The sequence below is a fragment of the Balearica regulorum genome, chromosome 28, assembly GCF_011004875.1.
Source record: "Balearica regulorum gibbericeps isolate bBalReg1 chromosome 28, bBalReg1.pri, whole genome shotgun sequence".
Lineage (NCBI taxonomy): Eukaryota > Metazoa > Chordata > Aves > Gruiformes > Gruidae > Balearica > Balearica regulorum.
Window position 1 is genome coordinate 1 of NC_046211.1, and position 441094 is coordinate 441094.

The following is a 441094-nucleotide window of genomic DNA, read 5'->3' on the forward strand; positions in this document are numbered from 1 at the left end:
TTGGTGTCTGCAGATGTTCTTACATCTTCTCACTCCTCTCTCTGGCTGCAAAAGCGCTCTCTAACTGTTTTTCTCTTTCTTAAATACGTTATCACAGAGGCACTGATTGGCTTGGCCTTGGCCAGCAGCGGGTCCGTCTTGGAGGCGGCTGGCATTGGCTCTATCAGACATAGGGGAAGCTTCTAGCAGCTTCTCACAGAAGCCACCCCTGTAGCCCCCCCGCTACCAAAACCTTGCCACACAAAACCAACACAACCGTTTGTTGGGGAACGCTGGGAGGGATCCTTCCTTGCTGCAGGGACTGGCTGTTCCTTGTTGGAGGCAGCTACCTGTGACAGCCCCTTTGTTTCTCTCCTAGGTGAGCTCCTGAGGCTAGGCAAGCACAGGCAACCCCCTCCGCAGCTAGAGCCCTTAGCACAGCAGGGCCAGCCCCATCCTCAGTGGCTAAAGAAAGAGCTGTCCTGCCCCTTCCCCATCTGCAGCCAAGTCCCATCCTCATTGGACCCACCAGGGCTGCCCAGCCCCAGCACACAGCTGGAGCCCATGAAGGTCCTCTCCCATGAGAGCTGCACACTCAGACCATCCAGGAGCTGTGCTGCCCCTCTCATGTAGCCCCCTTTTATACTGAGCCTGACAGCTTATGATATGTAATACCCCTTTGGCTAGTTTGGGTTGCCTGTCCTGTCTGTGTCCCATCCCAGCTTCTGGTGAAGTTTAACTCTATCCCAGCCAAAACCAGATATTATCCTCGCCCTTCACTCTATACCATCTACAGCCTGCCCTTATCCTATACTTCCAGTTATTTACCACCACTTTCCCCTCTCTTTTTCTTATATCGACATAAAAAATAATATATAATAATATATATATTTATAATATATGTAAAAATTAGACACACAGACATCATTCCCTTAGGCTATAGGCCATCCCTCTAAAATGTACATTGAGTTCATTTAGTCCATGACTTCGGGCTCCATCTGCCATAACAGGCTCTCAGGGCAGGAGCTATGCTGTATACCATTGGATTGTTGCAGCTGCTTCCAGAGTTCACAGCTGGTGTAGCTGGTGTGGTCCATGGTCGTGGTCTGCGCCTTGAAAATGTTGATTTTGAGGAAGTTGCTGGGCACCAGTTGCTGAAGTCAGTTCTAGTTCCATCATCGCTGCGTTTTGCTCAGTTTCATCAAAGTTCATCCTTCATTAATTTGGGTGATTCTTGTGGTAATACTATTGATAGAGCATATAGCAATTGTAGTAGCGATGACCTACAATAGCAGTTATTTAGCAATTCACATATTGCAATCTAATTTATTGGCTGGTTTGGGTCAGATCCCCTTGAGGTACACACTGGACTTCCCCATCCTTCTGCATCACCTACCAAGTGCACCCAGATCCCCCAGCAAAAGCAGTCCCACATACGGGTTTGCTTTTGTCCAAAGCAGGGCTAACCCAGACTTGTCTTCCCAAACGTATTCTTCACATGCACTATGGGGACTTTATCTCTTTCTACAATATATGGAAGCTTTGATTGGGCAGGGCCAGCTCGATTGACAGATCCCCTAGCACCGACAAACCAGCTGGCCTTTGCTAAATGTGTATCCTAATGTTTGAGGGTCCCACCACCCATTGCTCTTGAGTAGTCTTTAGCAGTCCATCATATCTTTGGATGTTCCTGGAGGCTGGTGCATGATAGGGGAAGTGACACACCCACTCAATGCCATGCTCTCACGATCATATTGTGATCCAAAAGTGAGACCTTCAAGTTCTCCGTGATGGCAGTGGGCTGTGTGACCCAGGATTTCCCCTGAGCTGGGATATCTTGCAGGGGAGATTTCAAGAGGATTCAAAGATCCTCCATCCGTGGTTTTGCAAGGCCTCAAAGGCCTGATGTTGCAGGGTTCGCTGACCACCCGTTGATGCATGCCAGCACATAGAAGTGAGTGTCTCATGAAAAAGGAAATTTTAATCATAGGTTAAGCTCCACATGTGTGCATGCAGAGTTTGGTTAAGAACTATTTGCCTGTCTGCATGTGTGTAACAATCCAGGATTGTTTGTCAGCCTGTCTGTACATGTGATTAGATTTAACCCCCATCTGTGCATACAACCCCGCTGTAAGTTTCTGGTTACCCTTTCCCCTCTTGAATCTTTAACTAACTTGCTATTTTGATTGTAACAAATTCCACTGAAAAGCATAGTTAAACTGGCTGATGTTTAAGTGCTATTAATAATTATGTAAGCTAATAGTGTTATCTATCTCAAAAATATTAGTAAGTCCTGACTGCAACTAAATTAAAGCCACGTAACAAAATCTATGTTTGTGACAGCATCTTGATTTTGAGCTGATGTGCCCCAATTTCTGGCTGGGGCACCCAGGAAAGGGGCACACAGGCACATTTCCCTACTTTGTGCCCCAATTTTCTGGCTGGGATACCACAAGAAGAGGTGCATGGGTACCTTTCACTGCTGTGCACCTCAATTTCTGGGCAAGGCTCCCCTTTCAAGGGCACGCAAATTCATATCCCTGCTTTGCACTCCAATTGTGATACTTAAGACACCAAGAAACTCAAAATTACTGTTACACTTGTGAAAACTTGTCAGGACTGTGCATCTTGTCCCTCCCACAGGTAAAAAAACACTCCAACAACAAAACAATTATTAAACAAGTGTCCTGGGTTCAGCCAGGATACAGTTAATTTTCACCAGAAGCTGGGATGGGACACAGCCAGGACAGGTGACCCAAACCAGCCAAAGGGGGTATTTCATACCATGTGACATCATGCTCAGTATAAAAGGGGGGCAAGTTGGGGAGGGGCAGTGCAGCTCCAGGGCATGTGGGTCGGGGATGGTGGGACCGTCCGGATTGCAGACAGGTCTCAGCACACGGTTTGAGTTGTACAGTTCTTGGGTGAGAAACTGCATTGTGTCACCAGGATTGTCTATTCGATTAAATACTGTTATTATTTCCCTCTCCCTTTGCTGTCCCCGTAAACTGTCCTTATCTCAACCCATGAGGTTTTTGCCTTTGTCTTGCCCATTCTCCTCCCCATCCCACGGATGGAGGTGGGGGGGGAGGAGGAAGAAGAGCAGGAGGGGAAGCAAGCAGCTGTGTGGTGCTCAGCTGGTGGCTGGGGCTAAACCAAAACAAGAAGTCACCAGGATGCAGAGCAATAGCTGAACAATTCCAAAGATCCTTTGCATTTGCAAATAGCATCTACAGTCCAACTATACACTGCCATTAGAAGAAAAAAACCCTAAACCTGAAGCCCCACACAGACAGGCCTTTGGCACCTTTGAGAGTCAATCTGCTTTCACTAACCATGAACACCCCCTCCCAGGCAGCTCCTGTCACCTCAACAGAATGCTATGGAAATGACACTCCACAGAGCCTGCTGGCAGCTACTCGATGTGAGGTGACTACACAGCCTTTGCCCAAGCAGTCTGGGCATATCAACATACAAGCTATGCACTCTTACGACTATTCCACCTAACCCTGACTTGACACCACCAGGCAGAGCAGTTCCACACCAAAATGTGCACACACGCAGAACGACGCTATAAACAACATGACTCAAGGATGAGAGAAAACTCTCAGCAAGAAGGAGGACTCCTGGAGTAGAGATGCTGCTGAGCAAGACGACCTACAGGGCGCAATGCCCAGGCGAGGCAGCCCTATGGCAACCCCAGAAGAGAATGGACTGTAATGGCCCATTATAAGAAGTTATGGTCAAAACCGAGATGGCAGATGTGTCAAGAAGCCGGTCTTCAAGACCTAAGAACATAAGAATGCAGGGAGGAAGCCCCAGTCCCTGAAAAGGGATGGCTGAAAATGCGTCCGAGCTCCTGACACAGCCTGGGACTACGCTGCAAAAGGAGGACCCACCAAAAGCTTCTGAGAAACAAGATCGATCCATGCTGTAAAGCTTGCTATGCAATCAAAGAAGCACCCGATCGCCACTAGGCCAACGAGTAGAGGCATTCGAGACCCTAGCAACAGTGACCGAGAACTATGCCGTGCCCCTTGAGCACAAAGAGGGCATTGAGACCTGAGGAGGGCTAAGACACACAAGACAATACACACAACTCGGACACAGGCTGGAACTGCCCTGCCTGGCACAGTCTAGCATGGGGCTGATGAGTAACCCGCTCCCTTGCCTGCTCGAAGAGGACTGCTCCCAGACAGCCCTCTCCCCTATGCTACCCATAAAACCCCTCCCCTGCAACCCCCAAACTTGCCCCCTGCTCAGACCCCTCCCTTCCCGGCCACGGGCCCTCAACTTAGCTTTCAGAGGGTCGGGGATCTGGCACCACCTGCCATCAACAGTGTGCGCATCAAACATCAGCTAACTGGGACATTCCTGCAGTCGCCAGGTTCCTCTTCATCATCTACAATAAAAAACTCAAAACAAACAGTGACATCAGTCACCATTGCACCAGTCAACGCCAAGCTCTCCTACAACACCCCCCCCCAGAAGCACCGTGGCTTTCCACTCACCTGCTCTGTCCAGAGACACACACTGCAGCTGTCATCGCTTGTGGCACCTAAGACGCCAGGAGACACAAAATTACTCCTACGTTTCTGAGAAGTCACCGCTCCCATGATTGCCCTCGCTATTCTTCCAGCTCACCTCAAATGGGCACCCAGTTCCAAACATGGCCACGCAGCACCTGCTAAACCAGAAGCAAACGCTTAAACTAGGTGCCATATAGTGCTGTACTTTTAGACACTGACAACCGCTTCACCTTCTCGGACTGCTCATCGGCACGCGGCTTTGCTCCTCCGAGGCTCCCTGCGGCACCTGCCAAACACAAAGCAGAAGGCACGTGCTGAGACAGTGCCCAGAACTGTAGTCTGCCCACACCAACTCCTACCTCACCCTCCTTTACCTCAGCCACTCGTCCTCACCACCTCTGCTGTTTCCATGTTGCCATGCTGACACCCCACCTGGAAAACACGAAGTATACCTTTAACTGAGCCACCAATGTGACACCTGAAAAATAACTGCTATTTCAGCCCACTAGTCACTGCTGACCTGGCCCGAGTCAGCTCCAGCACTGATGCGCTGCTTCGTTCATTGCTTCGCACCTTCAGAATAAAGAAGGCCATATACACAAATCTGAATGTAGTCATAGAGCCACCAGCCACATCTTCCCTCCGACACCACCGGCCGACCCACCTCCTTACGGCATTCTGCTCGCCTCCTCTGCCACTCTTTGGCACGCATCTTGTCTGTCTACATCTGACAAAAAAAAGGAACCCCAAATTACTGAACAAGTCACCTGGATGCTGAGTGATAGCTGAACAATTCCAGAGCTCTTAGCCCCATTTAGGAATACCATCCAGAGCCCAATTACAGACCGCCATCAAAAAACACCCCCAAACCTTAAGCCCCACACAGACAGGCCTTTGACACCTGTGAGAGTCAATCTGCTTTCACCACCCCCAAACACCCCCTCCCAGGCGGCTCCTGTAGTCATCTCCACAGAACACTATGGAAATGACGCTCCATGCGGCCTGCCAACGGCTTCTTGATCTGAGGCGACTACACAACCTTTGCCCAAGCGGTCTGGGCATATCAACCTACTAGCCACACACTCTTATTGCTATTCCACCTAACCCTGACTCGACACCGCCAGGCAGAGGAGCTCCATGCCCAACACACACACAGAGACCAACACTACACAAAACGCAAACAACGTGACTCAAAGATAAGAGAAAGCTCTCAGCAAGAAGGACTCTCAGACCAGAGAGGCTGCTGAGCAAGACCACCTACAGGGCGCAATGCCCTGACAAGGAAGTTCTATGGCAACCACAGAAAAGAATGGACTGTGATGGCCCATTATAAGAAGTTACTGTCAAATTTGAGATGATGGATGTGTCAAGAAGCCAGTCTTCAAGACCTAAGAACGTAAGGATGCAGGTAAGAAGCCCCAGTCCCTGAAAAGGGATGGCTAGAGAGCGGAGCCCCTGACACCGGCTGGGAAGAGGCTGCGAGAAGAGGACCCACTAGAGACTTCTGAGATGTAAGACCGATCCACACTGTCAAGCTTGCTATACAAGAAAAGAAGCGCCCAATTGGCACTATGCCGATGTGTAGAGGCATTCAAGACCCTAGCAATGGTGACCGAGAACTATGCCGTGCCCCTTGAGCACAAAGAGGGCATTGAGACCTGAGGAGGGCTAAGACACACAAGACAAGACACACAACTCGGACACAGGCTGGAACTGCCCTGCCTGGCACAGTCTAGCATGGGGCTGACGAGTAACCCACTCCCTTGCCTGCTCGAAGAGGACTGCTCCCAGACAGCCCTCTCCCCTATGCTACCCATAAAAACCCCTCCCCTGCAACCCCCAAACTTGCTCCCTGCTCAGACCCCTCCCTTCCCGGCCACGGGCCCTCAACTTAGCTTTCAGAGGGTCGAGGATCTGGCACCACCTGCCATCAACAGTGTGCACATTAAACATCAGCTAACTGGGACATTCCTGTGGTCGCCAGGTTCTTCTTCATCTACAATAAAAAACTCAAAACAACTAAACAGTGCTGGCAGTCACCATCACATCAGTCAACACCAACCTTGCCCACAACACCCCCCCGCCTCCTCAGAAGCGCCGTGGCTTTCCACTCACCTGCTCTGTCCAGAGACAGACCCTGCGGCTGTCATCCCTCGTGGCACCTAAGACACCAAGAAACACACAATTACTCTTATGTTGGTGAGGAGTCACCACTCTCATGACCACCCTTGCTATTCTTCCAGCTCACCTCAAATGGGCATCCAGTTCCAAACGTGGCCACACAGCACCTGCAAAACCAGAGGGAAACGCTCAAACTAGGTGCCATACAGTGCTTTGCTTTTAGACGCTGACAAACACCTCACCTTCTCGGACCGCTCATCGGCACGCGGCTTTGCTCCTCCGAGGCTCCCCGTGGCACCTGCCAAAAACAAAGCAGAAGGCGCATGCTCCGAGAGTGCCCAAAACCGCAGCCTACCCACAGCAACTCCTACCTCCCCCCCTTCTTTGCCTCAGCCGCTCGTCCTCACCACCTCCGCTGTTTACATGTTGCCACGCTGATGCTTGCGCCCCACCTGGAAAACACAAACAAAGGATGCCTTTGACTTAGCCAGCAATACGACACCTGAAAAACAACTGCTGTACTTCAGCGCACTAGTCGCTGCTCACCTGGCCTGAGTCAGCTCCAGCACCACTGTCCGGCTTTGCACCTTCAAAATAAAAAAAAAATCCCCAATAAATCTGAATGTAGTCATATAGCCACCAGCCACATCTTCCCTCCAACACCACTGGCCAACCCACCTTCTTATGGTACTCTGCTCACCTTCTCTATTGCTCTTTGGTGCACATCTAGCCTGTCCACATCTGAAAAAGACACCAGATTATTAAAAGAAGTCACCCAGATGCCAAGCGAGAGCCAAACAATTCCAGACTGGGCATATGAACATACTAACCACACACTCTTAATGCTATTCCACCTAATCCTGACTCAACACCCCCAGGCAGAGCAGCTCCATGCCCAACACACACAGACCAACAGTACATGGAACACAACAAACAACACAACTCAGGGATGAGAGAAAACTCTCAGCAAGAAGGACAACTCCTGGACCTAAGACGCTGCCAAGCAAGACAGCCTACAGGATGCAACACCCTGACGAGGAAGCTCTATGGCACTCCCAGAAAAGAATGGAGTGTGATGGCCCGTTATAAGTAGTTATGGTCAAACCTGAGATGATGGATGCACAAGAAGCCGGTCTTCAAGACCTACAAACATAAGGAGGCAGGGAAGAAGCCCCAGTCCCTGAAAAGGGATCGCTGGAGAGTAGAGCTCCCAATGCAGCCAGGGACGAGGCTCCAAAAAGAGGACCCACCAGAAGCTTCAATGATGCAAGACCGATCCATGTTGTGAGCTTGCTAGGCAAGCAAAGAAGCGCCCCATTGGCACTATGCCAATGAATACAGGCATTCGAGAGCCTAGGCATGGCACCTGAGAAGTGCACCACGCCCCTTGGGCACAAAGATGGCATTGAGACCCAAGCAAGGGCAAAGACACAGAAGATACACAAACATACCACAGACACAGGCTGGAACTGCCCTGCCCAGTCCAGCATGGCGCTGATGAGTAACCCACTCCCTATGCCTGCCCAAATGGGACTGCTCCCAGACAGCCCTCTGCCCTATGCTAACCATAAAAACCCCTCCCCTGCAACCCCCAGATTTGTCCCCCTCCTCAGCCCACTCCCTCCCCGGCCACACAGTCCCTCAACTTAGCTTTCAGAGGGCCGGGGATCTAGAACCATCCACAACAAACAATGTGCATGTCGGCTAACTGGGACATTCCTGCAGTCGCCTGGACCCTCTTCATCATCTACAGTAAAAAAAAACACACAAAAAAGTAGTGCCATCACAACACCCCCCTCCTCCTCAAAAGCACCGTGGCTTTCCACTCACCTGCTCTGTCCAGAGACAGACCCTGCGGCTGTCATCCCTCGTGGCACCTAAGACACCAAGAGACACAAAATTATTCCTACATTGGTGGGGAGTCACTGCTCTTGGGATTGCCCTTGCTATTCTTCCAGCTCACCTCAAACATGCATCCGGTCCCAAACGTCACAGCACCTGCAAAACCAGAGGGAAATGCTCAAACTAGGTGCTGTACAGTGCTTTGCTATTAGACACTGACAACTGCCTCACCTTCTCAGACCGCTCATCGGCACACGGCTTCGCCCCCCAAGGCTCCCTGGGGCACCTGCCAAAAACAAAGGAAAAGCCACATGCTGAGAGAGTGCCCAAAACTGCAGCCTGCCCGCACCAATTCCTGCACCCCCCTCCTTTACCTCTGCCGCTCATCCTCACCACCTCTGCCATTTACATATTGCCACGCTGAGGCTTGCGCCCCACCTAGAAAACACAAACAAAAGGATATCTGTATTTTAGCCAGCAATACACCACCTGAAAAATAACTACTGTACTTCAGCCCACTAGTCACTGCTCAGCTGGCCTGAGTCAGCTCCAGTGCTGATATCCTAGAGCATCAACATCCAGCTTTGCAACTTCAAAACTAAAAACCCACACACCAATTTTAATGGAGTCTTATAGCCATCAGCCACGTCTTCCCTCCAACACCGCCATCCAACCCACCTTCTTACAGGGCTCTGCTCCCCTCCTGTGCTGCTCTTTGGTGCACATCTTCTCTCTGCATCTAAAAAAACTAATTATTAACAAGTCACCTGGATGCTGCATGATAACTGAACAATTCCAGAGCTCTTGTTCACCTTTAGGAATACTATCTAGAGTGCAACTACAGACCACCATTAAAAAAACACCCCCAAACTTTAAGCCCCACAGGGACAAGCCTTTGACACCTTGGAGAGTCAGTCTGCTTTCACTACCCCTGAACACCCCATCCCAGGTGGCTCCATTCAACTCCACAGAACACTACAGAAATGATGCTCCGCTCAGTCTGCCAAAAGCTACTCGATCCAAGGCAACTACGTAACCTTTGCCCAAGCAGTCTGGACATATTGACATACTAACCGTATGTTCTTATTGCTATTCCACCTATCCCTGACTTGACAGCCCAGGCAGAACAGCTCCACGCCCTACAGATACACACACCACCAACACTACACAGAACACTACAAACAATGTGACTCCAAGATGAGAGAAACTCTCAGCAAGAAGAATGACTCCTGGAGCAGAGATGCTACTGTGCAAGATGACCTACAGGGCGCAACACCCAGATGAGAAAGCTCTGTAGCACTCCCAGAATTGACCACAACAGCCTCTTGTAAGATGTTACTGTCAAAACCAAGATGATGGATGCAGCAAGAAGCCCGTCTTCAAGACCTAGAGAACATAAGGATGCAGGGAAGAAGGCCCAGTCCCTGAGAATGGATGGCTAGAGAGCAGAGCTCCCAACACAGCCCGGTATTGTGCCACAAAAAAAGAGGACCCGCCAGAAACTTTGGACACGCAAGACCAATCCACACCATAAGCTTGCTATGCAAGAAAAGAAGCGCCAGATTAGCACTACGCTGATGAGTTACAGGCATTCGAGACCCTACGGATGGCACCCGAGAAGCATGCCGTGCCCCTTGAGCGCAAAGAGGGCATCAAGACCCTAGGAAGGGCTAAGACACAGAAGACAAGACACACAAACATACCACACACACAGGCTGGAACTGCCCTGCCTGGCACAGTCTAGCACCGTGCTGATGAGTAACCCGCTCCCTTTGCCTGCCCAAATGGGACTGCTCCCAGACAGCCCTCTCCCCTATGCTAGCCATAAAACCCCTCCCCTGCAACCCCCAAACTGGCCCCCTCCTCAGACCCCTCCCTCCCCAGCCACGGTCCCTTAGCTTTCAGAGGGCCAGGGATCTAGCACCATCTGCAACTAAAACATCAACACCACACATTGGCTAATTGGGACATTCTGGCAGTCGCCCGGTTCCTCTTCATCAGCTATAATAAAAAACGGAACACAAACAATAAACCAGCACTGTCAGTCAGCATTGCATCAGTCAGTCAACACCAACCTTGCCCACAACACCCCCCCTCCCCAGAAGCACCATAGCTTTGCACTCACCTGCTCATTCCAGAGGCAGACACCACAGCTGTCATTGCTTGTGGCACCTGAGACACCAAATTACTCCTATGTTTCTAAGAAGTCAACTCTCCTGCAATCGCCCTTGATGTTTCTCCAGCTCACCTCAAACAGGCATCCGGTTCCAAAGGGGTGGCCACACAGCACCTGCAAAACCAGAGAGAAATGCTTAAACTAGTTGCCATATACTACTGAGCTATTAGCTGACAACTGCCTCACCTTCTGGGACTGCTCATCGGTACACGGCTTCACCCCTCCGAGGCTCCCTGCAGCACCTGCAAAAAACAAAGCAAAAGGCACATGCTGAGACAGTGCCAAAACTGCCACCTGTGCAGATTCTCATCTCCCTCTCCTTTACCTCAGCCACTTGCTCACCTCGCCTCTGTCATTTTGGGCTGCCATGCTTGCACCCCACCTAGAAAACACAAACAAAGAATACCTACTTCTTAAACAGCAATGTGACACCTGAAAAATAACTGCTACTTCAGCCCACAAGTCACAGCTCACCTGACCCAAGTCATCTCCCATATCGATATCCAGATTCACACCTTCAAAACTAAAAACCCTACACGAATCTGAATGTAGTCATATAGCCACCAGCCACATCTTCCCTCCAACACCACCGGCCGACCCACCTTCCTCCTACGGCGCTCTGCTCCCCTCTGCCGCTCTTTGGTGCGCATCTAGCCTGTCCGCATCTGAAAAAACACACCAAATTATTAAACAAGTCATCCAGACGCTGAGTGAGAGCCAAACGATGCCAGACTGGCCATATCAACGCACTAACCACACACTCTTACTGCTATTCCACCTAACCCTGACTCAACATCCCCAGGCAGAGCAGCTCCACACCCACCACACGCACAAGCCAACACTACACAGAACTCTACAGATGACATGACTCAAAGATGAGAGAAAACTCTCAGCAAGAAGAATAAGTCCTGGACCAGAGAGGCTGCCGAGCAAAACAACCTACAGGGCGCAACGCCCAGGCAAAGCGGCTCTATGGCAACCCCAGAAAAGAACTGGCTATGATGACCTGTTATAAGAAGTTACTGTCAAAACCAAGATGACAGATGCAGTGAGATGGCTTGCTTCAAGACCTAAGAAGGTAAGGATGCAGGGAGCAAGACCCAGTCCCTGAAAAGGGATGGCCAGAGAGCAGAGCTCCCGACGCAGCCCGGTATTGTGCCGCAAAAAGAGGACCCACCAGAAATTTCTGACACGCAAGACCGATCCACGCCGTAAGCTTGCTATGCAAGAAAAGAAACACCCGATTGGCACTATGCCGATGAGTAGAGGCATTCGAGACCCTAGGGATGGCGTCCGAGAAGTACGCCGTGCGCCTTGAGCGCAAAGAGGGCATTGAGACCCAAGCGAGGGCTAAGACAAGACACACAAACATACCACACACACAGGCTGGAACTGCCCTGCCCAGGCTAGCATCGTGCTGTCAAAGTAACCCGCTCCCTTTGCCCGCCCAAGGGTGACTGCTCCCAGACAGCCCTCTCCCCTATGCTAACCATAAAAACCCCTCCCCTGCAACCCCCAGACTTGCCTCCTCCTCATCCCACTCCCTCCCTGGCCACGGTCCCTTAACTTAGCTTTCAGAGGGCCGGGGATCTGAATCCATCCATAATATGCAACATGCACGTGACACATCGGCCAACTGGGACGTTCCTGCAGTCGCCTTGTTTCTCTTCATCATCTACAATAATAAAACCCAAAACAAACAACAAAACGGTGCTGTCAGTCAGCATCGTGCCAGTCAACGCCAACCTCTCCCACAACACACCCCCCACCCTGCCCCAAACCGGCCATGGCTTTCCACTCTTCCATTCCTTTACCTTGGCCACTCCTCCTCACCGAAGCTCAGGTGACAAGCGACACAAACTACCTCCTTACCTACACAGACCTTTAGGGAATTACAGAGGCAGTCAGCTGACAGAAAAAGCATGATTATCGCAACACAGTGTCTCAAAGATCCAAAATGGGCACCTTACAACTACCGAAACTGGTGCTAGAAACACAATAGATAAATATGAACAGGAGAACATAACTGCCACGACCGATACTAGAGCAAACATCACTGCATGCTTAAGGAAAAAGGCAAAACTAGAAAATAGAAGAAGCTTGCATGTCAGAACCACAATAAGAGAAAAACCCCTGGCTGCAGAATTTTTATTTTTTTTCATGAGCCCAGGTAATACACATCCTCCTCTCCAAGACATTCCAGCAAACACGGTCACTCGAGCCTGCGCTGGAGACAATCACCTAGTCCAGGTCTAAGTAACTGTGAAATCCAAATGGACGGTAAAGGGATGGATGCAAAAATTAAATCAGGGAATGAAGAAAGTAAAAAGCACAGAGAAGCAGAGAGTTCAGGAGGGTATACTTTGATGTACTCCTCACTTGACGAGATGAGAGTCTTCTGATGTTCAGCCCTGCTTATTCTGATGCAGAGGAACAGACGGTTTACGGTGCATCTCGGGACCATTGTACCTTCTGTCAGCTGCAGAGAGACTAAAACAGAACAGACCTCATCGACATCCAAATCCAACTGCAAAGCTGACCTGAGAAAGGCTGATGAACCTTCCTCCCTTTCCAAACCATCCCCCGGTCCCAAAACTTTTCTTCCCTTTTCTTCTCTAGACCTTTCAGGGAAGGAAGCCCACTCCTTCTGACAACTCCTTCCCTGTATTTGGACCCCTGAACCCCCTGCATTGGCCACTCCTCAAGAGCTGCTCTTCTGAGCTGTGCCCTGCGTTCTCTGCAGGCAGCTCCTCTCTTCTGTTTTTCTGCAAAGTCTGGGCTCTGCTACAGGCCCACAAAACAAGTGAAGTCCTAATGCTTATAATCTATGAGGGGCCTGCTGCAAGCTGCAGAGGTTCTAGGAATGATGTGGTACTCCATGGGCAACCGGGAAAGGCAATGAGCTGTCCTGTACCCTGAAAGATGCTATGCCTTATATCCTTGCTGCTTTCCTAAGAAATACTAGAACTCCATCAACAGATGCATACAAGATGCTTGCCCTAAACCCTGCTAGATGATCTCACCCTCAGTCCTATTAAAAGATGACACCATCAGCTTACACAGTAAACAGCAAAACTGGTGCTAAAAACAAGGTTATACCTCCAATAAAGTCAGAAACTCCAGTAAAATACAATGAACCTAGAATAAAAACAAAGTTACATACCATTAAATCATCTTGCAAACTCCTGAAGGTTTAATACAAATTTATTAACTTGGAAAAAAACCCTAAACCTGCATACAGGCCTGTTTTCTTCTCTATCTCCTGCTTAACCTCAACTATTCCCAAAGCTCTTACCTCAGGTGCCCCTACTTTCCTAAACATTAAAACAAACAACTGAGCCAGCTCAAAAGCTGCTATTGACTGAAGGCACAGCAGAGCACCTATACTGGAAAAGCCCTGGAACTGAATGAGCTCCCTGGCACAGACCTGTGGCTCATATACCCCGGGCCCCGCCCACTGCCCTTCCCACCATCCCCTGGGCAAGGGGCGGGGCCGACACCACGAGGCTTAAAGGCGGCCAGAGGAGGTATGGTGGGCTTTTTGGTCTGCCTTGAGTTTATGGTGTGTTTTTCACCTGTCTGAGCTTTGTACCCTTCCATCTTCTTGTGAAAATTAACTCTACCTTAGCTAAAAACAGCACGCCTGTGTTGGTAAGTGTGCAGTGCAGCATGCTCCTACTCGCGAAGGTTTAGGAAGAGAATGTTGGGTTACCCAAATGTTTTGGGTTTGCAGGGCAAGGTTGGGGGGGGGGGGGGGTGTGCTACAGGGCTGGCTTCCATGAGAAGTTTCTACTAGAGAGTTTCCCCTGTGTCCATTAGAACTAATGCCAGCCAGCTCCAAGACAGACCCACTGCTGGCCAAGGCCAAGCCAATCAGCAATGATAGTAAGACCTCTGTGATAACATATGTAAGAGAAAAAGAAGGAAAAAAACCCTGAACAAACCAAAAAACTAGCAGCAGCTTTTGCAGCCGGAGAGAGGAGTGAGAAGATGTGAGAAACAACTCTGCAGACACCAAGGTCAGTGCAGAAGGAGGGGCAGGAGGTGCTCCAGGTGCCGGAGCAGAGATTCTCCTGCAGCTCGTGGTGAAGACCACGGTGAAGCAGGCTGTCCCTCTGCAGCCCATGGAGGATGATGGGGGAGCAGAGATTCTACCTGCAGCCTGTGGAGGACCCTGCACTGCAGTAGGTGGATGCCCCCAAAGGAGGCTGCGACCCTGTGGGAAGCCTGTGCTGGAGCAGGGTCCTGGCAGGACCTGCAGAGAGAGGAACCCATGTCGGAGCAGGTTTGCTGGCAGGACCTGTGACCCCGTGGGGGACCCACGCTGGAGCAGTCTGTTCCTGAAGGTCTGCATCCCATGGGAGGGGCCCACGCTGGAGCAGTTTGTGAAGAACTGCAGCCCGTGGGAGGGTCTCCCGTTGGAGAAGTTGGCGGAGGACTGTCTCCCGTGGGAGGGACCCCACGCTGGAGCAGGGGAAGAGCGTGAGGAGTCCTCCCCCTGAGGAGGAAGGAGCCGCAGGGACACCGTGTGATGAACTGACCGCAACCCCTGTTCCCCATCCCCCTGTGCCACTGGGGGGCAGTAGGTAGAGAATTTGGGAGTGAAGTTGAGCCTGGGAAGAAGGGAGGGGTGGGGGGAGGTGTTTTAAGATTTGGGTTTATTTCTCATTACTGTGTTTTGCCTGGTAATAAATTAGACTAATTTGTTTCTAAGTTGAGTCTGTTTTGCCCGTGATGGTAACTGGTGAACGATCTCTCCTTGTCCTAATCTCGACCTATGAGCCTCTTTATGTTTTCTCTCCACTGTCCAGTTGAGGAGTGGGAGCGACAAGAGCGGCTTTGGTGGGCATCTGGCCTCCAGCCGGGGTCAATCCACCACACCGAATGAGAATATATTTCTCCGCTCCTGCTGAATTGAAACCATGACATGTCCTGGTTCTGGGATGAGGCTTGAGCATAGAAGGTAACCTTCTCTGCAGGGAGGTATACAAGAGGCTGAGAGCGCAGAGAGATGAATGGAGACTCGGGTCCCTGCGGAGATATGTGTGAATACAGGCAGTCGCCGACAAACGTGACAACCAAGGGCAGGAGTTGATGAGGAGACACCGAGGAAGAAAGATACATCAACTTGGTCAAATTATTTTTTGCACTGCACCTCAAAACCCAAAGAAACCTGCTCCTCAATAGACAAGGGCCAGAAGAACAGTCGGTAGCTGTTGAAGTTCATGCATCTGGGAAGAAGCGGAATTGGGGGGTCACATGGCCCAGTAATGGGGTCAAGCTTCCCGCTATCTGGGATTTGGAGGAGGCAACCAGGCAGATGCCGCTACCTAGGTCATCCATGTCTTAGGTTGCATCCCTTGACGTATTCCAGATGTGGGAGAGATTCACCTAAGCATAGACCAGGCAGGGAAGAAGGTGTTCCTAGGACGTTCTTTTTCTCATCCTAATGCAGATAGCTGAAAGGAATTCTATGAACTGTCCTTCAGAAGGACCTTTCCCCATCACGCCCACCAAATGCTAACTAGATGATTGAGATAGCTACTGAGGAAAGGAGAAGCCCCCTCCTAGCGGGATCCCTACTGCGAAGCAACGCTCGGAGCTTGGAGGAAACATCAGCGGTTCCTACGATGGCCCAGATCTGAATGGGCTGGCTGGTCCGAGGACACCTTCTATGTCTATTCACAAGCTGCACCGGTCCAAGTGGCGTGGCCTGGCTCCCCAGAGTTGAGCGTACATCAGGCATCTCCAACAAGCCACGCAGGAACTTCTCTCTGAAGAGTATATGAAGCATCCAGGTCGAGCACTGTTCCTCCACCCTTCAGAACTTCTCCACTATAACTAACAGCTGCAACAGCCTGGAAAAGCCCTCTGGCAGCCCCCGCTGAAACCCGGCCACCCACTAATCACAGCTGCACTCACCTGCAGCTCCTCTCTTTCCTTTCTCACTACTGATAGCAATGAGATCACATAGGAAGTTACATACTAATAACAGAACATCTGTGAAAGAAAAAGAAGAGTCAATTTGCTGCTTAAGAAGATGAACCCCCGTGGGGATGTGGAGGCTGTCGCCAGCAAACATGCATCTTCGAAGTAAAAACATGAAAAACAAGAGCATTTGCAAAGAATTTCTAAAAGGTGGAAATTCAGAATACAGACCTACTTTTTTTTGCCATGCATTTGAAAAAAAAAAGGCTGCATTTATTATAGGAAATATCAACGGAAGGCTCTAAACCAGTGCCTGACCACCTGCTTTCTACTGGAAAGTGCAGTCTTTTCTTAAGACGGTATCAAAGATGGGACCTGTGAGCAGTATTGGGGGAACAAGTGGGGTTAAAACACCTAGCTATTCAGAAGATACCAAAAGGAATGAGGAAAGGCGAATACGATGAAGAGAGATGCCTCAGAAGGGGAGCACACAACTGTTATGTGCATCAGCTGTAGAGAGGGTGTTATGAAAAGTCATTATCTTCCCATCTGAAGCCCTCAGGGGTGTTATAAATGTAACAGATTGGCACTTATAAAGGAATGTGCGTTAAAAGAAAAGAGACACCTGCCTGGAGATCATCTCTGCCGGGACTCGAACCCGGAACCTCTGGATTAGAAGTCCAGCGCGCTCGTCCATTGCGCCACAGAGACCTCACCATGAGTGTGATATCGGCACCAGAACTGAAAAATCCCACACCTCCTGCATCGTGGGAGGGGTCTTGGCACCCCATTCTCACTGTGCGGTGCCGAGGCAGCACGAAAACCTGGTGTCCAGATCGATCTCCCTTGCAAATCAACATCTCCGGGCATTCCTTTCTTCCACAGGAACAGGCAATAATTCTGGGTATGATCTATATATCTCAGCAGCAGGGATGCAGCAAAAACCTGGATGCAGGCTTGTGTCTGCATCTCTGGCAACCTTTCCGCAGCATCTCTAGCTCGACTGAGGGCAGAGCTAAATCCTGGAGTAGAGTTAATTGCTGCATCTCCCTCAGCATCATCACAGCATCCTCATTGCAGAAGCCAAGAGAGATAAAGATGAAAGAGGATTTAGCTTACGACACTGAACGCTGACAATGATGAAGAAAGCTCTGTCTGTCATGATGAAAAACGCAGAAACCTGTGGTTTGAGCAGAGAAATAAAAGAAAAAGGAGCTATCGTGTTTTTATTTTAAGCAAGCTATCAATCAAAGGTTTAATATTTCTCTGTGGGCATCTTCCATTGCAAAAAAAAATTAAGACGACATCGAAACAACAGGAAGTATCCTTTTTACATCTTCTGAGCTATTGAACAATTGATCAAACTCTGTGACGTGATTCCTTGCTGTGAACAAACACATTTTGCGTTTCTAAACTGCACGAATTGTAGAGTAGTGTTTACTCCCAAATATGCTCTTAAATAGGGACAAATGTGAAAGGCAAGATGCTAACTGCAATATGACTTGCTCAGAATAAACGCTACCTGAGACAATGAGCTTTTACCTCAGGGTCAACGTGACCCGAAGACCAAACCTAAGCCAGCTCTTACCAGCAAAGAACACCCCGTACCAATGATAAAACAATAGAAGATTCACCCTTCCACAGAACCAGGCGTATAACCACGGCCAGACCTGCAACCGACCAGAATCTAGGATAAACACCACCGCTACCTGTACAGGACATCGGTTTAGACCAATGAAGATCATCACACCGCTGACTGTACACGCGTACCACCTGCACGGGACAAGCGTGTACTGATCCTGCATGGGACAAGTACATACTGATTACGTGAGCGACAGTAACCGACTAGCCCATCCCTTAACATGAAAAATTTGATTGGTCTATACAACTGTATTGTCATATACATAATCCCTGCTTTCCTCTGTATCCGAGTCCTCCGTGCCTTAGGTTATGCGCATAGCTAAAATATAAAAGAATAAATTCCCTTGGTAATTCTGTGCTAAGCATCCTTGTCTCCTTCCTCAGCTGGCAAAGAACTGACTTTTACACAAATTGGGCTGTGAAGTCACGTGGTGCTAACGAGAAGAGGCACAGCACTAACAACTCAGTACATCTAATGAAAAACGAAAGAATTTGGGTTTCTTTTTGCTGATGCTCTGGGTCTTTGGAAAGGTTTTATGGTTGTCTCGACAAGTAAAAATCCAGCTAGAAGTGGTGTGAAAGAAGACAGGGATTTAACCTCTGTTGGACAAAACCCTTCCTGCTGCAAAAGATGCCCAGTAAATCAATAGTCCTTGAGATAAATTACTCTGCAAACCAACTGTATTGCCAGTGTAGGGCTGTAATCCCACCAGTACCTTGAGAAAACAGGGTGAACAAAGGCTGTGCTTAAAAAAAAAAAAGTCATATAATAAATCTTAGACAAAGTTATAAAGCATCAATATAGAACAGAAAGTAAGAAAAAAAAATCTCACACAGCCTGTAGCCGCACTATGTGTGTGCCTTGTGGGAGACGATGACACCAGCTCTTTTAATATGATTTTGTGAGGCTGCACCTCAGAAGCGGTGCCTGTTTTGAAGTCATCAAGAGTCTTGTCAGCAAGCAGAAAATGTGGAATGACCGTAGCTTTATGGGCAGTGGCATCCCAGGAGTCAGAGGGTAGAGGGGTTTTGAAAGTTCCCCCATTCCTCCCGACTGGAGCTGGACTGGGGCTCATTGCAGCTCTGCAACCTGCCTTTCCCTTCTGACTGCCTATGCTCTCATACATCTTAGGATAACGCATAGCCCAGCAGCATGCATGCCCAAATTTTTACTAGCCAACCAGCATTCAACATCTGGAAGAAAGTCTGCTCCAATCAGCCTTAATGGCACCAGAAACAGGAAAGGTCCAGGAGTTTGAGTAGCTTCTGGTGAAAATGACACATTTCCAAGAGAAAGTATGGGGAGAACCACCCGTTGCAGGGAAATGGATGTGCCACAGGCTGCACCCTCCCCCGCCAAGAGCACCCCCCTCCATCAGCGGCACAGCTAGGAGTGCCACCAGAGCCTTCTTCCCATCCTCATCCCAGCACGTGCCCGTGTCGGCGCAAGGACGTGGCCACGGACCGCACGCTAACAAATGCTCCCTGATGAATGCTAGAAAGCAACGTGCAACTTTCGAATCCTCAGGCCACCTGCCAGGCATCTTTATACCTTTGATAATTTGGCCGGTCTTCCATAAGGTACTGACCGTCCCTCTGTTATCTCCGTATGTGACATACTTGGAAAGCAGAGACTGGAGTGAGCAGCATAGATGCAGGTAGGCTATTTTTGGTGCTGAGGGATGCCAATACAGCCATTTCTGTGGGAAGAGATGACAGTGAAATTCAGTAAGCTGGGCAGCATGTTTTGAGACAAAAGCAATATCCTTCTTTAGATACAGAGAAGGAGGTGTTTATAATGTGAGCGTCCCCAGCACATAGAAGCGTCATGGGAGTGAAAAAGCTGCAAGGGGTACGAGCAAGGTGCAAACTGGCCCCCAACTCATCCCTGATCGCCTTCCAGCATCAAATCATTTGCTGCAGACAAGAAGAACACGAGCCATGAGCAAGGATGCAGTGGACCAGGGCGAACCAAGATAATTTACTACCTTATAAACAGCTGGGAAAGGCCTTTTGCAAGACAAAAGCTTAAGCAATCAGATGGCTACCGAAGCACGTCTTACTCGAGCAGTGAGATACCACCTCATGTCAAGTTGCTCTAGGGCAGCATCGTCAGTGCCGAGAGATTCAAAAATCTCTCCGCGCACCTAAATAAACAGCAATGGAAAATCTGTATCGTCAAAGCTGGGACTGTTTTGTGGTATCCACGGCTAAAGGTTTTATAGTATATGCAACTACCCTATTACCTTAAAAAAAAAAAACCTTCTCCAAGAGTCACCAAAGAGCCAGTCCCACCAAGCTACAGCTAAAGTTTTAGAAGCTGCGCACTTGCAGGCCACGAAGCCCGTTAGCCCGTGTATCCGCAATGGGGAAGGTTTTCCCCAAATCCTTATAATTTGTAGGGTATATTCTTGTTTTCTTCCTAAACTTGTAATCTCTTCTTTATTGCTTTTTTCTTCTTTTGCCAGCCATGTCAGAAGCACCCAAAATCCAATCAGGTACCTTGCATTACGTTTGACTGCCACATCGCAAACCCTCCAGCGCCTTTCTGAGCCTTGCTTTGTCTGCAGGACTGTGGCTGAGTTCATCTAAAAGATGTTCAACAGTGAGTCCTGCATTTTGCTCCCCCTAATAATTAACACATCATGAGACACAGAGCCGGTTTCAGAAGCTTTTGCCTTCGGCGCACGGGCTGGTGTCAGTGGCTGTACCGAAGCTTGCTGGACAAAGGCACAACTCGAGCGAGTGGCTGATTTTCTACAAGCTTACAGTCAAATTACAGCAGATGCTCTTTTAAAAAACAGCTCAGCTGTCATCATAGTATCTAAGATATATACAACTGTTTGATTTGCATTTTGCTGGAGTTAATCCCCACTGGAGTTATTCTCATATCCCATATAAAAGATAGATGAAGCAAGAGTGCGTGACTAGCTCCTGTCGCGAGGCTGAAGCAATAACCACCGGGATAAAAAAAGGCAAGAGAAGAGTTGACATTTCGGCGGAGCAGGTTGGATTCCATTCGCAAAGGGAGAAATTCAAACTGACGTTGGCACATTTGAGGGCCCAAGCAAAGATACCTATGGTCTGCAGCTGTAACTGCTGTTGTGAAAATCAATGCAGGACTGCGAGACTGATGCCACACAGAGAAAGTAGAGCATAAGCACAGACTAAAAGATGCCAGAAAAGGAAGATCCCAGTAGAAACCCCAAATCTAAAATCTTTTGCCTACAGAGCACTGATTTAAAAGTTGTGGACTAGAGCATCTCCCTTTAGCCTGTTTTTCGGATGGAGCGGAGCAAGTTGGCTGAGACCAGGCACTGGAAATCAGGAGCATCACCTGGGTCTCCCTTGTCATGTCACCATGTACAGCAGCATATCCCCAGTGGAGATCTTGAGCAAGCGCTCAGCAGCAAGCAGCCAGGGAATGCTTGGAACAACGCAGGTGTCCAGCATAGGTGGATTTACCCAAGAGGTTGAGAACATGTCAGAATCATAGAATGGATTGGGTAGGAAGGGACGTGAAAGCCCATCTAAGTTCCAACCCCTGCCAGAGACAGGGACACCCTCCACTAGCCCAGGTTGCCCAAAGCCCCATCCAACCTGGCCTTGAACACTGCCAGGGATGCAGGGGCAGCCACAGCTTCTCTGGGCAACCTGTTCCACCCTCAACAGGGAAGAATTTCTTCCTAGTATCTAATCTAAATCTACTCTCTTTCATTTTAAAGCCATTCCCCCTTGTCTTTTCACTCCATGCCCTTTAAACAGTCCCTCTCCAGCTTTCCTGTAGCCCCTTTAGGTACTGGAAGGCTGCTGTAAGGTCTCCCTGGAGCCTTCTCTTCTCCAGGCTGAACAAGCCCGACTGTCTCAGCCTGTCTCCATAGCAGAGGTGCTCCAGCCCTCGGATCATCTCCGTGGCCTCCTCCGGACTCGCTCCAACAGCTCCATGTCCTTCTTGTGCTGGGGACCCCTGAGCTGGATGTGGTACTGCAGAGAGGGTGTCACCAGAGCGGAGGCAAGGAGGAGAATCCCCTTCCTCGACCTGCTGGTCACGCTGCTGGTGATGCAGCCCAGGACACGGTTGGCTTTCTGGGCTGCGAGCGCACGTTGCCGGGTCATTATCTACCTGGACTTTAAGTAAAGCCTTCGATACCGTCTCCCACAGCATTCTCCTAGAGAAGCTGGCAGCTCACAGCTTAGACAGGTGCACTCTTTGCTGGGTAAAAAACTGGCTGGAAGGCCGAGCCCAGAGAGTTGTGGTGAACAGAGTTAAATCCAGTCGGCGGCCGGTCACAAGCGGTGTTCCCCAGGGCTCAGTCTCGAGGACAGTCTTGTTTAATATCTTTATCAATGATCTGGACGAGGGGATCGTGTGCACCCTCAGTAAGTTTGCAGATGACACCAAATTGGGTGGGAGTCTCCGTCTGCTCGAGGGTAGGAAGGCTCTGCAGAGGGATCTGGACAGGCTGGATCGATGGGCCAAGGCCAACTGTATGACATTTAACAAGGCTGAGTGTCGGGTCCTGCACTTCGGTCACAACAATCCCATGCAACGCTACAGGCTTGGGGAAGAGCGGCTGGAAAGCCACCCAGTGGAAAAGGACCTGGGGGTGCTGGTTGACAGCCAGCTGAACATGAGCCAGCAGTGTGCCCAGGTGGCCAAGAAGGCCAACAGCATCCTGGCTTGTATCAGGAATAGTGTGGCCAGCAGGAGTAGGGAAACGATTGTGCCCCTTTACTCGGCTCTGGTGAGACCGCAACTCGAATACTGCGTTCGGTTTTGGGCCCCTCAGTACAAAAAGGACATTGAGGTGCTGCAGCGTGTCCAGAGAAGGGCAATGAAGCTGGTAAAGGGTCTGGAGCACAAGTCTTATGAGGACCGGCTGAGGAAACTGGGGTTGTTTAGCCTGGAGAAGAAGAGGCCGAGGGGAGACCTTATTGCTCTCTACAACTACCTCAAAGGTAGCGGAGGCTGTGACCATGTGCCTTTAGAAACACTCAGAGTTTGCTAGAAAGCACTAGTTAGGTGCACTCCCACTGTTAACCATCAATAAATGCCACCTTCCATGCACACACGTACAATTATAGACACATAACCAACCCTCATATGCAAATTTAATCAGCGAGATGGCGTTTCAAAGAAATCTCTGCCCCAGAGTCTGTAGCAACAATACTTTGATTTGAAGCACCCAGAAGGCAAAACCGGTCCCTCTTTATTCTTCACAGAAAGCTGGTAGTAGCAATCTGTGCATGCAGGTAGCATCGTGAGACCAAAAAGCTTTTAGGCGTGACAGAGCCATTCACGATGTGTATAATCAGGGTAGAATTTAGGGTCAAGGGACTGGAACGTCTCCTTCCAAGGCATGCCAATCCATCTATTTCTAACAAAGCATCATACTGTTTTCATTAAAAAAAAAATTTAAAAAGTATTTTACCCCTAAAATGACTTAGCTGCAAATTGCCATCTCCCCCCAGCACTATGCTTCACGTACTGCAGTGAAGGCACAGTGCTTCAGTTTACTGTGGATACCTGGCTGTGTCAGGACAGTGTGGGCACAGCCTGCCCGATTTCTCCACGTGCAACTGATCACTCCCAGAGCAGGGCACGGCAGCGACACCCACCCAGCATCTCCCAGCACGAGAGCAAGCAGCACTGTGCCAGCTGCTTGCCCAAGCTCTGCCAAGTCCCTTCCACCCCCCGGGCTCTTTCTAATCTTAATGTTTCAGGGTTTGCCTCTTTATCTTTAAATAAATAAAAAAATAAATATACTCACAGGATTTGTCTGGTAACCCAAATCCTGTCTATCACTTACGCTTGTCACTCAGCCTGACATCATATTCACCCCTGCGTCACCTCTGCAGGAATCGCAACCACCTCTGCTGCTCCCAGGTCTTCCTTTCAGCTCTCTTTTCTTTCCAGCAACTTGGTATTTTCTTGCTGCCCGTGCCCCCTCCGCACCCATGCGGGACACGGTTTTGGCCAGCTCAGGTGTCTCCTGACTCAGCCCCAGCGACGCTTCTCCTGCCATATTGGTGCAGGCCTTGCTCGCTCCAGAAGGCAAAAGCTTCCCCACTGGCAAGGCAGTCTGTGGCCGGGCAAGGGATCCCTCCAGGCGCTTTTCCTGTGCCTCGGGCCATGCGCAAAGCCCCATGCTTTGCTGCAGTGGCTCCCGCCATGCATCCGTGGCTCCGGCCCCCGTCCTCTCCTCTTGCTCCAACTTTCCCCAATTCTGTCTCCCCATTCCTTGGCTGGGTTCGCCGGTGCCTCTCCTTGGATTCCTCCCTCTTTTCCGGCGCTTCCCCCTTCCTGTGCACTTCCCCCCTTCCCCACGCTCCCTTTGTCCCCTCTCGGACTGCCCTTTCCGCCCAGGGCAGCCAGGTGGCCAGAGTTTCCATGGGAATGGAGGCGGCAGGAAAGAGCATAAAGGGAAGAGGAGGACAGAGGAGAAGGGCTGAGGATGTGGGGTCCTGCTCCCGCGGGCCCGGGGAAAACGCACCTCCTTCCCGCGGCTGCCGGCCAGGGTCTCGGCACAACGACAGCCCCTCGAAGGCGATTTAGTCACTGGGATCTGTTTGTTGGGGTTTGGGGTTCTTTCTTCCTCCACTGGAAGGGAAAAGCAACGAAAACAAAACAAGCAAAACACAATGTGGAAAGTCGTTGTCCCCGGTGTGACCACGGGGACCGCACCTGCGGCCAGAGGCACAGAGGAAAGGAGCCCCTCACTGCCACAACTGAAGCAGCAGGAGCTGTTCTACAGCTTTCGGTAAAACTAGCGACTGTCTCTGCCTAACGTGGTTTGCCGTGCAGATACACAGTGGACAGGTTAAATAAATGCTGGAGCGTAACAAGAAGCAAAATGCGTGACATCCTCTGTTATGGCCATGATCTGGGGGTTTGCTTTAATTTATGGTTCTTGCATTATTCTTTTTTTTTTTTCTTGAGGAATAAAATAAAAATTAAGAAGTATCTAACACAAAGGAAAGTTAAAAGGGGGGGGTTTAGTCAGACAGCAGGACCGAGCTGCCTCTGCAGATCCTGTTCACGGCTGTCAGCTGGCACCACTGAGCTCTACCTAAGCAGGAAGGACCGAGTGGCCACGTCTCGTCTTCACAGCCCTTATCCCTCTTAGCGTTACAGCTCTCTCAAATCTGTGTGCAAACAGTTCCTATGCCTCTACAGCTGGGACTCTGGGAGTCCTGCCCTTCCTCCTCCCCCTCACAGAAAAGTTTCTTTACTTTAGAGGTCTACATGGAAATTAACTATATATACACACCTCTATCCAGGTAGAACAAGATAGTTACAGACAAGGCTTCTATTTCCAATAGAAATGAGAAAGAATAATTTTTTAAATTAACCAGAGGGGTGCGGCTAGTTCTGCTCTGCATGATGCACTTACACCAGAAGATAGGGAAGATGAAAAAAATGTTGTGGGGTATTTTTCCACCCAGCACAAGCAAAAAAAAGTCAAAGATGCTCCTTAGGCCAAACAGCTTTTTGTCAGCACATCCAGATCAATCACATCCAAGAGGTAATAAAAAACTGGCCAACAGAACATCAAGAGGATTCAAGTTTCACTACTTCCCACCACATTGAAAAGCAAAGAGGAAAGCTTATATGAAGCCGATATTTCTGGAGACTTAATAGGATTCTCAGTCACAAGCCTGTCCATATCACACCTCTCACATGCAAATTAATTGTGTTATCTCTAACTGGGGATCATTTTTATCAGGTTGTGACTTTGTTTATAAATGTAATTAACTCCAGATTTTTCCCCCTGTCTCTGTCTTACAGCCTGCTCGTGTCAGCTGCATTTCATTCTTGTCTGTAACAGCCTTGTTCTCTGCCCTATTCCGTTAGCTCTCCGCTCATATGCGCATGCTCCTCGCGGGGAGGCGCTGATATGGGAGGGGAATCTGAATTACACCCTGCAAGGCTGCATGTCTGTAACAAGTAAAGGCCTTTAATCTGGAAATGCACAACATTTATAACAAGATGCTAAAATGCATCAACATAAAAATGAAGCAAAGAGTAATTCTAATTAGATCATTGATTTAACCCTTAATTCTATCAACACTTCACAGTGGTTAATTTTAGTCTTTTAGGATTTAACTTTTCTGTCAGTTATTCAAACATAAAACCTGACTAACAGCTTGTAAGGCTTGCGGAGAGCATGAAGGCTGGAGGGTAGTGGAGAGGATGCACCCCTAAGTTGGTCACTACAAACTCAAAACAGTTTGTTTCAATACAGGCAAATATGAGGATTGGTGCGCGGGGTCAGAACAAGGCACACTCAGCCAAGTATCTCTCTGCTACCAACAGCTGTTGAAGAAAAGGCTATAAATCCCAGCAAGTATGGGGTGCCATTTCTCCAATTGGTTTTTAGGGACCTTCTGACTCAGAAGGTGCATTTTTTTAGGGTTTTTCTTCCTTTAATGTTCCCAGTCACTCAGGGGAACTTCTAGCATTCAACATAGCAAGAGCTTCCATGGTCCTGCCCAGCTGTCCTAATGCCTTGTCTTCTCCCTTCTGTTCCAACTTCCTCCCATCCCAGAGTCTCACTTCATTTCCCTTGGGCTGTCTTCCAATGGCTCGTGTCACCCGCTCCAGCCAGGTAGCTCCATCCTGCCACGAAAGGGCTCATGGGTGGCTCCTACCAGCACTTTCACAGGCGCATGGAAAGAAAGAATCTGTGGGATGGAAGAAGCTCTTTATCAACTGAGTCAACCCACCTGCAGCTGCAGCAGTGCCTCCCCGCATCAGACTCGGCAATAGCAGTTAAAAGCCAGGCAAGGAACACCTGCCTTGGGTTCCGTCTTCTCAAGCCAGCTGGCTCAAATTGAGTGTGGTTGTTGCAGTAACAGGGACAGCATGAAAAATTCCACCTTCCTCCACGAGAACTGAATGTGTCTGTTAAGTCCCCAATGGCAGTGCGGCCAGGTCCCAGGATACTAATACCTCCACGTGCCAACGTCTCTGTTTCCAAGTACCAGGAAAACAAACTGTTGGGTAGCAACATGGATGCAAGTATAGCGGCTGCCTTCAGTCATCCCTCTGCCAAAAAGAATTCAGAGGGTGGACAGCAGATTTCTGAGGATGGAGAAGGCAGCAGGGAGACACATTGGTAGTAGTGGCAGCACGTTGCAAACTCTTCGCATGGGTTTCACCTGTGAAACTCTTTGCTGCCGGACAACAGTGGGCCCAAAGATCTTCAGGAGGTTGAAACAAGTCCTGGGCGTTTACCTTGCTGGCAGAAATAGGCACAGCCCTGCTGATGCTAAATAGGAACAGCAGGATTGCTTTCTCTTGTCATCCAGAGAGGTTTGCAGAACCAGAGAGTGCTGCCCACTGATGCCCTGCCAGGACTCGTGGGTGGACAAGAGGCCACATGAGTCTGCATGGGTGCTGGGTGTCTCCTCTGCCACATCCCCATTTTACTGGGGACACCTGAGCCAGGTTGGAGGAAGAGTCTTTGGAGGTCCACAACCCAAACTCCTGTTCAGGGCTGGACTTCCACCAGTACTAGATCATATTGTGGGATGCCCTGACCATAAAGAGTTTTATGGTGAGTCTTAGTCACATTTATTCCCTCTCTAACATCCCCTTACACTGTGCTTTAGTTCTTCGGTTCCCATATATGCCCACTTGGTGCCACTGTTACACCATGTTTCTCCTCAGTAGCAAAGCAGCAGGTGTGAAAGCCTGTAGTGGAGCAGGAAAAAAAATGTCCAGGGCAAGCCAAACAGAAGTTAATTTGGGGAAAATACAATGGGGTTGTCACAAGACCCCCTGGAGACAGTTAATGCAAAGTTTCCCTGCAGCGAGACCGTTTCTTCGTACAATGGAGAGGTAGAGGGGTGCTGCTCCTCCAGCTAACCTACTTGGCCATAGGAGCTGAAGCACTAAGACAACATCAGATCTAAGTACTCTATCAGCTGTTTAGGGTATCCTCAGAGTGTTTGGACACCCTGGTGACATGCAGCTGGGGAGAACGGCACTCTCTGAGGTAGCTCAGACAGGGACTCAGTGCCTCTGGCTGAGCTGAAACGGGACTCCTGGGCCCACAGGCAGACAGTGTGGGGTGAGGCTGGTCAGGGTCATTAAAGCCTATTAGTGCCTCCGAGGCCACTGCGGGATAAAAAAACAAGCTCAAAATACAAGCGGAAAATACACATACATATAAACACGTAGATCCCCTCGGAAACGTATGGTGTACATAAGGCCTAAAAGAAGCTTGCATGAATAGTATGTCAACATAGTTCGTTTTATCAGCCAAACTAGCACGATCTCATACAGCAAGAGAAGCTGAACTTGCAATCGTATCATTGTTACAATTATACGCTTAATATTAGCAGATGCTTTTTGGCATCTTGCCTAGCTAATGTTACATTGAACAAATAGAAACACCATAATGGGATGAATAAACATGAGCAATGTCTGTAGCAGCATGAAGTAACAGGGATGAAGCAGTTCACCTCTTTGTTGATAAGGTCTCAGTGGCAGTCCCAGGTCCGGGTTTGACTCCACAGCTGGAACTGGCATGGGTCAGACCTCAGGGATAGGTATTGGAACCTGTTTAACATCTTTGCTGGTAACACGGACAGTGGGATCAAGCACACCCTCAGCAAGTTTGCCAACACCACCAAGCTGTGTGGTGCAGTCGACACGCTGGAGGGAAGGGAAGCCGTCCAGAGGAGCTTTGACAGGCTTGAGAAGCGGGCCTGTGTGAACCGCATGAAGTTCAACGAGGCCAAGCGCGAGGTCCCGCACATGGGTCAGGCAATCCCAAGCACAAGAAGGACTTGGGGCTGTTGGTGGACGAGAAGCTCAACATGACCCGGCAACGTGCCCTCGCAGCCCAGAAAGCCAACTGTGTACTGGGCTGCATCAAAAGCAGTGTGACCAGCAGGTCAAGGGAGGGGATTCTGCCCCTCTACTCCAGTCTGGAGTTTTCTCCAGTTTTCCGCTCCAGTTTTCTCCGGAAAGCTGGAGAGGGATTCTTTATCAGGGAGTATAGTGATAGGACAAGGGGGAACGGCCTGAAGCTCAAGAAGGGTAGATTTAGATTAGATATCAGGAATAAATTCTTCACTATGAGGGTGGTGAGGCACTGGAACAGGTTGCCCAGAGAAGCTGTGGATGCTCCATTCCTGGCAGTGTTCAAGGCTGGGTTGGATGGGGCTTTGGGCAACCTGGTCTAGTGGAGGGTGTCCCTGCCCATGGCAGGGGGGTTGGAACTAGATGATCTTTAAGGTCCCTTCCAACCCAAACCATTCTGTGATTCTATGATTCTATGAATCAGACCCCTACAACCACAGACTGGAAGAAGCCCATATCCTCACAGGGCATTTTCCTGATCAACAGCTTTTAACAGGCTGGACCATTACTTGCCAGGCCCACTTCAGTGGAAAGGGGAATGATCTCCCCACAGCCCTCCCAAACTGCAGCCTGGGGTTCATATTATTCCTATTTTGCTGTGAACGCAAGATGGCATTATTCTGCTTCTTCCTAAATACATGACTTCAACCCATCTAAGATCTTTTTAAATCTTTTACAGCAGTTTTAGCATCTGCAACCAGTCAGATATGCAATGCCACTGCAAGGATTCCTTTTCTTTATATATATATATGCATATATAAAACCATTCCACTACTAGCTCTGCTTGCCTGTATAGCTTTTCATTGATATTTCAGCTTCCTAAACAGCAACCCATATTTCATAGCTTATTAATAGCTACTGCTGCCAAAGTGTCCTTCTCCCGTTTTGAAGAACGCATGAATTTTGCTTCACTTGCAAGCCTATTGTACGGTTTGTGACTGCATTTCTGCTGGACCACACTCATAAAATGTTGTGACAATTTGCATCATCTCTGCACAGCTTATAAATCTGGTTTTAATTGTTATGAGCTGTCTCTATCTCTGTGAGAGATATAGAGATCCCTGAAAGACCAGGACAAGCAAGGTATTGACCGCACAGCAAGGAGGCAGCCACATATGCTGAGTGTGCAGTACATCCAACCCAACTAAGGGCTGCACCAATAGAAGACCTAACAAGCTAGGTTAGGACAAAGCTAGTGCATTTATTAATGGTAATTTCTAAAGGCACTTCAAGCAATTGCACCTGTTGACCTCAAAGGTCTGTGCCAACCCAATATATGCTCCTTGTCTGCAAACTCAAGGATTTGGGGGAAAGATTGGGAGAAGGCGTGCTCTGGATGTAATAATCAAGCCCTGGTGACAGGTCAATTTATCACTGGGCAAGTTTCAGCATTTTGACTCGGGAGAACATTCCCCCTTGTCATTGCTTGCTTTTTACTCCCAATGAAAAATCTCCAATGAGATTCCCAGCGACAGCTCTCTTTGCATTCCTGGTGCACGCTCAGCTAGCCAAGCAAGTCTGTAAATAATTGAGCACCCGTCATTCCTTTTTCAGTCCCCACCAGCACCATCTTAGTATGCTCTCAACAGCAAATATTTAGTGAGGTAATCAATAACAACAACAACAAAATCTTAATTTCGATAAGAAAATTAAATGCTTTTCCCAGATATTGTATCTGATTATCTCTGGCATCCGTTCTGCCTGCCTTAGACAGTCTTTATCAGGGTAGGTGCTGTACCAGGAGATAATTATGGAGGTTCATAGAAGCGGTTCAATTAGCTGCAGCTAATGCTTCTTATTAGCATTTTGCTGGAGCTTGTGGAGGTTTTTCAGCTGAAACAGATAAACAAGCTCAAACATTCACATACAAAAGCTCAGACAAAAACAGAAACAAAGGAACAGAGAGAATGTCAGGAAAACCACAGAACAGCACGTGAGAACAGCAGGGGTTGGCTGCAAACATAGGCTGGCTGCAAACGTGGGCAGTATTATCGCGCAGTTCTCAGGGCGTGAATGCAATGCCTGGACTTTGGGAGCTTCCGCATCTGGACAGGAGCGCATCTGGGTCACAGAGCACAGCTGGTGCCTGCTGTCATAAAGGAGCGAGTCCTAATGCCAGATCAGGCATCCAACAGGACATAAGATGTACTCAGGAGGACCTAGGGGAAACCCAGTGGTGCATCTGTGTTCAGACAGCCAAACCGATCCCTTGCTGCTCTGTACAAGGTTAGCACCTCTTTTGGAAACATGAGCTCAGATGAGGATAGATATCACATGGTACCATGGAAGGTCTATGTAAGGCATGAACAGTACTGTAGGGACCAATGGGAGCTGGGAGTCTGCAAGATGTTATAAACCAGTGCAGAATCGATGAACTCCTACAAAATCACCAAAAGGAGCCAGACGGTTAAACCTGACCCACATGCCAGAGACTCAAGTATTGAGATGGTTGATTACTGCTGTATCTCCTAGGGAATAAATCTCTTACAAGGCAAAGGGCTGGCTGTCACTGGATGATGCAGAACCATGCTGTCTGGCAGGGGACTGCAGAGCTTTGTTACAAATGATGGGCATGGGGTTTTCTGACGGGAATTTGCTCTCAAAAGCATGAGCAAAAAAAGCCAAACAAATCCACTACTGTGTGCATCACTCCAGAGAGGACCAGGAATCTACTTAAAGAAGGAATTTTGCAGTTGTGAAGATCCAGGCATCAGTCAGGTGGAAAACGTACCAAGGGAGGTCTCAGGCAAAGGCCAGCCGAAAATCTTTGTTGTGCCTTGCACAAATTCCATCAGCTCTGTCAAACTGCCAGAGAGTAAAGAGCGAGAACAGCCAGAGCTGAGCACAGCGTGTCAAATCTGCGACAGGGGAATTGATAAAGCCCATAATAATGGTCAAATTAGCCAGTACTTTGAACAATTATAACAGAGGAGAACCAAGTGGCTTCAGAGGACAACGTCATAACTCACAGTTATAACAACATAATAAGCAGTAGGGTTATTATGGGTAGAAAGGGTTGATTGGGCTAGAGATCTTATGTCATGGGATGACATGGAGGCTAGACACACATCCAGCTGTGCGTGGTAGATTCTAGAAGGATCTTCCACTGGAGCAAGTACCATTTTCCCAGGAGCGATGGAGGCGTTTCCAAGATGAAACTTGAGGGCTCCAAAAGGTAAAATGGCAATGCCCAATTACTCCTTTAACTCATAGCTAGGTCCCTGTGGCTGCTCCCCCACTCTGCCCTCATGGGTTTCCCCCTGACTTTGTCGGGTGGCAAGGCCTTATCTCATCTCAGGCAAATTTGTAGCATGAGCAGCTCTAGGTCCACCAACTGCTCTGGGATCCTGACAGCTCGCAAGCAGTTCCCATCTGCTTTGCACTCCAAGAATATGAAGGTGCTCTGAACACACTCATCACTTCCAAGGCATTAACCGTCTCTTGGAGAAAGATGGTTTTGGTCAGAATGGATTAAAAGGATAAAGTCTGACAGTAACATGAGCTGCAGCACCTCCTTGGGAGACTCTTACACCATATTCAGTCATCAAAAATTAAATCAGAGCACTTCTCAAAAGACAGTGAACTCTTATCTCCAGATGATGGAGAACTCCATCCATAAGGTCATTTTTCGAGTAGCTCGTTAGCTTCCCTGGTAAGGCCATGCACCTTTTTTGCCAATCTTGCTTCAGCATCCAGCTGTCAAAGTGGATGCAGCTAGCACCCATAAAAAAAAAGCACTGACTAGACTAGACAGTCTGATTCTGCCTTCACTGAGAGCATGAGATAGCAGCTTTTTGCATACATGACTGGCACCTGAAACAGAGCTCTCCCCAAAGTTTTTCAGAAAAAAATTGCTGCAGGGAGGCTAGAGTTTCTGAAATGAGTATGTTAGGATATGGGACCTCACTTGTCCATCTATACCACTGTCACGGGGAAACTGGAGATCAGTGCAACTTCACCAAAAGTTTCTTCCTAATGGGCTGTGTAACCCCTTTTATGTCTGTACGAGGCATCGATCTGAAAGGGATGGAGCACAAGGAAAGCCTCACAGGAACAGGAGGCACAGCTGTCTCCAACATCACTCCTCTCTTGGTATAAAAATGCCTCTAATCCAGAGAAAATGAAGTGAAGGGAGCTCACCTCTCTCAGCCTCCTCAGTGCCCGCGATCAGAGGCCACTCCCCAAGGACCTAAAGAGTAGCTGGTGCTTAATTTAGAAACACCTGGAGGGACAAGACTCATTTATCCTGGTTGGCACATGAACTTTAACTGATAAAAGGTAATAGAGGTAAGAACAGATTTCAAAGTGTCAAAGAAAAGATACCTTATCAGGGAACATTCACAAATGCAGTCATTTTTCAGAGATCTGAGATAAAACAGAAAAACAAAGGTTATTTTTAGGCAAAAAGATCTCTTTTTTTTCCTCTCAGAAGAGACTCAAGGGTGAAGTTTTAAGAATTGCTCGTGTAAGGAAAAGATGTTTCTGGCCTAAACTGCTGCCAGTATTGCAAAGCAATGAAATGACAGTAACTTACAGATACTTAATAAGAAGTTAGATCTTGTTTCTTTGAGCTTTTTCCAGTGTACTGGTTTTGGCTGGAACAGAGTTAGTTTTCTTCACAGTAGCTGGTATGGTGCTATGTTTTGGATTTGTGACCAAAACACTGTTGGTAACACAAGGATGTTTTAGTTACTGAATAGCCTGTTTTGGAGTTGGAATGAAAGGTAATGTCCTGATAGCAGATACCGACAAGCTACATCCCAGCCCACAAGCAATGTGATGGAGTTCCCTGGCAACTTGACACATGAAAAGTCATCTTTTCTGGCATCTTTGAAAGGTGTAAGATGGAAGTGTAATGTCTGAATAATCCTGTCCTGTACCACCTGTGCATCCCTTCTTCCCAGGCACAACTTCACTCCCAACTTCTCTGCCTCTTCCCCACAAGTGGCACAGGGGGACGGGAACGGGGAGTTCATAACGCATTGTCTCTGCCACTCCTTCCTCCTCATGCTCTTCCTCTGCTCCAGCATGGGGTCCCACCCACAAGAGACAGTCCTTCATGAACTTCTCCAGTGTGGGTCCTTCCCACGGGCTGCAGTTCTTCAAAAACTGCTCCAGCATGGGTCCTTTCCACAGGGTGCAGTCCTTCAGGAACGGACTGCTCCAGCCTGTGTCCCTTGTGTGGCCACAAAAACCTGCTCCAGCATGGGCTCCTCTCCATGGGGCCAAAGGTCCTGCCAGGAGCCTGCTCCACCGCAGGCTTCCCGTGGGGTCACAGCCTCCTTTGAGTGCACCCACCTGCTCCAGTGTGGGGTCCTCCACGGGCTGCAGGTGAATATTTGCTCCACTGACCACTTCCATGGGCCACAGGGCTACAGCCTGCCCCACCGTGGTCTTCACCATGGGCTACAGGGGAATCTCTGCTCCGGCACTTGGAGTACCCTCCTCCCCCTCCCTTTTGCACTGACCTTGGTGCCTGCAGAGTTGTTTCTCTCACACATCTCTTCCGGCTGCTGTGGCACAGCAGGGTTGGGGTTTTTTTTCCCTTCTTAAATATGTTATCACAGAGGTGCTACCAACATCGCTGATGGGCTCAGCTTTGGTCAGCGGTGGGTCCGTCTTGGAGCTGGCTAGAATTGACTCCGTCCAATGTGGGGGCAGCTTCTGGCATCTTCTCACAGCAGCCACCCGTGCAGCTCCCCTGCTACCAAAACCTTGCTACATAAAGCCAATACATGGACTTATTAATAAATCTGTAAAATTCTATGGCTTGTTTTATACTCGTGGCGAGACCGCATTATCTTGTCAGGCACCCAGCTAATCTCCAGTACTGGAGGGCTGTAATTTGGCTCTTACAACAGGGCCATTTTCCTGCATTTGTCCACCGTTCCCTGGAGTTTCTCATTCTGCTGCCAGAGTCTAGATGTCACAGGTGCAGCAGTGTCTGTCAGTGCCTAGAAAAATCTACCTGTTTTTCCTAAAGACCGTTTGGAGAGCATCAGTCTCCCAGCCATTCACCAACTACAAGTTGAATATCCTCAGGATGCGTCACTGCAATGCCCCTTACTACTGGAATCACCAAAGCAATGGAAAGTCCCTTGAACAGAAGCATGATGCAACAGGTTTGAAGTGATAAGCAATTGCATTCTTCTTCTCTTGCAGTTGGAAGAGATTGTCACCTAAGGAACATAATAGCAAGGCAGGGCCGATAACAGCACAAGCTGGTTGAGGATCCAGGCAGGCAGCCCCTGAAGACCAGAGTGGGATGTCCAGACACAAACATGCTTCAATTTCTCTTTTCAGGCTGAGACATCCCAGATAAAGCCCTTATCTGGCCTTTTCTTAAATCAATATGATGCTTCAATCTCATTCTCAGAGCACAGCAGGGACACGTATCTAGGGAACAGCTTTATCACATAATTCACCACAGCCAGAGGAAGCTGGATTTTTTTTCCACCCAAAGGTGAGTTTGGTAGGTGCAGTCATGTCCCGGCTGCATGTTGTCACCGGCAGGTTTTAGCTTTGTGGTGTGCCACCACTCCAGATAGGCAAGGATATCAGCCCAGCCAGCCAGCCTGGGGATGCATCGAATGCCCTGGGCACTCTCTGGGCTGCTATGGGGGCCGGTGGAACCCTCAAACGTTACACTGCGATTTTTTCCTCTCCACCCAGAGACCTGAAAGCATATCCACGAACGGTACGGCGCCTTTTCTGCCTGCCTTCGGACAGGAGAGGGCAGCAAAACGCTCCTTTTGAAGGAAGGGAAAGCAGGTAGGAAGAGCGCGAGGTCTGCATTTGGGGATGTTTCGCTGTTTGCTGTGAAACATTTAAGAATAAATTTCTGTTGCTTTTACAAGAAGGGCTTACTGCAACCAAAATTTTTGGAGCAGAGCCCTAAACCGTGAATCTGCTTCCTCCAGATACTCCCAAAAGTTGGGCCTTTTAAAAAATGTGATGCAGATGACACTCATGTTTTGAGCACCAGAAGGAGCCCACAGCTCCCAGCCTGGTAAATACCAGTCCCCTACTTGAAGTGCAGCCTTGCGCTTCCATCTCCACTAGTAAATTAAGGAGTGCCAGGTGTTCCTTGGCACAGGGACTCTGTCATCCTCAGTACTACCTCATCTGAACAGTTTCCAGGCACGGTTTTGGCCATGCCATACCTTGCAAGCCAGCTCTCTCTCAAATAATTTCCAGGCACAGGGGAGGGACTGTTTCCAAGGGGCTCTGGTTGGGGACATCCTGCTCTGAAGAGAGTTTAATGGCATAGATACAAACCTCACCATTACAGTTTAGCCTTCATACCTGAGGGTGGTCCCAGGCATGTTTAATTTTCTAATACAGATGTGCTAATCCCACTGCATCCCAGCACCCATCCTCAGGAGCATTGTGATTCCCAGTCTGCATAGAGCCAATTTCAGAGCCTCAATGCCTCTTGCCACCTCTCCTGTAGGGATGCAGGAGCTCTGCTGAGCCCTCATCACTAGGGCTGTCAAGCCCACTGGTAAGAGTCATCTATCCAAATTTAGACAGCCACAAAGTAGATGTCTCCAATGAGCACATCAGGTTTTGGCCCGTTTATAGCCAGTGGCAAGAAACAGGAATGACTCGCACAGCAGTAGACGCCTGTCCCAGCCTGAGCTGACTCACCTTCAGGAGGCGCCCTTTGCTCTCCACCACCCTGTGCTGCTCAGACATTGATCTCCAAGGTTTGGATGCTGAAATTCAAGCAGATGTATCCCATTCCCTGGGGCATCGCATCCCAGGATTGCTGACTGCTCACATCCTTTCTGTGGTGTCTCAGGAAGAGTCCTACAGACACCCCACTGACCCTATAACCAGGGCTTAATTTGCCCTCCATGATCCACTCAGATGAGCTTCCCCAATCACACACCCCATATTTGTGCATAAACCTCATTTTCTCAAGACAAGCTAAAAACTAAGGAGAAAATATAACAACCAGAAAGTTCAACTAAAAATACTACAAAACCTTTCTTAGTTGGTGCAGCTGAAAATAGAGTTGCTTGCACACACAGGCCGCTCGTGCTTTAAAAAAATAATCTTAACTGCCTTGAATGCATTTGTATTAATAGCTGAGAAAACACTGCTTCCCTTGCCAAAAACCCATGTAAACGCAACCGTTTGCTCACTACGTGATGGAGAAGCGCGAACCCACCAGGTGGCTGCAGCATTGCCAGCACGTAGAGTTCATTCAACCCTCCGCATTCCTCCTGGGATTTCTGCAAGCGGGCAAGATGCAGAGCTGAGCAGCAGCAAAGGTGGGCAGGTTGTATCCAACCCTACAGGGGACATCGTTCAAAACAGAGAAGAGCCCAGAAGTGGACCCTCAAATCCAGGGAAAAGCCAGCCTGCGACACAGAGATGGTTGGAAACTGATTCATGAGGCCAGATTTCCTCTGGTTTTGAGTTGAAGTCAAGCTGATGACTGCAGCTGATCTCTGGATACAGATCCATATCATCCTGCCAGCAGAGAGGCCACATTTTCAGATCTACAGACAAAAATTATGATTAGAGCTAAGACCATGCTATCCGAGTGCTCTGGTACATATAGGTAAGTGCTAGCTCTTTCAGTGTTATTGCTGTCATCATTTTATCAGCTTGCTGCAATCTCTTTTTTTTTTTTTCCCCCTGTATTTGACTGTTTACAATTAGCCCCGTTGGGTTTCCTATTCTCCCAATTTCTTTATCTGTTTCCTAACAGTTTTGGAGATGACTCCATCTTAAATATATACTGTGCTTTAAGAAAAGAAACTCTTCTCCGGCTCTCTTTGAAGCTCCGCACTCTGGGGGGAGTGCCAGTAGACAGGCTTTCGGCTCAAAGAATATGTGTAATAAGGGACAATTAGGTGGCAGCAAACATTTAATTATCAAATGTATTGGTGCTTCTTACACTGCCTGAAGTTAAGCAGGTGCCTTATACACAGGATCCTTCAAATATCAAATGTGAAAATTGTTTCTGAGCAAAACCAAATGAGCTGATGAATACATTTAGGCTATAAATTAGGCAGAGGTTTTTTAGCAAAAGCCTGGAACAGGCTTCACATTGCATTAGCATCTGCTGGGAGAACAGCTTCATAGGTTAACACAGGAGACTGCACACCCCGTCCTGTGGTAAAGAGGACTAGCTCCTGCCTGTACCATGTTTGGGAAATGCCCCAGTCAGATGCCACTGACCTCCAGATACCAGGGTCCTGCTTGTACCAGTGGGGTTGCACAAACCCACTTCTCTTCAATGGAGTGGACTGGCTGAAGCTGAAGCCACCAGAAGAGGTGTCTTACCTTGTCCTGGTCATCAGTGCCACCCGCTATCTCTCACTGGGCATTGGAAAACACATCAGTTCCTGAGACCCCTAAACCTGTCTCAGCTCTAAAGAGCCACAGGTTCTCTTGTCAACCTCTACTGATGAAGGGACACACTCCCTTTGGCTTGATGTATAGGGCGGGATCAAACATGGTGGAGCAGCTCTGAGCAAATCCCCTGCAAACCTTTCAAAGCCAGTGGGAAAGCAGGCTTGCTTGGGTGCTGTTCATCTGTTGGACATTCCCCTGAACTGTCTGACCCTCTCCACTGATGGGAGAAATCCCAGCACCTGGATGGAGAATAGCAAGCCTTCACCATCATGTGCCGCAGATCCACCCCGTGTTTTTCAGACAAGTCTGACGTTGCTCCCAGGGACAAGCTGAGAATTAAAACTGATCCATTCCAGGAAAACAAAGACATGTTCCTGGATACAAAGTAGGAAACAGATCTACAAACTCTTTTCAGCTCCATTACATGCCAAGTCTTGTGCACCTCACCACCAGGAAAAGGGGTCAGGCAAAGCCCTTTCAGGGGGGCCACAGCACCACCTTGTCCTTGTCCTTCACCAGCTTGCTCACAGAACAGCTTCTGAGCCTGCAATACTGAAGGCAAGCACGATTCTTCCTGAAAGCTTTACCAAGTACTAGGTAGGAATCCTCTACCGAATAAAGGAGGTTTCTCCCATTCTCCACCCTCTGTTCTCCCACTCGGCTCGTTTACTCCAGACTCTACCAGAAATTACAATCTGCACTTGGGCCAGTCCAGCTTTGTGAAACATTTGAAAGAAAAAAAAAAAGGTTCATTTAAACACACTGGGAACTGTTAAGGTTACTACTTAAAACGATTTCCCATACATTTTGTAGTTCACCTGGGAACTTCTGTTCTTGCATCTTGCGAGGATCGGCACATCCCCTGGACAGAGGGACAGGCATTACACTTGCACACCCAGCCTCATAAATCTATGCCGGCTCCCAGTGCTTTGTACTTTAGGAGCTGCGTCCCTTTCTGCGCTTTCTTTTTCCAGTCTCAGGATGGAACTGTATTTCTTATGCTCTAGCTCAAGCCAATGGTCTCCTCGCTTCTTGCGAAACAGTCCCCGTGCCGGGGAACCCCAGCTATTTCGACCTACCCCGCTTCTCCGATTCTGCCTCCTTCATCATTTCAGGCACAAAACCTGGCCTGAGTGCCCCAATGCAGGTGACACGTGAGAGGAGTGAGGGTGTCAGGGACTGCCTGGTGCGTGCCGCCTCCCTGGAGCTCTCCTGCTGCTCTGTTTTACAGATGTCAAAGCCAGAGGCCTCTTTCCAACATCAGGTCTCCTGCGCGTTGCAAGACAGCAATCAAATCACATCCAGATCTTGTGTCATTTGGAGGCAGAGCGAGGGCTGGGGTTTTTTTACTGTCAACTTGGGTTTTAAAAATCCCACCGTGGCGGGGAACACTCACTTACCTGTCTTCTGATAGAGCATGGCTGCTGTTTCCAATGTCTGATCTCCCCTTCAACTTTCCAAACCTCCTTCCCAGGCAGCTTCTCTTCACTCACCTTCTAGGAAAAAAAAACAAACTCAAGCCACTGCCTCACAGGTGGTCTCAAACCTTGCTTTTCAGACCCTTAGTCTGAGGCAATAAGGCCAGAATGGGCTCCTGTTCCCATGGTGCTCCCCTTCATGCTGTACATGCAGCAAGGTCTCTCCTCTGCCTGCTTTCTGCCGGTTCAGAGACACACAGTTCCCAGAGAGCAAAATCCTTTGGAGACTGTGCACAAGGGACACTTGCTCGTGGCTGTAGAGTGCAGCTAAAGCAAGCGTTAATTCCACTTACAGGATGAAATTGGCAGGAGAGCAACTGAATTTTCTGTCCAGCTCTAAAGTGCTCTCAAAGTGATCTAATTTATCACTGCGGCAGCAGCAGCAGCCATTCAAATGCTCTCCCAGCTCTCTGGCTTTGCAATCAGGTGATAAGATGACTTCATGCTAGCAGATGCGTCCAAGTTCTTTGTCTGTCTCCAGTTCTTGCAGTTGCACTTGGCCCTTTCAGCCCTCTGCTGTGCTGCTGCACCATGGGTGGCTCTGACAGGCATAGACTCTGGTCTTCATGGTTCAAACCACCGCACCTGCCTAGAGGAGACTTCTGTCTGCATGTGGCTGTAGGTTTGGTCTTCAAGGAGCAAACGGCACTGATAGGTTGTGACAGGCTGTGTTTCTTTTCCCGTGCCCTGGTTAGAGAGGAGCAAGGGATCTGCCTCTTTCCTTGAAGCAAGAAATTAACACATAGAGTCCCTGTCTCAGTCCCTGAGAGCAGATAAATCTCATACTAGGAAAGATGTGTCTGTCCAAGATGTGCCATATGCTACACTGCATACAGGAGAGCAGATACTTTAGGGCACCTGTGGATACAACCAGCCCAGGAAGGGGCATGTGAGGTTGGAAGAGGGGATGTAGAAGTGTAGGATAGGGAGGGTGGAGGGGAAAGGACTGGGTGAGGAAGAGGGAGGAGGATTTGAACACTGAGGATTGGGCTTTTTTGCGAATAGTGCATGGACCAAACATCTCAGTCTTTGTCCCTGGGACTCTGCTGACATTGTTTGCATGCCCTTCAGTGGGACCAGCTGTTCACTAAGTCTAGCTTGGAGTGGGATTTAGCTTGTGTAATTTTAGGTGTGATTCAGCTGATCAGATGGATGTGTCTGACTACCAAGTGAGGTGGCTCAACAGGTCCCACTGACTGACACACAGCACCCTTGGATATACCTTTATTAAGACATGCAGAGCTAGATTCAGTTGCTGAAACATCAGCAGCTAGCCTCACTCCAAATGCCTAAGAGTACCTGAGACATCCCCACCATGACAGCAGCTGGAGGTCTGAGCTGCACTGTTCTCTCTGCTTGTGCCAGACTTTTGCTATCCAATTTACACTGCGAGCTCAGAAGGAACACATAGCCGATAGACAGAACAGGATAGTCCCTCCTGTGCTCACAGGGGACACCAGCAAAACGTACTCACCATGTCCACATAGCCTCAGGGCTCTCTGAGCTACGGAGTGAGGATGTGCTGGAAATACAGTGCATAATTTCCAGCTTTCATCTTGACTTCGCACATTTTACCCATATTTCTGCTTACATCTTTTGTGAAGGCAAATAAATGTCAAAGAAGATGGAGAGATGCATGAGCATTTGGGAGCAAAAAACCACCAGTGCGTCAACATCTGTCTTAGGAAAGAGGCAACTGGAAAAGATACAGAGGGATGATGGGATGCATGCAGACCAAGGGACATATGGCTCTGACTCGATTCACTGGAGGCCAGGTTACTTCATCAACCCTCCTCATCCTCTGAACAACCTCCAACACACACAGTTTCTTACCCAGAAGTAAGCCTGAGTGTGACTGACATAAAAGCATCCTTGCAGCCCATTTGGCAACTGGCTTTTCCTAAGCATTGAGCTCAGAAAGAGGATGAGACAGAGAGACTACAGCCCTCTGGAGAAGTCTCGAGAAGAACCAATTAGTGCTTCTGCCAGAAGTTACAGCAGAGATGAAGCTCCAGCACAGTCATGCTGCTCACACACAGACCAGTGAAAACCAGTGCAAGTTTAACCATTGGATCATATCCTCTATGCAGAGTCCAAGACCGAATGCTGTAAGCCATCATTATCTTCCTAACTGGCAGGTAGGACACGTAGTTACCAGCATGGGGCTCATGCAACCTAACATCAATCATCAACAAAGGAAACGTGCACATCTGGCCCCAGTGTTGGGGGTCCCTTCATTGTATTGCACTTCACCTTGGGACTGCAGGACTCAACATGCTCTGCATATCTCTGTTGACTGTCACAGATGCGCAGGGCACAGATGGGGATGCCTCTTCAGTGGATGACTGTGAGTGAAAACGTAAACCCACTCTTTCTGCATGCTCCATCACCTTGAGCTGTGTACACAACACCTGCAAGTCATCTGTGCAAAGATAAGCCTAACTTGATCATTAGCCAGAGCTTTAGCGTAATTACGAGCTGTTTAAGCCTTAGGTTCGGGCTTCAGTAATGGCTTTTGAGGGAACTAACAGTATATAACAACATGACTAATGATGCACTGTACTTAGCATATGCAAAGGACCCCATTTTGGGTAGCTACCTACAGCACCTTTTGATGATGAGAACATGTGCAACTGGGTATCTTCTACTAAGATGACAGTATGTCTCTTACTTGTGTACCAACAGCTTTAATTTAGCCTACCTCAGAAGTGACCAAAGGGAAGGAGAACATTTTGCTGCCTTCAGGAAACCAGGAAGTACCCTTTGGCACTGGTATGAGACATAAGCTCGGTGTGTGGGCAGCTCTGCATTTACTAAAGGCCAGGCGTGCTGATAAAACACTTGAGAACAGGCCCCGCGCTTGGAGAGAAATGTCTTTTAGAGCAGTTTCAGACACGCATGTAACTCCCTCAAACAGCCAAAACTCCCAGTCTAATTTCTCCTCTGACAAAAAATAGAGAGGGAGACACTGCTGTGATAAATCACCGCTTCACAGTGAGGTCTCTGTCACTGCCACACACGATGTCCTCATAAGCAAACTAAAGGAACAAGATCCAGCCAAAGGCAACACCATTTTACGAGGTCTTCTGGATGCTTGTAACAAGGTTAACCTGTCAGGGTAAGTTCAGTGGCATCAGCTCTGCTCTTCTGTTAAGAACCATGACATGAACTGCAGCCGCTCCACAAAGATTAACATAAATATAAGAAACATGGCATCTCCCTCAGGAATGCAAGAAATAGCTCTGCTGCAAGACACCAGCAAAATATCCAGAGACAATGAGCAGAGACTTCTAATTATCCTAGTCTATAACAATTAATTGAGGAAGTACATATGCAATATGAAAATGAAGGGATGTATTAAGGGGGATTTACCAGGGCATCTTCCCCAGCTGTGGTCAGGGACAACAGGGGAAAGTCTTGTCCCAGCTGAACCATGCCTGGGGAAGGAGTCTAGCCTCCAACGGGAAGAGGGGCAGGGGTGGACCAGGCTAGTGTTACTCGCTCGTGACTCAGCCACATTGACAATACAAACAACAACAACAAAAAACCCCTCTAAAAAACCCCCTCTACATGGCAAAAGCTGCGAGTTAAAGAAAAAGGGGGAGTTATGGGGGCTGGTTTGGAGAACTGAGGAGGGATCAAAACCCACTGTGAAGATAAGCTTGAATTTGTTTAGATGTCAGCCCCAGGGCTGGAGAAATGGCCATAGAGCAGTATTTCTATGATGTGAATTAATCAAAACGCAACACAGAAGTGCAAGTGCTAAGGCAGTTTACCCATTTCAGCGCCTCACAGCAGACAGAGACCGCACAGATGCCTTCTGAAAGCCACAAGCAACATATTGACATTGCACAGCCATGGCATGGGGTGCTTCCACCTGACACAAGGAAACTGGAGGAATACACACATAGTAATGATAAAAGGAGCATGCTACCATCACCAACGCACCCATGCAAGGCCAGCTCAAAGTTACGGTGCATGATTCAAATAAGTAACTGTGACACCACAGGAGAACGCTGGAAGGTGGAGAAGATAGTCAGGACCACTTTCTGTGTGCCTCATTTCTTGTGCCCTTCTCTGGGGAGTAGGGAGGAGGAGAGAAAGACGAAAGCTTTATTCAACACATCTTGAAAGTTTGCACAAAGGGAATCCTGTATTTGAACAGCTGTGATCAAACAAAAGTGTGGGCTGGGCTCAGAAGTAACACATGAAAATACAGAACTGAGAAATACTGACCTTTGCCAAGTCTATTGCTCTTCTCCATCTTCCGCTTCCTCAAACTGTTTTCTGTATTGCAGTAGCGGGATAAGAGCTATATAGACAGTATCTTCTCTGCACTGGCAGTTTCCAAATCTCTATTTCCTGCTAAATTGCATCATCAGTGTCTTCTTCGCCTTACTTTTCTTCTCCCCCCCCCCCCCTTTTTGGCCTCATCACACCTGATGTTGCTTTTGCCCATCCCCTTCAAACACCCATCTAGATCACGAGCAAAGGCTGAGATTTCCGGCTCAGCAGCAGGAGGTGGGAAGAGCATCCCAAGCACAGAGGGCTGGCCCTGGGTAGCAGGGAAAGGATGGCAATTACTGTGCGCTTAAGCAGAAAGAAGGTGGGCCAGGCCAGGACAGCGCCAGATGGCTGGGGCATATTTTAGCAGTGATGAATTCCTCGTTCTCATCCATGCACCATTTGCAGCAAGAGCAGGGCATAATGAAACTCCACATGAAAGACCCCAAGAGCAGCTATGCTGGTGCAGAGGAAGACAACATCTCCCGCCAGGGTTTCTGCACCTCTCACAGGGAAGAGTAAGGCATCCCCATACCACCATCCCAAGACCTGCAACACCCTGTCTCCTACAGGGTGGGTGCAGCTGCCAGTCCCTGTCCCCCCCCAGCCTGGAGAGGTGACCCCACCATTGCACCCCCAGACAGGGCTTTGGAAGGGGCTGGGGGGAGTCCAGCCTCCACCTCTTACTGCTGCTCTGCTACCTGCCAGACCATCTCCTCCCTTTCTGCTCCCACACTCGCTTTACCAGGCACTTCCAAGTATCTCACCTTCCGCCGCCCCTCCTTTGCCAGGTTCAACCAGTTTCCACTGTACTCTTCTGCAGTCTCCCTGCTCCTTCCACGCTCTCATGTACATTTCTTCCTCTCTCCTATTGCCATCTCTCCTCAGCCCCCATGTCTGTCCACACTCCCCTTCTCCTGCAGACAGAGCACTGCTGCCCCACATACCTCCTGTTATCTCCCCCATATGCTCACCTCCATGGGACACATACCAGCCTTTCTCTGTGCAGTAGGGGAAAGCTGAGGAAAGGGGGTCCCTTACTGTCTCGCTAGCGCCTCTTTCCACTGACCGCTCTTCCTTCAGCTCTGTGGCTGAGATGGTTGCTGCCAGAGAGGCCCTGACAATTGGAAGACATAAGCATTGGAGCAGAAGCTAGGCTGTGCCTGTCCTCAGACACAAAGGTGGGACATGGAGATAAGGCACAAGGCTTTTTTTGCAGCAACGATGCATGGGAAAGATGCGGTGAGAGGCGCGGCTGGAGCCCAAGAGCTCAGAACTGGAGACTTCATTGAGGTCCTCCACTAGAAATACATTCATCTCATGGTGATTCCTCATTTAAAATTACACTCAGACCTAGCAGTTCACTGGGCTTACGGTAGTATTGCTGGTGCTCCAGTTGCTCAGTCATGTGATGCCCGGGCAAGTGCCTCAAGGAAATTCATCAAATCACACTAAAGCTTTATTCATTCACGACTGTAACTTCAACAAGAAAAGAGAATACATGGTGGATGTCAAAGACAACTATGCTATCATCAGAGATGAGCCGTGGAGCGTAGAGCCTTTGTGAAGTTTTCCCACGTAGTGCAGATGAGACCGGAGTTATTGTGGACCTTTGCTGCCCTAAACCTCGTACAATGGCTTCACCCATCCAGACCAAGTAAAACGGGTGCAGCCCACTCTGGCTTTGATAGAGAGAGGGGTCCCCTCTTTATTCTAGAAAAATAATGACCTAAGACTGCCAAGCTCCTGGAACACACACACCATGCCACAATTTACACACTAAGTACGATATGAGCTAATGTGGAGATTGCCTTCCTGACCTTGCTGACCACACAACAATGACTTCAAATGTCCTCACATGTGTAAGAGGGGGCAATCATGCTTTTTATATGCACCATCACACACCATTTCTCAGCAACACCTGAACATACAAACCCATTTGTCCTTTTATCAACTTGCAATATTGAGGTGAAATACGCTCCTGAGCCCAGGTGCAGGGTTTGGGGCACTCCCAGGTGAGGCTGGTCAGGGCCATTAAAGCCTGCTGGTGCCCTCAGGACCCCGGTACAGACACATACTTTTCAAAAAGCCCGGTCACACATAAATGCTGCTCAAAGAAAGGCCATGGGAAACACGCACGTCCCTTCTACAAGTGGCTAATGTTTTTGCAGTGTACTGTGAAAGTATAGCCCAAGTACTTTACATGAAGACAATTTTCAAAAGCCCTGCCTGGTATTCGCTGTAATGAAAGGCAAGATGTATCCGCTGAAACCTACTGAAACATTTAATCACAGATTGGCTCATCTGAGATACAGTATGCAAACTGGAGAAAGTGTTCAGATATCTACACCTGTGTGTATGACAAGACTGAGGCTGAGCACGCACGCTTCATTTTGCCCTTAAATTTGTAATTTTAAACCCAGACAATGTTCATCCCCGTTCTTGGGCTGGGTCCGTAACCCAGACCTAGAGAAGTTCCCAAGTCACTCTTAAATCAGGCATTTATCATGGTTCATCTGAAGCAGTTATTTTAGACAGACACCCCAGGGAGGGATTCAATTGGCTGTTTATAGATGCTTACAATACAGCCACCTGCATCCAGGCACCCAAAGTTCCCTTTATTGTCAGCAGAGGTAATGGGTGCAGGTCATGTCATTCTAAAGTAGGCATCTAAAATAGCTTAAATGAACTCCATTCTCAAATGTAATTTAAAGATGCAAAAAGATAGCAAATGTATTGCTTCCTTTAGGTTATGTTCTCCTGATAGATTCCCCACCTTGTTAAATGTCTGAATCATATTTTGAGCTTGAAATTGCTTAAAATCTTTCATCCCTGAGTCTCAGTACATGTCTGCCCATTATATTAAATATTCTTCCACTCACATTCTTTGCTAGGTGCATAAATAGTGCACGCGGTCAAATAACTTCCCAACCTTTCCCTTGCATTGCCTCCTTCCCTTTTCATGCTAAGTTCTACAGAAGCAACAGTGCCTGGAAGCTGTTCTTATATGACATTTCTCAGCTTTTTGTTTTCTTTGGAAAAGCCAACATCGGACATGTAAAAGAAGGAGCTCTGGTCTCTACTATTTGGAAATTTTGCTAGACACTAGCATTTGAATTCATTGGCCACCAAAAGAAAAAGCCTGCCCCAAACATTACAACATAGGGGCACAAGGGCAAAGAATATCTTTGTGCAAGAAAAGGATTTGACAGTGGATATGAAGCAGGGGAGGTGTAAGGGGGCTTCTTGCACAAGCACAGGTCTAAACTCTAAGCAAGCATAAAGCCTGCTGTCTCATCTCAGCATCTCCAGGCACTTCATATACCCATCACTCTGATGACACTTTCAGATTTTTATGGTCTCTACCCTTGACTTGGTCTGGGTCAGCACTTGAAATTTCAACTCCAAGGCATGTGCATTCAGAGACAAATCATGCTATTTATGACACCTGGAAACAGCTGGACTATTGCTGTTCAAAGGTCCAAATGGCTTTTTTTCCTTTTCTTAACTTCCAGGAGGATTACCAATGAGCAACACTTTCCCTAAGTTTTGATCCACCCAAAAAAGTTATCTGAATGGAAACCAGTGTGCAACTTTGAAGGAAGCAGACCCTGAGGTCACTGCAAGATTAGCGATCTCAAGTCATCCCACCAGCCTGAGAAAAGCTGCCTCCCTCCAAATTATGGTACAGCTCCTGCAGTGTTAGGAAATGCACTGAAATAGCAGCCCAGCCGCAAATCTAACTTTTTGCCTTTAAAAACCATGCACAAAGAGGGATCAGACATGAGAAATGTGGAAGGGTTTGGAGGAGAGAAGATGTCAGGTCTTCTGAGAAGCAGGTTGCCATGGAGACTGGCTCATTTAACCCAATAAGGGTCAGGCAACCCTTCACATTCAAGCTAATTTAATTGAAGAGGTGGGAAGGATGAGCAAATAAGTTGGCACAGACTTCACTTCAGCATGCTGTTCCTCAGATAGGGCAGGATTCACCATGCCAGGTTCTGGTTGGGCATCTCAAGCATCACAGGGCCATTTGTAACCAAAGTTGGCTCCTGGAGAGGAGTGACCAGATGCAGAGGACACCCTGGGGAGGAGGGCAGCATTATGGCATTTGCAATGCCTCGCATACCTCGGCTGCCACAGGCACATCTCTCCTAGGATAAGGGAGTTTCCAGCTACACTAGATGCTCGTCTTGATGGGCTTCTTGCCTGAACCATTGGTAACGTGGCTTTATCTCCCTTCTGAATTTGAAATGTGGATAAAGCAAAGCTGGCAAGGTAATTATTCCTCACTGTCAAACATTGCTCTTGGTTTGCTGTCTGCAGGCAGCTGGAGAATGATGAATCCCTTTGTGTTTGCAGCAGTCTTGGATTTGCTCCAGGAAAAGGTACAAACAGGCAGGGAAGGTTTGCATTAACATGCCCCATTGGCATAGATTTCACTGTTACTGCATCTAAGCTGAAGAAAGGGGCTTATCTGAAGTGAAAGGGCAGCTAGGACCCAAGTGTGAAAACAGCTTGGTGCTGAAAATGCAAATCTTCAGCACAGAAAGCTGATGTCAAAGTCTCAGAAGACATCAGCAGGCACCCAAAAAATACCATACCCTGTTGAAACCCTGGTCCTTAATGACATTACTTTGACAGCTTTCTCTGCTATAGCAGGGTCACTGGGAGCTCTACATGTTACCACTGACCACCTCCTTCCTGGCATGCTGCCTGCAGCTCTTCACCTTCCATCCAAAGGTATGCTCGCCATACAAGGGTGAGAGCTGCCATCTGCTCATTCCCTTCCCTCCACTCTCTTTATATCTCTGACCCCTGATACCTGTTTCTGCTCTAGGCCCTACAGTAACACACAGGCCCAGAAAGGCTGAGGTTCGCAGGGCACTTCTGGAGTCCAACCTCCCTGCTGAAAGCAGTCAGCTGGAGCAACTGGAGCTGTTCTTGCTTCCCAGTATGTCATCAGTGCCACCACAGGGCACAGCCACCCATGGTGGAAGGTGCTGTGCCACAGGCTCGGGCATCGTCAAACTGTTTCTAGTGCCAGAGTGAAAGGATCTCCAGAGCATCTCACTACTGTTTGTGGTCTCCATCCCCCTGTTGATGGCCAGATGGCACAAGGGGATACAGCGCTCTTGGATGAAGAGACACGATGCACAACACAACTCCAGACAGCTGAGCTCTCAAAATTTTTAAACCATCACTAACTGTAAACAGCTCACAGAGTAGTGGCTGAGGCCAGTGTGAGCCAGTCCTCTCCCTTGCCTCCAATATAGATGTCAGCTTCAGGCAGAAACAAACGTGCACCCTCAACTCCAAAAGCAGCCCTGGGCCACCCACACAGATAGAGACACATTTTTTAGGCAGAAAAATCTCATCCGGTACATACCTCTTCCCATTCATCAACCACAGGATCGGGTTTATTGCTTAGTCCAGTCTTTTGGCAGCTCAGAACCTGTTTCTGTAGCAGGAAAGGCTTTTTCTTATTTTTTGCCTGTTAAAAAAATGTCTCTTTCCCCTTTCTGACTCTTGTCCAAATTCATTCAGTGGCCCTCTGCCTCTCTTTTGAATGACTCCATGGGAGTCCTTGAGTCTCAGCATTATTATACTTTATTTATACAGCACAATGAATGTACATGGCACTTTAACATACATCAAACAGCAAGGTCCATTTTCTGATAAGCGTACAGTTTGATTCAGAAAAACACTGTGTATAAAATGCAACACTCTCCTGGCCTGGATAAGCTGAACTGTACTGGTGAGGAGACTGAAGGCTCTTTGTATTTCCTCAACCCCTAAAATTGAAACTAACAGAAGAAATCCCTGTCTATAGACAAGCGTTTTATTTCAAACAGCCCTGGTGACAGCACCTCCTGAAGCTGTTCAGATTTACACTGATGTATCTCTCTTCTGCTTGTGCCAGGCACATCTTTCAGGTCCTGATGGGTACATTGCTCCTCACCACCAGCAGCTATTTAAGGGGCCCTGCTCCAAAGATTTTCACCAGCCAGACCACATCAGGTACCCAAACAGCAGCCACCGCCAGGAGAAGGCGGAAGAGCACAGGCAGAAAAAAAAAAATACAACCAGGAGAAAGGAGAGCTACTTCTCTTGGTGGAAACTGTTAAAAATCACCACCTTGGAAGGGCTGAGCACTCTGGGACAACTTCAGCAAAGCACCAAGCACCAAGCTGGCAAGTCCCTCAGAGGAAAATGGTGAAAGAGAGGCCAAAAGCAGTTCTCCAAGTGCCCAAGTGCTCTCTGCTGTATGCCCAGCAAAGCACAGTACATTAATTAGTGAATTGGATAATTCTGGAATCAGTCTAAGAATATTTATTGATGAAGGACAAATAATTAGTTGCCAGCACCTCACAAGGTTTCCAAAGATTGCTTCCTCTGGGCACAGCTACGTTTACCTAGGCAAACAGGGGTAAGTAAATGCAAGGCTCAGATAAACAAGAAAGAAATGCAGTGCCTAGAGGCATTTGTGCTTCCCCATAGGTGCACTAGATGAGCTTCATCCAAAGCCTTTTCCTCCCTCAAGCTGGTGAAAATCTCTCCCAGGGTTTCAGAAAACTTTAACACTAACCTGACCTCAGCATCGCTCTGAAAGCGCACGGTGCCAGGAATCAACTGGTGAGACTGCTGTGGCTTGTTTCTCCTTGACTATAACAAAAGCCACAGTGTCAGTGCGGTTTGCACTGTTGGCAAGATGTTAATGTCACACAGCATCACAGAGGTGACAATGTTACAGCAGCCCTGGGATTGCCTTGCAAGGAATCATGACAATTTTTCATTTCTGTGCTGAATACATTCTCAGAGGTTGAAATGATAAGCCTAAATCCATTTAATTTTTCTAAAACACTTTTGGGCTGGGGAGTTCTGTACTTTTCAAATCACAGGGTTCAAAGGAACCCCATCTGCCTAGCTATTTGAGATTTGTTTGTTTGTTTTTTTTACAAAGTGACCCAGTGTAGAAAGTTCAAAGATTCCCCTAGACACAGGGGATTCATACTGTTTAGGGAAACAGGCTATTAGCCAGGGCTGCAAAGCCACAGGGGTTTTTAATGTTTTTAAAGGGACATCATTGATTGATGACTGAGTGTTACCTATAGAGGAGCAATCCTCAGAGGCCATCAAGTACAGAAACGTTATTGTAAGGCTGTTGGCACGAGGCACACGTACACACCGCAGCGACCTGCCAGAGCAAGATGTTCCAAGCACAAGTGTTCCTTGGACACAACTCAGCCACTGCATTGTGAGCTTACCTGCATGCTTTAGGGCCTCAGGTCCCCTGGGTTGGGGTCGGTCCTGCACACCTCAACCCACGTGCACCAGGGCATTTTACAGGGCTCCTGATGGGGGCTGGCTCCCGCCTCTCTCAGAGGCGAATCCTGGAGACCTTGCCCCACTAAACACACCTCCAGTTAGGACACAAGAGCCCAGCTCAGTCACCTAGCTGTAACAGACACTCTCCCAGAAACAGACCTCTTCTAGAGAGTTTTAGTGCAGGAAATCAGAATATACACACCCTTAGGAACCAATTTGGTTGCTAAGGGACACTCATGCAAAGCTCAACCAGGAAAACCTAATGCAGGAGAGAAGCCCATGGCCTCTCTTCTCCCACCTCCTCCCATGCAGGCAGGGCATTGCTCACAGGTCAGCAACCCCCACACGGGAAAGATATACCCCGACCTTCTGCCCACCGATAGAGGGGACCACCAGGACAGCATTCTTACAGATAGGGAGTGCAATTCCAAATGAGAAGATCAGAGCAAACCTGGAACAGGTTTCCAGGGTCAGCTGCAGCCCAGGGATCACCAGACAAGTCCAGCTTGGTCCAAGAAGTCAGAGAAGGAAGATCAGCAAGATACATGTCCAGTCACAGGTATACCTGCAGCAGAGCTCAGGCACAAACCAAGGGCAAGTGCTCAAACCTCGCTGCAGCTCCTCAAGCAAAGGGCAGGAGCTCTTTCTCGCAGCTTATCTATTTTTCCCAGCAAGCTGATCCAAGGTTACACAGCTGTGTCATATTAGAGCTCGCCTTGAACCCAGGCAGCCAAGCCCCTGGGGTGGGGGTGTTGCAGAGGCTTCGGTGCAGTCAGGGCTCTGATGCTGCAGCTAGATCTGTATGTGAAAATAAAATTAGCGCATCACTACCACATGCAATTTCAAACCCACTTGGCAAACCAGCAGCCCCAATCTGACACGAAGCTCCTGCACTGTCCTGCCATGTACAGATCACAGCCAGGCAGGCAGTTTAGCCTGCCATCTGCATCATGCAGCCTACAGGGCTCCTTCTGACTTGTTTCCAATTAGAAATGCTTCGCACCTGCTGGACTGTGACACATATCCACACTGCAGTGCCCCTGCCTGCAAGGTATCCCCCATTTTGGAGACCAGCAGGAAACTTGGGTATTGATCCTTCAGAGCTGAAATGGTGACTCCAAAGAGGGCCACATGGTTGCTCTGCCTGCTCAAGTGCCAGGACAGATGCTGGCTACACCAAACAGCTCCAGGGGCACCCAGTGCTTCCGGGAGGACCCAGCTCTATCACATTACTTGGCCAGTGCTGTGCTGGGCAGTGGCCACTGAGGAACAGATCCAGCAAAAAGAGCCCAGATGGAGTCACAAGCATCCCTCCTCAATCTTCACAAGTCTCATGGGGACTTCCCAGTGAACGCATGTCCCTGCCACATCCACAGACAGGAACTAGCAGCTCTCCCTGGTAGTGGTGCAAAATGGGATGAGAGCTGATGGCAGCAAGTATCTGAACCTTAAACCCTCTGTTCATCTGGGTACCTGGACCTATGCCACCATTCAGAAGGCAAACTGCTTGGACTGCTTGGGGCTGAGACCAGAGTAGAGGTCCCTGTGTCACCACGGTGGCCGTGAATCGGTGCCATCTGCTGCTACGCGAACGTGGGACTGTGGTGCTCTCAGCGCTCCAGCAGACTGAGAGTTTGAACACATACTGCCAAATTAGTTACAGAAATGTAATCACATCTCTACACCAGAGAGACTGCTAACGGCTGACGAGTATGAGGAAGCCGAGGGCTGGAGGTGTACAGGAATGCAGATGGACTGGGACAGATCTTTAAAGCAGTTTGGTGTTAATAGTGGGGAGAACTCCCTATCTGATCCTTTTACTAGTGCTGGGCTTAATCTATCTAATGGAAGGGGGGTGGTTAGAGAAGTTCATCCTCAGCAATTGCCACTTCACATCTTGCCTCCGTTCTTGAGGAGGAGAAAGTATTTCATTATCTCTGTTATCAAGAAACATCTTCCTGCTGCTTTTAAAATGCAGATCAGGGATACCTATTACAATGCCTGGCTTTCCTCCGCTGAGACTGCCAAGTTAACTGCTTCCATGTGGGAGTGAGTCTGTGCCAGTGCTTGTATTCCTGTTATTCCTGGTAGAAATAAATAAATAAATAAATAATTCTCCCTTAACTTCTCCAGACAGATGACTGCTTCACAGAACTGTCTAAGCTGTCACTCTCAGCAAAGGCTTCCAAAAGAGACAATATCAAGTGGCTACATGCAGCCCCTGCCACATTTTTGAGGCCAAACAGCACTGTTTAGCCAGACCAGTCTGGGCTCTCCAGCCAGACAGGGATGCTCCCCATGGAAATCCTTTGTCCCTTCTACAGCCCGGGGCCTAAATTATGGTATGTTAGTGACATGTTGTGCTAGAAGGAAGCCTGCGCAGGAAAAAAGTTCACAGTGAGAACTGGAGCCTACATTGCATTTACGTCTTTCCCATGCAACCATCATGTGTATCTCCACTCCTTTAATTACACTGCACCATGACAGCAGGAGCTTGGGGGGGAGGGGGGGGTGTATGTTGGTGCATTACACAACATCCATTCAAGAAGCGCTTGACCTCAGCAAAAGAAAGAGTCATAAATAGTCAAATTGTATGTCTCGGTTCTCCTTGCATGATCTTTTGTTAATAGACTTTGCACCTTGGCATCTGTTTGCAATGCTCTTGGGGAATCTGATGAAAAGCAGGGAGGGGAGCAGATGAGTAGTGTCTGTTGACCCGAGGCTCTGGGCTATTAGGAAACAAGACAGTGTTTAACGCATTGGAGAAAAAAGCATGGGGGACGCTCTCTGCAGTAGGATCACTCCCAGGCACGCACGCACGCACATGCTCAGATGTTTTATAGGGCAGCAGAATCAGAATTCACTTTACAACTGACCTGGATTGCTAGTGCAATGAAGCCAAGGCCCCAGGCACTGCTCGGAGGGCATGGTAACCAGCGTGCTCTCAGGGAGATGTACGGTCATATCAGTCCCGTGTCCGCTCCAGCGTGTGATCTGAATAGGGTCAGACAGCAGGTTTGGTGGATTTTCCGCAGTTGGCCAAGTCCTTTAGAAAGCAGCTTCAGAAAAGAGAAAAGAAACACGATCCAAAAAGTGACTCAGGAGGAGGAATTAGTAACTCATTAGCTCTGGGGTTTAAGGAGAGAGTTTACTGGTCCTGTGAACCAGGGCAACATGCAGCTCATACTAATCCATCGTCTTTCAAGTGGCAAGGGAAAAAACTCTTTCTGGATGGATTGACTCCCATTGAAGGGTGGGAGCTGCACCACTGGGAAAGCAGAAAGAGAGTGTGCCCCACTTCAGAGGTTTGGTGGCAGCTGTGATTGACTGAGACACTCTGAGAGGAGGAATCAATCCTTGTCTTTTACAGTATCTCAAGCTCAGATGTACCATGGCAGAGCATGCTCCACCAGCTTGGAGCATGAATTTTGAAATAAACCCTTTTTTCATTTTGGATGGAGTTTGTTGTCGATGCTGTTGCAGTACACAAGTCCATGCTCTCCAGAAGTTCTGATGGACTCTGAAGCACGAGATTTGAGTCAACGAGGCAGGTTGTTGTGGTTATTACTCTGCTAGTGGGTGTTGGCAGAACACACTGTGTTCGGGACAGGCATAAATATCACCTGATGCCAGTGTAGTAACAGCCCAGTTGGGCTTCTGTTAGAAGTGCTGGGATACCACAGTAGATGCACTGTACACCTTCTGAAATCACTGCAGGCCAGGGAGGATACTCCAGACCATCTCAGCACCAAAAGCTTTAGTGTGAGGAGCTGAGCCCCCAGACATCAACGTTACTATGAACAAATCACACCCGAGGTCTATTCATAATATTGACAAGGGGTGGGCATCAGCTGCAGACTCCAGAGCCTTCCACTTAGTGAACTGCACAACTGAGCCAAGGCCTGAGACAGTGCAGAAGAAGGAGCATTGCATGAAACATAGGTGCAAAAGAAGACACGTCTGTCTAGTGTCTGGCACTGTGAGCAATGCTATCTCCTTCTAGCAGCTTGTCCAGAAGGTCTCCGGGAAGTCCTGTCCATACTGTACCTTGGGGATGTCTTGGATACCCTAGATTACTTTAGATGACTCTAAATGCCTTAGCTAATGAAACTCAGTCAGGCCTTGAATCCTCACCCCTCACCAGTGCACAAAAATCAGGTCATGCTGAACCAGATCTTGCATTTGTTGGGCTGAATCACTCTCCAGACTCCAGCAGCTGCACTGACTCTGTCTCTGTTGACTGCAGTAGGGTGTTCGGACATCCAGCACACACAGAGACAACCTCAGCTGGGTGAGTGAACATGGGTTTCCTCATCTGCAAACTGAATGTCTCTGCAGAGCTCCCAATTCTGAAGGAAATTTAAGGCATCTACATTTATGTTATCTATGCTTAGCAAGATGAATCCCTCCTCCAATGCAAAATGCAAGAGCCTTCACCGCTCTCCATGTATCTAATGTATGTTTCAACAAGCAGTCAGAGGAATAAAATGGGAATGAGTCATGAAGAAACTTCTTCCTGTAACAGTAACACATGAGCAGGGAGATGCACATTATTTAGCTTCGTTACTGGCATGGCAATCTCAAAAAAAAAAAAAAAAATCAGCCACCACACAAGCCAGCGTCAAAGGTATTTATGACCTTCACCCAGCAAAGGTTCATGGACGAACCGCTGCAGCATCCTCTGCTGGCTCAGCAGTAGGATGCTCCATGCTATGAAGCCCTCCTGACTCCACTCTTCTGCCCCAAAGCTGGTAGTTATTTCTTTCTGCAGAGATATCCTCTATGGTTGCTGAAAACAGCTCTCAGCTATTTGGGATTTGCTTACTGATATCTTTATCAGGCTTTCAATACATTCAGCCCTTCCAAGGTGCTGAGTGACTCACCTGTATTCCTGACCCTCAGTTACATCCATGCAGAAATTGTGCGTATTGTTTGGGATGTAACAAGTAATAGCTGCCTGTAGGCATTCACCTTTTGCTAAATGAGTGTCTAGACATGAAATCCCACAGATTACATAAAATAGTAAAACCATATAGAAAGAGCGTAAGGAAGATACATCTTCATGTTAAATCCAATCTAATTCTGTATTTGGTGATCTGCTTTAGTTTTGCAAGTTGCAGTGACTCAGTGTCTGCTAGCCCGATCTAGGCAGGTATCTGAGACAGTTCTCTGTTGTGGCACTGTGGGACTGCCTTTTCCAGTGCCCTGTTTTATCTGCATTTTAGTATATCAAAGATTTTTCATCCCTTTATACGGAGATGTTTGTTTTGCTGGCTGAATTCAACAGGAGGAGGGATGGAGGAGTTTGAACTACTGAGCTTTTACTTGACCCCAGTGTCTCTGAGCCCAGAAAGGGACTTCTCACAAGCTGGTATAGGCAATGTCTCTCTCAGTTTTTAGTTCACTCAGTCTGGCTGCTGCTAAAGTTGGACATCAGCTTTCAGTCCCAAATAGGAGAAGGAGTAGAGTTCTACCACTGAGTAGTTTTAGCAACAGTTTTAATGTTTGGTGTCTTTATCTGTCCAGTGGTTTCTTTACTGCACACAAACTTGCAAAGCTTTCCTTTGTAATGTTTTTATAGCCAGTCCAAAGGTCCCTGATGTGTTTGTAATGAGGCCCATGTACATATAATTTAGGATATGTTTAATATCTCTGCCTCTGTAATAAAAAATTTACTGGTTTGGTTGGTTTGGGGCTTTTTCTAAAATATCATAATTTTTGTTTTTTCCAGGCTGACCCAAGAATCCCATGTGGTTGAGTTAGACTGCTCCAGTAGGGATAGGGAGTAACTGATGTACCAGAGATGATGACCTTTGTTGGGCTGAGACTGCATGTCTCTCTTATTCTTTTTTTTTTTTTTTTTTTGCTTGAAGTCCTATCTGCATGTGGTTTGTTTGCATCCAGCCCAAGATGGATGGTGCACAGATTTAATGAGGTCACGTTTTCCCACCAGTGCCATTTGTAGCCATTTAATGTTCAGCTTTGAGTAGCAGATTGAGTTAAAGGCTATTTAAAAGTCTATGATGCAGACAAGCATTCTGCCCATTTTTTATTCTTTTACATATTTGTTAATAAGCATCTCCAGGGTAAAGGTGAAGCCCATGGTTCACTTCTTGCAGAAGAAGCCAATTTGGTACTCCTGGATTATGCTGTCACTGCTGAGATACTCTGAGATCCTGCTCCTGACATGCAGAGCAAGTGCATATCCAGCACAAGGGTAAAAACATCATCATGGCAGTGTTAATGCCATGAAAATTCAGGCAAACCTGTTGTTCTGCTGAAGTAGAAACATTTTACAAAGACATTGAGAATGGGATAAGCATCACTGAAGAAGGGCGATTCTTCCCTACACTGGTCATTGCGCACAGGGAAAGCCTGAGCTCAAGTTCCATCTTGCCAGATCTGAGATTAAAATTTCTGCTTGGTCTCTTGCACAGGATGCAATTCCCTGACTAAATGGAGATGTCAGGAGCTATTATGTACCTGTACTGGTAATTGCACAAAGAGAGATCTTCTAGCCAGGAGGCAGCTCCATTCGGATGAGTTTGGAGATGTCTGCATCTTCAGCATGTCAATCTGCATCAGCTGTTTTGTAACCTTAAGGGCTTTATGTGGCTACCCCGGAAAGCACCTAGGAAAATTAATGCCACGTAGGCCTGGGGGCACAGCCTATACATGTGCTGTGTTGTTCCCCCAAGCACTGGCAGTGGTGGACAACACACACCTGAAAATCTGCATGCTTCCCCAGGAGATTAGTACCCTTGCTGTTGAAACTGTGCCGTGGCATCAACCCTCTGATGCTTGCACCACGGGCCCTAGTCTCTCTGTTACTCATGTGTGCAGGCACAGTCCAGCCTCATGTACTGTTTCACCATAGCAAAAGCATTCCAGAAGTCAACAACTCCCAACCCATGCACAGCTCTCCACCTCAAAGCTAACAGCAGCTTTAGGTCTGTAGGCAATGCACCCAGCTCCACACCATAATGCCCAGTTGTACAATACTCGAGCCACACACACTCTTCGTCCTCCCCATGGCTCATGAAAAATTGCACCTACAAATGCCACACACACACCCGAACCACACAGCACGTGTGGAGAAGGTCAAATGCGGCAGCAAATGGTACAGTGACATGCTGCACCACTCTGAAAATCCTGACACCTGCAGTGCAGAGGCTGAAGTACAGCATCCAGCAAAACACACTGGCATCCAAGCCACGGGGCAGAGGCACTCTGCATACCCAGGACGTGGCACGTACACACAGTACGCACCTTCACACGTGCACTCTTCCTACAGGGCAGTCAGGACTGTGAAACCAGCTACTGCTATTCCCAGGAGTTTTTTGTTTAAAGGCACCATAAAGGAAGAGCTCTCTGCCGCATCTCTTTGGACTAACTGCCTTTGAAGCAATTGTACTCTAGGTTCCCTCTCGGCTACTGTCAGGTTATTCGTTTTCTCTGTCAAAACCTTTTTATTCACTGGGAATCTCAGCAGGGTTCTTCACTTGTTAATACTGCTGATTAAATTTCATAGTCTCTAACGTAAATATTCAAAGAGACTTTCTCTCTTCCCACCATTTAAATAGCACAGACCATGCATTTACATACATCTTGTACAGGAATGAATTGGACAGGCCTAAATCAGAGCTGCTTGCACAGGGCGCACACACAGCTGAGGACAGACATGATATCCGACATACATCTCCAAGCACGCTGGCAAGACCCCCAGACAGCCCTGCCTGGCACTACTGGGCTTCCCAACCCCACAGGCCCTGGTGACCTGCCTGCTTAGCTGCCCCTTCAGAAAGGATGCAGGAAGCCTTGCGTCTGTCTCCAGCACATCCTGGCTGAAGTCCAGTCCTCACAAACCTGTGCAGGGAGGAAGCAAAGAAGGAAGAAGGCGAGAAAACCCTTCTGTGCACGTTGTATTTCATTACAAATAGCAAACCACTGTGCTTCAAATGATGGCTGCATGGCAGGTGAGGGCAGCATGAATCAGGGTTTGGCACTTCTCCAGCCTTTAGCATCTAATTCCTTTGCTGGCTCCAGACTCAGTCTTGGTAGGGGAGACCTGGGAACCGATTACACCCTCTGGCCCAATAAGCTGTTCTATGGCTGAGATGGTGATTTCAGACTGGGGTCTCCTCCCTACCATCACCACCTCTTATCTTTCTCCATTTACTATTTCATTCATCTCACACCTGTAGTGCAAGGCTCTGGTGTGTCTTCCATGCCCTGAAAACCTCATGCCAGTGGTGGGAGAAGCCAGGGAAGGAGCCCTGTCCCAGCATTTGCATTGCAGGATTCATTTCTTGCAAGCTACAGCAATAATCCCTCTCCTGCTTATAGGAGAAAGCTCACACTCCTGGAAGGGCTTAACCTCTTGTGTTAACAGGAGTTGCTTAAGGAGAGCAGTTCTAAAGAGTGGCATAAATCTTTGATGAGGATTCATGAACACACTGAGCAATGCCCATCCAGCTGAGAGTTAAACGGGCAGCGAGGCTGCGGGAAGATTATTTCCTCAGCCCCATCCTACTTCATTGTTCAAAGTGTTGGGACAACAGAGCCGAGAAAGCAAGAGGGGTACTGAAGCGAGCCAGAGCCTGCGCCTCTTCTTGTTCTCTTCCAGCATCTCACAATTATCATTAGTTAATTATCACCTGATCCAGAGCTGTATGTTCTCTCCTCTCCTTCACCATCAAGTCTTTCTGCCTGCTTCCGGACAGAAGGCATGGCATTCTCTTCCCTGGAATATGAAAGACTAAAACCTGGTAAGTATCAATATCAGCTTCAACATCATCAGCCAAATACTGACATTGCTTAAACAAAGGGGAGCGCAGGCACAGCTGTCGCTCCTGCTGCTCAGGACAGCCACAGGGAGGTATGGTGAGATAGAGAAAAGCTGTTATTGATTCAGCTCCACATCGCAAAGCTCTTCCTCTTCCTGCATTAAGGGCTAATTTTAGGCTGCAATGATTTGATAATGTGGTAATGTTCATCATGCAAACCTATTTAACTTCCCATCCAAGGTGGACAGACACAGGGACCAAGGTAAGAGCGGAGCAGGGCAGGACTGGGTGTTGGGCAGCAGCAGGGTCAGCACACCTGGATGCCATCACAGCTTCATCTTGTGCCCTGCTGCTTCTCCGCTGCTGTCTCTCCCTCTCCCATCCTGTCCCCAGAAGCTCTGGCTTCCATCCTGCCACAAGCAGGAGATCTGGAGGTGGGTGATGACACCTCCAGAAGCACCAGCCCCTCTCCAGCAGTGTTGCCTGGTGCGAGCAAGGCCCCAAGGGGCCGTGCATCCTGGCAGAGGTTGCCCAGACCATGGGGTGAGCTGAAGTGCACTGGGGTGCTTCGCAGGTTTGTGGTCTTCAGTTTTCTTTGCACAGCAGCTAGGGCACGAGGTCAGTAATGAACCCAAGGCTTATCCTGAAACCAAGCTGGGATGTGAATCACAGAGTTGATTCCAGTGAATGTGGGTCTAATTAGAACAGCATGTGCAGGAGTCTGGAGCCAAGACAAGACTCTGCCCTGAGCTGTTCCCTGGACAGCTGTGGAAAAGCAGGGCAGTATTTCAGACATTGCTCAATGAGAGGATAGAGCAGCAGAGCAAGCCTATCCCAGGGAGCACGCCCTTCCTTACTCCAGAAAAGATTTCACCAGTAAGAAACACCACTCAGATCTGTGCGGAAACTTCCATGGTATGGGTGGCACAGGCCAGGCTAGCCATGATGTTCCAGCCCATAGTAGGAGCCTTGGATATCTGTTTATCTATATAAGGAGATGAACAGGTAGCATTTGGTCCCTCGTTCTTGCTGCCACAATGCAACTGCTGCAGAGCAAATGGCTGCAAGAGATGTCAGGATTGCAAGAGGAGCAATTGAGCGTACCCTCAGCAAGTTTGCCAATGACACCAAGCTGTGTGGTGCAGTCGACACGCTGGAGGGAAGGGAAGCCGTCCAGAGGAGCTTTGACAGGCTTGAGAAGCGGGCCTGTGTGAACCGCATGAAGTTCAACGAGGCCAAGCGCGAGGTCCCGCACATGGGTCAGGCAATCCCAAGCACAAGAAGGACTTGGGGCTGTTGGTGGACGAGAAGCTCAACATGACCCGGCAACGTGCCCTCGCAGCCCAGAAAGCCAACTGTGTACTGGGCTGCATCAAAAGCAGTGTGACCAGCAGGTCAAGGGAGGGGATTCTGCCCCTCTATTCTGCTCTGGTGAGACCCCCCTGCATCCAGCTCTGGGGTCCCCAGGACAAGAAGGACATGGAGCTGTTGGAGAGAGGCCAGAGGAGGCCACGAAGATGATCAGAGGGCTGAAGCATCTCTCCTATGAAGACAGGCTGAGAGAGCTGGGGTTGCTCAGCCTGGAGAAGGCTCCGGGGAGACCTTACAGCGGCCTTCCAGTACCTAAAGGGGCTACAGGAAAGCTGGAGAGGGACTGTTTATCAGGGAGTGTAGTGATAGGACAAGGGGGAATGGCCTGAAGCTCAAGAAGGGTAGATTTAGATTAGATATCAGGAATAAATTCTTCAATATGAGGGTGGTGAGGCACTGAAACAGGTTGCCCAAAGAAGCTGTGGATGCCCCCTCCCTGGAAGTGTTCAAGGCCGGGTTGGATGGGGGCTTCGGGCAACCTGCTCTAGTGGAGGGTGTCCCTGCCCGCAGCAGGGGGGTTGGAACTAGATGATCTTTAAGGTCTCTTCCAACCCAAACCATTCTATGATTCTATGATTCTATGAGCTGCACAGAGCAGGAGATTATCCTTGGCCTTTCCCTGGACACGCAGAAAAGATGCAATGCTTTATCACTGCAGGACAAATTGCAGTCCCTTCCACAGGGTCCTGAGAACAGCGGGGGAGGGCAATGCTCCCATCCCACCCCAGCATCACACCTTGGAGCCAGTGGCGCTGCAGTCACCCTCGTCTTTATGGCTTTGCCTGATGCTGCGGCTCTGATGCCAACTGAGCCACATTCTTATCAGACCCTGACTTACATGACGGTGCAGAGCCTTGATGCTGTCTGGTCTGAGCAGGGCGAGGCTGCTGGCGCAAGCCCAGCCACTGGCCCTGCACACATCCAGCAGAAATACTGCAGATTGCCTGCAGCCAGGCAGGGGGATTAGAGATGATGGAGGAGCAGGGGGAAGGGATGCAGCGAGCTCACAGCTACCTGGTGCAGCATCCCTCTTCTCGAACAGAAGCACCAGAAACGTGGGGGAAGCGTGTCCCTCTTTCACCCTGCCATGCTCACCCCAGCCCTGCTTCCCTCTCCACCACTGTCCTGGTCACTTCTAGCCCACCACCCCTCAAGGGGCACTCATAAGCCCATGCTTCTCCTTGCTCCATAGGACATGCCATGGTAGGCGGGGGGGGAAACAACTCACAGAATAGACAATTCTCTCAAAAGTCTGTGTGAGCTCATCTGATGTTTTGCACACCCAGAGGTCCAGAGCAGAGCTGCATAGTCATCTCCTGGGCTGGGCTGTGGCTGTTGAGCCTGCTTGACATGGGCTGCAGACGGGCAGCAGAGCAGGGCAGCTCTGCAACAGAAGGTGAGCCAGGAGCCAAGGGTGAGGACAAGGCAAGTGAGGGCAGCAGCCACACTAGCAAGGGGCACGCTCCCATAACAGCCCAAGCAAGAAGGGCAAAGCAAGCAGGCTAGGGTCAGGACTGGCTGGGTATGGGGCTAGACCCAGGCAAACCTGCCATGTAGCTCAGTCAAGGACTAAGGGCAAGGGCTTGAGCTTAAATGCAGGTCCAGCGGGTGCACAAGGGGAAAGCTACCTACCGAAAGTTTCTTGCAGCTTTTTCTCACAACTAAGCTATTTTCTGTGCAGTCAGACCCAGCACAGTATGGATGGCTCAACCTCAAAAAGGGGGCGAAGAGGTTGCCCAGTTCAGTGCCATGCAGACCTCAACCATGGGGAATGCCCAGGGTCTAGAGGTAAAAGTGGGGGATGCACGCAACAGATGTCTGGCTCCAGGCCTGGTCTCGGGGCTGTGGCAGCCCACGCCAAAGCGATTCAGTCGCTTGGATTGCTGTCCAGTCCAACGAGGCTGCGCAGTCCCTGCACTACCATGCTTCTCTCTGACAATTCTTACAGCTTCTGCCTGCTCATTTACTCCAATGCTAAGGATAATGGCCTTGCAAGCATCACCCCATCTTTTCAGAGCTTTTAAAAATTTGGCATGGAATATGGAACAAGGGAGAAACATGCAGAAAAACTGGAGAGAGGCAGGTTACACCAGCAGAGGTCCTTAATGATCTGGCTGCTATCTTGTTGACACTGGATTGGTGTAGAGCCTGCGTTCAGAAACCAGAGCAGTGTGAAGAGCAGCGCTATTCCTCCAGGGCTCTGTCCAGCTCAGCCTTCAGCAACCACAGACCTGAGCATCACACCCAGAGTCATGTTTCAAAAGCTCTCCCATTTTGGGGGTGAAGAGAGATTTGCTTTCATCATTGTACGGACAGCCTTATTCTCAGCACTGGCTGCCCCAAGACCAATAGCATTTACCTTTGAGCAGTAATCTGCTTGACTCTTGGCATCTGGAGGCATCGTTCCCAGCCAGGGCAAGGTGGAGAGGCAAAAAGTCTCTGTGCACTCAGGGCAAGCTGGGAAACCACGATTTGAGCAAACCTGGTTCACATGCAGCTATTGCAGGCAGCAGTGAGATGTTTGCGTGAGGAAGATTTCCAGAACTCTCCCTCCCATCGACTTTGGTGCATGAATCCCTGCTCAGGGACGTCCGCCAGCCGACACCATCCTGCTCTGTTCTCACTTTCCTGAGCTTTGTCCCCACACAGTTTCAGCTCATTGCACGTGGGTTTGCAGCCTGCAGACAGACCTCAGCCAGGCCTGGCGTTATTTTCAAGCTGAACCAGATTACGTTAACGATTTGTCTTTCAGGAAACAGTACCAAATGCTTCAAGTACATTCACTATTTAATCTTCTGTCACTAATGAGCCAGAGACACTAACTTTTACCGTGCTCTGTAATCCCTTCTCCTACAAGTGGTTCCATGGAACAGCTAAGTTTGCAATGCGATATGAGAACACTTAATTATAATTACTGATAGAGCATCATATGCTCCTAATTTGTGGAAATAACTTCAGAAACAAGCATCTTCTTCAGGGATGACACAAATCTGCTATTCCAGCTCTTTAAACATGGTACACGTTAGAATATGTTAAAGGACATAATTTGAGTCACACTTCCTTTAATAACTTCCCATTTTCAAATAGGGTCAGTAATTTTGGTTGCCTACCTCCAGCAAAGTGGGGTATAAGTTTGCAACTGTTGTGCACAAAGGATTGACTTGCAGCAGGTGGTGAGAACAGAGACAAACTCTCTGGAAACCCACCCCAGTATGTTGAAATTTGTGCCCCTTGTCAGAGGCCATTTGGAAATGCAGATCTGTGTGTCCAGACAAGCCCGGATAACATGCTCTCTTCTCTCATACACTCAGGCTCACTACTGTTTTTAATCTGATAGGGGAGAAGGGGGTTCACAGCAACAGTGGAAGAAGCAGACTAGAAGTGAACTGTGCATGACAGGGGCTCCTGCAGAGACAAAATTCTGGTTTTGAAGCAGTGGTGGCTCATAGGGATTAGTAAATGATGTGAAGAATTTAAAACCAGCCATCTCTGGTCTGCCTATCACCATTTCCAACAGCAGACAGCAAGGGAAGGCTGTAAGAACAGAGTAAGCATCCCTGGCATGCTTTCTCAACCCCCAGTGACCTGTGACTCAGGGATTTCCCAAGACCAAGATGGTATCTTCAGGTTTAATGGCCCTTGATGCATTTTTCACCCATTAATTTGTCCAGCTGCTTTTTGAATCCACGCAGATTGGTAGCATCCACAGTGTCCTCAACTAACCCCCATGCTAAGTAAAGTGTTTCCTTCTGGTTGTTTACAAAACCAGGAAAACGTTGGAAACCAAAGCTCCCATTTCTCCTTAGACACCCTGGAGCAGAGCCACAGTGCAGCTCTGGATTCCAGTTTAAAAGCAAAAGAGATGCACGAGTGATGGGAGCCAGCCCCTGGCTAAGCAGAGGCAACGCAAGGAACTGCTGCTGCTGCTTTAACAGCCAGAGAAATGCCAAGTGATTGCAGAAATACTCACCGTTGCCCCTATCCTCAGCTTTGGTCCCCTGCTGCTACAGAGTTCCCTCAGAGGTGAGATTGCCAAGGTCTCCAGCAATGCCACTCACACTGCATGTCCCAAGGTGTGCTGCCCTCTTGCACGGCTCATCCGCTTGCCTCCCTTCTCCGACCCACACGGAATTCCCTATATCCCACTCAGGTCTCGTTACTAGAGACTCACATGCATCCCTGGAGCTCTTGTTTTTTCTGCTGGCAATGGTCCAGACTCCTCTTCTGGCCATCCTAGGGCCCCAAGTTGATTGGCTCTCCAGTGATTTCACCCCATAGCAAGGCACGGTCAGGTCTGGCATGGCTCCGAGAGTCACTCCTCCTCCCATAAGAGGCTTGGCTGAGTCTGCAAGAGAGGATGTAACATAGCAGAGGACAGCAAGGTCGAGAAGGATTCATCCCCTTCCCTGGTATTTCCTATTGCACACTGTATCTTCCAGCTTTGCAACCTCCCTGGCTCTCTATTTATATCAAAGGAGTGTGCAGGCAGGGAGCAGCAAACAGACCTATTAGGGAGAACGAGGCTGCTATGAATAGTCCCATCAGTAATTAGCTGCAGAACTATTCGTTAAACAGGAAAGCATGTAAACAAGAACTGGAACTGGAAACAGTAGGGCTGAGGTACCCAAGCCATAGTCCATGCCCCACAAGGCCACGGGCTCTGAGCAATTTTAGAGTACTGCCAGGGAGCAAGAATAAGCCTTGTGACCCCAATGGATCCCAAGGGGAGCACGCAGTGAAAGCCAAGCAAGAAGAAACACAGTGCACAGAGCTTGAACATGTATCTCTGGCTAGATGTCAGATTAGGTCCACTTTCACCACCACCTCCATCCATTTCCATGGGCTGGAGAGCCATTTTTCTTACCAGTTTTTGACCCAATGCATCATTTCCAGCTAAAAAGCCAGCTGCCCTTCTGCATGACCCAGGAGTGTCTGACTCCACGTCCATACCTACAGCAGGCTGGTGGTTATAATTTGTGCCTGCAGATGACAAAAGTGGTCCCTTGACTGATGATTGGCAGGCAGTGGTCCCTATAAGCTGCTGTGCTGTCCCGAGCAAGGAGGGATATCTGAGCGTGGTGCATCCTATGCCCAGCATTTCCAGGACACATCCCATGCCCTGCAGCAGTGCTATCAGGATGGGACATGCAAGCAGTACCAGCTGGGACCAACAGTTTGCTCCTTGCCAGGGGCTGCCACCCCATCCTTGTTCCTACAGTCACTTTGTTCTCACACCTTGCTAGGTTGCCACACAGCCAAAAACCATGCCTACTTCCAGCCACAGAGTGTGTGACTGTCCACATGTGCTTCATCTGCTCAGCCTCAGGTTGCAGACATCTCCTTTTAGGTATCTACGAGAAGATGCCTACAACTGAGCAGGTGTCTCCAGTGAGGACAGTACAGACCCTGAGAAATGATTTGCTCTCCAGCCCCAGTAAGTCCTAGGGAAGTTCAGGGCTCATGTAGACACCTTTGCTATCCACGCTTACACACTGTTGTCCACACACAAGGGCTAAATCTATCCCACAGCTTTCGCAATAGCTGGGGAAGAGCAGGCTCCCCTCGTGCCTTTATCTCATCCTGAGGTGGTGCCTGAAAGAGAAGGGTATGTCACACCTTAACCCAGCATGGAGAGGCAGGAGCAATTGGAGGAGTTTTAAGATTGCTCTGAAGCTGAGAAGACCTGCCTGGGAGCAAAAGCAGCCCCATAAGCAGTGGCCCACCCCCAGCCTGTGTGTGCCAGCCCTAGCCAGCCAGTACACAAGAGCCTGGCTGTGCCTGGGGCACTGTGCTTGCTCTGCTGAGCTGTACGCATTTGCCTACCAGATTGGCAGCAGCACTGGGTTCCTGTGTGACTCAGTCTCCTCTCTGGAAGGGACATGGCCCCAGTCCCACATGGGCCATATGGCCCCAACCCAAAGACCTTGTGGTGCAATTAGCAGTCTCCCTTTTGTGCTCCCCAGCCAGCTCAGCTGCATAGCCTTCCCACATGTCCTCCCAACACGGGTACCAGCTCCGAGGCCATCAGGGCATAAATAGCAGGGGAGAGACACATTTGTGTCTTGCTCTCTATGGCCATTTCATTAGAGCAATTATGGTCCTCAAGAAAACCCAGGATGCATGCAACACTGCTCAGGCAAGCAGGCATGATTTTCTCCCTGGAGATGCATCAGGCAGGTGTGAAGCCCCAGCATGGAGGCTCCCCAAGCCCTGGGTCTCTGCCAGCCCACCCACCACCCGGTGCTGCACTCCAGTTTCCGTCCGCCTGTTCCAGCCACCCCCTGCCTGTGTGCTCTCAGTTCTGGTCCCTGTACGTGCACTGAGCAACAGATTGCTCTGCCCCCTTCCCTGCTGTTCCCTGGCTGCTGCTCCCTGGGAGTGCTGCAAGCATTGGCCTGGCCTGGTGGGGCCAGCTGAGTGATTCATGCTGGAGGGCTCAGGGCTCTGCAAAGGGGGGCTCTGCAAGGGCTCCCAGCAGATCCACAGGTCTTCTCCATGAGAACTAGGAGGAAATCGCTCCCATCACCCTGCAGGAATATCACTTGAGTCAAAAATCATTGAGGGAGGGTGAAAATGCCTGTGTTCAGGCAGGACCTGCCACCACAGCTTCTGTTAAGGCTTTAATTTCCCAGAGCTGCTCCAGATGCGACTTAGTAGAGCAAGCGAGGGAACATCAGTCCAGCTAAGCAGTTTGCGTGCCAGCTGGCTGACCATGGGGAGAGCTAGCCTGGGCCAAACATCTGCAGGGCATCACGCCAGGCTGCTCCCCACCCTATGGGGACCACTGGAGGGAAAGAGAGAGATGGAAGCTGCGGCTGGAGGACAGCGGGCCGCTCAACAGGCACTGTTTGGTAGCACAAAGACTTTGGTGGAGGAGGACCTCACAGGGACATGCAACCAGATGCAGGCTGATTGCCTGGTGGGGTAAAGGAGCAGCACAGTTAAGGACACCAGGGGAAAGCCATGCTGTACTGCTCCCCCAGTAAGCTGTCAGCAAACTTGTGTAGAGACTAAGAAAATTCCCTGTGCTACGCAGCCTGACCTCACTGCAGCCTGTGGACCACTTTGTTGGCTACGGCAAAAGGCTCGGCCCTACCGTCTCGATAAAAAGCCAAAAGTATTCAATGTGTGATACCCAGACTTTCAAAAATTACAGGTGTCTGCTTTGTCTGCAGGAGTCTGCAGCCCAGAAGGTTTGCAAGAGCCCCTGTGCCTTGTACTGGAGCCCTCAAAATGCTTTCTAATGGCTTGTGCAGCTTGTGCTCCCATTCCTGGATGCATATCACTTGGTTCAGCGGTGCTGGACAGTGACACTTCCCTGCACATGGGATAACTGACAGAGCATGCACGCAGGATAACACATCAGAGCATCAGCCTGTTTGAGAGACGGACGGGTCACCAAGAGCTGCTTGCTTTGCTGCTGGCTGGAGGTGGTCAGGAAACATTTCCGAGGACCACTGGAGACCCACGTGTGAGCTGTATGAAGCAGAGAATGACTTGCCTGCATTTGGTAATCTTGGCCAGCAGCCTTTGCAATCCGATTTTGCCATTTGTTTTCTGCTCTCCTGTTGCTCTCTCTAGAAGTATGATATCCAAGAAAAGCCAATCCACATAGGCCCTGGGGTAATCTGGCTTCCCTTTAAGGTGCCTTTTAACTGAGAAGGGTTTGCTGGAAGTACTGACCCACAAACAGTGCCAGAGAAAAAGATGTTTAACTCCCAAGTCACTTAGTTTAATGGCACACTATGGCCAGGAGTTCCCCAGATCTCCAGCTGTGAAAGGAATCATTTAATTCTCTTCGTTCCAAATTTGCTCATTTTAATCTCTGTTCTTAAGGCACATTGCTTCCCCACCATCTCAGGAGCTCACATCTTCACTGTGTCTTAACTCCTTTCATATTCTCCCTGTCTAAAGCCAGTAATTCCAGTTTCTCAGACTCTTCCCAGCACAGCTTTGGGGACTCCCATGCATGTGAAGAGGCATTTTTGTCACCACCCTTTACAGTGCTCCCATTTTCAATTCTGCCCCCTCACTCTGAATTATCCCCACATGCAGCTCCCTAAAGAGCTCTGCTCTGTTTGTCTGAAAGGTTTTCAGGCTCTGAGAGGGGCTCATCCATCAGCCAGAGATTTGGCAGCTTTCCTGGGACTGTCGGTTCCCAAGAACAAACAGCTGCAAAGGCACCATCCTCTTCCCAGAATCGGGGAGGAGCACACATGGCTTCAGCCCATTGCAGAGAAACAGCCAAGCACCAGAACTGCTGCCCTTGAGCCAGCAAAGCTGAGCTCACGGGCTGTCTCTGGACCGAACCGGTCCCCTGCTCATCTCTGCTCTGCTTGGAGACAGCAGCGCTCTCCAGGCAGCATCTCCATGGCATGTTCAGACCTGGAGTTGAGCTGAGCATGAGATTGCGTGCTCCCATCAGGCACAGCCAAGGACATTGAACTTGTGTCCTAGGGGACACAAATGCTTGAAGCCACATACACAACAAGAGCCTACCCCTTTGTGCATCCCTGTGCACAAACCATTGCTGTGAATCTGTCGGCCACCCGCCTCCGTATGGAGCAGCCTGTGTCTAGGGAGCCTATGCTGTCCACACACTTCTCCTGTGAGTCCTCCGGCTGTGAAGACACCTTGCTCCATGCAGCAGGCACCGTTCCCACACCTGGCACCAAGCCCTTCACCAGCCCAGCTCTACAGCTTGTCCAGCCAGGATGTCTCTTTGTACTAGTAAATTAAATGCGTCCAGGACTGTTCTCCAGCACTAATGTCAGCTGGCATCACCCAGCCCATATCCAGGCTATCAAACTCTCTTCAATGTCCACAAGTGAGCTCAACACACAAATTGCTCCTGAACACAGTCCCAGCCCAGCATAACCTCCTCGTGCTCATCCAGGAACAGTTCGGGAGAGTATGATTTGGCCCGAACCAAACCCATCTAGAGATGATGGCCATCCAATGACAATTCCTTCACACTGTTTAACTCACTAGAGCAGGCATTTGGCCTCCATATCTGCAGGGAGACAGCAGTTTTTGCCCAGGGTGGAAGGGAGAGAGCTGAGCTATGTGTCCTCCTGAGCCTCAGCAATGCCTCTGGCAGCACGGCCTGGCAGGGGAGGCACACTGCGTACATACTTCCAGGGACAGGAGATGCACCCAGGCTGTCGGGGACCAGTGGCTCAGCAAGTTGGAAGCAGGAAGGTTGTGTTTACCACCTTTTTGGGCAAGAGTTGCACACCTGCAGAGTTCTTCAGCAAGTTCTTCTCAGGGAGGAGTCGTGCTTTTATACACCATGCATTTGAGGAAAAATTGCTCGCTGTGTCTTAGAGGAGTGTACCACAAGGAGCACCAATCCCCTTGGCTTGCCTCTTTTCCGTCCTCACAACAGCCCTGGTGCCTTGCAGACCCTCATTTGTCTCCCACCCCATTGCACACACTGAAAGCAGGACAGGACCATTGCTGAGCTCCCTTTTCCAACAGCAGTTTGGTGGTAACAGCTTGCAAGTCCCTAAAGCACAGCAGAGTGGAGACAGTCTGGAGGTCTGACAGGAGCTCTGGCCTTTGGGGAAGGTTGCAGCTCACAAATTCTCAACACAGTTTTGCCTCTGACTGCTGGTAGGGAAGACAAGAGCTCGAGTCACCAAGAAGATTCTTCCTTCACAGGACTTTGCTTCCCTGTAGCTCCTGTTGTCCCTTCCAGGATGATCGCTTTGTTATTATTTCGCGTTCAACCCTGAGAAGTCATATTTAACAGCTCTGTTATTATTCAGAGCTTACGTAACTCTTTACACAGCAGAAAACTGTGCAACTTCTTCACTGCTGGCTCACCGTCTGCCAAACGCTGCAGGGCTTCTCCCTCCCAACATGAGAGGTCCTTATTTGCACAGACAGCTTGGCACAGCGCAAATGCATTCACAGTGACACCTTGGTCACCTCGAGTTACCGCAGCCCCTGGATCTTCTGCACACTTCTGGAGGGACTTCCTCTAGGTCTTCCCTGCTTCCAGTCATACTCCTTCCATCATCTGGCAGAAGCATCAAGGAAAACCCAGGCTGTGGTGCTGAGAAGACAGCCAAGAGCGCTTCTGGGTTCTCCAGACAGCAGGACCACAGGCTGCTCTGCCATGGTTTTCTGGGGACCTGCACCCATGAGTGAGTCAGTCTGGACACCCTTGACAGAAACAACACAGACTCCCAGGAGATGCACCACTGCCTATGGGGAGAGGGAAAAGTCCACAGAGGAAATAAAGCTTACTACCTGGAGGAGCTGGGCACGGCCTGGAGGTGGCATGTCCACGTGTCCTTAAGATAAGAGCCACCACCAGCTCTGAGAACAGCCACGGAGAAGAGGTACCTGAGGCAGGGCTGCGCCTCTTAAAGGGGCTCCCAGCAGGATGCTGGTGAGCCAGAGCTGTTTGGCAAAGGCAGCCCTCACATGAAGAGCGTAAGTCCTTTCTTGGAAAGAGGGAATGCCAGCATGAGCAGGCGGCTTACAGGTACCCACGCCGGGACTGACAGAAGGAGCAGTGTTGACTAGTATTATTTAAACACAACAGCTAGACAAATTTCCACCCATCTTACCATACATTCAGCCTGTTCATACCTACCTAGTATGGCTATAAGGATGCTTCGTGACATCAGAAGCCTTGCTAAAAATCAATATAAACAATATCCACTGCTCCCCTTTTTTCCATACAGCCAGATATCTCATCATGGGAGGTAATTAAGTTGGTCAGGCATGCTTGGTAAATCCCTGCTGGCTGTTCCCAGATATTTCTTGTCCTTTATGTGCCTGAAAACGTCCTCCAGGACATGAAGCCGACCAGCCTGTAGCTCCCCAGACCCTCCTTGCCCTTCTTGAATGATGGAACTGGGAAAGCAGCATCTGGCTGGATCACCTGGGGGAAGCAGACGCCCTGCATGCACAGTGAGCACAAGGGAGAGCCACTGAACCTCGCTGAAGGCCCGTGAAAGCCCCTTTCCCTCCCCTCCATGCACGAGTACCTCGAAGAAGTCTAGACCTTTTTTTCTGGAGCCTCTTTGGTCTCTCCCTTTGGGAACCAGGAACATTTTGCAGCGGCTCATGTGTGAGTATGAGCCAATTGTGAGTATGCTGCAGGGATGAAGCATCCTTCCCCACCATCCTCACAGACAAATCTTCATTGAGGTTCTGACACAGGGAATTCAGAGCTCAGCAGATGTGGCAGGAGGTGCTAGGACATCTGCACCACAAGAGCACACACGGAGCAGACACTATTGGAAGAGGGAGAAATGTCCCTGGACTCAAAGGAGACCATGCAGAGTTTTCTGCACCTCGGAAAGTCAGACGACTAAAGACAAGCCTGGAGGCAATACTCTTTTACTGCAAGTGGGCAGGGATGAGTTAAATAAACCCTTTTTTGTCCTATTCGATCTCATCTGTCCTTTTGCGATATCTCTGGTAAGTATTTTAGCTCATACTACAATAAAACCTGGCTTGTTTGAGTTTAAAAGCCTCTCAGTTCCTTTAGAAAGCCAGCTGCAAAAGCAGATCAAGACAGATCACCAGAAAGCTCTGGCCAGCTCTGCCTTCACATTTATTTCAACCAGAGCAATTCACCTGTCAAATACGAGATGCCCAGAGCAAGCTGAAACTTTTTGGTCTCCAGCGACTGTAAAAGAAGTCAAGACATCAGATTCAACACCCACAGAGATGCCTATCCCTGCACACCTACACACAGGTGGCTTAATGCAAAGCTGACAAGTCATGAGTCAGATCTTCTGGGTGACTGCAGTGCCTAAACATCAGCACCGAGGACCACTCAAGATGCCCTGGGGGCGCTCAAGACCCACCGCTGGAGGACAGGATGCAAGTGCAGCGGGCACAGCCTGTGGGGCCAGCCCCATCAGAGGGGCTGGAGAGGAGAGGACAGGGAGTGCAACTGCAGTGCAGCCCCAGTCTGGCATGCCCATCACACCCATCACACCAGCAGGACCAGGCTGCACCGTCAGAGGTGTGCTCCACTGGGACAGGAGAGCAGCCTGCCCCTTCATCGCCACACTAATCCACTTTGTGTAGTTTCTGAGTTTCAGCCTGTTAATTTCTAACACTCCTCCTGGTTGTTAGAGCAGCCCTGAGATGACAGCAGTAAACACTTGTACGTGGACAACCCAGACTTCTCGTCTTCAGCATCTGCCAAGTTTTACAGTTTAAGCTAAAATTGCCTTATTTAAAAGGATCCTTTTCTGGAATTACCACTTAGTTTCTGCCACCTCAAGCCACTCTCTCAGGAACAGACCAAGCCCAGCTGAGCTCCTGCTGCAGGGAGCCGCAAATGAGCACGCTACCCACATCTCATCCACAGCCCACAGCCCAGCGCAGTGTCCAGCAGCGCCCCTTTTCACAGCAAACAGAAAGCACTGAGCACGACCCTGTCACCTTGCTGATGACAAACCAAGGGCCCCCTGCCTTGAGGTGTCCAGAGCCTGATACTAATTTCTACCAGTAGGCGATGGATCAGCTAACAAACAGCCATCTAGGAGTTAGTATTTCATCGAGCAATTCCAGCAGGAATTATCACAAAATTTGTTGCTGGCCTAAAGTTGAAGCATCATCAGTACAAAGGGGAGTAAGGTTATTGCACAAGAAGGGTTGCCTGATCTTGAGGTCTGGAGTAACATCACTCCAATGCAATTTAGCAGAGGAAAGGAACAGACGCATGCTTAGGCGCTGATCCTAAGGATTTCTGCTCAAAAATGGGAGTCCATCAGAAATGACAGAACTGTTTGTTCAATGCAACAAAGCGAAGGCTAAGGAGAGGCAGAAACGCTTGCTATAAATATGACAGGGAAGTAAACACCATGGAGGGAGAAGACCTATCTAATCCAAAGCACAAATTGGCACAAGAATAAATAAATATAAATTTGCGATGAACATAGGCTGAAAATTAATAGGATTCTAACCACCAGAGAAGTAATGTTCTAAAACAACCTTTTGACAAGCAAGAAACCATACTGATTTCAGGATGGCTTTTGAACCATTTATAGTTCATAAGAGGACAAGGACAATAGTGGACAATGCGTTTAATGTCTTAGAAATCTGTGTATACAAACATTAGAAACAGAACAAATAGGAGGAGTGCAAATTCTTCATACAAAGCAAAATTCTGATTTAATTGCCATAACAGGTTTGTTGGGATAACTTATGTCTGAAATATTAATATCCAACTGTATAGCTTGCTCAGGAAGGGTGAACAAGGAGAAAAAGGAGGATCTCAAGAGCGTAGGTACATTCACTGAGTATGAGACTGTAGGACGAAATAGCCTCTGAATAAAAATTAAAGAAGGAAAAATGGGTGCTACTAGAGCAGAGGCATACAGAAATTCAGCTAGGAAGAGAAAAAAGACCAGCCATTTTAATGAGTGGTTCACAATTTCATCCAAAAAACAGTATTTGGTGGTAGCAAGGGATTTTAGCTACTCAGAATTGCCTGACAAGGATCCTGTAAATCACTGATTGCTTGGCAAGTTTTATGACTGCATTGGCAGAACAGCTCTAATCCAAAAGGTAAAACAGACAAACAAAACCCCTAAAGCTGAAGTTTTTCTACATTTGATTCTGGCCAAAAAGGAAGAAAAACAAGAAAAAACCCCAGCTGCTTCATAAACTCGTAAAATTGGTGAGTAAGAGCCCATGGAAGGGAAATTTACACCGACGCTGAAAAGAACTTGTGGTTACTTAGAGAAACAACAGCAACAACTGAAAACTATTCTGATGAGGAAGCAGCCGGAGGAACTTACTAAGACTGACTTTTCAAAACTAGAAACTTGGCATTGACATCAAGCATAGGACAGAAGTGAAAAGAAAGGAAAAATACTTCAGGTTACTTGGGATGGACAGTTAAGAACAGCACAGGGAATTAAGCACAAAGTCAGAGGATCTGGGCTCCAGACAAGACATACAACCTCAGAGGACTCGAGAGGCACCCACGACCACTTGGTAAGGCACTGGCAGTACACAGAGGGCGACGGCAAGGGGTGGTCCAGCACTTCACCACGCAGACACGCTGTCAAGAGGTGACAGTCACAAGCACGAGGCTCTTTTTGCTACAGCCTTTACTCAAAAGGGAGCTACTCCAGTTCCCTCCAGGGGAAGAAGTGTGAAAGCTTCAGTGCTACAAGGGAAGGACATAACAGATTAGGAAGTTAATTTTTGTATTAACTGGGCTTGATGACTTTAGTCATGGAGGGCTTCTAGACTTGCATGTCCAGAGCATTCAGCAGTTTTCTCCAAGAATCCTCCTAACATCCCAGAGAAGATGCCATGTACAGGGATGTCCACACAACTTTTGACACCATCTTGTATGACATTCCTATAGATGAGATAGAGAAAGTCGTCTAAGTTAAGCTTCTCTAAAACAAGTGCAAAACCATCTTCTACTGCAAAATCTACTTTTACCTACATTTTAGCTCAAAATGGGAAAATATATCAAGAAGAAATCTGGCCAAGGCCCAGTGTTATTCAGTGTTTCATACCTCACTTTCATGATGGCATAAAGACTTTTCTTATTAAATCTGCAGGTGGATCAACTTAGAAGCCAGGATTAGAATACAAAATAACCTTGACGAATTGGGAGAAATAGTCTGCAAAAAAATAGGCTGCAATTTAGGAAGCACACGTGCCCAGAGCCTACGTAAGAACAGTCCATTTCAGAAACACAGATTAGGGAACAAATAGCTTGATAACAGCTCTAAAATAACATGGACAAAGGTGGATACCATACCAATACAACCATGCTGCACTGGAGTGTATAAACTTGCCTATAAGGTGGGGTTGAACAAACATCTGGGAGGAATGATCTTCTCCTGGGCCCCTGATCGCTCCTCTCCACAGGAATTTTTTTTCTTATTTCTAGTCCAACCTTCCCTTAATGCACTTTGTGCCCATCACCTCTCACCTTCTCCATTTTTCCTGGGCATCTTTTTTCAGGGCTTCTTTTTATCCACTGCTAGTAATTTTCCTTTGAACAATCCTTTGAATGCATTTACTTCTTTTTAATGGCATTATGATGGTCTGAGCAAAGATGTGTTGCATTAACATGTAAATACCCAGCGTATTAATCTCAGCAACAAGGTGGATGCTAGGCATTTCATAAGGATGCTTTCTCCCACAAGGATGACAAAGTGTGTTTGTTTCTCTATAATTACAAGCAGGAGTACACCTCCACACTTCACACTTCAGCTCTGCCTGTCTATTTATTGCAGTTTTGGCAAATTCATATGTCACTGAATGGGACCCTCTTGTTTGGTTTCTTGACTTTTTTTTTCTTTTTCTTTTTCTTCCTCAAATTCATCTATTTTGCTGTTTTGAGGATTTTTTTTTTTTTCTCAAACTCTTGGTCAAGCATTTGTGTCTCTTCTTGCTGCTGCCCTTCATCATTTATCTGATCAAGGATATCTTAGGGAGTCCAAATTAAGCATTCCTCCTAAGCATTAAACCTGCAACCCATTTCAAAGACTTTCTTGTGCCTCTTGCAATATCACAAACAAGAGGAATCCTTCATCTTTGAGATCCTGGGAATGAATTCCCTAAAACACAGAGGGAAAAGGTGCAGGATGGGGGGACTGGGATGCAGTCCAAATATCATTTGTGGTATCTACGCATCACATTTGGTCCTAGAGTACACTGCAGTATTAAGATGCTGACATACTTGTTACCCTTTAAGGTGTATTAAATATGAAATACAATAGAAAAAAAGTGACTCTGTGCCCTAGAGAGAGAGAATTGTAAGCATTTACAGTTATGGTCATGGTGGCAGCGCAGGAGGCCTATCCAAGACTACAGGGTCAGCTCTGGGTCTGCTCACAGAGCAGTGGCCCCAGGTGCTGAATCCTACCCTCAGCACAAATTTAAATAGCCTTAAAGATTTTTTCTAATTGAGCATCCAGTGCATATCAGTGACACCCTGAGCCAATTCTGCAGCTATTGCTGAATATTGGTCCTAGCAAATTTTCTCCAGAGCAAACATGAGGACCCGTAGCAGAGCCTAATACACATGGTGAGGACTCAGTTTCCTGCAAGTCCTTGTCTCCTTACAGATCTCCTTGCAGTAGCTTTTTGTCCTGTGATGCTATATTTGGGGAGCTGGATGCCAGGGTATCGAGTGAGACCAAGAACAACAAACAGCCATAAGACCTGCAGGATCTCTTTTAGAGCTTAGGATGGAGGCCAAGACACAGGAGCTGGTGCAGGGCTGCACAGACAGCTTTAGATTTGACTATCCTAAACAATACTGCACCAATGAAAAATACTGCCACTCACAATTATCTCCTTTTCTTGTGAATACGTTGAGCACTGCCAGCTCCAGCACAGATCTTCACACTACTCAACACTTAACTACCCTTCCCCATGAAAACCAAATGCTCATTCTAGTCTTTGGTCCCCATCCTTTAACATGCTATTAGTCCTTGCAAGTACTCTCCCCTTAATCTGTGACCACTAGATTTCCTTCAAAGCTGTCGTAGAAGGGCTTTTCCCCTCTTTTTGTAAATCCAGATATCCAGAGATATCACCCAGACCCCATTAGTCAAATAGCTGCTAATACCTTCTAGGACACTGCAGAAGCATGTTGGGTAAAATCCCTGCCAAAACCACAACTGCCCATGTCTTAAGGCTGGTGATGTTTTTCGGCCACCTTTTCCTTTTTGCCTTATATATGAGTTCAGGCAGCTGGAACTGCTCTGATGAGTCTTTCTGCAAGCTTTCAAATCCATCTGTTCCTGATACTCTGTGCTTCCCTTCATATCAGAGCCTCCAGAGTTGGTATTTAACACTCGTTAGCTTTTCCTGATTCCATTTTTATGTAAATACACATTTATCATGTTTGCCCGAGGAGAAAGTATTTGTGGTTTCCAACTCCCCAGTGCTGCCTAATGCTTGTGCGCACAGTGTTTAAACGCTGTGACCCTTCTGTCAGGAAGACAGCAGAGGTTTTGAGAGGGGTCTAAAGCCAATTATTTTATTTACTGTATACCAAAGGGTAATGAGTTGGTTAAACTTGCCATTTGTACTGTTCTAATTCCTTGGTTGCATGTCCAGCAGTGGCAGGCATGGAGGGGGTCTCCATTCAGCAGCAGATTTCTATGGAGCTACTTGGGAAAGAGGCAGGTGAAAGGATCACTCACACAACAAGTGAGGTGAGAAGAGTTAGCAGCCAAAGATACACATAGGTTGGGACTTGGGCGCAGGCCTGGGTTTGCTTATTAATCCCAGCAAAGGGTTTACTAAGCTAAAGGGAGAAAAATTTGATCCAAGAGAGCCTGAGACTGTCAGCTGGATTCCCAGGTTCCCAACTCCAGGCTTCTTGCTTCCCAAGAAGATTGTAACTGAGAAAACAGTGAAGGAGCTGAGCAGATCAAAACATGAGGAGTGGCCATGCACAATGCACAAGAGAAACTGAGGTAGGCTTGCCAGGAGGACTGATGTGTGAGCACCAATCAGGGAGCATCACATCATTAGCACAGATGGACACCACATTCTGCCTGTGTGGAGGGTTGGAATACTTCTCAGCCTTCACAAGATTGGTGTAGAAAACAAAGACCTGTTTTCTTCTCCACAAAACGTGTCACAAAATTACTGCAAGTTCCATTTAGAATGATCGAGTGACCCAGATTTCCATGCAAATATTGCTCTCAGTAAGGAGGTCACACCTTGCTTCATAGAAAAGGAAGAACGAACCCAGGGGTGGCTTCCCACCTTTCAGGATGGGCAGAAATGTGACTCCCTTACAGGAGGAAATCTTTGAGGTAACTGTGAGCTCTTGTCCTGATCAAAGGCAAAAACCTGTGCAGACTGCCTGGGTCTGCTAGTATGAGAGTTGGCCAAGGCAGATCTATGGATGGAAGTGGGGAAATGAGAACAAAGCCAGGAGGTTCAGCAAATGGGAAAAAAGGTAATTCTGTGCCAATATTTAGAAAGGTAAATGAGAAGACTTGGGTAATTACAAGCCTGTCAGTCGGTATGAATAGCTGGTTGTTCTATGGAATTTCATAAAAAAATAGACTTTATCAGCATAACCTGTTATCTTGATGGAATGATAAATCTGAGTGATAAAGGTAAATTAATAATTTAATGACAATTAAATGTGAAGAGCATTTCATTTGGTCCCATATGACATTATGACCGTGAAACTCAAATGGTAAAATCAACATCACTCCTATAAAATGGACTGAAAGCATCACAACCCACACTGAAAACGTGCCACCACCAAGAGGTGTCCAAAGCATCCTGGAAAACATAGCTCTGGCAGATACGAACAAATAAAATGGACACAATCCTAAATCCCATTTGGAAGATTCATCTCACCTAATCACGTACCTACCCAGTGCCAGCATCACCATCTCAGCTGCCACCTCAAACTCCATTTAGAAACAGAGATCACATTTGGCCACGGAGAGCCAATTGAGGGGTTCAGCTCAAATTTGAACACCTACAAGGGAGCAGGATGTACAGCTTCCTACCACAGTCAATGGAACTGGGATTCAGCTGCGTACATGTTGGCTCATAGTGCTGCTTTGGATGCCTTGGGGTATCCCAGACATCCACACAGTGCTGAGAGATCAAACACAGGGTCTATGGGAGTCTCATGTCCAGGTGGGGCACCCTGGGGAATCTAAGTAGTTAGAGATTGGTATTAAGGTAACCAAACTTAAGCCCTGGAGCTCTAGTTGGCAAGGTCTGGAGAGAGAATCAAGTGAAGGCAGTGTCTGCTCTGCAACTAGAATATGGATTCAGTTGTGCACATAAATGTCTGGTGCCATTTGAGATGCCTTGGAGACCCAGCTTTGCCTCCAGCTGTCATTCCAAAAGGGCACAGAAAAGGACTCCAGTAGGTCCTGTGTCACAACTTCCATCCCTGGGGTGACTTCGGGGTGACTTCATCCCTGGGTACTCCAGGACCTCTCACATCCCTGGCCATCTCATCCCACACTAGATTACTGGGAGCTGCACAGGGGTAGCTTTGAAGCATCTTCTTGTGTCAGCATCACAAGGAGTGAGTTGCAGGGGCCTGTGAGAATGTGATATGCAGCTGCTGCTTCCAGCAGTGCAACCAGGTACCTCTTGTCTTGCAGGCTCTGAGTTTTACAGGAAAAAAAAAAACCAGTTGCTGACAGCCCCACAGTGTCATCTAGGAGAGCCAGCCAGGGACTGCTCCAGCTGTATACCTCAGTATGCAGGGCATGGATTGATGCTGGAGCATTCAGCGCTGCACATTGCCCGTCAGCACAGTGGCATCCATGTCTGGGCCAGACACGTTTTGAGTAAGGATTGAGCAAGCTGCATGTTTACCTGCAAGTATGTTCACATGGTAAGATGCAGTGCCAGAGGGATGTCCATATCTCCTGTAGGCAGAAAGAGGCCTGCAGGTATCCCATTTCCTGGGCAGGTATTCAAAGCTCTGCAACACTGCACACATTTATCTCATCTTCCTGTTGCTGTGATTAGGCATGCTCCTAGGGAATCCAGCTTTTCAGGGCACAGGGACTCCAAGCAGCCCTTTTTCTGGTTCCTAGATGGCCTCAGGGAAGAAGCGGCCAGTTCACACAAGCTCCTCCAGGCATGCTCAGTAATTAATAGCAGCCTTCCAGAACCTAAAGGGGGCCTACAAGAAAGCTGGAGAGTGAAAGTTTACAAGGGCCTGTAGTGATAAGACAAGGCGGAATGGCCTGAAACTGAAGAAGGGTAGATTTAGATTAGATATTAGGAAGAAATTCTTCACTATGAGGGTGGTGAGGCACTGGAACAGGTTTCCCAGAGAAGTTGCGGATGCCCCATCCCTGGAAGTGTTCAAGGCCAGGTTGGATGGGGGTTTTGGGCAACCTGGTCTAGTGGAGGGTGTCCCTGCCCAGCAGGGGGGTGGAACTAGATGATCTTTAAGGTCCCTTCCAACTCAAACCATTCCATGATTCTATGATTCTATTATTAATACAGTTACAGGCACCAGCGGAGATTTATTCTCCTGATAGTCAAGGTGCCAGGGCAAATGGCCAGATGAAACTCCAGGATCCTGTGACTGCAGGCAGTGGGTAATTCACATGGAGACATCACTTAGCCAGATGAGACCCTGTCCTGGCTTCTCAGCAAGCCCAGACACAGCAAAGAAAACACAAGGGCATCACTGCTAGCAAGAGCAGGTGCCAGATCAGTACACCATCCCCTGTCCAGATTCCTGCTATGATCTTCAAAAGCTGTTGGTTGATGGCAGATAAATGACAAATCCAACGGCTGCTGGCAAAGCTCTCCCCCTCCAGAGTCTACCCCAAGAGCTGCACCCTGCACTCACCAGCCAACCCTCCTGTGGGACATGCCTCATCTCTGTCATAACTCGTCCACAACCATGCAATAAGACATTCAGCAAGGAAGGCGGTGGCTCCAGAAACAGGGGTAAATACTTGCCCTCTAGCTTGGCTGCTAGCTCAGACCTCAAGTTAAAAGGGTGGTAGTAACTGCAAACAATCTCAGATAAGCAATGAAACTGTTATCCCTTTTAATTTTACCATTGATATGGTTTCTAACATGGAGCTCTTTTCCAATGCAGAGGCCAGAAAGAGCAGTAGATTTAGTGAAATTATAATGGGCTTGAAAGGTATTTGTCAGTGCCAGTTTCTCAGGTCAGCCTAAGTGTCTGTGCTTGAGAATTAATTTGTAAATAGGAGGTTTATAAATCAGAAGTTCATCATCAACACACACACACTTCAGGAACTCACCAAGGGTTATACAGGTGTGATCTGGATCCCTAATAAGCTTTTGGCATGGGGTCTATTACCTCTTACTGGAGGGAAGGGAGGAATAAAATCTCAATTTCTAGTTAGTCACAGAGATTTGATCAACACATTTGTGGTAATGATCTGTATAGTGCAAATTGCATGAAATCCAAAGAGATGCAGAGAAGGAGACATTACAGATTACGGGTGCCCAGAGCCCCAATCCCACACTCGGCCTCCGAGCTGCTTTTGGGAAAGGGAGCATTTTTGTTTCTTTGTGCAGCACCTAATATAATACAGTCCTAGAGTAATATAAATGGGCTTCACTGGTGCTACTACTGTGCAGATGATACTAAATAGTCATAAGCAAGTGTGAGAGAACTGTAGCATATCTTACCTGGCAGGGTCAGACTTTGCATACTGTGCTTGCAAGTATATATACTGCATGCTGCGATTAGTGTAGTTTCAGCAGGGTAATTTTTCACACATGTCTGCAACAGAATAACAGTGCAGTTAATATACAAGATCCTGTGCAAGTGCCAGCATCAGCAATTTAACTGCAGCACCCTGACTCCATCACCACAGGGCAAGGAAGACAGGCTGACCAAGTGTCTCCTTAGAAGGAGGTCCTACTGCCTTCCCCAACCTTATCCTCAATTAACAAATTTCCACATTTTTCTCCTCTACCATGTGGCAGCTCTTGTCTGGATGTGTCCCTGGCTACTCTGTCCATCTGCTCTAATGCAACAGAATAACCTCCGTCATGGGCCTTGAGTAACTAGGGATGGGTAAGAGTTAAAATCCTGTTTTATCCATGCATTAGGAAATGTCCAGAGAAAGCTGTGCCCCACTCTCTGTGGCTATGGCTCAAAGAGCAGCACAAGAAGGCACAGGTTCTATTACACACTTCTGCTCTAATAAGATCTGCTATCTCTGTACCCCTCAGCAGTACTTGGGGCAGGGTAGCGTTGGCATGCCGATCCCTTTCCGTGTTCCCAAAACCCTGGGTAAATCCAGCTGCAGTCAAATCACCGTCCACCAGAATTTTTTTTGCTCAGATTCACACAGACAGGAATTGGGGAGGAGGTGACCAGGGCTCTGCTGGTGCAGGATGAAGTGGTGCTGCTGTGAATGAGGCTGGACACATTATTCACCCACACTCTCACATGCAGTCCTGTTTACTCCACCGCTGCTCCCTTCCTGCCTCAGCCCCCTCCACAGATGGTCTTATGTGCAAAAGGAAGCACCATCCTCCAACGTTTGAACAAAAGAACAACGCATCCACCTGTGAAGGCATCACATTTGGAACAAGTTAGGCCTTCACTTTGCCACAAATTGGGCAAAACCCCCATTTTGCCACTACATCTGCTTTGAGGACTTGTTTCTCAGTCTGGGAATTAAATATAGCAGAGGTTTTTTTAAAAGCTCTCCTCACTCCATCAGAAGTGCCACTCACACCATGTTCCCAAGCAGAAACAGATAATCTCTTGTTGGGAGAGTAAATTTGAGTGTAGTCTGTCCTGGTACATGATGGAGTCACCAGCCCTTCTCCACAACCACCCACTTTCAGACCAGAGGCACCAGACCCAGCTTGCCCACTACCGGTTGCCTCACTGCTGCTAACCCTTACAGCCCCTTCCTGGCAAGGACCCACGAGCCCCGATCCATAAAACCCAATTGCTCTCAATCCCACAGATGCCCACTGTCTAGTGCAGTCTATTAATACGTTTCTCCCAAATGCTCTCAACAGCTCCAGGCTCTTCTATAACTGCATTTTTTGCACTGACAACAGCTATACCCCTGCTCTGGACCATGCACACCTCTCACCCACCACCTCCCCTGCACCTTCAGTAGAAGGGAGAAGCCATCTCTGGCAGCACAAATTGGTGGGATAAGCTGCTGTTAGCTGAGCCCACTGAGCTCCCCTACTTATTCCAAGTGAACTGCTCACTTTGAAGGGATAAATAGTCTGATTAAACTAACAGCTCTTCCTTCCTCACAGTGATTCTCTTTGAAGGATATAGGCAAAGCCACAGCGACTGCAATCTCTAGCAGCAAATCCACTGCTGACTCCTCCCGGGAGAGAGCCCTCTGTTCAGAATGGGAGGGGGAGAACCAGAGTGGGAAAGCTGGTGGAGCTTTGCTTTATATCAAGTAATCTCGTTATTGCAATTTCAGAGCTAAATGGTAAATAGGCAGGACTGCTGGGCAATGCAGCAGGAAGCAGGCCTGGGTCACTGGGTAATTTAGCTGATATAAACAATAACCTGTGCCTCGACAGTCAGCGTCTGCTGCTGGTACAAACCTTCGGCATCACTCGGAGTACCAAGTGGAGCTGTGCAGCACAGACAGGCAGACAGTCCTGCCATCTGAGGCTGTCTCCAGAAGTCCTCGGAAGGCTGATGCAGGAGAACTAGGAAATTAATGTCAATCAGTACAGGTGTACTAACAGGCCTTATCAAATGAATAAGGAAACTCAGTGGGTCTGTTCTTGGTCTAACGCTCTCCTGTGTTCATCCCTGATGCAGAAGGGGAACAGTGGTGGGAAGGGCAGAGCAGATACAGAGAGTAACTCACACGGTGGCCTGGCATAAACTTGAAGCACCTTTATACAACCTGACAAGACGTAAAAACGATGAGGGTGATTTGCATTTTCCAAGGACACTCAGTGCTCTCCAGTCAGCTCTGGGGCATAGCTGAGTCTCACGTGGTCCTGCGGAGAAGGAAGAGCCCTGGATGGGTATAGCCTCTGTCACAGTGGCCAGACTGGGCCCATATGTTGCTATTAGTGTTTGTTCCCTTGTTTTTCCAGGTTTGAATAGATCATACAAGGGATGACCATCCATGCCAGACTTCTTTCAAGGCAGGATCACACCCAAAACACCACTGCTGCATTTCCAGGCACAACAGATTCCTTCGATAATGCATCAAAACTCCTTGATGCTTGCAGCTCAGATTGGAGGAACCACTCCTGCCTGCTCTCTCAATTTGCAGCATTTCTGAGTACCCTGCTGCCAACAAAGTGCTCAGCATGGTCTATCTCACTGACCCCACTCCGTCCCAGGTCCCAAGCCTGCCTCCCAAGCCAGGACTTTGCAGCCAGTTTGCTCTGAGCAGTCTCTGTCCATTCTGCCCTGCACACCTCCCATTCAGCTGCACCGACTCCTTCGTGGAGCTCAGTACCTGCAGCACTCACCAATTTCACACTGACATGGTACACTGTCTGTGCTCCACATCTTTATTTCCAGACAGATTAGCCAGTCTTTTCTGGACAGCTACACGTTACATTGCTTTGTGCTGCGTTCCTGCACTGTTCAGTGCAGTTTGTATCTTCATCACTCAGTGTACAGCCTCAGGGCTTGTTTACTACGCATCAAACCCTGCTCTGAATAGAGAATCTTTTGCTTCCTCTTGCATTTAGCTGTTGCACTCATCACTCGGAGACGTAAGTCTTGGAAATATCAGGGAGGTTATGAATTCTCACAGTGCCTTATGACATGAGGAGATATATTCTCCCCCTTCAACCTGGCTTCCAGATGTGCCTCTCTCAAAGGCAGTCCTCGGACATCCAGCAGCACCGAACTTTGTTCAGCACTCATGCTGCTAATGCAGCTGTGGTCCTGCCCAGCTAGACCCCCTTTGCTCACTACATGGTGCTCTTGAGTGCAGCAGGTGTTCTCGGAAGAAAACCAAGTTGTCCAGGAAATTAGAGCATGAATAGTACAGTTTGTTTGCCACAGGCAAAGATGAAGTTATCTTATTTCTGGTGTTTCCTAAGATCTCCGTTCTTGTCTCAGCCCTCTCAAGGTGCTCATAACAGGGTAAGGTTCTTACCAAATATCTTAGCTTTCAAAAACAAGAGGGATATGTCATGTCTTGCTATACTCTCCACTGAAGTGTGCCAATACGATAATCACAAAAAGATTTTGGCCAGCATGGACCCTGGAGGTCTCTCATCCAACCACTGATCAGAGCAGAACTGACGTCCTAGCTGAATTACATCACTCAAGGCCTTGTGCACTCAAGTGTGGAATTCCTCCTAAGATGGAGATCCCACCACCTCTTTGGCCCCTCTCCCACTGTTTCACCACCCTAATGGGGGAGACTGTTCCCTTATGACCAGCCAGAAGTTCTGTTGTTCCAAATTCTGAGCGTTATCTGTTGTCCTTCAACAGTTTGGCCTCCTCTCTATGACTATCCATTAGGTAGTGGAAGACAGCAATTAAATCCCCCTTCACAGTTTCATAACCTCTTCTCATTTGCTGTATGCTTAAACCCCGACCACCTTTGTGTCCCTCCTCTGGACTTGCTCCAGTATGTGGATCTATCTCTTGAACTGGGGAGCCCAAAATGGGACACTAGATGTGGCCTCACCAGCGCCGGAATAAAGGGACGCAGGCTCCCAAAAGGAAGCCACTGGTAGCTGGCCACAAGTTGGACTTTGTACTGCTGATTGCAACTCTGTGAGTTTGTGGTCCAGCCAGTTTTCCACTGGAGTCATCTGTACCTTGTAAATTGAGAGGCCATGTTAAACATGTTGCTAAAGCCAAGATAGGCAATATCCATTGCTCTCATCTGTTGTCTCCTCACACAAGGCAATCAAATTGGTCAGGCACAATTTGCCGCTGGTAACTCTACACTGGAGAAAGGTCAGGTCTTCCTCAAGCAGAACAGGGTTACAACAAGTCATCAGCACCCTGAAGTCATTGCCAAGAAGAGTCTGCCATTCACGGTAGTGACTTGTTCCTCCTCAGTCTTGCACACACTTGGATTTGTTTTCACGTATTTTGCTAACACTGCCTTCTCGCTGGTTCCCAGCTGAAGTTTGGAAGTTGCCCAGTAGCCTCCTCCAGCTTCACTTAACATAAAGGGCTGCTGTTTGCTACACAGCAATGCCTGGGTTCACCAGCCCCTTAGCACATGTTCACAGAGCTCAAGCTACAAGAAGTTGGGCAATAGCTACTGACCAACAGGCAACTGTTTAATGCAGCTAAAACCCTAAAACCAGCTGAAGCCCAAACAAGACCTGAGACTCCACACTCTCAATGCAAACCCCCTGGCCTTCTGCAATAAAGACAATAGGAATATTATTGGGAAACTAATAAAATCCAGTGCTCCCAGTTTGGTCCCTGACTGTGGAAGTGCTGTAGCTGCTTACCAGGACTGAAAGCCCTGCCCACCCACAAGGCCAAATTACGTATTTGCTTTGCAGTCTTACATTTGCTTTCCAGTGCTCCATGTGACAGCCCAGAGATGTCCCTACATGTGCACCATGCTCCATTGTCACTCATTTGTCCATGGGGTGAAGCAGCTCAGCAGGGTCAGTTCAGAGTGGACTTCTTTCTCACTGCAGGTTTTCCTAGCCTGAAACTGAGAAAAAAATGGTTCTGCAACTAATAATAGAAGCTATGAAGAGTTAAAATGTCCCAGGAGTATAAGCAGCTTTGATTCATTTCTCCACATAAAAAGTTTCTAATTATACTGAGTCTTATCTCTGTGCTAGAGCGGATTCATAACTCTGCCTTTGTCCTTGATGTGTTCAGCAGCAATGGCTAGATTTCGGACAGTGCAGGGATGACAGTTTAGGGAAGAAAAGCAGTTACTGGGCATCCTTCAGGGAGAAGGGGCACTCATCCAAAGCCTCAGGAGCTCCAGAGATGGGTATCGAGTAAAAGCGCAATCTTTGATGAACATACTCTGACACACATAGCTATAGCCATGGACCAGATGACGTCCCGAGGTCCCTGCCCACCTGAATTATCCCAGAAACACCTGATCTTGAGCAGAAGGGTCCATCCCCAGGAGCTCCCAGTGCTGGGCTAGCATGCTTGCTTAGCAAGGATTAATGTGCAAATGGGAAGCCTGTTTTTCATTGTCATCAGAGTCAACAGCAGGCCTACATGCTCCTGCTCGGCACTACATCCCAAACTCCCAGGCGTCTCCTAAGAGCTCGCACAACAGGAGAATACGCAGGCACTTCTGTTAGGACAAACCAGTCAGCCAAGCACTTAAGCAGCACTCAAAATCTACTTATATAACTTCCAAAACAAAGGCTGCCCATGCAGCCTTTCTACTTAGGCAATCAAACACACTCCCTCTTGCTCCCTCCCACATAGAGGGCATGTTGTCACGATGGGTTTCTGTAAAGCACAGAGGCACACACATGCACACGCACATACGCTCTTTCCCTTGTTTTCATACAATGCCTGATTTGCAGCTCAACGCAGAATGTAGCAGATATGAGATGTGATTTAAAATGCAAGTTATACATAGCTCAGGGAGTGACAATAACATTAACGATGACCAAACCTGCTGCCATAGGCCACGTAGACTGCAGGGACCACAATATGGAATACAGACTTTTGCACTCAGCAGTGTCAGAGAATGAGCCGACAGAGAGTCCAGTCCTCTCCCCAGACCCTGCACCCCTCGCAGTCTGCCAGGTGGTAGCAAGCTGTAGAGGCTGATTTATACCATGTGCTCTAGACAGCATCTTCCCAGGAAGAACACAGTGAGCAATGGTGATATGGACAAAGATGGAGAGTGAGCAAATGCTGTAGGCACTGGTGCTCGAGCTGGGCAAATATCTGAGGCCAGAAAAGCCAGCGCTGCGAATGAAAGAGTTGGTCCTGCACTGCCATGTTAACAGAGGTGGACAGGCTACAAAGACATTCCCCTGTGGGAAACTGGCACAGATGAAAAATAAGTGGCCAAAAATAGTGATTTTGCAGTAGGAGTAATCTCTCAGACCACGTCACCTTATGACCACAAACCCACTTGCGCCAGCTTCTGAGGACAGCAGGTCTGCAGGGTAAGAAGGAGGGAAAGGGAGGAGCAGAGACTCCTGCTTGCAGGGACACATCAAAAAGCAGTAAAATCTACACAGTAAATGCCGTTCCTGATGTAATTCCTCCTCTCTGTGTCCTTTCCCTTTGCTTTCAGCCTCTCTCCATAGCAATGCCCACAAAGGAGTGATGGGTTATTCCAGCAAAATCCCAGAGAAGGCCGCTACACTAGCAGAGAGCTGCTGCTAGCACAGCAAAGGAGCCATCTCAAACTCTGAGAGCCATGGTGAAAAGGCTTTTTCTTGCTGGCTGTTGTTGCGCACATGGCATAAAGCTGCAGGTAATGGCCTACCATCCGGGGATGTGCTTGGCAAACCTACTGAAGCAAAATTTTGCAGCATGAATTTATCCAAAGAAAGAAGCCAAATGTGGGAGTCAGAGAACATCCCACTCAAATGCACATGCACGCACACTGGCTGCCTACATGGCTGATTTCAGCTCTGGATAAGGGCCAAATCCCCATCAGTGCTGTGAGGTCCCAGAAGACCAGAGTGAGGATGCTGCTCAGGGCTGAACGGGCAAGGCTTTCCCTCCAGCACAGAGCAGCTCGAAATAAAACGCAGTACAGAAAACTGCCGTAGCTCTCCCAAATGATTTTATTTTCCCACAGAAGTTTAACATCTAAAAAGGTAGTTTTAAAATCAGCTTTCAAAAAGTGAGAATCGAAAGTTTTAGTCACTGATAAATATTTTGGTTCTAGCTTTCCAACTGTGTCTGCTCCTACAAGAAAACAATGTTTGTCCTCATCTTGGGGTCAGGGTATTTTATTAAAAGCACAGTGTTTCAAGAAATCTTGCTTTTCCTCCCTGAGAGTGGCTGAGCGGTCCCATGACAGAAACACTTGCAAGTTCTTTGGTATGAAAGAAATGGCTTTCCAAGGCAGTGCTGCAGCAGCTGCAGTGATGCCCATTTCTCAGGCTGCCAGCTGCGATGCTGCTCATGACACCCTCCAAGCAGCACATGCTCTGCCTGATCCTCTGGCTGAGGTTAGCACAACCCTGAAACAAACTAATCCGAGTGGCTGTACCAGCCCCTGTGGCTCTTACAGCTCCAACCTTGGGAGCTCCCCTGCGTTCACCTAGCCTAGAGCTCTGTCTCTGGCAGAAGTAAAAGGAGCTGCTCTTTAGGATGCACATAAGCCTGGCCACTCTGCAGGCATCCTCCTTGCTCTTCCCCAGAATCCACAGTTGTTATATCAGGGATGTTAGAGGAGATGTCCCTGCCTGCTGCCTTCAGTCTCTGCTGATAGACCTGTTGCCTCTGAAGTTTTCTGATCCTTTTTTGACCCTGCTGTTACTGTCTTTCCTCTGCCGCCTCCAGCAGCAAGTTCCTCACTTTCACTTCCTGCTGTGTAAAGATCAACTTTTTTTTTTAATCTGCTTAAAACTGCTCTCCTTCTAGATCCACCAAGCGCACATAGCTCTAGTTCTGCGGGATTTGGTGAATTCTTACTCACCGCCTCCACGATGTTACAAACCTCAGCCATATTCCCCTTCTTACCACCTTCTCCTCTGCAAACTGCAGTCCAGGTTTTTTTGGTCTCATAAGGCAGCTGTTTCATCCCCCTGATCATTTCAGCTGCTTCTCTGGACCTCTCTCTAACTTGAGGTGCAGAGACCAGACCTACACAAGATGCAAGAGAGCTGCAAAATGATGCCTGGTGTCTCCGTGAGGATGCCCAACACGCTGTTGACTTTTTGGCTGCTGCTGCTGCACATAGAGATGATGATTTCAGAGAACCATTGATGGCTCCGAGGGCTCTTTCCTAAGCTGTACATGCCAGTTTCAAATTCAGCATCATGCAGCAGAGTTTGGAGGGAGATGAACAGAGGAATGGTTGGTGCAACTTGCTGTGGCTGTCTCCTGGAGCAGAGACCTCACAAAGGAGTTGTACACTGGAGTTGGTGGAACCACTTGAAAAAAGAGCATGTTCCTAATGCAGCCCCTAGCCCTACAGGTCTCTAGCTTCCTAAGCTAAGGGTCTAGCAAGCACAGGGGGTAAGAAAAAAACACCTTGTTGCCCAGGCTAAAGTCTACCATCTTGGACCTAGGTCTGGTTCCAGATGAGCCCAGATGTTTCCAGAAAGACCTGGGGAGGTCAAGGACAAGGGGGATTTTTCATATGAAGGAGCAGGTAAGACATGTTGGGTAGACACAAGAGTAATTAATTACAAGAGAAGCAAATTATTCCAGTGCTACCACACATGGAAGCACAAAACCCAGCTGTAACAGGAACAGTTCAAGCCTCCTCAGGCCATTTACCTCTACGGCAGATGGGGATTAGCAGCCTTCTAAGCCAAGCTAAGGACTCCACAGTTAAGGGTGTAGTTTGCGCTCATTTATAAGCCCAATTTCACGGCCTATATTTCTCAAAAAAAATTCTTTGCCTTTGAATTTCACACACATTATCTGTGGCCAGAGCAGAATTTTGGCAAAATGTGAGCTGAAAGGAGGAGAGGTGAGGGATGAGAGAGAGGATGGAGGAGGGAGGGTTTCTTTTCCAATAAAAGTCTTCTCTGCAAACAGCTTGGCATTTATTGCTTTTGGAGGGCAATTCTTGATGGCCAAGGATGAGACCAACCCATGGCCATCCTAGGAGAGATGAGCCTGAGAGAGCCATCCTAATCCCACCAATTTCAGGACAGCTGGGTATCTGCTAAATAAAGCCTGAATTTGTGATAGGAGAGTAATGCTGGGTCCACCAGCAAGAGTTACTGATGTGTTCCTGGATACTAGAGCTCCAAAGGACCAAGCTCATCATTTAGCTCCCAGTCCAAACCTTCATGGACTTCAGCCAGGGATTCCCCAAGCACAGCCCACCCTCCCAGCTGCAAGGCCACACATCTTTTAGGAATTAAGACCCTAAATGGCAGAGAAGCCTCCACAGCATCCCAATGGTTAATTCTCTGCACAGCTGATATTTTGTACCCTCTTTCTTGTTTGAATCTATGCTTCACTTCAGCCACTTGACCTCACTCAATCTCTAGCTGGGATTATTCAGTCTTCCACTGTGAGAAATCTTCCACCCTTGCAGTGAACTGCAGATGAAAATCAGATCATTTTTTGGTCTTTTTTGTAAAGCACTTCAAGCTCTTGGAACTTTCTCTCAAAAGCAGACTTTCTAGCCTCTAAATTTTGCTTGTGGCTTTTTTCTCTGCCATTTCCAAACAGACTTTTTAAACGTGGAAGTACTTTAGCTGGATACAGCATCCATATGATAGGGATGAACAAAAAGACAGTTCCTCTTTCTGCTCTTATTCAGGGTTTCCTTGCGCAAATATCCTTCTATCCTCGGCTACCAGCTCACATCTTAAGCTCATACTTGTCATTTATACTTCAGGATCCTTAGCTCTCTTCTGTGTCTTCTTCTTCCAAACAATAGTCCCCACCATGTAAATGCAACTGCTGTTTTTCTGTATGTCATTTTGCAATTACCCATGTTCAAAAATGAACACATTGTGCTCAGCAAGTCCAATTCATCAACCAGCCAAGATGACTTCATACAACTGACTAGTTGCTACCATTTTCTTTTTTTACTGATCCACTGTTTTTTCTCTATATGATACATGAGAAAATAGTCCTGCAGCAATCACCCCCCATACCAACACTTGTGGTCACTGATAATTAGGGCATCAAAATGAGGCAGGAGTAGCTGTACTGCATCAGACCAGAAGTCTCTCTGATTTACCAGTCTCCTTCCAGCTGTGGTCACAGGCAAAAATGCACAGGAATGGCGTGAATGAGGCAGGCACATGTGAGACCTTTCCTGATACCTTCCCAGCACCTCAAGCCAGATGTGTTTTCTATGTATTTGCAACCCTTGGCTCACCTCTCCTGCATTAACTTGTCCAGTCTCTCCTTGAACCCACAGCTCTGCAGGTCTCCAGCACTCAGAAGGACTATTTACTCCCACCTTATTTCTGACCTTTCAACCAATTATTTATACTTTCCAGCACTACTCTTCTTATCATAAGGCTGCTTATTTTCCTTATAGCCTTTGGTGAAGGACACAGTGTCAAAAGCATTTTGGGAATCCCAATACAGTCTATTAAATAAATTGCTCGTCTGCCCCATCAGAGAACTCCACCGTCTCTTCCCCCATGAATCATGTACATCCATTTGCCTAGAAATACCATTCTGTGGTATTATGGGGTAAACGAAAATCAACCAGATCTCTTCTGGAGCTCTTTTTCAAATTTTCCATACTTCAGCCTTTAGATGCAAAGATGGTTTGAGAAAACACTTGTGCATCACCATTTCTAATTCAGCAGTCTCATTCCTGGCTTTCTTAAGAAGTCTGAAGCAAGACAACCAGCTCGGATGGTTTATCACTGTCCATTTCATCAATTGGATCCATAATCTCTGCTCCAGGCTTTTCAGTTTTGAACATATCCTCTGATGAGTCCCCCACGAAGGTTAATTACAGCATGGGAATCTCCATGTTTTCTTCTACAATCAACAATAATGTAAATAATTGCTTCAGCTTCTCTGCAATGGGCTCGTCTTTTCTAATTGCTCCTTTTATACTCTGATCATGTGTTGGTTCTGTCAACTCCTTGGCACACTTCTTGTTTCTGATGTATTTGAGGAAAATCTACTCTCCTCTTCTTTACTGTTTCTCAGATTCTTTCAGCATGCCACTTGGGGCAGGAGCTCAATGATATATACCCGACACAGGGACACAGTACTACCATCGTCCCATCTAGGTCCAGCCTTTCTTTCCACAAGCTTTCTCTGGTTTTTGCTGTGATGGTTAGCCTGCCCAGTTCCTTCAGTTTACAACCCTCTGTCAAACAACATCACTCGGCTTACGGTGCCCCAGGGATTGTCCGCCTTGCCCAGGTTTCCAGTATGCCTGTTGCATTCATGTTTCCGTTTAGGACATGACAATCCACTCCCTCATTTCCAAAGGGTCTTGGAGATCTAGAATATACCTGAATTTTAATCCACTGCATAAATTTCTCCTAGGCTGTGTGACTGAGGCTAACTCTGTAATCAGACTGTGCAACAAAGGAACTCAAATGCCCTACAGAAGCTCTAACATACAGCACTAATACATTTATATATTTTCAGCAGCCAAATCTGGCCAAGATTGTAATCTGGCCAAGAGATACCACTCAGGTTTGCAGAGCAGAACTTATTTTCCACAGAGCAGAACCAGCAGGCATCAATCATGCTAGCAATCTGTAATCTGCTACAATCTACTGTTTCTATAGCTCCAGCATATGACTTGGGCAGGAGGCAATAGGTCAACAGCTCAGATACAGGGCAGAGCTCCGCACCCAGCACTACTGCATGCATCAGTGCACATGCCATTTCTCTGCAGTGTGGCTGAGACAGTGCCATCCTCTGGCAAGGCAGCACCCTGGGTATCAGCATCACCAGGACTGGGGCAGTTGGTCATTTATACCCATAAAAGTGGAGATGTCTGAGAACATTTGTCCCCACATAGCCCTCTGCTGTCTTATTTTCTGGTGAGGACCCTGCGTAACCACGCTGCTGGGGATGTAGCTGCTTTAACCATGCAGAAGATGTTACAACAAGCAGAGCTCGCATGTAAAAAACCCATCTTGTTTCACAGGAAAGCAAAACTGAGATACAGATTTGCCTGTTCAGTGGCTTGATGTTTGTCTTGTGTCACAGACTCAGTCATTCAGGAAAAAACATGTCATATTCCTATTACCTGCCCCTTTGTCACTAGCCTACGGGCATGAGCCCAGCCATTGCAAGAGGGTTCCTGCCCTCACATTCAAGAAGTGATTTCCTGTTCACGTAGGAAATGCCGCCATCCCCTTCAGCCAGAGCCAATGAAGCTGCAAAACACAGAAAACCAAGCGGAGCAACCAGCATTATCACCAATTCCAATGAGATACAGCTTCGAGACCACCTCTGCTGGCAGCAGTGAGCAGAGACTCCTTCCACACAGGCTTTCTAAGCAACCTTTCTATGTCCCCTCCAGTCCCAGCAGCTACTATACCACATCGCTGCCTAAATTCATGTCAATGACTTCACGTATGGATGCCAGTCCTTCCCCCATGGACAGGACACGTGAGGCTGTTCTGAGTCACTCATCACTGGAAATGTAGAAGTCTCCACCCTGGACTGAACTTTCTGGACCATGATTTTTGCCGTGAACTCATCTAATCCCATTTTGAACACACTGCTTTCAACCCTCAGCATCATGTGAAGGTGGATTCATAAAGCGATGTGAATGGATCACATCCATCCATGCACCCACTTCTCACACAGTGGGAAATGGCAAAACATTTCCTCTCTCTCCCTACCACAGATGTCTGCTACACTCCCTTCAATTCACCCCATCCCAAGCTGGGTGCTACCCCATAAGCCATCCTTTATAGAGAAGCCAGCTCTGGCCTCCTTGCCAGAATTTCTGTACCTCCTCCAGTCAGCTCTACTGCCAGCTGCAACAGATACTATCAACACCCTCTCCTTCCTCTGAATTCGGCTTTGCGTGTATTTGAATTGAACGTAAACTGCCATTTTATGCATGAGCATCATGGGACCCTCTTCACCTTCTTGCATTCAGCCCCAGATTTGGCTCTTCTGAATCATTTTTTTCCCTACAAATTTGCCAGCTCACTATTCACAGTCTTCTCTGCATCCTCTATGAATGCAGTGATTGGCATGAATACCAGCACAGACCTCTGTCTGCCGCCACCGGCGCTCGCCACCACTGTGAAAACGGGCTCGGTACTCCTGTAAACAGTTATTAATGTACGGGCCTGTCTCTTCACCCTCTGAAAAGTTAGTTTTCTTGTAGGTCGCCGATGCGGGAACTCACTCAAAACATGCGAACCCCCGTGTACAAGTGTACTAACTGTACATCGCCCTGGCCCACCAGCTCACTCACACCTTCAGAGAGCTTGGATACGCTTCTGAGCTTTGACTTCCTTCTCTAAGAGCCAGATAAAACTCTTCCTCAATACACTGTATTCATTCAAACATCTAATAAAATTATTCTACATTGTTGTCTGTAACAATTTGAGGCTGTTTGAACATGAACTCTGGTTCCTAAATTAGATCAGGACTCCTTTCACTCATTGACATCACACTCCTGCCTCCCTCGAAGACTGGTTTAGGCATTAGAGCACAAGCCCGTTAGCAGTTGAACAGCTTCACTACCACGATGCTCCAGCATTGTTGGGTGACTGTGGTCAGCCTGGGCAATGTATTGATTTGCTCCAAAACCCCTTCACCAGCATTTCAGTTTGAGAGAGTCCCTCAGCCCTGTCTCCCTCTGCACAGCAAATAAAGGAAATTTCCTGGGACGCCGCTGCAGCAAGCAGTAACACGAGGAACCCATTTGCTTCTGCACAATAGCTTTGTTTTCTTCGTGTGTCCTCCCTGCTCCTGACGTGCACACCTCAGGACAGAGCTGCCTGGATGTCTTCCTGAAACCTGGCCTCGTAAAAGGATTTTTAACCTCTAAATATATATAGTGTCAAAATACAAATGAGAACAAAATGTATCTTGAAACAGGGGAAACTCAGACTGGTGTCCCTGCAGAGTGAATTTGTCCTTCATCATCAGTTCAGCAACTTTGGGTGGTTTCCTGGCTTCTAAGAAACTTGAGTCCCTCCTGCAGCTCTGCAAAGGCTCTTCCTTCACTGTCAAAGCCTGGCTGTGCGTTGGCTCTCCACTCCCCTCAGTATCTCCTGGTCCCTCACCACAGAGTACACCCTGCCCACTCCGGTTGTCCCTCGGCTCCCACACCCCACCAGCTGCTCCAGACATCCCCCCGGACCTGCCACTCACCCCCTGACACCATGCAGTACACCTGTGACAGCAGAGAACAAGGACTATTGACTCAAGACCTTCACATGGTGGTTTTAAATATTCTCCATGGCAGAGCTAAGGATTTTACTAATTTAGCTGTTCCCTTTAATTTCCTTTTAACTGGCTTCCTCTTTTTATGCCATTTAGAGACTTTCTCAAATTTCTGCTGCTGCAGTCAACCTTCTTGGCTCTTTCCCCTCACAAGGATGTTGAATTTGAGTACATTACAGTCAACATTTAAAAAAAAAAAAAAAAAAGCATGTCTTTGATAGTGAAATATTGATCCAGGTTCTGCGTATTAGTCTGGAACAAATCAAAAGTTACTTCTCCCCTTCTCAGGTCTTTCACTGGTTGCTTCACAGATTGCCATTTATGGTGTCTAAAACTCATTTTCTCCCCCAAACAGAAGCAGCTTCTCCAGCCTCAAATCTGCCCAGTTGTTCAAGGCATTTCCCCGTAATAACAAAAATCTCATTTTCAGTGGCTGAGGATCGCAAAGTTGGATCTATAAAATGTCAATGTTTCATGGATTAAACCATTTTAGCCAACAATTTATTTCACTTATCACATGCTCAGGTGACTAACTAGTTCCCAGTAAGAGAGGAGTTTCTGGAGCTGATGTTACCTTCCTATAACCAAGCTTTTGAATTCTGCTCTGAAGTTTGAGAGTTACCAAGGAGAAAGTTCTGTTGCATTTGTCTGTTTCTGTTAATTTCTTTGCCAGCTTTTCAATGAACATTTTCTTTTTGACTGGCATTTGTATTGTTTTGTTTGTAGCTATTTAAATGCATTGTTTTGACATCATGTGCATTTATACTCTATACATCATTAATTGGGACAAATTTCATTCCTTTGCAAAAATAAAATCATCCAGAATAAATTCCTACACTATCTGCAACATCTTCTACACCACAGCTTCACAAACCCACTGTTCAAACTGCAATGGAGACTACAGGGGGATCTCAGAGGGGACTCAAAGTTCTGCTGTACCTGTCCCACCAGTGCTTGGAAAAGCAGTCTGCACAACCCACAAGGAGCGAATTGCCAGCCAGGATTTGGAGTCAGCTCAGAGCTGCACTGCAAGCCAGGAGCTAATAAATGTCACCGAGCCCACACAGAGTAGATTAGAAATGGCCATTTGGATTTTGGCCATCAGCCTGTGCAGTGCAACCACGACACCTCTCTGAATTCCTGCTGAACATGAATGGACTGTGGGAAAAATTCATTTGTAATTTAAAAATTACCTGAGTGGGTTAATCTGCCTTGGGAAGTCACTCCAATGGTCGGGACCTTATTCCAAATCCCAGGGGTCCTCTGCCAGTTTCCAGCCACTGGATCCTGCTCCAGTTAATGCTGTCCTCCAGACTGGAAGACCTGTTAACAGAGCAGGATTTTTTGCTGAGACACTTAGGTACCATGGCTAAGTAAGCCCTTAATGCTCTTATAAATTCAATAGTTAAAGTAGATAAAGGTTATCTGATACTCCAGTGACCTCCAAGTCTTCTCTGGTCACTGTGTCTCAGAACAGCACCATCCATCATTTGTTCCTCAACAGCTAATGCTACATTCAGCCTTATTAAAGCATCTATTTAGTTCCCACTTAGCAAATCACCAGCCCTACCCTCCAACCATTTTGTCATCTGCACAGGCCATCAGATACACTTCTGCTTTTTTTTCTGCTAGGCTTTTGGTAAAAACATTGAATCTAGCCAGACCACAATACAGGTCGTTCTAAGACTTTTCACTTTGAATAAAGTGTGAGGTCTAGCAGTTACAGAAACAAAGGATAGTGCTGGAAAATCTGAGAGTTAGTTGGATAAAGGAGATGTTGAGGGCTTGCTGCAGCACAACAGACTATGCAGCTGGTGGAAGTCAGGTTGAACCACCATACAACCCTGCTGCATTTGGGGGTTTGTATTCACTCCCCACTCCTGTTTTCTCTACTGCTCTGGTCTCGCTGCTGTCAGCCGTGAATAAATCCTGCCTTGATGAAAATTGGTTCAAATGAGATAGCCCCTAAATGTAGGAAACCCAAGCTCTAGGAGGAATCCCCAAGCACAGCCATCAGGTTCTGGTTCCTGACACACAGTAGAGCTGTGATCTGACTCACAGCAACGTGACTCAGGAGTAACTACCAAAGACTTAACAGAAGCAAATCAAGGACAAGATATTTCTGTACACATTTTTTCTGTAAAATCAGCTTGGTTGCACGTTAACGAGTTCCATAAAAGCCTGCACTGGTCTGGAACAAGCATTACAAATATCTGGGCAGTATGCAAACATAGGTGAATTGCCTGGACCTTGATCTACATATAAAAGGAGTTACAGAAGCCAAAGAAATACTGAAACATCTGGCTGCAAGCTCTGCAGGACAGCTTGAGCAAGCCGCAAAGAGAAGCAGTCACACGCCCAGACGTAATCACATCCCCACAAGACTCTCTCTCCCTGCCCAAACGGCTGCAGAGAAGTGGCAGGCTCACTTCTTTGATGAGAGATCAAAATGGCATGAGACTCCAGCAAAGGTGCGATAACAGCAGATGATAGTAGGGGACTTGAACCACCCACATACAAATACACGGCACACTGCAACACAGTTTAGAGACAGAGTATCTCCACGTTCAACCCGCTGCTCTGTGCCATCGCTCACTTGGGAGCAAGGAGAGGACCAGGAAGAAGCAGTGAGGCCATTCTTGACTTAGTTTTAAGTGGCACACAGGAGTGAATTCATAAAGCAATAGTAGCTGAGGTGCTGCACAACAGCAGCCCCAGTGCTGTTCAATTCAGCATTGCACAGGGAAGCCAGGACCAAACAGCAGCATGTGACACTAAACGGAAACAAATGCTAAAAATCAGCGTGAGGCTAATTAAGCAAGGCCTAAAGAGGTTTTGAAGAGCAAATCAGTAAAGGTACAAAAACAAACAACAGGGCTGAGCATGTCAAAAAGCCACCAGGAAAACATGGAGCCGTTAGACTGTCAGAGGTTAAAGGAAGCAATTATGGTAGATGAGGATATCACAGAGATGCTAAATGACTCTTCTCCTTCCATCTTCCACACCTTCCCTGGAGACTTCTATGCCTTTGCAGTGCCTCCAGGGAGATACTGTCCATGGCTGTGGCAACAGCAAACATGGGCTAGGAAACACAACTGTTTAAAGGGAAATATGTTACTGAGCCCATTTGATGACTTAGAAGGCTTCATTCTCACTCCATCCTCCAACCCTGCTTCCAGGAAGTGGAAGGACTGCACTCTACTATCCATTGGAGGGACTACAGAGGAAAGGCAGGAGCTTCTGGTCTGATCATAAAAGTCAGGAGACAGGCAGCAAGACACCACAAAAGGCCAAATTCAGATAATCAGCGGGGAAAATCTTGTCCAGAGGTGTGATAAGAGTATGGTCAAACAGACTGGATTTTTTTTAGATCGGGGCGGGGGGTGGGTGAGAAATTATAACTGGCATTGCTAAGGTATTTTGGAAAGTGTTCTAGCTCTACATTCCAGCTGGTCCCAGGTGGAAAATTAACACCAGCATGGTTTATTATTCCTCTGTAGCATTAATATTAGCTGCAGCCAGGACATGGGGCTGGAAGGTTTTCACAGATGATCAGGGCTGGCAGCTCTTAAACTGATGTCAGTGCGAGGTGAACGAGATCTGGTTGCTTCTGCCCAAAGGTGCTATACCTAAGTGGCATAGCTTAGGTATAGCACCTGCACCCGCAGCCTGTATGCCTGTAACTTCCAGTCCTTTACACTTGGCTGAAGGATGCTGCCAGACCACTGCTGGCACATGTGGAAGGGTCTGGAGGACTTGAACAGCCTAGTTCAAGAGAGGCATGTGCTCCCAGAGAGCAAGACCTGGAGGCCAACGCAGCTCTGAATGTAACACCCACCTTCACAGTTCCATGTTGTCATCAGCAACAGAGAACCAGAAAGATTTTGGCCAGCAAGCACTTCTGGGTGTCTCTCAGGCAAAGCGGAGCTGAAGAGCACCATCCTTACCAGGCATGGCAGAGTGAATTCGTGCACAGTAGCTCCACTTCTTGGGGGCTCCGGGACATCTGGGCAGAAGCAGCTGCGTGACATCAGCCCCCTCAGCCGTTTGCTGCCGTTTGTGCCATTTGTTAACGTTCGGTCCCTGGCGGTGGCAGATGCTCCAGGGCTGAATCACAGGGATTTGTTGTGGCGAGTGTCGCCTCGGCACCTGCTGCACACTGAACGCCTCCTCTTCCTCTGCCCTTCACTGGCCATCACCTCTCAGGAGCTGCCTGCGTGATGGAAAGCGTAGGTGCTGCGTCGGTGCTGTGCCCACAGAGGCAGGGGACAGCCGTCTTCTGGCAGCCAGGCTCTCTGCAACGCACCTGCCTTGCAGGAGACAGAGAAAGGGTTAAAAGCACCGCCTGGAGTAGGAAGGCTCCAGTCTGCAGCAGGGAGAGGGGACACGCTGTGGGAGCAGGCCAGGGAGCCGGGGGCTCAGGGAGGGGGTGAAGGGCTCCGTGCATGCGATTATCTCCCATGAGGAAGCCCCGCCATGCTGTAGCCAGTGCTGCGACAGGCAGGCAGCGTGCCCTCCCAGCCTCCCTCCTCCAGTGAGAGAACCGCGGCACATCCCCGAGGGACACGACACTCCTGCACATCCTCCTCCAGCAAAGACATCTGAGGAGAGGCTGGAGGATCACAAAAGGCCCTAAGAGACCCAGTGTCACCTGAGACCCTCCTCTCTGGAGGAAACTGCCCCCTGACTGTCACATGCCATGTCAGGAGCCACCCACACCCTCCCAGTCCAGCGTGGTCCCTTTCAATGAGCCATCCCATGAGACTCTCTCCAGCTTCCCTGCCCCATCTCACCCTCCCACCGGAGCCTCCCTCACTCCCAAGGCCACACTCATGCCTCAGAGAGGAGCCGTGCTTTTATTCACTCTGCTCCTGGGGGAAGACCTCATGCGAGCTGCTCTCCTATCGCCTGACTTCCCATAGCTGTTTTCCAAAGGCAGCCCCTTCTCCAGCTAAAGACCTGGGGAGAGCCTCCCATGGCCTCACTTGGCCCACGCTGTCCCCACATCTTCCCCACGGGCTGTGGCTCTGCACCCTGAGCACTGAAGTCACAGCTGGGGCCAGCTGCAGCTGCTCTAAGGTCAGCTGGACGAGGCAGTAACACAAGCAGCATCACCTTTAGGGTCATGTCCAGACAAAGGATGAAAATTAAGGCAGAGCAGCAATCTGGCCACCAGAAAGCTGTTCCTCCCACAGCCCCTTCCCACAGAGATTATGACTAACGGAGATATCCCTCTTGCACGCAATTTGTGCAGGAGGGCATCAGGGTGTAGAAAAGCTCAGCATAAAAGCACGTGAAGAGGAGTTTACGCTGACATGTGAAATTAATGTACATGTTTGTTTCAGACCTACTAAAGCAAAAGGGGTTAATTTCTCCTCTACAGCTACAGGAGGGAGTCTGAGCTAGAAATGTTTGGGCTGGCATGAGCGAGCGCTTGGGTGTTATCATCTAATGGATGATAACATGGATGGATAACAGTGGATAAAGGAGTTGCCTGGGAGATGCCAAGAGATAGCAAGGGCTAGACACTGACTTTTAGGGACTGGCAGCCAAGGACTGGAACAAACGCAGACTTCACCCCAAATGTGATTCAGCTGCAAGTCTGAGGAAGGACTGGTCGTGAGACCAGGCAGTACATGGGCTGCTACAGAGACAGAGAGGAAGTCCTCAACCCTGAGGACCAGAGACAGGCTGAGCCACGCTGATGAGCATAGGTCACACCCCAGCATTTCAGCTGTAGTCCTTCTGACCCCACAAAGCACTGAAGAGACCATCCTGCATCGATCAAGCTGCACTCCGTCTGCTTGTCCGTGCTCAACAAGCTGGCAGCAGGAGCGAGAGGAAAGCCAAAGTCAGGCCTTCAGCCACAAGAGCCATGGGAGTTGCTTTGCAAACTGACATATGCCGAGCAAGCGGCACGGAGGAGACCGATCCCAGACTGAGCAGGGCTAACTACCCTAGAGAGCAGCAGTCCATGGCAGCAGGCAATCTGCCTCCTGCTGCCTCCATCCCGTGGCCAACACGAGCCGCCCACTGCTCAGCCTGGGGCTCTGCTACGTGCTGCCCAGGCCACGGATCCCAGACCCACCTGGAGCGTCTCCGCGCAGAGGGTCCCGCCCTGGGACACCGTCTGGGGGGCTGTGCTCCCCGCGTGTGGGGCAGAGCCGTGGCGGCACAGCGGCTGGGCTCCGACGGGGACAGGGCCGGGCCCCGAAGGAGTGCCCGGGCCCGCCGAGCCCCGGGGTCGACGCGCTGGGATGACCGCTCTGGGGGCCAAGCGGGGCTGCGAGGCACGGGGCTGCGAGGCGTCCGCGCCGGGCCGGGACAGGGAGCGTCACCTCCCCCGGACCGGCACCCCCTCAGGGCGGGATCGGGACTGGGACCGGGGGCAACACCCTGACAAATCGCGACTCCGCTCGGACCGGGCCCCCTCAGCCCGGGGGCGGGGAACCACAGGACACACACCCCCCACACACTCCCCACACCCCCCCAAACACACACACACCCCCACCCACCCCCTCCTCCTCCTCCCGCCGCCGCCCCGCGCCCACCTGCCTCCCGCGGGGAGTCGCGCACGTGGAGCGCACCACTGCGCGTCGGGGCGCGGGGGGGGCCGGTGTCCGGAGCGGGCATGTTTACACGGGGGCCGAGGGGGGCGGCACCGGCGCGGCCCCCCCCGCTCCCCCCCCGCCGCCGCGGCACGAATGGTCTCTTCCTCGCGCTCTATTTAATCCCCGCCGCTGCCGCACCGCCGGCTCCAGACCGGAGAGCAGCGCCGCGCCCGGTGCTGCCGCCTCCGCGCTGCGGATCCACTCGGCTCGCCCCGGCCCCGCGGGCACTCGCTGCCATCATGCTGCCCGCTGCCCTCGGCATCATGCTGCTCCTCGCCTGCTTTGGCGCTGCCAGGGGAAACCTCTCCCGCGACGGTGAGTGGCGGCACCGGTACCGGGGTCGGGTGTGCCCCCCCCCCCATCGCTCAGCCCCTCGCGGCGGCAACCGGTGGGGCGCGCCCCTCCCTCCTGCGGCCGGAGGTACTGGCCGCGCGCGAGCGACAGGTGCGGGGGGCGGCGGCGCGCGGGGCCGGGCCGCGCCGTTATGTGGGTCAGGCACCGCCAGGTGCCGCCCGCCCCGCCCCTGCCCTGCCCTGCCCTCGGGGCCCGCCCGCGCCGCTGCTGCTGGCCCCGGGCGGCTGCGGGCGCGGCTGCCGCGGCCCCGGGCGGCCGGCGGGGCTCAAGGTCACGGCGGCGCCGGTGCTGCCCGCCGTGTCCCCCCATCGCCGCGTACCGCCCGGGGCGGGGCCGGGGCGGCGGAAGGTTCCAGACAGGCCCCGGCGGGCGGCGGCGGCGGAGCCCGGCCCCTCCCGGCGCTGCCCGCGGCGGGGCGGGTGGAGTCGCGGGGGGGCCGGGCGGATGGAGAGTCCCCGGTGGGGTAGAGTCGCCTCCTCGGGAGGGTGGCGGGGATCGGTGTTGACCCCCGGGGGGTGGCAGGCATCCCCGTGGGTGGGGGATGGAGCCCCCGGGAGGATGGCGGTGACCTCCTCGGGATGGGAAGACCCTTCTCTGTGATGGAGCGGGTCCCCAGTTCCCCCCGACCCTGGAGCCCTCGGTAGGAGCTGCCTGGTTGGAGCCCCCCCTCTTCATGGGGCGGTGGGCTTGGGGAGAGGTGGCCACACCCCATCCACTGGAATCCTGCTGCTGCCAGTATGTCTGGTGGCATCCCAGCATCTGGTCAGTGCTTGGTGTCTGTATGCGGGAAGCGTGGGGCTTGGCTGGAGCATCAGCCCTTGAGACAAAGGGTGTTTACCCGCCATACACCACAGCAGCGGGCAGCGTGCCGCGGGCGAGGCAGCTGGTAATGAAGCGCTGCAAAGCAAATGTAATTTTGGTAAGGGCTTGTCAACGGCAGCACCTTGTTTTCCATAACCATTCAACTGCGGAGTCCTCGCTGGATTGCCGGGGCCTGTAATTCCTCTGGGTCTGCTGATGGCTATGTTTGCTGGGTTGGGAGTTGCTGGTGGTGATAAAATTGCTGCTGTGTGTGTTTGGATGGGGAGCAGGTTGTGGGGAGATGTAGCAGCTGTCTGGGCCCCAGCTGTTACCCCTGGTCTGTGTGTTGTGTTTTGGGAGGGTGTTGCAGAGACTGGTGGTGGGACAGGGTCCAGTCTCTATCCAAGTTCCTGCCCTTGGTTTGTTGGAAGCAGGAAGGTAATCCTGGCATGAGTATGTGACTCTGGGATCAAGGTCCCAAGGGCTGTCGTGGTGGAGGGGGCATGTTACAGAGGGTGAGAGATCTGAACGCGGCAGCCTCCTGCCCACGGGTTGGGCTGCCCGTGCTGGAGCGAGGAGCAAGCCTCCCATCCACCTTCCCCAGCAGGTGCCTCCCCCGTGGCCCGTCCCTTTGCTGGAGGAGGTTGCTGTCACAGGCAGAGCCGCTCTGGGGGCTGGTGTGGGTTGGTGGCTGAGTTCCCATCCATGAATCCCAGGATTTATTCTGGTTACGGCCACAGTCCTCCCACAGGAGCCTGAAAGAGTCACTTGGGTGTGGGTGATGCTCAGTCCCGCAGCGCAGGGATGTCCTGGCATCCTGTGTGTGGCAATGCTCAGTGTGGAGGTTGGAGCCAGGCAGGAGGGGGTGGTTGAGCAACCTGAGGAGTGCTCACATGAGGAAGGGTGGTCATGACCTGAAGTTGTGTGTAGTCCTAGGACAGGATGCAGCCTGGATGATGACACTGCAAGATTTCTTCCAAGGCTGGTTGTCTGCTGTGGCCCAGCCCTGGCCATGAGCTGCCAGGCTCTCTGTTGTCTGAGGGAGCAAGACAAATGGACCCCAAAAAAATTTTGGGAGCAGAGAGGACAGATGGCTGGAAGACACTCAACAAGAAGCTGCCTGTATGTCTTTGTGGTCAGTGCCTTACCCTTGTGCCCCTCTGCCGTCAGCTCCCAGCCAGGCTCTCCAGCTAGGAAAGCCCCTCTGCAGCACCCTTCCTGGGGCAGGGATGGAGCAGCTGTCTCCTCTCCTTGAAGAAATGTTCCTCCAGTCTTCTGGATTTCAAAGCTACAACAGTGGCAGGGCCCGACAGAGCCTCTTGAAGCTGCCTGGGTGCTGGAAGCACTGGTGCTTCATACTGGGGCTGTGCTTGTGCACTTGGCTGATGTTGTGCTGCTGTCGGCAGATTTCTGAGTGTTTGGGCTGGATGCGTGGTCGTCCTTGCTGCGAGGATTATTCCCCCTGCAGAGTTATTCCACTCTGGAGTTGTGTAACCCTTTTGTTTGAACAGTGCCCTACTGTTGTCCCATGGGAAGCCACAACATGCCAAAAGCAGGCTTCTTGGGGCTGTTTTTCCCTGTGTTCAGTAGAAACTTCATCCTGCTGTGGCACTGGCATTGCATGCTCTGAGTATCCCTCAATGTGCAGCAGAAGGAGCACCACCATCCTGCAGCAGCCAGGGAGGAGGCTAGGCAGCTTCAGTGGCACACCAGGGAGCTGAGCTCAGGTCTCACATCTTACCTCCTGCTGTGCCTGAGCTGCTTCACTCATTGTGTGTGTTTCTTTTGCTGGGAGAAGCCTCAACATTGAGGATCTTAGGGCTGGGTCTGCCTGACCAGGTATAGATGCCACAGCAGGGCAGGCAGGGCTGTTCTGTCTCCTCCTGTAGTGCTGAGGCTGGTTAGGTGGCTTGTGCCCATGCCTCCCTGTTGGCTGAGGAGAGCCTGGAGACCATCTTGAGATGTCTGAAGCCAGGTGAGATGAGGTCTGTGCCTGGTATTTGCAGAGGGGCAGGTTCAGGAGATTATCCCTTTCCTGGAAGGTGGCTTCATCTTTCTGAAGCTGGTGGAGGTGTCTGCTTGGCCAGACTATGCAGGAGGAGCTTTCTCTGTCTTGGGGAAATGCCCTGTGCTTCCAGATGGTGTCCTTTCTGTAAGAAATCAACCAGCCTGCCCTGCCTGTGTGGGAATGGTGTCTAGTGGTAGGAGCATAGGGCTGGGAGAGAGGTTTGGACTCCCACAGGGCTCTTTCTCTAGCCCTAGAATAGGTGATGGCTGCAGATCCTGTAGTCCTGCTCCCTAGGGAGAAGCTTTGGGGAGGTGTCAGCACTGGTTCTGAGCTAGACTGCGGGAGGCTGCCATCTCCAGCCTGTAGCATCAGGCCCATGGCAGGGAGACCCTGGGGAAGGAGCCCTGGTGTGCAGTAGTGGGATGGTGGAAGCCTGGTAGTTGTCTGAAGCTAATGTAATCCTTTGATTGCTCCTTACGGTAGTGCTTTTACCCAACTAATGTGTGCAAATGCCCTATTCTCACATGTCGTTAGGGCTCACCATATGCTACAAGTCTCTTTCTGTGCCAGTACAAGCCCTTGGCACTAGAGTAGAGGAAGCAGTGACATCCCTGATGAGGCGGTGGTGCGCAGACACGAGAAGAGGGAGTGCAACCTATCTGCATCACTTGATACCTGGATGGCCTGATTTTGGATGACTGTGATCAGCTGCCTGGGGGAAGTGAGCTGTTCTTGCAGTGGTGATGCAGCTGGGATCAGCACATCAGCTGGAGGAGAGCATACCTCTGCAAGCACCCATGCGGAGGGAGACGAATGGGGAGTGCGAAAGCCACTACTCAGCTGTCTGGCACAACGCGTTAGGCTCAACAGGCAACGCTGGATTTTAAGACAATACGTGGGATCAAGTGCTGCAGAGCTGACCCACTGCATACCCAGACGGTGAGGGGATGTGCTGGCACTGCTGCCGTGGGACAGGAATTTTGCCTCTGTCCTGATAATGCCTCAGGTTTTGGCATGGTCTGCAACGCTGAGGCTGGTGTGTTTGCTGGCCAGAGGAGAAATCACCGACAGACTGGGATGTTGCTGCTGAAGCATGAGTTGAGCGCCTACTGAGTGTGGGTACCTTTCCTCCTCTGGAAGGAGATAGAGAGAAGCACCCTTCTCACCCAGGATTCCCCGATTGTGAGGTCTCCTGCATGCTAGACGCTGCCTCTTCTCCCTCTGCCTGACGTTCTCACCTCGCCAGGGTGTTGGAATTGCTGGAGTAACTGGAGGCGTCTACATCTGGGTAGTCACCCTGGTGCTGGCATGGCCAGGCACTTAGCCAGATGGAGGAATCAGCATTAAAGCTAACATTTTTGTTTGTTTTCACTAGGTTGGTTTTAACCTAGTTTTACCCCAATCCAGGGTGTGTGTGACCATTCAGGTCCTCACTGGAGAGGAGCAGCATGAGGAGGTGGTGCAGGATGTTGAACGTGTGTCTAAGGTGCCTTTGCTGGTGGCAGTGCCACGGTGGTGGTCTTTGAGCTTGGTGGACTCTGCTTGTGTGCTGCTGGGCTTGTTCACCTGGGTCCCACATGTTTGCTGCTGTGTTAGAGCTGCTGCAGAGCATGGTCTGCTTGTGCAGATGCCTTCTGGAGAGTGCTCTGCTCCCTGTGCCAGCGTTTGGTGTGGTATCCCCGGTGCCCAGCCTTGCCTCCGTCTGAACTGCTCTCCAGACTCCTTTTACAGCCCAGGCAATGCTTTGGCCATGCAGGTCATCTGACACTGTCTGCACAGATTGAATTGCCTCCTCAATGCTTGGCTCTTCATTGACTCCATAGGACCTTGAAGGTGATGCCAGTGCTGTAACACCCACATAGTCAGATGTATCCGATTCTCCTCCTCTGAATTACTGGGTCAGCTCAGCTTGAACCATCTGGTCCAGTTTTCTCCCCTCTGCTCTTGGCCAGGCACCTGCAGCCATGAAGAGATGCAGCAGCAGAGCCTTCATCATGCAGCAATGGTGCAGTGTAAGTGATCTCCCTGGTGCCCTGGCTCCTCTGTCTGCCTGTGAGGACAGCTAGGGGATGAGGCTCTCCATCCTGCGCTGAAAGAGCCCCTGCTTTCACCTAGGGCTGTCTCAGCTCCTCTGCCGCTGTCTTAGCCAGCGCTGGGCTGTGCGGTTGCTGTGGCAGAGGGAGGGCTGTGCTGGCTGGGGGGGAAGGAGAGGAGCCAGGCAGAAGTCGGACACAGTAATGCTGTGTGTTGTGTTTGGGCAGCCCTGATGCCAGAAGCACTAACCCAGGTGAGGCTACTTAAAATGAGCAGTCAATAACAGCAGAGGGAGGCAGAGAAGCCCAGACATGCGATAAGAGCTGGGCAGAAATGTGCTTAACCATTCCAGTCACCTGCCTGGCGTCACGCTCTGCCTCCACTGTAATGCGGGCTGAGGGCACAGGGACCAGTGTGCGCACAGGCAGGCGTCGGACACTGCGGCTCTCACCACTCAGGGATTGCGGAGGCTCCCCAGTGTCACAGGCACGCGCTGGAGGGCAGCAGTGCTTGCCGTGGAGCCAAATGGCAGCATCTTTCCAGGTGACCCCAGAGTTTGCCTGTGGCTGTGGAGCGGCAGAGCTGCGAGCTTGCCCTTGTTGCTACAGGATTCTGTCAAGGAGACCTGCCCCTTCCTCAGGTGATGCTCTGGGCAGTGCTCCATCTGCAGATGCTCTTCCTCACCTTCCAGTTCTTCAGATGGCGTATTTACTGGTGAGCCCAATGCAGAGCATTAGCTTTCCCAGATTACTGCTTTTGCTGCTGTTTTTGGGCCAATGTTTCCAGGGAAAGTGAGTTCTGACGCTTCTGGTCCAAGTGGCCAGTGGCACAGAGAGCAGAAGGCTTCCTGGGCCACCCGCTGCGCAGATGCTGCACAAGATCTGGGTTCGCTTTCTCAGTCTGGAGACAAGCGCAGGGCTGACTGTGCCAGAAGACAGGGCTTGTTGGTATCCTGTTGCCCCATGCACCCCAGGGACCTGTTTTCCAGAGGTGGGATGTGTTTGGTGGTGTCTGTGCTGGCGCTGTGCCCAGAGCAGCAGCTCCTTGTGCTCATTTCTGCTGCTATCAGACTCGTACTCTGCTTTCCTCCCAGTCTGATGTGTGGTGGGGAGATGAGCCTGGTGGTGCAGTGTGCTGCCAATGGTGCTCCTGCCTTGGCTGCGTGCTGCAGGGCTCTGCTCTTAGCTTGTCTTTAAACACCTTCACCCCAAGCAGATGAACACAGTAACAAGTCAGCATCATGACACTTTCCTGGGAGGCTCTGTTTTGCCTCTCTGCATCTCACTAGCTTTGGTTTCTGGCTTTTTTTGTCTCCTTGTGATGCTGGGGACTTCATCCCCAAAAGGGACAGACCATGCAACAACAGAGACGACCTGGTGGGCCACAACCAAACCTGAGTGTGCTCCATTATCCCTGGGCATCCATTGGTATGTGGGGACTCCTGGCTGCAGCTGGGCACAACAGAGCATCCACTGCAGTCTCCTGAAAGACCAGCAGGACCAAACCTGTATTTTAATCTTTTGAAATTACTCTTCTGTCCTGTCTTTCTGGGAAGTCAGAAGACTACATTACTGCATGGTGCCCATCAGCAGGCGTGCTGTCCCCTAGGAGGACAGCAGCAGAACTGCCAGGGTTTCCCCATTTCTTATTTCTGTTATAAATATCCTCTTACACAACCTTGTGTGTTTAATCCTCAGACAGTTGGGAGTGATAATTTCACATGCCAGCTTGGGCAGAGCTCTGCTGCCAAGTGTTTAGATGCCTGCAAAGCAACAAGCGATGTACCAGGGCATCCAAAGCAACCATTTCTGAGACACCTTGCTGGGCAGGCAGGAGATCCTTAAAACAGAACTGTCAAAGCAAAGAGCTTGTTCCCTTGGCAACAGTCATGTTGGAGATTGGCCTTAGGGTAGGAGCTAAGAAACATGCTTAAAAAAGTAGTTATCAGCTGTTTGCTGTCAAACTGGAGGAGGGCCCTGGAGAGGGGTCACCCTGCCTGCCTCTGCTGCTGCCTTGCGCTGGGAGGAGGCCTGAGACAGGAGGGTCTGGGTGAGCTTGTTGCTCATTCACAAGGTAATTAGTCCCCTTCTGGAGGGTCCCAGGAAAGCTCTGACACTGGGGATGGCTGTCACAGTGCTTGGATGATTTGTGGTGGCCCAGAATGGGGCTTTTCCCCTCATCTCTGTGCTGCCTCCTCTGAGGACTTGCCTGTACTCAGCAGGCTTGCGTGCATGCATGCCTGAGCTGGGCGCTCTGCTCTCCCAGGGCAGGCTGCAGCTTTGGGCTTTGGCCGGCAACTCGCAGGTCAGAGTGGCAAGAGATCCTCTCGGCCATGGGACTGCTGGTGGCCTTGGAAGAAGGCAATCACTGTGCCCAGAGCTGGGATTCCCTGATGATGTCGCTGCCTTTTGCTGAGCTAATTGGCCACCAGACTGGTGTGAATGTGCAAACACAACTGAACAGAGCCGCCAGCGGCGGCCTGTGTTTGTGCGGCTGCCAAAGCTGCAGGCAGGAGCTGCTGCCATCGAAGGGGTTCCCCAGTTCTCTTGTCCCCTGACCAGCCTGCTCCCGTACCAGCTCTCTGCAGGGGCTTGTCCAGCCCTGGGGCAACTGGAAGAGCAGTCAATGTGTGTGGGGGGGGGGGGCGGCGATCAGGCTATGTGCTTTGATAGGAAAAGAAAGCAGACTCCTGCTGGTCCCAGAGGAGAGGCTGCTTCCCAGCTCTGCTTTGATGCATGGCAGCAGAGGAAGCTGTGCAGCGAGGACTTACTCGAAGGCACACAGAGGGGCTCTGTCAGCTTGTTCTGAAAGCAGCCAGCCAGGGCTGGAGGAGGAGGACATCCTGCAATCTGAGAGCTTCTGCAGCACTTGCAACCAGCCTCTCTTCAGCTGCTTCTCTTTCTTGGCTGCTGATTGATTGCTAATTGCTGGCCATGTTTCAGTTGCTTAACCCTGGTCAGGTGTCATAGGCAGCTGTCAGCTTTCACTGTACCCTTGGGCAGGGTCTATCAGGGATGTGACTGCATCCGTGCTCCCTGGGAGAAGGATGCAGCTCTGCAATTTGCTGGCAGTGCTCTGGGCTGAGTGTGTTTGCCCCTTGGACCAGGACCCTGCTGCTTTCACCTGTGGAGGAGGTATTGGGGCTGCTGGAAAGCATCAATGGCATCCTGGAGGTTGTGAGCCAAGTCTCAAGTGGGGTCCTGGGAGAACCCCAGCAAAGGCCTGGGGTTCAGAGCAGGCTGTGATGAGGAGCTAGGTCCTTTTGGTTTGCCCCTTCCCAGAGAATGTTCATGTACATGTCTGCTTTCAGAGAAATAATACAGAACTTGGTGTTTAGGGTGGGGAGTTGGGGTTTTTCATGTGGACCACACTTGAAGGCATGAAGCCCCTGTACTCAGCTGACTGCTTCACTTGTAAGGAGCAAGCTGCCATCATGTTGGGAGTTTGGACAGCAGGTCCCCTTGTTTCTTCTCCTGTTAACCTCTGGATCTCACACATCACATCACAAGCCCGGCAAAGCAGAGGACTTGGCTGTTGCAGAGTCACCTGTTGAAGAACAGCGTATCACAACAATCCTGTCTGTAAGAGATCTGGAGTTTGGAGCAGACTCAGGAATTGTGTGTTTTCCACTTGTAGTGAGCATTTGTGTTGATGTGACAGTCCTTTGTCACCCTCAGATCAAATCCCTTGCTTTGTGAGAAGGATGGGTCAGAGGCTGGCTGTTGTGGGCTAGAGGTACAAGGGTGGGGGCTGGCAGAGGGGCCGGAGGGAGGTTTTGGCACCAGAGGGTATAAATCAGGATCCTGGATGGATTTGTCCCTGCCATGGTGAAGAAAACCTGGGAAACTTCCTGGAGCATCTGGATGCCAGAGCCACTATGGCTTTGCTGTGCCAGGGAGAATCACCTGCCCAGCTTGTGTGGAATACCCCCCCTCACTGGGAGGGCAGCTGGGTGACAGTATGGGGATGTCCCCACTTCTAGTCCTCTCCTAGATCAGCCTGGCTTCTTGCATCCCTATGTGCTGGTGTTGGCTGGGATAGAGTTAATTGTCTTCATAGTAGCTAGTATGGGGCTATGATTTGGATTAGTGCTGAAAGTGTTGATAATGCAGGGATGTTCTAGTTACTGCTGAGCAGTGCTTGCACAGTGTCAAGACGTTTTCTGCTTCTCACACCACCCCGCCAGCAAGTAGGCTGGGGGTACACGAGAAGCTGGGAGGGGACACAGCTGGGACAGCTGACCCTAACTGACCCAAGGGATATTCCATACCATGTGACATCATACTCAGCATATAAAGCTGAGGGGCAGGGGGAGACTGTGACATGGACACATTCGGAGTGATGGCATTTGTCTTCTCAAGTAACCATTACACATGATGGAGCCTTGTTTTCGTGGAGATGGCTGAACACCTGCCTGCTGATGGGAAGCAGTGAATGAATTCCTTGTTTTGGGAATTCCTCTGGGGCTTTTGCTTTACCTATTAAACTGTCTTTATCTCAACTCACGAGTTTTCTCACTTTTACTCTTCTGATTCTCTCCCCCATCCCACTGGGAGGACTGAGCGAGTGGCTGTGTGGTGCTTAGCTGCCGGCTGGGGTTAAACCACGACATCCTCCCATCACCACATTTTGATCTGAGCCTGCTTCAGCCTGGCTCTCCATCTGCTCCCTTCACCTCCTGCTGCCCATATCCTCCTCTGCCTTGCTCTTGCTTGTCTGGCACAGAGCTGTCCCATCTCGCTGGCTGCCTCTTGGTGACAGCGCTTGGTAAAGCCTTGTAGCCATGAGAGATGTCTAAATGCCGTGGAAGTGGAAAAGGAGCTGGCCCTGGAGGTGTTGCAGGAGGGCCCCTTGCCCTGTGGTTCCGGGAGGGATGTGTCCTCTGTCTGATGGCTGGAGCATGCTGGTGAGGCTGGCTTCCACAGGTGGGCATGCAGGAGAGAGGAGCATGGGGTGGCATTGAGCAGATGCACTGAAACAAGAGCAGGTTTTTCCCCTCTAACAAAATCTGGAGCAAGTCAGCTGCCGGTGAGGAGGAGCCTGGAAGTTGGGCTTTGGGTATCCCAGACTGTGGATTCACATGCTACTCAAATCAGCTTGCAAGCAAGCTTGCACAGCAGATGTCTGAGCCTGCTTGGCCGGGTTTGCAATCAACCAAGTTCAAAACTGCCACCTTGGCTGGGCTGCTCCGGTGTCACCACACAGGAAGGATGCCTGCGGCTGGAAATGGAGCTTTGCAGTTCATGGCTGCTGGGTGAATTATTAAAATACAGTCTTCAGAGGAGATAACTTACCTTTGAAAATGTCTGTGTCAACAGAAATAAATTAGATCTTTATGATGATGAAACTAGGCTAAATAGAAAAGAATGAGGAAAATTAAAAGTGTCATTTTTTGGGCTGGGGGCATTTGAGGGATTCAAGCAGTGGGTCTTTTCCTCCAGGGCTGGGGCTGCTTCTGTCCCAACAGAAATGTTTTCATAGCCTGGAGGCAGGTTTGGATGGGCACAGGGTGGATGTGCCTGGCAGATGCTGGGAGAGGGTCCTGGTCGCTCTGGTAGTTTTTCATAAAAATGCATGCAGCCCCCCTGCAAAAGTGTGTAGGTTTAATTAATGAAATATTGACTTTTCTAGAGTGCAGTGCTTCTCTAATTTCACTGCACTGACTGGGATCTGAAACAAACACAGGCAGCAGCTCTTGGTCTAAAACAGGGCCTGGGGAAGCCTTTGCTGTGGTATTTTTGTGGTGTGCCTGAGGTTGCTCTGCCCGTCCCCAGGTCTGAGGCCGTAACTCAGCGGGTCTGGCTTCCTCCAGGAGGGTCCTGTGGAGGGAAAGCTGGGTCCTCTGCCTGCCAGGAGACCTCACTGCTGTCTGCAAAATAACTTTTCACCCTATTGCAGGATGATGGCAGGGGCCTGAGGTGGCCAGCGAGGCTTGGGTGGCCCCTGGGAGATGGGAGGTGTAGATCTGAAGGATGTGCTTCCCCTTCCTGGAGAGGAGAGCCATGAGCATGGGAGGGCTGTTGGCAGTGCAGGGGTCCTGGGCTGGCTGAGGGCAGCGCAGGGAAGGCTGGATTCAAGCACCGCATGCTTCTCCTGCCTTGCCTTATCCCTGCAGAGCAATGCCAACATCCCTGGGGCTGAGCACTTGCCTCCTTTGCCCCGGTGTGGAAGCAGAAGCTGTCCTCCAGTGCAGCCTGGTGCTGAGCCCTGCCAGCGTGCTGGGGCTTGGGCTGCACAGCCCCTCGGACCGTGGCGGTGGGGTGGCCCCAGGAGCTGCTTTGGCCATCGTGCAGTGCTGCAGGGAGAGGGCGAGGGGACTGTGCCAGCCTGAGCTGTCAGGTGGCAGCAGCTCTGCGCTGGCAGCAGTCACTGGCACAGCGAGGGCGGATGCTTCCCTGAGTGGCCAGCACCTGTCCCCAGGCTCGCGGGGGCTGTTTTAACCAGTATGCCAGGAAGACCTGAAAGCCTTTGCTGCAGCCAGCTTTCCAGAGCATTCTTGCTCTGCTCCCTCTCGTGCCTACTAGCCCCCAGGATGCTGCCCAGGGCCCCCGGGGGGCTGGGACTGCTGCGTGATGGGTGCCTGCCATAGCAGCACTCCTAGCAGTGCTGTGGAAGGGCTGTTGTGATGTGAGCTGGGTAGCCTAAGCTGCCCTCCATCTTCCTTCGGAAACCCCAGGATCTGACCAGGAGGATGCACTGGGCTGTGCTGAGGCTGGAGCTGCTGGATTTGGGAGCAGTCACAGTGCATGAGGCATCTTCCTTCTTAATGTGCCACCGTCCCCAGCCACGGGATGGCATGCCCCTTGTGCCCCCCTGCCTGCCCTGCCGGAGCGGGTCTTGCCTGCAAGGGCAGCAGTGAGGCTGTGGAGGGACAAGGACCCCGCAGGCCATGCCTTGTTCATCGCAGGTGGTGGCAGGAGTGGGAGGGGGTGAAGCTCCCCATGGTGGGACTTGCTGCCCCTCCTCTCCTGGCCCCACGACAGCTTCCTGCAGTGGCTCTGCCCCTATTCTGTCAAGGGCCAGCAAGTTACAGCCATGGCGGTTTTTAATTAAATCAAGCCGCACTGGCACAGCGGCCCGGCCGTGCCCATCTGTTCCTCCAAGCTGTCGGGCGTGCGGCGCGGAGGCGAGCCGAGTATCTAGGTCGTGCCAGAGGGTGCAGTGCGTTGGGCCGCAGGGGCCGGCGTGGTCTGTGTCCCCTGACCGTGCACAAGCCACCAGCACACGCCTACAGGCGGGAGAGCCAGAGGTGGCTTTGCAGCAATTTGCAGCTCTCTGCAGAAGCATGGTCTCCGGGGGGGTTGGAGACCCATCTTGGTGGTCCTGGCTGTACAACTGTGAGATGGGGAGGGAGAAAGGAGGTCATCAACAAGACCAAGCTGGAGCTGCAATGGGTCAGTGCAGTGCGCTGTGTGTCACCCAGCATAGGGATGCGGGTGGCATTGCCTGACCCCAGCCCCATGGGAAATGCACCTTGTTCTGTTTAACCTCTCCCCACAATAATACCTTAATGAGGCCAGTGCTGTGGCAGGTGATGGTAATTGTGTTAAGAGATTGGATCTGTTCTGTGTGGGTTTTAGACCCTGTCTTCAATTGCATCTGAGTTGGAGTGTTTTGAGTTTGGACAACAGCGGCTTGCAACAGTCTAATCCCCTAATTATGGTAGTAGCAGCACAAAGGCATCGTTAAGCAAATTAAAACAAGCCAATAGACAGATTTCCCTAGTCAGGAGGCACGGACAGAGAGCTGTGGCCTCTATCGCTAGCTGAGCTGCAGACCTCAGCATATGATGTGGCAGAGATGTGTCCCCTACAGCGGGGGGGGGGGGGGGGGGGGCATCCCACTCACCAGTGCCATCCCCAGCATTGGGGGGTCCTGGTGGTCCTCGCTGGAGCTCCCACTGTGCCCAGGCCTTGAGCAAACTGGAGACACATTGGGGAAGAGCCTGGGTTGTGATCAGCAGCTGGGATGGGCTGTGGAGGGAGGCTCGGGCGCTCCGGCTGGCTGGAGTGCGGGGAAGGCTTGATCACCACCTGTAAACGCCTGCAGGGAAGGAGATGTGAACCAGAGACTCTTCAGCCAACTGTGGCAGGAATGTAGCAATGGCCAAGAGCTGGCCATCAAACCCAGACAGGTGGAGAGGAGCAAAACTTCAACAGCAAGCATGAAACATTAGCATTAGTGATGAGGAGTTTCCTGGGACCGGAGAGACAGTCTTTACCCTGGAAATATTTTTAATCTGAATTTGATGCATCTCTGGTAATCATGGCTGCTGGGAGTAGGCAGGGAGGGATTCACATGCTTTCCAGACTGGCCTTTTCTAGAGTTTAACACAAGCCAAGTGGTCCCTGAGAAGCCCGACTGCCTCGTCCTCCTGCCCTCCTCCAAAACCTCTTTGCTCCTTCCTCCTCCCTGCGATAGCTTTGGAGAATTTGCAGTGTAAGCAAAAGAGGAAATTTCCTTTCACCATTCTGAGTGGAAAATGGGGAAATTCAGCTGAAGCTGCTTTCACCCCTCCTTCCAATAACTGGAGCTTCTCCTAGGCAGTGAATATCATGCAGGAAAACAAGCCTGTGAAATCAGGACTGCACTGCAGGCTGTGTAGGCACACAGGCAGAATCACCCATGGCTCCAGGGTCCTGAGGCCGAGTCCCTGCCTAAACATGAGTAACTTGAGCTGAGATAGAAGACAACATTTGTGAAGCCCCATGCCCAGCACATGAGGAAAATGCAAATAGCAGCACCATCCATGTTCCATGTGGCTGCCTGTGGACCCAGCTGGGTGAGGAGGGTGTGCAGTCCCCAGGCTGGGCGAGCCGGTCTCCCCCTTCTCCCTGTGCAGCTCAGCTCACTGGCACATCGGCTTTCCCAAAATAGCTGTCCTTGGGGCAGGCAGGGGGTTATCTGATCCTGTTGCTACTCGTTGCTGCTCTTCTCTGCCCTTGGGCTGCTTGGCAGCGTGGAGCCTTCCGAGGAGCCTGAAGGAAGCAAAGGATGATGTCTTAGCTGAGGAAACGCAGTCTGGGAAGGAACGTGCACAGCCCAGGAGCAGCGTGAGCAAGAGAAAATCCCCTTAAGGAGTGACATGGAGAGCAGGCCACTGACTGCACCCCACAGGCCATGCTCAATGGACTGTGGATGCTGGAGGCAGAGGTGGAGATGGCCAGCGGAGCATCCCATTGCATGGGGTGCTTGGCACGGAGGCGCCATGGGTGTGAGCCCCGGCTTGCTGGCGCTGCCAGGGCAGTGGAGCAGAACTGCTGCCTCCCCAGCCGCCTTCAGCCTGTGCTGGTGCCAGGCTCTCCAGCTGCTTCCTGGTGTACCCCCACTCCTGCCTGGATCCACTCATGCCTGGCAGGCATCAGCTGCCTGTGTCTTCCAGCAGCCCCAGGGGCTGTGCTGGGAGCCAGGCCTGACACTGATGTCTCTGTGCAGGTTGGCATGGAGCTACCACCTGGGGACATCACCAGACTGGGAGCTGCTGTCCCAGCTGGTGCTGCAGGTTGGGGCGGCAGGATGGATCCTGCCCACTGGTCCTTGCTTCCACAGCTGTAGCGGGGCCGTTCCTTGCTGGGGAATGGGATCGTAGTGGGAGACCCAGGGTGACACGTGCCTGTGAGCAGGTCCCTGTTGTCCCCAGGGTGCACGGGATGGCTCTGCTACAAGCACGCTGCCTATGCAATAGAAATCCCTTGTCCCTAGAGAGGGACACGCACCCACAAGCACACGTGTGTGCGCACACATCCATACTCAAGGGGCTGTACAGATGCTCGCAGATACACACATGTGCGCACTGGCATACACTTGCACTGACAATCTCCCTGGATCCAGCCAGACCTCTGGCAGCACCTGCTCCTCTTCCCCATGCCCCTCTATGCTGCCACCCAGAGCAGCTGAGCCAGTCCCCTCCAGTCGCCCCACCCCGGTCTGTGTAGCCTGGCCATCCAGGGCTTGGGGTCAGGTGGAAAAAAATCTGTGTCCTATACAAGCTGTAGTCACCCCAGCACTGGAGCCCTGCTTGTCCCAGGGGTTTTGAGGACACTGCTGTGTTCCTCTCTCTCTTCCCTTGGTTGCTCAGTGATGCTCGTGCACACCTGGGGAGAGGTGATGCCCTGGGCCCCCACTAACCTCTCCTGTCTGTGTCCAGAGAGCCAGCCCACAACATCGGACGAGACTGTGGTGGCCGGTGGTACAGTGGTGCTCAAGTGCCAGGTGGAGGATCCTGATGACTCCTCGCTGCAATGGTCCAACCCTGCCCAGCAGACCCTCTACTTTGGGGAGAAACGAGGTACATGCACGTGAGCTGGGGATGGAAAAGGACTGCCTGGGGGAGAGGAGCCAGCTTCCACAACTGGAGTGGCGTTGAGGCAGAGGGAAAGTGGATCAGGGCCGATGGTGCCCCAGAGGGTGATGTTCCCTCTTACTCCCCACCTACAGTGATGCCACCTAGCAGAGGGGTGTGGTGGTACTGAGCCTGTCACTCACCCTGTTGTTCCTTTTTTCCCCAGCCCTGCGAGATAACAGGATCCAGCTGGAGAGGTCCACACCCAACGAGCTCACCATCAGCATCAGTGATGTGGTGCTGTCAGATGAGGGGGAATACACCTGCTCCATCTTCACAATGCCGGTGCGGACTGCGAAGGCCCTGGTCACTGTGCTGGGTAAGCCACCGGTGGCAGCCCCGTGATCTGCTCCCAGTCTCCTGCTGCCCTGTCTGTAAGATGCTGTCTGTACAGCTGTTCATCCCTGCTACTCCTGCATCCTTACCCATTAACTCATTCTTGCTGTGTTTATTGACGTGTCTCTGTATGTGCATCCGTCTCTGGGTGGCAGTATGCACACAGCTAATAGGCTATTGTATTTCTTGCCTCTTCCTCTACCAGGAATCCCCCAGAAACCCCAGATCTTTGGCCATGAGCAGCCCATTGATGAGGAGAAGATAGCCCGGCTGACCTGCCGGTCCTCTGGCAGCAAGCCCGCAGCCCAGCTCCGGTGGAAGAAGGGCAACAAGGAGCTGAAGGGTGGGTGCCCAAGCAGTGGGGCTCTGCTCTGAGGGACTGGGATGGCTGGGGGACACCATGGAGGCAGATGGGGCACCACAGGTTGCAGCGGTGCCCGGTGCTGGACCATACTGGCATCCTATGCTACTGCCAATGAAGGGACAGGGTGTCCCCTGCTCAACGTGCACATCAGCCCTATGCCTCTGCTGAGGTACTGTGTCCATCAGCTCTTTAACTGTCCCACATCCCTACAGACGAGGGTACTGAGGTGGTGGAGGACCCCAATGGAAAGACCTTCACCGTGAGCAGTCGGGTGGAGTTCCGCGTCACTAAGGAGGACAACGAAGCCGAGGTGACCTGCACTGTGGACCACGAGTCCCTGCAGAACTCCGAGAGGTCGACCACGCAGAAGCTGCAGGTCCACTGTACGTGGCGCATGGGGTTGATGGGACAGGGCCACATGGGGAAGGGGACAGGGCTATGGAGAGGTGGGAGAGATGTAGGAGGCCTCAGCACCACCACAGTTCAGCAGACATCACATACATGGCCCTACGTTTACACGTATATAGAGCCATCACGCACACATGCATACAGGCTCATCAACCTGCATGCACAGCAGTCCTGTCACACATAGGGACACGGCACAGTGACACTTCCCCTGTGCGTGCATGCCCTTGATTTCCCCTGTCTGTCCCTGTCCCCTGTGTTCTGCCTGTTCCCATCTCCCCGAGACTTGTCTGTGCCATCTCCTGCTACCCGGCAGGCCCCTGCACAGTGCAGGGCAGGGACACGCAGTCACCCAGCTCTGCCTCTCCTCCTTTTTCAGACAAGCCAACAGCGAAGATTGAGCCGCATCCCCAGTACCCACGCGAAGGCGAGAAGCTCCAGCTACAGTGTGATGGGCAGGGCAACCCCATGTAAGACACCACCCCCCCTGCCTTTCTCCTACTTAGCCCTGCCAGGCCCTGGCCAACTCGTCCTCCCACTGCCAGGCTCTCAAAACCACCACTTAGCCCTCCCTAGAGCCTCGGGCAGGGCATCGCAGGTAGCGCTGTGTGGGCTCAGGGCCGCACGCTGGCCTGGCATCGATGCCAGGTAGGGCCAAGCACCCCACAGAGAATAGGCAAAGCCCCTGTCCTCTCCCTGGAGCAGCAGATGCATCCTGGCTCATCCCTAAATGCGGTATTTCCTTCCTGCTCGAATACTCCCGCACCTTCGTCGTCACCTCCACTGCCTGGCCAGGGACTCCGCTCTGCCCCAGCCCACCCAGGGTGCTGGGGAGGACAGCAGTGCCTCACCACCACTCCACTCCGCAGCCCCCAGGAGTTCCTGTGGGAGAAGGAGGGCAGCGACGCACCCCTGCAGCTAAGTTCGGACAGCGTCCTCATCTTCCCTTTCCTCAACAAGAGTGACAGCGGCACCTACGTCTGCACGGCCACCAGCTCCATGGGCAGCGTCGTGGCCAAGTACAACCTCGATGTCAGCGGTAAGCGGGGCCGCAGGGCACCGGCATCACCCGGCTTCTCACAGCAACTGCTTGTTGGCACAATCACCTCCGTCCTGGCTGTGTCTCCCTGTGAAGTGGCGCACATCCAGGGAAGGCTGTGGTGGGAGGGGGTCTTTGTGGCACTGCGTGTGTGCGTGCATGCAGCTGGGTCCTGGCACACTCGCTGGCAGAGCGCTGCATCTCCAGTTCCTCCAGCCACGTCCAGCCCCCCAGTCCTTCCCTGCACTGTGCAGGGCTGCTGCCTGGAGCCAAGAAGGGCAGAGAGCAGTTTGGGGGGGGATCAGAGCAGGGACATGGCACAGCCCAGGCTGGGCTCAGTCGCTGTTGCCTCCAGTGTGGAGTGGGAGAGGGTGCGATGGGGGAACTGCAGGGGCTGCAGGCAGGACTCTGCTGGAGTCTCTGGGGCAGGAGGAAAGACCAGTGCTCCTGAGCCTGTCATAGGCAGGAAGCCTCTGCACGTCGCCATCATAAGCCAAGGAGGATTTCCAGACAGCACCGACCCCTCCAAACCACGAGGTGCCCTGGCAGCCCTGTCCTAAGCTTCTGGAGACAGGCCCCATGGCTTGCCCTGAGCTGCTGGAGCTGCAGGCTTGCATTGCATCCCGTGTCCCCACAGTCTATCACCACTCAATACCTGTCCTTGCATGGGAAGGGGTAGCACCCGCCGCTTCCCTGCATGCTGCAGTCCCCTTGCCACCTCCCCCCTGCCACGGCTGTGCTCTGCTGCCACGTTCGCTGTCATTGTGCCCTGCTGCATCCAAGCGCCACGTGTCGCATGTTGAGCAGAGCTGTGTGGGGCTGCGAGGGTTTCTCCAGCCTGTCCCTGGCTGGTGGTGGTGCTGCCCTGACTCCTGTGCTCGACACCCAGCCTCTTGCCCAGCAGCTTTCCTGTGTTGGTAGGAGCCTGTTTCCCTGCATTTTTGGCCTTGGATTTCGGGTTATCCTCCTCTTCTGCCAAATCTCTTGCCATCTCTCTCCTCTCTACCAGCCTTGGACTATCCATCTTCCAGCATTCCTACATGCTCCAGCTCTTCCCTTTCCCGTCCCCTTTCTCTCCCCTCCTGTTTTAGGCACTCTCAACATCCTTCTCCTCCAATGTGGCTGTGGGTAGAGGGCATGGTAGCAATGGCACCTTGGGCACCCTGTCCCCCTGAGTCCCTCTCCTCTGCCTGCCCAGGATGAGCCCCTAAATGTCCAACTCTGTGCAGTCATTCCTTTGTCACCCCCTGTGTCCCCTCGTCCCCCTGGGTGCAGGGTCTACACAGGGAGCTGGTTCCTGAGCCCGGCTGTGAGCACACAGCAGCACTCAGAGTCCTCCACATCCATCCAGAAGCACAGCAGCCCTCAGGGTGCTCAGCACTCATCCATGGGCTTACAGCAGCATCCAGGGTGCTCAACACCATCCATGAGCACGCAGCACCCAGACCACCAGTGTCCCTCACCACTTGGTGTCACAGCTCCTGGCAGAGGAGCTCCACATCTAGGCTTGGTTCCCCTTGTCAAATTCCTCTTTTTCCCCAGAGCCACTCAGGTCTCGGGCACCATCGCTGGAGCAGCTACTTTGCCTGGCCAAGCCCCCGAGACTGCCTGCCGCAGCAGCCACCTTGCTTGGCAGCGAGGGAGAGCAAGGATGGAGCAGTCCCTGAGGGCGTGCATAGGAAAGTTTAGGTGGCACCTCATGGTGGGTGATGCTTTCCAGCCACTGCAGTCCCAGGGCTTCCAGGCAAAAGGGGCCCAGTGGGGTCCCTCATAGAGGAAGGGGTGACCGGGGGTGCTGGCAGGATAGGAGATAGGGGAAGATATTTACAGCAGTGTGTCCCAGAGGATGCTGGCAGGAGAAGAGGAGCAGGACCTGTGGCCAAGAAAGGGGTTGTGGAAGGAGCCACTGAGAAGAATAGGTCCCATCAGGCTGGGGAGAGCTGGGTCCCCTCTGATGGGCTCTGTCATGCCTCACTGGCACCTCCCAGGGTTGATTCGTGTCCCTGTGTTTTTGTCGTCCTCCCCAGATCTTTCCCAGCTCCCCACCCCACACGTTCACTCCACTCCAGCCCCTCCGCCGGGCCCTTCCCAGCCCATCTCTCATGCTTCCATGGCCACCGCTTCATCCTTCACTCCAGCTCCCATCCAAGGTACCGTAAGCTCCTTTTCTGTCTCTTTACGGACCCGCTGCTCCCTAGCCTGGTGGGAGAAGCTCCACAGGAGGATGGTGGCCCAGCCCTGGGCCAGGGACACCCTTGCCACGTCCCAGGTGCCCAGCCAGGCTCCAGTCCCTGTGCTGCTGCTTATTGGAGTGTGTGGGCTCTGCAGCCACCATCTCAAGACTTTGGGGTGGTGGTACGCAACAGAAAGAGCCAAGGCCCCAGAGTCTGAGCTGCATAATGGTTCTTCCAGCTCTTCTTGGCAGCTTGTGGCAGCAGCTGCCTGTGAGCTGCAGCCTGTGCCTTGTGTCCGTGTGAGATGTCATCCCTCTGTCCTGTCGCCTCCCCTGTCGTCTTTCCCACCCCATCCTGTCCGAATGCCTCCTCTGAACGTTTCTACGGCTCTGTCCTCTCTGAGCTGATGGGACACGATGAGAGTGGAGTGGAAGGAGGATTTGTCCCTGTGTACCAGGGCTAACACAGAATCCCAGTGCGGACTGCGCTACAAGATGCGGCTCGCTTGAGACTGGCCATGAGGTCCCACCTTCCTTGGGGTGCTGTCACCTCCTGGGGTGCAGTGTGCGGCCATGCTAGCCTGCACATCACCTTCCTGCTAGCACAGCACAGGGGAATAGTGAGCCAAGCCTGGCTCCGCCGTGTGTTTAGCCTCCCTTTTGAGGCAAAAATCCCACTGTGAAGCGTGGGGTGGTGGGATCATGACTGCGCCTGAAGGCAAAGGTACCACAGGCTGCGCAGAGCATGTTGCTGGTGCTGCTCCCTGGGGTACATAGTAGGCAGCTGGGCACAGGGATGGGTTTGCCCATCACAGTTCTTCTCAGCTGCCTTCTTGCCCAGACAGGGCTCCCAGCTCAGCCATCGAAGCTCCTCTTGGCTGACTCCCCCAGGAGCCGGCACTGATGGCCATTGCTTTTCCCTCCTTGCTTCCCCCACTGCCTTCTTTTTTCTTGCTTCTGCCTTGACAGCTCTCATCTGCAGCGGGATCAAGCTGATGGCACCGAGCCGAGAAGGATTGGGCCCTCCAAGGTGCCCGCCTGTAGCCCTGAGCAGTCCATGGGACGAGCAGCAGCCTCTGCTGTGCGGCAGGGTCTGCAGCATCTCCTTCTCTCTGTTTTCTCTCCCTTTGCTGTCTGGGCAGATGCCAGCCCGGTGCCCTCGACCTCCAGCACGTACCATGCAGTGATCGGCGGGGTGGTTGCTGTCATTGTCTTCCTCCTGCTCAGTCTTCTCATCGTGTTGGGACACTACCTGATCAGACACAAAGGTACAGGGTGGGGGAGCTGCACGGGGAGGGCGTGGAGCCAAGACCCCCATGCCACATCGGAGCAGGCAGTGCAGGGCATGCTCCCTTCTCAGTGGGTCTCTGGGAGCAGGGCTACATCCCCGAAGTGAGCAGGCAGCATGGGGCAGGAGTAAAGGGAGGCAGCTCCCTGTCCTCCAGACCTGCCCCGTGTCCAGAGAAACCCAGCGCAGCCAATGGAGCCTTCCTGTGTTTGGGGACTGCTGCCCATGCCTGTGCTGGCACTCACCCCAGCGTGGAGGTGTCCCAGTGAGTCCTTGGAGCTGCACGCAGCAGGTGGAGGCAGCTCCTACCCCATTTCTCCATCTGTCCTTCACGGCATGGTACCCCCTACCCTGGGACTGCCTGTGCCACTGTTCCTGTCTGTGCCTGATGCCACCTCCTCCCTCTCCCTGCCCTCCTCACCATCCCTTGAGCCCTCCGCCTTCCTCTTTCCGCTTCACCATTTCCATCTCCCCATCCCTGGACTTTTCATCCGCCCAGCAGGTATGTGCATAAGACACGGGGAGACGGTCACATCCAGACATCGGCAAATCCCAGCAGAGGTGATGTGTGAGTAAGAGCCCCCCATCCCTGCCCTCCGAGCCCAGCAGAGCTGCTGCATCTGCCCCACACCGTGCCAGCTCTGGGGGCAGCCGGGAGCTGGAGCCTCCTTGAGGATGGCAGTTTTGCAAAGAAAGCCTCCAGTTTTCTGAGGTGGAATAGGGACAGGGGTGCAAGGAGGGGCAGGCGGTGGGGAGGGCAGGAGATGTGCCTGGAAATGCAGGCAAGGGCTGCTGCCTGCAAAGCGGGAGGCAGTTTCACCCTCTGCCTAGAGATGACTGCAAAAGCTTTGAGCTGCCCAGGTGAGGGTTGTTCCCTGGGCAGGGCTTATCCAAAGAAACCGGTGACTTTTCCATTTCAGGCCAAACCCAAAGGACTTTCCTCTCACCTCCACTTTCCAGCCAGCCCCTCGGACTCTGCCGTCGGGGCCCCTCCAGGCAGCCCAGCCTTCCCCTGCTTGCGTGGGAGCGGGGTGCCAGCAGGGTCCCCCCGTGACACTGACCCCCTCTCACCGCCCAGGTACCTACCTGACCCACGAGGCCAAGGGGTCGGACGATGCCCCAGACGCTGATACGGCCATCATCAATGCAGAGGGTGGCCAACCCAGCGGCGACGACAAGAAGGAGTATTTCATCTAGGGTCGTCACAGAGAGTGAGAAATGGAGCCAACAGACCCCGATGGAAACGGAAACCAGACCACAAACCCCACTCAACCCAACAGATTTTCTCTCGCGCCCAGCACGGGCAGACAGACGGACAGAGGGATGGCGGGACAAAGAGCAGAGAGCAACCGGCCTGAGACATGATGCTTCTTCTTGAACTTGTACAAAACGTTATTACTATGAACAGCGAAAGCCCCGGCCCCGTTTGCTTGCTTGCACCTCCATCCCTGCGACCAGCGCTCGCGCAAAACACAGACCAACCAGTGAGTGAGCGACTTTCCTTCTTCCTTTGGACCTTTGCTTTGGTTTTGTGGCAGCTCTTTGCTTTGGGCCCTTGGTTGGGATGTTGAGCTGGGGTCGATGTAGCTCTTTCCTTTGTTTCTCTCCATTTTGGTTTCTTTGACATCCAAGGATAAAATCAGCTCCAGGCTCTGGCGCAAGCTTGGGGCACCTGGGTGGCCCCTCTGTCACGAATGCTTGCCCCGTGCCTCCCACTGAGAGCCGGGACCCACATTCCCATTGCTCCCCCCGGCCTCGGCTGCTGCGTGATTGCCCCAGCCTCAGCTGGGACGGGGAGCACAGCCGATGTGACAGGAGCAGGATGCCAACGGGCAGTGTCTCTGCCTCCAAGGTCTTGGTGCGTGGCTGGGGTCAAGCAGGGAGTGACCCCGGGCCCCTGCCCTGATTTTATCCTTGGTGGTTCTTGTCGAACAGTGTCCATTCAGGAAGAGAGCTGTCCTCGTGCAGTAGATGTGTGAAGGGGGGGTGAGCTTCCAGGGTGGGAACCGCTGAGGCCCCCAGAGAGACTGGGAGCTGCTGGGCACTGCAGCTCCTGGGTCCCACCCCAGCGGGAGGGGGGAGGGCAGAGGTTTGGGGGCGAATCCAGAGAAAAAGCCCCGACTTTACAAATTCTCAGATTGGAAACGTCAATTTAAACCATCTATTGAGATGTTCAGTGCAGGAAGCGACCTGCGCTAGGAGCACCGGGCAGAGCCAGGAGAGTCAGCAGGCCTGCGGCCATAGCCACCCCCTCTTCGCTGGGCCAGCTCTGGGGTATCCGGAGCCTCTGGAAAGGTCGTTTAGACCCTCAGGGTGACTTCAGCCAGAGCTGATGCAGCTAGCGGTACCACGGGAGCTGAGCTGAGCTGGAGATGACCTGCTCCCCAGCACAAGCAGCCCAGCATGGCACGAGGCCTGGGAGATGTGCAGGGAGTGGCTCCACCAGGGTCTACTGCTCGGAGCTGTCTGTCCCCCTTCCCTCCCCAGCCCCTTCCCAGGGCAGATGTGAGCTTGGAAAAGGCCGGTTTCTTCTCGGCTCCAAGGGACGCAGCCAACAGCAGCTGAAATGCCCAGGTTTAGTATCTTGGTAGTTCTGGGGTCTCCAAGGAGGCTTGGGGGGGCTTGCCCTACCGTCTACCTGTTTCGCTGTCTCTTCCAAGAGAAAAATAAGCAGCTTTCCCAACTCTCCAACGTGTCCCGGAGGTCTGCTTGGCCCACCCCAACCACACACCCACAGGATGGGGCTGCAGGGGGCTGCACACTCCAGCATCTGCAGGACACCCCACAACCCTGGGGAGCCAGGCCCCATCCCTCACCCTTGAGATGAGGTTTTCCAGCTTCCCAGAATCCCAGCATGTCTCGCTCTGGACACAAGGGGTTTGCAGGAGCCAGCCTTTGGCTGGGCACCCTTCGATTTCAGGTTGTCTGGAGGAGACCCCTTTGGGAAGGAGCAAAAGCCCTCGCTGGTGCAGTAACCTCACCTTGGAGGTAGAGGAAGAGCTTGTGTCCTCCACTGTTGGGGTGCCGGGTGCCCGTGGGGCAGGTAGTGTCACTCCCATCCAGACCGTGCGAGTGGCATGAGGAGGATGCCCGCGGGGAAGCCATTGCAGAGCAAGCAGGGCTGGAAGGGGGCTGGGGCCAAGCAGACAAGGAAGAAGAGGCATGGCTCGGAGGCAGGCACAGGGTGTGAATGAGTGATGTGTTTGTGGCATTTGGGCGTGTGCACAGATGTGACTAGGTTCACCATGGCTAAATCGTGTGTTAGGAGCACGCAGGCAGCAGGGTGTTAGCACCTCGAGAGAGAAGTGCACGAAGCCATCATACATGGTGAAGAAAACCTGCGGTTTTCTCAATGTTGTTCCTCCCTTCCTGTCTCTTTGGAGGAGGACGTTGGCATGGAGTCCCAATGGTAGCTCCGAGCTCGTTTTGAGGGATGCAACCGTTGCTGCCGAAGATAACACTGCAGATGTCGATGCTGTTAACTACTCCACTGCACACTGAGCATGTATGAATGTGCGACCTGATGCTTCGCTGAAGATCTTTAACATTCACTATGAAATAGACGTAATTCCTTCAAATAAAAATGCAAGGACGTGTTTTCAAGTACAGTTTAATCTCATTGTAAGTCTACATGCCGTAGATGGTTACAAAGAAAGCCCCAACTTGGGGGTCTGGGAGGGAAGGGGGTTAACTGGTCCCTAGGAAAAGGGAGGTGGGAGCTGAGGTCGGACAGGGATGTTTGTGCCCTTTCAAGGCAGCGCAGGCACAACCGTGGCCAGTTTTTCCGCAGCACCGTTACTGCAGAGCTGCTTCAAGGGCTGGTGCTGGTGGTCGCCGTTTTCCCTGGCGAAAGAAGTCGGGATTTGGCCTTTTTGAGATGTCGCCCAGTAGGGGACATGGCAGGATGCAGCATGGGGAGGACCAGGCACAGACAGCACTGGAGTCAGACCTGCTGCCTGCGGCAGATGTCAGCAAAGGATGGACTGGGTCTCATGCCAGGTGGGCCCCTTGTCCTGCTATGGCCGTGGGTGTCACAGGTCCTGGGAGTGATGGGAGCATGAACATGAGGCTGCATCTGCAAGCAAGAGCCAAAGGGCTTTAGCAAGGGAGCAGTAGACCCGCTGCCATGGGCACGAGGACAATGGAGACCCTGTGTCACATGTGAGGGGTGACAGATACACTAGGTCACATGTGTGAAGAGGGAGATGTGGTGGGATGAGTGTGAGGGGTGATGGGGACACCATCATGAGGCTACGATGGGCCATGTCACCGTGTGGGAGGGTGCAGTGGTGGTGCACCCACCATGCTGCTGGTGGAAGGTGTGATGGGACACACCATGTCGTGAGCATGATGGGGAAACTACTTTGCGAGTTTGAGACCCTGATGAATAGATCGTGTGATCGGTGTGAGATGTGGTGGGAAACACCATCTTGGGAGCCTAGGGGCATGGTGGGGCACACCAAGTGTTGAGTCTTTTGGGGTGATGAATACACTGTGTCACAGGTGTGAAGAGGAACAGGTACACAGCCATGAGCGGGGGAACAATGGGTGTCAGTTGTGAGCTGCACCACACCATGACTGTGTTAGGGTGATGTGACGGGGGGGGTGATGGGGGTGCACCCTGTTGTATGTGTGCACAGCGCTGTGGTGCACTGGGTCAGGGCTATCAGGGAGGGTTGGGTACACCATGTCGTAAGTACAAGAGGCGATGTGGATTGTGTGAAGGGGTGAGAAGCTACACCTTGATGCTAGCACAGGGGTGACACCACACACCATCAGCAGCACAGGGAGGTGGTGGGGTATGTGGTGTCACTGATGTGGCTGATGGTGGATGTGCCGCGCTGCAGGAGAGAAGAAGCGATGGGGCAGGCAGTGCTGCTGGGGTGGTGACATGAGGGACATGCTGTCACAGGGGAGGGGGGACACTGGGCTCCTGTCCTTCCCTGCTGGTGCCCAGCAAGGCCGGGCAGTGTCACAACGTGGCTGGGAGAGCCCAGGGCACTAGCCACCTCCCTGGGCCTCGGTGGCCCCTTTGGAAGCAGGGGGTCCTTGTTGGCCACACGGGCAGGGGGCATCCAGCCCCATGTCCACCCTGTGCCACTGCAGTCACCCGTGCTGGGCCCAGGGCATCCAAATCAGGACGTAGCAAGGGCCAGCGCTGGAGGAGCGAGGAGGATTCGGAACCCTGTGGCCCTCGTTTGCGGCCGGGCCTGTTCACTCCTGCTCACCAGCCCCAGCAAGGCTCCAACTGCTTCCCGGCCGGCACTGAACTCTCAATAGACACGAAAGCCATATTTGTAGGGAGCTCTGGAGATGCCGTGGGGTGGCAGCGGGACAGGGCAGAGGACGGTCTGTGTTGTTGTGCTGTGTTCTTGTATGTACATAAAAGGGAGACAACGAACGTTGATGTGACTTTATAACCTTTCTAATATCCTGTGCTAATCTCGGAAAATAATCCTATAAATATATCTGGATTACACACGTTACCTGTCTGTGCGTCTCTGCTTCTGCCTGCGTGCGCCGGACACTGCCAGGGCCTGGGAGGTGTCGTGGCCGTGACCCCCCTGGGACAAGGGGGAGCCAGGGGCACCAAGGCCAGGGGAGGGGGCAGAGCTCAGCCTGATTGGGGACACAGCTCACCCCGGTGCACAGCATGGGAGGGACATGGCTGAGCCCATCGCAGCACATGTGGAGGCATAGCTCAGCCCCCTCAAGCCCTTGACCCCCACCCCCCTTAGGCCCCCAAACCACAGTCTCTAGCAGCCACCTGTCCCCAGACCCCCTGTGCAGACCCTTGCCCCTTCACCCCCAAATCCCCCCACCTAGTCCCCCAGACCCCCACTGCAGACACCCAGTGCCTGACCCTCAGCTCCTCCCAAATTACTAGTCCCCCCAAACGATGGGAACCCTCAGTCCCAACCCCTTGATCCCCGCCCCCCCCCCCCCCCCCCATCAACCACTGCCCTCTGCTCCCACCAAGCATGAGGGCCACGAAGTGCCACTGGCCTCTGCCAGTCCCCGCCAAGCTGGGCTTGCTGCCCACTGCAGCCCAGGGAGCCCATGACTCAGCCCCGGTGCCACGGGGTGACCCCACAGGATCCGGCCTCCCAGTGGGGTGTCCTGAGGCAGGGCTGCAGGTTTCCTTGCTGTAGAGGAGCTGGAAAGCACTGTGTGCCTGGGCTGCACCACCACAGGGTCGCCTCAGCAGCCGCCTGCACCCACACCACCCACCCTACACCCCAGAGCCAGATTTGCACGCAGCCGGCATCCCTGGGATGAAACTCCACACATGCCTGAGTCCAGGCCAGCAATAGGAGCATCCACACAGCCAGGGTGCCTGTAAATACAATTCCTAATTAATTTCTGCCAAGAAGCGATTGTTTCCTGCTCGAGAAATTACAGGCTTGTGCTGGCAGCTCACCGGCTTTACCGGCAGTGGTGGCCCGCCTGTTTCCTTTAGGCCCTGGCAAAGGGGATTGCCAGGCCGGGAGGGCTGCTATTAAAGAGGCAGCTCTTATCTCATTACCGCAGTCCTTTGCCTGCCTTTCAAGCGGGACGAGCAGAGCCCACGAGAGAGCGAGTAGAGCAGGCACTGCCGTGCAACGCAGCTCTCGGAGGGCATGCAGTGCTGTGCACGGCACCTGTTGGAGAGCGTGCACCCCTGAGTCTGCACTGCTGGGCACAGCACCCTGCAGTGAGCATGCACAGCTGAGCACCTGCCACCACGCACAGCACCTGTTGGAGACCCCAAACACAAAGGAGCAAGTGCCGTCCTGGGACACACATCATGGGCAACTGCATCCCAGTGGTGAGTGCCTCTCCCCTCCCCTGCCACTTTCCCTAGCAATTTCCCATCCTGCTGGATGCAAGGGCTGGGGACACGAGTGCACGGTGGGGAGGGGCCACAGCTCGCAGCGCACACTGCTGGCAAATGCTCACTTGCAGATGGCTTAGTGGGATTAGCACTCACCTGCTGCAGGGTTTGCAACCCTCCTTTGAGGCTCTAAGAAAATTTGGGCTTTCATGCACAGTGGGGCCAGCCTGGGACAATCCCGTGCCTCCGAAGTATCAGCTGCAGGCAGCCTCTCCCCGCAGCGTGTCCCTCCCTGATAAATTGCACTGCTCAACCTGCACCAGGGCTGTAAATGAATCTCCCGGCACCAGCAGGGCAGCAGCTCCATGGCAGGGAGCAGCAGCCCATCGGAGGGGACATCTCAAGCGATGCCTTAGGTTGCAGGCACTTGCAGTTGGTTGGGTACATCCCTGCCTGATGCGCACTGGTCTTGTTCACAGACCCCCAGCGTCCTGGAGGGCAATAACTCCCTGGATCTGCTGGAGATCATAGGCAACTTCTACGACGGCAGCAACATGACCTCTCTGGACTATGATGCCGCACCCTGCCACAACCAGTACTGTCCCCTTTTCCAGCGCGTGGCCCCTGCCTTCCTTGCTGTCACCTGTGCCGCAGCCACCCTGGGCACTGGGGCACTGCTGGTGGCACTGGCCAAGTGGCCCCATGCCTGGGGCTGGCCCCAGAGCCGACCGCTGGTGGCCCAGCTGGCAGTGGGGACAGGTCTCTTCACTGCCCTGCTGCCACTGGTGGCAGTGGGCATCAGACAGGGCTGGCAGCTGGGCACGGGGCTGTGTAAGCTCACCCACCTGCTGTGGCACTGGAGCCTCTTTGCACAGGGGCTGCTGGTGGGCAGCAGCTCCTGCAGAACCGCCTGGTGCCGCTGGGATCCCCGGAGCCAGTGGATGGCCGTGGCCATGTGGGCCGGGGCACTACTGCTAGCAACGCCGGTGGCTCTCACCAGCGGCACGGTGGCGGCCCCAGAGACAAGCTGCATCCGCTGGAGTGTGGACATCCTCTCCCCAGCATACCTGCTGCACCTCGCCCTCTGTCTCTGCCTCTTCCTGCTGCTGCCAGTAGTGCTGCTGGTGGCCACGCTGGCCACGCCACAGCTAAGGGCAGGCTGGGAGCCACGCATCTGCGTCAGCTGGCTCTTCTTGGGGCTCTGGGTGCCTTACGGTGTGGGGCTGGCCATGGATTTTCTCCTGCAGGCCCAGCTGCTGCAGCCCACCTGCAGCACCTTCGAGCATTTTGACTATGTGCTGGGGTTGTGCGAGGGTCTGGGGGTGCTGCACTGCTGCCTGGGGCCCGCAGCACTGCTCGCTGCCAGGCTCTGCCGCCACAAGGCAGGCACCAGCGGCAGCTGCTGAGTTCCTGGCGCTACAGCCGAGGGCCCCATGCTGGCCCCTGGCACCCAGCACCATCCCCTCTCCTCACAGTGTCCCCACCAGCCCTGCAGCTTCTGCCCCACAGGCAATGCCCTCCCCCCGCCCAGAACCAAGGGGAGGGCAACATGGCCACCAGGCTTGGTGCCTCTCCTCCCTCTGTCCCCTTCCTTGGTGTCTCAGCCCCACCGTTTGGGGCCAGACACTCTGATTTGCTCAATGCAGATAGCCCTGGGGTGCCTCGAGCATCTCCCCAAGTCCCCATAAGGGGTGTCAGCCCCAGGCTCCTGCACACCTGCAGGGACCCTCAAGGCTCAGCGCCAGCCCCCCCCGCCAGCTCCACGGGGAGATTTCAGCAGGCAAACAGGGCAGTGGCGATGTGAAGCAATAGGAGGATTTTTCACTCCCTCCTGACAAGCCGAGATAAGCGTCACATCCCACATCTGCCAGTGGGAATTGTATACAATATATATGTCTGTTAGAGCCACTCGCCAAGCTTGGCTAATGGCAGGGGCTGGGAGGTGCAGGGGAGCACAGAGGGGTGACGTGCATCATCTCCGGCTAGGCTCCTGTGGGCCAAGGGACAGGAAGAGGGAGGCGTGTGCTCCTTGTGCCTCCAAATTAGCAGGAAAAGTTCATAATGAAGCTCTGCAGTATATTAGCAGGAAGCAAGATGATTTATATCCAGTGCTGGAGGCATCCGAGCCGCGCTCCTCCATTCCCACGAGGGATGGCTGTGTGCAGTCGCAAGGCGCACAGGATGTGAAACGGGTGTGGACAGAGAGCTGGAGGAGGGGTGAATGGAGGAGTGTGAGCCTGCGGCTGGGACCTGCCTGCCCACAGGGTCTGGGGCCCACCATGGCAGCACGTGAGGAGCTGCCCTGGCTGAGCTAAGCTCTATGGGACCTGGGAGCTCATCCCTGGTAAACTGAGGGACTGACTCGGTGGGGAACGAGCCCACATTGTCCCCAAAAAGGGGGCGGCCACCCGTGGCTGAGAGCATCTCACTGTTACCCTGCCACTCCATTCCCCCAGCACACCCATGCAACAGCCCCACATCCCCAGCCCGGACCCCCCGCCCATCAGCCAGCCCAGCACCGTCATTACGGAGCCCGGAGCAGCCGAAATCCTCCCCCTTCCCGATCAGACTGCAGCCGGGAAGGGCTCCCCGCGCTCTGCACGCCGGCCTCGTCCGCTCGCCGGACACACGGACACCCCCGGAGGCTGCCGGACCCTCCGCCGCTCGGCTTCGTGGCGGGTTCTTCTGCCACCTGGTGCCCACAGCTCCGGCTCCGGGCTCCGGCCCTTTGGCCAGGACGCGGCGAGCAGAGCCCGGGGACGTGCCTGAGAGCCGCGGGTCGGGGCGAGGGGTTGGGGCAGCTTCCACGGTGCCTCTCGGACGAGCCAGGACCAAACCGCGTCGCTCCCACGGGGGTTTTCCCGGCGAGTGAGCCGAGAGGACCGCGGCCGGGGCAACAGCTCCAAGGGGAGCCCCGTGCAGGCGGGTGACCCACGGTCCTGCGGCACGGCCGCGTGATGGCGTGAAATCGCTCCTCCCGGGCCGGGCTGCGGGGGACCCGACTGGGGGGAGGCGGGTCCCCTCCCACCCTCCGGCCCGTAAACCCGGCGGGCGGCAGCTCTGCGCCGAGGCGGCTCCTCTCCTGGTACCGACCGCAGCACCCGGGACCATGGGCCAGCTGCAGCTCTGGCTCGGCGTCCTGGCCGCGCTCTCGGGGATCATGGCCCAGGAAGGTAGGGGTGACACCGGGGGACAGGAGGCGGCATGGGGAGGGGCAGGTCCGGCGGGGACACGGCAGGAGGTCTCGGAGCCCTCTGCTTCGTGCCAGAGCCCAGTCAGAGGGGCTGGGGGATGCTGGGGCAAGGCTGGGGTCCGCAGAGGGGACGTCAGGGACGCAGAGTCACCCGGGGGGATGGAGAAGGGCTCAGAGGTAGTCGGAGAGGGCTGCAGGACACCCCAACCTCTGCTGTGTCCCCTCTTGTCCCCCAGACCTGTACCGAAAGGTGTTTGTCTTCCGGAATGACCCCAGCGATGCCTACGTGCTGCTGAGGGCCAAGCTCGAGCAGCCGCTGCAGAACTTCACTGTGTGCCTGCGGTCCTACACTGACCTGACCCGGCCCTACAGCCTCTTCTCCTATGCCACCAAGGCACAGGACAATGAAATCCTCCTCTTCAAGCCCAAGCCTAGCGAGTACCGGTTCTACGTGGGGGGCAAGTTCGTCATCTTCCGTGTCCCTGAGGGCCACGGGGACTGGGAGCATGTCTGCGCTAGCTGGGAGTCAGCCACCGGCATTGCTGAGTTTTGGCTCAACGGGAAGCCCTGGCCCCGCAAGGGGCTGCAGAGAGGCTACACGGTGGGGGTGGAGGCAGCCATCCTGCTGGGGCAGGAGCAGGACGCCTTCGGGGGTGGCTTTGATGTCTATAACTCTTTCTCGGGTGAGCTGGCTGATGTCTACCTGTGGGATGTGGGGCTGTCCCCAGACAAGATGCGAGCTGCCTACCAGTCCCTGCGCCTGCCGCCTGCCATCCTGGCCTGGAAGAGCCTGAGCTATGAGGTGAAGGGCGACGTGGTGGTGAAACCCCGGCTCCGGGAAGCACTGGGGCCATGAGAGCCAGCCAGCTCCGGGGCTGGGGTGGCCTCAGCCCCCACTCTCCCCTTGCTGTCCCCATCACCCCTTCACCTCTACAACCCGGCAAGAAGAAGGTGCCATCTGCGTGCCCTAGCCAGGGAGCTCCAGTTGGGACGGGGATCAGACAGAGCTGGGGAGGGCTAGGGGCACCACTCAGCCTGGCAGGGTCCCGCTGAGCACCAGCACCCACCACCAACCTGTCACTAACACCTAGGGCACCCTTTCCCTCCCCCACACCCCCTGAGCTGCTCTGCAGCCAGCTCCTGCATGGGCAGGATGTGGATCCACCAGCTCTGGCACTGCCCAACCACACATGAAATGGCAGAACTGATTAGGAACAGGCAGGCAGGGGCTCGGTGCAAGCCCTTGGGGATGTGGGACCTGTCCCCAATGCCTGTCCCCATGTGCAACCACTGTCCCCAAGCTCCCTGCCAGCCCGCTAAGTCTGCAGGCTCCCGGGCAGGCAAACTGGCCCTGGGCCCCTCACCAGATTGCCAAACAGCCCTGTGGATTGGTCCTCCGGGTGCTTAGGGACAAAGGTCATGGGCAAACATGACCATTGCATAGCCATGCTCACCCTGGCACAGACCCTGAGCAGCCCCAGGGCCATGGCACGGTGGCTCCCCTCACCACAGAGGTGCCGGCGGCCAGGCTCAGCAGTGCCATGGCGTAGCTGTGGCTCTGCCTCCTAGCTCTCGCAGCACTCTTCAGCCTTGCTGCCCCATGAGGTAGGGATGGAGGGGCTGTGCCAGGGCCTGCTCCAGGCCCCATGGGGAGAGCAGAAGGTGCAGTGGGGAGCAGTAGTGAGATCCTCCTCTTCAAGGCAAGCCTGGCAAGTACCAGCTCTACGTGGGATCAGGTTTGTGTCCTGCGGCATCCTCAAAAGCATCTCAGTGAGCGACCACATCTGTGCCAGCTGGGAGTCCACCACCGGCATCATGGGCTTTTGGTTCAACAGGAAGCCCTGTCCCTGCAAAGGGCTGCAGAGGGGCTACACAGTGGAGGTGGAGGTGGCCATTATGCTGAGGCAGAAACAGGACGCCTTTGGGGCAGCTTCAACGCCCAGCAGTCCTTCGTGGGGGAAATCTCGGCCATGTGTGTGGGACACGGAGTTCTCCACCTCAGGGGTGATAGCGGCCATGCACGACAGCCCAGATGAAGCCCCCATCTGCGGATGGAGAAACTTCCTCTGCAAGATCATGGGCGAGGTGTACCTGAAGGCCTGATGCATGGCATGGGGCTGGTGCACTCCTGTCCTCTCACTCATGGTGGCCGGCAAGCACTGGGTGAGCCGTGATTGCCATGGGGTCTGTGCCCCCCGCCTCTGCTGTGTGTCCCCCTCTCTGCTGTGTGTCCCCCTCTCTGCTGTGTGTCCCCCTCTCTGCTGTGTCCCCCCCCTCTCTGCTGTGTCAACCCCACCCCCGCTGTGTAACCCCTCCCCAAAGCCACCTGGCATCGCATAAATGAAAAAAAAATGGTTTGAAAAGCAGCAATGGTCTTTGCCGGGCAAATTGAAGCCCACCAAAGCTCAGCGTGGCTCAGGTAGTTAATTAGGGCTCAGAAAACTCGTTAGGGGGAGCGTTGGCAGGAGAAAAGGAAAGGGGACGAGCCGGGGAAAGGGGCGGCCGCCAGCCCCGGGCCCCGCTCCCGTCCCAGGGCCACTCCCTTGCCCAGCGCTGGGGGACGGACACGGGCACGGAAGGGGGCCGAGAAGGGCAGCCCCGTGTCCCGGAGCCCCGGGGGGGTGCAGCCCCGTGTCCCGGAGCCCCGAGGGCGCAGTCCCGCGTCCCGGCGGCCGGCGCGGCCCCGCCGCTAGCGACGGTCCCTGCCCGGCCGCGCCGCCGCTCTCTGCAGACGCTCCGCGGGCCCCGCTCCGCCGCCGCGCGGCCTCCCCGGTACGGCGGGGCGGGAGGGGCCTGGGCCTGCTGGGGGCGGCCTGCAGGGGCGGCCGGGCCAGTGCAGGGCTCCGCGGGGGCCGGGTGCGAGCGGTACGGCCTACGGGGAGCTCCGGCCGGTGCGGGGGGGGGGGGGGGGGGGGGGGGGCGGCAGGCCTGGCCGAGGGGATGGGCCTGGCCATCTCGGGGGGCCTGAACCGGGGGGTTCTGGGGGCCCGGCCGTGGTCTCTGGTGGGAACGGAACTGGGGGTCTGGCTGACAGTCCCAGGGGGTCTGGCCACGTTCTCCAGGGGGGTGGTACTGGGGATCCCGGAGGCCTGGCCAGGGGCTCCCAGGGGGCCTGAACGGGGGTGTGAAGGGCCTGGCCAGCGGTCCTGACCTGGGGGTCCTGGGTGGTTGGGCCATGGTCTCCTGGGGGGCCTGGCAGGGGTTCCCTGGGGGCCTGACTGGGGTTCCCGGGGGCTTGGCAATGGTATCCCAGGAGTCTGGCCTGGCCGGGGTCCCCAGAGCAGCCCTGTCCCCAGGGAACGTGGTGGCGCAGGCCCACAGTGCCGGTCCCCGCAGGCAATGGGGGCATCTGAGCCCCCCAACTTCTCGTGGGTGGCGGAGGGGCGGCTTGCGGGCCTGGCCATGCCGCGGGAAGCAGGGCACTACCGGTTCCTGCTGAGCCAGGGCGTGCGGCACCTGGTGTCGCTATCGGAGCGGGCACCCCCGCACCATGGCTGCTGCCCCGCCATCCAGCTCCACCGGCTCCGCGTACCTGACTTCAGCCCCCCGACACCCGGGCAGATACAGAGCTTCCTGCAGCTGGTGGAGGAGGCCAACGCCCACGGTGAGGTATGGCGGGGGGTACATCACACCGGGGAGGCAGCGCTGAGGGGGTGACACCGTGGGGCGGGGGAAGTGGGAGAGGTTACACCAAGGAGGTAATGCCAAGGGAAGCAACACCCATAACACCAAGGAACTGGGGAGCAGGGGACGGGGCTGCAGCAGGGACACCTGCATCCCTCTGTGCTGCTGCCAGCTGAAGGTACGGTGCTGTCGGCCAGGCTGTGGCAGTGCACTGTATGCTGGGACATGGCCGGACGGGCACCATGCTGGCCTGCTACCTGGCGAAGGTGCAGAAGATGAGTGGCGGCGATGCCATCCGGGAGATCCGGCGGCTGCGGCCTGGTTCCATTGAGACGCGGGAACAGGAGCAAGCCGTGATCCAGTTCTGCCAGCGTGTTCGGTAGGTGCAGCCCCGTGGCACGGAGTCCTGTCTGTGTGTTGCTCCACTCGCCGGAGGGGCTCCTTGTGCCATGCTGGGGCCATGACTGGTGGCATGCTGGGCACAGCGAGCGGGAGGGGAGCTATGGCTCCCAAAGCCCAGCTCGCTAGTGGAATCTGCCCCACCACAGCGCTGGAGAGGACAGCAAGGAGGCGTGAGCATGACCATCTCCCCAGGGCAGCATGTGCTGGACGGGTTCAATGGAGACAGTTGCTCCAAAATGGCGAGGGGCCTTTCCCAGCACCAAGGTGCTGCCGTCTGTCCCTTCCCACATTAAAGGACTCTCCTGTGGCTTCTCTCCAGGTCTATGTGTAGGGAACCAGCAGACAGCACACACATTTGCAGCTCTGCCAGGCTGCCTGCCACCCTACTGCATCACCCAGCTCGGTCGGCAGCCGCGCTCTGGGTTCCGGGGGTTCTGGCCCCTCTTGGGTCTCTGCCTGGCCTCAGCCCGTGGGGAGCGCAAGCAGCTCCACTTCAGGCACCAGCAGGCAGGCCATGGAGCTGGTCGCCCACCAAAGCAGTGACGCCGCGTGGAGGGTGGCAGCCACATCAGCACATGGGGGCTGGCCTGGGACGCTGGTGCTTAAAGTGAAGCTTAGATGGAATTTAGGCATCTCTGTCCAAAAGTCCAATCCTGAAAATCTCTTCTCAGCTGCTCCTAACCTTGGTGGCATTTAAATCCTAAGTGCAAGAAGTGTCACCGTCCCCATTCCCGGGCATGCGGCACATGGCCGGGAGCGCCTGGCGTTCACTCGGCACGAGAACCATGTCCACGCCCCAGGCTAGCGGGGCCATTGCCTCTGTCAGGCAGCTCTGTGGCCCCAAACGTTTCTCTGAAACCGCAAAATGTCGTCATCTTCCCTCAGGAACAAAGTCCCAGGGTGATGGCAGTGGGCACTGCTGACAAAATGGCTGTGCCCTGCTCAGAGCTGTGGCTGAGGGCAACTGACTGTCTCGGGGCAGCTGTAGCACCCCAGTTTCCCCCTCTCCTGGGCCCAACTCCTCCCGCAGGGCCTGGGGTGGGACTGGTGGGGACAGAGGAGGTGACCTGGGGGGCTCTTCACCACAGGGTGCAGGGCACCCCAAAAAGCAGGGGGTAGAAAGCAGCCCACGGTTCTGCCTGGTGCCCCACAGCCCCTCCCCAGTGGGAATTTGGGAAGCACCCATGTCCCATGAGCGATGCCATGGCTGCAGTGGGCTGTGACACCACACCAGGACATGGGGCCATCTGGGGTGCTCCACTCTGCCTGCACACCTTGCCTGGGGCACGAGTGGCTGGGGGGGGCCCAGCCCTGCACAGGGGGACAGGGACTGGTACAACGGGGATGGGGCAGTGCCATCCATCCACAGTGCCTAAGCCCACAGGAGCTGCAGGACTCACATGGGCCTGTGAGATGCAGGAAAGCAGCTTAACTGCAGAATTATTTACTTTAACTCCTCTTACTTTAGCTCTGTCCTTAATAGTCTCCCAGGCTCAGGGGGCCGGGCCAGGCCGGGCCGACGGGGGGGACCATGGACACCCCTACCCCAGGGAAGGGGGGCTGGGACAGGGGGCTTTGCTCCAGCATCCCTGGTCCAGTGCTCAGTGCCGCTCCCAGGACTCGGCGGTCGCAGAGCAGGGCCTGGCACAGCACTCACAATCTGGCATGGCCATGCTTGGCCCCCAATGCCAGGCTTCATCATGGCAACAGGATGTGGGGGATGTCCCCTCCCCAGTCAGCCCCTGTCCCAAGAGGCCTTCCAGAGCCCCCGGCCTGGCGGGCAGCCCAGCTCCGGCTCAGCCTGGCGGGATGGGGACACAGCACCAGTGGCCGTCTGCGCGCCAGGGACGCATTTAGGATGGGATTAGAGAGGAGATGTCTGGGGTGGGGAAGGGCTGGTGGGGAGCCCTGGCATGATGGTGGTCACGGGGGTGCCCTGTGCCAGCACATACACTGCCTCCTGGGCGGCATGCAGTGTGATGTGACGTGGCACGGCATGGCTCAGCACAGCATGGCTTGGTATGGTATGACATGGTGTGGTATGGCAGGGAAGGGCTTGGCACGGCACGGGACAGCTTGGCACGGCACGGCATAGCATGGCTTGGCATGGCATGGCATGGCTCAGCACAGTGGGGTTCAGCCTGTAGCAGCCTTGGGTGGGCGCCATCCACTGCCAATGCTCCCGGCCAGGCAGCGTGCAGGCACAGTAGTGTTACACACCTGTGCCATTGTGTCACGCACACGTCCCCTGCCCGCACACCGATATTCCGCAGCAGTGTTCTCCCGTCCCGCAGAACTACAACTCCCAGCAGCCCTCGCGGCTCCTGCTGCCCCCACTCCGCCATTGGCCGCCTCGGGGACGCCCGGCGCCGGGCTTCCGATTGGCTGTCCCCGTGGCAACAGGCGGGGCGGGGCGTGGGGCGTGGCCCGGGGCGGCTCCTCCCGGCGCCGCGGGTTTGTTTGTGGCCGCCCGGAGGCTGTGGTGGCGGCGAGGTACGGCACGGCACGGCGGAGAGAACTGACCCGAGCCACCGTAGGACGGGCATGAAGAGCGGCGGAACGCGGAGCTGCCAGCGCCCCCCGCCTGGGGTCGGTGCGCCGTGGGCAGCCCTGCGGAACCTGCCGGTCTGCGGACCCTGAGGCGCCGGCCCCGGGAGACATCGCGCCGGCCCCCGGTGACCAACTGCTGGTCTCCGGCGATCCGCCGCCGCTCGGTCCCCCGCCGCCCGCTCCGTCCCGCCGGGGCCGCCGCGGGAGCCACCTGAGGGGGGGGCTGGGCTATGCGGTGGTGGCTGCGCGCCGCCGTCCTCAGCCTGCTCGCCGGCGCTGAGGGTAAGGGGCCGCCGTCCCACCCACGGCGGAGGGGCCGAGCCGGGGTGGGAGCCCGGGGCGGGAGCGGCCGCGCTGCCGGCGGGGCCGGTCTGACCGGTGTCGGGCCCCTGGGACGCGGGTGGCGGCGGGGACAGCGCACGTGGTGGCGTTCCCGGCATTGCAGGGCCGGGGGCGACCGCTGCCTCCGGTTGGGAAGGGGTCTGCGGGTTGGGGAGCTCGGGGTAGGGCAGCGTCCCGTCCCACTGACAGTGCTCACCCCTCCCGCCGTGGTCCCGGCAGGCAGCGGCCAGAGTGAGTCCCAGGCTGTGGTGGGGCGAGTCGGGGAGAGCACGGTGCTGGGCTGTGACCTCCTGGATGCCCACGAGGCCCGTCCCCCTCTCTACGTGATCGAGTGGATCCGCTTTGGCTTCGTCCTCCCAATCTTCATCAAGTTTGGGCTCTACTCGCCACGAGTGGACCCGGAATACATTGGTAAGTCCTGCAGCAGTGGGTGGTTATTGGGTCCTAGGGGGCTTTCCTGGTCCCAGCCTCCAGGCTGGGACTAGCCCGGGGCCAGCTGGGCTGGCTCTGGTGTCCCACGTCCCTGGTCTCCTTGGCTGGGCCCCAGCCGAGGGCTGCTGCTGTCAGACCACATTAATCATGCTCCTGGGGCAGCGGGGAAGTGCAGGGCTCTCCCTCCAGCCCTGGGCAGCAGGAGGGGATGTTGTGGGGCTGGGGAGGTCCCCACGGCAGGGCAGAGTCCCCTCCTTGTGCAGCAGCTCCAGGGAAGGCCAGAGTAGGATGCAGAAGGGATGTGGGTACCCAACTCACAGGGAAGATGCAGCTCCCAGCCCAGCTTGGCGGCTGGAAGGATCCCTACTAGAGTGGAGGGTGGGAGAAGCTCCCCAGGCAGGAGGCTCCTGGCACAACAATGGTTGCTCCCATCACCATGGCCTCTGGCTGCTGAGACCTCCCCCAGCACCACACGCTTGGGAATGGGGACAGCTGAGTGCCCACCTGCCTGTGCCTGGGCTGCGGTGTCATGGTACTGCCTGCCACGCTGCCCGGGCTCTCCTGTCCTGCCTGCTGTCCCAGACTGGGGCCAGGGACAGTGGGATGCCCTATGTCAGAGGCTGCAGGTGCCCAGGTGCTGCCTGCCGCTGCCTTGGCCCATGCGGGTTGCTTGAAGGTTGAGCCTGGGGAGGGGATTTTGGTGAAGCCACTAATTGGTGGTTCTGGGCTGGCTGGGATTTGGAGTAAAGCTGTACTGGGGAAGGGCTGTGGCGTGGGAGAGGGATATTCTCTTTATGGGATATTTAAAGCGAAGCAGTGGCAGATCTTGAGGGATCCCTGTGAGCATGGAGGTGAAGACAATGGGAGTGTCCCTCAAGGACAAGGAAGCTGGGAATGAGGGGAAGGGCTGGCAGCTGGCAGACGTTTTGGGCTGAGCCTGGCCCCAAAAACCTGTGGCAGCAACACACCAAAACCCTCCCACGGGATGAGATGAAGAGGGCTGGAGTGCTGGATCGCCGGATGGTGCTTAGGTCAGGAGCCAGCCCCCACTGCTGAAACCAGCCCTTGCCTAAAAAAAAGTGGGTTGGCTCAAACCTCAGCCTGCCATGCCTCCTCTGCCTGGCCACAGGCAGAGAGATGCTGCCTCTTCTCAGGCTGCACAGGAGGAGACCGGTTTCAGGACACACCTTGGCCTCTCCCTGCTGCCAGCCTGTGCCCGGGGACACCTTTGCTCCACAGCCAGCCCCGAGCTGGTTCTGTGGGACTGGCAGTGATAACAAACCCTCTGGTGACAAGGCACCTGCTTTCCCAGGAGGCCCAAGCTGGGCTCCTGTTACCTGAGCCCCGACATCGCGGGGCCCCTCTGCTGCAGGAGCTCCGGTTACCCAGAAGGGGCTTGGCAGCATCCTGCCTGTTCCTGCCTGCGCTGCCCTCAGCCCTCCCCCTTGTCCCTGTTGCCAGCGCAGCCCCGGGGGGCTGCAGGAGCAGGTTGGGCTGCTCTGGGATCAGCGCTGGGGGGGATGTGCTGGGGGAAGGGGGCTGGTGGCTCTAATGAGGGCGAGGTGGGTGGGCAGAGGGGCTGGCGGCTGTCACCATGGCAGCGGGGCAGCTTGTTTTCAATCCTCTGGGGGGCTGGGAAGGGATGGAGGGAAGAGCAGAGGCTGTGGGTGCAGGGTGAGGGCAGCCCCTCCTTCCAGCCCTCCCCAGGCAGAGCAGCTCAGGTGTCATCCGGAGGGACCAGGGAGCCCCTGCTGTCACCCAGGTCTCTCATGGGGCAATTTAGGGCATCCTGAGGATGGGGCGGGCTGCAGCCACCTCCATGAGAGCCCTAGGGCTGCTTGGGGAGTGGGGCCAGCTCTCCCCTGAGTGCCGCCATCCCTCATGATGTCATGGGCCACTGTCCCCTGCTGTCGGCTGGCCTGGAGCGGGGCCGGTGGTCCCTGGCCTGGCTGCCTGTTTGGGCACCCCATCCCCAGCGGGAAGTGCGGCGGCTGGGGCAGCCCCCTTTGTGTACCTCTGAATGACGGTTGCCAGGCGCTGGGGGATGCTGGTCTGGAGGGCAGCAGCGGTTTTGTTATCGGCAGGATTGTGGAAGAGGAGGAGGGGGCTGGGGCCAGCACAGGGGATTAGGGGGAGGCTGGGGGCGTCCCCAGGGCACTCTGATCCCTTCCAAAGGGACCTTTGTTCAGGAGCCTGCTGTTCCTGCCTGGCTCCTGGGGCTGAGAGCTGGCAGCTGCAGACCAGGATGGGGTTTCTCGGAACTCTCCGGAGCTGCCCTGCTTCCCAGGGCACGGCATGGGAGCAGCCATGGGCGGGACCTCTGAGATGAGGGGTGGGAGTACTCCTCGTCCTGTGGGTCTTTTGCTGTGGCTCCCATTCCTCTCTCCACTCCTGCTGCATGTCTTGTGGTCAAGGTTTACCTGGGGTGTTGCTTTGTGCTCCGAGTGAGGGATGCTGCCAGAGGCACCCAGATACGTTCGTCCATCCCCAGCATCTCCGGCTGCAGGAGACACCATGGGTCTGGGTTGGAGCTGGCCATGGGGAGAAGCAGGAGGGATGGGAGATGTGGTGGGTGGCTGCAGCAGCTTGGAAGAAGCTTCGGGTGCTGTTGGGAAGGATTTGCACATGTTTGTGTGCTGGGTTTGCACAGGGCTGCATGTCTCCAGCACTCGGCATGTGATCCAGTCCCTCAACTGCCCAGCCTCTGTGCCCAAACCAGCCTGCCCGGGTCCTGCTGCTCCTCCTCGCCAGGCTTGTTTGGCGGGATGTAGCCTCCTGCTGCCGGTAGCACCCATGCAGTGCCTGACCTGGGCTCTGGTGGCCTGGGCAGCGCATGGGGACCACCTGTGACACTGAGCTCCTGGGAAGGGCTGATGAGGGGTGGGAGGGGGGGAAGTATGGCAAAACTCGCTTTGCTGGAAACACTTCAGGAAGCTGTTGGTCGTGGAGAGCTCTGGGAGGTCCATGGGAGCATCTTTGACTGCTCTGGTGCCAAGAGCTCTGTGCGGTGCTGCCGTCGCCATGGCTGTGGCCCTGCCACGGCATCCAGGGAGCAAGGCCACTCTGGGCAATGGCATGCCTGGGGCTGAACCCACATCCCCAGCATGGAGCAACTCTCTGGGCCGTGGGTGCCTGCAGTGGGGTCGGGGTGCATAGCACCAGGGGTGCCGGGACAGTGGGTGCTCTGGCTGTGCACCCCAGCCAGGGCTGAGCCAATTGCCTGCTGCACGCCTGAGCCGATTATGGCTCTGATAATAGCCCAGTGGATTAAAGAGCTGTGCTCGCTGTCGCTTTGCACCTTTATCCTCCTCTTCATCAAAGAGGCCATGGGGCGCAGGGCCACCGCCTGCTCAGGGCAGGGGCCCTATGGCCCGGGAGAGCCCCCTGCCACCATGCCCCTTGAGCAGTCTGTAGTACCTGTCCCTGTGAGGAGGCCAAGGGGTTTGGCCTGACACACACACACCCCCCCACCCAGGGAGAGGGGATGGTGCGGGGGTGCCTGGGGCTTAGCAGGGCTCCTAAGGGTGAGACGACTAGAGGGGGCTCCCGGGGGGAAAGGGCAGCTGAGGCTGCAGGGGAAGGGTCCCTGAAGGGCAAGGGGGAAGGGTGTGGGGAGGGATTTTGCAGACAGGCTGGCAGCTTGAAGGGGAGGCAGAGGGGGTGGTGGGACCAGATCTTTTGCCCAGCTGCTGGGAGCAATGTTTGGGGCGCACAGACCCACCTTGCTGGGGCCTGTGGGGTCCCTGCCAAGGCCACCCTATGCAGAGGCGAGTAGCAGAGCCCACTGGCACGTCCTCCCCCGTTTTCCTGACAGCAGCAGGAGGTGTAGTGCTAAATGTCGGCGTAAACAACCTCCGCCGTGGCATGGCCACCCCGGCTTTTGTCCGGTGGCCATTCCCAGCCCTCTGCAGCACCTGCCAAGGTGGAAGCAGCCCAAGGGCGACATGGCTGTGCAGGCAGGCCCTGCTACTGCCAAGTGGGGCAGTCGGCCCTGCTCCCCAGGGAAGGTGCTGAGCCCATGGTGGGGGTGAACGCTGCATGGGCGGGTGGCCCGGGGACACGGCTGCTCCTGAGCCAGCAGTGCTGGCCATGACAGCCGCTTCTGGGTGTGCAGGTCGTGTGCGGATTGAGGAAGGTGCCTCACTGCGCATCGACCTCCTACGTGCTGAGGACCAAGGCTGGTACGAGTGCCGCGTGCTCTTCCTTGACCGGCACAGCACTGACGCTGACTTCCAGAACGGCACCTGGATTCACCTCACCGTCAACGGTACCGGTTGATCCCACCCTTGGTCGCTGCTCTGCCCAGCACCATCCAAGATCTCTCAGGACTGGGACTGGATCCACTGGTCTTTCAAGACCAGTTGAGCCGGACCTGGGAGTGAGATTCTGGACTTGTCTTTACAGCACCACCCACCTTCCTGGAGACCCCTCCTGCATTCGTGGAGGTGCGGGACCGGGACAGGCTGAGCCTTACCTGCACGGCTGTTGGCAACCCCCAGCCTGTTGTCATCTGGAAGCGGAGCGACCTGGCTGTCCAGAGCGGGGACACAGTGCAGGTGAGGATGGCAAACCACCGGTTACCCTCCCTGTGGTGTGTCCCCCACCTCAGCCAGGGTCTCATGAGTCAGCAATGCAACTTTGCTTGGCTGGAGAGTGGGTGCCTGTTCCCACCGTGGTGGCACCAGCCCTGCCCACAGCACCACGTTCCTGAGAGTGTCCTGTCCCTTGGTGGCTGTGCCATGTGCGCGGTGCCATTGCAGGTGAGGAACGGGACACTGAGCATCGCCGTCGTGGAGCGTGCCAGCGCAGGCACCTACACCTGCCATGCTTCCAGCAAGGAGGGCACTATCACCCACACCACCCGTGTGCTTGTGCAGGGTAAGAGCCGGTGCTCTCCCAGCCCTGGCCACATGGGGCACCCCACTGGGTGCTGCCACAGGACACAGAGGAAGCCACATCACAGGGGTTGGTTTTGGGGCAGATGCGGGTATGACAGGCTTTGGGAGCAGCTGGGGCTGTCCCCTGTCCTCAGCCCATACTGATGTCTCTGTCCCATGCTGCAGGGCCACCTGTCATCGTGGTGCCACCCCAGAACGTCACCGTCAACATCTCCCAAGATGCCTTTCTGGCGTGCCAGGCTGAGGCGTACCCAGGAAACCTCACCTACACCTGGTTCCAGGGCAGCAGCAATGTCTTCCATCTCAGGTACAGCGGGGATGGGGATGGCACCAAGGCGGCCATGGGCTGCTGCTGGCGGGGCTGGGGCCAGCAGCCTGCTGTGGATCTGAGAGCAATGGGCTGGCTGGTGCATGGCAGGGGGGTTTGCTTATTCCATGGCAGTGGGGATGGTCCCAGCTGCACCACTCACCACTGCCCTCCCCTTCCCTTGCAGCCGCCTCCAGGCTCGGGTCCGCGTCCTGGTGGACGGGAGTCTCTTGCTCCAGCGAACGACCCCGGACGACGCTGGCAAATACACTTGCATCCCCAGCAACGGGCTGTGGAAGCCGCCTTCTGCCTCGGCCTTTGTCACAGTGCTTTGTAAGAGCCCCACAGCCCCTCCGGAGCCCGGGCCACGCTGTCACTGGCTCTACTCACGGAAAGGCCCTTCTGGACCAGCCCAGGGGGGTCCCCGCAGCCCATGGTGGGATGGAGGTGCCCCTTCAGCTGCCACAGGGACTCCCGTCCCCTGCTGCCCTTGCACAGACCCTGGCACCCTGTTTGTCCTCACAGATCCAGCACAGGTGACCACCATGCTCCCAGAGACCCACCTGCCCAAGGGGATGCAGGGTGTGATCCGCTGCCCCACTAGAGCCAACCCCCCTCTGCTCTCCGTCAGCTGGACAAGGGACGGGCACCTGCTGGAGCTGGACAAGGTACCGCCACTTGCACCTGCCCTGCCTTCCCACCCCCTGAGCCCCTCATCCTGACCCCATGCCCCCCTGTCCCAGCTCCCTGGCTGGTCTGTGAGACCGGACGGCTCTATTGTCATTGCGACGGGGAACGACGATGTGTTGGGAGTCTACACATGTACTCCGTACAACAGCTACGGCACTGCCGGCGAGTCCCGGCCCACGCGTGTCCTGCTGAAGGTGAGGCTGGGTGGGTGGGCACAATGCCCGAGCCTAGGTTGCTCCTACCCTGCTGTGCTGAGCAGCCCAAGTGTGCTGTGTGCCCGTCAACCTGCCCTGCTGCTGGTCTGCACCCATCCTACCTGCTGCCCAGCCCTGCACCGGCTTGCCTGTCTTCCAGGACCCCCCTGCCTTCACGGTGCGCCCCAAGGAGGAATACTTCCAGGAGGTGGGCCGGGAGCTGGTGATCCCCTGCGCAGCCCATGGGGATCCCCCCCCAACTGTCACTTGGATGAAGGTAGGAGCTGCCGCTCTGGGGAACCACCTGAGTCTTCCTGGGAGGCGGATGCTGCTTTTGGCCTCTGAGACATCACTCTAGGGCAGTCCCCATGTCTGTGTCCCTGCAGATGCTGCAGGATGACATCTCTTCTGGTTCCTGCAAGGGAAGGGGCTCAGGGCACTTTGCTTGTGTCGCTCTCTAAGAACTCAGTGCAAAATCCTGCCCCTCAGTTCCTAAATCAGCCCCAGGGTGGTGAATCACGTCAAGTCCCATTTTCCCCGAGGGCCCAGTGTTGCAGGGTTGTTGCAGAGCAGCTATCCCAGCTCTGCAGTGGGTGGGCTGGGTGGTCACCCACTGTCAACATGTCCGTGCCTTGCCATGCAGGTAGGCAGCACAGGGAAGAGCGGCGCCCAGGTGGATGGGAACAGCAGCCTCGTCTTCCGCCCGCTCATCAAGGAGCAGCATGGGGTCTGGGAGTGTACGGCCGCCAACCAGGTGGCCAGTGTCAGCACCACCACCTCTGTCCACGTGCTGGGTGAGTCACCGGTCCCAGATGGGTAGGCATTGTCCGTGGGTGCTGGGCTGCCCTGGGGTAGATGGTACAGGGCAGAAGGGGTGGAAAGGCCCTTGCACCGCTGTTGTCCAAGCTGCCTTGTCTGATAGGTCTCTCTGCTTTCCCTGCCAGGTACCAGTCCTCATGCTGTCACCAATGTCTCCGTGCTCCCGCTCCTGCTGGCAGCCAACATCTCCTGGGAGCCCGGGTTTGATGGAGGTTACTTCCAGAGGTTCAGCGTCTGGTACACACCACTGTGAGTCCCTGCAGTGGGCAGGATCTGGTGTCCCACCTGGAGCCCTCAGCTCTGGACTCACAGGTCCCACATCTCCTCAGGGTGAAGCATCCGCCCCGGGCCCATCATGACTGGGTGTCGCTCTCGGTGCCAGTGGGGTCTCAGCACCTCTTGGTGGAGAATCTGCAGCCAGACGTGAGCTACCAGTTCAGTGTCCTGGCCCAGAACAAGCTGGGCAGTGGCCCCTTCAGCCAGATTGTCACCTCTGCACCCAGGGGTAAGAGGGGGGCCCGCACACTCCCCAAAGCAGCCCCCGTGTCTTCAGAGCCCTCATGCACATGGGAGGCTCCTGTTTCTGTCCTGCTCCCCCTCTGCATCAGCTCCCACGCCAGCATCCCCTTTCTCCTCAGGCTTCCCAGTGACCACAGTGCCTCCAGAGCCGCCGGCCATGACCATGCGCATCTTCTTGTCCCCGCCGCAGGCTCTGACTGCCAACGAGACTGTGCGTGGGGTCCTGCTGCAGTGGGAGCCCCCAGCTCAGTTCTCGGTGGCGCTGAGCGGCTATGCGCTGGAACTGCGGCAGGACAAGGGCAGCTGGGAGGTGCTGGACCGCTCCATCCCCAGCACGAAGACCCAAGTCCTGGTACCAGGACTCATCAAGGTGGGAATCTCACCAGATGCTTCCTGGCTGCAAGGCAGCTCTGGGGGGGACACATCAAGGGAGGGGGAGAGATCTGCATCACACTACCTGGAGCTGGGGCATCTGGTGATGATGCAGAGCTGCTTGGCTCTGCAGCCATGTGGGCTGAGAATTGGCTGGCCACTGTGCCAACAAGACTAATGGCCCTCTGTTCCCCCAGGACGCCTTCTATGAGTTCCGACTGGTGGCCTTTGCTGGCAGCTACATCAGTGATCCAAGCAACACGGTGAACGTCTCCACAGCTGGTAAGGCCTGGGCTGCGACCCACTTGCTCTTCCTGCCCTGCGGACAGAAACCAGAAGTGTAAAGTGCCCAGTGTGCCTAGGGTCTTCCCAAACAGAAACCCCTTCATGCTGCTCCCACCCCCAAGTGTTCCTGCTGCTAGACCAGGGCACACAGTGCCCAGAGCAGGACCCCCAAAGCTAACGTGGGAACACCCATCTCCACATGCGCATCTGGCGTGACTTCAGTCTCATGGACCAGGTAGCAGGAGAGCTCTGCACAAAGTATCCCTGCTCCTGGTGCCTGGCACAGTGGAGGGTCCGCCCCAAGGCAGAGCAGCCCCAAGAGGCAAGAGAGCTGAGGCTTTGCTGTTTATCCCTGTGGTGCTGGTGATGTGAGGGAGGCTGTGCCCGCTGTGCTGGTGTGCCCAGAGGGTAACCAAGCCTCTGACGGCGTCTCCTGTCTGGCCCAGGCATGGAGGTGTATCCGTCTCGTACCCAGCTGCCAGAGCTCCTGCCGCAGCCGGTGCTGGCTGGGGTCATTGGGGGGATCTGCTTCCTCAGTGTGGCCATCATCTTCAGCACCATGGCCGCCTGCATCATGAACCACCGGCGTGCCACACGCATCCAGAAGCGAAGGCAAGGTAGGAGCCGCCAGCTGGGTGCAGCCACCTGAATCCTGGGGTTCCCGGGGAGCTCAAAGCAACATGTGCAGGGTGGCAGGACCTGGTGCCCAGGGAGTGGACAGGCCAGCCACAGGCTGGGGGACTCACCAGGGGCGGTAGTAGGGCTGAATGGGTGCTGGTGTCTCCTCATCATCACTTTGAGTTGCTTGCCGTGTGATCCCCTTGTGTTCTCATGACCTTCCAGATCCACCACTCGTCTTCTCCCCCAGCAAGAAGCTTCCACCTCCACAGTAAGTCATGGCATGCCATGCTCCTTCCCCATCCCGCTCCTTCCCTGTCTCGCAGCGCTCCCCATCATTCACTCACTGCTGGCTGGGCACAGAGGGACAGACCAGGGGGCAGTTGCCCCCCCAGCCCACCGCCATCAGCCAAGGGCTGGCCGCAGAGGGGGCATTAGGAGCGGGCTGCTGGGGACAGGGAGTGCTGTGGGGTAGGGCTCCCCCAGGGTGCTCCTTCTGGGGAGTTTTGGCTGAAGAAAGGATCAGAAAGTGCAGGAGCAGGTCTGTTGAGCCTGCAGCAGAAGCGCAGGGTCATGGTAACTGCTGCCAGATGCCTGGCACAAGCTCTCCCGGCACAGGGGGCAGCTGGACAAGCCCAGAGCCAGGAGAGGGGTGCTGCAGCAGCTCTCTCCTTTCTTACAGCAATTCTCGCGGCTCTGGTAGCCCAGACAGTACCATGAAGCTGAAGCTGCAGCCGTCTCCCTGCCGGAGCCTGCGCAGGACACTGCTGTGGGGCGAGAAGGCCGGCACCAGCCTGGGTCTCAGCATCGCCGGGGCTGGCTCCCAGTACACCATGTACGAGAGCCACGTTGGGGAGCACGTGCCCCTGGAGCGGATCTGCCGCGGCCCCGATGGGCGCTTCGTGGTGGAGACCGACACGCGGCCACAGGAGAGTGGCTTTGGGGTGCTGCCCTACACTGAGCCAGAGCCGTACCCCCAGCAGGACCCCCCAGCGCCACAGCCCGAGCCCTACCTGCAGCTGCCCGCTGAGGAGGAGGAGGAGGAGGAGCCCATCTGGCAGAAGGGGGTCTTGCTGCGCCCCCAGCCCACAGGGCAGGCCCGACGGGGAGCCCAGGCCGCCGGCTACCGCCGGGGCCGCTACTTTGGCTATGGCAGCAGCAGCCCCACAGACGAGGCCGCAGCATTGTGCATCATCAACATCAGCCCTGTGGCCTCTGCCGCAACTCTGCCTTACAGCACCGTGGAGGAGGTGCGCAACAGCCCCGGCGGCGCTGGGCCCTGCCAGAGCACTGCCAGCACCCTGTGGGACTCGCTGCCCTTCGAGGGCTCCTCCCGGCTGCCCCTCGGCCCCCCAGCTTCCCCCAGCCTCAGCCTCGGGTGCAGCCGGCAGCCGGCCGGCCCCCCAGCCCAGAGCGGGATCCTCCAGTACTTGAGCCTGCCCTTCTTCAAGGAGATGTGCGTTGATGGCGACTGGCCCCCGCCAGAGGAGCCGACTGAGTCCAGCCATGCCGGCAGCCAGCCAGAGCCCACCGACATTTCGCCGCCTGCCCTACCAGGGGCTGAGGGCTCCCCACAGCACGCGAGGCGGACGCTGTGCCCGGACTGCATTGACACGTGTGCCAACGCCACCTCTTCCCCAGCCGCCACTTTCCTCAAGCCCCCCAGGCTGCCGGTGGGTCCCGCCAAGGCCTCGCTGCCTGGCACCGCTGCCTGGCCTAGCTCTCCCAGCCCCAGGGCTGGCCCATGCCCCCCCACCCAGCCACCTCACCGCCTCCCCACTGGCGGCAGCAGGACTGAGGCCGTGCCCTCAGCCGGCACCACAGAACCCAGCTGGGGACCCGGCAGGCCACCGGATCCTGCCCCCCTGGAGAAGTTGCCACGGGGCAGTTTGACCAGCCAGAGCAGCGGCCGGGGCAGCGCCTCCTTCCTGCGGCCCCCCTCGCTGGCACCGTCCCTGGGGGGCAACTGCCTGGCCACCCCCCTCAGGGACGGGGGCAGCTGGCACAGCAGAGGCTCAGCAGTGGAGGAGGCCAGGGCAAGGATGGATCTGGCCCTCGGTGGCACCGGAAAGAGGTGAGCTGTGGGCAGGATGCCGGGGATGAGCCAGCTCATGCCAGGGCAGCTCTCAGCCTGTCCCACGGGGCTTGGCCAGGCTGTCCCTGCACGGAGGCACCCTCAGGCCTGCCAGCCCCTGCAACACCCCAGCCGCTACTCCCACAGTCACCCCCCATAGGGTTCCTGCCATGCCTGCCCTTGGGGCCCACCCCACAGCACCCCTGTCTGCCCTCGCACCCACCTTCCACTCTCCCCCTCATACCCCCATCCCTCGAGGTCCGCACGTGGGCACTGTCCTGACACCCGTCCTCGCAGGAGGAACACTTCGGTGGACGAGAACTACGAGTGGGATGCAGACTTTGCCCTGGAGTCAGACATCCTCGAGGCGCTGCAGCTCTACCGCAGCGGGGACCCAGCGCGGCCTGTCTCCACCATTGCCCTGCGTGACCTGGAGCGGCAGAGTGAGTGTGGCACCCCCGGACCATCGTGGCCCCGCAGGGCTGTCTCCTACCCTTCCCAGGGCGAGGCGATTGGGAAAAGGGGGTGGCAGGGCCTTGAGGCACCCACATCCCTGGGGGTGGCCCTGTGGGCGGGTGACGCAGCTGGGCCGGACGCTGCCTGTCTCCCTGCAGAGCCCGGCGGCGGCGGCTCCTCCCCGGTGAGCTCTGTGTCGGCAGAGGCGTTGGTGGCAGCGGGCGGCCCTCCGGAGCGCGGCACGGCCCTGTGCCAGGAGCTGGCGGTGGCCCAGCGCCGCAAGGAGGTGGCCCAGCGCCGGCGGCAGCGGCTGGGCCCCCGTGGGTGCTGTGCCGAGCGCTTTGAGCTGGCCACGCTGCTCTAGGGCCCCCCACGACCCCCTGGGCCAGGGGAGAAGGATGTTGGGGTGGAATAAAGAGGCATGAGAACAGAACTGGCTCATGTGCGGCAGGGGGACGGGCATCCACCACCACCCCAGCCCCGAGGCACCCACCACCCCAGGGCACCTACCATCCCCTGTTCTGGTGCTCCCTGCACCCCTGCGGGCCCCCCATCATATCCCCCCCCCCCCCCCAGTACCCCATCTCCTCCTCATTCCGCTGCACCCCACCCCCCTCCGGTGCTTTGCAGAGGCACCCGTCCTGGTGTCCCCCGAAGGGTTTTCCACACCCCCCCTCCCCTTCCCGTGTCCCCCCACCCCGCTCCCGGTGTCCCCCGCAGCCCCCTCCCTGCCCGGTGCTCCCCCCGCCTCGGCTGCGGGCGGGGCGGGGCGGTGACTCCGCGCGGGGCGGGGCCTGCGTGCCTCGTTCCCTTACATGGCCATGCCGCGGGAGCGCGTCACGGGGGCGGGGCCTAGAGCGCACTACGTCATCCTCGGCCCCGGGGTCTTCCGGGGGTCGTTCGTGGGCTGCGCCACGGGTCACATCGGGTCTCCGCGGGCTGTGCCCCGGGCTTCCCCATCCCGCCCAATTGTCACCCCATCTGCCCCTCCGCGTCCCCCCCCCCCCGTCACCCTATTCTGCCCTTCAGGGACACCCCTGCCTCTGTCCCCCCCGGACCTGCCCCACACCACATCACACCCCCTGGTCTGGCCTTGGTGTCCCCCTTATCCTGCCCTGTGTCCCCTCCAGCTGTGTCCCTGGGGTCCCCCCCGTGTCCCCTAGGGGTCCTGCCTGTGTCACCTCCACATCATCCTCGGCTGCATCCCCTGAACATCCTGCCCTGTACCACTCCCTCACCTCTGTATCATCTCTAGCCCTGTCCCCCGGCATCCTGTCCCCCTGCCACTCCCCTGGGGGTCCTGCCCCGTGCCACCATGGCCCTGGAGCTCCTGCCACAAGGGGTCCTGTCCCCAAATCACCCAGTGTTACCCCCTGCCCTCCCCTCACCAAGTCCTTCCACCATCCTGCCCCTGTATCACCATTTTCCTCATCTCTATGTCATCCTGTGTCATCCCATGGGACCTGTCCCCCTGTATCATCCCTCTCTTGCTGTCTGTGTCACCCTGGGCCTCCCCCCCATGGGTCCTGCTCCCCTGTGTCACCCTTAAAGCTGTTCCCCCAAGTCCTGCCACTGTGCCACCTTCATATTGTCGCCCTTAACCCTACCCCTATTTCTGTACCCCCATGTCACCCCCTGACCTTGTCCCCCATGGGTCACCCCAGTACCCTTGGTCATGTGCCACACCCTGCCCTCGTCCCCTCATCTGCGTGTCCCCCAGCCCTGCACCAGTGTCACTGAAGCCACAGGATACCCCACCAACAATCCCCAGGGGACACCTGCAACCCGGGTGGGAGGAGTATGGGGGACAACAAGGACAACACACAACCTGCCACGTGTCACCCGTGGGTGCAGGAGGGATGCACTGGGGGGGGGGGGGGCACTCCAAGGCCAGTCCCCACCATGACTGTCCTTGCAACTGAGCTCCCCAGAACGGTGGCTCCTCGGGCTGGAACAGGAAGGTGGGTGCTGAGCTCAGGCCCGATTTTGGGTGCTGAGGGGTGGGTGGGGTCACAGGGACGTCATGGCGGTGGCCCTGCCACCCGTTCTGGAGGCGGCCCGTGGCTTTGGGCCGAGGTTTTGTTTGTTGTTTTGGTCACACTTCCCATGGAGACGGGACTTGTGCAAGCGCCATCGTGCCTTCCTGCACCGCCGGGGACGCCGTGGGTGCTGGGGACGCTGTGTCCCTGCAGGGCCTGCAGCCCCCCGAGCTGTCCGCCTGCCGCCATAGCCAGGCTCTGGTGGTCCCCACCACCATGTTCCCTGCGACTGTGACCCCTGCTGCCACAGCTGGGCCCTGTTGCTATCACAGCCTTGTCCCCTGCTGCCACCATGCCGGGCTCTGTCTCCACCACGGTTACCACAGCCCCCATATCCCCCCTTGCCGCTACCGCCACCCTGTCCCCACCAAAACCCTGATGTCCCTCAAACACTGCAGCCAGCCTGTCCTCGCCATAACCCCTGTGCCCCCCTGCCACCATGGCCAGCCTGTCCCCGCCAAAACACTGATGGCCCACTGCCACCACTGCTGCCTTGACCCCACGCAGCCCCTCTGTCCCCCACCACCACGACTCCCCTTCCCATCCCAGGCTGGAGCCCGCTCCCCGTGGGGCCGCCGGCCGGGGCGGGGCTGCCCAGGGCGCGGTGGCGGCGCGGCCTCGGCCCGGCGGACCCGCCCCGGGAGCGGGCGGTACCGGGCCGCCCCCGGCCGCGCTGACATCAGCCGTGAAAAGGGCGCGGGCGGCGGCATCCGCCACTGCCGCACCGGGACCGCGGGATCGGCGCCGCAGGTAGGGAGGGGCGCGGGCACCGGGCAGCGCCCGCGGGCACCGGGCGGCAGGTGGGGACCCGGACTCGGGATGGGCACTGGGATGGAGATGGGCACTGGGACGGAGATGGGCACTGGGACGGGACCGGCCACTCTGCCCTAAAATGGCCGGGTCCGCGCTGTCCCGGGGGCCTGGAGCGGGACCGGACCCCCGGGCTGCTCCCCCCGCCCCGCCCCGCCCGGGTAACGGCTCCGGGCAGGGCCGGGCGCCGCGCCCGCGGAGCCGCCAGGACACGCGGCCGCGCCTGGGAAGCGGGACCCGGGTGCGGCTTCCGGCCCCGCCGCTCCAGGCGCCCCGGGGGCGCGTCCGTCCAACGGCCGCGGTCCCTCGGAGCCGGCACAGCGGCTCCGGTGCCGGGGCTGCGCCTCGTCCGAGTCCCGGTCCCCTCCTCGCTGGCCCCGTGGTGGCCGTGTCCTGCCAGACTGGGTCCGGTCCCCGCCCCGGTTGCCCCCCCGGTGCCTGCGGGTCCCCAGGGTGGCCCTGTCCTCTCTGTGGTCACCTACCTGCCAACTCTGGGCTGGCTGCGGGGTCCCCAGGGTGGTTGTGTCCCAGCCAGGAGTCCCCTCCCTGCTGGCACTGGGACCGGGGGTCTGTGGGGTCCCTAGAGTGGCCTTGCCCTAGCTGGGCTGGGTATAGTCCCCTCCCTGCTGGCCCCAGGAGACCTATGGGACCCCCAGGGTATCTCTGGGGACCCCAGAGTGGCTGCATCTCAATTGGGATCCCCTCCCCGCTGCCCCCAGGATGCCTGGAGGGTCCCCAAGGTTGGCGGTGTCCCAGCCAGCCTGGGCATGGTCCCCTCCCCGCTGCCCCTGGGGCCACTGTGAGGTCCCCAGGGTGGCCGTGCCCCAGCCGGACTGGGTGCAGCCCCCTCCCATGGCGTCCGTGGGGTCCCCAGTGCAGCGGTGGCGCAGCTGGGCTGGGTCCGGCCCTCCCCTCCCGTCTGGGCAAGCCCCAGCTGTGTCGGGAAATCAGCCCTGTCTGCACCAATTTCAGCTCCTCTTTGTTTCTCAACCGGCTTGGCCCCTGGCCGGGCGCTCCCCACGCTCCAGGGAAGCCGGCTCCCTCCCTGCGGGGGCTGCCCACACCCCAGCCCTTGCCTCGGGGAGCCCCATGACGGCTGAGCTTTGGGGGGAAGCCCGGCTAGCCCAGGGCGGTCTGCGGTTGCGGGGTGGCCACAGCGCTGAGGCTTCGCACGGCCGCCCTGCTGCTGCCACCAGCTTCCCTGGGGGCTTGGGGTTGATTTTCTTCCTGTTCTGATAAGCCAGGGTGGCTTGTCCCCTGGCTGGTCCTGGTGACAGGAGCCCAGAGCCTGAAGCCAGGCGTGTGACAGGGTCGAGCTCTGTCCCAAATTGAGCCTGGTCCCCCCAGGTGTGGGCTGGGCTGCCCCAGGCCGGCAGCTGCCACATGTCCCCAGCTGGGACGAGGTCACCGGGGCTGGCAGGGGCACCCGCACCCCTGGGGCGAGCAGCACGTGCTCCTGCTTCTGTGTGCCAGAGTGCCCCCGAAACGCCAGGGGTGCAGGACTGTGCGTGGGAGGCAACGCACAGCACAGGCAGCCCCACATGCCCACCATGTCACTAGTGGGCAGAGATCTGGAGCACCCCGGCTGCATGGGCAGGACAGCGCTGGTCCATTTCTGTTCCCACATGGGCACCTTGCACAACATCCATCCTTCCCAGCACTGGTAGCACCAACTGTGGTGGCACCTTGGCAAGGGCAGTGCCTGGCCACAAAGCCTGCTGGGTCCGGCTTCCCTGCCAGGGTGGGGGCACCTCTACCGGCAGCCCCAGGCCCCACGTTCCTGAGCCAGTCCCGGATCTGGCACCTGGCCCGAGCAAACGAGTGAGCTTCGCAAACAAGCTTCGACCGGCAGCGAGCGCCTGCCAAATCCACGTGCGCTCCACTGGGCTGAGCCATGGGGACAGGGATGCTCAGGGCTGGGGGTCCAGCCCTGGCACCGAGGGGCCATGGTGCTGCCCACCCTGCCCAGGGCCAAATTGCCCCCTCGCTCTTGGGTGGTCGCGGACCCAGCACCCACTCCTGGCCAGCTGGGCAGGAAGCAGGCAGGGCAGGGCAGAGCCGGGGCAGCGCCTGGCACAGGCGATAAGGCTCTGTGCCGGACATCCAGGCAGCCTGGCTGGGCAGGATGGAGCTCTGCTACTCTGCTGGGGAGCAGTTACTGTGCCTGCGGTCACCCGCTGTCCCCGAGGGGCTCCACCACACCGCAGGCATAGGGCCGTGTCCGTCCCATGCCAGATGCCCTGGTGCCACCGGAGCTGCTGACAGGGGTCTGATCTCTGCAGACCCCTCAGGCGTCAGCATGGCAAACCGGGGACCGTCGTACGGCCTCAGCCGGGAGGTGCAGCAGAAGATCGACCGGCAGTATGACCCCGAGCTGGAGCAGGTCCTGGTGCGGTGGATCCTGGCACAGTGTGGTGGGGACGTTGCGCAGCCAGCGCCTGGCAGGGACGGCTTCCAGCAGTGGCTGAAGGACGGCACTGTGAGTACCCCCAGGGCCGGCTGGGGTGGGGGGCTGCTCCACCATGCCGCCTGACCCCCGGCTCTCTCCTGGCCAGGTGCTGTGCCGGCTCATCAACAGTCTGCACCCACGGGGCCAGGGGCCAGTAGCCAAGATCCAGGCGTCCACCATGGCCTTCAAGCAGATGGAGCAGATCTCGCAGTTCCTGCAGGCAGCCGAGCGCTACGGCATCGCTGCCACCGACATCTTCCAGACTGTCGACCTCTGGGAAGGTGAGCGGCTGGGTGGGCGCGGGGGGCCAGGACGGGAACAGGGACAGGGATGGGGACAGAGCCGAGCCTGCCTGGGGCCTTGCAGGGAAGAACATGGCGTGCGTGCAGAGGACCCTGATGAACCTGGGCAGCCTGGCTGTGGCCAAGGGCGACGGGCTCTTCGTGGGAGACCCCAACTGGTTCCCCAAGTAGGTGGCGGGTGCTTGGGGGGGTGGTGCCGGGCCATGGTGTCATGTCGGGACGCTAACACCTGCCATGTCCACAGGAAGTCACAGGAGAACCGGCGTGTCTTCTCCGAGGACAAGCTGAAGGAGGGCCAGAGCGTCATCGGGCTGCAGATGGGCACCAACCGGGGCGCCTCGCAGGCTGGCATGACGGGCTACGGCATGCCCCGCCAGATCCTCTGAGCGCCCATGCCGCCGCCCCCGGGGCTGGCCCCCAAACTGCCTTAACCACCCCCCCCCGTGGACCAGCCGGCTGCCCCCTGGCCCGGGCGCCAGCCCCCCTGCCAGTATTTCCAGGACCAAAGTCTTTTTTTATTATTATTATTTTGCTGGGCACAGGTGGGGAGGGGGACTGCCGTGCTGCCCACCCCCCCTCCCTGCTACACCCGCTCCCCCAGTGCCTTGGGGGCCACGGTGCCCCCCCAGCCCCCCCACTGTGCTGGGGGGGGTATCCCCCCCCCCCAATAAACAGCTCCTGTTCTTTCCAGGCCTGGGTGGTTGTGATGAGGCGGGGGGGGGCCTGGGCTGGAGTGGGAGGCATGAGGCCCTGGGGTGTAGGGGGGTGGGGGAACCCGGGCCTGGGGGCAGATGGGGGGACCCCAGCTGGGGGGTGCAAGGACCCCACTGCCTCGCACCGCAGCATGGCGGCGGCCACCACACGTGGAGGGGCGGGGCACGGGCCGAAGGGGCGGGGCAAGAGGCGATGGGCGGGGCTGGTGGGGGCGGGGCAGTCACTGCCGACTGCCCGCGGGCCCCGGTGGGGCGGGGGCGGCGGTCACGGGGGGAAGTGGCGGCCGGGGGGCGTGGCTATGCAGGGGGACACGGCGTGGGACACGCGGGCAGGGTGAGCGTGTGCTGCGTGTGCACATCGGTAACGTGGGGTGAGCCTGGCCGCGCGCGTGTGTGTGTGCATGCGTGTGCACGGCGGTGCCTGCTGGGGCACGGCGCATCCTCCCGGCTTCCCCGCCCCAGCCCCCGCGCGTGCACAGCACTGCGTGTGAGGCAGCCCACGTACACCAACACGTGCCTGTCCGTGCGAGACCACCTGCGCGCACACGCGTGGACCTCCGTTGTCAGTGTGCACAGGTGCATACGCGGCTGCTGTGAACGCCTGTGAGACCGGGCGTGTGCGCGCGGGGTGTGCCCGGACGCGCGCACGGCCTGCACGCAGTCCCCGCGTGCACCAGCCCGCGTGTGAACACACACACCCCCGCACACCCCCACGTACCCCCACCCCTACCATAGAGTGTCCCCCTGCCGCCCAGCGCGGCCCTCCGGCCTCAGCCCCGCCCCGGTGCGCGCGCTTGGGAACGCCCCACCCGCGCGGCGGTTGCCAGGGGAGCGGGGGGGGCGTTGCCATGGTGACGGTCGGCGGCCGCGGAGCAGGATGGTGAGCGCGGCCTGTCCCGGTGCACCGGTACCGGTCCCTCCTCCCCGGTTCTCCCGGTATCCCCGGCGCCTCCCTCTCACCGCAGCCCGTTCACGGCCCATCTCCCCCCGCAGCCCACCAGCGTCCCCGCAGCCCCCAGCTGTGGCTCCAGCCAGCCCCGCAGCCGGTACAGGAGGAGGGCCCAGAGCACCGCGGTGGATGAGACGCTGTTCGGGGAGAGCCGGGTAAGGGGGCTGGGATATCGGGGGGCACCACCGGCTGCCTGACCCCCTGCACCAGGCAGGGCCACAGGGGGATCAGGGTGGCCGAGACCTCACCAGGCTGGAGCCAGCGTCATCCTGCCCAGGGCACCGTGGTGCTGGGGTCCTGCCTGGTGCTCCTCAGCCCTGGCTTAGCACCCTCTGGGCAGTGAGCTCCCAGTGCCTCGGCCCCTCGCACCTCTTCTGCCACGCCTCATCCTTCCCTGTTTGCACCAGCTTGACTCACTGGAGGCTCTTCTCTACCATATTGCCTCCAAAGTCCCAGTGTTCCAAAACTCCTGGGTAAGGGACACCATTGCACCCTTTGTCAGCCCTCCCTGGGCTCTGCCATCTCTGTGCTTTTAATTCCTTGCCCTGCTGTGGGAGCCCAACGTTCAATTCCTTCTGGGAGGGCACAAAATCCACCCCCACCTCCAGGGAGTGTGCCAAGGCCATCTAGCAGACCAGGGGCTGTGTGCCTCTGTCCTCCCTGATGCCTCCGCTTCCACTTTTCACAGGGTAATTAGTTAATTAGTGAGACAAAGGAGGCTCAAGAGGTGAGACACCCCGGTAAAGGAGAGGAGCCAGCATTACAGGGCCTGTATGTTAGGCAGCGGTTATTTCACATGGGATATAGACAGAGTCCTTGGAGCAGAGGCTGGAAGCTTCCAGAGCAGCTCATTGCCAACATATTTAGACTTTCATCAGGGAGCTACGAAATCAGTCCCCTTGGAGACGAAGCAGAATTGCAGCAGGTCTCTGACCTCCTGGCCGGATGCCCTGGCCATTAGGAGAGGAGATAAACAGAGAACAACAGCTCTTTCCTCTCTGGTCTTGTAAGGAAAAAGCTTGCTTCCTCTGCGCTTGTCCCTCGGCTGTCCCCGGCTCCTGCATGAGAGCCCAGGGAAGAGCTGCAGCCTCTGGATGATGGTGTTTTCCAGACAAGGGGTACAGAAAGGTGATGTTTTGGACGTCCTTTCCCTGCTGCTGCTTCCCCCACCTCCTTTATCAACTCTCCCAGGTGCTTTCCCCATGGCAGGTTCAGTTTATGGCTGCAGCCGTTGGCTCTCCCCACCCTTCGTGTCATCTTTGACACAGATCGAGGTACAAGGGCCAGGCTGGATGCCAGCAGAGTTTGGCCCATCTCACACTCACTGTCTCTTCAGCTGATAAAAGGTTGGGGGTATCTCCGCTGGGGCCACAGCTGGCAGCTGGCTGCCACGAGGGTACCACGCTGTGTTCAAGGCACTTGTCCCTCTGCGGGGGTGTGTATTTGCGGCTGTAATTTCCTCTCCTGGGTCTTATCGCTTGAAACAAATCTGTCCAAAGAGATTTGCCAAAACCTTTTGGCTTTTCAGAGAAGAGGAAGGAAGCGTGTAATGAAGATTACCTCCGCTACCAACTGGAGGCTGTGTGGACGGTTTGCCTCATGGGGCAGGAGGTTGGGAGTGCTCTTGGCAAGCAACCTGCTCTGGGGCTGCCGGGCCTATGTGCCTCGGATGCCCTGCAAGCCAAAGGAGCCCCAGGCAGGTTTATGATCTGTTATCTTGGAGGCCTTCAAGGTAGTAAGATAAAAAATGTTGTAATGCTCATATGGGTGTTAATTTTGTTCCCTGAGATTAATCCAGGTCTAGTCCAAGGAGTTCTCTTGGCTTTGGGGACAACATGCAAGCTGGCTGTGGTGAATAACACTATTATCTTTGTTTGCCTGAGTGTTTCAGTGCCAAACCCTTTAATTCAACAGCTCACACTTGGGGCCTGCAGTGGCTGGGAAGCTGCTCTGGTATCTGCTACAGGAGAGCCCGTGGTTCAGGATCATCAGACCTGTAAAATGGAAATATTGCTGGCAGCAAGTTCCCAGGGAACCACTCAGTGCCCAGTTGGCTACAGGATTTGTTCCAGCAATGGCTTAGGATTTTAAAGTTGAACTAGTAAATAGAAGTCCAAGGGAAGCCACACATCTGTGTGTACCTTAGATTAGCTCTTGTGGTTCCCTGACTCATGTGAGGGTTTTGCTGGGATGCCTACGCTGTGTTCGGGCTCAGGAAGCAGCACTGGACTTGGGAATCCAAACTTCATGCCAGCCTCAGGTCTCCTGGCTGGGGACTGTCCTACCTGGCTGCTGGAGGTTGTGCTCTGCAGATGGGTGCCTGCTCCAAAAATGCTCCTTCCCATGGGATTGTCAGCAGTCCTGGCAGGACTTCACCACCCGGGATGCTTGTTCCTGCCTCTCGGAGGTTCCCGTGGGGCAGCCCCATGTGTGTTCAGGACATCCCTCGGCTGCTCTCACCCCTCCAGGGGCACACAGCACCCACCCTCCTTGGGGGACGTGCAGAGCAGGGTCCCCGAGTCACCCCGCAGCTGGGGGATGCTTCACTAGGTGGCAGTCTCGGCTCAAGCAAAGGGACTGGCACCAGTCCAGGCTGTACTGGGAGGACTGGTTTCTGCCCAGTGCTGCCTGTTGGTTCATTGCAAGGCCAGACCTCGAGCTGCCCCTGCTTCCCCCTCCCCAGGTCTCCCCTGCCAGCTCCCAGGGAATTTGGGTCAGTCTGGGTTGGTTTCCACACAGTTTTTCCTGGGTTCGTGGGGCTCAGCAGGACAGAGGTTCCAGTGGCCACGGGTGAGCGTGGCAGGGGCAGCTGCCATCAGCTCAGGGTAGCCAAGGTGATGCTTATGCATTTATTGGGTCTTGCACTAAGCAAGCAGCTATCAGCTCATCCTTTACTTCAGATCTAAGAGATGGATGCCCAGATTTTGATATTGAAATCAGTGCTATAGGGGTATTTTTGTTTGTCCCCATGTCCTCATCAGGCTCTCGGAGCTGGGGCTGCTGAGGCAAAAAACTCTTCCCATGCACAGACATCACTGGTCTTGGTGGTGCGAGAGGTTGTTTGTTTGTCAGAGCTCAGGGGAACCTGCAGCCTCTCGTGCCCAGAGCACCTCTGTGCCCAGGAGCCAGGGGCAGAGAGCTGGCCATGGGGCAGTGGCAGGAAGGCCGTAGGAAACACCAACCTTTCTTGCAGAGCCTGCAGCAGTCACGCTCCAGCAGCCCCGTCGTGATCCTTCGGGATGTGCAGACTGCCCCGAAAGCATCAGGTGGGCACAAACCTGAGACCATCCGTCTCATCACCAAGGACTTCATCCGTGATCTCATGTAAGTCCATGCCTGAGTGGCAGCTCTGAGGAGCTTTTGGGGCCCTGCCTGTCTGTCACAGCACCATCTCAGCACACAGAGCTTGTCTTGCCATTTGCCAGGATATCTCAGGGGAAAAGGGACGGGCAACAGCACTCTGATACACCTGGCTTGGGCATCAATGGAGCCAGGAAGCACTGAGTGTTTTACAGAGGCACCGAATCATCACGAGAACCAGTGAAAAGCAACATAAAACCTCAGCAGCCAGAAAAGCTCCTCCTGGGCTGAACAAGCCCCCATCATGTATCAAATGCTGCCTCCTGTGCCCCAATACTGAAAAGCCTCATGTGAGAAAGGCAGCAGAGCGTCGCCTGCAGTTCCTGCACACTGGGAGCTGTGTTTCTCTACAGGGATGTTTTATAAGCAAGGCTGAACTGTAAGAACCCTGGCCCTAATTACTACACCTTGGTAAAAGCCTGCAGCACATAGATGAGAATAGGGCCATTATCCCGGCCAGCTCCAATTTAGCCTCATTTTGACCTCCCTAAATTTTCCTTGTAGTTGTTGTTCAGTGCGAGGTTCATTTTTGCTTCCTGTTTTGAATCTCCATGTAATGCTCTTACACCCTGTAAAACGTGACACCCGCCCCACAGATGGTTCGGGTTTGGGTTTTGTGGAGAGTGAAATGGCACAGAGGCACTGGTTCAGGCTTTCGAGGCTGGTACCTGGTTTTATACCTTCACATTCTTATTTGACCCTGCTGCCAAAGCTGGGGGCCAATTTGCAGATGTGTCGCACGGCCACAGCTCCAGCTGAAACTAATGGAAACTGTTTGTGCTGGTTTAATTCCTGAAAATCAGGCCCTAGACATCCCAGGCTGGTCACCCAAACACTGGGACGACTAAAGCAGTGGCCACTGTGTCATTACATTTATTAGTGCCGTTGTGACCATTAGCCATTCTTTAAAGCGTCCTGGAATCCGATGCTGTGATGCAGCTCTCGAACGATCATTATGCAGGTATCTGTTCATATTCACAAGGGTGGATGAAAGGTGACACACAATAATAATGAGTAAATTCTTAGTCCTGAACATCTTCAAAGTGCTCTATGCATTTGGTTAATATACGCTCCTACACCACACGCGTCACCATGGTATCTGAGTAATATGAAGAGTAATTAACTCCTTACAACTCCCCTGGAAAACAGCCCCGTATTATTATCCACATTTTTACAAGTGGGGAAATGGGGGCACCAAGAGCTTGGGTGATTTCCTCTAAACCACAGTGTGAGTCACGGGCAGAGTTTGTGGCTCTGCAGGACACTGCAGAGCCGGGGTGATGGCTGGAGGGACACCTGCCAGCACTGGGAGGGGAGAGGGTGCTCCGTGTTTGGGCAGCACGATGTTTCCTTGTCTTGTACCGGGTGGATTCCCGGGGCAGTGGAGCTGAAGCCAAGCTGTGCTGTGCAGATCTGGAGCCGGAGCAGGTTGAGTGTCATTAAACAGAGTGAAAAAGCAGCTTCTGCTCCCCAAAATCTGTCCGCACAGAACAGAGGTTTCAATCTGACATGCAGGAGCAGCGACAGTCAGTCTAGGGACAGGGATGAGCAAACTGTCCTGTTCGAAAAAGGGTCAGGGCAGTGGTCAAAATGTTCTCAAATGAGGGCTGGGAAAGTCAAGTTGTAGTGAAATACTTCCAGCATTTTTTTTTTTACTGGGGCTGACTTATGCCCATGCTGAATGTTTGGGGGTTTTCCCAGGAGGCCCCTGGCCACCCTGCCAAGCATCCTGTCCCCCATGCATCACAGCGTGGTGCTGCTTTCACTGCACTTTCTATTTCTTCCTCCCCCTGACCGGGAGAGTCCGGTCCTCACAGCTCGGGCGCTTCCTGCATTGCTCTCAGGTGACTCCTGGTCATGGAGCGGCTCCTGCCGCCCCTGGTGTGGGCAGCCCAGGCAGGTCCCGCGGCCAGGCAGGGAGGTCAGCGGGGCAGGGAACAGAGGGAGCTGTCGGAGACTTTGTGCCACTGACTGCTCTCTCTGTGTCCTGCTCCCCATGCCACCAGTGTCCCTGCGGAGAACCCGGTAGCATCCCTCATTATTGGCCAGGAAGATTTCCAGCGCATTAAAGAAGCAGCTCGAGTCCTGACCAAGGAGGAGCGTGAGGCCAAGCTGGCAGCCCTCAAAGCAGAGAAGGAAGCCGTTCTTGTAGGGATTTCCCCTCCTACCCCTTCTTTCCCTGCCTGGTGACAGGTCTGGGGCTGTGGGTGGGACTTGATGTGCCCAGGTAGAGCCAACCTTGTGGGTCAGATCATTCCAGCTGGGCTGTCCCCAGAAGCTCTCCTTCACCCCTCTTTCACCCATGTTTTGGTGAGCACATCGCTGCCGGGGCAACATGCAGGGGAGGCAGCATGGCTGTGTGTCTCGGGTCTCCTCTAATCCCCAGGCCAGGAAGGGCTGTGCAGCATCCCTGGGTTTGCCTGGTCCATGGGTGGGGAAGGAATCCCCCGCTGGTTGCATCCAGCAATTCCACACTGGTCACTTCCTAAGCCCACTGTGACCCCCGAGGCCATGCTGAAGCCTCTGTGCTGCATTTCTGCCACCCTGCAAAGGGAGTGGGGTGTCTCCTTGAGAGGGGTGTGGGAAGGGGCTACCTGGTCCCTGTGTCATGGCTGGAGGAGCCTGAGCTGCCCCTCGGCTCCATGCTGGGGACCCAGTGCAGAGGAGCGTGCCCCTCGTGAGCCAGGCTGCTCCATAGCACCCTTGGGTAGGCTCAGCCTTGTGGGGCTGCCCCGGGAGGGCACCTGTTTTTCGGCAGCCGTGCCTGTACCCCCCCCAGGAGGCGGTGAGTGAGCGCAAGAGCGTGGCGAAGCAAAGGGCCGTCCTGCAGCAGCAGACAGGGAAGCTGAGTGAGCTGGAGGAGGCAGCGCGGGAGCGGGCCCAGAACCTGCTGCGGCGGGCAAGCAGGATGCGCATGGAGCAGGAAGATGAGATCAAGGAGTTCAGCGAGGTAGGGACGAGGGGTCCCTTGCGTCACCCGGTACCACAGCACTTTCTGCAGATGTTAAGACCAGCCTGAGCTGCCTGCTTGAACAGGCTGCTGAGAGCCCCCGTGAGCTTCGCCTATCCCCTGCTCTACTTCTTGTTGCTACCCAGGGTCTTCCTCTCCTTCCCTTTTCCCCCTTCTCATCTGTGTCTGTCCTTGCTGCTGCTACCAAGTCTGGTCGGAGACCAGGAAGACCTGTTGTCCCCACAGCTGATCCTTGGTGCCAAGTGCCACATGATCCGTGACATGCAGATCCTTGAGAAGCAGCTCATTGCAAAAGAGCTGGAGGAAGAAGAAAAGCGCCTGGCCATGATGATGGAGGTGGAGAGGAAAAAGGCCAGCGAGATGCAGGAGGAGCTGGAGTGCAGGAGGAAGCAGGAGCTGATCAGGTTTGCAAAAGGGTCCCTCTTCCCTACGGAAGCATCCATCCTCTTCCCAGGCCTCGTGCCGGAGCTGCGGTAACCTCTGGCTGCTGGCTTCGCACCGCAGCATCCCTTCCAGTCACAGTGGCTGGACCGGGCAGCATGAGACAGCAGACATTCCACCTGGTGTCCGTGCCAGCATTTCTGCTTCTGGGAGTAGGACAGAGCAATAGGGAACACTTCCTTTCTTTTCTTTCCAGAGGGAGGCAGGAGCTTGTGAAGCAGATAGAGCAGAACGCGGAGGAGCGGGCTATAAGAGCCGAGCAGCGGGACCAGGAGGCTCAGGAGATGCTGGAGTACCTGGAGCAGCTGAAGATGGAGGACCTGAAGGTGTGACCGGTGACCTGCCAGGGAGCAGGGGGGCTGGAGTTAGATTTTCACCTTGTTGGAAGGGTGACCCAGAGCTGGGTAAGTCAGACTTGGTGTGTGGAGACAGCAGCCAGCAGAATTGAAGCTCTAGTCTCTTGGGGAAGTTGAGGCATCCTCAGAAAGTGACCTGGGCCACTGAGCCCTCCCTCGCCCCGAGTGTGCTGCTGGGCCCTCAGGAAGGCACATGGGGAGGAGCGGAGGCAGCGCTTTGTGCCGCGGCACTTGCCCTCTCACCTTGGACCCTCTGCACTGTTTTCAGGACTTGGAGCGGAGAAAGGAGCAACAGAAGAAAATCCAGGCCGAGATTAAACGCATCAATGATGAGAACCAGAGGCGCAAGGAGGAGCAGCGGGAGCAGGAGAGGATGGCAGATGAGCGGGTGCTCGAGTACCAGAGGCAGAAAATGGTAACAGGACTAAGCGTGTGTGGCACTGGCATAGGTTCAGCAGGCAGCAGCGGTGCTGCAGGGAGCTGCCACAAGGCTCTGTCCCACGCAGGAGCGTGAGGCCGAGTTCGAAGCTGAGCAGGAGAGAATCCGTTGGGAGAAGGAGAAGGAGACAGCACGCTTGAGGGCCATGCAAGAGAGGGCCCAGGACCACCAGGCAGAGAAGGTGAGCGACACTTGCTGACATGTGATGTGCTCCCATGCTGGCTCCCTCACCACCTTCCTCGTCATCACCCTGGCAAAGTGGAAGCTCCCCTGGATGTGGTGGGTCTACTGCAGCATTGCAGGTCTGGACCAGCACCTGGAGCCAGGTGATGTCCTGGAGCGGTGCTGGCCATGGCGCTGGCAAAGAGGCAAAACCACGGTCAAGTGCTTTCATACCTCCCCTCCCGAGGGAAGCCTTCCATGGCCTCTCCAGCATCACCAGTGTGCCCCTTCGGCAGGACGCACTGAGGGCCAAGCGCAGCCAAGAGGCTGCCGAGCGAGAGTGGCGGCGCATGGAGAAGGAGGCGGCGCAGAGGAAGGCTGAGATGGAGCAGATGCTGAAGCGGAGCCGTCTGGAGCAGATCGCCCAGCGGGAGCACAGCATGGCCATGCAGGTGCAGCAGGACCGCCACGAGTTCGAGAGGATCCTCAGGTGAGAGGGACGGTGCCAGGAGCTTACTGGTGAGGTGGCCAGCCCTGCTGTGCAAAACAGGGCCGAGGGATGGGTGACACAGTGGCAGGGAGGCTGCCGTGGGAGCTCCCAGAGACAAGTCAGCACTGCTGGTGGCTCTGGTGCTGGCCAAGGCCCTGCAGGCAGGTTATCAGCATGTGCAGGGGCTGGAGCGGGGCCTGCCATCTGCCCCGAGCTCTCCCGCAGAGCCCAGCAGGAGCAGACAGAGAAGGAGAAGGCGGAGGAAGCACGGAGGGCAGGTCTGCAGCTCGCCCATGCTAACGACGTCCGGCGCCAGATGCGGGAGCGTCAGCAGCAGCTGGTGCAGGAGCGGGTGGCTGCCTTCGAGGAGTGCCAGCGGCTGGAGGAGGAGGCCCGCCGGCGCAGCCAGCGCATCGCCCAGCTCAAACAGCAGAAGATGCAGGAGCTCAGGTGATCTGCTGCCAGTGGCTGCTTACTTCCATGGCTCCCTGCATGTCCCTAAGTCCTTCCTGGCTTCCCACCATCTCCTGACCCACCTCATGGGTTCCTTTGCATCCTCATCAAACAGGATCCACTCCAGGGCCGTGCTCTTAAAGCTCGACTCCAGTGTAGCACAGGGTGCCTGATGATTTCTTTCCTCTGCAGAGCCTCCGGCATCCCCGAGAAGTACTGTGCCCAGGTGGAGCGGAGGGCCCTGAGCCGAGCAAGCGCAGCCCCTGGCGAGGCTCAGCCCCATGAGGAGCAGAGCTCCAGTTCCCCAACGACTTAGGGGTTTCCATTTTCTTAGGCTGAGTTTTCTATGAACAGAGATGTTTATGGAGCAGATGGTGTCTTTCATCCTTCTCTCACTTTGGGTTTGCGGGCCAGGAGTTGCCCTTGGGGCTGGAGTAGCCCAAAGGCTCATTGTCCAACCTGCCCCACGCACGGGACAGAGGTCACCCCTTGCCCTCTGGGAGAGAGATGTTGGAGGTGACCCGTGTCCTCAGAGGGGCCAGGTAGGGTCTCCATCAGCCAGACGGGCTCTCCTCCATGCACACAGCCCTGACAGTGCCACCTTCTCACTGAGGTGTCACCTCCAGGCCCTGCAGCAGTGGCCTTCTTCAGGGGCAAAGCAAAGAGACTGGAGCATGATGCAAACATTTAAAATCCATTTGGATAGGGACTGGCAGCTTCAGAGGGCCAGGATCCCGTAGGAGTGGCTCTGATTAATTGTCAGAGCAGCTGAAAAATAAGGAGAGCCAGCAAAGGCGAGACTGCCCAGGGCAGGGTGACGGCTCGGAGGACTCTGCTGTGAGCCCTGAGCCTCCTCCAGGCTGGGTACATAGGGAGGATGAAATGCTGTAGCTTCTTGTTATCTCTTCCCTGTCTTCGCTCCAGCTGCTGTGTCTCCATGTCATGACAGAGCCAGGCACTGCAGCGCTGCGCCATCCCTCTTGGGGCAGGGGCTGAAAGGCATCGCTGGTGCTGCCGGGCATCTGCCACCCACCCTCAAGCAAGTCCCTCGCAACCACAGAGGTCTCCGGACCCCCAGGGGCCTCAGCACTTGTGGCCAGCCCAGACAGCATCTGCGGTGCTCTGCGCCAGGCTCCATCCCCAGTCCCCGCCGGCTGTGTCACTCTCGGTCACCACCTCAGCCAGGCAGTCACAGCCTTGTTCTAGGCCAGGCTCAGCCCGGAGGGTTTCAAAGCCACCGTGCTGGCCGTGCCGAGGGGGCTATGACCACCAGCGAGTGGCCAGCCAGGGTGGAGTGGCTTCCCCACCCTTCCTGCGTGAGCAGGGCTCCCTGTGCCGAGGAATGCAGGAGTCACCGGCCGGGGAGCCAGCACCGTGCCGGCAAGGAGCCCCGAGCCCTGGTGAGCCACGGCTCCGTCACAGCGGGAATGGCCCCCGCCACGCGGGAACGGCCCCGGCAGGCGGCACCCCTCGCCGCGTCGGTGCTGCCCCAGGGCCAGGCTGCTCACAGGAGCCCCGAAATCACAGACGCGGCGAAGCACGTGCCGGGCTCGGCCCCAATTTCCAGCACGGGGCTGGTAAGGGTTAACTGGCAGCGGTGAGCTCAGCTCCGGGCCAGTAAATGGAGCAGCTCTTGGCCCCGGGGAGTGTTTGGGACCAGCTGGGCGGTGCTGCTGAGCCGGCTGGGGCAGTCGTGGTCTGGAAAGCACCAGCATGGCCGAGCTGTGCCGCGGGGCACTGCATGGGTGAGGGCCTGACCCGGCCCACAGCACCAGAGCAGCCCAGTGTGGGGGCTCAGCCAGCTCAGCCCCTCCAAGGGACGCAGGCACAGAGAGTGTCCATGGCTGGGGCGTGGCCCCCAACACCTGCTGCAAAGCATCCCTGTCCCTGCTCCTCTGTCCCGCTGCCCAGCATCCCTGTCCCCAAATCTTCCATCTACTGTAGAGCATCCCTGTCCCCAAAGCTTCCATCCCACTGTCAAACATCCCTGCTCCTCTGTCTCCCACTGCCCAGCATCCCTGTCCCCAAATCTTCTGCAGAGCATCCCCATCCTCAACTCCTCCATGCTTTGCAGAGCATCTCTCTGCCCCCCCCCAGCTCCCACCCTCAGATCCCAGCAAGTTTCAGCCCCTCTCTTCCTCCGCTCTGGCTGTTCCAACCACATTGTACATCCTCTCTGCTGTGCTGAGCGTGGCCCAGGGTGTGCTGCCCTGGCTGCTGCGATGCCACCATGTCCCCGTACAGTGAGCCATGGCCTGGAGCACCAGCCAGACCTCCACGCTGTGTTTCAGCAGTGCCACCAGCATGGGCTTGGTGGGTGCCACGGTCCTCACACAGCTGTGGCATCCCCGTACCCGCTCACTGAGGGGGCAGGACCGGAGGAGGGATTTGCCGAAGCTTAAGCCCATGGTCAAACCACACCTTTAAGCTCTTCCAATTGCCCTGAGTCCTGCCCCAAGACCAAAATCGTTTTGGGACCTGCATGGGGCCAAGCTGGCACTTCCATGCAGCTGCAGTGCTTGGTCACGCTTGGGCTGCTCCCGCAGGGTCCCAGGCAGCCTTTTCCCACCAGCCACACTCATGCTGCCAGTGCCCACACCAGGGTACCAGCCACCATGGGGTCCACAGTCCCCCTGATCCCCACTCTGCTGCTCTGGATGCCCCGGGGCATGATGGTGCCCCTGCCCGCACTGTCTGCAGTGGTCCCTGGCCCAGGTCTGGCTGAATGGGGGCCCATAGCATGGTGATGCTTAATTACCAGGTAGGGAGTGGAGCAGGGCGGCAGCGCTCACGCACAGCTTGGAGCCACTCAGTCATCCCAAAGGCATCCGCCCCACAGGGAGGAGCACCCTGGCCCAGCATGTAAAAGCAGCCCCGCACAGCCGGCTGCCTTGTCGCCTCAGAGCCTCCTCTGCTCCCGCTCCTCCTCACCACCCGGCACGGCTGCAGCGTCATGGCAGGGCACGGCGCCAGCCTGCTCCTGCTCCTGGGTCTCATGCCAGGTAGGCACTGATGGATTTCCTGCACTTGGACCTGCTCCTGCAGTGATGCCACCAAGGATGGAGGGGGTCTCTGCCCAGCCACAGGGCACCCCAGGGTGCTGGATGCACTCCATGGTCAGCAGAGCACCTGCAGCTGGGGTTGGTCCTGCCCCAGCACCCAACTGTGCTGGCCAGAGCTGGGAAGGTGGCACTGAGCCCACCATGTCCCTTTGTCCCTGATGCAGCTTCATGGGACCCAGCAGGTGCCAGCCCTGATGGGTGCTCAAGCCCACTGGGACACCCAGCCCCTGCGGGTGCCTGACCCTGGCATATGGGTCCCTCCCCATCACTGCTTTCTGCGCGTCAAGTGCTGCAGGATCGGGGTCAGGGTGCATTGGGGCACAGGTTTGGAGTGTTCCTGTGCTCCCCAGCTGGTACGATGCATGACATTCTCTCCCCAGCTCTCCTCCTGGCCGTCAGGATCAACAGCAAGGGCCGGGAGGTGCTGTACCTGGCCAAAGGTGACTCGGTGAAGCTGGGCTGCCCCTATGTCCTTGAGCCCGAAGACAACGGTCCCCAGGGCGTGGGCATCGAGTGGATCCAGATCACGCCCGAGCGGACTGGCCCAGAGAATGTGGTGAGTGTCACTCGTCCCGGCAGCTGCCATCCCACCATGCAGGCAGGGCAGGCAGGGCAGGCAGGGCTGGGATGGATGAGATGGAGCCCAGATGAGCAGGCAGAGCCAGGCAGGACAGGCAAGGTCTGGCAGGGCAGGGGAAGGTCCAGGTAGGGTAGGCAGAGCCAGGCAGGATCTGGGAATGTTGGGCTGGGAAGGACAATGCAGGGTCTGGCAGGGCAGGGAAGGAACAGGCAGGGCAGGCAAGGACAGGCAGAGGCAGGCAGGCACTGGGCAGTGCATTCCCCTCCCCAGCTGGCAGCCCCAGGTCCCCCCGCCTGGACCAGCCCTGGCCCAATCTCCCTGCTTGATTCCCCCAGTTCCTGTCCTACCATGACCACCACGTCAACTACGGCAGTGGCTCAGGGCTGCAGGACCGAGTGGCCTTCGTGCAGAACGACCCCAGCCAGTACGACGCCTCCATCCGCCTGGCCGACCTGCAAGTCTCCGACACTGGCACCTACCAGTGCCGGGTGAAGAAAAACACTGTGGCCGTGCATGAGGTCATTGTCACTGTGCAAGGTGAGCCCCAACCTCCCATGTCCCCTTCCTGGGCACCCCAGCTGGTCCCCGGTTGCTCTGGCAGTGACAGTGTCCCTCTCCCCGCAGAGAAGCCAGTCACCCCGCAGTGCTGGACCGAGGGGGAGCTGATAGAGGGGAGCAGCATCCTGCTGCGGTGCTACAGCCGGGGAGGCACCTCCCCGCTTGCCTACCAGTGGGCCAAGCTGGCTGATGGCTACGGCGGGGGACGCCTGCCCTCCGGCACCATCCAAGGTGGGTGCTGGCAGGGCTGCGCCCATCCGGGGAGAAGGGGATACCTGGGTGCAGGGGATGCTCAGGGGTGGGGTGTTCCTGTCTGTGAGTGTGCGTGTTGGTGTGTGCCCATGGCTGTGTGCACCCAGGTACGTGGGTGTCTGTGTGCACCTGTGTTCATGGGTGTCCATGTCTGTATGTGCCTGTGTCCCTGTGCACCCATGTCCCTGTGCACCCATGTCCAAGAGTGTGGGTGCTGGCAGGGGTGTGGTGGTGGGGCTGATGGGGCCGTCTCTCCCCACTGCAGGACGTGCTCCTGGCGACCTGTTAATCCGTAGCCTGTCGGAGGTGCACGCTGGTGTCTACCAGTGCCGTGTCACCAACCGTGTGGGCTACTCCGTGTGCCAGATCAACCTCAACCCCACACCAAGTAAGTGCCACCACGGGGGTGACAGCACGAGCAAGGTGCTGCCAGGGGCTGTCTCTGCATGTCAGGATGCCACCGGGGGCATGGTGACCAGTGGGCAGCCGGCGGGGAGGCCGGCGGTGACAGGCTGTGCTCCTGCGGCAGGAGGAAGGCAAGCGGGCATCATCGTGGGCTCCATCCTGGGCTCTCTCCTGCTCCTCAGCCTGCTTGGGCTCCTCATCTGGGCGCTGATCTGCCGCTACCGCCGGAAGGAGTGCCAGCGGACCTGCAGTGACTGCAGGTGAGGGACACAGGGGCATGGGATGGGCACAGGGCCAACGGGCACCAGTGGGTGCCACTGGGCACTGACGGGCATTACTGGGGACCGATGGGCACCACAGGGTACCACTGGGACCGATGGATGCGCAGCTGGGTGCCACTAGGCACTGACAGCCACTGTGGATCACCTATGGGTACCACCTAATAATGATGGGGACAGATGGGCACTGACAGGCACCAATGGGTGCTGATAGGCACCGCTGGGAACTGCCAGGTGCCAGCAGACCCTGGTGAGCACTGGCGGGTGCCACCAGGCACCGATGGGCACTGATGGGGGCTGATAAGGGGCACCAGGCACTGTTTGACACTGATGGAAACTAGCAGGGTGCCAGTAGGTGCCACTAGGCACTGCCAGACACCACTGAGCATCTGTGGGCACCAAGGGGTGCCACCGGGCACCAAGGGGTGCTGATGGGTGCCACCGGGCACTGCCGAGCACTGACGGGTGCCGCTGGGGCTCCCCTCTGCCTGCAGGAGCAGCACAGGCGGCACCATGACCCGCACCTGCAACGTCTGCGCCCACCACAGCTACTCACCCCACGGCATCAGCTACATGCAATGCCAGCACAGCGATGGCGACGAGCGGGCGGCCGCCCTCATGTGCAACGAGGGCATCCGGCACCAAGTCGCCTGCCCAGCGCTGTAACCCCCCGCCTGCCCTACACCTGCCCCCGATTCGGCTCTACGGGGGGAGCAACCGCAAGCCCAGAGCTGGCGGCACTGCCGGGATCCGGCACCAAGTGGTGCAGGGCTGCGCTGCCAGGGCTTGCCGTGCAAACTGAAGTCAGGAATCCAGCTCCCTCCTCCCCCCGAAACAGCCCTGGCTTCCAGCAAACCTTGTTTGGGTTCATCAATCTGTTTTGTTGGTTTTCTTTTTTTTGGCCCCTTTTTTGTATGTCCCCCCCAGCCACAGCCCAGCTCTCGGGGCGGCTCCCGGCCCCGCTCCCGAAGGCATCCCTTGCTAGTGCAGCAATATTTATTTCTCTCTGGCCCATCCCCTCAGTGTCGAGCAGGGATGCGGCAGCCCTGAATCGCCCAAACCGGCTGCCCAGCAGCCACCCGCCTCCGGCCCGGCGCCACCAGCGCCCCCGCATTTGCTTTAGCAATTGGGTGTTATTCGAGATGAGACGCCATTGGCACCAGGATTTGCAGTTTGGAGCAAGAAAAAAATGAAAATAAATAAATTAAAGTGAATTCAGTGCTGTCCTGTCATGTCCCGCCTCTCCCTGGCTGGGCAGCCCGGGGCAGAGGCGGCTGCCGGCCCCAGCACCACATTCAGGAAGGTCCCAGGGAGTCAGCAGCACCGATTCACCAGAGCGGTGGAGGGAAGCTTGTGCTGGGGTGGGTCCGTGATGCCATGGTGACGGCAGAGCACCCAGCACGCTCCTGGCAGCGTCTGTCTTGGCATTGCCGTGCGGACGCTGCTGACACAACCCTGCAGCACCCATGGGTGCTTTCTGGGGCTGCTGCCAGGGCATGCTGCCACACAGCCGTGGGTGCCCCATGCCAGCTGGGCCACTGGGGAAGCCAGGATGTGTTGGGGAGCCATCGCCTGGGGGCTGCTGTGAGGTCTGGCAGGGGATGGGGGACAACAGCCACCACAGCCCCCGAGCACCCGCAGCGGGTGGGAGGGAGACCCTCAAACAGGGAGCGAGAGCAGCCCCAAATGGCAAATGTGCCCAGCCCCAGGATGCCCTAACCCTAATCTTAATCCTATCCCTAATGCAATGCTGCCCATAACCCTAAACTTAACCCCCAGCCTGACTCTTGCCCTAAGGCTCACCCTAACAATAACCTCTACCCTACCCCTAATACTAGCCCTAACCTTAACCCCGACCCTAACCTGGACCCTAGCACTAACCCCAAGCCTCCTGTCAGTCCTAACCCTGATGTTAACCCAAACCCAGGTGCTCACCCCAATGCTAATGCTAATCCAGTCCCTAATGCTAAGCCTAACGCTACCCTAACCCCACAGTGACCCCAGGGCTGCAGGTGAGTGGGGGTCCCACAGGCCAGGGGCAAACCCGGCCCCAAAGGCTCAGCCCCGCCCCAACCCTCCTGCCCCGCAGATACCCCTCGTCCCCACCATGGCCTTAACTCCTGACCCTGACCCTAAGCCCGACCTCAGTCCTAACTCAGCCAGAGCCTGGCCACTAATCCTGACCCCAGCCTTAACTCTGGCCCTGACCCTGGCCCTGGCCCTGACCCTGACCCTGAGCCTGGCCCTGACCCTGGCCCTGACCCTGGCCCTGACCCTGGCCCTGGCCCTGACCCTGACCCTGACCCTGACCCTGACCCTGACCCTGACCCTGACCCTGACCCTGACCCTGACCCTGACCCTGACCCTGACCCTGAGCCTGGCCCTGGCCCTGACCCTGACCCTGAGCCTGGCCCTGAGCCTGGCCCTGAGCCTGGCCCTGGCCCTGACCCTGGCCCTGGCCCTGACCCTGGCCCTGACCCGCCCCGGGTCCGTGTGTGTCCCGTTCCGCCCCCCCCCCCCCCCCCCCCCCCCCCCCCCCCCCCCCGCGAGCACCGAACCCGGCACCCGCCGCACCGCGCTGAACAGCTGGCGCTGACGTCAGAGGCCACGCCCCCGGCCACGCCCCGTCCCGCCGGCAGCGCCCGTGGCGGCCGCCAGGGGGAGCGCACGGCGCGAGGACACGCGGGGCGGTTGCCAGGAGACGGCGCGCGCGGCTCATGGCGGCCCGCTACGGCGCGGGGCAGGTGGGGGCGCGGGGGGGCGGGGCTGGGGCCAGGGCCGGTCCCGGGTCTCATGGGCCCCGCTCTCCCGGCAGTACGAGGACGCCTTCAGCCCTCACCGCCTGCAGAACTGGAGCGTGCCCCGGACCGGCCGGCAGGTACTCCCGGACCGGTCCCCTCCGGCATCCCCCCAGCCCCGGCCGGGACCCCCGAGACCCCCCAGAACCCTGTCACCCCCTGGTCTGGACCCCCCAGCCCCGGTCCGGCCAACCGCGGGACCCCCAGGACCCCTCCAGCCCTGGCCCGGACCCCGCTGGGATCCCCCAGCCCTAGCAGGAGCCCTGGGACCCCCTGGGACGCCCCTCAGCCCCAGCCTGGAACTCCAGGGCATCATAGCCCCGGCCCAGATGCCCTCAGGGCCTCCCGGGACCCCCATAACCCCATCCTGGACCCCTTGGGACCCCCTGGGACTCACACTGCCCTGGCCCAAATTCCCCTGGCGCCCCCCAGGACCAACCTGGCCCTGACCCCCAGGGACCCCCATCAGCCCCGGCCTGGACCCCCCTGGGATCCCCCAGGCCAAGCCCGGAGCCCCAGGACCCCCTGGGACCCCTCTCAGCCCCAGCCTGGACTGCCAGGACCCACTGAGACCTCCCTCAACCCCGGCTTGGACCCCTGGAACCCCTCAGGGACACCCCCCCCAGCCTCAGCCTGGACTCCCACCACCCCTGCTCCCCCAGCGCCCCTCGCTGCTGGAGGGCTCCACGCCGATCATCGCCAATGACCGTGGGCACCTGCTCCCTGCTGTGCCCCGCTCCCAGGTGAGCCAGACCCATGGGCACTCGTGGGGAGGCAGAGGTGGCGGCTCCTGCCCCTCAGCCATCACTGGGGCTCCCCTGCTCACCCTCTTCCTCCCAGGCCTCCCCATGGGGCAGCTTTGTGGGGACCTGGGAGATGCCGCCGAGGATTCCCCCGGCCAGGCTGGACCTGACCTCCCGTTCGGCCGCCGCCGCTGCACGGCTCACTGACTGGATCCGCCAACCCACCGCCCTGACCCGCGCCAGCAACGGCCTCCGGACACAGATCACTGGGAAGGTAGGTGCCCCTCTCCAGGGATGGCACCCATGGGGGCTCCAGCATGGACCCACTGACATGGCCCATCTCCCAGGGCAGATTCATGAGCTGGCACAAATCACGGTGGCTCGCCCAACGTGCAAAGGCTGTGAGAGGGTTTCCAGGGCTGGGGCCAGGCCACAAGCAGATTTCAGGGGTGTTTCATACAATGAGGCAGCGTCCAGCATTTGGGCCACCATCTCCCCCTGCTCTTGGGATGGGGCTCCCTCCGCTTCACCCCAAATCCAGGCTCGTCTCCCTGCTGCTGGGGCCGCTGCAGCAGCTGCTGCGCCGGCAGGAGGAGCTCATAAGCCGTTGCTCTGCTCTTGGAGAAAAGCATCCGAGAATAGGGGCTGCCCTGACACAGAGGGGTTCCTGGAGCCCCCAGCACCCTTTTTCCACTCCCTGCTTCTCCCGCAATAGAGCAGCCCCTGCCCCAAGTGCTGCGGTGAGCCCAGCACAGAGCCCGGCCCTGCAGCGAACCCCTCCATGGCAGCAAGGGCTGGCCCAGATCCACCTGCCCCAGCATTTCTGTCCAGTCCATCCGCCCCCCCCGCCTTCTTCCGCTGTTCCCATTTTTGCACCATGTGCATAGCACACATCTCCCTCGCACAGCCCCAGGAGCCTCGGTCAGATGTGCAAACCACCAAGGAGCCCTCCCAAAGGAGCAGTCAGGCATCCAGCGAGGGGATCCAGCCTGCCGGGGCCTCTCCCAGGGCACCGCTGGAGGAGCCGCCTGGCCCCGGAGCAGGAGCCATGGTACTGCTCCCCTGCAAGCCCAGCTGCACGGAGGTCCGGCTGAAGGCAGGCACAGCCCTGGAGCCCCCAGCTGCGAGCCAGCCTTGCTCCCGGCAGGACAAGCATGGGGGACAAACCCCACGCTCCCAGCAGTCTGCTGTGACAGACCTCCGACACGGGGACACTGGCTCGCCCAACATCCCAGCCTCCATCCACCCCACTCCGAGGGAGACCAGCCCTCGGACGGCCACCTCGCTGCAGGTCTCCGCTCCCAGCCGAGGGGGTTCCGCAGAGGCTGAGCCCCGTGGGGGGCAGAGCCCCCAGGCTCAAGGCTTCACCTTCTGTGGGATGGAGGATGGAGGAAGTGCCACAGGCGTGACAGCCAGGCAGCTCTGAGCTGGCACTGCTCTCCTCCCTTCCCCTTGCCGGCTCTCCCAGCCCCTCCTGCAAACCATCCACCCCTTGGGACATGCAGACAAACAGAAACTGCCTTCCTACCCCCCAAAAACACATCAAAGACGCCTGAGCAAGGCCAACAGCGGGACAGCACCACACAGCCCGCACTTGTGTTTTGATGGCAATTGGAAAAATACAGGTTTAAAAAAAAATAAAAGTCCCTGTGTTTGGTTTCAGTAGCTCAGGGCAGAGCCCCAGACAGGTCTGAGTTGCGCGAGTCTGCGTGGTGCGTCGGAGTCGGACGCGGTGCTCCCTCTGGTCTGTATCTCAGCTCATCCCATTTAATGGCGGTTCATGCTGGAAACATGGGACCAGCCACAGGCCTGGAGCCGCTCACAGCTCACGCAGCCTCTCCCTGCTCCAAGCAGCAGAAACCCTGCCGCTGCAGGTTGGTTTCATCCAGTCCCCGACCGGTCTCTTGCGGAGGGTGAGGGGCTGGGCTGGCTTCGTTTCCCGTCTGCCCCAGCCCCTGCTTGCAGAAGGGAAATAAAGCCTGTGAAGCGCAGCTGAGACACACAGCGAAGTCTAACTTCATTAGCAGCTGGCACGCACCACAGAATAGCTCATTAGCAAGCAGAAGTGGGTTCCAAATAAAAGCCATTTCAGCAACTGCAGGATGTAATTGATTTAAAGCTAAAATACATTTATTTTCACCCAGGAGAACTTCTCTCCTGCTGGGGCACGCAGCTACACCGAATGGGATTCGGCAGTAAGTCTTCTCCCTCTGCCATGATGACAACAGACGGTTTTTCCTCCTTCGTGATTTCTCATCTCCACATCCCCTTGGGGCTGTGACACCTCCTGCTAATTAAAGGAGTGGCAGATTTGTTAGGTCCGGCAGAGGAGCTGGACGAGTGTGAGGGACGGGGCTCAGATCGGTGGCGGATGTAAGAGCGGTCACATGGAAAATAAGCCTGGCCGGCGCAAGGGATCTTGGAGAGCGTTACTGGACCGCTTTCCCTCCTGCCACTTCAGGTCTCCATCGCAAACCCGATGAGGAGAGCAGATGTTCCCCATAAAGCCGACATTTTGCCGGCTGATGAGGCAAACGGGAAGGAGGATCCTTCCTGGAGGAGCCAAGACCCTCACTGGGACAGGAGAGCTCCTGACAGGGAGCATCCTCTTTGCAAAGCTTTGCTCCTGGTGGCAAAGGTTAAAAATTGGCCAGTTTGAACAAAAATCTCCCTGACCTCGCGTAGGCATTTGTACCAGCGCAACAACTGCGGTCCAGGTAGGAAATTCCTTTCAGCCAGGCTGGCAACGTTTCACAGTCAAGTCAACCTGCCAGTGCCAAAGGTCAGGCAATACACCTGCCTCCAAAGGCTGCAAACAGTTTGTTTTTCCATCGCTCGGCTCCTCTGGAAGCGGTGATTCCTGGAATCCCAAGGCAAAAGACCCCTTCCCCGCCAACTTCGCCTCAGTGAAGTGTCAAGCACAGACAACAAACTCAGCGGCTCAGCGTGAAGGATCAAGGCTGCTTTATTGCAAAGGTGGACGAGCGACAAGTGCTGAAACGAGAGCTGGTGGCAACACATGACCGGAAAACCATGTCCCTTCCATTGTGCCAGACAGAGTAACTTCCTAACGGGAAAATCGGACGTTTTCTCCAGCAGGGGCTGCAGGACACCAAAGCTGGGTGAATTGTGACATTTTTGAGGATAAGGAGTCAGGACTGAACCTCTGCAGGTCTAAGCACCCCATCCCAGCTGGCTGGCGCTGCCAGGCTCAGAAAGCACAGGGTCCCGGTGCACCCCAATCACCCATTCCCCTCACGGGTGCCGGCGTTGGCAGCTCCGCCTGCTCTCCCTGCCCTGGCACGGGCTGCCTCAATGGAGATGCTTGTCCTGTGCCGGGCCTACACACGCACTACCAGCCGTCCTTGAGCCCACTCGGACCTGCAGGGACACAGATTCAGCATTGTCTCAAACTTGGGGACAGAGCAGAGAAAAGAAATGCCCTGGAGTTTGCCTGGAAGAAGCTAGGCAGCTCTCTGCGAGCAATTGAACGTGCTGGGATCAGCTGTTAATCTGTGCCCAGCTTTCTGTGGCTGCTTGGGCGTGTGGCACAGCAGGAGACAGCCTGGGCTGTCCTCCCACCTGCTAAGAGAGGGTTAGCATATCACCCAGGCTAATGAAAAGCAACTTGGATCATCCACGAGATTCGCGAGGAGGGGAAACGCCACCTTCCCCAAAGATTTATAATTACTCGGGAGCCTATCCTCCCGCCTCCCTCTCCACACACGTCTTGAGGTGGGCCAGGACGGAGCAAATCTTCCAAAAAAAAGGGAGGCCATCAACAGGGAGGCACCTTCACATCGCCGCGAGGCCAGCGGAGGAGAGCAGGGTCAAGATCAGGACCAGCACCCCAGACTGGTTGACCTGGGGGATCTTGAACCCCTTCCCCATGTCCCATGCCTGCAGGAGAGAAGAGACACAGCAGGGTTAATTCAACCAGGCTGGGATGGTCCCTGATGGCAGATGTGCCAGACGCAGGCAGAAAGGCACCTCTTTCTGATGAAAGCCTGCAAATCCACCCCAAAACCAGCCTTTGGACCATTGGGTACAGACCGGAGGGAGGGCTGAAGGTGTCCGTTGCTGCAGAGCAAGGGGCAGGGCTCTCCCTGGGTGCAGGCACACATGCACCGTGCCAGAGGAAGCTTATCCCTCACCAAGCCCCCCCATCTATCGGCAAAGCTGCCCATGAGCTCTCCCTAATCCCCAACAGCCGCAGCACGCCAGGTTCACTTCAAAAGCGGCAGCTGCTCTCCGCTTGCTTCTCTCCTGCTGACAGAAATAGGTTATAAAACACTGCACAAGCCACAGATCTGAGGCAGCGCCAACATCCCTGGGGGCAGAGCCGAGTGGTGGGGGTTTGCCGCAGCCCCCCGCACCTCCATGTACCTCCCTGGGGTATGGTGCAAGCCATGGAGGCCAGGCTGAACCCCAACGGCAGGGAGGGATGCTGGAACGGCACCCCGCAGCTGGGTGTCCTCAGTTTCCACGTGGGTTTGCACCTCTTGGCTGACTTTGGCCAAGGGAAAGCAGGGTGGCTGAGGGCAGCCTGAGGAGTGCACGCCCCCTCCCAGCCTGCAGCAAGCCCTTGGGGCTCAAAGCAGAGAAGCACCTGGGGCAGAGGCCCTAAACTGAACCTGCTCCCTGTTGACTCCCCCTCTGTCACTGATGGGCCGCACTGTCGAGCGCAGCCAGGGGCCAACACTGCTGGTTTCCTTCTCAATTTAATTAGCATCCTAATATATATGTCCAGTCAGAGACTTCAGCACGCATTCGACTCAGGATGCTCTGAACAAGCAGCTGGTTATGACTGCTCCATTTGCCCCACAGCATCTCCACGAGCGAGAGGGTCTGAGCCAGCTGCAGGCCCCGTGCTCCGAGACCTCATCTGATGCCGAGCACTTAAAAAGCAGATAACGAGCACTCGCAGCACCGTGGGCCCCAAGGACCTGCAGAGAGGGCTCCTCTCACAGCACACAGCTGTTGTTCACCTCAACAGCTCGGCCAGGCGCCTCTGGGCACTCTGACACCAGCACCTCGTAATGGCTGCTCTCAGGTACAAGATACAACATCCAACAGTGCTCATGTCCCGTGTTTCTGTGCTGGAAAAACTGGGAGCTGTCAGCACCCACAGCACGAGCCCATGTCTGCAGCGCAGCTCCGCACGTGATGCTCCTGCCTAGAGCAGAAGGATCGTGTCACGCTCCAGGCCAGCTGCCTTTGCAATTCGCTCCTGTAAAACCAAACTTACTTGGAGCTACAGAAAACACAAAATCCTCTACAAAAAGCAGCACGTCTTGTACTGTTCCCAACAAGAATCTCTCAGCTCTCCAGCTCCCCTCCTTCATCAAACACAGGAAGCTCAGCCGAACAGAGCTGCTTGTTCCACACTTCAGCCCAGGGCAAACATCACAGGTTACTTTCTGTGCAGGCAGCGCTGTCTTCAATCCTCTGTCACACATCCTCTGGGCTCATTAAACACAACAAAATGCTTGGAAGATCACAGCGCAATGGCTGCATGACGAGGGTGAGATAAAGAGCAACGAGTGGCACTTCTGCAGGGCTTGAGCCCGCGGCTCTGTGGACACATCCCCCAGCTGTAATGCTGCTCCTGCCACCCCTCGTCCGTCTCCTGCAGCCGAGGAGACACGGGGGGATGCTTCAGCCACCTGTGCTGCCTGGTGAAGTACCAACGTAGCGATGCTCTTTGCAAGTTAAACGTACCCAAAAATAGCACCAAGGTTCTGAAGCACTTGAGGTGACTAATTCCCATTTCCAAGGGCACTTTCCCAGATGCCGCACCCAGCACTCCTGCAGCTGACAGACATTTCCCTTCCCTCACACCCCTGGCCCCTCGTGGAAACTACTCACAAGGTGTCGGACTCCATTCCAGGTGTGGTAGGAGAAGGGGAAAGCCAGAGCAAATTTAGCAGAGTAGATGAGAGCAGGGCCAAGGCTGAGCGACTTCACCATGGCCAGGTAGTGGGGAAACTGTTCTGGGAGCAGCAGGGCAGCCAGACCAAAGAGGGAGACACCTGGAAAGACAAAGCCCACAGGTCAAGCCAGCAGAAGCGTTACCAACCCCTCACTGTCTGCCAAGAGAGCCAGGCCACCTCTACGTTTCTGGTTTGGTGACACAGCCTGAACCACCATCAGCTCATGGTAGCTTGCACAGGAAGGAGGAGGGAGAAGGGCTCTGCCCATCTGGTGGCAGTGCCAGCAGCACTGTGACAATGTGCCCTGGGGTGCTGAGGACTCAAACTGGGGCAGCAACGCCCTGCATCTGGGTCCTGCATTACTCATACAACACCCAGAGACCAAACTGGTGTGAGCTCACGCAACAGCAGCCAAACCAGCCCAAATTCAAGGTTAAAGGGACAATGAAGTTCAGAAATGTAAGGTGGCAGCTCTTCGGCAAAGCGCTCAGATCCACATCTCAGAACAGAAACCCCTCCGTTGCCAGCCACCAACACAGGCAGTGACCTAGCAAGGCTGCCTTGGTGCGGATCAGCAAAGGCACCGACAGACAAAGAAGCAGCCTGACACGCGTGGCTGCACTAGCTGCAGGAGCCACGGCAGCTTCTCCTCCTCATTTCTAGGCCAAGAGGGTTTCTACAGATGGTGCTGCCAAAAGAATGGGAACGATCGCAGCCAGCAGTCAGCCAAGTCGCGATTCACTCTCTGCTCAATAGCGCCTGATTACACTGCAGCACACTAGCTCGAGCGCCTAGGCTGAAGCCGGTGCTGCCAGCGCGAGTCAACCAGCTGCTTCCTCGCTCAGCCACTTGTCTCCTCAATGGCCTTTGTGTTTGCCCTGCAAGAAGCGCAGGAAGTTGGAGGCTCCTGTAATTACAGGCCTTGACGGAGAAGAGCTGAACACTTCCCCCTCCTCCTGGCTGCTGAGCTGTGGTCGGCAGAAGCGATGTTCCTTCGTGCTCAATCGGCCTGGGAAGGGGACGATTTCCCCTCCGGCAGAGGCTGATGGATCGGAGCAGAAAGGCAACAGTGAACCTGCCAGCTCGGCCCATCTGACAGCGAGCTGGACGAAGCCAGGCATGTCCTGAGCTTCTGGAGATAAAGTCCCAAAGCGGGGTGGTGCCAGCAGGCAGCCTTTCTGGCCAGCTCCGTGGCTGCCACACAACACCCTGGATTCACGCATGGAGCAGGGTATGCAGCCAGCCCAAAGGAGCCAGCTGGGCTCACAGGGTGCACGTAGCGAAGTCACCCTGTTGCACTCAGGGCAGGCAGCCATAGGCTGCTCTCCTGCAGAGGATATGTGCTGCCCTTTGCAAGGCAGAGCAGGGCACAAGTCAGCTTGTCTGGGAGGAGCAGAGCCTGGGGGCCGAGCTGAGCCCTCCCCAGGGCTCTGCCATACTGACATCAGAGCAGGAGGGCACGCAGGTGCCCTTTTCCCAGAGACCAACTCCCAAACCCTCACGGGAGGCCAGGCTGGGAAGAGCAGGCTGCAGCCCTCACTGCTCCATCTCACTCTGCAGAGTGCAGAATGCCAGTCCTCAGTCCTGCACATCTTTTCTGAGCCCCTTGACTCCCTGCCCTTCTGCAAACACCAACCCAGCTCCCCCTCCTCAGCAGGGAGCTACCAGAGAAGCACCTTCCTGCTGCCATGAGAGGGCATTAATGGAAATAAAAGAGCTTTTCACAGTTAGACATCCTAGCACTTAGTCAAACCATGCAAGTCAAATTGCTGGAGGGAGTTTATCGGTTTAGATGCCGGCACCGCCTTCTCCACCACCAGGATCTCTGGGAAAGCAGCAGCCACTCCCAGGAAGCTGAAAAACTCCACCTGTGCTAAGGAAAATCCTCTGAGCTCTCCCTGCCTGTCAGTCTTTTCCCTCACACAGGGTCTTCTGTAAGGGTAAACCAGCAAAAAACAGACCCAGAAGAGAAGGGCTGAGAAATGAAGCAGCAGATTGACCTTTTCTAGGTTGGGGAAGGCACCAAAGAAAGCGGCCAGGCCAGGCAAAGTGCTGCAGAGGCTTTGAAGACTTTTACGTACAGGGGAGCATCGCAGCCTTTGCAGGACTGGAGCCACTCGCAGCACAAGAGGACCCAGGGACAGAAAAATGGGAATGGGGATGGAGAAGGGCAGAGCACAAAGCACAGGTTTCCCAGGAGAAAACCCATTGCTGAAGCTGGGGACACAGGAGAGAAAACGTCTGCCTGGAGTCCCATCTCCGAATCATTCAGAGGGGTCTTCCCTCCCGCAGCCCCCTCCCTCCATCACCATGAGGCAGGTAGATGCACGCACCTAAGCTCAGCGCAACACCGGTGCCCCGGTGCGTGATGGACATCGCCATGGGCAGGGACCACCTGCAAAACAACCAACCTCATCAGCAAAACAGGGCACAATACCAGGGAGGCCTTGGGACAAGCACAGCCCGTCTATTCCTAGACAGCTCCGTGCTGCTGGGCGGGTATTTCTGCACTCGGAGTTATTCAAGGAATCCAGCCAGAGCAAAAGGGGAGAGACGGGGGAATTTGCAGAGGCAGCTTGGGAATGGCAAATGCCACTGGCACGGGTTTGGGAAGGGAAGGGCGTCTGCTGAGAAAGCTTAAAGGGAGATGAAAGACTCCCTGAAGTTGAGGAACAAAGGGGCAGGGTTTGGGCATCCAGGCTCACGGATAAATGAGAGAACCTGGAAAAGTGACAGAGGTGGCCACAAAGAAGCTGTCACCTTTCTGAGAAGGGAACTCAAGAGCCCCGAGCTGGCCTCCTGCCCCCACTCCTGAGGACGGCCAACTCCGCAGCGGGACACGCCATTCCGTGTAACCGCCCTCTGCCTTTCAACAGCACATCTGGAGACACTGCCCAGCCCGAGCACCCCGAGGTGCAGCTCTGGGGGGACTGTACCCCTCCCGCAACACCCCGTATGAAAACAGCGAGTGTCACCAACTCCATGGGGGAGGCTATGATTGCCCTCCCCAGCTCAGACTGGTCACAGTGCAATGTAGGGCATGTCCCCGTCCTCTGCCTGAAGGGGCAGCACAAACACGCACAGCCCCCCCATCCAAGGGTGCCTCTGGGGACGGGGCTGGCCCCAGTCATGTGCCAGAGCCCAGAGCTGCCCCAGTGCAAAGCTGAGGAGGCCCAGAGGCTCTTACTTGTAAATGGTGACATGAGGGGACAAGGGACGATTGGACTTGGTGTTCTTCTCCCAGAAGCGGGCCATCTCCTCCTTGGCCGTCGTTCCCATGGGGACAATGCTGCAAAAGAAGAGGAGACGGGAGGTGCGGGGAGATGGGCAGCATTTTACCCCTTCGCGCTCTGCAGGGCTTCGCTGCGGCAGCTTTCCAGCTCGCAGGATGCAAGCTCCCGGCTGACCTTGACTACAGCAGTACAAAGAACGGCTCCAGCTGTGCGTGGACACAGGCAAGGAGAGGATCACTGCCAGCTCTCCCGAGTGAATAATAATACGCAGGATGGGAAGCTGCTGCACTGGAATCCACTCAGCCAGCAGAGCAGAGCCACCCCCCCCCAGCACCACCCAAATCAGGGTATAGGATATCAGATAACACATTATATAATACTGATAACATGCAACCTGCTCTTTCCTGCCATGGTAATTGCACACTGTACCAAATAAAGAGCTTGTAATTTAACGTTCCCGAGATTACACAGCAATTACACTTACAGCCCAATTTAGCAGAAAATAACTATTTCCCCCTAAGCCCGGTAGCAGGAAGCACAGGAACAAGAGGGCTTCTGCAGCTCCCAGCCCTCCTCAGGTGCAAAGCTGTTGCGCAGAGCAGCACCTCCTGAGAGACCCAGGCCAGCCTCAGCAGCCAGCCACGCTCTCCCTTCATCCCCATCCACAAGCTCTGGCCTCTCCATAAACAGGCCGTGCCCTCGCGGTGGTGCCCTCGGTAAGTGCCCAGCCAACACACGGTGTTGATTGACCAGAATTCCTAAGCGGATGGAGTGCGCACATGCCCCAAAGCCTCAGATGGGATCCCTCAGGGAAGAACTTAATCCCGTTACTCTCAGTAAAACCTCGGACTCACTGTCGCAATGAGAGGCCAGGGCCAAGCCGAGCCAGCAGGCATCGCCGACCCACACATCTGCAAGAGAGAAGATGGAAAGGCTTTGTGAGTGCCAAATAAACGTCTGAAAATGCCAGCAAAGTGGGGCCGGGGAGGGGATTCAGCAGTTCATATCTTAAAATCAATCTTAACATGAGAAGATCTGGGCTGTTCCTCAACAAGTCTTCTCTCTCCTACACTGAGCTCTAGAGTCTCTAGACTGCCTGGGGGTTCAACTCTTTACGACACCCTGTAATTAGTCTACTCAGCTGTAATACCTTGTTTGTAAGACAAGACATAAACAGCACTCTAAGCTCACAGCTACACTGAGGCAGTCCATTTTTCACTCTCACCACAGCAATTATTGGGGTGGGCAGCACACATCCCCAGAAAGGCACATCTGCTCCACGGAAAGAGCTGGTTCAGGCCACTGCTCTCCACGCGTCCGAGATGAAGACATCAAACCCCCCCCTCCTCCAAACACTTTTTTTTGTTACAGCATTTCACCACTGCCATTCGTTAAGCTCCGAGCACCAGTGAGATGGGAGATCACTGTCGCAGCCCAGCACAAGCAGCATTTCAGTTGCGCTGAGGCTCAAGGCAGGAGGTAAAAAGGGATTTTGTAGTGCCCGAAAGAGTGGGTGCCACTCTCTACGGAACGACTGTAGTAACCATGACTGACATTCAAGGGCACACCTCCAGAAACGGGGAGGAACAGCCCCCCAGCCCAGCACAGCTCGAGCATTTGCAGATGTGGGCTGGAATCTGCAGCGCCCGCTCCTCTCCAGGACAAAGCGTAACAGGCAGCACTGCCTTTCCTGACGACACGACACGACGAGAACGAGGTGTGTAATAACGTCTGGCGCACTCATCTGCAGCACAACGTCAAACACTAATTAATCTTCTCAAACGCACAGGCATCTGTACCAGTATCTCCCGCTGTTTCACTAACAGTGGTAGATAAACGAAGCTCTGCTGCTCTTCGGTTGTCCTACAGCCAGTCTCGAGGACAGGGTAGGAAAAACATCTGGAGGTCAGCTCCTCACCAGGTGTGAATCCAAAACAAAAGTCATTATTATTAACCACTCCAAGTTCCTGTGTAAATGATCGTTAGGATGTTTCCTTTCAAAATCCTCCCTCACGTTCAAAGGCTGGACTTGAAACGCAGCAGGTTTTTAGGAAGGCGTCCTGGCTGGATGCATGAATTTTCGGCAATGCAGAATCCACCCCATGCTGCAGTGCAACATTTCTGACTGAAAACCCCTCTTTGAACCGTCTCTAGTTTATCAACGCCCTCCCTGAAGTGCAGCCTGACAGCAAGACCTGAACTTCAGGGGGACACAGCAATGGCTGAGCAAAGCCAAACCTGCACCAAGCCCACCATCGTGTCCGAGAGCAGCCAACAGCGGATCCCTGGAGAAAAGTCTCGGGGAACACATGGGAGCACCCGCCCGCACCTGCAGCTCACACGCTTCCTGAGCCAGAGGGTTTCAGTCCATAACAAATGGCCTTTTTTGCCATGAAATCGCATTGCCATCTCCCACTCCCCCCCAACTTTCAGCACAAATTCTCACAGCCTAACCAAACGTGGAGAATCAGATCCCTGCTTGTCCATAGCCCCCACAGACCAGTGCCAGCCACCGCCTCCCGGTTCTTGGCCAGGAGAGACGAGGTGAACGATAAATCTCTACTCACAGACCATTAATGATTTATGCCCCCCTCAGTCCTCTTTTCCAGATTAAAAGGCTCAACCTACTTCACCTCTCCTTCTACAGAAGCTGCTCAACAACTCTTCTGGGGGCCGGGGCGGTAGAAGAGTGAGGGCCGGCTCCAAATCACACACAATATTCAAAACAAGAATAAAATGCACAATGCGCTTGCGTTTTTTCAAAGCTAAACTCCCCAGCAAGAACTCCCCATCCTCTTGGCTCAATTTTATTTATTTTTTTTTTAGATGCAAAGCATTACATCTTGCTTCAGTGCAATGACTATCGCTTGCAAAACACAGCCCTCCAGCTAAGCAATCAAGGTCACTCTGTACCAAGGACCTGTCCTCTTCATTATTTATCATCCTCTAAGTTGTTGCATCTTCTCCAGCTCTCCCTCCATTAACTTGCATTTTCTTCCAGATCACTGACAGTTTTTTTTAAAAGAAGAATTAGCCCTAAAAGAGGATCCTCCAGGTCCCCACTGAGAGCTCCCCACGGCACCCCAGCCAACTCCCACTCTGCCCTGCGCTCAAGGAGGGTGCAAAGACTCAGGGGACACCTGGAGAGCGATAATGATTGGGGACTTTACAGAGTGCAGCCACTTGCACAGGGCTGGAGAAGTACAAGTGTAAAGCAGCAGCTCAAACGAGATGTCTATGAACGCCCGGTGGTGGAAGGGCACCGGGTGCACACACCCCACCACGCAGCTGGGTTAGCTCAGAAGGAGAATTTCAGGAGTCGCGGGAGACAGCTCTGGAGCAGCATCAGCTCAGCATCACGTTGACAGACATCGTTAACATTTATCCTGCAAGACAGGTCTATAAAAATCACTCAGATTTCACCATGAGGGAGGCAAATGAGAAGCGATTATATATGCTTTTTCATCTGACAAGCAGAAGCAGACACGAGATGAAGTTATCAGGTGCAGGATGAAACCAGAGCAAGCAACTCCTCTCTTGTTTTTCAAGCAGCGGCTGTGGGGTGCCTGCCCCAGCAGGTATTGGAGCCCCCCCGCCTCTCACGCTGCCGGCAGATCCTGCCTTTAAACAAACCCGCACACGCAACAAAGAGCTTTCCACAAAAGCATGACAGCTCCAACCGGTGCTAGAAAGAGAATATATTAGAACGAAATCCCAAACACCGTCTCCAGGCTGATATCAAAGAGACTGTTGGGAACGGGGGGTTGGGAAGGGGACAGTCACAGCCTCGAGGAGGCACAAAACTTTCTGGTGGGGGTGGTAGATGGAAAGAGGCACCTTCAGGCCACACAAATGCAACGCCCTTCCCCATCACTGCTCAGTGCCACGGGCATGGCGGGACACGCTCCCATGGGGGACCGCTGAGCTCCGACAAAGCCACCAGCACCCTACTGGGTGGCCCTGCGAGGTGGGGGACACCCCCCAGCGCTGGCTGGGTGGTAACGCAGACATTTGTCCACCCAGTCGAGGCCACCAAAAGCCAGAGAGGTGAGACGGCAGGCGGGGAGCAGGAAGGAGCAGCACTGCCCTTGTCAGCAGCGATAAAGTGCCAGCCTCGCCCACAGCCGGGCCGATCTCGGCCCCGCAGAGCTCCCAGGCCTCGGTTCCCCTCCCGCAGCCCAAGGGGGACCAGGCACCCCGGGGGCCCGCTGCGGCGGAGGAGCCGCACGGTTCAGCCTCCCGAGGGGGCGATGCCTCCCCGGCTCCCCGCAGCCGCTGGACCGGGGTGGGGGAGCGCAGGGACACGCGGCCCGTTCTCTGTCTTAAACACACCAAGGGACGAGTCACAAAGCGTCGGCGCTTCCAGAGCCCCTGCACCGGCCGTGCCCGAGGGCGCAGGGACCGGGGCCGGCCCGGGGGGGTAGCGGGCCCAGGGGTTGTCTCGCGGGTGCGGTGGCGTGGCCCGTCCCCGCACCAGGGGCCGTTACCGTTACCCACAGCCGAGCCGGGGGCAGGAACCCGTACCGGGACGGGGTACGCCGCGGCCCGGCCCCGCCGAGGCTCCGTGTGCGGTTCCGGGACGCCCCCGGCCCCGCGACGCCTCCCCCCCCGGGCTGCCCCGTCCCGGCGGCACCGCGGCCCGTCCGAGCGGCGGAACCCGGCCCCGCTGGGACGGGACAACCGGCCCGTCAGCCCGCGGCGCCGTGCAGCCGCTCCCGGGGCCGCGGATCCCACCAGGGCGCCCGGCCCGGCCCTCCCGGGAGTCACCTCAACGCCAGCGCCGCCATCTTGGAGCGCCCCGCACGCCGGAAGCGGCCGTGACGCACTTCCGCCCTCCCCGCCCGGGGCTGCCTGTTACTCAGGGAGTGCGCGGTACCCCGGGGCCGCCCGGTACCCTTCCGGTACCCCCGCCCGGTACCCCCTCCCGGTATCCCTGGGCCGCCTGGTACCCTTCCGGTACCCCCTCCCGGTATCCCTGGGCCTCCCGGTACCCCCTCCCGGTATCCCCGGGCCGCCCGGTACCTTTCCGGTACCCTCCCCGGTACACCTGGGCCGCCCGGTACCCCAGTACCCTCCCCCGCAGTATCCCCCCCCCCCGTACCCCTGGGCCGCCCAGTACCCTCCCCCCTGGTACCCCCCCCGGTACCCCTGGGCTGCCCGGTACCGTCCCCCCCCGGTACCCCCCTCCCGGTACCCCTGGGCCACCCGGTACCCCTGCCCAGGGTTCCCATTATCCTGCAGAGTGGCCTGTTAGCCCCCCCCCATTACCCCAGAGCTGCCCGTTACTCCCCCTCCCCCCCCCCCCCCCAGCTGCCGGCGGCTCCCCGGTTCTCCAGCACACCAGGACCCTCTCTCCTGCAGCTGTGGCCAATGGAGGATGTTAAAGCAGGAGAATCTCCTGACCCACCCCCCATCTTCCTTCCCCAGCCGTGAACTCTTTGGGCCAAAAACCTCCTGAGGAAAGCTGCGCTTTGGAGTGTTTCACCCCAAAACACCACTGGCTCCTCAGCTGGTGGCAAAGCAGCCAGGGGTCGTCGTGTGAATCCCTGCCCTGGGCTCAGCATGGTGCGGTGGCACTTCGGCACAGATGTGCCCCTTGTCCCGCAGCTGGAGTCCGGGGGAGCATCCGCCACCACCCTCTCAAAGCTGTGTTCTCACCCCAAAATGGAGCCAGAGCAGGGGCTGCTGGGAGCGTGCTTGGCTGGAGCCAACAGTGCCAGCTGGGGAGCCCCACGCGGTGGGGCCAGAGTGGGGACCGCGCCGGAGGGTGCCGGCAGCTGGCCCGTGGCCCCAGGACAGGAGGGGATGCGCTGGTGGCCCATGGCACAGTCAGCGTGAGACCCCAAGCCCTACCAGGACCAGGGACCACGGCTGTGCACCGGTGCCCTCCGGCTCCGGCCACATTCCTGCCGAGCCGCCTCCGCCATGGGCGGGAATGCGGCCGGACAAAGGGCGCTGTGTGCCCGGCCCCCCCCCGCTGCATGCTTCCCCCTCCTCACCCATCACCAAACTAAATGCCCCCTTTCAGCCCGGGGCACCCAGCACCCCCTGGCCCCCACCGCCCCGGCTGCCTGGCGCCCATTGGCCCGAGGCCGGGGCGCCGCCAGCATCATTCGGCGCTGCTCGCTCTTAAACCTCGGCCCCCGTCCCGCCAGCACCCTTCGGCACGCCACCAGGCCCCGTGCACCGCCAGCCCTCCATGCAGCTCGGAGCCTGCCGGTGACAGGCAGCCACAATGTCGCAGGGTGCCGGGGACAGCGGCAGCCTCCTCCTCCTCGCCGGGCTCCTCTCGGTGTTGGGTAAGCCGGGGAAGGGGGACCAAGGCTGCTGGTCCCAAAATCCTGATCCTGGATGCTGGGGGGTACTGGGCTGCAAGGAGAGTCCCAGCACCAGCCCCTCCCTGGGGATGGGAGAGGGGTGCTGGGTGCCAGACCCAGCCCTGCCGGGGTCCCTGGGGATCAGCTGGCACTGGGACACTGTCCCCTTCGAGTCGGCTGAGGGGACAGCAGGGCAGAGGCTCCCTGCAAAGGCACCCATGGTGGCACAAAGAGCTGCTGTCCCCCGCCAGCCCTTGTGCTTTCTCTGGGACCAACAAAAGCCCTTTGGTGGCAGCGCAGGGCTGGGCACGGAGCTGGTGTGGGGGCACAGACCGGCCAGCGGCCCCAGTGATGGGCACCAGTCCCGTGCCGGCGTCCCCCATGGGGCTGACGGGTTTGTGCCCCCTGGCAGGGCCGTCCCCGACGTCGTCCATCCACGTGTACACGCAGCGGGAGGTGTACGGCACCGTCGGCTCCCACGTCACCCTCTCCTGCAGCTTCTGGTCGAGCGAGTGGATCTCCGAGGACATCTCCATCACCTGGCACTTCCAAGCCGAGGGCTCCCGTGACAGCATCTCCGTAAGCGCCCACTCTGCTTCAGGGCGCGGGGTGGCCCTGCCGTGCCCAGAGCCACCATAACCCTGATGTCCGTGTATCTGTCCCCATCGCTAGATATTCCACTATGCCAAGGGCCAGCCCTACATCGATGACGTGGGCAGCTTCAAGGAGCGGATGGAGTGGGTGGGCAACCCCCACCGCAAGGACGGCTCCATTGTCATCCACAACCTGGACTACACCGACAATGGCACCTTCACCTGTGACGTCAAGAACCCCCCTGACATCGTGGGCAAATCCTCCCAGGTCACGCTCTATGTCTTAGAGAAAGGTATGGCACCAGCAGTCCCCTCCCTGCCTCAGTTTCCCCACTCTGTCCAGGGATCCTGATGGGGCACTGGTGTCCCCACAGTGCCCACCCGCTACGGTGTCGTGCTGGGCTCCATCATTGGCGGGGCTCTGCTGCTGGTGGCCGTGGTGGTGGCCCTCGTCTATCTCATCCGCTACTGCTGGCTGCGGCGGCAGGCAGCCCTGCAGCGACGGCTGAGGTGAGCCCCGCCACCCAACCAGGGTGAAACCACCCCGAAACGGGGCTGCCAGGTGGGACAGGGGGGAGGTTTGGCCTTTCTGAGCCACCTTTTTGCCTTTACACCCCAATTTTAGTGCCATGGAGAAGGGGAAGCTGCAGCGATCAGCCAAGGATGCGTCTAAGCGCAGCCGGCAGGTGAGTGCCGAAGGGTTGGGGAGGGCAAAACGACCTGGCTTGGGGGGGGAGATTCCCTCTGCTACCTTTTGGGGTGGGAGGAGAGGCTGTGGGGCGAAGCCCCCAGGGTGGGGGTTACTGTGGCACCGATGCTGCCCCATCCCCGCAGGCGCCTGTGCTTTACGCCATGCTGGACCACAGCCGCAGCACCAAGGCGGTGAGTGAGAAGAAAGCCAAGGGAGCCCCGGGAGACTCCCGCAAGGATAAGAAATAGCGGTTAGCGGGCAGGGAAGGTACCGTGGGGGCGGGCGACGGGGCCCCCCGACCCCCCAAAGTCGTCATGACCATCGAGATGGAGCTGCGGGGGGAGGGCACCGAGGCTGCCCGCCCCCCACCTGCTGTCCGCTCCCCCAGCAAGGGCAGCCTCAAGAATGCCCTGATGCAAATCATCAAGCCAAACTCGGGGACCTGACACCTGGCTGCCAGCGGAGGCGGGGGGGCCAGGACACGGCCCTCCCGGCTCTGGGAAGCAGCTGCCCTGAGTGCGGGACCCAGCGAGGAGCGGGGTGTGGTCCTCGCCCTGGGTCCCCCAGACTTGGGGACACCCCAACGTCCCCCTGCCCCGAAGCCCCTCAGTCGGTACCTTCCTCTGCGCCACCACCGCCCTGCCCAGCCCTGGGCACTGATGTAATTTTTCTGTTTGAAGACACAACCACTGAATTTTGGGTCTGTCCCCCCTGCCCTGGGCTGCCTTGGTCCAGCCCCTCCCCAGGGACCTGTGGGGTCCCCGTGGGACCATGCCGCCCCCATCCCTCCCCTGTGTCCCCTGTGCCCCCCCCACCCCAAACCAGTCACCGGGAGGGTTTCTCTGCCCCCATCATTGCTCCTTTTCTGGCCGTTTTCTCGTCTCTCCCCGTGACCGAGCCCAAATGACGTTGCGGGGTGGCCCCCGCCCCGTTCCCTCCATCCCGCTCCCATCCCCCATTAACCCCCTGCCCTGTAACCCCCAGCCCCCCCTGCATCAGCCAGAGCCTCATGGAGGAGGAGAGGCTGCGGCTGGGCTGGAGGCGCTGCTGGTGCCCATCACCCTGGAGCCAGGCGCCGCTCCCTGACATGTTTTTCTATGCCCTGTGTCCCCCCCATCCCCACGGCGCCATTAATAAAACTGACATCTCTAGGAGCCCAGCGTGTGCCCCAGCTTGTTGTTCCCCACTTGAGGCGGGGGTGTCTGCAAGGTGTGTGCGTGTGCATGTGTGTGCAGAGGGTGGCTGAGCACTTGTGCACTCATTGCATGGAGGCCCGCCAGGTCCCACATGGAGAGGCATCGCTGCCGCTGTGCCTCAGCTTCCCCAGGAGTGAGGTGATGTGTCATTGAAGGGCATCCTCCTGGCACCCCAGGGCCCCCCTTGGTTGGAAGGGGCTGTCCCCAAGACTGCACCCCACCCTAGGGCCACCTTCCTCCTCCTCCCCATCCAGCCATTAATTAAAGCTCACTCCCATTAATACAGAGGTCAAGTCTCAGGTCCCGCCCTGGGTGCACTGCCCCAGGCATGGCCATGGGGTGGGTGGGGGGGGGGGGGGGGTCTCCCTCCATGGCCATTGCTCACCCAGCAGCAACTGTCACCATCCTGGTGGGGGGGGCTCATCGCTGGGGGAGGGCAGCAATGGACTGACTGTGCTGGAGCAGAGCCGGAACGCTCCCACCCTGGGGCTCGGCATCAGCCCACAGCTCCATGCGACTCCCTCCCTCACCGACACAGCCAGGGCCCCTGTGCTTCCCCCCACCAGGCCTATAATTGTCTTTTCCCTAATAAGTCTGCAGAGCAAGCAGGGGGGGCAGAGCCTGACCCCGGCGTCCCCGGGGGCGTCCCCTGGGCCCTGCCTTTCCCTTGGCCACTGACGCTGTTTTTCTTTCCAAGGAGCTATTTCTGCCAACGCGCTGTGGCTCCACACCGGGTCCCAGCGTCCCCGGTCACCATGTTGGAGCGCACAGAAATCCCGGTGCAAATCCCCTCCAATGGCTTTATTTTAACCACCCCAAAGGACTCGTTTCCTCACCAGCAGCAGCCCAGGTACCTCCTGCAGCTGCTCTCGGTGGGAGCCAGGGCTGGGAACCGCCACGGAAGCTGGCCCCGAGCAAAACTTTGGTGCCTGGAGGGATGCGGTGCTGCAAGGCCTTCGTCCCCCAAGGAAGAGGGGCAAACGGTGGCATAAGCAGTGTGATGGGAAACAAGGCCACGGCTCTGGGGGCTGAGACCCAGCAGCCGATATATTAAGCAGAATTTCATGGGGAAAAACCCCAGTTGAGGGTGATGGGAGATCCAGGAGGGGGGGCTGGGGGGGTGGTGGTGAAGCCATTCCCAAAGCATCAGCCAAGGAGCCCCATACCCAGGGGGGGAACCCTCCACCCACATCTCAGGGACACCCCTGCCTTTGCCCCCCCACGTGAGGACAGCCCAGCCCCAGGGACCGCAGCCACTCCCCCAGAGAACAGGGATGCAGGGGCCCCACGGGGTGGCAGACCATCCCCACACCCCCTCCCACAGACCAGTCCAGCTCCTCTTCCCCATGGTTTATTCTTTACACATGCTAAAAGCCGCCCCCCAGGCGAGGGGACGGTGACAATGACAGAAGTGTGGGGAGGGGGCAGTGTGAGGATGAGGAGCCCTGTTTTCCCATGGTGGGCTGCAGCCTTCAGCAAGACCTGTGTCCCATCCCGTCTGTGTCCCCCCCCCTGCCCCCGGCAGTGTCCCATCCCCTAGGACAGGACAGGGGCTTCCCCTGCTCAGGGGACTCTGGTCCCCCCCTCACACATCCCCAGCATTATTGCCATGGACAGGGAAATGGGGGCTGCCCCAGGGAAAAGGGCATTTCTGCACCATCCCCTCGCACAAGGGCCACCTCCACTCTGGGGCACACAGGACTCAGCCGTGTACCCCCCCACATCGACACACCAGCTTCACCCAGGGTCCTGGCTCAGGGGTGGGCGAGGGGTAGTGAAGGGCTGAGCCCCCTCAGCTCCGGCACGACGGAGGTCAGGATGGGGCCGTGCCCACGTGCAAGAGCAGGGTGCCCGCTGCAGGCAGGGGGTGCCAGGACCCCGCAGCCGCTCAGGGCCCCGACTCCTTCTTCCGCTTCTGGAAGCGGCGGAATTTGCCCTGGATGGCGAGCGCGGCTTTCTCCGTCTCAGGCGCGTTCAGGTCGATGTCGATCTGCTCCTCCTCCTCCTCCACCTTCTTGGGGTCACCAGCTTTGGCTGGAAGGGGGATGACAACAACGCAGGGGCTGTCCTGGTTACAGCCTGGCATCCCAACTCACCCCAGCACCCAGGAAGCACCCTAACCCCCCCCTCCACACAGCAGGGTACACCCGGGGGGGGCACCCCATCCCTCCCCTCAGATGAGGGGCACCCGGAGGGGGGCACCCCATCTTCCCCCAGCCTCAGGGGACAGGGGAAGGACAGACCACGTCCCCAAATCCATCCAGGTGTCACATTCCCCCCCCCCATACCAGGGACACAGACCCTGGAGGCTCCAGGGACCGGAGCACGCAGCGGGGTCCCAGGCACTGGGGCAGAGCAGGGGTCTCAGGGGGGCACGGGACAGAGGTGACACCGGTACCGGGGCACCCCGCAGGGTGCACCCCGACCGTGCTGGGAGTCCTCACCTTCCTCCTGCTCACCGGGGGCCTCCGCCGCGGAGGGGGACTCACGGGGGCTGCGCTGCAGGAGAAAGGGGTTCCCGGGGGTGACACGGGCTCCCCGGCAGCAAACCCACACCGGGGAGGCACGGGCTCCGCTTTACCGGGGACCGTCCCAGCCACCGCGGTTTCCCCCCGCGGTGCAGCATCCTCCCTCCCCGCCCGGTTCCCAGGGCACGTCCTGCCCGTTACTGAAAACAAGGGGGAAAAAGGAAAACCCTTGCTTTGCCCGGCACCGGCACCGGCACCGGCACCGGCACCGGCACCGGCACCGGCACCGGCACCGGCACCGGCACCGGCACCGGCACCGGCACCGGCACCGGCACCGGCACCGGCAGAGCCCTCACCTCGCTCATGGCCGCCCCAGTGCCGCCGCCGCTCTCGGTGTGCGGCGCCCCGCGCTCCGCCGCCGCCTTTATAGGGGCGCGAATGAGTGACGGCCAGGGGTAGCCAATGGGGCGCAGGGCCCGCCGGGGACCCGCCCTCCCGCGTGTCTCCCCCCTCCCTCCCCGCCCCGAGCCTCGACGCCCCGCGGGGCCGCAGCCGGGGGGTCCCCAGGAGCCGGGGGGGTCCCCGAAGCTGGGGGGTCCCGGGAGCCGGGGCCGTGTCACCACCTGAGCTGCTGCCATCCCCAGGCACCCCGAGGGGGGGACGCCCGGGGGCGACAGGCCCTGCGCGGGGAGGGGACGCTGCCGCGTCACCAGAGGCAGGTGACCACCGTGCGTGTGTCCCACCGCCTGTCCCCTGCCTGTCCCCTCCGTCCCTGCCTGTCCCCCATGTCCGCCTGTCCCCACCTGTCCCTCCACGTGCCGCCTGTCCCCGCCTGCCGCAGCCTCGCTCAAGTTCAAGGTTCAAACTCCACGGGGCTCCGACTGGGAGGCAGCGGGGACGAGCAGGGGCTGGGGGGGCCCTTGCTGTGTGGCGGCGAGCACCGGGCACCGGCCGTACCAGTGGGCACCGGGTCCCAGGTACTGGCACCAACGGGCACCAGCTGCCTTCGGGGGTGTCACGCAGACAGTTCGGTGGTGGCCGGGGCGGGAGGTCACGGTGGCGGGGGGGTGCACGAGGGCGGCGCACCGTGGGGTTGGGGGACATGTAGGGGACGGGATGCAGGAGCCGGTGTCGGGGCAGTGGCTGCGGGACGGGCAGCGCTGCCTGCAGGGTGCGGTGCCGGGTGTTACCTGAGCGGGAGCCGCGGTGTGTGTACACACACACGCACACCTGTACACACCTGCCCCATCCTGCAGGCTCCGTCCTCCCTGCAGTCCCCCCCGGTCTGGGTGCCGCCACCCACCTCCCCGGCCATGTCCGTGTCGAGCCCCTCAGACCCGGAGAGCAGCCCCCTCGTGCTGCCAGGACCCCAGGTCCCCGGGGGGGAGGACGCGGAGCCCGGGGAGAAGAAGGTCTGTGCTGTGTGCGGGGACCACGCCACCGGGTACCACTTCCACGTCATGACCTGCGAGGGCTGCAAGGGCTTCTTCAGGTGGGGGCTGCCACCGGGGGGGACCCAGGGTGGCATGGGATGGGGGGGGCAGGATGTGATGGGACAAGGGGACAGGGCAGGATGGGGCAAACGGGATGGGACAAGACAAACGGTGGGATGGGACAAGACAGGGACTGGGTGGGACAAGACAGGACGGCCGCTGCCACCCCATGCTTGGGCCACCCAGCTTTTCCAGGGCACAGCGGTGACAGGGTGCTGGGGGGTTGGAGATGGCCCCTGCCCCAGGACATCCTGTCCCCCAGCCCCTGCAGCCCCTCTGTCCCCCCCGCAGGGTCTCACAGCTCCCGTGTCCCCCCAGGCGCTCCATCAACAAGGGCGTCCGCTTCACCTGCCCCTTTGCCCGGAGCTGCCCCGTCACCAAGGCCAAGCGGCGGCAATGCCAGGCCTGCCGCCTCCAGAAGTGCCTCGACGTGGGCATGCGGAAGGACAGTGAGTGCGGTGGCACGGGGACCACGGGGGGGATGGACACCGGGGAGGCCTGGGGGGAAGAGGGGGACATGGAGCAGAGGGGAGAGGGAGGACCTGGGGGGACAAAGGGACCAGCCTGGGTGGGAGGGGACAGGATGGGGCATGATGGGGACACTGGGGCTATGATGGGACAGGGAAGGGGAGGGTGTGGAGGTGCTGTGGGGTGGGAGGGGACAGCAAGGGATGGGGCATAGAGGCAACAGCAGGGTGGTGCAGGAGAGGGGGCAAGGGGGATCCCCTTAGGGAGAAGGGACCACAGGGAACCGATGGCTCCGAGCACCTTGGGGAGGAGGGGGCCATGCCAGCGGTGACCCCGGTCCCTGGTCCGGGGGTGATGGTGGCGGCACGGTGGCAGTGATCATGTCGGAGGAGGCGCTGCGGCAGCGACGGGCACTGCGGGGGCAGCGGCGGTTGGCACGGGAGCAGCCAGGGGGGCTGACGGCGGAGCAGCAGGAGCTCATCAGCATCCTCATCGCGGCCCACCAGCGCACCTTCGACTCCAGCTTCTCCCAGTTCACGCACTACCGGGTGAGCGGGGCCCCTGGGACCCAGCCCCCCCCGCAGGCAACCCGGCACAGCACTAACACACCGGCTGCCACCGCAGCCCGCCGTGCGCCTCTACGTCCCCAGCCCGCGGTCGCAGAGCCCGCCAGAGCCGGGCGTCCCTGCCCTGTGGCCGCCATCCCCGCAGCTGGACTGCCTGGATGAGGATGTGCTGCCCGATGTCTTCTCCATGCTGCCCCACTTCGCCGACCTCAGCACCTTCATGATCCAGCAGGTCATCAACTTTGCCAAGGAGATCCCGGCTTTCAGGTGCGGGGAGGGGGGCACGGGTGGGAGGCCCCCCACCGCCACCCCGGCCCTGATGGCTCCTCTCGCCCCCCGGCAGGACTTTGCCCATCGACGACCAGATCTCGCTGCTCAAAGGGGCCACCCTGGAGATCTGCCAGATCCAGTTCAACACCGTCTTCAATGCGGAGACCAACGCCTGGGAGTGCGGGCAGCACTGCTACACCATCCAGGATGGAGCCCTGGGTGAGGGCGGGGGGGGCGGTGGCATCAGGGAGCGGGGACAACTGTGTCCCCGTCCTGGCTCACCCGTCACCACCGCGCTCCCCCCAGCTGGATTTCAGCAGATCTACCTGGAGCCGCTGCTCAAGTTCCACATCAGCCTGAAGAAGCTGCAGCTGCACGAGGCTGAGTACGTCCTGCTCCAGGCCATGCTGCTCTTCTCGCCAGGTAGGGACCACGGTGGCCGTGGCGGCGGCGGGACATCCCCTCGGCCCTGCTGACGGCCACCCGCCACCCTCCCTGCACCCCCAGACCACGCCGGCATCACCCAGCGGGACTTCATCGACCGCTTCCAGGAGAAGGTGGCCCTGACGCTCAAGAGCTACATCGACCACCGGCACCCCATGCCCGAGGGCAGGTACGTGCCAGGGGGTTGGCACAGCCATAATCCCCTCTGCTGTGGGGACGGCCTCCAGTTCCGAGCCGGACGCTTCCCCCCATCCCAGGTTTCTCTACGCGAAGCTACTGCTGCTGCTGACGGAGCTGCAGACGCTGAAGGTGGAGAACACGCGGCAGATCCTCCACATCCAGGACCTGTCCTCCATGACGCCACTGCTCTCCGAAATCATCAGCTAGAGCCCGCGCCGAGCCCCGGCCCCCGGCTGCAAGCACCGGGGCTCACCAGCTACCACGGCACTTTACAGGGCAGAGTAAAGCTCCTTTATTTTTCCAGACTCTGTGGGTCTGTGCACACAGGCACCGCCAGCACCTCCAGCCCCCGCTGTGGCCTGGAGCCACTCCCTGCGCTGCTGGAGGGAAACCGAGGCAGAGCAGTGGTGGGAGCAGAGGGAAGCGCAGTGCTGGGGCGAGGAGGACGGCGCGGGTAAACGCCGGGACTGACAGAGGCCCCCCAGCCCCGGGCAGCAGCAGCTCCTCAGCCCGAAGGCGCTAACGGCTACTGCGCGTTGTCACACAGTGTCCCTGGGCTGTCAGGGACCAGGTCCCCCCGCCACTGGCACGAGAGCGGAGCCTGGCTGACACCCCCACGGCGCAGCAGCTCCCTGAGCAGGACAGTGGCACGTGCCGCCCACCCGCGCGGCCCCTCAGCCCACGATGACGCTGAAGCCGCAGTGGAAACGGTTCTTCCAGTGGTTGAGGAAGGCGCCCAGAGCCAGGGTGACGGGCAGGGGGGGCAGCTTCTTCTCCAGCACCCCCCCAACACTCCAGTTACTGTCCAGGAGCCCTGTGGGGGGAACGGGGTGAGCACCCGGCCGGCACCGGGGGTGCCAGGTGCTGGCACGGCTCCTCGCTCACCTCTGAAGACCATGTTGGCCTGCGGCAGGTTGAGCTGGTAGCCGAAGGCAAAGGTGGTGTCCTGCAGCCGCGTGTTGGCCTCCAGCTCCACCCCGACCTGCACCTGGGGGGCAGAAAACGTGAGACCCCAGGGGGATGGGGACACGTGGGGGATGGGGACACACGGGGGACACTCACCTGCTCGTTAGCTCGGTGGTAGTAGCTGGCATGGGCGCCGCCATACCCCACGTTCAGTGTTGCCACCCACTTCAGAGCTGGAAGAGAGAAGCAAAGCGGAGGGCGAGGGGAGCCGGGGCGTCCCCCCCGGGGCCAGCATGGCAGATGGGAACCCCAGGGCCGTGCCCGCGGCCCCCTCGAGTGCGGGGTGCCCGCGTACCCGTGTATTTGCCTGCCAGCGTGAGGATGGCTCCCTCCTCCCCTGGCCGCCGGTGGTAAACCATCTCCCCGCCCAGGACCAGGCGGGAGGTGACGCTCTGGAGGAAATGGGCCACCAGGATCACTGCGGGGACAAGCACGGCCCTCAGCGCTCGGCCACCCCAGGCGTGGCAGCCGGATGGGGGTCACCGCGCTCACCGGACTCGCCAAGGAGGTCGGGGTTGCCCAGCGTGAGGGTGGCGGTGCAGTCGTCCCCCCGGTATTCGCCATCAAACTGCCACGTCACGAACTTGGCCTGGTGCGTCTGCAAGGGGACGGGCACCGCAGCGGGTCCTGCCACCGTCCTGCCGCTGCCCAGGGGCGACGGTGACGCCCCAGCACCCCCCACCCCACCCGGGGCCCTCTCCCACCCAGTCCCACCTGGAAGACAGCTTTGGTGCGGATCCGCTCGGCCACGAGGTGCATCACTTGGGCGTTGAGGCTGCCGCTGTTGTCCATGTCCCCGACCAGCGTGGGGAAGGCCTGGGGACGGTGGGGACGGGGATGGGGGGGGGCACGTCAGCCAGGGGGGACAGGGACACTCTCACCCCCGTCCCCAGCTTCAGCCACAGGCCAGGACCCCCTTGCCCCTCGGGTAACCCCCACCCATCCTGGTGCCGTTTCAGAGCCTTGCGGCCACCCCCGGGACACCCACCGTCCCCAGGGCCACCCCCCCGCGGGGGGGCCTCACCTCAGTGGGGCCGAGCTGCCGGTCCCCCACGAAGGTGGCGTTGAAGTGGTAGCTGGAGGGGCCGAGGCTGCTCATGTGAACTGTGTGTGTCACCTGCGGCGACAGCGGGGTCAGGGGGCGGCCCGGGGGTGGCAGCGGCCCCCCCAGCGCGGCCCCGTGGGTCCCTGTGTGTCCCCCTGACCTGGAAGTGGCTGCTCAGGCTCTTGGTGACGATCAGCTTCACCCCCTCCATCTGCTGCGGGAAAACATCTGGGAGAGACGGGGGGGGCTGAGCAGGGACACGGGCCCCCCCGCCCCCGGGGACACCGCTGCCAGCCGCCCCCGGGCCAGCCCCCCGGTACCACCCCGCCTCTCCCAGGGCCACCCACAGCTCCCCCCCCCGCCCCCGTCACCCCGGTGCCGCCGGGACCCCTCACTGCTGCCGGTGACACCCCCCGCCCCCGGTGCCCGGACCTGGTGTCCCCCCGGTGCCGCCCCCGGCCCCACCTTTGCACTGCCGGTGCAGCTCATCGAAGCTGCCGGGGCTGCCGAGCGGCTCCCCCCGGCGCGGGGCCCGGGGCGCGGCGGGACCCAGCACGTTGCCCATGGCCCGGCCCGGCCCTACGGCCGCCCGCCCCCCCCGTCCCCGCCGGGCGCCGCCATCGCGGGCGCGGGCGCTGCCGCCACCGGAAGCGGCTTCGTGAGGCCGTGCCCGCCCGAGGCCGCCGCCGCCATAGCGGGTGCGGGCAGTGCTCGCCACCCATTGGCTGAGCCCGCGGGGGCGGGGCCGCACTGAACCCCACTGCCCGGACCCTCCGACCCCGCGAGGCGCCGTTCCGGGGCTGCCGCGTTCCGCTGCCCGTTCCCCGTGTGCCCCCACGCGTGTCCCATGTGCCCCGCATCTCCTCCCTGTCCCCGCCCTGCGCATCCCGTTTGCCCCCTTGTGTCCCGTTCCCCCCACGTCCTCTCTGTCCCTCTCCCTGGATCCCTTCGTGTCCCATGTCCCCTCCCCACCTCCCTGGACCCCGCCGCTGCGTCCCAATTCCCCTCCGTGTCCTCCCTGTGTTCCCTCCCACGCCCCCTCCCCGTGTCCCCTCCTTGCCCCCCGCCCCGTGACCCTGGACCTTCCCCATGTCCACCCTGTCCCCGTCCCCTGCTGCCGTCACCAGCAGCTTTCCTGGAAAGGGCTCGGAGGGGAAGGGGCCCCGGTGGCCCCACCAGCCACCCAAAGGACGAAGGATTTTGTCCCCGGTGCCGCCCAGGTGCCCTTTGGCCGCGTGTCCCCAAACAGTGCTGGAGGTGGCCCCCAGCCCGGCCCCACAGTGGGGTGTCCCCAGGCCCCCCCCCCCCACCGGTGCCCCCTCCGGGACCGCAGGGGACGGCCCCCGCCTGCCCCGCGCTGAGTCACACCGTCACGTTGGCGGCCGAGGGTCAGCGATAAGGCGGGCGATGACCTTCGGCCGCGGGTGCTGGCGGTGGCTGGGGTGGGCCAGGGTGTGCAGCCCGCCAGGGTGACCCCGCTGAGCCAGGACCCTGGGGTGGGGTGGCCACCGGGATGTGTGGGCTGGGGCAGAGGGGCTGGTGGGTGCTGGAGTGGGGGTATGGGGGGCCCTGGGGTATGGGGGGGCCCTGGGGCTGCTCCAGGGGTCCCATGATGCTGCAGGGTTACAGCGTGTTGTGGGGCTGCAACGCGCCAGGGGGTCACACGTGCCACAGGACCACGACGTGCCACGGGGCCACTCCATGCCACAGGGCCACCAGCCAAGCCCCCACTGCAGCAACCCCAGCCCCCAGCGACACCCGCAGCCACGATCCCTGGGCTATTGTCACCCACTGCCCGCATCCTGCCGGGGGACACAGGGACAGGACCCCAGGGGTGTGAGGCCACCCCCAGTGAGGACGAGGAGGGGCCGTCCCCCGCAGCGACCCTTACCCCCACTGTGTTTACCGAGGCCACGGCAGGGGCCGGCACGGCCCCCTTGGCCCAGGGGCGGGAGCTGGCCTGGGGGATATAAGCATCCACCGAGGGGGCACCCAGAGCGCCGCACCCCCAGAGTCCTGCCCAGGTGAGTGGCAGCCGGCACCCAGCGCCCGGGCAGGATGGGGCTGTGGGGCAGGGATGGGGCAGGATGGGGATGGAGTGCCGCGGGGTGGGATGGGACAGGAGTGGGGCAGGATGGTGGCAGTGGAGCTGTGGGGCTGGGCTGGGAGCGGGCTGCGGGGCAGGAGGGGGATGGAGGTTCTGTGGGGTGGGATGGGACAGGATGGGGACGCCGGGGCAGTGGTGGGACAGGAAAGGGGGGGTGCGGAGGTGCGCTAGGGCGGGAGGGGACAGGAGGGGACGGCAGAGCCGTGGGGCAGGCCTGGCGCTGCTGACCGGCCCCGCAGCCCCCCAGCCCTGCCAAGATGAAGGTGCTGGTGGCCGCCCTGCTGCTGCTCTGCGCCTGCTGCCTCCAGGCCGCCCTTGTGAGGCGCGGCATCCCGGACGATGAGGCCACCCCGCTGGGCACCGACGACTTCTTCACCCAACACTTCCAGTCCTTCTCCGACTTCGTGACCAAGGACCTGCCCCAGAAGCTGCAGACGGAGAAGCTGCGCAGCCAGGCCGAGTATGGGGGGGACGGGGGGGACCGAGGGTGCCCCTTGGCTGCCCCTCAGGCCCCCCCTTACCGTCCACCTCTCCCCCCAGGGCCTACCTGGACCGGGCCAACAAGCAGCTGGCCCCGCTGGCCCAGGAGCTGCAGAGCAACTTCTACAACTTTTTTTCCTCCCTGGTGGACATGGTCAAGGCCGAGGGGCAGCCCTGAGCCCCCCCATGGCAGCCCCTGCACACCCCCCCGTGACAATAAAGCTCTGAAGCCGCCGCCGTGTCCCTGGTGCTGTGGGGACCGGGGGGGGGGGGGGCGGGCGGGAGGTGAGCGCGGCTGAGACCCGACAAACTCAGTTCTGCCAGCACTAAGGATGGAGGACACCGGGGCGGCGTCGCGCCCTGCCCGTGCCCCTAGTAAAGATGGCGGCACGAATCCGCAAGCCCCACCCTCACTGTCGCGTTACGCCCCTAAACAAGATGGCGTCGCGGGGCGCAGCGCTTCCGCGAGCGTCACTTCCGCCCCGAGCCAACATGGGCCGCTTCCGGCGGCGGGGAGATGGCGGAGGAGGCGGCGCGGCGGGCGGTGGCGGAGCTGCCGCTGCTGCGGACGGCGGCGGGGCCGCGGGATCGGGAGGGCTGGGCGCCGCGGCTGAAGGAGGAGTACCGCGCCCTTATCCAGGTGTGCCGGGGCTGCCACCGCCGGTTCGGGCCCCCCGTTACCCCCGTTACCCCCCCGGTCCCGCTCACCCCCGCTCCCCCCGTCCCCCCCAGTACGTGGAGAACAACAAACGCGCCGATAACGACTGGTTCCGCCTGGAGTCCAACGCCGAGGGCACCCGGTGGGTGAGCGGGGCTGGGGAGGGCCGGGTCTACCCCCGCCCCGGGGCCGCTCCGGTGTCCGGGGGGGGAGCCCGGGATTGAGGGGCGTGGGGGGGCCGGTCCCCCCCGTGTGTTGCAGGTGGTTCGGGAAGTGCTGGTACGTCCACGAGCTGCTCAAGTACGAGTTCGCCATCGAGTTTGACGTGAGCGGGGAGGGGGTGGGCGGGGGGGTGCGGGGCTGGGGGGGCCGCGGGGCTGCTGACCCCCGGCCCCCCCCGCAGATCCCGGTGACCTACCCCTCCACCGCCCCCGAGATCGCCATCCCCGAGCTGGATGGGAAGACGGCCAAGATGTACAGGTGTGGGGGGGGGGCTGTCCTGGGGCTGGGGGTGTCCCTGCGTCTGGGGGGGGGCTGGGGGGGGCTGACGGCTCCCTTTTCCCCCCAGGGGGGGCAAGATCTGCCTCAGCGACCACTTCAAGCCCCTCTGGGCCAGGAACGTTCCCAAATTCGGCTTGGCCCATCTGATGGCGCTGGGGGTGAGTCGGGGGTGTCCACCCGTGGGGGGGCTGTCACCCGTGGGGGGGTCCCCACGCAGCCGCTCACCCTCTGTCCCTGCAGCTGGGTCCCTGGCTGGCCGTGGAGATCCCCGACCTCGTCGCCAAAGGTATCATCCAGCACAAGGAGAAGTGAGCGGGGTGGGGGTGGGGGGTGCTGCCCTCCCACAGGAGGGCCCCCCCCCCCTCCCCCACTGCTGCTCCCGCCACCCCCCTCCCCTCCGCTTCGCTGCTGCTCCCCAATAAACTCTTCAGCCCCCACCTTGCCCCTGCCTGCTGCTCTGGGGGGGTCCCGCCGGGGGGGCGGGGGTGTGCTGGCTTCTGCACGGCCCTCGGGGGTCCGTCTGCCCTGCGCGACCCTACAATAACACTTAATGGGGGGTCGCTGTCCTCTTAAGAAGACCGGGCGCGGCGGCCCCTTTAAGAGCGGAGGGGGACGCCGTTCGGTCTCCATAGAGACGCGGAAGCGTCAGGTGGGGGGGCGTGGCGCCGCGTCGGCGCAGGCGCTGTGAGGCGCGCGAGGCCGCCGGGGGCGGGGCGGCGGGCGGGAGGAACAAAGATGGCGGCGGGTGCTGCGGGAGTTGTTGCCATGGCGGCCCGCGGGAGGTACGGCGGCGGCGGCGGGCGGCGGCCCGGCGGGGGCGGGGGGGCACCGGCGCCAGCGGGGGGGTGCGGGAGGGGGGCGGCAGGTGGCGGAGGGGCGCACCGGGGAGGAGGAGGAGGGGCTCTGCGGGTCCGGGGGGAGGGGCGGGCAGCGAGGCCCGGAGGGGGGGAGCATCGATAGCCCCCGCCCCCCTCCATGGTGTCCCCCGGTACCGGGCAGGGTGTGGGACAGGGCCCCGGGGGAGGCGGGGAGTGGTGCCCGTGGGGGTCACCAGAGCTGGGGACAGTGGCAGCGTGGGGTGGGGGACGGGGACAGGCAGGGCGGGGGTGTCCGGCACAGGGGACCGTGCCTGGGTGGGCCACGGGGAGCGCGCAGGGGTGTAGGGGCCGGGCAGGACGGGGGTCCCTGGAGCCCGGGACGAGCAGGACGGGGGGCTGGAGGCCTCTGCCATCGCCATGCCCGACCCCGCGGGGCCCTTCGCTCCGTCCGGCAGCCGGGGGCTCGGGGCTCGTGCTGTGCCACAGCCCCTGCGGCGGCATCGCGGCCATCGTCCCCTCCCGGCGCCGCACCTGCAGCGGGAATGCCGTCCTTCCTTCCCTGCCTGCCGTGGCCGAGCCGGCGAGTGCCCAGTGGGATCGAGCCCCCCCCAGAGCTGCTCCAGCTGCTCCCTGGGGACAGCCATTGCTGCCGAGCCCTCCCCGGGGTGCGCAGTGCCGGCTGCATCCGTGCAGGGCCTGCACCCCCCGTGCTGGGTGCCACCGCGGATCAGGAGCCGGGGGATGGCTGCCTTGCCTTGCTGCCTGGACCCTCCGTGCGGTGTTTCGGCAGAGCCCGCAGCGGGCGGGTGGGAGGAACCTGCTCCCGGTGGTGCTGAGCATCTCCGTGACTCACCCGCCGGCTCGGGGAGCGCAGCACAGCACTCGCCTCCTGCCGGTGCCACAGCAGCTGGGCAAGGGGGGCTGCGGGGTCTCTCTGGGGCCATGCCGTCCTCCGGTCCTATCCGGTGACCCAAAGTGTCTCTCCTTGTGCCGCAGGGCCCCCGCCAACGGGACGCTCCGGCCGGCCACTCGCCGCGGGGGGCTGTGAGCGGTGCTGGCGGGAGGAGGTGTGGCAAGAGAGGTGGGTGCGCGTCCTGGTGCCCCCGTGCGCCGGCCCGGCACTGCCAGTGTCAGCCCGGTCGCTCTCCCTGCAGGGCTCCCCTCTCAGCCATCCCCACGATGCCCCAAGCCTCGGAGCACCGTGTCAGCCGGACCAGGGACCACGCCGTCGTCACCTCCCAGCCCAAGGCTGCCGCCAAGCTGCCCAGTGGGCACCGGGCCCTGAGCCAGGAGCGCCATGCCGCCGCCCTGGCCTCCGCCGCCACTGCCAACGGGCTCTCCCCGGCCCCTAAGCTTCGCCTCCTGCCGCCTCGGCCCGGCCCGCTGGACGACCGTGGCAAGAAGCTGGAGCTGGACCGGGGTCGGGCTTCAAAACGGGGGGAGGCTCTCCGCAGCTCAGCGTGCCGGCGGGGGCCGGTGAAGGCGGACCATGCGGTGCGGGTGCCTGGCTCTCCACAGGCGGGTGCTGTGCCGGGCAGTGCCTCCTTCTCCCTGCCTGCCGGGGCCTCGCTGGCGGGGCGCGAGGCAGAGCGCCGGCGCAGCAACCTGGCCCGCTCCAAATCTATCAGCATCGGGGACCTGAGCCAGGGTGGCAGCAGCGGCGGCCGCACTGAAGATGTGGCGGCGGTGCTGAGCCGGCTGGTGCTGAGGGACTGTGGCCACCAGCTGAGCGCCAGCTCGCTGGCACTCAGGAGGAGCTCCTCTCTCCGGAGGGTCAACGTCTCCCCGGGGCTGGATGGGAAGCATGCCACCCCACTGCTCTCCGTCCGGCCTGAGGGCTGCCTGAGGACTCGTACTGCCCCCGACACCCCGTATGCCCACAGCCCCGATGTCCCGGCACCCAGCAGCCCCGCCCTGGGCAGAGCCCCGGCACCCGGCAGGACCGAGGAGAAGGCGACAGCTGTAAGAGCCCCAGGACTTGTCCCTGGCTCCTGGTCACGGGGCAGCAGCTTCGTTCCCATCGGGTGATGCCGCCGGGGTGGGATGGGGGTGCTGGTCTCACCTCTCCCTGCTCTGTTCCTCCTGGGGGAACCCCACTGCAAAAGGGTTGAGTCCCCTCGGCTCCGGGGGTGCTGGGGGCTGGCCGGTACCGTGCTGTTTCCACATCCACCTTCTCGCCGTGGAGCAGCCGGGCCCTGTCCTCCACTCGCCCTGGGCCACGTGTGGGGATTAGGTGCCCTGAAATCCCAGGGCTGGGCCTGCGCTGGCCAGGGACGCAGCTTGGATCCCTGCAGCGCGTCCCCCACCGGTGGCACAGGGGGCTGCCCCCAGCCCCGCTGAGCCACCCTGCTCCCTGTGCCGCTCTCCCACACCTCACCGGCACGGTGTGGGGCAGGCAGGTGTGTTTGCCTCCGCTCCCTGTTCTCCGGATGCCCGCTGTCCCAGAGGTGGCTCTCCCACTAATTAATCCCCCCGAGATGAGCCTCCAGCAAGGCCCAGAATAGCCAGGGGAAATCGGATCAGCTAATGAGCTGTGGCTTATAGAGGCGGAAGGGGCCCGGCAACGCCGGTGCCGCAGTCCCATCCTGGCGCCCGGGCGGTGCCGGAGCCATGCCGGGGCTGCAGGGAGCCACGCTGGTGGAGCTGCCACGCAAGCTGCACCGCACCCTGCTCACCAAGCGGGAGCTGCAGGGCCGTGGCGCCGACATCTCCGAGTCGGTGGTACACACTGCCGTCATGGGGCTGCTGCTCGTTAGCGGCGAGGTGAAGCCTCCGCAGCCTGGGGGGGCCGGCCGGCCGTCAGTCCGTCCGTAGGAAGCCGAGGGGTGGCCAGAGGGGTTTGCTGCGTGGGGACGGGGCTCACTCCTGTCCCTTTGTGTCCCCGCAGACCCATCACACGCTGCTGCTGGGCTCAGGCCACGTTGGCCTCAGGAACCTGGGCAACACGGTAAGCACCCTCGTCCCCGTGTCCCCCGAGCCCTCCCATCCCTCTGTCCTGGGGCGTGCAAGGGACCCGTGGGCTTGCAGTGGCCATAACGAACAGTTCCATCCCGGCGGGACTGGTGTGTCCGCAAGGATCCCCCAGCTCCTCGGTGGTCCCCACGGCACAGCTGGGTACAAGGGGGTACACGCCGAGGCCCGGTGGCCCCCCAGGGTGTCACCACGTCGCTGTCCCCACAGTGCTTCATGAACGCTGTGCTGCAGTGCCTGAGCAGCACCAAGCCGCTGCGGGACTACTGCCTGCGCCGGGACTTCCAGCAGGAGCAGCCCTCCGGCCTCCGCACCTCCCAGGAGCTCACCGAAGGTGGGACGGAAACCCCCGCAGCTAATCCCCCCCCCCCAGCTCTTATGTAAACCCCGCCGGTGCTGACACCCGGCATGTTCCCCGTCTCCGCAGCCTTTGCCGATGTCATCGCCGCCCTCTGGCACCCTGACTCCTCCGAAGCCGTCAACCCTGGGCGCTTCAAGGCTGTCTTTCAGAAATACGTCCCCTCCTTCACTGGATATAGGTGAGGCTTTGCCCCCCACATGCACCCCAGGGGACCCCCGGCAGCTCCCCTGCCTCCCAGGGGGCTGGGGCAGCGTTGGGCACGATGGGTCCATCCCGCCGCAGCCAGCAGGACGCGCAGGAATTCCTCAAGTTCTTCATGGACCGGCTGCATGTGGAGATCAACCGCAAGGGCCGCAGGACGCCCAGCATCCTCTCGGACGCTCGGCGGACCCCCGCGCTGGAGGACCCCGAGACGCTGAGGTGAGGGGCGTCCCAGTGCGGGGGAGCCCCAGCTGTGGGGACACAGCCCAACCCATTGTCCTTCCCCGCAGTGACGACGAACGCGCCAACCAGATGTGGAAGCGATACCTGGAGAGGGAGGACAGCAAGATCGTGGGTGCGCGCTGATGGGCAGGGGTGACCCCCCTGGAGCCCCCAAACCCCTTGGGGTGCTCCTCTCTGCCCGGTCTCATGCCCTCCCTCGTCCCCAGACCTCTTCGTGGGGCAGCTGAAGAGTTGCCTGAAGTGCCAGGCGTGCGGCTACCGCTCCACCACCTTTGAGGTCTTCTGCGATCTCTCCCTGCCCATCCCAAAGGTAGGGATAGGGCAGAGCCCCCCCAGCCACCCCCTGTCCCCCCCAGATCCCCCACCTGACCCTCTCCCCCTGCAGAAGAGCTTTGCTGGTGGCAAGGTCTCGCTCCACGACTGCTTCAGCCTCTTCACCAAGGAGGAGGAGCTGGACTCAGAGAACGCCCCGGTAAGAGGCTGGGGCTGGTGGCTCGGCACCCCCCATTCGGCACCTCCGGCCCCCTGTCACCAGTGCCGTGCTGCCAGCAGGTCTGCGACAAGTGCCGGCAGCGGACGCGGAGCACAAAGAAGCTGACCATCCAGCGCTTCCCCCGCATCCTGGTGCTCCGTATCCTTTGGGGACTGGAGGGTGGGGGGCCGGGGGAGAGGACTGGGACCCCTGGAGCTGCTGGCAGTGGGGGTTTGGGGGGGCATCCCCTGGAGCACGGTGCCATCCCTCCAGCCGCTCGGGGCCGTGCTTCCCTTGACGCTGCCCAGACCTGAACCGGTTTTCCACCACCCGCTACTCCATCAAGAAGTGCTCCGTCTTCGTGGACTTCCCCCTGCAGCAGCTCAACCTGCGGGAGTTCGCCAGCGAGAAGGCGGGTGAGACGCGGCGGGGGGAACAGGATGTGGGGGGACGCGGTGGGGGGGGACGGCCGAGCCCCGGGGGCAGCGCTGAGCCCGGCCTCCCGCCGCAGGCAGCCCCGTCTACAGCCTCTACGCCCTCTGCAACCACTCGGGCAGCGTCCACTACGGCCACTACACCGCCTTCTGCCGGGACCCGGCCGGCTGGCGCGTCTACAACGACTCCCGGTAGGTGCCCCCCACCCCCACCGCCCCCCACCAGCTCGCCCGGGCCCCACGCCCCCACCCCTGCCCGGCTGCGGTGGGCGCGGGCTGAGGGTGCCGCCGCAGCGTCTCGCCCATCAGCGAGAACCAGGTGCCGTCCAGCGAGGGCTACGTCCTCTTCTACGAGCTGGAGGAGCCGCACGGCAGGAGGCCCTGAGCCGCCCCGGACCCCCGGCCCCTCCCCGCAGGGCCCAGGCAGCCGCCCCCAGCCCCCTGCGGCAGGGTGGGGACAGAGGGCGGGGGGCCGCAGCCCGCGCTGCCTCGGGCGGGGCTTTTGTGAATAAATTTACTAAAAAAACCCTAAAAACCCCAAGTTTGGAGGTGTGAAGGGGTGGGGCTGGAGCCAAGGGGCGGGGTTATCTACAAGGGGGCGTGGCGTGTGGGCTGCGGGGGCGGGGCTTGTGTCGCTGGGGGCGGGGCTAGTGGCAAGGCGCGAGGCTTGCCGTGGGGTCCGGCGTGGGCTTTGCGTGAGGGGCGGGGCTAGTGCCCGAAGGGGCGGAGCCTGCTGCGAGAGGAGAAGCGCGAGAGCTGCTGCGGGGGCGGGGTATCGGGCGCGGGGGCGGGGCTTGTCAGGCGGGCCGGGACGTAGGTCAGCGGGGGCGGGGGCGCGTTCCGCAGTGCTGACTGGCCCAGCCCGGCCGCCGTAGCGCGCCAGTGGGCGGTCCCCACGCCTGTCCGTCAAGGGACAGCGTGGTGCCATTGGCGCTCCGCCTCGTTAGCCCCGCCCTTTCCCTTATCAGGCGCGGAGAAGGGGCGGGGCCTGCCGAGCCCGGGGGCCGGGAGCGGTGCGGGCGGGGGTGCCGCGGGGGCGGGGGGTGCCGCTGTGCCGCTGTCCCGGCGCTCTGCACGGCCCCGCTGGCCCGCCCGGCCCCGCTCCCTCATGCCGCCGACCGTGGCCGTCGTGGGGGGCGGCATCAGCGGCCTGGCCGCCTGCTACCACCTGGCCCGCGGCCCCCGCCCGCCCAAGGTGAGCGCGGGCCCGTGTCCGCGGGGGCCGGGCTGTCGCCGGTGGCTTGGTCCCGTCCCCGGGGGCCCGGGATCCCCAGCCGCCGTGTCCCCGTGGTGACCGTGCTGTCCCCAGGTGCTGCTGCTGGAGGCCAGCGCCCGCCTGGGGGGGTGGCTGCAGAGCACCCGCACCGCCGACGGGGCCGTGTTCGAGCACGGGCCCAGGGGCATCCGCCCCGGCGGGGTGGTGGGCACCGACACCCTGCGCATGGTACGGGGGGGCCGGGATCGGGGGTCCCTGGGGCTTGGTTCGGGGCGACAGGGGCATCCCAGGGTGCTGGGGTCGGGGAGGGGGGTGTCTCTTGGAAGGGTGCTGGGGGACAGGGGGCCCTGGGTGGGTGCTGGGGTGTTATGGGGGCCCTGGGCTGGTGCAGGGTGCTGGGCCCTGGGGGGTGTCCCTGGGTGGGTGCCGGGGCCCCTGGGGGCACAAGGGCACAGGGGTCCCGGGGAGCAGCGGTCTGGGGGAGCCCTGGGGCTGGGTGCAGGGTGCCAGAGGGTGTCTGGGGGCAGGGTCCTGGGGGACAGGGGTCCCTGGGTGGGTGCCAGGGTCTTATGGGGTCCCTGGGCTGGTCCAGGATGCTGGGGCCGGGGGGTCCCCGGGTGGGGACCGCCAGGGTGCGGCTGAGGCTGCCCCGGGGCAGGTCCTGTGCCCTCTGCCGTGCCCGTCCTGCCCGTGTCCCCGCAGGTCTCCGAGCTCGGCCTGGAGGGTGACGTCCTGCCCGTCCCCGGGGACCACCCGGCCTCCAGGAACCGCTTCCTCTATGTCGGCGGGGCCCTGCACAAGCTGCCCTCGGGCCTGGGGTAGGTGCCCACCCTGGTGCCACCCCGGTGCCACCCGTGGGCCGCCCTCCCTTGAGCTCTCGGTGTCCCCAGGGCCCTGCTGCGGCCGGTGCCCCCCTTCTCGCGGGCGCTGCTCTGGAGCGGGGTGCGGGACTTGCTGGCGCCAGCCGGGACGGAGCCTGACGAGAGCGTGCACGCCTTTGTTCATCGCCGCTTCGGCCGGGAGGTGGGTGCCTGTGCCTGGTGATAACGCCGGGGGCTTATCGGGGCCTGGCAGGGACCGGGCGGGGACCGCCCTCATCCCGCCGTGTCCCCACAGGTGGCCGACATCGCCGTGGACAGCCTCTGCCGGGGGGTGTTCGCCGGGGACTGCCGGGCGCTGAGTGTCCGCTCTTGCTTCCCTGCGCTCTTCGAGGCCGAGCGGCGCCGGCGATCCGTCCTGCTGGGGCTGGCGCTGGGCTCCGGTGAGCGCGGGGCTGGGAGGGATGCCCTTGGGGGGGACGACGCATCTCTGCACCGCCACTACGGCACGAGGGGACACCGGCATTGTCACCCACAGGGAAGGAGCGTGGAGCTGAGTCGGGGCTGAGCCGGCGGGCGCGGGCAGAGCGCTGGAGCCAGTGGTCGCTCCGGGGCGGGATGGAGAGCCTGGCTGAGGCACTGGCAGCCTTCCTGCGCCTGCGTGGTGTCGAGCTGCGCTGCCACGCGCCCCTGCGCCGCCTGCACCGTCACCCTGACGGCCGATGGCAGGTAGGGCCCTGGTGTGTGTGGGGGTGCCAGGATGCCCGGGTCCCCTTCCCAGTGCCCCCCCCCACCGCTCTCCTTCCCCCCAGCTCACCCTGGCAGATGGCACCGTCATGGCTGACCACCTGGTCAGTGCCCTCCCAGCCACAGGTAGGGCTGGGGGTGCCAGAACGTCTGGGTTCCCCGGGGAGGGGACAGCAGGGAGGATAGCGTTGTGTCCCCCCCCCCGACATCCCCTCTCCCCCCAGCCCTGGCTGAGGTGCTGCCGGCCGAGGCAGAGCCGCTGGCACAGGAGCTGCGGCGCATCCCCGCCGTGTCTGTGGCCGTGGTGAACCTGCAGTACGAGGGCGTCACGTTACCTGTCACGGTGAGAGCAGCACCCATGGATGTCCCCCAGCACCCAAGAGTGTTCCCAGCACCCACGGGTGACCCCCATCCCACTCCCGCCGCTGCTCCTGCCCAGGGCTTTGGGCACTTGGTGCCCTCCTCTGAGGACGCGTCCCTCCTGGGCATCGTCTACGACTCAGTGGCCTTCCCCCAGCACGACGGCACGGGAGCTGCCTCAGTGCGGCTGACGGTGAGTGGCTGGGGATGGGGACAGGCTGTGACAGAGATGATCCGGGGGGGGGGGCTCACAGTGCTGTCGGTGCCGTATAGGTGATGCTGGGAGGCGCCTGGTTCGGGCAGAGCTTCGGGGACCCGGCGGCGGCATCACCATCGCTGCTGCTACAGCGGGCGCAGGCGGCCGTGCGGGAGCAGCTGGGCCTGGAGCCAGCCCCGACACGCTCCATCGTCAGGGTGCACCAGGTGGGTGATGGCACTGCGGGGTGGGGGGCTCGGGGGGCATCCCACGGGACTCACTGGCTGCTCCCCCCCCTCCCAGGCCTGCATCCCCCAGTACACATTGGGCCACTGGCAGCGCACAGGTAAGGGGGGGCCGGGGTGTAGGGGTCCCCTGGCCCCCGCGGAGGCACCCACCGCCCGTCCCCATCCCTGCAGAGCGCATCGGCCGCTTCCTGGCAGAGCAGCAGCTGCCCCTCAGCCTCGTCGGGGCCTCCTACGCCGGCGTCTCCGTCAATGACTGCATCGCCAGTGCCAAAGCGGCCGTTGAGCGGCTAATGGGGCAGCCGCGCTGAGCCCTGGCGTCTCCGTGTCCCTTCCCAGCACCAGGCAGCCCTGCGGCAGTAGGACAAAGTGTTTTTTTTATTGAAAAACCCTTATAAAGGTGCAGGGAGCAGCTCATAAATAGAATAAATAAATGCGTGCCGGCAGCGCAGCCTGCAACCGTCTTTGGGCACCCGCAGCCCCCGGGAAGATGGGGCCAGGCAAGCCCCTGGCTCACCCCGACTCTGCCTGCACCCCTCTCCAGGGGTGCCCCCCAGTACCAGGCACCGGCCCGATGGCCAGCAGCTCCCTGGCAGTTGCCCCTGGGGCTCGTCGCTCCCCCCAGTCTCTCCAGCGAGGCCGCAGCACAACCTGCCCAGCTGTGGCCCCCCCCACCCCGCACACCACAGGGGTCCTTCCCAGTGCCGGGTTGCAGTGAGCAGAGTCCACGTGGGGGCTGCGGTGGCCAGTGGCTAGCGGGCACCTTGCAGCAGGCTCTGGTTGTCCCTGCGGGCGAGCAGGGTCCCCTCCTCCTGTGCCACAGCCACATTGACGCTGCTCCCAGGCTGGGCATCACCCTCCCTGGCAGCCTCGGGGCTGCGCTGGGTGATCCCCGGTGCTGTGGGGGAGCCAGCGCCACCCTGGGTGCCGTTACCGGCCAGCGGCTGCTGCGCGGCGGCTGTGGGCAGCCGGGGGAACAGGGACAGCCCCTGCTCCCCCCAGCCCGCGGCATCCCGGGGCAGCTTGCGCAGCATCTCCTCCCGGAAGAGGCTGGTACTGCTGCGGTACCTCTGGCCCTCATGGCCCGGCACCGGCCCCCTGCGGCCCCGGCCGGCGCGGGGGTCCGTCCCGATGTCCACTGTGAGGTTGGTGTAGAGCGGGTGGAGGTGCTTGGCCAGCAGCGTGTAGGTGAGCGAGTTCATCCCGTCCTGTGTCCACATCCGCTGCGTGCGGATCAGCAGGTCAAACCTGGGAAGGACAAAGGAGGGGGAGTGTTACCGCCGAGCCCCTTGCCGGCCCACCCGTGCCCCCCAACAGCCCCACCGACCTGTGGGGGTTCTCCTCGTTGCCTTTGTCGCTCTTGTGCTTCACCATCTTGTAGTGGCCGATGGAGATGGGCGGACGGGCAATCTTCATGCCGGCCAGGCGCACCCTACGGACGAGTCCCCGCGTCAGCTGAGGGTTCCAGGGCGCAGGGATGCCATCTGCATCCCCCCCCCCCCCCCCGCCCCGGTGCAGCGGCAATGGCCCCCACACGCTCGTCCTGCGCGACGATGCCATCCCAGGGCCCGGCAAGCGGCCGGTGCCTCCCAGTGGGACACGAACGCAGGTGATGGTGAGACTGGCAGGTCCCCCCAGCATCCTACCTGGTGGCAATGTCATCGTCCTCGCCGCCCCAGCCCCAGTACTCGTTGGGGAAACCATTGATCTTCATGTACTGGTCAGGGGTGAGGGCCGAGACACCTCCAAAGTACTGGGGGTACGGCAGGCTGCGAGAGGGGGAAGACACTGAGCCAGGGCCGGGACCGGTCCCCTCGCTGCCAGCTCGCTCCCCGCTATGGTTGCTCACCTGTATCCGAATTTATTCATGGCGATGGAGACATGTTTGGGGTTCCAGGGGTCGCAGATGTAGAGGTTGTGGTCGTTCTCGGGGATGAGGTCGACGTCATGGAGGAAGAGACAGTCCCACTCCTCATCTTTCAGCGCCTCCTTCACCCCCACGTTCAGCAGCTTGGCCCGGTTGAAGGTGGAGTTTCCTGCCTGGGGAGAGGGGGCTCCAGCAGCGGCCCTCCACGAGCCCAGCAAAGCCCCCGGTGCCCGCCGGACTCACCTGGTGCACGACGTAGATGCCATACTGGAGCTGCTGGCGCTGCAGGAAGGGGTGCAGGTAGTAGAGGAGGTGGCCCAGGTGGGTCTCGCGGTTGCGGTGGGGGATGATGACGGCCGTACGGGACCGGGGCTCACAGGTGGAGGGTTGGTACCGGCCGCCCTCCCGCACCGCCGGGTTCTTCGCCCGGATCTGCTCCAGCGTGGGCACCCGGCTGAAGCTCACCGTCAGCGGGCCGACTGCGCGGGGGGGAGGCAGGGGGCTGGCGTGGGGCGGCGGGGACCGGGGCCGCCCCCCCCCTCCTGCCCAGAACCGTTTACCGGGAGCCTCCCCGGACCGGCCCTGCCCGCCCAGCCGGTCAGTCCGGGCCGGCAGCCGCTCTCCCTGTTGCGCCAGGGGCAGAGCCGGGCGCGGCGGCACAAGGTCAGGAAACCCCCGCGGGGGCGGGGGCGGCCCCGCACTCACCGAGGAAAGGCGACCGCTCGGGGCAGAAGGGCAGGGGCTGCGCGGGGTCGGGGCGGGCGGGCTGGCGGGGCAGCAGCCGGCTGAGGTTGGCGTAGACGTCGTGGGTGCGCGAGTAGTCGAAGACGGGCCCGGCGGCGCGGCCGAAGAGGGAGGTGAGGTTACGGAACCCCCCCAGGGAGAAGTAGGCGACGAAGGCGAACTGGCAGCCGACCAGCAGGGCCAGCGTGCAGGGCCGCTCCAGCAGCCGCCGCAGCATGGCGGGGCCCGGCCCGGATCGCCGGGGGGCCCGGATCACCGGCGGCGGCTGGGGGCGTCGAGGCGGCCGGGCCGCATCGCGGGGCGCTGCGGGGGAGGAGAGGGGTGAGACCCGCGGAGGGGGGCGCGGGGGAAGCCCCGGTCCCGGCCCATCCCCACCCCCCGGTACCTGCCGGCGGTGGAACGCCTCAGCCCCGCCCGGCCGCCGCCATCTTGGAATGGAGGGGAGAGCGCGGGGCGGGGCGCGGTGACGTGGCAGGTGTTAAAGGGGCCGTTCGGGAGCCCGTCAACGCTCCCCCGGGGGCGGGATCAGGGCGGGGACAGGGCCCCGCTCGGGCAGGATCAGGGCGGGGCGGTTCCACCCAGGCCCCTGGGGCACGCTGGGCCCCGGTGTCCCGGCTGGGGGTGGCAAACGGGGACGCGGGTCCCGGGTGGCGGGGAGGGGAGGGGAGCGGGCGGGGGCCCCTCGGGGTGCCCGGGCGGGCGGCGGGACCCGGGGGAGCCCGAGCCGGCGAGGGGGGCGGAGCTCCGTGGGGCCGCCCAAAGGAGGCGTGTCCAGAGCGAGCCCCGCCCTGTTCCGTCGCCGCGGCAACCGCGCACGCCACCGCCCTTCCATCCGCCTGCTGGCCCCGCCCGTACTGCCTGCGTCACGGCGAGATTGCGCTCCGATTGGGCGCGGCGCTCGGACCGGAAGCGTTGCGGCGGCGGGCGGGGTCCGTGCGGCGCCGTGTGCCCGCTGCTCACGTGCCTCGGCGTGCGCTGCCCGTCCTGCGCCGCACGTGCCGCCGGGGGGGGGGGGGTCCCCGGGTTCCGTCCCCGCGCGCTGCCCCCCCCCTCCCCCCTCCCACCTCATCCTGCTGCTGGCCTGCCGCGCGCGCCGTCCTCGCCGACCCCGGTGAGCGCCCACCCCCGCCCGGGGCCCCGCGGAGTGACCCACCGCCTGGGGGCCGCGGGGGGCAGCGGCTCCTCAGCCCCGTCCCGGCGAGGCGGGCGCTCGCGTCCCCGTTCCCCCCGCCCCGTCCCCACGCGTGGGTCCCCTCCCCGACGCCGCCATCGACTCCGCCGCAGCGGGGCCCCGCGGAACCCCGAGGAGCTGCGAGATGGGGGTGAGGGGCTGCGCTGCCGCCACGCTCTGCCGGCGGCCGGACCCCGCTGAACGCGGAGCCGGGAGGGCTGGACGGTGCGTGACCGCTGCGAGGCCTTCCGCCACCGCCACGCCTGCCGCCACTGCCACGCCTGCCGCCGCCGCGTGCACTGCATGCACCGCCACTGCCGCTGGTAGGGGCCTCCGGTACGGCCCCACGCCGGGGCACGAGGGGCTCCGCCACGGCTCGTTCCAGTCCCCAGGCACCGGACAGTACACCGGGGACAGCAAGACCCCCGCCACCCGTCTGTCTGTCCATCTGCAGGATCAACAACTGCGTCAGGGGGTTAAACCAGAAAAACTTCATCCAGTTCCTCTTCTACAGGGGTGAGCAGTCGTGTGGGGGTCCCCGTGGGGCAGCCCCACTCCTGAGTCCCCTGGCCGGGCCCCGCAGGCAGGAGCTGGGTGCTGGGGTGGGCGCAGGGCTGGTAACACCCACCCACCCCCGGGGATGGCGAGGCTGGGCGCACCTGGCTGGGGCCGGCGGGCAGGACCCCGGCAGGGATGGTGGCGGGAGGAGACGTTGCCAACAACCGCGTCCAGACGTGAGTGGGGGTAGCACGGGGGTCCCGTCTTCCCCCTCTACGGAGGAGCTGGGAGGGGAGGGGAGGGCCGGGGTGGCGGCGCTGTGTCGGGACTCCGGGCTGCCCCACGTCGGCTTCGGCCTCCGGCCCCGCTCTGACCCGTGGCCGCCTTCCAGGGCTCACTGCATGGTCCAGCTGCCGGAGTCCCTCCTCTTCGGGGCCTTCGTCACCGTCGTGTTTTATGATCAGGTTAGCAGGGCGGTGGCGGGGGGCACCGGCACGAGCCGGGGATGGCGGGGGACAGCAGGGCGAGCTGAGGCTGCTGCATGCCGGCAGTGACATCCCTGTCACCCCCAGGTCGTGTCGATCGTCATGGACCAGATGCCCTGGAGCAGCTCCGCAGCTGGGGGCTGAAGGAGATGAACTGCGAGGGGCCACACTCCCCCAAACCCAAACTGACGCTGCTGCAGGAGGTGTTTGGGCGAGGTGCGTGGGGCCAGGGCCGGGTCCCGCAGCACAGCTCGCAGCTCTCCCTTTCCTCTGGCCAGGCTTCGTGCTCTGCCGGCTTTTCCCTTGGAGCTGCAGCCCCCCCGCAGGGGTGGGCCCTGCGTACAGCCCCCTGCCCAGCTGCTACGTCCGAGCTCCCCCCGCCCGACACACGAGAGGATGCTGGAAACACTCCGGCTTTGTGCCGGGATGCGGAGCCGCGATGGAGCTTCACCACCTCCACACCTGGCAGCGTGAGCCCTGTGCCCCTGCGGGGGGCAAAGCTGACGCCCCAAAGCCGGGGCACCCACCCGGCAGCACCGAGCCGGCGCAGTGGTGAGGTCCTGGGGCTCCCCGGCAGAACGGGTGCCCGGCCCCACCATCCCTGGGGTGCAGCGCTCTGTGGGGGGCCTGGGGGGGGGGATTTTCCACCCCGGGATGTCTCAGGGCAGGCTGGCAGCGTGTCTGGGCCCTGTATGCTCGTGGCTCTGGCTGCCACCTCGAGGGATGGGTACGGGCCCACAGCCACCCCGAGGGGCAGCGCGCGGCTGGGAGGAGGCACCCAATAAAGCCCCGTTTTGGGCAAGACTGGGGGTGCCCGTTTCTTGGGGGGCAGGGGGGTGCTGGTGGCTGCTGGGGGGAAAGACGCCGGGGAAGGATGCTGGGGGCAGTAAGGGAGGGTTAACGCAGCTGCAGCCGAGGGACACTGCGGTGCCTGGCACCGCCACGCCGATCACCACACACCATGCCAGCCGGCTCCATAAATAGCTTTAAATAACAACGCTGCAATAAATTACAGCTGGGTGGCTGCACCAAGGGAGGCCGCAGCCGGGGTGGGGGGCGACACGGGGAGGGGGGTGCCCTGGGTCCTGCCCGGGGGGTCACCCCGCTCTGCCTGTGGGGGGGCTGAGGTAGACATGGTTACCTGCACCGGGGCTGGTCCCGTGCATGGCACGAGCCTGCCAGGGCTCTGCCGAGGGGCTGCCTGACGCCGTCCCGTGGACGGTGCCCCTGCTCCCAGTGGGCAATAAATAACCAAATAAATAGGCACCGCGGTGCTGCCAGAATTGCGCTCTGGCAGAGCCACGTCCCGGTTGGGCTCGTGCCGCTACTTGTTGCGCCGGCGGCTCTTGAGGATCTCCAGGATTTCGGCTTTCTGCTTCTCCCAGGCCGCCGATGGGCGTCTCGGCGCCCGCGGCACAAAGAAGCTGTACTTCAAGCGCGGTGGTCGCTGCTCATCCACCACCAGCGCCTGCAGCACCAGGGGCTCGCGCAGCGGCCCCCGGCCCGTCAGTGTCTCGGTGGCCGCTGTGGCCCCGCTGTAGCGCAGGGTCACGCCGCCCGCCAGCACCACGTCGGTCACGGAGGGCACCAGGACGTAGCCGCCGTTCAGCAGGGAGCCGCCGGCCGGCCGCCGCAGCGCCAGGAAGATGTCCTCGCTGCCTGCCGCCGAGATCTGCCGGACCAGGAGGTGCGTGGCGCCCGCCGGGATGGTCACCACGTCGTTATAGCCGTAGCTGCGGGGCAGAGTGGTGTTGGATGGGGGACACCGGCTGCTTGTGGGTGGTATCCCCCCCTGCCATGCCGCTGCCGTCAGAACACTCACCGGGGTTTGGTGAAGGAGCCGTAGACCTTGGTGCAGCCGGAGCCGTCACCACCGCACATCATGCACTTATCAAACTTCTTCTTGGAGCCGATGATGCGGTCGCAGCCGGCGGGGATGCAGCGGCCCTGCACGCACACTCCCGTGCTCTCAGGGGAGCAGGGCGTCCCGTCGGCCACCTGCAGCACAGCACGGCCTCAGCACCCGCCGGCGGCACCCCCGGGTGCACAGCGGGTAGGGGGGACACTCACCCTCGGCTGCAGCACGTGGTAGTAGCCCAGGGTTTGGGACTGGCAGGTCAGCTTGCACTGGTCCCGCTCGGGGACGCCGCTGTAGCGTGGGACCCAGTCCAGGGGTGCCGGGAGCCCCTTGACGAGGTCAGGGCGATGGTTGTAGGCGGCACATTGCTCCTCCCGGAAGGTGAGGGCTGCCGGCAGCAGTGAGGCACGGTCAGCACTGGTGGCAGCCCCCAGCACCCCCCAGCCCGCACCGGTGGCCAGTGACACCCCTGCTCCCCACCCAGCCCCACTCACGGGTGCTGCCGGGACACTCCTCCACGTTGCAGGACCGGAAGCGGGTGCGCTTGCCCTCGCAGTACCGGCCACCGTGGCGAGGTGCCGGCGCGGTGCAGTTGCGGTGGGAGAGCTGGACGCCACCGCCGCAGGTCCGTGAGCACCCGCCCCATGGCCCCCACGGCCCCCAGCCGCCGTCCACAGGTGTCTGCAGCCAGAAAACACAGTGCGGGGGGTCGAACTGGTGCCGGCGGGTGGACACTGACCCTCCTGCCCCACCAGGACTTACAGTGAGCTCCTGCATGCGGCCGATGCCGACGCAGAGCCCGTCCATGCAGACTCTGCCCGGCGCGCATGGTGTGCCGTCAGCCCAGGGGAAGTGCTTCGTCTGGCAGACGGAGCGGCCGCCGGCACGGCCGGTGCACCACAGCGAAGCGCAGGGCGGCTGCAGGTCGCCGCAGTGCCGCGAGTCAGGCCCAAAGGCGAGCTGGCATTGCCGCAGCACCGGGTAGATGCTGCCCGGCAGTGCCGAGGGCAGCTGCAGCCACTCCGGAGGCTTGTCCAGGAGGCAGTGACCTGCGGGGACACGGCACCGCTGCACCGGGGGTCCCTGAGGGCACCGGCATGGGATGTGGCTGCACCGGGGCCCCACGTGCTGGGACCCTGCGTGCCGGGTCGTACCGTGGCCGTTGTCCAAGAAGTCGGTGATGAAGCGGGCGCTGCATGGGGACCACATCTCGCCAGGCTCCAGCGAGGAGAGGACGGGAGCCATCACGCGGCGGGTGGCTCCGGAGCGGCTGTTCAGCTCCCGGCAGGGCTGGGAGGTGTCGTGCAGCATGTTGAAGACATGGCCTGCGCCGGGGAACAACGGTGTCAGCCCTGGGGGGGCTCGTGGGTGGCAGTGGGGTCCCATTCACCCCCCACACCGGCCCCTGCTGCTCACCCAGCTCGTGGGCGGCCGTGAATGCCGACTGCAGCCCGTCGTCCTCCACGATGGCACAGCTCCGCTCAGGGTCGCAGACGGTGCCCACGTCGGCCATGCCCAGCGTGTCACACGTGGCCGCCCCACACAGGTCCTGGGGGCAGGTGGGGTGTGTGGGGGGGCTCGGGGCACCCCCAAATCCAGCCAGCACCCAAACTCCCAGGGATGGTCCCTGGGGACCCCACCAGCCCCCAAAACCCACGGACAGCCCAGGGGCTTGGCCAGCACCTAAACACCTTGGGGGTCACCCAGGGACCCCACCAGCCCCCAACCACCCTGCAAGGACCCCAAAGAGCCCTGCAGCTCCCCTCAGGACCCCCCCAGCCATCACCCCCCCACACACCTGCCGGGTGAAGAGGATGGCGGTGTCAAAGTGGAGGGGACTGTCCTCGTCGGGGACGTTGAGCCCCTTCTGCCACTGGCAGAAGTTGCGGAGCATCTGGGCGGCATTGGGGGTGGAGGGGGGCCCGGGGGTGCCCTGGCCCAGCACCACCAGCCGTGTCACCCGCAGATCCACCGCGTTGCCCAGGCTGCCGTGCCGGAAGGACCGGGCGGCTGTCGCCAGCACTGTCAGCAGGTACCGCCGGAGCCCCGCACCGTGGAACTGGGCCATCGACTCGTCCGCCACCACCAGCATCTCCACGTACCGCGGCACCGAGGCAAAGCGCTGCCGGGAATCAGGGTGCTGGGGCAGGGGACTGGCGCCAGCCAGTGCCCCCCAGCACACCCCACCCCACGCTCGTGTTCCCCATCACCGTGCACATTCCTGCCTGTGCCCCCCAGCACCGTGCCCCCCCCCCCCCCGTGCACCCCGATGTCTCTGGGCTCCACACCACCGCCCCCCAGCCCCGTGGGGTACCGGCTGCCCGCGGCCCCGGTCACACCCTCGGGGCGGGTCCTGGCGGTGCCCCGGGAGGTGGAGGGGAAGCCCGGCCCAGCCCAGCCCATCTTGGTCCGGTGTATCCCAGTCCCAGCCTATCCCGGTCAGTCTCGGCGAGTCCCGGTCTGTCCCAGCGCATCCCAGTCCATCCCAGCTCATCCTGGTCCAGCCCAGCCCGGTCCATCCCATCCCATCCCGGTCCCATCCCATCTCAGTCCCATTCCCTCCCGGTCCCATCCCATCCCGGTCCCATCCCATCCCGGTCCCATTCCCTCCCGGTCCCATTCCCTCCCGGTCCCATTCCCTCCCGGTCCATCCCATTCCCTCCCGGTCCATCCCATCCCATCCCGGTCCCATCCCATCTCAGTCCCATCCCCTCCCGGTCCATCCCATCCCATCTCAGTCCCATTCCCTCCCGGTCCCATCCCAGTCCCATCCCATCTCAGTCCCATTCCCTCCCGGTCCCATCCCATCCCAGTCCCATTCCATCCCGGTCCCAGCCCATCCCGGTCCCATTCCCTCCCGGTCCATCCCATCCCATCCCGGTCCCATTCCATCCCGGTCCCAGCCCATCCCGGTCCCATTCCATCCCGGTCCCATTCCCTCCCGGTCCATCCCATCCCATCCCGGTCCCATTCCATCCCGGTCCCATTCCCTCCCGGTCCATCCCAGCCCGCGGTGTCCCGGTCCGGCCGTACCTTCACTCTCCTCGGGGCCGGCCCCACGCGGGACCGTGTCCCGGCTTCGTCCGGTGCCGTTACGGGACACGCGGGGCTGTGGGCGGCCCCGGCGGAGGCGGCGACAGCGGCGACCAGGAGCGCCAGGAGCGCGCGGCGCATTGCCCGGGCACCGTCGCGACACCGCGACAGCGCGACAGCGGGAACCGACAGACGTCCCCGCAGGCTCGGCCCCGCCGCCGCCTTTAAACGGGTGGGAGAGGCGGCCCCGGGCGGGCGGGGCGGAGCGGGGCAGCCCTGACCCCCCCCGGGCCATTCCGGGAAAGCAGAGCCGGGTCCCCCGGGAGCGGGGCCGGGCCGGGGGATCCCCCGCGCTGGGACCACCTCACGGGATCCCCCCTCACCGGGGTCCCCTCACTGGGACCCCCCCTCACGGGATCCCCCCTCACCGGGATTCCCCCTCACTGGGACCCCCTCACCGGGGTCCCCTCACCGGGACCCCCCCTCACCGGGACCCCCCCTCACCGGGGTCCCCTCACTGGGACCCCCCCTCACCGGGACCCCCCTCACCGGGATTCCCCCTCACTGGGACCCCCCCTCACGGGATCCCCTCACCGGGATCCCATCACTGGGATCCTCCTCACTGGGACCCCCCCTCACTGGGACCCCCCCTCATGGGATCCCCTCACCGGGATCCCATCACTGGGATCCTCCTCACCGGGCCCCCCCCCTCACCGGGACCCCCCCTCACTGGGATCCCCCACACCGGGGCAGCAGGGGCCGGGGTGGGCGTCTGCCAAGGGTGGCCTTGAGGTGCCCGGGATGGGCATGGGACTGGGGGCACCCCGGGGGGGGCTCCCCTACCCTCCGGCACCCACTGCCCCATAACACCCCGCTGCTCCATCTCCATCCCTCCTCATCGTTTTCATGCCTCCCTGTCCCCCCCATCGCTTCCCACCCCCTCCCCCCCAGCCCCATCCGGTGTGAGCCCCTCCGTGCCCCCTCCGTGTCCGCAGTTCCCAGCAGAGCCACCGCTGTGTCACCCCCGAGTCACCTCCTGGCCCCCAGCCTGGCTGGGCAGGACACGGCCCCATCCTGCTTCCTCCCTTCTCGTAACGGGGGGGGCCGGGCCGGGCTGCCCTTCCTGCCCCGTCACCCTCCAGCACCCCCAGTCTGGGGGGGGGCCGGCGTGGCCCCGGGTGCTGCCGTGCGGGTGCCGGTGCCGGTGCCATCCCCGCCGTCCCCGGGAGAACAACAGGGTGATGCGGCCCCGCACAAAGGGAGATAGCGGCACCCGGCGCTGCCGCACAAAGGGCCTCTGTGCCGATGCCGCAGCGGTGCTCGGCTGCACCCATGGGACCCTGCCGGCACCGCAGCTGGGCCCGGCTGGAACAGCACCTGCCTGACACCCACCCGTGCCCGGGAGTGGTGTCACCGGCAAGGCATGGACCCCACCGGGAGCCCACCGCGGTACCGGCATCTGCCGCAGCTGGCATCCGCTGGGCTCCAGCGTCTGCCACAGTGTCCGCCGGAGCCGGCATCCGGCACAGCTGGCTTCCCTGGGATCTGACATCTGCTCTGGCTGACACCCGCCACCTCCGGCATCCCCCCCAACCCCAGCACCCCCCCAACCCCAGCATCTCCAGCTCCAGTGGTTCCCAGTGTTAGCATCCCTCAGCCCCAGCATCCCCCAGCCCCAGTTTCCCCCCACCATGGGGCACCCTTGGGTGCTGGCAGGGGCTCAGGGTGGGGAAGCTCCTCTTGGCTCAGCCTCCAGCCCGGGGCCGGATCCAGTCCCAGCAGGATGGCCCTGTGCCGGGGGGGGGGGGTTGGCAGCCAGCGGCCAACATCTGGACGGCATCACTCTGCATGGCCACCATGACTCACGCCAGGTCGGGAACAGCCGTGACGTGGGGGCCGGGCAGCCGCTGGCGTCACTGGGGCCAGTGACGTGGGAGCTGGTGTGACCCCGACGCTGGGGGGACAGAGGGGGGAGGGGACGGGGGGCACCGAGGGTCCTGGCACAGCTGGGGGGTCCCCGTGTCCTCTGGGAGGGGGACACATCTGGATGCCGGAGCCGGGGTATCCCCAAGTGGGAGGGGTCTGCGGTGCAGTGTGAGCGAGGGGGTCACAGGACAATTTTGCTCAGATGCCCCCCCCCACCCCCACACGGGGACACCGCGGGTGTCCAGGGAGGGGACAGGGGCCACCTCCAGCCGCAGCGTGGGGAGGCCTGGGGACACCCTGCTCCTTCTTCACCCGGTGCGTCCTGCTCCCCCCGTCCCTGCCCCCCCCGTCCCTGCTCCCCCCGTCCCTGTCCCCATCCCCACGGGACCGCCTCTGCCCGGCACAAAGATGGCAGCGATGGCAGCGACGCCACCGGCGGTTTCCCGGCTGTTTCCCTTAGTAAAGATAGCGGCGGAACTGCCCACGCTCAATATGGTGACGCAGCAGGGCTTCGCCTGCCCTCTACAAGCATGGCGCCGGGCCCCGCCCACTGCCGCGGCGCGGGGGGCGGGGCGGCGCACGCGCAGTGCCAAGGGCAAGATGGCGGCGCTGCGGGCGCTGGGGCGGCTGCGGGCACCTTCGGGGCTGCGGGCGGCGGCGCGGCTGGGGCCGGCCCCGGTGCGGTGAGAGCGGGGGTAGCCGGCACCTGAGGCCGGGCCGGGGGCGGGAGGCAGGACCGGGGCTGGGGGCGGCGGCGGGGCTCGGGTTCAGGCGGGGGGCCCGGATCCCCCCCCCCCTCACGGCTCGGTCCCCCGTCCCCGTCCCGCAGGACGTCGCGGCAATGGCAGCCCGACGTGGAGTGGGCCCAGCAGTTCGCCGGCGCCGTCATGTACCCGAGCAAAGAGACGGAGAAGTGGGTGCCGCCGCCCTGGAACGGTGAGGGGCGGCGGGGGCGAGCGGGGGCTCCGGGAGAGCGGCGGGGCCCTGGAGGGGCCCTGGGGCCCTGCGGAGGGAAGGCCGAGGCGCCGGAAGGGTGTCGGGTGCGCTGGGAGGGCCCTGAGGAGGTGTTGGGGGCCCTGGGTGGTCCCTGTAGGGGTCCCGAGGCCCTGAGGGAGCCCCGGGGGGCTGTTCGGGGCCCTTGGGGGTGCTCAGTGGGCTCCAGAGCCGGGCTGGGGCTCGTTGGGGTCCCTGTGGGGGCTCGGTGGATGTCAGGTTGGGGGTTACACGGGGCAGAGGGGCCCTGGGCCAGTCTGGGGCTCACTGGATGCCTGCAGGGGCCTGGGGCTCAGCGTGGGTACCGGCCCAGAGGGTCCGGGGTGGGGGGGGCGTGCCTGTGGGGGGGTCGTGGGCACCTGGGTACCCAGGGGTGCTGCTTGGGGGGTGCTCGGGGCCAGACTGGGACTCACTGGGTGCCTGGTGGGTGCACAGCGAGGATTCAGCGGTTGCTTGGGGGGTGTCTTGTTCTCCTGAGTGTCCTGTGGGTGCCTGGGTCTTGGGGTGCGGGTGTAGGGGGTGAGTCCCCTGGGAGCTTTAGCCCCATCCGTGTCCCCCAAGCTGCTGCAAGGGGCTCCTGCGTCAGACCCTAGTTGGGCTTTGAGCTTCTCATCCCTCGCTTCTCTTACTAGCTCTGCAAACCTCCCGGTGCCTGGTCTCTGCCGTGACCCTGGCCCCTCCGCCCACGCAGCATCGGGAAGCTGCCTGGGTCCCTGTGCTCTGGGAAGAGTGGCCAGCGCAGGCTGAGCCTCCCGGGAGGCAGCGAGAGGCCCCTGAACCTCTCCGAGGGATCTTGTGTTGGGCTGAGACGGGAGCTGGCCGTGGGGACTCCGTGTTCCCGATGTCCAGCCAAGCGCTGAGATTGGTTTGGACGTCTGTCTGGCGTCCGCTCTGCGCGTCTGTGCTGCCGGGAAAGGCGCTCGGGGGCAGCGGCGCTTCTGGGGGTGGATGTTTCTCCTGGCCTGACTCTCCTCATTCTTCCCCCGAGCAGACCGGGACCCTCTGGCTCACAAGAAGGTCTCGAGTTTGACCATAAACTTTGGGCCCCAGCACCCGGCTGCTCACGGGGTCCTGCGGCTGGTCATGGAGCTGAGCGGGGAGACGGTGAAGAAGTGTGACCCTCACGTTGGCCTCCTGCACCGGGGCACCGAGAAGCTCATCGAGTACAAGACATACCTCCAGGTAAGGCACAGCAGACTCCCAATGCTTCCCCATCCTGGGGACTGATGTTTGTCCGTGGGGAGAGCAAGGGGTGTCCTTTTGGGGTGAGGGGCTGTTGGTGCCCGTCTGTCCGAGCGAATACATCAGCAGCTTCCTTGGCACACTGGGAGGGGATTTATTTGCCTGTCAGGGTTTGCAGCGGTGTTTGTAAACAGACCTCGCTGATTTATTGTCCCCATCAGGTTTAACCTTTCTGCTGGCGGGAGAAAAGGAGCTTGAAATAGCCGGGGGGGGGGCGGGGGGGGATGCTGACGCCACCTTGGCTAGCCACTGCGGTTCAGGGCAGCGCTGTGATGGCCATGCTCAGCTGTGCAGTGGCGACGGTTCTCAGCTGGTGAGTGCTGAAGGTGCAGGATTGGGCCCTCGCAGTGTCTGCGAGCTGGAAAACTCTCACAGACGGACGTTGTCTGTCTTCCTTCATGCCTTATCCCAAGGCCGGGCTGTCTGCTCCAGCCTGGGACCGGAGTTCTTGGCTGCTGCTGTGCTTGAAGCGTCCCTGAGCCAGGAACATGCTGTGCCTGGGGGCTGTGTCCTGGTGCTCCCCAGCTGCGGTGGAGCCTCCGAGCGCTCCTGACTGTCCCAGGCCTTTGCCACCACTCACGGTTGTTTCTTTCGGCAGGCGCTGCCCTATTTCGACCGTCTGGACTATGTCTCCATGATGTGCAACGAGCAGGCCTACTCCCTGGCTGTGGAGAAGCTGCTCAACATCCGCCCACCTCTGCGGGCTCAGTGGATCCGAGGTGAGGGCGGCCCCGTGCCGTCTCTGCGGGGGTTCCATCTCCTGTCCAGCTGCCTGCCCTGCCTGCTCTGCCTGCCCTGCTGGGGGCTCGTAGCTCTCGACTTTCAGGGGCTCCCGTTCCCTCTCCCCAGGGGGGCACGAGGCCAGCCGTGTTCACCCCCCTGCACCCTCTCTGCCCCCAGTCCTCTTCGCAGAGATAACCCGGCTGCTCAACCACATCATGGCCGTGACCACGCACGCGCTGGACATCGGGGCCATGACCCCCTTCTTCTGGATGTTTGAGGAGAGGGAGAAGGTAAAGGGCAGCACGGCCGTGCTGGGAGATTGGCAGGGGGCAGATCGGGGCTCGGTGCTGCCTGCGGGGCTGTGCCGTGGAGCAGCGGGCTTTCCTCTGTCCCCACAGATGTTCGAGTTCTACGAGCGGGTTTCGGGGGCGCGGATGCACGCCGCCTACATCCGCCCCGGTGGGGTGCACCAGGTGAGGGCGGCCACGCCGTGCCCTGTGCTCCCTGCAGAGCCCCCCGGTCTGATGTGCGGGGTGTCCCTGTGTGGGGGTGGCCCCTCCAGTGCCTCCCTGCCCGTGTCCCCGGTGCCACCAGCCGTGCATGGGCTGACCTCCCTCTCCTCCCACGCAGGACCTGCCCCTGGGGCTGATGGACGACATCTATGAGTTTGTGAAGAATTTCTCTACGCGGATAGACGAGGTGGAGGAGGTGAGGCGGGACAGGAGCCCGGGAGAGAGGGACACCCCCCCGTTTCCCTGCACCCTGAGGGCTGGGGTCTCACATTGTTTGTCCCCTGGGCACGGCCAGCGTGGGGTTATTCCTCCTGTGGCAGCGGTGACAAGGTGACATGGGTCAGGAGAGGGGGTGCGCGCTCCAGGAGAGGCAGCTGGTGCGGGGTACCAGTGACTAATGGCCTGCTACCCGCAGATGCTCACGAACAACCGCATCTGGAAGAACCGCACGGTCGACATCGGGGTGATAACGGCGGAGGAGGCTCTCAACTACGGGTTCAGGTGGGTTCGGCGGCTCCCGGGGATGCGTGGGGGGCTCAGCCTCCTACCGCTGCCCCCAGCTGATCATCACCTGCAGAAGGATTGGGGTCGAGTCCCTGACTGTGGGAGTCCCTGGGGCTGATTGGAGCCATTTTGGGGACCGATGACACCGGTGACCGTCAGGGCATTGCTGCCTGGTGGCAGGAGCTGTGATGATGCGTCCTGTGCGGCTTTACCTACGCGCTGTGCCCCAGCCGTCGGCCGCTGCTCCAGGCTGTGGGCGTGTGCAGGCGGGGAACGTGTGGCTGTGTTCCCCTGTGTCCGGGTCCACTCTGGGGTGCGGGGAGGAGCTGGGGCCCCCCCTTTGGGCCAGCGGCTCACCCACCTCCCTCCGCCCAGCGGGGTGATGCTCCGGGGCTCAGGGATCCACTGGGATCTGCGCAAGACCCAGCCCTACGACGTCTACGACCAGGTGGAGTTCGACGTCCCCATCGGCTCCCGAGGCGACTGCTACGACAGGTACATTGTGCCACGGCTCTGCCGGGGGCCGTGGGGGGACTCGGCAGGGTCACGCCTCCTCCGTGGGCCTGTGGTGAGGCCGTGGCTTCCCCACGGGGCGCCCACCACGTGGAATGTGTGCGTCCTGAGCGGCGTGGGGGGTCCCACAGGTATCTGTGCCGCGTGGAAGAGATGCGACAGTCCCTCCGTATCATCCTCCAGTGCCTCAACAAGATGCCTGAGGGGGAGATCAAAGTAGATGATGCCAAAATCTCCCCTCCGAAGCGGGCAGAGATGAAGGTAAACACGTTTCCTTCCCCCACTGGGCCTCACCACCAGCTGCACATCGGTGCTAGCAAGCAGGAAACGCGGTTTGGTGTGTCAGGTGCTTGTGCTGAGAATTTACAGTGTTAATCTGCTGCTGCATCCGTCCCTGGGCTGGGCTGGGGGCTTGCCTGGCCTCCTGTCTGCCAGCCCTGCCAGATCTCGCAGCACGTGTGCAGGGAGGGCGGCTTTGTTCCGGGGGGGGGGGGGGGGGGGGGGGGGGGGGGGGGGGTTTGCTGCCCGCTGAGGTCGCTCCTGAGCCCTGCGGCGGTCCAGCCCTGTGCCAGAGGGAGGGGATCTCCCTTCCCCAGCTCTGCCAGGCCCAGCCCAGCTCTGCCAAAAAAACCACCCTGGTGTAGGTAGAGGCTGGCAGGGAGGAGACCCAGCAGCTGCCCTGCTTCCGTGTCCCACACATTTGTGGCCAGCGGCCGTGTGAACACGGCCACTGCCCTGGTTCCCACGCTTTGCTCCCTGTTGCAAGTCGCCGAGGGGCAGGCAGGAGACGGGCAGCATTTTCTGCCTGCACCCAGCCGCACGCCCTCGGTGATGGTGCCCTCCTCTCTCCGTAGACCTCCATGGAGTCACTGATCCATCACTTCAAGCTGTACACAGAGGGCTACCAGGTGCCCCCTGGAGCCACCTACACGGCCATCGAGGCCCCCAAGGTGATGCTTCTCATGGTGTTATGGGGACAGTGGGCTCTGGCACGCGGTGACGGGTGTCCCGGCTGCCCCGTGCTGCTCGTGGGGACAGCCCGGTGCTCCTGTCACCAGCTGGGTGGGCTGTCCCCAGGCTCCTGCTCTCGCACCAGATGGGTGTCTGAGGGCTGGACGCTGCAGCTGGGACAGAGCCTCGGCCCCCTGACAGCGTGACCATGTCACTGACCCTTTCCCCGCATCCTTGCAGGGTGAATTCGGCGTCTACCTTGTCTCGGACGGCAGCAGCCGCCCCTACCGCTGCAAGATTAAGGCGCCCGGATTTGCTCACCTGGTAGGAGAGGCTGGGGCAGTCGGCGGCATCACCGTGCCGGGGCCCACAGCGAGGGTGGGATTTGGGCTGGAGGGGACGAGTGCATCCCGGGATGAGTTTGGGAGAGAGGGAAACCTCACCGCAGCGTGGCCCCAGCGCGGCGGGCCGGGGCTGGTGTCTGTGGGTCACCGCCTGCGTGTCCCCAAATGCGTCTCGTGCCTCTGCTGTTAGAGCCGGTTTCCGTTCTCTGCTGATAACTGGCCACTTCCCTCCGTCCCTGTGGGGGCAGTGCCCCCTCCTCTGCCTGCCCCCAGCCATGGGGGGCCGTGGGTCCCACTGCCAGCACAGCACTGGCTCCGGAAGTGGTGAGCTGTGCCGGACCCCGCTCGCCCACTCCACCCTCCCACCTCCGCAGGCCTGGGGCCGGGGTGATGGGTGCTTGTGGGGGGGTTGTGGGCTGATGGGGGTCCCTGTGCTCTGCTTCAGGCCGGCCTGGATCGGATGTCGCAGGGCCACATGCTGGCAGATGTCGTGGCCATCATCGGTACGTTCCTTCCTTGGGCTGGGGGCTCCCACAGCTCTCGAGGGGGGCTCCTTTCCCGTTCGGGGGGGCTGGCTGTGCCCTAACGCCTCTCTTTCTCCCCAGGCACACAGGACATCGTCTTTGGGGAAGTGGATCGGTGAGGTGGCAGCCCCGGCCGTCCCCGCTGTGCCCGTCTCCTGCTGTGTGTGCTGCTCCGGGCCTGGGGAGCCCCTGGCACCCCTGCACCCCCTTCCTCATCTGAGTCAAATAAAGCCTAAACCACGTCCTGCCTGTCCAGCGTCTCTGTCTTCGCCTCAGCCCTTCTCCTCCAGCTGACACCCGGTGAAACCCCGCTCTTCCTCCTTTTCTCATGTGAGGCTTGTGGTCGAGAGCTTCCCCTTCCCGTGGTTGCAGCCCACAGGACGGGGGGAGCCTGGAGCGACCCCCGGGGTTTCATCTCCACCAGCCTGGGTTTGGGTGCCTCCAGCACCCGCAGCCTGTGGGGCCTTCCCTGAGAGCCTTCATCTGCCTGGGGCTGGTGGGTGCTCCCGCAGCCCCCCATGGGTGGCCGCAGCCGTGCTAGAGCAGGGCCGGGGTGCCACGAGGTCTGGGCCAGATGGGTGACGCCTGGGGACATCTCGCCTGGCCCTTGAGCAATGGCCCCGCCGCCCTTTGCAGGAAGAGGGGACGGCTATGCCGGCCAGTTCCCCAGCACGGCCGGGGACTGGAGGAGGGGGGAAGCGACACAGGGGCGGCGCGAGCTGGCGGGGAGGAAGACACTGGCTCTGCGGTCGCTGACTGCTGCGCGATAGCCCCAACCCACCGGACCCCGCTCGGGGCCACGCGGAGGGATGGGCATCCGCCTGCTGCTCGCCGCCGCCCTGCTGCTGCTGTGGACCCCGGTGGCAGGTGGGGACGGGGTCCTGCGGGCGAGGGGAGCGGCCGGGTGGGCATGTGGCCGTCGGGCTGGCTCCTTTGATGGTGACCTGGCGCCTTTGGGATGAGCTGGGATCCGTCGAAGCCAAGCGTCCCCTGGGGTGCTTGTGGCATGGAGGGATGCCCCAGGCTGAGTCCTGGTGGGCTCCGGGGCTCTCCGATGCTGTCCGGGGGGATGTCGGTGCCGGCTGCGACCCCCCGGGACCCTCCGCCATTGTGCAGAAAGGGGCGACACGTGGATGCGGCAGAGCTGAGCTCGTGGCAGCAAGGATGGGTGCAGGATCCGTCCCGGGGCGATGCTGACCCAGGGACCCCCTCCCACCCCCCCCTCCATCCTCCCCAGAGGCCCTGATGGAGCCGGAGGTCTGCTACATCCTGGACGCCATCCTCTTCCTCTACGGCGTCGTCCTCACTGTCCTTTATTGCCGCCTCAAGGTGAGCACCAGGATCCACCTGCCCCGCTTGGGGACCCAGCTAAACCCCTTTGGGCCCTGTTTTTTGGGGGGACCCCAGGGAGGCCACAGCCCCCGAGCTTCCCCATCCGTGCTGGGGCTTTTTCCTCTTCTTACTTCTTTTTTTCTTTTATTTTTTTTTTTCCCCTTTTTTGTCTGTTGGGTGATCCCCTCCCCCCCCCCCCCCCCCCGCCGCAGCTCCAGGTTCACCAAGCGTCGCAGCAGGGAGCCAGCAAGGAGGTAACGGGCGCTGTCGGCAAAGGGCAGCCAGGATGGGGGAGGTTTGGGGATGGGGGGGAGGTTTGGGGATGGGGTGCCCCGGGAGGGATGGGGTGCCCCGGGAGGGATGGGCCCCCCCCCCAGCGCCTACCACAGACAGTGCTGCAGCCATGGAAGGGGAAAGTGAAGGGGAATTGGGGCAGGGGGGGTCTGGTGGTCCAGGATTGGGGGGACAAAATCCAGGAAACCTCACAGCTTCCCCCCACTTCCCCAGGGAGTGAGGGGAGGGGTGCAGGGGGCTGGGGTGTTTGTGTGTGCCCGTGCCCGTCCCCCCCAGCTCTTTCTTTCTCTTTCTCTTTCCTGGAGCAGAAGGAAGAAGCCATCTACACCGTAAGTCAGCCTGGGGGGGGGAGACGCATCCCAGCGGGATCCTGTCCTGGGGGGGGTGGTCCTACCCACGGTTGCTGTCCCCTGGGGTGCCACCACCCCATGGGAATGCCCTGCCCTGCAGGTGCTGTATCCCATGGGTGCTGTAACTTGGGGGGTGCCCTGTCCCCCCTGCCCCCCGCCCCCGCCTTGGGAGCACTTGCTCTGGGTGCAGCCCCCCCACAACGACCTGTAGCCCTTTTCCTGGGTCCCATGTTGGGTGGGAAGCCCCCACAGTGGGGTGACAGTCTCGGGGGGGGGTGTGGGGGGTGGCACTCGGGGGACACACACGGACCTTGTAACCCCATCTCCCACACAGGGGCTCAGCAGCGAAGGACAGGAGATGTACGAAACCCTCCAGATCAAACAGTCCTGACCCCCTCCTGCTGCTGTGCTGCAGCTGCCCCTCGTCCATCTCCAGCAGCTAGGGACCCCCCCATGGCCCCCCCGGCCCCCCCTCCTGGAACTGTGATGGAGAACCAGAGCTTTTTCCCCCTGGAAATGGCTGGGTTTGGCCCCAAACTGCCTCTGGCCAGGCACGGGCACAGCCCGAGCGCCGCTGCCGTGCTGGGACCCCCTGAGCTTGGAGGGGGCTGAAGCTGCCTGGGGTGCGTGGTGCTGCCCCCCCCCACCCCCCGCTGCTTCCCCCCAGTAAAGCAGCACCATGTGCGAACGGGGCAGGAGCGCTTCTGTAACGGCGAGGTGGGAGCGGGGGACAGCGGCGATGGCGCCGGCTCCCAGTGGGGCTGGATGCGGGATGGGGACGATGCCACCGGCGAGGGGCACGGGACAGCGGCACCATCCGCTGCGGGGGGACAGGGACCCCCTGGGCACGGTGGCACCATCTGATGGGGATGGACCCCGGTGGCCCTGGCTCTCGGTGGCAGCTGCCACCGTCTTTCTCGGTGGAGGAGACGCCTGGTAGAGAAAAACACCATTTCCCCCTGTTTAACCAAAAAGCTGTATTTTGGGGACAATACCATGGAAATGGCTCCTGTGGCCTCCTTGGCCCCACAGAGCCCTGGGCGGGGGGAACCCCCAGCACCCTCGGGGGTTTCGGCACCTTTCTTGAGGCACAGATGTGGCCTGGGGGGGGGCCAGCAGGGCCGGGACGGGGAGAGCCCCAGGTGTGGGGGGACCTGCTGGAGGGAGGGGGGGTGAGTGGGGCACAGGGGGGTGCTGGAAGCTTTGGGGAGTCCTGGCAGGACTGGGGAGCCCTGGGAGGGGGAACGGGGGGCCCTGGGTAGTCCTGGGGCTTCCCCACTCTGCCCCCCCCCCCCACCCGGGCTGGGCTCTGCTGATCCGGATCGGACCCCCTGCAGAGCAGCCGCCCCACGGGAGCCGTGGGTTGTGTGTGCAGGGGTTTGCCCGGGACACACACACACACCAGTGGGCACCAGCGCAGAGGTGGCGTCCCCAGTGACCCCCCGTGCCCCTTCCACGCCGGTGCCCCGCGGGGGTCACGGGACGTTCTCGTAGGTGTCGCTCGGGAGCCGCAGTCGCGCGTGGGGAGCCGGCAGCACCGCGTAGACGACGGTCGGCTCCTGCGGGGGTGCGGGACGGGACCGGGACGGGGACCGGGACGTGCCTGGAAGAGAAACTGGTTCGGGGACCCGGACTGGGGGGGTGACACGCGTGGGCGGCGTGTCCCGTGTGTGTCCCCCCCCCCGCACTCACCGCCGCCCCTCTCGGTAACCACGACGTGGGTGTACAGCACCTCCTCGTCCCCCGCCGCCCCGGGGGGGGCTGTGGGCTCCGGCTGGTGATCCTCGGGCTCCGGGGGGGCAGCGGGGTCCCTGCGGGGACAAGGGGGCGCCTGGGGCGGGGACAGACCGGGGGGGGGATGCTGCTGTCCTGGCCCTGGGGAAAGGGGCTTCGCAGTCCGACCCCCCTCCCTGCTCACCTGTCCCGGCTCTTCCCAGCGGCTGTAAGGCAAAGGGGGGGTGTCAGCAGTCCTGGGGTCCCCGGGGTACCAGCAGCAAGACCCCTGGGACCCCTGAGACCCCCAAACCTCGAGACAAGGGCCCCGGGGCTCAGCCTTGCATTGCCAGGAGGGAGGGGGAACCCCGGGACCCCCAGAACCCACCCGCACGGTGCCGGCGGCAGAGGTGCCAGCCCACGGTGGCAGCGAGCAGGAGCAGGAGCAGGAGGGACGCGCTGAGTCCCGCGGCCACGGCTGGGGACGAGTGGGGACGAGCCCGGGTCAGCCCCAAACGGGGGGGGAGCCAGACCCCCGTGGGGACCCCGGGGAGGGGGCAGATGAGCACGGCCCCCACCTGTGCCCTGCTGCCACCGTTTCTGTCTTGGCTGTGTCACCGAGAGGGCCAGCGCCGGGCTGCGCACCTGGAAGACGCGGTGGGTGCCGAGGTGGTTGGTGGCCAGGCACTGGTAGGTCCCGGCGTGGGTCGGCCCCACGGCCCCCAGGGACAGGACGGGCCCCGAGCCCAGGTGCTGCCCGTCCCGCAGCCAGGTGAAGGTCACCGGCGCGGTGCCCGCCTCCACCGAACAGGTCAGGTTGAGGCTCTCGCCCGCCGGCACCGACGGCTCCGTCCTTGCCATTGTGATGGTGGCGTTGGCCACCGGCACTGCCAGGTGGAGAGACGGTGCCGGGGTCAGACCGGTGGCGGTGGCCATCCCGCAGCGTGGGATGCAGTGATGCTGGGGGGGGGGGGCACCCAGAGCCGGAGGGTCCTGCTCACCCAGGACGGTGACCCACAGCGGCAGGCTGTCGGCCGCGGTGCCACCGTTGGTGGCCGTGCAGTGGTAGCGGCCGCCATCCTGGGGCTGCACGGCGCGGAGCTCGTAGCGGGGGCCCGTGGCCAGCGGCCGGGCCAAGCCATGCCGGTGCCAGGAGAAGGAGAGGGGCCCGGTCCCCATGGCCACCGAGCAGCGCAGCACCAGGCGATCGCCCTCCACCACCTGCCCCTTGGGGGGCTGCGCCAGCAGGGACACCCCCGAGACCGGGACCCCTGCGGGGAGGAGACGGACAGGGACAGGGGACCCGGGGAGGGATCGGGGGTCCAGGGGACCGATGGAGGAGGGGACCCAGGCGGGGATGGAGGGGCCTCAGGGAGGGGTGTGGAGACCCGGGGAGGAGTGGGGGGACCCCAGGGAGGGACAGAAGGACCTGGAGAGAGATTTGGGGACCTGGAGAGGGATGAGAGGACCCGGGCAAGGATGGAGGGACCAGGGGAGGGACTGGGAAGGTACAGGGGGGCCTGGGGAGGGATGGAGGGACCTGGGCAGGGATCGGAGACCTGGGGAGGGACGTGAGAGAGGGCTGCAGGGCACCGGTACGTCCCCATCCCCCCCGCACACTCACTGCGCACCGTGACGGTGACCAGGGCGCTGTGTTTCCGCACGCTGGCCGTCTCCGTCCGCACCTCACAGGAGTAGTTCCCCGAGTCAGACAGCCCCACGGCAGGCAGCTGGAGCTGGGGGGAGTCCTGGGGTCCCCCCACCACCACCTTGTCCCGGTAGAAGACGTGCTGGAGGTGGGCAAGGGGCCGCAGGGGGCTGGGCTGGCTGAGGCAGCCCAGGGTCAGGGGGGCTCCCTCGGGGGGCTCGGCCGGGCCCTTCAGGTGCAGCACCGGCACCGAGAAGAGTTCTGGGAAGGAACCGGGGGGACAGTGACACCGAGCCCTCTGGGGAGGGGGGGGGCTGCGCCCCGCCAGGTGGGTGCTGGGGAGCAGGTGCTCACCTTGCACCACCACCGGCACCAACGCCGAGTCCTGCCCCTGCACAAACAACTTGTTCACGATGGCGCGGCAGCGGTAGCGCCCGCCGTGCTGCAGCTGCAGGGGGGACAGGAGCAGCTCGGTCCCCCGGGACGGCCCCCCCAGCGCCTCCTGCTCACGGAAGAACTGCACCCGGGTGATCTCAATGTCATTCCAGGCCCGGCAGCGCAGCGGCACCGTGTCCCCCTCCAGCAGCACCCGCGCCGGCACCTGCAGCGCCAGCCAGTCTGCAAGAGAGGGCCGGGGCGGCCGGCGCGCGGGGATGCAGCCGGTGGGCTCCCATTGCACGGGGATGCACTGGTGTGCACAGGGATGCAGCCAGCACCCGTGGGGGGTGGGCTCCTGTCGCACAAGGGGCGAGAGGCTGCGAAACAGAGCCCACCCAGAGCCCTTGGGGCACCCGTGGGTACCCATCGTGCCTCTCACCATCTGAGAATCTCAGGGTGATGGGGGGACTGAGCTCAGCGCCGGGGCTGCAGCACTGGTAGGTGCCGCTCCCGAGGTGGTTTTTGGAGACGTAGATGTAGTTGGATGTTATCTGCTGCTGGAGCCACTGGCCGATGTACCACTTGGTGGGACCGGGTGCACCGGAGCCCTGGCACCTCAGCATCACCTTCTCTGACGTGAACACCGGTGTCCAGGGGGGGTCCAGCGTGAGCTGGCTGGGCTGGGAGCCTGCAGGGTGATGGGGACACCAGCCTGCCAGGGCCACCGCGGGCGTCTGGGGACTGCGGGGTTGGGGAACGGCAGTGAGGACTCACCAGTGAGGCCAAGGGCTTGGGCTGGAAAGGGAGAAGGGGAGAGGGGCTGGGTGGGGGCTGCTGCCACGGGGACACTGGAACCCGTGAGAAAGGGTGCAGAGACGGTCCCCAGGACAGCTGGGACACCCCAGGGGACACGGCTGCATCAGAGCCGCCCACGCGCTGCATCTGTGTGGCATGGCCACCCCGGGCTGGCGCAGGGCTTGGGGACACCGCAAGCCACCCCGGGGTGGCACAGAGCATGGGGAACCCTCCACCAGCCCCACAGCATCCATCCCCACGGCATCCATCCCCACGGCCCCATCCCCATAGCCCCATCCCCACAATCCCATTCCCATGGCACCTGTCTTCATGGCCCCATGCCCACAGCTGCCCCAGCCCCACGATGCTGGTCCCCACATCCCTGTCCCTGTGGTGCCTGTCTCCACAGCCCTGTCCCCGCAGCCCCGTCCCCATGTCTCCATCCCCACGGCCTCATCGTTGCCATGACCCCAACCCCACAGCCCTGTCACCATGTCCCCAACCCCACATCTGCCTCAGCCCCATGATGCTGGTCCCCACATCTCCATCCCTGTGATGTCTGTCCCCCCAACCCTGTCCCCACAGCCCTGTCCCCATGGCCACCCCAGCCCACGACTGGGGTACAACCCCACGGGCTGGCTCTGCTGGTGTTTGGGACCTTGGGGGACCCCACAGCCACCCCGTGCTCCCTCCCCACGGGTTGGCTGGTGCCACCAGGCTCTGCCTCAACCCACTGCTCCCCAAAGCGGGGAGGGGTCCGGACGCCCATCCCCGTGGCATCAGGTCCCCTGTCAGCCCCACGGCCCATGCCTGGGCACTCACCCCAGAGGAGCAGCGCCATGCGCCTGGCCATCCCGGCACGCTGCTGCGTACTGGTGGGGCTACCCGTCCTTTGCATAGCAGCTATTTGGGGAAAGGGGAAGGAAGCGACTTCCCCGGACCTGAGGCTTTGCCCCGGCCCCGGAGACACGTGCCCGGAGACGTGTCTGGCACCAGCGAGGGACAGGCTTTGGGTCTGGAGGAGCCACCGGCCCCTTCGCCCGGGGGGGGGTCCTTCTGGGCACAGGGACCCTCCAAGCACGTGGGGCACGAGTGGCCTTGTGTGTGTGATGCACTCGTGAGGGGCTGAGAACCTGAGAGCTGGGACCCCGAGAGCTGGGACCCCCAAGGGGGCGAGACCCCGAGATTTGGGACTCCCAAGGGGGTGAGACCCCGAGAGCTGGACTCCAACGGCTGGGACCCTGAAGGGCTGAAACCCCGAAGGGCTGAAACCCCAGGGACAGGGACCCCGAGGGACTGGGACCCCGAGAGCTGGGTCCCCCAAGGGGGTGGGACCCCAGGGACCGGGACCCCAGGGACCGGGACCCCGTGGGCTGGGACCCGGTGGGCTGGGACCCCGCGGGCTGGGACCCCGCGGGCTGGGACCCGGTGGGCTGGGACCCGGTGGGCTGGGACCCCGCGGGCTGGGACCCGGTGGGCTGGGACCCCAGGGACCGGGACCCCGTGGGCTGGGACCCCGCGGGCTGGGACCCGGTGGGCTGGGACCCGGGGGGGTGCCACGGCTGCCCGCTCCGGGGGGTGCCACGCCCCGCCCCAAGCACTGCGGCGCCGCCTGGCGAGCGTACGGCGGAACGGCGGTGCGAGGGGCGGGGTGCGAGGGGCGTGCCCTCTGGAGGGGCGTGCCCTGCGCGGGGGCGTGTCCTACGGGGGGCGTGCCCTACATTGGGGCGTGTCCTACGGGGCGTGTCCTACATGGGGCGTGTCCTACATTGGGGCGTGTCCTACGGGGGCGTGTCCTACATGGGGCGTGTCCTACGGGGGCGTGTCCCAGAGGCCCCGCCCACACGGAGGCGGAGCGGGGTGAAAATGGCGGCGGAGCCGGGCCCGGGCCCCGACCCGGAGCTGGAGGAGCTGCTCGACAGTGAGTCGGGGGGCGGGGGCCGGGGGTGCGGTGGGACTGGGGGTTACTGGGGTGCGGTGGGGCTTGGAGGTAACTGGGGTGCAGTTACTGGGGTGCGGTGGGTGCAGTTATTGGGGTGCAGTGGGGCTGGGGGGTTATTGGGGTTGCAGTGGGGCTGGGGGTGCAGTTATTGGGGTGCAGTGGGGCTGGGGGTGCAGTTATTGGGGTGCAGTGGGTGCAGTTATTGGGGTGCAGTGGGGCTGGGGGGTTATTGGGGTGCAGTGGGGCTGGGGGTGCAGTTATTGGGGTGCAGTGGGTGCAGTTATTGGGGTGCGGTGGGTGCAGTTATTGGGGTGCAGTTATTGGGGTGCGGTGGGTGCAGCAGGGCTGGGTGTGCAGTTATTGGGGCTCAGTGGGGCAGAGGATGTCGGGGCAGGGCCGGTGTTGGGGTCCGTGGGGCGCAGCAAGGTGGGGTGAGCCAGCCGGTTTGGGAGGTCGTTGGGCTGCAGGGCCAGGGGGGTCCCTGGGCCGGGGGTGCCCGGGGGGGTCCCCCTCAGCCCGGCCCCTTTCCCAGGTGCCCTAGACGACTTCGAGAAGGCCAGACCCGCTGCCCCCCCGCCGCCGCCCCCCCCCGGGTCCCAGCCCTCGCCCGGCGACGCTGCCAAGGTGTGACGCTGCCGGGATGCGGCCTCTGCCCTCGCCCCAGCCCTCGGGGTGGGAGACACCGTCCCCGCGGTGGAGGCGGAAGGGGGGGGCCCTGACCGTGCCCCTCTCCCCAGGCCTCCCTCTTCGCCTCGCAGGAGAGGTTCTTCCAGGAGCTGTTTGAGGGGGAGCTGGCCTCGCAGGCGGCGGCCGAGTTCGAGCAGGCCATGCAGGAGCTGGCCCGGGAGGAGCCGCACTTGGTGGAGCAGTTCCAGAAGCTGTCGGAAGCAGCGGGCAGAGTGGGTGAGTGGGGGCTGGCACGTACCGGCCTGCCACAGGACGAGGGTTTGGGGGATGCCGGCGGCAAAGGGGGTTCTCTGCTGCACCGGGAGGTCTTGGTTTGGCTCAGGGCCGGTGGGCGCCTCTCCGGCGTTGCAGTGCTGGGCGTGCTCCTGCATGCCGGTGGGTCTCCAAGGCTCCATGCCACCAGCCAGCACCATGGTGGAGCAGGATGGGGGGAAGGTTTGGGGGCTTTCGGGGGATACCCCGGTCCCACAGGGACCTCCGTTTGGGAGTGGGGCCCCCAAGACAAGACCCCGACCCTCGCCAGGCGGGGTGCCCAGTGCCCCCCGTCCCTGACTGTTGTCTCCCGGTCCCTGCAGGCAGCGACGCGGCATCGCAGCAGGAATTCACCTCCTGCCTGAAGGAGACACTGAGCGGCCTGGCCAAGAACGCCACTGACCTACAGGTACAGCCACCCCCCCGCCAATGAAGCGGGGTGTCCCCGAGGGTCCCCCATGTCCTGGGGGGCTGACGGTGTCCTTGCAGAACTCTTCGGCTTCGGAGGAGGAGCTGGCGAAGGCGCTGGAGGGGCTGGGGCTGGAGGAGGGCGATGGCGAGGGCAGCGTCCTGCCCGTCATGCGCAGCATCATGCAAAGCCTGCTCTCCAAGGACGTGCTCTACCCCTCGCTCAAGGAGATCACCGAGAAGGTGGGCAGTCCAGCGGCACCGGGACGGGGCAGGGGACACGTGGGGGTCCCAGCCTGACCTGGCCCCCCCTGTTTTCCCCCCCGCAGTACCCCGAGTGGCTGCAGCGGCACAGGGAGACGCTGCCGGCCGAGCAGTACGAGCGGTACCGGGCGCAGCACGGCGTGATGGGCCGCATCTGCCGGCAGCTGGAGGACGAGCGGCCGGGCGAGGGCGAGGAGGAGCGGCGTGCGCGCTTCGAGACCCTCCTCGACCTCATGCAGCAGGTAAGCAGGTGGGGGGGATGACACGGACACCCCCCAGCACCTGGTGCCACCCTCACCCCCCCGTGTCTCCCGTCCAGCTGCAGGACCTGGGGCACCCACCCAAGGAGCTGGCCGGGGAGTCGGTGAGTGTCCCCGGGGACCCCCTGGGGGGGCGGGGGCCCTGCCCGGACCCCCCCAGATGCCTGGGTTCCCTGGCTCACCCTTACCCCTGCAGCCCCCCGGCTTCAACATGGACCTGCCGGGGGCGGCGGGCGGCGAGCAGTGCCACCTCATGTAGTGCTGGTGGCGGGATGGGGGCTCCCGCGGCCCCCCAGCACTGCACTGCCAGGGACGGCCCCCGCGTCGTTACTGACTAATGAAGACCTCGACCAGGATGAGGATGGAGGATGAGGACGAGGAGGCTGAGCAGAGCCGAAGCCGCGGCTGCCGAGGAGCGGGGCTGGATGCGGCAGCACCGGCTCTGCCGTCCCGCCCTGGGGGGTGCCTGGGGTGGGGGGAGTGCAGGGACCCCGGGCCCTGGGGACACGTGTGTGTCCTCCATGTCCCCAATAAAGATGTTGGCAACTACAACGGCTCCCGCCTGGGGAAACTGAGGCAGGGGCGGCTGGTGGCACGCTGCTGAAATGGGGGGGACGTGGGGGGACCCGACAGTGACGGGGGGACAGGGCAGGGGAGGGGGCACCTGAGACCATGCAGTACCATGTAATAACGGGGGGGACACAAGGAGACCCTGTAATAAGGGACACACGCGCAAGGAGACCCTACAATAACACGGGGGTAGGGGTCGCTGCTGCCATGGCGACGGCGCGGAGGGGGCGGCGCTGTCGTGCGGTAGAGCGCAACGGCCATTGCGGTAAAACGGCGCCGCGGCACCGTAAAGCGTGCGCGGGGGCGGTACTCTAAGATGGCGGCGGCGGCTCGGCCTGGAGCCGGTGGCGGAGGAGCAGCCGGCGGCCACGGGGCCCGCGCCTGAGGGACGGCCGGGAGCTGCCGTGAGTCGGGTCGGTGCGGGGCGGGGAGGGGCGGGGCGGGGTCGGGCCTCCCCTCCCCTCTCTCCCCCTCCCCTCCCTGCAGTTCTAGCCCCGGCGGCCCTCCCCTCCCCTCACCCACCCGCCGGGCGCCGGGGCCGTTCGGGGCCGGGCCGGGAGGAGTCCTCGGGGGAAAGACCAGTCCGGGGGGTCTTGCCGTCTCCGCGGTGTCCCAGGCCTTTGGGAGCGGCTGGGGGGGGGGGGGCTTGATACCCCCGTGGGGTCATCGGGTACTGGGGGGTTCCCTGCTGCCCCAGGGGTTCCCTGCGCCTTTGGGGGGGGGGTCCCTGCTGCCCCCAGGGGGTTGTTGTGCCTTTGGGGGGGGTCTCTGCTGCCCCTGTGGGGACGTTGTGCTTTGGGGAGCGTCTCTCTTGCCCCTAGGCCGGTGCCTTTTGCCCCCGAGGTGTCACTGGCCATTTCAGGGAGTTCTGGGGGTCCCTTCTGCCCCTGGGGCTGGTCCCTGTCCTCTCTGTGGTGTCACTGTCTCTTTGAGTGGAGCCCTGCTGTCCCCCCAGTGTGTTGCCCTGCCTCGGGGAGGTGCTGAGGGCCCCCTCCTGCCCCCAGTGCTCCTTCCCTGGTGCCTCCATGGTGTCACGGCCTCTTGGGGGGGGCACTGGGGGTCCCTTCCAGCACTAGAGCTGGTCCCACCGCCTTGGTCACAGAGGGGAGCTCGGCTGAGGGTCCCTCCTGCCACCTCAGGTCCAAACATTGTTGTTCTTGAGTCTTCTTCACTGTCCCCCCTGCTTCCAGGACAATCCCCCTTGTCCCTGGGGGGATCCCCAGGGAGCGGGGGGTCCCTGGGGCAGGTGCGGTCGGACCCCGCGCTGCTGGGCTTTGACCTGTCATTTCCATCAGCTGCCAGCGAACCTCCAGCCCCAGCCTCAGTGCTCGCTGCCCGCGGCACCGCCACCGCCGCGCAGGTGAGTGGGACACGCCGGGTCCGGCAGCGCTTACTTTATGTCCATCTGTCCCACGTGCTGCAGAGGTGGGGGGCGGGGCTGCATCTGCCTCTGTCTCCTTCATGATGCCGAATTATTTGTGTCAATGGTGCAGTCTTGGGCTGCTCCGGCTGCTCCTGTGGGGTTTCTTCTGCCGGCCAGGCTTTCCTCGGCCTTGGGACCACCGCTTCCCCCTGGGGAGCCAGGAGCCTCCGTCCCGAGGCAGCCAGTACTCGTTAGCTGCAGTTAATTAGGCCCTGCCTGCACTGCGAGCAGGCTCATGCTGTCCGGCAAGGTGTTGGGGGAGCTGGGGCTGTGCCATGGGATGGCTGGGAGAAGCAGTGGGGAAGTGGGTGCTACATCCCCCAAAGAGACACCTCTGCACCCAGGATGTTCCAAGACGGGGATTCTGGACCTCCATGTAATTGCAAACAGGAAGCTGATTAATTAGCATTATCACTAGGACCTGCCGGGGTCCCAGGTAGGTTTGTAATTAACCAAGGCTCCCTGGAATGCGGCCCGCTGGTGGGTTTCTGCCCACGTCTCAGCAATCCGGAGGTGCCTGGCTGGCCTCTCCCTGGCAAGGGGTGTTTTGGGTGGAAACCTTCTCGTCATGGGAGGTTTAATTGGGGGTTTAAGCCCCCCAACACCATCTTGGGGGGTTCCTCTTGCAGGCTCCTCTGCAGTGTACAAACAAGGTTGCCTCTGTCCAGGTCTGATGAGAAAACTTTCCTTAAATAGCAGTTTCAGCTGAGCCCAGCACATGTGTGCGGGAGGGACCCGGTATAAACACAGGCACGAGGCTGTGCCACGGTGTTCAGTGGCCGTGTCGGCGTGCCAGAGCATTGGAAACCGAGGTGTGGGGCTCTCGGTGGGTCAAAAACTCCCTGCGCTCATTTCTGACCCTGTTGCTCCTCTGCTTTTTGTAGCCCGCACATGGCCTGGGTGCTGAGCGCCCGCGGAGCTTGGCTGTTCGGCTGTTTATAATAGCTATGTAAATATTTTAATGACAGATCGTTCAAGGACGGAGCGGCTGCGAGCGCTGGGTTTCCAGCCATAAAGTGGCTGGGGTGGTGATGCCACGGTGCGTGGCTGAGTCCTGCGGGTGCTGCGGAGGGGCACCGAGTGCCGGCGCGGATGGATGGTGGATCTTGGGTGGCAGTGAAGGGCCGGAGCGTGGCCTGGCCCACGTCCCACCGGCTCGTGGCGTTACAGGTTGGGGTAGCAGCTCGGGACAGAAAGGATCCATCTCCTGGACACGACCGTTTGAGTTGCCGACCAGTATTGTGCCGGTTTGGGGGCTTGGAGCCTGGCAGGCAGCGGGATGGCATGGCGGCGTGAACCCCAGCACGGCGTGCTGGCGAGATGCTGAGCCCCAGGCTCTCACTTGGCGTGTCGAGGCTGTTCCTGCCGTGAGGGGATGTCCTGGTTCTGGCCAGGACAGAGTTAATTTTCCCCAGGAGCCAGGACAGGTGAGCCAAGCTGGCCGGGGGCTATTCCATACCATCTGACGGGGGCTATTCCATACCATCTGACGGGGGCTATTCCATACCATCTGACGTCATGCTCACCATAAAAGGGGGCTGGTCGGGGAGGGGCAGGTTCGCGTGGCTCCGGGATGGGCTGAGCGTCCGGTCGGTCGTCGGATCGGTAAATTGCTTTCTGCTATCACCCGTTGTGACTCTCTGTTACCAGTACTGTTGCTGTTACTTTCCTCTGCCTTGCCGTCCCAGTGACCTGTCCTTATCCCAACCCTCGAGGCTTTGCCGTTGTTTTTCCGTTCTCCTCCCCATCCCGCTGGGGGAGGGGTGAGCAGGCGGCTGCGTGGTGCTCAGCTGCCGGCTGGGGCTGAACCATGTCAGTCCTTTTGGTGCCCAACGTGGGGGTTGAGATAATGACAAGTCTGACCCAAGTGTGTTAAAACAAAGTTGTTATAAGCATTTATGATGTTATTGAAACAGTCGCTGGTCGATGTTCTGTTTGGTCCCATGGCTCTGGTTTGTAAACCCGTGTTTACTCTATGCAATCCCTGCGGCGCTGTTTATCACCTCTGGGAGAGGGGTTCCTGTTCTCATATTGTTGTATTGTGTGATAACGACTTATGACAAGATATCATTGACAGTCATGGGTCTGAGCTGGTACTTGTACGTAGCATTTCCGTCATGCCCGTACCTCGGTCAGCATCTTTCAGAACTGATTAATCATCGCACCCAATCTATGGGGAAGACGGGGGGGGATACCTTCTCCCACTCTTTCACCTCCCCTTTTCCCTTTTGGTTGGTTAAACAATTTTTGAGAATTTTGAATACCCTTGGAATGTTCAGGCCACTATATCCCTATTGCTAGGTCTCCCGAATGTTTTCCAAGTCCTGTTCAGGGTTAGCAAAAATTGTTTCAAGAGTACCACCCAGGGATCTTCCCCAAGGCTGAATGATCAGGGCTGGCATGGCATGTGGGAGAGTATGGGCGGGTATCTAGAGACCTTCTCAGCCCCAATGGTTTGGAGCTTCACTGCCGAACAGCTGCAAGACCCTGATAAAGCGGTAGAATATTTGAAAGGAAAATGCTGTGGGGATTCTAAGGAGACACAACTTACTGCGCTGTGCTGGGCCCTGGCCACAATCTATCAAACACTGCTTGATAGTAGACAGCACCATCCAGAGGGAGAGAGCGGACCCACAGGCACTGCAGCTGCCCAGGCCCCCGCAACAGGCACCACAGCTACCCAAACCCCTGCAATAGGCACTGCAGCTACCCAAACCCCTGCAATAGGCACTGCAGCCGAGCCAAAAGATTGACCCATACCAGTATCAGTTACCCCTATACACAAAAAGAAATACACAAGGAAATCGGTTCGCATAGTGAGAGATGATGATGAACCGGGGCCATCACGAGAACAAGAAGAAGAGCCAGAACCAGAAGTGATCGCCCGATCCCTGTCCCTGAGTGAGCTGCGAGATATGCGGAAAGACTTCAGCCGCCTTCCAGGGGAGCACATTATTACCTGGCTGCTCGGCTGCTGGGATAACGGGGCCAGTAGCCTGGAACTGGAGGGCAGGGAGGCCAAGCAGCTAGGCTCCTTGTCTAGGGAAGGGGGCATTGACAAGGCAATGGGGAAGAAGGCACAGGCCCTTAGCCTCTGGAGGCGACTCCTGTCAAGTGTGAGGGAAAGGTATCCTTTCAGCGAAGATGTCGTATGTCGGGCAGGCAAGTGGACCACTATGGAGAGAGGTATTCAATATCTGAGGGAATTAGCTGTGCGGGAAATGGCTTATTATGATCTGGACAATGCACAGTTGCCCACAGACCCTGATGTCCAATGTACCCGACCCATGTGGCGAAAATTTGTACGAAGTGCACCATCATCGTACGCCAACTCACTGGCAGTAATTGACTGGAAGAGTGAAGAGGCACCCACAGTGGATGAAGTGGCTGGCCGACTCCGGCAATATGAAGAGAGCCTTTCTTCCTCCCTAGTCTCGGTTGTGGAGAAACTGTCCCAGGACATCCGGCAACTCAAAGAGGATATATCGTACTCCCCACCTGCACAGACCCATATTTCAGCTTAGGAGTAAGCGTTTTTCTGCTCCGGAGAGGGGATACAGAGCATACACACCACGAGGTATCCTGTGGTTTTATCTGTGTGACCATGGAGAAGACATGAGGAAATGGGATGGGAAGCCCACCTCAACCCTGCGGGCACGTGTGCATGAGCTACAAGGCAGTTGTACAAAGGGACTCTTCAATGAAGAATGCTGCTCCAGTTTCCACCGGGCAGCCCCCCAGACCAAGTGAAAGGCCTGATCGCACTTCTGATCCTCTCGAAGGGACTTCTAAGTCCTTTTTGCAAGAGGTGAGTAGTGACTATGACGAGCAGGATTAGAGGGGCCCTGCCTCCAGCCAGGTGGAGGAAAGGGACAACAGGGTTTATCGGACTGTGTGGATCCGATGGCCTGGCACATCGAACCCACAAGAGTACAAGGCCCTAGTGGACACGGGTGCACAGTGTACCCTAATGCCGTCGAACTATGAAGGGGTGGAACCAATATCTATTTCTGGTGTGACGGGGGGATCCCAACAGTTGACTCTGTTGGAGGCTGAAGTGAGTCTAACTGGGAATGAGTGGCAAAAGCACCCCATTGTGACTGGGCCGGAGGCTCCATGCATCCTAGGCATAGACTACCTCTGGAAAGGGTATTTCAAAGACCCAGAAGGTTACCAGTGGGCTTTTGGAATAGCTGCCTTGGAAGGGGAGGAAGTTGAACCATTGTCTAGTCTGCCCGGTCTCTCGGAGGACCCTTCTGTTGTAGGGTTGCTGAGGGTTGAAGAACAACAGGTGCCAATTGCTACCACAACTGTGCACCGGCGGCAATACCGCACCAACCGAGACTCCCTGGTTCCCATCCACAAGCTAATTCATCAGCTGGAGGGTCAGGGAGTGATCAGCAGAACCCGCTCACCCTTTAACAGACCCATATGGCCAGTGTGGAAGTCCAATGGCGAGTGGAGGCTGACGGTAGACTATCGTGGCCTGAATGAAGTCACACCGCCCATGAGTGCTGCTGTGCCAGACATGCTGGAATCTCAATATGAACTGGAGTCAAAGGCAGGCAAATGGTATGCCACAATTGATATAGCTAATGCATTTTTCTCGATCCCTTTGGCAGCAGAGTGCAGGCCACAGTTTGCCTTCACTTGGAGGGGCATCCAGCACACCTGGAATCAACTGCCCCAGGGGTGGAAACACAGCCCCACCATCTGCCATGGACTGATCCAGACTGCACTGGAAAAGGGTGAAGCCCCAGAGCACCACGCCGCCCTTGGAATACCCGCGAGGGCAGCAGCAGCACCCGCAGCTCAATCCCGGCAGACGCGGAGGCAGCCGGGAGGCTGTGGCATGCAGAGGGATATTTTTAGGGCCCTCGCAAGGGTGCCGGAGAGTCAGGCTTCGAGCATGTGAAGCTGGGAGCTCTGATCCTGTCCAGATGCTGACTCCAGAGAACTGTAAAAGCCATGTGTCGGCTCCCGGGGTCGCTCTGCATGGTGCCCTGGAACCGGGCAGGATTCACTGGCTCTGGCTGCGCCCCCCGAGGCATTGCCGCCTTGGCAGGGAGACCCAGCCTGGCGCTGGCACCTCGGCGATGGGCTCAAATCTCTCAGCAAGGGCTTGGGGCTCTCTGGGACTGTGTCCCAGCACCCTCTGGTCCGCACCGAGCAATGTCTCATTGCTGCCTGGTTTGGGGAGCTGGAATCAGTACCTTCCGCACCATCTGTGTTTCCAGCTGCTGGTAACTCACGTGCGGGGTTCCCCCGTGACCACCTGCTGCCAGTTTGTCCTTGCCTGAGCCCTCAAGCGCCGACGGCACGCTGTGCCGTGCCGTGGGGGTGCCGGTCGATGCACGCTTTAATCTCCCTGCCACGTAGATGACTTCAGTGCTGGCGAGCAGAGCTGGTGGGTGGCTGGGGAGGCTGATGCAGAGCTGTCGGAGCTGAGCACCCAGCCCGGCTATGCATCGGTACTGGGCAGCTGGTGCGGGCTGGCGTTGTGCTCCTGGGTATAGAAGATGGCTGGGGAGCCCGGTGTCCCCCATGATGTCCCTGGTGCTGGCAGAGGCCATGGCTGTCCCTGCTCTGCCAAGGCAGCTGAGGGCTTCTTTTCCTTCTTTTCTCAATTTGCTCCATTTCCTAGCAAGTTTGTGGTCCTCCGGTGTGGGCGGATGAGACGTGAAGTCAGGCTGGTTCGTTGGTAATGGATTCCTCTCCTCTGAAAGCGTGTTTCTGGTTCCTCACCTTTGTGAAAAGGCTGCCGTGAAATGGCGTTAGTGATGGATCTGAATAGGTAATTTGGCAGGAGGAGCAAAGCCCAAACCTGGTTCTTTTTATGTGTAAAGATTCTTGCAGCCCCTTGGATTAATAATGCTGCCGAAGGCAAGATAACCAGCAGAGTCAAAGTCGACCTGTTGATGGACTTTCTGATCTGTCTTAACTGGCGGCCTGCAGTCTGCAGGTGCCAAGAAGTTTCTCAGTACGGTGGCTCGCTGCCTTCCCAGCCACCTTGCCCCACCTGCCTGTGATCTGAGCCCCGCTCCTGCCTCTCTGCCTGCCCCGAGCCGGGACGTCTGCTGTGCAGCTGCCTTGCTGTAGCAATTGCTGCCGAGCTGGAGCCAACACCTCCTCCTTTCCCGAGCATGGCTGGGGTCACCAGTGGGGAAGCGCCCGTCTTATTGCGAGAGGCGAAGGGGGTTCCGGGCACAGGCAGCAGGAGCTGGGAGCCGTCCCGCAGGCAGGAGGAGAGGCAGTGTGGAGGCCAAGGGACGTTACCATTCGCTCTGCCCTTGGCAATGGCCACTGAGCTCTTGTTGCCTTGCACGCTCATGTGCATTAAGTGTGGTCACTGAGCCTGTAACCACATGCATGCCACTTCCTCCACTGATGGTGTTTTCCCTTAGGAAGCGGTACACTCCAGACCAGAACGCGATGCCATGGGTGCGTGTCTGGCTCCACCAACGCGGGGATGGGCCGGCGCGTCACCGTCTCGGCAGCCTGGCCGTGGCAGGGATGCTCCAGCTTCTGCTCTCTCCCTCTCTTGCACACAGGGTGAGCGCTCCAGAAAACACGATGTCGGATAAAGGGAGCAGCATGGAGGGGAAGACGGACATAGTGAACGGTAAGGGTGCCGGCGGGAACCGGTCTCCCTGCGCCTGGGGTCTCCCGCTGGGGAGGCTCACGGCATTGTCTGCACCACGCAGGCAGCTTGTCTAGCAGCCCGGAGGAGATGTCCGCCGAGGAGGGACGAGAAACCTCCTCCGGCATCGAGGTGGAGGCCTCCGACCTCAGCCTGAGCCTCACGGGAGACGATGTGGGGCCCAACCGCACCAGCACGGAGAGCCGGGACACGGACACGGAGAGCTCAGGGGAGGAGAAGGACTCTGACAGCATGGACGACACGGGCCACTATTCCATCAACGAGGAGAACCGTGCCCTCGACCGGTCACACTCAGAGGAGGAAGAGGAGGAGGACGAAGAGGAGGAGCAGCAGCGATCCCACCGCCGTGCGCAGCGCAAGCGTGCCAACCACGACCAAGACTCCTCTGACGACGAGCAGGCCCTGGAGGACTGGGTGTCCTCGGAGACCACGGCGCTGCCCCAGCCCCGCTGGCAGGCGGTCCATGCCCTCCGGGAACGGGAGCTGGGCTCCAGCGCCCGCTTCGTCTACGAGGCCTGTGGGGCCAGGGTCTTCGTGCAACGCTTCCTCCTCCAGCACGGCCTGGAGGGCCACACGGGCTGCGTCAACACCCTGCACTTTAACCAGCGCGGCACGTGGCTGGCCAGTGGCAGCGATGACCTCAAAGTGGTGGTGTGGGACTGGGTCAGGAGGCAGCCGGTGCTGGAGTTCGAGAGCGGCCACAAAAGCAACGTCTTCCAGGTGAGGAGCGCGTGGGGAGGGTTGTGGCAGGCGACCCGTGTCGTGCTCTGATTTTTCTAGGCTGGGGGTGATAGAAGATCCCCCACGGTGAGCGGGTGCCTGCTCTAGAAGCACACCGCTTCAGCAGGACGATGCCGTGCGGGGCAGGAGAAACGTGTCGTTAGAGCTAAGGGCTGCGGGACGAGTCCGGCCACTCTGCAGTGGTAACAAATTCTCAAAACCCACTGGCGTCCCCTAAAATCCACTGTCTCGCGGAGCCCCGGCTGGGGACAGTGGGGTGAGATACCTGGGAGGGATGGGCTGTGCCACCACCATGACACAGCCGGCGCTTGGGGGGACGCTGGCACCACCAGCATCTCCGCCGGGTCCCGGCTCTCCGCGCTCACCAGAAAGGACCGGGACGATTGCTCGGAGAGCTCTGCATGTTGAGCCAAGGCTTTGCAGTTGCTGCCTGTGGATCTGAGCATCCAGGGCTCATTGGGGTCTGGCAGGGATCCTGCCCTGGATTTTAGTTCATTATTTTTTTCGCTGTTTCACCCCATTTCCTTCCAGGTATACGCAAGCCCCTGCCCTGGCGCTGAAAGCCACCCCTCCCCTTGCTCTCTTCCAGGCCAAGTTCCTCCCCAACAGCGGCGACTCCACTCTGGCTATGTGTGCTCGGGATGGCCAGGTCCGGGTGGCCGAGCTCTCTGCCACGCAGTGCTGCAAAAACACTAAGCGCGTAGCCCAGCACAAAGGAGCTTCGCACAAGGTGAGCCCAGACCAGCCTGCGGAGGGGGCGAGCAGCAGCTGGGGACCCCTGAAACGCCCAGGGAGCTGTCCTGGCCCACCAGCTGCCAGAAATAGTGAAGGCAGAGCCGCTGCTATGAAGGGACGGGTTTTTAAATGCTTCTTTATAGTCACTGTCACCTCTGAGGGTGACGAGGAGGGTCTGGGTGCCCTGCAAAGCAGCGATGCAAGCCCTTGGCTGCGGGGTATAGGGGGCTTGGTGCTGCGCCGGCTCCTGTTCATGGCCAATGCTCTGCTGGGAGAAAGGGATCTTGCCACTTTGTTGGGTGAAAAGGGAACCAATGCCCAAGTATTTATCTTCCAGCTGGCCCTAGAACCGGATTCTCCATGCACTTTCCTATCAGCAGGTGAAGATGCTGTAGTCTTCACCATTGATCTGAGACAAGACCGACCCGCCTCGTGAGTATTTCTCTACCCACCGGGGACTGGGGAAGCTCCGGACAGAGATCCGGGGTCTCAGGGGGTGCTCGGAGGGTCCCGCTTGTACCGCGGTGTTTGCACGGCAGCACATGCCCGTTCAACGGGTGTAAAGTGGGAAAATGGATATTTTTTGGCTTTCAAGCTGTGTTGTCCTTGGTCAGACCAGAGAGCTTTTCAGTGGCTGGTTCAGAGCTGGCCATCTCACGCGAGGATATGGATATGAACCTCACTAACTAGACGAGTGCGTTTGAAGCCTTGTCTCCCCGGGACTGAGCCCTGTTCAGACAGGAAACTGAAATAATACCAGTGCAGCAAGCGCCCGCCGCGGCGGCTGCCGAAATCTGCCCGTCCGGCACCCGTTTCCCCACGCCGGGGACAGCGCTGAGGGTCCTGCGCCCCTTCTGCGCAGTGAAGTGCCTGATTAATTGCGGCACTGAAATCTCTCCACGCTGGCAGCAGCTCGGAGCTCACAATTCGCCTGACTCGCTCGTCGCATGAGCGCTATTGCAGTTAATTGAAAAACAATAATTAGCAAGCAGCCGGGTGGTGCGTGCTGGATCTTAACCCTTATCGTCGAGAGAGCTGTCGTTTCTGACAAGCTTCCAAAATAAATCCGCGGCGGGTGTTCAAACAGACGCCTGGTTTTGGTATCACGGTACTTTTCCAGTATAGCGGCATGTTATTTTGAAGATGATCCTGCTTAAAACCGAGGGCTTTTGGCGCTCGTCTCCCGGTGGTTTGGTTTTTATTTGTATGTGCGAGTGCTTTTGTCTACAGCCTTAAACCCATCTGTTTCATAACCAGGACAAAAACTGCCGAAGCGTTTCAAAACAGCCGCATTTAATCCTCATCCTCGCTTTTTCCCCCCTCCCCTCCCCATTTGCTGGGTCCGTTTGGAGACGAGTCTGTCGGTCATTAGGCTGGCGTGGGTCCGTCCCTCCTCTTTCTTCGCGGGGATCCACGCTGCTGTTTGGGTTCGATGCTCGCAGGGAATTGTCGCCCTGTGAGTGTGAAACTGCACTGGAGGCAGGGCTCACAGGCAGACTGTAGGCAGCTCCCATCTTTCATTAAGCCGAACGGTATAATTAGAAGAAAGACAAGCTTTTGAGCTGGCTGTTCCTTCTTGAGGATGCTGCTTCAGTTTGTATTCGTGTCTGCAAAGCCGAACTATCGAGCTCCTGGGGGAGGGGGGGGTGGTGGCGGTGGCGGCGTGTGTCGGATTTCGTTAAATCTGGGCCTTATTACAGCGAGACGGGTGGGGAAAATATAACAGCAGAGCATTTCTGCTCTGGAGTTAATCCGATTCTGCCCTCGGCGCTGCCTGTCCGGCTCCGTCGGCTCAAGTTCGGGCCCTGAAACGTTTTGGATGAAAGCGCCAGGGAATGATTTCACCCTGCGCCGTTTGAGTCGCAGACAGAGGATGTGCTCGCTTCAGCTGGGAGGCTGAAATGGTTGGGTGGTGGGGTTTGTTGTTGTTAGTGTGTTGGGGTTTTTTTTTTTTTCTGGGAGTGAGTAAGAGACTCGCAGAGCTCCTGCTTTTCCCATCTGGACCCTGTTTTGAATTGGAGGTGGATTTTTTTGTTGTTGTTGTTATTATTTTTCCTCATCTCTTAAAGGAAACTGGTTGTGACAAAGGAAAAGGAGAAGAAAGTGGGTCTGTACACCATCTATGTGAACCCAGCCAACACCTACCAGTTTGCTGTGGGAGGCAGAGATCAGTTTGTCAGGTGAGTCTGTGCTGGGGAGCACAGGCTGAGCCCCCAACGCGGACTTGAACATCCCTGCGGGCGCTCAGTTGGTACCCTCACGAGCCCTGAAATCTCCGATGTCTCCCACAGAAACATTTGTGGCTTCAGTCGTTAATGCCTCCGCAGCCTGTTCTCCCATAAGCAGCAGGAACACGAGGGGGGATTAAAAGGGGGGAGGATTTAGATCCTGTGATGTTTAGCCCTGGGATCCACTGTCCAGCGCACCCTGAAGCCAGGAGATCCTTCCCTCAGGAACTAGCGGCGCTCTTAATGAGCTTCCGATCCACCTCCTCTGGGTCCGTCCCCCACCTCGTGTGGGCATTGGAGATGAGATTAAGGCTCGGGGATGGTCTCTGTTTAAGCAGACCGAGCTCGGTGCAGAGCAGCCGGTGTGTTTTAAGGCGCGACTCGTGTGGTGCCTGTTTTGGGCAGAAGCACGTGGTATGTGCACCGAGCCCGCCTGCTTCCCGAGAGCCAGCAGAGCCGCGGCGTCTCTTGGCTCCCCGAGGACGCGTAGGGGCCGTTCCCCGGGGAGCGGCGGGGGACGCCGCAGCCCTGGCGCTGGGATCGCTCGCACGGCGTCGGCTCCCCAGAGTGCCAGCCATGCGGCTGTCTGGCGCGCAGGCAGCAGCTCCTGGGGCGCCGGGCACAGAAACACTTAACACACGGGCTCGCAGACTGCTCAAACGGCAGCGTCGGTGCCTCGGTAGCTTTCGGAGGAGCCCAGGATCATTGCCCTAAGCGCAGCCTCCCCTCCTACGTGTGCTCTGCTGCTCTCTCTGCCCACACCCAGATTCAAGTGCCTCCTCTCCCCCTGGCTTCCCCGGCACCAGGCAGCTCCGGGTGGGTTCCAGCATTGGGGAGGTTCGGGACCCCGAGCTGACCAAGGGACAGGCCTGGAGGTGGTCACGTCCCCCTTGCAGAACAGCCTCCGGGCATCGTGGCCTGTGTGCACACAGGCTTTGACGTTGTCACGCGCCACTGAGCAATGCCTCCGACGTGATGAGAGGTGACGTTAAGCTGCTTTGGCCGAGGCTTCTGCTAGTCCAGGCCGCTTGCAGCTCCGCAGATCCCTTGGCGAGGGCCGGAGCCTCCGGCCGTGCATCGGAGCAGGTAGTGGTTTCAGAGCTGGCTCAGACATGGCATCTGCGTGGTCGGGGAGAACTGCCGCTCTGCCACTCTCCTCCTGCCCCAGCCCGCGGAGGTGGGCAGCGCCCGGCCCTCCATGCCCGTCGGCTTGGCGTCCCCCGCGTCTCGGGTGAGTGCCAAACGCCTGCCGTCCTCCCCCCAGGATTTACGACCAGCGGAAGATAGACGAGAACGAGAACAACGGCGTGCTAAAGAAGTTTTGCCCTCACCATTTGGTAAGCAGCTGGATGTCACGGCGTGCCGGTGGAGCTGGGGCCTGGGCAGACCTCGCCACCCGGATCTGCGGAGCGCTCCCCTGGGAGCCTCGTGTGGGAGCGGCCGAGAAGCGCTCGCTGGCCAAGTCTCTCGCAGGCTTCCTGCCTGGAAAACAGCTCAAGAGGCCGAACAAACTGCCTGGGCTTTGTTTTTTGTTGGGGTTTTTTATTATTTATTATTACTTGTTTTTCCTTGACCCAAATCTTCCGCTGTCCGTAAAGTCCCGTCTTGCTGTAGGAAGCGGCAGCGTTTTCGTGCTCTGACTCAAGCCCCTGCAGAGCCGAGCTCTCTAAGCGGGCACACGGCTGGTGTAGGTGTGCTGGCACGCCGCGGGAGGAGGAGGTGGGAGCAGAGCTGTCTGTGCTTTCCCTAGGTGAACAGCGAGTCCAAAGCCAACATCACCTGCCTCGTCTACAGCCACGATGGCTCGGGTGAGTGACCGTCCCGGGGGCTGGGGGCTGTACGGGCGTTGCGGCATCCTGCGCCAGCTGGAAACCCGCAGAGGCGATCCCGCTGCTCGGGGCTGATGGACGGATCGCCCGGGCTGCGGCACAGAGCCGCCCTGGGCTGGGGAGGCGCCGGGGACAGGAGGGTGCTGCTGGCGGGCTGGGCACCCCGGCTGGTGGCACCGTGACCACCTCCACGCGCTCCCTGCTAACACCCGTCTCTTCCGTCCTGTGCCAGAGCTGTTGGCCAGCTACAACGATGAAGACATTTATCTCTTCAACTCCTCTCACAGTGACGGAGCGGAGTACATCAAGAGATACAAGGGACATCGCAATAATGCCACCGGTAAGGACCGGGTGGGATGGTGTCGGGGCAGGCTGCGTCCCCCGCCACGGCTGGCTTGCCGGCCCTCCCCAGGTTACCGTCCAGCTCCCGCCACCACCGCGTCCTGTTCCCCGGCAGCCAGCGGCTCCAAGCTCGCTCCGGTTTCCCCCTCCTCAAGCTCACAACCAGGCTCAGGGGCAGTTTGGAGGTGGGGGGCCGTCCCCAGAGCAACCCGGAAGAATAATTGCTTGTTTTTAGCTTATTTTTGCAGCTCCCTGTGTTTCATCTTCCTCTCAAAGACCCTTAACACAAACTCTTGGGCTTGCAAAGAATGAGCTATTATGTGTAGGGACGGAAGAGATCCACGCTGGTAACCCTGGAAACTCGCTGGCTGCCAGGCAGGAAGCGAATTCATGGCAGGGAGCGCTGCCCGGCTCCTGATGGCCTCGGGCTGCTTGTTTCTCTCCTTTCAGTGAAAGGCGTCAATTTTTATGGCCCGAAAAGCGAGTTTGTGGTGAGCGGCAGCGATTGCGGCCACATCTTCCTGTGGGAGAAATCGTCCTGCCAGATCGTACAGTTCATGGAGGGCGACAAGGGAGGAGTGGTGAGTCCCCGCTGCTCGGCCCCGCCAGCTCAAGCGGACTCCACATCCCCGCACAAACCTGCCACTTTTTTCTGCGTTTTTACCATAACCCAAGCAGGGCTCCCCGTGGGGTCCCCACGCACGGGGGTGCCACGGCGCCTCGAAGGTCTTCTGGCATGTGCAATGCCACGGGGATTTCACCCGGACGCCCACAGGGTGCTTGTCACCAAAGGAGCGGTGGGGATGTCGGAGCCGCTGCCGGGGACGCGTGGGGTCTGTGGGGTGCTGCCTCGGCAGTGGGTGCCCATCTCCCACAGATGGGATGTGGTGGGGGGGGGGGCAGGTTTCAGGACAGGGTCGAGGGGACGGCAGGTGCCTCGCTGGCGTGGGGATGGGCGGCAGAGCCCTCCCCGCTGCTCCCTGCCGCTCCCGGCCGAGCCGCTCCCTGCTGCCGCCGCTCCTCCGCCAGCCCCACAGTCACCTTTTGTCTGGGTGGCCGCGGCACCGTGCCAGCTCCTGGCGGCTGCTGGCACCGCCACCCCCAGCCGGGAGAGCCGGTGCGGGGCCGAATCTGGCCCGAGGACCTCCCTGACGGCCGAACTTCAGCACCGTGGAATGGATGCGGCCCCTTTCCCACTGGGTTCCCTGCTTTCGTTGCACCCATTGACTCGGTGCCCTGTGAATTACTCGGGGGGGCACCCTGAATTTTGGGGTTTGCTTACGGGGCGGGGGGGGAGGTGAGCCAGAGCATGGGGACGTTGGAGGGGAGAACCCCTCTCCCTCCTGGGGGGTCCTGTGGGACCTCCCCATCTTCCCCTCACGGTGTGAGACCCCAACCTGAGGCCGTGGTGATGGGCTGGGGGGCCACCAGAGAGCTTGTGGGGGCTGGGGGTTTGTCCCTGTGCCCTTCTTTTGTCCCCAGGTGAACTGCCTGGAGCCCCATCCCCACCTCCCTGTCCTGGCCACCAGCGGCCTCGACCACGACGTCAAGATTTGGGCGCCCACAGCGGAGAATCCCACCGAATTGGCCGGTCTTAAGGAGGTGAGACCCAGAGAACGAGGGGGGGGCGGTCAGGGGGCTGCCAGGCCAGGGGGAAACCCCAGGCCCCACAGCCCCCCTGACCCCCCCCCACCTCGTTTGACCCCAGGTGATCAAGAAGAACAAGCTGGAGCGGGACGAGGACAGCCTCCACCACACCGACATGTTTGACAGCCACATGCTCTGGTTCCTCATGCACCACCTGCGACAGAGACGCCATCACCGGGTAGGTGCCGGGGTCTCCTTGCTTGGAGTGTGTGTCCCCCCCCACTCTTACCTGCTGCTCCCCCAGCCCCTTCACTCCCATTTTTCTTGCCCCCCACCCTCTTCCCACACAAAATGGCAGCGCCGAAGAGAGCCAGGAGCGCCGGACGGCGACTCGGATGAGTCTCCCAGCTCCTCTGACACGTCGGACGACGAGGAAGAGGGGCCGGACCGGGTGCAGTGCATGCCATCGTGAGCCCCCCCCGCCGCCAAGCCGGGGTGGGGGGCTCCAGGCACACATCATCCCTACTAACACTTTGAGCTTTGTATTGACTTGTTAAGGACCCCCCCACTCCCCCTCCCCTCCCTCCTCATCCTCACAGCGCCCCCACCCCCCCCAACCACCAGAGGTGGGCACAGCCTCAGCCCGGGGGTCCCTTCCCTCCCCAGGACCCACACAGAAATTGGGGGGGGGGCGGGGGATTTTTGTACTAATGTGGCCCCCTGGTCCCCTCTCCTGCTCTTTCTGGAGGTGGGGGGGGTGCAGCCCCTGGCCCCCTCCCCGGCACCAGCCCTCACACTCTTCAGGGCTCCATCCTTCTTCCCCAGGGGCTGCGTTCCCCCCTGGGGGGGGGCTGCGTCCCCTCCTCCCTCCCTGTCCCCCCCCTCCCCGGGGGTGTTTGCAGAGAGATGCTTGTCTAGTTTGTACATATCAGTGATTTGCACTTAGTTTGGCCCTTCTCCGCCCCCCCTGGCCCGCACCCCCCCCGGGCAGCGGCCAGAGCCCCCAGGAGCTGGGAAGGTCCTTTAATTTTCTGTTACCTTTAAGGAAATCTCTTCTGGGGGGGGGGAGCGGCAGCGAGGGCTCCCCTTCACTGTTAGAGGCCTAATTTTATATGTATTAAAACCAAATCAAACTTGGATGTTATCAAGTTAAAATTATTGTAAAAGTTTGAATATATATTATATATAAATGCAATAAAAACCAACGTAGAGAGGTGGAGGGCTGTGTGTCCCCTTCCCCCCCCTTCCCAGGGCCCCCCGTGTCCCCAGGCCTGTCCCCGTGTGGCCCCCTCCCCCATTTGAAGATGTATATTTTGCCCCTTTTTGCCATGTTTTTACCCAAATGCCCCCCTCACAGAGCCACGCGACCCTCCAGAGCAGCTTTCATCTCCATCTATTTATGAGAGATCTGTACACAGTCAGCACGGTCGGGGGGGGGTGAGGGAGCAGGAGGGGCCCCCCCAGGGTGGGGGACACCAGTGTGTCACCCGTCCCCCTTCCCCCCTGCCCAGGATCTCACTGGGGTGGGGGGAGGGGGGGGGGGTGGTCCCGAACAGTCATTTTGCAACAAAAGACAGTTTTTGGGGGGAAAATGAATGTGGTCCCTGTCTTGGAGACAATAAATAGTGGGGGGAGGACACGGGGCGGGGGGAACGGGGACACAAGAGCCGGCGGCCGCACACAGGCGCTCTGCGGGTTTTAGCTTTTATTAAATAAAATATATTAACATATACTCTCTCCAGTGCCCCCCCTCACTAGCCCCCCCAGGTTAGTAGCTAGAGCTGAACCCCAAAGGCCCCCCCCCCCCCCTCGCACACACTAATGGGGGCTGTGCCCGTTTTCCCAGTCTGGTGCCCCCTCCCTTCCAGTGTGGCAATAGGGGAGGCTGGAAGGACCCCCCCCACCCCCCAAACCTGGCTGGTTTAGGGGGGATGCCAGTTCTGCCCCCTCAACCAAAGTGGGGTTGGGGGGGGGGTGTCGTTCCAACAATGATTTCCCCAATGCTCGGGGGGAGTCTGCCCCCCCCCGCCCTTGAACAGCACCACCCTGCACAGGGGCTCCCACTGCCTCCCCCCCCGCCGTCACCTCCTCATCCCCCCACCCACCGCAGCCCCTGGGGGCGGGGGGGACACTGAAGATGTGCCCCCACCCTCCCTGTGGGGCTGAGGCCTGACAAACTCACACCATCCTCCATCCTGCCTGGGGGGGGTCAGCAAAGCCCCCCCCGCCGCCCCCAGCCCTGCTGCTCACCTCCCTCCTGACGTGCCCTGTCCTTCGTCCCCCCCACGACACTCACTTGGGTCCCTGTCCCCAGCCCTGTCCCCCCCCAACACTGGGGTGGGGGGTGGTCCCGGTGCCTGGCACCCCCCCAGCCACAACTGGGACTGGGGGGGAGGTCCCTGTTCCTCTTGTCCCCCCTCCCAGTGAGGACTCGGGGGTCCCCTGGGAATAGCGAAGCGCGCCCCCCCCCCCCCCCAAACACACGCACACCCACACGTGCACACCCACGCACACGCAGAGCCGCCCGGCCCCCAGCCCCGACTCGAGGGGGGGGCGTTAAGACTTTGTTAGTGACCGTGCCGGCCCCCCCCCGCCTGTCCACGCCCCAGGGCCGGAGAGGTGGCAGGGGGACATGGGGTGGGGGGGGGGGGAACCCACAGCCTTCCTCCTCCTCCTCCTCCTCCTCGCCACCCCTCAGGCTTTCTTGGGCGGGGGGGCCAGTTTGATGATCTCCTCTTCCGAGGGCTGCCGGATGATGTCTGCCGAGACATGGCGGGGTCAGTGGGGGCCTCTCCCTGTCTCCCCCCACCCAGAGGGACCCTGTCCCTGCCCTGGGGGTCCCTGTCCCGGGGTGGGGGGGGGGGCTCACCCTTGTACTTCTTGGCACTGGGGATGCGGGTGAGCTTGGTGTCCACCTCGTCCTCCTCGGAGATCTTGAGGACCTGGGTGCGGTACTGCACCACCATGGTCAGCAGGTCGGGGCGGCGCGAGATCTCGAAGATGTGCTCGATGTACGACAGGTTGTCTGCGGGGACGCGGGGACACGTGTTGGGCCACCCGCGCCGCATTGCGAAGGGTGCCCCGGGACAGCGGGCAGGGCAGGGGACGACGATCCCAGGGCACAGGGACCGGGATGGGGACGGGAAGAGGGGACAAAGGACAGGAACAAGGGCTGGGACGGGGACCGGGGTGGGGACAAGGACCAGGAGCAGGAGACGGGGATGAGGAGCAGGGACAGGGCAGGGGACAAGGACAGGGACCGGTACGAGGGACTGGGGTGCGGATCAGGAGAGGGGACAGGGAGCAGGGCAGGGGACAGGGATGGGACCGGGAGCAGGGACCAGGAAAGGAGGGGACCAGGATGGGGTCCAGACCAGGGAACAGCCCGGGATCAGGGCAGCAGCCAGGGCTGGGGACCAGGGGAGAGACGGGGACGGGGGCTGGGGCCACCCCGCGGGGGGGGTCTCACCTCTGTCCAGCTTGCTGTGCTTCTCCAGGAAGGAGAACCAGTGGTGGCTGGTGGCGATGGCCTCGCTCTCCTCGCTGGGGATGTCCTCCTTGCAGGCCGACTTCAGCTGCTCCAGGTCCTCGGCCGTGATGTTCTGGGCCAGCTCCTCCAGCAAGCTGCGGTACTCAGCCATGGCTGGCGCCACCCGCGTCACGAGCTGCCCGGCCTCAGCTGCTGCGCACCCCCCCACACCCCGATCCCTCCCCAGCGCCGCGGCGCCAGCCGGGCTCCACTGGCCCGTGACTCATGTGACGCTCACGGGATGTGACAGGGACGGGGGACGGCGGGACCCGCCGGGTGCTGGCGGCGGCTGCTCTGCTGCGTGTGCCCCCCCCGGTGCGGGGGAGCCTTGCACACGCGCCCTGGCCTTGCACATTCCCCCCCCCCCCCCGCCCCCAATAGCACGGTGCTGCTTGCACGCTTGCACCCCCCCATTGCATGGTCTGTCCCCCCAGCACAGCCCCCCCCCCCCAGCACGGGGCCCCCTTGCACACTCACCACATTCCTCCCCACCCCCCCACCATGCAGAGGCTTTGGGCACCCTAGGGTGGGGGGTGCCAGGTAGGGGGGGACCAGGGACACATTCAGTCCCAGTGCCAGGCCTGGGGGGGGGGGGTTCACACCCTGTCCCCCATCTCCTGTTGCGCTTTGGTCACCATGGCGACTGCGGCCACCCACCCCAGGGATGCGGTTGCCATGGTGATCACAGCATCCGGCTGCCCTTTGGGGTTTCTCCTGTGTCCCTCCCTGGTGGTGGCACCCATGGGTGCTGGGGGGGGGACGGACACGGGACCCAGGCACCCCACTCGGGCCACACAGACACGGCGGGGGGGGCACAGACACATGGGGGGGGGGGGGGGGACACACAGAGACACAAACACGCTGCTACCCACCGTGCTGCTCACCCCCGGCACGTGCACGCATGCGCGCCCCCCCCCGCACCTCCCCTCCGCACACGCACACTCGTGCCTACACCCGTAAACACCCCCCCCCCACGCCAACACCTGCACGCACAGACACCCACCCACACCCCACACCCGCACGCACACGTGCACACCCGCGTGCTCCCACACTCAGTCACACACACACACACACACACACACACACACGCTCCCGCGTGGTGCCCCCCGACGCGTACACGCGTGTCCCAGCCGCGTCCGGCCCCTTTAAGGCAGCCGATGACTCAGACCTTGGCCCGGACGCCCGGGTCCTTCCGGGCGGGGGGGGCCGCTGGAGGCGGGGGGACCCCCCCCCCGCCCCCCGCCGTGGCCGCCTGCCCGTTCCCAGGCCCGGCGAGTCCGGCCCGGACGCCTGGGTCCCCCCCCGCGCACCCCCCCCCCGCCCAGACACCCCCCCCCCCGTGGGACCCCCCCCCCCGTGGGACCCCCCCATTCACCCTTCCCGTGCAAAGCGCCTCATGAATATGCACGAGGGGCGTGGCCCCACGGGTCCCATTCACAAGGGCGGGCGGGGGGCGCGCTTAATCCCGCCGCGGGGGGGGGGGGGGGGGGGGCCGGGACACGGAGGGGGGGCAGGACACGGGTGGGACGGTTCCTTCCCGCCTTTGTCTCCCCCGCGCCGGCCAGGTGCGGGGGGGGCGGGGCTGCTCCAATCGCTGTGTGTCCCCCGTCCCCCCCCCCCGTGATTTTGGGGTGGGTGGCGATAGCGGGACGGGGAGGAGGGACCCCCCCCCCCCGCCCCCCCCTGCAGCCCGGGGGACAAGGGGCCTTTGTGCCGCGGGGAGCAGCGCAGCGCCGGCCGGGGCCGCCCCCTTCCCTCCCCCGGACCCCCCCCCGGGAAACAGAGTCACGGCCCAGGCCCCACGGACACGGCCCGGCCCCACGGACACCGCCCTGTGGGCATCCTACCGCTGCGTGGGCACCGCCGTGCCCCACGGGCAACGTGCTGCCCCGCGGGCACCGCCCCGAGCCACGGGCATCGTCCTGCTGCGTGGGCAGCGGCACCATCCTGCCCCGGGGGGGGGTCCCACCCGGGGGGGGTCCCACCCGTGTCCCGGAGGTCCCGCCCTGCCCGTGGCCGGAGCAGCATCCCCGGGGCTGCACATCTGGGGCACATCTGGATGGGCCCTCGCCCCGCCCCGTGCCTCAGTTTCCCCACGCATGGCCATGCGGAACCTCCGTGGGCCGGAGCACCGCGGGGGCGGGTGGGGGGATGAGTCGTGGCCCCCCCAACCCCCCTGTCCCGGGGCCGCGGGGCAGAAGAGGCGGCTCCGTCGCCGTCACGGCCCAGTTTGGCCCCAGTTTGGTCCAGTTGGGCCCAGCCCGGCCCAGCAGCAGCAGCGCGTGACCTCCTCACGCGCCCTTTTCCACTCGTGTTCCCCAGGAATCCGGCCACGCACACGTGTCCCCCCCCACACACACCCCCCGGCACCCATCCGCGCGGGGACACCGTGTCCGGGGGGGAACGGGTGGCATCCCGGTACTCCCGCTGGTACTGGGCGGCACTGGGAGCGGGACACGGGTGGGGGAGACCCTTTACCCCACAGAGACCGGGTAGCATCCACGGGGGATGGGGGGACACGCCGCGTGTCGGGTGGGAATGGGGGACCCGGTGGCACCGAGGGGGACCGGGTGGGGATGGGCACCGGGACCGGGTGGGGATGGGCGACCTCGTGTCCCGCGTGGACCGGACGGGGCCCGAGACCGGGTGGCACTGCGTGGACCGGCAGCCCCCCCCCTCCTCCCCCCTGGGGTCACGAGTTCCCCCCCCCCCCCAAGAGCGAAAGGGGAAGTGGAAGGGGCGAGCGGGACCCGGGGGGGGGGGGAAACCGGCGGGGGGGGGGGTGTCCTGGCACCCCCGTTAACACCGGGGTCGTTAACCCCTTCCTGGCCACGGCCGGGGCGGGGCATCACGGGTGGGGGCGCTGCCCTTTACCGGAGCGGGGGGGGGGGGGGATTACCGGGGGGGAGGGGTATACTACCGGAGGGGGGGTGTCTAGTATCGGGGGGGGGGGGGGGTCAACTATCGCGGCTGCATGCCCGACTGAGGCGACCGGGATCGGGACCGGGACCGGGACCGGGACCGGATGGAGGCGGCGGCCGCCGCCTCCATCCGGTCCCGGTCCCGGTCCCGGTCCCGGTCCCGGTCCCGGTCCCGGTGTTCGGTCGGAGCCTCCGTTCCCCTCGTAGCCCCGCACTTACCGGCCGGCTGGGGCGGTGCCGGTGGCGGTGGCGGTGCCGGTGCGGCCGCTCGGTGTCTCGGTGCTGCCGCTCTGAGCGGCGAGGGGGGGGGGGGGGGGGGGGAATGGAATGGGCGGGGCTTGATGGGGCGGGGCCGTGTGGGTGGGGCTTAACGGGGCGGGGCGGTGGGAGGAAGGGGGAATAGCCCCGCCCTATAGGGATCGTGGGTGGGTGAGGGTTTGGCGCGATCACCCGTGGGGGCACCCACGCGCTCGTCCCATGGTGTGTGGGTCCGTCCCCCCCATCCCCTTGGGGTCCCCCAGTCCCCCCCCCCCCCCCCCAGGGACCCCCGGCTGCCACCGCAGGAAAGAGCCACCTCGGGGACACCCACGAGTGTCCAAGTCCCCCGTGGGTGTCACTGTACTGCTCCCCCACCCCCCCCCCCACCCCAGGAAGCCCCAGGGAAAGTCCCCCCCGGGGATTTCACACGGGGGGGGGGGTGTCCAACATGGGAGGGAGGGGGATCTCCCAGGGGAGCTTGCACGGGGACGGGGCTCGCACGAGGAGGGGATCCTGCACAGGGATTTCCACGGGGGGGGGTTGCACCAGGAGATCCCCTGGGAGCTGCCACCAGGATCTCACGTGAGGGGTTTTCTTGGGGGGGGGGCAGTTCTTTTAGGGGCCAATCCCTCAGGATGCTGCACGGTGGATCGTGCACAGGGAGGGGGTGTCAAGGGGGGATCTTGCACGAGGGATCTCGCACGGGGATTTCGCACGGGGCTCTCGCCTGTGCCTGGAGCATCTCCAGCCCCCCCGTGCCCCCCCCCCCCCGGTGACACAGCCTGGTTCTTTGGGGACTTTAATGGTTCGCACAGGGATGGGGCCAGGAGTGGAGGCCCAGCTCAAGGCCTAGTCGTCATCATCGTCATCATCGTCATCGTCATCGTCGTCGTCGTCGTCCTCAGTGTTGATCTCTCCCGCCAGCACGTCCTCGATCCACTCCTCCAGCTCCGCTGGGCCGGGCAGGTCCTCCTCGTCCGCCATCTCCAGCCACACGCTGTCGGCCTGGGGACACCGGTGGGGGGGCAGGGGACAGGCAGGGCATTGGGGGGGGCACCGCCGTGGGAGGGGGCAGGGGGACACCCGGGGGGGGGGTGGGACCCCCGCAACCAGGGGCACAGGACAGGCTGGGCCCCCCAACTCCCAGGGGCTGCCTTTGATGACCACCCATGTGATGAGCCTGTCAGGACTCAGCGCCCAGGGCTGGCTGATGGGGGGGGGGGCCATGCCGGGGGTCCGGGGAGGGGGGGGCACGCACGTCGGTGACGTTGACCACCCCGATCTGCGGCCGGGACAGGTCGATGTTGAAGGTTTTCTCCCAGTAAGGGATGAGCTGGGGACACAAACACAGGGGTCAGCCCCCCCCCAGCCCCCCCCCCAGCGCCAGAGGGGGTCGTGGTGGGGTGTCCCCCCCCCGGGGGGGGCTGGTACCAGCGGGAAATCCTCAGGGTCGATCCAGAGGATGCTGAGGTCAGGGTTGTCCGTGTTGTCTTGGGCCACATCCTTCAGGATCTCCAGGAACTCAAACCCATCTTGGGGGGGGGGGGGAGCGGGGGTGAGGGGTGCCAGGACCCCCCCCGGACCCCCTGACCCCCCCCGACTTCCCCAGACCCCTCCCTCACCTGGATCATCCTCCTCTGCGAAGGCCACGATGTGGATCCCGTCCATGTCATCTTCCTGGGGGGGACACGGGCCGGTGTCACCAGCGGGGGGGCAGAAACGGGAACCCCATGAGTGGGGGGGCTCCCCGAGGGAGGGATGTCAAGGTGATGGGGGCGGGACACCCCCCATTCCCCCCCCCCCCATACTCACCCAGGTTTCAAACATGCTCTCGGGTTTGAGTTTCCGCAGAGTGGCTCTGTGAGATGGGGGGGGGGGGGGGGGAATGGTGAGGGGCACCCCCAAACCCCCCCCCCCCCGGAGCTGCTGCCCCTCCAGGGCTCTGCTGTGCAGCTGGGGGGGGCTTCTCAGATGGGGCTGCAGCAGCTGGGGGGGGGAGGCAGGACACCCAGGCTGGCTCGGGGACACAGGACAGGGCCAGGGCTGAACCCCCCCAGCACCGCTGGCACCTCGGGGGGGGCCATGGAGGGTCCCCCCATCTCCCCATCTCCCGCAGGATTGAGGCCATGGCGGGGGGGGGGGGGCGGGTTGATCCGGGGGGGGATTAAGGCTTCGGGAACATCCCGGCAGCGGCAGCGCCCGGGCCTTAACCCTGCCCTGCCCGCCCCGCCGGGACCCCCGGCCCCGGGAGGGGGGTGTGTGTTTGGGGGGGTGGGTGTCGGCTGCCCCACGGCTCACTGACATCCCCCCAGAGGCAGGGTCAGCCCCCCCCCCCCCCGCCCCAATCCTGCTGAGACCTTGTGAACTCATGTCACCCCAGGGACCACACGGGTCGGGGGGGAAGCGGGGACCGGGGGGGGGTGAGGGCCTTGCTGTGCACCGGGGGGGCCCCCGGCCTCCCCCCGCCCCGGGAATCCCCCATCCCCGAGGCTGCGGCTGCCCTGGCAGTCACCTCCTCGTGGCAACGGTTTCCCATGGCAACCACCTGCCATGGCAACCTGTCCCCATGGCAACTACCTCCTATGGTAACAGTGTCCCGTGGCAACCATCCCTCCTTGGCAACAACCTCCCATAGCAACCACCTCCCCATGGCAACCACCTCCCATGGCAACCTGTCCGCATAGCAACCACTTCCCATGGCAATCACCTCCATAGCAACCACCTCCCCATGGCAACCACCTCCCTCCATAGCAACCACCTCCCCATGGCAACCACCTCCCCTGGCAACCACCTCCCCTGGCAACCACCTCCCCATGGCAACCACCTCCCATGGCAACCACCTCCCCTGGCAACCACCTCCCCACAGCAACCACCTCCCCTGGCAACCTGTCCCTATGGCAACCACCTCCCATAGCAACTTGTCCGCATAGCAACCACCTCCCCATGGCAACCACCTCCCTCCATAGCAACCACCTCCCCATGGCAACCACCTCCCTCCATAGCAACCACCTCCCCTAGCAACCACCTCCTCATGGCACCTGGTCCCCCCCTCAGCCCCTGCGGGGGAAACCGAGGCAGGGCCGGGGGCGGCAGGGCCGGGGGCGGCCGGGCCCCCACCTCTTGTGCTCCTCCACGAAGGCCACGATCTCCTCCTTGCTGTTGGGCCGGTCGGGGATGGTCAGCGGCTCCTCCATGAAGGGCTCGTAGAAGTCGATCTCGTTCAGCTTCAGGGTGAGCTTCTTGGCCACCTGGGGTGGGGTTGGGGTCCCTGAGCCACCCATGGGTGCTGGGGGGGGGCTGACCCCGCCCCACCGGGACCCTCTCCCCTACCTTGCCGTCAAAGGTGGCGAAAAAGGGGATGTAGGGGTGAAACTCCTCCGCCGCCTCCTCGAAGGCCTTGAAGTCTGGGGGGGGGCAGGGATGGGTCCTGGCGCTGGCATCGGGTACCGGCCCCACAGCCCCGCGCCGGCACCCGCACCCCCAGCCTGGCTCTGTCCCGGTGGCTCTGGCTGCAGAAGGACACCCAGCCTGGTGCCCCACGGAGGGAGGGGTGATGGACAGGCAAATGGAGGGACGAAAGGATGGTTCGGGGGCTGGGGGGGGGCACAGGGGGACAAACGGGGGGGACACCCAGCCCCACGTACGCTCTGAGTCCTTGCTCTTGAAGTAGCCGATGAGTTTGGGGTCATCCTCGATGTTCTTGAAGGCCTGGAGCTCGTGGTCACCCTCAATAAACTCCACTGGATCCTCCAGCACCTAGGAGGGGTGGGGGGCATCAGCAGGGTCCCCAGGGACCCCCCCCGGGTCAGGGAGAGCTGGGGGGTGTGGGGTGTGTGTCAGGATGCCTGGGTCCTCCCCAGCCGTGCAAAAGGGGCCCGGACTGCTGGGTTCCCTCCTGAGATACCGGAGGGGGCAGCGGCTGGGGGGGGTCCCAGAGCCCTGGGTCCCCCAGTGGGGGGGGGGGCTCTCACATCCAACAGGAACTCCACCAGCGTGTCCGCCGCCAGCTCCCCGTCGTACTCGATCACCTCATCCTCCTTGAACACGTAGATGCTGTCTTCCTCCGTCAGACCTGGGGGGGCAGGGAGGCTCAGCTGGGGGATCTGGGGGGGTCCCTGTGCCTGCGGGGTCCCAGCGGGGGGCCGGGGGGGGTCACCCTTACCCAGCTTTTTGGCGACAGCCGCATCCTTCTCAGAGTCAACGAGGCCGAAGCCCACTCCCTTGTCCTCCAGCACCTGGGCTGCCAGCTGGGGGGGGGACATCGTGCTGGGGGGGGCACCTGCCACCAGCCCTGTGACCCCCCCCACCAGCCAAGGGTCCCCCAATGTCCCCCAGGGTCCCCAGCCCAGCTGTGCCCCCCGCCATCCCTGCATCCAGCCCTCCATCCCTCACTGCCCGTGCCGGGGGGGGCCGGCGGGTGCTGGTTCGTAGGGATGGGGGTTCATAGGGATGGGCCCCCCCCCAGCCAGTGTCCCCACAGCAGGATGGGTGCCATTACGGGTGCGAGGGGGGGCCCATCAGCCCTTGGCCTGAGAATGGAGAAGGCAAAGATAGGTGGGGGTGCCCCCGCCCCCCCCCCCCCCATCACCGCCAGCCCCTGTCCCCTTTCCGCTGGCCTGCCCCCAGCCGGCCCCATGGACCCCCCACCCCTGGGCGCTGGGGCCAGTGTCCCCTGGTCCCCACCAGCGTCCCCAGTGCCACACGAGTACTGCTTCCCCGGAGCCAGCACGCGTCCCACCGGCATCCCCTCGGTGTCCCCAGCGCCACGCGGGGTCCCCTGGGGTGTCACCCCCCCGTGCCCCCCCCCCCGGTGCCCACCTCCAGGACCAGCTCCTCCATCTCGTGGTGACGCTGGGCTGCCCGCTCGCCCTGGCCGGGGCGGTGGTACAGCAGGGCCAGCACCGGGAACCGCTTCAGCATCGCCTTGTAGTTCTTCACGGTGACGGGCAGCACCCGGTCCAGCCCGTCGTAGGTGGGGAAGTCCAGGCCCCCCCCGGCCCCCCCCCGAGACCCCGGCCCCCAGCGCCAGCAGCGCCAGCACCCACCCCCAGACCCCCATCGCCCCTCAGACAGACCCACGGATGGGGACGGACACACGGGCGGGTGGATGGGACCCACGGACAGACGGGCAGATACGGACCGTCGGAGAGGGACGGACGGACGGACGGACGGGACTCAGGGGAGAGGGGGTGGATGCACAGCCAGGGAACGGACGGCCAGCTCTGGGGACGGACGGATGGACAGACGGACAGCCAGCCAGCCCTGGGGATGGATGGCTGAATGGACAGACGGACAGCCCTGGGGACAGACAGACGGATGGACAGATGGACAGCCAGCCCCAGGGACGGACGGATGGATGGACAGACAGACAGCCCTGGGGATAGACAGACGGACGGACAGATGGACAGACAGCGCCGGGGATGGATGGATGGATGGACAGATGGACAGACAGCCAGCCCTGGGGATGGACAGACAGACGGACAGACAGACGCAGCCCTGGGGACAGACAGGCAATGTCTTCGTGTCCAGGGACGGACAGACAGACACAGCCCGGCTCAGGGGAGGGACAGGCAGCCGCTGCCTGGCCCCCGGGGGGGGATGGACAGACATGGCCCCCCGGGGGGGACACACACATGGACAGACACGGCCCCTTCCGGCCACACCAGGAGGGGACGGACGGACACAGCTGGGGGGGACACACGGACACGCAGCCCCTTCCCACCCCCAAAGTGGCCGAAGGCACAAAGGGGGGGCACAGTGACACCCTGACCCCCCCGCACCCCCGGCCCTTCACCACACACACCGGGTGCAGGGGGGCTCAGGGGGTGCAGGATCCGGCCGGGGGGGTGCTCAGCCCCGTCCCCTCCCGCCTCGCCGCCCGCTCCAGCTCCATATTAAGCAAAGAAAGAGGAGACGGCGGGGGGGGGGCCGGGGGGGGCTAAAAATAAGGAGCTGAGCGTGGGGTCACCAGTGCTGGGCCCCAGGGACGCTGCAAGGACGGGGGGCACAGGCGGCCGCTCCCCACCCCAGCATTGGGGTCCCCCACGGGTGTCCTGTCCCCAGTGGATGCTGGGGACCCCCGGGTGGCAGCTCCCCACCCCAGCATCGGGGTCCCCCGTTCCCCGGAGTCCTGGCTGGGGACAGGGACACCCCAGGGATGGGGGGGCTGGGTACCCCCCCGGCAATGGGCACCCCCCACCTCAGGACCGAGGGGTCCCGGCCCTGGGTTGGGGCTGATGGGGACCCCCCCCAGCCCCGTGGCCGCCAGCTGCGTGGCCCCATCAGGGAGGGGGGACGCCGTATTTTGTCACCTCCATCCCCCTCCGATCGGGTGACCGCCCGCTCTGCTGACCACCGAGAAGTGGATCCCCACGGGCTGGGGGGGGGCAGACCCCCCATGGTCACCCCCAGGGATGGGGGGGGGGGGGCTTCTGCCCACAAGGCATGGGGGCCAGAACCCCCGTGCCAGGGGGAGGTGGGTGCGCAGGACCCCCCACGAAGGGGCTGGGGGTGCCCAGGACCCCCCGTACACAGGGAGGTGGGTGCCCGGGACCCCCATGCACAGGGCCGTGGGTGCCCAGCACCCCTGTGTGCAGGGAACTGGGGTGCCCGGGACCCCCATGCCGGGGCTATGGGGTACCCAGGACCCTCCCACAGGCGCCAGTGGGTGCAGGGTCCCCCTCCCAGCCCGCTCTGCCCCCCGCCCCGGTTTCGGGTGACCCTGACTCCTTATTTTTAACCCCGGGTGACACCAAAACCCGTCAGCGAAACCCGAGCGGGGCCGGACCCTGCGCCCCCCCCGCGCTGCTGACTCAGGCCCCCCCCCCCCCCCGTGGGACTCGCACTCACCGTGTCCCTGGGTGTCACCCTGTGCTGGGGGCGGGGGGTCCCCAGGGTGCGGGGAGGGATTTGGGGGATGTAGCAGGTTATGGCTGCCCCACAGCTACCCCACTGCGGGGGGGGGGGGGCTGAGAAATGATGGGGGGGCAGGGGTGGTTCTGCGGGGGCAACCACCAGGGGGCGCTGCTGGCTGGGGGCATGGGGGGGGACATGGGGGGCATGGGGGACATGGGGGGATATGGGGGGACATGGGGGCATGGGGGGACATGGGGGGATATGGGGGGACATGGGGGGACATGGGGGGATATGGGGGGGCATGGGGGGATATAGGGGGGGCATGAGGGGACATGGGGGCGTGGGGGGACATGGGGGGATATGGGGGGATATGGGGGGGACATGGGGGGGCATGGGGGGGCATGGGGGGGACATGGGGGGATATGGGGGGGCATGGGGGGGGGCATGGGGGGGACATGAGGGGAGGCATGGGGGGACATGGGGGCATGGGGGGGGCACGGGAACATGGGGGCATGGGGGGGGTCACAGGGACATGGGGGGGACATGGGAGACACTGGGGCATGGGTGTTATTGGGGGTTATGGGGGACATGGGGCCACATCGGGGCATGGAGGTCGGGGGGGGACATGAGGACACGGGGGATGTGGGGGGGCCATAAGGGGACATGGGGGGGGCATCAGGTAACAAGGCAGGAACACGGGGTATTGGGGGACACAGAGAACGTGGGGGGGGTCAGGGAGGTGGGGGAGGGCAGGCAGGGTCCATTCTCCCCTGTACCCCCCATCCTGCGCCCCCTTGGTCCCCCTGCCCCCCCCCCCATTCCCCCCCAGCACAAACGAGGGCACAAAGGGGTTAAACTGGTTTATTGCTCTGAAGTTGTGGGGGGGTCTGGATGCCCCATGGGGGGAGCAAAGGGTGCCCCCCCCCCCCCCCGCACTCCTGGGTCTCCCCGGGCCGGGGGGTGCCCGGCCCCCCCGCCGTGCCCGGCAGCGCCAGCCCCGGGGTTAGTATAGGGGTGCAGGGTTGGGGTGAGGGGGGGCCGGGGGGGACTGGGGGGGCCACACGGGCACCTAGTAGTAGGTCTCCTTCTCCACCCAGCCTGCAAGGGGATGGGTGTCACGGGGGGGTGAGCTGGGGGTGTTCCCCACCCCCTGGGTGCCCCCCCCCCCTTGAGTGCCCCCCACCTCTCCTGGGTATCCCCTTCTCCCATGGGGGCTCCCCACTTCCCTGTGTCCCCCCCCCCAAACCCTTTAGGTGCTCCCCATGTCTCCTGGGTGGTCCCCCCACTTCTTTGGGTCCCCCCACCCCAACCCCCGGGGGTGCCCCCACCCACCCAGGTACCCCCTAACCTCCCCCCCCCCCCCCCAGTCCTTTGGGTGCAGGCTCCAGCCCTGAGGGTGGGTTGGGGGGGGGGGGCAGCGTCTGCTTTAGGGGGCAGGGGAGCAAGATGGGGGGTTTGGGGGGGGGTGTCACGCCGGGGGGTTTGGGGGGGTCACACCGGGGGGGTGTCACTCACCGCCGGGGTAGCGGCGCAGGATGAGCTTGCGAACCTCATCGTAGGCGAAGATGAGGAGGCTGTAGGGGAAGGCGCAGAACCACCAGGTGACCCTGGGGGGGGGGGGGGGGCAGCGTTTGTGGGGAGGCACCCATGGGTGGGGGTGGCAGGGCCGGGGTGCCCCCCCTCCCCCCCGACTCACTTGAGGGGGTACATGCGCAGGGCCACCCCCATCCCGGGGCAATAGGAGAGGAACGCCGCCAGCGCCGTCTCCTCCAGCAGCCCGAAGATCAGGATCTTGTTCCTGCGGGAGAGCGGCGTGGGTGGGAGGGAGGCACGGGGGGGGGGGGCACCCATGGGTGCTGCGGGGGGGGGTGCTGGGGGGAGGGGGGGGCACCCACTTCATGCCCTGCTGGAAGACGGAGTTGCGTCGGGTCTTGCAGATGATGAGGTCGGCCCATTGCACCACCACGATGCTGGCGAAGAAGGCGGTGTGGCACGTGAACTCCACCACCTTCCGCTGCTCGTAGGTCTGGGGGGGGCGGGCACGGTCTCAGTGCACACCCGCGTGCCCATCCTTTGCACACTCACATGCTCTACCCGCCTAGTTCGCACGCTCACACACAGGGAGGCAGGCACGGGCGCTGCCGCACAGGGGCAGGTGCGAAGCGTGCAAGGAGATGTGCAGGATGAGTGTGGGATGGCACATGCAAACGTGTGTGTGCGTGTGTGTGTGCACATGCAAGGACTTCACACAAGCGCAGACATGTGAGGGCACACGTGCCTAAGCATGTGAGTGTGCACACATGAGCACAGCCGTGCAAAGGCAGGCGCACAAATGGGCATGTGGGAACATGCACAGGGATGGGGCTGCGAGGGCACATGCAAACACACCAACACACACGTGTGCACGCTCGTGCAAGGCCTTTGCATGAGCTGAGGGGCGGATTTGCACATGCACAACCACGGGCAGGTGAGAGCACACGTGTGTAAGCACACACGCAGAGCAGAGCCGTGCCAAGGCAGGCGCACAAGCAGGTGTGCGAGGGGCGTGCGAGGGGCCACTGACCCACTCCTGCCCGTAGGAGTCCTCCAGGTCGTTGGTGGAGCGGTCGTCCCAGGCCAGGCGGATGCCCACCAGCGTGCCGGGCAGGAACCCGTTCTCCGCCAGGATCACGAAGTAGGTGAAGAAACCGCCCAGCGCCTGGATCATCCCTGGGGGGACAGCACCCCGGATCAGGGTGGGCACCCCGGGATGGGCACCCCAGATTGGGGTGGGCACCCCAGGATCAGGGATGGGCACCCCGGGATGGGCACCCCGGGATCAGGGATGGGCACCCCGGGATGGGCACCCCAGGATCAGGGATGGGCACCCCAGGGGCCACCGGTTCCTTCACACGGGGGATGCCGGTGGCACGAGGGATGTGGGGGGGACCTTGGTGGCACCTGGATGTCCCCGGGTGTCGTCCCCCCCGTCCCCCCTGGGGCGCGTGGGGTCAGGGCACGGCTCATCACGGCACAGCCCGGGGTCACGGGTGGGTGCTCCACGGTCATGGGGGGGGCCCTGGGGCTCCGGAGGCCAGCTGGGGGGGGCCTCACTTGGTACCACCAGCGGGTCCTGGGGTGCCACCGGTGCTGGGGGCCCCCATTGTCCCCGGGGGGGGGGTCTGTCCCCCGCCCCTCACCGATCTGCCCGTAGGCCATGCTGATGAGCCGCTCGTTCACCAGCTTGTCGGTCCGGGGGTTCCTGGGCTGGCGCTTCATGATGTCACTCTCGGCCGCCTCGTACGCCAGCGAGATGGCGGGGACCTGGGCGGGGGGGGGGGACACCGTCACCCCTTGTCACCCCCTGTCACCCCCCCCCGTCCCTCCCCATCCTCACCATGTCGGTGCCCAGGTCGATGCAGAGGATGGTGACGGTGCCCAGGGGCAGCGGGATGTTGGCGATGATGAAGAGGAGGAAGGGCGTGATCTCGGGGATGTTGCTGGTCAGGGTGTAGGCGATGGACTTCTTCAGGTTGTCAAAGATCAGGCGGCCTGCGGGGTCGGGGGGTGGCGGGTGACAAAGGGCAGGGGGTGCCCATGAGGGGGGTGAGGAGGGTGATGGAGGGGCCGGCACCGACCTTCCTCCACGCCGGTGACGATGGAGGCGAAGTTGTCGTCGAGGAGGATCATGTCGGCCGCCTGCTTGGAGACGTCGGAGCCGGCGATGCCCATGGCGATGCCGATGTCGGCTTTCTTCAGCGCCGGGGAGTCGTTCACCCCATCCCCCGTCACCGCCACGATGGCACCCTGGGGACGCGGGGGTCAGGGACAGGGACGGGGCATGGGGACGGGGCCACCACGGGGACGCCACGAGGCAGAGAGATGGTGGCACTACGGTGCATGGGAATGGGGACACCACGGGGCACGGGGACACCACGGGGCACAGGGACGGTGGCACTATGATGTCCCCATTCCCATGCACCAAGGGACATGGGGACACCACGGGGCACAGGGATGGGGACACCACGGGGCGCGGGGACAGGATGGGGCACAGGACAGGGCACCGCGGGGCACGGGGACGAGGGCACTGTGCGGATGGGGACGGGGACGTGGCGAGGCGCGGGACGGGGGCAGCAGGGGACACGGGGACAGGGACACCTGGCGCTGGCAGCCCTCCACGATGATGAGCTTCTGCTGGGGGGACGTGCGGGCGAAGACGATCTCGGTGTGGTTCTTGAGGATCTCGTCCAGCTGCTCCGAGGTCATGTCCTTCAGGTCGGAGCCGTGCACCACGCAGGCCTTCGCCTCCCTGCCACACGCAGCTTCAGCGGGGGCCGCCGGACCCCCGGACCCCCCCCGGCACTGGTGCCTACCGGGGGTTGACCTGGCTGACGGGGATGTTGAGGCGGGCGGCGATGTCCTCCACCGTCTCGTTGCCCTCCGAGATGATGCCCACCCCCTTGGCGATGGCCTTGGCCGTGATGGGGTGGTCCCCGGTCACCATGATCACCTGGGGGGGGGGCACAGAGGGGTGACCCCCTGCTCAGGGTGGGGGGGGCTGTGGGGTGCAGGGATGGAGGGGGGACCCCGGGGGGGGTCAGGGAGCACAGGGATGGGGGGGGAGTGCAGGGATGGGGGGACCCGGGGGGGGTCAGAGGGTCCGCAGAGAGGGTCCCACCTTGATGCCGGCGCTGCGGCACTTGCCGACTGCGTCGGGGACGGCAGCGCGGGGGGGGTCGATCATGGACATCAGCCCCACGAAGCAGAGGTTGCTGGTGGGGAAGTTGACCTCGTCGGCATCAAACCTGAACCCGCGGGGGAACTTGTCCGGGGGCAGGTAGAGGTGGCAGAAACCTGGTGGGTGCCGGCGGGTGACGGGGTGTGGGCACCCCCGGGCACCCCCTTCCCTTGCCCGGTACCCCTGGTCCCTGTCACGGCCCCCCCGGTGCCCCCTTTGCCCCCACGTCCCCCCAGTGCTTGTGCCGGTGCCCCCCCCGTGGTCCTACCCCCTGCATCCTCCACACACCGCGTTCCCCCTGTGTGCCCCCCCCCCCCAGCCCCTCTGTCCCCAAGCCCGTCCTCCCCATGCTGTGTCCCCGTGTCCCCACGTCGCTCTGTCCATCCCCACATTCCTATGTCCTCCGCACCCCCCGACCCCATGTCCCTTTGCCTCCACGCCCTGCCCCATGCCCCCCCCACCCCCATCACCCCACCCCAAGCCCCCCACACCCCCCCATGTCCCCCACACCTCCACCACCCCACCCCGTGCCCCCACGCGCCCGTCCCTGCCCCATCCCCTGTGCCCCCCACCCCCCACCCCCAGCGCTATGCCCCCCGTCCTCACCCAGCACGCGCTCCCCCAGCCCCCCCAGCTCCAGGTAGGCGTTCTGGAAGGCTTCCCGCATCTCCTGGTCCAGCGGCACCTCCTGGCCCTGCAGCAGGATGCGGGAGCAGCGGTCCAGGATGCGCTCGGGGGCCCCCTTCATCACCAGCAGGTACCCCTGGGGGTCTTCCTCCCGCTCGTGGATGGAGAGCTGCGGGCACAGCAGCGGGCACGCCGTCACCGCGCTGCACCTGCCAACCGCCCCGGGGTCGCCGCCGCCACCGCCGGCCCGGCACACCTGGTATTTGTTGGTGGAGTTGAAGGGGATCTCGGTGACTTTGGGGTTCTTGTCCCGCATCTTTTTGACAGAGCCGCAGGAGAGCTGGATGCACTTCAGCAGCGCCGACTCCGAGGCGTCGCCCGCCGTGTCCCGCTGGCGTGGGGATGCTGACGGTGATGCCGGCGGCACGAGGGGCACCGGGGCCGGCACCGCCCCGGCTCTCAGGAGGATTTGGGAGGTTCTGGGGGCGGGGGGGGGGGGTCAGCACCCACCCACCTTGGAAATGGAGATGTTTTCCTGGCCTGGCTTGAAGACGGCGCGGTTGCAGAGCCCGGCGATGCGTGCCAGTGCCGCCCAGGTGGGCGAGCGCTTGTCGAAGGTGGCACCTGGGGGACACCCAGCCCCTCAGCCACACCGCGCCCCCCCCCCCCGCCTCCTCCGGGGACACCTCCCTCGCTCCCGGGGGTGCCCTGGGGTCAGGGTGCCAGCCACCCACCCGACTGGTCCTCGGTGGTGTCGGCCTCGTGGATCTGGTTGTCGAACCACATGTGGGCGACGGTCATGCGGTTCTGGGTGAGGGTCCCCGTCTTGTCGGAGCAGATGGTGGAGGTGGAGCCCAGCGTCTCCACCGCCTCCAGGTTCTTCACCAGGCAGTTCTTCCGCGCCATCCGCTTGGCCGTCAGCGTCAGGCACACCTGGGGGGGACGGACATGGGGCTCAGCGGGCACCCATGGGTGTCAGCAAGCACCAGGCACTGGGCATTGCTGGGTGCACCAGGGCTAGCCCAGCAGAACCAGTGCCCACCACCTCCCTCCCAGCAGAACCAGCACCCCCCCCGCACCATCCCACCCCTCTGCTCCCCCAGTGACTCTTACGGTGACGGTGGCCAGCAGCCCCTCAGGGACGTTCGCCACGATGATGCCGATGAGGAAGATGACGGCCTCCAGCCAGGTGTAGCCCAGGATGAGGGAGAGGATGAAGAAGGAGAGGCCGAGGAAGACGGCGACGCCGGTGATGAGGCGGATGAAGTGCTCGATCTCCATGGCAATGGGCGTGCGCCCCACCTCCAGCCCCGAGGCCAGCGAGGCGATGCGCCCCATCACCGTCCGGTCCCCCGTGGAGATGACGATGCCGCGGGCGGTGCCTGGCGGGACGAGGAAGGGTGACACAGCCACGGGGGACCCCCCCCCGGCCCCCGTGGCCAGGGACCCCCGGGACCCACCTTCCACACAGTTTGTGGAGAAGAAGCAGATGTTGCGGGTCTCCAGCGGGTTCTCGTGGGTGAACTCGGGCGAGCGGGTCTGCGGCTCCGACTCCCCGGTCAGCGACGAGTTGTCCACCTGGCACCGACGGCACCGGTGGGCGCTGGGGCACTGGGCACCGCCGGGCTCGGCCGGCCGGACCCCTGGGCCACGGGAGCCCACTCGGGCCAGCCCCGCTGTCCCCACGCTAGTCCTGGTGCCCACCCCGTGCCGGCCCACCGGTGCCCGCTCACCTTGCAGCCGTGGGAGGAGATGATGCGCATGTCGGCGGGCACCCGGTCCCCCCCCTTCACCTCCACCAGGTCGCCCACCACCACGTTCTCAGCGTTGATCTGGATCTTCTCGCCCTCACGGATCACCAGCGCTTGCTGCCGGGACGCAGAGCACCCTGAGGGACGCCTGGGCACCCCCCCCCCCCCCCGGGACCCCCTGGGCCCACCCGGGCGCCCACCCAGGCACCTACCTGTGGCACCATGTTCTTGAAGGAGTCCATGATCTTGGAGCTTTTGGCCTCTTGGTAGTAGGAGAAGCAGCCGGTGACGATGACGACGGCGGCCAGCACCACCCCCAGGTACAGCTGGGACCCAGGCAGCGACGCCTCAGCACCCAGCACCCCGAGGTGCAGGGTGGGACCCCCCGGGTGCCCCCAGCACGGGGGGCTGCAGAGGGGACCCCCGCACCAGCCTGGCCCATTTGATGCCCAAACCCAGACCCTCAAGAGCTGGCACGGGGCGGGGGGGGAACGACAGGACAATGTGCCCATGGCCACGCTCCCCACAGATGGGGCACCCGGCAAGCTGCCCCCCAGCCCCCCACGGTGCCTGTGCCCCCCCAGGCTGCCCATGCCCCTGCAATGTCTGTGCTCCCTGCGATGCCCATGCACCCCGCGATGTCCGTGCACCCCAGGGTGCTCATGAACTCCACGACATCCGTGTCCCCGTGATGCCTGTGCCCCTCTCTAGGGTGCTTGTGCCCGTGACACCCACTCGTGCACCTGGTGATGCCTGTGCCCCGCCATGCTCATGCACCCCACGATGTCCGTGTACCCCCAGTGCCCGTGCCCCCCCGATGCCCCCCCCCCCCCCAGGTGCCCTCACGTTGTCGTTGGAGGGCTCGTCCTCCATGGCAGCCTGGATGCCGTAGGCCAGGAAGCAGAGGATGGCCCCGATCCAGAGCAGGATGGAGAAGCCCCCGAAGAGCTGCCGGCAGAACTTGACCCACTCGGGGGTGGTTGGGGGGGGGCGTCAGCGCGTTGGGACCATCCTGCACCAGGATCTCGGCCGCGCGCGCGTTGGTCAGGCCCTGGGGGGGGGGGGGGGGGCACATGCTGCCACCCGGGGCTGGGGGGATGCCGGGGGTCCCAGCCAGGGGACAGATCCCCGAGGGCAGGGTGCCATGGCCAGGGCACCCTGGGGATGCGAGGGGCTACAGGGGACGGGGAACATGGCGGGGGGGGGCATGGGGGCAGGAGGGGATGGGGGGGGGGGCACGGCTGGGTGTCACCCATGGGGATGGGGGGGCAGGAGGGGATGGGGGGGCACGGCTGAGTGTCCCCCATGGGGACGGGGGGGCAGGAGGGGATGGGGGGCACAGCTGGGTGTCACCCATGGGGATGGGGGGGCAGGAGGGGATGGGGGGCACGGCTGGGTGTCCCCCATGGGGACGGGGGGGCAGGAGGGGATGGGGGGCACAGCTGGGTGTCACCCATGGGGATGGGGGGGGCGGGGGGGGCAGGAGGGGATGGGGGGGGCCCGGCTGAGTGTCCCCCATGGGGATGGGGATGCAGGATGCTGGAGACGGCCCTGCGGACGGGACACGGGGACATCTCACCCGGGACAGGTCCACCTGGTACTTCCTGCCCAGCTCATCCAGGGACAGCTTGTGGTCATCCTGCCGGGCACACGCCACCCGTGTCACCCCGGTGTCCCGGTCAGCCGCCCCCGGTGTGTGTGTCCCCCCGGTCCCCTCCTCACCAAGTTGACCTCCTTCTTCAGCTCATCCAGCTCCTTCTCCTTCTGCTTCCTCTTGCCGCCCCCGTTCTCGGAGGTGGTGGCAGCGGGCGAGTACTCCCGGCCGGCCTGCGGGCGCGGGACCCCGTGGGCACGCTGGCACCGCCGGCGCGGCTGGCACCACCGGCGGCACGGCCCTCGCCGTGGGCAGGGGCATTACCATGGGCATGGATGTCACCGCCAGCATGGGGGTCACCGTGGCCACAGGCATCATCGAGGGTACGGGGCGTCACCGTGGGCACGGGGGGGACTGCAGGCACCGGTGGCAGCGTGGGCATGGGGGGCACCGCAGGCGGCGGGGGGGGTCCAAGTGGGGGGAAGCGCCGTGGAGGTGGGGGGGCAGTGGGGGTGGCACTGTGGCCGTGGGGGGGGGGGGGGGCCAGGACCAGGGAGGGGGTGGCACTGTGGCTGGGGGGGGGGGGGGGGGCCCCAGGGCCATCACTTTGTCCATGGAGGGGGATCCCTGGGGCCATGGGGGGGGTCACTGTGGACATGGGGGGGGGTCCCACAATCTGGGGCGGGGGGGTGGGGGAAACATGCTGCCTACACCAAGGGCATGACGGAAAGGCAGGGGTGCTGCCGCAGGCAGGGGACAGGCAGCCCTGCCCGCCCTCCTGGGGGGTGGTGACACGGCCCCCCCCGGCCCCCCGCTGCCAGTGGCGGGGGGTCCCCCAGGGCTGGCAGGCCCGGTGGCACGTCCGGAGGCTCTGCCCGCCGGGCCGGAGGTTGGCAGGAGCAGGCAGGAGCAGGCAGGGGCCGGGGGGGCAGCGGGTGCCCCAGCGTGGGGCCGGGGGGGGCGGGGGGGGCCGATGCGGTCATGGAAAACGGCCCCGGTGCCAAGAACAACGGCCGGGAGCGGAGGGGGGGGGGGTCGTGTTACCTCGGGGACAGGGACACGGGGGGGCACCCCCACCCCCCCCACGGGGCACCCCCAAGCGGGGGGGCTCTGCTGCCTGCCCCCTCCTCCCCGGACACTGGGGACCCGCAGCCCCCCAACACGCGGACACTTTGGCTTTGCACGGGGGGGGGGGGGGGCACTTGAAGGGGGCACCCCGGGATTTCGGGGGGGTAGGGGTGGCAGGAGGGTAGCGCTGGGGGTGGGTGTCGTGTGTGGTGTGTCCCCCCCCCCAGCATTTCCCTGGGGACAGTCTGCCAGGAGGGGACGGGGGGACGCTCGTGGGGCCACCCCCTGTCCCACATCCTGTGGGTCCCCCCACCTTTGGGTGGGTGCCCAGAGGCCGGGGGGGAGGGTGGGGGGAGGTGGCCGTGCCAGACGGGACGGGGGGGGCCCGGCGGGACTGGGGGTACCGGGCGAGGCGCCAGCCCCGGCTCAGGGCCCCCCCGCGGCCGTTGCCACGGCACCGGGGACCCTGGCGCTGAGCAGCCGGGGCCACGGGCACGGGGCCACGGGCACGGGTGGGGGACGGGCACGGGGGGGGGGACAGGGTCCTCCACGGGGGCACCCCGGCTCCGTGCCTCAGTTTCCCCACTGCGGGGGACCCTTCCCTCCCCTCGCATTCCTTTACCGAAGTGGGGGGGGAGAACGCAGGCGTCCGGGCAGCCGTCCACCCGTGTCAGGGGTCACTCGGGAAGGGGTGGCAGTGGGACCCGGGTGGGGGACAGTATGGGGGGGGGCAGTGGCACCGGGGGGGGGTGGGATGGGGGGGGAAGGGGCAGTGGGACCCTGGGAGTGGCGGCTGGGAGCGTGGGGGGCCGCGGGCTGCAGGACGCCGGTGGGTGGGTGCCGGGGGCAGCACCCGACGGGGACAGCGGTGGCAGCGGGTGGGTGCTGTGGGTGCCCCGCGTGGGTGCGTGCTGCCTGGCAGCGGGCAGGTACCCACACGGGTGGGTGCCCCGGGGGTGGGCGTCCCGCGTGGGCGGGTGCCGCCTGGCAGCGGGTGGGTGCTGTGGGTGCCCCGCGTGGGTGGGTGCCAGCGTCAGGTGCCGGGTGGCAGCTGGTGGGTGCCCGCAGAGGTGGGCGCTCGGGGGGGGAGGGGGGGTGCGTGGGTGCCCCGCGTGGGTGGGTGCCCCGCGTGGGCGGGTGGCGGAGCAGCGGGCGCCCCGGGCCCCCTACTCACCCCTCTGCCCATGGCGCTGCCGTCGCTGCTCTCGGCCCGGGGCACTCGGGGGCGGCGGCGGCGGCGGCCGAGAAAAACCCTCCGGGCCCCGCCCGGCCCGTCCCCCCCCCCGCCCACCGGGCCGGGCCCCCCCCGTCCCACCCTCCAGCCCCCCGCGCCCCTCCTGGCCGGACACGGACTCTCCCCCCCCCCCCGCACCCCCTCTCCGACCCCCCTCCCGTTATGGGGGGCGGCTCCTCCCGCTCCCCCCCCCCCCGGCCGTGCTTGGGGGTCTCCGCGCCCCTCCCGGTCCCAGCCCCCCCCTTTGGAGGCGGCCGTGGGACCCAGGCGTCCGGGGCCGTGGGGGGTCCCGGCCGAGTGGTGGGAACCCAGGTGTCCGGGCCGGGGGGGCGGCCCCCCCTGACCGCCCCCCGCTGCGGGGGTCTCAGGGGACCCCGGTCCGGACCCCCCCACGCTGACCCCGCAGCTTGGTGGCGGGGGGGGGGGACGGGGGGCAGAGGCTGCCCAGACGGCTGGGTCCCTCCCTGCAGCCCCCCCCAGAGCAGGGGGTGACCCCGGGGGGGCAGTTGGGGGGGGCTGGTGTGCCCCAACCCCCCCCCCAGCGCGTCCCCAGTTCTCCCAGTGTGCTCCTGCCCCGGCCGGGCAGCAACTGGAGCGCGGGACGGCTAAAATTAGCCAGGGAAAGGCCACGGCCTGGGGGGGCTGTGCCGGGGGGGCTGTGCCGGGGGGGCTGTGCTGGGGGGGGGGGGCTGTGCCGGGGGGGCTGTGCTGGGGGGGGGGGCTGTGCTGGGGGGGCTGTGCTGGGGGGGGGGGCTGTGCCGGGGGGGCTGTGCCGGGGGGGGGCTGTGCTGGGGGGGCTGTGCTGGGGGGGCGGTGCCGGGGGGGGGGGGCTGTGCCGGGGGGGCTGTGCCGGGGGGGGCTGTGCCGGGGGGGCTGTGCCGGGGGGGGCTGTGCTGGGGGGGCTGTGCTGGGGGGGGGCTGTGCCGGGGGGGGCTGTGCTGGGGGGGGCTGTGCCGGGGGGGGCTGTGCTGGGGGGGCTGTGCCGGGGGGGCTGTGCTGGGGGGGGGCTGTGCCGGGGGGGGGCTGTGCTGGGGGGGGGCTGTGCCGGGGGGGCTGTGCCCAGGGACAACCCTGCCCTGGTTCACCGGTGCCCAGGCCGGCTGCTCCCCCAGGACACGGTTGTGCCGGGGAACCGACTGTGGCCGAGGGCCTGGGGCTGGATGTGCCCCGGGACCGGCTGTGCCCGCGGTGGTTGTGCCCAGGGACGCGGTTGTGCCCAGGAGCCGACTGTTCCCGGGGTCACGGCTGTGCCTGGGGCCGACTGTGCCCAGGCTGGCTGCGCCTGGGACGGTGCCCGCGGCGGCTGTGCCCGTGGCGGGTGTGCGCGCGGTGGTTGTGCCCGTGGCAGCTGTGCCCGTGGCGGGTGTGCGCGCAGTGGTTGTGCCCATGGTGGGTGTGCGCATGGTGGTTGTGCCCGCAGTGGTTGTGCCCACGGTGGTTGTGCCCGCAGTGGTTGTGCCCATGGTGGGTGTGCGCGCGGTGGTTGTGTCCGCAGTGGTTGTGCCCACGGTGGTTGTGCCCACAGTGGTTGTGCGCGCGGTGGTTGTGCCCGCGGTGGGTGTGCGCGCGGTGGTTGTGCCCATGGTGGGTGTGCCCACAGTGGTTGTGCCCACAGTGGTTGTGCGCGTGGTGGTTGTGCCCATGGTGGGTGTGCGCGCGGTGGTTGTGCCCGCGGTGGGTGTGCGCGCGGTGGTTGTGCCCGCGGTGGTTGTGTCCGCAGTGGTTGTGCCCACGGTGGTTGTGCCCACAGTGGTTGTGCGCGCGGTGGTTGTGCCCGCGGTGGGTGTGCGCGCGGTGGTTGTGCCCATGGTGGGTGTGCCCACAGTGGTTGTGCCCACAGTGGTTGTGCGCGTGGTGGTTGTGCCCATGGTGGGTGTGCGCGCGGTGGTTGTGCCCGCGGTGGGTGTGCGCGCGGTGGTTGTGCCCGCAGTGGTTGTGCCCACGGTGGTTGTGCCCATGGTGGGTGTACCCAGTGTCACGTCCTGACACCCCCATACCCCGCAGAGCCCCCTCCAGCCCCCCCGTCCTGCCCCGCAGCCCCAGTGCCCCCAGTCCTGCTCAAGGTCCCCTCCCAGTATCCCCCCCCCATTCCTCCCGGCCCCCCAAGGTCCGGCTTAGTCACCATGGCAACCGTCAAGGGCAGCTCAAGGACATGGGGGGGGACGGACGCGGCCATGGGGCCCACAGCCCCCCGCACCAGTGCCACCAGTCTGCACCAGTGCTCCCAGCATCCCCACACCCGTCTGCTGCACCAGTTCCCCGGGTGCAGCCTCACGCTCCCAGTGCAGCCCAGTATCCCCAGTACCCCCCGTGCCACCGGTCCAGCCCTGTACCCCCAGTGCAGCCCAGTATCCCCAGTCTGGACCAGTGCCACCGGTCCACACCAGTGCCCCAGTCTGTCCCAGTACTGCCTAGTCTGCCCATCTTCCCCAGCACCTCCCAGCACATCCCAGTATGCCCCAGTCTGTCCCAGTCCCCCCCCCATCTGCCCCAGCACCCCCCCATCCGTCCCAGTGCCCCCCAGTATCTCCAGCACCCCCAGTCGTCCCTCCAGTCCCCCCAGTCTGTCCCAGTCGGGGCCGGGCACGCCGAGGCCGGTTGGGGGGGGGGTGTGTTTAGCCAGGCCGTGCCCCCCGCTGTCCCCCCCCGCTGCCCCCCAAGCTGAGCAAACAGATGACGTGGGCACAGGCGCCACGTGCTGGGCCCCCTCCCCGGCCCCACGGGGGACCGAGGCGTCCGGCCCACGCCCCCCCCCCCCCCTTGCTGCCCCGAGGCAGACCAGTCCTCCCAGTCGCCCCAGTTCCCTGCTGGAGGTGGCAGCAGTGACGCGTGTCCCGGCAGGGGGTGGGGGAGGGAGGGGGGGAGCTGGCGCCACGCACACGCGTGTGCCCCTGCCCGCGCGAGGACCGTGCCCCACCAGCACCCCGCGCAGCTGCTGCCTGTGGGCGGGAGGAATGTGGCAGCCGGGGGGGACACGGGGACGCGGGGAGGCGGGGGGAGCGTCAACTCCCCGCTGATCACACCAACACGCGTGTGCACACACGCGGCCCCCCCCCCCGCCCCCCGCCCCGGCCAACACGCGTGTGCGCACACCCGTGGGGACCCGGCAGTGCTGGGGGGGGGGGGGTCCCGGGCTGCGCCCCGCTGCCGGACCCGGGGGGACCCGGCCCCACGCGGCCCCACGCGGCCCCACGCGGCCCCACGCGTCCTGCCGGGGGGGGGGGGGGGGCGGCTCCTGCCCCCCCGGCCGCTCCACCCGAGACGTGGGCGCGCGTCGGTGGGCGGGGCTGGAGGCGGGGCCTGGGCGGGGCTGGAGGCGGGGCCAGGGGTGGGCGGGGCCAGGGGTGGGCGGGGCGTCCGGACGCGCAACCCCCGCTCGGCTCCGCCCACTCCCGAGCACCGCCCCCCCCGCCGTGGTGCCCCCCCCCCCCCAAACTGGCGAGGGGGCACCCATGGGTGCCCAGGGAGGTGCTGCCTCAGCCCCCCCCATTAAAACACCCTCATTTGGAGCGTGAGAGTCTTGTTAACGACGCTGTGTCACACACACCCCCCACCCCCGGGCACCCCCCCCCCCCGCTTTCTGCCCCCATCACGGGGGGGGGCATTTGGCCCTCGGCTGTGCCCCTCACCCTGGGATTACTGTAGGCCCTACAATAATAACCTGGGAGGGGTGAAAGGTCAAGGCTAAGCCAGGACCCCCAGGGGGGCAACAATGCCACGGGGGGGGGGGAAGTAATGTGCCATCGCCTGGAGCCCCCCCTTAATCCTCAGGGTGGGGGGGCACTAATCCCTGCCTGGCAATGGGGGAGCTCTGCCAAGCCCTGTTTCACCCCAGATTCCCCAGTGGGGGGCAGCGGATGGGCACCCCCCGAGCTCAGGCGCACCCCAAGACCACCGTCAGAAGTTGGGGGGGGGGGTAAGGGGGTTTATTAAAAGAAAGCGCGGCGGGGAGCAGCAGGGCGCCCAGCACCCCCGCGCCCGCCCGTGGCCCATCACCGCGCCTCGGGGCTGGCCAGGGTGCCGTTGCTCTCCTGGGGGGTGTCGGGGTCCCCCCCTCCCACCGCCGCCTCCTCCAGCGGCTGGTCCAGGCGGCTGGGGATGGACCAGTAAAGGTGGGCATCGCGGCGTGCGGCCGCCGCCGCCAGCTGCCGGGCGCTGCAGGCCGGGGTGGGCACCGGCACGGTCTGGTGGAAGCCCCCGTAGTCCACCTCGTAGAAGCCCTCCTCCAGGCTCAGCAGCGGGGTGAAGCGGTGGCCCCACAGCACCTCGTCCGCCAGGTACGAGCTCCGAGCCTGGCACGTCATCCCTGCGTCGCGCGGCCGGGGGGGGCAGCCGGTGGGCACCCGTCCCCCAGCGCCCTGGGGATTGGGGGGTGCCCGGCCCCCTGCCCCCCGGCAGAGTAGGGAGGTGCAAGGGGTGCCCTGACCCAAGTTGGGGGGGGGGGGGGGCTGTGCTGCACCTGCTGCGTGGGGCACCCCCATGTGTGAAGCCCCCAGTTCATGGGGGACCCCAATCCTGGCTGGGGGGGGCTGTGCTGCACCCAGTGCGCGGGGGGGCCCCAGTGGGCTGGGGACAGGCTGGGACATCAGGGGCTGTCACTGTCATCGGGGTCCCCTCCCCAAACTCCTCCAGAAGGCTTCCATGGGGGGGAAAGGGGGTGCAGGGGAAGGGGGCTGCCCCCCTCCGAGTCCTGCAATTTGGGGGGGGGGCACCCACAGCCGGGCTGAGCTTGGGGGTGGGGGTGGATGTGGGGGTCACCTCCCAGCCAGGACCAGGCAGGAACACGTTGTGGGCCACGGGGGTGAGATGTCCCCATGAGGTGAGGTGTCCCCATGAGATGAGGTGTCCCCATGAGGTGAGATGTCCCCATGAGGTGAGGTGTCCCCATGAGGTGAGGTGTCCCCATGAGATGTCCCCATGAGGTGAGATGTCCCCATGAGGTGAGGTGTCCCCATGAGGTGTCCCCATGAGATGTCCCCATGAGTTGAGGTGTCCCCATGAGATGTCCCCATGAGGTGAGATGTCCCCATGAGGTGTCCCCATGAGTTGAGGTGTCCCCACAGAGATATTCCCATGGAGATGAGGTGGCCAATGGAGTATCTCCATGGAGATGGCCACGGAGGTGTCCCCGTGGAGGTGTCCCCGTGGAGGTGTCCTCACAGAGATGAGGTGTCCCCAAGCACATCCCCCCCCATCCGCCGCCGGCATCGCCGTTACCTGTGGCCTCGACCATCCCCTCGAGGATGACGACGATCTCGAAATCGTCCTTCTCCAGCTGGTGCCGCGAGACATCCCAGAAGGGGCTGCGCTCGTCGATCTCGTGGCTGATGATGAGGGGCGAGACGAGGAAGAGGCGGTCGTCGCCCGTCTCGAAGCCCACGCTCAGGTCGGTCTGGTCCAGGGGGATGAACTCGCCCTCCTGCGTCTGCTTGGACTTGATGAGCTTGGCGCGGATGGAAGCCTCCACGATGTGCGAGTCCCGCAGGTCGCCCACGCGAAACATCAGGCAGAGGCGGTCGTCCCGCAGGGAGACCACGGCGTGGGAGGAGAAGACCAAGGTCTCGGCTCGCTTGTTGGGCTGGGAGATCTTCACGAACATGCAGCCCACCATGAAGGCGTTGACCATGGAGCCCAGGATGGCCTGGAGCAGCAGCAGGACGATGCCCTCGGGACACTTGTCGGTGATGACGCGGTGGCCGTAGCCGATGGTGGTCTCCGTCTCGATGGAGAAGAGGAAGGCGGAGACGAAGCCGTTGAGGTTGTTGACGCAGGGCGTCCAGGCGTGGTCCTCCAGGTGGTCCAGGTCCCCCCGGCAGTAGGCGATGAACCACCAGATGAGGCCGAAGAAGAGCCAGGTGACAGCGTAGGCGAGGATGAAGACGAGGAGGCTGAAGCGCCACTTGAGGTCTACCAGGGTGGTGAAGATGTCGGTGAGGTAGCGGTAGGTCTCCCGCACGTTCCCGTGCTGCACGTTGCACTTGCCGTCCTTCTCCACGTAGCGCTGGCGCTTGCGGGTGCCGGCCCCCCGCCGTCGGGGGGGCGCCGGGGGGGGCTTTGCCTCCCCAGGGACCCCCTCGGGGACCCCGCAGAAGGCGGCGTTGTCCTGCGCCATCGCCCCTCAGAGGCTGCGGGGGGGAAGGGGTTAATGGCGCTGCTCGCCCCCTCCAAACTGGGAGGACTGGGAGGGGATGGTGGCACCAGCTGGTGCGTGGGGGGGGCTGCCGGGACGCCTGGGTCCGTCCGTCCCCCCCCGCAGGTCCCTGCTGGGAGGGGTAAACTGAGGCAGAGGAGCACCCAGGGGTGCTGAGCCCACGCGTGTGCCCACACATGTCTGCACACAGAGGCCTGCAGATGTACGCACACGTGTACACACACACACGCATGCCTGCACACACGGGTACACAGATGCACGTGCACGCACACACATGTGCATTCACAGATACACACGTGCATGCAGCACTAGAGCACACGCAGCTTGCACGCACACATGAGCAGGCGTGCACACGTGTGGACAAGCCACCAGGGACACGCAGGCACACACGTTTGCCCCGGCGGGTGCAGGCCAACGCGTACACCCCGAGGGGCTCCTTGCACGTTCCCGTGCCCTGAGATGGGGTGTGCAACGGGGTGTGCACCAGCGCTGGCACACGCTCCAGACCGATGGTGGCACACGCGTGCACACAGAGCTGGGCCACACACACACACACACACACACGCACAAACGCATGTACGCACCACTGGGCCTTGCACACGCATACACAGCTCCTCCTTGCACACACACCTGTGCGTGTGTGCGCACACACACACACTCCTCCTCTGCCTGTACTCCCCCGGGAATGGGGGGGGGGGGCCCTGCAGCACCCGGCTGTGCCCCCCCACCCTCCCCGCCGTGGGGCACCCCACTCCCACCCGGGTTCGTGGAGATGGACACCCCCCCCCGCCCCCAGCCTGGGGATAAAACGGCAGCGGGGGGGGGGGGGGTGTGGGGGGCGCATCCTCCGCGGTCTGTGCTGGGGGGGGCCCCTCCACGCAGGCCGGGCTCCGCGTGCCCCCAGCACCCCCCACCCGCGGAAAGGGGGGTGTCCCCGGTGCTGCGCCGGGGGGGGGGGGGGTGGCGGGGGGCGGTGCGGGGGGCGGCGTGGCGCAGGGGGAGGCAGCAGGACACCCCCCCCCCCGTGCTGTCTGTGTCCCCCCCCCCGGTCCCGCACTCACCGCTCGCCCCGCGTTCGCCGCTCCCGCCGGGCCGCGCAGCCCCGCCGCGTTGCGCGCATGGCGCAGGGGGAGCGCAGCGCCCGGCCGCACCGGATCGCGCCCGCCCGGCACCGGCACGGGAGCCGCGTGTGTGTGCGTGTGTGTGTGCGCGTGTGTGCGTGTGTGTGTGTGCCCCCCCCCGCTCCCCGTCCCCCCCCCCCCCGCCGTTCCCTTGGCCGCGCTCCCGCCGTTCCCCGGCAACGGCTGCGCCCCGGGAGCGCGCGGCTAAAAATACCGACCAGCGCCCGCCCCCGGCCCCCGCCCCCCCGGGCCCCCACGCGTGACCCCTCGCTCCGGCAGGGCAAGGCCGGCGGGGGGGAGGGCGGAAGGCGGCGGTGCGGTGCACACGCGTGGGAAAGCACGCGTGGGGGGGGCAGTGCGCACACGCGTGTGCGGGGGGGGGAGGCAGGTGCGCACACCTGGGCCACGGACACTGCGGGCTGGGTACGTGAGACAGTACGGGGGGGGACACGCGGGGGCACGGGGGGGGTGACACAGGGCACAGTGGGGGGGGGGGTAGGGTGTGCACACGCCCGTGACACTGAGCACGGCGGGGGGGGGGGTGCACACGACGTCCCGCCCCCCCCCCCGTTGGCCCGGACCCCCCTCACTAGCCCAGGGTTCCCCATCACTAGCCCAGAAGACAACCCCCCCCCCCGAAGGTTCCCCCTCCATAGCCCAGCCCCCTCCCCGTTAGCCCGGGGTCCCTCTCACTAGCGCAGCCCCCACCCCACTAACTCAGCACCCCCCCGTCACTAGCCCAAGGCTCCCCGTCACTAGCCCAGGTTCCCCCACCACTAGCCCAGCTCCCCCTCCCCACTAGCCGAGGGCCCATCACTAACCCAGGACCCCCCGGCACCACCCAGGACCCCCCAGCGCTGCCCAGGACCCCCATGGCTAGCCGCGGCCCGGTGGTCACTAGCCCCCCCCCATCGGTGGCCAGGCCCTCCCCCGGGGCCCGCGGCCGCCTCCGGGAGCCCCCGCGCAGCCCCGGCCCCCCCGCCCCCCCCGGGCGGACAAAGGCGCTTTGTGCCGCGGCCCCGGGGAACCGGCCCCGGCCCGGGAACAGCGGAGCCTTGTGTGGGGCGGCCGCGGCGCCGCGCCCCACGCTCCCACGGCCCCACGGCCCCACGGCTCCGCGCCCCACGCTCCCACGGACCCACGGCCCCACGGCTCCGCACCCCACGCTCCCACGGCCCCACGGCCCCACGGCTCCGCGCCCCACGCTCCCACGGCCCCACGGCCCCACGGCTCCGCGCCCCACGCTCCCACGGCCCCACGGCCCCACGGCTCCGCACCCCACGCTCCCACGGACCCACGGCTCCGCGCCCCACCGTCCCACGGACCCACGCTCCCCACGGCTCCGCGCCCCACAGCTCCGCACCCCGCGCCCCCCCACGCTGGTCCCCATAAGTGGCAGCATCGGGGCTGGCGTTGCCCCCACGGGGGGTGCTGGGGTGGGGGTGTGTGTGTGTGTGTGTCACTCTGCGTGTGCGTGTCTGTGCACACGGGTGACACCAGCCCCTGCCCGGCTCCGGCGCGTCCCCTTGTCCCCCCCCCACGCACAAGGATGCTCGGGGCGGGGGTCCGGAGGGGGATCCGGATCCGCCCCGGTGGGTGCTGCTGAGACCGGGGGGGGGGGGAGGGCTCTGCCCGGGGCCCCCGCCCGGACCCTCCCCGGTGCCGGTGCCGGTGGCTGCGGGCGGGGTCCCCTCGCCCCCCCCCCGTGGCCGGTAACGTGACCCGGTGCGGGGCCGCTCGTTTTCCACCCCATTAACCCCCGTCCCGCCCCCGGCGGCTCCTCCCCGCCCCGGGCCCCTTCCCGGCCCCGCCAATCGGTGCCAGCCGGGCCCGGCGAGGCGGCCCGGGCCGGGGGGGGGACGCGGGGGGGGCCCCGTCCCGTCCCGCCGCCGCCGGCCCCGCCGAGCCATAAAGCCCATGGGGAGCCGGCGGCGGCCGGGCTGAGCGAGGCCGGGACCCCGGGCGCCCTGGGGCCCTCCCCGAGCAAGGTAAGGGCGGCCGGGGGGGGGCCGGGGGTCCCCCGTCCCCTCCGGGGCGCCCCGAGGGCTGCGGGCACCTGGCAGCGCCCCGGGTACCGGGACCCCGTAACCCCGCGTCCCCGGAGCCCCGCATCCCCGTAGAACTACATCCCTGTGTCCCCTGTGCCCCACGTCCCCAGAGCCCCGTGGCCCTGTGGCCCCCCCCATCCCTGTGTCCCCTATAGCACTGCATCCCTGTGTCCCCATCTCCCCCGTCCCTGTGTCCCCATCTCCCCCCGTCCCTGTGTCCCCATCTCCCCCGTCCCTGTGTCCCATGACCCCAAACTTCACGTCCCCATGTCCCATGTCCCTGTGTCCCATGTCCCCGTGGTCCCACATCCCCGTGGCCCCGTGCACCCCCACAACCCTGTGTCCCGTGTCCCCATGGCCCCCATGGCCCCATGTCCTTGTGATGTCCCTGTATCCCCATCCCTGTGTCCCCATGTCCCCCTCTCCCCTGTCCCCCCTCCCCGTGGGTGTCCCCCTTCTCTCAGTGCAGGGGGACCTGGAGGGACAGAGGATGGAGGGGCGCAGCAGCCCACCCTGCTCCCCCCCAGGCATCTCCAGGGCCACCCATCCCTGAGCCCCAAGATGTCCCCACAGCCCCCGGGGTATGAGACCTGAGACCCTGGGGATGGCCCCTTCCCCACACCAGGCGACCCCCAGAAAGCACACCCCCCCCCAGCTCTTTCTGGGTCCCCCCACTGGTGTAACGATGCCGCGTGGTCTCAGTCACTGGGGGAGGTTAATGTCCCCCCAGCCCCTCATGGGCTTGGGTCCCCGGGGACGGGGCATTTCAAGGGCATTTGGTGGGGGGGTCTGGAGCATCCCCGTCCCCCCCCGCCAGTCCCCATGGTGCAAGTGGGCACCCACCAGGCTCTGGGTTAGTGGCCTCGGCCAGGCTGTGGGTTAAGCAGGATGTGGGTTAACTGGGCTGTGGGTTAACCGGGCTGTGGGTTAGTCACACTGGATCAGCCGGGCTGCAGATTAGCAGGGCCACAGATTAGCCACGCTGGATTAGCTGGGCTGTGGGTTAGTCACGCTGGATTAGCTGGGCTGTGGATTAGTGGGGCCACAGATTAGCTACGCTGGATTAGCTGGGCTGTGGGTTAGCCACGCTGGATTAACCACTCTGGTATAGCTGGGCTGTGTTGTCCGGGCTGTGGGTTATCCCAAGGTGTGGGTTATCCCAAGGTGTGGGTTATCCCAGACTGGGTTGTCCCGGGTGTGGGTTATCCAGGCTGCAGGTTAATCTGCCTGTGCATTAACCTGGCTGTGGGTTGGCCGGGCTGCAGGATAACCAGGCTGTGGGTTACCCCTGGTGTGGGTTAACTGGGCTGTGGGTTAGCTGGGCTGTCAGCTACATGGGCTGCAGGTTAACGAGGCTCTGGGTTAACAAGGCTCTGGGTTAACAGGCTGGGGGTTAATGGGGTTAATGGGGCCGGCTGTGGGGGGCTGCGGTTACCGGTGCCGGTGCCGTGGATGGCTTCTCCGATGGCTATGGAGGACTGAGCCGCACTGGCCGTCCCTGGGAGCGGGGTGGCCGTGGGGACACCCCTGCCTGCCCCGCTGCCTGCCCAGCTGCCTGCCCTGCTGCCTGCCCCCCGCCACCCTTATCTGCTGCATCGGCAGCACCAGCACCACGGGGGTCCCGTGGGAGCCCCACACCCGTGGACCCACTGGATGTGCTGTGGGGGCAGCTTCAAAAACGGCCCAAACCGGCTTTTTTCTGCCCCAGTCCGCAGCCTCCGCCGATGGCTGACCGGGGCGGGCAGCACTGGGGGGGAAAAAACAAACAAAAAAATCATCGTTTTGGGACCCCCACGGTGCTGCGGAGGGGATTAGGGTCCCCACCACCCCCGTGGCCAGGGCGGGGGCTGCAGCTCCTGCCCCCCCCCCCGTGTTTCCCGGGTGTGGGTGGCGGTGTGAAGGGCGGGGGGACGTTCCTCCCCCCTGGGGGGGCCCTGTCACCGGCCCCGAATTTGGTCTCAAACTGGTCCGGCCTCAATAGGGGGGTGCAGGGGAGGATGCGGGGGGTGTCCATGGGACGGGGGGGGGTGCCAAGGGGGACGCAGGCATCCGGGGCTCCGGTGCGGCAGGGTGGGTGGCGGGGGGCTGTGGGGCCCCCCGGGACCCCCGCCGGGGGCCGTGCTGGCAGCGGGGCGCGCGGAGCCCTGCATGCTAACGAAGGGCTTCGTCAAAGCGCCTTTGTGCCCCGCCAGCTCCATTGAGGCCTCTCCTCCGGGTCGCACAATGGCCCCACTGTCCCCGTCGTCCGTGCCCCCCCCCCCCGCCAGCCCCGCGCGGCCGCCCCACACCCCCAGCCCCACGGGACCCGCCCCGCGGCCCCACCACCACCCCGACCCCACCTGGGGAGGGGGTCCCATCACCCCCATTCCCAGTTGCCACCAGTATCGCGGAGCCCGGCGCCCCAGTTTCGGGATGGGGGGGGGGTGCTGCTGGCGGGGAGCCCGGCCATGGCTGGCACCGTGCGGGCATGGGAACGGCGCCCGGGCCGGTGGTGCCAGTGGGACGCGGTGAGGGGGGACGTGTCCCCGTGTCCCCCCTGTACTGCACTGCACCCCCAGGTTGGGGCTGGACCCCTGCATTCACCCCCAGCGTCGAGCGTCACTGGGGGGAAACCGAGGCACGGGGGCGAGGGGGGTTAATGGGTAACCGGCCCGGCCGTGGCGGCAGTGGCTCTGCCCGCGGGCACCGTCCCCGCGCCAGGAACAAGCGCCGGCTTGTCACAACCTGTGTCCGGGTGCGGGAGCCTGGCCGGGGGGCACGCGGCCCCTGACGGGGGCTTTATGGGATGCAGTGACCCCGAAAATGGGGGGGAGGGCAGGGACCCCGAGGAGGGGTGTGGGGACCCCCCAAAGAGGGGTGCGGGGGACCCTGGGGTGTGTGGACACCCCTAAAACCAGGGCGTGGGGACCCCAAAGAGGGGTGTGGGGGACGCTGGAGGGTGCAGAGACCCCCCCAAAGGGGGTGCAGGGACCCTGCAGGCATGGAAAGCCCCCAAGGGGGGTGCAGGACCCCAAAGAGGAGGGCAAAGGGACCCCAGCGGAGCAGGAGGACTTTGGGGACCGCTGTGCCCCCCTGGGGACATGCCGGTCGCTGCCCGGCGTGGGCAGAGCTCCGGGGTCACGGTGGCTCTGGGGACCCCGCGCAGCTCAGCCGTGGTGGGGCAGGTCGGTGTCCCCGGTGTCCCCCCACACCCCTCCGCAGGGCCTTTTGCCAGGAGGGGACGTGGCGCAGCTGGGACGGTGGCAGTGCCACCCGTGTCCCCCGGCTTTGGCGAGCGCAGGGACACGGGGCTCCAAGGAGACCCCCCACGGTGGCACCGTGTCCCCGGTGTCCCCGGTGTCCCCGGCACGCTGCCCTGCCGCATCCATGGCGGAAACCGCGGCGGGGCCAAACGTTGGCGGGGGCTGAAAGGCCTTTTCTGTGCCGGCGGCGGCGGCCGGGGCTGGCAGGGGACGGGGACAGGGACAGGGACGGAAACGCGCCTGGCGCTGCCACCGGCCGTTTGTCACCTCCCATTCATCCTCTTCCTCTTCCTCCCGCCCGGGACGCCCGGTGCCTCCACGGGCCGAGGGGGGAGCTGCCAGGGGACAGAGGGGACAGAGGGACGGGCGGGCAGGTGGAGGGATGGACGGACGGACAGATGGATGTGCCTAGAGAGGGACGGACGGACAGAGGCCGCAGGAGGGGTGGGAGCGATAGCGTCCCCTGTCACTGAGGTGCCACGAGTCTGTCAGGTCTCCACAGCCAGGCCGGGGTCCCCTGCGTGTCCCGTGTCCCCACATGGCCTGCAGACAGCATGGGGGGGCTCTGCCTGAGACCCACCCAGGGCCCCCCTGACATGAGACGAATCCTCCCGGCCTCAGGTGGAAGGGGGGTGCCCCCCCATAGTATCCACCCATCCATGCCCCAGTGCACCCCCACATCTCTCCGTGTCCCCTACATCCTTCCTCTCCACCTACCCCCCCTGTCCCATCCACACAACCACCAAACCTCGGTCCTCGCCCCCATCCATCTTCTCTGTCCCTCCACCCATCCCTCAGGTCCGGCCATTCCTTTGCTCAGCCGTCCATCCTCTCACCACACACCATCCATCCATCTGTCCATCCGTCCCTCCATCCATCCATCTGTCCATCTGTCCCTCCATCCATCCATCCCTCCATCCCTCTCCATCCACCCTTCTCCATCCCTCCCTCTTCTCCATCCATCTTCCCACCCATCCATCTTCTCCATCCCTCCATCCATCCCTCCATCCGCTCCATCTGTCAGTCTTCATCCATCCATCCGTCCTTCTCCATCCCTCCACCCACCAACTCCACACCCCGCCCCATCCCCACCACTCCCCCCTCCCAGGTGGCACCTCCTCACCCCCCCATCGTCTCCTCTTCCAGATGACGTCGGCCACCAAGGTGTACTACAGCCAGACCACGCAGACCGACAGCCGCCCGCTCATCGGCTCGGGGCTGCGCCGGCGCCGGGTGATGACCAAGGACGGCCGCAGCAACGTGCGGATGGAGCACATCGCCGACAAGCGCTTCCTGTACCTCAAGGACCTGTGGACCACCTTCATCGACATGCAGTGGCGGTACAAGCTGGTCCTCTTCTCCGCCACCTTCGCCGGCACCTGGTTCGCCTTCGGCGTCATCTGGTACCTGGTGGCCGTGGTCCACGGGGACCTGCTGGAGTTCGACCCGCCGGCCAACCACACGCCGTGCGTCATGCAGGTGCACACCCTCACCGGCGCCTTCCTCTTCTCCCTGGAGTCCCAGACCACCATCGGCTACGGCTTCCGCTACATCAGCGAGGAATGTCCCCTCGCCATCGTCCTGCTCATCACCCAGCTGGTCCTCACCACCATCATGGAGATCTTCATCACCGGCACCTTCCTGGCCAAGATCGCCCGGCCCAAAAAACGCGCCGAAACCATCAAGTTCAGCCAAAACGCGGTGGTGGCCCAACACAACGGCAAGACCTGCCTGATGATCCGCGTGGCCAACATGCGCAAGAGCCTCCTCATCGGCTGCCAGGTGACGGGGAAGCTCCTCCAGACCCACCTCACCAAGGAGGGCGAGAGCGTCCGCCTCAACCAGGTCAACGTGGACTTCCAGGTGGACACCTCCTCCGACAGCCCCTTCCTCATCCTGCCCCTCACCTTCTACCACGTGGTGGACGACGCCAGCCCCTTCCGGGACGTGGCCCTACGGACGGGCGAAGGCGACTTCGAGCTGGTGGTCATCCTCAGCGGCACCGTGGAGTCCACCAGCGCCACGTGCCAGGTTCGCACGTCCTACCTGCCCGAGGAGATCCTCTGGGGCTACGAGTTCACGCCGGCCATCTCCCTCTCGGCCAGCGGCAAGTACGTGGCCGACTTCAGCCTCTTCGACCAGGTGGTGAAGGTGACGGCGCCCTGTTGCCTCCACGAGACCGTCCGGTTTGGGGACCCCGAGAAGGTGAAGCTGGAGGAGTCCCTGCGGGAAGCGGCGGAGCGGGAACGGGAGGGAGCACCCCTGAGCGTCCGCATCAGCAACGTCTGAGCACCCACCGGGACGCCGCCGGAGGTGCCACCGGCTCCTGGAGGTGCCACCGGCCCCCGGAGGTGCCACCGGCTCTCCCCACCATCCCGTCCTCCTGGGCCATTTTCCTTGCGGCACCAGGCAGTTCCCTCCGGGACCCCCATGGGTGCTCGCCCACCCGCCCATGGGGCTGTGTCCCCCCCCAGCTCACCTGGGGACAGGGCTGTCCTTGTCCCCCCTCTCTCTGCTGTCACTGGCCAGAGACCCCGGCCCCACCGCAGGACACGATCCTGCTGGGAGATGCTGTCCTGGGGTGGGGGGCATGGCCACCTCCAGCCCTGGGGACAGCTGGGGACGCCCCTTCTCACCAGCCAGGAGCCATCTCCCTGCCCGACCCCCCGCCAGTGAGCCGGGAGGGGCTGAGACCTGAGCCGCTCGCTGCATGTGTGGGCTGGCAGTGGGAAGCCCCGACCTCACGGGACCCCCCGTCCCTGGGAAGGCTCAGCCCCCCCCCAGCCCATCTCCCCCCTGCACCCCCTTTGCCCTCCCCACAGCCCCCAGCCCCACAGCACCCAAACCACCGGGGGCCGTGGGGGCACCCCCATGTCCCAGGGTCATCGCACACTCAGCAGGGGAAACTGAGGCAGGAGAAGCCCCCCCCCCCCGAGCCCCCCCCCCCAAGCCCCCAGAGCCAGGCCCTCCTCCCTGCACCGCCCCCCCCCACTCTGGGCTGTGTGGGGGACACACACCGGGGCGTCACCGATAATCGGACACGGCTGCGGTGCCGTGTCCCCCCCGGGCTGGGCAGCCCCCCCCGGCCCCGCTCGAGCCCGTCGCTGCTGCTAACGTAGAGCTCTGCTATTAACGCGCGGCCCCAGCTGCCCCCCCTCGCTGCGCTGAGGCCAGGTGATACATATACATACGTATATATATATATATAGTGCGACTAATCTATATATATATAAGGGGAAGGAAGGCTCCCCCCCCCGAAAGACTGGCTCGCCGAAGCCCCGCTGTCGCTGGGGCACCCCGTGGTCTTGACCTTGATTTGGGGGGAGAAAAGGCGAAGCAGTTACTAAATAAAGGTTACGTTGACGGTGGGGAAGGGCTCTGCCGCCTGCGCCGGGGTGGGGGGGCCCGTGTGTCACCCTGGGGTCCCAACGTCCCCGGGATCCCCCGCAGCCCCCAAAAGCAGGTGGGGGAGGGCAGAGCCATCCCCGACCCGTGTCCCCCCCCCCCGAGGAAAAGGCACCAGGCGCTGGGTACAAGGACACAGGTTTATTTATTTCCAGCTGCGCTCACGGGCCCAGTCCAGCCCCCCCCCCCCCCAGTATGGGGGGACAACTGGGACCAGTAGGCAGCTGGGACTGGTGGTTGGGGAGATGGGCTCCCACCCCCCAGGACAACTAGGGGGGGGTTGTGGGGTTACAGCAACCCCGGCGGAGAAACACCCCCCCCATCCCCAAAGGGCGGCAGTCCCTGCGCGGGGACACGGCCACGACCCGGCTCCTGCTGGGGAGGGGACAAGGCGGGGGGGACGGGAGACCTACCCCCCCCCAAAACCATCTGAGGTGACTGCAAAGGCACCGAGTGACGCTTAAAAAAAATAATAGTTAAAATCACGGCGTAGCTACAGTAATTCGGGAACATGTACAAGAGGTGGCGGCGCGGGAGGAGGGTCACACCAGGAAGGACGACGTCTGCTTGAACTCTCCCTGCGGGCACAACGGGGACGTTAGCGGCGGCGGGAGGGACGGGGACACGGGGTGCGGGTCCCCAGGGAGAGCGGGTCAGGGTCCCCGAGGGCCCCCAGCAGGGACGAGGGACGCTGGGGAGCGCGAGGTGCCCGAGCCGCGTGGCACCGCCGCCACCCACCCGTCCCGGCCCCTCACTCACTTCGCTGCGGTGCGAGGGCTGGCTGTAAATCACCTTCTTGCCGGCGGCGCTGCAGAAAGCCAAGGCGTTAGGAGATGTCACGCTGCCCAGAGGGACCCCCCCGCCCCGTCCCCACCCTCAGCACCCGGTGACACCCGGGGCACCTTCCCAGCCCACGGCAGGGGCTGGGGGAGGAAGAGACCACCCGTCCCCGCTGGTGGAGGAAGAGGAGGCAGTCGGGAGAGAGGCAGCGGCATTACGGCTTCACTTACTCTTTTCTCTCTGAAATAAAAGGAACGGAAAAGGGGTTTTAGGCGGGTGGGGGGCCCGGGGGGCACCGGGGCGAGCGGTTCCCGGCACGGTACTCACTGCTGAAGTAGCCCCGGCTGTAGGCAAACCAGATGCCAAAGGCTGCGAGCGCCAGCACCATCAGCAGCACCACGACCGCGGCCACGATGCCGCCGACGTTGACCTCACCTGGAAAGAGAGGGACCGGGACGTCAGAGCGTGGCGGCTGGACCCCGGCACGGAAACCCTCAGCTCGGCACTGTCCTGCAGAAATCCCGGTGGGAAAGGGGCCGGGGGGGGGGGGCCCGGGCCCAAACCCAGCTCCGAGCAGGGTCGTTAACATCACGGCTAATTAATATCTATGAACCTGGAAGGGTGAAGGGGTGCCAGCATTGCCCTGCACCGGCATCCCCCAAAACACGACCCGTGCTGGGCAGAGCCTGGAAAAGCCCCACGCCGGGGCCGGGGGGGGATGTGCGGCACCGGCCCCTGCTGCCGTTCCTTACTGGCTTCCATGTGGATAACGTCGGATTTCTGGGGGGAGCCCACGTTGTTCGTCGCCTCGCAGTAGTAGTCACCGGTGTCGAAGCCGCTCAGGGGCTCGAAGATCTGGACGGGAGCGTAGAGATGAGAGCAGGACTCGGGGGGAAGGCTGGGGGGGGGGTGTCCCCAAGTTTGGAGCACCCCTGTGCTCACCAGCTCCCCCGTGGCGGGGTCCAGGGTGTAGGAAGAGTTCCTGAAGGTCAGGCTGGTTTTGGGGTCGGTGGGCATCAGCATGCTGTCCTTGTACCAGCGGAAGGTGGGGGGCGGCGAGCCGTCCGTCTCGGTGCAGCGCAGCACGGCCTTGCTGCCGATGGTGGCCGAGGTGGGCACGTGGGCCACCGGCTTGGAGGGCGGCACTGCGGGAGAGCAGCGTGGCGTCGGGGCCGGCACGGCACGGCTCGCGCCGGGAAGCGGCAGTGCGCTCCGAGGGCACGGGACGGCGATGCCAGCGTCCTTCCCCCGGCAGGGGGGTGAGAAGGGGGGCGAGAAGGGGGGGTCCTGGGACGGATGAGCAGGGCGGGGGGCTCAGGGGCTCAGGGGCGGCCGCACCTTGGACGATGAGGTTCACCTCCGACTTGGCGATCTGGCTGTTGTCCCCCACCACTTCGCAGATGTACTTCCCCGTGTCCTGCCGCGTCACCGTGCTGAAGTGAATGGTGGTGGGCGAGAACTGGACCCGGTTCTTGTACGGTTCTGCCGAGGGGAGGGAGGAGACGGGGCTGGGAACCGGCTGGGACGGACAGACGGGCCGGTGGGATACCCTGAGCCAGGGGGTCCCTGGGACGTACCCGTCAGCTCTCCCCCGTAGTAGAAGAGGACCAGCGAGGAGCCCTTCTGGAACTTCCACTCGATGCGGGGGTTGTTCCAGCTGGACCGATACGCCGAGCAAGGGATGTCGGCGGCTGCCGGGAGAGAGCCACGCTGCAGGCATGTACCGCTGCACCGGAGCGGCGCCGCGCTCGTGTGCCGTGGTGGGTGGCAATCCAAACCGGGAAGCCCCCGACCCTCCCCGGTCCAGCCCCCGGTGGCAAATCCACCCTGGGCCTCGGGCGCTGCGTCCGCTGGGGGTCTGGGGACCTCGGGGCGAACCCCGTTTGTGGCACCGGAGGTGCCAGGGGATGCGGCTCGGCCGTGGCCCCCCAGGATATCGGGGTGGGGGGGACCGTTGGTGAGCTGGGGGGTGCTGGGGCCGGAGCCGGGCACTCACGCTTGTTTTCAGGCACTTCTTTGGTCTCGGAGGTGACCTGGGCTCCCACGAGTGACACTGTGGGGGGGGAAAAGGACACGGCTGAGAAATCCGGGGGGGGCCCCAGCGACGGGATGCGGGGAGCAGGAGAGGCCGTGGCCGGGTCAGGGAGGTCACCGGGAGCCCCGAGGCCACGGTGACGATCCCCAGGGCAGGGGTGACGGCGTGTTGTGCCGTGCTGCCCAGCGTGTCGCAGCCCCGGGAGCCGGAAAATCTCGTCCTGCCTGCTCTGGGCGCTGCCCGCGCTGGCACGTCACCTCCCGCCCTGCCCGGTTTCTGCCTGGTTTCACAGGAAACTGGCCGGGGCGTTTCGCAGCTCCCTGCCCTCTGCGCACACACGCACACACACGCACACCCCCGCATCCCCACGCACGTGCGCACACGCCTCGTTGCGGTCTGCACACGCGTGTCGCCTCCTTTCCCCGCGGCCATCGCCACTGCCAGGCCGCAGTTGGGCACAGCGGTGGCAACACGGGCTGGCACTGTCGGTCCAGGCTCCCGGCCGTGTCCCTCGCCGGCTTCGAGCGGCCTCGGGGACATCTCCCGGCGCAGCCGCCCCGGCTCCCGGTTTGGGGTCTGGGGAAGGCGGCGACGCCGGCCGGTGAGTCACGGCGTGGTGGAAGGTGACTGGGAAGTGGCACGGCCTCATCCCCAACCCTCCCGCACCTTTGCACCCCAAACCACCGCCAAAGGAAACTCGGGCGGGTGGCAACAGAAATAGCGATTTTAGGGTGCGACGGGGAGGGAATGGGGCATCTGGTGTCCCCAAGCACGGAGCGCTTCCCAACACGAGGCCTGGCCCCGCTCCCGAGAGCCGGCATGGTGGCACGGTGCTGGCCGGGAACGCCGTCGGTCCCCTGTGGTGGCCGCGTCTGGAACCACCCCGCGGCTCGGGGAGGAATCGGAAGGATTTGGGGTTGGTTTGGGTGGATTTGGGGCAGAAATGGCAGAAAGGTGATGCCCCGCAGGGGGTCCCCGGGGCGGGGGTCCCGTCCGGGACACAGGCGCTGCCGGTTTGGGGTCCCAGTCAGCCGGGATCGGGTTAATCCCAACGCGCGCTGGGATTGTTTCAGCACAATGGAGGGGAAGTCACGGCGGGGACAGGAAGGCCACCAACACCGGCCCAGCCCGCTCGCGGTGACGAACCCCGTAACTTTGGCCTTTGGGAGCGCCGGCGGCGCGACACCGGCTACTCATTAACCGGGGACGCACGTCACCGACCGGTGCCAGCGCCGTGGGGGGAGCGGGACACGGACACCCCTGCCACCGCCGGCGGGGCCTCGGCCGGAGCCCACGGCACGAGGACGGCGGTCAGCCGTCGGCCGGGATGTTTTGCTTTGCCACGACGGGTTTCCGGCCCCGGGAAGTGCGGCCGTATCCGCACCCCCCGCTGCCGGCCCCGCCGAGCCCCCCCGGCACCCCGAGCCCCCCCACACGTTACCGGCGGTGGTCGAGAAGGCGGCGGAGGGCTCGGCGGGAGCGGAGCTGCCGGGACGGGGCCAGCGGCAGTCGCCAAAAGCGGGGGCCGGTTCCTGCCCCCCCCCGGGGGTCCCGGGGCCGGTGCCCCCCCCCCCGGCGGGGTGACCGGGTCGCGTGCTCCCGCAAAACCACCGCAAACCGTAAATAACGGGCGGGGCCGGGGTGTCCCCGGGTTTGGGGCTCCCCCGGGGCGGGAGGTCCCGCGGGAGGCGGGCGGACGCCGCCGGTTATTAATAGTCCGTTATCGCGGTGTACGGCGGCACCGGGGCCCCCCGGGATCTTCTCCCCCCCCCCCCCCCGGTACAACCCGGGCTCCCGTGAGCGGGGACGGCGGGTGGCGCACGCCCCGGTACCGCACCCCTCCCCGGCAGCCCCCCGCCCTTGGCCCGCCACCAGCCCCGTCCCGGGCGGCAGCGCCGCGACCCCCCGGTACCGGCACCGCTCCCGGGGACCCCCCGCCACCCCTCCGGTACCGACACCGCCTCGGCGCCCCCCGAGCGACCCGCCGCCGCCCAGTCCCGGCCCCCTCCGGCCGATCCGCTGCCCCCCCCCCCCCCTCCGGGGATCCACCGCCCCGCCCGGTACCGGCGCCTCCCCGGGCACCGGCTGGCCCATTGTTCCGGCTCCTCGTGGCCGGCCGGCCGACCGGCCACCCCCCCGCCCCTCCCGGGCACTCACCGGCCGCCGCACCGAGCAGCAGCAGCAGCAGGGGCCGGGGCCCGGGGCCGCCCCACCGCACCGCTCCCGCCATGGCCGCCACCGCCGCCGCACTGCGCGCCCCCGCCCGCCTCAGGTGCGACCCCGCCCCGCCCAGGTAGGCCCCGCCCACGGGACCGCCCCTGGGGCCGAGCCAATGGGGTTACGCCCCTCGGCCAGGTGCTCGGGAGCCCCGCCCCTTTCCCGGCTCCATTGGCCGCACCGCCTATCTCCTCAAGGAAAGGACGCGCCCCGCTCCGGTGACTGGCTGACTCGGCCCCACAGCTCCGCCTTGATTGGCTGAGGCGAAGGGGCCGCGCGCGCGACAGGTGTGGAGGGCGAGGCTTGCCGACCAATCAGAGAGAGCGCTTTAACTTCTGGCCAATGGGCGCGCTTTGCGGCCCTCGTGGCGGCCCTCAGGCGGGACCCGAGCGTTGCCATAGCGACGGGGCCTGCGGCCTCCTCAGGGCTCCCAGCACCGTCCCAGTGACCCCAGTGTCCCCCGGAGCCGTCCCGGCACAGTGACATCACGCCCTGGCATCACGGCATGATGACATCACAGCACAGTGAGATCACTGGGACACTGCACAGGGGGACGGGGGGGGGGTCACAGGAGGGAAGGGGGGTCCCTGGGAGCCACCACCCCAGCACCTGGGGGTCCCCGGGGTGTGACCAGACAGGAGGGGGCAGGAAGGGCTGGTGGACTGGGGGGCCCCTGGGTGCTGGGGTGGGAGAGGAGGGGAATAAACTGTAGGACCTGGAAAAACAAATCACTATTTTTATTTATTTTCGCATTTTAAATTCAGAGAGTTTTAAAAAAAAGTCTGGCCATGCCAGGCCGGGCCAGCCGCAGCGGGCAGGGAGGGAGGGGGGGGGTCCGCAGCACCCCGGAACCCCCACACCCCCAGCGGCTGCCCGGGGCCGGCAGGGAGGGGCGAGAGGTGCGGCGGCCCCCCGGGGAGGGGACGGTCCCCCGGGGAGGGGGGGTCCCGTGGGGAAGGGGGGGTCCAGGAGACCGAGGCAGTGCTGGGGGGCTAGCGGGGCCGGCGCCCGCCTGGCCGAGAGCGTGTGCACGAAGCGCAGGGGACGGGGATGTGAGAGAGGGAGGGACATGGTGGGGAGGGGGCAAAGGGTGGGGACGGAGGGGACACAAACCAAACGGGAGGGTCCTCATGTCACGCTGGGGAGGTGCTCACTGCCGGGGGGGGGGGGGGGGGGGTTAGGGATGACCCCCGTCCCGCCGCCGGTCCCCGTCCCCGTCGTCCCCGTCAGTGGCTGTCGTTCTTGATGACGATCTCCACGCCGTGCTGGCGGAGCTGCGCCCGCAGGATCAGGTTCTTGTTCTTCAGATCCTCCACCTGGCACGGGGGGGAAGGGGGGGGACACGACACACACAGGTAGGGTGAGGCTGAGCACAGACACCCCCCCCGCACCCCGTAGGGCCCCCCCCGGCCACCTCACCTGCTGCCGCAAGACCTCGTTGTCCATCTGGAGCTGGTCGAGGCCCTGCAGCTCCTCAGAGAGGCGGTGGTTGCTCTGCCGCAGCTCCTGGATGTAGTCGCAGGCTTTGGAGAGGATTCCGCCCTTGCTCTGGGGTGGGGGGGACAGGGGGTGAGCATGGGGGGGGGCACCAGCACCCCACCCAGCCTTTCCCTCGCCCCGCAGCCCCCCCAGAGCGATGGCAGGGGGGTCCCTACCTGCCCTGACTTGGTGTTCTCCATGGAGCAGTCGGGGATGATCTTGGAGAGCTGCACGATCCAGTTGTTGATCTTGTCCCTGCGTCGGCGCTCCACTGCGTGGCGGGGAGAGGGTGGGGGACGGGTGTCAGCACCGTCCCAAGACCCCCAGCAGGCACCAAGCCGGGCGCCGGGTCCCCAAACCCCCAGCAAGCATGTGTGGGGGGTGTCAGCTAATTACAGCCCTCCCCAGAAGAGGCTTTTACCTTCATTGTGCTGTGCCCGGCGCTTCTCATCCCGGGTGGCCCGTGGCGCCTCCGACTTCCTGGGGGGAGACCAGCGGCGTTGGTCCGGCAATACCGTCAGATATCCGGCTGCATCCCATCCCCGTCCCCCCACTTTGCGTCGGCCCAGCGGAGACACCCCCGCGCCCAGGGGGAGCCGGGGAGGGGTCCGGTACTCACGGGGAGTAGGGGTGGGCGCGGGAGGCGATGGACCTCTGTGCGCCGCCCTGCAGCACCTCCTGGGGTGACATCATCACGAAGAATTGCCCTGAACAGCCCAAAATAAGAGAGGGGGTCAGGTGGGGGGGCCCCCAAAACGCTCCCTGAGGGACAGGGACGTGACACCCCCCACCCTCCCTGCCACGTCCATACCCGTGGGGGTGGGCTGCCCCAGGAGCGCCTCCGAGTTCTGCGTGGTGACGACGGCGGTGGCCGTGGTCCCGGCGCCGGCAGAGGTGCTGGTGTCGGCCACGGCCGTGGTGGGGAAATAGGTGTAGTGAGTCTCGGTGGCCGTGGCCTCCGTCTCCACCGCATCCTCGCTGGTGAAGGCACCCTGGATGACGGCCTGCAGGGGAGGGACGACAGCGGGTGCCCGCGGTGGGACAGCGCGCCGAGGACGGCCCCGCTCCCGCCCAGCGCCGACACCCACCTGTGTCATGGACTGCGCGGCAGGGTAGCCGCTGATGGCGCTGGTACCCTCCGTCTGTCCGTCCAGCTGTCCGTCCGCCACTTGGATCACCCTGTACATCACCTGCCCAGAGAGCCGCGGCTGCGGGGACCGGCGGCTCGGCGGCGGCTCAGCCCACCCGTGGTCGACCCCGGCATCCGGGCCGCGGCGCTCCCCTCCCCGCTCCCCCTCGGGTGCCAGCGGGTGCTCCGGTAAGGGCCGAGCCCCCCGCCCCCCTCGGCGTCTGCGTACCTGCGTCCCGCCGTTCTCTGTGCGAAAGACATACTTGATGTTGGGGTCGGGGAAGGTGGCCGCGGACTGGATGCTGGCAATGGCCACGCTGGTGGGATCCTCGCCTGTGGCCACTGCACCTTAAGGCAAGAAGAGGGTGGCGGGGGGAGCCCAGGATGGGGAAGGGGCTCCCGGGGCGTGCTCAGAGCCTTCCCCCCACTCTCCCAGGGGCGAGGACGGCGTTACCCCAGGGTGCCCCCCCTCACCGGTGGTGGGGTCCCCGCTCACCTTCCTGGATTTGCACCGTTCCCTCTTCCGTCTCGGCTGCTTTCTGCTGCCTGTGAGGGTGAGGGGAGGCGGGTGAGGGACCCCCCAGCATCACCCGCTGCCCCTGACAGCCCCAAACCGGGGGGGTCCCAGCGCTCACCCCTTCATCGCTCCGCTCCGTCAGGCATCAGCAGTCGCAGATGAAGCCTCCCGGCCTTCACAGCCCTGCGGGGAGCAGAGGCGGCAGCTCAGGGACGGGCCCAGCCTTCCTCCTCCTCCTCCTCCTGCTGCTGCTCCTCCCGGGGAACCGCCGCTCTGCGCCAGACTCGGACCGACGCCAGCCCCGGGAGCGGCGTCTCCCCGGCGGCGGCAGGTCCCCCGCTGTCACCGGGGAGGGACCCCTTGTAGGGACACCCCCCCCCCCGCCCCCCGAAAAGCGAAGCTGGGGCCCGGCAGCCCGGCTCCCGCACCCCGACACCGGCCGGGGCCGTCTCCGCCTCCGGTCAGCCCCCGTTTCGCTTTCACATCTCGGGTGACACGGCTTTCCCCAAACGCCCCCGGCTGACCCCCGTCCCGCCCGCGCCGGCCCCGCCGCCGCCGCCCCGCTCCCTCCGGTTCTTTGTCACCCGCCGGCAGCCGGTCACGGAACCGGGAACGGGGCGGGGCGGGCAGCGACACCGGGCCCCGCTCGGCGGCACCCCGGTCCCCGCCGCCCCAGAACCGGCCGCCCCGCGGGGCTTAGCCCCGTGTCACCGCCCCCCGCCGCGGCCCCGGTCCCGTCCCGGCCCCGGTCCCCCCTGGACGTGCCGGGAAACGGGGGTGTCAGCTCGGGGGACGGGGGGGGGGGGGAGCAGCGGCGGGACCCCCCGCGAGGGGTGACAGGCCCGCGACGGCGGCAGAGGGGGTGACAGGCGCGGGGGGCCGCGCCCCGGGGCAGGGCGGCGGGGGGCGGCGGATCCCGGGGGCCGGGGAAGGGGAGGGGAGGGCCCACACCCCCGCCGGGGACAGCGGCGGATGGGCCCCGGGGCCGCGGCCGGGCCCGCACCTACCGGCGGCCGCGGCTGGGCCCCAGCGCCGAGGCCCGCAGGCCGGGGAAGGGGGGGGCCGGCCCGCCCCGCCCCGCCGCGCCCCCGGGCCCGTCCCGGCGCCCCCCGCCCGCCCCCGCCGTTACCTCGCCGTGCCGGGCCGCCCTGCGCGCGCTCGGCCCCTTGTCTCGCCATGGAGCCCCGCACATGCGCACGGCGCCGCCGCGCCGCCATGACGGGTTCGGGCGGAAGCGAACTCCGTATCCGCCCCCCCGCCGCCATCTTGGGCAGGGGCGCCGCGTAGCGCAGCGCGCCGCCGCCGCCGCCATCTTGGCGCCGGGCACGGCCTCCCGCCCCTCCCGCCGGCGCCATCTCAGTGCGTGCCGACCCGACGGGCGCCATCTTAGACGGCGAAGCCCTGCGCTTCCGCCCGGCGCCATCTTGAGTGAGGGCGGCGCCATCTTGAAGGCGGGCGGCGCTCCCCGTCCCTCACACCCCACTCGCGAAAACGGTCCCGGTCCTCCGGTTCCGCCGCCGCGGGGTGAGGGACCCCCCGCCCTGCTCTCCCTCCCCGCCCCGGCCCGGGGTGCTCAGCGGGGACCCCTCTTCCCACCAGTCCCCTGAGGCCGCCCTGGGTGCCGCCATGTTGCGTCGGAGGAGGCCGCAGCAGTAGACAAAGCCCAGTGCCTTTATTGATCCGCGGCCGCCCGCACAGCCGCACACCAACACCTGCCGGCCCCGGCGCTCAGCGCTCGCCCGCCACCCCCTTGGTGCCCACCGGCCGCCGCGGCGGGGGCAGCGCCGCCCCCTCGGCCTGTGCCGTTGGCCGGGTCGAGCCCGGCCGGTTCCTCCCTGTCGCCTCGCCCTCAGGGGCCGCCACGCAGCTGAGGGGCCGCAGCAGCCGCGGCCTCAGGGGGCTCTGATGGAAGGGCAGGGTCTTGGGGGCGGCGGGCGCCGGCTCCCCCTCGCCCGAGGGCTGCACCCTCCTCGCCGGCGCCTGGGCCAGCTGCTGCTCGGCCGCCGCCGCCGCCACCGCCTCGTCAAAGGACATGCTGCCGCCCTCCCGCCACGCCGCTCTCCTCGCCCCAACGGACTGGTGGGGAGGCCCCTCTGGCACCGGGGGGCTGGGGACCCGCCGGGGCAACGCGGTGGCATCGCCCTCCGCCGCTGGCACCCAGGGCTGCAGGGCCGGGGGGATCCTGGCGAACTGGGGCTTGGGGGGCACCACGGGCACCGACCGGGCCTGCTGCACCCTGACGGTGCGGGCGGCCAGGCGCACCGGGGCGCTGCCGTCGCGGCGCAGCACGGCCGTGGGCTTGCGGCACACCGTTTCTGAGCTGGTGGGCTCAGCCTGGCTCAGCTCCGGGGCCGCGGGGGTGCCGCTGCTCAGCTCCGGGGCCGTGGGCGTGCTGCTGCTCAGCTCCAGGGCCGCGGGGGTGCCGCTGCTCAGCTCCGGGGCCGTGGGGGTGCTGCTGCTCAGCTCCGGGGCCGTGGGGGTGATGCTGCTCAGCTCCGGAGCTGTGGGGGTGCTGCTGCTCAGCTCCGGGGCCGTGGGGGTGCCGCTGCTCAGCTCCGGGGCCGCGGGGGTGCTGCTGCTCAGCTCCGGGGCTGTGGGGGTGATGCTGCTCAGCTCCGGGGCTGTGGGGGTGATGCTGCTCAGCTCCGGAGCTGTGGGGGTGCTGCTGCTCAGCTCCGGGGCCGTGGGGGTGATGCTGCTCAGGTCTGGGGCCGCAGTGGTGATGCTGCTCAGGTCCGGGGCCGAGGCAGAGAGCGAGGGAGATCCAGAGCTGCTTCCAGGGCCGCCCACCCCAAGAGCCTTGGGGACAACCCCGGAGTCGGACACAGGGACCGGGGGCTGTGCTGGCTCCTGGGGGGCCTCCCCCAGCTCCTGGGGGGCCTCCCCTGGCAAGGGGGCAGGAGGGGACCCCGGTGAAGGCTCTGTGGCAGGGGGACCAGAGCCAGGTCCATCCTCTTCGACTTCCCCATCCGATGTGTGGGGAACTGGCCCCGCTCCTGTGCAGCCCCCAGCTCCCCCGGCCTCGTTCCCTGTGCCGGCTTCGGCGCTGGAGTCAGTTCTGGTGGGGCTGGAGCTGCCATTGGCAGCCCCCTCCTTTCCGCCCTCCTCCCCTGGGGGCTGGTCGCTCCCTGGTGCCCCCCCCTCAGCCGGCACCCCGGCGGGGTCCCCGGGCTGCTCCCCCTCACCCGGAGCATCCTCCTCCGTGGGACACGGCTCTGCCGGCCCTGGCATTGGAGACCTGTCCTGTGGCACGGCAGTGCCAGGTTGGGCTGGCACTGGGGGTACCGGGGCCGTACCCTCGCCCAGCAGCTCGTCAAGGGGCTCCAGCGATGCCGCCAGCGGGCTGAGGTCGTCGTGGGCGCTGAGGAACATGTCGTCCGAGTCGGTGTCGCCGGCGCAGTCCTCAGCATCGGAGCCGCTGGGAGCCATGAAGAACATCTCCTCATCCATGCACTCCTCGATGGAGAGGTAGCTGCCGGGCTGCTCGGCGGGGGGCTCCCCCGGCTGCGGAGGGGACGGGCGGGAGGGTGACGGTCATGCTGGAGACGCCCCCAGCCCCACTTGGGCAGGGAGCCCTGCATGGCCTCGGGGACAGCGCTGGGGCTGGAGGGTCGATGGCACCGTGTCCCCTCTGTCCCTGTGTCCCCTCCGTCACCATCCCTGTCCCCTCCATCCCCTCCATTGCCACCATGTCCCTTCCATCCCTGTCCCCGCTGTGTCCCCTCCGTTGCCATCCCCTCTATTGCCACCGTGTCCCCTCTGTCCCCACCGGGATGACAACGCCCGCTTACGTTCATGAACCCGCTCTCCATCCCCTCCTCAATGGCCAAGAACCCCTCGCCGTCCCCGGGGCCGGTGTCCAGCAGCAGGGACTGTGCCGCCGGCTCCCCGTCCCCGCCGCCCTCCAGCCACGTCTCCTGGCTGTCCAGGAAGGCGAAGGAGTCCCGCAGCTCCAGGGACAGCCGGGTCTCCTCCACGGCCGCCGTCCCCTCCCCTGCAGAGGGAAGCGGGGGGTGCTGAGCCCTGCGGTGTCCCTGGCACCCCGGGGGTCCCGCGCCAGCCAGTCCCGGCAGCTGCCTCTCACCGGCGCGGTGCTCGGGCGCCTCGGGGTCCCCAGTGGAGCGGCGGGCGGGCGGCGGGGGGCTGGTGGGTGGCTCTCTGCCCGCAGCCGCCTGGGCCAGCGCCGGGCACGGCAGCCCCCGCGTCAGGCGGGAGAGGTTGGAGGTGATGTGGAAGGGGACGGTGACGGAGAAGGGGCCGGAGATGTGGACCCCCGCACACTTCTCGGCACGGCTGTGGGCAGCCTTGGGCGAGCGGCCGGGGGCCACCAGTGAGGCCCGGCTGGCTTTGGGGGTGGTGGGCTCCGACTTGGTGCTGCTCTCGCCCTCCGACTCGGGGCCCCGCGGCTCCTCCTTCCCCTTCAGCTTCTCCTCCAGGCTCTCCTCCAGCTCGGGGCAGCTCTCCGGCGCTGGCGGCGAGGAGCAGGCATCGAAGCTCTCCCGGCGCTGCGGCGGCTGCCTTACCGAACGCTTCTTGTTCAGCCGAGGGTTGTCTGCACCCGGCGGCGGGGGGAAGAGTCAGGGCCCCGAGGTGGCTCCTGTCCCCGGACCCCCCCGGCACCCGGGGGCACCACGGGAGCTGCCAAGATGAGGTACCGGGGCGATGCCGGTGGCTTGTCTGTCCCATCCCGTCCTCCGTCCCCTCCCCGTCCCCACCATCCCACCTCGGGGACGGTCCCTGCGGGAGCGACACCTCGGCGCGTCCCTCGTACCGTCACTGGCGAAGGGGACGGAGCTGAGCGAGTCCATGCTCTTGGCCGGCCGCAGGGTTATCTTACCGCACTTGTCATCTGAGGGGGGGGAAGGAGAAGGGGGGGGGTGGCGGCAGGGTTGGGTTTGGGGACGCATCATCCCCCCGAGCGATGGGGGGGCCGGGGGTCCCCACCTTTCTCTTCCGCCTTGACCAGCTTGCGCTTGGCCTCGTGGCTGGAGCGGCCCAGGTTGAAGATGGATCTCCACTTCTTGGCCTTGAGGGAGCCCTTCCTCCTGCGGCACCCGGGCGTCAGGGGTGCCAGGCACGCCTGCACACGCCTGGGCACGCCGGGCATGCTGCGGCACACCTGTGCATGCCTGCGAGTGTGCACGAGCACGCATGGTGCCTTTGGACCCATGCATGCCTGAGTGCAGGAGAGCGCATGCCTGTGTGCGTGGGATCCCGTGTGCGTGGGATCCCGTGTGCGTGGGATCCCGTGTGCGTGGCACACGCGTGCTCGCAGCGCTACCCAGGGCTCCGGGGAGGGGGGGGCAGGTCCTACCTGTGGTCGCTGAGCTCGATGATGGTGTGGTAGGGCCGGATCGGGGGGGGCCCGTCGCCCTGGCTGAGCGTCGCCGGCACGTGGTACGGAGGGGGCTGCCCATCCCTCGGGCTCCCCCCGCCCAGCAGCAGCGACCGCCGCGGGGACTCGCTGCCTGCGGACGGCCGGGACAGGCCATCAGGGTCCTGTGGGACCCCCTGGCCGTGGTGTGTGTGTGTCCCCCCCCCGAGGCCGGGCCGTACCGTGGAGAGGGGCGTCCCCGAAGAGCTGCTCGACATGGGTGAGGATGAACTCCACCACGATGGACTGGACGCGCACCTCCATGAACGCCGCCGTGCCGTTGAACCCTGTCGCCTCGATGTCCTTCGACCTGCCGCGGGGATGCCGGGGGGCTCTTAGGCTGCTCCCCCCCCCCCCCCCCCACCGGGGGAAAGGAGGGGGGGTGCTGGTCACCGCCCCGTCCCCGGCGCTCACCGCAGCAGGTTGGGCGCCCAGACGATGGCCAGGTTCCTGGCGTGCATGTTGGTCTGGCTGCTGTAGGACGCCATGAGCAGCAGGTGCCGCATCAGGAACTCCAGCGTCCTGCGGGCACCGGGGCGCGTGAGGGACACCGCGATCGGGGGGGGGGGCACCCCACGTGAGGGATACCGTGATTCCGGGGCTCCCCCCCAGCCCTGCACCCCCCTACCTGTAGTGGGGCACCGGCAGCTCCTTCAGCACCTCCTTGATCTTCACCAGACGTGCCTCTTCCATCTGGATAGCCACCGCGTCCTGCCAGGGACGGGGACGGCGTGAAGAGCGTCGCCTTCCCCGGTACCGGGCGGCGGGGGGCCGGGGGGGGACGCTCACGGCAAATTTGTCGTAGAGTTGGTAGGTGAGGAGGGGGTTGGGGAGCTCGCGGAAGTACGCCTTGCAGAGGGAGCTGACGCAGTGGATGTCCTGCAGGTAGACGTCCTTCTGCAGGTCAGGGCAGCGGTCGCTGTCGAACTCCTGCCTGCGGGCGAGGCGGCCGGCTCGGGGACGGGGACCGGGACGGGGACGGGGCAGCGTCCCTGCTCGGCCCAGCTCGCTGCCGTGCCGCAGAGGGTCTGGGGTGTCCCCGGGGAGGGCGGGGGGCTGATCCCTGCCGGCGGGGCTTGGGGACACACAGGGACAGGACACGGCCCCAGTGGGTGGCAAATGCGGGGGGACAGGGATGGAGGGGATGGGGGAACGGTGGGGACAGGATGGAGGGGATGGGATGGAGGGGACAGAGGGGACAGGATGGTGGGCACGGGGATGGAGGGGACAGGGGATGCTGCAGGTGCCAGTGGTACAGGGACACAGAGGATGGGGGGATATGGGGGGGACAGGGGGGTGCTGGGGACCCCGGGGTTGCTGGGGACCCTGCAGACGCAGGGGACGCTGGCGGTGCTGGGGTTCTTGGGGACACAGGAAAAAGGGGGGGGAAAGAACTGAACAGAGCGAGAGAGTGAACCCCCTGTGTGGAGAGAACGGCAGCGAGGAAGGATGAACAGCGAGAAAAGAAACGGCAGAAAAGGAGCAAGCGAGGGGCGGGGAGGGGGGGGCCAGATCCAGCAACTCAGCAGCAGGGTCGGCTCCTGCGCTGGCTGCGTCCACCCCGTCCTGTCCCCGTCCCCGTCCCCATCCCGTCCCTGTCCCCATCCCGTCCCTGTCCCCGTCCCTGTCCCCATCCCGTCCCTGTCCCCATCCTCTCCCGCTGCTCCGGTCTCATCCCGTCTCCGTCCCATCTGATCTCCCGTCCAGCCTGCCCCATCCCCCTCATCCTGTCTCACCCCGTCCCCATTTCCACCCCTCCCGGTCCCACCCTCGTCCTGTCCCCGTCCCACCTTGGTCCATCTCTGTCCCCTCCCGGTCCAGCCCCATCTCCCTCCAGTCTCCACCTCCATCCTGTCTGCTCCCGTCCCCACCCGGTTTCCTCCCATTTGGTCCCATCTTGTCTCCAGCTCCATCCCTGCTTCCTCTGCCTCTGATCTCCATCCTGCCTGCTCCATCTCCATCATCTCCATCCCAGCTCCTCCATCTCCGTCCCATCTGCTCCATCATCTCCATCATCTTCATCTCCATCCCGTCTCCACCCTCATCCCCTCCCCTCCAGCCCCGCTCACCGCAGCCGCTGGATGTTGGAGGAGACGCCCGAGAGGCGGTAGATGCCGTCCACCACCCCGTGCTGCTCCACGAACTTGGTGCAGCTCTTCAGCACCTGGGGCACTGTGGGATGGGCACCCCGGGTCCGCCGTCACCCACCTCCCCCGGCCCCAGACCCGCTCCCGGCCAAGAGCTGGGGGTGACGGGGCCACCGGGGCCACCCGCTGCCCGGGGATGTGGTGATGGTGTCACCACAGGGCAGCCGGTCCCCGTGCCGGCCACATCCAGCTCCAGGGGCACCGAGTCCCCGGGGACGGGGCCGCCCATCCCCATCCCCTCAGGGCCGCGGTGAGGTGCCGGGGCCCCCCCAAATCTCAGAGAGGCCTCGCCGAGAGGCGCCCCGGCTGCGACGCTTGCTCAACTGCCGGTGATGCAACCGCGTGGCGTGAGTCACCCCCCGTCCCCTCCCCGCCGCACCGCCGGGCACCCTCCCGGCTTCCGGCATCCATGGGGGCGACCCCCGAGGCGGGCGGGGGGCCCGGCGGGAACCCACGGGTGGGGGGTAGGGGCGGTGGCGGCGCTCACCGGTGGGCGCTTACCGTCCTGCCCCGACTGCTGGAGATGCTCCAGGAGGTCGCAGCCGAAAACCCGCTCCTTGCCGCCGCCCTTGCGCCTCGCCTTCTGCCGGGCCTTCAGCGCCAGCGACATGGAGGCGGCGCAGACCCCCCCCCCCCCCGCGGTGGGGTCAGACCCTGCCCATGGCCCGAGCGGGGCGCGGGGACCCCGGAGCCCCCGGCTCGGCTGCGAGGGCCGGGGGAGGCGGGCGGCGAGCGGAAGCGGCCCCCGGGGAAGGAAGTGCGGCGGCCCCGGGGCCCTGACGCAGCCTCGAGGGCCCGGGTCGTCCCGCTGGCGATGGCAGGAAGGCGGCGGCCGCCTTCGAGGCTGCTTCCTGCTCCTCGGCGCGTCGAAACCGCAGGGCAGGGCGCGGGTGGCACGCTTGCGCACGCTCGTGCGCGCTTCCGTGCGCTCCTGCACGCTCGTGCATGTTTGCGCGAGCTTGGGCACGCTCACGCGTGCTCGTGCGTGCTCGTGCATGCTCGTGCATGCTCGCGTGAGCTCGTGATGTTTGCATGTGCTCGTGCATGCTTACTTGTGCATGCTTGCGTGAGCTCGTGCTGATGGCTCGCGTGCATGCTTGCACGAGCTCAGGCATGCTTGCATGTGCTCGTACATGCTTGCGTGAGGTCGTGCACGTTTCGGCATGCTCGCGCACACTTCCACGTGCACGTGCTTGCACGCAGCTCACCTGCGTGCCCAGCAGCGCATGGGTGGAGCACGCGGGTGTGGCCGTCCTTGCACACCCATGCGCAAGCAGCGTCCCGCGAGCGCCACCCCCCGCCCCCCCGTATATCCGCGTCCCCCCCAGCTGAGACCAGACGCACTCGACACAGGGTCCCAGGGTCCCGCGCGGGGGTTTATTTACAAGCGCGGCTGTGCAGCTCGGGGGGGGCCCCCGTCCTATACAGGTATGTACACGCAGGGCACGCTGGCCCCGGGGACCCCCACCGCCAGCCCCGTGCCCCGGGGGGGGCCCGGCCCCGGGGGGGTTCCCTCAGCAGTTTGGGGGGGGGGGGGGGACAGAGGGTTTGGGGGTTTTGGGGGGCTGGAGGGGGGGGCAGCTGGGATGAGGGAAGGGACACAAGCGTCCCAAGTGCCACCGGCAAACCGCGTCCCGAGCGGGGACCGCCGCGTGTCCCCAGCGCCGCGCGGGAAGGAGCCGACCCAGAGTCCGAAGGGATTTTTGGGGGTGGGGGGGGGATCCCCGCCGGGGGCTCCTGGCCCTGTCCTGTCCTTGGGGTGTCCCCACGCTCGGGGGTGCCCAGCGGCTCCGGTGCCCGCAAGGTCCTGGGCGCTGCCGTCGCCTCCTCGGCCGGCAGCAGGGTGACGTTCGGGGACCGGAGCCCGTCCTGCGGCACGGCGCGTCCCCACCCCCGTGCCAGCAGCAGGGTGACACCGGGGCACCGCGGGCAGGGCCGGGGGGGGTTCGGGGGTCCCTCGGGCATCCCCCCCCCGGTCCCCACCGGGCTCACACCAGGTGCCCGCGGCCGTTGATGTAGATGCCGTTGGTGGTGGGCTTGGCCTGCAGCATCCCGTTCTCCTGCACGAAGTGGGTCATGGCCTGTTTGATGGGGTCGTCCCCGCCGCCGCCATCCTCCTCCTCCTCCTTCGGCTCCTTCCCCGCCGGCGCGGGCAGCAGCGGTGCCACCGGTACGTCCGTCTGCGTCTCGATCTCCCGCACCGTCGAGAGCGTCGAGTAGCTGCGGCCTTCGGGCTCTTCGCTCTGCGAGGACGAGGGACGGGGGTCACCCCCGGGGAGGGAGCACCCCCCCAGAGCGGGACCCTGCCCCAGGGACCCCGCGGGGACGAGGGCCCAGGGTGCTGCCGGGGGGGGGCACGGCCAGGGTGCAGCCCGCTCTTCCCCGGGTGGGGGATGTGGGGACACGGGTACGAGGGGGTGCGCAGGGGCTCAGCACGTGGGTGTGCACACGTGTGTGGGAGGGCTTTGCACACACAAAAGGGGGGGGCCGGACACACCGAAGAGGGGGTGCGCGCGTGGAAGGGTCTGTGCACACCCAGAACGGGGGGGGGGTTTGCACGTGGGCGAGAGGTTGGAACACCCCAAGGGGGGGGTGCACCCACAAAACGGGGGGTGCGGGAGGACACGCACCGACAGCCGCAGCCCCGGGCTGGGTGTGGGGCTGAGCCGGGCCCCCCCGCCCCACCGAGCCCCCCGCCCTGCCGCGGCGCTCACCATGGCGGAGCAGATGCTGGTGCCGCGCAAGCTGTCCCCGCGCAGGCTGTCCCCGCGCAGGCTGCCCTGCCGGCTCTCCGCACGCAGCTGCAGCGTCTCCTCCAGCTGAAACGGCCCCGTGAGACCCCACAGCCCGGCCCCCCGGGCACCCTGCTCCTCCTCCAACACCCCATGCCCAGCCCCGAGTACCCCAACACCCACCACCCCGGGCACCCCAAGACCCTCCCCCCCTTGGACTCCCCATCACGCCGGGCACCCCAACACCCCCCACCCAGGGCACCCCCCACCCAGACCCCCCCACCTGGGTGCGCGTGTCGGTGCTGTGGCTGGAGTGCAGGCGGCGGATGGAGTTCTCCCGGGTGAGCGTCAGCTCCTCCTCGCTGGGACACGGGGGGACACGCTCAGCGCGGGCCCCCCCACGTCCCCCACCGCCCCCCCCCCATCCCCCGCCGCCTCTTACTATTTCTCAGAGATGCGCTTGGTCTTGCGCTTGTGGTAGAGGGTCATGACGACGACGACGACGACGAGGACGCAGAGCAGGACGGCGGCGATGACGCCCACCACCACCACCGAAGCCGAGACCAGGTCCACCTTGCGCACCTCGTCGTCTGCCCGTGGGGTGGGGGGGAGAGGGGGGGGGTGTGTGAATAGACGGACGGATGGATCCACGGGCAGATGGGTGGGCGAGGCCGTGGGTGGGTGGGCGAGTCCGTGGGTGGGTGGGTACTCGGATGAGCAGGTGGTCAGACGGCCAACGGGTGGAGAGGCGGATGGACAGAGAGGTGGCAGGGGATGGATGGACAGGGGGACGGCAGGATGGATGGATGGACAGAGGGACAGCAGGGGATGGAGGGATGGATGGGGGGACGGCAGGATGGATGGACAGAGGGACAGCAGGGGATGGAGGGATGGATGGGGGGACGGCAGGATGGATGGACCAGGGGACGGCAGGATGGATGGATGGACGGGGGGACGAGCAGACGTGAACAGGTAGATGGGTGGAAGGATGAGTAGGCGGGTGGGTGGATGAGTAGACAGATGAGTAGATGGTGGGTGGATGAGTAGACGGGTGAGTAGACGGGTGGATGAAGGGACAGATGAGTGTAGGGATGGGCACACGACGGATGAACCGACGGGTAGCGAGGAGTGGGAGGGACAGACGGACAGATGGACGGACGGGCAGATGGGTGGGTGGGAGGAGAAATGGAGGCAGAGGTGGATGGGGAGAGTGAAGCGGGGGGGTGGATGGACGGTGCACAGACGGGCGGATGGACGGACGGACAGGAGGACAGAGATGGATGGACGGGCAGACAGACGGACAGAGGGGGGAGGGAGCATCTGGGGCAGGACGGGTGAACGGACCGACGGGGTGGGGTGAGAAGGGCGAGGGGGGCGGCAGGAAGGGTGGGCGGATGGAGAAGAGCCCGGGGACGGACAGACGGACGGGCACGAGCAGCACGGAATGGAATGGCGCTGCCCCCCCGGCCAGGCTCCCCCCGACCACCCAGGACCCCCCACCCCAACACCCTCAGGGAGGGGGAGCCCGGGCCCCCCACGGCGCCCACCTGCCGCCCTGCCCTTGACGCTGACGTTGGCCCGCGCCTCCTTGGTGGCCACGCGGTTGGAGACGTGGCAGATGTAGTCCCCGGCGTCGGCGGCGGCGAGGGGCCGCTGGAAGACGAGGGTGTCCCCCTTCACCCGCACGCCGGCGGGCAGCGGGGCGTTCAGCCTGCGGCGCGGCGGCACCGTCAGCCCCCGGCGTGCCCGGGCGGGCGCAGGCGGCACCGCCATCAAAGCCGGGGCTGCCGGTTCCCACGGCTGACGCCCTGCCCCGGCCCCGGCGGGGCTTGCCCGGGCACGGCACCACCTGCCGCGCTCGCTGCCGCCGCGGCCCTCGGCACAGGCACGCCCGGGCAGGGACACGGCGGGGACGGGCACGGGTGGGGAGGCACGGCGGGGACACCGGCACGGGCAGGGGGGATGCGGCAGGGACACGGGACACGGCGGGGACACGAACGTGCTCTGGACACCCGGCAGGGACACCACCGACGTGCGCAGGGGACGCCGTGGCAGGGACAGGGACGTGTGCGGGGACGTGGCAGGGCCACCGACACGTGGACGGGGGGGTGAGGGCAGGGCTGGGGTCAGGCGGAGGGGACGGGGACGGCGTCCTCACCGTGTCCAGTTGTAGGTGGGGGGGGGGTTGCCGTCCCCCAGGCAGGTCAGCACGGCCCCCTCCATGCCCTCCTGCCACTCCTCCGTGTGCCCCAGCACCGAGGCGTCCGACAGGTCTGGGGACAAGGGCACAGTGAGGGGACGAGCAGGGACGGGCCCCATGTCCCCACGGCCCCCCCGTGCCCCCCATGTCCCCACGGCCCCCCCGTGCCTTTCCTCCCCTCCACGTCCCCAAAGTCCTCCATGCCAACGTCCCCCAACGCCCCCCAGGTCCCCCTGCCACCCACGTCCTTCACGTCCCCAAGGCTCTCCACATCCCCAACGCCCCCCATGTCCACAGTGCCCCCCATGACCCCCAGTGCCCCCCGTGTCCCCAACGTGCCCAACATCCTCCGTGTCCCTCAACGTTCTCCATGCCCCCCATGTCCCCAACGCCCCCCACGTCCTTCAGTCCTCCCCACGCCCCGTGTCCTCCGCATCCCTCAACACCCCCCAACGCCCACCACAGCCCCCGTGCTCCTCAGTGCCCCCCGTGCCCCCCGTGCCCCGGTGCCGCACAGGCGACGCTGAGCAGGTGGGTGATCCTCTTCTCGTGGCGCAGACCGGGGTGGGCCACCACGCACGTCAGGCTCTTGCCGTTCATGCTGCGCCCGGGCACCAGGAAGAACTCGCTGGTGACGGAGGCAGAGCGGGCGTGCGCCGAGTGGCGCGTGGCGTTGGTGCCCCGCACCTCCGTCTCCCAGCGCACCGACGGCACCGGGTTGCCCTCCGCCGTGCACGATGCCGCCAGCGTCTGGCCCTGGCCCTCCTCCAGCGGCGGCCCCGGGTTCAGGATGGGCAGCGGCGGCACTGCGGGCGGCACCGGCGTCAGACCCGCGCCGGGAGGTGCTTCCCCGCGGCCGGGCGCTGCGGTACCGGTGTCCCCAGACCCCCCCCTGCCCCAACCCCGTCCCCAGGGCACCTTATGGGGTGCCCGGTGCCCACTGCCCCGTGCCCAGTATCCCGTGGCCATCGCCCCGTGCCCACCACCCCGTCACCCATCGCCCCCATCCTCCTCACCCCATGGCCGCTGCCCCTTGCCCACCACCCTATGCCCGTCGCCCGCCATCCCATCCTCATCATCCCGTGCCCATCGCCCTGTGCCCACCGCCCCATCCTCACTGCCCCGTGCCCACCGCCCCATCCTCACCGCCCCGTGCCCATCGCCCCGTGCCCACCGCCCACCACCCCGTGCCCACCGCCCCATCGCCCCATGCCCACCACCCACCACCCCTTGCCCACCACCCTATGCCTGTCGCCCGCCATCCCATCCTCATCATCCCGTGCCCATCGCCCTGTGCCCACCGCCCCATCCTCACTGCCCCGTGCCCACCACCCCATCCTCACCGCCCCGTGCCCACCGCCCCATGCCCACCACCCACCACCCCGTGCCCACCGCCCCATCGCCCCGTGCCCACCACCCACCGCCCCTTGCCCACCACCCTATGCCTGTCGCCCGCCATCCCATCCTCATCATCCCGTGCCCATCGCCCTGTGCCCACCGCCCCATCCTCACTGCCCCGTGCCCACCACCCCATCCTCACCGCCCCGTGCCCACCGCCCCATGCCCACCACCCACCACCCCGTGCCCACCGCCCCATCGCCCCGTGCCCACCACCCACCACCCCGTGCCCACTGCCCCATGCCCACCACCCACCGCCCCTTGCCCACCACCCTATGCCTGTCGCCCGCCATCCCATCCTCATCATCCCATGCCCACCGCCCACCGCCCTGTGCCCACCGCCCCATCCTCACCGCCCCGTGCCCGTGGCCCCGGTCACTCACCCAGCACCTTGAGGGTGAGGTGTCCCTCGAAGTTGCCGAGGGGGAAGGTGATGAGGTGACACTCGTAGTCGCCCTCGTCCCCCTGCACGGCGTTCCTCAGGACGATGGCGCCGTCCTCCAGCGCCCCGCTCGCCCGCCGCAGCACCCGCCCGGCGTAGGGTTCCTGCACGTGCTCCCCGTGCTGCCGGTTGAGCACGGCCACCTCGGCGCTGCGCCCGGCCGGGCCCCGCTTCAGCCACGTCACCTGCACCACCTGCTCCTGCTCCTGCGCCCGGTACCGGCACGGCAGCACCACGTCCTGGCCCAGCACCGCCGTCACGCTGCGCTGCACCTCCACCACCCCGGAGCGGCAGCCTGCGGGCAGCCAGGCTGGCACCGGGGCGCTCGCTCGGCACGCTCGCGCACACTCACGGACGCGCGAGAATGCTCGGGCACGCTCCGGCGCACTGGTGCGCTACTTCGGGCACGCTCGCGTACGCTTGCCCGCGCCCCCGCGCACGCTTGGGTACGCTCACATACATGCCGGCACGCTCGCACGCGCTCAGGCACACTTGTGCTTGCACGCGTGCGATTGCGCGTGCTCATATACGTGCGGGCACGCTTAGGGATGCCTGCGTACGCTCTGGCACACTTGTGGTTGCACACATCCGTGCGTTTCTTCAGGCACACTCGCATACGCTTGGGCGCATTTGGGCACGCTTGGGTGTACTCACACACGTGCAGGCACACTTGGGCACGCTCGTGCTCACACACACCTATGTGTGCTTGAGTGCACTCACACGTATACAGGCATGCTTGGGCACACTTGCACTTGCACACATGCATTTCTTCAGGCACGCTCACATACACTTGGGCACGCTTGCTGACGCATGTGCTTGCACACACTCATGCACGCTTAGGTGCCTTCACATACACACATGGGCACGCTTGCACACACTCAGGTGCGCTTGTATACTCTCACGCGGGCTTGGGTGCGCTTGCACACTCATGCACAGTTGGGCGTTCTTGGACACGCATATGGGTGTACTTGTGCTCATGCACACCTGGGTGTGCTCACACGCACTGGGACACACTTGCACATGCTCGTGAGCACTCAGGTACACTTGCACATGCTCACACGTGCTTGGATGTGCTCACACACGTGCACATGCGCTTCAGTACATTTGTGCATGCTCGTGCACGTTTGAACATGCTCGGGGATAGTTGGGCACGCTCGTGCACACTTGAATGTGCTCGTGCTTGCACACGCTAAAGCATGCTTGAGCACACTCACACATGTACGTGCGTGTTTAAGCACGCTTGCACGTATACAGGCTTGTTCGTGCACAGCTAGGCACACTCCAGCACGCTCAAGCACGCTCGTACATGCTTATGAATGTTTGTGCACCCCTGGACACGCTTATGTGTGCATGGATGTGCTCACACACGCTTATGCACGCTTGGGTGTGCTCACGCATGCTCATCATGCTTGGGCACACTTGCACATCCTTGGACACAGTCGTGCATGCTCCTGCACGCTTGGGCATACCTCTGCACACTTGTACAGTCCTGTGTGTTTCGGCATCCTCGTGCCGGCATAGACACACTCCTGCACACTTGGGCACGCTCACACACGCTCAGGGCACACTTGCCGACATTCGTGCGCACCTGCGCATACCCGTGCACGCTTACACACCCTTGGGCACGTCCACCCACGCTCACGTGTGCTTGGGCACGCTCACGCACACCTGCACGCACCCAGACCTGCTTGCACGCTCGCTCCTATACGCTCCCGCACGCTCGCTCCCGTTTCCCCGGCCGCCGCGCGTGCGAGGCCGGCGGGTGTCGGGGCGGGGCGCGGGGCACGCCCAGCTGCTCGGCGACGCCGGGGGAAGCGGCCGGGCCGGCATGGCCAGCCCAACCGGCCGGCACGCATGCCGGGCTCTGCCGTGGCTTGCGGAGGGCTCCCGCCCCCGCCGGCCCCCCGGGGCCTCCCCGCCGAGCCCCCCGCCGTACCGCTCGCCGTGCCCGGCCTAATTACCCCCCGATTAGTCGCCGGATTAATTAAATAATTGCGGCGCTGCCCGGGCCGTGAGTCACGGCTGCGCCGCTCCCGCCACGGCGGCCCTGCCTCAGTTTCCCCTCGCGCGGCGACGGGGTCCCGAGGGGGCCGGGGGGTCCCGGCGGGGCCGGGGTGCCGGTGCCGGGGTGGGGGCCGGGGTGCCGTCGGGGCTGGCGAGCGGCCTCTGCCGCGGGGCGTCCCCACCCAGCGGGGCCGAGCGCGTGGGAACGGAGCCGGGAACCGGCTCAACCGGATCCCGCGGCCCCCACGCCCCGGCCGGGCTCGCGCCCGCGGGATGCGGGACCGGGGAGATGGGGGTCCCGGGGAGGGGGGAGCCCCGCGGGGTGCACACGCGTGTGCGCGCTCAGCCTCACCTTCGCACCAACGTGTGTGCGCAGACCAGCGTCGCCCCTTGGCGTGCCCACGGGGGCTGCGTGCCCACGCACGCGCGAGCACTTGTGCCCCTCGGGGATGCACGCACGTGTGTGCGGCCCCGACGGACACACAGACACACACACGTGTGCGCACACACGCATCCCCTCGCCCGTGGGCGGCGTGGCAGCACCCCCTCTCCCCCGGGGGGGCCGCAGGCCTGACGCCCGGTGATGGGCTCGGTGCCGCCCCGTGCCCCCAGTGTGGGGGGACACACACCCCGCCCGCCCCAACGGCCGGGCCGCCCCCACTCGTGGCACCGAGCCCCCGACCCCCCCACGGGCTGTGAGTCACGGGGGGGTCAGCACCCCCTGCGGTGACGTCACCCCCCGCGGCGCCCGGCCCGTTCCCACGGCTCGTCCATCGCTGGGGAAACTGAGGCACGGCGCGGGGGGGGGACACGCAGGGCACTGAACAGCCCCCCCCCCCCCCCCCCAGCACCCTTGGGTGCAGCACCCACCTCGGCACAGCTCGAGGGGAGCCCCCCCCCCCCCCCAGGCGTGGGGCAGATGATGGGGAGGGGGTGGGACCCCCCGGGACCCCCCCCCCCCGCGGCCGGGTGTCCCCGCGGGGCGCGTCCCGTTCCCACGGTCCGTGCCCCCCAGAGGGGTCCGTGTCCCCCCCGCGCTGGGGGCCGGGGGGGGGGGGGGGGGGCACGCGGACACGCGCAGGTGCGCGCTCACGGACACGCACACGAGTGTGCGCAACCCCCGGCACGGCGCGCACCCACGCACAGCCCGACCCTGCCTGGACACACACGGACACGCACGGACACACGGACACGCGCAGGCACACCGACACGCGCGGGCACACGCGGACACACGGACACGCGCAGGCACAGGTGCGCGGAGCCGCAGGTGCACACGGAGCGCACACGCTCGCACACACGTACACACAGACGCGCGGGTACACACACACACACACACACACACACACACACGCGTGTGCACCCCACTCCCCGCCGCTCGGTTCCCGCCGCTCCCCCCGCCCCGGCCCCGTGTCCCAGCCCGGAGCAGCCGGTGCTGCCGGTCCCCCTTCCCCCCCCCGGGTCCCCCTTCCCCCCCCCCGGTCCCGGTCCGGTCCCGTCCCGTCGCGTCTTACCGGTGACGGCGAGGAGGAGGAGGAGGAGGCGGAGGAGGCGGGGGAGGAGGAAGCGCGTCCCGGGCCGCATCCCGCGGGGGGCCATGCGGACACCTGCGGGCTCACGGCGCTGCTCGGCCCCCGGCCAGCACCATCCGGGCCGTACCGGGCTGCGCCGGGCCGAACCGGGCGGAACCGAGCCGTGCCGGGCTGCAACGGGCCGAACCGGGCTAAGCCTCGCCGGGCCGCTCCGGGCTGCACCGGGCCGAACCGGGCCGAACCGGGCGGCTCCGGGCCGAGCGCGGCGGAGGGGCCGGTGCTGCCGCTCCGGGACGGGACGGGACGGGGGGGGCGGGGCCGCGGCGGGGGCGGGGCGGGCGGGGCCGGGGGGCGGGGCCTGGCGGGGCGCGGTCGGCGGGGCGGGGCCGGGCGGGGCGGACCGGTCCGGCGAGTCGGGGCAGGGGCGGGGCCGGGGGCGCGGCCTTAAAGGGGCGATGGGCCCCGACGGGGCGCGGTGGGCCCGACCCGGGCGGAACGGGGCCGCGTCAGACGGCGGATCCCGGGTGGGGGTGGGGGTGGGGGTGGGGGTGCGTGTGTGTGTGTGTGTGTGTGTGTGTGTGTGTGTGTGTCCGTCCGTCCGTCCGTCCGTCCGTCCCGGTGACACCCCCGTGCCCCTCCCAGTGCCCCCCTCAGGCCCCAGGGCCAGACCCCACAAACAGCCCTGGGGCAGAGGAAGGGGGAGTGCTGCGCGTTGGCGCCGACCCCCCCCCCCCCCGCCCCAAAATTTGGGGTCCCCGAATGCCACCCGACGGCACAGTGCAGCCCGCGGGGGGGGGGGGGGGGGCATGGCAGTTTATTGGCACAGCAAGAGTTGGGGGGGGGTGGGAGAGCAGCCCTGCAGAGACCGGGCACAACTCAGCACAGCAGGGACTGGACACAACTCAGCACAGCAGTGACACACAGCCTCAGGGTGCCCCCACCCGACTCCTGTGGGGAGGAGGGGGGGGGCGAGGGTGGGAGCAGGGGTCCCGGGGGCCTCTCAGGCACCCGCCACTTCGGAGCTCTCCGGAGACAGGTCCTTGGCGGCGGCACAAAGGTGGAAAATCCCTGGGGGAGAGAGGAGGCCATGGGGGCAGCTCGGTGTGGGGGCCCAACCTGCTGCCCCCCACCCGTGGGTGCCCTTGGCACGTGGCCGGGCCCAGCTCAGCCCTGCAGAGACCAGGCACAGCTCAGCGCAGCAGTGACCAGGCCCCGCGGGCGCTGCTACCTGCCGAGCCGGTGAGGACGACGGCGACCCAGCCCAGGATGTAGGACCAGGAGAAGCGCCAGGCGGTGTGGGCCGACCCCAGGAGGCTCAACGTGCCGGCTGTGTACACCGCCAGCCCCAGCAGCGCCAGCAGACCTGCGGGCAGAGACCGGGCACAGCTCAGTGCAGCAGTGACTGGCACAGCTCAGCCTGCAGAGACCCGGCACAGCTCAGCTCAGCTGTGGCTCCCCTGTGGACAGTCCCCGAGGCCCGTGCGCCCCAGCCCGCCCCCCACCCGTCCCCACATACCAGCCAGGAGCAGGGTGACGCCGGCCACGCGGGCACGTGCCCGCCGGGCAGCACTGGCCATGACGGAGAGCCCCAAGGCGAGGCCGGCAGCCGCGGTGAGCACCGAGAGCAGCATCAGCACCCGCGTGGCCTCCCATAAGGCTGGGGGGGGACGACACAGGCGTTGGGGACACCCCGGGGGACACAGGGCCCCGAGCGGGTGCACACCCAGGGCAGTGCCCCTGCGCCCTGCCCACAGAGACCGTGCACAGCTCAGTGCAACAGTGCCCCCCCATCCCCGCCCTGCAGAGACCGGACACAGCTCAGCACATCCATGGCCCCCCCGTCCCCACAGAGACCGGACACAGCTCAGCACATCCATGGCCCCCCCGTCCCCACAGAGACCGGACACAGCTCAGCACACCCATGGCCCCCCCCGTCCCCATCCCCACCCTGCAGAGACCGGACACAGCTCAGCACATCCATGCCCCCCCCCCATCCCCACCCTGCAGAGACCGGACACAGCTCAGCACATCCACACCCCCCCCATCCCCACAGAGACCGGACACAGCTCAGCACATCCATGCCCCCCCCCATCCCCACCCTGCAGAGACCGGACACAGCTCAGCACATCCACCCCCCCCCCATCCCCACAGAGACCGGACACAGCTCAGCACATCCATGCCCCCCATCCCCGTCCCCACCCTGCAAAGACTGGACACAGCTCAGCACAGCAGTGGCCTCCCACCCCACAGAGACCAGACACAGCTCAGCACAGCAGTGCTCCCCCCGTCCCCACCCCGCAGAGGCCAGGCGCACTCGTCACAGCCGCCGCGGTGCCTACCTGGGGTGCCGGGGTGGGGGCGGCAGTGCCCCCCGAGACAGGCGTGCCACAGCCCGAGGCTGGCGGTGCCAGCGGGCGCCCGGTGCTGCAGCCAGAAGCGGGTGGCGGTGGCGGCCAGGAGCAGGGCCAGGCCGCTGGCCCCGCACAGCAGCCCCCCGCCCGCCGGCATCCCCTGCGCCAGGGACGGGCTGTGGGGGCTGCGGCCACCCTGGGGGGGCCGGGGGGAGCAGCAACAGGGGGGACACGTGGGGACAGCTCCGGGGGTAGGGGGTACCGGGGGTGGCATCTCTGGGGGACACTCGTGGGGACACCTCTGGGGGACGTGGGGCTACCGGGGGTGGCATCTCCGGGGGTGCAGGGGACACCCGTGGGGACAGCTCAGGGGGACGTGGGGGTCCTTGGGGGCGGCATCTCCGGGGGACACTGGGGACACCCGCGGGGACATCGGGGGGGCTGTCAGTGGAAGCCAGGGTGGCATCTCAAGGACATGGGGGTACCCGGGGGAGGCACCTCTGGGGACACTGGGGGTACCCAGGGTGGCATCTTGCGGGTCTCTGGAGTAACGGGGGGGGGGGCACCTCTGGGGACACTGGGGCACCCGGGGGGGTGACACTTCGGGGGACACCAGGGGCATCTCCGGGGGACGCCGCGGGGGACCCAGGGGTGGCATCTCTGAGAGGTGGGGGGGACACTGGGGACAGACCCCCCCAGCACCCACCCCCGGCCACTCACCCACCTTCGGCACCCGCCGGCCGGGAGCGTCGTGGCCGCCTGTCCCTCTGTCCCTCTGTCCCCTTGGGATGGGGACGGGGGCCCCGAGGGGGGGTCGAGGCCGCGGGCGCACGTGGCACCGCCATTGTCGGGGACACAATGCGGGGAAGGCTCTGGGTGCTGCCGCCACCCAGGTGCTGACGCGGCAGAAGCTCGTCCCCACCGGTGTCCCCCCCGGGGTGGCACTGCGGGGGGGCAGGGGACGCAGCTGGGGTCCCACCCTGTGCCCCCTCCCAGGGCGCCAGCACCCCGGGGACAGCGGGTGCCGTCACCGCGGGCAGGGTCAGTCCTGGGCAGGGCTGGGGACCCCACGGCCACTCGGCTGGGGATGGGACACGGGGGGACACTGGGGACATGGGGGGACATGGGGGGGCACTGGGGACATGGGGACATGGGGACATGGGGGGACATGGGGGGGCACTGGGGACATGGGGACATGGGGACATGGGGGGACATGGGGGGACACTGGGGACATGGGGGGACATGGGGACATGGGGGGACATGGGGGGATATGGGGGGACACGGGGACATTGAGGCCATGGGGGACATGAGAGACAGGGACACTGGGGACATGAGGGACATAGGCTGCACACGCGTGTGCCCTGGCAGGCAGGCACACACAACCCCTGGGCACACGCTGTGACATGGGCCCAGGCACACTCGCGCACACCCATGTGCCCAGCGCTGAGCACGTGCACCCCCACACGTGCACACCCCTGTGCACACCCCCTCCACGTGCCCCCCCCATGTGCCGTCGTCACCCTTCACACGCACGCCCCCACGTGCACGCTGCCCTTGCACACCCACCCACACCCACCCCCGTGCGCCCTTGCACACGTGTGTGCGCACACGCGCATAAGCACACAAACATGCACACTCACACACACGTGTACACACGCACTCATGTGCACACTCACACGCACACACGTGCACAGGCACACGTGCTCCACGGGTCACGGGCTGCAGGCCGGCGGCAGCAGCAGCGGCAGCGGGAGGAGGAGGAGGAGGCTGAGGCCGAAGCTGCTGTGGGAGGGGGACCCGGAGCAGGGGGGGCTGCAGGGGGCACCTGGGGGGGGGAAACCGCCTCAGGGACTGCCCGTGTCCCACAGCCCCGACGCCAGGGTGAGGGGTCCCACCACCCACAGCCCCCACAGCACCCACAGCACCCACACCAGGGTGAGGGGTCCCACCACCCACAGCACCCACACCAGGGTGAGGGGTCCCACCACCCACAGCACCCACAGCACCCACAGCCCTGACACCAGGGTGAGGGGTCCCACCACCCACAGCACCCACAGCACCCACAGCACCCACAGCACCCACAGCTCCCACACCAGGGTGAGGGGTCCCACCACCCACAGCCCCCACACCAGGGTGAGGGGTCCCCGCCGTCACTCACCGCCGCTGAGGAGCAGCGTCACCTCCCCGCAGGCGCAGTCGTCCTCGCCCAGCAGCAGGCAGGTGTAGGTGCCCGCGTCCCCGTCCCCCAGGTGCCGCAGCACCAGCACCCCTGGGGTGTCACCGGCCGCCGGCAGCGCGGCACGGTCACGGTAGGGTGGGCTGCAGCGGGGGTGGCCGCGGCTCTGGCTGCAGACGGCGGCGCCGGTGCCCACGGGGCCCCCCCAGAAGTGCCAGTGCACGGCCAGGAGCCGGCCCAGGGGGGCACCCGCTGTGGGGCACCCCAGGGTGACGCTGGCACCCAGCGTGCCGTTGGCCTGCGCCCGTCCGCGGTGGGGGCTGTGGCACAGCCCGCAGCCCTCCGAGGTGTCACCGTGGCCCGTGGCCGGTGACGGGTGGCCTGGGGACAACAGGGACGGTCGCCGGCACCCACCCGTGGAACGGCCACGGGGGGATCCTGGGGACCGTCACCGCCCCACGGCCACGGGGGACGCTGCTGCGGGGACCCGGGGACTGTCGCCATCCCACGCGTGGCCATGGCAGGGACCCGCCGCTGTGGGACACTCGGGGACCGTCACCACGACGGACACGGGACACGGGACACCTCCCCCGGCCCCGCAGCCCCCCGCAGCCACCCAGAGCCCCCGGGACCCTCTACACCCCCAGCACCCCACAGCCCCCAGCACCCTCAGCACCGCCCAGCACCCCTTGCACCCCCGCAGCTCCCCTGCACCCCCCAGCACCCCCAGCACCTCCTTGCACCCCCCGAACCCCCTTGCACCCCTTGCACCCTCATCACCCTGCACCCCCAGCACCTCCTTGCACCTCCCGGACCCCTCAGCACCCCTCGCACCCTCAGCACCCTGCAGCCCCCCCCAGCACCTCCTTGCACCCCCGCAGCTCCCCTGCACCCCACAGCCCCCCAGCACCCTCTGCACCTCCTTGCACCCCCCGAACCCCCTGCACCCTTTGCACCCTCAGCACCCTACACCCCCCCAGCACCTCCTTGCACCCCCCGGACCCCTTTGCACCCCCCCAGCACCTCCTTGCACCCCCCAGCACCCTCTGCAACCCCCAGCACCTCCTTGCACCCCCCGGACCCCTTTGCACCCCCCCAGCACCTCCTTGCACCCCCCAGCACCCTCTGCAACCCCTGCACCCCCAGCACCTCCTTGCACCCCCCGGACCCCTTTGCACCCCCCCAGCACCTCCTTGCACCCCCCGGACCCCTCCGCACCCCTCAGCACCCCCCAGCGTGTGTGTGTGTGTGTCCCCCCCCCTCCGGCACCCACCGGGGGGCAGCAGGGCCGAGCCCAGCCCCAGGGGCAGCAGCAGGACCCACATCTCCGGGCGGTGGCTCCGACGGGGCGGGACGGGGCGGGGGACGGGGCGGGTGGGGGCGGCACCGAGGGCGGGGGGGGACACGCACACACACAAAAAAACAACACGGGATTCACCCCCCCCACACACGCCGAGGCTGGCGGGGTCTCCCCGGGGTCGCCCCACGCCCCCCCGTGGGGGGGCGTGGGGCGACCCCGGGGAGACCCCGCCAGCCCTGGGGGGGGGTGTGTGTATCAAATAGAGACACCCCCCCCCAAAAAAAAGGGCCGGATCCAGCCACGCGTCGAGCAGCTCCTTCCCGCTATCCGCCTTGGTGACCCCCAAACGCATCCGCAGCACCCGTCTGCGTCGGTGTCGCACGCGCGCGTGCGTGTCCCCGCGAGACCCCGTGTTGTCATTGTCACGACGGCTCTGACCCGTGGGGTCCCGCTCTGGGGGGGGGTTGTGTGTGTGTGTCACGGGTCATTGTCACCCCCCGTGTTCCAACCCCCCCCCCACCGCAGGCAGCTCGTCCCCATTGCCCCACTCCGGGGTGCCCCACACGTGCACCGAATCCACCGGGGCTCAGCACAGAGAAAGGCCGGGGGGGTGGGGTGGGGGAAACACCTGAACTCCAAAATCACCACGTCAGCCCCCCAAATCCTCCCTGAAGGTGCTGCCCACCCCCCCCCCCTCAGGGCTGGAGCAGGAAAGGGCCCCCCCCCGGGCCCCCCGCAGCGAGGGTCCGGTGCCAGTGCCCACAGTGTGGGGGGGGACACACGACACGCGACCGGACGCTCCCACCCACCGTGGGGAAACCGCGCCTGGAGACTGCGCGCTGCCTTGGGCCCTTTATTGGACGGGGGGGGGGGGGGGGAGCTCCAGAGGAAACCCCCCAACCCGGATCCCCCCCTTTTCCTGCCCCCCCCTTCAGTCCTCCAGGTTGCGGAAAGCCGCCTGCATCTCCTCGTTGAGCTGGGCGAAGGCTGCCGTGATGTTGGCTTCACCGTCCTTCACCGGGTCCTGGGGACGCAGGGGACACGGTGGCATCACACCCCCCCCCCCGAACCCCAATGGGGCTCACAGTCCCCCCCGTGTGTGTGTCGTGTCCCCCCCCATACACCCACCTTGAACTTCATGGCGCTCAGCTTGTAGAGGATGTCCCCCAGGTTCTCGCGGATGGTGGCCCAGGTGACGCGGCGCTCGCCCGGCGCGGTGGCCTCCACGGCGTGCCGCGCCAGATCGTAGAAGGTGACCATGTTGTGGAGCATGCCCACCGTCTTGTAGAAGGGACAGAACCTGGGGGGTGGGGGGGGTCAGGCCGGGGCCGGGGGGCTGCGGGGGGGCTGCGGGGCGGCGGGGGTACCTGTCGTAGGAGGAGTAGCCGTTCTGCTGGAGGAAGTCGTCCTTGAGCAGCTTCGCCACCTCCAGCGTCACCTTGTCGGCCTCGGCGAGGGACGCCTGCGGGGGACGGGTCTGGGGTGTTCCTATCCCCGTCTCACCCCATATCCCATGTCCCCGTCCCATCCCTATCCCCCGTCCCCACCCCATGACCTATATTCCATCCTTATCCTATCCCAGATCCCCATCCCATATCTCCCATTCCCATATCCCATTCTACACCCCATCCCACACCCCCATCCCATCCCATCGCCCCCATCCAATGTCCCATATCCCCCATCCCCATCCCATATCCCTATCCTTATCCCCATCCCACACCCCCCACCCCATATCCCATATCCCCATCCCACACCCCCATCCCCACCCCATCCCATTCCCCATATCCCCACCCCACATCCCACACCCCATATCCCATTACCTCCATCCCACCCCACCCCTCTCCCATCCCACCCCCCCACCACCCACCTTGCCGACCAGCTGGACGATCTCGGCCAGCTCCTCCTCCTCCTGCAGGATCTCCCGGGCCCGTCTGCGCAGGGCGGGGAACTCGGGGTGCAGCCCCTCGTAGTGGGGCTCCAGCGCCCGCAGGTACCGGCTGTAGCTGATCAGCCAGTTGACCGAGGGGAAATGCTTGCGCTGCGCCAGCTTCTTGTCCAGACCCCAAAACACCTGGGGGGGCACACGATGGGATGGGATTGGGATGGGGATGGGATGGGATGGGATGGGGATGGGGATGGGGATGGGATGGGGACGGGATGGGATTGGGATGGGGATGGGGATGGGGACGGGATGGGATTGGGATGGGGATGGGATGGGGACGGGGACGGGATGGGATTGGGATGGGGATGGGATGGGGATGGGGATGGGGATGGGGATGGGATGGGGATGGGATGGGGACGGGGACGGGGACGGGATGGGATTGGGATGGGGATGGGATGGGGACGGGGATGGGATGGGGACGGGGACGGGATGGGGACGGGATGGGGACGGGGACGGGATGGGATTGGGATGGGGATGGGGACGGGGATGGGATGGGGATGGGGATGGGGACGGGGATGGGATGGGGATGGGGATGGGGATGGGGATGGGATGGGGATGGGGATGGGGACGGGGATGGGATGGGGATGGGGATGGGGACGGGGATGGGATGGGGACGGGGATGGGATGGGGATGGGGATGGGGACGGGGATGGGATGGGGATGGGGATGGGGATGGGGATGGGATGGGGATGGGGATGGGGACGGGGATGGGATGGGGATGGGGACGGGGATGGGGACAGGATGGGATTGGGATGTCCCCATCGCACCCCGCTCACCTGCACGATGCCCAGTGTGGCCGAGGTGACGGGGTCCGAGAAGTCCCCTCCTGGCGGGGACACACTGCGGGGGACAGCGGACGCAGCGGCTCGGTGGGGTGCCAGGGCGGGGGGTCCCCCCCTCACCCCCCCCCAACCCCCCCCCCACTCACGCGCCGACGATGCTGACGCTGCCCTCGCGGGCAGGGGAGCCCAGGCAGCGCGCTCGCCCCGCGCGCTCGTAGAAGGAGGCCAGGCGGGCGCCCAGGTACGCCGGGTAGCCGCTGTCTGCGGGGAGTGCGGCGTTACCCGCGGAGGGGGGCATGAACTGGAGCCCCTCACCGCGGCCTTGGGGCTGGCGGAGGGGCGGGGGGGTTCTCCCGTCCTGGGAGCGGGACTCACCCGCCGGCATCTCGGCCAAGCGCCCCGAAATCTCGCGCAGCGCCTCGGCCCAGCGGGAGGTGGAGTCGGCCATCATGCTGACGTGGTGGCCCATGTCGCGGAAGTACTCGGACAGCGTGATGCCTGCGCCGGCGGCACACGGCTCGCACGCTCGGCTCGCACGCTCGGCACGGCCCTCGCACGCTCGGCACGTGCCCCAGCGAGCTCACGGACGTCCATTTGCGCACCCACCCATGCGCGTGGCTGGGCGTGCAAGTGGCCTCGTGGCGTGCGTGCACATATGTGCACGCTCACATGTGCCGTGCACACTCACGTGGGCTATCCACGCTCACACGTGCGCACGCACATTCTCGCACGTGCCTGTGCACACTTGCACATGCCATCCACGTTCACATGTGCTCACACGTGCCCACACACACGCTCACACGTGCCCACGCACACTCACATGTGCACGCCCCCCCACCCCGCGGCGGTCCCCGGCCCACCAGTGTAGATGGAGGCTTCGCGGGCGGCCACCGGCATGTTGGAGGTGTTGGCCACCAGCGTCGTGCGCTTCATGATGGTCTCCGTCCTCCCGTCCACCTCCATGGTGAGCTGGGGACGGCGTCACCGTCACCGCCCGGCCACCGGCCCCACGGCGCCCGGCCGGCCGTCACCCTGCCGCCGCGTGACCCGTCCGTCCCCACCTCGGGGAAGTCCCGCAGGACCTCGGACATCTCGTTGCCGCGCTCGCCGCAGCCCACGTAGACGATGATGTCGCTGTTGGAGTACTTGGACAGGGACTGGGAGATGACGGTCTTGCCGCAGCCGAAGGCGCCCGGGATGGCCGTGGTGCCGCCCTGCACGCACCTGGGGACGGCGACGCGTGGGGACGGCGAGGGCGGCGGCTGCGGAGGGGGGACGGTTCCCCCCGCACCACCCCAGCCCTGTGAGGCGGGAGGGACCCCTGTCCCCGTCCCCCCCCCCGGGGACCGTCTGGGGTGCGTGACCCCCCAGTGTCACCCACCAGCCCCCCCGCTGTCCCCACCCCGTCCCCGTCCCCGACCCCCATCCTCGTCCCTTATCGCCACCTCCAGCCCTATCCCCACTTCCATCCCCGTCCCCCATTGCCAGCCCTGTCCCCATCCCTGTCCCCCCAATGTCGTTTCTGTCCCCATCCCTGTCCCCAGTGCCCATGTCCCCCCCGTGTCCCCCACTCCTGTCCCCACCTGCCCCCCGTGTCCCCAGCCCCATCCAGCCCCCCTCTCCAGGTCTCTCTCCATCCCCATCCCCATCCCCACGTCCCCCCCGTGTCCCCCCCGTGTCCCCCCCCGGTCCCTACGGGAAGAGGGCATCCAGCACGCGCTGCCCGGTCAGCAGCGGGTGATTTGCCGGCAGCTTCTCGGCCACGGGCCGGGTCTGCCGCACCGGCCAGACCTGCAGCATGGTCAGCCGCTCCGCGCTGCCCTGGAACTCCAGCTCCAGCACCACGTCCTGGGGGCGGCAGGGACGGGCAGGACAGCGGGACGGGGGGACCCCCCTGTCACCCCCCGCCCCGTCGCCCCGTCACCGCCCTTACCGACACGCTGTAGTTCCCCGGGGGCGCGATGTAGGTGACGGTGCCCCGGCTCCGGGGGGGCACCATGATCTTGTGCCGGATGAGCGAGTTCTCGGCCACCGTCCCGTAGATGTCACCGCCGGTGACGTGACTCCCCACCTGGCGGGGGGCGGCCGTGAGGATGCGGGACCCCAACGGGGACCGGCCGTGTCCCCTCCGGGGGTGCCGGGAGAAGGGGTACCCCTTCCCCCCTGTCCCCGTCGGGGGGGTCCCCGCTCACCCGGACATCCTTGCTGGGGACGAAGTCCCAGGTGAGGTGCCGGGGCAGCGCGGGGACGTTGGTGCCCCGCGGGATGTAGATGCTGCGGGTGAGCTGGGCGATGTCGCGCAGCGGGCGCTGGATCCCGTCGAAGATGGAGCCCAGGATGCCGGGTCCCAGCTCCACCGAGAGCGGCTTCCCCGTGCGCAGCACCGGGTCCCCCACGCGCACCCCCGCTGCCCCCCGCGCTCAGGAAAGGCCACCGGTGAGATGGGGACCGGGGGGGGGGGAGGGGGACAGGGCAGGATGGGGGGGCGGGGGGTACAGGGGGCTGGGGGGGGGGACAGGATGGGATGGGGGGGACAGGAGGCTGGGGGGGTACAGGGGGCTGGGGGGGGACAGGATGGGATGGGGGGGACAGGAGAGGCGGGACAGGGGGGACAGGGCAGGATGGGGGGGCAGGGAGGGGACAAGGAGAAGGGGGGGCAGGACGGGGGGGCACGGGGAGAGGACAGGGGTATGGGGGGGGACATGGAGAGGACAGGGGGGCTGTAGGGGGGACAGGGGCAACAGACAGGACGGGGGACAGGGAGGGGATGGGGGGGCATGGGGGACAGCAGAGGATGGCAGGGACAGGACAGGGGGACCGGAGGGGGGACACACACGGGGGGGCCGTGGGGACGGGCTGCCGGGCAGGATACAGGTCTCCTCGTAGACCTGGAGGGTGGCCATGTCCCCGTCCAGCCGGATGATCTCCCCCACCAGCTCCGCGTGCCCCACACGCACCAGCTCGTACATGGCCGCCCCCGCCATGCGGGTGGCCGTCACCACTGCGGGGACACACCACCGTCACCCCACCCGCACCCCACCCCGTGTACCCCCCCCCAGCCCCATTTTGGGGCCAAAAAGCCCGTCGGGGTCCCCGTGTCCCGCCGGCGGTACCGGGCCCCGAGACGCCGTGGACGGAGCCCAGCAGACTCTCCCGCTCGGCCTCCGCCAGCCGCGGCCCCTCCATGGTGTCCCCGGCGTCCCTGGCGTCCCCGGCGTTATATGGGGCCGGCGGCCGCGGGGAACCGGCCGGAGCCGGTGGTGGGTGACGCTGCGGGCGGGGGCTGTGTACAGTCAACAACGGCCTCGTCCCCTCCCGCCCCCCCGCCGCACCCTGGGGTGCCACACGCCGGCACACGCCGGCACGCGCCAACCTCTGGCTCGCTCAGGGTGACGGTGACGCCCTGCCCGGTGCCACCACGGCTGCCCCGTCCCCTCCGTGTCCCTCAGTGACCTGCCCCCCCCCCGTCCCCTGTCCCCGCCTTTTGGGGTGTGCACGCTCCTATGGCACCCACCCCCCTGACTTTGGGGTCCCCCCGCAGTGTTCCAGGCCAGGCTGGGGCAGCAGCTCCAGCGGTCCCAGGGGTGATGGGGGGTGACGGGGGTGTCACCCCCGGCCACGGTGGCAGCGGTCACCCCCGGGGAGGTGCCTGTCTGTCCCAGAGCCACCCTCTGCCCCCCCAAAGTGCCACCTGCCCCAGACAGGTCACCCTGCAGCTAGCCAAGCCGAGCTGGGGGGGGGGGTGTCTGGCCCCGGTCTGGCCCCCCCCTCCAGGCCTGCACCCCCCTTTCCTCCCCACCCCCCTCAGCCTCACGCTTGGCCGGTGACCAAGGGGAAGAAAAAAAAAAAAAAGACATTTATTTAACAAACCCAGGACAGGAGCAGCAGTAAATACCAAGGGGGGGGGGGGGATGGGGGGGGGGGGGGCTAGGAGACCAGGACGCCGGCCGAGCTGCCCTTGGCCCCAGCCCCCTCGGCGCCCTCCTTGGGGGGCTGCTTGGGGTCCTCCTCGCCCACCAGCCGGATGTTGTGCTTCTCCCGAAACTCGTTCAGCTCCCGGCCCTTCGCCTGCAGCTGCTGGTTCAGCGTCTCGATGATTTTGCTGATCTGGGAAGAGAGAAGGGGCGGGGGGGGGGGGGGGGGGGGGATGCGTGTGGGGGTGCAGCCGGGAGAGGGGCCGGTCCCCGGGGAGGGGGGTCCCGGGGGGGGGGGGGGGGCGCAGGCCGCCCCTCACCTGCTCCTTGTTGTTCTCCAGGGCCGGCAGCACCTCCTTGACCGTCCGCTCCACCAAGATGCCGCCCACCATGCGGTAACACTTCCGCGTGGGATCCACCTCCCGCAGCGTCTCGATGACCAGGCTGGGGGCAGAGGGGTGAGCCGCCCCCTTCCCCGCTCCCCCGCCCCCTCCCCTCCCCTCCCCCCAGCCCACCTGTGCTCGTTCAGCTCCAGCTCCAGCTCGGCCGCCTTGGAGGCCAGGCCGCGCTGCTCCTGCCGCAGGCGGTTGAACCGGGCCACGACCTGCGGGGACGGGGACGGTGACGGGGCTGGGACCCCCCCACCGCCGTGACACGGGCCCGCCCGGGACTCCTCCCCCCCCCCCTCCTCCCACGGCCAGGGGCCTGCCCCGGGCCGCACCCCCGGTGCCCGGGTCCCCACCCCCGCCGCTCCGCGGCCCGGACCTGCTCGGCCGTCAGCGCCTTCCCCCCGGCCGCGGCCGCCGGCCGCCCCTTCGCGCTGTCCGCCATCTTCCCCCGCTCCTGCTCCGCGGGACCCGCCCCTTCCGGGATCTGCCGGAAACGGGGCGGGGCCCGGCCGGGCGCCATCTTGGTAATGGGCAGCGGCGCTGCCTAGTGAGGCGACGCCGGCGCCATCTTTACTGAGGGCGCGGCCGTAGGGGGGGACTTTGCCCGCGTCCCCGCGGTGCCGCCGGTGGGACATGTACGGGTCTGGGGGGGTCGGGGGGGTCTGGGGGGTCCGGGGGCGGCGTGCAGGGGCCGGGGGGCAGTTGGGGGGAGAGCAGGAGTCGATTGGAGGGGTGCGGGAGGGAGATTTGGGGCAAACTGGGCCATTGGGGGGGTCGGGAGGGCCTGGGGGCAGGTGGGGGGGCTGAGGTGGGGCAGAGCTGGGGCAGTTTGGGGGTGCTGGGGGGGTCTGGGGGCAGTTGGGGGGTGTTGGGGGGGTCTGGGGGCAGTTTGGGGGGTGCTGGGGGGGTCTGGGTGAGTTGGGGGGCGTTGGGGGGTCTGGGGGCAGTTTGGGGGGTGCTGGGGGGGTCTGGGTGAGTTGGGGGGTGCTGGGGGCATTTTAGGGGGTCTGGGGGCAGTTTGGGGGTGCTGGGGCAGTTGGGGCCTCAGCAGGTCACCGCAGGCAGGCTGGGGGCAGCGGGGCCGGGGGGGGGGTGGCCCGTGACAGCCGCTCACAGGCCCCCGTGTGGGGACCGTCCCCATCCCCTGGACCCCCAGGGCCGTGTCCCCCGCCCCCGGCAGCAGCCGTCACCCCCTCCCCACCGCGGGTGCCCCTGCCCCAGGCTGAGAGCGGTGCCCCGGCCCCCGCTGCGCTCCCTGCTCTCGGCCCCCCCGTGCGCCCCGGGACGCCCGCGCAGCTCCGGCACCCCAGACAGGTACCGTGGGGGTGACCGGTGCCGGCCCCGGGGGGCTGCCGCGGTTCCCGGCGGGGTGACGTCCGCGCTGTGCCACAGCTGCCTGCGCCCGCCCCGCGCCATGGCGGGTCCCCCGGGGCTGAAGCCGCTGGTGGCCGTGGGCCAGGTCACCTCCACGCCCGACAAGGAGCTGAACTTTGCCGCCTGCGCCGGGCTGGTGCGGGAGGCGGCGCGTCGTGGCGCCTGCCTCGTCTTCCTCCCCGAGGGCTTCGACTACATCGGCTCCGACACGGCGCAGACACTCAGCCTGGCCGAGGGCCTGGACGGGGATCTCATGGGACGCTACGCCGAGCTGGCCAGGTACTCACCGGGACCCCCACCCTGGCACGGCCGAGATGGAGCCACCGGTGCAGCCGCGGGGTCCCCAGCAGAGCCGGGGTGATGCCGGGTCCGTCTCCCCAGGGACTGCGGCGTGTGGTTGTCCCTGGGCGGCTTCCATGAGCGTGGCCAGGACTGGCCGACCACGCAGCGCATCTACAACTGCCACGCGCTGCTGGACGCCGCAGGTGAGAACCGCCGGCGCTGCCGTGCCAACCGGGGGTCCCCGGCCCCTGCAGACGTGTGTGTGACCCCGCCTGCACCCCGCTGTCCCCAGGTCACCTCGTGGCCACCTACAGGAAAACGCACCTGTGTGACGTGGAGCTGGAGGGACGCGTCACCATGAAGGAGAGCAGCTTCACCAACCCCGGCACCGAGATCGTGCCGCCGGTCAGCACGCCAGCGGGGAAGGTACGGGGGGGACAGGCACCTCTGGGGATGGGGGGGTGTCCCCTTTCTGCTCCCCTCGCTGACGTTCTCCTCCTCGTCCTCGCCAGCTCGGCCTCTCCATCTGCTACGACCTGCGCTTCCCCGAGATCTCGCTGGCGCTGCGGCGTGCCGGCGCAGAGATCCTCACCTACCCCTCGGCATTCACCGTCCCCACGGGCTCGGCACACTGGGAGGTGAGTTCGGTCCCGGCCCCCGGCCAACTCCCGCTCTCTGCCCCATGTCCCCCTGCGTCGGGGGGGGGCTGCGGTTTGGCACCGCCGGCAGCGCCGCGTTCCCTGGCAGGTGCTGCTGCGGGCCCGGGCCATCGAGAGCCAGTGCTACGTGGTGGCGGCCGCCCAGACCGGGAAGAACCACGAGCGTCGGACATCCTACGGCCACGCGCTGGTGGTGGATCCCTGGGGCGCCGTGGTGGCCCAGTGCCGCGAGGGAACCGGGCTCTGCTACGCCGAGATCGACCTCGACTACCTGCACCGAATCCGCCGGGAGATCCCGGTGCACAGCCACCGCCGGCCCGACCTCTACGGCACCGTGGCATCAGTGCCATGAGCCGCTCTCCGGTGCGTTAAAATCTGTAGCGGGGCCAGATCTGCTCCATTTCAGACCGTTTCTCCCCCAAAATGCGGCAGCAAGATGCGCTCAGGGCTCCCCGTGCTGCAGCCAGGAGGGCGGCTCCCCTCTTTTTTGGGGTGTCCCCCCCAGCTGGGGGCACAGGGGCGGAAGGAAGGAGCCGGGTGCTGCGGTAGATGTTTATTTCAAGAAACCCAAAAGCTACACAGGGAATATGACTGTTATATTGAAGTTTAAAAAATACAGAAGTCACAGAAATTACACCGAGTTGTGCCAGAATCGTCCGTAAGCAGGGGGGGAGGGGGGGCTGTGTGCCCTGGGCGGGGGGGGGGGGCCCCACACGCACCACGAGTCCTGGGGGGGCTGCCCCCCACCCCGGAGGGGGTCCACACCCCACCAGCAGCTGAGCGGGGACGGGGAGAAAAACCACAAAACCAGCACGGTGCTGGAAAACAAAAATCGATCCCCCTGGGGCCAACAGGCCATGGCCGGGGGGGGGGGGGGGGGGGGCACACAAACGGCCACTGTGGGGGCTCTCCGCACATGCAGGCAGAGCGCAGGCAGAGGTTCTGCTGCCTGCTGCCAGCAACAGGCAGAGCCCGCCGCCCCAGCCTGCTCCTTGTCCCCAGTTTGTCCCAGTTGCCAGCTGGAGAGGGGAGGGACAGAGCCGGGCGGCTGCAGGGGGTTGGGGGGGGGGGGTAACGAGGTGGAGGGGACAGGCGAGAGGTTTCGGGGCGTCCCTCGGCGCTGGTCCTCCCCCCGGCCCCCGCAGGGGAGGGGGACACAAAGGCACATGGTCCGGGGACACCGCAGGGACAGTTTTACTCCTGAGAAACCCACTGAGGCGACGGGGTATTTGAGGGAGAAACGGGGAGGGGGGCGAAGCATCCCCCGGCACATGGAGCCCCCCAGGACGGTGACACAAGGGCAGGGGGGTCACAGCCACCCCCAGACCCCGCGCAGGCACCACAGGGACCCACCCCGCTACGAAGCTTTGCCGAGCTCCCCCCCGCCGTCACTCGCAGCTCGCCCAGCCCCGCCACTGACGTGCCCCAGGCAGGATTTTTGCCTTTTTTTGTTTTTAATGGATACAAAATAAAAGAGGAAGAACAAAAAAAAAAAAAAGGAAAACAAAGCGAGAGGAGGTGACAGAGGTGACAGGAGAGGGAAGGGGTGAGGAAACACGTCAGCCTCCGGCGCTCCCCGCGGCTCCAGCCCCGCTCCGAACCCAGAGTTGCACAGTACCAGGCAGGGATTTTCAATCATCTTTTCCTTTTCTTTTAGAAAAAAAAAAAAAAAAGAAAGAAAAAAAAAAGGAAAAAGCGTGGATCCCACCGAGCAGCCGCCGGGCGTCAGGGAGCTGACTGCAGCATCAAGTTCCTCAGGAGTTTCTGCCGCCCGACCTCGTAATCCTCCTCGTCCACATTGACCAGCAGTTTGATGGCTTCGTGGCCCACGGCTTGTTTGAGCGAGTCCGTGATGAAGACGCCCTTGAGGGCTTCCAGCAAAGAGCCGTTGATGTAATCGCGCCAGAACGCGTCGAGGTAGGTGAGCTCTGAGAATTTTATGTCACAGATGATGGAGCCCAGGTCCCGGGACTTCAGGATGGTGTTGGCCTGGTTGAAGCGCTCGAACTGGCGCTCCAAGGGGTCCTGCTTGTTGGAGAAGACGTTGCCCTGAAGTGCCGTCTCGTGCTGGCAGTACTCGGCTCGGACTCGCAGGCGGATGTCTGAGGGAAGCGGGGAGAGCGGTGAGTGCTCCGGCGTGGGGTGGGAACCCCCCAAACCTCCCGAGCCCCCCCCATCCCCAGGGGTTCTTACCACAGGTCTGCTTCTCCTTGGGGTCCGGCGTCGCCGACTTCCTCCTCTTGCGCTGGCTGCTGAGGGGGGTCCTGCCGCGGCCGGGCCTCTTGGTACATATCTGGGGTCCCGCGGGGGAGCAGCAGACCACGGGGTGGTGGGGAGGCACTGCGCGGGGAGGGGACACTGAGCCCCCCGCTCCCCTGGCTGCTGGGGCTCCACATCTGCCCCATCCCCGAGGCCAAGCTCCAGCCCTCCCCCCCGCTGTCACCTCCCGGCTGTCCCCCCCTCCCCGTCCCAAGGGGCGTCCCCGGGAGCCTGGGGAGCCCCAAATTACACCCAGAGACCGAACGGCCTCCCTGCGGCACTGCACTTCCACCATCACCCCACCCAGAGACGAGTCCCCACGCTCCCAGTGGGAACGGACAAGACAAAAGCGGGACAATCCCAATGAATCCCCACGGACCGAACCCCCGAATCCCCACGGACCAAACCCCCGAATCCCCACGGACCAAACCCCCGAATCCCCACGGACCAAACCCCCGGTCTGGCAGCGAGCATCCGCACCCACCTGATTTATGGGGGTGGCCGAGCCCGTGCTCTGCCTCGCTGTGAGCTCGGGGCGTCACGTAGCGAATGGACGTCTCCTCCAGGTACTTGTCCACCAGGTCCGGACACACTGGAAGAGAGAGGGGACGCGGGCCCCTTCAGGGGGGGACGGAGGGGACGCGGGCCCCTTCGGGGGGGGACAGAGGGGACACGGGCCCCTTCAGGGGGGGACAGAGGGGACACGGGCCCCTTCAGGGGGGGACAGAGGGGACACGGGCCCCTTCAGGGGAGAGGCCAGGGCAGATCCCTCCGACGCAGCAGGCACCGACACGTGCTTAAGCTGTTCCACACCCCCCCAGCGCGGCGGCACGTCCTTCAGCTGTTTCTCCAGCCAGTCCTCTTGGAAAAACCCCTCGATTCGGGAGCCAAGCCCTTCTAGCGCAGTGTGGGAAAGGCTGTTTCCAGCGGTTACCACAGACGGATCGGCGACGTCGCGCACGCGCAATCCCATGGGAGAAACTCCGGCCAAGGCGATTGCCGCGCCGACACCGGGTCGTACGTACCCGGGTTCATCCTACCCGAGCTGTGTGGGTCTGAGCAAAGGTCTGGGGGAGCCGCCGCTCCTCCTCCTCCCCGGCAGAGCGGAGCTGGCGGCAGCTCCGGGCCCCTGGGATGGACCCAGCTGCTTGAAATGCTTTAGGACAAACCAGCGTACGCCCAAAATGTTAAGCCTACGTGATTTCCCCGGCTTTAGCAAACCAAACCTGTGTGCTGGCAGGACACGGGGGTTTGAGGAGAGTCAGGCTGCTGAGCAGAAGCAGCCGCTGAGCAAAGATTACGGGGAGAAACGAGTTATCTGGAGAAACGAGTTGTTTTTGAGGGCCGGGATGTTTTCTGCAGGTTGTTTTTGTGCTGTTGGGCGAGCTCAGATCCCTCCCATCCCCACCGGACCGAAGCCAGCCAAGGCCACGAGCATCCCTGGCTCCCTCCACTTTCGCCCGGCCGGCTCCGGCTGCGCCGAGCTAATTCGGGACAGGGCTTCGGCTCCTTTTCAGAGCCGTGACTACGCACGAGGCAGGAGGAGACAAGACCTTCTGGCTGCTGCAGGGTCTGGAAGGACGCGGGAACCAGAAGTGAGCCTCAGCTCGTTAAATCCGGAGGAGACTTCCTTTATCCGATCAATCCCTCCTCTCTAAGCGCAAAGCGCTGCATGTTATAAACCACATGTAAGGTGCCTTTCTTAATAAAGCTTTTTTAAATGCTATTTTTTTGTGCATTTAATTAACCCGTTTCCACCCAAGCACGGCCGGGGACACAGCAAGAACAAGATCTCACGGGTACGGAGATGCGAACGCCAACCTCTGGCTCCCCGACCACGCAGGGAATCGCATTTTCATATCAAAGCATCCGTCTCACCCCGAAAACACCAAAACCTGACGCGGGGAGGGCTGGCCTGGCTTCAAGTCAAGTGCCATGTGTCCCTTCAGCTTGGATTTTTGCATAAAACAAGCAAAAACCCTGCTTGAGAGACAGAAAAATAATGCTGTGACACCCCGAAACCCTACGCAAACCGGGGGACACGGAGCCGTGGATCCAGCCACGCGCTCCGTGGATCGGCATCGCTGGGAAGGCTCCTGGAAAAGGCTGGATAACGGGAAAATCCTCACAGTGTCCGGGCTGAGCCCAAGCAGGCAGGGTTGTAGGTGCTCCCCAAAAACAAGGGAGGTTTTAACGCCTGCCTCTACTTGTGCTTGCCGCTTTCCCAAGCGCTGGCGGGGAACAGCACCGCTGCCCACGGTGCGAGCAGAAACCGGGGAGACTCGGCTGCCTGGAGCTGCCAAGAAAGCCCAATTATCCTAATTTCAAGAGAAAAATGCAAATTTCAGAGGTTGAATCCTGCTGGAGCAGCTGCCTTACGCATCCCCTGCAACAAGTCTCCTTTGTGACTCCTCAGGTTCTGGTTAATCTGAGTTAGGTTCTTTAAACTGTAAAACGAGGGGTTTAATCAAAAAACATAAAGGCGGAGGGCAGGGGGTCAGCTCAGCCTGGCAGCTCCACAAAGTGACCCAAAACCCACCGAATTACCCAGATCTGAAGGGTCACTGCTGGGGTCTCTGAGCCAGGAGAGAGTGAGGGGAAAAGGGGCGGCTGAAGGAGGGCGGTTTGGGACATCCCAGTAGAAAATGGGGGGGGGGAAAAAAATAATCTGAGTTCAGACAGGGGTTTCTCACTCCGGCCTTGGGTCACCTTCCCAAAACGGGCGGGTTTCCCCCCAAGCCGACAGCACGCCAGACCCCCCAGCTCCTCCTCGCTACAGCCCCGGTGCCACCCACAGCATCGTGCCCCAGGCAGGAACTGGGGCCGAAAGGAGCATTTCCCGAAAACCAGGGACGAGCAGCAGGAGCTGGGAGTCTGTGCACAGCATGCGGCAGGAATCCAGTTCTCTGCCACTACAGAAAGGAAACAACCTCAGTGCTTGCCAGGAACCAAGCGAGGCTTTAACCCCCCAAACCTGCACGCGTGTGCTTGCTAAAACCCTATAAAACACCTTTTTTTGCCTTTTCTGCCTGCATTTCCCAGCTGTCCTGGCAGCTGTTTGTCCCCACAAACCTCGTGGTCCTTTAACCAGCGGAGGAGAAACAGGGGACAGCTGAATAACGAAGCGGGCTTCGTTAGGGAACAGGCCAGGCTGCCAGCGACGTCACTTACCGGCCCGTCGCCGCTTGAGGGTGACGTAGGGCAGCAGGTCGTGACGAGTGATGATCCGCAGCAACTGCAGCACTTGTCGGAAGTTGGTCTCGTCGCAGCGGCCCTGCCGCTCCAGCGCCAGCAAGAAGTCCCTGCCGCTGCGGATCATCCCCCTCTCGTAATCGTCGATCACGTCCACGAAGAGGAAGGAGAGCACCCGCACATCCCGGTGGGTCAGGTGGGTGCCCACGATGTCAAACATACGGTGCAGGCTGTACAGCCCGTGCTCCCGGTCGCCCCGTTCCTCCGGCCAGGCTTGCGCTCGGCTCCGTTTGAAGGCAGCCATCTTCCACCGCTGCCGGCACGTGCCGAGCCGAGGGCTCCTCCGAGTGCCGCAACCCTGGGGGGGAGAGAGAGAGAGAGAGAGGGCCAAGAGGATTTAATCCCTTCCCCAGCGATACTTGATTAACAACCCCGCTCTGCATCCCTCCGCCGCAGCTCTGCGCCTGGCAGTGGCTCGTCCTCTCCTCCGCCGGAGCATCTCACACCAAAACGGGAGGGCCGGGTACCAGACTGACGGCGCCGGGCTCTACCACATTAACTCGAACCCAAACACCGTCTGGCTGAAACGCCTCCGAGCTACGGGGCTCTACCATGAGGCGGGTGGGGACCAACGGGGCCCCGCGGCCCCTGGCAAAGCCGAGCCAGCAGCTCGACAGCCCCAGCGAAACCCTCCGCCGCCGCACCGGCGGGCACCAACCGCGCGAAGCCATTTGGCGCAGCCACCGGTATCACGCCGAAACATCAAGGGAGAAGCAAATCGGCCGCTCGACGTGCCCCGACCTGTTCGGTTTCAAAGTCAGAGGAGAGCGAGCCTCGTCAGACTGGCTGCGGCAGCCGGCTCGGGGCTCACCCTCCTCGTCTCAGCAGGTTTCTCACCCGGTTACGGCCCCCCCTGGGGAAGTTCCTCGCGGCTCCGCCGTCGCCCGGCTCTCAGCAGCACCGACAGTTTTGTTTCTTCACCAGGAGCCGCGGGGAGTCACACACCCAGCCGAAAACAGGATGGACCCGCAGGATCGCAGCCCTCGTCAGGCCTCCTTTGGGGATCAGGGACCGAGCGCTGTCGCAGTGAAGCGGGTGACGTTAAGGTGTCCCACGCCTGGGGACAGCACGGTGCTGCCACGCCGAGTCAGCCGGGAAACGGTGACCGGCTGTTCGACAACACCAGTCGCTCGGGGCACGTGGTGATTGGGTTAGGAGTGAACTGTACCGCACGGGCGCTGGGCCGGGCTGGGGCACCCCACAGACCCGGGGCACCCCCAGAGCTGCCTGGAGGGGCTCTGAACCCCCAGAGTCCATTTAAGCACCCGCAGTGTGTCTCGGGCCGGCGGTAGCACCCGTGGCACAAAGGCACCTGCCCCAGGCACACCCTCGGCGTGCCGGCACGCATGCCGTACAGGAGAGTCACGCCGTCATTGCATCACGTTTATATCCTAAAACGACGGCGCTCGTTCGTTTAACCGGGTCAGGAGTCCTCCGCCGCCACGGGATGCCGGAACAGAGGCGGCAGGAGGGCAGAGATCACAGCCCGATACCACCCCTGTGGTTTTGCAGACACTGAAATCGGTGGCTCTCTGCTCTGCGTGACACCGGGTTGTGGCTCCCTGTTCCCTCCAGAGAGCTCACCGAGCCCAGCCGGCATCACCACAGAGCTGCTTTCCTTGGTTACGGTTCCCAAAACAGCGAGGCAGCGGCGTAAACACGGTACACCGGCTGGAATCTCCCATCTCTTCCCAGCACGACCGTGACTCACGCTCTGGCCCGGGGCAGGCGGAGGGACAGGACGGGGAGCCCTCGGTGGGGCCCGTCTCCGCTCCGGCAGCTGCCAGCACTCAATGGAAGTGTTTTAAATTCCCATTGTAAATGGAAATAGCTTAAATTAAAAATGTGTTGAGCAACTGCTGCTCTGAAAACAGTCTGACACGGCTCAGGCTGGGGAGGAGAGGGCACTATATACCGGATAGCTGCCCCCCAAGTAGAAAAGCCGTATCAATACAGCTTCTAGTGAAGATATTTCTTGGTACAAACAGCCTGTAGCCATCGTCGTGCAGGGCAGAGGGGAGAAAAAAAAACAAAATCAGAATAAAGCACCCTGGTTCTTCTCCAACAGCTCCTCCTGCCCCAGGAGCCAAGCCGCATCAGCTCCACGGAGAAGTTGGGAGCGCTGGGCCGCAGCCCGGCACATCCCAGGAGAGGGAACGGATTTCTCCGGTCTCATGAGCCCTGTGAAAGCCAAGCTACGGAGAGGCCTTTACCAGGAGCTGTGGCTGCGCCACAACGGAATATCGACGCTGTAATTGCGTGAACGCAGACCAAAAGAGCAAAAAAAAAATAAGACAAACAATCCTTAGTCTTGATGGCCGCTGTCAGGAGCGGAAAAACCACCGAGAGCAACCATGGTCTTTGCTGAAAGCCGCCTTTCAAGCTGCCGGCAAAGTCCCCAGCGCTCCTTGGCCGCACCCAGACTGTTTTCGGTGCTGCAGCACCAGTGTGGACCAGTAAAGGAGCCCGCGCATGGCTCGAGCGGCAGCCACGGCTCTCCCTCCGCTCCCACCCTGCCGTCGGGTTTGCAGACGCCGTGCACCCGCTCTGGTCTGGGGTTGCGCGACGGGAACCGTCGATATTCCTGCACAAAGTAAAACACACGAGAAAGCAGCACGGGAGGCGCAAGGTGAGGTCTCCGCTTTCTTCCCGGAGATAAAAAACTGAACATAAACCCACACACCCACTTATCAGCTAATTGCCTGGATATTTACACCACAACACCAGCCCGCGGCAGCCCCAAACCCGACCTCTGTCCCCAAAGCAGAACCACAAAACCGGGAGGAACCACCCAAACCCGGGCAGCGGCCGGGAGCCGCTCTTTGGGACCCTCTTTTATAGCAGCTTCATTTAAAATGGCTCATTTTTCTGCAGTCGGGTTTGCCAAGCACTGTGTTGCATAAACCCGAAGCAGAAATTAGGCAGACGCTATCAGTTTGATTATTTAGTACCTACCACCCTGGAATTACATTGCATTTTTTCCTTCCAGGGAGGCTAAAAAAAAAACCAAAACAAAGAGGCAATTTGACATTGTGCTGCCTAAACACAAGAGATTCAGTAGAAAGAGGCTTTAAGTGGGGGGAAGTACTGAGTCCCAGGGGGCAGTTCCTTAGAGCTGCACCACCCAAACCCACAAAAAGCTGTTAAATTGATTTTTCAAGTAGGGGATTCCAGCAGCCGCTACTTGGAAGAGATCCCTGCTTCCCCTCGCCTTTGGCTCTGCTCCCGTCCCAAACCCACAGGGTCGGAAGGCTGGAGCGCTTCGCTGCGCACATTAAAAACAAAAAAACAACTCTATAAAATCCTTCCATTTTACTCAAGGAACGGCCCCCGTACGGAACAGGAAAAAACCTCTCAGCGGAAAACGAGGAGCTGCCCGCGCCCCAGCGAGCCGACGGCACCGTGGCTCTGCCGTACTGGGGCAGAAGTGACGGGACCCCTGCCTGCCCTTGGCACAAACCAGCAGCACATCACGCCCGCTCAGGATGAGACTTTCCGCAGCGCTCCAGGATCATTAAAATAATTTGAGGTGAACAGGAAAAACAAGCTTTTGGTGCCTACAAAGCTCTGCAGTTAACCAGTCCGAGCCTTACTCGGACTTCTGCCTTAACCCGTGCGGACGTCGGGGATTTTTGCCGCTGAAGTTCAGCTAAGTGCCACAAAACCCCAGACCCACGCAGCGCATTCCTGCCTGGCCGGGCACAGAAATCACAAATACCAACTTCAAGTTAAAATCTGGCTTTGGGGTGAATTTTCCGGAGCAGCCGTATCCCAGCCTCCCCCGTCCGGCACGCTGCAAACAGATGCGAGGGAGACACCTAGTCGCGTTTTCGCTGCAGACCAGACCTGATCCTGCTCAACTCGGCGAGCGCCGGCCGCGGCAGAGCCGGATCAGTGGCACCGCGGAGCCCGAGGCAGAACCCGAACCCCAACTTTCCCAACACGCTCGATTACCAAAGAGAAGGAAACGCAAACAGAAACAAACAGCCGAACGCTTTGGTTTCACCGCCCCGGCAGCGGTTAGCATCACAGAACGGTTTGGGTTGGAAAGACCTTAACGATCTGCTCGTTCCAACCCCCTGCCGCGGGCAGGGACACCCTCCGCTAGCCCAGGTTGCCCAAAGCCCCGTCCAGCCTGGCCTTGAACACTGCCAGGGACGGGTGGCCAGGAGATTTCTTCCTCTCCTCTTCAGACACCTTCAACCTGAAGCTGCCTGTGCAAAAAACAATTAGTCTCGAGTCGTTCCGGCTGCCCGGCTCTCCTCCCGACAGCTCCTGCGGTCACTGTCACACCAAACCCACGTTCCTTCCCCTCTCCTTCCTCGGGAAAGGGCTCACACGTGTGGCGAGCGGAGGGCCCGGATCCCACCCGTTGCGACTGCGCCGGAGGCGCCACGGGCTTGGTAGCCACTCACCGAGGCCACTGGTCCCTTCTTTGCGGGAGCAGACACCCAGCCACGGCAAATCCTCCCGATTCCGGGCTGGCAGACGGACGGGACGCTGCCCGCGGTGTGGCCACCCTGCCGCCTGTCCCTGCACACTCCTCATCCCAAGGCATCGCCCCCGCAGCACAGGTAACCCCCGCTGACCACCTCGCTGCAGGACGAGACGGATCAAGGAGAAAAGCGGGGATATAAACGGCTCCTGCTGTGCCGAGGACGGCCCGACAAGAAATAAGATTAATCCATAATTGTCCTCTTTGGAGGGCTGGTGAAGGTTTGGGTTTGGTTTTTTTTTTGACCTTCCCTCTGTAGCACTTTGTATCTGGGTCAGCGGGTCTGAGCTGGTACAATAACACCCGTAGGGTGGAAAAAAGATCCAACCCCCCCCCCCACTAATGGGCGCAAAACCCCCCACTTATGACAGCAAACCCACTAGTCCCAGCCCAGCAAAACACGCTGGATTTCACCGGCAGCAGACAAGCGTGCGCGGCCATCCCCGGACACCCCACGGCAGGGAAGGCCAGAGGAGGAGGAGGAGGAGGAGGAAGCAGCGTTCAGCCAGGCTGCGTCACCAAAGTGTGTGTAACCCCACGAGAACGAGCCAGGTGCAAAAATAGTTCTGTGAGCGGTTGTTTCAGGGTAGGGTTGGGGGATTTTTTTGCTGCATGGGTTTAGCTGGGGAGGGAGGATTTTCGTTTCTGAGTACAGAAAGTGCTTTTCGCTTCCATTCGTCACCCCATCTAATTCCCGCCACATCAATTAATCCCCCAATCTAATTTCTGCCACTGAGTGGCAGCCACAGCCTTGACAATGCCTGCCCTGACCAGCCCCAGCAAAGAGACCCCACAGAAACAACTCCCTCTGGTTACCGCTGGGGTGCCGAGACAGAGCACCACTGCCGCCAGCCGGGAACGGTGTCCGAGCCACCGCAGGGGGGAAAAAAAAAAAGAGAGCAAAATCCTAAATAAAATCCCAAAGCGGCACTGGAGCTGCTCTCCCCTACGCCAGCGCGTAACCGCACGCGACGCTCGAGCCATGGAAACGGGAGCGCGGGCAGGGGACGCGCCGACACCGACGTCAGCCGGGCAGCGCCCGCCAGCTCCCCGCCGGAGCCCTGGATCGCACCCAGATCTCCCCGGATCGCTCACCGGCAAGGCACCGCTGGCTTTACCGACCTCACCCTTTCCGGCAGCAACAAGAGGCCTGATCAGGACTCACCCGCAGCCAAGCTCCCAAACTTTTCCGAGCCAGGACACTTAGCCCAACCGCGCAGTTATTAGCACAGGCAGGCGCCATCAGAGCCCAGAGATAAGTCTGCGTGCGGAGGACTGAGCCTCTCCCGATCCGTCCCCGCGCACGCGCGGCTCCTTACAGGAGAGGAGGGATGAGCAAATCGTTAGTACGTTAAAAACCCCAAACACAGAGGAACACCCACCTTAGCGAGGAGCTCGTCTGGTCTTGCTTGTATCCACGACTCGAAGAACGATCAAGCCAAAGTGTTTTTAAGAAGTCTTCTATCCCCTTTTCTCCTGAACTTTTTAAATAAGCTACCCAACAAAACCGCAGAAGCTCCTACAGAGAGTTTCACGTATGGCTCTTGTAGCAGGGAAGCCACACTTCCAGATTCGGGTATCACCGGTCAGTGTTAAAGCTGGTCGACTTGCCAGAAGCCACCCAATTTTATTTTTTTTTTCCCCTCAAACCTTCCTTTTTTCCTACTTAATAATTTACGGACGCAGGGAGGAGGAAAAGTAGAGTCCAGAACTCACCCTGCGCTCTCTAGGTCATTTCTTTTTTTAAAGACACCATTCCTGAAGAACTAACTCCCCTGTCCCCTTCTTAACGCCGCCCTCACAAGCCGAGGCGACGGGCAGGGCGCTCAGAATACCTTACACCGCGATTTGCTCTCTCAGTATAGCAACTCCTCCAGAAACCGGATCGGGTTAAGTGACAAACCTTGATTAAAAAAAAAAAAAAAAAAGCCAAGAGAAGGTCATCCGAACCGAGTTACTCCTCTAAAATTCAGCCCATACCTTCTCCTTCGCGGTTACTCACAAGCAGAGCGCTCGCCTCCTCCCCACCGGCTCCTTCGGACTAGTTTATCTCCCAGAGGGGATCCTGCCCGGGAGCGGGGCCCAGCACCGGAGCGCTCGGCGCCCGCACCCCACTGCCCTGCGCTCCTGGTAAATACTAAAACGTCGAACCCCCTCTGACTCGCCCAGAAGTTAAGCTTAAGGCTCCCAAAACACAGCACTGACTCACCAAGGCAGGGTGATCGGAAGGCGGCTAAGGCCTGGCTGCGCCGCTCGCCCCTACCCCCGCTCGGTCCTTCCCTCCCCGTTACCGGCACATGCCGCAGGGCCCGGCCGCTCGGCTCCGGCCTCCCCCCCGCAGCCGGGGAGCACCCGGGTCGGGTTTTTTTAAAGCCTCTCGGTCGAAAGTCCAGCAACCGCCGCTCGGGGACGGCCCCGTCCTCCCCCGTAAGGCCCCGGGAAGGGCTGGGGCGGGGAGGGCGGCGAGGGGCCGCCGGCCCGAGGCGGGGGGGGGGGGGGGGGGGGGGGGGGGCGGCTCCGCGGGCGGCGGCTCGGCCCCGCGGCCACGGCACTGCGGCCCCCCTAGGCCCCCATCCCCCGGGCACCCGAGGCCTCTCCTGCGCTGCCCCCGCCCGGTACCGGGCGGCGCTGGGGGAAGGACGGGGGGGAGGGTTAGGCGGCTTGGGCCCGGGCCCGTCCCCTCACCCACAGGGACCGCCGAGGCCTCCCTTACGCCGCCCCCGCCATGCCCGCCGGCTCGGCCCCCGCTCCGCTGTGCGGGCCCCGCTGGCGCTGCCCGGGCTGAGGGTGCCGCGGCCTAGCCCCTCACGGCCTGCCCCTCACGGCCTGCCCAGGCTCGGCGCCGCCATGTTGGCTCCGTCCGCTCCGCTCCCCGCTCGCAGGCGGCCGCCGCGGCTCCGGAGAGACGCAACATCCGGGGCCGCGGCCCCGCCCACATCCGGGCCACGCTCACCTCTCCGCCTTCACTCCCATTGGAAAAGCCGGGGAACGCGGTGCCCTCTTGGATAAGGGCAGAAGGGCGGGAACATCCGGGTCACCGGCCGCCGGCTTCAGCGCCCTTCGAGAGCATTGGCGAACGGCCGCCATGTTGTGCGAGGGCAAGCTGGCAAGGCCGCCACGCCTTTAGAGCACGTGGGGGCGAGGCCGCCATCTCGGGAGAGGGCAGGCGGGGTCCGCCGGGCGCGGCTTCGCGCCTATTACGGAACATGAGGAGGCGCCGCCATCTTTACTGAGGGCAGAGGCGCTGCGGGTGTGGGGGGGTCTCTGTGGTTGGGGGGTTCCTGGGGACTGGGGGGGGTCCGTGAGGCGGGGGGGTGGTGGTGTGTGTGTCTCTGGGCGTTATGGGGGGGGCTTTTGAGGAAGGGCAGGCCCTTGGGGGGGCTGTCGGGGGGGTTGTTCAGGGGACAAGGGGGGGCTCTGGGGGGGCTCTGGGGGGGTCCCTCCCCGGCCAAAGGCCCCTCGGGGTGCCGGTCCCCCGTCTGCAGCAGATGGGGCGGGGCGGGCAGGGCCCGCACCCATGGGGGGGGGGAGCACCCACGGGCCTCGCCCCACCCTCCACCTTTGCACCCTTTCGGGGTGGGGAAACTGAGGCAGGGACCGGGGGGGTGGGCAGCACCCGGGGACCCCCGCGTCGGGTCGGGTCGGGTCGTGCCCCCCCCGCGACCCGAGTCCCACGGACGCGATCGGCGCCGGCACCCCGGGGTGCTGCGGGGGCGGCGCGCGGAGCCGGGCACCCAGCCACGCGCAGGGTGCTGCCGCGGGGTCCCACGCCTCGGCGCCCAATTAGTCGTAATTAGCCCGCACGCGCCGGGGTGGCGTCCCCGCCGGGGGTAGCAATGATGGAGGGGGCCACGGGGGGGGCCGGGAGCGGTGGGTGCTGGGGGGGGGGGGGAGCGGCCCTGGGGGGGGCAATGGGGCAGGACGGGGGGTCTGGGGGTCAGCCCCGGGGGGTCTGGGGGGGCAGGTCTGGGGGGCAATGGGGCAGGACGGGGGGTCTGGGGGGGCAGGTCTGGGTGGGAGGTGGCCCTGGGGGGGCAATGGGGCAGGATGGGGGGTCTGGGGGGGGGCAGGTCTGGGTGGGAGGTGGCCCTGGGGGGGGCAATGGGGCAGGATGGGGGGTCTGGGGGGGCAATGGGGCAGGACGGGGGGTCTGGGGGGGGGCAGGTCTGGGTGGGAGGTGGCCCTGGGGGGCAATGGGGCAGGATGGGGGGTCCGGGGGGGGCAGGTCTGGGTGGGAGGTGGCCCTGGGGGGACAATGGGGCAGGATGGGGGGTCTGGGGGTCAGCCCCGGGGGGTCTGGGGGGGCAGGTCTGGGGGGGGCAATGGGGCAGGATGGGGGGTCCGGGGGGGGCAGGTCTGGGTGGGAGGTGGCCCTGGGGGGGCAATGGGGCAGGATGGGGGGTCCGGGGGGGGCAGGTCTGGGTGGGAGGTGGCCCGGGGGGGACAATGGGGCAGGATGGGGGGTCTGGGGGTCAGCCCCGGGGGGTCTGGGGGGGCAGGTCTGGGGGGGGCAATGGGGCAGGATGGGGGGGTCCGGGGGGGGCAGGTCTGGGTGGGAGGTGGCCCTGGGGGGGCAATGGGGCAGGAGGGGGGGGGCCGGGGGGGGCAGGTCTGGGTGGGAGGTGGCCCTGGGGGGACAATGGGGCAGGATGGGGGGTCTGGGGGTCAGCCCCGGGGGGTCTGGGGGGGCAGGTCTGGGGGGGGCAATGGGGCAGGATGGGGGGGGGCAGGTCTGGGGGGGGCAATGGGGCAGGCCGGGGGCGGCCGGCGGAGGGAAGGGGTTAATGCGGAGCGCGGCCGGGCGGGGAGCGGGTGAGTCATCGGGGCCGCCCCGGCCCCCCCGGCCCCCCCGGCCCGCCCCCGCCGTGCCTATCCCGGGCGGCGCCGCTCCCCGCCACTGCCCGCTGCGCTCCGCTCCGCGCCGCTCTGCCCGTGAGTACCGGACCGGGGGGGGCCCGTCCTGCATGGGGGGCCCGAGGTGCACCCCTCATTTGGGTGGGACACACCCCCGGGTGGGGAACCTGCCAAAGGGGGACCCCGACCCTGCCCCCCCACACACCCCCGCACCCCCTCTGGAGGGGCACCCCGAAGGTGGGCACGTGGCCAGGGTGCCCCCAGGGCCACCCCACCCTGACCACCCCCCAGAGGGTTTGGGGGTGTCCGTGGGGAGGCACATCCCCCCCACCACCCCCCCCAAAAGATGCTCCTGCACCCTGGGGGGGGGCCGCATCCTGCCGGGGGAGGGGGGAGCAGAGCCCGGGCTGGGGGCCCGGGGGGTCCCCGGTGCTGAGTGGGGGGACACCAACCCCCGGCCCCCCCAAGGTTTTGGCGGCGGGGGCGGGGGCTGGGCCAGTTCCTGTTTCGGTGGCGCGTGCTGGGGTGTGGCACCGGTGTCCCCAGCCCCCCGGCAGCCCGGGGGGGGCACCCCGAGGTTGGGGGGCGGGTTGTGGTGCTGGGGGGGGTCAGCGGTGCGTGGGGCAGGCGTCCCCCCGCGCTGCGTCACCCCACACCTCTGCCAGGCCCGGGTGTCCCTTCCCAAAATGATGGAGGGGGGGGGGTGGTGTCACCCTGAGGGGGCTGCTTGGGGGCTGCCCCCGTCACCCCCTGCACCCGTGGGGAAACTGAGGCAGGGTGCACCCTGCCCAGGGGGGCTTTGTGCAACGTGTGTGTGTGTGTGCCCCCATGACTCACGGGGTTCCCCAGGGTGCCCCGTAGCTGGGGGGGGGACACACACACGGGACACACCCGCAGGACATGTGTGTGTGTGTCCGTCCCCCCCCCACCCCACCCTGCGGCCGCAGCCCAGAGCTGAGTCATTCGTGGCGGCTGGAAAACCGCTCACACGTGTGATGAGTGGTGCCAGCCTCAGCCTGCCGGTGGGGCGGGGGGGGGGGGGGGCTGTAGGGCGTGCGGCTGAGCTGTGCCCCCCCCCCCCCCCCCGCAGCCCCCCGGCCCCAGCCATGCCGTCCCAGATGGAGCACGCCATGGAGACCCTCATGTTCACCTTCCACAAGTACGCGGGTGACAAGAACCACCTCAGCAAGGAGGACCTGCGGGCGCTGATGGAGAAGGAGTTCCCCGGCTTCCTGGAGGTGGGGGCAGGATCGGGCCCGGGGCACCCCACAGCACCCTGGGATTAGACCTTGTAGTACCCCCGGGTTGGACCCTATAGCACCCCGGGATGGGACCCCACAGCACCCCAGGATTGGACCCTATAGCACCCCAGGATTAGACCTTATAGCACCCCCAGACTGGACCCCACAGCACCCCGGGATGGGACCCCACAGCACCCCAGATCAGACCCTATAGCACCGCAGGATGGGATCCTGTACTCCCCCAGATCAGACCCTATAGCACCCCCAGATCAGACCCTATAGCACCCCGCCAGGCCAGCCCCCCCCGCCCCCCAGGCCAGCCCCCAGTGCAGGGGTGCGCAGGGCAGCCCGGGGGGGGGGTGCAGCCCTGACATGGGTGCGGGGCGCTGACCCGTGTCCCCAGAACCAGCGGGACCCGATGGCGCTGGAGAAGATCCTGAAGGACCTGGAGCAGAGCCGGGACGGCCGGGTGGGCTTCCAGGGCTTCTTCTCGCTGGTGGCCGGGCTCACCATCGCCTGCAACGACTACTTCGTGCTGCACATGAAGCAGAAGGGCAGGAAGTGAGCGGCACCCTTGGGTGCTGCCCCCGGCACCCCTGGGTGCTGCCCTGACACCCTTGGGTGCTGCCCCCGGCACCCCTGGGTGCTGCCCTGACACCCTTGGGTGCTGCCCCCGGCACCCCTGGGTGCTGCCCTGAGACCCTTGGGTGCTGCCCCCCGGCACCCCTGGGTGCTGCCCTCTCCCCCCCCCCCCCCAGGGTGCTGCCCTGGCACCCCAGGGTGCTCCCCCCCCCCCCCAATAAAAGCGTTTTGTACTACGCCGGAGCCGCCTCGTTTCTTGGGCCCCGCCCCTTTGCCAAGGCCACGCCCACAACCCCGCCCCTTGGTGCTGACCACGCCCCTCGGTGCTGACCACGCCCCCTCGCCGTGGCCCCGCCCCACCCCGCGGTGGCCCCGCCCATAGGGATATGGATATATCCCATCCCATTCCCCCCCCCCCCCCCCCCGGGGTCTATAGGGGTACGGGGGGGGGCAGCGGCCCCGGGCGGCTCTATAGGCGGCACGTGGGACCCCTATAGGGGCTGCAGGGCACGTGCAGGCTGTACGTGCGCTATAGGAGGGGGCTGCGGGGGGCTCTGTAGGGCTGGGCAGGATCGTACGGACTGTGAGGGGCCTGCAGAGGGCCCTATAGGGACGTATGGATGGCTCGGAGGGCTCTATGGGAACGTATGGACTGTGAGGGGCCTGCAGAGGGCCCTATAGGGACGTATGGATGGCTCAGAGGGCTCTATGGGAACGTATGGACTGTGAGGGGCCTGCAGAGGGCCCTATAGGGACGTATGGATGGCTCGGAGGGCTCTATGGGAACGTACGGACTGTGAGGGGCCTGCAGAGGGCCCTATAGGGATGTATGGATGGCTGAGGCCTGCGCAGGGCTCTATAGGTGTACATAAGGTGGCCGTGCTGCCCCAGAGCGGTGCAGGGCGCTGGGAGGGCCGGACGGGCTGCGCAGGGACGTATATGGGATGTATAGGGGCCGTGGGTGCTGTCTGGGCTGTCTGTAGGGGTGTGTACGGGGCTGTATATGTATATGGGGCTGTATAGGGTGTACGGGCGTCCGGAGGGGCTGTGTGGGGCTGTATGGGGGTCCATAGGGGTCCATAGGGGCTGTATGGGGTCTATAGGGGTCCATAGGTGCCCATAGGGGTCTATAGGGGTCCATAGGTGCCTATAGGGGCTGTATGGGGGTCTATAGGGGTCCATAGGTGCCCATAGGGGTCTATAGGGGTCCATAGGTGCCTATAGGGGCTGTATGGGGGTCTATAGGGGTCTATAGGGGCTGTATGGGGGTCTATAGGGGTCCATAGGGGTCTATAGGGGTCCATAGGTGCCCGTAGGGGTCTATAGGGGTCCATAGGGGTCCACAGGGGCTGTATGGGGGTCCATAGGGGTCTATAGGGGCTGTATGGGGTCTATAGGGGTCCATAGGGGTCTATAGGGGTCCATAGGTGCCCGTAGGGGTCCACAGGGGCCGCACGGGGGTCCCGGGGGGGGCGGGGTTCTACGGAAGCCGAGGAGGCCCCGCCCCCCGGTGACGCCGTGGGCGTGGCCCGTCCTGACCAGCGGTCGCGGCGTCCGGGACCTCGCGCGGGCGGTGGGAACGGGGGTACGCGCGGGGGGTGCCGGGGGGGCGTGGGGTCAGGGGTCAGGGGGTCACGGGGTCAGGGGGCCGGGACAGGGACCGGGCTGACCTTTGACCTCTGACCTGGCTGTCCTTGGCCCCACCGGGATCTCGCGGCGGGGGGGGCACTGGGAGTGACATCACCACCGGCTTCCAGCCTGGCAGCACCGGGTTTCCCTGACAGGGCGTGACCTCACCGCGGGGGCTGGGGCTGACGTGTGACGTCACCACCCTGCAGCAGCAGCGACCGGGTGTGACATCACCAGTGACCCCACCGACCGGGTGTGACATCACTGGTGACCTCACTGACTGGGTGTGACGTCACCGGTGACCTCGCCAACCGGCTGTGACATCACCACTGACCTCACCGACCAGGTGTGACGTCACCGGTGACCTCGCCGGCCAGGCGTGACCTCACCGGGAGCCATGTGGCGCGGCGGCGGGGTCGTGGGGCGGGCTCTGGCTGCCTCGTGCCGGCCCCGCCCCCCCGCCCGGCCCTGCCCGCGCCCCCCGCCCCCCCCCGGCCCGGAGCCCCCCCGGGACCTGGCGCTGCCCAACGGCGCCTGGAGCGACGCCATGAGGCGGCAGTACCGGCGCCTGCTCGACATGGCCGCCACCGGGGCCTGGCGCCGCCTGCCCTCCTACCGCAGCGCCCGCCACCACCTGCGGGCCGGCCCCCCCCCGGCGACGGGGACCGACCCCCCCCCGGCCCCCCCCGGACCCGCGGAGGCACCCGCGACGCCGAGGGACACGCGGCTCTTCCTGCGCGCCATTGACGGTGACGGTGACGGCTTCGAGTACGCCATGTTCCTCAACGCCGCCGAGCGCCGCCTGCTCTGCCTCTTCCAGCCCGGCCCCCACCTGGAGGGACACCCGGGGTGAGCGTCCCCGTCACGTCCCCATCCCCATCCCATCCCCATCCCATCCCCGTCCCCATCCCATCCCATCCCCGTCCCCATCCCCATCCCATCCCCATCCCCATCCCATCCCATCCCCATCCCCATCCCCATCCCCGTCCCATCCCCATCCCATCCCATCCCCATCCCCATCCCATCCCATCCCCATCCCCATCCCCATCCCATCCCCATCCCATCCCCATCCCCATCCCATCCCCATCCCATCCCATCCCATCCCCATCCCCATCCCATCCCATCCCCATCCCCATCCCCATCCCATCCCCATCCCATCCCCATCCCATCCCCATTCCCATCCCCATCCCCATCCCACCCCCATCCCCATCCCATTCCCATCCCATCCCACCCCATCCCGTCCCCCCCACCCCGGTGCTGACCCTCCCACTGTGTCCCAGCCTGACCCACGGTGGCGCCATCGCCGCCATCATCGACGGCACGCTGGGCACCTGCGCCCTCGCCGTGGCCGGGAGGGTGATGACGGCCAACCTCAGCATCGACTACCTGGCGTGAGCACGGGGGGGCACGGGGGGGCACGGGGGGTCCCGGGGGGTCCCAGGGGCCCTGACGGGGGGTCCCGCGTGTCCCCCCACAGCCCCGTCCCGCTGGGCGCCGTGCTGCTGCTGGACGGCCGCGCCGAGCGGCTGGAGGGCCGCAAGGTTTTCCTGTCCTGCCACGTGCGGAGCGCCGACGGGGACACGCTGCACGCGCGGGCCACCGGTGAGGGGGGGCACCCGTGGGGACACCCGTGGGGACACCCGTGGGGACACCCCGGGGCAGGACGGGGGGTCACGGGGGGGCCCATCCAACCCATCCCCCCTCTCCTACAGGTCTCTTCATCCAGCTGGACCCCGCCAAGCACCGGGCGCAGGACGGGGAGGGTGGCCGGTAGCCGTCCCCGCTCCCCCGGGTGCCGTGTCCCCCCCGGGTGTCCCCCCCGTGTGTCCCCCCGTGTCCCCCCCCCGGGTGTCCCCCCCGTGTGTCCCCCCGTGTCCCCCCCCCGGGTGTCCCCCCCGTGTGTCCCCCCCGGGTGTCCCCCCCGGGTGTCTCCCCCGTGTGTCCCCCCCGTGTCTCCCCCGGGTCCCCCTGGGTCCATCCCCCGGGTGTCCCCCCATGTCCCCCCCCATGTCCCCCCCCGTGTCCCCCCCCGTGTGCCCCTGCCTCAGTTTCCCCTCGCTCAGAGCCGCTGTGGATCGCCCCTCGTGTCCCTGGTGTTTCTGTGGGGTTCGGGGGGGGGGGTCACGGGTGGGACCCCACGGCCGGGGGTGGGGGGTGGGGGGGCAGGGACCCCTTTGGGACCCCCCCGGTGTCCCCACACGCGTGTCCCCGCTGCCGCCACCCCGGGGCCCCCCCGCTGCGCCCACGGGTGGGGGCGACACGCGCCGTGGGGGGGCCGTGACACGGGGGGGCGGGGCCGGGTGGGCGGGGCCAGGGGGTGGGCGGGGCCAGGAGTGGGCGGGGCCAGGGTGGGCGGGGCCAGGGTGGGCGGGGTTTGTGGGCGGGGCCGGGCGCCCCCCGCGGAGCAGCGCCGTGTCCGGCAGCGGGGGGGGGTCGGGGGGCGCGGGGCTGGACACGGACACGGACACGGACACGGGGGGGAGCCGGGGCCGCGGGACACGGACATAGGCACGGACACCGGGGGGGCCCGGGGGGGCCCGGGGCTGCGGGGCACAGACACGGACACGGACACGGACACGGGGGGTTGGGGGGGGGCTCGGGGCTGCGGGACACGGACACGGACACGGACACGGGGGGGGACGGGGCTGCGGGACACCGACACGGGCACGAGGAGGGGGGCGTGGGGGGCCCTCGCCAGAGCTGGGGCCTCCGTTTCCCCCACGACCCGGCAGCTCCCGAGCCCACACGCGCGCCGTGGGGTCCCACGGGTGCACCCCGAACCCGGACACGGCGGGGTGCCGCGCCTGCACCCTAAAGCTGGGTGCTGCGGGGCGCCGTGGGGTCCCACCACTGCCCCCCAAGACCGGACACATCGGGGTCCCGCGGGGGTGTCGCAGCCGCCCCGGGGGGGGGTTGGGACGGAGCCCGGGTCCCCGCTCCGCTTCGCCTGGCATCACCGCGGTCACGGGTGGGGGGGGCCCGCGCCCCCCCTCCGTGCCTCAGTTTCCCCCCCCCCCACCCAGCCGCGCCGTGGAAAGTCGGAAATTTCCAGTGCGTGGGGCCGGGGGGGGCAGGATGCCGGGGGGGGGGGCAGGATGCCGGGGGGGCCCCGGCGCCCTTATAACGCTCGGCCGCGCCGCCCGCGCCGCCGCCGCCGCCATGCGAGGTAGGGCCCGCGCGGGGGGCACACGCGTGTGCGGGCGTGGGGGTGCGTGCGAGGCGGGGGGGGGGGGGCGCGTGTGTGTGCAAGGAGGGGGGGGGGGCTGGCGGGGGTGCGCGTGCACGCGTGTGGGAGAGGAGGTGTGCAAGTGGAGGAGCGTGCCGGGGGGGGTGTGCACGCGCGTGTGCAAGAGTGTGGGAGCGCACGGGTGTGCGCAATCGGTGGAAGGTTGCGAGAGCAGACGTGGAGGCGTGTAGGAGCCTGCAGGAGAGTGTGTGTGCGTGTGCAAAGGTGTGGGAGCGTGTGAGAGCAGGCGTGCAAGCAGTGGGAGCAGGCAGGAGTGTGTGTGCAAGGGAGTGGGAGGGGGCAGTTGCGTGTGCAAGAGGGTGAGAGCGTGCCTGTGCAGACGTGTAGGCATGGGGGGATGTGCAAGCAGGTGAGGGCAGGCGTGTGTGCGTGCAAGGGCGTGGGAGCACATGGGTGTGCACGTGTGTGTGCGCACATGTGGGCACGGCTGTGTGCTTGTGCAAGCGGATGGGAGCATGTCGGGCTGTGTACGTGCGTGTGGCAGCGGTGGCCACGGTAGCGTGTGTGTGTGTGCGCGCGAGGGCAGTGTGCGGGCAGGCGTGTGCATGATCGTGCCAGTGCACACCTGTGGGAGCACACACGTGTGTGCAGACACGCATGGGAGCGTGCACATGAGCATGCCCACGGGTGTGCGTGTGTGAGAGCCCCAGGAGCCGCCGGGGCACGGGGGCCGCGTGTGTCAGCGTGTTGCAGTGTCAGACATGTTTTACAGCTTACACAGGCGTGTTGGAGTGTGTTACAGCACGGCCATGCATGTTGTGGCGTGTGCAGGCGCGTTTTGGGGCAGGCGGGCGATGAGGGTTGTGTAACTGCATGTGCACACACTACGGGGCCCGTGCATGTATGTTACAGCGTGTTGCTGCATTCGCACACACGTTGCAGCATGTTGCTGCATGTGCACGTGTGTTCCGGTGTGCAGCTGCACACACACACACGTTATGGCGTGTTGCAGGGCGGTACAGCGCGTGTGGGTGCCATACACGGCTCAGGGTGTCCATGCACGGAGCTTGACGTGCACACGTGTTGCAGGGTGTTGCACGCGTGTCGTGGGGTGTCCACGCGTGTTGCACGGCATACACGCGTGTTACTGCATGTTGCCGCATGTCCCGGCAGTGCCGCGGCGCCGGGCAGCCCCGTTCCCCCCCGCAGCTGTGGTTGTGAGCGCCCCAGGCCGGGGGTGCGGGTGCCCCCCAGCACCCATGGGTGCCCCCGCGCACCTGCGGGTCGGGCGCTCGCCCTCAGATGTGGTGGGGGCTGGCAGCTGCGCGGGGCCGCCGCAGGTGACGCCGACGGGGACACGGGCAGGGACACGCAGGTGGCCCCGCTCCCGCGCCACCCCCACCCGCAGCCCCCCTGCTTTGACGCTGGGGAAACTGAGGCAGGGGTGCCAGCACCCCTGGGTGCTGCGGCCAGAGTCCCCATGGGTCCCTTCCTTCCCCTCTGTGTCATGGCGTGTTGGCCTGTGCCATGACGTGTCCACCCGTGTCATGGCGTGTTTTGCCATGACGCCGCGCCGGTGGGGGGGTCACCAGCGCCTGGTCGTCCCCCCGTGCCGGGGACGGTGGGTGCTGATGGGTGCCAGCAGGTCCCCGTGGGTGCTGGGGGGGCTGAGGGTGCCGGTGGGTGCCCCGGCGCTGACGGGTGCTGCTCGCAGAGCTGACGGGTGCCAGCGGGTCCCTGTGGGGCCGATGGGTGCTATCGGGCGCCCGTGGGGCTGACGGGTACCCGTGGGTGCCCGTGGAGCTGGTGGGGGCCAGTGGGTGCCCTGGGACCGGGGGTCCCTGTGGGGCTGGTGGGTGCCAAGAGGTCCCCGTGGGGGTGACAGGCACCGGTGGGTGCTGGTGGGTACCGGTGGGTGCCGATGGGGCCGGTGGGTGCCCATGATGCTGGTGGGTGCCGGTGGGGCTGATGGGTGCCAGTGGGTGCTGGTGGGGCCAATGGGTGCTGGTGGGGCCAATGGGTGCCAGGTTGACGGGTACCAGTGGGTGCTGGTGGGTGCTGGTGGGTGCTGGTGGGGCTGCCAGGTCTCGCTGGGTTCCCATGTGGGTGCCGATGCCGGGTACCGACGGGTGCCCGTGTTGCTGGCGGGTGCCCGGGGTCAGCGGTGCCCGCAGGTGCGGGTGGGTGCCGTGGGAGCGGCGGGTGCCGGCGGGGAGGCGTGGGGCCGGGCGAGACCTCGTCGACCTCTCGCCGCCGGTTCCCGGCAGGAGCAGCACCCGAAAGCGGCGCTTCCTGGCAGCCGCCGGCGCCGGCACCGTTGACTAATGCGGGTGCCGGGGTGCGGGGCTGACTCAAAGCGCCGAATTCCCAGGGCCCCTCCGGGCCGGCGTCGCCGCGGGGGTCCCCGGTGCCCGGCCGCCGGATGCGAGGGCGGCCACCGGGCCCCAAAACTGGGGCAGGTGGAAAAAGCCAACGAAGCGGATTCGGCCCGGGGAGGAAGAGGTGCGGGCGTGCGCGCGCATGAAGGAGCGGCTGCGTGCGTGCACAAGCGTGCGAGAGCGTGTGTGAGGGCGCGAGGGAGTGTGCGAGAGCGTGTGCGAGAATCGGTGGACGTGTACCAGCCCGTGCAAGCATCCAGGGGTGTCTAAGAGCGTGCACAGGGGTGCGCCGGCGTGTCCAAGCACAGATGAGCGTGCACAAGCATTTGTGAACGTGTGCAAGCGTGCATGCATGTGTGCAAGCACGGACAGGCATGCAGCAGCGTGCAGGAGTGTGCACGAGCACCCACAGCTTTGCACAACCCTTTGCAAACGTGGGCAAGCACAGGCAAGCGTGCCCAAATGTGTATGGGGGTGTGTGCACGTGCCCGCATGTGCCTGAGCGTGCCCAAGCGTGCGCCAACCCCCCCCAGACATCCCCGTGCTTAAACGACCGCATCCAGGCGTGCACAAGCGTGCCCATACTGCGTGTGAGTGTGCAAGCGCGTGCAAGCAGGCAGGAGGGTGCCCGGGCATGTCTGAGCGTGCGCGAGCGTGTGCGAGGGTGCACGGATGTGCACGCAAGTGCACAAGCGCGTGCAGGGCAGAGGGTGACCAGGTGGGGCATAAGAGCCCTCGGGGCAGGAGGTGGCTCCTGGGGGGCTCCGGGGTGGGGGTCCCCCCCTCCGCTGTCCCCCCTCCCACGGCTCTGGTGCCCCCCATCCCCGTGACGGCCCCCCGCGCCCCACTGGTGCCACGCCGGTGCCGTGCCGGGGCGATGCCGGGGTGATGCCGGGGCGGCGGGCGCCTTCCTGCGAGGTGGGGCCGCGTCCCAGTTGCGGCTTCGCCGGCGCTCGCTGCCGGTGCGGTTTTGGCAGTCGCCGGCGTCCGGCAGGGCCCACCCTGCGCTGGGGCCGTGGGGGGACGCCCGGGGGCACCCACGGGCTCCTGGGGGGGTTCGGGGGCCGTGGGGGCCCGTGGGGTGGGACAGGAGCACAGAGGGGCCGCGGGAGCCCGTAAGCGGCACCCGTGCCCGCAGGGGACACGCGGGGTGCCGGCGAGGAGGTGGGCGGCAGACGTGGTCCCGGGGGGACGCGTGGTCCCACAGGGCCCTCGGGAGCCCAGGGGGGACGCGGGAACACGGGGGGGGGACACGGGAGCCCACGGGGTGACGTGTGAGCCCAGGGGGGACGCGAGCCCACGGGGGACACGGGAGCCCAGGGAGTACACGCGAGGACACAGACGGCACACGGGGTCCCACGGGGGTCCCTGGGGTGGGTGTCACCCCCCCTCCCCTCCCGCCCGCAGCCCACATCGAGGTGATTCCCTGCAAGATCTGCGGGGACAAATCCTCGGGGATCCACTACGGCGTCATCACCTGCGAGGGCTGCAAGGTGGGCCGGGGGTGCCAAGGGGTGCCGGGGGGTGCCGTGGTGGTGCTGGGGGGTGCTGAGGGGTGCCAAGGGGTGCTGGGGAGGTGCCATGGTGGTGCCGGAGGGTGCCAAGGGGTGCCAAGGGGTGCTGGGGGGGTGCCATGGTGGTGCCGGGGGGGTGCCTGGGGGTGCTGAGGGGTGCCAGGGGATGCCAAGAGGTGCCAGGGGATGCCAAGGGCTGCTGGGGGGTGCCGGGGGGGTGCCATGGTGGTGCCGGCGGGTGCCAGGGGGTGCCATGGTGGTGCTGAGGGGTGCTGGAGGATGCCAAGGGGTGCCGTGGGGTGCCGTGGGGTGCCGGCACGGCGGTGACCCCCGGCGCAGGGCTTTTTCCGGCGCAGCCAGCAGAGCAGCCTGAGCTACGCCTGCAGCCGCCAGCAGAACTGCCCCATCGACCGGGCCAGCCGCAACCGCTGCCAGCACTGCCGCCTGCAGAAGTGCCTGCGCCTCGGCATGTCCCGCGACGGTGGGTGTCCGTCCCGGCCACCCCCGCCCCGCGGCTGGGTGCACCCCCCTCGGCCGCCCCGGGAGGAAGCAGAGGGGCCGTGGGTGCGCCCGGAGGAAGCGGGGCGGCGGGGGCCGCCGTGGCACGCGCGTGGGGCCGGAAAGCCCCGGTGCCACAGCTATGTAGGTCGCGGGGGCGCCCCGCGCGGGCCGGTGCACGCGCGCACACGTGTGTGGCAGGCGTGTCCCCCAGCCCCGCCGCCTCTCCCCGCAGCCGTCAAGTTCGGCCGCATGTCCAAGAAGCAGCGGGACCGGCTGCACGCCGAGGTGCAGCAGCAGCTGGAGCAGCGGCAGCGGGAACGGGCGGCCGAGGGGGCACCCGCCGTCACCCTGGGGCTGACGGGGTGCCGCGGCCACCCCCTGACCCCCGCCAGCACCCCGGGGTGCCCCGGCACCCACCACGGCGGGATGGAGGGCAGGGCCGCTCCCACGGCGGAGATGGAGCCTGGGCGGCCGGAGGGGACCAAGCGGGGCCCGGACGGGGACGGGGACAGGGACGGGGACGGCGCCGACTTCTACCCCCACCCCAGTGTCAGCAGCCTCCTGGAGTCACCCACATCCTCCGGCGCGGAGATCGGTGAGTCGCTGGGTGCCACGTGCCCGTGGGGGCTGGGTCCGTCACCCACGGGCGCTCGGCGGTGACGGGACCCGGCTCCATCACCCGCGGGCGCCGGATGGTGCTGGGACCTCGCCGCGGGGGCTGCGTGTGCCCGTGCCCGAGCCCCCGCGTCCCCCCAGAGCACCTCACCCAGAACGTCCTCAAGTCGTACCGGGAGACCTGCCAGCTCCGCGCCGAGGACCTGCAGCTCCGGCGCTGGGACACCTTCTCGCGCGAGGAGGTCTGCGCCTACCAGAGGAAGGTGAGGCCACCGCGGTGGGGACACGACGGTCCCCAGGGTGCCCAACGGAGCGACGGGGACGTTCTCGGGGGGTTTGGGGGGGGGTCTGGGGGGTTTGGGCGGGGGTGACGGCCAGGTCCCGCAGTCGATGGAGGAGATGTGGCAGCGCTGCGCCGGGCGCATCACCGAGGCCATCCAGTACGTGGTGGAGTTCGCCAAGCGCCTGTGCGGCTTCATGGACCTCTGCCAGAACGACCAGATCGTCCTCCTCAAAGCGGGTACGGGGCCACCACGTCCCCTGTCCCCAGCCCCAGGGCCACCACGTCCCCTGTCCCCAGCCTCGGGGCCACCACGTCCCCTGTCCCCAGCCTCGGGGCCACCACGTCCCCTGTCCCCAGCCCCAGGGCCACCAAATCCCCTGTCCCCAGCCCCACAGTCCCTGCTGTCCCCGTCTCCCCAGCCCTGGTGTCCCCGGGGGTATGGGATGCTCCGGTCCCTCCAGGGAGGTGACAATCCCCACAGGATGCCGTGGCCCCATCGGGAGGTGGCGGTCCCCGAGGGATGGTGGGGTCCCCGAGGGATGGTGGGGTCCCTGAGGGATGGTGGGGTCCCCGAGGGATGGTGGGGTCCCGTCGGGGGGGGGGCAATCCCTACGGGCTGCTCTGGTCCCAGCGGGGAGGTGACAGTCGGTCGAGCAGCGGCACCGCGGGGCCCCGTGTCCCCGGTGCCACCGTCCCCGTCCCCGTCCCGCTGCCGGGCGGCGGCAGGCGCCATGGAGGTGGTGCTGGTGCGCATGTGCCGAGCCTTCAACTCCGACAACCGGACTGTCTTCTTCGAGGGCAAGTACGCCGGCGCCGAGCTCTTCCGATCCCTGGGTAGGGCTGGGGACGCGGCGGGGGGGGGACACGGGGGGACGCGGGGGGACACGCGGTGACGAGGGCTCCCCCCAGGCTGCCACGAGCTCATCGGCTCCATCTTCGACTTCGCCCAGAGCCTCTGCGCTCTGCACTTCTCGGAGAGCGAGGTGGCCCTCTTCAGCGCCCTCGTCCTTGTCAACGCCAGTGAGGGACCCCCCCGGCTCCCCCCCCCCGTGCCTCAGTTTCCCTCCTCAGCCCCAGGAGAGGGTTTGCCCAAAACCCCGCGGTTTTGTCCTAAAGCTGGGCGGTGGCACTGGGTGGCCCGAGCTGGCCTCTGCTGTGCCCCCGCGCTGTCCCCGTGGCATCCCCACCCTGTGCCCCCCGTGTCCCCACCTTGTCCCCACCCTGTGCCCCCCGTGTCCCCACCCTGTGCCCCCCGTGTCCCCACCCTGTGCCCGTCCCCGTCCCATCGTGCTCCCCACCCTGTCCCCATCCTCACCCCATCCCGCCATGGTCCCATCTCCATCCCTGTCCGTGTCTCCGCTCCGTCCTCACCCCGTCCCTGTCCCCGTCCCCGTGCCCACCACAGCCCCAAGCTCATCCCATCCCTGTCCCCATCCCCACACCCCCCCGTGTCCCCCATCCCCACTGTGTCCCCCATCCCCACGCCACCCCCCATCCCCACATCCCCCCATGTTCCCATCCCCACACTGCCCCCCACACCCCCATCCCCACACCCCCCCGTGTCCCCCATCCCCCCCCACGCCCCCCGTGTCCCCCATCCCCATGTCACCCCACATCCCCCCCGTGTCCCCCATCCCCACATCCCCCCCGTGTCCCCCATCCCCACATTCCCCCCCCATGCCCCCCATGTCCCCCATCCCCATGTCACCCCACATCCCCCCCGTGTCCCCCATCCCCACATCCCCCCCGTGTCCCCCATCCCCACATTCCCCCCCCACGCCCCCCCCGTGTCCCCCATCCCCATGTCACCCCCCATCCCCACATCCCCCCGTGTCCCCCATCCCCACATCCCCCCCCAAGCCCCCCCGTGTCCCCCATCCCCACGCCACCCCCCATCCCCACATCCCCCCATGTTCCCGTCCCCACACTGCCCCCCACACCCCCATCCCCACACCCCCCCGTGTCCCCCATCCCCCCCCACGCCCCCCATGTCCCCCATCCCCATGTCACCCCACATCCCCCCCGTGTCCCCCATCCCCACATTCCCCCCCCACGCCCCCCCCGTGTCCCCCATCCCCATGTCACCCCCCATCCCCACATCCCCCCGTGTCCCCCATCCCCACATCCCCCCCCCAGCCCCCCCGTGTCCCCCATCCCCACATCCCCCCCCCACGCCCCCCCGTGTCCCCCATCCCCACATCCCCCCATGTTCCCGTCCCCACACTGCCCCCCACACCCCCATCCCCACACCCCCCCGTGTCCCCCATCCCCCCCCACGCCCCCCATGTCCCCCATCCCCATGTCACCCCACATCCCCCCCGTGTCCCCCATCCCCACATTCCCCCCCCACGCCCCCCCATGTCCCCCATCCCCATGTCACCCCCCATCCCCACATCCCCCCGTGTCCCCCATCCCCACATCCCCCCCGTGTCCCCCATCCCCACATCCCCCCCCCAGCCCCCCCGTGTCCCCCATCCCCACATTCCCCCCCCACGCCCCCCCGTGTCCCCCATCCCCACATTTCCCCCACACCCCCCATCCCCACACCCCCCCCGTGTCCCCCATCCCCACACCACCCCCCATCCCCACATTCCCCCCCCACGCCCCCCCGTGTCCCCCATCCCCACATTCCCCCCACACCCCCCCGTGTCCCCCGTCCCCAGACCGCCCGTGGCTGCAGGACCAGGCGAAGGTGGCACGGCTGCAGGGACACCTGGAAGTCGCTTTCCGTCTGCTTCTGCGCCGCACCCACCGCGAGGGTCTCCTGGCCAGGGTGCGGGGAGTCGAAACGCGCGTGCGCAGGGGGGTTTCCGCGCGTGAAAAGCGCGTGGCAAACGCGTGACAAAAGCGTGACGGTCGCTTGTCCCCTTCTCCCGTGGGCAGCTGCCACCGCAGGGCCGTCTGCGCGCGCTGTGTTCGCAACACGTCGAGCAGCTCCAGGCCTTCCGCCGCCTGCACCCCGGGGTGCTGCACGCCGCCTTCCCCCCGCTTTACCGCGAGCTCTTCGCCTCCGAGGCCGAAACTCCCGGCAGCGCCCGCTGAGCCCCCCGCCGGGGGGGGGGGGGGGGACCCCCCCCCCCCCGGCGGGGGCTCAGCGGGCGCTGCCGGGGTGGGGTGATGTGTGGGGTGCTGGCACCCATGGGTGCTCCCAGGGGCGGGGAGCCAGCACCCAAGGAGCATCCAGCACCCAAGGAGCATCCAGCGCACGGAGGGGTTTCGTCACCCGGTTGGCGGTCTGTCACCCGCAGGGGTTTTGTCACCCGTGGGTGCTCCAAAACCTGTCACAGGGAAGGGGGGGGGGGGGGGGATTGCCCCGTCACCCAAGGGTGCCCCTGCCCCACAGAGCAGTTTGGGACCCCCTGGCCTGTGGGGCTTGGTCGCATCCGGGATGGCCACACGCACCCCCAACCCCCCCTCCCCCCGATGCTTTCCCACGGCAGACACGCGTGGGTTCCCCACGCACCACCACCACCCCCCCCCGCCCTTCACGGGTAGCCCGGTGGTGTGATGGGGGGTGAGGGATGGGAGGGCCGCGGCTGTACCGAGCTGGAATAAAGGCATTTTTGGGGAAGGTGCGTCCGTGGGCTCCGTCACGGGGGGAACGGGGGGGGGGGGGGGGATGGTCACGAAACCCGCGTGGGACCCGCCCCGCCTCGCGGGACCCCACGGCCACGCCACGCGGGGCATTGTGGGACGGGACGGGACCCCCCCCTCCACCCGTCACTCACCGCTCGGGGCGGGTCCGAGCACCTCTGCTGCTCGCTGACTGGCTCCAGCCGGCCGTTGCGCGGCGCGGATTGGTCGTTTTATTCCCAGGCAAGTGCTGTGCCCCGCCCCTTCGCCCCTCTTCTCCCACCCCTTCGTGTGGGAGGCCGTCCGGGGATTGGCCACCGCCCCCCGTGGCGGTGATTGGTGGGACGGGGAGGAGCGGTGCTATGATTGGAGCGCCGCCGGAGGGGGCGGGGCTGGTGGCGGCCGGACGCGTGAGGCGGCGGCGGCGGTTCGAGGGGCGGCGGGACCGGGGCGAAGCCGGGTCCGTGGTCCCGGTCGGGGCTGGTGTCCGGGGGCTGCACCGCCGGGACTGGGCTCTCCAGGTAAGGTGAGGCCGCTCCGGGAGGCGGCGGGACCGCGGGGGTCGGTGCCCATCCCTTGTGGCGGCCGCTCACCCGGGGGTGCCGGGAGCCGCGGCCTCTTCCAGCGGGACCGGGACTGGGACCGGGGTGGGCTCAGGCCTGAGCGTCTGCTTCGGGGGTGGCCGAGCCTTCAGCAGCGGCTGTGTGGGCCGGAGGGGGCCCCGGTGCGGGGGGGGGCTCGGTCTGGGTCCCCCTCCTGCAGCAGGGCCTGGCTCCCGGTAAAGCCTCTCCTCCCGCAGGCCGCGAGGAAGATGACGGCGGGGCGGGGTTACTGGAACAGCCTGACGGCCCTGCAGAAAGCTGCCGTGGTCCTGGGGATCCCGGCCGGTGCAGCCGTCTTCTACATCCTGTACCGCAGGTACCGGGAGAGCCGAGGTGGGTGTCGCGGTCCCCCCGTCGTCCCCATCCCTCCCACGTGCGGGTTTGAGTGTTGAGCTGCCTCCCCTGTGCCCCGGCCTCCCCTCGCCTTCCCCGAATGTGCTGAGGTGAGCGCCCCTGGGACTTTCAGAGCCGCTGCAGGCCCCTCCCTGGGGACGGGGAGGCTTTTGGAGTAGCTTTGCCTGCGTTGAATTTCCCTTGTGGTGTTTATAAACCCCCCGGGGGTTTCCCTCTCCCTGTGCGGATGGACGTGGCTGTGGGGACCCACCGCCATCGCTCTGCCCTGCCCCCAGAGGAGCGGCTGACATTCGTGGGAGATGAGGAGCTGGAAATCGAGATGCGAGTGCCCCGGGCGGCTGTGAAATCCATCATCGGCCGGAAGGGAGCCACTATCAAAAAAGTAAGTGATGCCGGAGCCGCCCCGCTCACGGGGGTGACGGGGAAAGGCCAAGTTCACTGGCAGCCCCGGTAAATGGCACCCGGGGGCTGGTTCCCCCCCACCCTGTGCCCGCAGCTGAGCCAAGAGACGGGGGCTCGCATCGATGTGGAGGGAGAGGACGAGGGCGAGGAGACGGCGCTGCTGATCTCGGGCTCCCCCAGCCAAGTCTGCCGGGCGAAAGCTGCCGTCCACCAGATCGTGACGGAGAGCGCCCCGGTGTCGGAGCAGCTCTGCGTGCCCCAGAGAGCCGTCGGCAGGATTATCGGTACCTCCGCTCCCCTGGGGCCCTTCCGCCCGCCCTGGGGAGGCAGGGGACAGTGGGAGGTGTCACAAATTTACCCGCTCGGTGTCTGTGGTGGCACAATTGCCGTCGAAGCCCCCCGACGGTGTGAGCGTGTCGGGAGATCTGCGGGCTGGAGGCCAGCTCCTGCTCTGAGTCCGTTCTGCCCCGGTTTCCCGGGGCTCTGTCTCCCGCAGGCCGGGGCGGTGAGACGGTGCGGGGCATCTGCCACAGCTCGGGGGCCAAAGTGCTCTGCGAGCGCGAGGCCGACGCCGGCCTGGCCCCGACCAGGGTCATCCAGCTCTCGGGGACGCGGAAGCAGGTGGCAGCGGCCAAGGTGAGCGGGAGGCAGAGGGCTTGGGGGACAGCTTGGCCCCCGAGCCCAACCCTCTCCTCTTTCCCCCCAAGAAACTCATCATGGAGAAGCTGACGGAAGACGACGCTTTCCGGAAGGAGCTGGCCCAGTCGACGGCGAGGCGGTGCCAGCGCAAGCAGCCCCTGGGCAGCCGGTGGGAGCAGGAGCCGCTCCCCGACGGGTTACCGGGGCATGATGAAGAGGAGGACGGCTTGTCCTGGGGTGAAGGCTCGCTCCTGGGCCAGGCTCCCTTTGAGGAGGAGGTGGAGGAGCTGGAGGATGAGCTGGAGGAGCCGGCGGCACGGCCTGACGCGGCAGTGCCAAAATTTGAGGGTAAGAGAAGCGTTTGCATTGTTCCTGGGGCGCAACGGGGAAACCGCGCTGGGGGGAATGTGTCTGCTCGGGTCCCTGGGGCCCTGCGGAGCGTCGGGAGCCGTTTTAGCGGTGCCGGGTCACCCCGGGTTGCCTGTGGCATTGTCCCCTGGGCTCCCTCCCCGCTCGAGGCGGGGCAGGGCGGCTCGGCTGCCTCCCGGGCTCTCACTGGAGCCGTTTGTCCTGCGGACGGTCCGAGACGCGTCTCTGCGAGCGGGATCCGCGGGTCGGCTTCTCCCCCTCTCTGTGGGAGGCCGGGGATCCCCTCGGCCGCCCCGTCCGGCTCTCACCGGTGCTCCCCGCGCCTCTCCCGCAGTTCCCAGCCCCGATTTCAGCTTCCACGCGGACGAGCACCTGGAAGTTTACGTCTCGGCCGCAGAAAACCCCAACCACTTCTGGATCCAGATCATCGGCCACCGCAGCCTGCAGCTGGACAAGCTGACCACCGAGATGCGGCAGTACTACCAGAGCAGCGGCCGCGCGGTGAGACCCTGCGGGGCGCCGGCTCCGCGACCCGTGTCCCCCCCCGCCACCGCGGGTCCCCTCGCCCACCCCAGAGCCGTCACCCGCCCCGTCCCTCCCCAGGCAGAGCTCTCCTCCGTCCGCGCAGGGGACATCGTGGCCGCTCCCTACATGGATGGCAGCGACTGGTACCGAGCCCGCGTCCTGGGCACGCTGGAGAACGGCAGCTTTGACCTTTATTACGTGGATTTTGGGGACAACGGGGAGGCCCCCCGTGAGGCGCTGCGAGCCCTGCGGTGAGCGCGGGGTGGCACCCGGGGGGAGAGCTGGAGGGTGACGAGGGGGCCGCGGCTGAACGTCCCCGGGGGAGGGCTGGCGGCGGCGGAGTTAGCCGAGGTGATTCGGTGTGCCGTGAAGTCGCGGTTGCGAAAAGCCGCGAAAATCCCTGGGGAGCTGGGGGTGGTGGCCGAGGCGGGCTGTCCTCACCGGGAGAGCCGGCGGCGCGGCGTCATGGGGGTCTTCTCTCCCTGCCAGGAGCGACTTCCTGAGCCTGCCCTTCCAGGCCATCGAGTGCAGCCTGGCCGGGATCCTGCCGGCGGGTGAGCGGGGACGGAGCCCCGGGGGGGGGAGGCAGGGGGCCGGATTCGGCCGTGTCCCTTCCCCGCAGACACCACCCCGGGTCGTCCCCTTCTCACCCGCGCTGCGCTCCCCCCGTTGCCCCCTCCCGCAGGGGACGGGTGGGAAGAGGCGGCCCTGGACGCCTTCGACCGCCTCACCCACTGCGCCGCGTGGAAACCGCTGGTGGCAAAAATCTCCAGTTACGTCCAGTCCGGGCTCGGCACGCGGCCGAACGTCAGGCTCTACGACGTCCACCACGAAAAGGTGACCCCTGGCTGCTCCCCCCCCGCCTTCGAACGCGCCCTGACCCCCCTCCTCGGCGCTGCCGCCTCCAGCCCCGTCTCGTTTTGGCGCAGAACCTGGACGTCGGAGCGGAGCTGGTGCGGCTGGGCTACGCCGTGCCCTGTCCCCAGGAGGAAGAGGAAGGGGCGGTGGGGGACGGCCCCCCGCCGCTGGCCCAGGACGCCACGGCGGAGACACCGGTGAGCGGACACGGGACCGGATCGGTGAGCGGACACGGGACCGGATCGCCGGGGCCGGCGTGTCGTCCCCGGAGCCATCCCGGCGTCCCCCGGTGATGGTCACCCCGGCTCTTCCCCGCGCAGGAGAACGGCACCGGCGTCTCCCTGGAGAGCCTCTCGTCGGAGCCGCCGAGGAGTCCCGGCGAGCCCCCCCTCACCCCGTCCTGCCTTTCGGGTAACGCCGCGCGCCCACCCCTCCTGCCGGGGGACGGCGGGTGCCACCGTGCGCGGTCCCGTACCGCGGGGGGTGCCGGAGCGGCGTCGGGGCTCCCTCCTCACCCCCCCCCGTTCTGCGCAGACGGTGCCTCCAGCAGCGGTGAGGACGGCGTGGTGACGGAGGGGAGCTCCCGGTGCCCCCCGGAGCAGGATCGTCCCCACGGAGCCCCCCGGGAGCACAGAGCGGGATGGACGTGATGCCCCCGCCCCGTTACCGGTCGTGGCTCGGGGGGCTCCCGGTCTTTCCCCGGTTCCGGTTGGAATTGTTTTTGGGGAGAGGGGCTGCGGTGTCCCGGGTCAATAAACGGAACGTTTCGGAGCCCCGCTTTCACGGGAACTGCCGCCGGTCGGTGCCCCCCCCCGGGTCCCGAGGGGCGGAGAACGGGCACTGCGGGAGCCCCCGGTTTGGGGGGCCCCTCGTTTCGGGGGAGGGGGGAAGCGGGAGCTGCCACGCTGGGGTGCACAGCCCGGGGGGGGCACGGACGGGCGGCGGCCCGGGGCCACCACGGGGGGGCTCTGGGTACCGGGTCGGGGGGGAGCTGGGAGCGCTGGGAGCGCTGGGCGCAGGCGCGCGGCGGGCAGCCCCCGGTGGGGTCCTGGGGCGCCGGCGACCGGCCCCGGTGGGACCCTAGTGCGCAGGCGCTCGGCGGGCAGCCCCGCGGGGTCCTCGGGCGCAGGCGCGCAGCGGGCAGCCCCACGGGGTCCTGGGGCGCGGGGTCCTTCGGCGGCACCGGGAGCGGGACGGGGGCCGCCATGTTGGCCCGGGGGGCGGCGGGGGGCTGCGGCCTGCTGGTGCGGGCGGCGAGCCGGGCCCTGAGCCTCGGCCACAGCCGGGTGAGGGCCGGGGGGGGCGGCACCGGGCGTGTGAGGGGCTTCCGCGGGGGGCTGCCGGGGCTGTCTGGGTACCGGGTGCGCGTTTTGGGTGCTGGGCGGGTGGGCACGGGGGTGTCCGTGAGGGGAACGGGGGCGGCTGTCGGGGGCTGGGGAGCGGGGGGAGCTCGGGGCGGTGTCGGGGGTCCGTGGGCGGCTCGTGTGTGGGATGGGGACGGCTGGGGTGACCGGGGGGGGGGGGTGGTGGTTGCTGTCGCCTCGGTCGCTCCTCCCCGGGACGGAGCGGGATTCGCAGCCGCTTTGCTCCCGGTTTGCTCGGTTCGGGGCTCACTCCTCCCGCCCGGCCCAGGGGACGGTGGTGGTGGAGCGGTGGTGGCAGGTCCCGCTCAGCAAAGAGGGGCAGCAGCCGCGCCTGCACCCCCGGCGGCACCGGGTCTACAGGCTGCTGGAGGACACCAAGCACCGGCCCAAGGGCAGCCTGGAGCTGATCCTCACCCGGGCCCTGGACGGTAACGGCCCTTCCCGCCCGCGGGGTGCCCGGGGCTGCAGAGCCCCCAAAGCAGCGGCCTCGTGGCGGTTTGGGTTTTAGGTTTTTAATTAACAAACCTCCGCCGGATGGAACCCCAAAGCCGCCGCGGGGGGCTGGCGCTTCTGCAGCGTGCTCCGGGCTAACGTCGCCTCTCCCCTCGCCCCTCTCCTGGCAGATTTGGGGAGCCGCGGGGACGTGGTCAGGGTGAAGAAATCCCTGGGTCGCAACAAGCTCCTGCCCCAGGGACTGGCCGTCTACGCGTCGCCGGAGAACAAGAAGATGTTTGAGGAGGAGAAGGTGGGTCGGCGCAAAGGGGCTGCTGCTCCCAGCCCGGCCGGGGCCTTTCCGGCCTGTGCGTGCTCTGAAATCAGGAGATCTTAATGGACGGAGCGGCGATTCGGTTTAAAAGGCTCCGCTGCTCCTTGGGATCGTCCCCACGTCCCTCCGCCCACGCGTTTGTGGTTTTGTGGGGCGAGATCTTACAAGTACGGTCCCGCAGTGAGCCCCGCTCGTTAATAAATTCTCTCGGAGGGTTTGCCATGACGGGGAGAGCCCTCCGGGCCTCCGCCGAGCCGCCTCTGCCCCGGCAGCGTGGAGGCAGCCTGCCCGGCGCGTGGCGTTGCCGCACCCGCCTTTCCTTTATCCTCCTCGATCCTCTCGTCCTTGCAGTTGCGCCAGGAAGGGAAGCTGGAGGTGCTCCAGACCCAGAGCGGGGAGAAGGTGAGCGGAGTCTAAAGTCGTTCCAGAGAAATCCGTGAGTCTTGGGCAGCGCAAAGCCTCAGCCGAGCCCTCCTCCCTCCAGCCACCTGCGTGTGGCTGCGCTTCCCGGGGCCGGGGCAGCCCCGTACCCCCAGCCCCCCCCGACCCCCCCCCGACCCCTCGGGACCTCCCTGACTTCCCAGCCGCGGTGCCGGGAGCCTGGTGCTCTCCCCAACGCCTTCCTCCCCGCCTTCACAGACCATCAGGTTCCTCAAGAGCTGCCGCCTCGAGGTGGGCATGAAAAACAACGTCAAGTGGGAGCTGAACAACGAGATCGTGGCTCGCCACTTCCTCAAGAACGTGAGTGCTTAACGACGGCGTCGCCCGGAGCCGGCTCCGCGCCGGACGGGAGCTTTTTGCTGGTGCAGGAGTCGGTGGCGGGGGCCCAAATGCCGAGGGGGGGGGGGGACGTCGCCGAAGGGTTGGAGGAGCCGGCGGCGCGTCCGTGGCCGGTTCGGGGCTCAGCCGAGGCGCGTGCCGAGAGCAGCTCGGCAGAGGCTGTAAGGCCTTCGAGGGGTTGAGGGAGACGGGAAGTCGGGAGACGAGGCCACCGCGGTCCCTCCCCCGGCACGGCGCCGGCAGGAGCGGCAGGGCTGGGGGCTCTGTCCTGGCCGTGTCGGGGGTCCCGCCAAGGGGCTGGGAGCCGGGCTGGGGGGGGGCTCGCTGCCCCCCTTCCCCGGCGCTCACTGCCCGCCTCGCTCTGTTTCTCAGCTGCGGGTTTTCGTGCCTCCCCACGCGCTGAAGCTGCCGGAGGAGCCCATCACCCGGTGGGGCGAGTACTGGTGCGATGTGACGGTGAGCGCCCCCCGCCCCCCTCCCGCGGGGGTCCCACGCCGGCGGTCTCACCCATGTGCCCGCAGCGGTGCCGTGCTCTGGCACAGGGCGGGGTGTGAGGAGCGGAAACAGTTTATTTAAAAAAACCAAACCCGACAACCACCCGCCCCCCCGCCCCGTGCCCGTGACCCAGATAGACCAGAGCAGAGCGGCTCCTCGCCCGCCCTCCTCCATCTCCGTCCTTCCCGGCCCCCCGTGGGGCACGGAGCTGCTCCCCAACCGCCCCCCGCAGCTCCCCGCCCCCCCGTCAGCGCCCTGGCTGTGGCCCCCGCTTCCTTCGCTGCGCCCGATTCCCGGAGCTGGAGGGCAGGGGAAGGGGCGAGGCCCCCCATGTCCCCCCTCACCTCCCCCCCCACCTTCCCCCCCATTTCCCCCCTTTCCCCACACCTCCCCCAGCTCAGATCCCACCGGGATTTCGGGATGGCGCTCCCGTGGGCGCGGGACGGCGGGGGGAGAAGCGAGAGCGGCCGCTCCCCTCTCCCCAGGGGCACGCGGGGGGGTTCCCCGGCCGTGACCCCCCTCCCGCGCTGCAGGTGAACGGGCTGGAGACGGTGCGGGTGCCCATGTCGGTGGTGAAGTTCCTGCGGCCCAGGACCAAGCGCCGCAAGCACTGGCTGGCGCAGCAGCAGGCCCAGCTGGCCGCACACAGGGAGACGCTCCTCTGAGCCGGGGGGGCCACCGCTCCCCCCCGCCGGCACCCCCCAGCCCCCCGGCGCTGGGATGGTACCCGTGCGCTGGGGGAATGGGGGGTGCCCCGGAATGGACTTGGGGGGTTGTTCCTGCGCCCCCCCTGCTCCTGGCTGGTGGGGGGGGACACACACGAGATGGGGGGGGGGGTGTCGGGCTGTCCAGGGACACCCTGACACCCCCCGGGGAGCACCGGTGAGGAAGGGTGACTCCACTGCGGCACCGGGCACGGGGTCTCACTGCCTGCTGGAGCGAGACCCCGTGTCCCCCCTGTGTGTCCCCCCCCTCAGGATGCTGCTCCCGGTCTCCCCAACTCCGCCTGGATCCGTCCCGGCAGCTCCGGCTGTGTGAAGTACTCTGGGGGGGGCGAGGGGTGAGCGGGAGGCGGGGACCCCTCCTTTGGGGACCCCTCCTTTGGGGACCCCCCCCGGCCCCCCCTCACCTGTGGCAAACGCCCGGACGTCGGCCGGTCGCCGGAGCAGCAGCTCCCTGCAAGGGGGGGCAGTGGGGTTTGGGGGGGGTGCAGGGGTTTGGGGAGAAAGGCGCTGTTTTGGTGTGGTTTCCCGTGATGGAAAATGGGTCTTTTTGTAACAGGAATTCAGGTGTTTTTGTGAAATTCCTCGGGGGGGGGGGGGGAAACTGAGGCACGGGGGGGCGGGGGGGGGGGTGTCCCACCTGAGGAAGCCCCGCAGCAGCACCCTGACCGCCGGCTGTGCCCGCAGGTACCTCTCGCTGCTCAGGCGGAGCGTGGGCGGGGGGGGGGGGGGAGCGCTGTCACCAGTGGGGCGGCCCACGCCAGGCCCTGCCCCCCCTACCCCCCCCCCCCCACGATGCTGTGGGGTGTTGCCCAGCCCCGCACCGCCACGATGGGGGGGGATATCACCGCCACCCCCCCACGCGTGTGCTCGTGTCCCGGGGGTGTGTGTGTGTGGGTGTGTGTGTGTACCCCCGTGGGTGCGTGTACCGGCCCCCCCCCCCCCCCCCCCCGGCACCTGGTGGGGACGCGGCGGCGGTTGCGGCGGCGCCATCTTGGCTGCGCCCGGAGCGGCCCGTCGTCATGGCAACGGGGGGGGGGGCCGCGACACACGGGCGTGCGTGGGGGTGTGACACGGGGGGTGGGTGTGAGTGAGTGTGCCACTGTTGCTCCCCGTGTGCGTGGGACCGGGTCTCGCCCCGCCACGGCGGCTGCGGCCGCTCAGCACCGGGGACAGCGCCGGGGGGACGCGGGGACTCGGCCCCCCCCCCCCCGTGTGTGTGTGTGTGTGTGTGTGCACGGACACGGACACGCGTGCGCACACAGCCGCCCCCGTGCACACACACACACACGCACACACACACCCCCACGCACACGCATCCTCCCCCCGGCCCAGCCCCAGTCCCGGCGGCCGCCGCGGCGGAGCCCCGGGCCGAGGCGGTGCCGGTGCCCGGTTGCCGGTGCCCGGTTGCCGGTGCCGATCCCCGGTGCCGATCGCCGGTGCCGCTCTGACATCAGCGCCGGGCGGGGCGGGGCGGCCCCGGGCGGGGAAGAAAAGCGGCGAGCGGGGTCGGGCCCCGCCGGTGCCGGTGCCGGTGCCGGGGCGCAGCGGGGCTCCGCCGCCGGGGCTCTCGGGTGCGGCCGCCATGGGCCGGGCCGGGCGCTGAGCGGTGTCCGTCCGTGTCCGCCGCCGCCCCCCGCCGGCCCTCACCCCTCCCCCGGTACCGGGGCACCCCCGGGGGCAACCGGGGCGGCGAGCGGGCGGTACCGGCGGGGCGGGCGCTGACGGCAGCCGCCGGGATTCGGGGGGGGCCCCATCGGGAAACCGCCGGGACCTACCGGGAGCGCCGCCCCCCGGGCAGAGCTGCCCCCGCCCCGCCGCGCCCCGTCCCCGGAGCCGAGCCGAGCCCCGGGGCCGCCTCGTCCTTTGTGTGCGCCGCGGCCGGGCCGGCACCGGGCACCGGGCACCGGGCGCCGGCGGCAGCGAACGGCGGCGGCTCCAGCGGCCGGACCGGGGCGGCGGGAGCGGCACCGGCCACCGCACCGGCCGTACCGGGAGCCGCACCGAGCGCCGGGAGCGGCCCCGGGGCCCGGCCCCCCCTCCCCGGCGGCCCCATGAAGGAGCCCGACGCCATCAAACTCTTCGTGGGGCAGATCCCGCGGCACCTGGAGGAGAAGGACCTGAAGCCCATCTTCGAGCAGTTCGGCAAGATCTACGAGCTCACCGTCATCAAGGACAAGTACACCGGCATGCACAAAGGTACGGCACCGGGCACCGCCACCGGGCACCGGGCATGGGCACCGGGCACCGCCACCGGGCACCGGGCATGGGCACCGGGCACCGCCACCGGGCACCGCGTACCGGCAGCGGGGAGCGGGGGGCTCGGATGGTGCCGGGGAACCGGGTGCAGCCCCGGGAAATGGGAGGCGAGAGCTGGGAACGGCCCCGCGTACAGCAGCCAGCACCGGGAACGGCACCACGTACAACCGGAGGCCCTGAGCACCGCCCGCAGCCCAACGTACAGCCGCAGGCCCCGGGTACAGCCCCACGTAGGGCCCTGGTGCGGGGTACAGCCCCACGTACAGCCCCTGGTGCGGGGTACAGCCCCACGTACAGCCCCTGGTGCGGGGTACAGCCCCACGTACAGCCCCTGGTGCGGGGTACAGCCCCACGTACAGCCCCTGGTGCGGGGTACAGCCCCACGTACAGCCCTGGGTTCGGGGTACAGCCCAACATACAGCCCCTGGCATGGGGTACAGCCCCACATACAGCCGCAGGCCCCAGGGTACAGCCCCACGTACAGCCCTGGGTTCGGGGTACAGCCCAACATACAGCCCCTGGCATGGGGTACAGCCCAACATACAGCCGCAGGCCCCAGGGTACAGCCCCACGTACAGCCCTGGGTTCGGGGTACAGCCCCATGTACAGCCCCTGGTGCGGGGTACAGCCCCATGTACGGCCACAGGCCCCGGGGTACAGCCCCACGTACAGCCCCTGGTGTGGGGTACAGCCCCACATACAGCCCCTGGTGCGGGGTACAGCCCCATGTACGGCCACAGGCCCTGGGGTACAGCCACACGTACAGCCCCTGGTGCGGGGTACAGCCCCACGTACCCCCGGCACCCCAGGCCCAGGTGCTGGTTTAGCCCCAGGCACCGGGTACAGCCCGTGTCGGGTGTCGGGGTGCTGCGGGTGTGGGGTGGCGGTTGTGCGGCTGTGGGTGCTGGGGCTGTTGTGCCAGTGGAGGCCGTCTGGGTGCAGGTGTTGGGTGTGGGGTGTCGTGTGGGCGCGGGGTGTTGCGTGGGTGTGCTGTGGGTGTTTGCGCGGGTGATGCCCGGCTGTGCGGGTGTGGGGGGTGGCCGTGAGCGGCCGTGCCGACGCAGGGTGTTGTGTGGGTGGGTGTTTGCGGTGCTGGGTGACGGGTGTGGGCTGTGGCTGTGACGGCTGGGGGTGCTGGGGGGGGTGTGTGTGTGGGGGTGTGTGTGCGGTGGTTGGGGGGGGTGATGGCCGTGCGGGTGTAACAGCCGTGGGGTGTGTGGCGGTGGCAGGGCTGTGCTGCCCATGGCGGGGGGCTCTGAGGAAGGGACCCCCCCGATGCCTGACCCCGTTCCCCAGCAGCCCCCAGCCCCCCGCACCGGCTGTGCCCCGGGACTGGCGGGGGGAGGCCGGGGGCGGCGCAGGCCTGAGGCTGGGTGATGGGCACCGGGCAGCGGAACGGGGGGTTCAGAGCTGCTGCCCCTGGATCCCCGGGACCCCCGGCTGGAGGGGGGCACCCCCCACCCCCCCCCCCGACTGAGGCTGTCCTGGGCCTGGTGCCGGGGCGCAGGGTCCCTGGGGGGGCACCGCTCCGAAACGGGGGGTCTGGGTGCTGTAGGGGGGGGTCTGGGTGCTGTAGGGGGTCTGGGTGCTCCATGAGGATGTGGGTACGGGGGCCGTGGGGGTCCTGCCCCCCCCAATGACCCCCCGTCCCGTCTCTCCCCCAGGATGCGCCTTCCTGACCTACTGCGCCCGCGAGTCAGCCCTGAAGGCGCAGAGCGCCCTGCACGAGCAGAAAACCCTCCCGGGGGTGAGTGGGGACCCCCGGTGACCCCCCCCCAGGACACCCCCCCAGTGACACCCCCCCGCATTGGGACCCCCCCCCCAGCAGGACCTGGGCATCTGGGCCCCCACCTTTTGGGGACACACACACACGACACCCCCTGAACATCTGCCGAGGGGGGGGGTTATAAATAGCGGGCGGGCACCACGTCGCCTGGAGACGGCCTGGCGCTAACGAAGGCCTGGCGCTAACGAAGGCCTGGCGCTAACGAAGGCCTGGCGCTAACGAAGCGTTGCCAGGCGAGTGGCGGGCACCGGGCAGCTGAGCTAACAAAGCCGGGGGGGGGTTGGGGGGACCCAGGCGTCTGGGTGTGTCGTGTCCCCCCCCCAGTTGCAGCTGGGGTGCCAGGGGGGTCCCAGCACCCAGGTGTGTGTGTCCCCCCCCCAATGGGTGCTGGGGGAGCCAGGTGGCCGAGGCCTCGTGGGGATGGGTTGGGGGGGGTCCCAGGGATGGGGGGGGGGCAGTTTGGGGGTCCCCAGCCGCAGGGGAAGGGGGGGGGTGGCCCCCCCCGGCCGGGCTGCGCGTGTGCCGCCAGCCCCGGGGGAGATTTGGCTTCGCCGGGATAATCCCGGGATTTGGGGGCCGTAAATCCGGGGGGGGGATTTGCTGAGGGGGGGGGTGGATTAGGGGCGGCACCGCCCTGACAGCTGCCCCCTCCACACTGGGCCGGGGGCAGGACCCCCCCAACCCCCCCAACCCCCCCAGCCTCGGGACGGGGGGTGATGCTGGGGGGGTGGGGTGTGTGTCCCGGGGCAATTTGGGGTGTTGGGTGCCCGGTGCCACCCCCCCCCCCCCGTGCCCCCCCGCCCCGGCCGGGGCTGATCCCGGCCCCGCGGGGGATTAGGGGGGATTAGTGCCCCCCGGGGGGGCATTTCCAGCACCATCTGGGGGCGGGGGGGTTGGGGCCACCTTCGCTTTCGGCGGGGGAAAGGGGCCGCCTGGGGTCAGCTGGGGCTGAAACCGCCCCCCGGCCCCCCCGCAGCCCCCCCAGGCCCACCCCCGCCCCCCCGGCCCGTCACGGCAGGCCTGGGGGTCCCCCCCTTCCCCGGCCCCCCCCCAATCTCCATCCCCCCTCGCCCCCCCCATCCCCGTCATTGTTTATAGCGAGCGCTGATGATGTCAGCGGCGTTGCCGGGCAACGGGGATGGGTAAATTGGGGATGAGTAGGCGGTTGCCATGGAGCATATTCTGCCGTTGCCATGGTTACCGGGCATCTGCGCCCTCCCCCCCTCCGGTCTCTGGGGGTTACGGGGCTGGGGGGGGGCGGGGGTGGGTTCGTCCCCCCCTAATTAGCGGAGGGGGGGGGGTGGGTGCTCATTAGCGCATCATTGGGGCCCCTCAGGCCCCCCCCAATGGCGGTCACCGCGGCACCCGTTGCCGGGTAACGGGATGCAGGGCTGGGGTTGCCATGGCGACGGGAGCATCTTTGGGGTGCTGGAGTGGGGGTGGTGGCTCTGTGCACCCTGTGGGGGGGCCCGGCCGGACGCGGGGTCCCCGCGGTGAGGGGGGGGCTGTCCCCCCATCGCCCCCCTCTGTCCCCCCCAGATGAACCGGCCCATCCAGGTGAAGCCGGCGGACAGTGAGAGCCGAGGAGGTACCGGCACCCCAACACCCCGCACCCCGCCGCGGCCCTGCCCCCACCCCCCTCCTGTCCCCCAAACTGGCCCCGGGCCCCCCCCGACCCCCCCCTGGGTGCCAGTGGGACGTGCTGCCCCCACCCCTGTCCCCAGGGCGGGGTGTCCCCCTCTCTGCCCCCCACCCTGTCCCCATTCGCGGAGTGGGGGGGGGTGTGTGTGTCCCCATCCCTGGGGTCCCAGCCCATCACGGTGTCCCCGGGGGGGGCGGGGGGGTCCCCACCCCGCTGTCCCTGTGCCACCCCCCTGTCCCCGCAGAGGACCGCAAGCTCTTCGTGGGGATGCTGAGCAAGCAGCAGGCGGACGAGGACGTGCGCAAGATGTTCGAGCCCTTCGGCACCATCGACGAGTGCACGGTGCTGCGGGGGCCCGATGGCACCAGCAAAGGTGGGGGGGCACCCCAGGGCCAGGGGAGGGGGGGGCTCCGGGGGCTCCGGGGGGCGGGGAGGGCGGGGGTGTGAACTGGGGGGAGTGGGGGGTGGGGGGGGGGGGCTGGAGAGGGTTCAAGGGGACCATGGGGGGTGTGATGGGGGGGGAGTCCAGGGGGGTGCTCAGGGCACCCCGCACAGCAGCCCGTGTCCCCATCCCCAGGTGCCCCGGTCAGGGGCCCTGGTCCCCATGGGGGGTTGCCCTTGGGGGGAGGCGGGTGCCCCCCGTCCCCACGCTGACCCCCCACCCCATCGGCAGGCTGCGCCTTCGTCAAGTTCCAGAGCCACGCGGAGGCCCAGGCCGCCATCGCCGCCCTCCACGGGAGCCGCACCCTGCCGGTGAGACGGGCACCGCCGGGCACACCGCCCCCACCATCATCCCCGTCATCCTTGTCATCATCCCCACCACTGTCCCCATCATCATCCCCGTCTTTGTCCCCATCATCCCCATCATCATCCCTATCATCATCGTCCCCATCATCGTCCCCATCGTCGTCACCACCACCATCCCCATCATCATCCCCATCATCGTCCCCGCCATCGTCCCCACCACCATCCCCATCATCCCCGCCATCGTCCCCCCATCATCCCCCCATCATCGTCCCCGCCATCGTCCCCACCACCATCCCCATCCTCCCCGTCACCATCCCCACCCCGTGGCACCCTGGGGGGGTCCCAGCAGCCCAGCGCGGGTGGCCGGGGGGTGACGCGCGGCGCCGTGTCCCCGGGCAGGGTGCCTCCTCCAGCCTGGTGGTGAAGTTTGCGGACACGGAGAAGGAGCGGGGCCTGCGGCGGATGCAGCAGGTCGCCAGCCAGCTGGGCATGTTCAGCCCCATCGCCCTCCAGTTCGGGGCCTACAGCGCCTACACGCAGGCGGTGGGTGGGCACGGCGCCCCGGGGCGGGGGGGACCCCGTGGTCCAGCATCAGACCTGGGGGCTGGGGGTGTCCGGTGGTGGGCGTGGGGAGATGATGGACCCCGTGGTCCGGGATGGGACGTTGGGGTGACGGACACGGGGAGGTGACGGATCTCCATGGTCTTGCACGGGGACAGGGGGGATGGGGGGGAGGGCGCGGGTGTTGGGGTGATGGGCATGGGGGGGGGTGACGGGCACGGGGGGGGTGACGGGCACGGGGGGGTGATGGGCACGGGGGGGGTGACGGCTCTCCATGGCCCAGGAGGGGGGTGGTGGTGGGGTGGCAGCTGCCCGGCCATGCGGTGGGGTGGGGGTCACGGCTCCGGGAGGGGCCGGTGGTGCCCGGTGCCCGGTGCCAGGCGCTGTCCCCACAGCTGATGCAGCAGCAGGCGGCCCTGGTGGCCGCCCACTCGGCCTACCTCAGCCCCATGGCCACCATGGCCGTCCAGATGCAGCACATGGGCACGGTCAACCCCAACGGGCTCATCGCCACCCCCCTGCCCCCCTCCTCAGGTACGGGGGGGACGGGGACACCGGGGACGTGGGACCTGGGGGCACTTGGGAGTGGAGGACAACCGGGGAGGGGGACACCAGGGGTGGGACATGGAATGGGGGGGGCGCAGCCATGGGGGGGGGGACATGGGGGATGTCCAGGGATGGGGGACACGGTGGGGGTGGCGCTGGGCGATGGGGCACCCGGGGACGTGAGCGTGGCATTGGGGACGGGGACATGAGGGTGGGGGCAATGGGCACAGAGATGGGGGGACACGGGGGGGGACAAGGGACGGGGATGCAGGGAGGCAGTGGGGGATGTGGGACGGCAGTGGGGACGGGGATATGGGGGGGACGGGGATACGGGGGGGACAGGGATATGGGGGGGATGGGGATACGGGGGATGGGGATATGGGGGGATGGGGACAGCTGGGGGGGGGGACAGGGCTGTGTGGGTGAGGACGTGGAGGTGGCCCCAGAGCTGGGGACACCGGGCTGAGGGACCCTCTGGATGGGGCCGGCGGGGGCGGGGGGGGCGGACACCGGGGCACGTGGGGACGGAGGGTGAGGAGGTGCCACCGTGGGGGGGGGCACGGGTGTCCCCCCAGGAACCAGCACGCCGCCAGCCATGGCCGCCACGCCGGTGCCCGCCATCGCGGCCCCGTTGAGTGTCAACGGCTACAGCCCGGTGCCGGCGCAGCCCGCGGGACCCCCCGCCCCCGAGGCCGTCTATGCCGGCGGGGTCCCCCCCTTCCCAGGTGCCCGCCGCCCCCCCCCCCGTGCCCCCGCTGCCCCCCGCCCCCCCCTAACGGCCCCCTCTGCCCCCAGCCCAGAGCCCCGCTGCCCCCGGGGACCCCCTGCAGCAAGCCTACGCCGGCATGCAGCACTACACAGGTCTGGGCAACGGGGGGGCAGGGGGCACTGCAGGGCACTGGGGGGGCACAGCATGGCACTGGGGGGCACTGGATGGCACTGGGGGGGCACAGCATGGCACTAGGGGGGCACTGGAGAGGCATCAAATGGCACTGGTGGGTACTGGGGAGGGCATTGGGGGCATCTGGGAGAGACTGGGGGACACTGGAGGGGCATTGGGTAGCACTGGGGGGCACTGGGGTAACCGCAGGGCACCATTGCACGGCATCGGGGGGGTACTCGGGGCTCAGGGGGGCACTGGGGTGACAGTGGAAGGCTGGGGTGGGTCCTGGAGGGGCACTGGGGGGGCACCATGACCTGCTGGGAGGCACTGGGGGCCATTTGAAGTTACTGGGGGCCATTATGAAGAGCCTGGGGGGCACTGCATGGCTTTGGGGGGCAGTGGGAAGGGCTGGGTGCCTGTGCCCCCCCCCGGTGCGAGGCTGACCCCGTCTCACCCCACAGCCGCCTACCCGGCAGCCTACGGGCTGGTGAGCCCGGCCTTCGCCCCCCCGGGGCCCCTGCTCGCCCCCCCGCCCCCCCCGCAGCAGCAGCAGCGTGAAGGTGAGTGAACCCCGAGTACACACACCCCCCCTCACCCCCCCCCCAACTTCCCCGGGACCCCCCCCAGGGACCCTCCCCGGGGTGCTGGGCTCAGGGCACCGGCGTGTGCCAGGGCATCGGGGGGACTGGAGAAACGCCATGGGGGTTGTTGGGGTGTTGTGCCCCCCCGGGGTTTGGGGGTGTCCCACCGGGGAGAGGGGGGGTGTTGGGACTCAGGGCACCCATGGGGATGTGGGTGCAGGGCAGGGGGTCAGGGTGCTGGGGGGTGGGGTGAGAGGGTGTCAGGGTGCCGGTGGGCGCATGGGGCCGGGTTTGGGGGTGCGGGGCCGGTGCCCCCCGCCCGCTGTGACGCCGCTCCCTCCGCAGGCCCCGAGGGCTGTAACATCTTCATCTACCACCTGCCCCAGGAGTTCGCCGACACCGAGATCCTCCAGATGTTCCTGCCCTTCGGCAACGTCATCTCCGCCAAGGTCTTTGTGGACCGCGCCACCAACCAGAGCAAGTGCTTCGGTAGGGCCACCGCCGCCGGGATGGGGACACCGGGATGGGGACACCGCGGCACAGGGGACACCGTGGCTGGGTTCACCATAACCAGGGCCACCACGGCCAGGGCACGGGGACACCACACCAGGTGCTGTGGGGCCACCTCGCCCCATGGCAGAGCCCCCCCCAGGGCCATGGGGCAGAAGCAGGGAGGGTTGTGGCCACCCCCTCCCTGTCCCCGTGCCCCCCCCCCCCGTCCCCCGATGTCCCCCCCGTTCCCCCCGTCCCCACCGTCCCCCCGTCCCCACAGGCTTCGTGAGCTTTGACAACCCGGCCAGCGCCCAGGCGGCCATCCAGGCCATGAACGGCTTCCAGATCGGCATGAAGCGCCTCAAGGTGCAGCTCAAGAGGCCCAAAGACGCCAACCGGCCGTACTGAGCCCGGTGAGCCCCCCCCGGAACCCCTCCCGGGATTCCCCCCCCCCCCCAGGCACCCCTCAGTGCCCCCCCAGCTCTGCTAAATACACCCCACCCCATCTCCCCCCATCCAGGTCCAGAGGCTGTGGAGCAGCACCCTTGGGTGCCCCCCCCATTGCAGAGCAGCCCCCGCCCCAGTGGTGCCCAGAGGGGGCTCGGTCCTGCTGGGGCGGGGGGGGGAGATGGGACACAGACCCCCCACGTGCTCAGGAAGGATGGACACCCCCCTCCCCCCTCCCAGGACCGAGCCGGACCCTCTCGTCCATCCCAGTCCAGGCCGGGCGGGGTGGGCCATGGGTGCCAGCACCCCTCCAGCACCCGGGTCCAATCTGCCCTGGGGGGGGGTTCACCCCCCCCCCCACCCTCCCCCCCCCAACCCCTCCTCCCCACTCCCCACAGGGCCCTGCCCCCCTGCCCCCCCCCCCGGGGACCCTGCTTGGAGCTTTTTTCTCACCAAACAGGACCAAAACCAGCTCCAAGCTGGGGGGCGGGGGGGCACACATTCGTGGTTGGGGGTACCAGCCCCAGCACCGCCACCCCCCCACCCCCAGGTCCCCTGGGTGGCTGTGCCAGGGCACAGCGGGACCCCCTCCCCAACACACACTGCCACCCTGCTTCCCCCCCCGCCCCCCGCACCCAACCTGCCTCAGTTCCCCCCCCCCCCAGGCACCGGGGCGGGGGGCGGGCTGCACCCCCACGGCACAGCCACGGCCGGGGCACGCCAGACGCTGTACGGACACGGAGCAGCCAAAATTGGGACGCTCCGACACCGGGACGCTCCGACACTGGGACACTCTGACACCGGGATGCTCCGACTCGGCGACGCACCCGGTGCTGCACGTGGCCGGCGTGGCCAAGCCGACGACACGCCGGGTGCCGGATGGACACGGAGTGGCCGAAGCCGGGATGTGCCAGGCGCAAACCAGCCAAATCTGGGAGACGGGCACGGCCGGCGCTGGCACACCGGGAGCCACAGGGACGTGCTGCCAGCAGCCGGACGGACATGGGGATGTGCCGGGCCGACACGGTGCCGCCGGCTCTGCCTGGACCCACAGCGGCCAAACCGGGGTGCGCCGGGCATCCCCCAGCCAAAAGGGTGCCGTAGCCGGTGCCGTCCAGCCCCGCAGCCCCCCACCCCCCGGGGCCGGTGCCCCCGGCACCCCCAGCCCCACGTTTACACCCGCCGCTCCCCGCTGTAAATAGGGTGGTTGGGGGGTGCGGGGCCGGGTCTCTCTCTCTCTCTCTCTCTTTCTGCCCCCCCTTTTGGGGGGTTTGGTACCTGCTGAGTTGATTTAGGGGGGTGGGACGGGGTGGGGGGCGCGGGGTCGTTAGCGCGGGGTGGGGGGGGGGGGTGGGGGTCGACGTCTGCGGTTGAATCACCGCTGCTTAACTTATTTGCTATTTATTGCAGTTACTTTGGATAATTTAATTTTTTCTCTCTTCCCCCCCTCCTTTTTTTTTTTTCTGTCTAAATAAAATAAATTAAAAAAAAAAATAATTTAAGCTTAAAAAGCCTCTAAAGCATTGCCCCCTGCTCAGTGGAACCGGGGGGGGGGCCAGGAGGGAGTTGGGCAGGATCAGGCCCAGCACCGCCGGGGAAGGAGCACAGCCACAGTTCCCAGTAGTTTCGTCAATAAATCAATTTATTTAAAAGAATATGTTACAATTAATTACACTAAGTGACTTTCCCAACCAACCGGCATGGTTAGAGACCGAGGAATGAAACACGGGGAGCAGCTGGGGAGGGAAATGGGGGGCGGGGGGGGGGGCTGGGTTGGGATTTTTTTTTTTTTTCCTTCTTCTTGTGGTGTTTTTTTTTTTCTTTTTTTTGTCGTTTTCTTCACATTTCTGACTCACGAAAAAAACCAAGATACTGCAGTGAAAAGACAATTAGAGTTCTCTCCCATAAATTAAAGAGGTCGTGGATGGCAGTGAAATGGGACACACACACACACACGTCACCAGCCCCAACTCGAACAGGGCGCCGGGCAGGATTCCTGCTGAGACCTGCGCCCTTCGTGCCACTGATGGACCCGGGTGCGGGGGCTTTGCCGGGGCCTGGCAAGGACGGGGGGTCCCCACACCGCTCCCACCCCCCCCCCGGCAGCACAGGGCTCCTGAGGACAACGGCCCGGGGAGGGTGAGAGGCACGGCCGCGCGCAAATCCAATTACTCCGGCGCTGGGCTAATTAATTACCCGCTCCCGGCCCTCGCCTTTGCTCCCTCCCGGCAGCCCCGGCTGCAGAAGCCGCCCGAGAGCCGCGGGAGTGGGGGGATCCCTCGCACCCACCGGGAATTCGCCCCCAAACCCCGCGGGGTGGGCATGCCGGGGATTCAAATCGATTTTTTTTCCTTAATTTCCCCGGGGAGCAGAGCCGGGGTCACGCTGGCTAAAGGCTCCCGCCGGGACCCTCCGAGCGCATCCCGGCCGTGCCCCAGTGTGGCGAGGGGCAGAACCCCCCCGAACGGGGGCAGAAAGGGGGACACGGCCCCGAGCACCCGCACGGCCTCTCCCGCTTGGCATTGCCTCCCTCCGGCACCCGCCGAGGGCCGTGAGCGTGGCGAGACGCTGGCCCGGGCTGCGCCGCGGTGCTGGGTTCCTCCCCGGGGGAGCGGCACGATTCACGTCTCCCAAATATCACAAAACCCACCCAGACCCTGGGGGAGCCCCACAGGCACCGGCCCCAAAGCAGGAAAAGCTGCTTTTTTCCCCCATTTCTCCTCCTCGGCCCCCCGACCCGCCAGCAGGTCTCTGGGACTCGGAGCCGCCGGCCCCCGCAACCCCAAAATCCCATCCTGGCCGCAGTGCTGGGCTCCCCTCACCGGACACCCCCCACAGTCACTCAAAATCCACGTGAAAATACCCAGAACCAAACCAAAGGAAAAAGAAGAAAGTCAAGAGCTTGTAAAGGCGCCGCGGTCCTTGTGCCAGGAGAGGTGTTTCCCTGTAACGGCACTTCTCTTTTTTTGGGGTTTCTTTCCCCCCAGCTTTTTTTTTTTTTCTTTTTTTTCTTCTCCTCTAAAGTTAGTTTTTAAAAAAATGCATGATGGGTTGGGAGGAGAGGTGCGTGTCAAAACACAAGCTTAAAAAAATTGCTGCCACTGCCGTGAAATTTTAAAAGAAATATATATATATGTCTACAGGTGCAGGGTATCTGTATGTATAGCTCTGTAGGGGCAGCGGGTTGGTTTGCGGTTTGGGTTTTTTGGGGTTTTTTTTTTACATACATACATACATACGTCTCAACAGTGCAAACGGACGATGGTTCCAGTTCCAGTCGTAAAAAATAAAAGCAGGGTCCATCTTCTGGAGCAGGCCCCAGCGGGAGGAAGAGGGGGGACACCCCCCGGCCCTTCCTCTGCCCCCCAACGCTTTTCTGAGTTCCATAAACATGAAGTTCACAAATGGTATTATTATTAATAATATTTAGTTTAAGGGCTTTAATACAATAACAGAATTTTAAGTGTTAATTGGGGGAGGAGGGGGGGTTACGTTCTTCCGCGACGAGGGGCTAAGTGGCCGCGTCCCTCTGCTGTGACCTGACCATCTGAAAGATATTCTGAAAGAGAAGAGAGAGACGTTACCGGTGCCGTGCCGCTCGGCCGCAGCTGAACCACAGCCCCGTGACGCGGGGGGACCTGGGGGGGACCCTGTCCCCCAGCCCAAGGGCCCGGGACCGCTGCTGGTCCCAGCACGGCCCCCCGACTGCGCTCTCCTGCCCAGGACAAACGTCGTCCCAGCGAAGCGCCTGCAGCCCCCCCAGCCCCTGGCCGCCCCCTTCCCACGGGTAACGACCCTGTTTGGCAAGAGCCAAACCGCAGCCTAAACCTCCTGGATTTCCCCCAAAGTGACACACCTCACGTCCCACCCCGGGCTCTAACCCCCCCACTGCTGCATCCCGGCTCGCCGTGAGCTCCCGGCCGATAACCGGGACGGCGGGAGGGGGGCAGGATCCAGCCGGCCCCCAGGGCTGCTCTGGAGAGCCGCGGCGGTTGCTGGAAGCCCTGGCTCCAGCGTATCCCGGCTCCTCTGCGGCACGAACGGCTCCTCGGGCCACCACAGCCAGCTGAGAAGGCAAATGGTGGCCGCAGGGAAGGGCCCAGCCCGAGGGTGGAAGCTCGAGATGGCAGGAGCAGCCCTGGGAATCGGCCACGTCCCCCCAGCAGGCCCGGCTCTCTCCTGGCTCCACAAGCTCCCGACCCGGCGAAAGGAGGACGGAGCCGTTTCCCCACGTCGGTCACCGGTGACGGGGCACGAGGCCCGAGCCGCTCCGACATCCCCGAAGGGAGCCCGGCACCCGCCGCGAGCCAGCCGCATCCTCCTCCACAGAGCCGTGCGCGCCTCGGCCCCGTCGCGAGAAGGGACAGGACGGGGGCCACCACGTCCCCTCCGCGGGCAGCGGGGGGGGCTGACGGAGCCGGGCTCTCGTTTTTCGGTGAGCCTCAGACCCCGCGCCTCCTGAGCACACCCAGCGCTATCCACCAGCATGCGCGGCTCGGGAGGCAAGGCAGCACTTTACAGAGCACTAAATAGATCTGAAAAGCATCTGGCAAATCCCATCCATGTTTTTTTTTTTTTTTTTACCCTGAGCAGGGAAATTACTGAGCGCTTGGTCAGAAACACTCCGGATCTGGAGTCAGCCCTCCCCGCCCCAACGCTGGGCTGGGGTCGGAGGAACAGGCAGAGTCGGGGGGCTGCACCGTGCCCCGTTACACCAAGTGAAATCATGCCGACGGGGAGAAATCCAACGGGAGGAAAAAATCTGTTCCCCTGGCAGGGAAGCAGCGGGATGTTCGGCACTGAGGAACAGCCGCTTCACGAGGGAAGGAAAAGCGACTGCCCTGGTTTCCAGCTCCAGGATCGCGGCCCCCAGGAAGAGACGTCAGGCCGTGGGGAAGAGGCGATGCTCAGCGAGCCGCTCCGTGACGAGCCCTCGAGCGGGAAGCAGAACCGAGCCCGGCACAACCCACAGCCGGTTCCTGGGCCGGCACAGGAGCCGCGGCCCCTCGGCTGCCGTCGCTGCCCAAGGCTCCGCGGGGCCCGGGGAGGGGAGAAGCGGAGGCTGAGGCGGCTCCTTGCAGCTTTTGCTGCGTTTGCAGGCCGCAGCGCAAAGCCCAGAGCCCGGTTCGATCGCAAGAAATCCTCGCGGGGAGGTCTGCCGCCCTCACCGCCACCTCCTCGCCCCTGGAGGGAAAGGGGTCGGCTGGCTGCTGGGGATACGCGAGGGACAAGTTCCGAGCAGTCCCTGGGACGCAGCAGCTCCACGCACCGCTCTCCCGCTGCCCCCAGCTCCCCCCGCAGCTCCAGCCCGCTGCCGAACCAGGCCGTTTTATTTCCAGAGCCAGACAATCCTGCGGTCCCTCCCCGGGGCCCGGCCCCGAGCGAGGGACGGGGAGCAGAGCCCGAGCACGGCTGCGGCTGCTTCTGCGGAGCTGCCCCGCTCACCCGCGAGCGAATCCCTGCGGGTGTCTCCGGGCTTTGCCGAGCAGACATCAAACGCCCATCGCTACGTTTGAAGGGGCGATACGGGCAGGCACGCGTGACTCTGCACACAAAACCTTTGCCTGTTCTTCCTCAAACACGCCCGATGCAGCAGGCGCTCGGCATTTGGGACTCGAGGGTTTACCCCAGCGCGATCGCGGGGAGCGTTATCGCGCAGGATCTGTTTGGCAGAGGAAGTATTACACAGGGCGGGAGGCTCCCACACCCCCGCGTTTCACGGCTCTTTCCTGAACGGGTGACACATCCCACACCGTCTGCTACAGCTTTCTGTTCAAGTCAGACGGGGGCTCTTGCCCTCTTTGATGTCCAACGCTTTCTAGCCAACACAACACAATTCCTACCCGAGAGATGCACCTACCGGTACCGCTGGGGTTAACAACTTTCGGCCTCACTACACACAACCGCGCTTTCTCTCTCCCGAGTTAAATAACCTGCAGCTATTTCCGATGCCTGAGCAAAGAAGTAAAATCTGCAGCGGGAGTACGGCAAAGCACCGGGTCCAGGGTGGCAGAACGGCACGTCTGCATCCCCGCGGAGGATGCTACGAGCCTTCAAGCTTGCACAGAGGCGGCTGTAGACTCTCTGCAAGCCTCGTCCGTGCCTACGCTACGGCAAAGGTGCTGGGATAAAAGCTTGTGAGGGGATATCCTAGAGACAGGCAGGCAAGACTCACGGATGATTCCTGGTACATCTTGAAGCAATTTAAAGTGTTTAGGTTTAAATCCCGCCCGGGCTGAATGCGAGAACGGCCGGGCAGAGAGCAGCAGCAGGAGAGAGGTGCATTTAAGAGGTGCTACAACACGAGAGGTTTTGCTCCCGGCTGTTAAAGCAGTGCTGCCAACGGCATTTGTCAATCCCTAAAGGTCTTTGCTCCACCACTGCAGAAAAACAGAAGAGAAAAACCGCACGCCACTAGACTGTGGCTTCCAGGATGGAGTCTTTGGTCCTTTAAAAGGAGCGCAGAGCCAAAGCGTTCGTCCCTGTACAACCGTGTCCCTTCCCTCTCCTCGGGGAGGCGAAGGGAGCTGTGGCTCGAATCTCAGCAGCGTCATATTCCGGGTCATCCAAAGACCGGCAGAGTCCAGGAGACGGGCAAGTCGGGACCGAGCGTTCCTACCGTCAGGGACCAGGCCTTTAGCACAAAGGCACCTCTGTCCCAGGAGAAGCAGCAGTGGGGTTTGTTACTTTGCGGGTTCCCTCCAAGGAGAAGCCGCTCTCAAAGGACACTGTCCTACGCTAACAGGAACTGGAGCGAAGCAGGAGACACTAGATCCGCAGCAGAGCAGCCAGACTGGCTCAGAGAGCACAGATGCTGTTTGTTTTCAGCCCAATTACCTTGCTGCACATATTGTCTTTACTGTAGTTCTCGTTATCCTTGTCTGTTGCTTCCTCCTCCACCTTTACAAGGGAAAAAAATAAAAAGGGTATAAATAAAAAAGCAGAGCTGGGGGGGGAGGGCAGACGGGAGGAGACTGAACAGCTGGTGATGGAGCGGCTGGATGGGATCTGGGGTGCTCCACGGACGCGGGGAGCCAGAGGAGCTGGGATTCAGGGAATAAGCCAGGCAACCCGCTTGGGCAGCTTCTGCTTCACGAACCGAGCGCCACAAAGACTTTGTTCCTAGGAGGGACGAGATGTCCCCCCAGCTGGGACACAAACCCCAGAGCCAACTCCTCGGCTCTGCGCACGGTGCCCGGGGAGCGCTCGGTGCTTTCTGAAGCCGAACTGTGTAACCGCGTGATACCGAAATTCTCGGCCTCCCTCCTACAAGGCTCAGGGCCGGTACGAAGTGGAGGGAGCTCTGGGGGGCTCCTGAGCGCTGCTCCTGCAATTATCCACCGGATAAAAGGGCCGATCTGGGGCTCTGGGGGCTCCGGAGTGCAGCCCAGCACCAGGAGGTCTCCTCACCCCTCCCTGCAGGTCTGGTCACTCGTGGGAGATTCAGCTTCCACCCCTCAAGCTAAGGCAAGCCACAGATCCCATTTTCTTATTCCCTGGAAAACTCTTCCAGGTTTATCCTCCTCCATCCCGCTGTTACATCCTCCAGGGAGCGTGGCTGCCGCGGCTCAGACCCGGCACTCTCCGCACGTCTCCGACGCCTCCCACGCCCAGCACGGTGCCAGCCCTGGATCCCAGCCACGCCGAGGGTGAGCACCGGCACCCCTGCCCCGGGCCCGGCAGGTAGGAAACTTCCAGGTAAAGAAAGAAGGTGGCATCGTTCCCATTTAGGAGCCTCGACAACCAGGCAGCTGCAGGGCGGATTTTCCTGGATCGCTATTTCAGACTTGCCGCATTCAAGCCCCGTTTTAGGTTCCCGAATCCATCGGCTGGCAGAGACAAGCCGTCAGTGGCAACCGGAGGGCTGGTGCCAACAGCACGGATCAGATCAAGAGCAACAAGAGAGGATCCAACCTCCAACAGTTGTTGATCTCTGACCCCACAAGGGAGAGCCACATCTCCGGGACAGCAGAGACGCGGGATGCTGATTCAGTAGCTGCACACAGGGCGAACCCGGGCCAGAGCACCCCGGGGCTGGCCGAGGAAGCCGACCGCACGCAGCTCTTCTAGCTGCTCTCCGCCTCCTCCCCGCACACGAGGCTGACGGGAGCATTCCCCCGGGACGACAGATGTGGGGCAACCCCAAGGAGGAGCAGCAGCAGATGGACGCGAGGTGATAAAACATCTCCCTCAAGGGGGAGGAGAGGACCGGGGAAGCGCGGTGGGGATGAAGAAGGCAGGGCAGGCTGGCTCGCGTGCATCTCCCCACCCAGGGCTCAGAGCCAGGTCTAACCGCAGCCTCCACAGAAGCCTGAGCAGGCACCTCAGGCTGGGAATAAAAAAACCCCAAAAACACAAAGAAAAAAAAACCCCAAACCCTCTCTGTACATCTCAGCAGCTTTTCGCCAGAGGCTCTCACAACCCTTTCTGAATAATTCAGCAACCTGCATAATCTCTCCGGAGGACGGACGTTTTGCCATCTGCATCCGACAGCAGACACGGGAGAGCAACCGGCCGCAGCCGCTCAGCCTGGGAACTGGTTACCCTGGGTGGTCACGCTGGCGTGAGGCTTTCCCAGTGCCGGGAGCTCCTTGCTCCGGCTGCAGCGTGAAACACCCTCCACCTACAGAGCACAGGCCTTTGAAAGCCAGCTGGTCTACCTCTGCGCTCCCTGGAGACCCGGTATCACTCCCCTGAGCCTCCGACTGCCCCTCGTACAAGCTGCAGTTGAGGACCAGGCAGAAACGCTTGCCGCTACAAGCCTCCTGCGAAGCCACTTCCCTGCAGTGACGGGCTCTTACCTCCTTCCTCCACTTGAGCTCGCAGAAAACCCGTTCGAAGCACTCGTGCATGTAGTTGAACTGCAAAGAGAGAGCAGGCATCCCTCAGAGCAGCCGGCAGCCCAGAGCTCCCCGTGCTGCGGGCTCCTCCTGGCGGCCACCAGCCCCTGCATCACCTCCCGCCCCAAAACCTGGAGCACAGGGTGCTCCTCCAGCTTCCAGGAGAAAAACAAGCAAGCTCTGGGTTTTTCCTTAGCAAATCTGCGAAGAGCAGGGGGTACTTACGTAGGGAGTGAAGATTTTAACCCATCGGGGTTTCTTCTCTCCTCGTGCATACTCAAAACAAAAGGCCATTCCCTCTTCGTCCGTGTCCCACCGCTGCATTTCGTCCCATTCGAACGCTATTACCTGGTTCTGGAGACGACGAAACCCGGGTGAGGGCAGAGCCTGGCAGACTCCCCGAAGGGGAGGTTTGGGACGGGTCGGGCGGCAAGAGCAAAGGGGGGATGAAGATGCCTCGCACAGCCTTGCTGCAGAGACAGCTACGAGCTGAGGACCCAGCGATGGAAACACACGCCAACACCCACAGAGAGATCCCCGCGCTCCCAAAATCCCTTCGGAGACCTCTCGGCAGCAGTCCCACAGCTTGGGGGACGCGGGGCTGGTGCTCTCTCCCTATAGCAAAGCCGAGGGGGCTGAGCCCAGCGCCCCGGGCCCTGCGGCAGAAGCCCCTCACCTCCAGCTGGCCCTCCTCTGTGCAGGCGTGGAGTTTAAAGTGCTTAATGCTGATGGCTGTAATCACATGTCCCTTCCGCCGAGAGTCACAGGAGCAATGGGGGAAGATGATCTCGTTGTAACCCTCGCACGTCCGTAACATGTTTAAATACTGCGGAGAGAAAGGCGCAGGCGTTAGCTTGCTGGGAGGAAGGGAAGGGGACTCCTGCACCCTCCTGCTTCCCCTCCCCACCTCCGCCTCTCGCACGCCCCCTTGGTGCTAATTGCCCCCTTGGAAATCCCCGGCTTCACCCCAGCCCAGGGAGGCTGGATCCCCCCAAAGGAACCCAAAAAACCCACAGGCAGCAGGGCTGTGCTAGGGAAGGGAAGGAGACCCCTCCGGCTGCCCAGCTCCCCTCCCCAAAACATGGAGCCATCCAAGTACAGAGACACACAGAGCTCCTCGCAGCCTCCAGCGCCAAAACCCTTTTCCAGGAGAGCTGGTGCAGCCAGAGCCGCCGATTAGAGCGACCATGTTCCCGCGGGAAGGGGACGGATCCGAGCAAACAGCCCCGGGACCAAAAGCACCGCTCTCGCCAGAGCCGTCCTCCTGACGGTGAGAGGCTGAAGACGCAACCAGAAAAAGAAGCTGCCGGGCAGACACAGGATGCGGGTTTCTCAGGCTCCTTCGATGCAAATGCTACAACTCACGGAAAGGTCCCAAGAGGTATTTTGGCTCGCTCTTTCTTTCTCAGTGTAGCCCGGACAAAGCAGCATGTGAGGCAATGCGCTGGGAGCTCAGCCACAGCTTGGGACATGGGAGAGACGGGAGCCAGTGCTCCGGAGCCCCACAACCCTTCGTTGCACGAGAAAGGTCTACGCAGGGCAGAACAACGAAGTCTGAAGTGACGTTTTAACCAAGGAACGAGCCACGTCCAGACCAATGGGGCCAAATCCTCAGGTGCTGCGCTTCAGGCAGGACCCTTAATAACGTGGGGGAGGCAGAGGATGAAGCACTTTGAATTCAGGGGCTGTCTGGGGCCAGACGGCGTCGTCTTGACCTCCTGCTAGAGCAGGGCCCTGCTGCACTGGGTGTATGCCTCTGTGCGTGTATAGACCCACACGTATATATGTATATGCTGGGATATAACCTTTCCAAAGATTCCGATCTTTCTTTGGTCACTAGAAAGCCAGCGAGAGGAGCAGAAACAAAAGAGCCATGAGACAACCCACAGGAGGAAGCGTCTATTTACTGATCCTTATCATTAGTGAATAATTAACCTTCTTGGCTTAGGAGCTGAGGTGACCCTTCTGCAGTCAAAGGGGCTTTGAGGAGAGGCCCGACCAAGACCAGCCAAGCGGAGAAGGGGCTCCCAAGGGGCTCCCAAGGCCGTTGCTCTTCGAGAGCAGCCACGCCAGCCACGAGAACGCAGACAATGACGAAGTCGAAAGGGCAGCCCGTGTTCGCTCCGTAGAGCGGCCCCCCAGGGAGGTATTTACAAGTCAGATTCTGCTGTTTGATGTTCCAGCCAAGCCTGCGCCTGGCAGATGAGCTCAGGGCACCCCCTTTGCTCCCCCACGTCAGACCGAGCCCCCGAGCATTTGCTGGGCAGAGCGATAAGAGGCAGAAAATCCCTGCGAGCTCTGACACAGGATTTGTAATCTGGGAAAGACTCTGCCGGATGCAGAAGAAACTGAGGCACTGAGGGGGCAGCAACTCGCATCAGGAGTGGGCCAGGACCCCCCTCTCCCTTGGCTAGCCCAGCACCACCATCTCAGTGGCAGTCTGAGGCAGAAAGAGACCTTTGCCTCTCGATTAGGAGGAAGAAAGAGCTGTCCCCAAAGGGCTGCAGGTGAAGGATTGCTACACCACATGTTAAGCACCTCAACCTTTCAACGCCGGCAATAACCCAGGAGGTTTTATCGCTGCCTCGTTTGGAGCCGAGTCAATGAGTGATCTTGCCAAGGACGAGCCGCTGTTCAAACGTGCCCGGCACAAGGGGCGGCTTTGGCTCGTGCAGCGGCCGACCCTCGGGCACAGCCCAGCCCTGCGCCCAGTGTTCCTGCGTGTCTGCACGCCCTGCCCTCCCCACAGCTCTCCGTGGTTACTGCTTTCCAAGAAAGATGTGTTTTTCAAGGCTGCGTGCGTACGATCACAGAACGGTTTGGGCTGGAAGGGCCCTCTGAAGATCATCTAGTCCAACTGCCGTGGGGACATCTTTCACCAGACCAGGCTGCCCAAAGGCCCGTCCAATGTGACCCCGAACACTCCCAGGGATGGGGCATCCACGACTTCTCTGGGCAGCCTGTGCCAGCGCCTCCTTCCCAGACGCAGCACAGCAGACAGGAAGGAAAGCGAACAGGACAAGTAGGATAACTCACCATGACCATCTTTCTCTGCTCACACAGCTTCTGTAACTGGTAGGACTTCTCCTCTGCTTTGATGTAGCCTTTCTTGACATCATCAACAGCCTCAACAGAAAAAGTGAAAGGAAACGCAGGAGGTCAGACTAGAGAATCTCTTCACTGAGGCACAGTGCCTTGCCTTGCCTGGCTGGCCCCGAGGCCACCCAAATTCCTCTGACTCCTGCCCCTGTCACACAGCGGCTTGTAAAACCGCTGGCCAGCACAGAGCCAGTCCAGGAGTCCAAAGAACTTGACAGCTACTGGTTTTATTTCCATTCGTACCAAAGGCTGGTACGGGCCCAGTTCAGAGAGCGTTGGGACAGCATTTTGGGTAGCTGAGACAAAGCAGGATTCATCGTCCTGAGCAGTTATCTACCTCTGAGCTGGTCACCCCAGACTGGCTTTATACAGGCAGTGGGGAACACCGCCCTCCTCGGACTCAAATCATGCTGGAGGACGGGCACGAAGTGAAATCACAGGAAGAAACACCCCCCTTGCTTAGGGCGAGCAGGGAGACGGCTCTTCCCCAGCTGGTCACAGACATCTTCACAGACAACGTATCCTACCCAAGGAGCTGCCTCCTGGGATCCTTTCTGCTCGCTCTGGGAAGGTGACTTCCACAGCGAGAGCGGCAGGAGTCCTCCCTCCTGGTCCGATAGCAACTCGGCCACAAGTTCACCGCGGCACCACCGATTCACCCAACTCCTTGGAGCTACCCAGGCAGGGCTGGCCCTCGATTTCACTGTCACCAGTATGCCAAAGGACGGTGGTGTTTGCTCTGGGAGCCAGGCACTTGCGTTGCCTTATCGCCAGTAAGAGGTTACAGCTCTTGGGCACCTACCTGATGGAAGAAGTAAGTGACTGCCAGGTCATTGTCATTGAGAAGAACCTCCTCCTCTGTAGTGAAGAGCCATTTCCGGATGGTCAGGCACGTTCCCGGCACTGCCGAGGTGTAGTTCTGCACGTAGAGTTTGTGGGGGAATTCGTTGGGTGCCAGTTTACGCACTGGAAAAAGCACAGGAGACGGAGGTAAGCGCAGTGCCACATGCAGCATCATCAGCATCTGCGACTAGAGCCTGGCTGCCGTCCCTCGGCGGTGCCCCTTAGCTGAGCCAGCCGGGATCAGGACCCAGCTCTGCTCCAAGGCCCTTTCTTCTCCTCCCAGACCGAATCTGGCTTTTTTCAATGCCTACTTCCATAGCGCCAGCCCGCTCCGGTCCCTCACAATCGCCTCCAGCGCACAGGCAGGAATCTGCGCGAGACTGGACCCCCCCTCGGCCGCCCTCGAGCATCGCACAACAGCCTGACTTCATCCCTGCAGCGCAAGGGATGTCTGCCCTGCTGAGCCTCAGGACCACGCTGTCCTGGCCCTGTGCACTGTCCCCACAGCCTGGGGGGACCACAGAAGGTCCCCCCTGGCCTGGCAGGCTGCTACCAGAGCCTGGACAAAACCTGCTGCACTGCTCAGCCAAGCTGGAGCAGCTGAGCCGTCAGCGAGCCCCTGTCGAGATGTTTACTGTATTCAAATGTGTTTTACCCAGCTATGACGGACAAAAAGAGGCGAGTGCCAGTACGTCTCCTTCGTCAGGCAGAGACACGGTCACTATCCCACTGCAGAGGGAGCTTATGGTTTCCAGAGAAATTAAATGGAGTCTATCCAGACAGGAATAAACGTGGACGTTCAGTTCACAGCGAGCGTTCAGAAAGCACAAGCCATAAAGGTTAACTGGAGTTTTTACTTCCCAGCACAGTTTGAGAAGCGCACCACTCACAGGAACGAGGAATTAATAGCTCCAGTTAGAGTCTGGCACCGTAAAAGCTTCCTGCAGCAGTCCGTGCCAGCATGCTGCAGCGTCCCACCTCCCAAGAGCAGGAATTCCCACTCGAGGCTCCCTGCACGTCAACCCCCCGGCCCTAGCCTTCCCCCACGGCGGCCGGGCCCCGCTCTGACACGCCAGCACCCGGTAACCCTCAAAACATGACCGCAAACTGGGTGGCAGAGGCAGTTCTGCGATGCCAGCAGTTGTACAGGAGACTGATGATGCTGGCTGCCCCATGGTCAGCAAAGGAAGGCAAACCTAGCCTGTTCTGCGAGATGAGTCGTTTTAGGAGGGCTTTAAGTAGCTAAAAATTGCCCCGGCTGTTCAGCCAGAGTCTTGTGAGCACGAGGAACAGCCCCAGAAACCTCTTCCTACAAGGCGCAGTTTGCCATAACAGCAGGAGGAGTCTGAGGCACAGAGAGATGGCAGTCCAGAAATGAAGGTACCCGGCTGGGAACGAGAAACATGCTTGGCTTAAAACCCAGCACAGGGAAAAATAAAACACAAACCAACTGCTACACCCATTTTGTGGTGTGACCATGACATTTTGGCCTCTCTACAGCTTCAGCAAACCCACGGCGAAGCTGGGCGAAATCAGAGATTGCTGTGGCCAGGCATCTGAAGAGCAGCCAGGAGACCCCAGCACGTGCTACGCTGGAAGGATGGCAATTACTTAAGTGCCAAAACAATCGCCCAGAATCCCACAAGCCTCAAATACCATCAGGATTTAACCGCGGGAGGAGAGATGAGAAGCTAAGATGCAGCCCGCAGCGCACACGCCCCCAGGACCTGGATGTCGCCCACACCTACGTGTACAGACCGTGGGTGCCCTCAATCCACTTCCCGGCACCTTCGTTCGGTCCCAGGCCGGTGCTGTGCCCCCCTCTCCAGAGACCGCCGCCTTGCAGTGACACTGCCCGCTTTTTCTAAGCTCGCTGGACCCTTTGAACTAAAGTAAAACGCGTCTCTGGGTTTAACAAAAAGCTCATCTCCTTGAACTGCTTAAGAAAGGGAAAGTCAAGCGGCAGCAAAAAAAAAAAAAAGCCATTGAACTTTGAGGGCTCCTCGCTCTCAGAGCCTGCTGCGCCTGCCTGATTCCTCCCGGGGCTCCTGATTTTGTGAGATAAGCCCTAAATGAGAGTGCCACTGGGCTCTGCGAGCGCTGCAGAGCTCTCTCCTCGGTTGCTCGTCAGCACCGGGGGGATTAAAAGACTTACCAAAGGAATGATTGATCACTTCAAACAAGGCGAAGTAGTTGGCGGTAATACTGTCCATTCCGACTTTCGCAGCCACAGCCTAAAGAGCAACCGAACGGGAAAACGGGGTGAGCAAAACAGGAGCCAGCAGCTGGCCGTCCCGCTCCGGGGCAAGGCTGGCTTCATACAGGTTATTCCCAAGTGTTCCCTAACCCGAGGGGTTAGTCACCGTGGAAAACCTGAATTTTACTCTTCCAGTAAAGCCAGATGTTTTCTTAAGGAAGGGCTTAGACTCTGCTGCTTTCGCCTCCCTGTAAACTGCTCTCAGTTAAGTGCCGCCGTGGCTGACAATCAGCTCATCTTTTCCTGCGAAGCCTCCAGCTTCAGTTCCTAACAGAAGAGGGTGTACACCTCTCCTGGGGGTTTTCTCCAGCAACGCTCCAGTCCTGCACGCCACTACCACAGCCAAAACTAGGGAAGTTCAACCACACGAAGGCACGGCGAATCCCACCCGCGGGACTCTGCTGCACAGGGCTGGAGCTCCCCAGAGCCTGCCCTTCCGCAACCCCCCGGCTCCCTCGCTTGCAGCAATGTTTCTAGTGCCCCTTTCAAAAAGGGGTCTTCCCCGCATCATCTTACTCCTCCTAATTCATCGAATTCCACTTTTCCTCCTGAAGTCAGGCATACTTAGTTTTCCACTTAAAGCCCTGGGCCTCCGGCTGCTCGCAAACCTGTAGCATGGCCAGAGGATTCCCCAAAAGGGGTCACTACCCTTAATATTCCACTCGCCGTCCCGCCACGCAGCCACAGCGAGACTTGCGCATTGGCTGCCGGCAGCTCTTGGATCCAACCCCCCCACTGCAGCCTCCGCAAGCCGTAACACACAATCTGCCTGGCGCTCAGAGCCATCCGCCAGCTTTACGATATTATCAGCAACAATTAATTCAGTGATGACTCTGGCCTTGCAGCTGAGCCTGCCAGCCAAAGCGCTGCTTTGGCACAGTGTAAGGTTAGAGTTCTCTAGCGTCCCCGTCCTCTCTGCTACAGCAAAGCGGCGTCACCGATGCCCCCTGCACTCGAGAGGAGCAAGTGGGTGCCCATGGGGTCTCGGTGAATGTCCGAATCGCGTTAATCTTCCATCAAGGCAAAAAAAGCAGCAGCCCACCTGGTACACCTGGTCTGTAGTGCTGTTCTTTTTGACTCTGACGGTCACTGTTGTTATATCTGGCAACGCGACGCGGAGCTCCACGTCCGAGACGCCGTTGTAATTCTGAAGGAGGGAAGGAGAGAGGACAGAAATCAGCGTCACATGAACCAAGCCTCAAGCTCTGTTTATTGCCTTGCACTGGCTAATTAAGATGGTCACTTCTAACAACCGCCTGCTCTGCAAGCCTCACAAATCCCATTCCAGTCTGCACCAGAGGAATTCTGAGAGAAGGAAGATGTGAGCTCTGCTCCGAGACAGGAAGCTGAGCAAACCGCTTCAGACCACGGCGGGGCAGGATTTTCCATTCACGGGTTTGCCAGCGAAGAGCGAGAGAAAGCTCTGGGACACGGCAACTTAACGCACCATGGAAAGGTTGGGAAAAGAGCAGCAGCTGAAGGGCAAATAGCAACTCAGTGCTGCTGCCTGCAGCTCAAACCTTGGGAGAAGCAAGTCAGACAGTGGCCAGAGGCTGACAGCTACAAACAGCTCACAAATGCAAAGCTACCTGGGCTGCCACCAGCACAGAAACCAGCAGGAGAGCCAGCAAATGCGTTTTCTCTGCTGGGTGTTCCCTTGCCAGAGCCAGGGTACGCAACATGGCCGGTTCTGCTCTGTGCACGCCTCCGAGAGCGGCACCAAAGCTGCTCATAGCTACTGCTACGGAGAAGAGGATTCCTCTGTGCGACAGCAGACAGCAACCTGCACCTTGACTTTTTGCCATGGCTTTCTATTCAACCCCCGAGGCTTTGGCAGGGAACGTCTCTGCTCTCGGATCCAGTTCTACCAGGCACTTATGGCCTCTGTAACGGGGGGGTCACGGCAGAGCTTTGGCGCTGTCGCCTGTGTGCCTACCTCGTCCGACTCCGACAGGAACTCCTGCATGATGTCGCTCTCCCCAATGACGCGTATTGAACACACTGCAGGACAGAGAACGCAGGTTAGTGGGGTGCCTGGGGAAAGGGGGAGCCCTCCCCTCCTGGGACTGGCCCAAAGGCGACACAGAAATAACAACCGTCTGTTCTGCGGGCGGCGTGAAACAAGGGTGGGAGCTCCTGCCCGGAAAAACCTTCTCAAAGCGAGTGCTTTCCGGGCTGTATCAGGTGTCCTGGCCCGAAGCCTGATCCAGCCTGAAGCCCCTACAACAGCAAGTAACAGCGGTGTTGAGTAACTCCCCGGGATACTCCCTGCGGGTGAAATCCAGGCACACAGTCCACAGGAGGTTTAGACTATACTTAAAAGTGGGCAAAAATTTCATAAGTTGTACTTTTGCCTCAAAAAAACCCCCAAACCCCACATTATTCCAGAGGGACTGAAACTATTCAGGAATTTAGGCCAAGTTCAGCAAATAATTTGGACCCAAACTGTATCGTATTGCCTCCAAGATGCAGCCAGTCTGCCCTTCCTCTGGCCAGCTGGTAACTGAGGATGACGACGAAGGAGCTGGGCAAGGTCGAGCTGAGGAAAAACCTGACCCACGTCCACCTTTGGGGAAGAAGAGGCTTCACTCCCAGGTGCTGGGTAAGGGAAGAGGCCGTTAAGCTCACACAAATTAACTGAGCTGCTTCCAGGCAACTAAGAAAATAACACAGCATCCCAGGAACGAGGGGTGATTGCTCCCCGAATCCCACCTACAGCCTCTCCACTGCAAAATGTGGGGTCAGGTCTTTTAGCCAGGCACTCGGATACAGGGAGCAGGTTTTGCATCCACTTTCCCATCACCTGAGCTCGACCTAACGGAATCTCCTGCCACAGGTATTACAGCTCTGATTGCAAAGGGCCCAAGCGTTCAGCCAGGGGCAGGCTCGGGTCACTGCTGCTTGAGCCGAGCTCCCTGACGAGAAAGGCCTCGAACACGACTTTCTCCCCGCTCCGAAGTTCCCCTCATCTCCCAGATTACTGGTGAGCAACATGACACTATAAATAAAAGCTTCTTGTGCGTTAAAAAACTAATTATACATTTTGCTGTTGGAAGCGCGCTGCAAGCTGGTAACACACGCACCATTAAGCCGTGGCGAGTCTGAGCTCCCTCTCCCCACTTCAGCTGTAAAATCCAATCCAGCTACAAACGAGCTGCTTTCCCTCCCAGATAAACAAATCCCCGTGAAGTCTGGGACCACCCGTGGCAGGATTTGTTTCCCTGCTCGTGAGGAAGGCGGCGCAGGGCTGCCTGGGCTCTGCTCCCGGCTCGGTACCTTTCTCCAGGTACTCTTCCAGCCCTCGCCGCCGGGCGTCCAGCTGCTGCTCTGACAGAGAGAACGGCCACTTCCCCGGGAGCCGTGGAAAAGTGAAGTTGGCAAATTCCCGTTTCAGGTTCTGGTGCAGGATGGCAAACTCCCGGTACCGCTTCGAGCAGAGCTGGCGGCCCGCCATGTAAACGTTGTAGACCTGCGAGTAGAGAAGAGGCTCGCTGCGGGGAGGAAAGATTTCCAAACCCAAACTCTGCCCTCCCAGCCCCACAGGTAGCGCAAGACTCAATTAGGAGGGTCTGAGCTAGAATGAGAGACTGGTAGGAATAGTTAAATACACCACTGTGTATCCCTGGAGCTGGGGGATGTCCCGACTACTACCTCCAGCTGACAGCAGCAGGATCGGCACAAGTTCAAGGTGCCTTTCTACTCCAGAGGAGAGGAAAAACGCCCAAACCTTTTACAAAAGGCCCCGAGCTGTGATGCAGCTGTCGCGGCGTTCACCAGGACCACGTCCTGCACACAGGAGGGTCCCCAAGACGCACCAAGCCACCACCAGACGGATGCCACAGCAATACCGTGCCGACAGCATCAGCGGTTTTCGGCAACAAGAGCCTCGTCGTCTTCCAGATGTGCTCGATGCTGTATCTCCAGCTTGTTGCAGAACCGAGATTCACGTTGCAGCCAAAGCCCCAGAGCTTTGGATTCTGGTCACGGCTACCTCCCCTGAGACACGGAGAGGTCCCGCACCGAGCAGGAGCTTGGTTTGTGTTTGGAGACAGCCCTAGGCACATCCCAGGGGAGAGGCAGCACGAAATCTTTCAGGAACACTCCGAGTTAACGGTTTCTTCACGACACATGCACTTTTCCAGTTTCATCCTGGACACCACTAAGGAAATAGGACTCTGCTCCCAAATAGGGGGAAACCGGAGCAGAGTTACGGTTGCAGGACACTGCGATGCTCTTCAGGGAATTCCCTTCCCGTTCATTAACCAGCCGCCTCCATTTTTAAAGCCAAGCTGCTCAGTCTCACAGGCAAGTTAAACAAGCTCTTATCTAGGCACTGCTAACATGCCTTGGTGATAAGGAGGTCCCAAACAGCAGCGTTACCTTAATTAGCTTCACGTGAGGAAAGGGATGCAGCGGGGAAGAGAGCAGGTTCACGCTTTTTAACATTGCAACAGGGACAGGTTTGCAACCGCAACCTTTCCTCTCGAGGAGAGGAGCGTCGCCCTCCGCCGTCCTCCCGAAGCCGAAGGGCTGGTGGAGTCTGGCGAGAGGCACATGCTGCAGATGGAGGATGGCTTCAGCTGCGTTGGAAGCCTCAGAACCCCAACCTGCTCCCCTGGTGAGGGCCCGGAGCAGCCCCAGCTCGCTCGCCCTCCGTGTCCATGCTCCAGATACCTGCCTGACAACCTGCACCAGGGGAAAGCGCTCCAACAAACCCAACAGCTTCTTCCTTATAAAGCAGCATGCCTTCAACCCTTCCAGCATCGCCTGGGGAGAAGGCGCCAGGACGGGGGGCCTGGGGATCTGAACGATTCGGAGGAGGTTCCCTTCGACCCCCTGCACTGCGCTGCTTTAAAAACCTCTGGTCTCTGGGTCCCTTCTTCTCGGGTCCCACGCCTTATCTGACAGCATCCCGTGGGGAGAGCACGCGCTCCCCATGAGGTTGCGGATCCTCAAGGATCCCATCTGTCCCCTTTGGAGACCGGCGCCAGGGTGACCTGTTGAAGTGACACGTTTTGCACAGGAGCCCGACTCTTCTTGCGAGCCGAGCTTCCAGCCACGAGTGAAAGCAGCGGCGTAACTAAACCATCCACCCCCACCAATGGCCATGCAGGTCTCTGGCTCCGGAAAAACGAAGTCAGCACATGGAGCAGAAGAAAATGATCTGGACACATGTAGGACTGTGCTCCTAACAATAAGCAGCTTTTTGCAGGGGGGAGAATGACTGCCCTTGTGCGTGCTTCTGTCTCTACCAGTCGCCGACCAAAACTCAGAGCCAGCCGGGGTTCAGTGCAGGCTCTGCTGATCCTCGCCGCAGCTCAGACCCGAGGCCGGCAGCGAGACACGGGCTGCCGGAGGACGGGCCGATCGAGAGAGTTTGCAAGCTGAGCATCTGCGAACATGACACAGCCAGGCAAGGAAGCTGGAGCTAAGCAAGGTCAGGCTGAGTGAGGAGGCTAAATACACTCCGAAGGTTGCAAGAAGAAACAGTTCTGCAGATGAGTGGCTTTATCCAACCCGGTTCTGGGTCCCTCTCCAGACATTTCCTTACCAGCTGCAGCCAGCCATCCCTGATGAGCCAGAATCCACCGTAAGCCTCAGAGGATGCCTCCATGTCCAGGAAAATGACTGCCAGCCTCCCCAGTAAATGCGACAGAAGAGGCAGGGAACCCAAAGAAAAAAGATTGTTTTACAGCTACTTCCCCCTAAAGGGAAAAGGGAGACGGAAGGGAAAAGTAGTTCTCGAGATGGGGAGCTATGCTCCAAGACATCTGTTCCCTTTGCTTTTACATCTATCCTGGATGCCCTTAACACTCGGTGTGAAGCAGGAGGCACAAATACAAAAGCTTGTAGGGACAAAATAATAACTTCCTACTTAATCTTCACAAGACATCAAGCTATTGCAGAGATACTAATAAAAAGAGTGTCCCAGCACATGGGAAATAGCTGCAAAAGAATAACCAAGCACAGTAAGAGTGAAGACGGGCAAGCCTACATAAGACAGCGACAAAACCAGTCAATAATAAATTAACACGCCTTGTCCTGAAGATGAGAAAAGAGCGTTGCCACCAACTGTCACTAACAGCAGGGAGCATGCCAGCCCAGGGCGCAGATACCCGGAGATACCCAGAAAACGCTGTCCAGACCGATACTAACCACAAACTTCTCGCCGTTTTGCTCCACGTGCTTGTACGTGGGGATGGAGATGGGCACAGCCTGTTTTTCCGTGTAGTCGTAGAACGACTGCCCCAAAGAGTCGTCACCGGGATCGAGATTATCTGCCTCGTGGGGAGGCACGGACAGCACGGTCAGAATTAACTCCTTCTCTCCGGCGCGAATCAGGTCCACCACTTGCTTGTGCGTTGCTCCTTCGACATTCACCCCGTTCCTGCGAAAGAGAAAGCAGAAAAGCCATAAGCAAGGCAGAGGCGACCACAGAGCCTCCACACCATGCCAGGGCCAGCCCAGGGCTCCATCACATCCCCACTTCCCTTGGAAATCCCTCCAGCCTCAACTGCGCTGGCTGCCCCAGCTTCCCTCCGGTCTAAACTTGACTCGTTTTTCCTATTGATGATTTCTTGGGTTATTACTGAATCACGTTTCACAACTTCAGGCACAACTAAAACTTCTTTAAGGCTCATGCACCCCCTTGGATATTCAGAACCGGTTTTGTGGGTTTTGCCATTTCTCAGTGGTACGACATGGCACGATGGTGCCCAGAAAGCGAGCTTTTCCCCCATTCAGTAAAGGCAAATGCACAGAGACCACAGAATCGGGGAAGAAAACACTGAACACGTAACACACACTACTGCCAGGGCAAAGCCCATCTCCTGATCCTCAACAGCTCCAAAACATAAGTGAATTTCCCTAAACCTGGACTGAAACTTCCAGGTGAACAAGATGAGGCAGCAGGTGAGGAGGCTGGGACAGCACAGGGGAGCGATCTCCGAAGCCGGCGCTCCCATCCACCAAGACACAGCGCCTGCGAGCACGTCTGCTTCGTGAAACACAAAGGAGACGTGCATTTGCTTCAGCTGCCTCTAGGCAAACCGCTCTGCCTTGCCCCAAGCAGCCCGGGAGCCCTGCTACAGCGAGTAACATTGCCTTTCTGCTCCCTGAATCACTCCAATCTCATCCCCAGAACTCCTCACAATTATGTTCCCAGCCCTCCGGGAGCCCCAGGGAAGCTCTGAAGACCCAAGACATGCCCAAGCCACCTCTAAAGTGTTCCTGATATCCTGCTCTCCCTGCCGGCTCAGTTAACCAGCCCTCGGGTCTTGCTTTTTGCCCAGAGGATACGGACTGTACCTTGGCCAGCCTGGAAAGATGCTGGACCCGCGACTCGACAAAGAGACCAGTTAGGTTCTCTTCCAGATCTGGAAAAAGACAAGCCTGGTTTTCCTCCTGATAAGAGCTAAATTTAGTAGCGAGTCTCCATAAACTTGCAGTCATCATGAGCGTCTCTGTGAAGGGTTCGGTATCCGAAACATTCCCTGTATAAACAGGAACAGGCAGAGCTTCACCCACCACATCCCCAGCAGCCAGCAAGGCTGCCGGAGAGCCCATAGATCACAGGAGACGACAGGTCCCTTTTCACCTCTGCTTCCCAAGCAGCCTGGAACAAACCAGCCAAGGAGTTTCTCCCCGCTGCAGCAACACCGGCAACCACGTCACAACGCCAATTTGTCTTCGCTTGCACTTAGGGATTTCTCCACCAAGAAAGCCTGGCGTCGCTCTCATTCTGCTACGGCGGTTGCCTGATGCTTCAGAGGAGTGCAAGAGGAAAGCTGCCTGCTTTCCCAGCCACGAATCCTGACCGTGCAGGGAGAGAACAGGCTCGCAAATACTCCCTCTGGCAATCAGCTACTCCTTCCTGGAGCCTGGGGACAGACTGTCATCATCTCACCGCCGAGGACGTAGCGCTGGTCACGGAATCATCCCAGCTCACCTTAAATCAAGCGTGGGACTTAGCTTTCAATCCCCAGCTCTCAAACGCAAGAGAACAGCTCTTACTGCTTCACATTGATCATTGTTTATCAAACTTTTACTTAGAAGAATCGCCCTGGAAAGATTCAATCTCGACTTACAAATCTGGGTGAGAGATCCCAGGCTCTGAACCAAGTTTTAAAAAGCCCGAGGCGGTGTTTGCGAGCCAGAGACAGCACTTGGGCTTTGCCAGGAGCTGGACAAGAAGGCTGCCCCCGGCTCAGACACTACCTGCGGTTATCAGCCCTCTTAGAGCTCCCGTACCGTTCCGGGGATAACGAAGCCACCCTTGGCTGCAGCCCCTGGGCTCTGCGCCATAGGAGCGCTCAGAGTCGTACGCTGCTTTTTTTGAGGCCGTTAAGTTCAGGAGGAGGGAAAATCCCCTTTCAAGGGCAGAAGCGCGGCCTCCAAAGCAGCAAACTGAGCCGCAGAGGGCAGCCCTCGTTACCGATCGAGCTATTAGCCACCCACATCGCCACATTAAAGGGACATTCACTTCGTTGCACCTGACGGATGTTCGTGTGCTGCTCGCTTATCCCAGCTCCCTTCCACTCGCCTAGAACAAACCCCGTCCGCAAAGTCCTGTGGCACCGCTGCCCAAGTATGACTTTTGGTGGATGGGGATGAGACGGCAGAGGCTCCCGGCACACGGAGAAGGCTGCTGTTTGCCCACACCAGGCTGGCCATAACGACCCTCCTCTGCCTCTGTCCTTCTCTCTTCAGGACAGGACTGGGACACGCAGAGGAGTTTAATCACCGTTCCCGCCTGACTTCAAGCCTGTCTCCAGGCAGCGAGGGGCAGAGCCCCCCTCCAGCTGCAGGACTCGCTGCTCAGTCCACAAAAGTCAAGGCTGGTTTTCAGTTACTCAGCCCCAGCTAGGCTGGAACTAAGTCCTCAGCACCATCAGCACCAACCTCAGACACTGCGCTTTCCCTTCTGCCAGCAGACCGAGAACAAACACAACCGCCAGCTTCCTCCTCTTCCTCTCCCACACCCTCCTCAGCCTGTGGTGACTTCTGCTGCCACCCATTTCCTCCCCAAGCCGACACCAAACCCTGGGAGGGGGCAAGGACAGGACCCGGGACTCCCGACAATCAGACTGCAATGCATCATTTCATTCACAAAAAAACCCACCCAAACGGTAACACCCACTGCCGGCTCTCCATCGCTCCCAGCGGGCTCCTGCCTCGGACCAGCTGCTGCTTTAACAGCAGCCCCGCTCGCCCCTCCGCCATGCCGAGCCCTGGGAAGGAGCAGTCGGAACCACGGACACACAGGGCCGGAGGACTCGCACCTTTGCAATAAAGTCGCCATAGCAACTCAGGCTGGAATCATCACCGCGAACCGAGGGAGAAAGGGAACAGTAAATCACACGACGCAGGAGCGGCCGGCAAGGCGAGGGGTGCGCAGCTGAACGACATGCTGTTCATGCGGCCGTGGGCCTGCTGGGATGCGAGAGCCCAACGCACTCTTCCCGAGACAACCGGACACTCGGGTACTTTGCTCCTCGAGCTTCTGCCTCTGTTTAGAGTTGAAAAAAAAAACAACCAGGCGTTACCTTTATGCACGCAGTCCCAGGAGAGTGCTGCTCGGCCCCGAGCTGACCGCAGGGCTGGCTCCCTCCACGCCTTACAGAAAGGACGGACGACGACCGGATCCGAGGAATCCTTCCCTCCACAAAGGAGGTACCGCAGACCACACACGGCTCTCTTCTGTGCAGGAAGGGAAAGAGAGAACTCTGCACGCGGCAGGACAGAGACCACGGCCAGACGCACGCAAGCCCCGGCAAGGTCTGCTAGAATTCAGCAGCGCTCAAAGAGCAGCTTCCTCCGACAAATGGCTTCTCTCAGCTGCCCGCCACTAAACGTGGATGTGGTTAAACCAGGAGTACAAGGTTCTGTCACCTTCCACTGCAGGATGGTGGCGAGCCTCCTTCCCTCGGCACCCGGCCTCCTCTTCGGCTCGCTGGGAACACGAGCTGCCCTGCAGGAAGGTTACTGCAGGGAAGCTCTGAAGTCGGTGGGTAGAAGTGATGCTGGAGCTGCTCTGTGTGCTGTTGGACCAGGCAACGTGGAGGCTTCCCACGCAGGAGCATCCCCATCCGACCAGGGCTGCAAAGGGGCTCCCAAAGGCTCTTGCCGTTCCCCCGGGGAGCTGGGAAGAAGCCGTCCTCGTGCTGGTTAGGTCGGCCTAGCTCGATATTCGCCATGCCGAAGGGCTCACATTGGCTGAGCCAGATGAGCCAAAGACAGCATCACCCCAAAGCGCTCGTTACCGCGTCTCCGACGGCAATTGTCTCACCGCAGCAGAGGGAACTGCCCGTGCCGCAGTCCAGCACGATGCCAAGGACGCCTGCCACGACAGGCCTGGGCCAAGACTCCGGACTGTGACCCCAGGCAGCGGCACACTTTGCTTCCCGCTGACGCTGGTGCAAGGGCAGACACCCCGAAACGCCTGGGGCGAGAGCAGGCACTGCCAGCAGCGGCACTCGCCCGTTAGGGCTCGCCCGGTGCTACGGGGGAAGCCAAGCTCTGGGAATTACAGCAGGTTATGCTTAAGAAAAGATCTTCAGCCTGTGGTTCTGCAAGCTCCTGCCACAAAAAAATACCTGCCGGGGGGCAGAGCAGACCGGCAAGTGTTCTCGGCAAGAACAGGAACCACTGGCAAACACCGGGAGACCCTGAGGACGAAGTATGCGTTTGACAAAGCAGAATTCCCCATCATACCGACGCTAACGAGCAAGATCCCCGAGACACAGAGAAGAACATTTCACTTCTCCCATTTGTACAACGAATGACTCATTTTCTGCAAAGGCTTCTTAAAATTTCCCAACTCTCTGTCTGTCAAGAGATGACAAGGAAATTTACTGCAAGAAAGCCTGCAATAAGCTTCCTGGAGATTAAGACCACAGCCTGCCTTCGTGCTTCCTTCAGGCAAAGCGCCGACCCAGCCAACAAACCGTCCAAGGGAAAACACCCCAGAAACGACCCAAATCATCTTTAAGGTTTTGCTTTTTAGCAGAGGAGCGCCCTCAGCCATCCCGTGCTGTCGGCAGGACCACCGTGGCAAAGCACAGGTCAGAGCTCTCCCGTCCCGGCGTGCCAGAGCCTGGCTGCGTAGACGTGGCCTCAGCAGTGAGCCTGGCACAGGCAGCCACACCACAACCCCGTGCGTCACCCCCTTCTTAACAGGGACGCTCTGTCAAGTCCCCTTCTCCCCCCAGCTTTGCATCTTCCACCTCCTGACGCTTGGCTCAAAACACATCTGGCTCCAGCTCTGTCCAGGGCTGTACGTTAAGGCCATAAAATTCCGTACGTCGCCGAGAAGCTCCCCGCAGTCCTGCTTCTTCTCTAACACGCCGGTTCTCACCGGCATGCAGCTGCAGGAGAGGTTTTAAGCACGGTGCTAAGACAACAGCAGCAGTGACGGATTATTCTCTGCTCTGAGAAGGGCTGATGAAGGAAGAAGAGTGCTGAAGATGAGATCCAGCGCCAAGGGCAGTCGCCACAGGGATCAGCAGCCTCCTCGGAGGCTCTGGAATGAAGATGAACAGCTAATGAGCTTACTGGACACAGTGGTGTGGGACAGCTTCTCCAGGCTCGCCGCAGCAGCCGCAGAAACAGGCTCTTCATCCTCTTCATCCCTCTCCCTTCTCAAACCCAGCTAGCGCCAAGCACCAAAACGGCTCCACATGATGCCACCAAAAATAAATTATGGGGTGCGTTTGGAAAGGGGCAGCCGCTCTGACGGCGCCGGCTCCCTTCCACTGCTCCTCGGGAGAGCAACGTCTTCGCCCGACCGGCGCGCAGCAGCTTTAACAGACCCGGCTCCTTGCAGCCGATCCCAGAGGAGCGTTACATTTCTCAGTTGCACGACACAGACGAGACCACTCAAGCTAAACGGTTGTCCCCTGAACTGCTCGGTCCCCAAAGCCAGACGGCCGTCGGCACAAGCCTTCCCCAAACCGAGCCACCCCAGGGCGCGATGATCCTGCTGTGCTGTTCAGCTGAGGCCGAAGCAGTACGAAGCAGTATTTCCTCATTTCTAATCACCCAAAAGAAGGGAAGCCAGCCTTTCTCTCTTACAGCTAAGCAATCCAGACCCTGCCCGATATTATTGCGATCAGATAAGACACCCAGGAAGACACTAGCAAGTGCGATTCCAGTGACCCTTCCTATTTCTCTTATGTGGGAGAGACCAGAAGGCAGCTGGGATAATTACCGTTGTCACAGAAGCCTCTTACAACATTTTAAGGAAGTTTTAACGGCCCTGTGCACATTGACAGGCTCTGCTCTGGCAAACAGCATGATTGCTGTTCATGACAACAAGGAGTCCTTGCAAATTAACACTTCTGAAGCACCCTGAACGAAGACAAAGAACGTTAACATTCCAGCAGGTTAAAAACTAAATACTACTGAAAAGCAAACAAGTACTGACTCAACAGTGGAAAGCTGTTAGTCGTGCTGAAAAAGGAACAATATTTTGGACACTTCCGCAACCAAATCTGTATCAAATCCACTCTGGAAACCCAGGAGCAGTTAATTGCAATCAGCTTCTATACCAGCAATAGGAGACACAATCTAGGTCAAGGCCTCCTTGGTTTTCCCTTCCCCGAACCATCGCAAAACCACCCTGAGAAGCCCAGAGATGGACAGCGCTGCCGGACCGCAAGTCCCAGTGCTAGCACGGAGCTGGGCTTTTACGCGTCACCTTTGTGACCAACATCAAAGCAACGATTCTTATCTCTTCCTTTTGTAGACCCAGATTCTCCTCTGCTCAGTTCGAGCTGCTGACGACCAAGTTCAAGGCTGTGACAGCAGTTTTGGTTTCCCAGCAGAGCTCTGAGCAACGTCAATGAGCCCCTGAGGACTCTGCAGACCACACGCTGAAAACCACTGTCACGAGATGCTCCTCCGGAGAAGTCCACCTCTTCGAAACGGCATCCCGGTCCAACTGCAGCCTTGGCTACGGGGGTTCACGAGAACCCTCAATGACGCTTCGGACTGCAGCTCACATTTTGCAAGCACAGGTTTGAATCCCAGTAAAAGGAAACTCTCCCCCTGCCTTATATTTCGTCTGTCGCTGCTTCACCAGCGTTCAGACTGGTGAACAAGGGAGGGAAACGATGGGTACCGAGAAAAGGCACTGCAACACACCGGGCACCAACGTCCAGCACATCCCCAGCCGCTCTTCCCCACCAGGAGCCATTTCCATGGACTGACCCGTTTGCTTCGTTATCTTGAGCCGAACAAAGCAGGAGCGGAGAGCGCAGGCGGCGGAAATGGGTTTAAATTTTTCCAGCTTCAGTCTTCGCACCCATTCCTAGGCATGCGTAGAGCTCCGTTTAAATATACTGCAGAAGTGTTAACCCAGGGTAGATAAAAAGGCTCTTGCATTTATCTAATTGTACGCTTAATGGAAAACCCAGCACACGAAGGTTCTTCATTTACCCACTGCTGTTATCTCTCCAGAAAAAAAAAAAGATACATTTGCAGTTTTTCACTCAAAGAGCCAACGCCAGCCTTATTGAGCACACCGAGCACAGGCTGAAAGGCGCAATCAGGAGACCCGAATTATTCCCAGGTCTAATCTACAGCTTTAACTGGGTGAATCTGCTCCCCCTCCTCCTGCCCTGCTCGTCAGAGGGGGAGAGATGCTGACCCACAGTAAAACGCTCTGAAAAACGTGTGCAGGAAAGCCAGGGATGGAGCCCGGAAAGGCTGGGGTGAATTCAGGAACGTTACCGGGAAGACGGTGTGTTTAAGAGGTGGGAGGAGGAAAGACAGGACATGCACCTGCTGCTCCTTTTTACAGACCGTTCTGGACCTTTCCGAAGCAGAACCAGCTTTTTCTGTCCCAACTCGATACACAAAATTAGACTTCAGACCAAGAAGAGATAAAGAGTTTAATCTCCCGAGGGAAATGCCTTTTACCCCACACACCAGGCACGAGTCACTCCCCACGAGCGTCAGCACGAAGCCGTCTCCGGTGGGGGTTACTCCATCAAGACCTGTATCGAGGGGTACGAAACCTTCCCTTGAAGCAGTCGGTGCTGCCACCATTTCAGACGTATTTTTGGATGCAGGAACGAGCGATGGAGACCACTTCTCCGGTCCAGCGGGGCACAGTACCCCCCTACCCTCGCAATCCCACCTAGATCGGACCAGGTTTCTGCTGCACACGGCTCAGTAATATCGAGAACAAATCCCTTCTTTATCTGTTCTATTATTTTTGAGCGCACTTCCCTGCAAACAGAGCAAACGCTAGTGAGATAGTGAGATTTTCTTCCCTGTCAAGATTAGTTATGATTGTCATTCACGGTGATAATCAAGAACTAAATTAGCTTTCATTGTCTGTCTCCAATGCCCTCAACACCCACAAACACACAACCAGCTAAGAAGATTAGAGAGCACGCCATAGCTATGTCGCAAAACCAGCCTTCGAAAGCGAGAAGTCTGAGCTAGATGCGAGATATAGGAGCGTGACGCAGCGAAGGATGCCAAAAAAGGGCTTCGCAGTGACGACAGGAATAAACGCATGTCCCGGGTGAGCTGGGGAGGAAACGTGGGGCGACAGACCCCACAGACAAGTTACCACGTGCTAAATCCCCCGTTACGCTGCAGCAACAGCCACAGCAATTCCATCACGGCCACGGAAGAATCTCATCTCTCGGGCTCCTGCTCCAAAAAACTCTCCCGGGCCAGTTTGCTGAGGGTTGCAGGAGGCGGAAACAAAGCCCTGCTCGGAAACCAACAGCCTGCTCAGAAAACACCAAACCTTTCGGTGGTTTCAGCACCCGAACGCCACACAAGATCTGTAAAGACGCCGGGCAGCCAGTAATTTTGACCAAAGCACCAGGTCCTTACCCCACTGCCCGGCTCCAGACCCCTGGCGTCGCTTTCGGCGACTGCCGAACCCGCCGGGGGACCTGCGGGAGGATGAAGCGGGCGCCGGGACCGCCGTGCCGGGGAGGCGGCGTCGGATGGGCCCCCGTGCCTCCCGGGGAACCCCACCCCCACCATTGTGCGCAGGGTGCTGCTGTGCAAAGGAAGGGAAATCAGAGCTATTTTTGGAGTCTTGTTTTATTGTTTTCTACTCCAACTCACAACCGTGCTAAGATTTACTTACAGGAGTTGGATTTTAATAGACCCAGGGAGAATCAGCGTCCTCTTGGCAGAGCGCGCAGGGACACGGGGTCCTCACGCCGCCAAAATGCAGCCGGTACCATGTAATACTTTTTGGGCTGATTTACGCAGCCAGGTTAACAAAAGCGATAGGCGATATCGGAAAAGGGCGAGAGCCAATCTGGCAGCGCTACAAGAAGATGCACGGGCAAATTAAAAGCGACTTCTCCCAGGAGATGAGAAGTGGCAGATAAAGCAAGAGGAAATCCCCCAGCCTTCCAGCCCAGTTGCTCCCTGCCCCGTGGAGGGGGAAGCCAGGGGTCCAGAGAGCCTGAGCAAACACTCTGCATGCCCCCCCCGCCTCGTTAACCATCGTTATCTGCAGGTCTTAACTCTTTCCCACACTGCTGCGTGGTTTGGTGACAGACTAAAGGTCAGGCCCTCGCCTCACGCCGGCCTCAAAAACCTACCTCTGATTTCAAACATAGCATTTTAAGCGTTTCCCCACAGCGGGCACAAGGGAGAATTTCAGCTCGGCACCTTGCAACGCATACAAAATATTCACCCTTGGTCAATAAATGCTGTTCCCTCAAGCAGATCCTCCAGGTGCAGAATTCACCCCCTGCATGGTTCTTCTGCACAGAAAAAAATCAAAGCGCAAAGTATTTGGGTCACGCGGGCGAGAGCCAAATCCCAACAGCAAGCTTTCTGCGGGGCACGGCCAGCTCGCTAGCCACGGGCTAGTCAGAACAGATCTTCTCTGCTGGGCCCAAACACACGCTGTCGTCCTTCACACACTGCAGCCTGCAAAGACTGGCAGCAAAGCATTCCTGCTGCTATGAAATCCCTGTAATTAATAAGTAATTGAACTTAACCAACTCAGCATGAAGTACAAATACGTAAGGATCAGGAGGTATCGCACAGCTCAGCGCGGGCAGAACCAACCCCAAGAACCACAAAACGAAGGGGAACACGGTAAGAAAAATACACCTCGGCAGGCTGAGGCTACAGAAAGGCCTGAAAGCGATCTAACCGATGTCGGTCCACAAACACGGGCTCAAAGTTTAAGGTTTTTTTTCGTTTGGGCACAAGGGGGAAGATCAGTTTGAACACAGCTGAAGCATTCCCACGGAAAGACGTTTTCAGGCTCACATCACCATTCGTGCTGTCAAGAAACAGCGCTGGACATCCCGAGGTCCCAGTGACCGAGAAGAAGGGAAACGAAGCGGCCGGTCGTGTCCCTGAGCGTGTATTTCCATCTCCGCTGCCTCCTGCAAGGCCGCAGGGCTGGGGGGGGGGAAGGCAGGCCACCAGCTCCACAGAGCAGCCCTGTCGTCTCTCAAAGGAGCCCCCTGCCCTCTCCACGGTGAGGCCCGAGCGTCCCGCTCGCCGGCGGAGGGTTCGCACTCACGGGCCCTTCCTCCTGCTCTCCCCCCGCAGACCTGCTCAGGGTGAGCTCTCCCTCCCTTCCAGCCGCCTCCTCTCACATCTCCTAACCTACTTCCCCTCCTTACCAGGGATCTCTCCCGGGAACAGCCTTTCTCCAGGAGCTCAGTGCCTCCCCAGGCAAATTCCCCACCGCGGCCACCCCCTTCCACCAGTCCCTTCCCGGCCGGGGAGGCAGATCCGCGGAGGTGGCTCCTCCAGATGTTTCTGCAGCTTAGGAGCCCTTCTGCGATCCTAGGGATGCCTCCGAAAACAAAGGTGGGGGGAGAACCTCCCCAGGGATGAGCTGGTGCAGGGACCCCAGATTGCCCCTCCAAGGGCTTTATCCTGAGGCTGTGACCCTCAGGCAAAGATGGGGATCCTCTGAAGAACCCCCTAAAAGATGAGTGCCTTGCCTTCAAGGAGATGGAGGCTGTGTCCCTCCACCCGCAAAGGGGATCCCCAAATCCCTCAGGGAGGAAGATGCTGGCCCACAGCTCCCTGTTGAAAGAGGTGCCCTAAAACCCTCAGTAAGACCACGAAGACACACCCCCCCCATATAAAAGGGTCCTCAGGGAGCAGAGGCTGGTCCAGCCCCCCTACAAGGGCTCCCCACAGCCCCCAGTGCGACACGACCAGACCCGGCCCCTTCCTCAGGGCCCCCCCCCAAAGCATCTGGGCAGACAACGCAGCTCCCCACAGGAACCTCCCTGGGGGTCCCCCCAACGCCCCCGGGGAGCTCCAGCCGCCCCCCCGGCCCCAGTGAGGGGAAGCCAGCCTACCCCCCAGGCTCAGCCCCCTCCCCAGGCTCAGCCCCCCCGCGATAAGGGCGCCCCGAGCCCCCAGCCAGGCTCAGCCCCCTGGGGACCCCCCCAGCAGGAGGGGGTCCCCCCCCAGCCCCCCAGCAGGAGGGGGTCCCCCCCCCCAGCCCCAGCCCTCCCGCAGCGGAGGGGGCGGCAGCGGGGCGGGGGCGGGCAGCCCCCCACGCCGGGCAGGGCAAGGGCGGCAGCGGGGCGGCGGCCCCCCCGTACTCACACCTCCAGGATGCGGTCCCCCTTGCGCACCCCGGCGCGGTCGGCCGCCCCGCCGCCTAACACGGCGCTGACATGCTGCAGCGGGGCGTAGAGCTCGCCGTTGATGCTCCGTAGCTGGCCGCCCTCGCTCACTTGACCGCGTACGTTAAAGCCGTAACCGGACTCCGACTTGACGATACGGACTACGCGGGGGCCGCCCGGCCCCGCCGGGGCCCCCTCACCGCCGCCGTTCCGGTGCGGCGCGGCCGCCGAGCGCGGCAGCCCTTCGCCCTCCTCGTCCGCCATCTTGGCGAGCAGCGCCCGGCCGGCCCGTCACGCGACCGCCGCCGCGCCGGCCACCGTAAGGCCCCGCCCTCTCCGCCTGTGAAAGGGACTCCGGGGGGGCGCGGGGGGCGCTGGGAAATGTAGTCCGGCACGGCGGGAGCGAGGCCTGACGGGAGTTGTAGTGCCGCGCCTCCGCTGTCGCCATGGCAACGGTGGGTGTCGACCGCTGTACCATGATGTCACTGGCGTGACGTCACACTGCCTCATAAGGCAACAAGTGGCAGAGAAGCCTTACCACAGGGCCGGGGGCTGGCTTGGGCCAGACCTCACCACCGGGCCTGGGGGTCTGAGGGGAACGCCCCCGTGCCCAGGGAGGCCACCCACCGCAGCAGGCCCGCGCTCTCCGTGACCCCCTGCCCTCACGGCAGGGACGCTGGCTGCCGCGGAGGGGGGTGGCACAGGCCACGCGTGGAGCGGGAGCACCCGGGAGGCACCGAACTGCCCCAGGCCGGAGCCCGGCTCAGGCCCCACCGGGGGGGCTGCTGGCAGGGAGCTGCGCTGTGGGGCTGGCAGAAGGGGAGCAGCTCTGGTCCTGCATCAAGGAGCCGCACCTCAACGCCAGACGGCCACCTTCCTTCCCCCAGGCGCTGGGGACAGGCTGCGTGGAGAGAGCAATTGATTTAATTCCACTGCAGAGCAGCCAGCTCAGCCCCTCCTGGCATTCACCAGCACAGGACACAGCATGGGCTCGCTCCAGGGGAGCACAGGACAGGGCAGGGCAGGGCAAAAAAAAAAAGCAAGAAAAAGAAAAAAAAAAAAGCAGAAAAGGCAGCACACAGGGCCAGCGCAGCCCAACCCACCCCCAGCACGTTTCCACTGGTCCCAGCTATTCAGTCCACTACAGTCAGAGGGATTAAGGCACGTGTATTTCTGTATTAACATGCTCAGTACAAACGCCAACGACTTTCCTCTAGCTGTACCCAAGCTCCTTTCCCGAGCACAGGTGCACACCAGACACAGGGGAAGCCCGGAGGAAGCCGGTTGGTGTTTTCCAGTTCAAACATGGGACAGGCAGTCCTCAACTGTGCTCCCATGGAGGTGGACAGCAGCAATCATGCCTGTCACCACATCTTTGGAAGACACCAATAATTTATTGAAATAAATACAGGTAACAGACCAGACAGCCTCTGGGTTCAAACACTACACGTACGTCGGGTACAATTTCTCTACGCTCTTGGGAAAAGCATGGTGATACACTGATTTATTTATTTTTTTTGGCCATGTGAGCCTTTGCCAAGTCCGGAGCAGCCAGATGTGTGCTGGAGATCGGAGGTGGAGGCTCCCAACTTGTCACGTATTGGGCTTTGCTGTAGGAAGGAGTTCCAGTTTGAATAGGATTTCTTTCTTTCTTTGTAAGAGTGAATATATATTTTTTAAAAAAAAATTTTAACCAAAAAAGGTTAAACCCCAAGTCCACGTTGGCAAGCTGCAAGGTGAAGGGGGAGCTCTGTTTGGACGAGGCCCTTCAGAAGCGAAGGCTGCTCTCGCAGAGCAACCCCGGCAAACCCAGGACTGACCAGGGAAAGCGAGCCCAGCTCTCCGGCCAGAGAGCCACCGTGTCCACGCCGGGACCGGCTGGTCCCAGCCTCCAAACCGGCATCCGTGTGACCTTGGGACCCAGTGGGGACAGCAGCGTGGACGCTTCGCAAACCTCCTTCCTCTGCCAGGACCGCCCCGGCTACGTCTGTCCTCGGCTGCCACAGTTCTCCAGGGCACGGCCCTCCGCCGACGGCTCCAGGGAGACTCCGGGAGCACAGAGGCCAGAGGATGGCAGTCAAGCAGGGAAATCCAGTCAACGATAACAAGGGGAGAGTCTTCAGCTCGAACCGGCCCTCGAAACTCATGTTTCCACTACTCGAATGAGAGGCAGTGGCTTGGGGCCCGTCAGTCTTTTGCTGCAAGACAGAAAGGGTTTGTTCAGCCCGACGAGCTGGATAGGGTTTGAGGAGAAAAGCTGCCGGAGAGGCTCTGCCCCAGCCCTGGTTCCGTGCTGGCTCGCCCCAAAACTGCCCACAGGAGGGCCCTCTGCTCCCCTGTACTCCTGAGGGAGACAGGCAGCAATGGAAACCTCTGCAAAGCCAAAAAAATACAGTCTGCTCCCACAAGAGCATCCCTGAGTCCAGCATCATCTCCTGGCCCACAGCTCCCGCCGCCCCAGGTAAGACGCGGATCTGCAGATGAAGCCGCTGAGCAGCCAGGCAGGCTCCCGCCATCACTGGAGGGTACGTGCTCCCCACGTACCTGCTCACGTACTCCGACTTCGAGCGTGCTCTGGAGCTGTGGCCGCCCCGACTGACTTGCTTCTCGATCAAGTGCTCTATGCGGTCGTGCATCTCCAGGTTCTGCAAGAGATGGAGCCGTGGTTAGCGACAGGGAGCTGGGGACAGGCGGGCTGCAGGGACACAGGCTGCTTGCCGAGGAACGCTCCTGTAAAATCTCTTGCAACGGGGTAGCTTTTTCTTGAGGGAAATGAAATCCAGCCCTACATAGGGACTGCTTGCCAAAGGACAGCCGGGATGGTTTGTAAGACCCACCAAACCCCCAACACAGAGACCCACCGGCACACAATCTCCCTCGCTGGATGTTTTCCGCCAGGGTTCATGGCTGGCTGTGCTCACACACACCATCCCCATGCAGAAATTAGCAAAATAAATCGCCGAGGAGGGAAGGAAATACTACAAGCACCAATGCAGGCTCAGTTTTTATCCGAAAAAGGAGAGAGGTTTGACACTTGTTACAATCCTAGAGGCTGGAATGCAATTTTAATTTCCAACATGCACGCACTCAGCAGCAGTTTTGTAAGCAAGAAGGGTTCTGCTGCCAGAGAAGTGTGCTTGATGAGATTATTTTGGACTTGGCTTGAGTTCACAGCTGCTCCAGCAACCCCGGCTGCATTGGAAACCATCACCACCAGCTCGGGGAACCAGCACAGCCCTCGGGGCTGCGGAGGGCACATTTTCCTACGCGAGGCAGGTGTCAGTGCCGGGGAAGGACTTTGCTGCTGGCCGCTCTGCCCAGAGTGAAGCTCATCACCGCGAGGGAGCCCAGCTACGACCCGCAGGCGTGCACAAACCAGTCGTGCCAGGGGGTTTCAAGGAGAGGGTCTGAGCTCGGAACAGACCCCATGCAACCCCCGAAACAGCCCCGCTAAGACGTACCTCAGCCTCCAGGTAAGCCACTCTCTCCTTCAGCTCCTGGATCACGGCATCTTTGGCCTGAATCACCGTTTTGGAGTTCTGGAGCTGTAAGAGAAAAGTTCATGGCAGCTGAAAATCCCTCTCATGTACGGCTGGTCTGGGGGCACGTCTAGGGAGGAGGGCAGCTTATTCTGCCTGTTAACAGCCACAACCTTAACTCCAAGGTCTGCATAAAAAACAATCAAAAAAAGCCTCAAATTAAGTCTGTGAATTAAGCTCTAGGTGAAGGAGCCTCTGCTCACACAGTTTGAGATGATTTAACTCTTTCAGCAGGCCAAGCTGGGTGCACAGCACTCCTTTTTCGTTCCTTTTCTGCTACTTTTTTGCTCCTTTTATTACCTTCCCCCTCGGGCCGTCACACCGGGGTCAGCCGCAGGACAGGGCTCTGGGCTGCCTTTGGTTTGCAGAGGGACTCAGCCCCACAAACCAGCAGTTCTTTGCTTCTGAGCAGCTGAAGAGATTTAATTTTTTTCTCCTTTCTCCTATATTTTTTTTTTTTAAAGCCCTCTTGAGGCCTCCCAGGCTCTGCCTCCTCCTCCCTCCCACCCCAGCCCTGCATCCTCTCACCTGCTCGATCATCTGCCGGACTTTGCGTTGCTGGCTTTTCAGCATGTCGTCCAGATGGTGTATCTTCTCCCGCAGCATGGCCACCTCCTTCTCCAGCTGGGCTGACCTGCGAAAAGGAGAGGACGAGAGTCTGGGAGCTGTCGGATGGCTTCCCAGAAAGGGAGCACCCACCCAGCTCTGCCCAGAGCAGCTTTTGTCAGCCAGGTCTTCTCTGCAGCCGCACAAAGTTGAAATACTTTGACTAGACGAGGTAAGGAGAGGCAGAGACAAAACCTATTCAAGCAGGAGCCACAAAGACTAGCAACCACAGACTGCAGGGACACAGGAACATCAGGAAGAGTCAGGCCACAAACAAGGCCTTCCAGAAACAAGCCATCGCCAATTAGCCCCTGGAGCACAAGGATACCGGCTGGGCGGAACGAATCTGACATGATGGGGAGAATCGGCTGCTCCGGAGGCTCCCTAGGACCTGCCCCGAGCTCCCAGCCTGCAGCGGGGCCGCTAGAGGTCTCCGGGCAGCCCGGCTCCGGAGCTCCGGATCTCTCGGAGCAAAGCAAAACTGCAGGAGGTATTTGGAGATTAGTCAGCTCTTGGGAGTAGGGTGCTGTTTTGCAAGCCAGAGAGCAAGCACGCCCTTCGCAGGAATGTGCAGTCATGCCCCAGCGAGCTGACACCCCGACCCAGCGGCGTGGGCTTGCTCTGGAGTTGGCAGCCGTGCCGGAGGCCAAGCCTCACCGGTCTTGTTCGGCGAGCTTGTCGCCTTCCACGCTTCTCAGCCTCGCCAGCTCTGCTTCGCCTTCTTTCATCTTCAGCAGCAAACTCCTGTGCTCCTGCGGCAGAGCGAGAGGCCGAGTTACACGCACGGAAACAAGTCGCAACACATGCTCCTTGGCCTGCGCTGCACGGCGGCGAGCTACAAACACCCAGGGAGCCCAGGCAGGCTCAGCTCAGCCTCCTCGCTCAATCTGCGGGTTGTTTTCACAAGCAGTAAATTTACATGCGAGAGACAGACAGACGCGGGCAGCCGCAGAGATGACCGACGGCAGACGTCCCGCTCCTTTCCCCCTAGGTTACAGGCGAGGCACCGACCCGGCTCCTTCCCCGCTGCCGGGCCAGGGAAGGCAGTCCCAAATCACTTCACGCTCACACTGCGCTGTTACATTTATGGCTTTAAGAGTATTGTGAGCAGACCGCAGCAGGAAAAAAACATAAAATAATCAGGGCCGGAGGTTGTGTTAGTGCCCCCATGAGAAGAAGAACCAGGCGGCTGTCTAGACTGAGCGTTCGTTTCCAGGATACCTGGAAGAGTTTGCACAGACCGACCAGATCTTCTAGACCTGAGCAACGCAAGCCTAGATCAGCAACGCTCCATTCTCAGCCGTTCCCAGCGGCTGGCTTTGCCCGACGCTTTCGGGTTAAACCTCCCCGGTCAAACCCTCCGCACGGTGGGCGCTGAGCACTGCCAAACTCATCACCACTGGGCTTGCCGATTCCCCCCGCAGCAGAGCGGGACCAGGCAGCTCCGCTAATCCCACCACGGCTTCAGGGCCGGTACCTTCTCCATCCCTGCCAGGAGTCTCTGCAGCTCATCCACCTGCACCTCCTTCTCCACCACGCTCTTCTCCGCTCTGCGCAGGGCAGAGCTCGTCTGCTCCGCTTCCTCCTGGTACTGCGAGACCGTCCTCTGCAAACAAGAGGAGACGCCTTTACCCCCGACCCTCGCGCCACCGGAGCCCTTCTCCCGAGCAACGTTTTGAAGCCGCACCGGTGCTGGAAGCCTTGGCAGGCAGATTTTGCTGAAGGCAGTCGGGCGTCTCAGCAAACAGCCCGGCGTGCTTCAGAGAGAAGAGCTTCTTCAGAAAGCTCCCTGGCTTCAAAGCACTTCAAAGGAGAGCGCGCCTAAATGCTGTAGCAATAAAGGCTCCTCAAACGCAAGAGACATGTTCGTTCTCAGCCACACACGTTCTGGGGCTGCCCGAGGAACCGTGCTCGGCAGCCAGCCCCATGCCTGCACCCATGGCAGGAGCCAAGAGGGACAAGGGTGTCCCCATGGGTCCCCACAACAGCTGGAGAGCAGGCCCAGACAACAAGGCACACCGAGAACATCTGGGCAGCGCTGGCGGGATCAACAGCTGCCGGAACACCCAGAACCCACAGTCAACGTCACAGCTGACCAAAGACCCCAAAATGCCACTGAACCACACGACTTCTGATGCGCAAGGACAGGTGTCCTTGGGGCACGTGCCACCGCTGCGGGCAGGCAGACGTCCCGGTGCCGGAGGAAGCGGTTGTCGCTCAAACCCACTTCCCCAGCGGACGCTGTCCCCCGTCCCGCCGTGAGGAACCCTCCAGGCTGGCCGGGACCAGTTTGGTCTGCGGGACAGGATGCGAGCCGGGACGTCACCGCTGCCACCAGCGCTGCGGGGTGACGTGGACAGGCCCAGCCCATCCGGGACATGAGCAGTCACCAGAAAACAAACCCAAGGGGACCATTAACCACCAGGGCTGTGGGAGGAAAGCGAAGGCAGCAGCTTCGTCAGCACCGCTCGCCGGGCAGAAGCCAAGGAGACCCCCGGTCTTTTGGCTCACCCCTCTCTCGGCAAACGGCCCCGCAGATGAGGAGGCTGAGCTCTGAGAGATGCCACGCCAGCCAGCACGGCCGCAGCAGCCCAGCACCGTGGCTGGGGACCCCACAAAACACTCCTCTCGCCTGGCTACGGTCGGAAAGGCTCAGCAGAGTTTGGGGGGGATCGCCTTCCAACTGGCTGACGCTTTTGTTTTATGTGATTTTTAACTGGGAAAGCATTTGGGTCTTCAGACTCATCTGGGCAAGCAGGGAGGCAGTTCGCTGGGGTTTGGCCAGGTCTGGACTCCCCGGTGTATTTTAACCATGCACCGAGCCCGCTGCTCTGCAAGGAGAAGCCAGACACCTCTGGCAAACTCACGTGCCCATGCAGCTCCTCAGACTTCCAAAAAGGGGAAAAAAAACCCAAAATAAAATAAAAACCATGCTTTCCCAGCAGAGAAGTGCGCAGCATAGTCACCTCAAAAGCTTGTTTTTCCAACTGATGGTGCTTTTCAGCCTCCTGCAGCTTCGCGAACAGCCTCTTTGCTGTCTGTCGGATCTTTTCTACGTCTTCACCTGAGCAGTCGTCCTCCTGCAGAGACGGTAACAGGACAGGATGAGCAGTCGGGAGGTATCAAAGGAGCCCTCCGCCCCAACGTGGGCAGCGCTGTTGGTGACAAAGCCTGGTAACATCACTTCTCAGCTTGAAAAAACTAAAGGCGCTCCTGTCCTCACCTCCCACGCTGGAGTGACAGCTTCCAGCCCTCAAGATAACATGCATGGTATCCTTTGGTTGCCTTCCAAGCCCTGTTCGCAGGATGCCATCCCCATCTGCGCTTGGGCAACCTGAAACCCCGCAACATGAACCAGGTCCACAGCAACCCAGCCCGAAAGCCCAGCCCAGAGCCTCTGCCCCAGCCAGGGGAAAGACAAAAAGCTGGAGAAGTATTTACCAGCTGAAGATGCCTGTTTACCCCTCCTGCTAAAAACCTCTCCTGTGCAGAGCTTTAACAGCCCATTATGCACATTTTTATTGCTCTAATAGAGCCGTGCTCTGTTTCTGATCTGACCCTGATAAAAAGACTCGAGTTTGCTGCAGGAGCGCCCAGTTGTGTGCTGAACGGGTTCAAAGTTACCTGCTGGGAGGAAAATCTCAAACTAAACCTGGCATTTCTTCCCACAGCGCTGAAATCCCCCTCTTTAGCCCCATACCTGGTCCTCCCAGGAATCGGCTTGCAGCCTCTCGGGGTACAGGCAGCTCCCGTTCTGCTTTTCCAGCACGACCTGTGTAAGCAAAGGACAGACAGGGATGCAACGCCGGCCGGCACGGTCGCTCACGCGAGAGCGCAGTCGCATGCAGACAGCTAGCTCTGGGGCACCGCAGCCACTCGAGACCAAGGGGTTTTTCCCCGCAAACGAACATGCAATGGTGCATTTGGCCAGCCAACGCGCTTTGCTTACTGACTCCTCGTTACGTGCTTGTGCAAAGTTTCGAATTTTGCCTGTAAACGGTGCCAACGTGGCTGTCGTTTGCCACAAGCGCCTCGATCTTTAAGGCCCCTTCTATCATTTTCCGGACCCAAAGATGACATCTTTTTAATCACTCAATGCCATTTAACGCCCGAGAAATGCTCCCGTTACCTGTGCATGCTGTTTAGCTCCTTGTCTGTTCTCAAGTTTACTACTTAAGTCTTCCCGCAGCTTCTTCAAAGAACTTCTAGCCTGGCAAAGGCAAGTCAATTTAGCTCGATCTGCATGGACAGTGTCACTCAGCCTAACAGAAATCAAACGAAGGTGCGGTGGCTGCTACGATGCCCTGCGCCGGTACGCAATCGATGGCTTCTCTGGCAGCCTGACCCTCTGGTTTTACTACAGCCCTGCCTGCAAGCAGCACCGTCTCTGCCAGATGGGATCCTTGCGAGGCAGCTGTCCCACATGGTCATGGGAAGAAAAAAAAAATTAAAAGGAAAAAAAAGCAACAATCTGGAGATGCCACTGATTTTTCATGCATTAGTCATCGAGTTCACCTTTGCAGTGCTGAGAAGACCCTTGCTGTTCCCCAGCTCCCTCTCTGCTGCGCTGCAGGACGCTGACAAGTACAGTCTTGACTTGCAGCTACTCGAATTAGTCAGAGTGAGTGAGCCAGAGGAATGATTTACAGGCTTTTACAGCAAACGCTGCCCCAACGCTTTTCAAAGAAAAGCTTTCTCAAAGCATTAACAGTGTGGCTTCATCCCTACCCCTTGATTTTAGATGCCCGAGGTGAGTGGGGCAAGGCAGTTTGCCGGAGACTGGGCAGCGCCAGGACAAGGGATGAGGCGCAAGCACAACGTGCAGCTCTCGGGTCAGCGACCAAGTCCTTATCCCAAGGACAGCGATCCATGGCTTGGATCCAGCTGGATCAAGACATCCCTGAGGTTTTTACACCACGACCCAGTGCAGGGCACTTCTCTTGGATGCGGACAGACTGGTACCGCCACCATGACTTACTTGTTTAGCTTATTCTCTGGTTTTCACATGCAGGATTAAGTTGTGCTGCACGGTTGCGCTGCTTCAGCTATTCTGATAGGGCTACGCAGAGCCTTTGCGGCCAGACGAGGTCTAAGTCCCGCTCGACTATTGCTAAGGGGCCCTTTTAAAACCCGACTCCTGTCTCCAGCTGCGGGGAGCTACAGGAAAGCTCAGATCAGAAGAGCTGAAGTCGAAGCCCCAGGAGTGGGAAGGATCACGCACAAAAACTGCAGCATCTGGGTGGCTGCGAGAAGGTCTGGGATGAGCAACACCCCTGGAGCGCTGCAGCCCTGGGCAGGCAGGAGCCAGGCAGGTCTGGGTTGCAGGCAGGAGGCAGCGGGAGCAGGCTGTTTTCTTTTGGCGGGGGGGGGGGGGGAATAAAACATGCGTTTTGGCAGAGGAGTCAGAAGGATGACGTAAAAGACCTGGAGGCCGCCCTACCAGATCTGCCCCTTGCTGCTCCCCGAGGCCAGCACCCAGCACAAACTCTCCCATGAAAGCAAACCCAAATTTATTTTTTTCCCCTTTTTATCTCTTTTTTTTTTTTTCAGGCCAAGCAGCCCAGACCAGAACATGCACATAACCGCTTCCGTGCCTTGCAACCAGCTCTCCAGAAATAACATCCCCACCAGGAGCAGAGGGAAGGGTTAATCTTCTGAGAGCCTCATCATCCAGTTTACTTTGGGAGATGAGACATACCAAAGAAACTGCCTTTTAACAAGAGGCTCCGGTTGTGCCGCACCCAGGCATGCAGGGGACAGCCTTGGGGGAAAGTCATCACGCAATTCTCTTCAAATTCAGTCCATATAGCAGAGCAATTAGTCAGGCTGAATTAATTTATGGCGCTTGATTAGACTACTGCCCTGTACAGGCAAGTCAACAAACTGGAGAGTTCAGCTCCACTGCCAGTTCGCCAGAGTGGTTGGGGCTCAGCCGGGGCTCGAGTGCCACAGCCGGCGCGGGCATTGCCGCCCACTCGCGTGAAACCCCCCCGGGGGAAGCAGAGCACCCCGGACCCTCGCCGCAAGCCCCCGCGCACTCAGGCAGAGGCACACAAGCCAGAGCCCCCCCCTCGCGGACATTAACTACCTCTTGAATGTAACGAACTTCGCTTTTCAGCTGGTTGACGTGCTCCTCGTGGTTCACGCTGCCCTCGGCCCGCGCCTTCAGGTAAACCTGCCCCGGAGAGACAGTGGCCGCAGGTCAGACCGTCCCGACTCCAGCCAGCCCAGCTCCACAGGGACCAGGACATCACCGCTTCCTGAGCCACGGCACCCGCAGGTTTCCCCTTTGCAGTTAACCTTCCCCAGCTTTTTGTTTTTTTGTTGTTCTTTTTTCAAAGCAGCTTCTCCTCCTGCGTGACCCCCACTGTGCAGACCCACCACGGCTGCCCCGGCTTCTCGCTGCATCCCCCCAACACCGGGGAAGCCCACCGCGCTGGTGCTGCCAGCCAGCAGCACCGCACCAAGCCTCCTGCCCGCACCATCAGGAGCTACACCAGGGAGCTTTTTGCCAGCGTAGCTTCAGATAAAACCTTTTTTCCAGCCCCACTTATTAAACGAGATCTCTTTGCAACAAAGCTGGGGAGCCAGGGGCTGTACCTTGATGATCTCCTCATCGCCGTCGTTGGACTTGATGCATTCGGAGGCCAGGGAGTGACCGTTGCTGGATCTGTTGGCCACCATGGCAAAGGCTTTTCCCACCGGCTGCAAGAGACAGAAGCGGCAGGGCTTTCAGAGAGGCGAGACTGGCTGGAACGGTTTGCCCGGCTCCAGTCAAATGAGCATCGTGCACTTTCACAGAGGAAGGTAGTGCTGAGCGTGGCCTCGGGAGCTGGCACCGAAGCGTCTAACAGACCAGGAGGTGAATTTTCTAGTTCATGAAGCACAAAGCGACCGATCCTCCCCCAAATGCCTGTTCCCCCTCTCCCTAAATTAACTCACAAACTTGTATTTTCAACTCCAAACTGAACCGCGGGGGAGACGCACCTTCTGCTTCACCTGCTCGCGCCTGTCGCCCGGGAGGTCATTCGGCAGAGTAAGCCGCAGCACCTTCACGCTCTCCTAAAACAAGAGGCAGGTTTTAGTTTTAGAACTCCCTGAAAGTCTTTTTACATCCAGCTACAGCAGGAGCCAAGAGCCGGGTCAGCATCGTTGCAGACGTGGTGACAAGCTGCCTTCCCCCTCGGTTTGAGCTGCAGCCTGCGAAGTAACGCTGGGATTAAAATGAGTAATAGTGAGCGCACGATGGCTACGTTTACCAAATCGATCGGGGCTTGGAGGAGCCGTGGCCCAGCCAAGGCAAGGTAATGCAGACGGGCTGGAGAAGCAATCGCTGGGCTCGTTTCCGTGCACACCCTCCTCTGCCGGGAGTCACGGCCGCCATCCATCGTGGCAGCCGGCTACGGCAGTGCCGACGCACGGTGCTGGGCAGCAGCCCCAGAGAAGGGGAAAGCAGACCTTGCCAGCTCGCGTGCTGGGACCTTGCCAGATTCACCCTTGTCCCTGCCCTACCATGACAGCCCCGGCTCGGCACAGCCCCGGCTCGGCACAGCCCATTTTGGCAGCAGCCAGCAAGACCGGCGGCAGGGCGCTCCCTGGCTTGTGGCCACGAGCATCCACACAGGCTCTGGCCAGGACCCAGTTTGCCTTCATGGCTTAACTCCTCACCCAAAGCCTTCCTACCAGCGCAACCGCCAAAGAGGCGGTTCAGCCGCATCCAGCACCGTGCAAAGCTTTCGGGGAGATGCCTGGAGCCTATAAAAGCCCTGAAGCAGCGCACGGACACCCAAGACACTCCATGGGTTTGCCTGCTCTCTGTCCACAGCTTGATGCCAGCACCACACACCCACAGCACAGCACAGCCCTCCTGTCCCAGACAGACCTCGTCGGCACCCGGACAGCTCATGGATCTTCTTAAACCGGACACCGAAAGCGGGAGCTGCTCAGCGCGCGACGGTCACGGCAGCGGGCTCTCGAGTGGCAGCACCGCAGAGCCGGGGTAGGTGCCCGTGCAGTGCCAGGCGCCCGCCCCTCGCCACACCTCAGCCACGTCAGCCTCCTGCTCTCCAAAACCAACGTCAAGGTATTTTTGCCTCCCCGCTTCCAAGCGCTCTCCTCGCCATCCAAGTCTCAACAAGCCATCTGTTTGTTTCCAAAATATTTTGTATACCCCGCTCACACAAACCCCGGCTCCCTGGGAAATGAGGAGCCCTCCCACGGGTCTCAAACACGCATCCAGACCCCTTCGCTCCCCCCCCGAGACAATTATCCGAGAGAAACTTCACTGGGGCTCTGCTAGCACTCAGCAGCACCGATCGTTTAACCAGATACTCGTCTGCAACTTTTACTCCAGGGAATGTTTTCACAACCATTAGAGCAGCCGGATGCAGCGCGCCCCGTGGTTTTGAGAAGATGCAAGAAGCAGTCGGGGTTTTACGGCAAGGAAAATGGCTCACAGCAGCGCCTGCACACAAAGCATCGTCCATCATCTTCGTGCTGCCCAAAGCAAACGGGATGCAGGGAAAGGCCGGGGGTGAGATCCGACGCGGCTGGCGATGGCAGCACCTCAGTCCCTTCACGCCTCCTTACTCGCAGCTTTGTTTACAAGCGTCGGGATCTCACATCCGCCATCCCCGTCCCGTCAAGCCCAGGCGAGGGTGGGACGCTGCCAAAGAAATCGCTCGCCCGGGGAAGATTTTGTGCGATAAGAAACAAGCACCAGCCCATTTCCATCCCCGCAGCCAAAACTACCCGGAGTCGGCATGCGGGTGCCTTCTGTCCCAGCAGACCCCCAAAAAACCTGCTCCTGGATCAACCTGCCATTGAGCTGCCGCAAACCGGCTGCGGCAGGAACCGAAGAGCAGCTGGTGCCTTCCCCACCGGCACCGGCGCTACCAAACCTCGGGTCAAACAACCAGGAAACCACCCATGCAAATGCTGGCGGGGGAAGGCTCCGCCGTCTCCATCCTCCTCCACGCCGGGGAGGCACGGAGGAGACAGGGATGGCGAGACACAAGATGGATGCCTGAGCGAGGCTCGCTGGACCACCGGCAGAGAAAACCAGCTTTTTCGGTGCAGTGAATGCTATTGAGGAGGCCGAGGGCGCAGCCGGGCTCAAGCAAACCCCTCCCTGCCCAGCTTGTTTGTCTGCAGCACCTCGGCTGTGCTGAGCTGCACCCGGTTGGGGCCGGAGGAGAGAAGAGGCACTTTGGTTCTCATCTCATGCACCGCCGGTCCCCGGTGATGCTCCCGCACGGTTATTTTTGGGATTTGCTCTTACCATCCTGCAGCCAAAGCTTCACTGGCTCCTTGTCAGCGCCAGGGCGGTTACCAGGAGAAGCAGCTCCTCTGATACAAAGCCGGAGCAACCCAGAGGGACGCCGCGGCCGGTACACGCTGTCCTCCCCCGTCGAGGTGCCGAATTTGGCTGGGGCAGGAGGAGCCGAGCCATGGGAACTCCTCTACCCCACTCCTTTACCTCCTGGCTAGTGTCAAATCCGCTCCGCCTCCTGTTTACAGCCCCGGAGAAGAGGGGGCAGTGGGTTTCGGGCCCCCTCTGTTATTTTCCGGGGAAGACAGGAGGGTTTTGCAATGTGGCCAGCGCTGGGAAGATGACAGAGTGCCTTGCACTTGTCTCCTGCTTGGAAAAAACCCACCTCGTACAGAAAATGCTTCCTTAACACCCCAACTGCGCACCCCAAGAGCTACTCCAGCCCAGCAGCGCTTGTTCATGGCATTTACTACCAGCCTCGGGAATTAACCGCCATCGGGGGAGCTTGGCCAGGTTTGGGGATTGCTGCAGCGGTTGGAGGCTTTTTGGCAGGACAGCTGCGCTCCCGTCCAGCTCCCTTCGAGGAGGCGTTCCCAAAATCCCAGTGGCCCTTTGGGTCCAACCACCAGCAAGAGCCAGGTCCCCTGGAAACAACGGCGAGCAGTATCAGCTAGGATGACTAGGGACGAGCTGTTGGGGATGCCAAAGCCAATTTTAAATCTTTTAGTCTATTTTTCATCATCCAGCCCCAAAAAACCCCACCTGGGAAAAGCTTAGCTGGAGGGAGAGGCACCGACTCTGCTCCCGGGGAACCGCACAAATCCCCACCACATCCCAGGCGGAGGAGAGGCGGCACCATCCGAGGACCCGCAGCCGGCGATCCCGACGCCGGTGTTTTGCAACCACGGGGAAGGCGCTCCGTCCGTCCGCCTGTCCCGACTGTTAAATAAGAACAGGCCTGACCTGACCCAGAGGGTATCACCAAAATCAGCAGCAAACAGCTCCGGTGTTTGGAATCGCTGGCGTTACAGAGGCGCTTATCACCGTAATAACCCATTAGCCAAACGAGCCCAACTCTGCAATCGCTCCTTATAAGGCCGGGCAAGCTGCGGGGAATTAGGACTCTCCTAAGGAGACTCAGAGCTGAGTCACCCGGCAGGACTCGGGCCGGGGAGCCGGGCAGCCGGCGGCACGGGGGAAGGCAGCCGAGCACCGGCGCGGTTCTTCTGCCGCCGCCGGCACCTTTGGGTGATCCCTCCAGTTGCCAAAACCCGAGCAAAAAGCTGAATCGCTGACCGCCGCCGGCGGCTTTGCCCCTTTGTGGGGAAATCGGGGCGCCACGCCGGCTGCCGTGCCGACTTTGGGGTGCTGCCAGCCCCACCCAGGGCCCGTCCTCGCGGCGATGGCCCGGCTACTGACGGCGATGGGGAAAACCCAACAACCAGGAAGGGAAAAACGCCAGGCCCTGCTGAACCGAGGGAGGCAAGCGCCAAAACAGCCTCGCTGCCGGCCGCTCCCAGCACCACGGCTCCGCGGCCCCGGGAGCCGCTCGAGGGTGCGTTACCCACACCCCCATTATTCAGGGACGGCCTGCCAGCCGGGAGCCCCCCGTAAGCGCGACGGGGCACGGTGGGACCCCAGCACCGACCCCGGGGCGTCCCGCGGTGCGCTCCCGCCGTCCTCACCCTCCCAGCCAGGTTCACCCAAGCACCCAGCGAAGGTCGCGGGGACCGGGCGGCCGCAGACCCCGGCGGCAGGGAGACCCCCGAGCACCCCCTGGGACGGAGAGCCCCCGCAGAACCCCCCCGAACCTCCCCACGGCTGCCGGGCGAGCCCGGGCGCAGCGGGACAGGTCGGAGCAGCCACACCGGGTGCCGGGCGGGCACAGCCCCGCTGCACCGACGGCGCGTCCCGGGTCCCCCCCCGCCCCACCGGGGCGCCCCCGCGGACAGCAGCCGCCGCCCAGAAGCACCGGGAGAAGGAAAGGGACGGCCCCGCGGAGCGGGGGTCGGAGGGCCCCGGAGGGCCGCGGCTCACCGGGCTCTCGCCGTGGGGCCGCACGTCCAGCACCGCGCACCAGCCCTGCAGCCCGTTCATGGCCCCGCCGCGACTGCGGGGCGCGCCGCCCCCCCGCCCCTTTTATACGGCCCCGCCCCGCCCGGGACACGCCCCCTCGCCGTGGACACACCCCCTCGGCGGCCACGCCCCTCCGCTCCGGCCACGCCCACGGTGCCCTGGCGTGCTGCGCCGGAGGGAGCCGAACTACAGCCGAACTGGAGCCGAACTGGAGCCGAACTGGAGCCGAACTACAGCCGAACTGTAACAGCCAAACTGGAGCCGAACTACAGCCGAACTGGAGCCGAACTACAGCCGAACTGTAACAGCCGAACTACAGCCGAACTACAGCCGAACTGTAACAGCCGAACTACAGCCGAACTATAATAGCCGAACTATAACAGCTGAACTGTAACAGCCGAACTACAGCCGAACTACAGCTGAACTATAACAGCCGAACTACAGCCGAACTACAGCCGAACTGTAACAGCCGAACTAGAACAGCCGAACTACAGCCAAACTACAACAGCCAAACTATTACAGCCGAACTACAGCCGAACTGTCACAGCCAAACTACAGCTGAACTACAGCCGAGCCAGAAGTGAACTACAGCCAAACTACAGCTAGACTACCAGCCGAACTACAGCTGAGCCAGAGCCGAGCCAGAGCCAAACTACAGCCGAACTACAGCTGAACTACCAGCCGAACTAACAGCTGAGCCAGAGCCGTGCCACGGCCGTGCCAGCGCCGTGCCAAGCCACAACAAGCGCTGCCGAGCCGCACCCCGTGCCAAACCCTCGCCAAGCCCTGCCAAACCAAGCCAGGGCCTGCCCAGCAGCACCGAGCGGTGGGATGCCGTGCCAAATCGCGCCGTGGTGCCCCAAACCGTGCCAGGGCCGGACCTCCCACGCCTGAGGCACGTTTGGCCGCGGGGTATCGGCACGGCCTGGCGGGGGGGCTGGGGGTGCCCCCACCCAGAGCCGCGGGGTTACTGGCCGCACACCAGGGTCAAGCGCAGTGGGTGCCGCAGCCCCTCGCCCGTGCTGGGGGGGGTCGGGGACCTGGGCACCGCTGGGGCGGATGTCCCTGTGCTGCGCCGGGCGGCCTGGGTGTGCCGGCTGCCTCCTCTCTGCCCGGTGCTAATTGCCACATACCAGTGTGATGAGCTCAGCCGGCCTCAGGTTCACCACAGGCCCCAGCCCTGCCGGCCAGGGACACGCTCCAGCCCCGTGCGGTCACCGGGGCCGAGCCGGGGACACGCTGCAGCCCCGGGGTGGGGACACCCCGTCCCAGGGGGGTTGGGGCAGTGGGATTTTCTGCAGGCCGGAGGACATCGCTCCCTCGGGGCTGGCAGCTGGTGGCACAGCCGGGGACCGGCAAACTTCACTCGCGCTAAGCCGCGGCAGCCGGCACCTCCTCCTCCCCCTGGGCACCCAACGGCCCCCGAGTCCCCCAGCAACGGCTGCAGTGCCCACAGGGGAAACTGAGGCACAGCAGGGCCCCTGCTGCCTCCTCGGGCCGAGCAGCCACTGGGGAAACTGAAGCACAGGGTGGGGATGGTGGTTGACCTTGGCTCCGCCACGCGTGTCCGGGAGGAGCTGAGGGCAGAACCGGTTGTGCCGGCCTGGTTTAGCCGCAGCGGGGACGCTGTGGGTGCGGGGCCAGGTGCTGGGCACGCCGAGCCTGGCACGGCCCTGGGCGGCGGTGACGCAGGGACACTGCCACTACTGACTGGAGAGGGGACAGGGCCGTCCCCGGTGCCGTCACCGCGCCCATTCCCACTGGCTCCATCCTGGTTAAACATCACGGGGGCGCAGGAGGGGAAACCGAGGCAGCAGGGACCGAGCGAGCCCCGTGCCGGCTTGGGGACGGAGCCAGCTCGGCCTCGCTCGAGGCCACGGAGGGGAACTGCGGTAACCACCTGCCAATCAACGCAATGGCGCTAATTAGCAGTTGGCAAGGCTCCCATCCTCGTTAATTAGCGATAACAAGGATTTATCTCTAGGCCAGATCCAGCGGAACGG

The 441094-nt window shown here is 61.6% G+C and overlaps 46 protein-coding genes, 6 long non-coding RNA genes and 1 other non-coding gene across 97 annotated transcripts; 28 read left to right on the forward strand and 25 right to left on the reverse strand.

The window, feature by feature from the left end:
• Window positions 1–935: 935 nt before the first annotated feature.
• LOC142598444 (uncharacterized) lies at window positions 936–7083 on the reverse strand. The gene is made up of 3 exons (XR_012832654.1): window positions 7018–7083; window positions 4491–4537; window positions 936–1224 (listed from the first exon to the last, which is right to left on the reverse strand). It is a non-coding gene; the product is annotated as an uncharacterized LOC142598444 (long non-coding RNA).
• A 3281-nt stretch (window positions 7084–10364) lies between these two features.
• On the reverse strand, window positions 10365–10929 carry LOC142598446 (uncharacterized). The gene is made up of 4 exons (XR_012832656.1): window positions 10834–10929; window positions 10720–10761; window positions 10597–10643; window positions 10365–10472 (listed from the first exon to the last, which is right to left on the reverse strand). It is a non-coding gene; the product is annotated as an uncharacterized LOC142598446 (long non-coding RNA).
• Window positions 10930–10986: 57 nt separating this feature from the next.
• On the reverse strand, window positions 10987–12009 carry LOC142598445 (uncharacterized). Its single transcript, XR_012832655.1, has 3 exons — window positions 11250–12009; window positions 11122–11162; window positions 10987–11029 (listed from the first exon to the last, which is right to left on the reverse strand). It is a non-coding gene; the product is annotated as an uncharacterized LOC142598445 (long non-coding RNA).
• Window positions 12010–17212: 5203 nt separating this feature from the next.
• TRNAR-UCU (transfer RNA arginine (anticodon UCU)) lies at window positions 17213–17286 on the reverse strand. The gene has a single exon. It is a non-coding gene; the product is annotated as a tRNA-Arg (tRNA).
• Window positions 17287–49815: 32529 nt separating this feature from the next.
• LOC142598527 (uncharacterized) lies at window positions 49816–101589 on the reverse strand. The gene is made up of 7 exons (XR_012832673.1): window positions 100982–101589; window positions 98337–98466; window positions 82848–82941; window positions 65881–66054; window positions 54429–54611; window positions 53542–53636; window positions 49816–52350 (listed from the first exon to the last, which is right to left on the reverse strand). It is a non-coding gene; the product is annotated as an uncharacterized LOC142598527 (long non-coding RNA).
• Window positions 101590–103762: 2173 nt separating this feature from the next.
• On the forward strand, window positions 103763–138754 carry LOC104632122 (cell adhesion molecule 3). Of its 11 annotated transcripts, XR_012832633.1 has the most exons (12): window positions 103769–104069; window positions 119099–119239; window positions 119460–119612; window positions 119835–119972; window positions 120206–120376; window positions 120778–120868; window positions 121268–121437; window positions 123465–123587; window positions 124753–124878; window positions 125401–125466; window positions 125977–126382; window positions 128282–130382. XR_012832633.1 is itself a non-coding variant. In XM_075736943.1 (11 exons), the coding sequence occupies exons 1-11, from the start codon at window positions 103775–103777 to the stop codon at window positions 126093–126095; spliced, it is 1593 nt and encodes a 530-aa protein (XP_075593058.1). In that variant the 5' UTR covers window positions 103769–103774; the 3' UTR covers window positions 126096–130382. The 11 variants fall into 11 exon arrangements, 7 of the variants coding, with proteins under 7 accessions (XP_075593065.1, XP_075593058.1, XP_075593060.1 ...); XM_075736943.1 differs by having other exon boundaries at window positions 125977–130382; XM_075736945.1 differs by having other exon boundaries at window positions 103770–104069; window positions 125401–125459; window positions 125977–130382.
• ACKR1 (atypical chemokine receptor 1 (Duffy blood group)) lies at window positions 131552–133918 on the forward strand. Its single transcript, XM_075736951.1, has 2 exons — window positions 131552–131706; window positions 132192–133918. Exons 1-2 carry the CDS (start codon window positions 131686–131688, stop codon window positions 133116–133118), a joined length of 948 nt encoding a protein of 315 aa, XP_075593066.1. The 5' UTR covers window positions 131552–131685; the 3' UTR covers window positions 133119–133918.
• DUSP23 (dual specificity phosphatase 23) lies at window positions 138221–138912 on the forward strand. Its single transcript, XM_075736952.1, has 2 exons — window positions 138221–138514; window positions 138727–138912. Exons 1-2 carry the CDS (start codon window positions 138245–138247, stop codon window positions 138910–138912), a joined length of 456 nt encoding a protein of 151 aa, XP_075593067.1. The 5' UTR covers window positions 138221–138244.
• A 2458-nt stretch (window positions 138913–141370) lies between these two features.
• Window positions 141371–153914, forward strand: IGSF9 (immunoglobulin superfamily member 9). Of its 3 annotated transcripts, XM_075737158.1 has the most exons (20): window positions 141371–141763; window positions 142043–142234; window positions 146370–146522; window positions 146660–146811; window positions 147016–147133; window positions 147319–147460; window positions 147648–147793; window positions 147986–148128; window positions 148204–148344; window positions 148505–148621; window positions 148988–149138; window positions 149289–149412; window positions 149493–149668; window positions 149802–150052; window positions 150252–150336; window positions 150786–150956; window positions 151183–151228; window positions 151640–153031; window positions 153329–153474; window positions 153646–153914. In XM_075737158.1, exons 1-20 carry the CDS (start codon window positions 141712–141714, stop codon window positions 153849–153851), a joined length of 4104 nt encoding a protein of 1367 aa, XP_075593273.1. In that variant the 5' UTR covers window positions 141371–141711; the 3' UTR covers window positions 153852–153914. The 3 variants fall into 3 exon arrangements, with proteins under 3 accessions (XP_075593273.1, XP_075593274.1, XP_075593275.1); XM_075737159.1 differs by lacking the exon at window positions 142043–142234 and having other exon boundaries at window positions 141384–141763; XM_075737160.1 differs by lacking the exon at window positions 151640–153031 and having other exon boundaries at window positions 141565–141763.
• Window positions 153915–156151: 2237 nt separating this feature from the next.
• TAGLN2 (transgelin 2) lies at window positions 156152–159775 on the forward strand. Its single transcript, XM_075737142.1, has 5 exons — window positions 156152–156276; window positions 158619–158815; window positions 158892–159066; window positions 159152–159254; window positions 159332–159775. The coding sequence occupies exons 2-5, from the start codon at window positions 158636–158638 to the stop codon at window positions 159471–159473; spliced, it is 600 nt and encodes a 199-aa protein (XP_075593257.1). The 5' UTR covers window positions 156152–156276; window positions 158619–158635; the 3' UTR covers window positions 159474–159775.
• Window positions 159776–159993: 218 nt separating this feature from the next.
• Window positions 159994–169791, forward strand: CFAP45 (cilia and flagella associated protein 45). Its single transcript, XM_075736915.1, has 12 exons — window positions 159994–160134; window positions 160794–160904; window positions 163943–164073; window positions 166116–166257; window positions 166889–167059; window positions 167306–167484; window positions 167718–167847; window positions 168146–168292; window positions 168384–168497; window positions 168775–168968; window positions 169194–169418; window positions 169614–169791. Exons 1-12 carry the CDS (start codon window positions 159994–159996, stop codon window positions 169735–169737), a joined length of 1809 nt encoding a protein of 602 aa, XP_075593030.1. The 3' UTR covers window positions 169738–169791.
• A 2454-nt stretch (window positions 169792–172245) lies between these two features.
• VSIG8 (V-set and immunoglobulin domain containing 8) lies at window positions 172246–175359 on the forward strand. 2 transcript variants are annotated; one of them, XM_075737256.1, is made up of 7 exons: window positions 172246–172423; window positions 172864–173039; window positions 173399–173600; window positions 173688–173852; window positions 174139–174261; window positions 174385–174538; window positions 175051–175359. In XM_075737256.1, exons 1-7 carry the CDS (start codon window positions 172375–172377, stop codon window positions 175220–175222), a joined length of 1041 nt encoding a protein of 346 aa, XP_075593371.1. In that variant the 5' UTR covers window positions 172246–172374; the 3' UTR covers window positions 175223–175359. The 2 variants fall into 2 exon arrangements, with proteins under 2 accessions (XP_075593371.1, XP_075593372.1); XM_075737257.1 differs by having other exon boundaries at window positions 174403–174538.
• A 1839-nt stretch (window positions 175360–177198) lies between these two features.
• On the forward strand, window positions 177199–180382 carry CFAP126 (cilia and flagella associated protein 126). Its single transcript, XM_075736907.1, has 5 exons — window positions 177199–177300; window positions 177372–177434; window positions 178017–178097; window positions 178195–178371; window positions 179005–180382. Exons 1-5 carry the CDS (start codon window positions 177274–177276, stop codon window positions 179521–179523), a joined length of 867 nt encoding a protein of 288 aa, XP_075593022.1. The 5' UTR covers window positions 177199–177273; the 3' UTR covers window positions 179524–180382.
• Window positions 180383–181038: 656 nt separating this feature from the next.
• Window positions 181039–192125, reverse strand: SDHC (succinate dehydrogenase complex subunit C). Its single transcript, XM_075736908.1, has 6 exons — window positions 192031–192125; window positions 188118–188174; window positions 187218–187319; window positions 186364–186425; window positions 183966–184129; window positions 181039–181997 (listed from the first exon to the last, which is right to left on the reverse strand). Exons 1-6 carry the CDS (start codon window positions 192048–192050, stop codon window positions 181893–181895), a joined length of 510 nt encoding a protein of 169 aa, XP_075593023.1. The 5' UTR covers window positions 192051–192125; the 3' UTR covers window positions 181039–181892.
• A 1247-nt stretch (window positions 192126–193372) lies between these two features.
• On the forward strand, window positions 193373–196018 carry MPZ (myelin protein zero). The gene is made up of 6 exons (XM_075737035.1): window positions 193373–193562; window positions 193993–194159; window positions 194253–194466; window positions 194548–194683; window positions 194799–194859; window positions 195008–196018. The coding sequence occupies exons 1-6, from the start codon at window positions 193499–193501 to the stop codon at window positions 195110–195112; spliced, it is 747 nt and encodes a 248-aa protein (XP_075593150.1). The 5' UTR covers window positions 193373–193498; the 3' UTR covers window positions 195113–196018.
• Window positions 196019–197395: 1377 nt separating this feature from the next.
• Window positions 197396–198845, reverse strand: PCP4L1 (Purkinje cell protein 4 like 1). Its single transcript, XM_075737034.1, has 3 exons — window positions 198642–198845; window positions 198505–198559; window positions 197396–198094 (listed from the first exon to the last, which is right to left on the reverse strand). The coding sequence occupies exons 1-3, from the start codon at window positions 198684–198686 to the stop codon at window positions 197949–197951; spliced, it is 246 nt and encodes an 81-aa protein (XP_075593149.1). The 5' UTR covers window positions 198687–198845; the 3' UTR covers window positions 197396–197948.
• Window positions 198846–199385: 540 nt separating this feature from the next.
• NR1I3 (nuclear receptor subfamily 1 group I member 3) lies at window positions 199386–202253 on the forward strand. Of its 5 annotated transcripts, none has more exons than XM_075737180.1 (9): window positions 199386–199505; window positions 199856–200020; window positions 200313–200470; window positions 200865–201037; window positions 201114–201322; window positions 201399–201544; window positions 201632–201748; window positions 201833–201938; window positions 202027–202253. In XM_075737180.1, the coding sequence occupies exons 2-9, from the start codon at window positions 199989–199991 to the stop codon at window positions 202154–202156; spliced, it is 1071 nt and encodes a 356-aa protein (XP_075593295.1). In that variant the 5' UTR covers window positions 199386–199505; window positions 199856–199988; the 3' UTR covers window positions 202157–202253. The 5 variants fall into 5 exon arrangements, with proteins under 5 accessions (XP_075593295.1, XP_075593294.1, XP_075593291.1 ...); XM_075737179.1 differs by having other exon boundaries at window positions 199406–199505; window positions 199803–200020; window positions 200340–200470; XM_075737176.1 differs by having other exon boundaries at window positions 199409–199505; window positions 199785–200020.
• TOMM40L (translocase of outer mitochondrial membrane 40 like) lies at window positions 202218–204671 on the reverse strand. Its single transcript, XM_075737182.1, has 9 exons — window positions 204426–204671; window positions 204121–204188; window positions 203940–204032; window positions 203630–203731; window positions 203408–203513; window positions 203211–203333; window positions 203012–203088; window positions 202835–202937; window positions 202218–202763 (listed from the first exon to the last, which is right to left on the reverse strand). The coding sequence occupies exons 1-9, from the start codon at window positions 204523–204525 to the stop codon at window positions 202624–202626; spliced, it is 912 nt and encodes a 303-aa protein (XP_075593297.1). The 5' UTR covers window positions 204526–204671; the 3' UTR covers window positions 202218–202623.
• Window positions 204672–205852: 1181 nt separating this feature from the next.
• APOA2 (apolipoprotein A2) lies at window positions 205853–206781 on the forward strand. 2 transcript variants are annotated; one of them, XM_075737248.1, is made up of 3 exons: window positions 205853–205984; window positions 206307–206527; window positions 206608–206781. In XM_075737248.1, the coding sequence occupies exons 2-3, from the start codon at window positions 206325–206327 to the stop codon at window positions 206723–206725; spliced, it is 321 nt and encodes a 106-aa protein (XP_075593363.1). In that variant the 5' UTR covers window positions 205853–205984; window positions 206307–206324; the 3' UTR covers window positions 206726–206781. The 2 variants fall into 2 exon arrangements, with proteins under 2 accessions (XP_075593363.1, XP_075593365.1); XM_075737250.1 differs by having other exon boundaries at window positions 205863–205984; window positions 206315–206527.
• Window positions 206782–207027: 246 nt separating this feature from the next.
• Window positions 207028–208143, forward strand: UFC1 (ubiquitin-fold modifier conjugating enzyme 1). Its single transcript, XM_075737247.1, has 6 exons — window positions 207028–207187; window positions 207280–207347; window positions 207467–207530; window positions 207609–207685; window positions 207774–207864; window positions 207947–208143. Exons 1-6 carry the CDS (start codon window positions 207065–207067, stop codon window positions 208016–208018), a joined length of 495 nt encoding a protein of 164 aa, XP_075593362.1. The 5' UTR covers window positions 207028–207064; the 3' UTR covers window positions 208019–208143.
• A 252-nt stretch (window positions 208144–208395) lies between these two features.
• Window positions 208396–217233, forward strand: LOC142598562 (ubiquitin carboxyl-terminal hydrolase 21-like). Of its 5 annotated transcripts, none has more exons than XM_075737464.1 (25): window positions 208396–208488; window positions 209521–209605; window positions 209659–210486; window positions 211412–211471; window positions 211705–211828; window positions 211922–212033; window positions 212138–212275; window positions 212347–212411; window positions 212506–212609; window positions 212685–212771; window positions 212849–212930; window positions 213080–213187; window positions 213287–213397; window positions 214174–214400; window positions 214515–214649; window positions 215124–215239; window positions 215312–215444; window positions 215538–215682; window positions 215778–215968; window positions 216052–216112; window positions 216211–216329; window positions 216426–216539; window positions 216620–216769; window positions 216846–216888; window positions 216962–217233. In XM_075737464.1, exons 3-25 carry the CDS (start codon window positions 209704–209706, stop codon window positions 217096–217098), a joined length of 3345 nt encoding a protein of 1114 aa, XP_075593579.1. In that variant the 5' UTR covers window positions 208396–208488; window positions 209521–209605; window positions 209659–209703; the 3' UTR covers window positions 217099–217233. The 5 variants fall into 5 exon arrangements, with proteins under 5 accessions (XP_075593579.1, XP_075593577.1, XP_075593575.1 ...); XM_075737462.1 differs by having other exon boundaries at window positions 208402–208488; window positions 209679–210486; XM_075737460.1 differs by lacking the exon at window positions 209521–209605 and having other exon boundaries at window positions 208414–208488; window positions 209679–210486.
• Window positions 217148–219858, reverse strand: B4GALT3 (beta-1,4-galactosyltransferase 3). Of its 2 annotated transcripts, XM_075737469.1 has the most exons (7): window positions 219784–219858; window positions 219360–219701; window positions 218898–219133; window positions 218637–218827; window positions 218434–218556; window positions 218115–218219; window positions 217148–218035 (listed from the first exon to the last, which is right to left on the reverse strand). In XM_075737469.1, the coding sequence occupies exons 2-7, from the start codon at window positions 219613–219615 to the stop codon at window positions 217540–217542; spliced, it is 1407 nt and encodes a 468-aa protein (XP_075593584.1). In that variant the 5' UTR covers window positions 219616–219701; window positions 219784–219858; the 3' UTR covers window positions 217148–217539. The 2 variants fall into 2 exon arrangements, with proteins under 2 accessions (XP_075593584.1, XP_075593583.1); XM_075737468.1 differs by lacking the exon at window positions 219784–219858 and having other exon boundaries at window positions 219360–219731.
• A 776-nt stretch (window positions 219859–220634) lies between these two features.
• Window positions 220635–222354, forward strand: LOC142598565 (uncharacterized). 5 transcript variants are annotated; one of them, XR_012832678.1, is made up of 4 exons: window positions 220706–221085; window positions 221459–221531; window positions 221640–221768; window positions 221831–221970. XR_012832678.1 is itself a non-coding variant. In XM_075737470.1 (3 exons), exons 1-3 carry the CDS (start codon window positions 220715–220717, stop codon window positions 222335–222337), a joined length of 1011 nt encoding a protein of 336 aa, XP_075593585.1. In that variant the 5' UTR covers window positions 220706–220714; the 3' UTR covers window positions 222338–222354. The 5 variants fall into 5 exon arrangements, 2 of the variants coding, with proteins under 2 accessions (XP_075593585.1, XP_075593588.1); XR_012832679.1 differs by having other exon boundaries at window positions 221640–221772; window positions 221831–221947; XR_012832680.1 differs by lacking the exon at window positions 221459–221531 and having other exon boundaries at window positions 220635–221085; window positions 221831–222354.
• Window positions 222355–222522: 168 nt separating this feature from the next.
• ADAMTS4 (ADAM metallopeptidase with thrombospondin type 1 motif 4) lies at window positions 222523–226761 on the reverse strand. Its single transcript, XM_075737466.1, has 9 exons — window positions 226444–226761; window positions 225209–225532; window positions 224827–224959; window positions 224565–224735; window positions 224173–224459; window positions 223905–224091; window positions 223623–223798; window positions 223375–223550; window positions 222523–223285 (listed from the first exon to the last, which is right to left on the reverse strand). The coding sequence occupies exons 1-9, from the start codon at window positions 226582–226584 to the stop codon at window positions 222877–222879; spliced, it is 2004 nt and encodes a 667-aa protein (XP_075593581.1). The 5' UTR covers window positions 226585–226761; the 3' UTR covers window positions 222523–222876.
• A 2010-nt stretch (window positions 226762–228771) lies between these two features.
• NDUFS2 (NADH:ubiquinone oxidoreductase core subunit S2) lies at window positions 228772–234917 on the forward strand. The gene is made up of 14 exons (XM_075737467.1): window positions 228772–229052; window positions 229199–229305; window positions 230354–230544; window positions 231203–231323; window positions 231505–231617; window positions 231726–231800; window positions 231958–232035; window positions 232255–232340; window positions 232719–232838; window positions 232988–233117; window positions 233711–233806; window positions 234048–234131; window positions 234597–234654; window positions 234757–234917. The coding sequence occupies exons 1-14, from the start codon at window positions 228778–228780 to the stop codon at window positions 234792–234794; spliced, it is 1572 nt and encodes a 523-aa protein (XP_075593582.1). The 5' UTR covers window positions 228772–228777; the 3' UTR covers window positions 234795–234917.
• Window positions 234918–235373: 456 nt separating this feature from the next.
• Window positions 235374–237124, forward strand: FCER1G (Fc epsilon receptor Ig). The gene is made up of 5 exons (XM_075737141.1): window positions 235374–235542; window positions 235913–236004; window positions 236220–236261; window positions 236610–236630; window positions 236986–237124. Exons 1-5 carry the CDS (start codon window positions 235485–235487, stop codon window positions 237040–237042), a joined length of 270 nt encoding a protein of 89 aa, XP_075593256.1. The 5' UTR covers window positions 235374–235484; the 3' UTR covers window positions 237043–237124.
• LOC142598401 (Fc receptor-like protein 5) lies at window positions 237091–242121 on the reverse strand. The gene is made up of 11 exons (XM_075736916.1): window positions 242008–242121; window positions 241165–241185; window positions 240830–241078; window positions 240367–240630; window positions 239989–240273; window positions 239366–239635; window positions 238943–239251; window positions 238753–238842; window positions 238570–238591; window positions 237466–238462; window positions 237091–237132 (listed from the first exon to the last, which is right to left on the reverse strand). Exons 1-11 carry the CDS (start codon window positions 242081–242083, stop codon window positions 237091–237093), a joined length of 2625 nt encoding a protein of 874 aa, XP_075593031.1. The 5' UTR covers window positions 242084–242121.
• Window positions 242122–242979: 858 nt separating this feature from the next.
• PEX19 (peroxisomal biogenesis factor 19) lies at window positions 242980–245550 on the forward strand. Of its 2 annotated transcripts, none has more exons than XM_075737219.1 (8): window positions 242980–243106; window positions 243660–243751; window positions 243865–244030; window positions 244390–244475; window positions 244556–244717; window positions 244804–244980; window positions 245058–245102; window positions 245195–245550. In XM_075737219.1, the coding sequence occupies exons 1-8, from the start codon at window positions 242986–242988 to the stop codon at window positions 245255–245257; spliced, it is 912 nt and encodes a 303-aa protein (XP_075593334.1). In that variant the 5' UTR covers window positions 242980–242985; the 3' UTR covers window positions 245258–245550. The 2 variants fall into 2 exon arrangements, with proteins under 2 accessions (XP_075593334.1, XP_075593335.1); XM_075737220.1 differs by having other exon boundaries at window positions 243886–244030.
• Window positions 245551–245849: 299 nt separating this feature from the next.
• Window positions 245850–262328, forward strand: DCAF8 (DDB1 and CUL4 associated factor 8). 2 transcript variants are annotated; one of them, XM_075736904.1, is made up of 14 exons: window positions 245850–245981; window positions 246864–246928; window positions 253543–253613; window positions 253696–254372; window positions 254983–255123; window positions 255466–255560; window positions 257198–257308; window positions 258621–258693; window positions 259107–259164; window positions 259418–259525; window positions 259978–260108; window positions 261010–261129; window positions 261236–261352; window positions 261473–262328. In XM_075736904.1, exons 3-14 carry the CDS (start codon window positions 253565–253567, stop codon window positions 261584–261586), a joined length of 1794 nt encoding a protein of 597 aa, XP_075593019.1. In that variant the 5' UTR covers window positions 245850–245981; window positions 246864–246928; window positions 253543–253564; the 3' UTR covers window positions 261587–262328. The 2 variants fall into 2 exon arrangements, with proteins under 2 accessions (XP_075593019.1, XP_075593020.1); XM_075736905.1 differs by lacking the exon at window positions 246864–246928 and having other exon boundaries at window positions 245857–245981.
• A 1329-nt stretch (window positions 262329–263657) lies between these two features.
• PEA15 (proliferation and apoptosis adaptor protein 15) lies at window positions 263658–267871 on the reverse strand. Its single transcript, XM_075736906.1, has 4 exons — window positions 267784–267871; window positions 264584–264757; window positions 263984–264139; window positions 263658–263873 (listed from the first exon to the last, which is right to left on the reverse strand). Exons 2-4 carry the CDS (start codon window positions 264753–264755, stop codon window positions 263809–263811), a joined length of 393 nt encoding a protein of 130 aa, XP_075593021.1. The 5' UTR covers window positions 264756–264757; window positions 267784–267871; the 3' UTR covers window positions 263658–263808.
• Window positions 267872–268611: 740 nt separating this feature from the next.
• Window positions 268612–273216, reverse strand: CASQ1 (calsequestrin 1). Its single transcript, XM_075737358.1, is given in 13 exon segments — window positions 268612–268827; window positions 269081–269155; window positions 269254–269354; window positions 269445–269499; window positions 269635–269680; window positions 270940–271070; window positions 271153–271226; window positions 271467–271578; window positions 271794–271894; window positions 271985–272069; window positions 272641–272835; window positions 272837–273084; window positions 273193–273216. Coding segments are annotated over 12 exon segments (1176 nt in total). The 5' UTR covers window positions 272882–273084; window positions 273193–273216; the 3' UTR covers window positions 268612–268671.
• A 2307-nt stretch (window positions 273217–275523) lies between these two features.
• LOC142598540 (sodium/potassium-transporting ATPase subunit alpha-2-like) lies at window positions 275524–285724 on the reverse strand. The gene is given in 25 exon segments (XM_075737357.1): window positions 275524–275775; window positions 276193–276284; window positions 276374–276475; window positions 276573–276703; window positions 277241–277386; window positions 277857–277980; window positions 278054–278208; window positions 278295–278463; window positions 278815–278965; window positions 279030–279166; window positions 279335–279510; window positions 280001–280190; window positions 280278–280412; window positions 280536–280645; window positions 280756–280954; window positions 281135–281403; window positions 281482–281599; window positions 281755–281889; window positions 281985–282098; window positions 282619–282750; window positions 282752–282823; window positions 283352–283411; window positions 283495–283599; window positions 283691–283780; window positions 285609–285724. Coding segments are annotated over 24 exon segments (3105 nt in total). The 5' UTR covers window positions 283745–283780; window positions 285609–285724; the 3' UTR covers window positions 275524–275746.
• A 3854-nt stretch (window positions 285725–289578) lies between these two features.
• Window positions 289579–293066, reverse strand: KCNJ9 (potassium inwardly rectifying channel subfamily J member 9). Its single transcript, XM_075737185.1, has 3 exons — window positions 292881–293066; window positions 290886–291793; window positions 289579–289974 (listed from the first exon to the last, which is right to left on the reverse strand). Exons 2-3 carry the CDS (start codon window positions 291778–291780, stop codon window positions 289661–289663), a joined length of 1209 nt encoding a protein of 402 aa, XP_075593300.1. The 5' UTR covers window positions 291781–291793; window positions 292881–293066; the 3' UTR covers window positions 289579–289660.
• Window positions 290054–290855, forward strand: LOC142598499 (uncharacterized). The gene is made up of 3 exons (XR_012832663.1): window positions 290054–290487; window positions 290529–290564; window positions 290720–290855. It is a non-coding gene; the product is annotated as an uncharacterized LOC142598499 (long non-coding RNA).
• Window positions 293067–294736: 1670 nt separating the features above from the next.
• KCNJ10 (potassium inwardly rectifying channel subfamily J member 10) lies at window positions 294737–301598 on the forward strand. Its single transcript, XM_075737187.1, has 2 exons — window positions 294737–294928; window positions 299377–301598. Exon 2 carries the CDS (start codon window positions 299377–299379, stop codon window positions 300517–300519), a length of 1143 nt encoding a protein of 380 aa, XP_075593302.1. The 5' UTR covers window positions 294737–294928; the 3' UTR covers window positions 300520–301598.
• A 163-nt stretch (window positions 301599–301761) lies between these two features.
• Window positions 301762–306770, reverse strand: F11R (F11 receptor). Of its 2 annotated transcripts, XM_075737189.1 has the most exons (10): window positions 306608–306770; window positions 304412–304468; window positions 303993–304106; window positions 303754–303897; window positions 303358–303560; window positions 303168–303270; window positions 302746–302850; window positions 302646–302655; window positions 302395–302443; window positions 301762–302213 (listed from the first exon to the last, which is right to left on the reverse strand). In XM_075737189.1, the coding sequence occupies exons 1-10, from the start codon at window positions 306678–306680 to the stop codon at window positions 302178–302180; spliced, it is 894 nt and encodes a 297-aa protein (XP_075593304.1). In that variant the 5' UTR covers window positions 306681–306770; the 3' UTR covers window positions 301762–302177. The 2 variants fall into 2 exon arrangements, with proteins under 2 accessions (XP_075593304.1, XP_075593303.1); XM_075737188.1 differs by lacking the exon at window positions 302646–302655 and having other exon boundaries at window positions 302734–302850; window positions 306608–306769.
• A 616-nt stretch (window positions 306771–307386) lies between these two features.
• On the reverse strand, window positions 307387–311035 carry USF1 (upstream transcription factor 1). Of its 6 annotated transcripts, none has more exons than XM_075737167.1 (11): window positions 310922–311035; window positions 309911–309975; window positions 309772–309821; window positions 309505–309617; window positions 309235–309336; window positions 308958–309150; window positions 308766–308853; window positions 308568–308626; window positions 308323–308417; window positions 308087–308215; window positions 307387–307983 (listed from the first exon to the last, which is right to left on the reverse strand). In XM_075737167.1, the coding sequence occupies exons 2-11, from the start codon at window positions 309916–309918 to the stop codon at window positions 307894–307896; spliced, it is 927 nt and encodes a 308-aa protein (XP_075593282.1). In that variant the 5' UTR covers window positions 309919–309975; window positions 310922–311035; the 3' UTR covers window positions 307387–307893. The 6 variants fall into 6 exon arrangements, with proteins under 6 accessions (XP_075593282.1, XP_075593279.1, XP_075593281.1 ...); XM_075737164.1 differs by having other exon boundaries at window positions 309235–309354; XM_075737166.1 differs by having other exon boundaries at window positions 309505–309623.
• A 410-nt stretch (window positions 311036–311445) lies between these two features.
• Window positions 311446–318059, reverse strand: ARHGAP30 (Rho GTPase activating protein 30). Its single transcript, XM_075736917.1, has 12 exons — window positions 317815–318059; window positions 317236–317338; window positions 315956–316100; window positions 315795–315877; window positions 315581–315688; window positions 315349–315476; window positions 315107–315260; window positions 314737–314837; window positions 314564–314641; window positions 313877–314344; window positions 313584–313786; window positions 311446–313296 (listed from the first exon to the last, which is right to left on the reverse strand). Exons 1-12 carry the CDS (start codon window positions 317921–317923, stop codon window positions 311521–311523), a joined length of 3456 nt encoding a protein of 1151 aa, XP_075593032.1. The 5' UTR covers window positions 317924–318059; the 3' UTR covers window positions 311446–311520.
• Window positions 318060–318548: 489 nt separating this feature from the next.
• LOC142598553 (uncharacterized) lies at window positions 318549–320625 on the forward strand. Its single transcript, XR_012832677.1, has 3 exons — window positions 318549–318741; window positions 319333–319483; window positions 320498–320625. It is a non-coding gene; the product is annotated as an uncharacterized LOC142598553 (long non-coding RNA).
• Window positions 318724–333473, reverse strand: NECTIN4 (nectin cell adhesion molecule 4). Of its 2 annotated transcripts, none has more exons than XM_075737386.1 (9): window positions 333419–333473; window positions 324027–324380; window positions 322761–323051; window positions 322204–322318; window positions 321593–321756; window positions 320488–320635; window positions 320329–320407; window positions 320028–320132; window positions 318724–319556 (listed from the first exon to the last, which is right to left on the reverse strand). In XM_075737386.1, exons 1-9 carry the CDS (start codon window positions 333468–333470, stop codon window positions 319302–319304), a joined length of 1563 nt encoding a protein of 520 aa, XP_075593501.1. In that variant the 5' UTR covers window positions 333471–333473; the 3' UTR covers window positions 318724–319301. The 2 variants fall into 2 exon arrangements, with proteins under 2 accessions (XP_075593501.1, XP_075593499.1); XM_075737384.1 differs by lacking the exon at window positions 333419–333473 and adding an exon at window positions 327601–328134.
• Window positions 328502–330815, reverse strand: LOC142598549 (lens fiber membrane intrinsic protein-like). The gene is made up of 5 exons (XM_075737401.1): window positions 330694–330815; window positions 329958–330129; window positions 329135–329275; window positions 328847–328981; window positions 328502–328686 (listed from the first exon to the last, which is right to left on the reverse strand). The coding sequence occupies exons 2-5, from the start codon at window positions 330124–330126 to the stop codon at window positions 328619–328621; spliced, it is 513 nt and encodes a 170-aa protein (XP_075593516.1). The 5' UTR covers window positions 330127–330129; window positions 330694–330815; the 3' UTR covers window positions 328502–328618.
• Window positions 333474–334284: 811 nt separating the features above from the next.
• LOC142598542 (V-type proton ATPase catalytic subunit A-like) lies at window positions 334285–339357 on the reverse strand. The gene is made up of 14 exons (XM_075737383.1): window positions 339282–339357; window positions 339041–339169; window positions 338361–338575; window positions 338102–338239; window positions 337865–338016; window positions 337230–337392; window positions 337029–337137; window positions 336544–336666; window positions 336315–336429; window positions 336163–336226; window positions 335313–335516; window positions 334813–334907; window positions 334574–334745; window positions 334285–334469 (listed from the first exon to the last, which is right to left on the reverse strand). The coding sequence occupies exons 1-14, from the start codon at window positions 339352–339354 to the stop codon at window positions 334377–334379; spliced, it is 1845 nt and encodes a 614-aa protein (XP_075593498.1). The 5' UTR covers window positions 339355–339357; the 3' UTR covers window positions 334285–334376.
• Window positions 339358–340005: 648 nt separating this feature from the next.
• On the reverse strand, window positions 340006–340941 carry PFDN2 (prefoldin subunit 2). Its single transcript, XM_075737402.1, has 4 exons — window positions 340848–340941; window positions 340598–340686; window positions 340403–340526; window positions 340006–340275 (listed from the first exon to the last, which is right to left on the reverse strand). The coding sequence occupies exons 1-4, from the start codon at window positions 340911–340913 to the stop codon at window positions 340096–340098; spliced, it is 459 nt and encodes a 152-aa protein (XP_075593517.1). The 5' UTR covers window positions 340914–340941; the 3' UTR covers window positions 340006–340095.
• A 29-nt stretch (window positions 340942–340970) lies between these two features.
• On the forward strand, window positions 340971–343420 carry NIT1 (nitrilase 1). Of its 2 annotated transcripts, XM_075737394.1 has the most exons (7): window positions 340971–341106; window positions 341693–341785; window positions 341864–342124; window positions 342227–342330; window positions 342420–342553; window positions 342640–342765; window positions 342875–343420. In XM_075737394.1, coding segments are annotated over exons 1-7 (984 nt in total). In that variant the 5' UTR covers window positions 340971–341104; the 3' UTR covers window positions 343139–343420. The 2 variants fall into 2 exon arrangements, with proteins under 2 accessions (XP_075593509.1, XP_075593510.1); XM_075737395.1 differs by lacking the exon at window positions 341693–341785 and having other exon boundaries at window positions 340991–341106.
• DEDD (death effector domain containing) lies at window positions 343325–354104 on the reverse strand. Its single transcript, XM_075737393.1, has 5 exons — window positions 353958–354104; window positions 348217–348595; window positions 345530–345637; window positions 344980–345126; window positions 343325–344888 (listed from the first exon to the last, which is right to left on the reverse strand). The coding sequence occupies exons 1-5, from the start codon at window positions 354033–354035 to the stop codon at window positions 344512–344514; spliced, it is 1089 nt and encodes a 362-aa protein (XP_075593508.1). The 5' UTR covers window positions 354036–354104; the 3' UTR covers window positions 343325–344511.
• A 3468-nt stretch (window positions 354105–357572) lies between these two features.
• S100A10 (S100 calcium binding protein A10) lies at window positions 357573–359705 on the forward strand. The gene is made up of 4 exons (XM_075737403.1): window positions 357573–357724; window positions 358737–358884; window positions 359291–359503; window positions 359544–359705. Exons 2-3 carry the CDS (start codon window positions 358753–358755, stop codon window positions 359450–359452), a joined length of 294 nt encoding a protein of 97 aa, XP_075593518.1. The 5' UTR covers window positions 357573–357724; window positions 358737–358752; the 3' UTR covers window positions 359453–359503; window positions 359544–359705.
• Window positions 359706–361033: 1328 nt separating this feature from the next.
• LOC142598548 (acyl-coenzyme A thioesterase THEM4-like) lies at window positions 361034–385443 on the forward strand. Of its 3 annotated transcripts, none has more exons than XM_075737400.1 (5): window positions 361034–361432; window positions 361464–361947; window positions 362379–362489; window positions 362576–362700; window positions 362811–362931. In XM_075737400.1, the coding sequence occupies exons 2-5, from the start codon at window positions 361496–361498 to the stop codon at window positions 362870–362872; spliced, it is 750 nt and encodes a 249-aa protein (XP_075593515.1). In that variant the 5' UTR covers window positions 361034–361432; window positions 361464–361495; the 3' UTR covers window positions 362873–362931. The 3 variants fall into 3 exon arrangements, with proteins under 3 accessions (XP_075593515.1, XP_075593514.1, XP_075593513.1); XM_075737399.1 differs by adding an exon at window positions 385431–385443 and having other exon boundaries at window positions 361035–361947; window positions 362811–362897; XM_075737398.1 differs by having other exon boundaries at window positions 361036–361947.
• On the forward strand, window positions 364240–372618 carry RORC (RAR related orphan receptor C). Its single transcript, XM_075737389.1, has 10 exons — window positions 364240–364264; window positions 368071–368156; window positions 368517–368658; window positions 368911–369273; window positions 369435–369556; window positions 369681–369813; window positions 370303–370410; window positions 370486–370596; window positions 372240–372349; window positions 372460–372618. Exons 1-10 carry the CDS (start codon window positions 364258–364260, stop codon window positions 372616–372618), a joined length of 1341 nt encoding a protein of 446 aa, XP_075593504.1. The 5' UTR covers window positions 364240–364257.
• TDRKH (tudor and KH domain containing) lies at window positions 373553–377669 on the forward strand. The gene is made up of 13 exons (XM_075737263.1): window positions 373553–373670; window positions 373949–374084; window positions 374381–374487; window positions 374602–374791; window positions 375004–375143; window positions 375215–375494; window positions 375850–376016; window positions 376119–376291; window positions 376530–376594; window positions 376726–376877; window positions 376970–377095; window positions 377219–377309; window positions 377433–377669. Exons 2-13 carry the CDS (start codon window positions 373961–373963, stop codon window positions 377546–377548), a joined length of 1731 nt encoding a protein of 576 aa, XP_075593378.1. The 5' UTR covers window positions 373553–373670; window positions 373949–373960; the 3' UTR covers window positions 377549–377669.
• Window positions 377899–381587, forward strand: MRPL9 (mitochondrial ribosomal protein L9). Its single transcript, XM_075737404.1, has 7 exons — window positions 377899–378184; window positions 378531–378690; window positions 378886–379007; window positions 379380–379430; window positions 379668–379769; window positions 380181–380264; window positions 380837–381587. Exons 1-7 carry the CDS (start codon window positions 378104–378106, stop codon window positions 380966–380968), a joined length of 732 nt encoding a protein of 243 aa, XP_075593519.1. The 5' UTR covers window positions 377899–378103; the 3' UTR covers window positions 380969–381587.
• Window positions 382486–391342, forward strand: LOC142598544 (CUGBP Elav-like family member 3). Of its 2 annotated transcripts, XM_075737387.1 has the most exons (13): window positions 382487–383224; window positions 384949–385031; window positions 386610–386658; window positions 386957–387085; window positions 387386–387465; window positions 387859–388002; window positions 388416–388554; window positions 389142–389291; window positions 389362–389427; window positions 389911–390009; window positions 390376–390519; window positions 390803–390935; window positions 391043–391342. In XM_075737387.1, exons 1-12 carry the CDS (start codon window positions 383080–383082, stop codon window positions 390928–390930), a joined length of 1356 nt encoding a protein of 451 aa, XP_075593502.1. In that variant the 5' UTR covers window positions 382487–383079; the 3' UTR covers window positions 390931–390935; window positions 391043–391342. The 2 variants fall into 2 exon arrangements, with proteins under 2 accessions (XP_075593503.1, XP_075593502.1); XM_075737388.1 differs by lacking the exon at window positions 391043–391342 and having other exon boundaries at window positions 382486–383224; window positions 390417–390519; window positions 390803–390937.
• A 3037-nt stretch (window positions 391343–394379) lies between these two features.
• Window positions 394380–423903, reverse strand: SNX27 (sorting nexin 27). 3 transcript variants are annotated; one of them, XM_075737049.1, is made up of 13 exons: window positions 423580–423897; window positions 412165–412396; window positions 409285–409477; window positions 407945–408009; window positions 407051–407155; window positions 405907–405985; window positions 403711–403874; window positions 402846–402935; window positions 400486–400635; window positions 400035–400163; window positions 399771–399830; window positions 397807–397869; window positions 394380–394528 (listed from the first exon to the last, which is right to left on the reverse strand). In XM_075737049.1, exons 1-13 carry the CDS (start codon window positions 423861–423863, stop codon window positions 394481–394483), a joined length of 1662 nt encoding a protein of 553 aa, XP_075593164.1. In that variant the 5' UTR covers window positions 423864–423897; the 3' UTR covers window positions 394380–394480. The 3 variants fall into 3 exon arrangements, with proteins under 3 accessions (XP_075593164.1, XP_075593165.1, XP_075593166.1); XM_075737051.1 differs by lacking the exon at window positions 394380–394528 and adding an exon at window positions 395777–396176 and having other exon boundaries at window positions 423580–423898; XM_075737050.1 differs by lacking the exon at window positions 397807–397869 and having other exon boundaries at window positions 423580–423903.
• A 1070-nt stretch (window positions 423904–424973) lies between these two features.
• On the reverse strand, window positions 424974–439123 carry TUFT1 (tuftelin 1). Of its 3 annotated transcripts, XM_075737390.1 has the most exons (13): window positions 439053–439123; window positions 434732–434806; window positions 434345–434449; window positions 433833–433919; window positions 431874–431954; window positions 431445–431516; window positions 430711–430824; window positions 429222–429350; window positions 428402–428496; window positions 427667–427772; window positions 427061–427144; window positions 426144–426244; window positions 424974–425797 (listed from the first exon to the last, which is right to left on the reverse strand). In XM_075737390.1, exons 1-13 carry the CDS (start codon window positions 439110–439112, stop codon window positions 425743–425745), a joined length of 1164 nt encoding a protein of 387 aa, XP_075593505.1. In that variant the 5' UTR covers window positions 439113–439123; the 3' UTR covers window positions 424974–425742. The 3 variants fall into 3 exon arrangements, with proteins under 3 accessions (XP_075593505.1, XP_075593507.1, XP_075593506.1); XM_075737392.1 differs by lacking the exon at window positions 431874–431954; XM_075737391.1 differs by lacking the exon at window positions 434732–434806 and having other exon boundaries at window positions 439053–439116.
• Between the last annotated feature and the right edge of the window lie 1971 nt (window positions 439124–441094).

Coding starts and splice junctions, on each gene's coding strand:
- LOC104632122 (XM_075736950.1), top strand. CDS start 103,775: ATGTTTACACGGGGGCCGAGGGGGGCGGCACCGGCGCGGCCCCCCCCG. Junction 104,070..119,098: donor GGGAAACCTCTCCCGCGACG/GTGAGTGGCGGC, acceptor GTCTGTGTCCAG/AGAGCCAGCCCACAACATCG. Junction 119,973..120,205: donor GGGCAACAAGGAGCTGAAGG/GTGGGTGCCCAA, acceptor ACATCCCTACAG/ACGAGGGTACTGAGGTGGTG.
- ACKR1 (XM_075736951.1), top strand. CDS start 131,686: ATGGGCAACTGCATCCCAGTG. Junction 131,707..132,191: donor TGGGCAACTGCATCCCAGTG/GTGAGTGCCTCT, acceptor TCTTGTTCACAG/ACCCCCAGCGTCCTGGAGGG.
- DUSP23 (XM_075736952.1), top strand. CDS start 138,245: ATGGGGGCATCTGAGCCCCCCAACTTCTCGTGGGTGGCGGAGGGGCGG. Junction 138,515..138,726: donor AGGCCAACGCCCACGGTGAG/GTATGGCGGGGG, acceptor GCTGTCGGCCAG/GCTGTGGCAGTGCACTGTAT.
- IGSF9 (XM_075737158.1), top strand. CDS start 141,712: ATGCGGTGGTGGCTGCGCGCCGCCGTCCTCAGCCTGCTCGCCGGCGCT. Junction 149,139..149,288: donor CACCTCTGTCCACGTGCTGG/GTGAGTCACCGG, acceptor TTTCCCTGCCAG/GTACCAGTCCTCATGCTGTC. Junction 150,053..150,251: donor TGGTACCAGGACTCATCAAG/GTGGGAATCTCA, acceptor CTGTTCCCCCAG/GACGCCTTCTATGAGTTCCG.
- TAGLN2 (XM_075737142.1), top strand. CDS start 158,636: ATGGCAAACCGGGGACCGTCGTACGGCCTCAGCCGGGAGGTGCAGCAG. Junction 158,816..158,891: donor AGTGGCTGAAGGACGGCACT/GTGAGTACCCCC, acceptor TCTCCTGGCCAG/GTGCTGTGCCGGCTCATCAA. Junction 159,067..159,151: donor GACTGTCGACCTCTGGGAAG/GTGAGCGGCTGG, acceptor GGGGCCTTGCAG/GGAAGAACATGGCGTGCGTG.
- CFAP45 (XM_075736915.1), top strand. CDS start 159,994: ATGGGCGGGGCTGGTGGGGGCGGGGCAGTCACTGCCGACTGCCCGCGG. Junction 166,258..166,888: donor CAGAGAAGGAAGCCGTTCTT/GTAGGGATTTCC, acceptor TACCCCCCCCAG/GAGGCGGTGAGTGAGCGCAA. Junction 168,969..169,193: donor GAGTTCGAGAGGATCCTCAG/GTGAGAGGGACG, acceptor GCTCTCCCGCAG/AGCCCAGCAGGAGCAGACAG.
- VSIG8 (XM_075737256.1), top strand. CDS start 172,375: ATGGCAGGGCACGGCGCCAGCCTGCTCCTGCTCCTGGGTCTCATGCCA. Junction 173,040..173,398: donor GGACTGGCCCAGAGAATGTG/GTGAGTGTCACT, acceptor TGATTCCCCCAG/TTCCTGTCCTACCATGACCA. Junction 173,601..173,687: donor GGTCATTGTCACTGTGCAAG/GTGAGCCCCAAC, acceptor CTCTCCCCGCAG/AGAAGCCAGTCACCCCGCAG.
- CFAP126 (XM_075736907.1), top strand. CDS start 177,274: ATGGCGGCCCGCTACGGCGCGGGGCAG. Junction 177,301..177,371: donor CCCGCTACGGCGCGGGGCAG/GTGGGGGCGCGG, acceptor CTCTCCCGGCAG/TACGAGGACGCCTTCAGCCC. Junction 178,372..179,004: donor GGACACAGATCACTGGGAAG/GTAGGTGCCCCT, acceptor TCCCTCGCACAG/CCCCAGGAGCCTCGGTCAGA.
- SDHC (XM_075736908.1), bottom strand. CDS start 192,050: ATGGCGGCGCTGGCGTTGAG. Junction 188,175..192,030: donor ATGGCGGCGCTGGCGTTGAG/GTGACTCCCGGG, acceptor TCTCTCTTGCAG/ATGTGTGGGTCGGCGATGCC. Junction 187,320..188,117: donor CCTGGCCTCTCATTGCGACA/GTGAGTCCGAGG, acceptor CTTCTTTTGCAG/CATTGTCCCCATGGGAACGA.
- MPZ (XM_075737035.1), top strand. CDS start 193,499: ATGTCGCAGGGTGCCGGGGACAGCGGCAGCCTCCTCCTCCTCGCCGGG. Junction 193,563..193,992: donor CGGGCTCCTCTCGGTGTTGG/GTAAGCCGGGGA, acceptor GCCCCCTGGCAG/GGCCGTCCCCGACGTCGTCC. Junction 194,860..195,007: donor CGTCTAAGCGCAGCCGGCAG/GTGAGTGCCGAA, acceptor CCATCCCCGCAG/GCGCCTGTGCTTTACGCCAT.
- PCP4L1 (XM_075737034.1), bottom strand. CDS start 198,686: ATGCTGCACCGCGGGGGGAAACCGCGGTGGCTGGGACGGTCCCCG. Junction 198,560..198,641: donor GGTGGCTGGGACGGTCCCCG/GTAAAGCGGAGC, acceptor TTTCTCCTGCAG/CGCAGCCCCCGTGAGTCCCC. Junction 198,095..198,504: donor CCCCGGTGAGCAGGAGGAAG/GTGAGGACTCCC, acceptor TCCCCCTTCCAG/CCAAAGCTGGTGACCCCAAG.
- NR1I3 (XM_075737176.1), top strand. CDS start 199,842: ATGTCCGTGTCGAGCCCCTCAGACCCGGAGAGCAGCCCCCTCGTGCTG. Junction 200,021..200,312: donor GGCTGCAAGGGCTTCTTCAG/GTGGGGGCTGCC, acceptor TCCCCCCCGCAG/GGTCTCACAGCTCCCGTGTC. Junction 201,939..202,026: donor CACCCCATGCCCGAGGGCAG/GTACGTGCCAGG, acceptor CCCCCATCCCAG/GTTTCTCTACGCGAAGCTAC.
- TOMM40L (XM_075737182.1), bottom strand. CDS start 204,525: ATGGGCAACGTGCTGGGTCCCGCCGCGCCCCGGGCCCCGCGCCGGGGG. Junction 203,089..203,210: donor GCTGGCAGGCAAATACACGG/GTACGCGGGCAC, acceptor TCTCTCTTCCAG/CTCTGAAGTGGGTGGCAACA. Junction 202,764..202,834: donor GGCCAACATGGTCTTCAGAG/GTGAGCGAGGAG, acceptor TTCCCCCCACAG/GGCTCCTGGACAGTAACTGG.
- APOA2 (XM_075737248.1), top strand. CDS start 206,325: ATGAAGGTGCTGGTGGCCGCCCTGCTGCTGCTCTGCGCCTGCTGCCTC. Junction 206,528..206,607: donor AAGCTGCGCAGCCAGGCCGA/GTATGGGGGGGA, acceptor CTCTCCCCCCAG/GGCCTACCTGGACCGGGCCA.
- UFC1 (XM_075737247.1), top strand. CDS start 207,065: ATGGCGGAGGAGGCGGCGCGGCGGGCGGTGGCGGAGCTGCCGCTGCTG. Junction 207,348..207,466: donor TCCAACGCCGAGGGCACCCG/GTGGGTGAGCGG, acceptor CGTGTGTTGCAG/GTGGTTCGGGAAGTGCTGGT. Junction 207,865..207,946: donor CCCATCTGATGGCGCTGGGG/GTGAGTCGGGGG, acceptor CTGTCCCTGCAG/CTGGGTCCCTGGCTGGCCGT.
- LOC142598562 (XM_075737460.1), top strand. CDS start 208,442: ATGGCGGCGGGTGCTGCGGGAGTTGTTGCCATGGCGGCCCGCGGGAG. Junction 208,489..209,678: donor GCCATGGCGGCCCGCGGGAG/GTACGGCGGCGG, acceptor CTCTCCCTGCAG/GGCTCCCCTCTCAGCCATCC. Junction 215,683..215,777: donor GGGGCTGGCGCTGGGCTCCG/GTGAGCGCGGGG, acceptor TGTCACCCACAG/GGAAGGAGCGTGGAGCTGAG.
- B4GALT3 (XM_075737469.1), bottom strand. CDS start 219,615: ATGCTGCGGCGGCTGCTGGAGCGGCCCTGCACGCTGGCCCTGCTGGTC. Junction 218,220..218,433: donor GACGATGACATTGCCACCAG/GTAGGATGCTGG, acceptor ACTCGTCCGTAG/GGTGCGCCTGGCCGGCATGA. Junction 218,036..218,114: donor AACGAGGAGAACCCCCACAG/GTCGGTGGGGCT, acceptor TGTCCTTCCCAG/GTTTGACCTGCTGATCCGCA.
- LOC142598565 (XM_075737470.1), top strand. CDS start 220,715: ATGGGGGTGAGGGGCTGCGCTGCCGCCACGCTCTGCCGGCGGCCGGAC. Junction 221,086..221,639: donor CCAGTTCCTCTTCTACAGGG/GTGAGCAGTCGT, acceptor TGTCACCCCCAG/GTCGTGTCGATCGTCATGGA. Junction 221,773..221,830: donor GAGGTGTTTGGGCGAGGTGC/GTGGGGCCAGGG, acceptor TCCTCTGGCCAG/GCTTCGTGCTCTGCCGGCTT.
- ADAMTS4 (XM_075737466.1), bottom strand. CDS start 226,584: ATGCGCCGCGCGCTCCTGGCGCTCCTGGTCGCCGCTGTCGCCGCCTCC. Junction 224,460..224,564: donor CTTCTTGGACAACGGCCACG/GTACGACCCGGC, acceptor GTGTCCCCGCAG/GTCACTGCCTCCTGGACAAG. Junction 223,286..223,374: donor GGCTCCTTCACCAAACCCCG/GTGAGTGTTCTG, acceptor TCTGCCCCGCAG/CTACGGCTATAACGACGTGG.
- NDUFS2 (XM_075737467.1), top strand. CDS start 228,778: ATGGCAGCGATGGCAGCGACGCCACCGGCGGTTTCCCGGCTGTTTCCC. Junction 232,839..232,987: donor CGAGGCGACTGCTACGACAG/GTACATTGTGCC, acceptor GGGGTCCCACAG/GTATCTGTGCCGCGTGGAAG. Junction 234,655..234,756: donor AGATGTCGTGGCCATCATCG/GTACGTTCCTTC, acceptor CTTTCTCCCCAG/GCACACAGGACATCGTCTTT.
- FCER1G (XM_075737141.1), top strand. CDS start 235,485: ATGGGCATCCGCCTGCTGCTCGCCGCCGCCCTGCTGCTGCTGTGGACC. Junction 236,005..236,219: donor TCCTTTATTGCCGCCTCAAG/GTGAGCACCAGG, acceptor CCCCCGCCGCAG/CTCCAGGTTCACCAAGCGTC. Junction 236,631..236,985: donor AGGAAGAAGCCATCTACACC/GTAAGTCAGCCT, acceptor TCTCCCACACAG/GGGCTCAGCAGCGAAGGACA.
- LOC142598401 (XM_075736916.1), bottom strand. CDS start 242,083: ATGCAAAGGACGGGTAGCCCCACCAGTACGCAGCAGCGTGCCGGGATG. Junction 241,186..242,007: donor CATGGCGCTGCTCCTCTGGG/GTGAGTGCCCAG, acceptor CTCCCTTTCCAG/CCCAAGCCCTTGGCCTCACT. Junction 241,079..241,164: donor CCAAGCCCTTGGCCTCACTG/GTGAGTCCTCAC, acceptor ATCACCCTGCAG/GCTCCCAGCCCAGCCAGCTC.
- PEX19 (XM_075737219.1), top strand. CDS start 242,986: ATGGGGCGTGTCCTACGGGGGCGTGTCCCAGAGGCCCCGCCCACACGG. Junction 243,107..243,659: donor GCTGGAGGAGCTGCTCGACA/GTGAGTCGGGGG, acceptor CCCCTTTCCCAG/GTGCCCTAGACGACTTCGAG. Junction 244,981..245,057: donor TCCTCGACCTCATGCAGCAG/GTAAGCAGGTGG, acceptor TCTCCCGTCCAG/CTGCAGGACCTGGGGCACCC.
- DCAF8 (XM_075736904.1), top strand. CDS start 253,565: ATGTCGGATAAAGGGAGCAGCATGGAGGGGAAGACGGACATAGTGAAC. Junction 257,309..258,620: donor GGCAGAGATCAGTTTGTCAG/GTGAGTCTGTGC, acceptor TCCTCCCCCCAG/GATTTACGACCAGCGGAAGA. Junction 259,165..259,417: donor CTACAGCCACGATGGCTCGG/GTGAGTGACCGT, acceptor GTCCTGTGCCAG/AGCTGTTGGCCAGCTACAAC.
- PEA15 (XM_075736906.1), bottom strand. CDS start 264,755: ATGGCTGAGTACCGCAGCTTGCTGGAGGAGCTGGCCCAGAACATCACG. Junction 264,140..264,583: donor GCACAGCAAGCTGGACAGAG/GTGAGACCCCCC, acceptor GCGTCCCCGCAG/ACAACCTGTCGTACATCGAG. Junction 263,874..263,983: donor CAGTGCCAAGAAGTACAAGG/GTGAGCCCCCCC, acceptor ATGTCTCGGCAG/ACATCATCCGGCAGCCCTCG.
- KCNJ9 (XM_075737185.1), bottom strand. CDS start 291,780: ATGGCGCAGGACAACGCCGCCTTCTGCGGGGTCCCCGAGGGGGTCCCT. Junction 289,975..290,885: donor GGGGATGGTCGAGGCCACAG/GTAACGGCGATG, acceptor CGCGCGACGCAG/GGATGACGTGCCAGGCTCGG.
- KCNJ10 (XM_075737187.1), top strand. CDS start 299,377: ATGACGTCGGCCACCAAGGTGTACTACAGCCAGACCACGCAGACCGAC.
- F11R (XM_075737189.1), bottom strand. CDS start 306,680: ATGGCGGGAGCGGTGCGGTGGGGCGGCCCCGGGCCCCGGCCCCTGCTG. Junction 303,561..303,753: donor GGTGAACCTCATCGTCCAAG/GTGCGGCCGCCC, acceptor GCTCTCCCGCAG/TGCCGCCCTCCAAGCCGGTG. Junction 302,214..302,394: donor AGCCCTCGCACCGCAGCGAA/GTGAGTGAGGGG, acceptor TTGTGCCCGCAG/GGAGAGTTCAAGCAGACGTC.
- USF1 (XM_075737162.1), bottom strand. Junction 309,624..309,771: donor AACGGTGCAAATCCAGGAAG/GTGAGCGGGGAC, acceptor TCTTGCCTTAAG/GTGCAGTGGCCACAGGCGAG. Junction 307,984..308,086: donor ACGAGGTCTTGCGGCAGCAG/GTGAGGTGGCCG, acceptor CCCCCGTGCCAG/GTGGAGGATCTGAAGAACAA.
- ARHGAP30 (XM_075736917.1), bottom strand. CDS start 317,923: ATGTCGCTGGCGCTGAAGGCCCGGCAGAAGGCGAGGCGCAAGGGCGGC. Junction 317,339..317,814: donor CCAGCAGTCGGGGCAGGACG/GTAAGCGCCCAC, acceptor CCCATCCCACAG/TGCCCCAGGTGCTGAAGAGC. Junction 313,787..313,876: donor GGCGCCCGAGCACCGCGCCG/GTGAGAGGCAGC, acceptor TTCCCTCTGCAG/GGGAGGGGACGGCGGCCGTG.
- NECTIN4 (XM_075737384.1), bottom strand. CDS start 327,685: ATGGCCCCCCGCGGGATGCGGCCCGGGACGCGCTTCCTCCTCCCCCGC. Junction 320,636..321,592: donor CGTCAAGGGCAGGGCGGCAG/GTGGGCGCCGTG, acceptor CCCCACGGGCAG/ACGACGAGGTGCGCAAGGTG. Junction 320,133..320,328: donor GCACCGACACGCGCACCCAG/GTGGGGGGGTCT, acceptor GGGCCGTTTCAG/CTGGAGGAGACGCTGCAGCT.
- LOC142598549 (XM_075737401.1), bottom strand. CDS start 330,126: ATGCCGGCGGGCGGGGGGCTGCTGTGCGGGGCCAGCGGCCTGGCCCTG. Junction 329,276..329,957: donor CCCCCACCCCGGCACCCCAG/GTAGGCACCGCG, acceptor GTCCCCCCCCAG/CCTTATGGGAGGCCACGCGG. Junction 328,982..329,134: donor CGTCACCCTGCTCCTGGCTG/GTATGTGGGGAC, acceptor CTCTGCCCGCAG/GTCTGCTGGCGCTGCTGGGG.
- LOC142598542 (XM_075737383.1), bottom strand. CDS start 339,354: ATGGAGGGGCCGCGGCTGGCGGAGGCCGAGCGGGAGAGTCTGCTGGGC. Junction 337,138..337,229: donor TCCTGCGGGACTTCCCCGAG/GTGGGGACGGAC, acceptor CGCCGTCCCCAG/CTCACCATGGAGGTGGACGG. Junction 334,746..334,812: donor GGCTACTCCTCCTACGACAG/GTACCCCCGCCG, acceptor CCCACCCCCCAG/GTTCTGTCCCTTCTACAAGA.
- PFDN2 (XM_075737402.1), bottom strand. CDS start 340,913: ATGGCGGACAGCGCGAAGGGGCGGCCGGCGGCCGCGGCCGGGGGGAAG. Junction 340,527..340,597: donor CTGGAGCTGAACGAGCACAG/GTGGGCTGGGGG, acceptor CTCTGCCCCCAG/CCTGGTCATCGAGACGCTGC. Junction 340,276..340,402: donor TGGAGAACAACAAGGAGCAG/GTGAGGGGCGGC, acceptor CTCTCTTCCCAG/ATCAGCAAAATCATCGAGAC.
- NIT1 (XM_075737394.1), top strand. Junction 341,786..341,863: donor AGCTCCGGCACCCCAGACAG/GTACCGTGGGGG, acceptor GCTGTGCCACAG/CTGCCTGCGCCCGCCCCGCG. Junction 342,125..342,226: donor CGCTACGCCGAGCTGGCCAG/GTACTCACCGGG, acceptor CCGTCTCCCCAG/GGACTGCGGCGTGTGGTTGT.
- DEDD (XM_075737393.1), bottom strand. CDS start 354,035: ATGGCGCCTGCCTGTGCTAATAACTGCGCGGTTGGGCTAAGTGTCCTG. Junction 345,638..348,216: donor CCTCAAGCGGCGACGGGCCG/GTAAGTGACGTC, acceptor TCTCTCTTCCAG/TGTGTCCGGACCTGGTGGAC. Junction 345,127..345,529: donor CGGCCACCCCCATAAATCAG/GTGGGTGCGGAT, acceptor CTCCCCGCGCAG/TGCCTCCCCACCACCCCGTG.
- S100A10 (XM_075737403.1), top strand. CDS start 358,753: ATGCCGTCCCAGATGGAGCACGCCATGGAGACCCTCATGTTCACCTTC. Junction 358,885..359,290: donor AGTTCCCCGGCTTCCTGGAG/GTGGGGGCAGGA, acceptor CCGTGTCCCCAG/AACCAGCGGGACCCGATGGC.
- LOC142598548 (XM_075737400.1), top strand. CDS start 361,496: ATGTGGCGCGGCGGCGGGGTCGTGGGGCGGGCTCTGGCTGCCTCGTGC. Junction 361,948..362,378: donor CACCTGGAGGGACACCCGGG/GTGAGCGTCCCC, acceptor ACTGTGTCCCAG/CCTGACCCACGGTGGCGCCA. Junction 362,701..362,810: donor GCTGCACGCGCGGGCCACCG/GTGAGGGGGGGC, acceptor CCTCTCCTACAG/GTCTCTTCATCCAGCTGGAC.
- RORC (XM_075737389.1), top strand. Junction 368,157..368,516: donor TCACCTGCGAGGGCTGCAAG/GTGGGCCGGGGG, acceptor CCCCCGGCGCAG/GGCTTTTTCCGGCGCAGCCA. Junction 370,411..370,485: donor CGAGCTCTTCCGATCCCTGG/GTAGGGCTGGGG, acceptor GGCTCCCCCCAG/GCTGCCACGAGCTCATCGGC.
- TDRKH (XM_075737263.1), top strand. CDS start 373,961: ATGACGGCGGGGCGGGGTTACTGGAACAGCCTGACGGCCCTGCAGAAA. Junction 375,144..375,214: donor AGCAGGTGGCAGCGGCCAAG/GTGAGCGGGAGG, acceptor TTTCCCCCCAAG/AAACTCATCATGGAGAAGCT. Junction 376,017..376,118: donor ACCAGAGCAGCGGCCGCGCG/GTGAGACCCTGC, acceptor GTCCCTCCCCAG/GCAGAGCTCTCCTCCGTCCG.
- MRPL9 (XM_075737404.1), top strand. CDS start 378,104: ATGTTGGCCCGGGGGGCGGCGGGGGGCTGCGGCCTGCTGGTGCGGGCG. Junction 378,691..378,885: donor CCTCACCCGGGCCCTGGACG/GTAACGGCCCTT, acceptor CTCTCCTGGCAG/ATTTGGGGAGCCGCGGGGAC. Junction 380,265..380,836: donor AGTACTGGTGCGATGTGACG/GTGAGCGCCCCC, acceptor CCCGCGCTGCAG/GTGAACGGGCTGGAGACGGT.
- LOC142598544 (XM_075737387.1), top strand. CDS start 383,080: ATGAAGGAGCCCGACGCCATCAAACTCTTCGTGGGGCAGATCCCGCGG. Junction 386,659..386,956: donor GGACAGTGAGAGCCGAGGAG/GTACCGGCACCC, acceptor CTGTCCCCGCAG/AGGACCGCAAGCTCTTCGTG. Junction 388,555..389,141: donor CCCCCTGCCCCCCTCCTCAG/GTACGGGGGGGA, acceptor GTGTCCCCCCAG/GAACCAGCACGCCGCCAGCC.
- SNX27 (XM_075737051.1), bottom strand. CDS start 423,863: ATGGCGGACGAGGAGGGCGAAGGGCTGCCGCGCTCGGCGGCCGCGCCG. Junction 405,986..407,050: donor CTACAGACCAGGTGTACCAG/GTGGGCTGCTGC, acceptor GTTGCTCTTTAG/GCTGTGGCTGCGAAAGTCGG. Junction 403,875..405,906: donor AGTGATCAATCATTCCTTTG/GTAAGTCTTTTA, acceptor TGCTTTTTCCAG/TGCGTAAACTGGCACCCAAC.
- TUFT1 (XM_075737390.1), bottom strand. CDS start 439,112: ATGAACGGGCTGCAGGGCTGGTGCGCGGTGCTGGACGTGCGGCCCCAC. Junction 434,450..434,731: donor GCGAGCAGGTGAAGCAGAAG/GTGCGTCTCCCC, acceptor TGTCTCTTGCAG/CCGGTGGGAAAAGCCTTTGC. Junction 430,825..431,444: donor CCGATTCCTGGGAGGACCAG/GTATGGGGCTAA, acceptor CCGTCTCTGCAG/GAGGACGACTGCTCAGGTGA.